Raw genomic sequence first — 576,716 nt, 5'->3', positions numbered from 1 at the left:
ATACAGGACCATTCTTGAAGAAAACCTGTTGGGAGTCTGCAAAAGACCTGAGACTGTAACGGAGATTTGTCTTCCAACAAGACAATGATCCCAAACATGAAGCAAAATCTACAATGGAAAGGTTTACAAATAAACGTATCCAGGTGTTAGAATGGCCAAGTCAAAGTCGAGACCTGAAAACAATCGAGAATCTATGGAAATAGCTGAAAACTACTGTTCACAAACGATCTCCATCAAAGCTCACTGAGCGCGAGCTGTTTGCCAAGGAAGAATGGGCAAGAATTTCAGTCTCTCGATGTACCAAAACTGATCGAGACATACCCCAAGCGACTTGCAGCTGTAATCGCAGCAAAAGGTGGCGCAACAATGTATTAAGTTAAAGGGACCGAATAATATTGCACGCCCCACTTTTCAGTTTCTGAATCTTAACAAAAAATTAAAATAACCAATAACTTTCGTTCAGCTTCACAATTGTGTTCCACTTGTTGTTGATTCTTCACCAAAAATTTACATTTGGTATCTTTATGTTTTGAAGCATGATATGTGGGAAAAGGTTGAAAAGTTCCAGGGGGCCGAATACTTTCGCAAGGCACTGTATGTGGTTCGGCTATTGTAATACAGTATTTGTTCCTTTTATGTGGTACTATTCGGTCACTACGTGGTTTAGTCATAGTGTGATGGTATTTGTCCTTTGAATGTTGTATTATTAGTAATTTTAAAAAATGTTTGACACATACTTACAGAAAAATAAATAAAACGTACCTAAAAAGATTATTAGGTATTTTAAGAAATGTTTAATAGTTTAGAGTAGGGTCCGACCAAAACAGTTTACCTTGCTGTTTGTGGTGGCAGCTTAAAAAATCTTTTGGCCAAAACAAAAGCTGCTGGCTATGAATGTGATATGGTGTTAGATGGTAACTGTTATAAGGTATGTCTCCACGGGGCATACTGGCAGCACTTTGGATGCAGCGGAAACCTGCTCTGCCCAAAGCGCTGCCCCCCTTTGTATGCGACTTGATACCGCATGTGTTCATTGAACATATGCAGAATCACGGCATCGTATCCATAGACAGGGTTATTTATCTTGCGGAGATGGAGCGTCTCCACAAGATAAATAGACATGCTGCGGTCAGGAAAGACGCACTGCATGTCCAGATACACAGGGCCGCCGGATGCAGCCCTGCACGCATAGTGGAAACCGGATTTCATAAAATCCCCTCCAATATGCTGTAACATTTGGATGCTGCAGCTGTACGCAGCGTCCAATCCACAGCAAATAGTGAATGTTTCCGGACCGTGGAAACATACCCTAAAAGTGTGAATGGTGAGGACATGATGCAGAAGTGGAGTTTTTCCAAGACTAGACAGTGGGACTGTGTATAATGTCACTGGTGATCACTGTATTACCTGTATACTTACACTACTGTATATACAGAGCTCTTTGGTATAATGGCCCTTATGGTAATATTAGTATTGTGTTTTTTTAAATTAATGATCAGTATTGTAGTATCTGGTCACTATGTGGTCTGGTCATGGTGTGGTGGTATTTATCCCTTGTATGTAATATTTGGTCATTATATTGTGGTAATATGTGGTCCAGCCATGGTATGACAGAATTTGTTCCTTGTATGTGGTATTAGTCATTTTTAAAAATGTACCTAAAGAGCATTGAATATTTTAAGAAATGTTTAATAGAGTAGGGCCCGATCAAAAAGAGTCTTCCTTGTGGTGGGGGCTTAAAAAATCGATGGCTGTATGTGATCTGGTGTTCGATGGGAACTACTAATGTGTGATTGGTGAGGACGTGATGCAGAAGTGGAGTTTTTCCAAGACTGGGCAGGGGACTGTGGAAGGTTCAAGGGGTGGAGGAGGGCCTGAGGTGGAGCCTGGGCGGAGTCTCAAGGGGGCCAAAAAACTTTGCCAATATGGGGCTCCAAAATTCCTGGTGACAGCCCTGCCTGTGTGAATGCTACCTAATGTCTTATATTAAGAAATCCTTCATTGTGTAGGTTTATATAATAGTATTTATGCACTCATAGAAATATAGATCTATCAATAAAAGTATCCTCTAAAGAAAGCAGCACTATACAAAACTGACATTAGAAACGAGAGCAAGCTTCAGAGTATCGACCCAGTATCCTCCATATATACATGGCCCTTGTGATAAGCATGCCTAGCCAGAGCTTAATCACACGTTTGTAATGGTGATTCCTTGTGTACTCACACTTGTGGATGTCCAGGATCTACCTCCAGTGCAGATGGTATATACTGTATATAATATACTATATACAGCTCTGGCAAAAATTAAGAGACCACTTCCAAATGTTCAGTTTGTCTGATTTTTCTCGTTATAGGTATATTTTTGAGTAAAATGTAAATTGTTCTTTTATTCTATAAACTACTGACAACTAGTGTTGAGCGATACCATCCGATATCCAGAAATATCGGATCGGATTGGATCGGCCCGATACACAAAAAGTATCGGGTATCGCCAATTCCGATACCGGAAGTCCCAGTCAAGTCAATGGGACAGAAATATCGGATTTAAAAAAAACCCTTTCTTTCCTTGTACATCAAGTTCGGGAGGGGGGAAGAGTGTGGGTGGTGCGTGGGCGGACACTGTGCGTGTCTGTGTGTGCGGGCGGGCTCTGTGCGGGCCTCTCGGGGGTCTGTACGGGCCTAACGGTGGTCTGTGCCAGCTGCCGGGGGTCTGTACGGTCCTGCCGGGGGTCTGTGCCGGCTGCCGGGGGGTCTGTGCCAGCTGCCGACGGTCTGCACAGGCCTGCCGGGGGTCTGTGTGTGTGTGCAGGCATCGTCCGATGGGACTACAAGTCCCATCAGGCGATGCCTGCTATAATGACAGTGATTGACACGTTAGCCAATGATGGGACAGTAGTAGTCCCATCATCCGGCTAATGTGTTGAATGTAAAAAAAAACAAAAAAAAAACATACATACTACATACATGCAACATACATACTACGTACTACATACATACTTCAGATACACTACATTCATACAACATACTACATACTACATACATACTACATATATACTACATTCATACAGCATACATACATACTACATATATACTACATATATACTACATTCACACAGCATACATACATACTACATACATACTTCATATATACTACATTCATACAGCATACATACATACTACATACATACTACATGCTACATACATACTTCATATATACTACATTCATATAACATACGTGCATACTACATATATACTACATTCATACAGCATACATACATACTACATACATACTACATTCATACAACATACATACATACATACTACATATATACTACATTCATACAACATACATACATACATACTACATTCATACTACATACATACTACATACATACTACATTCATACAGCATACATACATACTACATTCATACAACATACATACATACTACATTCATACAGCATACATACATACTACATATATACTACATTCATACAACATACATACATACATACATACTACATTCATACAACATACATACTACATATATACTACATTAATACAGCATACATACTGTGAGAATCATGTGGGAATAGTGGATGAGGGCAGGTATATCTCGCCCAGATTCCTTTCCTATGTGGCCTAGTCTGGTCAGTATCGCACCTGCTTATTAATGGATAATGGGAGGTGGATATAAAAGGATGCAAGGTGGTTGTGTGAGTGTCTCAGCCTGGGAACACAGAGAGCCTGTCTGTGTGAGAGACACACGTGAGTGGAAGCAGTGCCCACTGCAACTGTGGTTTGGCTGGACGGGAGAAGCCCGCCAGTTGGTAGTTAGGTTGTCCATTGTTTAGTTAGTGCCGGACAGGCAAGGATTTGTTTTATGTTTTATTTCCTTTTGCATTGCTTTCACCGTTAATAAACCCGACCCAGGGTCAGTTATACACGAATCCCAGCTCTGCGCCTGAGTTTCATGCTGAACGCACGTGACCTTTGACCCCAGCAAAGGCGATCCCGGAGTGTTTTATCACATTGTGGTGGAGAATGCGGGCATCACGTTACAAGCATGAGCATGGAGGACGTGGTGAAAGCGCTGGTACAGTCCACCGCTGTCCAGCAAGAAGCTAATCGGGTGATGATGGCCCAGCTGAAGCAGTTGGTGGACATGACAGTTACCGATCGTTCGCTTCTCCAGCAGGTGGCGCAGCGCTTGGCAAGCTTACCTGAGCTTAACCTGGAAGCCGAGTCGAGAGTGATTCACATGAGTCGGTACTGGCAGAAAATGACGACCGAAGATGATGTCGAGGCATACCTGACCACGTTTGAACGGACGGCGGTGCGAGAAAAATGGCCGAAGGCACGATGGGCCGGCCTGATTGCCCCGTTTCTTTCCGGTGAGGCCCAAAAGGCTTATTATGACTTAGAGCCTGAAGCCGCGCAGGACTTTGACAAATTGAAAGCCGAGATCTTGGCCCGGCTGGGAGTGACGACCGCTGTCCGTGCACAGAGAGTGCATCAATGGACTTATCAGCCGGATAAACCGCCGCGGTCCCAGATGTTCGACCTGATCCACGTGACGAAGAAGTGGCTACAACCCGAGGTGTTGACAGCGCCAGAGATAATCCAGAGAGTCGTCATGGACAAGTACCTGAGAGCTCTACCGCCAGCCCTGAGGAAGTGGGTAAGCCATGGAAATCCTACAACGGCAGATCAACTGGAGGATCTGGTTGAACGTTACTCCGTGGCGGAAGGACTCCGAGACGACGCTACCCCACCTCGTTCTTCATCTCCACGTGGAACCGGTAAGACTGTTCCAGGGAGTAGGGGAGATGGAAAAATCCCTAAGACAGTGGGGGAGGAAAACGGGACTGCCCGCACTGCGAGGCCGAGAGTAACGAACTATGGTCTAAGCAAGGGGCCCGTTAAGTGTTTCCGCTGCCAAGAGATGGGACATATTGCTGCGAACTGTCCGCTCACTACTGAACCCATGCAGTGCGACGTCACAGACTCTAAAAACCGCATGTCTATGGTTGCACGGGTAGTGAGTGTGAATGCTGGTCAAAAGGCGGTGGAAAAACACTTGTGTGATTTAACTGTTGATGGAAAAAATGTGGTGGCATTGTTAGACTCGGGAAGTGTGGTGACTCTGGTGAAGGCCAGTCTGGTGTCAGCCCCGACTGGACCATCAGACAAATTTTCTGTAACGTGTGTGCATGGAGACACCTGTTCGTACCTCACCACGGTCATATGCATTACTACTTCCTATGGGTCTGTGCAACATAAAGTGGGACTCGTCCCGGCATTATTGCATGATGTTATCCTGGGCCGGGATTTTCCCCACTTCTGGCAATTGTGGGAGAATCAGTTGATACCCCAGGATAATAGTGTACATGATTCTTCTCCCAGGGCGCGTGTGGGTCCCGAACCCCTGGAAGAGGTCTCCCCGGAAGACTCTGGGGAAGAGTCTGCGGGAAATGACCTGCAGTTCCCGTTTTCAGTCATGGCGGGTGATACGGAGGAGACCGGGGAAGAGGAGGAGGCCGACAGCCGTCCACCTCCCCGTTTGCCGGATTTAGAAGTTCAGAAAGATGACTTCCAAAGCGAGCAAATAAAGGATCCTACCCTTTCTCAGGCTAGGACAAATGTAAAAGTGATAAATGGGGTACCCGTAGAACCTGGCTCTAGGCTGGCATATCCTTACATGGTTCTGGAGAATGATTTACTCTATCAGATAGAGAAAAAGGGGGAAGATACGGTGCAACTATTAGTCGTGCCAAAACCCTACCGGCGGCAGGTGCTGGACCTGGCCCACGGACATGTGATGGGAGGTCACCTGGGAGTCCAGAAAACCACCGAAAGGATATTACACTGTTTTGTTTGGCCAGGCATGCATCACGATATTCGAGTATATTGTGAGTCTTGTCCTGACTGCCAAGCCTATGCACCTAAGCCCTGTTTCTGTAGCCCTTTGATACCCCTACCTATTATTGAAGTCCCGTTTGAGAGGATTGGGATGGATTTAGTTGGGCCCCTTCCACGGTCTGCACGTGGACACCAACATATCCTGGTCATCTTGGATTATGCCACTCGTTACCCGGAGGCCATCCCTTTGCGTAACACGGCCACCAAGACGATTGCCAAGGAACTGGTGCATGTGTTTAGTCGGGTCGGTATACCAAAACAGATACTCACCGACCAGGGGACCCCCTTTTTGTCCAGGATAATGAAGGAGCTCTGCCGATTGTTACAAATCGAACCGATACGCACATCCGTGTATCACCCTCAAACAGACGGGTTGGTTGAACGATTCAATAAAACTCTGAAGCAGATGCTGAGAAAGGTGATAGACAAGGATGGGAAGAACTGGGACTATTTACTTCCGTATTTGCTTTTTGCCATCAGGGAAGTACCCCAGTCTTCCACGGGATTCTCGCCTTTCGAGTTGTTGTACACCCGACGTCCTCGCGGACTGTTAGACGTTGCAAAAGAAACCTGGGAGGGTCAGGTCACTCCATTTAAAACAGTGATAGATCACGTCACACAAATGCAGGACCGTATTGCGGCTGTTATGCCTATCGTCAAAGAACACATGATACAGGCTCAAGGAGCCCAAAAATGAATCTATGATAGGGGCGCCAAGATTCGTACGTTTGCACCCGGAGATAGGGTGTTGATCCTGGTCCCCACGGTGGACAGTAAGTTCCTGGCAAAGTGGCAGGGCCCCTTTGAGATCAAGGAAAGAGTTGGTGAAGTAAACTACAAAGTATACCAGGCAGGTAAACGGAAACCTGAACAGATTTATCATGTAAATCTGATAAAGCCCTGGAAGGATCGGTCTGCCTTGTCAGCGGAGCTGGCCCGTCCTGTCTGCTCGCATACTGTACCGGAGGTACGGGTTGCAGAGACTCTCTCGGCGCGGCAAAAGACTGAGGTCAGGCAGTTTCTACTTCACAACCAAAAGTTTTTCTCAGAAAAACCCGGGCAGACTATGCTAATGAAACATGACATCGTAACGGAACCTGGTGTCACAGTTCACGTAAAGCCCTACCGAATCCTGGAAGCGCGCCGTGAAGCCGTTTCCCGAGAAGTGAAGGCAATGTTAGAGTTAGGAGTCATTGAGGAATCGCACAGTGCGTGGTCCAGCCCGATTGTGATAATTCCTAAACCAGACGGCACCATCCGGTTCTGCAATGACTTCAGGAAACTGAATGCGGTCTCAAAATTTGATGCCTATCCTATGCCCCGGGTCGACGAGTTAATAGATCGGTTAGGAAAAGCCCGGTATATTACGACCCTAGATCTAACAAAGGGGTATTGGCAGATCCCTCTGGCTGAGGCTGCCAGAGAAAAGACGGCATTTGCTACGCCGGAAGGTTTATTTCAGTATGTGTATATGCCGTTTGGACTGCACGGGGCACCGGCGACCTTCCAGAGGCTGATGGATCGAGTCTTGAGGCCACATAGGCGGTACGCTTCGGCCTATTTGGATGACATTGTCATTTACAGCTTGGACTGGGAGACTCATCTCCAGAAAGTACAAGCTGTGATTGACGACCTGTGGGAGGCAGGTCTAACCGCGAACCCCAAGAAATGTCACATCGGGCTAGAAGAAGCCCGGTATTTGGGGTATGTAATTGGGAGGGGTGTTGTTAAACCCCAGGTTGATAAGATTCAGGCGGTTCAGGACTGGCCACAACCTGTCAACAAGAAGCAGGTGCAAGCCTTCCTGGGGATCGCCGGCTATTATCGCCGGTTCATACCCAATTTTGCAGCCATCGCTACCCCCATGACGGATCTTACAAAAGGGAAAGACTCCGTCATGATTAAATGGAGTTTAGCGGCTGAAGAAGCCTTCCATAGCCTAAAACGGGCACTTTGCTCTCAGCCCGTACTGGTGACTCCGGACTTCCGCAGTGAGTTTGTGGTACAAACGGATGCCTCTGATACCGGTATTGGGGCCGTACTCTCACAAGTGAGGGACGGAGTGGAACACCCAGTCCTCTATCTCAGCAGGAAGCTGAATAAACACAAGCAAAGGTATGCAGTCTTAGAAAAAGAGTGCCTCGCCATTAAGTGGGCTCTAGAGGCCCTCAAATATTTCCTGGTGGGCCGAAAGTTCAGGCTGATCACTGACCATGCCCCTCTCAAGTGGATGCACTTGAACAAGGAACGGAATAGCCGGGTGACCCGGTGGTTCCTTGCCCTGCAGGCCTACACTTTTACGGTGGAGCACCGCCCAGGGGTACAGATGGGGAATGCCGATGCCCTGTCCCGAGTGCACTGTTTGGCGGGTGTCATTGCTCGACCAGAGTGGTCTGAGCAGAGGGGGGGGATATGTGAGAATCATGTGGGAATAGTGGATGAGGGCAGGTATATCTCGCCCAGATTCCTTTCCTATGTGGCCTAGTCTGGTCAGTATCGCACCTGCTTACTAATGGATAATGGGAGGTGGATATAAAAGGATGCAAGGTGGTTGTGTGAGTGTCTCAGCCTGGGAACACAGAGAGCCTGTCTGTGTGAGAGACACACGTGAGTGGAAGCAGTGCCTACTGCAACTGTGGTTTGGCTGGACGGGAGAAGCCCGCCAGTTGGTAGTTAGGTTGTCCATTGTTTAGTTAGTGCCAGACAGGCAAGGATTTGTTTTATGTTTTATTTCCTTTTGCATTGCTTTCACCGTTAATAAACCCGACCCAGGGTCAGTTATACACGAATCCCAGCTCTGCGCCTGAGTTTCATGCTGAACGCACGTGACCTTTGACCCCAGCAAAGGCGATCCCGGAGTGTTTTATCACAATACATACTACATACATACATACAACATACATAAAACATGCTACAGATATACTACATACATACTACATACAAAACATTCATACATTCATACATCACATACATATAGACATACAGTACATATAACATAGAGTACATACTCACCATTACTTGTCACTTTGATCCCCAAAGCCTGTGTCATCTGTGAAAGAAATATGAAAAAAACAAACTACCAAATACTCCCTGTTCCGCAGAAATCCACGAGTGTCCCACACCGATCTCACGTGGAGAACAGCAGCATCAGCTGATGCGACCGTTCTCTAGGGGCTCCAGGAATCCAATGACGGGAGGTAGGTATCCTTCCGCACTGTATTCCTTGGCCACTGTAAAAAAAATAGTCCCTAGTCTCACTTTATGGCAAAAGCTATGTGGGAACTTTCTCACACAGCAATGCCAAAAGTGAGACTAGGGACTATTTTTTTTACAGTGGCGTATGCTGTATGAATGTAGTATATATGTAGCATGTATGCATGTTGTATGAATGTAGTATATATGAAGTATGTATGTAGCATGTAGTATGTATGTTGTATGTATGTTGTATGTAGTATGTATGTTTTTTTTTTTTTTACATTCAACACATTAGCCGGATGATGGGACTACTACTGTCCCATCATTGGCTAATGTGTCAATCACTGTCATTGTAGCAGGCATCGCCCGATGGGACTTGTAGTACAATCGGATGATGCCTGCACACACACACGGACCCCCGGCAGGCCCGTACAGAAAGCTGGCAGCCGGCACAGACCCCCGGCAGCCGGCACAGACCCCCGGCAGGCCCGTACAGACCCCCGGCAGCCGGCACAGACCCCCGGCAGCTGGCACAGACCCCAGGCAGGCCCGTACAGACCGCTGGCAGCCGGCACAGACCCCCCGGCAGCCGGCACAGACCCCCGGCAGGCCCGTACAGACCGCCGGCAGCCGGCACAGACCCCCGGCAGGCCCGTACAGACCGCAGGCAGCCCGCACAGACTCCCGGCAGGCCCGCACAGACCCCCGGCAGGCCCGCACAGACCGCGCATCATGATGCGCACAGACCACGCATCATGATGACATCATTTCAGCAGCCAATCACAGCCACAACAGTGGCTCATTGCATTATGGGAACTTCCGATTCCGGTATCCGAAACTGAAAAAATATCAGTACTCGGTACCGGAATTCCGATACAGCGAATATTGGCCGATACCCGATATTTGCAGTATCGGAATGCTCAACACTACTGACAACATGTCTCCGAATTTCCAAGCAATAAATTTTTTATTTTTTTTCTGAAAAGGAGAAATGGTCAAAATTAAAAAAAAAAAAACCTGTGCTTTCAGACCTCAAATAATGCAAATAAAACAAGTTCATAATCATTTAGAAACAACAATACTAATGTTTTAACTCAGGAAGAGTTCAGAAATTAATATTTTGTGGAATAACCATGATTTTTAAAAACAGATTTCATGGGTCTTGGCATGCTTGCCATCAATCTTTCACACGGCTTCTGGTGCAAAAATTTAAGCAGTTCTTCTTTGTTTGATGGCTTGTGACTATCCATCTTCCTCTTGATTACATTCCAGAGGTTTTCAATGGGGTTCAGGTCTGGAGATTGGGCTGGCCATGACAGGGAATTGATGTGGTGGTCTCTTGCAAAATGTACCCGATTTCATTAAGCAGGCATGCACAGGAATGCAGGGCCCAAACTAGCCCCCTGCACATCCCCTACACATGTATACACACAAGTGTCAATACCCTTATGTTACAGAAAGAAAAACCCACAATAGTCTCTGAATTTGAAACTGATAAAGTTAATTTTCAATTTAAATTTACTAAATAACTAATGAAAATCAGACATTGCTTCAGAATTATGGTTCAACAGAAAAGAACGCTGTACTTAGTTATTTTTTTATGTGACATCCCTTCCAATAGGAGCCAGGATTAATGGATCTCAGGGGTTTTCGGTGACTGCCTAGGTTAGACTTTAGTTTCTTAACTAAGGGCATCCATGGATGAGTATATGCTAATTTTTACCACAAAGATTTAATGGTTCCAATAATAGTATGTTTGTTGCTAAATACTGCAGAATCTCAATAAGATTTAACTACTATAACTGAGAGAGGCATGTATGAGCATGCCTGCATCTAAAAATCACCTGGCGGTTCCTTTTTTTTTTTTCTAAAAGTGGTATTTCATTTCCACATTGTTGACAAATGTTTACCTTGTTGCTTAGCAGCTCTGCACATGAGAATGTAATAAGTCTTAACTATGAAGATTAGCCTCATTCACTGTGCACAAGTGCTCATTACAATGGCACAAACAATCAGACCTCCAAGTGTTTGGGGCATTCAATTCAGTACTTGGACAGTCTTTCAACCAAGACAATAGCTTAATGTAACATAATCAAACAATAAGTAAAACTAATATCCTAGGTCACATGGTGAAAGTTAAAAATAATGTGCATGAAAACAGTGCTATCAAATTTGGCTTAAGATAGCAATAAATGTGCATTAATATACGGTTGTGGCCAAAAGTTTTCAGACTTGCAGAAATTTGGGTTTTCACAAAGTTCGCTAACTCTAGATTGTCTTGAAGAATGACCAGATGAATTGCCAATGTAAAATCAACAATTTATCAGATCACAAAGAACTTCAAAGAGAGATTCAGTTGCTATGAAGAAGGCTTCATGGCACCAAAGAAAGTCCAGTAAGTGCCAGGACCTTCTCCTAAAAAGGATTCAGCTAAAGGATAGGTTCAACTTTACTGCAGAGCTTTGCTCAGGAATGGCAGCAGGCAGGTGTCAGTGCATCTACATGCACAGTGAGAGAAAGGCTTTTGGAGGATGGCCTGGTGTTAAGAATGGAGCAAGGAACCCAGTTCTCTGCAAGGAAAACATCAAGGACAAACTGGCTATTTTGCAGGGAGCACTAAAATTGGATTGGACTGGGGTAAAGTTATGTTCTCTGATGAAACCCCTTCAGACTGATTGGACATCTAAAAGAATAAATGTCCTGCGAAGAAAAGCAATAGCATCAGCCGAGTGCTATGCCAACAGTAAAGCATCCTGAGACCATTCATGTTTGGGGTTGCTTTTCATCCAAAGGTGTGGGTTACTTCACAATTTTGCCTAAGAACATGAATAAAGAATGGTATCTAAACATCCTGGGAGAGCCACTTCTCCCAATAATACAGGAGAAATTGGTGATGAACAAAGCTTTTTCCAGCATGAAGGTGCACCATGTCGTAAGGCAAAAGTGATATCCAAGTGACTTGGTGAACAAAATATTGACATTTTGTGTCCATGACAAGGGTACTCCCCAGATTGCAATCTCAACCTGTGGTCAATCTTCAAAAAACAGGGGGCAAACAAAAACACGAAAATTGTGATTGACTCCAAGCACTGATTAGGTAAGAATGAGTAGCTACCAATTCAGATTTGATCTGATATCTAACATGCCAGGGCGAATTGACAAAGTCTTAAAAAATAATGGTCAACACTGTAAATATTGATATAATAAAAAAAGTACTATACGTGGGACACTCAACACTTTGCATAAAATGTATTTCCTTTATGGCGGTTTCACATAGAAAACAGGAATTGTTGAGGCAAGTTTTCTCAGCAATTACTGTTTTCTATGTGAAACCTCCATAAAGGAAATACATTTTATGCAAAGGAGTTAGTGCCCCATGTACTTTTTTTATCATATTTAAGTGCACTTTTTCTATTGTGAGCACCGCTGGAGCAAAGAATAATGCTATGTTACTACTGAGAAGTGCCAGAGCCTTTTTTTCTATCATATTGGAAATATTAAATCTTTGCATAAACTTGATGTATTTTTCAATTAAATGCTTATAATTTGAAATTCTTGTAATTTTACTTTAGTGACCAAAGAAACATCCGACTAAAATATCTAAAAACACTGAAGGAGAAAACTTTGTGAATATTATAGGCTTACACTGGGTTCTATACAAAATGTCTATCGTTACAGCTTTATTCACGTCATAGTACTTGTTCATACATGTGAAGAGCAACTGGGCTTAATAAGCTAATGGTAACTGGAGGAATTTGGGTGTTATTGTCTTCATTTCATGACATTCCCCGTTCTATTTCTCTTCTCGATTTATACTTGGAGACTGGGAAGAAATTAACTCCAAAAGTATGGTACAGACGCTTTGAAAGTCAATTAAGAAGTTCATGTCAAACAGCTTTCCATTGTAGGTGTTACTCTTTTTCTGCTCGATCAGATTATTTCTGATCCCTTCTATGCTGCAATACACAGTAAAGATGTGCCCTGATACAATTTGCCAGGCAGTTACGAGCAATATCTTTTGCTTCACTTGAAGGTCCAAAATGTAAAGTGTAATACCAAACATTTCTGTTGAAAGATCCTTGTAAGGATGATAAAGTGTGATCTCTGATATCCTTAAATTGCTGTATGCCTCTATGTATGCATAAATTAGAATGGAACTGTGCATACTTTAGCAGATTGTTTCAAGTCTTCTTTTTCCATCCTTTACTTTGGTGCAGATTTGGCAATTACAAGAGGGATGCTGTCTTGCAACTGGAACACAAACTGGTCTGACTATAATGTTCTCAAGTTTGTTAGGCAAAACCAAATGGAGTGGCTTGGATGACTTGTAAAAATTAAAGAATTTATGTTTTCTAGTACTGGAAATGGCACTGGCATTTTATCAAGAGTAACCAACCAACATAAAGACCTGGATGATCGCTCAGGCAAGACTTTTTCTGAGAAACCTTCATGCATGTCTCTTTTGTGTCCCCAGGAATCAGAAAGTAACAATGCATATCTTAGTGGACTGCTTCAAGTCTTTCATATTTTTACTATGTCTTTAGAGATGACTTAGCTAGGATAAGTGGGAAAGCACCTTCTTTTACAACTTTTATCCCCACCAAAGCTAGTCACTTTGATAGTGTGGTAGTAAGGACAAAAAATAAGAAAATACATGATACAAATGCTTAAACTGGGTTCTTAGTGGAATAAAAACATCACAGAACAAAAAGGCAGCAGAATTTCCTAACAGCAGGGCACAATACTAATGCACTGTAGGATGTCCCCCATGTTAAAGGCAGAGGTAGCTTAGGGGCAAAATACTGATGAAACAATCCCTTACACAACTACCATTCATGGGAAGGGTTTGCTGCCTAGTATTATAAATGCAATGGTAATGAGTTCTTCCAGGATCTCTGGGGAGTGTGATGTTTGGAAAAAAACTCTGCCTCAGGTGTTCATTAGCGTACCAGCTCCGTCCCATCTGCGTCACAGTGTCCTGTGATGTGCAGTGATGGCCCTGGAATCCCGAGCCTGCTCTCTGCAGTGTCCATCCTTCTATGGGCATTGACTTCATCTTTCTTCTGTTCAGGCGCCGAGTCACTGCTTCTTCTGCTCCAGTAACCTCAGGTGTGCATGGTGATAAGATGCTCTCCCGACTTCCCACTTACAGTGACTCGCAGGTGCCTGCGCAGAAGCAAGAAGAAGCCAATGCCGATGGAAGGGTGGAAAAGTCAAGTGTAATTGCAGGTGGCATTCTGGAGCCACCAATACACGTCATTGGGCACTGTGATGCTGATGGGAGGGGGCTGGTATGCTAACGAAGACTGGAGGCAGAATTTTCTTCCAGACTCTGCATGCCACAGAGTATGGAATAACTCATTACCATAAATGAATAAAAGAGGATTTCTCCACAACAAGACTACAGATATGGGCATACAGGTATGACTATGTTATCCATACCTGTATACCCATATGAATAGGTTACATACATCCAAAGGGGTGACAGATTCCCTTTATGACAGTATAAAATTAAACATGGCACAAGCAAATTTGATCCATTTATAGAGCCCCCATTTTTCCAGGTGTCTACTATTTGAGATGTGGCTTAATTTGTCAGAATGGCTTGAAAAAATTAATTTAAAAATAGTCAGTCTACCTATTTCTGGTCAGATCATATAAAGATGTCTTCTACCACAACCACAGAATGGTCCCCAGTACATTAAATAACAAAAGCCGTGCACTTCTTGTACATTCTTTCACATTGTGTTCTGGCTCTGTCTCTTACTTCTCTAAGAGAATGTTACAGGTTAGTTTGAAGTACAGCACTTCTAAGGTCTTTTGCCTGAAGTGCTTCTGCTTGGTTCCACAGCTTGTTAACCATTTGTTTTATCTGAAATATAAATAAAGCATTACTTAAAGGTCATCTGTTAGCAGGTTCAACTCACTTAATCCATCTACATGAGAAAGCAGGAGTTGGATAAAATTATACCTTCATATGTGTAATCTGATGTCTTATTCCAGAGAAATTCCCTTTTATATATGTAAGTGAGCTGTTGAGATCCATTGGCTGGACACTGATCTCCAAGAGAATTTCCATCCAGTGCTTATTTTAAAAGAAAGAGAGTGTTACCAGTGAGATGTTAATGGCTGCTCTTTGTTCTCCTGATTTCACTGCAGAGCTGTGTATAGTTATAACTGACAGAGTATTAAACCCATCTGCTTTTGTCTTTCTGTTTCAGTTCCATATCAGGCATACAGCATTGCAAAACAGCATAGCTATCAGAGCTACTGCTTCAAGTGTGTTTGTAAGAGACAAAAGTCCAGTTTCACTGTACTGTCAGTTACATGTCTCACACTGGTATCTCCCCCAGTCATTTAAAATAAGCTCTGGAGGAAGCTTCTCATACAGATGAAGGGCATGTCACACTAAGAGATATCACTAGCAATATCGCTATAACTAGTGACGTTATAGCGATATTGCTAGCGATATCTCTGTGTCTGATACTTACCTACGACGGCTCCCCCCGCTGGTTATTGCTGATCGCGCGAGAACGTCCAGGACCGCTTCTCGTCGTCAGCTTCCTGCGGCGCTTCCTGCTGTGAGGACGAGCGACGCGTGGAGCCGGGCGGGAGGACGCAGGATCGCCTAGTGTGACAGGTAAGTAGCGACCCCCGTCCCCAGCGATGTCGCTAGTGAGATCTGCCTGTGTGGCAGCTCACTAGCGACCACTTAGCGATGCACCAGCGATCCTGACCGCGTCATATCGCTGGTCGGGATCGCTGGTACATCGCTAAGTGTGACAGTACCTTAAGTGTCTGGCCCATAGATCTTAACAGCTCATTTACATATTAAAAAAAATGTGGATTGCTCTGGAATAAGATATCAGATTACAAATATCAAGATATTATATTATTCAGCTTCATATGACCTGCATGCCCATATAGATGGCTTGGGAGGATTGATCGTACTGACAGGTTCCCTTTAAGAACCACTATGTAGCAAACTGGGCATATATTTAGTGATGAGCGAACATGTTCGCCACTACTTGTTACTCACCCGAGTATCACTGTACTCAGTGTACTCGGCGAGTACCGAGAATTTCCGGGATTACTCTGTGGGAACTCGGGTCTCCCACCCAGCTTTTTTGTCGGACTTTACAGAACCAATCACAATGCAGGGATTGTCTGCCAGGCAATGAAATGCCGCAGCCATCTTTGTTGTGGTCGTGCAGTGATTGGCTGGCCGCACAGCATCATCAGGGGTATAAGAGACTGGACACCGCCCTGCTCGCCGCATTCAGCTACGGATTGAGATAGGGTCAGAATTGGGGATTTATTAGTGAGTGTGGGGTCTACCATCCTAAACAAATCAAATCCTTCTAAGGACTAATTCCGGAGTATATAGGTTCCACCGTTAGGCAGGCAGGGTAGTGTGCGTCGCTCTATACATATCAGTGCAAGGCCTGCAGGCACTGTATGTGTGTATTTACATATCATTGCATATATCAAGAGGGTCCTGTGTTCTGGTGCTGCTGCTGCTACCTGTGGAATATATTGTCCGTATATACCTAGCCTCACGTGTAATTGGCTTTGAAAATTTTTTGGGCCAGGGCTAATAGAGGCTAATTTTTAATTTAATTTAATTTATTTTAATTTTAATTTTTAATAGAGGCTAATAGGCTAATTTTTATTGCAAGCCAATCCAGAGCCCTTTTTTTCCCTCCATTTGATTTTTGACACTGCACAATACAGCCAGATCCTTTTCCTAGCACAGCGTGAAAATCCAGCAATTTTAAAGGGGTCCCAAACATCCCTTTTGAGTGTGCAGAGAAATATTTATTTTTTATGTGGTACGGTTGAGTATTTTTTTTTTGTTTGCGTGTCTTGCACAATTTCTTGACACTATTTTGCTGAACCCCCCAAAAAATACAGACAAGCCACATATTTACAGTGTGGTATATCTGTGACACACCTCAACCATCTGTCGGCTAATCATCTTGGTCTTTTTAGCCCTAAATTCATTTTTTTTTTGCTGTCTGGCACTGTACATATATACAGCACTATTTAGCGAAAACATTTAAAGAAACAGGCCACACCTTTTTTGGTGTGGTATCTTTGTGCCAGCTCATATCTGTATGTGCTCAAAGTTTGACTAGTTTATGGCTGTTTTCTTTTTTGGTCCGGGGTGTAACTGAATTTATATACAGCAATATTTAGCCACAAAAAATAAAATAAAAAGCAAAAAAAAGTGGTAGTGGTGTCTGTGTGCCAGCTCATATCTGTGTGTACTCAAATTCTAGCCAGTTTAGGCCGATTTTCTTTTTTGGTCCTGGGTGTCACTGGACTTATGTACAGCACTATTTAGCACAAAATTTTTTATAAAAAATATAGGCCAGAAATTTTTGGTTGTGGTATCTCCCTAACAGGCCTCATTTATCCTTGCCAAAAATGTGGCCATTTTTGGCCTATACATTGTATTTTATTTGCAGTCTGTTATAGTACTTATTAAATCTGATAAGGCAAAACACATTTTAACCTAAAGTACAGATAAGTAAAAGTGTGGTTTTCCAGCACAGGTATCACATACAAGTTGCCTCCCAAATCACCCTTTTGTATTGAATGTGTCTAATATTCTAGTCCATTTACAATGGGCAAGGCGCGTGGCAAGGGACCGGGAAGTGGATGTGATGGTGATGGTGCAGGCTGAGGCCGAGGACATGGGCAAGCTGAAATTGGGCCACCAAAAATACCCACATCTTCTCACTGGACCTTAGTGTCCAAAGTCCTAGGGGACCGCAGCAAGACAGCACTATTGAAGCCAGAGCAGTGTGAAAAGGTTATTGGTTGGATGGCGGATAATACTTCCAGTTACTTATCCACCACCACAAGCAACCTGTCTTCAACACGGTCAAGTCACAGTTGCCGTGAATCAGGACCGCATATTCCTTACCCTGATCCTCCTTACTCCCACTATGCTGAGTGCCCTGAGACAACTGATCCCACACTCGGACACTCCGAAGAGCTGTTCAGTTTTCCATTTGGAGATTCATGCATCTCGCCGAGTCCACTTGAAGCGGGGCAAGATGATATTCCATGTAGCGATGCACAACTCTTTGAGCAGCCACGGTCACAAGAGGTGGACGATGAGGAGACACAATTGTCGGAAAGTTAGGAGGAGGCCTAGGGTGGGGAAGTGGAAGATGAGGTGATGGATGATGCAGTAACAGACCCAACCTGGCAGGAGGACATGCAGAGCAAGGACAGCAGCACACACAGGGAATTAGGCGTCGCACCACTTCAGGCAGGAAGAAGCATTGTGGTGGCTGGAGACAGAAGGCGTGTAACCGTTCCCCGCAACACCAACCTGACGGAAGTTGCCAGTCCAATTGTTAGGTCTTCCCGAGTCTGGTTATTTTTTAAAGACTCTGCTGATAACCCCAAACAGGTCATTTGTAACACCTGTCATGCCAGCATCAGCAGGGGTAGCAAAACTACCAGCCTTCTAGAATACCTCACATGATAATGTGAAAATGGAAGGGAGATATTTTTGTGTTCCAGGTTGAGCTACAGAAAGACTACTTACACTCCCAATCACCTAAAATAGGAAGACGTACAGTAATAAGGGATATCATCTGTGAACCACATGGTGGTGTTCAAAACTTACAAATTTACAGGTATATTTACAGGTATATTCACCCGACCGGGTCAATATCAGACGGAACTATGTATGTTCAAGGAAGACTACAGGACAGCTGGTGGAGAGATCCCCCCTTCTCCTATTTCTTTTTTTTTTTCTTTTTTTCCCATCTTAATTCTTTTCACAGGTTCTGTTGGACCGAATGGAAAATTTGGGGTGCTGATTTAATTGGTCTGCAAGCGAATTTGTGTCTTCCAGGTTTATGGACATTGTGAGGTTTTCACAACAAAAAGACATACGCGTATATAAAGTTGGGATAATGATGACCAGATGTGATGTATATATACTAGGTAGAAGACAAGATCTTCATTGAATGTTGATGGGAGTACTTTGTGTTAAATTAAGATATCTTCCAGGGGAAAAGTATCATACAAATGCTAGGTTCACATTGGGAGATATTGCTTGGGAGGATGAAGGGGGTGGGAGTAAAGTATCTTTGTACCTCTCTGACATCAAAAAGGAGAGATGGAGAAGGACTTTAAGATAATATGGTTGTGAGTATTAAGATGTTAGGAAATTGATATGATAAATTAAGGGAAATAGATGTTGATCTAAGTTTTCGGAGTTTCAAGGTTACATGAGGGTCAGGGCTCAGATAGAGAATGGATATAAAATAGGTACAACATGAAAAATATGGGATAATAGGCGGGTGGGAAATTGTTTCTCTTTTGGTTTGGATAATGGCGGAAAATAGAGGAGTCAACAAAGAGGTTGATATATGGAGAGAGGGTGAGATGAGAAGGGGGTGAAAGGGAGGTAGGGAAGTTAAAGTTCATGAGCCCACTGCTATTGTGCTAATTAATTTATTACTGACTGAGATGACATTGACCGGTAGTCCATACCTAAGAGAGAGAAGCTTCACACGTCCTCGCAGAAGAAACCATTTTGCAATTAAAAATGGTAAGATTAATAACATGGAATATAAAAGGGTTGAGCTCACCACATAAAAGGATGATGATACTTCGTCACCTGAAAAGATTGAAAGCAGATATAGCCTTGCTTCAAGAGACACACTTGGGTAAAGAAGATTTTTTTAGAATGAAGAAATTATGGGTGGGAGAAGTTTATGGTTCTAGCTCGGTAGACAGAAAAGCAGGAGTCCTAATACTTATACATAAAACATTGGCACATAAAGTTTCATCCGTAGAAATGGACCAGGCGGGTAGGTTAATCCATTTGAAATTAGAGATAAATAATTAAAGTATTACCTTGTACAGTATATACCTTGCACAACATAAATCAAAAGAAATTTTTTATGTTCTTACAGAACAAAATACTGGCTGATAGTGGCAACAACATAATCACAGGAGGAGATTGTAATGAGGTGCTTAAGGAGGAAGAGGACAGAAAAGGGAGCTTAATAAGATTAAATCCAGGAGAAGGGAAGAGATATAGTGGGGAAAAAAGGTTATTTGGAAGATATGATATCGAATTGGCAGCTGAAAGATGCGTGTAAAACGTCACACCCTATGGATCGGTTATTTTCACATTACTCTCATGCACACAAGACATGTTCTTTGTGTCAGATAAGATACTACACAAAATGTGTGATGTCAATATTGAGGACATGATGATATCTAATCATAGTCCTATATCTCTAGACTTAGCTGACGCACATCAGAAAGGGATGGACTATCTATGGCGATTTCCAGGAAACATGACAAAAGAGCAAGATTTTGTGAAATGGATGGGGGAATGGTGGACAGAGTTTGCAATGTATAATGAGGAGCACAAACCTAACCCTAGATTATATTAGGAAACAGCGAAGGTGGTGATAAGGGGAAACATCATAGCTTACCGCAGAGAATAAAAAAACGAATAAAAGAGCAGTACTTAGCAGCAAGCAGTGACGTTAGGAGCACCTATACAAAATCTAAGAACTCACTACTGGATGAGGATAAAGATAATTGGATGCGGGCCAAAAAAAATTTTGAAGAATGGGCGGAAAAAAGAGAGAAATTATATAGAAATCACTGGGAGGTAGAATTAAATAGGTATGGTGACAAAGCAGGGAGAATACTGGCTAATTTGGCTAGGGGAAGATATGTGGGTACATCTATAATGGCAATTAGAGATAAAAAAGGACAGCGACTGACTAATCCCAAAGATATAAACAGAGTGCTGGGCAATTTCTATGCTAGGTTATACAAGGATGAGGATCATCAAGATGTAGCGGGGGAGACATGGCTGGGTAGAGTTGATATCCCTAAACTGACGGAGGAGGAATTACAGGATTTAAATGGTTGCATCACGGAGGAAGAAATTAGTATGGCAATAAAAGGACTGGGGGCCAATAAGGCTCCAGGGCCCGATGGATTTAATGGTTCATTTTATAAGGCGCTGAGTGAGAAAATAGTTCCCACGCTTAAAGATTTATATAATAACATTTTGCAAGGGGAAGCTATGTCAGAAGGGATGAATATGGCCTACATAAAGCTTCTCCCGAAGGGAGGGAAGGATTTGGAAGACCCTTCGGGATATAGACCTATATTATTAATAAATCAAGATGTTAAACTTCTCAAAAATAATGGCAGACAGGCTGGCTAGGATACTGCCTAGATTAATATCAAAGCAACAAACAGGTTTTGTGAAGGGAAGATCAGCCGTTACTAATATAAGGAAAGCCATGTTATTGCTAGACAAGATTAGAGGGAAGCATCTGGATAAGGTAGAGGATCCAGCTATGGTCACACTTGACGCAGAAAAAACATTCGATAATGTGAGGTGGCCATGGTTGGGTAAAGTGTTGGATAAAATAAATCTGGTAGGTCCGTTTAGACAATTTTTGGTGGTACTATATCAGAATCCAAAAGCAAGGGTATACACGCCGGGGTTTCTCTCAGATGCCTTCAAGATGAAAAAGGGAACGAGGCAGGGGTGCCCGCTGTCCCCCTTACTGTCTAATTTGGCGATAGAACCTATGTTGAGATATTTAAGTGATTGCAGTTCCTACAAAGGGATAAAGGTGGGGAATGACACAGTCAAAAATGCCTTATTTGCAGATGACATAATTCTGTTCATGAACAACCCAGAGGAAGATCTCCCTATGTTGCTGCTTGAAATTGAAAAGTTTGGAAAATTCTCGGGCTTTTGTTTAAATGTGAGAGTCTGTTTGTTAGGCGTCAGGTTTCTGCATCTGCTCTGCAGGAATCCAGGGCCTCACATTCTGCGGTCTCCTGCTGTCTATCTACCGCAGAGGAGATTGCTTTGCAGCAGATCGCTCCAGAGACTAAGTCCCTCTGTTCTACTACTGGGCATGCTCATGAGACGATCTCCCATTGGAGATCGGGAGTCATGTGCCCAGGTCCTGCTCCAGATCTCATTGGTCCATCTCGGAGATCTGGACGCTTCTGGAAGGTCCCGGCTATAAAAAGTGCGCATGACCGTTCGGCCATGCGCTAGTATAGTCTCTAGTTGCTACTGTGTGAATGATGATGGATGTATGAACCTGCGAATGACTCATTTAGATCCCCTTCCTCTGATATTACGAATGTGTACAGGGACTTAGATTAGAGTCAGCTCCAGCGTGTGGCAAGCCTCAAGCCACTACAGCATCATCCACAGTGCTAGCGTCCGACATTGCGCCTGCTTCCTTGCTTTGTCGACTAGCAGCAGTGTTCTACGCTGCGCTGCAGTTGCAGCCCTCTTTGGCGTCTGCAGTAGCGACAACGCACACACGGTAGGTCTAGACGGACGCAGCTCCTCTGTCATGGGTCCTGCTCCTGTGACCAGATACCGTGTGTGCATTTACCTGAGATCTGTGACACTAACAGGCTCAGCCTTTTGTGTTTACCTCTGCTGACATCTCTGTGAGCAAACAGAGATTGCTTACCGCACTTGGGTGACGTTCAACCGGTGTGCGATATACCTCCATATTGTGCGTCTGCCATTATCTAGCAGCGGTGTAACACCTACTGCACGGTGGGCCCCGAGCGGCGAACGCACTTTATTATTTTTATTTAGTGTGTTCCGCCGTTCCTAACATTATACTAGCGCCAGGGTCTGGCTAGTAATGGCAGATCAGCAGCAACTCCTACAGTACATTCGGCAGCTAGAGGGCCGGTTGGCTACTTTTGAGAGTTTTATCTCAGCTGCGAAGTCTACTGAGGCTGCTGTACAGGCAATCGCGAGGCGGTTTCACGTATGTCCTCGTCCTCCCCTGCGCCGACAGTTTTCCGCCTCCCGTTGCCCGATAAATTTTCTGGCAATTGTGCCTCCTGTAGGGGTTTCGTGAGCCAGTGCTCTATCAAGCTGGAGTTACTGGCTGCGCGATTCCCTACGGAACAGGCTAGGTGGGGTTTATTGTTTCCCTACTGTCGGGCAGGGCGTTGGAGTGGGTCACGCCACTATTGGAGAGTGGTGACCCAGAGGTTGGACCGCTGCTCAGTTCTTAACATCTATCAAGCAGGTCTTCCTGGGACCACGGGTCACACACGATACCTCTCTTCAGCTACTTGCATTAACTCAGGGATCTCTCTCGGTAAGCCAGTATGCCATTCGTTTTCGGACACTGGCTACCGAGCTGGAGTGGTCAGATAAAGCCCTCATCCCTGTGTTTTGGAGAGGATTAGCGGAGCATGTTAAGGATGCTCGGTCTACCAGAGAGGTTCCGGTAAGTCTGGAGGAGCGGATTGCCATTGCCATCCGCATTGATCTCCGTTTTTCGGAGCGTGGGCTGGAGCGTGCTCAAACCAGACGGAAGGTTACTTCGGCTCCCAACCTTTTTGAACCTCCGGAATTACCCGAGCCAGAGTGTTCACTCCCAGAGCCCATGGAGGTGTCTCACGCCAGCCTCGAGGCGTGTCCGGCACTAAGTTCCACTCGCGGTTACCACTGTCAGCACTCTGTTCCCCAGGATAACAGGGCCCCGCAGTGGCCAAACTCTGTGCCGCCGGGCAAGACCTTTGTCCCCCCTCGCCTTCGGCCGAAGGTTCTTGCATGGGCACACGTGTCCAGGGCGGGTGGTCACTGTGGCTACATGCAGACCACAAAACTCCTGGCAGGGTCTTATTGGTGGCCACACAGGGCTCGGGACACTAAAAAATATATTCGGGCATGTGCCTCTTGTGCTCGGAATAGCTTCCTTAAACAGAGAGTGATGATGCCTGCCGACACACTGCGGTGTTCCACTACTACTTCTGCTCCTGGCAATTTTTCCGCTCCCGTTGTCTCCCACGTGTCCCTTCTTAAACCTTGTGATCTTGCCGCCTCTGATACCTTCCACGTGTCACGGTTTTCCGTGTTACCTGCTGGGACATCAGACTTGCCTTCGGACGAGTCTGAGGCTTATGCCTCTGATGGGCACAAGGTGGTGGATTGGAAGGCTCAGAGGGGAGGGGGCCCTAGGAGGGGGGGTAATGTTAGCCGTCAGGTTTCTGCATCTGCTCTGCAGGAATCCAGGGCCACACATTCTGCGGTCTATCTACCGCAGAGGAGATTGCTTTGCAGCAGATTGCTCCAGAGACTAAGTCCCTCTGTTCTACTACTGGGTATGCTTACGAGACGATCTCCCATTGGAGATCAGGAGTCTTGTGCCCAGGTCCTGCTCCAGATCTCATTGGTCCATCTCGGAGATCTGAAAGCTTCCGGAAGGTCCCGGCTATAAAAAGTGCGCATGACCGTTCGGTCATGCGCTAGTATAGTCTCTAGCTGCTACTGTGTGAATGATGATGGATGTATGAACCTGCGAATGACTCACTAAGATCCCCTTCCTCTGATATTACGAATGTGTACAGAGACTTAGATTAGAGTCAGCGCCAGCGCGTGGCAAGCCTCAAGCCACTACAGCATCATCCACAGTGCTAGCGTCTGACATTGCGCCTGCTTCCTTGCTTTGTCGACTAGCGGCAGTGTTCTAAGCCACGCTGCAGTTGCAGCCCTCTTTGGCGCCCGCAGTAGCGACGACGCACACACGGTAGGTCTAGACGGACACAGCTCCTCTGTCTTGGGTCCTGCTCCTGTGACCAGATACCGTGTGTGCATTTACCTGAGACCTGTGACACTAACAGGCTCAGCCTTTTGTGTTTACCTCTGCTGACATCTCTGTGAGCAAACAGAGATTGCTTACCGCACTTGGGTGACGTTCAACCGGTGTGCGATATACCGCCATATTGTGCATCTGCCATTATCTAGCAGCGGTGTAACACCTACTGCACGGTGGACCCCAAGCGGCAAAAGCACTTTATTATATATTTTTATTTAGTGCGTTCCGCCGTTCCTAACACTGTTCATGAGGAGTGAGGTAAAACGTGGTCAGGAGAGTAATATAATGGGTATCCCGAAAGCGACAACATCTATAAAGTACTTGGTAAAATATTTGGGGGGAACGCCGAAACAGATTTATGATCTCAATTATAAGCCTATCATAGACAAAATAGAGAAGGAGTTGGAGAGGTGGGGAAATCTACCCCTCTCGCTGCTGGGTCGCTGCCACCTAATCAAGATGACAAGCTTTGCGGGATTACTGTACCCAATGCAAACTATCCCAATATTAATTTGTCACGCAGATGTTCTCAGATTAAACAGGGCCTTTTCTAAATTCATCTGGAGGGGTAAAAGAGCGAGATTGGCTATAAGAACTCTAATGCACACAAAGGAGGGAGGGGGAGTGGGATTGCCAAATATTAGGGGATATAATTTATCGTGTTCAATGAGGAATGTAATAGACTGGATTAAAAAAATGGGGCGATAATACTGACTACAAATTGGAAACGGAATTTTGTGGTTTGTGGGACCTGACGGCGCTGCTATATACGCCGCTGTCACATATACTGCCAAACATTAAATATTCGGTAATATGTAAATATGTAAAGATACCATTGCCACATGGAAAGCAGTAAGAAAAAAACTAAAAATGTCATGGAGAGTGTCGAAACACCTGAATGCTTGGGCATTTCCTGCCTTTAGATTAGGAAGAGAAAATAGATTATACACAGAGTGGTTGGGGAAAGGTATACAGACGTTAGGGGACTTACTACATCTACAAGAAGGTCGCTGGTTGACGGGATTGGAAGTGATAGACAAATTTGAGCTGCCGAGATTTCATTTGATGTTATATAGTTAATTAAAGCATTATGTATTAGACGTCCTTCAGCATGTGAGGAAGGAAATTGATTCAGAAATATGGGAGGACTTGGTTACCAAAGACATTGGAGAAATATCACCTCAATATATGGGATACTGAGGGACATATTACGCCCTTCAGGGAAGGGCAAAATATTTCACAAATGGGAAAAACATATACATGATGAAGAACTTGAGCATAAGATTCTGCGGGGCTGGGAATTGGTAAGAAAGCATATCATTAATGAACAATGAAGAGACAGTCAGTTCAGAATAATGCATAAAACAATATGTGGCTTCAATATACCTCCGATTCTGCAGAATCCTGATAGGCAGACAAGTTGCCCAAAATGTACAGTGCCCAAAACAGACACAGAACATGGATTGTGGTCATGTCCCAGGACACAAGAACTCTGGTTAAAAGTCCAAGATATGTATCTGAAGATATGTGGGATATGGGTAGAAGTAGATGCATTGTGTTGGCTATTTCACTTTACGACGGGTAAAACAAGAGGGGGACGGCTACATGACTTGTTTCACACCATTGCAATGGCGACAAAGCATCTAATTCTGCAACACTGGCTAGCTAAAACACTCCCAGGGATAAAAGAGATCAAGGAAGGTTTAACATCAGTCTTATTTTTGGAGAAAAGAGAAACAGAAAGAAATAAAGATAAAATGACGAAATTTTTTTTAAAAAAATGGAGAATGTTTATAGAAACGTCACTGACCACCAGAGAAATTCAAGACTTTTAATGAGTGCCTTTGTGGATTCGGATTGGTATCAGTGGTAATCTGGGTAAACTGAAATGTGTTATATGAGTTATATGGAGGATAAGGTGGAGCTGGAGATAAGGTGTCTGATTTCAGTCAATGTAATATATGAAAATGTGGACGTAAGGGGGTTGGGTAATTTTATATTTGTTAAGTTTATTGTTGCTTCTATACAGGCTTAGGTGATAAGCATGTTTAAATATGTTCTTTGTAACAATTTAATGCAATGTTTATAACTTGTAATATGCAACTTCATTACAAAATCAATAAAAATGATGTTTCAAAAAAAAAAAAAAAAAACTACCAGCCTTACCACCACCAGCATGATCAGGCACATGTCAGCAAAGCACCCAACTTTGTGGGCCCAACTCCAGAAACAGTGTCTGCGGGTGACACCACTGCTTCTTCCACTGTTGCACGTGCAAGCCAATCCCCTGTCCACGGCGCATGCGAAGATGCCTCCTGCCCTGCACCTGCCTTTGGCCACAGTCAATTACCTGCATCATCAAGCACGTCCAAGTCATTGTCCCAGCGCAGCATTCAGTTGTCCATATCCCAGTCATTGGAACGCAAGCAGAAATACGCAGTCAACGTCTCACAGGCCTCAGTACTAAATTCACACATTTCTCGTCTGCTTGCACTCAAAATATTGCCTTTCAGGCTCGATGAGACGGAAGCTTTCCGCAACCTGATGGTGGCGATCATCCCAAGGTATTTGGTCCTCAGCCGCCACTATTTCCTGGCATTACACAGTCACGTGTCCCACAACATTACCCCTGCCCTAACAAAACTGTTACTGGGAAAGTCCACCTAACTTCGTACACGTGGACTAGTGCTTGTGGCCAGGGACGTTACATCTCGCTGACGGTACACTGAGTTAACATAGTGGAAGCTGGGACTCAGTCAGACCTTGGGATGGAACACGTCCTCCCGACGTCAAGGATTGTGAGCCCTACATCAATCAGGGTTGCCCCCACTGTGTACAGCTTCATACCCCAGTCATTGGAACATAAGCATAAATACGCAGCCAACTCCCCACAGTCCACAGTACTCAATTCTCATATTTCTCATCTGCTTGTGGTCGAAATGTTGCCTTTTAGACTCGTGGAGATGGAAGCTTTCCGCAACCTGATGGCGGCAGCCGTCCCAAGGTACTTGGTCCCCACCCGCCACTATTTCTCCCGCTGTGCCGTCTCGGCATTACACAAGCACGTGTCCCACAATATTACCCCTGCCCTCAACAATGCAGTTACTGGGAAAGTATACCTAACCACGGACAAGTGGACAAGTGCTTGTGGCCAGGGATGTTACATCTCGCTGACGGCACACTGGGTTAACATAGTGGAAGTCGGAACCCAGTCAGACCTTGGGATGGAACACGCCCTCCCGATGCCAAGGATTGCAGGCCCTACGTCAATCAGGGTTGCCCCAACTGTGTACAGCTCCTGCACCTCCTCCTCCTCTTCAGTCCCCATGCCCGAAAGGAGCACATTAGTCACAAGCTGGAAGCACTGCAGCACTGCCAAAGCAAAGCGGCAACAGGCTGTGCTGAAGCTTATTTGCTTAGGTGACAAACCGCACAATGCTGAAGAGTTGTTGACAGTTCTGAAAGAGCAGGCAGGTGTGTGGCTGACACCACTGAATCTCTAGCCAGTCATGGTTGTGTGTGACAATGTCAGGAACCTGGTGGCGGCTCTGAGGCGAGGTGAACTGACACACATACCATGCCTGGCCCATGTGTTGAACCTCGTTGTTCAACGTTTTCTAAAAAGCTATCGGGAGCTTCCGGATCTGCTGGTTAAAGTACGCCGCCTGTGTGCACATTTTAGAAAGTCAGCTACAGCTTCAGCTGACCTTGCCGTACTTCAGCAGTGATTGCAGATTCCGACTCATCGACTGGTGTATGATGTCCCCTCACGTTGGAACTGTACACTCCATATGTTGGAAAGGATTTGTGAGCAGAAGTAGGCAGTTGTTGAATACATCAACAAGGCCATCATGTTTCAGGTTTGACACCACACATAAGACCTCAGGAGTTGACATGGATGTCAGACATATGTAGCATCCTCCAAAGCTTTGAGGAGTCCACCAAGATGGTGAGCGGCGATGACGCCATAATTAGTGTCACTATCCCACTCATCTGCATTCTGAAAAGCTCTTTGCTCACAATGAAAGAGGATGCATTGCAACGGAGCACGAGGACATGGATCAAGGAACCATATAGGGTGATTACACACAGCCCAGCCTCATGTCATCCCAACGTGGATTGGTTGACAATGAGGAATTGGAGGAGGAAGAACAGGAGCTACTTTCATGTGCTATAGACGGGACTACAACCACAACTGTCATACCATCTGTTCAGCGTGGATGGCCTGAAGACAGAGAAGAAGAGGAAGAGGAGGATGACAACTTGGTCAGTCGTCCTGTTGGTGAGGACACGGAAGGCTTGCCTGTTACCAGGCTGGCATGCATGGCTGACTTTATGTTGCGCTGCCTTTCCCGTGACCCTCGTATTGTCAAAATATTTGATAACAGTCATTACTGGTTAGTGACACTTTTAGACCCATGCTACAAGGATTACTTTGTATCTCTTGTTCCAGAGGCAGACAGGTGTACCAAAATGGTGCAGTACCATAGGGCCATCGTTGCACAGTTATTAAAATAATTCCCTTCTCAAAACGCAGGCGGCAGAAATAACATTTCATTGACCAACCAAGCAGGACAGGTGACACAGACACAAGTCCACTCCAGCAGAGGCAGGGGAGCACTGGCAAAGTTGTGGGACAGTTTTCTAAGACTCTCCCATCGTCCATGCACTGAGGCGTGGGGTAATCTCACAAGGAATGCAATCTTTTCTAAGATGCTGAGGGAGCACCTTGCTGACCGTACCAACGTCCTCCGTGATTCCTCTGTGCCTTTTAATTAGTGCGTATCCAAGCTGGACACGTGGCATGAGCTGGCTCTCTCCGCCTTGGAGGTCCTGGCCTGCTCTGCCACTAGCGTTTTGCCCGAACGGATTTTTAGTGCTTCTGGTGGCATTATTTCAGATAAGCGCATTCGCCTTTCTACGGAAAATACAGATAGGCTGACTCTTATAAAAATGAACAAAGGATAGATTGGGCCTGACTTCATGACACCACCAAATGATGACAGTGAAGCATATACTCCAATGTAGTGTTTTTTTGTGAGGTGTATTCACATGCACCTCTTCACAACCAAACATGGATATACGCTTCGTGTTTTTTGCTATTTGGTGTCCTCCTCCTCCTTCTCATCCTCACCATCCACCACCACTTGAACATCAGGGTGAGCATATTCAATCATGCTTCGGCCACTCTATGTTTTTGCAAGGGTGTTATGATGGCCGTCACCAAAATTTTAAAAATATTTACACCCCCAATGGGAAATGTCTGCCATCCCATACACTAAGTGTATGGGTGTGGCGCCCCTGAGGGTTCAGTCGCCACAGAGGTACTTCACCTCCTCCTGAGGTGTGGTACCCCACCATTCAGGTAGGGTGGAGACACCTGACCACACTCCAACACCTGCATCCCACACAACACAGTAGTGTAGCAAAGCACCCTTTGGTGACTCCCTGCTTGGAACACAAAGCGTGCTGGGAGGCGGGTGGAGTTTAGTTGGCATCAAAAGAGCAGGAAGAGTTTAGGATTTAGTCAGTCTGACAGAGTCAGTGGAGGAGTGAAGATCCCCTGAGTGGGATGGATGAAGGAAGTGCTGCAGCCGACCTCAGTGACCTGGGTCCGCTGGCACAAGAAAGGAACATTGATGGAAAGCCTGACTCTCTCCATAAGAAGGAAGGATTAGTACGGAACGTGAGGAGAGGAGGACTAAGGATTAGGGTTAGAGCAGAACCCTTCCCAAGTTCACAGCGCAAGGCCGGGGTCCGGTCCCCGAGGTTGTATGGATACTAATGGTCCTGCGACAGACACCGGAGGAATAGAAGTTGTCACCACTTTATTCCCACACAAGACTTGGGGGCACAACAGAAACGTGAGTGAGCCGTGACTAGGTAGTAAGGAGTCCCCGAAGCAGGCTACAGCTGTCTGCTGTACAAGTAGAGTTCATAGGAACATCTGACAGGATGAACTCCATTGTAACTCAGTACTGTGAGTACTTCACTATAGGCGCAAGAAGGGAGACGTTCAGAAAAGGCACATATTTTGGCGGAGTGTTGGAAGGGAGCACTTCATCTTGCCTGGAGGTTGGCTGAGCCCCTGACCCGGAGGACACGGCACGGATGTGGGCACCTGTATGCACAACAGACTGTGAGTAAAGCTTTGGAACTACATGCCTTGGTGTCCTCCGCTTATTCCTGAGCCAACCCATTCAGCACTTTTACATCTTTGTGCCTAACACTGCACCATCCACGTCTCCCCTCACCGTCACTTCACCTACTCTGCCCTGGGACTACAGCCCTACCTGTGGAGGGCCACACCATCATTGCTGCACTACACCATCTGTCCCAGAGGATCTGTCTGCAGCGTCGGCTTAACATCTTCATTGCCGAACACCACAGGTGGCATCACGAATCATTCACTCATAGACTTTATTCCAACACTTAACCCCCTTTACACGATGCTGTGATATTCCCCTTGGAGAGACTGGCCCGGTACCGAGTACCCCACAGCCCTGGGAGGGTGACCCATGGGCATTCCATGTTTAGGAGACCTGCTCCTAGAAATTGGGCCTATTTTTTAATCAGGCCTTGCTCCAAGTCTCATCATCCACTGCCAATAGATGAAAAGGGTTTACGTGTTCCGTGCAGCTACAACCAGTGTCGAATTTGTAACAAGGGTGGGTGGTTAGGCTGTTCGCCAAATACTTGTTCTACCAAAGGTTGAGGTGTACCCCACAGGGGAAATGTTTGCCAGCCCATACACTAAGCTTCCAAGTGTAGGAGACCCGCTCCTTTAAATTGGGCATAGTTTGAAATCAGGCCTTCCTCCTCGTCTGATCATCTGCCGCCACTAGATCACCAGGGTTAATGGGTTCCATGCTGTTACAGTCGGCGTAGAATTTCTAACAAGGGTGGGTGGTTTTGCTGGGCGTCAAATACTTGTTCTGCCAAAGGTTAAGGCGTACCCCACAGGGGAAATGTTTGCCAGCCCATACACCAAGTGTATGGGCATTCCAAGTGCAGGAGACCCGCTCCTTTAAATTGAGCATAGTTTGAAATCAGGCCTTCCTTCTCGTCTCATCATCCGCCACCACTAGATCACCAGCGTTAACGTGTTCCATGCTGCTACAGCCAGGATCGAATTCCGAACAAGGGTGGGTGGTTTTGCTGGGCGTCAAATACTTGTTCTGCCAAAGGTTGAGGTGTATCCCACAGGGGAAAATGTTTCTCAGCCAACACACTTAGTGTATGGGCATTCCGAGTCTAGGAGACATGCTCCTTTTTAATGGGACATTTTTTGTAAATAGACCCTCCTACATGTTTTTTCCCAGGGGCGGATTGGGGTTATTGGGGTGCAGATGACTTGGCAGCAGGGCAGGTCTTGCTGTCAATGCATAAGAAAACAGAATGGGAGTACAAAATGAATAATGTGAAGTGGATTTTCCTGTGCCTATCCAGTATGTGGGTGCAAAGGCTTATTGGGGTGCATATGACTTGGCAGCAGGGTAGGCCTTGCTGTCAATGCATAAGAAAACAGAATGGGAGTTCAAAATGAATAATGTGAAGTGGATTTTCCTGTGCCCATCCAGTAAGTGGGTTCAAAGGCTTATTGGGGTGCATATGACTTGGCAGCAGGGCAGGCCTTGCAGTCAATGCATAAGAAAACAGAATGGGAGTACAAAATGAATAATGTGAAGTGGATTTTCCTGTGCCCTTCCAACATGTGAGTTCAAAGGCTTATTGGGGTGCAGATGACTTGGCAGCAGGGCAGGCCTTGCAGTCAATGCATAAGAAAACAGAATGGGAGTACAAAATGAATAATGTGAAGTGGATTTTCCTGTGCTCATCCAGTATGTGGGTTCAAAGGCATATTGGGGTGCAAATGACTTGGCAGCAGGGCAGGTCTTGCTGTCAATGCATAAGAAAACAGAATGGGAGTACAAAATGAATAATGTGAAGTGGATTTTCCTGGGCCCATCCAGTATATGAGTTCAAAGGCTTATTGGGGTGCAGATGACTTGGTAGCCGTGCAGGCCTTGCAGTCAATGCATAAGAAAACAGAATGGGAGTACAAAATGAATAATGTGAAGTGGATTTTCCTGTGCCCATCCAGTACCTCGGTTCAATGGCTTATTGAGGTGCATATGACTTTGCAGCAGGGCAGGTCTTGCTGTCAATGCATAAGAAAAGAGAATGGGAGTACAAAATAAATAATGTGAAGTGGATTTTCCTGTGCCCATCCAGTATGTGGGTTCAAAGGCTTATTGGGGTGCATGTAACTTTGGGGCAAGCCAGGCCTTGCATTCAATGCAACATTTTTTCTGGAAGCCCTCCTGTACCTCTCATGAAAGGGGTATTGTGGTGCATCGTGATTCTTGGCAGCCCATCCACTCACTGCATAGACAATAACAGTTTAGGAGACCCACTGTGGCCCTTTAAGAAGATTAATGCCGCCCGATGCCCCGGTAAAAATAGGCTCTGTGACTTTAAGAGTCCCTCCTTCATAAATTAAACAAGATGTGCCTGCTTATGTGTCACACACCACATGGCCAGCTAGGGTTGTTAAATGTTGCAATCATATTTCCAAGTAAATGCATTTGTATTGGTTGAAAGCAATGTTAAAGTTGAAAAACGCTTCAAAAACGCTGCGTCTGAACATAGCCCAAGTTGGGGAGGAACATTTTAGTCTGGAGTTAATTATTTTGCCTTATATCAAGTCATTAACCTGGAAAGGATGTACCTTTAGATATTTCCCAGCAAAATCCGTTTTGGTTTCGTTTTGGTATGTTTTTTGGTGCACCGGTAAAAATGGCATGAAACTGTGAACTAGAAGTCAGGAATGCTTCCAGGGGCGATCCCCATGATGTCCCCGTGTCATTTGAGCAGTGCTTCCATCATTTTCAGACGTTTTTAGACCTTAAAAGGACCCCCAAGGGGGAACGCGGCAAAAATGTTCGGGTCTCCCATAGACTTATATTGGGCTCGCTCTGTCCGAGTACCCGAGTATTCCAATTTGCTCGACCCGAGCAACGAGCATCCGAGCATTTTTGTGCTCGCTCATCACTACATATATTGAATACCCATTATATTCTCAATTGTTATATTTTTTAACGTGTTAAGAGAGGTCAAATATGTCTGTGTCAGATCATATTTCTTTGGAAAAAAAGATACAAAACTGTAAAAAAAAATTGCAGCTTTTAAAAAGCATTGTAGTTCTTAGCTATTTTTTTTTAGCTTAGGTCATTCCTATTTCCTTCTTTACCTTTGCATCATGTTTTCATATTTATTATTAAAGGTTTAAGTTTTAAAAGTTTTAAAAGATGGAACAAAATAGGATTAGTAAGGCTTAACACTGAGTGCAAGACTAATGCTTCAGTACATTGAGAACTGCAGTATTAATATTTTAAAACAATAGTTACCAGTATTTACTAAGGAGAACATGCTTTAAATGAATGTCCACCTTTTAACACCATTTTTTGTTCATTATATTCTCAATACATCTTTACAGTGGTCACTGATGCGCTATTTCAAATTCCCAACTTAACAAATTGTTAAATCATGAAGTTTGGAGAAACTGCTATAAATGGGGGCATCACTCCACTGTCTCTCTTTCCCCCTCTTTTCTAGCGAAACACTGCCAAGGTCCAGAAAAGAAACACCACCAGACAGTATGCTAGACGATGCCAATAGAGAACTTGCATCAGTACCTACCTACACTATAACTCACACTAATAAACTGATCTATGCTACTGCATCAGCAATCATGGAAATGATTGGCTATAAAACCAGTAAGACCAACAGAGGTATGTGCCCCCCTTGGAAAAGAAGGCTGGAGACAAAAATCAAGGTGACACGAAGGGAAGTCAGCCAACTAACAAAAATACAGAAAGGTGTAAAGATCAAGAATAAGACCAAGCTGGACAAGTACAAAGACCTGACTAGAGTTGAGCGATACCAGCCGATACTTGAAAATATCGGATCGGAATGGATCGGCCGATCTTAAAAAAAAAGTATCGGTATCGCCGATTCCGATACCGGAAGTCCCATTCAAGTCTATGGGACTTCCGGTATCGGAATAAGAAAAACCCTATTTTTGCCTTGTACAGCCTCTCTGGGGTCTGTACGGGCCTTTCGGGGGGCTGTGCCGGCCTGCCAGGGGGTCTGTGCAGGCTCCGGTGGTCTGTGCCGGCCTGCCGGGGGGCTGTGCCGGCCTGCCGGTGGTCTGTGCAGGCTCCGGTGGTCTGTGCCGGCCTGCCGGGGGGCTGTGACGGCCTGCCTGTGGTCTGTGCAGGCTCCGGTGGTCTGTGCCGGCCTGCCGGGGGGCTGTGCCGGCCTGCCGGGGGGCTGTGCAGGCTTCGGGGGTCTGTGCAGGCATCGTCCGATGGGACTACAAGTCCCATCGGGCGATGCCTGCTACCATGACAGTGATTGACACATTAGCCAATGATGGGACAGTAGTAGTCCCATCATCCGGCTAATGTGTTGAATGTAAAAAAAAAAAAAAATTACATGCTACATACATGCTACATACATACAACATGCATACTACATATATACTACATGTAACATACATACTACATATATACTACATGCAACATGCATACTACATACATGCTACATACTACATGCATGCTACATACATGCTACATACTACATACATGCTACATACATACTACATATATACTACATGCATGCAACATACATACTACATATATACTACATGCATGCAACATACATACTACATATATACTACATGCATGCAACATACATACAACATATAAACTACATGCATGCAACATGCATACTACATATATACTACATGCATGCAACATGCATACTACATATATACTACATGTAACATACATACTACATACAGTATATACTACATGCAACATACATACTACATACATGCTACATACTACATGCATGCTACATACATGCTACATACTACATACATGCTACATACATACTACATATATACTACATGCATGCAACATACATACTACATATACATATATAGTACATGCATGCAACATACATACTACATATATACTACATGTAACATACATACTACATATATACTACATGTAACATACATACTACATGCATGCTACATACTACATGCATGCTACATACTACATGCATGCTACATACTACATACATGCTACATACATACTACATACATAATACATATATACTACATGCATGCAACATACATACAACATATATACTACATGCATGCAACATGCATACTACATATATACTATATATACTACATGTAACATACATACTGCATATATACTACATGCTACATACATGCAACATACACACTACATGCTACATACATGCAACATACATACTACATACATGCTACATACATACACACTACATGCTACATACATGCAACATACATACTACATACATGCAACATACATACTACATACATACTACATACCACATGCATGCAACATGCATACTACATATATACTGCATATATACTACATGCATGCAACATACATATATACTACATACAATACATACATATAGACATACAGTACATAGAGTACATACTCACCGTCACTTGTCACTTTGATCCCCGAAGCCATTGTCACCTGAGGGATAAATATCAAAATAAAAAAACACCAATATACTTACCCCGATCCGCAGAAGTCCACGAGGGTCCCACGTCCATCTTGCGTGGAGAACAGCAGCATCAGCTGATGCTACCGTTCTCTACCAGCTCCACAAATACAATGACGGAAGGTAGGTATCCTTCCGCACTGTATTCCTCCACCACTTTAAAAAAAAAAAGTCCCTAGTCTCACTTTATGCCATTGCTGCGTGGGAAATTCCCACGCAGCAATGGCATAAAGTGAGACTAGGGACTTTTTTTTTTTTTTTTAAAGTGGTGGAGGAATACAGTGCGGAAGGATACCTACCTTGCGTCATTGTATTCCTGGAGCTGGTTTAGAACAGTAGCATCAGCTGATGCTGCTGTTCTCCACGCAAGATGGACGTGGGACCCTCGTGGACTTCTGCGGATCGGGGTAAGTATATTGGTGTTTTTTTATTTTGATATTTATCCCTCAGGTGACAATGGCTTCGGGGATCAAAGTGACAAGTGACGGTAAGTATGTACTCTATGTTATATGTACTGTATGTCTATATGTATGTATTGTATGTAGTATATATGTATGTTGCATGCATGTAGTATATATGCAGTATATATGTAGTATGCATGTTGCATGCATGTGGTATGTATGTAGTATGTATGTAGCATGTATGTAGTATGTATGTTGCATGTATGTAGCATGTAGTGTGTATGTATGTAGCATGTATGTAGTATGTATGTAGCATGTATGTAGTATGTATGTAGCATGTATGTAGCATGTAGTATATATGTAGTATGTATGTTACATGTAGTATATATAGTATATATGTAGTATGCATGTTGCATGCATGTAGTATATATGTATTATGTATGTAGTATGTATGTAGCATGTATGTAGTATGTAGCATGTATGTAGCATGTAGCATGCATGTAGTATGTAGCATGTATGTAGTATGCATGTTGCATGTAGTATATATGTAGTATGTATGTTACATGTAGTATATGTAGTATGCATGTTGCATGCATGTAGTATATATGTAGTATGTATGTTGCATGCATGTAGTATATATGTAGTATGTATGTTGCATGCATGTAGTATATATGTAGTATGTATGTAGCATGTATGTAGTATGTAGCATGTATGTAGCATGCATGTAGTATGTAGCATGTATGTAGTATGCATGTTGCATGTAGTATATATGTAGTATGTATGTTACATGTAGTATATATGTAGTATGCATGTTGCATGCATGTAGTATATATGTAGTATGTATGTTGCATGCATGTAGTATATATGTAGTATGTATGTTGCATGCATGTAGTATATATGTAGTATGTATGTTGCATGCATGTAGTATATATGTAGTATGTATGTAGCATGTATGTAGTATGTAGCATGTATGTAGCATGCATGTAGTATGTAGCATGTATGTAGTATGCATGTTGCATGTAGTATATATGTAGTATGCATGTTGTATGTATGTAGCATGTAATTTTTTTTTTTTTTTACATTCAACACATTAGCCGGATGATGGGACTACTACTGTCCCATCATTGGCTAATGTGTCAATCACTGTCATGGTAGCAGGCATCGCCCGATGGGACTTGTAGTCCCATCGGACGATGCCTGCACAGACCCCCGGAGCCTGCACAGACCACCGGCAGGCCGGCACAGCCCCCCGGCAGGACGGCACAGACCACCGGAGCCTGCACAGACCACCGGCAGGCCGGCACAGCCCCCCGGCAGGCCGGCACAGACCACCGGAGCCTGCACAGACCACCGGCAGGCCGGTACAGACCCCCGGACAGTCGGCACTGCCCCCCCGAAGGCCCGAACTGACGGCGCATCATGATGCGCACAGACAGCGCATCATGATGACGTCATTTCGGCAGCCAATCAGAGCCACTTTTGTGGCTCATTGCATTTTGGACTTCCGATTCCGGTATCCGATACGAAAAAAGTATCGGTACTCGGTATCGGAATTCCGATACGGCAAATATCGGCCGATACCCGATACTTGCGGTATCGGAAAGCTCAACACTAGACCTGACCCTAAATGAAGCCCTAGAGATTGCTAAACAAAGGCTCACAGCACTCGCCACAAGACTAGGGAGATACACTAGAGAAGCTGAGACCAAGAAGATAAATGCCCTGTTCTCCAAAGAAACATCCAAAGTGTACTCCCAACTACAGAACATCATCACAAAGGCAGCAACTCCACCAATAGCAGAGACTGAACAATACTGGAGGGACATATGGGAGAAGGAAAAAACACACAACACCATTGCAATGTGGCTGCAAGATCTGAGAATGAAACACAGCAACCACCTAGAGCAATAACCAGTCACCATTACAGAAGCTGACATCCAACATTGGGTCAAGAACATGAAGAGCTGGACAGCACCTGGCCCAGACATGATCCACACCTACTGGCTAAAGAAATTAACAGCGGTACATGAACGCATGGCAAAGCAGATGAACCAACTGCTAGAAGAAGGCCACCACCCAGCTTGGCTAACCCAAGGTAGAACAGTGCTGATCTTGAAGGATCCTCATAAATGAACAGTTCCATCCAACTACCGCCCAATAACCTGCCTTACAACAACATGGAATCTCCTGTCAGGCATCATAGCCACCAAGCTACAGAAGCATATGAACCAGTACATGAATCCAGCTCAGAAAGGCATCGGGACTGACACCAGATGCTCTAAGCACCAGCTCCTAGTAGATAGAGCAGTCGCTCAAGACTCAAGATCTAGACAGACCAATCTGTATTGAATACAGGAAAGCCTATGACTCAATGCCACACACATGGATCTGTGATTGCTTGGCTCTGCATAGGCTTGAACCCCCTCAGTCATAATTACAGAGTCTGGCAATGGATACAAGTTCAAGGGTGGAAGCACCATCAGCCACCTCTTTTACATGGATGATATCAAGCTGTATGCGAAAAACGAACGAGACATCGATTCACTGATCCACCTGACATGGATCTACAGTGAAGACATCGGACTGGAGAAGTGCAGCCAGTTGGTAATAAAGAGAGGCAAGGTAGTCAAGACCGATGGAGTGGAATTACCACCAGGGCATATAGCAGATGTACAGACATGCTACAAGTACCTCGGCATCCCACAAGGATACGGTAACCATGATGAGGAGACAAGGAAAGCAGCAACATCCAAATACCATCAAAGGGTAAGACAGGTCCTGAAGAGCCAGCTCAATGGGAAGAATAAAATCCGCGCCATCAATACATACAGTATGCCCTGCCAGTTGTCAGATATCCTGCTGGCATAGTGTGCTGGCCAAAAGAAGAGATGGAAGCTGCAGATGTGAAGACACGAAAGCTCCTCACACTGCATGGAGGTCTCCACCCTAAGTCTAGCACCCAAAGATTTGTATACCAACAGAAAGGAGGGTGGTCGAGGCTTAATAAGCATACAAGTCACCATCATGGATGAAACAAGGAGTATCCAGGAATTCATCAGAAGAATGGCGTCAGAAGATGAGATGCTGTGAGAAAGCCTAAGGGTCCTGTTACATTTAACGATGCCCCACCATCCAGGTAAGTTGGAGGCTCCTGACCACGCTCCAACACCTGCATCCCACACAACACAGTAGTTCAGCAAAGCCACATTGCAGCTCCCTGCTTGGAGTGTAGCAGAGCACCTTTGGTGGCTCCCTGCTTGGAACACGAAACGTGCTGGGAGGCGGGTGGAGTTAGAATACATAAAAGAGCGGGAAGGTTTAGGATTTGAGGCCAGTCAGTCAGAGAGTCACTCAGAGAGGAGTGAGGAAAGAAGATCCCTGAGAGAGGGATGGAGGAAGGAGGTGCTGAAGCAGACCTCAGTGACCTGGGTCTGCTGGCACGGGAAAGGAAAGAAGGAGAAAGACATTGAACTGAAACCTGATCTTCCATAAGAAGGAGAGACTAGTACGGTACGAAGGAGTAAAAGGAAACAGAGGACGTGGGTTAGGAGAGAACCCTGCCTAGAAGTTCTAAGCGCAAGGCCGGGGCCCTGTCCCCGAGGTTGTATGGACACTAATGGTTCTACAGCAGACACTGGTGGAGTAGTGGGCTGTAAATGCACTACTCCCATCTAAGACTTGGGGGCACAACAGCAACGTTGATAGTGAGCCAGGACTCAGGAGTAAGGAGTCCCCGAAGCAGGCTACAGCTGTCTGCTGTACAAGAAGAGTTCTTGGGAACATCTGTCAGGAGGCACTCCAGTGTAACTTAGTACTAGGAGTACTTCACACTTAAAGGCGCTATAAGAGGAGACGTTCAGAAAGGCACATGTTGGCGGAGTGTTGGAAGGGAGCATTCCATCTGGCCTGAGGTTGATTGAGTCCCTGACCCAGAGGACACAGCACGGAGGCAGGCACCTGTATGTGTACTACAGACTGTGAGTAAAGCTTTGGAACTACATGCCCGGGTGTCCTCCAATAATTCTTGCGCCAACGCACCCAGCATTGCTACATCTGGGTACCAGCTTCTACACCGCTTGTGCCTCTCCTCTACCCCGACATCCACACTGCCCTGGGGCTACAGCTCCACATGTGGGGAGCTTCACCATCTTGGCTGCAACACACCACCAGCACCAGAGGATCTGCATGCAGTGTTGGCTCAACATCTCACTTGCCGAACACCACAGGTGGCGTCACAAACTATTCCATTAACTACATTCCACCATTCAATCTCCCCTGTTTACATTGGGCGCCCAGGGCCATGGACCGGGTCACCGCTGCTGTGACACATCCCGCCGACGCCGGCCCGGTACCGAGTACCCCACGGTCCTGGGAGGGCGACCCATATACCCCTCCTCACATATAAAGCGTCATGGAATAAATGGCGCTATAATAATAAATAATAATAGAAGTAGGAATCTACCACACAAGACAAGACCCAAGGTGCAGGCTATGCAAAGGAACCTCAGAAACAGTCCAACACATAGTGGCAGGATGCAAAATGCAAGCAGGAACAGCGTATACTGAACGCCACAACCAAGTAACAGGAACATCTGTGCAGCATATGGGTTAAGCCCCCCTAAGTCCAGGTGGGAGACCCCAGAAAAAGTGGTGGAAAATGATAGGGCTAAAATCCTGTGGGACTTCAAGATCCAGACAGATAAGCAGGTGTTGGCCAACCAACCAGACATTGTCATAATAGACAAGGATCAGAAGACAGCAATGATAAAAGATGTGGCAGTGATAAGTGACATCAACATCATAAAGAAGGAATATGAGAAGCTGAAGAAATACCAGGGCCTCAAAGGAGAACTGGAGAAGATGTGGAAGATGAAGGCAACAGTGATTCCAGTGGTGATAGGAGCACTTAGAGCAGTGACCCCTAAGCTGGAAGAATGGCTACAACAGATCCCAGGAGCAACATCTGAGCTCTCTGTCCAGAAAAGTGCAATACTGGGAACAACTAAGATCTTGTGCAGGACCCTCAAACTCCCGGGCACTGGTAGAGGACCCGAGAATGAGAAAGGACAACATTGACCACCCCCCATTGAGAGGTGAGAAGGAAGGGTTTTTTTTTTTTTTATATAGCTCTGGCAAAAAATACGAGACTATCACGTCAAAACCCTCACACTATATAAGAAGACTATGTGGGGCTCACACTGTATATATGGAATCTATGTGAGGCTCACACTGTATATATGGAGGCTATGTGGGGCTCACACTATATATATATATATATATATATATATAGATATATATATGTGTATGTGTGTGCGTGTGCGTGAGCGTGTGTGTGTGTATATATATATATATATATATATCTCTGGCAAAAATTAAGAGACCACCACATCAAAAACCTGACAGGGCCAGCCCAATCTTCAGACCTGAACCCCATTGAAAACCTCTGGAATGTAATCAAGGGGATAATGGATAGTCATAAGCCATCAAACAGAGAAGAACTGCTTTAATTTTTGCGCCAGGAGCAGTGAGCAGTGTGAAAGACTGGTGGAAAGTATGCCAAGCTGCATGAAAGCTGTGATTAAAAGTCATGGTTATTAATTACACAAGATATTGATTTCTGAACTCTTCCTGAGTAGTTAAAACATTAGTATTTGTTGTTTCTAAATGATTATGATCCTGAGTAGTTAAAACATTAGTATTTGTTGTTTCTAAATGATTATGAACTTGTTTTCTTAGCATTATTTGCATTTCTTTGAGGTCTGAAAGCATTGGTTATTTAATTTAATTTTGACCATTTCTCTTTTTTAAAAAAAAAAAAAATACAAAATTTATTGCTTCTAAATTCGGAGACATGTGGATCGCCCTCCCAGGGCTGTGGGGTACTCGGTACCGGGCCGGTGTCAGGGGAATGTGTCACAGCAGCGGTGACCCGGTCCGTGGCCCTGGGCACCCAAGTAATGGGGGGATGTAGTTAATGGAAGGGAATAGTTTGTGACGCCACCTGTGGTGTTTGGCAAGAAAGATGTTAAGCCAACGCTGCGTGCAGATCCTCTGGGGCTGATGGTGTGTTGCAGCATAGATGGTGTAGCTCCCCACAGGTGAAGCTGTAACCCCAGGGCAGTGTAATGGCAACAGATGAGAATAGGCGTAGGTGGTGTGAGGAATGCTGGTACCCATATGTAGCGGTGCTGACGGTGTTAGCGCACAAATGAATGGAAGACACCCAGGCTTGCAGTTCCAAAGCTTTACTTACAGTCCGTGGTACACACTGGTGCCTGCCTCCGTGCCATGTCCTCCTGGGCAGAGACTCAATCAACCTCCCGGGCAAGTCAGGATTCTCCTCTCCACCACTCCGCCAACATGTACCTCTCCTGAACGACTGCTCTATTGCGCCTTAAGGTGTGAAGAGCTCCAGTACCGTGGTACTCTGGAGTTCCTCCTGTCAGATGTTCCTAACAACTCTACTTGTATGGCAGACAGCTGTAGCCTCTCTCGGGGACTCCCTTCTCCGAGTCCTGGCTCTCTATTCAGTTGCTGTTGTGTCCCAAGTCTTAGATGGGAGTAGTGCATTTACAGCTAACTACTCCACCGGTGTCTGCTCCAGAACCATAAGTGTCCATACAACCTCGGGGACCGGGCCCCGGCCTTGCGCTGAGAACCTATAGGCAGGGTTCCTCTTCCGACCTACAACTCCTCTCTGTTCTCTCTACTCCTCTTTCCTATGGAAGCTTAGGTTGCAGTTCTACATCTTTCTCCTTCTGTTCCTTTCCCGTGCCAGCTGGCTCAGAACATTGAGGCAGCTGCAGCACTCCTTCTTTTCTCTCGGACCCGTCCTCAGACTCTCCTGACTGACTGTCCTTCTCCCGCCTGACCTCCCGTCAGACTGACCTGTAATTCCAAACCTTTTATATGAATCTCAACTCCACCCACCTCCCAGCACATCCAGTGTTACATGCAGGGAACCACCAAGGCACTCCTAATGTCTAGGAGGAGAGAGACACCTCAATGTGGTTGTGCTGAACTACCCTGTTGTGTGGGATGTGAGTGTTGGAGTGTGGAAAGGAGTTCCCAACTTACCTAGTTGGTGGGGCACTACACCTTAGGAGAAGGTGCAGTACCACTGTGGCGACTGAGCCTCAGGGCGCCACACATGTTGTCAGTAGAGTTGAGCGAAACTGGTCGAAAAATTTCAAAAGTCGCCGACTTTTAGCAAAGTCGGGTTTCATGAAACGAAACCCGACCCTAGGATGAGGTCGGCCACGAGGTCGGCGACTTACGCGCCAAAGTTGCGTTTCAAAAGTTTGTTTTGCGCTCTTTTTCAGCCAATCAGGATCCACGGACACTGTGGGCAACGTGATGACATAGGCACGGGTCACCACCATCTTTCAGAAGGGCATGCAAGTGATTGGCTTGCTTTGGGGGGCGTCACAGGGGGTATAAAAGGGCGTGCACGCCGACCGCCATGTTACTCATGCTGATCTCAGAATAGAGAGAGCTGCTGCTGCTGCTGATTTTGTAGGGAGAGCGTTAGGCAGGGAAGAAGACACCAAAAACTGCTTCTGCTGCTAGCGATTTTGCCTGTACAACACACCAGTCACTGTGTGTGCAGTGCAAGGGGAGGCTATATAGTGGTGTATCAGTGGTGTTGGTTGTTGGGCTGCCTTCTAAGGCTTCCTGACATTCCTGCATTGCTGTTTACCCACTGCTCCGCAAACTGCTTTTTTAAAAGCAATCCCAATTTTTTTTTTTTGTCCTGCTGAGAAGAAAAAAAAACTGCTTCTGCTGCTAGCGATTTTGCCTGTACAACACACCAGTCACTGTGTGTGCAGTGCAAGGGGAGGCTATATAGTGGTGTATCAGTGGTGTTGGTTGTTGGGCTGCATTCTAAGGCTTCCTGACATTCCTGCATTGCTGTTTACCCACTGCTCCGCAAACTGCTTTTTTAAAAGCAATCCCAATTTTTTTTTTTTGTCCTGCTGAGAAGAAAAAAAAACTGCTTCTGCTGCTAGCGATTTTGCCTGTAAAACACACCAGTCACTGTGTGTGCAGTGCAAGGGGAGGCTATATAGTGGTGTATCAGTGGTGTTGGTTGTTGGGCTGCCTTCTAAGGCTTCCTGACATTCCTGCATTGCTGTTTACCCACTGCTCCGCAAACTGCTTTTTTAAAAGCAATCCCAATTTTTTTTTTTGTCCTGCTGAGGTACTGAGCGTGCATTTTTTCACACCATACAGCGGTGTATGCTCCTCACACAGTACCGTGTAACGGCTGTTATCACAGCCACAGTGATGCTATCAGTGTGTCACTCTGTGAGAATAAAACGAGGACATGTTCCGTTCTTACAGACCTGCACTCTAGGGAGATTCCTATTCTGCCCAATTCTACATACACCTTGTAGTTTGTGATACACTAGCCAATTTCTGCCTGTGACATAGCGCTGTGATATTCAGTGGGCCTCACACAATCCATAAGTGTCCAGTGTCCACAAGTGTGTGCAGAAATTCAAAATCTCCCTTATCCTCTAGTCACTTTGGTCACAGCTGTGCCAACGAGCCTTTGACAGAGCGCTCAGATATTCAGTGGCCCTCACACAATCCAAAAGTGTCCAGTGTCCACAAGTGTGTGCAGAAATTCAAAAGCTCCCTTTTCCTCTAGTCACTTTGGTCACAGCTGTGCCATCGAGCCTGTCACATAGCGCTCAGATATTCATTGGGCCTCACACAATCCAAAAGTGTCCAGTGTCCACAAGTGTCTGCTGAAATTCAAAATCTCACTTATCCTCTAGTCACTTTGGTCACAGCTGTGCCATCGAGCCTGTGACATAGCGCTCAGATATTCATTGGGCCTCACACAATCCAAAAGTGTCCAGTGTCCACAAGTGTCTGCTGAAATTCAAAATCTCACTTATCCTCTAGTCACTTTGGTCACAGCTGTGCCATCGAGCCTGTCACATAGCGCTCAGATATTCATTGGGCCTCACACAATCCAAAAGTGTCCAGTGTCCACAAGTGTCTGCTGAAATTCAAAATCTCCCTTATCCTCTAGTAACTTTTGTCACAGCTGTGCCATCGAGCCTGTGACATAGCGCTCAGATATCAATGGGCCTCACACAATCCAAAAGTGTCCAGTGTCCACAAGTGTCTGCTGAAATTCAAAATCTCCCTTATCCTCTAGTCACTTTGGTCACAGCTGTGCCATCGAGCCTGTCACATAGCGCTCAGATATCAGTGGGCCTTACACAATCCAAAAGTGTCCAGTGTCCACAAGTGTCTGCAGAAATTCAAAATCTCCCTTATCCTCTAGTCACTTTTGTCACAGCTGTGCCATCGAGCCTGTCACATAGCGCTCAGATATTCATTGGGCCTCACACAAACCAAAAGTGTCCAGTGTCCACAAGTGTCTGCTGAAATTCAAAATCTCCCTTATCCTCTAGTCACTTTGGTCACAGCTGTGCCATCGAGCCTGTCACATAGCGCTCAGATATCAGTGGGCCTCACACAATCCAAAAGTGTCCAGTGTCCACAAGTGTCTGCTGAAATTCAAAATCTCACTTATCCTCTAGTCACTTTGGTCACAGCTGTGCCATCGAGCCTGTCACATAGCGCTCAGATATTCATTGGGCCTCACACAATCCAAAAGTGTCCAGTGTCCACAAGTGTCTGCTGAAATTCAAAATCTCACTTATCCTCTAGTCACTTTTGTCACAGCTGTGCCATCGAGCCTGTGACATAGCGCTCAGATATCAGTGGGCCTCACACAATCCAAAAGTGTCCAGTGTCCACAAGTGTCTGCTGAAATTCAAAATCTCACTTATCCTCTAGTCACTTTGGTCACAGCTGTGCCATCGAGCCTGTCACATAGCGCTCAGATATTCATTGGGCCTCACACAATCCAAAAGTGTCCAGTATCCACAAGTGTCTGCAGAAATTCAAAATCTCACTTATCCTCTCGTCACTTTTGTCACAGCTGTGCCATCGAGCCTGTCACATAGCGCTCAGATATTCATTGGGCCTCACACAATCCAAAAGTGTCCAGTGTCCACTAGTGTGAGCAGAAATTCAAAATCTCCCCTGTCCTATAGACACCTTGTACCTTGTTTTACATTACTATATAGTTTGTTGGATTTTGTCTACATTTTTACCAAAAATGAGGAAGGCTGGTGGAAGAGGCCGTGGAATTGGGCGGGGGTTGGCAGCTGGTAATGATGGTGTTGGTGGTGGATCTGATGGTAGTGGCAAGAGCAAAATAGGACCGAATGCAGGAGGTGTTGAGCCTGCGTCATCGTCTGGCTCCATAAGGCTTCAAAGGCTTAGTTTTCTAGGAGTTGGCAAACCGCTTTTAAAGCCAGAGCATCAGGAAAAAGTTTTGTCTTACATTGCTGACTCAGCCTCCAGCTCTATCGCCTCCTCTTCTTCAGTTGTAAAAAGTAAAAGCACTGAGTCGTCATTGGAGGCTCATGTTCATGAACCACACCTTTCCTTGTGTCCTTCACCCCAACCAAGATTGAAGGATGACGCAGGCCATACTACTGATTACTCCATGGAGCTGTTTTCACATACCATGCCTGGATTATCAAGTCAAATGGTGAATTACCCAGGCCAAGATGAATCTGACATGGAGTGCACTGATGCACAGCCGCTGATGGATGATTCTGCTGGTACATTCACTCTGAGCACTACATTGTCCTCGCAGTGTACAGAGCCAGATTCGGACCCTGATGAGACTCAGGTGCCCCTTCCCGCACACTATACCACCATTCACGGTGACACAGAGGAAGGTGCACATGACATTGAAGAGGAGGTGATGGATGACCCAGGTGTTGACCCAGATTGGCATCCATTGGGGGAAGAGGGTGCCGCTGCCAATAGCTCAGAAGAGGAGGAGGAGCATCCGCCGCAGGCATCGACATCGCAACAGCTGTTATCTGGCAGGCACGGAGCAGTCCAAAAACGGGTTACAAAAAGCCGAAAAGTTGCTGGACTGCTTGGCCAGACGGTCAAAATAGCACAGCGTGCAAGGACGCAAAATGTCTTCCATAGTAGAAAGAGTGCAGTGTGGCACTTTTTTGAACAAAATCCTAATGATCAGGCCAAGGTTACCTGTAAGAAGTGCGCAAAGACCTTTAGCCGAGGGAAAAATCTGAAAAATTTGAATACCAGTTGCATGCTTAGACATTTAACCACCATGCACTTGCAAGCGTGGACACAACACCAAACCTCATGTGCAACTGATCACAACAAAGGTAGTCAGCAACGCTACATTGTTTCCCCCACTGTAAGCCCACCGGTTAGCACAGCAGCAAATGTTGAGGTGTCGTTGCAAGGCCACAGCAGTCAGGGAATCCCACTGTTATATCAACGAAAGACTGATTCTAGGCCATCAGAAAGAACACCAACTCCATCACCATCATCAACCCTCTCTCAGTCCGCCCTGTCCACCGCTACTTCCACCATATGCAGCTCTCAAGTCCAGCTCACCCTCCCAGACACTATGAGTAGGTCAAGAAAGTACTCAGTCTCTCATCCGCGTACACTGGGTTTGAACGCCCACATTGCCAAACTAATCTCGTTTGAGATGATGCCCTTTCGGTTGGTGGAAAGCGCAGCTTTCCGCGAACTCATGGCCTATGCAGTACCACGCTATGACCTACCCAGTCGCCACTTCTTCTCTCACAAAGCCATCCCAGCCCTCCACCATCATGTGAAAGACCGCATTGTCCATGCACTCAAGCAGTCAGTGAGCGGAAAGGTGCACCTCACAACTGATGCATGGTCCAGTCGGCATGGCCAGGGCCGTTACGTGTCCATCACTGCGCACTGGGTTAATGTGGTGGATGCAGGGTCCACAGGGGACAGCGGTGGTGGGACAGTGCTGCCTAGCCCACAGTATAGGAAACAGTTGGCTGTAGGCGTTCGACCCTCCTCCTCCTCCTCCTCCAGAAGCGAAAGCTCGTCCACAGAGCGCAGTCGTACGAGCACTCCATCTGCAGCTGCCACTGTTGCACACGAGGTGTCCCCCTATCGAGCAGCTAGTGGAAAGCGTCAGCAGGCAGTGTTGCAGATGATGTGTTTGGGCGACAGACACACCGCCGAGGTGCTGGCCGAGTACTTTCAGCGACAAACTGAGTCATGGCTGGGCAGTGTACATCTTGAGGCAGGCAAGGTAGTTAGTGATAACGGGCATAATTTTGTGGCAGCCATAGCCCTTTCAAAACTCAGCCACATACCTTGCTTGGCTCACACCTTGAACCTGGTGGTGCAGTGCTTCCTCAAAAATTATCCGGAGTTAACAGCCCTGCTCCAGAAGGTGCGAAGACTGTGCGCGCACATCCGCCGGTCGCCTGTACACTCCGTTCGTATGCAGAAGCTGCAGCGATTGCTCCACCTTCCCAACCACCGCCTCATTATCGACATTGCAACAAGGTGGAACTCCACCCTGCACATGGTGGAGCGGCTGTGCGAGCAGAGGCAGGCCATAATGCATTTGTGGGAGGATACACGGCCAGGCACTTTGAGAGCAGACATGGAGTTGACCGGTGTGCAGTGGTCGAAGCTGAAAGACCTCTGTAAAGTCCTTCAGTGTTTTGAGGAATGCACACGGCTGGTAAGTGCAGACGACGCCATCCTAAGCATGAGCATCCCACTTATGCGTCTGCTCATGCAAACTTTGACACACCTTAAGGAGCAGGCTTCTGCAGCCACTGTTGATGAGGAGGAAGAGGAGGAGGGAATCCTTGATGACATTCAGCCATTGTCTGCTCAGGGACCTCTCCTGGACGAGGTGGAGGAAGAAGAGGAGGAGGAGGAGGATGATGGGGATGATTACTTAGGGGAGGAGGATGCATCTCGTGGGGCAAGTGAAAATGTTGGCGTGGCAAGGTCTGGTACTGGGTTTGTGCGTGACTGGAGGGATGTGGATTTGCCAGAAAGTGCTCCTCCAACCAGCACTCGCAGTGCATCATTGACACCGGGAACATTGGCCCACATGTCAGATTATGCCTTGCAGATCCTAAAAAGGGTCCCCCGCATTGCCAAAATGATGAACGATGACGACTACTGGTTGGCCAGCATCCTGGATCCACGCTATAAAGGCAAATTACAAAACATCATGCCACAGGAGAACCTTGACCTAATATTGGCTAATAAACAAGCAACTCTGGTAAATCGGTTGCTTGAGGCATTGTCATGGTATGCCTAGGTTACTTTAGGCAGAAACCCCGGGACCCCTGCGATGTCCCTCAGACTAGGGGAACCCTGTCTGTCCCTCTACCCAGGGTTTACACTGAAGGTGTGCCTGCCTGAGCCTCCACCCTGTCCCTGTCTCCTGTCCAGCCCTAAGCTGAACCCACCACCCTCCACCCAGTGAGGGGACCAGACACCAGACCCCACAAATACGTATGGACAGGGGTAAAAGAAACACCACACAGTTAATACACAAGGGAATACAATAATGTGCAAGGGCAACCAAATATATATATATAACAGATTGGAGAAAGAACCACTGAGGGATATACTGCACCAGATATCAGACGCTCCAAAACCACCACTGCTGACCGGTATTGCTAGCACTAGGCTAAAGCTATAGTCGGCGACGCCCATAGTCAGGACGAACTATTTAAAGACCAAGGGCGTGGCGCAGCCCTCAGCCAGCATGACAACCTGGTTAACCCTATCCCGACTGGAACAGAATACCCAACAGGGTATTACCGCTGTCTGCCGGACACCCTGGTGTGAACAGTGTCCGATATGACAGTACCCCGCCTTCTACGAGGGACCTCCGGAACCTCACCATGTCGAGGACCTGGCTTGTCCGGATGGCGACGATGGAACATAGTAACCAGTCGATCAGCATGAATGTCAGAGGCCGGCACCCATGTCCTCTCCTCAGGACCATAACCACGCCAGTGGACCAGGTACTGTAGAGTGCGACGCACAACCCTAGAGTCCACCACTTTGGACACCTCAAATTCCAACGCGCCATCCACCAAGACGGGAGGTGGTGGCCCGGGGGAACCATCCACCAAACCCACGACCTTTTTTAGCAATGCTTTGTGAAATACATTATGAATCTTATACACAGCCGGCAACTCCAAACGAAATGCCACGGGGTTGATCACTGCGGAGATTCTAAATGGGCCAATGAACCTGGGACCCAACTTAAGTGACGGTATCTTGAGCTTAATGTTCCTAGTAGATAACCACACCCAATCACCCACACACAGGTCCGGACCTGGCACACGTCTGCAGTCAGCCACCCGTTTGTACCTGGAACCCACCTTCAACAAGCGCTGCTTGACTTTCCTCCAAACAGACGACAATTGAGCTCCCAACTGGTCCTCCTCAGGGACGCCAACTGAGCACCCCTGACGCAAGGTGCAAAATTGAGGATGTTGACCATACACACAAAAAAAAGGAGATTCCCCAGACGATTCCTGGCAATGGTTGTTTATTGCGAATTCTGCCAGAGGAAGAAACGCTGACCACTCTTCCTGATTGTCGGAAATAAAGCAGCGCAAGTATTGCTCCAGGTTTTGGTTCATCCGCTCAGTCTGTCCATTCGACTGAGGGTGGAAAGCTGATGAATGAGATAATTTGATTCCAAGGCGAGAACAAAAAGCTCTCCAAAACTCTGCCACAAACTGCGTACCTCGATCAGACACAATGTCAGACGGAACACCATGAAGTCTGACCACCTCGCAAATAAATATCTGAGCAAGAGTCTTAGCATTGGGCAAAGACGGTAAAGCAACGAAATGTGACATTTTGGAGAACCTATCAACAATTACCAAAATGACCGAGTTCCCTGCTGAGGCGGGCAAGTCAGTAATAAAATCCATGGAAATCTCAGTCCATGGCTTACTGGGCACCCCGAGAGGCTGCAAGCTACCAGCGGGACGGGAACGAGGAGTCTTGGCCCGTGCGCACGTGGTACAGGCAGCCACATATGAGGCCACATCCTGCCGGATTTTAGGCCACCAAAAACGACGCGATACCAGTTCCAGAGTGCTCTTAACCCCTGGATGACCTGCCAGTACCGTGTCGTGATGTTCGCCCAACACTCTAGAGCGTAGATGTAGCGGCACAAAAGATTTATTAGCAGGCAACCCCGGCGGTACCACCTCCTGAGCCTCCGCAATCTCTGCCTCAATCTCTGTCGTGATGGCAGATACCACCACACCCTTTTGGAGAATAGGCACCGGCTCTTCACATAACTCTCCACCAGGAAAACACCTGGATAAAGCGTCTGCCTTAACATTCTTCGACCCAGGTCGATAGGTAACAATGAAGTTGAACCGGGTGAAGAATAATGCCCAGCGAGCCTGTCTGGAGGACAGGCGCTTAGCAGATTCTAAATAAAGCAAATTCTTATGGTCGGTTATCACAGTAATCTGATGAACAGCCCCCTCCAAGAAGTGTCGCCACTCCTCAAATGCCAATTTGATGGCCAATAGTTCCCTGTTGCCAATATCATAATTACGCTCCGCAGGCGACAGCTTCTTGGAGAAGAAGGCACACGGATGCAACTTGGCCCAAGAAGGGCCCTGAGACAGTACAGCCCCCACTCCAACCTCCGACGCATCCACCTCCACGACAAACGGTAAGGAGACATCGGGCTGCACCAGAATGGGCGCTGAGGCAAAACTATTCTTGAGGAATTCAAACGCCTGTACCGCAGGCTCAGACCAGTCAGAAAAGTCGGTACCCTTCTTAGTCATGTCAGTCAGTGGTTTGGCAATCATAGAGAAGTTCTTAATAAATTTCCTATAGTAATTGGAGAAGCCAAGAAATCGCTGAAGCGCCTTAAGATTATCAGGCCGATCCCAATGTAGTACCGCCTGCACCTTTGCGGTGTCCATCTTAAAACCTGAGGCGGAGATTATATAACCCAAGAACGGTAGCTCCTGTACGAAAAACACACATTTTTCAAGCTTGACATAGAGCCTGTTCTCTCTGAGCAACTGCAGAACCTGTCTAACATGCTCTATATGTGTATCATGGTCGCGAGAGAAAATGAGGATGTCGTCAAGATAAATTATAACGAACCTCCCCAACAACTGAGAGAAGACATCATTAATGAAGTGTTGAAAGACCGCCGGTGCCATAGTCAACCCAAACGGCATTACCAAACTCTCAAAGTGACCCTCAGGGGTATTGAACGCTGTCTTCCACTCATCCCCCTGACGGACTCTTATAAGATTGTACGCCCCCCTGAGGTCCAGTTTGGAGAACCACCTGGCACCAACCACTTGGTTGAATAAATCGGGTATAAGTGGCATAGGGTAAGGATCACGGACCGTAATCTGGTTGAGTTCTCTGAAATCCAGACACGGGCGTAAACCGCCATCCTTCTTTTTAACAAAGAAGAAGCCAGCAGCCAGAGGAGAAGAGGAAGGTCTAATATGACCCTTGCTCAGGCTATCCGCAATGTATTCCTTGAGAGCTAGCCTCTCGGGACCTGAGATATTAAACATTCTAGCTTTAGGTAACTTGGCCCCTGGTTTCAACCTAATAGCACAGTCATAGGGGCGATGCGGTGGTAGTTCCGAACAACCCTTCTCAGAAAATACATCCGCATAATCCAGCAACGGCTCCGGGATACTGGGGGTCAAAGCGGAAATACATGTAGCCAGGCACCTCTCCTGACACTCCCTGCTCCACTGAATTATGTCCTGGGTCTTCCAATCAATAACAGGGTTATGCATTGACAACCATGGAAAGCCCAGAACCATCTGAGCCGGTAAGTTACTAAGCACCTTACAAGTTACCCGCTCTGAGTGTAATACTCCGATGTGGAGTTGTATATCCAACACACACTCTGTGATCTCCCCTTGAGACAACGGGGAAGCATTGATGGTAACCACCCGGATGGGGTTCGGCAATTTCTCCACCGGAAATCCCGCTGTATGCGCGAATCTCTCATCAATGAGATTGGCAGCTGAGCCACTATCAATAAATACTGTAATAGAGAGCATTTGCCCCCCAAGTACCACCCTAGCAGGGAGCATACACTGGGAAACCATGACGGAGGATACACAAAGGCTCAGACTAGACTCCTCCAAACCCTCTGAGCCTATCAGTTTTCCGCCGGTGCGCCCTTCTTAGGTACCAGGGGGCAAGCGTTAATAAAATGTCCTCCTTTGCCACAAAAAAAACAGAGCCCCTGCCTTCTGTGCCAAGGACGTTTAGGCTTGTTACTCGGTGACTGTGCTATACCAGCGATCTGCATGGGTTCCACGGATTCACCCGAGGCAACCTCACCGACCACTCCCCCACCTCCCGGAGGCAACGAAACCAGCGCCCCCTGATGGAGACGTCGGTCTATGCGTACTACAAGTGCCATCGCAGCCTCCAGAGAGGCGGGAGTCTCGTACATTAGGAGAGTCTGTTTAACCCTTCCAGAAACCCCATGCAAAAATTGACTTCTAAGCGCAGGGTCATTCCACTGCGTGTCCACTGCCCAGCGCCGGAATTCCGTGCAGTAATCCTCAGCTGGTCGATCACCCTGTAGCAGTGAGCGTATCTTAGACTCTGCTAAGTTTAATCTATCCGGATCGTCATAGATCAAACCCAGAGCGGAGAAAAAAAAATCTACAGATTCAAATGCCGGTGAGTCTGAAGGAAGTGAAAAGGCCCAGGCCTGTGGGTCACCACTCAGCAAAGAAATCACCAAGCCCACGCATTGAGCCTCATTACCTGAGGAATGTGGACGCATACGGAAATACAATTTGCATGATTCACGAAACACCGTGAACTTACCACGATCACCAGCAAATCGTTCAGGAAGGGGAAACTTGGGCTCAGCTGCCCTGGCTGCAGCCTCAGCAGGTACTGCAGGAGCTGACAGGCCTTGTTGCTGGACCGCCCCCCTGAGTTCAGTGACCTGTATGGATAGAGCCTCCAGCTGCTTGGTTAGGGAAAGTATAGGATCCATAGTAAGTAACCCCTATATTCCCTATCTATACCGTTTTTTTTTTTTTTTTTTCTCTCACTTTATTATTTGGGCCGACTATAATGTCATGGTATGCCTAGGTTACTTTAGGCAGAAACCCCGGGACCCCTGCGATGTCCCTCAGACTAGGGGAACCCTGTCTGTCCCTCTACCCAGGGTTTACACTGAAGGTGTGCCTGCCTGAGCCTCCACCCTGTCCCTGTCTCCTGTCCAGCCCTAAGCTGAACCCACCACCCTCCACCCAGTGAGGGGACCAGACACCAGACCCCACAAATACGTATGGACAGGGGTAAAAGAAACACCACACAGTTAATACACAAGGGAATACAATAATGTGCAAGGGCAACCAAATATATATATATAACAGATTGGAGAAAGAACCACTGAGGGATATACTGCACCAGATATCAGACGCTCCAAAACCACCACTGCTGACCGGTATTGCTAGCACTAGGCTAAAGCTATAGTCGGCGACGCCCATAGTCAGGACGAACTATTTAAAGACCAAGGGCGTGGCGCAGCCCTCAGCCAGCATGACAACCTGGTTAACCCTATCCCAACTGGAACAGAATACCCAACAGGGTATTACCGCTGTCTGCCGGACACCCTGGTGTGAACAGTGTCCGACATGACAGGCATTCCCAGCACACAGCAGCAGTGATGGTTCTCACACGAGCCGTACGGGCCGGGGGCAGCTTGGCAGAGATGTTCGTGGTGCACACAGCAGAAGTGGCGTTGGAGACAGGGGTTTCATGACAATGTTGTGGACTGATTTTTCAAGAACCGCTCACACAACTGGTAATACTGCATCGATGGAAAGTGACAGGAGACAGCAGTTGTCAACTATGGTTACAAACTACTTTTCCTCCCATATCGATGTTCTCCCACACAGGTCATTCCCCTTTGACTATTGGGCCGCTAAACTGGACACCTGGCCTGAATTGGCACAATATGCCTTACAGGAGCTCGCTTGCCCAGCTGCAAGTGTGCTATCGGAAAGAGTCTTCAGTGCAGCTGGATCAATCCTGACAGAAAAAAGGACCCGTCTGTCAACCCAAAATGTGGATGATCTAACCTTCATTAAAATGAACCACGCATGGGTTTCCAAGGATTTTGTCCCACCTTCCCCTGATGACACATAGGGTGACAGAAAAATGGCTTGCTTTGGTCCACCTCTTCCTGGGACTTGACCTATTTCACCTTTTGCATCAGCTGAATGTCCAACATCAACATATGCCACTTTCTAAAACTCCCTAACTGTGCTGCCTCCCCACCCATGGCCGGGGTCACCAACTAGCGCACGACACCGTGCGAGTGCCGTTGCCCTGGACAGGTGGGTAGGCCGACTCTTGGGCGCGGGCACTGGCACAGGGTCCTTCATAGTGCAATCAAGTGTCTCTGATGGTGGTGGTGAACACCCGCCGTCAGACACACCGCCGTACTATGAGGGCCCCAGTGCCAGTACCGACGCCCACGAGTGGGCCCCCCTTGCTTGGGCAGGGCCCCAGCATTTGCAATCTTTACCTCTCCCTGCTCCTCCGCTGTGTAGTCTGGGCCGTCAAATCCATACTGTGCCTGACACCGTCTGAGCCTGCTTCCTGATGTATAGACATATATTTTGAATGTGTACGCTATCCATACATGTTATCCGGGGATACGGTACCCTTTCTAACCTTTGTGCAATCACGTGCAATCCATACTGGGCCTAACACCGTCTGAGCCTGCCTCCTGATGAATAGACATATATTTTGAATGTGTACGCTATCCATACATGTTATCCGGGGATACGGTACCCTTTCTAACCTTTGTGCAATCACGTGCAATCCATACTGGGCCTAACACCGTCTGAGCCTGCCTCCTGATGTATAGACATATATTTTGAATGTGTACGCTATCCATACATGTTATCTGGGGATACGGTACCCTTTCTAACCTTTGTGCAATCACGTGCAATCCATACTGGGTCTAACACCGTCTGAGCCTGCCTCCTGATGTATAGACATATATTTTGAATGTGTACGCTATCCATACATGTTATCCGGGGAAACGGTACCCTTTCTAACCTTTGTGCAATCACGTGCAATCCATACTGGGCCTAACACCGTCTGAGCCTGCCTCCTGATGTATAGACATATATTTTGAATGTGTACGCTATCCATACATGTTATCTGGGGATACGGTACCCTTTCTAACCTTTGTGCAATCACGTGCAATCCATACTGGGTCTAACACCGTCTGAGCCTGCCTCCTGATGTATAGACATATATTTTGAATGTGTACGCTATCCATACATGTTATCCGGGGAAACGGTACCCTTTCTAACCTTTGTGCAATCACGTGCAATCCATACTGGGCCTAACACCGTCTGAGCCTGCCTCCTGATGTATAGACATATATTTTGAATGTGTACGCTATCCATACATGTTATCCGGGGATACGGTACCCTTTCTAACCTTTGTGCAATCACGTGCAATCCATACTCTGCCTAACACCGTCTGAGCCTGCCTCCTGATGTATAGACATATATTTTGAATGTGTACGCTATCCATACATGTTATCTGGGGATACGGTACCCTTTCTCACCTTTGTGCAATCACGTGTAATCCATACTGGGCGTGAGAATGGCTGGCGAGCTGTTAAGCAAGCTACAGCACCTGTGGTTTGCACACGTAAGTTTTTCATTTTTTCTGGAATGACGGTTAGGCCTAATTCCGGAACTGCGGTTGACCTGCACTTACTGGGAAATCATTGTTCAAGGGTAATAATTGTAATCAGTGATCCCCATCACTAACGTTGTTCAGCGGGTTATCTGCACCTGTAAGCGACAAACGCTGGCCTTTTCAGTGTAGCGCACATGCAGCCACGGACATGTAAGGGCATGACACACCAGTTATTGGCCAATCTCATGTGCCAGAGCCTCACGTGTCCCTCTAGTAAGCCGGACTCGGACCGCGGGGCATGACGGAGTCTCGTTCGTTAACGGAATTAAGCTTGCAATGTGTGCATCTGTTCTGTAGCTGGCATGGTTGAGGTTTCCCAGGTGGAGTCGAATTTAACCGTAGGCTCCACTCCTGGTGGTGCCCTTCTGGACATTCCTTTAAGGTTCAGCTTTGCAACCATACTGCCCACGTAAAACAAACACTTTGCCTTCATGAACGCTGTTTGGAGGGTCATGACTCGTGGGAATAACGCCGCCCAATCAGTTATCCTGCTAGAGAGGTCGTTCGTTGCTCCCAAGCATGACATCACACTCCCTAGGAAGAAGGTAATGCCACTGTGGCGACCGTACTCCTGGTGGCGACACAAGTGCACTGATGCCCAGCCACTGCTCGATGAATCTGCTGGTAGATTGACCCAGACCACTACATTCCCCTCGCACGCTACACGACCTGAATCTGACCCTGATGAAACTCAGGTTACCCTTCCCATATACAGTTCCATCTTACACGGTGACAAAGAGGAAGCTGCAGATGAAAGTGCAGGTTCAGCCCACCCGCCATCAGACACACCACCTTACTATCAGGGGCCCTGTGCCAGTGCCGTCGCCAACGAGTGGGCCCCCCCTGCTTGCTCAGGATCACAGCACTTGCAAAGTTGAAATACTGTGCAGTGAGATGGAAGATGGGGACGACGAGGAGTCCAGACAAGTACAGGGATTCCCTAGCGAGGAGACTTATTTGATTGTTTTCAATGTTGGGACAGCAATTTTTGGGGAGCACTATACTCTGGAGAATGATAGATGGGGCCCACCATACACTGGAACATTCCAAAGGTGGACATCAGACACTGGAGCAGCATTTACAGGGCCCATTATACACTAGAGCATTAGAAATGGGGCCCATTATGTTTGGAGCATTATTTGGGCCCATAAGACAGTGGAGCTTCATCCATGGGGACCAACATATACTGTAGCATTATGTGGAGCTCATCATATACTGTTTCAAACATTATATGGGACCAATGATTCTGTATGGAGAAATAGATGGGCCTCGTCATGAGATGTAAAAAGTGAAGTATTTTTCATTGTACTATACCGCTATTTCTCTGCCGTATCGGAGCATGATGAGTTGTGGTATGTGTTAAAGGGGCGCTCTTTCGCCCAGGGCACATGAAAACCTGCAGCCAGCCCTCCCCCCCACAACTTTAGCCAAATAACCCCCATTTTTCAGTGCGTAACTTGTATTATGAAGTTAATTAAGGTTGACAAGCTTAAGTAAGAAGAATTGATGCTTTTGGCATTCAAATGGGCACTGTAGGTGTGTTTCCTGTCCTCCTCTCACTGCCGACTTTTATTCCCCATTGACTTACATTGGGTTTCGTGTTTCGGGACGACCCCGACTTTTCCCTATAATCGGACGATCTTGCTCGACCCGACTTTTGGAAAAGTCGGGTTTCACGAAACGAAACTCGACCCTAAAAAACCAAAAGTCACTCAACTCTAGTTGTCAGTAGTTTATAGAATAAAAGAACAATTTTCATTATACTTTAAAATATGCCTATAAAGAGAAAAATCAGGCAAAGTGAAAATGTTGCAGTGGTCTCTTACTTTTTGCCAGAGCTGTATATATATGGAGGGTATGTAAAGCTCACACTATATATGGAGGCTCTGTCTGGCTCATACTGTATACATTGTGACTATGTGGGGCACATGCTATATATCAGAGACTACAGTACATGGGGCATATATTATATATAAGAGGCTATGTGGGGCTCACACTATATATAGTGAGGCTATGTGGGGCTCACACTGTATATAGTGAGGCTATGTGGGGCTGTATATAGTAAGGCTACTGTATAAAAGGAGGCTATGAAGGGGCTACTGTATAAAGGAGGCTATGAGGGGGCTCATGTTGTATATTAGATGCTATGTGGGGGCTCATACTGTATATTGACTGATATGTGGGTGCTTATAATGTACATAGGAGACTATGTGAGGGCCCATACTGAATGTAGGAGGCTATTTGGGGTCTCATACTATATGTAGGATGTTCATTCAAACTCACCTATGGCAAGTAACATGTGTGGGCTATATGAAAATCACACCTGAAACCAGATAAAAATGGGAGAAGTTGACTCAATCTTTGCATTGTAGGTCCGTGTACCTCTATGCATGCATAACAGTAAGAGGAGAAGAGAACTGTCTAATGACTTGAGAACAAAAATTGTTAAAAAATATCAACAATCTCAAGGATACAAGTTGATCTGCAGAGAACTTGATGTTCCTTTATCCACAGTGCACAACATAATCAAGAAGTTTACAACTCATGGCACTGTAGCTAATCTCCCTAGACATGGATGGCAAAGAAAAACTGATGAAAGGTTGCAGCGCAGAATAGTGCAGGATAAATGGATAAACAGCCCTAATCGAGATCTGAAGAAATTCAAGCTGTCCTGCAGGCTCAGGATGCATCAGTGTTAGCGTGAACTGCACGTCGATATTTGAATGAAATGGCACATTATGGCAGGAGACCCAGGAGGACCCCACTGCTGACACAGACATAAAAAAGCTAAACTGCAGTTTGCCAAAATATATGTAAGAAAGCCAAAATCCATTTGGGAAAGTTTCTCGTGGACAGATGAGACCAAGATAGAGCTTTTTGGTAAATAATATCATTCTACTGTTTACCGAAAACAGAATGAGGCCTACAAAAAACAGAACACAGTATCTACAGTCAAATATGGTGGAAATTCAAAGATGTTTTGGGGTTGTTTTGCCGCCTCTGGAACTTGGTGCCTTGACTGTGTGCAAGGCATCATGAAATCTGAATTTTACCAAAGGGCTTTGGGTCATAATGTAGTGCCCATTGTCAGAAAGCTGGGTTTGTGTCCTAGGTCATGGGTCTTCCAGCAGGACAATGACCCTAAACATACTTCAAGAAGCACCCAGATATGGATAGAAACTACGTGATGAAGAGTTCAGAAGTGACCAGCAATGAGTCCAGATCTAAATCCCATTGAACACCTCTGGAGAGATGTTAAAATTGATATTGGGAGAAATCACCCTTCAATTATGAGAGACATGGAGCAGTTTACAAAAGAAGAGTGGTCCAAAATTGCAGTTGAGAGGTGTAAGAAGCTTTTTGATGGTTAGAGGAAGTGACTGATTGCAGTTATTTATTCCAAAGGATGTGCAACCAAATATTATGTTGAGTGTGCCAATTTGGTCCAACCCATTTTTGGGGTTTTGTTTGAAATTATTTTGATTTTGCCTTTTTTGTCTCAATTTTTTGTATTGTTCCAATATGCACAAGGGAAATAAACATATGTATAACAAAACATGTGTAATTGCATTAATTTTCTGGGAGAAATACTTCATTTTCTGGAACAATTTTGAGAATGCAAACACTTTAGGCCATGACTGTAGGAGGCTATGCGGGGGCTCATACTGTATATAGAGAGGCTATGTGGAGGCTCATACTATACGTAGGGGCTGAGTGTAGGCTCTTGCTGTATATAGGGGGCTGTGTGTGGGCTCTTACTGTATATAGGAGGGCTGTGTGTGGGCTCATATGGATATAGGGGAATGTCAGCATAATTAATTCTGCTCAATATCAATTGATACAATTAATATTAATATAAATAAACATAATTATTATGTTAGTTTTAATATGGAGCAGAATTAATTTCAGCCTATTGGTTCGGCCCTTCCAACAGTCACGGTGTCTCATGTGGCCCCAAGGAAAAATCAGTTGCCCTCCACTGGCACAGAGGGAGCCTGCAAACATGGTGGCTCAGTGGTTAGCACTGCAGCTTTACATCACTGAGTTCCTGGGTTTAAATCCCACCAAGGACAACATCTGCAAGGAGTTTGTATGTTCTAGAAAGTAGAAAGTTCCAGCTCACCCGTGATTGCATGGCACTGTCTTCAGGAGTACGGACCCGCTGTGTATCAGCTTCTGTCATTTACTGCACTGAAGATTTTATCCTCTATGTAAAATTTCGAGTGAATAAAATTTGATCTTCACGGAATCAGTTCAGCTGGACATTTCTCTTTTCTCTAGTTTGTATGTTCTCCCCACGTTTTCGTGGATTTCTTCCGCTTTCCTCCCACACTCAAAAGACATAGTGATAAGGAAATTAGATTGTGAGCCCTAATGGGGACATTGCCGATAATGTCTGTAAAGTGCTGTGGAATTAGTGGTGCTATATAAGTAAGTAAAATAAATAATAGGGAAAGGAGACAAAAATTGGCACAATAGCAGGTCAGAAAATCATGTTTTCTTTCTACCTCCCAAAAAAGTCAGTAACAGAAGAAAAAAGATGCTTTACATTAAATTGTTTGTGTAAAATTGGTACAGTAATGTCCTTTTAGGACCCCAGGATCACTCTTAGGGCTCATACTCACATGCGAGAAACTCGGACAAGTCTCGCACATCAATACCCGGCACTGCCGCCGGGACTCGGGAGCGGAGCGTGCGGCTCCATGTATTTCTCTGCAGCTGAGTGCTCCGATCCGAGTGCCGGCGGCAGTGCCGGGTATTGACGTGCAAGACTTGTCCAAGTTTCTCGCACGTGAGTATGAGCCCTTAGAAACATTTTCATTTCCAGTCTGTGAGGTAAAATAGATCACCACAAATCTTATTACAGTCCAGAGCTGTTTTCACAGTGGAAGAGGATGTAGTAAGGATCTATGAAAAGCATTGGGCATCTTTAACATGGAATGCAATTTCAAATGTAAAGTGATTGGATTGCTTTGCTCAATAATTTGTAATGAACTGATGAACTTAGGAGCCAGTTTCTTGCAAGGATTCTTTAAATATATTTTGTGTGAAAAACCAAAACATGTCAACAACTTTAGCTGCAGCTCCTGCCAAATTGGATTGTACCTCTAATCTAATATCAAGTCTTTGAGTTGCAAAAGTATGTAAACCTTTAGGATTAACAGATAAATTGAAGATCGAACTAAACTCCGGTTGTCTAAATCAGTGGAATGACAATCAGGGTGCCTTGCTTTATTTTAGCAACAGGGATCAATCAAAGTCTGATCTTCACAACACTTGTTTGTGGAAGTGTTTCAAAGAACTAATAAAGGATGTTTCTGAGAACCTCAGCAGAAGAGTCCTTGTTGCTCCTAAGCCTGAAAAAAGTTACTGTCTCTAAATATTTTGTCTCCATCAATCTACAGCAGATTATGTATAAATGTAAAAAAATCAAGATTATTATTACCCTCCCTAGAAGTGGTCAACCAACAAAGATCGCTGCAAGAGTGAGACATATAATAGTCCAGGAGGTCACAAAGGAACTCAAGGTAGCCTGTAAGCAACTAAAAGCCTCACTCATATTAGCAATTGTTAATGTTTAGAGAGGAGGACACTGAACAACAATGGTGTGCATGCCAGGATTTTAAGGAGAATGTCACTGCTCTCCAAAAAGTTAATTGTTGCTCATGTGCAGTTTGCTAAATATTACAAGGATAAGTCAGAAGGCTATTTGTGGACAGATGAGACCAAATAGAGCTTTTTCATTTTCATGAGAAGTTTTATGTTTTAAGAAAGAAAAACAATGAATTACAGCATAAAACATAATACCACCCGTGAAACAAAGTGGTGGTAACAGCATGGTTTTTGCCTGTTTTGCTGTATCTTGGTTAGGACAGCTTGACATCATTGATGAAACAATGAATTCTTAAATATACCAAAAAATTCTAAAGGAAAATATCATGATGTCTGTCCATGAGTTGATTCTCAAGAGCAAGTGGGTTTTGTAGCAAGACAACGACCTAAAGCACAAAAGAATGGTTAAAGAAGAATAAAGTTACAGTTTTCGAATGGCCATGAAGGACCAGTGAACAGTTCATGGGAGAACACGCACCAACATAGCAGAATTCAATTTGTTGTATAGGGAATAAGAGTTAAAATTCCCCCTACGGTGGCTTGCGAAAGTGTTCATCACCTTTGCCTTTTTACCCCTTTTGTTACATTGCAACCTGTGTTTAAATATTTTTGTAATCCAATTTGTGTGTGATGCATCAGCACTAAATAGTCTACGTTGGCGAAGTGAAGTGCGAAAAATCTAAGCATAAATTAAACTTACGATATCAAATAACTAAAAATTTGCATATGTGTTTACCCATTTTGTTTGAAGCCACTAAACTGCAAGCAATTACCTTCATATGTCACATGATAAGTGAAAGCAAGTCTAGCTGTGTGCAATTTAAGTGTCATATAGTCTGTTAGTACATACATACTTTTTCTGAAAGGCCACAGAGGTCGCAACACCATTAAGCAAGAGGCACCACTAACTAAATAACACGATGAAGACCAAGGAGATCTAACAAATCAGGAATAAAGTTGTTGAGAAGAACAAATCAGGGTTGGGTTATAAAAAAATATCCCAATCTCTGATGATCCCAGGAAGACCGTGAAATCCTTTATCATCAAATTGAAAGAACATGATACCACAACAAACCGGCCAAAAGAGGGTCATCCACCAAAGCTCTCAGCCTGAGCATGGAGGGCATTAATCTGAGAGGCAGCACTGGGACAAAAGGTAACTCTGTAGGAGTTGCAGAGTTCCAAAGCAGAGACTGTAGTATCTGTCCATACAGCCACAATAAGCCGTACACTCCATCGAGGTGGCCTGTATGGAAGAGTGGGCAGGGAAAATGCTTTTACTTACACACAAAATTGTAAGGTTCGTTTTGAGTTTTTGAGATTGACAAAAATATATAGGTGACCCCAAAAATGTATGGAGAAAGATGCTGTGGTCAGATGAGACCAAAATTGAACTTTTTGGCCATCAAGGTAAACTCCTTGCCTGGTGCAGAACCAACACAGCTCAACACCCCAAGAACACAATGATTGTCCGGCAGCAGGGAAAGGGAAAAAGGTCCAAGTCGAGGGGAAGATGGATGTGCAAAATACAGGGATAATCTTGAGCAAAACCTATTTCACTCTAACATGGATTTGAGACTGGGATGAAGGTTCACCTTCCAACAAGACAATGGCCCAAAGCATACTGCTATTGCAGCACTCGAGTGGCTTAAGGGGAATCATGTAAATGTTTTGGAGTGGCCTAGTGAAAGGCCAGACTTAATCCAGTGGAGAATCTGTGGTCAGACATGAAGATTGCTGTTCCCCAGAGGAAACCATCTAACTTGAAGGAGCTAGAGCAGTATTGCTGTGAGGAATCTGTGTGGCAAGATGTGGAAGGTTCATAGATACTCATTCAAAGTGACATGCAGCTGTAATAGCTGCAAAAAGGAGACTCTATAAAGTACTGAGTTTAGGGGGGTGAGTAGTTATGCACACTAAAGTTTTCAGTTATTTTGTTCTATTTGTTGCTTCCTTCTCAATAAAAAGAAAACCAAATGTTCACAGTTGTAGGCATGTTCTTTACATGAACTGATGTAAACCCTCAAAAAAAAGGTGAAATTCCAGGTTGTGAGGTAGCAAAACATGAAAAATGCCAAGTGGAGCGAAAACTTTTGCAAGCCACTGTATATGTTATTGGTCTTTAGTAGTGATGAGCGAGTATGCTCGTTACTTGAGAGTTCCAAGCATGCTCGGGTGTTCTCCAAGTAGTTTAGGCATGCTTGGAGATTTAGTTTGTGTCGCTGCAGCTGCATGATTTGTGGCTGCCAGGCAGCCTGTTTGTTAGGCAATCTCTACATGTATTCAGGCTATCTAGCAGCCGCAAATCATGCAGCTATGGTGACACAAACTCCGAGAATTCTCGAGTAACGAGCATACTCGCTCATCACTAGTCTATAGTAATTATATATTTCTGAATTACCATTAATAAATACAGTTGTATAAGAAAGTGTTTGCCCCTTTCTGATCTCCTATTCTTTTGCATGTTTGTCACACTTAAATGTTTCAGATCATCAAACTAATTTAAATATTAGACAAAGATAACACAAGTAAATGTAAGCAGGTTGCGGGATGCAGTGACGGACAGGAGGCAGAGCAAGGGTTAACAATTTTAATTAACAGTGGGATACTCCAAGCAGGGAGGTAAACCATTAAATGAGGGAATAAACAGTTTAATTTGCAAAGGATATGCAGAGTTAAGGAACAATGAATCAGGTAATGGCAGTTCTTATGAATCACTTAACGCGTCAGAAGTTCCTCAGAGTTTGAATTCTGCTGGGAGGTCAATAGCTCCAGCAACGGCTGGTGCGGTGCTTATCCAAGAAGGTCCTGTAGACAATGAGGATCCAGACGGTCTCTGGAACCTTAGTCCTAGTCCATAAGTTGATGCGGCCGAAACAATTAAGGCAGCAGCACTGTCCGGGTCCAATGTATACTGGCAAGTATAAACTAGGGCGCAAGTGTCCGAGCACAAGTGTCTGTCCCGTACCCAGTTTCTCTTATGTGGCATATGCGCTGTACTCATGGATACGGAGTGTACGGTGCCTTGCTTTCTGGTAGTCACCTGGCACACTGCACCTCTCTCACCCAAGTCCTCGCTGGTGATGGCAGTTGTAACCGAACGCAGGCCTGCGCAGCACCAGTGCTCTAGGGATGGAGCACTCCTCTCAGCCTGCTCCACACTGCCTGCCCACGCCAAAACTGCCTGCCGTCGTGTGCTCTTCCTCTTAGCCTTGCCTCCTGCCTCTAGGTCACCGGGTCTGTATGCTGCAGTCTGTCGCAGCGCCGGTGGTTCAGGTACGGAGCACACTGCCTGCCTTGCTACTCGCGTGCTGATGGCGGGGGCCTCTCTTCAGCTTTGTGCGCTTTTTCCCTCAGCTTCTAGCTGGGTTCCCTGACAAAACACGCCCCCTCTTCCTGAGTCATGGGGCCTGTCCGGTCCCCTATTACTTCCTCCGGGAAACAGGGGATGCAGCTTCGACAGTTCCGGACCTGGCGCAGCACAGGTACTCACAGCCCAGTCTTTCTCCTTACACTAACACAAATTGCAGTTTTTAAATAAAGGTCTTTATTATTAAAAGAAAAAGAAATCCAAACCTACAGAGGGCCCTGTGTGAAAAAGTGATTTATCACATCTTTGGAAAGCTGAGTTCATATTCCCTAGCCACATGCAGGCCTGATTACGGCCACACCTGTTCTCAATCAAGAATTCACTTAAATAGGACCTGCTTGACAAAGTGGAGTAGACCAAAAGATTCGCCAAAAATTCATCCACAAATGAGAAGCAAAGTAATTGAGATCTATCAGTCTGGAAAAGGTTGTAAAGTCATTTCTGAAGCTTTGGGACTCCAGTGAACCACAGTGAGAGCCATTATCCACAAATGGCAAAAACATGGAACAATGATGAACTTTCCCAGGAGTGGCCAGCCAACCAAAATTACCCCAAGAGCGCAGTGACGACCCAACCAAGAACTGCAGGCCTCACTTGCCTCAGTTAAGATAAGTGTTCATGAATCTACCTTAAGAAAGAGACTGGGCAAAAATTATCTGCATGGCAGAGTTCCAAGACAGAAACCACTGCTGAGCAATAAGAACAAAAGGCTTGTCTCAGTTTTGCCAGGAAACATCTTGATGATCCACAAGACTTTTGAGAGAATACTCTGTGGACTAACGAAACAAAAGTTGAACTTTTTGGAAGATGTATGTCCCATTACATCTGGTGTAGAAGTAACACAGCATTTCAGAAAAGGAACATCATACCAACAATATTACCACTAGAGATGAGCGACTTTGCCTTTTTTAGGGTCGAGTCGGGTTTCATGAAACCCGACTTTCTCAAAAGTCGGGTTGAACGAAATCGGCCGACTATAGGGAAAAGTCGGAGGCCAACTGAAACCCGAAACCCAATGCAAGTCAATGGGGAAGCAAAGTTGGCAGGGAGTGTAAGACAGTAAACACACCTACAGTGCCCATTTCAATGCCAAAAACATCAATTCTTATTACTGAAGCTTGTCAACCTTAATTTACGTTATAATAATAGTTACGCACTGAAAACTGGGGGTTATTTGGATAAAGTTGTGGGGGGTAGGGCTGGCTCCAGGTTTTCATGTGCCCTGGGCCAAAGAGCGCCCCTTTAACACATACCACAACTCATGATGCTCCGATACAGCACAGAAATATAGGTATAGTACAATGACAAATACTTCACTGCTTACATGACATGACTGATCTATTTTAAATTCTACAATAGCTCAAAAAAGGATAGTATATTACTCCATACAGTATTATGGCCACCACATTGTGCACCATACAGAATAATGAGCCCCATATATTTCTCCATGCAGAATAATTGGTCACATATAATGTTCCATACAGTATATGATGAGCTCCACATAATGCTACAGTATATGCTGGTCCCCATGGACGATGCTCCAGTGTGTTATGGGCCCAAATAATGCTCCATATAATGGGCCCCATTTCTAATGCTCCAGTGTATAATGTGCCCCATAGATGCTGCTCCAGTGTCTGATCTGCCCCATTTATAATGCTCCAGTATATGATGGGCCTCATGGATGATGCTCCAGTGTATGATGGGCCCTAATAATGCTCCATATATAATGGGCCCCATTTCTAATGCTCCAGTGTCAGATGTCACCCATTTGGAATGCTCCAGTATATGATAGGCCCCTTAGATGCTGCTCCAGTGTCTGATCTGCCCCATTTAGAATGCTCCAGTATATGATGGGCCTCATGGATGATGCTCCAGTGTATGATGGGCCCTAATAATTCTCCATATATAATGGGCCCCATTTCTAATGCTCCAGTGTCAGATGTCACCCATTTGGAATGCTCCAGTATATGATGGGCCCCATAGATGCTGCTCCAGTGTCTGATCTGCCCCATTTGGAATGCTCCAGTATATGATGGGCCTCATGGATGATGCTCCAGTGTCAGATGTCCCCCATTTGGAAAGCTCCAGTATATGATGGGCCCCATTTTTAATTAACCCAGGCATGGTATGTGAAAAGAGCTCCATGGAGTAATCTGAAGTGTGTGCTGCCGCATTCTTCAGTTTTGGTGTGGGTGAAGGACACAAGGAATGTGGTTGCTCCTGACCAGAAGCCTGCACTTACGATTCAGTGCTTGCATTTTTTTAAACTTAAGAAGAGGAGGCGATAGAGATGGAGGCTGTTTCAGCAATGTAAGCCAAAAACACTTCCTGATGCTCCGGCTTTAAAAGCAGTCTACCTACTCGCATAAAACGGAGCCTTACTGGCCTTCCAGAGCTACACCATGATGCAGGCTCAACACCTCCTGCCTTAGCTGCTATTGTGTTTTTGGCACTACCAGCAGATGCACCACCACCATCAGTACCAGGTCGCTTCCCACGCCCACGTCTACGTCCTCTTCCACCATACTTCCTCATGTTTTAGAAAATTAACCCAAAATACCAGCAGATATATGGTACTGTATCAGAAGCGTACAGCTCTATACAGTCTAGGGATAACAGTAAATCTCCGTATATATTTCATGAGTCATACACAGACGCTCACAGGCTCAGTATGGATTACCCAATAAAATAAAAAGGTGAAAAAGGGTACAGCATCACCAGATACAAGGTATATATAGTATAGTGTAAACATTCTGAATCTCCGTATACATTTCAGGAGGCAGACACAAACGCTCTCAGGCACAGTATGGAGTACACAAGAATATGAAAAGCTGTAAATGGGTAATGTTGAAAAAAGGTACTGGATAACAAGATAGCAAGTATATATATTATAGGGTACAATTGAAATCTCCGTAAACATAGTCTCGTAGTCAGTCTCAGACGCTTACTCAGTATGGATTTGACCGTAATACTAAATGTCGATCAAAGGTACTGTATAACAAGATACAAGCTGTATCGAGTATAGGGTAAAAATTGGTATCTCCGATTCACCGTATATATAGAAGGCGTAAACCACACACGCTCACTCACTATGGATGATACCGTAATACAAAATTTGGAACAAAGGTACTGTATCAGCACATACCAGGTGTATCCAGTCTAGGGGTAATTGTACATTTTCGTCTATTCTTCCGGAGTCAGACACAGACACTCACAGGCTCAGTATGTATTACACTAGAATTTAACAAGTAGAAAAAGGGAAAGGTAGTCGAAGCGTACAACAGTGTACAGTGTTGTGGTACTTTTAAATCTTCAAATATATTTCAATCTCAGTAAGCCAGTCCAGACTCTCTGCTACTGGAAACTACATGGATACAGGAACAGACGGAAATTCGAGTGTTATCAGAAATATGGGAATTACTAGAGTTGAGCAAAACGGGTCGGTCAAATTCATAAGTCGCTGACTTTCGCTGAAGTTGGGTTTCATGAAACGAAACCCGACCATAGCGTGAGGTCGGCCATGAGGTCAGCGACCAGAGCGCCAAAGTCACGATTCAAATGATGCTTCCAGCGCCAGCCAATGATGGAGGACGCACACTATGGGCAACGCGATGACATGGGCAGCGGTCACCACCATCTTTGAGAAGGGCATGCAAGTGATTGGATTGCTTTGTGTGGTGTCACAGGGGCTATAAAAGGGTGTGCACGCCGACTGCCATCTTACTTCTGCCAATCTTAGCATTAGGGAGAGGTTGCTGCTGTTGATTCTGAATAAGGGAGTGTTAGGCGGGGAAGAAGAACAAAAAAACTGCTTCTGCTGGTAGCGATTTTCAATGTACAACACAACATTTTGTGTGCAGTGACAGGGGAGGCTATATTTTTGTGCATCAGCTCTGTGGGTTATTAGGCTGCCTTATAAGGCTCCCTGATAGCTGCATTGCTGTTTGCACACTGCTGTGCAAACTGCTTTTTTAAAAGCAAAAATACTTTTCTTCTTCTTTTCTGCACAGTTACCAAGCGTTCATTTTTCCACACTTTTGTGTGCAGCAGTCCTGCTTATTGGGCTGCCTGCTGCCATACTTGGACTGAGAGCATCATTGTCAGCCTCCTAAAATCTCTAGGGAGATTCACATTCTCCCCAATGCTATATACACCTTGTACTTTGTCATACACCAGCCAATTTCAGCCTGTTAAATTGAGGTGTAATCTATAGTGGGCCTGAGATAATAGTTCAGCCTCCTAAAATCTCTAGAGAGATTCAAATTCTCCCCAATACTATATACACCATGTACTTTGTCATACACCAGCAAATTTCAGCCTGTTAAATTGAGGTGTAATCTATAGTGGGCCTGAGATAATTGTTCAACCTCCTAAAATCTCTAGGGAGATTCAAATTCTCCCCAATACTATATACACCTTGTACCTTATTTTACAGTACCATAAAGCTGGTGGTATTTTGGGTACATTTTCCCAAAAATGAGGAAGTATGGAGGAAGAGGCTGTGAACGTGGGCGGGGGTTGCCAGCTGGTACTGATGGTGGTGGTGGTGGTGCATCTGCTGGTAGTGGCAAAAGCACAATAGCACCTAAGGCAGGAGGTGTTAAGCCTGCGTCATCGTCTGGCTCCACAACACCTCGAAGACTCCTTTTTCTGGGAGTAGGTTAACCGCTTTTAAAGCCGGAGCATCAGGAACAAGTTTTGGCTTACATTGCTGACACAGCCTCCAGCTCTATCGCCTCCTCTTCTGAAGTTTCAAAAAATAAAAGCACTGAGTCATCCTTGGAGGCTCCTGGTCAGGAACAACACCTTTCCTTGTGTCCTTCACCCCTACCAAAATTGAAGGATGTGGCAGGCCACACTACAGATTACTCCATGGAGCTCTTTTCACATACAATGCCTGGGTTATCAAGTCAAATTATGAATTCCCAAGTCCAAGATGAATCTGACATGGAGTGTGGGTCGCCAGCCAGGGCAGTGGGGCTAATTGGTACCGGGCCGGCGTCTAAGAGGGATGTGTCACAGTGGTGGTGACCTGGTCCGTGGCCCTGGACGTCCATGCAAAGGGGTGAATAACGTTTATAGGTGAATGATACGTGACGCCACCTGTGGTTTCTGATCAGATTGACCAGCGCTGCAGTGTCGCTTCTCTGGGACAGATGTTATGGTGCAGCTAAGATGTAGAAGCCCTGCACAGGTAGGGCCGTAGTCGCAGGCAGATGAAAGAGTTGGTAGATGGTGTGCAGTTCAGGATGTAGCAGAGCCGTGCGCCAAGTGGAGGAGAAAGATGACAGACACAGTCATGCAGTTCCTTTACCTGTACTTGGTATGTGCCGTCCAGGACCCAGAGCCTGCTCAGAAACCAGTACCAGGCTCTCACGCAGGAAAACGATGAAGAAATGCATCAGGGTAAGACTTTGCCAACAAACAGCAACCTTGTACACCTTCAGAGTCCTCCTGGATGGAGAAAGAAAAATGTTGTGAAGAAGAAACGGAGAGTGGTGGTCATGGGGGATTCCCTGTTGAGAGGAACAGAGGTCGCTATCTGCAGACCGGATATAACTTCAAGAGAAATGTGCTGTCTTCCAGGTGCAAAAATTAATGATGTGTCTGACAGGATATCAGGACTCTTCAGACCTACAGATGACTACCCATTCCTGCTACTACATGTGGGGACAAATGACACCGCAAGAAATGACCTGGAAACCATCTGCAGAGACTTTGAAGACTTAGGCAAGAAAGTGAAAGAACTGGGAGCGCAGGTGGTCTTCTCTTCCATCCTCCCAGTGGATGGCCATGGAACAAGGAGGTGGAATAAGATTCTGCAGGTGAACAACTGGCTACGTCGATGGTGCCGTCAGCAACGATTTGGATTTCTGGATCACGGAGTGAACTACTTATACGATGGACTACTTGCTAGAGATGGGGTGCACCTTACGAAGACTGGAAAGCAGGTATTTGGAAGTCGCCTTGCTACACTTGTAAGGAGAGCTTTAAACTAGAACAACATGGGAAGGGAAGCAAAAGACCAGAAAAAGCCATACACCTGACAAATGCTATTGAGAACTCTGCTATTAGAAGTGGAAAGGAAGAACAAAGACGAAAGAATCTAATTAATAAAAATATTGGAGAAAGAGAAACCAATCACAAACTAAAATGTTTCTGTACTAATGCACAAAGCATGGGCAACAAACAAGGAGAATTGGAACTACTAACACAGGAAAAGAAATATGATGTCATTGGAATCACTGAAACTTGGTGGGACAATACACATGATTGGAATACAAGACTAGAAGGATACAACTTATTTGCAAGAAACAGACTTGATAAACGAGGAGGAGGTGTCGCATTGTATGTTAGAAACGCGTATATCTGCAGAGAGATTGAAGCTTCAGAGACTGGGAGTTCTGTGGAAACTGTTTGGGTAAGAATACAAGGATAGAACAATGGAAAGGACACCATTGTAGGCATTTACTACAGGCCGCCTGTGCAAGCTGAAGATATGGATGAACTCTTTATGCATCAAATGGCCAAGTTCTCCAAAAAATATGACATAGTTGTCATGGGAGATTTCAACTATCCAGACATTTGTTGGGAATCTCTCTCAGGCAAAACTAACAGGTCAAGGAAATTCTTATCCTCTCTTGCTGACAACTTTATCTTCCAAAAGGTAAGGGAGAAAACAAGGGGAACTGCTACCTTGGATCTAATCCTTATAAACAGGGAGGAAATGGTTGAGGAGGTAAAAGTGGCTGGGACCCTAGGAGGTAGCGACCATGCTATTTTAGAATTTTGGATAACTAGAGGCGGAAGACCTGTGAAGACTCAGATGTCAAGGTTAGATTTCAGAAAGGCAGATTTTAAGGGATTCAGAAAGAGAATTGGAGGGATCCAATGGCTGGATATCCTTAAAGACAAAAATGTCCAGGAAGGATGGGAAATCTTGAAAAATGAAATTCTCAAAGCACAGTTGTTAACAATTCCGAAAAGAGGGAAGAATAGGAAGCATTTAAGGAAACCAGGATGGATGAACACAGAACTTAAGCACATGCTAAAAAGGAAGAAAAAAATGTTTATAAAATGGAAAGAGGGAGGCATATCTAAAGAAGAATATAATGCTGTCTGCAGAACCTGCAGGGCACAAATCAGATTATCTAAAGCTGAAAATAAATTGAGGCTTGCAAGAGATGTCAAAAGCAATAATAAAGGATTTTGGGGATATGTCAAAAGTAAAAGAAAAGTCAAAGATGCTATAGGATTTTTACAGGATGAAAATGATGAAATGGTAAGACAGGATGTTGAGAAGGCTGAACTTTTAAATTCCTATTTTGCATCTGTTTTCTCTCAGAAAGGAAATGTAACATCAACTGTTATTCACTGTCCTATTAAGGGAATAGAAGAATCCAGGATATCTATAAACAGAAAGATAGTGAGGAAACACTTAGCTAACCTAAATGAATTCAAGTCTCCAGGTCCAGATGAATTACACCCCAGAGTACTGAAGGAGATAGCAGAAGAAATTTTTGAACCCCTCTCCATAATCTTTGAAAATTCTTGGAGAACAGGAGAAGTGCCAGAAGACTGGAGAAGAGCAAATGTTGTTCCTATCTTCAAAAAGGGGAAGAAGGTGGACCCAGGCAACTATAGGCCGGTGAGTCTGACTTCTATACCAGGAAAGATCTTTGAACAAATTATTAAACAACATGTATGTCAATACCTGGATAAGAATGAAGTGATTAAACAGAGTCAGCATGGGTTTGTAACTAATAAGTCATGTCAGACTAATTTAATTTCCTTCTATGATGGTATTACTGATTGGGTGGATCAAGGAAATGCTGTAAATATAGTATATCTTGACTTCAGCAAAGCATTTGACAAAGTCTCTCATACAATCCTTATTGAAAAAATGACTAAGTATGGAATGGACAAGGCAACTGTTAAGTGGATTCATAACTGGCTTAGTGATCGGACCCAAAGAGTGGTCGTAAATGGCTGCACATCCAGTTAGAAGAATGTCTCAAGTGGGGTACCACAGGGCTCTGTCCTGGGCCCTGTATTGTTCAACATCTTTATCAACGATTTAGATGAAGGAATTAAGGGTAAACTGATTAAATTTGCTGATGACACAAAGCTAGGAGGGATAGCTAATACTAGAGAAGAGAGAGAGAGGATTCAAAAAGATTTAAATAAACTGGAGAAGTGGGCAGCAACTAACAGAATGGTTTTTAACAGGGAGAAATGCAAAGTACTACATCTGGGCAATAAAAATGAAAAAAGCATATATAGAATGGGAGGAATAGGGCTAAGTGACAGCACATGTGAAAATGACTTGGGTATACTAATAGATCACAGACTGAATATGAGTCAACAGTGTGATGCAGCAGCAAAAAAGGCAAATGCAATTCTAGGATGTATTAACAGAAGCATACAGTCTAGATCACGTGAAGTCATTATTTCCCTCTACTCCTCTTTGGTCAGACCTCATCTGGAATATTGTGTCCAGTTTTGGGCACCACATTTTAAAAAAGACATCAACAAACTGGAGCAAGTTCAGAAAAGAGCGACCAGAATGGTGACCGGTCTGCAAACCCTGTCTTATGAGGAAAGGTTGCAGGATTTGGGAATGTTTAGTTTGCAAAAGAGAAGACTGAGAGGAGACTTAATAGCTGTCTACAAATATCTAAAGAGCTGTCACATTGTAGAAGGATCAACTTTATTCTCATTTGCACAAGGAAAGACTAGAAGCAATGGGATGAAACTGAATGGGAGGAGACACAGATTAGATATTAGAAAAAACTTTTTGACAGTTAGAGTGATCAATGAGTGGAACAGGCTGCCACGAGAAGTGGTGAGTTCTCCTTCAATGGAAGTCTTCAAACAGAGGCTGGACAGACATCTGACTGGGATGATTTAGCGAATCCTGCTTTGAGCAGGGTGTTGGACCAGATGGCCCAGGAGGTCCCTTCCAACTCTTCGATTCTATGATTCTATGATTCAGAGTACAGATGGAGAAGGAGATGGTCAGCCTGGAAGCAAATTAGGAATTCTCTCTGCAGATAGGTAGTGTGGCCTCCGTTCTAGCGCTTATCTGACGTACTCGCAGTACTGAGTTCACTGAAGTTCCCCCTGTTGACTCTCTTTTGGAACTTTCTCGAATGGCAGGCAGCCGTAGCCTTTTCCTTCTGGCTCACACACATCGCTGCTGGGGCCTCTGAGCCTTAGTTGGGAACAGAGCATTTAAAGCTGCTACTTCCTCCAGTTTCTGCTGTAGGACCGTCAGTGTACCTACAAACTCGGAGACCGGAATCCAGACCATGCGCTCCAGCTAGGAGTGAGCCTTAACTCTGCTCATCCTCGAGCTCCCCTTCTCATGTCCACACACTTCCCCTTCCCTTCACAGACTGCCCTAACTTCCCTCCTCCCGACCACAGAGAGCAGCTCCTCAGCAGTCAGGTTCAGAGCTCTCCCTGCTTGCCTGGAGTGGGAACAGTGTTGTTTGTTGGTTTAACTGCTAGAGAGATCCTTCATTGCTCCCAAGCATGACATCACACTCCCTAGGAGGAAGGTAATGCCACTGTGGCGACCGTACTTCTGGGGGGCGCCACAAGTGCACTGATGCCCAGCCACTGCTAGATGATTCTGCTGGTGCATTGACCCAGACCACTACATTCCCTTCGCACTCTACACAGCCAGAATCTGACCCTGATGAAACTCAGGTTCCCCTTCCTGCATACTATACCACCTTACACAGTGACAAAGAGGAAGTTGCAGATGAAAGTGCAGGTTCCTTGAGCAGGTGGGGGGGCATACTCATGGGCGACGGCACTGGCACAGAGCCCCTCATAGTACGCAAAAGTGTCTCTGCTGGTGGGGGGCCCACCCGCCGTCAGACACACCGCCGTACTATGAGGGGCCCTGTGCCAGTGCCGTCGCCAACGAGTGGGCCCCCCCTGCTTGCTCACGATCACAGCACTTGCAAAGTTGAAATACTTACCTCTCCCTGCTCCACCGCCGTGATGTCTTCCGCGTTTCCTGACAGTGACATTCTGGTCAGAGAGCGTGATGACATCACGTCTGTACGCCAACTGCCTAAACAGTCCAAGTGCAGAGAGATGGAAGATGGGGACGACGAGGAGTCCAGAGTACAGGGATTCCCTAGCGAGGAGACTTATTTAATTGTTTTAAAGGTTGGGAGCAATTTTTGGGGAGCACTATACTCTGGAGAATGATATATGGGGCCCAGCATACACTGGAGCATTCCAAAGGTGGACATCAGACACTGGAGCAGCATTTAGGGTATGTGCACACGGAGTTGGATGTGCGGATTTTGTAGTAAAATCCGCAGATAAATCTGCAGGACTAAAGTCCTGCGGTTTATCTGCGGATTTGCCTGCGGTTTTACACCTCATAATGGATGAGGTGTGAAACCGCAGCAGTTCTGCACAAAAGAATTGACATGCTGCAGATTGTAAACCGCAGCCAAACCGCGCGGAAAAATCCGCAGCATGTGCACTGCGTTTTATTTTACATAGGAAATAAAGGTACTGTACAACGCAGCAAAATCTCCTGTGGACCCGCAGAGCCAAAACCACTGCCGATCCGCAGCAGAATTCGCAGCGTGTGCACATACCCTAACAGGGCCCATTATACACTGGAGCATTAGAAATGGGGCCCATTATATATGGAGCATTATTTGGGCCCATAAGACACTGGAGCATCATCCATGGGGCCCATCATATACTGGAGCATTGTAAATGGGGCAGATTATATATGGAGCATTATTTGGACCAATCGTACACTAGAGCATCATCTGTGAGGCCCATCATATGCTGGAGCTTTCCAAATGGGGGACATCAGACACTGGAGCAGCATTTACAGGGCCCATTATACACTGGAGCATTAGAAATGGGGCCTATTATATATGGAGCATTATTTGGGCCCATAAGACACTGGAGCATCATCCATGGGGCCCATCATATACTGGAGCATTGTAAATGGGGCAGATTATATATGGAGCATTATTTGGACCAATCGTACACTAGAGCATCATCCGTGAGGCCCATGATATGCTGGAGCTTTCCAAATGGGGGACACCAGACACTGCAGCAGTATTTACAGGGCCCATTATACACTGGAGCATTAGAAATGGGGACCATTATATATGGAGCATTATTTGGGCCCATAAGACAGTGGAGCTTCATCCATGGGGACCAACATATACTGCAGCATTATGTGGAGCTCATCATATACTGTATCGAACATTATATGGGACCAATGATTCTGTATGGAGAAATATATGGGCCTCATTACTCTGTATGGCGCACTATGCGGTGACCATAATACTGTATGGAGTAATATACTGTCCGTGGAGCTATTGGAGAATTTAAAATGGATATCAGTCATGTAATGTAAGAAGTGAAGTATTTTTCATTGTACTATACCGCTATTTCTCTGCCGTATCAGAAGATCATGAATTGTGGCATGTGTTAAAGGAGCCCAGTGACACTCTTTGGCCCTGGGCCCACGAAAATCTGGAGCCAGCCCTACCCCCCCCACAACTTTAGCCAAATAACCCCCAGTTTTCAATGCCTAACTATTATTATAAAGCAAATTAAGGTTGACATGCTTAAGTAATAAGAATTGATGTTTTTTGGCATTAAAATGGGCACTGTAGGTGTGTTTCCTCTGCTCCACTCACTGCCGACTTTTCTTCCCCATTGACTTGCATTGGGTTTCGTGTTTCAGTCGGCCTTCGACTTTTCACGATAATCGGCAGATAGCGTTCGACCCGACTTTTGCGAAAGTCGGGTTTCATGAAACCCAACTCGACCCGAAAAAAGGCAAAGTCGCTCATCTCTAGGAATTACTCATCGCGGGAAAACCTCCCGGTAGATGTTGCAGAGGCGATGCAGACCCTCAATTACTGTGTCTGAGGAGACAGCGAAAAGGGTTCTTTGTGAAGAAAGGATTGCTTTATCTCAGCAGCGTGGATCACATCACCGTTACTGGTCTCCATCAAACTGTGATCACAGGGAGAGATGTACACATGGTCTTCACTGCCTATCATGATGTGTCTGGTCATTTTGGAGTGCCAAAGACAGAAGCCACAGGCTGTAGGCAATTCTATTGGATTGGCATGAGAGGAGACATTGAAAAATGGTGGCAGGAAAGTCACACGTCTGTGACTATCACAACTGTGAAAGGTGATCATAAAGCACCACTGCATCCGCTTGTAAGTTGACGTCCATTACAAATGGTAGCCATTGATCATCTGAAGGTAGAGGCCAGCAGGACAGGGCATAGCTACATCTTAACCATCGTCGATCAATACACCAAATTTCTAGTGGCCATTCCTGTGAAGAATTTAACTGCCCAGATTACACAGCAGTGGAGCAGGGAGAGGTAAGTATTGCAACTTGCAAGTGCTGTGGCCATGACCATGCAGGGGGAGGACACTCGTGGTCAACGGTACTGGCACAGGGCCCCTCATAGTACGCTGGTGTGTCTGACGGTGAGTGCCCCCCCACCATCAGAGACACTGTATTGTACTATGAGGGGCCCTGTGCCAGTGCCGTCGGCCATCTGTGGGCCCATCCACCTGTTCAGAGCAATGGCACTTGCCCGGGTGCGCCAGGTGTTGACCCCAGCCATATCAGCCCACTTAGGGAGGCTTAAAAAATGGCATATGTTGATGTGTTGGCTGGACTTTCAGCAGCTGCAAAGGGCGGAATTGGGCAAGTCCGAGGAAGAGGAGGACAAAAGCGGGGCAGTTTTCTGGGAACCTATGTGTCATCAGGGGAAGGTGGGACAAAATCCTTTGCAACCCATGCATGGTTCATTTTAATGAAGGTTAGATCATCAACATTTTGGGTAGACAGATGGGTCCTTTTTTCTGTCAGGATTGGTCCAGCAGCACTGAAGACTCTTTCAGATAACATACTAGCAGCAGGGCAAGTGAGCTCCTGTAAAGCCCCCATTACACACTGCAATATCGCTAGCAATATCACTGTAAAGTCACCGATTTTGTGACGTTGCAGCGATATTGCTAGCGATATCGCTGCATGTGATACTTACCTCTGACCGGCTCCCCCGCTAGTTATCGCTGATTGAGCGAGAAGCTCCTGGATCATTTCTCGTCGTCAGCTTCCTGCGGCGCTTCCTGCTGTGACGACGAGCGACGCATGGAGCCGGGCGGGAGGACGCAGGATCGCCGCGTCTGACAGGTAAGTAGCGATCCCCGTCCCCAGCGACATATCGCTAGTCGGGATCGCTGGTGCATCGCTAGGTGTAACGGTATTCAGGCCAGGCATCCAGTTTAAAGGCCCAATAGTCAAAGGGGAATGACTTGTGAGGGAGAACATCGATATGGGAGGAAAAGTAGTTTGCAACCATAGTTGACAACTACTGTCTCCTGTCACTTTTAATCGATGCAGTATTAGCAGTCGTGTGAGCGGGACTTGAGAAATCATTCCACAACATGGTCATTAAACTCCTGTCTCCAACGCCATTTCGGCTGTGTGCACCACGAACACCTCTTCCATTGTGCCCACTAACAGCACAGCTGCTGTGTGCTGGGAAAGCCTCAAACAACCTGTTTACCAGAGTTGCTTGTTTGTTAGCCAATATTATCTCTAGGTTCTCCTGTGGCATGATGTTGTGCAATTTGCCTTTGTAGCGTGGATCGAGGATGCTGGCCAGCCAGTAGTCGTCATCTCTCATCATTTTGGAAATGCGGTGGTCCCTTTTTAGGATCCGCAAGGCATAATCGCACATATGGACCAATGTTCCAGTTGTCAATGATGCAGTGCCAGTGGTGGGTGGAGGAGCACTTTCTGGCAAATCCACATCCCTACAGTCATGCACAAACACTGTACCTGACCTTGGAACGCCAACATTTTCTCTTGCCCCCTGAGAAGCATCCTCCTGCCCAAAATAATCATCCCCCTCATCCTCCACCTCTTCTTCCTCCACCTCGTCCAAGACAGTTCCCTGACCAGACAATGGCTCACTGTCATCAAGGCTTCCCTCCTCCTCCTCTGCAGACGCCTGATCCTTAATGTGCGTCAAACTTTGCATGAGCAGATGCATAAGTGGGATGCTCATGCTTATGATGGCATCGTCTGTGCTTACCAGCCGTGTGCATTCCTCAAAACACTGAAGGACTTTACAGAGGTCTTTCAGCTTTGACCACTGCACACCTGACAATTCCATGTCTTCCCTCAAACTGCCTGCCCGTGTATCCTCCCACAAATGCATTACAGCCTGCCTCTGTTCGCACAGCCTCTCAACCATGTGCAGGGTGGAGTTCCACCTTGTTGCAATGTCTATGATTAGGCGGTGCTTGGGGAGGTGGAGCAATCGCTGCAGCTTCTGCATACGACTGGAGTGTACGCCCGAGCGACGGATGTGCGTGCACAGTCTTCGCACCTTATGGAGCAGGGAAGGTAACTCCGGATAATTACTAAGGAAGCACTGCACCACCAGGTTCAAAGTGTGAGCCAGGAAAGTTATGTGTGTGAGTTTTGCATGGGCTATGGCTGCCACAAAATTACGGCCGTTATCACTGACTACCTTGCCTGCCTCAAGATGTAGACTGCCCAGCCATGACTCTGTCGCTGCATGTAGTCGGTCAGTACCTCAGCGGTGTGTCTGTTGTCGCCCAAAGACATCATCTTTAACACAGCCTGCTGACGCTTACCACTAGCTGTTCGATAGTGGGACACCTCGTGTGCAACACTGCCAGCTGCGGATGGAGTGCTCATGTTGCTGCGCTCTGTGGACGAGCTTTCGCTGATGGAGAAGGAGGAAGAGCGAAAGCCTACAGCCAACTGTTTCCTATACCGTGGGCTAGGCAGCACTGTTCCACCACCGCTGTCCCCAGTGAAGCCTGCATCCACCACATTAACCCAGTGCGCAGTGATGGACACGTAATGGCCCTGGCCATGCCTACTGGTCCATGCATCTGTTGTGAGGTGCACCTTACCACTCATTTACTGTTTTAGTGCATGGACAATACGGTCTTTCACATACTGGTGGAGGTCAGGGATGGCTTTTCGAGAAAAGAAGTGCCGACTGGGTAGATCATAGCGTGGGACAGCGTAGGCCATGAGGTCACGGAAAGCTTCGCTTTCAACCAAACGGTAGGGCATCATCTCTAATGAGATTAGTATGGCAATGTAGGTGTTCAAACAAAGTGTAGGCGGATGAGACGATGAGTACTTTCGTGTCCTACTCAGAGTGTCTGGTAGGGTGAGCTGGACTGGAGAGCTGCATATAGGGGAAGTAGCGGTGGACCGGACAGAGTGAGAGGGGGTTGCTGTTGGTATTGGTGGTGATGGCCTAGATTCAGTGTTGTGTTGCAAAACCATTGTGATTTCCTGAGTGCTTTGGCCTTGCGACGACACCTCCACATTTAGTGCTGGTGGTGTGCTTAACGGTGGCGGTGGTCTTACAGTGGGGGAAGCGATGGAGCGTTGCTGGCTACCTTGAGTCGGAGCAGGTGCACACGTGCTCCCTGAGGTTTTGTAGTCCGTCCACGCTTGCAAGTGCATGTTGGTTAAATGTCTAAGCATGCAACTGGTATTCAAATTTCTGAGTTGTTTACCTCGGCTAAAGGTCCTTCCGCACTTCTTACAGGTAACCTTTGCCTCATAAGTAGGATTTTAGACAAAGAAGTGCCGCACTGCACTCTTCCTACTATGGTATACATTTTCTGGCCTTGCATGCTGTGCTAAGTTGACCGTCTGGCCAAGCTGTCCTGCAACTATTTTAGTTTTAAGTCCACATTTTTGGACAGCTTCGGGCCTGCCATATAACCACTGCTGCTATGTCAATGCCTGCTGCGGATCCTTCTCCTTATCTGAACTATTGCCAGCGCCACCCTCCTCCCCCAATGGATGCCAATCCGGGTCAAGAATTGGGTCATCCATCACCTCCTCTTCAATGTCATGTGCACCTTCCTCTGTGTCACCGTGTAAGGTGGTATAGTATGCAGGAAGGGGCACCTGAGTTTCATCAGGGTCAGATTCTGGCTCAATAGACTGCGAGGGCAATGTAGTGCTCTGGGTCGATGTACCAGCAGAATCATCTTGCAGTGGTTGTGCATCAGTGCACTCCATGTCAGATTCATCTTGGACTGGGGAATTCTGGATTTGACTGGATAACCCAGGCATGGTAAGTGAAAAGAGCTCCATAGAGTAATCTGAAGTGTGGGCTGCTGCATCCTTAACTTTTGGTGGGGGTGAAGGACACAAGGAAAGGTGCTTTTCCTGACCAGAACCCTGCACTGACGACTCCGTGCTTGCAGGTTTCGAACATTCAGAAGGGGAGGCAATAGAGCTGGTGGCTGTTTCGGCAATGTACGCCAAAACCTACTCCAAGAAAAGGCAACCTTACAGGCCTTCTTGGGCCAGACGATGTTGCAGGCTTAACACTTCCTGCCTTAGCTGCTATTGTGCTTTTGCCAGAACCAGCCGATGCACCACCACCATCAGTACCAGCTGCGCCCCCCTGCCCACGTCCGCGGACTCTTCCACCATACTTTCTCATCTTTGGGAAAATGTACCAAAAATACTAGCAGAAAGATGGTACTGCATGAGGAGCGTCCAGCTGTGTAAGGTGTATGAAAAAAATTAAATCTACATATATTTTGTTAGTCTCAGACGCTCTCACAGTATGTATTGGACCGTAATCCAACAAGCAGATATACGGAACTGTATCAGAAGTGTACAGCTGTATACGTTTTTTGTGTAAATAACAATCTCCGTATATGTATTTACGGAGTGTCACACACACACGCTGACTCTGTATAGATGTTACTGTAATGAGAATGGCAGATATACAATACTGTTTGAGAATTAGACAGCTCTATACGGTGTCTGTATGGAAAATTGTCAATCTCCGTCTATTTCTATAGGGACTGACACACGCTGTCTCTGTCTAGTTTTCACCATAATCAAACAGCAGATATACGAAACTGTTTGAAAAGCGGACAGCACTCTAAGGTGTAGGTCTGGAAAAACTGAAAAACTCAGGGCTTTTTTCCAGAGTAACACACAGATAGCATCTATTTGTCCGTGATACCAGTAGGTACATGGTAGTATGTGAGGATCGTTCACCGCTATATGGTGTCTGTATGGAAAATTGTCAATCTCCGTCTATTTGTATAGGGACTGACACACGCTGTCTCTGTCTAGTTTTCACCGTCGTCAAACAGCAGATATACGAAACTGTTTGAAAAGCGGACAGCACTCTAAGGTGTAGGTCTGGAAAAACGGAATAACTCCTCAGCTTTTTTCACATATAGCTTCTATTTGTCAGTGATACCAGCCGGTACACGGTAGGGTCACGTGGACCCGTCTTGTGTGACATGACCCGCAGGTTGGTAACTAAAACAGCAAAACTGGCACGTGTAACTGTCCTGTGTGACACGACCTGCAGGCCGGTAACTAAAACAACAAGACACGGGGAAGGGGAAACAGTTACAACGGTGGGCCCTGCAATAGGAAACGGGGACGTGGAGACCTCCTGCACTCCCCTGAGTCAGTGTCCCTCACACTCCTAACGTTCCCTATACAGGTTCCTCACCTGTCACCGAGCCGGAACCTGTCACCCTAGCACACCCTACACCTATCCCTTGCTAGGGAGTTGGGTTGTGCAGGCACTGGCCCCACCGCTGTACTAATACACACCAGGGAAAAATGCAAACAGGGATAACACTACTTAGCTTTGCTCTGTTGCTATTGCTCCCAGCAACAGAGTTCACCACCAGAATGCAGCTTTCCTCCAGAATAGCTGCTACTTCTCCAAGCTTTGTCAGAGCTGCAAGGAACACCTCTCTGTAATTCCTTCCTTCACCAGACTTTACACCAGAGCTCCCCTGATATGCTCCCTGTAGTTCCTTCCTTCACCAGTCTTGTTTGGAAATAAGCAATATCACCAACAGTGATTGCAACCACCTGACACTCTTTTATAGGTAAGAGCCAGCAATCACACCTGCTTCATAATCACGTGCACTAAACTAAAGTAACCAGAGTGCAATGACCCTAATGGCCACCGGGGCAAAACTAAAACTGAAACCATACAGTGCAATGACCCTAATGGCCACCGGGGGCAAAAACTAACTTTAAGCACACAGCTTAAGGAAAAGAAAGGTTACTAGTGCTTTTATCTGTCATGATCCAGCATGGATCATGACAGTACCCTCCCTTAATGAGTGGCCTCTGGACCCTCAAGACCACTCCTCATCAGGGAACCACGTACAGCGGGGACGCCCAGGTCCAGAGTTCACCCCAGCAACTACTTGCACTTCAGGTTGATGACAAACGACCACCGCTGGTATTGGCAATGTATGTTCTGGAGGCACCACACATCTCCGAAGCACCGACCTGGGAATGAGTTTTGTATGTGCATGTTTGAGGGTGACTCGAGCTGGTAAGACTCCGCAACACACTTCCACTGGATGTTTTTTGGTGGCCCCCATACATGCTCGTTCACACACAGGTCTGGACCTGAACGTTTATTGCCACACATTCGTTTGTCACAATTCGGTGAACTCTTTCTGGGATTGACAACAGAGGCATCCCCCTGTGTCACCACACTCACACCCCCGCAATTCCCCACGGGGTACACCACCCTCCAACCCCTTCCACCACGAGGTCTGCGCCTCCCAGGGTTGGCTAATGGCGAGGGTTGAGACTTTCCCCTACTCTCCTGCAGAACATCTGCTGGTCTCACTGGAGAAAAAGAGGTCGGTTGAAGAGAGATGGCAGAGACAGTAGTTCCTAGGCAGCAGCCCTCACACGACTGCCCCAGCTGACTACTTCCCTCGCCCGCCAATCAATCAAATCCGGTACTCCGCCAGCCAACACCTCTGCTAACATAGTACCTTGGGAGGGCCAAATGGAGGAAATATACACTCCCTGGTCGCCTCCCTCCAAGCGACCAGGGGAATGTGGCTTCTGAGATGACACAGATAATTTGGCACGCATTGGGCAAGCCTTAAGGACATGATCAGTCTGCCCACAGTAAAAACATGCCTCCACCACTCCCTGAACTGTAGGCAGGCCTGAACACAAACTAGCTCCTCCTACTTGCATAGGTTCATCTGGTGACTTGGCACGTACTGGGCAGGCTCTCATGAAATGTCCCGGCTTCCCTCAGGAAAAGCATACCCCCCTCCACGGCGAACAGCAGACAACCCCTTTTTTGCACCAACAACACTGGGCTGCTTGGGTTCCTCCATCCGCACTTGTAGGTCCTCCTCCCTAGCGAGGACTACAGGGGGCACATTTTGTTTATGTCTCTCCCTAAGGCGTCTATCCACTTGGATGGCAAGGGACATGGTGGCCTCCAGCGACCTGGGGGCGGCGTACTGCACCAGAGTATCCTGCAACTTTGGAGACAGACCCTGCATAAATTGACTCCTAAGTGCAGGGTCATTCCACTGAGTGTCAGTGGCCCACCTCCTAAACTCTGAGCAGTAATCCTCAGCAACCCGGGCTCCCTGTTTACACCTACGGAGTCGGGATTCCGCCAGGGAGACGCCACCAGGATCCCCATACACTAGCGCCAAAGCCGCAAAAAGCTCGTCCACAGACTCTAACGATGGTGAATCGTCCAGTAGGGAGAAGGCCCAGGATTGGGGATCACCCTTAAGTAGGGACATAATGATTCCCACCCGTTGCTCTTCACTCCCTGATGAACGAGGGCACAGCCTGAAGTATAGTTTACAGGCTTGCTGAAATACCAAGAATTGATTTCTCCCTCCAGAAAACCTGTCAGGGAGGGATATCTTGGGTTCTGGCTGAGCCTGTCTCTGAACCAAGCCCCCAAAGCCCACGAACAGCTGCAGTTGCTGCACCAACTCACCGCGCAGTCCCCTAATCTCATCCGTAAAGATTTGCAGCATTTGGGCAAACGTCTGCATTGGGTCCATGGCTCAGCAGAACAAAAATTTATGGTTGGTGATAATGTCACGTGGACCCATCTTGTGTGACACGACCCACAGGTCGGTAACTAAAACAACAAAACTGGCACGTGTAACTGTCCTGTGTGACACGACCCGCAGGCCAGTAAAACTAAAACAACAAGACACGGGGGAAGGGGAAACAGTTACAAAGGTGGGCCCTGCGATAGGGAACGGGGATGTGGAAACCTTCTGCACTCCCCTGAGTCAGTGTCCCTCACACTCCTAACGTTCCCTATACAGGCTCCTCACCTGTCGCCGAGCCGGAACCTGTCACCCTAGCACACCCTACACCTTTCCCTTGGTAGGGAGCTGGGTGGTGCAGGCACTGGCCCCACCGCTGTACTAATACACACCAGGGAAAAATACAAACAGGGATAACACCACTTAGCTTTGCTCTGTTGCTATTGCTCCCAGCAACAGAGTCCTCCACCAGAATGCAGCTTTCCTCCAGAATAGCTGCTACTTCTCCAAGCTTTGTCAGAGCTGCAAGGAACACTTCTCTGTAATTCCTTCCTTCACCAGACTTTACACCAGAGCTCCCCTGAGCTGCTCCCTGTAGTTCCTTCCTTCACCAGTCTTGGTTGGAAATGAGCAATATTACCAACAGTGATTGCAACCACCTGATACTCTTTTATAGGTAAGAGCCAGCAATCACACCTGCTTCATAATCACGTGCACTAAACTAAAGTAACCTGAGTGCAATGACCCTAACGGCCACCGGGGCAAAACTAAAACTGAAACCACACAGTGCAATGACACTAATGGCCACCGGGGGCAAAAACTAACTTTAAGCACACAGCTTAAGGAAAAAAAAGGTTAGTGCTTTTATCTGTCATGATCCAGCATGGATCATGACAGGCAGAGTGTGAGGATCGTACACTGCTATACGGTGTCTGTATGGAAAATTGTCAATCTCCGTCTATTTCTATAAGGACTGACACACGCTGTCTCTGTCTAGTTTTCACCGTAGTCAATCAGCAGATCTATGAAACTGTTTGAAAAGCAGACAGCACTCTAAGGTGTAGGTCTGGAAAAACGGACAAACTCCTCGGCTTTTTTTCCAGAGTAACACACAGATAGCTTCTATTTGTCCGTGATACCAACTGGTACACGGTAGTGTGTGAGGAGCGTACACCGCTATACGGTCTGTGAAAAAATTATTGCTCAGTAACTCACCAGGACAAAATAATAAAATTTGGAGTGCTTTGAAAAAAGCAGTTTGAACACCAGTGTGCACACAGCAATGCTGCTAGCAGGTAGCCTTACAATGCAACCAAATCACCACCAGCGCTGCTGCACAAAAGCAAAAACCCTCCCCTTTCACTGCACACTAACTGTACAGTGAAAAGCGTTATCAGCAGAAGCAGTTTTTTTTTCTTCTTCCCTTCCTAACGCTCTCCCTATGCAGAATCAGCAGCAGCACCTCTCCCTATGCTAAGATCGGCAGAAGTAAGATGGCGGTCGGCGGTCACAGCCTTTTATACCCACTGTGACGCCACACAAAGCCAGCCAATCACTTCAATGCCCTTCTCTAAGATGGTGATGGCCGCTGCCTATGACATCGTGTTGCCCACAGTGTGCGTCCTCCATCATTGGCAGAAAAAAGGTGCTAGAAGCATCATTTGAAACGTGACTTTGGCGCTCGGGTCGCCCACCTCATGGCCGACCTCACGCTATGGTCGGGTTTCGTTTCATGAAACCCGACTTTGGCAAAAGTCGGCGATTTTTGAACTTGACCGACCCGTTTTGCTCAACTCTAATTACCACCATATTATGGTGGTGGTAGTGTGATTGTCTGGGGCTGTTTTGCTGCTTCAAGACCTGGAAGACTTGCTGTGGTAAAAAGAACCATGAATTCTGCTGTACCAATAAATCCTGAAGGAGAATGTTCAGCCATCTGTTTGCGTCCTCAGATTGTTTTAACTGGACTGTAGCAGACATGTATGAAGAAGAAGAAGGTTTATTTTCCAGCTGAATTCTTGAAGATATACACACATTCAGCAGGTAAAAAAGACTTTTCAGAAATAGGACTGTATTCACATGAGTTCTAAGATGGCTGATAGATGGTGAATGAGGAAGAAGGGAGGGGTTACTGGCATCACAGCTACATCAGGGATAGGGAGAGAAGAAGGAAAAACTTCTGCTTTCACACATCTGGTGTCAGGGGTGCGGCGGCGTGTGGCGAAAAGCCGGGCCGCCGGATCCGGCCTGCAGCGGTGACACCAGATGTACATGCGGCGCCTGATGCGGCTTGGAGGACATATAAAGGAGCCTCAGCACCGGGGGATGAGAGAGCAGACAAAGAGAGAGCAGGGGACGAGAGAGCAGCCAGAGAGACAGCGGTGGACGAGAGAGCAGCCAGAGAGACAGCGGGGACGAGAGAGCCAGCCAAAGAAAGGTATGGAGCGTATGGAGAGAGAGAGAGAGAGAGAGAGGGAGAGAGAGAAGGGGAGGGGGAGAGAGAGAGAGATGCGCGCCGGGCACTTGTGGGGTTAAAACTCACAGTGCCCGGGCATGCGCTGTTGAAAAAGCCGGTCCGGCGCTGCAAAAAAAAGTTGCAGCCAACGTTTTTTGCAGACGCCGGACGGCGCATGTTTGCCGTACCCGGCAAAACCCGGAGGCGCCGCATGTCCATCCGGCACGATGCGGCGATCATTATATTCTATGTGAAAAAACCGGATCCAATTCCGGATCCGGTTTTCACAATTTTCGCCGGATCGTGCCGGATTTAAAAAAATGGATGGGTGAAAGCAGCCAAAGAAGGCAAATCTTATTGCGTAGCAACAAAACAGCAATATACAGTGTGTCCATAAAGTCATGGTGCACTTTTGACAAGTCACAGGAAAGCAACAAAAGATGATAGAAATGTGAAATCTGCACCAAATAAAAGGAAATCCCTCCCAGTTTTCAGTTTTTCAGAATCCGTGACCAAACTGCTACGTGAATATAGGCGCGTTTATAACGAAACGCCACCACATAGGAATAACATTATTCGGTGGGATAAGCAGTTGAAGGAAACTGGCAGTTTGGTGGAGAAACCCTGTTCTGGTAGGCCATCAGCCAGTGACGAGTCTGTAGAGGCTATACAAGATAGCTACTTAAGGAGCCCTAAAAAATCTGTGCGTGCGTGTGCTCGACAATTATACCTAAGCAAGACTACAGTTCATAAGGTGTTAAAGAAACGTATCTGTTTTATGGGGTACAAATTGTGGTTGTTGCACGCTATCAAACCATCAGATAGACCCATACAATGCGCATTTGCTACAGATATGCTTCATGAGATCGTCAATGATGCAAGATTTTTGCAGAAGATTGTGTTTAGTGATGAGGCAACCTTCCATATCTGTCGACATGTTCATCGCCATAATGTCTGAATATGGGCTGCTGAACATCCTCATGCCTACGTTGAGTACGAATGTAACACCCCTAAAGTGAATGTGTGGTGTGGCCTGATGTATGATAGGCCCTTTTTTTTTTCGCAGAGCAGACTGTTATGGCAAACACATATCTTGACATGTTGGAATTGTATGCAATGCCACAATTTCCAGAAGGTGTCAACTTTCAACAGGACGGCTCTCTTCCACACTACGCCTCCATTGTTTGTGAGTTTCTGGATAGAACATTCCCCCGGCGGTGGATAGGCAGGCGTTCTGTCAAGCCATGGCCACCACAATCCCAAGATCTGATGCTCTTAGACTTTTACTTTTGGGGTTATGTGAAGCAACATGTGTACATTGAACGTATCAGCGACATTAATCACTTAAAACAGAGAATCACAGACGTTATTCACTCTGTTACACCAGACGTCCTTACCAGTGTGTGGCAAGAACTTCACTATTGTTTAGATGTGTGTAGGGCAACAAATGGAACCCACAACAAACTGCACTGAGTGGGTATGAAACTGTGAGAGTTTTTCTTTTATTTGGAGCAGATTTCATATTTCTATCGTCTTTTGTTGCTTTCCAGTGACAGGTCAAAAGTGCACCATGACTTTACGGACACACTGTATATCAACACAAAGATAATGAAATACTGTGTTAGCTGCTGGGATTTTTCCGCTGCACAGGATAGATCCCAGGCCTTGTCTGGTGCTGTGGTCTCCTATTCAGGCTCAGCCGCTGGGATGACTGATCAGCACAGGCTCTAGCCCCAGCACCTTGCCTAGGCTTGTTCTGCATGTGTAGTTACTGCTGGCTCTCCAGCTAAGCCTATGGTGACTAGTGGTTTACACATGCAGCATTTGTCTCTGGAGCCTAAGTCCAGATTTCATCCTACTGAGCATGTCCAGAATGTGGCACCTTCTCATTGGTGCTCTGACATCACCTGCTCTAGTTATGTGGCAGCTTCTGATTGGTCCACAGGCAAGGTCCTGTCTGTCTGGACTTGGGCTATATGTACAAAAGGTCCTCTGCAACACACGCCTGTGCAATAGTATCATGTGTGTTTGGTGTGTTGGTGACTGCTTTACCACCCTGTGTGCACGTGTGCCGCTAATAGCTGTCATGATCCAGGTTGGATGATGACAGATAAATGCACAGGTAACCTTTTTTTTCCTTCAAGCCTTTGGCTTTAAGGTAGTTTTGCCCCCGGTGGCCACTAGGGTCATTGCACTGTGGTGATTTCAGTTCTAGTTTTGCCCCCAGTGGCCGTAGGGTCATTGCACTCTGCTTACTTTGGTAGTGCACCTGATTATCACTAACAGGTGTGATTGCTCTGGTTTAATTATATAGGTGTGTCTTGTTCTCTCACTCACTGTTGGTGATAGTTTTCATTTCAACCATCCTTGGTGGAGGAAGGATCTAGTGAGAGTTCCTGCAGCTCAGTCAGAGTCCTGGTGTGGAAAGGAGCCAGAGAGGAGTTCCTTGCAGCTCTGACAAGGCTTGGTGAAGGAGCAGCTATTCAAGAGGAAAGCTGCATTCTGGTGTTGGACTCTGTTGCTGGGAGCAATAGCAACAGAGCAAAGCTAAGTGGTGTTACCCCTGTTTTGTATCTTTCCTTTTGTGTGTTTCAGTGCAGTGGTGGGATTAGTTTCTGCACCTTCCATTTCATTAGAAAGAGCTAGGTGCAGGGCGAGCTAGGGTTCTTAGGTGCCCGGTGCGGAACCGGCCTAGGGATCATTAGGAGTGTAGAGACACTGACTCAGGGGAGTGCAGGAGGTCTCCACGTCCCCGTTCCCTATCGCAGGGCCCTCCATTGTATCAGTTTCCCTGGTGTTTCCCTTTATTATTTAAATTCGCCCTGCTGGAGGTGGTGTATCCGGCTGCACGTTACATTATTTAAATTCGCCCTACTGGAGGTGGTGTATCCAGGGTCACGTGTGTGATAGAAATTCGCCCTGCTGGAGGCGGTGTGTCCAGTCACACGTTGACCATCACAATAGCACTGTGAGTGTTTGCCTAGACAGGCAGTGTAGGGTGGGAACTCCGACTTGAACTTAGCATCTGCATCGGGCATCCTCAGGCTCATGTGCTGAAGCACAACCATGTGTCAGAGCAGGCTCAACCACCAGCTTAGTCTTCCCTGGGGGGTTAAGTTATAGGGACCCCAGTTAGTATTTTTCTATACTCCTGTGCAGTCTAACAGGGTATAATCCTTTTATGTTGCTACATAGTACCGCTCTGTGGTGTAAAAGAGCTTGGTACTTTGCGCTCTGTGCACACTGAGTGACATTTAACTCAGTGTGCTTAAAGTGTTTTCTCGCAGCCTTGCTCCGCCATTATGCTAGCGGCAGTTTCTCCATCACTGCACGGTGGACCCCAGGTTACGTACGCACCTTATTATTATTTCTTAAAAATATGTTAAACATGATAAAAACTTGATTATTTAACTAATACTTTATTTCCTCTTGTTTTATTTAAATAAAAAAATACCAGTGGGTTTCTACATTACAATAATTAGAAGAAACAAATAGAAGCTGATCTAGTTTTATGCTCTGCTATCCTATAAGTTTGGGTCAGCTGAACAATAAGAATTTATATTGTAGTAATGCTGGTCAGCTGAACAAAAACACTTGTGTGAACCAAGCTTTCCTCTTTTTATGCTTCTGGAACATTTGTTCTGCTCATATCTGAGGAGACTTTTGAGAGAATACTCTGTGTACTGGCAAGACAAAAGTTGAACTTTTTGGAAGGTGTACGTCCCATTAGCTCTGGTGTAAAAGTAACGTTTCAGAAAAGGAACATCATTCCAACAGTTAAATATGATGGTGGTAGTGTGATGGTCTGGGGCTATTTTCCTACTTCTGGTTCTGGAAGACTTGGTGTGGTAAATGGAACCATGAATTTTTCTGTCTAAAAAATCCTGAAGGAGAATGTCTGGCCATCTGTTTGTGACCTCAAGCTAAATCGCACTTGGGTTACGCAGCAGGACAATTATCCAAAACACATCAACAAGTCCATCTCTGAATGGTGTAAGAAAAACAAAATTAAAATTTTGTAGTGGTTTAGTGAAAGTCCTGACCTTAATCTGATTGAGATGTTGTGGCATGATCTTAACAAGGCTGCTGATAGTCGGCAGCTCTCCAGTGGTACTGAATTACAATTCTGCAAAGATGAGTGGGCCAAAATTCCTCCACAGCATTGTAAAAGACATTACCAGTTATCACAAATGCTTGATTGTTGTTGTTGCTGTTAAGGGTGCCCCAGCCAGTTATTAGGTTTAAGGGACAATCACTTTTTCACACAGGGCCATGTAAGTTTGGATTTCTTTTTCCCTTAATAATAAAGACCTTCATTTAAAAACTGCATTTTGTTATCTGAAACATTTAAAGCAAAACTGTCAGCAGAATTTTGCAAAGTAATCTACAGACATTGTCAGGTTGGCACTGTTATACTGATTACAATGATACCTTGGGGTGAAGAAATCCATCTTGTGGTTCTTGTGTAATCAATGTTAGAAGTTTGAAGCTAATGATATGCTGATGCTTCAGGGCAAGACTGTAGTTAGAGTCTTATCTTCCTGCTCTTATTCACAGAAACAAAGAAAAGACCTGCCCACTAACTTTCACAAAGCATAAACATGTTCCTCATCACAGAGACAGACTGTTTGTACTTCGGGGTGGGCCTGTGGGCAGGTCTCTCCTTGGTTTTTCTGGCTTGGAGCAGGATAGAGCAGGAAGATAAGACTCTGCCTACAGTCCCACCCTGAAGCATAAGCATATCATTAGCTACAAAGTTCTAACACTGATTACACAAGAACCACAAGATGTATTTCTTTACCCCAGATATAATTTTAATCAGTTTAACAGCGCCAACCTGACAGCGTCTGTAGATTACTTAGTAAAATCCTGCTGACAGGTTCACTTTAAGAGCTCATACTCACTTGCGAGAGACTCGTATGATTCTTATGCGAGTCTCTCGCATGAAAACCTGACACTGCCGCCGACACTGGGACAAGAGCGTGTGGCTGCATGTATTTCTATGCAGCCACACGCTCCGGTCCGAATGCCGGCGGCAGTGCTGGACTTTCATGCGTGCGAATCGTGCGAGTCTCTCGCAAGTGAGTATGAGCCCTAAGTGTGACAAACATGCAAAAGAATAGGAAATCAGGAAGGGGAAAACACTTTTTAACGCAACTGTATATATATAATATGAATAGTGCAAATCATATTGGATTACATTTGTGAACCCACATCATCTGTAGATAAATCTTTATAATTACTTTGGACAATTTAATTAAGATAATCTATGGTTTAATAAGGTCTATCCAGTTTAGCTTCAGTACTGAGTGAAAAAACCTAATAATCTGCACATATGTGAAAATACATTGCTAAATAAAAACAAAGATAAATATTTAATGTAAAAATTGATAGCATTAATAATTTAAGGGATAGAGAGAGCTGTTTCAAAAATTTCACTGAATCCAGCTTGCTAGAAATGAAGCATCTGTACTTTCAAATCAATGCTGCCTAAGCATCTTCATTCCAGTAAATGTAAAGCAAGTTGTGCATTTCACTTAACATTGTCATCAATGCAGAACAACTGTTAACTCTGTCAGGGAATCTGTTCAAAGTTTTGAACAAAGATAGGTGTCAATAAGTCCTGTTGTTTCTGATTGTTGACATGGTACCATGAGGGTGGCCTGTGATATCCAGATAAAAGCCGGGTCTCACAGGCACAGTCAGCGAGTCACTGACAAGTCTCATAAACTGCAGTACATGAGTAACTGCAGTGTATAAAATTAGAGATCAAAGTAACAAATATACATGTCTCACAGTAGAACTGACTGTAAAAGTAAAAAATTAAAGTTACAGAAAACGTAATAAAGTAAAAGAAACCCACAAAAAAAGCGCACAAAAATCACAAAAGCTGTTTTGCCACTAAAAATGCAGCCTTTGTGATAAAACAAAAATAAACAAAAGTACACATAATTGGTATTGCCACCTCCAGAGCGACAAGATCTATAAAACTGGCACATTATGTATTCTGTGCGGTGAACACCTTAAAAAAAAGTAAAAAAACCACACTAAAAATATCACTTTTTTCATCACACTGACACACAAAAAATGAATAAAAAGTGATAAAAAGGTATAGGTAGAAAAAAATTGTATAAATGAAAATGTCAAACTGTCCTACACAAAACAAACCCTAATATCGCTCATTTGGCAAAAAAACAAAGTTAAAACTTTCAGAATATGGTAATGCAAAAACAAATTCATTTTTGGAAAATATTGTTTTTAGCCTGTACACGCAGCAAAGCATAAAAAATTATATAAATGAAGTATCGCTGTAATCGTACCTAACTGATGAACAAATCGTTGTCATCACTTTTTCCGCAAGATGAACCACACAAAAAATAAAAAGTAAAAACAACAACTGAATCGCTGTTTTCTGTTCTTTCTGGGTCTGAGAAATTTTTAAAAAGTAATCAAAAAATGTTATGTGCCCCAAAATGGTACCAAATAAATCTTTAACCAGTCGCGCAAAAAATAAGCCCTCATACATCCTTGTTTGTCAAAAAGTAAAAAACTTACAGCTCCCAGAATATGATGATAAAATAACTATTTTTTTTCATAAAAAAGGCATTTTCACTGTGTGACAGCAGCAAAACAAAAAATTGTAGAAGTGGAAAAATTGGAGCTAATGCAACAATTTAGAGTAAAAAAAAATTGCATTCGACTTTGCATTAATTCCTATGTAGCACCTGAAGGGTTAAAATATGACAGCAGTTTTGAAGTATTTGAGGGCTGTGGTTTTTAAAATGGCATCACTTTTGGGGAGTTTTCAATATATAGGCCCGCAAAGTCCATTTAAATCTGAATATGTCCCTAAAGAGATTGGGTTTGTAAATTTCTTGAAATAATTTGAAATTTTTAATAAACTTTTAACCATTCTAACATTCTAATATAATAAAATGATGTTTGAAAAATGATAGCAATGTAAAGTATAAATAAGGGAAATGTTATTTATTAATTATTTTTCTTATTTATCTCAGAATCACTGGGATATATAGAAGCGTTCCAGAGTTATTACCTTATAAAGCAACACTGGTCAAATTTAAAAATATTGGCCTGGTCATTAAATTTAATGGGGTTGTCGACAACTAGGGCAACACCTTTTTAATCTAAATGTTTGGCCAGGCTGCAGCTGTTCTCTGACTTTGTCATGATACCAGTGCTGGGTGACCGGCACTGCTGGGGTTAATGGTCTGTCCTCAGTCCAGACTCTCACCTGCACACCTGGGACCTATTATGGTGGCCTCTCATTGGTTCTGGGGAGGCTTCTTATAGCCTCAGGAAGCTCCCATCCCCCGTCAGTTATACTTTCGCCCTTGGCATTGTGTGGTGACCCCTGAGTGTGTTAGTGCTGTGTTCTGGTTGCTTGATTCTCTGTGTATGACTCGGTCTGTTCTCTGGATATTGCTTTGGATTCTGCCTGGTACCTTCTACGTCTGTTTGGTTATGATCTCTGCTTGGCCCTGACTATCCGTTCTGTCTCATCCCTGGTACTTTACTGAGATCTTGTGTATGACCTTTGGCTTTGTCTGACCTCCCGTCTGTTTATCCCTCCTGTACCTTGCTTGCCTGTATTGTGCATGACCCCCGCTTTGCCCGACTTTGAGTTTTCTACCTTCTTTGAAAGCAGGACGCTAAGCCCCGCCCTCTTGCAGTCACATGACCGTTCACATGACCGTAGGTCCTGTGCCTACTTTGTAAACTTCTACATTCAGGTCCCGTGTATCTTTATTTTCCGGCTGTTCTTGTCCCTAGGAGTCCCTACGGTGCGGGTGAGTCCCTGCCTAGCGGAGGCTGTACACCGGCACTGTCAGGACCCTGACATTATAACTGACCATTAAGTTTTTTGGGGGAGTTTTTTATGCAGAGAGTTATGGATCCCATACAGTCTCTGGCTGACCAGATGAAAAGTCTGAGTCAGATGTTTCAGGGTTTATCTCTGGAGCAGCAAGCTCTGGCTCGCTCTCAGCAGCAGGTTTCTGAAACAGTGTGGGGAGCTCTAGCTGCTGGGTCTATGGGGGCTGGGGCGAGTGATGTTGTTTTGGTGTCCCCAGAACCACCTGTTAAACTGTCTGACTTTTTTTCTGGAAACAAAAAGGAGTTCAGGGTCTTCATGGAGGGGTGCAAACTTTTTTTAGTTTGAGACCACGTTCCCCTGGGGACGAAAGTCAGAAGGTTGGGGTCATTATGTCTCTGTTAAGAGGGTCCCCACAAGCTTGGGCTTTCTCCCTTCCTCCCACTGCCCCTGAGAGAGTGTCTGTGAATGCATTCTTTGAGGCCCTCGGGCACATTTATGATGAGCCTGACCGAGTGCGATTGGCAGAGGACATGGTGATGAGCGTCTGTCAGGGGAAACACTCAGCTGAGTGGTTTTGTACTGAATTCCGCCGCTGGGCTGCAGAGATCTCTTGGAATGACGCCGCACTCCGAGGACTCTTTCGCAGAGGCTTGTCCGAGCAGCTGCAGGATTCCTTGGCGTTACATCCCCCACCTAACTCTCTCGAGGATGCCATGACCCAGGCCGTCCGAATGGACCGCAGGCTGCGGGCCAGAGGGGTGATGCAGGTGGAAACTCCATTGTTCCCCAGTGGAAAAGAGACTGCCCCTGAGCTCAAGGATGTAGGCGCCCTCTCCCTGAAGGATACTGAGAGGAAACGCCGGAAGGACAAGCAGTTATGCTTTTACTGCGGTAAAACGGGACATTGGAAAAGGGAGTGTCCTGATTGCCCATCTTCAACCCGGTCGGCGGGAAACGACTAGGTCTGGGTAGTCAACGGGGAGACTACTCAGACCCTCAGGTACCCTTTTCCTCGTTTTCTAAAGTCTTACTGCATGTGGAACTGTTTGTGGACGGTAGTTCTTTTTCCTCTACAGCCTTCATGGACTGCGGATCATCGATTAACCTCATTGACTCCCAATTGGTCACACACTGTAAGATAGGGACAGTTAGGCTAAGATAGGGACAGTTAGGCTCAAGGTTCCAATCAAGGTGATGGCCATTGACTCCTCTCCCTTCACTAAGGAGGGAATTCACTTTATGTCTGACTTGTTTTCACTCAGAGTGGGTGCTACTCAGGTGGAAAACCTAAGTTGTTTTGTTCTGGACAATCTACCTGCAGGGTTGGTGCTGGGCATGCCCTGGTTACAACGTCATAACCCAGTTATTAACTGGAAAACGGGGGAGATTGTTCAATGGGGGTTTAATGATTTTAAGTCATGTGATAAATCCGCACTGCTGGTTGAACCTGTTAAATCTGTGTCTGTATCATCTGTCGAGCTGGAAGGTATTCCGGAATGCCTGAAGGACTTCGAAGATGTATTCTCCGAAAGCGAGGCCGAGACGTTACCGCCACATAGACCCTTTGACTGCGCTATTGAGCTGGTCCCGGGGGCTAAATTACCTAAAGCCTGTCTGTTTAATTTGTCCGGTCCTGAGCGCTTGGCTATGAAGGAGTACATTGCTGAAAGTCTGCGCAAAGGACACATACGTCCTTCAGTCTGACCTGTGGCGGCAGGTTTCGTTTTTGTAAAGAAAAAAGATGGCGGGTTATGTCCCTGTCTCGATTTTCGGGAGCTTAATCAGATTACGGTACGGAATACGTACCCCCTTCTGGTGATTCCCAATTTGGGTAACCAATAGAGTTGAGCGATACCGTCCGATACTTCAAAGTATCGGATCGGAATGGATCGGCCGATCTTTAAAAAAAGTATCGGTATCGCCGATTCCGATACCGGAAGTCCCATTCAAGTCTATGGGACTTCCGGTATCGGAATAAGAAAAACCCTGTTTTTGCCTTGTACAGCCTCTCTGGGGTCTGTACGGGCCTTTCGGGGGGCTGTGCCGGCCTGCCAGGGGGTCTGTGCAGGCTCCGGTGGTCTGTGCCGGCCTGCCGGTGGTCTGTGCAGGCTCCGGTGGGCTGTGCCGGCCTGCCGGGGGGCTGTGCCGGCCTGCCGGTGGTCTGTGCAGGCTCCGGGGGGCTGTGCCGGCCTGCCGGGGGGCTGTGCCGGCCTGCCGGTGGTCTGTGCAGGCTTCGGGGGTCTGTGCAGGCATCGTCCGATGGGACTACAAGTCCCATCGGGCGATGCCTGCTACCATGACAGTGATTGACACATTAGCCAATGATGGGACAGTAGTAGTCCCATCATCCGGCTAATGTGTTAAATGTTAAAAAAAAAAAAAAAGAAAAAAAATACTACATACATACTACATGCATGCTACATACATACTACATGCTACATACATACTACATGCTACATACATACTACATGCTACATACATACTACATATATACTACATGCATGCTACATACATACAACATGCTACATACATACTACATGCTACATACATACTACATACATGCTACATACATGCTACATACATACTGCATGCTACATACATACTACATACATACTACATACATACTACATGCATGCTACATGCATGCTACATACATACTGCATGCTACATACATACTACATACATACTACATACATACTACATACATACTACATGCATGCTACATGCATGCTACATACATGCTACATGCATGCTACATACATACTACATGCTACATACATACCACATACATACTACATACATACTACATACATACTACATGCATGCTACATACATACTACATACATGCTACATACATACTACATACATACTACATGCATGCTACATACATACTACATGCATGCTACATACATGCTACATACATACTACATGCTACATACATACCACATACATACTACATACATACTACATGCTACATACATACTACATATATACTACATGCATGCTACATACATACCACATACATACTACATACATGCTACATGCTACATACATACTACATATATACTACATGCATGCTACATACATACTACATACATACTACATGCTACATACATACCACATATATACTACATACATACAATACATTCATACAATACATACATAGACATACAGTACATATAACATAGAGTAACATACTTACCAATACTTGTCACATTGTTCCCCGAAGCCATTGTCCTTTCCGGAATAAATATTAACATAACAAACCACAAAAATACTCACCCACGATCCGAAGCAGTCCACGAGTGTGTCCCACGACGATCTTGGGTAGAGAACTGCAGCATCAGATGATGCTGCCGTTCTCTACGGGCTGCAGGAATCCAATGACGGAAGGTAGGTATCCTTCCGCACTGTATTCCTCCGCCACTTAAAAAAAAAAAAGTCCCTAGTCTCACTTTATGCCATTGCTGCGTGGGAAATTCCCACACAGCAATGGCATAAAGTGAGACTAGGGACTTTTTTTTTTTTAAGTGGCGGAGGAATACAGTGCGGAAGGATACCTACCTTCCGTCATTGGATTCCTGCAGCCCGTAGAGAACGGCAGCATCATCTGATGCTGCCGTTCTCTACCCAAGATCGTCGTGGGACACACTCGTGGACTGCTTTGGATCGTGGGTGAGTATTTTTGTGGTTTGTTATGTTAATATTTATTCCGGAAAAGACAATGGCTTCGGGGAACAATGTGACAAGTATTGGTAAGTATGTTACTCTATGTTATATGTACTGTATGTCTATGTATGTATTGTATGAATGTATTGTATGTATGTAGTATATATGTGGTATGTATGTAGCATGTAGTATGTATGTAGTATGTATGTAGCATGCATGTAGCATGCAGTATGTATGTAGCATGCATGTAGTATATATGTAGTATGTATGTAGCATGCATGTAGTATATATGTAGTATGTATGTAGCATGTAGCATGTATGTAGTATGTATGTAGTATGTATGTGGTATGTATGTAGCATGTACTATGTATGTAGCATGCATGTAGCATGCATGTAGTATGTATGTAGCATGCATGTAGTATGTATGTAGCATGCATGTAGTATGTATGTAGTATGTATGTAGTATGTATGTAGCATGCATGTAGTATGTATGTAGTATGTATGTAGTATGTATGTAGCATGTAGCATGTATGTAGTATGTATGTGGTATGTATGTAGCATGTAGTATGTATGTAGCATGCATGTAGTATATATGTAGTATGTATGTAGCATGTAGTATGTATGTAGTATGTATGTAGTATGTATGTGGTATGTATGTAGCATGTAGTATGTATGTAGCATGCATGTAGCATGCATGTAGTATGTATGTAGCATGCATGTAGTATATATGTAGTATGTATGTAGCATGTAGTATGTATGTAGTATGCATGTGGTATGTATGTAGCATGTATTATGTATGTAGCATGCATGTAGCATGCATGTAGTATGTATGTAGCATGTATGTAGTATGTATGTAGCATGTAGCATGTATGTAGTATGTATGTGGTATGTATGTAGCATGTAGTATGTATGTAGCATGCATGTAGTATATATGTAGTATGTATGTAGCATGTAGTATGTATGTAGTATGTATGTAGTATGTATGTGGTATGTATGTAGCATGTAGTATGTATGTAGCATGCATGTAGCATGCATGTAGTATGTATGTAGCATGCATGTAGTATATATGTAGTATGTATGTAGCATGTAGTATGTATGTAGTATGCATGTGGTATGTATGTAGCATGTATTATGTATGTAGCATGCATGTAGCATGCATGTAGTATGTATGTAGCATGCATGTAGTATGTATGTATGTAGTATGTATGTAGCATGCATGTAGTATGTATGTAGTATGTATGTAGTATGTATGTATTATGTATGTAGCATGCAGTATGTATGTAGCATGTATGTAGTATGTATGTAGTATATATGTAGTATGTATGTAGCATGTAGTATGTATGTAGCATGCATGTATTATATATGTAGTATGTATGTAGCATGTAGTATGTATGTAGCATGCATGTAGTATATATGTAGTATGTATGTAGCATGTAGTATGTATGTAGCATGCATGTAGTATATATGTAGTATGTATGTAGCATGTAGTATGTATGTAGTATGTATGTAGTATTTTTTTTTAACATTTAACACATTAGCCGGATGATGGGACTACTACTGTCCCATCATTGGCTAATGTGTCAATCACTGTCATGGTAGCAGGCATCGCCAGATGGGACTTGTAGTCCCATCGGACGATGCTTGCACAGACCCCCGGACATCAGCACAGCCCCCCGGCAGGCCGGCACAGCCCCCCGGCAGGCCGGTACAGACCCCCACAGGGTGCACAGACCACCGGCAGGCCGGCACAGCACCCCGGCAGGCCGGTACAGACCCCCACAGGGTGCACAGACCACCGGCAGGCCGGCACAGCCCCCCGGCAGGCCGGTACCGACCCCGGGCAGTCCACACAGCCCCCCGGCAGGCCGGCAGAGACCCCCGGAAGGCCCGAAATGACGGCGCATCATGATGCGCACACACCGCGCATCATGATGACGTCAGGCCGTCAATCAACTTTGAACTTCCGATTCCGATGCCGAATTCCGAGATTGAAAAAATATCGGAAGTCGGTATCGGAATTCCGATACAGCAAGTATCGGCCGATACCCGATACTTGCGGTATCGGAATGCTCAACACTAGTAACCAACTATCAGGGGCAAAGTGGTTTTCTAAACTGGATCTTGGGGGGGGGGCATATAATTTGATAAGGGTCCGGGAGGGGGATGAATGGAAAACCGCGTTCCTCACGACCAAGGGACTGTTTGAAAATTTAGTCATGCCATTTGGTCTTACCAACGCCCCCACCATATTTCAGAATTTCATCAATGTGGTATTCTCAGATCTCATAGGTCGTTTTGTCGTTATCTACTTAGATGATATTTTGATATACTCCTCCGACAAGCATTCTCATTTGGAACATGTACGAACTGTTCTCTAAAGACTGAGAGAAAATTATCTGTATGCCAAATTGGAGAAATGTGTATTCTGTGTGCAAGAATTGTCATTTTTGGGATTAATTGTATCCAGTGAGGGTTTTCGCATGGACCCAAAGAAGGTGCAGGCCATTGCGGATTGGGTGTAACCCCGAGATCTTAAGGGTCTTCAGTGCTTCTTGGGGTTCACCAATTATTACCGCATATTTATCCGGGGGTTTTCGCAAGTGGTCAAACCTCTCACGGATCTAAGATGCAAATGTGCGGTTGTGAGAAATTGGTCCTCGCTCGCAAAAGAGGCCTTTGCGACGCTGAAAAAATGTTTTATGTCTGCTCCTGTCTTGGTACAGCCAGATCCTTCCAAACCATTTGTGGTAGAGGTGGATGCCTTCGAGGTGGGGGTGGGGGCAGTGTTATCTCAAGGGTCTGCCACTCTTACCAACCTCAGGCCATGTGCTTTCTTTTCCAGGAAGTTCTCTGCTGCTGAAAGAAATTATGATGTAGGCAATAGAGAGCTTCTTGCGGTCAAGTTGGCGTTTGAGGAATGGAGGCACTTTTTGGAGGGGGCCAGTCACCCAGTTACTGTGATCACTGATCACAAAAATTTGTCATACATTGAGTCTGCTAAAAGATTAACGCCCAGACAGGCCCGTTGGTCACTTTTTTTTCTTGTTTCCAGTTTACTATTACTTTCCATCCAGGGTCAAAGAATGTCAAGGCTGACGCCTTATCTCGTAGTTTTCACCCTGTGTCTGCCCCTGAGCCACCATCCTCCATCCTGCACCCTGGGGTGGTATTAGCAGGGATCTCGTCTGAATTGGAACAGGAAATTGAGGGGGCCCAGTCTCTGGCTCCTGCGGCCAAGCCAGGGGGCAAGTTGTTTGTCCCAGAGCAGCTTCGCTTTAAACTCTTGCAAGAGTTCCACGAATCCAAGTTGTGTGCTCACCCTGGTTTATCAGCCACGCGACTGGCGGTGGCTAGGATCTTCTGGTGGCCTACTCTTGGTTCTGATATAAAGAAATTCATTTCTGGTTGTGGGGTCTGCGCTCGTTCTAAAAGCTCCCATAGCCGGCTGGCGGGGGAGCTGATGCCCTTGGAAGTTCCCGAAAGACCGTGGACCCATCTGTCCATGGATTTTATTACCAATCTTCCCTCTTCCAGGGGTAATACGGTGGTTTGGGTAGTGGTGGACAGATTTTCAAAGCAGGCTCATTTTGTACCCCTGTCCGCATTACCTTCTGCTGAGACCTTATCCAGATTGTTTGTGCAGCATGTGGTCCGCTTGCATGGGGTACCCCTGAATGTGGTGTCTGATCGTGGTGTGCAGTTTGTGGCTAAGTTTTGGCATGCTTTCTGCAAAAAATTAGGGATATCTCTGTCCTTTTCGTCTGCATACCATCCTGAGAGTAATGGTCAGACGGAACGCACTAATCAGTCTCTGGAACAGATCCTCAGATGTCTGAGTTCTGCTAGACAGAATGACTGGTGTGATATACTGCCGTTGGCTGAATTTGCCTTCAATAGTCGAGTGAGTCAATCCACTGGTCTGTCCCCTTTCTTGATCAACTATGGGTTCAGTCCTCATTTTGGTGAGTTTTCTCGTCTGGATTCGGGGTGCCCCGGGGCTGAGGATTCTGTTCAGCGGTTAAAAAATACGTGGGCAGAAGTCCAGCGGCATATATCTAGGTCTCAAGGCAGGTATAAGTTTTTTGCGGACAGGAAACGAACACCTGGTCCCATGTTTCAGGTTGGAGAGAAAGTTTGGCTCTCCACGCGAAACATTAAGTTAAAGATTCCGTCAGCCAAGTTGGGCCCCAAATTTATTGGCCCGTGCAAGATTGTGGAAAAAATCAACCCAGTAGCGTACAGGCTGTGCCTTCCACCCTCTTTCAAGATCCCTAACATCTTCCATAGATCTCTACTGAAACCGTTTGAAGCAGTCCGGGGAGAATCCGAGTCCGCTGCTCCTCCGGTTTCGGTTGAGGGACATGTGGAATATGAGATTGGTCACATCGTAGATTCTAGGTTGGTACAGCGGTCAGTACAGTACCTAGTTCAATGGAAGTTGTATGGGCCGGGGGACAGGTCCTGGGTGCCGGCCCGGTTGATGCATGCGGATCGTCTGGTTCGGGCTTTCCATGCTAGATACCTGGGCAAGCCTGGGGGTCCAGAGGCCCCCCGTTGTGAGGGGGGTACTGTCATGATACCAGTGCTGGGTGACCGGCACTGCTGGGGTTAATGTTCTGACCTCAGTGCAGACTCTCACCTGCACACCTGGGACCTATTATGGTGGCCTCTCATTGGTTCTGGGGAGGCTTCTTATAGCCTCAGGAAGCTCCCATCCCCCCGTCAGTTATACTTTCGCTCTTGGCATTGTGTGGTGACCACTGAGTGTGTTAGTGCTGTGTTCTGGTTGCTTGATTCTCTGTGTATGACTCGGTCTGTTCTCTGGATATTGCTTTGGATTCTGCCTGGTACCTTCTACATCTGTTTGGTTTTGATCTCTGCTTGGCCCTGACTATCCGTTCTGTCTCATCCCTGGTACTTTACTGAGATCTTGTGTATGACCTTTGGCTTTGTCTGACCTCCCGTCTGTTTATCCCTCCTGTACCTCACTTGCCTGTATTGTGCATGACCCCCGCTTTGCCCGACTTTGAGTTTTCTACCTTCTTTGAAAACAGGACGCTAAGCCCCGCCCCCTTGCAGTCACATGACCGTAGGTCCTGTGCCTACTTTCTAAACTTCTACATTCAGGTCCCGTGCATCTTTATTTTCCGGCTGTTCTTGTCCCAAGGAGTCCCTACGGTGCGGGTGAGTCCCTGCCTAGCGGAGGCTGTACGCCGGCGCTGTCAGGACCCTGACAGACTTTCTCTTCTTGTTCAATTTGTACATTGACGCCAGCACTAATTGAGCACCAGGCACCATGTGTCATGCAACCACATGATAACCCCAGGATTGTGAGTGCCGACACCGCTGGAATGGCATGGCAGGTGAGTATAGGCTTTATTTTATCGGGGCCAAACATTTAGATTAAGAATGGGTTTTCCCAGTAGTGGAAAATTGGCTTGTGCATTACGGGGTTAAATGGAATTTGTCATCAGAAGTTGACCTATTGTCAGGATTTTGTGTTGCGTGCATTTTTTTTTACATGCTGTCAACATTTTTTTTCACATGACAACCTTTTTAAAAAAAGCAAACAAACAAAAAAATTAATTTGTGATCTTAAAATTTTTACCTGGGGTCACTTGGGATACTATAGATTCATACTTCCTGTCCTTTCAGCAGCTTCCTTATCATCCCAGGCAGAATTACAATAACTATTAATATCTCTATACATAGATGATAACAAAGGATCCACTAATTGCAATAGGCGATATCACAGCTGACCCGTCTACCTCTCTCTTCATAATGACCTTTACACTCACTCATTAGATGCTTCATTGCAAAAGATAGGGTCAGAGCTTGTTCACTGTGGCTCATGTACATGTAGATTTCCAGAAACAGAGTCTAAAAGCCACAATGGACAGTATGAAAATTGCAAGATTTCTACATTTTATTTTTAAGAAAGATTGTGATACGGAAAGAAAAAAAATAATTCTCAAAAAAACGTAAAAAAATACATTTCACTTAAAACGTGATTTAAAGAATAAGTCATTTTCTAATGATAAATTCCCTTTAGCTTCTACAATACAGTGATACAAAATCCTGCATGCTCCCACAAAACTCATCCGCATTATGCTTGTGTGAGCTGTAATTTGTCTGTGGATCCAAACTACCGTAATCTGGTGGGCCACTTATCAAACTAATTCTGGTGGGCCACTTACCAAACAAATTCTGGTGGCCCACTTACCAAACAAATTCTGGTGGCCCACTTGCCAAACTAATTCTGGAGGACCACTTACCAAATTAATTCTGGTGGCCCACTTACCAAACTAATTCCGGTGGCCCACTTGCCAAACTAATTCTGGTGGCCCACTTACCAAACTAATTCTGGAGGACCGCTTACCAAATTAATTCTGGTGGCCCACTTACCAAACAAATTCTGATGGCCCACTTAAACAGGCAAACTTCTGACTCTTTCCTGAGTAACAACAGCAATTATGGGATTCTACCTCTAGCCTAAAATTTATTTCTTTAGTCTGCAGGGAATTATATTTGAACTCACCTATTGCTTATCTCCATTAATTCAATGCCTTTAGTTCATCTATTCAAGATGACTTCTTAACTAGATATTGCTTACACTTGTTATTCAGGATATGATGTCTCTCTCTGACCACCTGGTTCTGACCAGTTTCCAAACATTTACCCATTTGTACCTCATAGATGACATGTCACACTTAAAATCAGTGAATATTCTTGATATTTGACCATTTAAGTCCAAACTTCTATGACGGTACTCCTGGTCAAGAATTGGTGTTCCCCTAAGACTTCACATCTCATTTTCCTTGGCCCTTTAATCAGGTGCGTAACTAAGGACAGGTAGTTGTTATATTATTTTCATAAAATCAGTCTCTTCACTAGATGATAACAGATGATTTTCATTTTAGTGGGTACCCCAGCTATTGACCTTTTCTACAGACTTCCCGAAAGGTTATTCTAATGAGACATCTACTAATGCTTTACTCTTCGTTTCCAAATGACTAAATACCCATTGAGAACATATTCATGACATAATTCCACTGTAATTATATAGTCATGTGTTCTTATTTATATACCTTAAAGCAAGTCTGTCATTTCTATCAGCGTATTTTTCCACCAAACAATCAGGAAAGTTACCCAGCCATGACAGTACAATAGTTTCTGTAGGACGGGAGGTGAGTCCTTTCACATCGTGCTTCCCACACAGTCTGCTATAGTAAAACCAAGTAAAGCTCAAGGGATAAAGAATGTCCTTTTGCTAAAAATGATTTCCATATTCAGATATGTTTAAAAAATTTCCTTGTAGCCAAATAAGTTGAACATAAAGGATGAAGTTAAAGTAACATGAAATGCTAACAAAACTTAAAAATTAGCACCTCAGATTTGTGTCCTATGCTGGGCTCCCACAACAAAGTTAGGAATAATGCTACTTGTTGATGGTAAACCGATATGTGGTAATAAAATTATGGTTACTTTATTCTTAAGCAGGAATTAATGGATGAAGTGTAATTCCAAAAGTCACCATATTGTATTACCTTCATGAAAAGTAAGAATATTATTGAGCAGTAGTAGAGCTGAGTTCCGTTCTTAGCTGTTCATTTGAGATGAGTGAGCACTAAAATGCTCGGGTGCTCGTTGCTCGAACCGAGCAATCCCTAATCCTCGATTAAGGCTGGAGTCACACTAAACGATAAAAAATCTGTCCGATTTTTACGTTCCGAAATCGCACCAAGGTTTCTCGACCAGTGATCCGTCTGTGATCCGATTTTTCATTGTTGATCCGACTTTATTCGCATGTAAGCATCCGTTTGACATCCATCTGGCGATTTTTTTCGGAGCCTTACAAAATGGACAAATAACGGTTTTTAGGCCTGAAACTAATTTAAAAAATCATCCTGCCCTATATTTATGGGCTCTACAACAGGTGTGAGCCTGCTACCTTTGCCATACAGTCAGTGCTTGGATTTTGTTATCTCTGCTTTATGCTAAACATGACAGACAGGCTGACTTTTAACACCACTGAGCGTGTTCTTTTCTATTGGGTTATATCCCGACGTTTTGGGGAGCAATACCCTGTGATTGTGGATCCGAGGAGGCGTAGACGAATGTGGGTCCATCCGCTTTTGGTATGCAGGATATCTAAAGGCCATTTCCATCGCCTCTATACATCTTTGTGTAGCCATCCGGAGAAGTTCTTTCAATATTGTCGGATGAGCCTTGCTACATTTGATCTTTTGCTCGAGATTGTGCGCCCTAGTATCACGTTTCAGGACACGAGGATGCGCAAGGATATTTCTGCAGAGGAGCGTCTACTCCTCACCTTACGGTATGTCTTAAAGCAATATGTTGATGATGTGTGAAGCAGCATATTTCCTTACCAGACCTTGAACCTTATTTATTATAGCCATTTTTGATCACATTTTTTCTAGCACATTTCCAAATAAACATTATATGCTTGTGTATTACTGAACCAAGCCATGGCATGTAATTTAATGTTGATCATGCCTACTTTAGAATTCATAGCAATGTGATTTAAGCTTTATCTGTTGTTTGTTGGGCTGTGTACTCATGTTTTTTTTTATTTTTTAGCTTCCTTTCAACTGGCTTTCATATGCTGGTCTGCATTTAGAATTTTTAATTGGGAAATCAACAATCTCTGGCATTGTCCGGTCTACATGCTCCGAAATCTGGTCCAGACTCCATCATGTTGTAATGCCGGAGCCCAAAATGGCAGACTGGGTGCGTATCGCCCGTGGATTTGAGGCCACGTGCCAGTTTCCACAATGTATTGGAGCCCTGGATGGGAAGCACATCCGTGTGCGTAAGCCGCCGAACTCAGGGTCCCAATTCTATAATTATAAACAATATTTTTCTGTAGTATTGTTGGCTCTGGTCGACACTCACTACAGGTTTATAATTGTAGATATTGGGGCCTATGGAAGAACTGGAGACTCCAGAGTCTTCAATTCTTCCATTATGGGTCGGCGGCTGCATAATAATGAGCTTGATCTACCACCACCACGTCAGCTTCCAGACTCAAATCTGGAACCGGTGCCTTATGTTCTTGTAGCAGATGAGGCGTTTCAATTGACCAGACATGTCATGAGGCCATATCCACGACGAACCCTTGACCGCCGGCGTCGAATATTTAACTTGCGCCTATCACGTGCACGGCGACTGGTGGTGTGCGCCTTTGGTATTCTTTCGGCAAAATGGAGGGTCCTACAGTCCGCCATTCAGCTGAGTGAAGCAAATGTCAATGAAATTATTAAAGCCTGTGTGATCCTACATAACTTCACAAGAATTCATGACTGCCCCTCACATGATGATGCTGAAGTTGAGTCTGCAAATGTGTCTAGGCCTAGGACACATGTAATCCCACCCCGTCGTCCAATTTCCGGACTCAAAGTACGTGATGTGTTCACTACTTATTTTCTAACACCTCAGGGTGCTACTCCCTGGCAAGATAATGCCTTATCTATGTAGTGGTTTGGTTGTGTTGTGTTCTTATAAAGATTTTTTGCTTGGCCTTTTGTGTTTTTTCAGACTAATTTTTAGTAGATCTATCTAACATATTACAGAACATGTACGAACAGGAACAGGCACACATTGTGAATGCTAACAAGTTTATTACTTGCTTTTGTTTTTTGGGAATGCCGAAAGCAAATAACCATATTAATGCCATATGGCATAATGTTAGAAGCACATTAGTAGTTAACATTCAGACACAAAAAAGAAACATCATGTATAAAACAGACAACCTCAAAAAAAGGCCAAAAGGAAAACCTACAAGTCATGGTAGGTTGGGGGTGGTGAGGGTGGGGGTCCTGTTTGGACATTTGCACTTGGTTGCTGGGCCACATCTCTGTCCCCCTCTGCGCTGCCAGTTGGCTGTGCCATCTGTTGCATCCTGGCAGGATCTATTTGGGGGTTTGGGTAGGGGTACTTTTGAAATTGGTGGGGGTAGTCATGGTAGGGCTGCCCTAATTGCCAATATCCCCCAATATGGCCATGTCTAACATACCCATGTTGGGGCCACCGTCCAACATTGGGTACGTTAAAGTGGCCATATTGGGCATGTGCGCCCTGGCCCATATATTGGACCTGTGGAGCCACATTGGGGATGTGTGCAGTTTGAGGCGGAGGTGTTGGCACCTGTGGCGGAGGAGGAGGAACAGGTTCCAAGGATGGTTGACTTGTCACATCAAGTCCAACCAGCCTATCAATTTGATTTTCATCTGACAGCTGCCACCTTTCCAGAAACTGAAACACAGTGCGGGGATTATTGGGTGGTGTGCTGGCATCCAAAACGATTTGGAGAGCCCCTCTGGTATGCAGCCTGTACCCATGGGGAATTGCCCTCAAGTACTGTGCCAGACTGCGCCCGTAAGCCTCCTCCCCATCATCATGAGCAGCTGTGGACAAGTAGTCCAAGACACCTCAGTCAACCTGCATCCTTGTTCCCAAAGGTGCTTATTCTCTCCTGCACCTGCCTCATCGTGGTAGGGCAGAAGGCTGTGGAGAGGGATCCAGAGGCATGGTGGGGCTGCTACTGTTTCCCTGGTCATCATGCTGTGCTGCCTGGCTACCAGATTCTGGTGGTGGTGACCTTGGTGGTGGTGGTGTGTCTCTGGGAAGTCCTGCAGATGGGCCTGACCCTTCAGCAACATCCGACTCTGGATCAATCACCACCTCAGTGTTGGAACCCAACTCCCTCTCTGTGAGGTTTGACTCGGTGCTACAATTAAAAAAAAAAAATTTAGAGTTTGCATAGCGAAAATACAAAGTACTACATTAAACTCTGCACTTACGGTCTCAGATCCATCACGGGAGCAAGGAAATGTAGGCGGTCGAAGTAGAGGTATTTCCTCTTTATGGTTTTGGCCGCTCCACTACGAGCCCTCAGCTGTCTCTCCCTCCTATATGTGTCCCTACAGCTGCGCCAATGCCTTGTCACATCAGTCACTACAATGTGAAACAAAACACAGGATTTCCTAAAACCACACATATGGCTATGTTATCAACGGTTTACATATGCTTAGGCACACATTTTGAAACTCATATGAATGATATTTCTGATGGCTCGACACCAATACTACCAAAATAAGTATCAGGTTGAGGCCTACTACAAAGAACCGTCTAAACAACCGAATTTCAAAGAAAATGTAGAAAAACCTGTGGTAATTATGCGAACATCTATTATATTTTGAGTCAAAAAACAAAAGATATATACTGGCTAAGATACGGACAAAAAAAACAAGGAGAGCACTGCATTTGGTGGCAGAACAATTAGCTAAGTATTTAAATTTTTAGGACCAAAAATCGTCATGGGGCCACCAGTCAGGGAGGTGTAATTTAGATGTTGAAAATATGCACACATTAAATGGTGTAGGAATTTGGTACAGATATGTGAGCAATAACGCCACATCTTGTAACTTACATTGAGAATATTACATTAGGGTTTTTGATTATGTGTACACATTATTTAACTTACTAATTTGCTCCTGCTCCTCCCGAGGTCTTGCTGCATAGCCACTGAACATCTGGGCACAGATTCTTCTCCACGCTGCCTCCTTGCGTGTCAGGTCAGCATAGTGGGGATCTCTCTGGTCCCATAGTTCTGGCCTCTCCTGGACCAGAACTATCAGCATTTCCACATTGACTGGCGTGGACATGATGGAGGACTCCGTGGAGGTGTTCTTCCTGGGTTTTTTTATGCTGCAAGTGAAATTTGCATCCCAAAGCTTCCTGCCAATGCCTGATGCTATTTCCTGTTGACCAGGAGAAGTGTTGCGATTTAATCGCAAGTCACACGTGTGATCCGTTTTGAATCCGATTTTTAATCGCACCCATAGACTTGCTGCGATTGTCTCGGTCCGAGGAACAGATCCGATAAAAAATCGGATGATGGGAGCTAAACCATAGAATAATATTGGGACGAAAGCAATGCGATTTTTTATCGCATTGCATTCGTCTGATTTATTCGCTAGTGTGACTCCGGCCTAACAAGTATAATGGGAGTCATTGGGAAAGCAGAGGTTTTTTACAGCAGACACTAGGGGGCAGTGAAAATGTTCAAATGGATGGGAAAAGTGTCTGTCATGAAAGATTTGCAGAAAGTATAAAAGCAAGACAGGAATTTTGATGATGGTCATCCATAGGTCCCTGAAAGGCAACAACTGGCAGGCCTCATTAAAATATGGGATGTTACAAACAGTTTATGTGCTGCTGTCATCTGGTGGTGTGGAAAAGTGTGGGCTAATCCAGGCTTTGTTCATTTTTATGTAAGTGCGCCTGTCTGCATTCTCTGTTGACAAGTGATAGCGCCCATCTGTTAGGACCTCCACAGTGGCACTAAAAACTCGCTCAGATAAGATGCTAGCAGCAGGGCAGCACAGCACCACAAAGGCATAGAGGGACAGCTCATGCCAGCTTTGAGACCCAATAGTTGAAAGTTGCAGAGGAATTAGGGAGTACGCTGGTTTGGTCGACCAGGTATTACCTGACCATCTTTAAAAATGTTTCCCACCTTGTCAAAAATACCCAGGCATCAGCCCCTGGGCACTGGGATGGTGTCAAGAAATTGTCCTCTTGCCTTTGACAGTGTACCCTTGCCTCTGCTGTGTGTCTCCCTGGCCTCTACTCCTTGGTTTGGCAAGGAAGCTTGCCCCCTGCCACTAGCATTGTCTGATGAGAATTTTTTCAACATTTTCTCCACAATGGCATTTTGGTAGAGCACCATTGTAGAAGACATCTTCACCTAAGGAAGAAGAGATGCTCTCCTTGTAGTGTGGGTCTAGCAGGGTGAGCATCCAGTACTTTTTTTGGCCAAGATGAATGTAACACGAGGGTCATGGGAAAGGCAGTGGTACATAAAGTCGGCCATATCTGCCACGCTCCATACAGCCAACACTACCCTGTCTCAACCATGATGACGACTCCTCATCTCCTCCTCCTCACTCTCTGCTTCATCCCTCTCTTTCTCCTTATTCCCATCCTCAGCCCATCCACATAGGAGAGACAGGTCAAAAGGTTGTGCGGCTACAAGCCTCTGTTGCGCTAGCAACCAGCTCCTGTTCCTCCTCTTCCTCCTACTCAGTGTCCACCTCATCATTGATACCTAATCCCCGCAGTGAAGATGATATGAGGCTGGGCTGGCCATACCCGATGGCAGTGGTGTCACCCGATGGCACCAGTCTTGGACCCAGACGTTCGGCCCACCTAGTCAAGTGCTTAGATGACACTTGTCTGATCATGCTGGTGGTTGTTAGGTTCATGAGTGGTTATGTCCCTTGTAATCTTGGCATGGCACAGGTTGCCAGTTGCCATTTTGTTAGTCTCAGAACTCTCTTTAAAAAAGTCCAAAAATGGGGAACAACTAACTCTTTGACAGAGAAATGCATGATGGTTGGCACTCTGCTGAACAGCTTCCTGCCTTTTCCCTCTGGTTACCCCACTGCCTCTTCCTGTCTGTTTTGGTATGTTGATCTTTCACTTTCAGTGCTGTGGACCTCGCTCTGCATGCCAGCTTCCCAGGTTGGGACGGTGACTTAGTTATCCACCACCGCACCATGGTCCTCCTGACTTGGTGACTTAACAACAAGACTTAGCAGCAATTGTGTCTCATCATCTTCCTCCTTCTCCCAAATTTGCCATTCCCCACCCCATTCCCCATTTCTGCTGGCCATGGCTGCGCTAATGTTTGTGCATCACTAAACAGCATGTCCTCCTGTACCTCTTAGAGCATGCAGGTTAGGAGGCCACAATCAAGAAATGATGTTTTAAAGAACTCCTCTGAGCTGGTGTGTGATCACTAGTATCCTGGGACTCAACCTGTGGGAGGGAAGAAGGATCAGGATGAGGATTAAGTGATCCAGACTTTAGGCTGGTAAGAATGAACCATTTGGAAGATTGGGTGGTGCTGCCAATCCTGCTGGAAGCATTATCTGCTATCCAACAGACCACCTGTTCACACTGCTCTGGCTTCAGAAGTGGTGTACCATGCCTCCAGGGCTGCACCTATAATGAGGCGATTTGCACCAGCTGCTCAAGCGGCAGGCAGCAGGGGGCGGCATTATGCGCTCCTCTACCCGCAGCACGTACAATTTAGCCTCTGCACGCTGATGCTGCGGTCGTGCAAGAGGCTGTAATTGAAGCGGTCACAGGAGGGAAGGTGTCAGATCCCCCTGATCATGTGACCCATGACTCCTCCCCTCCTGTGACCTCATCACAGGTCCTGTGCGCATCATTCCTTGGTTTATGCAGGACTGCTGTTTGTCATCATTAGTGAGGTACTTGTGTGTGTGAGCTGTGATACATGCATGAGCTGTGTGTTTGATACGTGTGAGCTGTGTGTGATACATGTGAGCTGTGTGTGTGATACGTGTGAGCTGTGTTTGTGTGTGATATGTGTGAGCTGTGTGCGTGATACGTGTGAGCTGGGTGTGTGATACGTGTGAGCTGTGTGTGTGTGATACGTGTGAGCTGTATGTGATACGTGTAAGCTGGGTGTGTGATACGTGTGAACTGTGTGTGTGTGATACGTGTGAGGTGTGTGTGATACGTGTGAGCTGTGTGATACGTGTGAGCTGTGTGTGTGTGATACGTGTAAGCTGGGTGTGTGATACGTGTGAGCTGTGTGTGTGTGATACGTGTGAGCTGCGTGTGTGTGAGTGATACGTGTGAGCTGTGTGTGTGATACGTGTGAGCTGTGTGTGTGTGATACGAGTGAGCTGTGTGTGTGATACGTGTGAGCTGGGTGTGTGATACTTGTGAGCTGTGTGTGTGATACGTGTGAGCTGGGTGTGTGATACTTGTGAGCTGTGTGTGATACGTGTGAGCTGTGTGTGATACGTGTGAGCTGTGTGTGTGATACGTGTGAGCTGGGTGTGTGAGACGTGTGAGCTGTGTGTGTGTGTGATACGTGTGAGCTGTGTGTGTGTGATACGTGTGAGCTGTGTGTGTGTGATACGTGTGAGCTGGGTGTGTGTGATACGTGTGCCAAATAGTCAGGAACATCATGCGACTGGGGAGAGGTGGAGAAAACAGGAGTGTCACTAAGAGCACACTGACAACCCCAACTCACCACAGACACAGATTTCCAATCCAAAACTGGATTATGGATTTGCAACCAGGGAAACCCAAGAAAATTGCAGATTTTTGGTGTTGCATAATTTGCATGATACCATTGTTCTGAGGTTTCCCTGGTTGCAAATCCATAATCCAGTTTTGGATTGGAAATCTGTGTCTGTGGTGAGTTGGGGTTGTCAGTGTGCTCTTAGTGACACTCCTGTTTTCTCCACTTCTCCCCAGTCGCATGATGTTCCTGACTATTTTGCTGATTTTTATGATGTATTTAGTGAGAATAAGTCTGCGTCTTTGCCTCCTCATAGGAGTTATGACTGTGCAATTGAGCTGAACCCTGGGTGTAAAGTTCCCAAGGGTCGACTTTTCAATTTATCTGTACCCGAGCATGAGGCTATGCGATCTTATATTAAGGAGTCGTTGGAGAAGGGTCATATTAGACCATCCTCTTCACCCTTGGGTGCTGGGGTTTTTTTTCGTGGCCAAGAAAGATGGTTCATTAAGGCCTTGTATTGACTATCGTTCCCTCAACAAAATTACTGTTAAATATCAGTATCCGTTACCCCTGATTTCTGATCTATTCTCCAGGGTTAAAGGTGCTTGCTGGTTTACCAAGCTTGACCTCAGGGGGCGTATAATCTTATTCGCATGGGGATGAATGGAAGATGGCGTTTAATACTCCGGAGGGACATTTTGAGTACCTGGTGATGCCTATCTCGTTCACCTTTGATGTCCGATGAACTCACTCTACTGGTGAAAGGAGGTGGTGAAACTGGTTTGGATGGGAGAAACCTGTCACCTGAACAGGTGGATTGCGATTGGACATCCGGAATCTAAGTGGATATAAGGCAGCCGACGCCCTGTAGGGTTGCCGGTGATTTCTCTGCTCTGAGCTCTGGCCTCCAGTTCAGTTTCTGTCTTCTAAAGCTAAGTTTTGCTCTGTTATTGTTCCATGAGATTTTGTCTGATTTGCTTAGTTTTGTGTTCTGCCAGCCCCGGCTGGGGCTCTGCTGAATTTCCATTTTTGTCCCTGATTGGTTAAATCTCTGTTGCTCTGTCTTCAGAATATATCGGATTGCTGATATAGGGATTTTGAAGTCTAGTGACTTCAGGGCCGTTTTTCCTATCAGACGTGTTGGGACATTTTTGGTAGGGTTTTTGCGGATTGCAGCCAGAATCTTTTCTGTCCTTTCCTATCTAGTTAGTTGGGCCCCATCGTTTGCGCTGCCTGTCTTTCCGTCTGTGGTTGTGTTTTCATCTGTTTTCACCGACAATACATGTTGGGGGCTGTCTATTGCTTTGGGGTCTGCTCTGGGGCAGTTTAGATTTCCCCTTTCTTTCTTAAGGCTTATTTAGTTCTCCGGCTGGGAAGAGGCATCTAGGACCACTGTAGGAATGCTCCACGGCTACTGTTAGTTGTTGTGAATAGGATCAGGGGTCTGCATTCTGCTAGCTACCAACCTCTTCGGTTTTCTGGACTTAGCTTGCATTTTTGTTTTTTTCCCTCCTCCGGTGTCTCATTCATAACAGCTGGGTGTGTGATACGTGTGAGCTGGGTGTGTGATACGTGTGAGCTGGGTGTGTGATACTTGTGAGATGTGTGTGTGATACTTGTGAGCTGTGTGTGTGATACGTGTGAGCTGTGTGTGATACTTGTGAGCTGTGTGTGTGATACGTGTGAGCTGTGTGTGTGTGATACGTGTGAGCTGGGTGTGTGATACGTGTGAGCTGGGTGTGTGTGTGCGATACATGTGAGCTGTGTGTGTGCGATACTTGTGAGCTGTGTGTGTGTGATATGTGTGAGCTGTGTGTGTGCGATACATGTGAGCTGTGTGTGTGTGATATGTGTGAGCTGGGTGTGTGATACGTGTGAGCTGGGGTGTGATATGTGTGAGCTGTGTGTGTGTGATACGTGTGAGCTGTGTGTGTGTGATACGTGTGAGCTGTGTGTGTGTGATACGTGTGAGCTGTGTGTGATACGTGTGAGCTGGGTGTGTGATACGTGTGAGCTGGGTGTGATACGTGTGAGCTGTGTGTGTGTGATACATGTGAGCTGTGTCTGTGTGATACGTGTGAGCTGTGTGTGTGATACGTGTGAGCTGTGTGTGTGATATGTGTGAGCTGTGTGTGTGTGCGATACATGTGAGCTGTGTGTGTGTGCGATACGTGTGAGGTGTGAGCTGTGTGTGTGATACGTGTGAGCTGTGTGTGCGATACATGTGAGCTGTGTGTGTGTGCGATACGTGTGAGCTGTGTGTGTGATACATGTGAGCTGTGTGTGTGTGATACGTGTGAGCTGTGTGTGTGATACATGTGAGCTGTGTGTGTGTGTGATACGTGGGAGCTGTGTGTGTGTGTGATACGTGTGAGCTGTGTGTGTGTGATACGTGTGAGCTGGGTGTGTGATACGTGTGAGCTGTGATACGTGTGAGCTGGGTGTGTGATACATGCGAGCTGTGTGTGTGATACGTGGGAGCTGTGTGTGTGTGCGATACGTGTGAGGTGTGAGCTGTGTGTGTGTGCGATACGTGTGAGGTGTAAGCTGTGTGTGATACATGTGAGCTGTGTGTGATACGTGTGAGCTGTGTGTGTGTGATACATGTGAGCTGTGTGTGTATGAAACGTGTGAGCTGTGTATGATACATGTGAGCTGTGTGTGATACGTGTGAGCTGTGTGTGAGCTGTGTGTGTGTGTGTGATACGTGTGAGCTGTGTGTGTGTGATACGTGTGAGCTGTGTGTGTGTGCGATACGTGTGAGCTGTGTGTGATACATGTGAGCTGGGTGTGTGTGTGCGATACATGTGAGCTGTGTGTGTGCGATACATGTGAGCTGTGTGTGTGTGCGATACGTGTGAGCTGTGTGTGTGTGTGTGTGTGTGCAATACGTGTGAGCTGTGTGTGTGTGATACGTGTGAGCTGGGTGTGTGATACGTGTGAGCTGGGTGTGTGACACGTGTGAGCTGTGTGTGTGTGATACGTGTGAGCTGTGTGTGTGTGATACGCGTGAGCTGTGTGTGTGTGATACGTGTGAGCTGGGTGTGTGATACGTGTGAGCTGGGTGTGATACATGTGAGCTGTGTGTGTGTGATACATGTGAGCTGTGTGTGATACGTGTGAGCTGTGTGTGTGATACGTGTGAGCTGTGCGTGTGTGTGTGCGATACGTGTGAGCTGTGTGTGTGTGATACATGTGAGCTGTGTGTGTGATACGTGTGAGCTGTGTATGTGATACATGTGAGCTGTGTGTGTGTGTGATACGTGTGAGCTGTGTGTGTGTGATACGTGTGAGCTGTGTGTGTGATACGTGTGAGCTGGGTGTGTGATACGTGCGAGCTGTGTGTGTGATACGTTTGAGCTGTGTGTGTGCGATAAGTGTGAGGTGTGAGCTGTGTGTGTGATACGTGTGAGCTGTGCGTGTGTGTGTGCGATACGTGTGAGCTGTGTGTGTGTGTGATACATGTGAGCTGTGTGTGTGATACGTGTGAGCTGTGTGTGTGTGTGTGATACGTGTGAGCTGTGTATGTGATACATGTGAGCTGTGTGTGTGTGTGATACGTGTGAGCTGTGTGTGTGTGATACGTGTGAGCTGTGTGTGTGATACGTGTGAGCTGGGTGTGTGATACGTGCGAGCTGTGTGTGTGATACGTTTGAGCTGTGTGTGTGCGATAAGTGTGAGGTGTGAGCTGTGTGTGTTATACGTGTGAGCTGTATGTGATACTTGTGAGCTGTGTGTGTGTGTGATACGTGTGAGCTGTGTGTGATACGTGTGAGCTGTGTGTGTGTGTGAGCGATACGTGTGAGCGTTTTGAGCTATGTGTGATTCATGTGAGCTGTGTGTGTGTGTGATACATGTAAGCTGTGTGTGTGATACGTGTGAGCTGTGTGTGAGCTACTTGTGTGAGCTGTGTGATACGTGTGCGTGTGAGCTAAAGCAAAAGTTGGCACAACCTGCCAGTGTTCTACGATTTGGGTGAGGACATTCATTGTATGTGGGCTGGTGAATTTTTTTTTGTCAGGGCTGCTTTTTGGTCTCAGCCCGGCCCTTTGTAAGGAGCAGAGCCACGTGTGTACGAGGTGTACGGAGCAGAGCCGTGTGTGTGCGAGGTGTAAGGAGCAGAGCCATGTGTGTGTACGAGGTGTACGGAGCGGAGCCGTACGTGTGTACGAGGTGTATGGAGCGGAGCCGTGCATGTGTACGAGGTGTACTGAGCGGAGCCGTGCGTGTGTACGAGGTGCATGGAGCGGAACCGCACATGTATGAGGTGCACGGAGCGGAGCCGCACGTGTACGAGGTGTACGGAGCAGAGTCGCACATGTGTGAGGTGTACGGAGCGGAACTGCGAGTGTACAAGGTGTATGGAGCAAAGCCGCATGTGTACAAGGTTTACAGAGTGGAGCCATTTGTGTACAAGGTTTACAGAGCGTGGCCACGTGTGTACAAGGTGTACGGAGCAGAGCCGCATGTGTACGAGGTTTATGAAGTGGAGCCATGTGTGTACTGAGTGGAGCCGTGTGTGTGCGAGGTGTACAGAGTGGAACTGTGTGTGTGCGAGGCATAAAAAGCGGAACTGTGTGTTTATGATGTGTGCAGAGCCATACGTGTACAAGGTGTATGGTGGGGAGCATTCAAACCTCCCAGCGGGACAGTCCCGATTTTGAGAGAGATTCTGTCCCACTGCCCCGCCTGGGAGCTTACTTTTCCCTCTTACACAGGAGTACACGGCGGACCCCCGCGGAGTACTTTAAAATTCGCATGTGACGTTCTACAGGAAGTGATGTGCTAGAAGCTGAACGGAAATTAGGTAATTTCGGGAGGAGATTGTGACGGAACCATGGAGGCACTTCAGGGAATGTTTCAGATCCATCACCGTGTCCTCCTCCAACAGCGCGGCCAGCAGGATCGCCTTGGACTCGGGGTTGCCAGCCATGTAAGTGTATCATGATATGTCCTGCATCGGGAGGCTCAGGTGGGCACTACAGTGGGAGCCGGGCTGCTATAGTATCTTTATAGAATCTTTCTCTCTCTGTTTCTTTATCTCTCTAATCTTTCTTTTTTTTTCTTTCTTGGTTCTTTCTTTCTCTTTCTTTCTTTCTCTCTCTCTCGTCTTTCTTTCTTTCCCCTCTTTCTTTCTCTCTTTGTTCTTTCTTTCCTTCTGTTTTTTTCTCTCTGTTCTTTCTTTTCCTCAGTACCAGTCAGTGTGCCCACAGTACCAGTAGAATAAGAGGGGTAGGAAACTAGGTGGCACTGGTCACATTGAACCTCTCAAAATTTTTGAAAGCATTTCTTCAGTTTTATAGATCACATAAATGTACTCCACACTACAGAATAGTGTATGGCTGAGAAATGTAGCCCAACTATTTTTGGGTGTGTTATATAACACAAAAAAGGACCTCAAAGCACATAATACTTGACGGATCAAAATACATAACATTTTTTCAGCCCCCACAAAAAAAAGCTGAAGCTACATATTTGCCAATAGACTGCACATGCCTATTACCTGTCTACAGACTGGATTTTGTCACTCTCCCTGCTCCTGCAACTCTCCCTCCATAGCCTGAATGTAGATTTTATGTGATACAAACAACAAAGCAAACGATTAGCCCTTAGAAAGTCTATTAATATGATGGCTCAGCTTAAGCACCAGTATCAAGACTACAGGCCACGGATTTGTTATACTGTGCACTCAGGCCTAGACCAGCACTCTCTCCTTCTAATACGAAGTGACACAGAGCCATGCAATGGCATCAGTGCGCCAAGGCGGGCAGCACCTGTTCTTTTATAACCCCACAACCATGATGGCAACGGCATTACAGTGACTCATAGGCAGTCCCCGCATGCTTATTGGCTGCATAACAGGCGCCAAAGAAATGGGGAAGAGATTTGAGTTTGAACTCAAGCACCACCCATTGCTCGCCGAGTAACGAGCACATCCAAGCACCGTGATACTCGAGTGATAATCGAGTAGCACTGAGCACGTTCACTCATCCCTACTATTCATGCCTTTGTAGTAGCATCAATGCTTCATATGATGTATGAGTATATACTGTGGCAGCTAAGCAGGGACTGTTAGAATATGTGGCTCCACACCAGGATTGTCATTCAATCTTTCACCTGTGACATATGGCTACTGAATAAAGATTTTGGGGATGATTCATCAAAGCTTTTTCAACAGATTTCTGCACAGCCCCCCTCATATTGCTGCTGTGACCCTGTTGTAGACCACCATTGCTTCTTTGCTTTGACCAAGCTAGATAGGCAGTATATACCTCCTGCTCATTTTTAATTCAGAGCTACCGTAATGTTTGATCATTAGTCTCTAGCTGTTAGTGTTAATATTTACAGATATATTAATGTAACTTTTAGCAGTCCTGTGATTTTTATAAATTTTTGTCCATAAATCCATTTAACACGTGTCCATAGAATTACTGGAATGGGACTGTAAAATTCCAATACTAGAGGAAATTAAATTAAACAGTGGTAACATATGTGCACTGCTAGAGTTGAGCGACTTTTGGTTTTTTAGGGTCGCGTTTCGTTTCGTGAAACCCGACTTTTCCAAAAGTCGGGTCGAGCAAGATCGTCCGATTATAGGGAAAAGTCGGGGTCGTCCCGAAACACGAAACCCAATGTAAGTCAATGGGGAATAAAAGTCGGCAGTGAGAGGAGGACAGGAAACACACCAACAGTGCCTATTTGAATGCCAAAAGCATCAATTCTTCTTACTTAAGCTTGTCAACCTTAATTAACTTCATAATACAAGTTACGCACTGAAAAATGGGGGTTATTTGGCTACAGACTGTGGGGAGGGAGGGCTGGCTCCAGGTTTTCATGTGCCCTGGGCGAAAGAGCGCCCCTTTAACACATACCACAACTCATCATGCTCCGATACGGCAGAGAAATAGCGGTATAGTACAATGAAAAATACCTCACTTTTTACATCTCATGACGAGGCCCATCTATTTCTCCATACAGAATCATTGGTCCCATATAATGTTTGAAACAGTATATGATGAGCTCCACATAATGCTACAGTATATGTTGGTCCCCATGGATGAAGCTCTACTGTCTTATGGGCCCAAATAATGCTCCAAACATAATGGGCCCCATTTCTAATGCTCTAGTGTATAATGGGCCCTGTAAATGCTGCTCCAGTGTCTGATGTCCACCTTTGGACTGTTCCAGTGTGTGGTGGGCCCCATCTATCATTCTCAGACGGTGTTAGGCCCAGTATGGATTGCACGTGATTGCACAAAGGTTAGAAAGGGTACCGTATCCCCAGATAACATGTATGGATAGCGTACACATTCAAAATATATGTCTCAGGAGGCAGGCTCAGACGGTGTTAGGCCCAGTATGGATTGCACGTGATTGCACAAAGGTTAGAAAGGGTACCGTATCCCTGGATAACATGTATGGATAGCGTACACATTCAAAATATATGTCTCAAGAGCAGTGGCGTAGCAACTGTTTGTGGCGCCCGGGGCGGTCGAAAAATTTGCCGCCCCTTTGGTCGTTGATAATTCGGAAGCATCCGAAGAGCCCACACTACACTCAAAGATCTAAATTTTAGTCTGCTACTAACTCTGCTATTATTTCTAAATTTCTAGACTTTCAACTTCTTGCAGTTCTCTATATGTACGTATTAGCTTGATGATGCTGGATGAAGACCTAATGGCTTTTTTTAATACTAATTTTTAATAATGTGACAGAAAAAAAAACAGAAAGTACAAAGTATTTTGGCGGACAGGGGGCGGACACTGACAGCTTGGGGTCCCTGTGCAAGAAATGTGTCCGGGCCCCCCTCCTTTTATGGCGTCAAAGCTACGTGTGTGTATATATACATATATATATAGATTATTGATGTTATATAGCCACACACACACACATACAGGTATATATTACATAGTCTCCTTTATTATGTATATCCCAATCCCCCACACCCCTCATTGTCCTCCTCCCCTCGCATCCCATTATTGTCCTCTCCCCCACCTCCATCATTTTCTTCTCCACCACTATCTTTGCTTTCTCCCCCACCACTCCCATCATTGCCCATTCCACCACCTCCATCATTTCCTCCTCCTCCACCACCCCCATTTATTGCCCTTTCCACCACCACCATCATTGCATTCTCACCCACAACCCCATCATTGCCCTCTCGACCATCACCCCATCATTGTCTTCTCCCCATCACTGCCTTCTCCATCACCCCATCACTGCCTTCTCCCCATCACTCCCATCATTGCCTGCTCCATCACCCCATCACTCCCATCATTGTCTGCTCCATCACCCCATCATTGCCTGCTCCATCACCCCCATCATTGCCTGCTCCATCACGCCATCACTCCCATCATTGCCTTCTCCATCACCCCATCACTTCCTTCTCCATCACCCCATCACTGCCTTCTCCATCACCCCATCACTGCCTGCTCCATCACCCCCATCATTGCCTGCTCCATCACCCCATCACTCCCATCATTGCCTTCTCCATCACCCCATCACTGCCTTCTCCATCACCCCATCACTGCCTTCTCCATCACCCCATCACTGCCTGCTCCATCACCCCATCATTGCCTGCTCCATCACCCCCATCACTCCCATCATTGTCTGCTCCATCACCCCATCACTGCCTGCTCCATCACTCCCATAATTGTCTGCTCCATCACCCCATCATTGCCTGCTCCATCACCCCCATCACTCCCCTCATTGCCTGCTCCATCACCCCATCACTGCCTGCTCCATCACCCCATCATTGTCTGCCCCATCACCCCATCACTGCCTGCTCCATCACCCCATCATTGTCTGCTACATCACCCCATCACTGCCTGCTCCATCACCCCATCATTGTCTGCTCCATCACCCCATCACTGCCTGCTCCATCACCCCCATCACTGCCTGCTCCATCACCCCATCACTGCCTGCTCCATCACCCCCATCACTGCCTGCTCCATCACCCCATCACTGCCTGCTCCATCACCCCATCACTGCCTGCTCCATCACCCCCATCATTGTCTGCTCCTTCACCCCATCACTGCCTTCTAGACCATCACTCCCATCACTGCCTGCTCCATCACCCCCATGACTCCCATCATTGTCTGCTCCATCACCCCATCATTGCCTGCTCCATCACTCCCATCATTGTCTGCTCCATCACTGCCTGCTCCATCACCCCATCATTGTCTGCTCCATCACCCCATCACTGCCTGCTCCATCACCCCATCACTGCCTGCTCCATCACCCCCATCACTGCCTGCTCCATCACCCCCATCACTGCCTGCTCCATCACCCCATCACTGCCTGCTCCATCACCCCCATCATTGTCTGCTCCTTCACCCCATCACTGCCTTCTAGACCATCACTCCCATCACTGCCTGCTCCATCATACACACAGACATACACACAGACATACACACACAGAGACATACATACATACACACATACATACACACAAGACACCACCTCTCTCCTCTCACCTGTCCGCAGCATCGCCAGCGCTTCCTCCCTCACACAGCAGCGGCCGCTGAATGATGACGTCATTCAGCGGCGCTCCTCTGTGTGAAACAGGAAGCGCGGCCTCCGGGCAGGAAGCAGGACGGACCCTTGCCGCTCCGTTCCTGCTATTCACTCTTGCAGGCAGCGGAGCTGCCGTGATCGCATCGCTCCCTGCCCGCCGCTGCACTGCACTGCAGGGTGGAATTGCTGCTGCCGCGCCGCCCCCACACACATGCCGCCTGGGGCGGACCGCCCCCCCCGCCCCCCCCACGCTACGCCAGTGCTCAGGAGGCAGGCTCAGACGGTGTTAGGCCCAGTATGGATTGCACGTGATTGCACAAAGGTTAGAAAGGGTACCGTATCCCCAGATAACATGTATGGATAGCGTACACATTCAAAATATATGTCTCAGGAGGCAGGCTCAGACGGTGTTAGGCCCAGTATGGATTGCACGTGATTGCACAAAGGTTAGAAAGGGTACCGTATCCCCAGATAACATGTATGGATAGCATACACATTCAAAATATATGTCTATACATCAGGAGAGAGGCTCAGACGGTGTTAGGCCCAGTATGGATTGCACGTGATTGCACAAAGGTTAGAAAGGGTACCGTATCCCCGGATAACATGTATGGATAGCGTACACATTCAAAATATATGTCTCAGGAGGCAGGCTCAGACGGTGTTAGGCCCAGTATGGATTGCACGTGATTGCACAAAGGTTAGAAAGGGTACCGTATCCCCGGATAACATGTATGGATAGCGTACACATTCAAAATATATGTCTCAGGAGGCAGGCTCAGACGGTGTTAGGCCCAGTATGGATTGCACGTGATTGCACAAAGGTTAGAAAGGGTACCGTATCCCCGGATAACATGTATGGATAGCGTACACATTCAAAATATATGTCTATACATCAGGAGGCAGGCTCAGACGGTGTCAGGCACAGTATGGATTTGACGGCCCAGATTACACAGCGGAGGAGCAGGGAGAGGTAAAGATTGCAAATGCTGGGGCCCTGCCCAAGCAAGGGGGGCCCACTCGTGGGCGTCGGTACTGGCACTGGGCCCCTCATAGTACAGCGGTGTGTCTGACGGCGGGTGTGCACCACCACCGTCAGAGACACTTGATTGCACTATGAGGGACCCTGTGCCAGTGCCCGCGCCCAAGAGTCGGCCTACCCACCTGTCCAGGGCAACGGCACTCGCACGGTGTCGTGCGCTAGGTGGTGACCCCGGCCATGGGGGGGAGGCAGCACAGTTAGGGAGTTTTAGAAAGTGGCATATGTTGATGTTGGACATTCAGCTGATGCAAAAGGCGAAATAGGTGAAGTACCAGGAAGAGGTGGACCAAAGCAAGCCATTTTTCTGTCACCCTATGTGTCATCAGGGGAAGGTGGGACAAAATCCTTGGAAACCCATGCGTGGTTCATTTTAATGAAGGTTAGATCATCCACATTTTGGGTTGACAGACGGGTCCTTTTTTCTGTCAGGATTGATCCAGCTGCACTGAAGACTCTTTCCGATAGCACACTTGCAGCTGGGCAAGCGAGCTCCTGTAAGGCATATTGGGCCAATTCAGGCCAGGTGTCCAGTTTAGCGGCCCAATAGTCAAAGGGGAATGACCTGTGTGGGAGAACATCGATATGGGAGGAAAAGTAGTTTGTAACCATAGTTGACAACTGCTGTCTCCTGTCACTTTCCATCGATGCAGTATTACCAGTTGTGTGAGCGGTATTTGAAAAATCAGTCCACAACATTGTCATGAAACCCCTGTCTCCAACGCCACTTCTGCTGTGTGCACCACGAACACCTCTGCCAAGCTGCCCCCGGCCCGTACGGCTCGTGTGAGAACCATCACCGCTGCTGTGTGCTGGGAATGCCTCAAGCAACCGATTTACCAGAGTTGCTTGCTTATTAGCCAATATTAGGTCAAGGTTCTCCTGTGGCATGATGTTTTGTAATTTGCCTTTATAGCGTGGATCCAGGATGCTGGCCAACCAGTAGTCGTCATCGTTCATCATTTTGGCAATGCGGGGGTCCCTTTTTAGGATCCGCAAGATATAATCTGACATGTGGGCCAATTTTCCCGGTGTCAATGATGCACTGCGAGTGCTGGGTGGAGGAGCACTTTCTGGCAAATCCACATCCCTCCAGTCACGCACAAACCCTGTACTAGACCTTGCCACGCCAACATTTTCACTTGCCCCAAGAGATGCATCCTCCTCCCCTAAGTAATCATCCCCATCATCATCCTCCTCCTCCTCTTCTTCCTCCACCTCGTCCAGGAGAGGTCCCTGAGCAGACAATGGCTGAATGTCATCAAGGATTCCCTCCTCCTCTTCCTCCTCATCAACATTGGCTGCAGACGCCTGCTCCTTAAGGTGCGTCAAAGTTTGCATGAGCAGACGCATAAGTGGGATGCTCATGCTTAGGATGGCGTCGTCTGCGCTTACCAGCCGTGTGCATTCCTCAAAACACTGAAGGACTTTACAAAGGTCTTTCAGCTTCGACCACTGCACACCTGTCAACTCCATGTCTGCTCTCAAAGTGCCTGGCCGTGTATCCTCCCACAAATGCATTATGGCCTGCCTCTGCTCGCACAGCCGCTCCACCATGTGCAGGGTGGAGTTCCACCTTGTTGCAATGTCGATAATGAGGCGGTGGTTGGGAAGGTGGAGCAATCGCTGCAGCTTCTGCATACGAACGGAGTGTACAGGCGACCGGCGGATGTGCGCGCACAGTCTTCGCACCTTCTGGAGCAGGGCTGTTAACTCCGGATAATGTTTGAGGAAGCACTGCACCACCAGGTTCAAGGTGTGAGCCAAGCAAGGTATGTGGCTGAGTTTTGAAAGGGCTATGGCTGCCACAAAATTACGCCCGTTATCACTAACTACCTTGCCTGCCTCAAGATGTACACTGCCCAGCCATGACTCAGTTTGTCGCTGAAAGTACTCGGCCAGCACCTCGGCGGTGTGTCTGTCGCCCAAACACATCATCTGCAACACAGCCTGCTGACGCTTTCCACTAGCTGCTCGATAGGGGGACACATCGTGTGCAACAGTGGCAGCTGCAGATGGAGTGCTCGTACGACTGCGCTCTGTGGACGAGCTTTCGCTTCTGGAGGAGGAGGAGGAGGTGGAGGGTCGAACGCCTACAGCCAACTGTTTCCTATACCGTGGGCTAGGCAGCACTGTCCCACCACCGCTGTCCCCTGTGGACCCTGCATCCACCACATTAACCCAGTGCGCAGTGATGGACACGTAACGGCCCTGGCCATGCCGACTGGACCATGCATCAGTTGTGAGGTGCACCTTTCCGCTCACTGACTGCTTGAGTGCATGGACAATGCGGTCTTTCACATGATGGTGGAGGGCTGGGATGGCTTTGCGAGAGAAGAAGTGGTGATTGGGTAGGTCATAGCGTGGTACTGCATAGGCCATGAGTTCGCGGAAAGCTGTGCTTTCCACCAACCGAAAGGGCATCATCTCAAACGAGATTAGTTTGGCAATGTGGGCGTTCAAACCCAGTGTACGCGGATGAGAGACTGAGTACTTTCTTGACCTACTCATAGTGTCTGGGAGGGTGAGCTGGACTTGAGAGCTGCATATGGTGGAAGTAGCGGTGGACAGGGCGGACTGAGAGAGGGTTGATGATGGTGATGGAGTTGGTGTTCTTTCTGATGGCCTAGAATCAGTCTTTCGTTGATATAACAGTGGGATTCCCTGACTGCTGTGGTCTTGCAACGACACCTCAACATTTGCTGCTGTGCTAACCGGTGGGCTTACAGTGGGGGAAACAATGTAGCATTGCTGACTACCTTCGTTGTGATCAGTTGCACATGTGGCACTTGAGGTTTGGTGTTGTGTCCACGCTTGCAAGTGCATGCTGGTTAAATGTCTAAGCATGCAACTGGTATTCAAATTTTTCAGATTTTTCCCTCGGCTAAAGGTCTTTGCGCACTTCTTTCAGATAACCTTGGCCTGATCATGAGGATTTTGTTCAAAAAAGTGCCACACTGCACTCTTCCTACTTTGGCAGACATTTTGCGGCCTAGCACGCTGTGATCTTTTGACCCTCTGGACAAGCTGTCCAGCAGCTCTTTTGATGTTTGGAACCTGTCTTTGGAGTGCTCCGGGCCTGCCAGATAACAGCTGTTGCGATGTCGATGTCTGCTGTGGATGCTCCTCATCTGAGCTATTGGAAGCAGCACCCTCTTCCCCCAATGGATGCCAATCTGGGTCAACAACTGGGTCATCCATCACCTCCTCTTCTATGTCATGTGCACCTTCCTCTGTGTCACCGTGTATGGTGGTATAGTGTGCGGGAAGGGGCACCTGAGACTCATCAGGGTCAGAATCTGGCTCTGTACACTGCGAAGACAATGTAGTGCTCTGAGTGAATGTACCAGCAGAATCATCCATCAGCGGCTGTGCATCAGTGCACTCCATGTCAGATTCATCTTGGCCTGGGTAATTCACCATTTGACTTGATAATCCAAGCATGGTATGTGAAAACAGCTCCATGGAGTAATCAGTAGTATGGCCTGCGTCATCCTTTAATCTTGGTTGGGGTGAAGGACACAAGGAAAGGTGTGGTTCATGAACATGAGCCTCCAATGACGACTCAGTGCTTTTACTTTTTACAACTGAAGAAGAGGAGGCGATAGAGCTGGAGGCTGAGTCAGCAATGTAAGACAAAACTTTATCCTGATGCTCTGGCTTTAAAAGCGGTTTGCCAACTCCTAGAAAACTAAGCGTTCGAGGCCTTATGTAGCCAGACGATGACGCAGGGTCAGCACCTCCTGCATTCGGTCCTATTTTGCTCTTGCCACTACCATCAGATCCACCACCAACACCATCATTACCAGCTGCCAACCCCCGCCCAATTCCACGGCCTCTTCCACCAGCCTTCCTCATTTTTGGTAGAAATGTAGACAAAATCCAACAAACTATATAGTAATGTAAAACAAGGTACAAGGTGTCTATAGGACAGGGGAGATTTTGAATTTCTGCAGACACTTGTGGACACTGGACACTTTTGGATTGTGTGAGGCCCACTGATATCTGAGCGCTATGTGACAGACTCGATGGCACAGCTGTGACCAAAGTGACTAGAGGATAAGGGAGATTTTGAATCTCTGCACACACTTTTGGACACTGGATGGACACTTTTGGATTGTGTGAGGCCCACTGATATCTGAGCGCTATGTGACAGGCTCGATGGCACAGCTGTGACCAAAGTGACTAGAGGATAAGGGAGATTTTGAATCTCTGCACACACTTTTGGACACTGGACACTTTTGGATTGTGTGAGGCCCACTGATATCTGAGCGCTATGTGACAGGCTCGATGGCACAGCTGTGACCAAAGTGACTAGAGGATAAGGGAGATTTTGAATCTCTGCACACACTTTTGGACACTGGACACTTTTGGGTTGTGTGAGGCCCACTGATATCTGAGCGCTATGTGACAGGCTCGATGGCACAGCTGTGACCAAAGTGACTAGAGGATAAGGGAGATTTTGAATCTCTGCACACACTTTTGGACACTGGACACTTTTGGGTTGTGTGAGGCCCACTGATATCTGAGCGCTATGTGACAGGCTCGATGGCACAGCTGTGACCAAAGTGACTAGAGGATAAGGGAGATTTTGAATCTCTGCACACACTTTTGGACACTGGACACTTTTGGGTTGTGTGAGGCCCACTGATATCTGAGCGCTATGTGACAGGCTCGATGGCACAGCTGTGACCAAAGTGACTAGAGGATAAGGGAGATTTTGAATCTCTGCACACACTTTTGGACACTGGACACTTTTGGGTTGTGTGAGGCCCACTGATATCTGAGCGCTATGTGACAGGCTCGATGGCACAGCTGTGACCAAAGTGACTAGAGGATAAGGGAGATTTTGAATCTCTGCACACACTTTTGGACACTGGATGGACACTTTTGGATTGTGTGAGGCCCACTGATATCTGAGCGCTATGTGACAGGCTCGATGGCACAGCTGTGACCAAAGTGACTAGAGGATAAGGGAGTTTTTGAATCTCTGCACACACTTTTGGACACTGGATGGACACTTTTGGATTGTGTGAGGCCCACTGATATCTGAGCGCTATGTGACAGGCTCGATGGCACAGCTGTGACCAAAGTGACTAGAGGATAAGGGAGATTTTGAATCTCTGCACACACTTTTGGACACTGGACACTTTTGGATTGTGTGAGGCCCACTGATATCTGAGCGCTATGTGACAGGCTCGATGGCACAGCTGTGACCAAAGTGACTAGAGGATAAGGGAGATTTTGAATCTCTGCACACACTTTTGGACACTGGACACTTTTGGATTGTGTGAGGCCCAATGAATATCTGAGCGCTATGTGACAGGCTCGATGGCACAGCTGTGACAAAAGTGACTAGAGGATAAGGGAGATTGGATTGCTTTTAAAAAAGCAGTTTGCGGAGCAGTGGGTAAACAGCAATGCAGGAATGTCAGGAAGCCTTAGAAGGCAGCCCAACAACCAACACCACTGATACACCACTATATAGCCTCCCCTTGCGCTGCACACACAGTGACTGGTGTGTTGTGCAGGCCAAATTGCTAGCAGCAGAAGCAGTTTTTTTGTCTTCTCAGCAGGACAAAAAAAAAAATTGGGATTGCTTTTAAAAAAGCAGTTAGCGGAGCAGTGGGTAAACAGCAATGCAGGAATGTCAGGAAGCCTTAGAAGGCAGCCCAACAACCAACACCACTGATACACCACTATATAGCCTCCCCTTGCACTGCACACACAGTGACTGGTGTGTTGTGCAGGCCAAATCGCTAGCAGCAGAAGCAGTTTTTTTGTCTTCTTCCCTGCCTAACGCTCTCCCTACAGAATCAGCAGCAACCTCTCCCTATACAAAGATCGGCAGAAGTAGGATGGCGGTCGGCGTGCACGCCCTTTTATACCCCCTGTGACGCCCACCAAAGCAAGCCAATCACTTGCATGCCCTTCTGAAAGATGGTGGTGACCCGTGCCTATGTCATCACGTTGCCCACAGTGTCCGTGAATCCTGATTGGCTGAAAAAGAGAGCAAAACAAACTTTTGAAACGCGACTTTGGCGCGTAAGTCGCCGACCTCGTGGCCGACCTCATCCTAGGGTCGGGTTTCGTTTCATGAAACTCGACTTTGCCAAAAGTCGGCGACTTTTTAATTTTTTCGACTCGTTTCGCTCAACTCTATGCACTACTGCTCCATGCCATGTGTGAGATGGCCCAGTACAGCTCGACCAAAGTGAGAAGCAACAGGAGGGCTTGAGACTCCACTATACCAATTGCTAGGGGTCCCAGTAGTCATATATTTATCACCACTCGTTGGAATACATGATTAATATTTTTCATGGGTCAATATACTTATTGGTTTCATTCAATGCATAAGAGCATACAGTTATAACAATGTTGAATAATTTAGTCATTTACGGTACATTGTCTTTAAAAATCAGATCTTATATTTCTTGTTACTTTACTTTTCCTATGCTAAATTATAAAATTAAAACGCGCATTTCACCTTTTGCATTACATTGCAAAGGGGAAAATCTGCAGTCACATCCGCAATATGAATTGACATGAGTCTGATCCCAAAAAGTGCAGCGACGGTCAAGTTATGCTCCAGATTTTTCAGTAGCTGGTGAAGGAAATTTTGTCAAATCTCATTCACAAGGCTGGTACAGAAATATTCAAAGTATTTTGTGTACGCAAATCCACAGTGAATGCACTCAAAAAATGTGTCAACCATGGAGCCCATGGCTACATGGACAAATAAAAAAAACAATATTTGCATTATAGAATTTTTTTTTCTTTGCTGTATGTGATCACCACTAACCTGATGCCCCAAGTCTTGGACGGGCTGTGTATGATCTTGTTGAGATAGATGTCTTCTTCACCTCTTCGGGTAAAATTCTCTGTTTTCTGCTGTCCAAAGTCTGTGTGCATTTTATTTGGCTCCAGACAAAGAGTTGATTCTGTCCTTCTACTACAAAGCACGTTTCATCAACGTTCCTTCTCAAAAAGTTGATGCCGGGCAATTGCAAAGTTGTTTCAGACATTTTTTGCTAAGGCAATGGTAGTGGTACATGGTTGACTGGGATACAAGAGAGATCTACGTAGAATACAAAGTCATAATTAGGAAGGCCCATCAGTCCGCATGCATTTGTATGTGAGTTGTTATGGTAACTTGGTAGCATTGTTTAGCATCATTCAAACACCTAAATTGTTGCTAGACTGCAGTCATATGCTCAGTTTAATTTTGTACATCTACCCAAGGATTGAAGTGTCACACATAATTACTGTTAAACTTTATAATGAAATTACCTCCCACTTATTGTAGGGTTTGAAGTGTGTTAATCCTCATTTTCTATATCTTATAGAGATGGAGCAAAACATGCTGCTCTTAAAGCGTATACTGTAAACCTTTATTTCAAGCATGTGCAAAGTATTTGACAGAGTATTTAAGGTCATGCCTGTGTATTAGAAATTTGTGAGATGGTTCAAATTAACCACACATGTATAACGTATAATAACTGCAGCCCCATCTTGAATAGAACCAAAACAAAAGGGGGTATCCCACAAACATGAGAACAAGGAATTATATCGGACCTCAGCGAATTCAAATTAATAATAACTTTATTAATACAAGTGGCAAATAAAATTAGCATACTAAATAAATATATAAATTATGACTGCCCAGAATAATATAAAATAGAGTAAAGCAATCATATACTATGATCCCAGTATGAGAGTCCAAAAAAATTTGAATAAAAATAATTGAAAAATAATTCTAAGATGAATAATTCTAATAAATACACATAAAATATAACGAAGGAAGTAATTCCGAAACGCGCGTCAGGGAGTGTGCTGTGCCGGTGTTTTGATGTGCCTCCAAGTATATATTATAGCCTTGATCCCTTTCTTGCTTTCCTGCACTCTTTTTTGCACATAGCACTTGGTCACTTTATATTATTATACATTACACTATGTTAATCTGAAGTGTGCTTTTCATATTGATGTAATTCTATTTTACACCCTCTGTATTTTCTTGAGCACGTTTTATACTTTCCCATGAGACGTCAGCAGTAAGTCCTAGGAGCGTGTGCCAGTCACAGGACCCTGAGGTGCGCTCTCCATTGCTGTTATACACACATCAGCAGTCGCAGCGCACATGGGAGACAGACTACTGCAGCACTCCCCACTTTGGCTGCACAGAATAATGGACTAGGAGCTCAGTGCGCAAAACCGGTGACCACCCATTGCTGCCAGAAGCTGTACCATGATTCTTTGGCTCCATCTGAGGACACCACGCTGGCCGTTGCCGCTACTCCACCTCCCATCAGACTGTTTGTGGATGAGGATCAGAGAAGACTACGATAAGTGCCGTTTAACTATCAGACTGTTGTGTTAACTATTTACTTCCATTGATTACTGTTTATTAACTCCCTGCAAGGAGATCAGTTTCATCATCCTTTTGTTAAAAATTAAATAATATTTTTATACAGCATTGTTCTGCAATCCCTGCGTTACTGCATTCCCGCACCTGCTTACATCTGTTTCGTACAGTTCTGCTGTGTTCACATGACAAGCGTTTATTGATTCTGGAGTAGCAGAGAATTTTATCGACTTTTCTCTGACCGAGAGGCTGAAAATTCCTTCAGTTTCTTTGCCATCACCCCTGAAGCTAACCTTCATGAATGTCTCAACAATTCCTGGTGTTTGTATCCAATCTGCACCTTGAGGGCTTTTCTTTTTTGGTTTTGCCACTTTCTGATGCACTTTGACTGATTGTCTGACCAGATAGCTCAGTGGGAATCATCTTGTTTTCAGAACTGCTTCAAATATCTGCCTTAACGACTTTCTCAGAAACCCTGTTCTACATCCCCTGCTTCTAATATTCCTGCCTTCTATCAGGACTCCATAGATGTCTTCTCCAAGCATGGGGCCAAAAAGAAGCGCAGTAAAGACTTAACTAATACACCAACAACTTAGTGAGAAACACTCACTTATCATATAGCATATAAGAATGTTCATGAAAGATATTATTAACCTACTCAGAATATGAACAGACCAAAAAGAGTCCAATTAGAAGACTTAAAAATATTTTTATTTCATTACACAATAAAAGAGGAACCCAACAAATGGACATAATATAATACCATAATTAATCATAGTAAGGAGATAATAACATGATTAACACATGGGCCATAAGTAGCTGTGATCATAAAAAATCCATGAACAATATAAAGTGCATATAATAGATAGACTAAAAGTCTGTATACCCAAATGCAGTGCATAGGATATATAAAAAAATCATAAATACCCTTAACAAATGGCTCAATGTGTCTCTAGCTCCCTCCAATATTTTATATTATGTCCACTTGTTTGGTTCTTCTTTTATTGTGTAATGAAATAAAAATATTTTTAAGTCTTCTAATTGGACTCCTTTTGGTCTGTTCATATTCTGAGTAGGTTAATAAAGACTTAACTAAACCTCAATGTATCTTTGCTTCTACCTCCTCATTTTCCAGTTTTGCATCTGCAGGTAGTCCTCTGGCCCTCAACAGGTCCTCTTCTACAGTCAAAACAGTTCCTCCTTCTGATGCAGTCACGGAGTATGAAATTAATCATGTTCAGGACTGTGAAATGACTCGTGGTCTTGATGAAAGATCATGGGTGCCTAAAAAAGAAACAGATGCTCCTGTCCTGCTCAAGAGATATCATGCTAAGCATCCTCTTTCTGCTGTCACTGACTCTTCTGAGAGGGGCCCAGAGAGTGGGGGTACTGTTACACACCTGACCAGGGTATCCCGGGGCACTGCACACTTCTCCAGGATCCTCTGTTGTGCTCAAAGTCAGATTTTGCAGGTTGCCTGGTGTGGATCAATTACATAATCTCTCTAGACCCATTTAAGGCCCATTGACACACACACCTGTGTTCCTTCCTTTGGCTTGCTCCATTATCTGTTCTCCTGTGTTCCAACTCGCATCCATTCCTAGTGAGTTTCACACAATCTGTTGTTTGCTCCTGAGATTCCAGTTCGACCTAGCTCCTACTATTCCACTCGTCTTATGGAAGCTGCACCAATGCCTAGGGTCCATGTGCTCATCCGGATCAAAGGCTTAGCTGATTCACCTCACCTGGTGAGATCTTAGAGATAGAATTCTTTGAATCTAGTTAACTCAAATAATAACGTCAAAGCTTTTAAAATGGCTGCTATAACCTAGCTACTTCCAAAACTGTAATCAAATAACAAAAAGCTTGGGCACTCAAATGAAAATTTATTGTCCAATGTAGAACAACGTGGCAAATACCACCATACAAAAAGGCAAAAATCAATAGAAAGACAGATTATCTTCCGCAACGTTTCGGCACAAGCATGCCTTTTTCAAGCAGAATCTGCTGTAGAAAAGGATTACAGGTAATGGGATCTAGTCTCTGTTCATGCCTGCATGGTGTGGGAGCAATGATAATGATTGCAGATTCTGCTTGAAAAAGGCATGCTTGTGCTGAAACGTTGCGGAAGATAATCTGTCTTTCTATTGATTTTTGCCTTTTCGTATGGTGGTGGTCTTTGCCTCGTTGTTCTACATTGGACAATAAATTTTCATTTGAGTGCCCAAGCTTTTTGTTATTTAATAAAAAAGAGGTGATCCAGCTGAGTGCTCTGGTGATTTATTGAGTGCTGTTCAGACAATAGAACGTTGTTTACGCGTTTCTGGCTAGACGCCCTTAATCATATGGTTATGATTAAGGGCGTCTAGCCAGAAACGCGTAAACAACGTTCTATTGTCTGAACAGCACTCAATAAATCACCAGAGCACTCAGCTGGATCACTTCTTTTTTATTATTGCTGTGCGGCCAGGGCAGGGCCGGATCCGAGTCTGAGGTGCGGTGAGGTCAGATGGTGGTGAGCTGGACTTTCAAACAAATTTTTGTTATTTGATTGCTACTTACATACCTTGGAGCACCACCTCTGGAGTTCAGTGAGCACCCCTTATATTCTTCAAGGTTACTTCCTAAACTGTGCTATAAAAGGAAGACAAAATTAAGAGCATTATTTACTGACACTGGAGAGAAACAAAACACTCAGTGATAAAAAAGAAAGATTTTCCGTAGTTTATTTTCCAGTAAATATATATCTTAAAGAAGACCTATATCAGGCTGCAATTTTTCCTTATACAATGTGTGCAGAATTATTAGACAAATGAGTATTTTGATCACATTATCCTTTTCACATTTATCCTTGTCCTACTGCAAGCTGTATAGACTTGAAAGCCAACTGCCAGTTATGTAAATCAGGTGATTTGCATCTTTGTAATGAGGAGAGGTGTGGTCTAATTACATCAACACCCTATATAAGGTGTACTTAATTTTTAGGCAACTTCCTTTCCTTTGGCAAAATGGGTCTGAAGAAAGATTTGACAGACTCTGAATAGTCAAAAATTGTGAGATATCTTGCAGAGGGATGCAGCAGTCTTGAAATTGCCAAACTTTTGAAGCGTGATCACCGAACAATCAAGCACTTCATGGCAAATAGCCAACAGGGTCGCAAGAAGCGTGTTGATAAAAAAAGGTGCAAAATAACTGCCCATGAATTGAGGAAAATCAAGCGTCAAGCTGCCAAGATGCCATTTGCCACCAGTTTTGCCATATTTCAGAGCTGCCACGTTACTGGAGTATCAAAAAGCACAAGGTGTGCCATACTCAGGGACATGGCCAAGGTAAAGAAGGCTGAAAAATGACCACCTTTGAACAAGAAACATAGATAAAATGTCAAGACTGGGCCAAGAAATATCTTAAGACTGATTTTTCTAAGGCTTTATGGACTGATGAAATGAGAGTGACTCTTGATGGGCCAGATGGATGGGCCCGAGGCTGGATCAGTAAAGGGCAGAGAGCTCCACTCCGACTCAGACGCCAGCAAGGTGGAGGTGGGGTACTGTTATGGGCTGGTATCATCAAAGATGAACTTGTGGGACCATTTTGGGTTTTGGATGGAGTGAAGCTCAACTTCAAGACCTACTGCCAGTTTCTGGAAGACACCTTCTTCAAGCAGTGGTACAGGAAGAAGTCGGTATCGTTCAAGAAAAACATGATTTTCATGCAGGACAATGCTCTATCACATGCATCCAAATACTCCACAGCGTGGCTGGCCAGTAAGGGTCTAAAAGAAGAAAAAATAATGACATGGCCCCCTTGAACACCTGATCTGACCCCCATAGAGAACCTGTGGTCCCTCATAAAATGTGAGATCTACAAGGAGGAAAAATAGTACACCTCTCGGAACATTGGGAGGCTGTGGTGGCTGCTTCACACAATGTTGATCGTAAACAGATCAAGCAACTGACAGAATCTATGGATGGAAGGCTTTTGAGTGTCAACGTAAAGAAAAGTGGCTATATTGGTCACTGATTTTTTTTTTTTTTTTGAATGTCAGAAATGTTTATTTCTACATTTTGTGTTGTTATTTTGGTTTACCTGGAGAAAATAAACAAGTGAGATGGGTATATATTTGGTTTTTATTAAGTTGCCTAATAATTCTGCACAGTAATAGTTACCTGAAAAAACAGATATCCTCCAAAGATAGCCAAATCTAAAAAAAACCCACTCCAACTTCCAAAAATAATAAGCTTTGTTATTTATGAGTCTTTTGGGTTGATTGAGAACATAGTTGTTGTTCAATAATAAAAAGAATCCTCTCAAATACAACTTGCCTAATAATTCTGCACTCAGTGTAGATACCTGCCAGAAAATGGAGTTATATCCTACCCTATGTTTAGGATGGGTTTTGTGATCAGTAATGTGACTGCGGCCATTTTAAAAACCCTAATAATTGCCCCATAAGCAAGACAAGCGTAAATAGCTTATTAAAGGTATTTAGAAATTTATCTACAATAATGTATTGTTCTAGTTTCTTTATTAGTTTTCTTTGTTTCCCAGAGAACATCTTTAACAGAGATATCTCAGATTTTTCCCCTGCCAATAAAATAATATTAAGTTATTGACTGCAGCTTTGTCAGAAACCAATGCTGTAAGTAAAAGTGTTTCACAATTTTAGAGGCCAGTTTATAGTTATTGTAGTTATGGAACTAACAGCGAAGCTTTTTAAAGCCTTGCTTTTATTGATCTAGTTTCTTCAGATATGTGCAGAAGAAATGTTCCAGAAGCATAAAAAGAGGAGAGCTGGGTTCACACAAGTGTTTTTGTTCAGCTGACCATCACTACTACAATATACCGCAATTTCTTATTGTTCAGCTGATCCAAACTTATAGGATAGCAGAGCATAAAACTAGATCAGCTTCAATTTGCTTCTTCTAGCTATTTTAATGTAGAAACCCACTAGTATTTTTTGATTTAAAGAAAACAAGAGGAAATAAAGTAATATTTAAATAATCAAGTTTTTACATTTAACATATTTTAAAGGGGTATCATGTCCCATGATATGAAAATCATACAGACAGTATTGCATAATCTTTGTGTTGTTATATATTCTTATTTTGTTGCTACGCAATAAGATGTTCCTTTTCTGAAATGGTGTGCTCCTTCTACACCAGATGTTATGGGACATACACCTTACAAAAAGTTCAACTTTTGTCTCGTCAGTCCACAGAGTATTCTCCCAAAAATCTTGGGGATCATCAAGATGTTTTCTGCTACAACTGAGAAGAGCCTTTATGTTCTTATTGCTCAGCAGTGGTTTTCATCTTGGAACTCTGCCAAGTAGACCATTTTTGCCCAGGCTCTTTCTTATGGTGGAGTCATGAACAATGACCTTAACTGAGGTAAGTGAGGCCTGAGGTAAGTGAGGCCTGCAGTTCTGTGAATCTTGTTGTGGGGTCTTTTGTGACCTCTTGGATGAGTCATTGCTGCTCTCTTTGGGTAGTTTTAGTTGGCCAGCCACTCCTGGGAAGGTTCACCACTTTTCAATGTTTTCACTATTTGTGGATAATGGCTCTCACTGTGGTCCACTGGAGTCCCAAACCTTTAGAAATGGCTTTATGACTTTTTGCAGACTGATAGATCTCAATTACTTTGCTTGTCATTTGTTCCAGAATTTCTTCGTATTGCGGCATAATGTCTTCACTTTGTGAGGACGGTCCTATTTAAGTGATCTCTTTATTGAGAATAGGTGTGGTAGTAGTTAGGCCTGCGTGTGGCTAGGGAATTTGAATTCAGCTTCCCAAAGATGTTATAAACCCCAGATAATTTATGTTTATAGGGGAAGGGCAATCACTTTTTCCACACAGGGCCCCGTAGGTTTGGATTTCTTTTTCCCTTAATAATAAAGACCTTGATTTAAAAACTGCATTTTGTATTTACTTGTGTTATATTTGTCTAATATTTAAATTTGTTTGGTGATCTGAAGCATTTAAGTGTGACAAACATGCCAAAGAATAGGAAATAAGGAAGGGGGCAAACACTTTTTCACATAACTGTATATATATTTATTGCAGTAGATCGCCTCACTCAGCTGCACACAGAGGTAAACAGAGGAACCATGTCTATTTATAGTCAGCTCGTTTTTTCCAGTCCTCATAAACTACATCACCAGAATATGTAATTACAGCATTTGTATGTCATAAGGTAAAACACAGCTCCAAATGACTGTTTACCTTCAAAACACTACCCTGGGGAGGAGATGTGCTGAACAACCTCACACCTGCTCTTCTGCTGTTCACTTAAGAACCTAGCCCTTAAATTGGCAGATTAACCCCTTTCAGCGCCTAGTGTGCTGGAGCAATTTCCCTAGGTTCATATCACTGAAGCTAACAACCTCAGTGATACATATCTCTCACCCAGTACTTTACCAGTGACTTTGTCACAATATATACTGTATATATATTTATTGAAGGGTCAGGTTTCAAATAAAAGGTATAGTTACATGGAGTTACATGGAGAAAGAACAACTGACATTTTGCAGAGTGCGTTAGAGCAGGGTTCCCCATCTCCAGTCCTCAAGGCCCACCAACAGGTCATGTTTTCAGGATTTCCTTAGTATTGCTCAGGTGATAATTGCATCACCTGTACAATACAAAGGGAATCCTGAAAACATGACCTGTTGGTGGGCCTTGAGGACTGGAGTTGGGGAACCCTGCGTTAGAGAATGACACTTACAAGTACATATGAATAGATAGTATATAGTGTTGTCGCCAGTGAATAATTGTAAATTTGCAAGATCTCTACCTAAAGGTGGACCCTGGTAAAATTGGAAAGTGTATTGGTGGGATCATTTTGAATTTGAAGAATAACTGACTTCATGCTTAACCCCTTTACCCCACAAGCCTGTATTCACCTTCATGACCAGGCCAAATTTTACAATTCTGACCATTGTCATTTTATGTGGTAATAACCCTGTAACGCTTCAACGAATTCCACTGATTCTGAGATTGTTTTCTTTATGACATATTGTACTTCTTGATAGTACATGAACTGCTTCATGAAGTAGTAGATTTTTTGATATGACTTGCTTTTATTTGTGGAAAAAATGGAAATTTGGAGAAAATTGTGAAAATTTTTCAGTTTTCAAACTTTTAATTTTTATGCTTTTAAATAAGGGAGATGTGTCACACAAATTAGTTAATGAATAACATTTCCCAAATGTCTACTTTACATCAGCACAATTGTTTAAACTTTTTTTTGTTAAGAAGTTAGAAGGGTTAAAAGTTGACCAGCAATTTCTCCTTTTTCCAACAAAATTTACAAATCCATTTTTACTAGGGAACACTTAACATTTGAAGTTACTTTGAGAGGCCTATATGACAGAAAATACCCAAAAGAGACACTATTCTAAAAATTGGACCCCAAAAGGTGTTCAGAACCACATTCAATAAGTTTATTAACCCTTCAGATGCTTCACAGGAAATAATGGAATGTGGAAGGAAGAAATGAACATCTAACTTTTATCACAAAAATTTTAATTTAGACCCATTTTTTTATTTTTGCAAGGGTAACAGGAGAAATTGTTCCATACAATTTGTTGTGCAATTACTTCTGAGTATGCTGATACAGATACCTCATATGTGGGAGGAAACTACTATTTTGGTGCACAGAAGGGAAGGAGCGCCATTTGACTTTTTGAATATAAAATTTGCTGGAATAATTAGCAGCTGCCATGCCGTATTTGGAGACCCTGATGTGCCTAAATAGTGGAAACTGCCCACAAGCGACACCATTTTGGAAACTAGACCCTCAGGGAACTTATCTAGATGTGTGGTGAGCACCGCAGGAAACCCCGAGTTGCTATACAAAAGTTTATAACATTGAGCTGTGAAAATAAAAAAATCACATTTTCCCACAAAAATGATTTTTAGCCCCAAATTGTGCACTTTTACAGGGGTAAAAGAAGAAATTGCACCATACAATTTGTTGCACAATTTCTCCTGAGTATGCTGATACCCCATTCATGGTCGAAAACTACTTTTGGAGGTACAGCGCAAAAGTCAGAAGGGAAAAAGCGCCATATTGGAATTCAGATTTTGCTGAACTGATTTGAGGGTGCCATGTCACATTGGAAGAGCCCCTGAGGTGCCAGAACAGCAGCACACCCCATAAGTGACCCCATTTTACAGCTAAATATCATGACTCCCGGATATTACTGCTGCAGGGAGAGCTGTACACAGCAGCAAGGGAGCTGATCAAAGTGCCGGGTAACTAACCAGCTAACAGCCAGGACCTGAACCATGTGACAGAGTAGGAGGTGGTCAGGGGCGGAGCCAAATTCCGGGGTGCAGATGAAACGATGAACACAGGACAGTAGTCAAACAAGCTAAGATCAGAACCAGGAGATCACGAGGTACCAATGGGGTGAGACAGGGGATTGTCAGAAGGGAAGCCAGGGGTCAAAAAGCCAGAACGAGCAGTGCGGTACAATAGGGACAAACTGTAATGGAGTAACAAAAGCCAAGCCAGGAGGTCAGAACCGAAGAAGACAATAGTACCAAAACGTGAGACAGAGAACTGAGTGAGCGGACAGACAAGGTCATACATGGGAGGCAATCAAGCAATGCAGTATACACGCACACCAGGGGGTCAGACACACAGAACAACAGTATAGCTGACAGGGAATCCTAGTCTGGAGTGAGATCCACAGGGAGGTCAGTGAAATTAACCCTGAGAGAACAGGACATTAACATGTCCTAACAATGACATTACACTTTGTTACGGGCTTGCGGAAAACACCAAATAATATAAGATGGTATAGAGGTGCGTTCGCAGCCCGGGGTCCACCGTGCAGAGATGTTAACTGCTGCTTGGTAATGGCGGAGTACTAACTAGACACTGGCAGGTTAACCGCTGACCCGGTGTGTACAGGAGCAAACTCAGTTACAACATTGAGCCGTTGGAACAAGTGCGAGAGCCTGTTTATCCTCACCGGACTTGGCAGGAGAGCGCTAGAGCTAAGACACAGGACTCTGCCCCAAGGACACAGGGTTAGAGCCCCTCTACTCCCACTAGTGCTCAGCACCGCAACAGCAATGCATGGACAGACACCTATAGAATGCTGTGCCCTGTTAGCAGTCAAAGGGTGCAGCTGCACGTTGCTTACCGCACTATGTGTGTACAGCGCAGCTCTGGCGGACGCCACTAACCAGCCTAAGCTCAGGACTCTAGCTTTTATAGCAGCATCCTTCTGGGGCCTTCCTAGTGGTCCAATGGGAGCAGCAATAGGACCTGAGCATGTGACCTCAGACCTCCAATGAGAGGACTTCCTACGGGCATGCTCAGTGGGCCGAAAGAAGGACTTAGTCCCAAGAGCTGCTCGCTGCTGGCTATTGCAGGTTACTATAGCTGAACCTTGATTGGCAGCAGTACCCAAGCCAACACCAACAGTAGTAGACTGAGCAAGACACCGGGAATGACATCTTTGCTGAGCAGGCTCCTCTGCAGTCGGAGAGGAATGGGAGACCGCAGAAGGCAAGGGTCGGGATTCCTCCGGTGCAGAGGCAGGAACCCGACACCTAACATTACCCCCCTCCCCCTGTGCCTCGCTATGCTCAAAGGCTGCAATGAGCAAGAGAGCATGAATATTCTACACAGGTTCCCAGGTCCTATCCTCTGGGCCATGACCCTTCCAGTCCACTAGATAATATTTTTTGCCCTGTACCACCTTACACCCCACGATGGCGTTCACCTTGTACTCATCCGAGGAAACCGGGACATGTGAACGGTCTTAAGGAGGGGCACGTGAAAGGTGTGTCAGTGATACCCAGGTGTGGAGGAAGAGCCAGACAGTAGACCACAGGGTTAACCTGTTCGAGGACCTTGAAAGGACCAATATAGCGTGGAGTGAACTTAGTGGACTCGACCTGCAGCCTGATATGATGGGCGGAGAGCCACACTAAGTCACCAGGGGCGAAGGTCGGAGCAGGGCGCCGGTGTGCATCCGCGGAGACCCTCATGCTCTCCTTAGAGGCCCGGATGGCATCCTGGGTGTGATCCCAAATATCACGTGCCTCCACCGCCCAGTCTGCCACCCTAGAGTCGGTGGAGGACACGGTCAAGGGCACAGTGATGCGCGGATGCTGGCCATAATTAAGGAGGAATGGAGTCTGACCGGTGGAATCTGCCACAGCGTTATTCACGGCAAACTACGCCCACTGAAGCAAGGATGCCCAGTCATCCTGCCTGGCCGAGACAAAATATCGTAGGTATGTGACCAGGGTCTGGTTGGCCCTCTCTACCAACCCGTTTGTCTTGGGATGATAGGCCGATGAGAGATTCAGCTCAATGCTGAGCAAGTGACAGAGTTCTCTCCAAAACTGAGACGTGAACTGAGGACCCCGGTCACTGAAGATCTTGTCCGGCATGCCGTGTAGGTGGAAGACATGTTTGATGAACAGCGCTACCAGGCCTCGTGCAGAAGGTAGCCGAGAGAGAGGCACCAGGTGCACCATTTTGGAGAAATTGTTGGTGACGACCCATATAACCGTGCTGCCACTGGACTTGGATAGGCCCACCACGAAGTCCATACCGACTATCTCCCAGGGCCTGTCTGACCAGAAGACCATTGCCGAGGAGACCTATTCTTGGCACAGGAGACGCACGCCCGAATATAGTCTCTGACATCACGGGCCATATGTGGCACCAGTATGTCCTCGCCAGGAGCTCAGATGTCCACTTTGTCCCAAAGTGTCCACCCACCCTGGACGTGTGAGCCCAAGAGAGATCCTCCAGTCGTAGATGTTCAGGAACAAAAGTCTTTCCCAGAGGTACTGACTCGAGGGCGACAGGAGCCACGGTCCTCAGGCTCTCAGAAGGGACAATTAGCCGAGGCTGCTCATCCACCTCCTCCGCTGACACTACTGAGAGAGAGTATGGGCCTGGAAGTTCTTCTCATCGGAAAGGAAATGAAGGGTGAAGTGGAACTAGGAAAAGAAAAGGGACCATCTGGCCTGGCGAGAATTCAGCCGCTGGGCTGTCTTTAGGTATACCAAGTTCTTATGGTCGGTGAACAGGGGAACCGAGCCCCTTCCAGGAGGTGTCTCCACTCCAAGAAGGCCAATTTCATGGCTAGCAACTCCCTGTCTCCGATGTAATAGTTCCTCTCCATCAGTGAAAAGGTCTTGGAATAGAGGAAGCAAGGGTGCTTCCGACCCTGAGCGTCCTTCTGGAAGAGGACCGCTCCAGCACCGACGGAAGAGGCATCCACCTCCAAGATGAATGGCTTACCTACATCGGGGCGATGTAGAATGGGAGCGCTAGCAAAATGGGAATTGATGTAGGAAAAGGCCTTGGAGACCTGTTCCGACTATAACTTGGGGTTTGCTCCCTTCTTGGTGAGGGCAACCAAGGGAGCTACCAAGGTGGAGAAGTGGGGAATGAACTGGCGGTAGTAGTTCACGAACCCCAGAAAGCGCTGCGCCACTTTGAGGGAGTGGGGTTCCTGCCAGTCCATTACCACCTGCAGTTTGGCAGGATCCATAGCAAAACCCTGGGCCGAGATAATATAGCCCAGGAAAGGCAAGGACTCATGCTCAAACAGGCACTTCTACAACTTGGTGTAGAGGGAGTTAGCTCGCAAGCGGGCAAAGATTTTGCCAACCTCTCTCTGGTGGGAGTCTATATCTGGAGAGTAGATGAGGATGTCATCCAGATAGACAACCACCGAAGTGGAGAACATATCCAGAAAGATATCATTGACAAAGTCAGATATTCATAATGGCCATCTCTGGTGTTAAATGCCGTCTTCCATTCGTCCCCCTCACGGATGCTTATCAAGTTATAGGCCCCCTGCAGATCTAATTTGGTGAAAACTTTCACTCCCCGTAATCTATCGAACAGTTCTGATATCAGGGGCACATGATATTTGTTCTTAACGGTGATAGCGTTAGGACCCCTGTAATCGATGCAGGGATGCAGTTCTCCATTCTTCTTCTGGACGAAGAAGAATCCCGCCCCCGCTGGTGACACTGACTTCCTAATGAATCCTCTTGCCAGATTCTCCCTGATGTGTTGAGACATGGCCTCTGTCTCCGAGAGAGATAAGGGGTAGACTTGACCCCGGGGAGGCTCAGCACCCAGCAAGAGGTCAATAGGACAGTCATAGGGGCGATGCGGTGGAAGGGTTTCTGCCACCTTTTTGGAGAACACATCTGCATACGGTCATTGGGGAGCGAGGAAAGATCTGCGGGGACCTCGGTGGAGGCAACCTGGATGCACTCCCTCAGACTTTTACCCTCACATGATTTACTCCAACCAAGAATTTTCCCTGAGGACCACTCTATATGGGGAGAATGATACCACAACCAGGGGACCCCTAGAAGGAACTGGTCGATACCCTCGGGCATGACGAGGAGGGATATCGTCTCCTGATGAGATGGAGACACCGAGAGTATCAACGGGGCTGTCTGGTGGGTAATCTGTGAGGGCAGAGTTGCGCCGTTCACCACTCTGACGGTGACTGGTTTAGATATCATAAGCAGGGGTATTGCGCGCCATTGAGTGAAGGCAGACGACATAAAATTGCCCTCCGCTCCGGAATCCATGCAAACCTCCACCACCAGAGTGGAAGAACCAAACTCAAGTGTCCCCTTAAAGGACAGCTTGGAGGAAAATGCAGCTGATTCTAGTGAGCCGCCTCCTAAGGCCCTAGACGCGAGCGTTTTTCCGGCCGCTGTGGGCACCAGTTGGCAAGGTGACCAGACTGCTGGCAAACATGACAGATCACAGGAGGAGCTCGAGTGGACCGGGATCCCACACGGGAAGCCCCCTGACACTCGGACTCCCGATTGGGAGATTCCAGAGGATTAGCAAAACTGAGTGCCATCCTAAACCTCTGCCTACTCTAGGACCGCTCCAACCTTCGCCTGGCAAAGCGAAGGTCTATATGGGTGGAGACAGTGATAAGCTCCTCCAGTGTGGCGGGAATCTCCCTAGTGTCCAGGGTGTCCTTCACATGGTCAGTCAGACCTCTCCAGAATGCCGGAATGAGGACCTTATCGGACCACTCCAAATCAGAGGCCAGCATCCAGAACTGGATGGCGTAGTGACTGACCATGGATGAGCCCTGTGACAGTGCCAGCAGCCGCAGCACGGTGTCATGGGTGACTCGCGGTCCCAGGAAGACCTGCTTCAGAGTGTCCAAGAACTGCGAGGCACTCTGCACCACATGATCATGACGCACCTACAGCAGTGTGGCCCACTCCAAAGCCCTGCCCGACAAGAGGGAAATAGTAAACCCCACCTTAGTCCGCTCAGAGGGGAGTCGTGCAGCCAGCAGCTCCAGCTGTATAGTGCACTGGCTCACGAATCCCCTACAAGAAGTACTATCGCCCGAGAACTTCTCAGGCAGCAGGAAGCGGGACAAAGTGGGGGCAGGGATGGCAGTGGACACACGGGAGGCAGCCTCCGTGGCTGCCTGAACAGCGACCGTGGTAAGATCCACAGCTGAGGTTGAGCGCTCTAGAGCCGCCAAATTGCCCTCCAGCTGCTGGATGCACCTGTGAAGTCGCTACTCGTCTGCCATTACTAGCCAGACCCTGGCGCTAGTATAAAGTAATGTTACGGGCTTGCAGAATGCAACAAATAATATAAGATGGTATAGAGGTGTGTTCGCAGCCCGGGGTCCACCGTGCAGAGATGTTAACTGCTGCTTGGTAATGGTGGAGTACTAACTAGCCACCGGCGGGTTAACTGCTGACCCGGTGTGTACAGGAGCGAACTCAGTTACCTCACTGAGCCGCTGAAACAAATGCGAGAGCCTGTTTATCCTCACAGGACTTAGCAGGAGAGCACCAGAGCTAAGACACAGGACTCTGCCCCAAGGACATAGGGTTAGAGCCCCTCTAGTCCCACTGGCACTAGCATGTGTGAGGAACTGGGAGCACTACGGCGCTAGGCAGTGCCAAAACTCGGCGCTGACTCAAGACTCTAAGCCCTACCAACATACGTATCAAAGGGAAGGGGTTTCATAATGAGTCATTCAGTGGTTCACAAGCATCCATCATTACACACATCACTACCAATTACTGTCTATACTAGCGCATGGCTGTATGGCCTTGCGACTCTTTTATAGCAGCGTCCTTGCGGGGCCTTCCTAGTGGTCCAATGGGAGCAGCAATAGGACCTGAGCATGTGACCTCGGGCCTCCAATGAGAGGACTTCCCACAGGCATGCTCAGTGGGCCGAAAGAAGGACTTAGTCCCAAGAGTTGTTTGCTGCTGGCTATTGCAGGTTACTGAACCCTGATTGGCAGCAGTAGCCAAGCCAACAGTAGTAGACTGAGCAAGATGCCGGGAACTACGTCTTTGCTGAGCAGGCTCCTCTGTGGTTGGAGAGGAATGGGAGACCGAAGAAGGCTCTCTCCCCGCTGAGTGTCCCCTGCTGGTCTCCACCGCTCATTTTATTGTCGCTCTGCCCCCTTTCTTTGACCCACCCCCATGTTTCCTGGTCGATGGTCGGTCCTGGCCTGTATTTGCTCCCCCTGGGAACGTACCCCTCGGGAACCCGGGTGACAGCCCTCCTAGTTCCCGCCCGGACACACGGTGGGCCCTTTTTCCGGGGCCCTCTCCCCTACACTGCTCATTGGTCACCACGGAGCGAGATGTTGAACGTTCTGGGCTAGTGAGTACTGCGTGCGTGCTGCCAGAGAGAGATCGGGTGCAGGACAGCCATCTGCATCCCAATTCACCAGGGTATATCTGCTGGGCCACGCTCCTCTGGCCACATCAGTAAATGGAGTAGGGGCCCAGTGGAAGGTACTGGACATCGACCACTCCAGTACCTTGCGCTGAGCCCCTAGTCCATGAACTTGTAGGGCCAAAGTAAACCGGGCTGCAGCACTCTCAGAGTTAACCGTGGGCTGGCGTGGCGCAGATGACAGGGAAGGCCACAAACAAATGTCCGATACCTGGCCTTCTCTCCTCCGCATGGGTGCAGTACTCACAGTCTCTAGGTGCTCGGCACCTCTCTCTCTTATACTCCTGCTGGTGGCAATGGGAGCCGATAATTGGGTCGCCCTAACAGGGCTGTGGGGTACTCGGTACTGGGCCCGATGAGCTTCAATGGGAGAAGTCACGGCAGCTGGGACCCGGCCCGTGGCCCTGGGCACCCATTGTAAAAGGGGAATGTTCAGTGTGCTTATGATGAGTGATTCGTGACGCCACCTGTGGTGTTCGACAAGAGAGATGTAAGCCAACGCTGCAGACAGATCCTCTGGGACAGATGGTGTGGTGCAGCAGTAATGTTAAAGCCCTCCACAGGCAGGGCTGTAGTCCCAGGGCAGTGTAGGTGAAGTGACACTTAGATGGTGTAGTGTCAGGCGCAAGGGATGTAGCCATGCTGGGCAGGTTGGCGCAGGAATAAGTGGAGGACACCAGGGCATGTAGTTCCAAAGCTTTACTCACAGTCTGTTGCAGGTACAGGTGCCCGCATCTGTGCCGTATCCTCCGGGTCAGGAGCCCAGCCAACTTCCAGGCAAGATGAAGTACTCCTTTCCAACACTCCGCCTACATATGTGCCTTTTCTGAACATCTCCTCTTATAGCGCCTTTAAATGAAGTACTCCTAGTACTGAGTTACACTGGAGTTTCTCCTGTCAGATGTTCCTATAAACTCTACTTGTACGGCAGACAGCTGTAGCCTGCTTCGGGGACTCCTTGCTTCTAAGTCCCGGCTCACTAATATGTTGCTGTTGTGCCCCCAAGTCTGGTGTGGGAATAAAGTGGTCACTACTTCTATTCCTCTGGTGTCTACTGCAGGACCATTAGTATCCGTACAACCTCAGGGACCGGACCCCGGTCTTGCGCTTAGAACTTGAAAAGGGTTCTCCTCTAACCCTGGTCCTTGTTCTCTTATTCTCCTTACGTTCTGTGCTAATCCTTCTTCCCAATAGAGAATCAAGCTTCCTTTCTCTGTCTCTTTCCTGTGCCAGCAGACCCAGATCACTGTGGCCTGCTGAAGCACTTCCTTCTTCCATCCCTCTCCCCGGGATCTTCTCTTTCTCACTCTTTGTCCTTCTACATCCTCACTCACTGACTGAGTGACTGACTGAACGACTCACTCAACTCTTCCCGCTCTTTTATGTGAACTAAACTCCACCTGTTGATAGTTCATTTACCCCTTCACCATTGAGGTCTGATGAACTCCCTCTTCTTTTGAAGGAAGGTAGTGAGGCTGATTACCAAGCACCTGGGCAGGATGATGACTACTGGGTGACGGGAATTACTGACTGGATATAAGGCAGCCGACGCCCTTCTGCCTTGCTGGTGATCTCTCTGAGGGATTCTAGGAGACCAGTCTGATTCCTGCTCCTCAAAAGCTAAGTTTTCTGCTCTACTTTTTGCATTTGTGTTTTGGTTTTGTTTTGCATTGTTTTCCTTGATTTCTGCCATTCCCTGCTGGGGTGAGCTGAATTCCTTTTTGCTCTGTCTTCAGAAAATACCTGAGTTCTGATATAGTCTTTTTGAAGCCTAGTGTCTTCAGGGCTTTTTTCCCTATCAGCTGTTGGCTCTTGTTTTGATAGGGTTTTGGCGGATTACAGACAGCAGCTTTTCTATCCTGTCCTATCTAGTTAGATTGGGCCCCATCATTTGCTCAGCCTATCTTTCTATCTGTGTGAGTGTTTTTTCATCTTGCTTCACCGTCATTATATGTTGGGGGCTGCCTATTGCTTTGGGGTCTGCTCTGGGGCAGTTTAGATTTCCCTTCTGTCTTTAGGCTATTTAGTTCTCCGGCTGTGATCGAGGGGTCTAGGGCACCGTAGGAACCCCCCACGGCTACTGCTAGTTGTTGTTGATAGGTTCAGGGGTCTGCAATCCGATAGCTGCCAACTTCTCTGGTCTTCTGGACTTAGCTAGTATTTCTGTTTTTGCCTCCTACGGTGACTCATTCATAACAGAATAACCAGCCATACCGCAGATCCTAGGGTACTCAATAGCAGGAAAGAATTGTAAAAAAAAAAAAAAAGTGTGTATATTTTTTCCTCTATATCTCTGAGGCCATAGGGGGAATTTTTTTTCTCTCAATGGAGATAAAGCAATTGTCTGATCATGTGGAGCAGCTCGCTGCGGAAGTGCAGGGAATTTCCGCCTACCTTGCTCATTCACATGCTGCTGGACCAAAGATCCCTACTCCTGATGTGTTTTTTGGGGATCGGTCTAAATTTTTGAATTTCAAAAATAATTGTAAATTATTTTTTGCCTTGAAGCCTAACTCATCAGGGAGCTCCGCGCAGCAGGTTAAAATTGTCATCTCTTTGCTGCGTGGCGATCCCCAGGATTGGGCGTTTTCTTTGGAACCAGATGATCCTATTCTGACTAATGTGAATGTATTTTTTCAAGCCTTGGGGTTGTTGTATGACGAACCTAATGCTATTGATCAGGCTGAAAAGACCCTGTTGGCATTGAGCCAGGGTCGAGATTCTGCAGAATTGTACTGTCAAAAATTCCAAAAGTGGGCGGTCCTTACTACCTGGAATGATAATGCCTTGGCAGCTCTCTTTCGGAAGGGTTTGTCAGAAGCCGTAAAAGATACTATGGTGGGATTTCCTGTTCCCTCTGGTCTTGACGATTCTATGTCATTAGCCATTCAGGTTGATCGGCGTTTACATGACCGCAGGACTGCACGAGAGGTGTTGCCACCTGTTGAACAAATGTCTGAACCTATGCAATGTGATAGAGTTTTGTCCAGGGAGCAACGTCAGGAGTGCAGAAGGCGTAATAAGCTGTGTTTTTTTTGTGGAGATGCCTCGCATATTTTTCTGTCTGTCCTAAACAGGAGAAACGTTTTGCACCCACGTTTTCTGTGGGTGGTGTTCAACCTAAGTTTCTTCTGGCAATTACTCTGATCTGCTCTCTGTCCACATTTTCCGCCAAGGCTTTTGTGGATTCGGGAGCAGCCCTGAACCTAATGGACTTGGATTTTGCTAAACATTGTGGATTTCCTATGACACCTCTGCGGACACCTATCCCTTTGAGTGGGATTGATGCTACTTCTTTGGCGAAAAATAAACCTCAGTTTTGAACCCAGGTGGTAATGCGGGTCGCCCCAGACCATCAAGAAAATTGCAGATTTTTGGTGTTGCATAATTTGCATGATACCATTGTTCTGGGGTTTCCCTGGTTGCAAATTCATAATCCAGTTTTGGATTGGAAATCTGTGTCTGTGGTGAGTTGGGGTTGTCGGTGTGCCCTTAGTGAGGCTCTGGTTTTTTCCACCTCTCCTCATTCGCATGATGTTCCTGACTATTTGACGGATTTTTATGATGTATTTAGTGAGAATGAGTCTGCGTCTTTGCCTCCTCATAGGAGTTATGACTGTGCAATTGAACTGAACCCGGGGTGTAAATTTCCCAAGGGTCGGCTCTTCAATTTATCTGTACCCGAGCACGAGGCTATGCGATACTATATTAAGGAGGCGTTGGAGAAGGGTCATAATAGACCATCCTCTTCACCCTTAGGTGCTGGGTTTTTTTTCGTGGCCAAAAAGGATGGTTCATTAAGGCCTTGTATTGATTATCGTGCCCTCACAAAATTACTATTAAATATCAGTATCCGTTACCCCTGATTTCAGATCTATTCTCCAGAGTTAAAGGTGCTTGCTGGTTTACCAAGCTTGACCTCAGGGGGCGTATAATCTTATCCGCATTAAGCATGGGGATGAATGGAAGACGGCGTTTAATACTCCGGAGGGACATTTTGAGTACCTGGTGATGCCTTTTGGGCTCACTAATGCCCCTTCTGTCTTCCAGTGCATCATGAATGATATTTTCCAAGACTTTGTGGATAAATTTTTGATTATCTATCTGGATGATATTTTGATCTTCTCCAAGGATTGGGATTCTCATGTGGAACATGTTCGGACTGTGTTCCGGATCTTGAGGGAGAATTCCCTGTATGTCAAAGGATCGAAATGCCTTTTTGGGGTACAGAGGATTTCTTTTTTGGGATTTATTTTGTCTCCGTCAACTATTGAAATGGACCTGGCCATTTATGATTGGGTTCAGCCCACTTCTTTGAAGGCCCTCCAGAAGTTTTTGGGTTTTGCTCATTTTTATAGCAAAATTTTCTAGTATTGCCAAGCCATTGACTGATCTGACTAAGAAGGGTGCTGATGTGTTGAATTGGTCTCCGGAGGCTGTTTCTTCCTTTCAGGAGCTGAAGCGAAGATTCACTTCTGCCCCGGTTTTGCGGCAACCTGATGTCTCACTCCCGTTCCAGATAGAAGTGGACGCTTCTGAGATTGGTGCAGGAGCTGTTTTGTCCCAAAAGGATCCTGTAACATCTAAAATGAATCCCTGTGCTTTCTTTTCCCGAAAGTTCTCTCCATCTGAATGTAACTATGATGTGGGGAATTGGGAACTGTTAGCCATGAAATGGGCTTTTGAGGAGTGGAGACATTGGTTGGAGGGAGCTAAACATCAAGTCGTGGTCCTCACTGACCACAAGAATTTGATTTACCTGGAGTCGGCCAAACGCTTGAACCCTAGACAGGCTAGGTGGGCCTTGTTTTTTACACGTTTTGATTTTGTGGTCTCTTTTCTTCCTGGCACTAAGAATGTCAAGGCTGACGCTCTCTCTAGGAGCTTCTTTGCTGATTCTCCTGTGGTGACCAAGCCTGCTACCATCTTAGGTGAAGGGGTAGTTCTTTCTGCCATCTCGCCCGATTTGAGACATGCTCTGGAAGAGTTCCAGGAGGACAAACCTGAGCGTTGTCCCAGTGGAAAGTTGTATGTTCCTGACCAGTGGAAGAAGAGAGTGATGTCTGAAGTTCATTGCTCTGCATTGGCTGGTCATCCAGGTATTTTTGGTACTAGAGATCTGGTGAGTCGGTCTTTTTGGTGGACCGCCTTGTCTCGTGATGTCAGGAATTTTGTGCAGTCCTGTGAGACTTGCTCCCGGTCTAAACCTTGTTCTCGCTCTAGTGGGTTGTTGATGCCTTTGCCGGCTCCCAGGAGGCCATGGACCCATATTTCAATGGATTTCATCTCTGATATGCCTGTCTCTCAGAGAATGACTGTTATTTGGGTGATTTGTGATAGGTTCTCTAAGATGGTTCATCTTGTACCACTCCCTAAGTTGCCATCTTCCTCTGAGTTGGCACCCCTGTTTTTGCAACAGGTGGTTCGCTTGCACGGGATTCCTGAGAACATTGTATCTGACAGAGTAGTTCAGTTTGTGTCTAAATTTTGGAGGACTTTCTGTTCCAAGCTGGGAATTCAGTTGTCCTTCTCCTCTGCTTTTCACCCTCAGACCAATGGGCAGATGGAGAGAACAAACCAGACCTTGGAGTCGTATTTGAGATGTTTTATTTCCGCTGATCAGGATGATTGGGTTTCATTTTTGCCCTTGGCCGAATTTGCTCTAAATAATAGAGCTAGTTCTGCCACTTTGATGTCAACTTTTTTTTGTAACTTTGGGTTTCATCCTCGATTTTCTTCAGGGCAGGTGGAGCCTTCTGCCTGCCCAGGTGTTGACACTGTGGTGGAGAGAATGCACCAGATCTGTGACCAAGTGGTGGATAAGTTATCTCTCTCCCAGGAAAAGGCCCAGCGGTTTTCCAACCGACATATGGTTTGGTTATCATCAAAAAATATCGCTATGTAGGTGGCTTCTACTAAGTTTAAGCCTAGATTTATTGGACCTTACAAGATTTTGGAGATTATTAATCCGGTCTCTTTTCGTTTGGCTCTTCCTGTTACATTTAAAATCCTTAACGTGTTTCATAAGTCCTTGTTGAAGAGGTTTGTTGAACCAGTAGTTCCTGGGGTGGCACCTCCGGACCCTGTATTGGTTGAAGGTAACATGGAATATGAGGTAGAGAAGATACTGGATTCCCGTCTGGCTAGACGGAGACTCCAGTATTTGGTTAAGTGGAAGGGTTATGGTCAGGAGGATAATTCCTGGGTCTCTGCCTCTGATATTCATGCCAAAAGATTGGTGCGTGCCTTTCATCAGGCTCACCCTGATCGCCCTGGTGGCGTGGATGAGGGTTGGTGACCCCTCCTCAAGGGGGAGGTACTGTTGTGAGTTCATTTTCCCCTTCACCATTGAGGTCTGATGAACTCCCTCTTCTGGTGAAGGAAGGTAGTGAGGCTGATTACCAAGCACCTGGGCAGGATGATGATGACTGGGTGACGGGAATTACTGACTGGATATAAGGCAGCCGACGCCCTTCTGCCTTGCTGGCGATCTCTCTGAGGGATTCTAGGAGACCAGTCTGATTCCTGCTCCTCAAAAGCTAAGTTTTCTGCTCTACTTTTTGCATTTGTGTTTTGGTTTTGTTTTGCATTGTTTTCCTTGATTTCTGCCATTCCCTGCTGGGGTGAGCTGAATTCCTTTTTGCTCTGTCTTCAGAAAATACCTGAGTTCTGATATAGTCTTTTTGAAGCCTAGTGTCTTTAGGGCTTTTTTCCCTATCAGCTGTTGGCTCTTGTTTTGATAGGGTTTTGGCGGATTACAGACAGCAGCTTTTCTATCCTGTCCTATCTAGTTAGATTGGGCCCCATCATTTGCTCAGCCTATCTTTCTATCTGTGTGAGTGTTTTTTCATCTTGCTTCACCGTCATTATATGTTGGGGGCTGCCTATTGCTTTGGGGTCTGCTCTGGGGCAGTTTAGATTTCCCTTTCTGTCTTTAGGCTATTTAGTTCTCCGGCTGTGATCGAGGGGTCTAGAGCACCGTAGGAACCCCCCACGGCTACTGCTAGTTGTTGATGATAGGTTCAGGGGTCTGCAATCCGATAGCTGCCAACTTCTCTGGTTTTCTGGACTTAGCTAGTATTTCTGTTTTTGCCTCCTACAGTGACTCATTCATAACATCCACCCACCTCCCAGCACGTTTCGTGTTCCAAGCAGGGAGCCACCAAGGGGTGCTATGCTACACTCCAAGCAGGGAGCCGCCGAAGGTGCTTTGCTACACTACTTTGTGGTGTGGGGTGCAGGTGTTGGAGCATGGTCAGGTGTCTCCACCTTACCTGGATGGTGGGGTACCACACCTCAGAAGGAGCTGCAGTACCTCTGTGGCGACTGAACCCTCAGGGGCGCCACATACCCCCTGTTAAAGCAGCACATCTGCGGGCTGCAAGAAAACAAAAGTTAGTTGACAAATACAGGAACATACAAACTTTTTGTAATGCAAAACCAACAGTTCTTATCTATTCTTCTCAATATGAGAGGCACTGTCACTTGAACGTTGCAAACAATTTCAACTATCTTTAAAGTTATGCTACCTAATTTATAGTTCTATTTCAAGCATTATCACTTCTCCTTACATATTTTCTACTTTCTCTTATTAACCCTAAGTGACAACCGTGGATGCCTGGTTCGTCACCTGCATTTTCCCAATCTTCATCTTTATTCAGATTTCTTTATTAAAACGTTCCTATTAGTCATGGCTTTTAACTAGATTCTATATAAAAGCTATTCTCTTTTAATGCTGTCATAAGGCACATAATAAAATACTTCTCATCAAAACTTCAATAATTCTTGTAAGTGCTGGACACCGCTCCCAGCCGGGATCTCTTGCAGTGTCCTTTTGGTAGGAGCCATGCTCCACGATGAGGTAGTTCTTATTCATAAAAGGCCTATGTAAAACCAAGAAAGGGCACCTAAGGAGGTGCAAACTATATACATTTAAGTTCTGGATCACTCAATGTTCATGATCTCCACAGTTCCAATATGAAAAACGCTGCCAATAAAACTGGGCAACAACTGGAAAAACAAAAGCATGATGAACAAACTAAACATAGAAAAACAGGCACAAAGGTGCAAATACCCTCCTGGGTAACAGAGTTAGTTATGGCTAGCTGTTCCCTCCTGGGGTTCTGGAAGCTGGTTTTCTTGGCTGCTTCCAGGGGAGATGCTCTGGGTGTCTTCATCCTGTTGCTGGCGGTCTACAAATTGCAGGTACTCCTTTTCTCCTGGAGTGAGGTTATCATCCACTGGTTCAGGTGGAATGGCAGCGATGGTCATTGCTACCGGTACTGAGTGCACATCAGCTGTTGCAGGTGGTATTTCTGCTGCCAACAAGTCAGCAAGGGCTGTAGCCGATACCGATAGATGCTGCTCTGCGATCCCAAGTGGTACCACAGTTGGGGGTGCTACGGCCGGTTGTTGCGGGCTGGATGCCATTGGAATGCCACCACTCATGGTTTGAGTAATCACCGGACCATTTCTGTCCACAGGCACGGCTCCTAGTACCAGGATCATGGCAGGGACAGCGACCATACCCAGTGCTTCCCTGTGATGTGCTGACTCCTGCTTAGGTACCGGGGGACGAATGATGGCAGCCGCAACCCCGGGAGTGGACTGATGATCGTCCGGCAGTTGCATCCGTGTTGGCACAGGACGGGAGCATGCCGATAGAAGCCTGCGCGGCCGCGCTAGAGCCGGGCTGGGACTCAGCTCCTGTCCCACAGCCTCCAGAACCCTCATATACCTTCTCCTAGCAGGCCGCATCCAGTGACAGCACCGGCCCCCGGAGGTGGTGGCGGGCGCTGTAAAGGGTGTCACAGCGGCCGTATGCTCTGTGGGTGTTGCTTGGGGGAGGATGGCTTCTCCCCACCGTTTTCTTCTGGCCTCTGCGCTCCTTCCATCATGGCGCTCCCTCCTTCTTCTTCCTGTCTAGACTTTTTTCCCACCACCGGCTCCCGCCCCTCCTTCTGAGGGCGGCGTATTTTTCCTACTCCTCCATACCAGGCCAGTATACGAACCCCTCGGGGGGTGGGCAATGTTGCTGTCGCATAGAAGTTCAGACAGGGGAGGCCCAGGACAGTTCTCGGTCTTTTCTTAGGACCACCCATATTATCACGCCCTTCTTAACCGCGCTGGCAGCCATTTTTAGCATTCATTTTACAGTCTATCAAATTGGGTCTTTTACACATTTCCACAAACTTTTAAGTCCAATAAATCGAAGGCACACAGATCCCGGTGGCACCGGGCTTCGTCATCCTGTTCGTGATGCCAAGTTGGGTCGCCCTCCCAGGGCTGTGGGGTACTTGGTACCGGGCCCGATGAGCTTCAATGGGAGATGTCACGGCAGCTGGGACCCGGCCCATGGCCCTGGGTACCCATTGTAAAAGGGGAATGTTCAGTGTGCTTATGATGAGTGATTCGTGATGCCACCTATGGTGTTCGGCCAGGGAAGATGTAAGCCGACGCTGCAGACAGATCTTCTGGGACAGATGGTGTGGTGCAGCAGTGATGTTATAGCCCTCCACAGGCAGGGCTGTAGTCCCAGGGCAGTGTAGGTGAAGTGACACTTAGATAGTGTATTGTCAGGCGCAAGGGATGTAGTTGTGCTGGGCAGGTTGGCGCAGGAATAAATGGAGGACACCAGGGCATGTAGTTCCAAAGCTTTACTCACAGTCTGTTGCAGGTACAGGTGCCCGCATCTGTGCCGTATCCTCCGGGTCAGGAGCCCAGCCAACTTCCAGGCAAGATGAAGTACTCCTTTCCAACACTCCGCTAACATATATGCCTTTTCTGAATGTCTCCTCTTATAGCGCCTTTGAATGAAGTACTCCTAGTACTGAGTTACACTGGAGTTCCTCCTGTCAGATGTTCCTATGAACTCTACTTGTATGGCAGACAGCTGTAGCCTGCTTCGGGGATTCCTTGCTACTAAGTCCCGGCTCACTAATATGTTGCAGTTGTGCCCCCAAGTCTTGTGTGGGAATAAAGTGGTCACTACTTCTATTCCTCCGGTGTCTGCTGCAGGACCATTAGTATCCATACAACCTCAGGGACCGGACCCCGGCCTTGCACATAGAACTTGAAAAGGGTTCTCCTCTAACCCTGGTCCTTGTTCTCTTATTCTCCTTACGTTCTGTGCTAATCCTTCTTCCCAATGGAGAATCAAGCTTCCTTTCTCTGTCTCTTTCCTGTGCCAGCAGACCCAGATCACTGTGGCCTGCTGCAGCACTTCCTTCTTCCATCCCTCTCCCCGGGATCTTCTCTTTCTCACTCTCGGTCCTTCTACATCCTCACTCACTGACTGAGTGACTGACTGAACGACTCACTCAACTCTTCCCGCTCTTTTATGTGAACTAAACTACACCCACCTCCCAGCACGTTTTGTGTTCCAAGCAGGGAGCCACCAAGGGGTGCTATGCTACACTCCAAGCAGAGAGCCGCCGAAGGTGCTTTGCTACACTACTTTGTGGTGTGGGGTGCAGGTGTTGGAGTGTGGTCAGGTGTCTCCACCTTACCTGGATGGTGGGGTACCACACCTCAGGAGGAGGTGCAGTACCTCTGTGGCGACTGAACCCTCAGGGGCGCCACACAATCGCAGCTTGTCGCAGCACCGGTGCTCAGGAGACAGAGCACGCTGCTCACCCTGTTGTGCGCTGCCTGTTCACATCAAAGACCCCGCCGCTGCGTGCATTTTTGTTTTTATATTGCTCCTCCTACCCGGGTCAAGAGGTTGGTCCTGTCCTGTCCCTCATTCCTTCCCCCAGACACCATGGAAGGCAGCTGCAACAATTCCGGACCCGGCTTAGCACAGGTACCCGCAGCCCGTTCTTCTTCCTTTCATTGCATTCAACCTTGCCTAGCTCCATATCATCTGCTCTACTGGTCCAGAGTTTCCTGCTTGTGCTAAATCCTCGCTTTCCACATGCCTGCCTGCTTGGTACACCAGCAACGGCGGTCATTGTGCCCACCTGAATATGAGGCTTAGTGGATCCATTTCACTAGGTGAGCCTAATACTCAGTCAGAAGTCTGGGACTTGTGCATTGCCTCAGAACTTCGGCACAAGTGACACCATGCTATGGTTTTTTTCTTTCAAATTTTGCTCTCCCAAGAATTTTGTACTGCCCATGTTCACTGTGGTCAAGCTTTTAGGGGGTTTAGCCAACTTGACTCTACAGAAACTGTATTACCGAGCCACTCATTCCACCGTGATAGCTAAATATCATTGTAGGGATGCAGATATCTACATGAATACTGCTACAGAGGCAATACCTATACATATCTACATACTTACATTACAACAACTATTTATAGAATCAAATTGTGTTAATCTACTTTTCTCATTTATTTCCATGAATGCTAAATCCTCCCCACACGATCAGCACCAGCATAGAGCACCTCAGTCGTGTGAAATAAACACCACCCATTTCTGTTCCCTCCACCCTGGACCGTGTGCACCAGCTCGAGAGACAGAGAACTAACAACGTCTCAGCATCAGGATCTTCGATGAAATAAGGAATTTGTTCTATTAACAACGACTTTTGTAGTTAAGGAATTATTCCTTCTAGGGAAGGACATTTTTCAACGCCAAGGGAATTGTCATTCTGGAATTTGGATTGTGAATTTCATTTGGGAGAGTAAAACTGTACGAAGGGAGCAAGGAAGCGAAATGTGATCCAGTGCAGAAGGCTTCTAGCCTGGCAGCGTAACCTGGCTGGCACAAGACAGTTTTATATGGAAGGAAGAATAACCGTATAGTGGACTGGGGAGCACTTATGATAACGAAGTCCCTGACCGGAGGGAACTTGTCCCGGAAAAGTGTCACTAGGTCAGGCAGAATGTGGCAGCCATGCAGAGCTCGCACAAGAGAAAGCTAAGAGCTAAATGCAGCCCGCTGCATGAGTTCGGCGGAGTGGCTTTGAAGCTCAGACACTACAAGTCCATCGATACAAAGAATTCATTAGGTGATACCGGGGATGTTAATTCCAACTCCTGCCATCCAGAAACAGCTGTATCTATGCCAGCCAGCCCAGCGAGGACCTATAGCAGAGGCAGGGGGTCTCCCCTCACTGGATATGGTAAATGTCATTTTATTCCACTGTTTATGATGGAAAGATGGTCTCGTTACCTATTCTGTAAATTTCTGCAGCAGGAGGTTTTTAGGTCATATTAAACGGATTGTTATCAGCAGGGGAAATCTACTAAGGATCTTAAAGTTACACTTGGCCGTGGTTTGTATTGAGCACTTATAAACCTTAGGCTGTGTTCACACATTCAGTATTTGGTCAGCATTTTACCTTAGTATTTGTAATCCAAAACGAGAAGTGGAACAATCAGAGGAAAAGTATAATAGAAACCCGTCACCACTTCTGGATTTATCACCCACTCCTAGTTTTGGCTTACACATACCAAGGTAGAATACTGACCAAATACTGAATGTGTGAACGTGGCCTCAGCCTCCTGTACGGGTCCTCCTGGAATACAGCTATGTATTGACAATACGCGGATCTTGAAAGTTTTAACCATCTTGTAGACGTGACTGCTGCAATCTGAATTAGAAGCCCATTTTCTGATACGTGCTGATTAAGTAATAACTTTGGAATGAACGGCCATTTCAACGTTTTGAGCTGCTAAGTGGATTAAAAGCAGACAAAACGCATAGTTGATCTATTTTCCATTAATTGAATTTGATATATAGCCATTTGGGAAGGAGGCTGAATGTAGTGTTCTTCCATTAGGATACTGACAGGCAAAGTAACAACGTGCTTCTCTTTAGAGAGTCATCATCAGTGTGTTTATTGCTATAATCTCCATTTTTATTGGCTTAAGTAATTCTTTGCTATGTATAGAGATAATATTTTCAATTTTATATGTTTTTACATTTCCTTTTGGATGCTAGATCCATATATGTATATTATATCCTGAACAGTCCGCGTACTTATTAGTTAACATATTCTTATGGTGCTCTCTTATATTGGCTTAGAACTGAAGAGTTTGTGTAATTATCTGTGTGTTTTGTTGTTAATCGGAGCATTTATCGGAACTGTTATATAACGTCTAGTAAAGCTTAGATCCAATATATGGTAAAAGCTAAAGCTGTAACTTATCCATGACTTCTGAAGATCATCGTTCACTCTGGACAAGTCATCCTTAGGATTTCCCTATAGCATATAGTAAATGTTACGGTTCCATAAGGGGGTCAATCCATGTAATTTTACATAAAAAAAACAGTAATGGGTATCTACTAAACTGGCGCCACTTTATATGATGTCGTCTTGCTTTCTGTATTTGCTGGCATGAACAAGTCTGTATGCTCTGATAGTGCTTGGTCTTCTATGAGTATGACTGTTCTTTTAGGTTTACTCAGTCAAATATTTCCAATTACACTATATATATATATATATATATATATATTATAGTGTCTGTTTTTGCTAGATATTTTGCAGATTCTGATACTACCTACAGCGTCTATCATTTATCTTAAAAAACAGCTTAGTGTGCTTATAAAAAAAGCCGCCATTGGTTGCCTGATAGCTTAAGGGAAAATTTAATTTATCCATGTGGTATTTTCAGCATTTCAAAGCTTAAAGTGAACCTGGCACATTTTACATGCAATCTGATCTGTGAAAAGGATGTTAAAGAACAAAAGAAGCTGAGTGGATACATATATAGTTTTGTGGCAAAAAAATCAGTATAATTAGTAATCATTCTTGCTTATTCAGGACTTTGGAGTCCAGTGGGAGGAGTTACCTACTGAATAACTACCTTCCCTGTATGAGCAGACATATGGAGGAAGTTATTGTTCTTTAGGGCTGATCACCGCACTTCTAATACTAAATAATTTTGCACAAAACTATGAATGAATCTTCTTTACTCTGTCTGCCCTATAACATTGCACTTACTACCTCATTTTACCTGTTACTTGGTCCCCTTAAGGGGGTTTTACACTATTTCAAAACTTTATCTCAAAATTGAAAAATAACATATTTAGCAAGGCACATACCTTACCAATTCTAGTCCTGTCCCTCGTCCCTGATCTCATGCGTCTTTTACTCCTGCTGATGTCCATCAGTCCACACTAAGGTGAAGTCCATCACTGACCAGACTGATAATATTCTGGCAACAGTGATGTCATCACTGTGGCTAAGGATTGGTTGCCATTGTCACTTGACATGGTGTCACAATGAATATCCTGATGAGGAGTAAGTAGATGGACATACTTCTCACATTCCCCCCTTGAAGACATGTGTATTAACATATCTTATTCTTATTCTTGTATTAGGCATCTTATTCTTGATGTGTAATGTGTATTATGACTTGTGTTATTAGTGATAGGTTGTATATTGCCCAGAAGTAGGTATAGTTAGGTTGATGTTTGAGGCTAGCCCATAGTTAGAAGGGGCTCAGGTGAAGGGAACGAGACACTTTCCTCAGAGGAAGTTATATAGGGCCCAGCATGAACCAGAAGTACACCTATGGTCTGACTCGTCAGCAGAGCCGCATGACGTGGGTGTCCCTTATGTGAGTGGAGACAGAGACAGGGGCTAGCAAGATCTGGAGTAAATAAAGAAGTGATTGAAGGTCAGAGTGATCAACTGAAGATGGGTCCTGGGACAGGGTGCCTAGCAGTATGGCCTTGAGTTTATAACTCAGATAGGTAACAGGCCAGGACAGAACAGAGAACATGAAAAGATGAGAATTCCCTGGGCAGGAGTTTCAGCAAGTTGAGAAGCTGTACTGGCTATTTCGGCAAAGTAGTTTCCCTTAAGGGATTTTCCCACCAATAAAGTACATTTTAATTAATAGATCTTGGTATAAAAAAGACCACACTTAGATGTCTTAAAAAAAATGTTACTGTGCTGAGACAATGTTAGAAATGTGCTAATGGCTGTGTCTGACCATGCAGGAACATGGTTTTCACATACCATAGCTCCAGGGCAGGGGAGGAAGCAATAAAGTATACAGACATTACAGCAGAGGATTGCAACTGATTCTTTCTGGGAGGTAAATCATTTCACTGTCTGTTTTTAAGCAATGGTTTACCTCACAGAAAGAATCAGCTGTCATCCCATGCTGTCCTGTCTGTATACGCTTTTGCTTCCTCCTCAGCCCAGGAGCTATACGCTTTTGCTTCCTCCTCAGCCCAGGAGCTGTGGTATGTGTAAAGCACATTCCAATATGGTGAGACACAGCCATTACACATTACACAGCAGGGGCACATGTATAGGATTATCTCAGCACAGGAACATTTTTTATACACATTAAAATTGTAGAACATATGCTTATTCTAAGATCAACTTCAAAAACTGGCTTTTATGAGCCTTACCTTCTCAATTCTCTTACAAACATTGATCATTGTGTAATTAGAGTGAATCAGGTATTAATGCAAATTAGTAGAAAAAACTGATTGAGGTGGAGACGATGGGGTTATTTGATTTCCTACTGCGGACCACTGATCATACATGAATGCTCTCTTTTTTATTGGAAGTAATTTAACTAATTACATTCACAGTTATATGACCAAGCATTAAAACCAATGATAAAATGCATTATCTCATGACAATGACACCTGCCAAAAGTTGTATATAATATGCAGCAAGTTTTTGAAGTTGATGTGTTGGAAGTAGGAAAAATGGGCAGGCGTGAGTATCTGGTTGACTTTGACAGGGACCAAAATGTTATGACTGGACACCACCTCCAAAATGGTCTTGGTTAGCACCTACCAAAAGTGGTCCAAGGAAGTGACAAAGTCATAGACACTGAAGTTCAGTGAAGACTCACTAATGTGTATCTAATCCATGAAGATCACAACTCCTAACTTACAGACCTCCTCACATGGGCAAGACCTAAGAGCTTGACGTGGATGAGGCTGTCATGAATCGCAGGGGAGATATATTTGGGTATCCCACCGCTGCCACCAATATGTTACAATTTGCAAGGGGGATTTACTTGGGTATCCCACCGCTGCCACCAATATGTCATGAACCGGGGTGTTTGATTGCCCCCAGTTCATCATGGATCCTACAGTGCTGTGCAAATTAATTGGGACAAAGCATTTTTTTAAGTAAAATCGTTTGTTGGCTACCAGTCAGTGATTCAAACCCGTTTTAACTGCTTTGAACAGGCACTCACACCTGTTCAAAGCAGTTAAAAGTGGTTTGAATCACTGACTGGTAACCAACTTACAATTTAACTTAAAAAAATGCTTTGTCCCAATTAACTTGCTCAGCACTGTATTTTATGACCCCACTCTAGTTCCTGTTTTGGAACTAGCGGCTTTCTGGCGCCCCCCTTATCCTCAGATCAGTTAGGGAACTGAACCTAGGGTAATCAGTCGCCAGAAGGGCCACCAGGACGTGTACTGGCTATTAGGCACGCTGCAGCAAGGGAAATATAACTACTCCCAGCCGCAGCCAGGCAATATGCTTATAAAACCAGTTCCATCACTGCCAGCTTTGCCCAACAAGCACAGGACATGGCGCAGCCACCAGCTCCTATTCCTATGATTAGTAATGGGTCAGGAGTCTACCCAATCAGTAGCGAATTTATCCCCAGAGGACGTTAACATATGTTATAGAGCAAGGAGAAACAAAGCTAGTAATTTTATAGATTTTACGCCAAATGGTAGGCAGTGTTTACAAAAGGTATAAAAAATATTACAAAATGAGACAATTGAAATATGTACAAATGATTACAAAACAACAGGGATTAAAAGGAGAAAAACACTTACAGTTGCTTAAGTCATTTCATAGCAGACCATGCGGTGCGGGGGAGGGGCGATACATCACAGTGCATCACAGAGCCTCTCTGTATCAGGGTTCCAAGGCAAACACACCTGCAAAATGAGCTCCCACTATCTTATACCCCTGGTCGTGACATCACTGAGAGCTGAGTTATGGAAGCACTCCTCTTTTCTCAGAGGGGCTAACACATACTGAAAACTCATATCTCGGGGAGGCAACCTCATAGGGCGACTACCAAAGTATCACTTTCCACAGTATGACGTTGGCGTTAATTTGAGCCAAAACATGAAGTACCTGTATGAACCGGTTAAGTAGGAATCCATTTCTTGGATTCTGCTGAAGCTGGAGACTAGAAAACTAAAGGGTGGGTAGCTCTATCGAATTACATCCCAAGTATGTGAATTTCATACTTATAACACCAACTGGGGTCAAGATATGCCCTAATATTTAGATCCTAAATCAACTCTATCTTAGACAAAAGAGCACGTTTCCCCAACTGCCTTCAGCCAACTTAGGGCCATAAACTAGTATCACGTTACACAGAATGTGGAGCTAGAAGGAGCTGAGAGGGAAGGGGGTCAAAAAGCCCACAGCGTGTGTCTTGCACAGACCTAATGGATGTAGCAGAGCTCAGTGTGTGTGACAATAGAAAGTTCTAGATGGGTACTTTGAATCTGAGCATTTTCGTAGTATCATTACAGAGGCTTTGTAGCTGCAGCCAGAAGCAAAGAGAAGCCGAGGACCACGAGTGCACTCATAGTGCACCTGGGGGCCGAATTTGTATAGGATTAAGACATGAGTTCAGATGCAACAGAGCCCTGGATAAAAGCTGAATAAATATTGTTAGAAATCGCTTTCTCTGCCCAATTCTGCAGTTCTTCAGGTTTCCTAGGTGTATTCTTACTGTCTAGTACCCTTTAAGTAATTTGCTGCTAATGTCTTAGTGCCAGATGCCATAGGACTACTTCAAAGGCCTTATGTACCCTATGCCTCTATGGGCCAGAAATGTTTTTTTCAGCTGAAGGGGCATCTACACAATATTTAGGGAGGTTGCTTTAAAGTAATGGCTGATCAAGGTATATTAGGAAACTTCTCAAAATGTAATATAGAGTCTATAACGTTTAGGCTTCAGGCATATATTTTTAATTATGTACCTATTATTGGGTATCGACTATTGGCCTGTGGACAGAATAGTTCAGAGCTCAGACAATTTTATGTGAGTCAGACAGACAACAGAGAAATTCCACAATCGATTAAATGCACTTGATATCTATCTTTGTTACCAAGACACATTTCAGCTGCTGTTGGTGTAGTGCCAGTGACAATTGTGCCCTTGATGCTTAATATCCTTGCTGACAAGCACTTATTAAAGAACGGCACGGGCCTTTACTTAATTCTTTGTATTTTACTTGTCAGATACTTATATTATATGCTTTCCTGGACGGAAGAAAGTAATGTCCCTAATTGTCCCGAAAGCTCGATCTTAGTGGATACAGTTACAGATAAGCAAGTAATTGGATCATTTGGGGCATCTCTAAACGCCAATTCTTTATAGAAAGCTACTGGAGAGTTAGCTAGAGATATTCGGCAGTTTAAATATTTCATCGTCAGGTATATGTACTGCTGGTACATTTTTTTTAGAAGTGGCGATAATGTATACTGCACATAGTATAGTGCGTGTGATATTAATATTGCATGGGTATAGTCGCAGTGAAACTCAGCTCCAAAAAAACATCACTGTGTGTTCTGCGACAATTTCATGTGTCCTATGTTTCATGTGTATCAAAAGGCAGCAAAAGGTATCTGAACTGAAATGCAGTTATCAGTATTTGGGGAGAGCTAGTATATTACTAGTTAGTATGTCATTGTAGTATATTATTAGTTAGTACCGTATATTATTGTAGTATATTATTAGTTAGTAAGCACACTACCCAAACCCTTTTCCCTTATCAAGGGATTGGCCACACTTTAGATATCAATAGAACATACTGATCACTGTAGACAATATGCTACATCCTGATCAAAAAAGTGTGATAAACATACTCATTAGATAAAAAATTCCAATCTTTATTCCAACATATAATGTACATATAAAATAAAGTGCCTCATTCCATAGAAAGATCAAAATTTAGCGTATACAAAAGTTTCAGGGACATAAAAGAGACATAAATTCACAAATGCATATCAGAATATTACACAAATATTTACTGCAAATAAATGCAAATAAATGAAAATACATATCAAAATAGTGCATAAATATTTACTATAATATCTACAAGCATATAAGATCAGAATGCCACTAAGATCTCACATAATTAAAAGTATGCCGTTTAATCTATTATACACAATTAAATTGCCCCTTGCAGCTTATTTCTCCATAGAAAATATTTATTTTATCATTATAATAACCACATGGCCTGAATAATGATATTATAGTAAATATTTCGATAGTTCGTGACGCCACCCGTGGTGTTTGGCAAGTAAGATGTTGAGTCAACGCTGCATGCAGATCCACTGGGACTGATGGTGTGGTGCAGCACAGATGGTATAGCTCCCTACAGGTAGAGCTGTAGTCCCAGGGCAGTGTAGGTGCAATGGACGAGGAGAGGCGCAGAATGGTATAGAAGTTGTTACCCAGATGTGGCGGTGCTGGAATAACTGGAGGACACCAGGGTGTGCGGTTCCAAAGATTTACTCACTGTTTGCAGTTCACACAACTGCCTGCCTCCGCACTGTGTTCTTCGGGTCAGGGCCCCAGCCAACCTCCAGGCAGGATAGGATTCTCCCCTCCACACTCCGCCAATATGTACCTTTCTGAACGACTCCTCCAATGCGCCTTTAGGTGCGAAGCACTCCAGTACTTAGCTACCCTGGAATGCCTCTCTCTAGGTGTTCCTAGTCTCTACTTGTATGACAGACAGCTGTAGCCTGCTTCGGGGACTCCTCTCTGCGTCCCGGCTCACTATTCAGTTGCTGTTGTGTCCCAAGTCTATGATGGGAGCAAGGCGTTAGTGGCTCACTACTCCTCTGGTGTCTGTTGACATAAATATCCAATCAACCTCGGGGACCGGGCCTCGGCCTTTGCGCTTTGGACTGGAAGGGTTCTCTCTCTTTCTCAACCTGCTTCCCACCGTCCTTCTATTCTCCTTCGTTCCGATCTGTTCTATCTCTCTTATGGAATCTGTAGTCTCCAGTCTACGTCTCTTTCTTTCTGTTCCTTTCCCGTGCCAGCTGGCTCAGGTCACTGAGGCAGCTGCAGCACTCCTTCCTCCATCCCTCTTCCAGTGATCCTCACTCCAGTCTGTGTGACCTCCTTCTCAGGGACTCACCCCAGACTGACTGACCTTAGACTGCTCTGAAATCCTACAACTTCCCTCTCTTTTATAGCTAACTCCACCCGCCTCCCCAGCACCTCTCGTGTTACGAAGCCAGGGACCACAAAAGACACCCTATGACCTTTCCAGCATAAAGCATGGATGGGTCCCAGCTGAACTATCCTGTGTGTGGGGTGCAGGTATTGGAATGCAGAAGGGAGTTCCCACCCTACCTGGATGGTGGGGTACCACACCTTAGGAGAAGGTGCAGTACCTCTGTGGCGACTGAAGCCTAAGGGGCACCACATATCCCCCGTTAAACACAGCACGTCCGCGGGCTGCAAGACAACAAAAGTACAATGAAGGAACACACAAAAATTTTAACTGCTGTTTAACAATACTTATCTAATCTTCCTAATGTAGAAGGCACATTTCTTAAACGTTACAAACAGGCTAACTTCCTATCTTAGTATCAAAAATTTTCTTTAAGTGCAATTATTCTTTCTCTCTAGTACACATTTATTTTTCTACTTTCACTGTCTCCTCTAGACGCAAGACACTGACCGCAAATACCTGGTCTGTCACCTGTCTACTTTCAATTTCTTTATTCTTTATTCAATTCTCACATTCTATCTCAAAACTTTTCTAATTTTCTGTATCAAACATGCTATAAAAGACATTTACTTTTCATAAAACACAACATTATCAAATACGTCATCATAAAACATTCAAAGATTCTTGCAAAGTGCCGAACACTGCTCCCAGCTGGGATTTCTTGCAGTGTCCCTTGAGGTAGACATCATTCTTCGAAAAGTGTCCATTCAAAAACATCATCTTCGCAAAGTGTCTTTGTGTAACCATTATCTTCACAAAGGGGTCCTATATGTAAAACCAAGAAAGGGCACCCAAAGAGGTGCAAACTATGTACAATAAAAGTTTTGGACCAATCAGCGTCTATGATCTCTACAGTTCCATTTCAAAAACAACGCTGCCAATCAAAAACTGGGCAACATGATGAACAAAAAAACAACAAAGGCACAACTGGTGCAAACAAAACCCTCCTGGGTAACGGGATTTGGAAAATTATTTTTCTTCTACTGGTGATCCCTCCTGGGGTTCTGGAAGCTGAACTGGAACTGTTCTCAGAGGTGGTATCTTCGTCCCGCTGACTACTTGCTAGCCGCATATACTCAGTCTCCCATAGAGAGGGAGAGGGACTGGTGGGGCCCAGGGAAAGGGCCATGGAGATTTCTACTGTCTGCGGGGATATGGGTCCCTCCAGTTCCATAGGAAGTTCAGGAGATGGTGCCGCAACCTGAGGCTGCCAGCCAGGAACAACTTGATCATCCCCCCCATAGGTACTGTAGCCGGGCATTGTCGGCGAAGGTCAGTGGGCCCGTTCCTATCTGTGGGTTCCGCTCCCAAAACCAGGGTCAGACGGGGGGTAGCGATCATACCTGGCGTTTCCAGCCATGGTTCTGACTCCGGTTCCTGGTGGTAGATGGCAGCAGCCGCAACTCCTGGTGTGGCTGGTGGAATAGGCCGCAGTTGGATCCGTGCCGGGACCAGGTCGGTCTCAGCTGGGGTTGTCGGCGGAGGCCGGTGCCACCGCGCCCGGTTCAAGCGGAGACACGGTCCCGGTCCTCCATTCTGTTCCAGAGCCCTCATGTATGTCCTCTGGACGGGGCTCACCCAATGACAGTATGTGTTGTGAGCCGGTGGCGGACGCAGCTGAGGATGAATCAGTGGTCGCATCCTCCACGGGGGGCGGCCTAGAGGTGAGTGGCCTCTCCTCCCCCTGTTCTTCTGTCTTCTCAGCTTGTTTCATCATGTTTCTTCTTGCTCCGCCCTTCTGCTCGCCACTGGCTTCCTCTGCCCCTCCTTCCGGGGGCGGTGTCTTCTTCCAGCGCCTCAATACCAAGTCAGTATACGAACCCCTCGGTGGGTGGGCCATGCATCTGTCACATAGTAATTCAGGCAGGGAAGGCCCAAGACTCTTCGCGGTCTTTTCTGAGGACCTCCCATCTCTTCACGCCCTTCTTCTCCGCGCCAGCGGCCATTTCTAATGTCCACTTTACAGTCTATTAAATTTGGTCTTTTGCACATTTTCAAAAGTTGTAAATCCAAGGCACACAGAACCCGATGGCATCGGGTCTTGTCATCCTGTTCATGACGCCAAAATTGGGTCACCCCTCACACCCAGGGCAGCGGTGTACTCGGTACCGGGCCGGTGTCAAGGGGGAATGGGTGTCAAAGCAGCGGTGACCCGGTCCGTGGCCCTGGGCGCCCAATATCAATGGCGGTGATGTTAATGGTGTAATAGTTTATTTGGATAGTTCGTGATGCCACCCGTGGTGTTTGGCAAGTAAGATGTTGGGCCAACGCTGCGTGCAGATCCACTGGGACTGATGGTGTGGTGCAGCACAGATGGTGTAGCTCCCCACAGGTGGAGCTGTAGTCCCAGGGCAGTGTAGGTGCAATGGACGAGGAGAGGCGCAGAATGGTATAGATGTTGTTACCCAGATGTGGCGGTGCTGGAATAACAGGAGGACACCAGAGTATGCGGTTCCAAAGCTTTACTCACTGTTTGCAGTTCACACAACTGCCTGCCTCCGCACTGTGATCTTCGGGTCAGGGCCCCAGACAACCTCCAGGCTGGATAGGATTCTCCCCTCCACACTCCGCCAATATGTACCTTACTGAATGACTCCTCCAATGCGCCTTTAGGTGCAAAGCACTCCAGTACTTAGTTACCCTGGAAGGCCTCTCTCTATGTGTTCCTAGTCTCTACTTGTATGACAGACAGCTGTAGCCTGCTTCGGGGACTCCTCTCTGCGTCCCGGCTCACTATTCAGTTGCTGTTGTGTCCCAAGCCTATGATGGGAGGAAGGCGTTAGTGGCTCACTACTCCTCCGGTGTCTGTTGCCGGACATAAAGATCCAATCAACCTCGGGGACCGGGCCCCGGCCTCTGCGCTCTGGACTGGAAGGGTTCTCTCTCTTTCTCAACCTGCTTCCCACCGTCTTTCTATTCTCCTTCGTACCGATCTGTTCTATCTCTCTTATGGAATCTGTAGTCTCCAGTCTACGTCTTTCTTTCTGTTCCTTTCCCGTGCCAGCTGGCTCAGGTCACTGAGGAAGCTGCAGCACTCCTTCCTTCATCCCTCTTCCAGGGATCCTCACTCTTGTCTGAGTGACCTCCTTCTCTGAGACTCACCCCAGACTGACTGACCTCAGACTGCTCTGAAATCCTACACCTTCCCTCTCTTTTATAGCTAACTCCACCCGCCTCCCCAGCACCTCTCGTGTTACGAAGCCAGGGACCACAAAAGACACCCTATGACCTTTCCAGCATAAAGCATGGATGGGTCCCTGCTGAACTATCCTGTGTGTGGGGTGCAGGTGTTGGAATGCGGAAGGGAGTTCCCACCCTACCTGGATGGTTTGGTACCACACCTTAGGAGAAGGTGCAGTACCTCTGTGGCGACTGAAGCCTCTGGGGCACCACATAATTAGTTAGTACCATATATTATTGTAGTATATTATTAGTTAGTATATTATTGCAGTTTATTATTACTTAGTATATTGTAGTATATTATTAGTTAGTATATTATTGCAGTTTACAGTGAGTATGTAGACATTTTTGCAAATTTGTTAAAAAAGAAAAACTGAAATGTCACATGGTAATAAGTATTCAGACCATTTGCTCAGCATTGAGTAGAAGCACCCTTTTGAGCTAGTACAGCCATGAGTCTTCTTGGGAATAATTCAACAAGTTTTTCACACCTGGATTTGGGGATCCTCTCTCTGCCATTTTTCCTTGCAGATCCTCTCCAGTTTCGTCAGGTTGGATGGTGAACGTTGGTGGACAGCCATTTTCCAGTCTCTCCAGAGATGCTCAATTGGGTTTAGGTCAGGGCTCTGGCTGGGCCAGTCAAGAATGGCCATAGAGTTGTTCTGAAGCCACTTCTTTATTATTTTAGCTGTGTCTTTGGGTCATTGTCTTGTTGGAATGTGAGCCTTCGACCAAGTCTGAGGTCCAGAACGCTTTGGAAGAGGTTTTCATCCAGGATATCTCTGTACTTGGCCGCATTCATGTTTCCTTCAATTGCAAGCAGTCGTCCTGACCCTGCAGCTGAAAATCACCCCCACAGCATGATGCTGCCACTACCATGTTTCACTGTTGGGATTGTATTGGGCAGGTGATGAGCAGTTCCTGGTTTTCTCCACACATCCCATTTAGAATTATCACCAAAAAGTTCTATTTTGGTCTCATCAGACCAGAGAATCTTATTTACTTATGCAAGCTTTCACATGCCTGGCACTGAGGAGAAGCTTCCGCTGGGGCACTCTGCCATGAAGGCTCGACCGGTGGAGGACTTTAGTCATAGAATCATAGAATGTCAGAGTTGGAAGGGACCTACTGGGTCATCTGGTCCAACCCCCTGCTCAAAGCAGGATTCACTAAATCATCCCAGACAGATGTCTGTCCAGCCTCTGTTTGAAGACTTCCATGGAAGGAGAACTCACTACCTCTCATGGCAGCCTGTTCCACTCATTGATCACTCTAACTGTCAAAAAGTTTTTTTCTAATATCTAATCTGTGTCTTCTCCCATTCAGTTTCATCCCATTGCTTCTAGTCTTTCCTTGTGCAAATGAGAATAAAGATGATCCTTCTACAATGTGACAGCCCTTGAGATATTGTAGACAGCTATTAAGTCTCCTTTTTTGCAAGCTAAACATTCCCAAATCCTGTAACCATTCCTCATAGGACATGGTTTGCAGACTGGTCACCATTCTGGTCGCTCTTCTCTGAACTTGCTCCAGTTTGTTGATGTCTTTTTTAAAATGTGATGCCCAAAACTGGACACAGTATTCAAGATGAGGTCTGACCAAAGAGGAGTAGAGGGCAATAATGACTTCACATGATCTAGACTGTATGAATCTGTTAATACATCCGAGAATTGCACTTGCCTTTTTTGCTGCTGCATCATACTGTTGACTCATGTTCAGTTTATGATCTATTAGTATACTCAAGTCTTTTTCACATGTGATGTTGCTTAGCCCTATTCCTCCCATGCGGTATATGCTTTTTTCATTTTTATTGCCCAGGTGTAGTACTTTGCATTTTTCCCTGTTAAAAACCATTCTGTTAGTTGCTGCCCTCTGCTCCAGTTTATTTATATCTTTTTGAATCCTCTTTCTCTTCTATAGTATTAGCTATGCCTCCTAGCTTTGTGTTATCAGCAAATTTAACAAGTTTACACTCAAGTCCTTCATCTAAATCATTGATAAAGATGTTAAAAAAAATACAAGGCCCGGACAGAACCATGTGGTACCCCACTTGAGACATTCTTCCAACTGGATGTGCAGCCATTTACGACCACTCTTTGGGTCCGATCACTAAGCCAGTTATGAATCCACCTAACAGTTGCCTTGTCCATTCCATACTTAGTCATTTTTTCAAAAAGGATGGTGTGAGATACTTTGCTAAATGCTTTGTTGAAGTCAAGATATACTATATCTACAGCATTTCCCTGACCCACCCAGTCAGTGATTCTGTCATAGAAGGAAATTAAGTTAGTTTGACATGACTTATTATTTACAAACCTATGCTGACTCTGTTTAATCACTTCATTCTTATCCAGGTACTTACATACATGTTGTTTAATAATTTGTTCAAAGATCTTTCCTGGTATAGAAGTCATACTCACCAGCCTATAGTTCCCTAGGCCCACCTTCTTCCCCTTTATGAAGATAGGAACAACATTTGCTCTTCTCCAGTCTTCTGGGACTTCTCCTGTTCTCCAAGAATTTTCAAAGATTCTGGAGAGTGGCTCAAAAATGTATTCTGCTATCTCCTTCAGCACTCTGGGGTGTAATTCATCTGGACCTGGAGACTTGAATTAATTTATTTTAGCTAAATATTTCCTCACTATCTTTCTGTTTATAGATATCCTGGATTCTTCTATTCCTTTAATAGGACAGTGAAGATCAGTTGATGTTACATTTACTTTCTGAGAGAAAACAGATGCAAAATAGGAATTTAAAAGTTCAGCCTTCTCAACATCCTTTCTTACCATGTCATCATTTTCATCCTGTAATAATCCTGTAGCATCTTTGACTTTTCTTTTACTTTTGACATATCCCCAAAAACCATTTTTATTGCTTTTGATGTCTCTTGAAGCCTTAATTTATTGTCAGCTTTAGATACTCTGATTTGTGCCCTGCAGGTTCTGCAGACAGCTTTAAATTCTTCTTTAGCTATGCCTCCCTTTTTCCATTTGATAAACATTTCTTTCTTTCTTTTTAGCATTGGTAATAAAAACTTGCAGGAAAAAGAAAAGCGCAGATGGGTCTTATCACATAATTTACAAGTGTCGTATTAGCAAAGAGCTGCTCACCTGATCGTGGTGTAATGAAAGCATGTATATGCCAGCTGCCACAGATCCACAGGTCGACACGTGACCATAACAGGAATGTTATAAAGGACGATTTGTGGATTGTGTCCTCCCTGCCAACTAGAGTTGAGCGACTTTTGGTTTTTTAGGGTCGCGTTTCGTTTCGTGAAACCCGACATTTCCAAAAGTCGGGTCGAGCAAGATCGTCCAATTATAGGGAAAAGTCGGGGTCGTCCCGAAACACGAAACCCAATGTAAGTCAATGGGGAATAAAAGTCGGCAGTGAGAGGAGGACAGGAAACACACCTACAGTGCCCATTTGAATGTCAAAAGCATCAATTCTTCTTACTTAAGCTTGTCAACCTTAATTAACTTCATAATACAAGTTACGCACTGAAAAATGGGGGTTATTTGGCTAAAGTTGTGGGGGGGGGTAGGGCTGGCTGCAGGTTTTCATGTGCCCTGGGCGAAAGAGCGCCCCTTTAACACATACCACAACTCATCATGCTCCGATACGGCAGAGAAATAGCGGTATAGTACAATGAAAAATACTTCACTTTTTACATCTCATGACGAGGCCCATCTATTTCTCCATACAGAATCATTGGTCCCATATAATGTTTGAAACAGTATATGATGAGCTCCACATAATGCTACAGTATATGTTGGTCCCCATGGATGAAGCTCTACTGTCTTATGGGCCCAAATAATGCTCCAAACATAATGGGCCCCATTTCTAATGCTCTAGTGTATAATGGGCCCTGTAAATGCTGCTCCAGTGTCTGATGTCCACCTTTGGAATGTTCCAGTGTATGGTGGGCACCATCTATCATTCTCCAGAGTATAGTGCTCCCCAAAAATTGCTGTCCCAACATTGAAAACAATCAAATAAGTCTCCTCGCTAGGGAATCCCTGTACTTGTCTGGACTCCTCGTCGTCCCCATCTTCCATCTCACTGCACAGTATTTCAACTTTGCAAGTGCTGTGATCCTGAGCAAGCAGGGGGGGGCCCACTCGTTGGCGACGGCACTGGCACAGGGCCCCTGATAGTACGGTGGTGTGTCTGATGGCGGGTGGGCCGAACCTGCACTTTCATCTGCAGCTTCCTCTTTGTCACCGTGTAAGATGGAACTGTATATGGGAAGGGTAACCTGAGTTTCATCAGGGTCAGATTCAGGTCGTGTAGCGTGCGAGGGGAATGTAGTGGTCTGGGTCAATGTACCAGCAGATTCATCGAGCAGTGGCTGGGCATCAGTGCACTTGTGTCGCCCCCAGGAGTACGGTCGCCACAGTGGCATTACCTTCTTCCTAGGGAGTGTGATGTCATGCTTGGGAGCAACGAACGATCTCTATAGCAGGTTAACTGATTGGGCGGTGTTATTCCCATGAGTCATGACCCTCCAAACAGCGTTCATGAAGGCAAAGTGTTTGTTTTACGTGGGCAGTATGGTTGCAAAGCTGAACCTTAAAGGAATGTCCAGAAGGGCACCACCAGGAGTGGAGCCTACGGTTAAATTCGACTCCACCTGGGAAACCTCAACCATGCCAGCTACAGAACAGATGCACACATTGCAAGCTTAATTCCATTAACGAACGAGACTCCGTCATGCCCCGCGGTCCGAGTCCGGCTTACTAGAGGGACACGTGAGGCTCTGGCACATGAGATTGGCCAATAACTGGTGTGTCATGCCATTACATGTCCGTGGCTGCATGTGCGCTACACTGAAAAGGCCAGCGTTTGTCGCTTACAGGTGCAGATAACCCGCTGAACAACGTTAGTGATGGGGATCACTGATGACAATTATTACCCGCGAACAATGATTTCCCAGTAAGTGCAGGTCAACCGCAGTTCCGGAATTAGGCCTAACCGTCATTCCTGAAAAAATGAAAAACTTACGTGTGCAAACCAAAGGTGCTGTAGCTTGCTTAACAGCTCGCCAGCCGTTCTCACGCCCAGTATGGATTGCACGTGATTGCACAAAGGTTAGAAAGGGTACCGTATCCCCGGATAACATGTATGGATAGCGTACATATTCAAAATATATGTCTGTACATCAGGAGGCAGGCTCAGACGGTGTTAGGCCCAGTATGGATTGCACGTGATTGCACAAAGGTTAGAAAGGGTACCGTATCCCCGGATAACATGTATGGATAGCGTACACATTCAAAATATATGTCTATACATCAGGAGGCAGGCTCAGACGGTGTTAGGCCCAGTATGGATTGCACGTGATTGCACAAAGGTTAGAAAGGGTACCGTATCCCCGGATAACATGTATGGATAGCGTACACATTCAAAATATATGTCTATACATCAGGAGGCAGGCTCAGACGGTGTTAGGCCCAGTATGGATTGCATGTGATTGCACAAAGGTTAGAAAGGGTACCGTATCCCCGGATAACATGTATGGATAGCGTACACATTCAAAATATGTCTATACATCAGGAGGCAGGCTCAGACGTTGTTAGGCCCAGTATGGATTGCACGTGATTGCACAAAGGTTAGAAAGGGTACCGTATCCCCGGATAACATGTATGGATAGTGTACACATTCAAAATATATGTCTATACATCAGGAGGCAGGCTCAGACGGTGTTAGGCCCAGTATGGATTGCACGTGATTGCACAAAGGTTAGAAAGGGTACCGTATCCCCGGATAACATGTATGGATAGCGTACGCATTCAAAATATATGTCTGTACATCAGGAGGCAGGCTCAGACGGTGTTAGGCCCAGTATGGATTGCACGTGATTGCACAAAGGTTAGAAAGGGTACCGTATCCCCGGATAACATGTATGGATAGCGTACACATTCAAAATATATGTCTGTACATCAGGAGGCAGGCTCAGACGGTGTCAGGCACAGTATGGATTGCACGTGATTGCACAAAGGTTAGAAAGGGTACCGTCTCCCCGGATAACATGTATGGATAGCGTACACATTCAAAATATATGTCTGTACATCAGGAGGCAGGCTCAGACGGTGTCAGGCACAGTATGGATTGCACGTGATTGCACAAAGGTTAGAAAGGGTACCGTATCCCCGGATAACATGTATGGATAGCGTACACATTCAAAATACATGTCTGTACATCAGGAGGCAGGCTCAGACGGTGTCAGGCACAGTATGGATTGCATGTGATTGCACAAAGGTTAGAAAGGGTACCCTATCCCCGGATAACATGTATGGATAGCGTACACATTCAAAATATATGTCTGTACATCAGGAGGCAGGCTCAGACGGTGTCAGGCACAGTATGGATTTGACGGCCCAGATTACACAGCGGAGGAGCAGGGAGAGGTAAAGATTGCAAATGCTGGGGCCCTGCCCAAGCAAGGGGGGCCCACTCGTGGGCGTCGGTACTGGCACTGGGCCCCTCATAGTACGGCGGTGTGTCTGATGGCGGGTGTGCACCACCACCATCAGAGACACTTGATTGCACTATGAGGGACCCTGTGCCAGTGCCCGCACCCAAGAGTCGGCCTACCCACCTGTCCAGGGCAACGGCACTCGCACGGTGTCGTGCGCTAGGTGGTGACCCCGGCCATGGGGGGGGAGGCAGCACAGTTAGGGAGTTTTAGAAAGTGGCATATGTTGATGTTGGACATTCAGCTGATGCAAAAGGCGAAATAGGTGAAGTCCCAGGAAGAGGTGGACCAACGCAAGCCATTTTTCTGTCACCCTATGTGTCATCAGGGAAAGGTGGGACAAAATCCTTGGAAACCCATGCATGGTTCATTTTAATGAAGGTTAGATCATCCACATTTTGGGTTGACAGACGGGTCCTTTTTTCTGTCAGGATTGATCCAGCTGCACTGAAGACTTTTTCCGATAGCACACTTGCAGCTGGGCAAGCGAGCTCCTGTAAGGCATATTGGGCCAATTCAGGCCAGGTGTCCAGTTTAGCGGCCCAATAGTCAAAGGGGAATGACCTGTGTGGGAGAACATCGATATGGGAGGAAAAGTAGTTTGTAACCATAGTTGACAACTGCTGTCTCCTGTCACTTTCCATCGATGCAGTATTACCAGTTGTGTGAGCGGTATTTGAAAAATCAGTCCACAACATTGTCATGAAACCCCTGTTTCCAACGCCACTTCTGCTGCGTCCACCACGAACACCTCTGCCAAGCTGCCCCCGGCCCGTACGGCTCGTGTGAGAACCATCACCGCTGCTGTGTGCTGGGAATGCCTCAAGCAACCGATTTACCAGAGTTGCTTGTTTATTAGCCAATATTAGGTCAAGGTTCTCCTGTGGCATGATGTTTTGTAATTTGCCTTTATAGCGTGGATCCAGGATGCTGGACAACCAGTAGTCGTCATCGTTCATCATTTTGGCAATGCGTGGGTCCCTTTTTAGGATCTGCAAGGCATAATCTGACATGTGGGCCAATGTTCCCGGTGTCAATGATGCACTGCGAGTGCTGGGTCGAGGAGCACTTTCTGGCAAATCCACATCCCTCCAGTCACGCACAAACCCTGTACCAGACCTTGCCACGCCAACATTTTCACTTGCCCCACGAGATGCATCCTCCTCCCCTAAGTAATCATCCCCATCATCCTCCTCCTCCTCCTCTTCTTCCTCCACCTCGTCCAGGAGAGGTCCCTGAGCAGACAATGGCTGAATGTTATCAAGGATTCCCTCCTCCTCTTCCTCCTCATCAACATTGGCTGCAGACGCCTGCTCCTTAAGGTGCGTCAAAGTTTGCATGAGCAGACGCATAAGTGAGATGCTCATGCTTAGGATGGCGTCGTCTGCGCTTACCAGCCGTGTGCATTCCTCAAAACACTGAAGGACTTTACAGAGGTCTTTCAGCTTCGACCACTACACACCTGTCAACTCCATGTCTGCTCTCAAAGTGCCTGGCCGTGTATCCTCCCACAAATGCATTATGGCCTGCCTCTGCTCGCACAGCCGCTCCACCATGTGCAGGGTGGAGTTCCACCTTGTTGCAATGTCGATAATGAGGCGGTGGTTGGGAAGGTGGAGCAATCGCTGCAGCTTCTGCATACGAACGGAGCGTACAGGCGACCGGCGGATGTGCGCGCACAGTCTTCGCACCTTCTGGAGCAGGGCTGTTAACTCCGGATAATTTTTGAGGAAGCACTGCACCACCAGGTTCAAGGTGTGAGCCAGGCAAGGTATATGGCTGATATTTGAAAGGGCTATGGCTGCCACAAAATTACGGCTGTTATCACTAACTACCTTGCCTGCCTCAAGATGTACACTGCCCAGCCATGACTCAGTTTGTCGCTTCAAGTACTCGGCCAGCACCTCGACGGTGTGTCTGTTGCCCAAACACATCATCTGCAACACAGCCTGCTGACGCTTTCCACTAGCTGCTCGATAGGGGGACACATCGTGTGCAACAGTGGCAGCTGCAGATGGAGTGCTCGTACGACTGCGCTCTGTGGACGAGCTTCGCTTCTGGAGGAGGAGGAGGTGGAGGGTCGAACGCCTACAGCCAACTGTTTCCTATACTGTGGGCTAGGCAGCACTGTCCCACCACCGCTGTCCCCTGTGGACTCTGCATCCACCACATTAACCCAGTGCGCAGTGATGGACACGTAACGGCCCTGGCCATGCCGACTGGACCATGCATCAGTTGTGAGGTGCACCTTTCTGCTCACTGACTGCTTGAGTGCATGGACAATGCGGTCTTTCACATGATGGTGGAGGGCTGGGATGGGTTTGCGAGAGAAGAAGTTGGCGACTGGGTAGGTCATAGCGTGGTACTGCATAGGCCATGAGTTTGCGGAAAACTGTGCTTTCCACCAACCGAAAGGGCATCATCTCAAACGAGATTAGTTTGGCAATGTGGGCGTTCAAACCCAGTGTACGCGGATGAGAGACTGAGTACTTTCTTGACCTACTCATAGTGTCTGGGAGGGTGAGCTGGACTTGAGAGCTGCATATGGTGGAAGTAGCGGACTGAGAGAGGGTTGATGATGGTGATGGAGTTGGTGTTCTTTCTGATGGCCTAGAATCAGTCTTTCGTTGATATAACAGTGGGATTCCCTGACTGCTGTGGCCTTGCAACGACACCTCAACATTTGCTGCTGTGCTAACCGGTGGGCTTACAGTGGGGGAAACAATGTAGCGTTGCTGACTACCTTCGTTGTGATCAGTTGCACATGTGGCACTTGAGGTTTGGTGTTGTGTCCACGCTTGCAAGTGCATGCTGGTTAAATGTCTAAGCATGCAACTGGTATTCAAATTTTTCAGATTTTTCCCTCGGCTAAAGGTCTTTGCGCACTTCTTACAGATAACCTTGGCCTGATCATGAGGATTTTGTTCAAAAAAGTGCCACACTGCACTCTTCCTACTTTGGCAGACATTTTGCGGCCTAGCACGCTGTGATCTTTTGACCCTCTGGACAAGCTGTCCAGCAACTCTTTTGATGTTTGGAACCTGTCTTTGGAGTGCTCCGGGCCTGCCAGATAACAGCTGTTGCAATGTCGATGTCTGCTGTGGATGCTCCTCATCTGAGCTACTGGAAGCAGCACCCTCTTCCCCCAATGGATGCCAATCTGGGTCAACAACTGGGTCATCCATCACCTCCTCTTCTATGTCATGTGCACCTTCCTCCGTGTCACCGTGTATGGTGGTATAGTGTGCGGGAAGGGGCACCTGAGTCTCATCAGGGTCAGAATCTGGCTCTGTACACTGCGAGGACAATGTAGTGCTCTGAGTGAATGTACCAGCAGAATCATCCATCAGCGGCTGTGCATCAGTGCACTCCATGTCAGATTCATCTTGGCCTGGGTAATTCACCATTTGACTTGATAATCCAAGCATGGTATGTGAAAACAGCTTCATGGAGTAATCAGTAGTATGGCATGCGTCATCCTTCAATCTTGGTTGGGGTGAAGGACACAAGGAAAGGTGTGGTTCATGAACATGAGCCTCCAATGACGACTCAGTGCTTTACTTTTTACAACTGAAGAAGAGGAGGCGATAGAGCTGGAGGCTGAGTCAGCAATGTAAGACAAAACTTTTTCCTGATGCTCTGGCTTTAAAAGCGGTTTGCCAACTCCTAGAAAACTAAGCGTTCGAGGCCTTATGTAGCCAGACGATGACGCAGGCTCAACACCTCCTGCATTCGGTCCTATTTTGCTCTTGCCACTACCATCAGATCCACCACCAACACCATCATTACCAGCTGCCAACCCCCGCCCAATTCCACGGCCTCTTCCACCAGCCTTCCTCATTTTTGGTAGAAATGTAGACAAAATCCAACAAACTATATAGTAATGTAAAACAAGGTACAAGGTGTCTATAGGACAGGGGAGATTTTGAATTTCTGCAGACACTTGTGGACACTGGACACTTTTGGATTGTGTGAGGCCCACTGATATCTGAGCGCTATGTCACAGGCTCGATGGCACAGCTGTGACAAAAGTGATGAGAGGATAAGGGAGATTTTGAATTTCTGCAGACACTTGTGGACACTGGACACTTTTGGATTGTGTGAGGGCCACTGATATCTGAGCGTTATGTCACAGGCTCGATGGCACAGCTGTGACAAAAGTGACGAGAGGATAACGGAGATTTTGAATTTCTGCACACACTTGTGGACACTGGACACTTTTGGATTGTGTGAGGCCCACTGATATCTGAGCGCTATGTCACAGGCTCGATGGCACAGCTGTGACAAAAGTGACGAGAGGATAAGGGAGATTTTGAATTTCTGCACACACTTGTGGACACTGGACACTTTTGGATTGTGTGAGGCCCACTGATATCTGAGCGCTATGTCACAGGCTCGATGGCACAGCTGTGACAAAAGTGACGAGAGGATAAGGGAGATTTTGAATTTCTGCACACACTTGTGGACACTGGACACTTTTGGATTGTGTGAGGCCCACTGATATCTGAGCGCTATGTCACAGGCTCGATGGCACAGCTGTGACAAAAGTGACGAGAGGATAAGGGAGATTTTGAATTTCTGCACACACTTGTGGACACTGGACACTTTTGGATTGTGTGAGGCCCAATGAATATCTGAGCGCTATGTGACAGGCTCGATGGCACAGCTGTGACCAAAGTGACTAGAGGATAAGGGAGATTTTGAATTTCTGCAGACACTTGTGGACACTGGACACTTTTGGATTGTGTGAGGCCCAATGAATATCTGAGCGCTATGTGACAGGCTCGATGGCACAGCTGTGACCAAAGTGACTAGAGGATAAGGGAGATTTTGAATTTCTGCAGACACTTGTGGACACTGGACACTTTTGGATTGTGTGAGGCCCACTGATATCTGAGCGCTATGTCACAGGCTCGATGTCACAGCTGTGACAAAAGTGACGAGAGGATAAGGGAGATTTTGAATTTCTGCACACACTTGTGGACACTGGACACTTTTGGATTGTGTGAGGCCCATTGATATCTGAGTGCTATGTCACAGGCTTGATGGCACAGCTGTGACAAAAGTGACGAGAGGATAAGGGAGATTTTGAATTTCTGCACACACTTGTGGACACTGGACACTTTTGGATTGTGTGAGGCCCACTGATATCTGAGCGCTATGTCACAGGCTCGATGGCACAGCTGTGACAAAAGTGACGAGAGGATAAGGGAGATTTTGAATTTCTGCAGACACTTGTGGACACTGGACACTTTTGGATTGTGTGAGGCCCACTGATATCTGAGCGCTATGTCACAGGCTCGATGGCACAGCTGTGACAAAAGTGACGAGAGGATAAGGGAGATTTTGAATTTCTGCACACACTTGTGGACACTGGACACTTTTGGATTGTGTGAGGCCCAATGAATATCTGAGCGCTATGTGACAGGCTCGATGGCACAGCTGTGACCAAAGTGACTAGAGGATAAGGGAGATTTTGAATTTCTGCAGACACTTGTGGACACTGGACACTTTTGGATTGTGTGAGGCCAAATGAATATCTGAGCGCTATGTGACAGGCTCGATGGCACAGCTGTGACCAAAGTGACTAGAGGATAAGGGAGATTTTGAATTTCTGCAGACACTTGTGGACACTGGACACTTTTGGATTGTGTGAGGCCCACTGATATCTGAGCGCTATGTCACAGGCTCGATGGCACAGCTGTGACAAAAGTGACGAGAGGATAAGGGAGATTTTGAATTTCTGCACACACTTGTGGACACTGGACACTTTTGGATTGTGTGAGGCCCACTGATATCTGAGCGCTATGTCACAGGCTCGATGTCACAGCTGTGACAAAAGTGACGAGAGGATAAGGGAGATTTTGAATTTCTGCACACACTTGTGGACACTGGACACTTTTGGATTGTGTGAGGCCCACTGATATCTGAGCGCTATGTCACAGGCTCGATGGCACAGCTGTGACAAAAGTGACGAGAGGATAAGGGAGATTTTGAATTTCTGCAGACACTTGTGGACACTGGACACTTTTGGATTGTGTGAGGCCCAATGAATATCTGAGCGCTATGTGACAGGCTCGATGGCACAGCTGTGACCAAAGTGACTAGAGGATAAGGGAGATTTTGAATTTCTGCAGACACTTGTGGACACTGGACACTTTTGGATTGTGTGAGGCCCAATGAATATCTGAGCGCTATGTGACAGGCTCGATGGCACAGCTGTGACCAAAGTGACTAGAGGATAAGGGAGATTTTGAATTTCTGCAGACGCTTGTGGACACTGGACACTTTTGGATTGTGTGAGGCCCACTGATATCTGAGCGCTATGTGACAGGCTCGATGGCACAGCTGTGACAAAAGTGACGAGAGGATAAGGGAGATTTTGAATTTCTGCAGACACTTGTGGACACTGGACACTTTTGGATTGTGTGAGGGCCACTGATATCTGAGCGCTATGTCACAGGCTCGATGGCACAGCTGTGACAAAAGTGACGAGAGGATAAGGGAGATTTTGAATTTCTGCAGACACTTGTGGACATTGGACACTTTTGGATTGTGTGAGGCCCACTGATATCTGAGCGCTATGTGAGAGGCTCGATGTCACAGCTGTGACAAAAGTGACGAGAGGATAAGGGAGATTTTGAATTTCTGCAGACACTTGTGGACATTGGACACTTTTGGATTGTGTGAGGCCCACTGATATCTGAGCGCTATGTCACAGGCTCGATGGCACAGCTGTGACAAAAGTGACGAGAGGATAAGGGAGATTTTGAATTTCTGCACACAGTTGTGGACACTGGACACTTTTGGATTGGGTGAGGCCCACTGATATCTGAGCGCTATGTCACAGGCTCGATGGCACAGCTGTGACAAAAGTGACGAGAGGTTAAGGGAGATTTTGAATTTCTGCAGACACTTGTGGACACTGGACACTTTTGGATTGTGTGAGGCCCACTGATATCTGAGCGCTATGTCACAGGCTCGATGGCAAAGCTGTGACAAAAGTGACGAGAGGATAAGGGAGATTTTGAATTTCTGCACACACTTGTGGACACTGGACACTTTTGGATTGTGTGAGGCCCAATGAATATCTGAGCGCTATGTGACAGGCTTGATGGCACAGCTGTGACCAAAGTGACTAGAGGATAAGGGAGATTTTGAATTTCTGCAGACACTTGTGGACACTGGACACTTTTGGATTGTGTGAGGCCCAATGAATATCTGAGCGCTATGTGACAGGCTCGATGGCACAGCTGTGACCAAAGTGACTAAAGGATAAGGGAGATTTTGAATTTCTGCAGACACTTGTGGACACTGGACACTTTTGGATTGTGTGAGGCCCACTGATATCTGAGCGCTATGTCACAGGCTCGATGGCACAGCTGTGACAAAAGTGACGATAGGATAAGGGAGATTTTGAATTTCTGCACACACTTGTGGACACTGGACACTTTTGGATTGTGTGAGGCCCACTGATATCTGAGCGCTATGTCACAGGCTTGATGGCACAGCTGTGACAAAAGTGACGAGAGGATAAGGGAGATTTTGAATTTCTGCACACACTTGTGGACACTGGACACTTTTGGATTGTTTGAGGCCCAATGAATATCTGAGCGCTATGTGACAGGCTCGATGGCACAGCTGTGACCAAAGTGACTAGAGGATAAGGGAGATTTTGAATTTCTGCAGACACTTGTGGACACTGGACACTTTTGGATTGTGTGAGGCCCAATGAATATCTGAGCGCTATGTGACAGGCTCGATGGCACAGCTGTGACCAAAGTGACTAGAGGATAAGGGAGATTTTGAATTTCTGCAGACACTTGTGGACACTGGACACTTTTGGATTGTGTGAGGCCCATTGATATCTGAGCGCTATGTGACAGGCTCGATGGCACAGCTGTGACAAAAGTGACGAGAGGATAAGGGAGATTTTGAATTTCTGCAGACACTTGTGGACACTGGACACTTTTGGATTGTGTGAGGCCCACTGATATCTGAGCGCTATGTCACAGGCTCGATGGCACAGCTGTGACAAAAGTGACGAGAGGATAAGGGAGATTTTGAATTTCTGCAGACACTTGTGGACACTGGACACTTTTGGATTGTGTGAGGGCCACTGATATCTGAGCGCTATGTCACAGGCTCGATGGCACAGCTGTGAAAAAGTGACGAGAGGATATCGGAGATTTTGAATTTCTGCAGACACTTGTGGACACTGGACACTTTTGGATTGTGTGAGGCCCACTGATATCTGAGCTCCTATGTGACAGGCTCGATGGCACAGCTGTGACAAAAGTGACTAGAGGATAAGGGAGATTTTGAATTTCTGCAGACACTTGTGGACACTGGACACTTTTGGATTGTGTGAGGCCCACTGATATCTGAGCGCTATGTCACAGGCTCGATGGCACAGCTGTGACAAAAGTGACGAGAGGATAAGGGAGATTTTGAATTTCTGCAGACACTTGTGGACACTGGACACTTTTGGATTGTGTGAGGCCCACTGATATCTGAGCGCTATGTGACAGGCTCGATGGCACAGCTGTGACAAAAGTGACGAGAGGATAAGGGAGATTTTGAATTTCTGCAGACACTTGTGGACACTGGACACTTTTGGATTGTGTGAGGGCCACTGATATCTGAGCGCTATGTCACAGGCTCGATGGCACAGCTGTGACAAAAGTGACGAGAGGATAAGGGAGATTTTGAATTTCTGCAGACACTTGTGGACACTGGACACTTTTGGATTGTGTGAGGGCCACTGATATCTGAGCGCTATGTCACAGGCTCGATGGCACAGCTGTGACAAAAGTGACGAGAGGATAAGGGAGATTTTGAATTTCTGCAGACACTTGTGGACACTGGACACTTTTGGATTGTGTGAGGCCCACTGATATCTGAGCGCTATGTCACAGGCTCGATGGCACAGCTGTGACAAAAGTGACTAGAGGATAAGGGAGATTAGATTGCTTTTAAAAAAGCAGTTTGCAGAGCAGTGGGTAAACAGCAATGCCAGCCTGTCAGGAAGCCTTATAAGGCAGCCTAACAACCAACACCACTGATACACCACTATATAGCCTCCCCTTGCACTGCACACACAGTGACTGGTGTGTTGTGCAGGCCAAATCGCTAGCAGCAGAAGCAGTTTTTTTTTCTTCTCAGCAGGACAAAAAAAAAAAATTGGGATTGCTTTTAAAAAAGCAGTTTGCGGAGCCGTGGGTAAACAGCAATGCAGGAATGTCAGGAAGCCTTAGAAGGCAGCCCAACAACCAACACCACTGATACACCACTATATAGCCTCTCCTTGCACTGCACACACAGTGACTGGTGTGTTGTACAGGCCAAATCGCTAGCAGCAGAAGCAGTTTTTTTCTCTTCTCAGCAGGACAAAAAAAAAAAATTGGGATTGCTTTTAAAAAACCAGTTTGCGGAGCAGTGGGTAAACAGCAATGCAGGAATGTCAGGAAGCCTTAGAAGGCAGCCCAACAACCAACACCACTGATACACCACTATATAGCCTCCCCTTGCACTGCACACACAGTGACTGGTGTGTTGTGCAGGCCAAATCGCTAGCAGCAGAAGCAGTTTTTTTGTCTTCTTCCCTGCCTAACGCTCTCCCTACAGAATCAGCAGCAACCTCTCCCTATACTGAGATTGGCAGAAGTAAGATGGCGGTCGGCGTGCACGCCCTTTTATACCCCCTGTGACACCCACCAAAGCAAGCCAATCACTTGCATGCCCTTCTGAAAGATGGTGGTGACCCCTGCCTATGTCATCATGTTGCCCACAGTGTCCGTGGACAGTGTTGGATTGTGTGAGGCCCACTGATATCTGAGCGCTATGTGAGAGGCTCGATGTCACAGCTGTGACAAAAGTGACGAGAGGATAAGGGAGATTTTGAATTTCTGCAGACACTTGTGGACATTGGACACTTTTGGATTGTGTGAGGCCCACTGATATCTGAGCGCTATGTCACAGGCTCGATGGCACAGCTGTGACAAAAGTGACGAGAGGATAAGGGAGATTTTGAATTTCTGCACACACTTGTGGACACTGGACACTTTTGGATTGTGTGAGGCCCAATGAAAATCTGAGCGCTATGTGACAGGCTCGATGGCACAGCTGTGACCAAAGTGACTAGAGGATAAGGGAGATTTTGAATTTCTGCAGACACTTGTGGACACTGGACACTTTTGGATTGTGTGAGGCCCAATGAATATCTGAGCGCTATGTGACAGGCTCGATGGCACAGCTGTGACCAAAGTGACTAAAGGATAAGGGAGATTTTGAATTTCTGCAGACACTTGTGGACACTGGACACTTTTGGATTGTGTGAGGCCCACTGATATCTGAGCGCTATGTCACAGGCTCGATGGCACAGCTGTGACAAAAGTGACGAGAGGATAAGGGAGATTTTGAATTTCTGCACACACTTGTGGACACTGGACACTTTTGGATTGTGTGAGGCCCACTGATATCTGAGCGCTATGTCACAGGCTTGATGGCACAGCTGTGACAAAAGTGACGAGAGGATAAGGGAGATTTTGAATTTCTGCACACACTTGTGGACACTGGACACTTTTGGATTGTGTGAGGCCCAATGAATATCTGAGCGCTATGTGACAGGCTCGATGGCACAGCTGTGACCAAAGTGACTAGAGGATAAGGGAGATTTTGAATTTCTGCAGACACTTGTGGACACTGGACACTTTTGGATTGTGTGAGGCCCAATGAATATCTGAGCGCTATGTGACAGGCTCGATGGCACAGCTGTGACCAAAGTGACTAGAGGATAAGGGAGATTTTGAATTTCTGCAGACACTTGTGGACACTGGACACTTTTGGATTGTGTGAGGCCCATTGATATCTGAGCGCTATGTGACAGGCTCGATGGCACAGCTGTGACAAAAGTGACGAGAGGATAAGGGAGATTTTGAATTTCTGCAGACACTTGTGGACACTGGACACTTTTGGATTGTGTGAGGGCCACTGATATCTGAGCGCTATGTCACAGGCTCGATGGCACAGCTGTGAAAAAGTGACGAGAGGATAAGGGAGATTTTGAATTTCTGCAGACACTTGTGGACACTGGACACTTTTGGATTGTGTGAGGCCCACTGATATCTGAGCTCCTATGTGACAGGCTCGATGGCACAGCTGTGACAAAAGTGACTAGAGGATAAGGGAGATTTTGAATTTCTGCAGACACTTGTGGACACTGGACACTTTTGGATTGTGTGAGGCCCACTGATATCTGAGCGCTATGTCACAGGCTCGATGGCACAGCTGTGAAAAAAGTGACGAGAGGATAAGGGAGATTTTGAATTTCTGCAGACACTTGTGGACACTGGACACTTTTGGATTGTGTGAGGGCCACTGATATCTGAGCGCTATGTCACAGGCTCGATGGCACAGCTGTGAAAAAGTGACGAGAGGATAAGGGAGATTTTGAATTTCTGCAGACACTTGTGGACACTGGACACTTTTGGATTGTGTGAGGCCCACTGATATCTGAGCTCCTATGTGACAGGCTCGATGGCACAGCTGTGACAAAAGTGACTAGAGGATAAGGGAGATTTTGAATTTCTGCAGACACTTGTGGACACTGGACACTTTTGGATTGTGTGAGGCCCACTGATATCTGAGCGCTATGTCACAGGCTCGATGGCACAGCTGTGACAAAAGTGACGAGAGGATAAGGGAGATTTTGAATTTCTGCAGACACTTGTAGACACTGGACACTTTTGGATTGTGTGAGGCCCACTGATATCTGAGCGCTATGTGACAGGCTCGATGGCACAGCTGTGACAAAAGTGACGAGAGGATAAGGGAGATTTTGAATTTCTGCAGACACTTGTGGACACTGGACACTTTTGGATTGTGTGAGGGCCACTGATATCTGAGCGCTATGTCACAGGCTCGATGGCACAGCTGTGACAAAAGTGACGAGAGGATAAGGGAGATTTTGAATTTCTGCAGACACTTGTGGACACTGGACACTTTTGGATTGTGTGAGGGCCACTGATATCTGAGCGCTATGTCACAGGCTCGATGGCACAGCTGTGACAAAAGTGACGAGAGGATAAGGGAGATTTTGAATTTCTGCAGACACTTGTGGACACTGGACACTTTTGGATTGTGTGAGGCCCACTGATATCTGAGCGCTATGTCACAGGCTCGATGGCACAGCTGTGACAAAAGTGACTAGAGGATAAGGGAGATTAGATTGCTTTTAAAAAAGCAGTTTGCAGAGCAGTGGGTAAACAGCAATGCCAGCCTGTCAGGAAGCCTTATAAGGCAGCCTAACAACCAACACCACTGATACACCACTATATAGCCTCCCCTTGCACTGCACACACAGTGACTGGTGTGTTGTGCAGGCCAAATCGCTAGCAGCAGAAGCAGTTTTTTTTTCTTCTCAGCAGGACAAAAAAAAAAAATTGGGATTGCTTTTAAAAAAGCAGTTTGCGGAGCAGTGGGTAAACAGCAATGCAGGAATGTCAGGAAGCCTTAGAAGGCAGCCCAACAACCAACACCACTGATACACCACTATATAGCCTCTCCTTGCACTGCACACACAGTGACTGGTGTGTTGTACAGGCCAAATCGCTAGCAGCAGAAGCAGTTTTTTTCTCTTCTCAGCAGGACAAAAAAAAAAATTGGGATTGCTTTTAAAAAACCAGTTTGCGGAGCAGTGGGTAAACAGCAATGCAGGAATGTCAGGAAGCCTTAGAAGGCAGCCCAACAACCAACACCACTGATACACCACTATATAGCCTCCCCTTGCACTGCACACACAGTGACTGGTGTGTTGTGCAGGCCAAATCGCTAGCAGCAGAAGCAGTTTTTTCGTCTTCTTCCCTGCCTAACGCTCTCCCTACAGAATCAGCAGCAACCTCTCCCTATACTGAGATTGGCAGAAGTAAGATGGCGGTCGGCGTGCACGCCCTTTTATACCCCCTGTGACGCCCACCAAAGCAAGCCAATCACTTGCATGCCCTTCTGAAAGATGGTGGTGACCCCTGCCTATGTCATCATGTTGCCCACAGTGTCCGTGGACAGTGTTGGACTTGCCCACCAGAGAACTGGGCAATCCTCTGGTGGGCCCTGGCTTCTCCTTCAGGAGAATTCATAGTGAAAACCTTGCAGATACTATTGGGCTCTTCAGTGGGGGAGAAAGGTGGGCCCTCAGAATCAAATCCTCTGGTGGGCCCAATGTTCTTCAGTCTGACACTGTCCGTGGATCCTGATTGGCTGAAAAAGAGCGCAAAACAAACTTTTGAAACGCGACTTTGGCGCGTAAGTCGCCGACCTCGTGGCCGACCTCATCCTAGGGTCGGGTTTCGTTTCATGAAACCCGACTTTGCCAAAAGTCGGCGACTTTTGAAATTTTTCGACCCGTTTCGCTCAACTCTACTGCCAACCAATTCAAAGCCAGACGTAGTGAAGAAATTAATGGTGGTTTATTTAACACGTTTCAGAGTCTATATGACTCCTTCTTCAGGAAATACCACATCAACATATGCAGATGGTTTCCAGGTCCTTTCATGCAGTGTCATTTGTCACCACATGTATTAGCAGGAATGGGTGGTTGTCTGTAGGTCTGAAGAGTCCTGATATGCTGTCAGACACATCTTTAATTTTTCACCTAAAAGACAGCACATTTCTCTTTAGGTTATATCCGGTCTGCAAATAGCGGCCTAGGTTCCTCTCAACAGGGAATCCTCCATGACCACAACTCTCCGTTTCTTCTTCACAACATTTTTCTTTCTCCATCCAGGAGGACTCTGAGGGCGTACAAAGTTGTTCTTTGTGGGTAAAGTCTTATATTGATGTATTTCTTCATCGTTCTCCTGCGTGAGAGCCTAGTACTGGTTCCTGAGCAGTTGTAACAATTAAATGGGTACTGCGGAATCTGATTGTGTGGGATAATATGAAACGGAGACCAAAGTTGATGCAAATAAGTATATTTAACAAGTTTGACAAAACTAACAGAGCACTTCCTGCAATTGTAACGAAAACACAGCACAATATAGAATGATCAAGTAAAGCAAAACTAACAGAGCACTTCCTGCAATTGTGACAAAAACACAACACAATATGGAATGATGCAAGTAGAGCAAAACTAACAGAGCACTTCCTGCAATAGTAACGAATGCACATCTTAATATATAAATACTCAAGCAAAGAAGAGCACACGACCCGGACTTAAATAATCAGGACAGACAGGAAGTTTCATGACAGGGTGCGATACAAGACTCCATCTTGGATCAGGGCAAAACAGGCACAAAAGAAAGTCCGGAAGCCTTACAGCAGTATGGGTGCTGACAGCCTCTCGATCCTCCTGCATCTCTGTGTCACATGCTTCCGTTTCTTCAGGAGCACTTCAAATTTCTTCTCTTTCTGTAACATGAATGGATGGAATTTTTTTAAAAAAATAATTATTTTACTTTTGATGGAAGCCTGTATCACCAGCGGCTTGGGACTGCGATGGGGTCCCAGGTCACACCCACATATGCAAATATCTTTATTGGAGTGTTTGAGGAATTTTATGTTTTTAAATCTAAATTTTATAATAATATCATTACCTACAAGAGATTCATAGACGATCTATTTTTTGTGTGGGATAACTCCAAGAATGATATTGATGAATTTATCATGGATATGAATAGCAACTCCTGGGGTTTGTCCTTTTCCTCATCATATAATTCCTCTACTATTAATTTTTTAGATATCACTATATTTATTCAGAGTAATAATATTTTAACGAAAACTTTTTTTAAACACGTTGATAAAAATAGCTATATTCCTTTCAGCAGCGGTCATTTCAGTAAATGGCTTAAAAATATACCTGCCAACCAATATAAAAGAATCAGAAAAAATTGTACCGACATAAGGGACTTTGAAAATCAGGCAGAAATATTGAAAAATAGGTTTATTGCTAAGAAATACCCTGAAGGATTGGTTAAAGATGCCTATAACACTAGTAAGAGTCTCTCCCAGAATCTACTAATTTATGGAACCAAGAGAACTACAACCGATAGTGAGAGATTCACTGGCAATTTTATTACGCAATTTTGTGCTGAGAACATCAAAATCAGAGAAATCCTGACACGTAATTGGCATGTTCTTTTAAATGATCCCATTTTATGTAAAATTCTCCCGAGGAATCCTGGTATCACCTTCCGTAGAGCACCTACTATTAAAAATCTAATTGCTCCCAGTCGCCTTAGAATAAAACCATCTTCTGCTCCCTTGAATTCAATAATAGGGATATATAAATGTGGCAAAAGAAATTGCTTATGTTGCGGTATCATTTCCCATAAAGAAAAAATCTTTGAATCTACTGTCACTAAAGAATGCTTCCCTATTAGAAGTTTTCTAAATTGTACTACAGGATTTGTGATATATGTAATAGAATGCGATTGCAAAAAGCAATATGTGGGAAGAACAACTCAGCCCTTACATCGAAGGGTTAATTCCCATAGACATAACATTAAAATAGGTTTTATGCAACACGGTCTTTCCAGGCATTTTGCTCTTAAACATGGGAAAAACTTTAATGGGTTAAAAATAAGCCCCATCGAACATATACCCAGTGATCACCCTGACAGATTGGGACAATTGAACCGCAAGGAGATCTTTTGGATTTATAGACTAAATACGCTGAAGCCTAATGGTTTAAACGAAATCACAGAAGTTTTTCTATAATCTCCCTTTTTTAAAATAATTGTTTCTTTTAATAATTTTTTGGAGTACATTCACATAGAATTCACTGCATATTTGTCTTGTCTTCCATTAGAGCGTTCTCACTCATTTATTAATCTAATTTTAATTATTTCCTTCTTTCCTTTAAAGATTTTTTGCTGGTTCAGGTGTGCTTTTCCTTTGTGACGCGAACTTGTTTTCATGAGGTTTCTCCCCAGTTTTATTTCTGTAGATCCACTTCTTTTGTCTTGCACCAACCAATCATTCGGACATTTTCACCGGAGCTATATTCCCAAGCCTATACAGAAAAAACCGTTTCCAAACAATCATCAGTCCAACTCAATTTTATTACATATATTTATAATATATATATATATTTTTTTACATATTTTAATACATTTATATTTTTAATAAAAGAATTTTTAATGACATTTTATTATATATATTTTTTCTTGTAATAATTTTTAACTTTTTCTTGCATCTGAGTTTTTCCTCCTTTCCCGAACGAAATCCGCTCTATTCAAGCGGTATAGGCTCCGGACTATGACATATATATACAATTTTTTAATGGGTTCGTTTCAACTTTCATATCATTTTCTTCTTTTTTTCAGTATATGTTATAAAATTCCTTTTTGCTTCATATATTCTTATACATTATCTGTAAAATACAAATTAAGAGAGTATAATTGTTAAGTAATAAGAACATTTGTAAATGCCTTTTGCGCACTATTAACCCTTGAACTTTGACATCTGTGCCCTCATCCCATGTGAGTTTTTGGCGCCCAAATTCAAATATTGGATGTATTTAATGAGAGAAGGCTGTATCTATTCACTATATGTCATCCCCTGAAGAAGAAGTGGTTTTTCACTTTGAAACGCGTTGGGAATAAAGATTTAAAAAGTTCCTTATGTGGTGAATTTTATCCTGGTCTCAGCAGCGCACAGTAAGCCTAAATATTTTATCCAAAAGGTGTAACATGAAGAGATAATTCTGCTCTATCTAAGAACTCTTCACCTTCCTTAATGGCCAGCTATTTCAAACTGTGGTTTGGCCATCAAATCAGAGATAAAAAGTGCGCTCAAAGTTCTCCCATTTCAGGCCTCCCTTTAAATTTTGTTGCAGTGTGTTAGTGGAGTTATTGACACCAGTTTGCTGGTAAAAATAGTTGCCTGCAGGCCAGCTATTTCAAACTGTGGTTTGTCCGTCACACGGATCAGAGATAAAAAGTGCTCTCAAAATTCTGCCATTTCTGGCCTCCACTTAAATTTTGTTGCAGTGTGTTAAAGAAGTGATTGACACCAGTTTGCTGGTAAAAATAGTTACCTATAGGCCAACTATTTAAAACTGTGGTTTGTCCGTAATACGGATCACATATAACTGCGCTCCAAATTCAGCCATTTGTAGTGAACGTGGAAAATATTGTCCTCCAACTAAAATGGGAAAGGTGCGCAGCAAGGGATGGGGAACTGGACGTGATGGTGCATGCCGAGGCCGAGCCTGTGGGCAAGCTGAAACTGTGCCACAACAAACACCCACATGTTCTCGCCCAACCGTCCTATCCCAATTACTAGGGGACCACAGCACACCACTATTGAACCCAGAGCAGTGTCAAAAAGTTGTTGGTTGGATAGTCGATGATGCCTCCAGTCACTTTGCCACCACCACCCTGTCTTCCACATGGTTAAGTCTCAGTAGCCGTGAGTCTGGACCGCATATTCCTCACCCTGATCCTCCTCCCTCCCACCATGCCAAGAGCCCAGAGACAACTGATCCCACACTTAGACACTCCGAAGAGCTGTTAACTTTTCCATTTATAGATTTGGGCCTCTCGCCTGGTCCACTTGAAGCGGGGCTAGAGGAGATCGCATGTAGCAATGCCCAAATATTTGAACAGCCACGGTCACATGAAGGTGACGGTGGGAAAGTGTCACAAGAGGTGGACGATGATGAGACACAATTGCCAGAAATTCAGGAGGAGGACCAGGGTGCGGAAGTGGAAGATGAGGTGGTGAATAATATAGTAACTGACCCAACCTGGCAGGAGGACATGCAAAGAGAGGACAGAAGCACACAGGGGGAGGGAGACGTAGCACCCTAACAGGCAGGAAGAAGCAGTGTGGTGGCCGCAGACAGAAGGTGACAACCGTTCCCCGTAACACCAACATGACGGAAGTTGGCAGTCCAACTGTTAGGTCTTCCCGAGTCTGGTTGTTTTTTAAAGACTGTGCCGATAACCCCAAAAAGGACATTTGCACCACTTGCCAAGCCAGCATCAGCAGGGTTAGCAAAACTACCAGCCTGACCACCACCAGCATGGTCAGGCACATGGCAGCAAAGCACCCAACTTTGAGGGCTGAACCCTAGGGTCCAGGAAGAGTGTCTATGGGTGACACCACTGCTTTTTATGCTGGTGGGCATGCAAGCCAATCCCCTGTCCATGATTGTCAGGGATCTCACAGGGGAAGGGGGCATCACCTTCGCTCACCTCGAGGGAGGGAATAGAAGGACTGGCTCTCTGGTGCCAACACTTGCTCCAGGTCATTCAGGGAACTGCACCGAGAGCAAATAGTTGCCGGAAAGGCTTCCCTTATAGGTACGAGTTACTGAGGCGCTCCCAGTGAGGGGGATATATATCACCAGTCCAGGCTGGGGATATATATACTGTATAAACCTCCTGGCCGTCACTGCCAGAGTTCCTCACTAAAACAATACGGTATTCTGCCACCAGTTCCTTGTTCGACATAAGCCCTGTCCGACAACAGGCTTGGATCGGATCAGAAAGCAACCCTGGTAGCGTACAATTGACCAACATTGCGTGCGGACGTGGGGATTCATGAATCGAGATAAAAAAGCAGCCCAAGATTAATTTTATATTTAATCGCCGAAAAGGCGCACTAGAAATATACAGGTATATATTTACAAGAACAATATACAGGTATACTACAAGGATAGAGTATAGATAGGTTGCAATTACCATGCTATGTGACTTGTGACCACTGGGAGGCACTGATGGATCACAGGTCCAAATTTTAGTTACAGGCTTTCCTGGCTGCAACAGCTAATGTATCCTCTGGCCATCAGAAAACTCAGCTCAAAATGAGCAGCTGTCTCATCTTCTAGGCTGTCCCTTCCCACAATCTGCTGCCTCCCCTGGGCTTGGGCTGCCTCCCTCCTCCCATGTCTGAGAATAAGATTTTCTGTCCAGAACCGTGGCTGGCCCATAACTTTGCGCCCGAAGCTCTGAATGGGTTGGTTGTACCACCACTGGATTCCGCTGGATTTTATCTGCGCATAGAGACCAAATATGCCTACTGTATGTAATTCCTATTAGCTGTGCTTTGTAACTCCAAAATCCAGAGTGCTACAGGTGGCTAAATAATATGGGCATGTGGGGAAAGGAACACCAATTCAGATTACATGCTCAGCTAGTCTCAGAGATATTGCATTCTGTTATTATAGGTCATTTTCCAGATTCAGTACCTCAGAGCTTGCTGTGACTTATTGTACCATGGGGTTTCCATGTGCTTAAGTCAGACAAAAGCGAGCTGGCTGCAGCTGCAGAAGATTTTACTCCATTGTTTTAAGAGCTTCAAAGGGTTTGTGTCTAGCTTTTTCATTAAAGATAAACACTGCATGGGTTTTTATGATCTTTGGGAATGCCAAGGAGGGGGCACATTTCAGGAGGGGAGAGACTTGAACTTCGTCCCTCACAATGATGCAAGCAAAGATACCTCCTGCCCTGTACATATCATGGCACACACTCAAGTGGCAACATCAGCAAACACGTCCATGTCCTTGTCCCAGCGCAGTGTTCAGCTGCCTTTTAGGCCCAAGTAGACGGAGGCTTTCCACAACCTGATGGTGGTGGCCATCCCTCAGTACTCGGTCCCCAGCCGCCACTATTTCTCCCGGTGTGCCGTCCCCTCATTACACAAGCATGTGTCCCACACCATTAGCTGTACCCTCAACAATGCAGTTACTAGGAAAGTCCACCTAACCACGGACACGTGGACAAGTGCTTGTGGGCAGTGACAGTATATCTTGCTGATGGCACAGTGGGTTAACATAGTGGAAGCCGGGAACCAGTCAGACATTGGGATGGAACAAATTCTCCTGGCGCTGAGGATTGCGTGCCCTAGGTCAATCAGGGTTGCCCCCACAGTCTATAGTTCCTGCACCTCATCCTCCTCTTCAACCTCCATCTCTGAAATGAGCACATCAGTCACAAGCTGGATGCACTGCATCACTGCCTCAGCCAAGCGGCAATAGTCTGTGCTGAAGCTAATATGCTTAGGTGACAAAACGCACAATGTTGAAGAGTTGTGGACAGCTCTGAAAGAGCAGGCAGATCTGTGGCTGACGCCGCTGAACATACAGTCAAGCATGGTCGTGCGTGACAATGGCCGGAACCTGGTGGCGGCTCTGAGGTGAGGCGAGGCGAGCTCTCACACGTACTATGCCTGGTCCATGTGCTTAACCTTGTGGCTCAGGGGTTTCTCAAAACCTACCCAGAGCTGCTGGATCTGCTTGTTAAAATATGCCACATGTGTGCCCATTTTAGAAAGTCAGCTACAGATTCCGCCGCCCTTGCCGTGCTTCAGCTTATGGCTCACCAACTGGTGTGTGATGTCCCAACACATTGGAACTTTACACTGCAGATGTTGGAAAGGATTTGTGAGCAGAAGAGGGCAGTTGTTTACTACTATCATCAACAAGGCCATCGGTATTCAGTTCAGACTCCACACATAACACCTCAGGATTGGACATGGATGTCAGACATATGTACCATCTTCCAAAACTTTGAGGACTCCACCAAGATGGTGAGCTGCGATGATGCCATAACTAGCATCACCATCCCTCTTCTCTGTGTTCTGAAATGCTCTCTGCTCATAAAGAGGATGCATTGCAGGCGGAGCACGATGAGATGGAGCAAGGAACCATAGAGGGTGATTACACACAGCCCAGCCTCATCTCATCCCAATGTGGATTGGGTGACAATGAGGAAGAGGAGGAGGAAGAACAGGAGCTAGTTTCATGCGCTATAGACGGTACTACCTGCACATCTGACATACTGTGTGTTCAGCATGTATGGCCTGAGGACATGAAGGAGGTGGGGGAGGAGAATAAGGAGAGCATGGTCAGTCGTCCTCTTGGTGAGGACACGGAAATCTTGCCTGTTAGCAGTCTGGTATGCATGGCTCAGTTTATGTTACGCTGCCTTTCCCGTGACCCTCACGTTCTTAAAATTTTTGGTAACAGTCATTACTGGTTGGTGTCACTTCTAGACCCACGCTACAATTTTCCATCACTTATTCCCGAGGCGGACAGGTCTAATAAAATGGGGCAATACCAGAAGTCCCTTGTTGAAGAATTTTTTCAAAAATTCCCATCTGAAAATGCTGGCAGCAGAAGTCACAGTTCATTGTACAACCAAGGACAGGCAAGAGAGATATAACTCCAATCCAGCAGAGGTAGGGGAACAATGGCAAAGTTTTGGGAGAGTTTTCTCAGACTCTCCCATCACACAGGCTTTGAGGCATGGGGTACTCACAAGGAGTGCAACGTGATTCCGTGATTCCTTTGTGCCTTATAATTATTGGGTATCCAAGCTGGACAAGTGGCATGAACTGGCTCACTTCACCTTGGAGGTCCTGGCCTGCCATGCCGCTAGCTTTTTGTCATCAGAGCGGGTTTTTATGGCCACTGGTGGAATTATAACTGATAAGCGCATCCGCCTGTCAACTAAAAATGCTGACAGGCTGACTCTTATAAAAATGAACAAGGGCTGGATTGAGCCAGACTTCTCAACACCACCAAATGATAGCAGCGTAACATAAACTCAAATCCAGTGTCTTTTTTTGGGAGGTCTATTCCCATGCACCTCTTCACACCCACACATGGGTATACGCTTCCTGATTTTGGCTATTTGCTGTTGTCATCCTCCTTCTCCTCATCCTCAATGTCCACCACAATATCACCAGGGTGGCCATGGTCTGTGATGCAACACCCACATAATTTTTTTAAAGGATATCTATGATGCCCATAAAAAAAATGATTATACAGTATGTTCATGTATACCCCTCATGGCTAAATGTTTGTCAGCCCACACACTTAGTGCATGGGCATTACAAGTTTAGGAGACTCACTCCTTTCTAATGGGAATATTTTTTATGAGGCCCTCCTCCACTTCTCTTCCAAGGGGCATTGGAGTGCCTCCAAATAAATTTTTTGCAGCCCTTGCATTCACTGAATAGGCAAACACTATGGGAGACCCACTTCCTAATAATGGGAACATTTTTTCATGAGGCCCTCTGCTATGTCTCTTCAAAGGGGCATTGGAGTGCCTTCAAATTTTTGGCAGCCCTTGCATTCACTACATAGGCAAACAGTATGGGAGACCCACTTCATAATAATGGGAACATTGTTGTCAGGAGGCCCTCCTGTATGTTTCTTCAAAGGGGTATTGGAGTGCGTCCAAATTTTGGGCAGCCCTGCCACTCACTGCATACGCAATGACAGTATAGGAGACCCACTATTTAATAATGGGAACAACAAAGCATAGCCGGCTGATAGCTCTATAAGAATAGGGAGGGCCGACTGCTGGCCCTTTAAGAATAGTAAAGGTCACCTGATGGCCCTATAAAAATAGGCTTTGTGACTTTCAGAGTCCCTCCTTCATAAATGAAACAGGATGTGTCTGATGATGTGTCACACACCACATGGCCAGATAAAGTTGTAAATTGCTAAAATGACATTTCCAAGTGAATGCATTTGTCTTGGTTGAAAGCAATGCTAATTTTCAAAAATGCATTAAAAACACTACGTGGGAACATAGCCCAAGGTGTTGAGGATCATTTTTGTTTTGGTTATTTATTTTGCCTTATATATAAGTCATTACCCTGGAAAGGATGTTCCTTAACATATTTCCCAGGAAAATACATTTTGGCTTCGTTTTTTATGTTTTAATGTGAGTCTGTAAAAATGCCGTAAGACTCTGACAACATTGCTCACAGCTGTGACCTGACAGTCAAAAATGCTTCCAGGGGTCTTCCCCATGCTATTACCATGTCATTGAGCACTGTTTCCATCGATTTCCGCAATTTCCAGTCCCTCTGCAGACAGCCAGAAAAACGCTCGAATTTCCCATAGACTTTCATTGGGCTCGTTGCTCGAGTCGAGTACCCGAGCATTCTAATTAGCTCGACCATCACTATTAGTTAGTATATTATTAGTTAGTATATTATTGCAGTTTATTATTAGCTAGTATATTAGTGTAGTATATTATTAGTTAGCATATTATTGTAGCATATTATTAGTACTGTATATTATTGTAGTATATTATTAGTGTGACGCTAGTCACTTCTCCCAGCCAAACCATGAGTGAGTCAGAGTGGTCAATTAGTCCAAGGTCAGAAGCCAGGAGGGTACATCATAAACAGAAGGAAGAGACAAAAGCGAAGTCAGGTAACGTTCTGAGGTCAGAGGACGGGAGTATAACGGATCAGAGCTGAAGGGGTTAAACAGACGGATGATCAGAATGAAGTCCTAGGTCAGGCAACAGATCAAGCAAACAGAATTCTTTGCACAGGAAAGCACAAGGCGCAAAGCACAAACCTCACAGGCTGAATGTACATCTGGCAGTGTTTTGGGAGACAGTTAAGACGCATGGCCATTAACTGGAATAAGGAACACATGAAGACAGCCGACGCCTCACAATCTCAGATTGGACAGTCGAGCTGTCAATGAACACATATACAGCTCAGCACGCCCCTGTACCAGATTAGATGGCCAAGCTGTCAGTAATTGCATCCCAGACACCCTGAGGGGTGGAACCGTTACAATTAGTTAATATATTATTGCAGTATATTATTAGTTAGTGTATTACTGTAGTACAGTGGATACTGAAAGTATTCAGACCAATTTAAATTTTTCACTCTTTGTTTCATTGCAGCCATTTGGTAAATTCAAAAAGATCATTTTTTTCTCGTTAATGTACATTCTGCACCCCATCTTGATTGAAAAAAACAGAAATGTAGAAATTTCTTCAAATTTATTAAAAAGGAAATACTGAAATATCACATGGTCATAAGTAGTGATGAGCGAGTATACTCGTTGCTCGGTTTTTCCCGAGCATACTTGGGTGGTCTCCGAGTATTTTGGCGTGCTCAGAGATTTAGTTTCTGTCGATGGAGCTGCATGATTTGTGGCTGCTGGACAGGCTGAATACATGTGAGGAATGCCTGTTTGTTAGGAAATTCCCACATGTATTCAGGCTGTCCAGCATCCGTAAATCATGCAGCTGAGGCGATGAAAACTAAATCTCCGAGCACGCCAAAATACTCGGAGATCACCAAAGCATGCTTTGTGAAACCCGACCAACGAGTATACGCGCTCATCACTAGTCATAAGTATTCAGACCCTTTGCTCAGACACAAATATTTAAGTCACATGCTGTCCATTTCCTTGTGATCTTACTTGAGATGGTTCTACTCCTTCATTGGAGTCCAGCTTTGTTTAATTAAATTGATAGGACTTGATTTGTAAAGGAACACACTTGTCTATATAAGACCTCACAACTCACAGTGCATGTCAGACCAAATGAGAATCATGAGGTCAAAGGAGCTCAGAGACAGAATTGTGGCAAGGCACACATCTGGCCATGGTTACAAAAGAATTTCTGCAGTACTCAAGGTTCCTAAGAGCACAGTGGCCTCCATAACCCTTAAAAGGAAGACGTTTGTGACCACCAGAATTCTTCCTAGACCTGGCCGTGCAGCCAAACTGAGCAATCGTGGGAGAAGAGCCTTGGTGAGACAGGTAAAGAAGAACCCCAATATCACTGTGGCTGAGTTCCACAGATGCAGTAGGGAGATGCGAGAAAGTTCCACAAAGTCAACTATCACTGCAGGCCTCCATCAGTCAGGCTTTTATGGCAGAGTGCCCAACGCAAGGCTCTCCTCAGTGTAAGACATATGAAAACACACAGAGTTTGCTAAAAAACACATGAAGGACTCCCAGACTATGAGAAATAAGATTCTCTGGTCTGATGAGACGAAAATAGAACTTTTTGGTGATAATTTTAAACTATGTCTGGAGAAAACCAGGCACTGCTCATCACCTGCCCAATACAATCCCAACAGTGAAACATGGTGGTGGCAGCATCATGCTATGGGGGTGTTTTTCAGCTGCAGGAACAGGATGACTGGTTGCAATTGAAGGAAACATGAATGTGGCCAAGTATAGAGATATCCTGGATGAAAACCTCTTCCAGAGTGCTCTCGACCTCAGACTTGGCCGAAGGCCCACCTTCCAACAAGACAATGACCCAAAGACACAGTTAAAATAATAAAGGAGTGGCTTCAGAACAACTCTGTGACCATTCTAGACTGGCCCAGCCAGAGCCCTGACCTAAACCCCATTGAGCATCTCTGGAGAGAGTTGAAAATGGCTGTCCACCAACGTTCACCATCCAACCTGATGAAACTGGAGAGGATCTGCAAGGAAAAATGGCAGAGGATCCTCAAATCCAGGTGTGAAAAACTTGTTGAATCATTCCCAAGAAGACTCATGGCTGTACTAGCTCAAAAGGGTGCTTCTACTCAATTCTGAGCAAAGGGTCTGAATACTTATGACCATGTGATATTTCAGTTTTTCTTTAAAAAATTTTGAAAAATTTCTACATTTCTGTTTTATGTTTTTTTTTCAGTCAAGATGGGGTGCAGAGTGTACATTAATGAGATTAAAAAATGAACTTTTTTGAATTTATCAAATGGCTGCAATGTAACAAAGAGTGAAAAATTTAAAGGTGTCTGAATACTTTCCATACCCACTGTATATTTTTCGGTAGTATAGTATTGCAGTATATTATTAGTTAGTATATTATTGTAGTATGTTATTAATTAGTTTATTATTGTAGTATATTATTAGTATATTATTGTAGTTTATTATTGCCTGAACATAGTAACTAACTGTGGTTAGTTATAACAAATTATAATGATTATATTGTCACTGTTTAACATAGCAATGCTCCCACATTAGTACACGGAACAAAACCGGCACAATTCTTTTGAAGCAAAATGGGTTTTTTTTTAAACATAATATTAACCCCTTAACGACTGCCGATACAACTTCTAACGGCGACAGTTAAGGGGCCTTATTCCTCCTGCACCTCATGCTCCTTCTTTTAAGGGTGTGTGCACACGTTGCAGATTCTGCTGCGGAACCGCAGTAGATTTGGCCCTGCGGATCTACAGCAGTTTCTGCTGCGTTGTACAGTAGCACTCTAGTCAATGAAAAATAAAAAACGCAGTGCACACGCTGCAGATTTTTCCGCGCGGATTAGCTGCGGTTTTAAATCCGCAGCATGTCACTTCTTTGTGCGGAATCCGCAGCGGTTTGACACCTGCTCCATTACCAGGTGTCAAAACGCAGGGGAAAACCGCAGGCTAATCCGCACTAAATCCGCAAACCGCAGGCTAATCCGCAAGTAAAATGCTGGTCATTTGACCTGCGGTTTTACCTGCGGATTTAGCTAAATCTGCGCGGAAAAATCCACAGCACAATGTGCACACACCCTAACACAGCTTCCTCCTGCACATCACGCTCTTGCTTTATACACAGCAATTTTCTGCAGCACAACTTTTCTCCCTTATAGTCACCTCCTCCGGCATCACCTCACACTCCTCTTCCATAGACAATTGGAAACACATGTGTAATAACGTGCAGGAGGAATATAAGTCACCACGGAGCAGGCAGACCAACAGTAAAAGAGGAGGTTTATTTACAGAAAATGCTGTAACAGGTGATATCAGAGACTGAAGAAATAACAGAAGTGCAAAACAACAGACAGTTATTCTCTTATGGGGATGAAACTTATCAGTTCCTGGAGATCTTGCTTGTAGAGATCACTCTTCTCCCACGTAGGTACCCAGGCACCAGGGGTGCTTGATGTTGTCTGAATCTGGGGTCCTAGGTATAGTCCAACTGGCGTGAGCGCTCAAGGGGTATGCGGATGGCAGTATCCCCCTGCATGCAAGGTTCTTCCCTCTGCTGCGGCAGCGGCGTTCCCTCACCAGGGTCATGGCTCTGTCTGGGACAGTCTCTCTTGGCAGGTCAGTGTCATGTTACAGTATGTTCCTCGGTCACAGGGAAGCGTCTCAGGATATAGCAGGGTCTCACTGCAGGGGAGCGTCTTAAAGGGAATCTGTCACCCCTTTTTTGAGATATCATATAATGATATCATTCAATTGTGTGTCACATAAGGATTCTCTTAGTACTTTTGCCTCCCCTTGACCCCGCACCTTTCATGCATAAATACCTTTTTTATATCGGTTCAGATGTATGTAAACTGCCCCCATGTCTGCATTCTGCCCCATGTCTGCATTCTGCCCCCATATCTGCATTCTGCCCCCATCATGTCGTGCAATCTGCCCCATGTCTGCATTCTGCCCCCATGACTTGCAGTCTGCCCCATGTCTACATTCTGCCCCATTATGTCTTGCAATCTGCCCCCACGTCTGCATTCTGCCCCGGTGTCTTGCATTCTGCCCCCCATATCTCCGTCTGTCCCAGGTCCCCTGGATTGCCGCTTTCAATAAAAATAAAAAATAAAAAAACAAGTCCTCTTACCTGGCCATGCTCCAGCGGCAAAGCTCCCTCCACGCAGCTGAAGCGCGCACTCGCCGGTGACTTACAATGACGTCAGATGCCGGTGACATGCACACTGCGGCTGATGTCAGCTACCAGCCTTTGATTGGCTGGTGACTGTTAACTATTGACGTGTGGGCTGGCAGGCCCACATGTCAATAGGGTTCAACTGCCGCACCACAGCGTGCCGCACCACAGCGTGCCGCACCACTAAGGGTCTAGTTTAGCCTGCTGGTAGGGGCTCAGTGAGCAGATGAGACGGGGCCCGATGTGGGCCCCCTCTGCCCACTGGGCCCCATACGCCAGTCAGGGCGGCCCTGCCTGATGTATCATGTTTTTCTAAGGTCATGTGTTGAAGGAAGGTCTTATGATAAACATACATGTCCTCTGGTTCACATCTGCAGATGCAAGGAGACAGAGAATGTGACACTCAGCATTGGATTGGAGTACCTTGGGCCCACCAGAGAAAAATCATTCTTGGGGCCCACCATCATACCTCCCAACTTTTGAAGAAGGGAAAGAGGGACAAAAGTTGCAGCATGCTGTGGCAAATTTTAGGCCATGCCCCCAACCACACCCATTTCACAACTAGTCACACCCATGTCCACGCCCCTACATTACCCATTTAGCACTGTTGATCACACTGACTGGTACTGAGGGCACAGTGGCTGGCATTATGGGCACAGTAGCTGGCATTGTGGGCACAGTGGCTGGTACTGTGGGCACACTGACTGGTACTGAGGAAAAGAAAAAACAGAGAGAGAGAAAAGAAAACAGAGAGAAAGAAAGAACAGAGAATGAAAGAAATAACAGAGACAGAAAGAAAGCAGGGAAAGAAAGAACAGAGAAAGAGAAAGAAAGAGGGGAAGAAAGAAAGAACAGAGAGAGAAAGAAACAGAGAGAGAGAAAGAAAGAACAGAGAGCAAACAAGAAAGAGGAAAGAAAGAACAGAGAAAGAAAGAAAGAAAGAAAGAGAAAGAGAGAACAGAGAGGGAGAGAAAAAGAACAGAGAGAGAAAGAAAGAACAAAGAGAGAAAGAAAGAGGGGAAAGAAAGCACAGAGAGATAGAAAGAAAGAACAGAGAAAGAGAAAGGAAGATTAGAAAGAGAAAGAGAGAACAGAGAGAAAGGAAGAACAGAGAGAGAGAAAGAAAGAGGGGAAAGAAAGAACAGAGAGAAAAAGAAAGAGGGGAAAGAAAGACCAGAGAGAAAAAGAAAGAGGGGGAAGAAAGGGAGAAGAAAGAAAGAAAGAAAGAAAAGAAAGAACAGAGCGAGAGAAAGAAAGAACAGAGAGAGGAAAATAAATATCAGGGAGAGAAAGAAAGAACAGAGAGAGAAAGAAAGAAAGAACAGAGAGAGAGAAAAAAAAACAGAGAGAAAGAAAGAACAGAGAAAGAAAGAAACAGAGAGAGAAAAAAAGATTAGAGAGGGAAAGAGAAAGCAGAACGAGGAAGAAAGAAAGAACAAAGAGAGAGAAAGAAATTGTCACTCCACCTCCGCATACTCACCCGGCCTCCGCTCCCACACCGCAGCCCCCCGCCGCCCGACAGCCACGGCGGTCCCTTCGGAAAGGCTCACGGCCGATGGGGTCTCTGCATGCAATGCGCATGCGCCATAGGCCGTGGCCGCGTCTCCCTCCTGTCACTTGTGCTCTGGCAATGTCCTGACCCGGAAGCACCTACGGACCAATGGCAGACCTGACAGGGTCATATCAGGCCGCTCCCCCCTGAGGGAGGCGCCTGATCGTTGTGTTTGCTAGCACACTGGGCCCTGTTTCCTTGTGTGCTCTCTGCCGTCTCGCAGTCCTGCCTTCCGTGGTCCCTGCAGTAGCCCCGCAGTCCGGTGCTCCGTGGGTCCAGCTAGCTACACTCCAGTCCTGCCTTCGGTGTTCCTGCTCCACCCTGCTATCCTCACTCCAGTCCTTCAGTCTTACTCCAGTCCTGCCTCCGGCGTTCCTGCTTCATCCTGCTATCCACACTCTAGTCCTTCAGTCCTACTCCAGTCTTGCCTCCGGTGTTCCTGCTCCACCCTGCTATCAACACTCCAGTCCTTCAGTCCTACTCCAGTCTTGCTTCCGGTGTTCCTGCTCCACCCTTCTATCCACACTTCAGTCCTTCAGTCATATTCCAGTCCTGCCTCTGATGTTCCTGCTCCATTCAGCTATCCGCACGCCAGTCCTTCAGTCCTACTCCAGTCCTGCCTCCGGTGTTCCTGCTCCATCCTGCTATCCACACTCCAGTCCTACAGTCCTACTCCAATCCTGTCTCCTGTGTTCCTGCTCCGTCCTTTTGTCTATGCTCCAGTCCTGCAGTCCTACTCCGGTCTAGTCTCCAGTGATCCCGCTCTGTTGTCTACGCTTCAGTCCCGCACTCCTACTCCAGTCCGTCATGAGCCGCCCCTCTCGGTACCGGCTATCGTGGTACCCGAACCCCTGGGCCTGCTCCTAACGATCCCTGTATAGGGGTCGGCTCCACCTGGCAGCTTGGTTCCATGGTCCAGAGGTTCCACTCCTGGAGATTTGTCTCCTGACTAGCCGTGGTAACAGAAATAAAGAGCAGAGAGAGAAAGAAAGAACAGAGAGAAAGAAAGAGAGGAAAGAAAGAACAGAGAGAGAAAGAAAGAGGGGAACGAAAGAGCAGAGAGGGAAATAAAGAAAGAAAGAGAAAGAAAGAACAGAGGGAGAGAGAAAGAAAGAACAGAGAGAAAGAAAGAAAGAGCGGCCAACTCCACCGCAGCAGCAGACGCAGGAGTGTGCCTTTGGTGCCGGTGCCGTATCTTGCAATGGCGCCGCGCAGCTGCACACGGGGTTTTCTTCTGGACCCTACCCGCTCCAGGGTGGAGTTGCTCCACCCGTTCAGCATCAGACTCCATCCTTTTTCGGGGATCTGTTGCAAGGGGCAAGGCTTCCTCCTCTTTCATCGCACCCACCATGGGCAGACACTGCTCACCAAAGGATGCATCTCAGGCCCGGTCCACTGTCTCTGACACATGGAATTTTGCACTATTTTCAAGTCAGGATGCCCACAAGGGGTGGGGTTGAAGTTGCCCTCAATCTCCACACCATTTTCTGCATTTTCTGCCGTCTTTGTCACATTCAGGGTATCTATCACATTCAGGACATGTCACATTCAGGGCACTTCCTTGTCACATTAATAGCATTTTCACATTGCAAGGTTTCCAGATCCTGCCGAACTATGCCAAGTACAACGGAGACCAGGGTTAACGGTGGCAGCTCTGTCGCAATCTCTCCCTCCGTGACATAAACACACTGTCCTTCTGTAGTGCACTTACTTGTAAGACTGGTTCCTCCCTGGACTACTGGGCTTTCTTTTCCATCAGCACTACACAATGACAGAGTCCAAATCCAGTTTCAACAAAACAACTTTACTCAGTTCGTCCAGTATAGTCACAGAAACAGCACTAGGTTCTTCACTTAATATCACCATTCTGTTCCCTGTACTGTCCCTCACTTTTCCAGGAATATCGCAGGGTCGTTCCGTCGTCTTCATTACCGCAGCTTTTCGACTGGTAAGACTAACCCGCTTCAGGAGTCCCCCGCCCGCTTCCCTCTCCAGAGTTGAATTATGGCTCTTCCATTCCTTGCTAGGTCGTAGACCCTGGACATTTAGGGTTGTTCCCACGAAGTTAGCTGCTACCATCTTGATGCTGCCCTGTATTCCTCCACTGCCATGTGACTGTCAGCCCCAGGCCCTGGACGGCTGGGCTCCCAAGTTAAAGATTACGGGACACAACTGTCCTGTCCTGGCTCCCAGCCCTTACTGATTAACCCCAGGAAGCTCCCCAACTACTCCCAGTTGGCCCCTCCTAACTCACTAAATCCTATTAGTATAACCTCCTCTTATCTTACTCTATCGTGCCCTCCCTAGTGGGCTAAAACTAAACTCTACACTTTCCCTATATCTGTTTAACACAAGAACATATATATATATATTTATATATTTATATACTGTATTTATACAATACATGACACAACATGGCAATATTATAAGACATATAAAATATACCAGCTTCTCAGGGGCGTAATCAAGGAATGTGGGGCATGATCTAGCCTCTGTACCCCCTTACATTTACATGTACGTTTATTTGAGTAATATGCCCATATAATTCTCTTTTTTCTTTTTTTTATTCAAATTGGGCTAGGGTGTGGTTTTTGGTCTGGGGAAGGGAGTAGTCCTCTGTAAAAAGGCCGCCTCCCTTTTAGGGGATCTATACCCTGCAGTGCACCAGTGGGTAGGGCTCGTGCAGATGAAGAGCATAGCTTGCAGGTAGATGCTACTGCGAATGTACCGCCGCCATTTTGTTGGAGCAAAAAAAATTGTGCTTCAGCAAAATGGCATTGGTGCATGTGCAGTAGTATTTATCAGCAAGAAATAGATGCTACTGCGCAGGTGCCACCGTCGATATTTTGCTGGAGTTATTTTTTTTTTAAAGACCACAATATAAACTGCGTAAGTGAAGCACATTATTTAAAATAGGAGGCAGGTCACTGAAGGTTCAGCGACCTGTCATTTAAGCCCAAAGGATTAAGATGAGGCCAGAGCACAAGAACGCCCTGCCCACAGGCTGCCCCGAAATACGAGAATCTCATTAACTGAAAATTGTAAACAAAGATTAAAGAACAACCAGAAAACTGATTTTTTTAAACTCAGGTAACATTTTAATCAGTGTAACAGTGCCAACCTGACAATGCCTGTAGTTTAGTTAGCAAAATCCTGATGACAGGTTCAATCTAAAAGATTCAGCTAGTCAGTTTTTAATCACATGATGTGCTAATGGAAAACAGAAGGATTAGCTGGGTAGAAAGGAAAATGAGCAATTGTAAGCACATAGTGCTATATAATATGATGATTGCAATATATACTGCTCAAAAAAAATAAAGGGAACACTAAACAATACATTGTATTGTTTAGTGTTCCCTTTTTTTTTTTGAGCAGTATATGAAGACGATAAAAAATGTGATGGGAGGAGGGCTTCTTTAATTTGAATGAATCCATTCTGCGACAAGTGAAGATCCGGTTACAGCATTGGAGTACAGAACCATTTATTCCAATTTGTATATTCATTGCTGTTTTAAAGTTTCTGAGGTCACATCAGTATAATAAATAGAAACCATGAAATTGGACTAAGGCTCCGATTTATCAGGACCAGTGATTTTCATGCCTGTCTTGAAGAAGGGACGTCAGACGCTCCTGATTCATTAAATAAGTGCATGCAAGTTGGAACGTCGGTCAAGTGGCATACATCCATTTGTCAAGTGGCATGCATCTCACCACAAATCTTACTTCATGCAGTGATTGGAGTAAGATATCTGGCATAAAGAATGCTGCAGCTCATCATAAATTAGGCAAGCTGTGGTGCCACACACTCATGCACCCCTGACCACCTTAGCTTCACTGCCTTTGACAGAGCTGGAAGAAATTGGTGTGAAAACACCAAAAGTTGCAAAGTTTTTGTGCAAATTCCAAGTTGTGCAAAAACATTTCAACTTTTCAAAGCAATTACACCAGAATTCTGTTGAAATTGTTTTGATGAATCTAACGCCGTAAAGTGTAATATTACAGCATGTGATAACAAAGATGTACAGGTGCATCTCAAAACTAGAATATCATCAAAAAGTTAATTTATTTCAGTTGTTCAATACAAAAAGTGAAACTCATATTATATAGAGTCATTACAAACAGAGTGCGCTGACTTTGGTCTTGATAAAACACAGTGGACCTACACCAGCAAATGACATGGCTCCCGAAACCATCATTGATTGTGGATACTTCACACTAGACCTTGGAAATCAAGGTACCAAAGTCAGGAGGAAGAGTGGAGAGACAGACAATCCACAATCAGTGATGATTTTGGGAGAAATGTCATCTGCTGGTGAAGGTCCACTGTGTTTTATCAAGACCAAAGTCAGCGCAGCCGTCTACCAGGAAATTTTAGAGCACTTCATGCTTCCCTCTGCTGACAAACTTTTTGGAGATGAAAATTTCATTCTCCAGCAGGACTTGGAACCTGTCCACACTGCCAAAAGTGCCAATTCCTGGTTTAAAAACAAAAGTATCGCTGTGCTTGATTGGCCAGAAAACTCGCCTGACCTTAACCCCATAGAGACTCTATAGGGTATTGTCAATAGGAAGATGAGAGACACCAGTCCCAACAATGCAGACCAGCTGAAGGCTGCTATCAAAGCAACCTGGGCTTACAAAACACCTCAGCAGTGACACAGGCTGATCACCTCCATGCCATGCTGCATTGATGCAGTAATTGATGCCAAAGGAGCCCCGACCAAGTATTGAGTGTATTTACTGAATATACATTTCAGTAGGCCAACATTTCAGATTTTGAAATCATTTTTTCAAGCTGGTGTCATAAATTATTCTAATTTAAATAAATTAACTTTTTGATGATATTCTAATTTTGTGAGATGTACCTGCAATTGGATTAAAAGGAACCTATCAGCTGATTCATGCTGCCCGAACTACAGACAACAGTCTTGCTCAACAAACTTCCATGTTCTACTCTGAAATGCCACAGTTGGAAGCTCATGAATAGGGATAAACCGGTTAGTCTAGTTGAATGAAGCCAATGGAGATGTGTCAGGAAAACCGCACTGCACTTGCTCACTGAGCCAGGGCGCGTGTCCTGAGTACAAAGACTGTGCACAAAGATACCTGCGGAGCGAGCAGCAGTGGTGACAATGCATGCTCCAGGACCTGAATCACGTGACTGCTGGGGGCGTGGCCTAAGCTCCACAGAGCTAGGAGCTGCAGGGAAACTCCTAGAAGGGTAACTACAGGACAATGTTACCAAGGAGCATAGACAGAGACAGACACCAGATCAAGCCGGGTCAAAGCACGAGATAGCAGGACAGTACCAAAGGGATTAGACAGAAAGAATAGTCAGGACGTATCAATAGATCAGAAAACCAGAACAGGTATTAGACGGTACAATAGGGGTAAACTGTAACGGAGTAACGATAGCCAAGCCAGGAGGTCAGAACCAGAAAAGACAATGGTACCAAAAACGAGAGACGGAGTACAGAGTGAAGGAACAAGCCGGGTCATACACGGGAAGCAAACAAACAATGCAGAGTACACACACACCAGGGGTCAGACACACCAGAATAGCAGTATAACTGACAGAGAATGCCAGTATGGAGTGAGCATAAATACCCCTCCCAGATCCAAAGAGAGGCCGGCAATGTTAACCCTGTCAGAACAGGACATTAACCATGTCCTAACCATGACAAGATGTTCTTCTTGGACTTGTTACATTGTTTCAATCCGAGCTTTTAGCAAAATTTTTCTCTAAAATGCTGCAGTGTTTTGGAGAAAAACATAAATCTTTGTATCTGATTCATGCTGCTCGTAGCTGGGTTACCTTTAAATGATGTCAAATGTACTGGAAATATTACAAAATATATGACCATAAAGAATGTGTGTAGTGTAAAGGAACCCTATTAATATCTACTAAGATCCTCAGTTTATTTCATATAAAGCATTTCTGTTATTCCAGCAGAAAAGAAGCACTGACCTGCCAGTTGTGAGTCATTCTGGCTAGACATGTACTGCAGGTGAAATTTATGGCTGCGCACACTTGTTATGGTATATTGTTGAGCAAATGACCCTCTAGAGATGGCAAAATTGCAAAATCGTTTTACTAGCTTTATCTTTCAGTTTCTCATGATATTTTTCATATTTTACAGAGACAGATCCTAATAGTGGCAGCTACAATAATCTGTCCAGTGGGACGAGCTACTACAGCTGTGTCAGTCAGATCACTATAGGTAAGGAGCAATATCATAAAAAGCAAAACCAGAAAAGATCAGTATGTTCTCACAAATACATTTTAAAACAACATGTAAAGAGACTAATAAATAAGTTTTTACAATAATAAGTGTATTTATGTATTATGGTGGAAAATTTGTCTAACATAAAAGGCAAGAATTAACATAGTGATGAGCCATTAAAGAGGACCTTTCACCAGTTTACCATGTTAAACTGGCCCCATCATGAAATAGTGGCTGCAGAACTGAGTAACTTATTTTTTAACTTCTCATTAACATTGTGAACATACTAGTTTGCAAAGTTTAAGTTATAATTGACTATAAATTCAACTGGGCATTTCCAGAGATTTCTAAATTGGGTGTTACCAGACATTTGTCTTTGGGGCATATACTTTTACCCGTGCATGATGTTGATCAATTGTAAGCAAGGAAAAAAAGAACACAGAAGCTCAGAAAAACATGCCTGTTTCCTGTGAGATGTAATTATTGACAGTTCTGCTATCAACCCTGATCTTTGCAACTACAGTATACTATAGAGCAGAGCTGAGTGTGATTACAAACACTTCCAGCATTAATCTCACAGCAGTCAGTGTGGAGCTAACAGTGCTATGAGAGTAGAGCTGCAGCTTAAGAGGTGTTTGTAATAAGACTCAACTAATCTCAACTTTCCCTCCTCCCACAATGACTGCAGTCAGATGAAAGCTGAAATCGTTTCTAATCACACTCAGCTCTGCTGCGTTTCCACCCCTTCTCCACAGTACCATGAAATGAAAGCTGCTTAAGGTGTTTGTATTAATACTCAGCTCTGTTTTATATTGCACATTGGCCTTATAAATAATAACCAAAACTTTACAAGCTAACATTTCCACAATGGAGAAGAGAAATGAAAATTTAAAACAGACGTTTTATTGATCTGTGTGGCTACCATTCCATGATGTGTCCAGCTTAATATGCTCAAACAGGTGAAAGGCGATCTTTAGATCCCATATTTTCTATATATTCCATCCACCCATCTAGGTATTTCTGAGAGCATGACAAATAAAGAATATGATATGCAATTTTCTCCACTGTATACTGCTTAGCCTTTAGCTAGGGAATTGGGCTTTTCTTCTTTTCCCACTGCAGTTGCTACATGCTGGGATTTACTTTGGAAACAACTTGGTAATCTTGTAAGTATAATTTGCTGCTGTTATCCTGCTTTGACCTCTACATTTTAAATGAAAAGTAAAGAATTAGAAAAAAAAACCCATCCCATTACCATGACTACTGCATCCCATATTCACTAATACCATCGATGAAGAGCCACCTGAAACCTGGAAGAGTCTCTAAACAATTTCCCAATCTCTGACATGTTCTAAAGATGTCAGGAATTAATACTGATGGGGGCCCTGGGAGCTGACAGCCCCAAAGATCGCTAGAACAAATGGATAGTGCTTCCCTTCTGCATAAAGTAACTGTTTGCATGCGTTATTGGAATCTCTCAAGATCGTATGCAATATTTGTAACTAGCCCCCATTTTTCATTTGCCATTTATAATGGTGTATACTTATAGCAGATGGCTTTATTTTCCAGCTCCTGGTAACATTGCTATGTGTGCACACCCTACTATTTTTGGGCAAAGCATGTCGAGCACAATAAACCTAATACAGCTAAGCGTCCCATAAAAAACAACAACATTGTGGTGAGGAGAAGGTTTGGCATTGACTACATCATGTCCTTTACAATTTCAGATTGGATCAAAATTTCATAAAAATGAAATCTTCAGGTTTAATGTAACAGTAGTTTTTTTGTCTGTTATACATGTACAGTGTGGAATACACTTGACAGCTCAAAAAAACACAACTGTAGAGATAAAATGTCTTTTTATTGCTTAGACAGGAGCTCCTGAGTTATTTAAACACAGCATCCTCACGGTGCATTTACACTGACCAATGGAAGCCATTAAACAACCGTTGATTGTGTACGTGTAAGTTGTTTGTGTTAGGAACAGCGGAATGCACTAAATAAAAATATAAATAAAGTGCGTTCGCCGCTTGGGGTCCACCGTGCAGTAGGTGAAATAACCGCTGCTAAGTGGTGGCAGGAGCAATATGGCAGAATTGCACACAGGGTTAAGCTCCACCCAGGTGCGCAGAGCAATCTCAGTTAAACTCATGGAGATGCCAAAAGTACAAACACAAATAACTGAGCCTGTTGTAGTCACAGTACTCAGTAAAAAACGCACACATGGTATACGGTCACACGAGTAGGCCAAGACCACGGCACTACGTCCGTCTAGACCTACCGTGTGCGCGGCGCTGCAACTGCGAACACAAAGGAGGCTGCTACTGCCAAACGACACAGGCAAGTCGCAAGCGCAATGTCAGACGCTAGCAGCTGTGCAAGTTGAAGCAGAGGAGCGCTGGCGCTGAAACTAACTCAGCCCCTATTCACATGCGTAATATCAAAGGGAAGGGGTTTCAAATGAGTCAGTCACCAGAATCATGCATCTGTCCTCATACACACAGCAGCAAGTATGACTATACTAGCGCATGGCGGAACAGCCATGCACACCTTTTATAGCAGCCGGGACCTTCTGCACGCTTCCAGATCTCTTAGATGGACCAATGAGAACTGGAGCCGGACCTGAGCACTTGACTCCCGATCTCCAATGGGAGATCGTCCCATGAGCATGCCCAGTAAGAGGACAGAAGGACTTAGCCTCAGGAGAGATTTGCTGCAAGGCAATCTCCTCTGCAATCTCCTTTGTAGTGGAAAAATAGGAGGAGAGTGCAGAATGTGAGGATGTGAGGATCTGGATCCCTGCTGAGTAAACGCAGGAATCCGACTCCTAACAGTTTGGTGGTCTTTTCATAGGATTTCCATATCTACAGTCCGACATAAAATTTTTCTGTGGATGTAGAATATCAAGTTTAAAGAAGTTGTCCACTACTTGGACAACGTCTTCTCATACCCCTCACTTGGCCCCGATAAATAAAACCTATACTCGCCTCCCATGCCGACGCCATTCTCAGCAATCGCTCTCCCCAGGGCTCTCATGCGGTGTTGTGACACGGGACGCCGGCATCCATCAGCACTAGTGTCACTGTCCCAGCCTTCGGACAAATCGAACATGAAGAGGAAGTCTGGTGTCAGCTGCAGCCCAGACTTTCACTTCATGATCGATTTGTTCGAAGGTGGAGACAGTGACACTGATTGGGCACAACACTGCACAAGAGCCTCGGGGAGAGCGACTGCCGACACCGCGGGAATGGCGCCAGCACGGGAGGTGAATGTAAACTTTTTTAAGGAGGCCAAAATTTTGATTAAGAAGGGGTTGTCCTAGTAGTGGGCAACCCCTTTAATGCTATTTCACCTGACGTTCAGGTATCTTACTTGTCCTTGGGTGATTGGTAGCTTGTTTAGACCGGCCGATAACTAAATAATAAGCATTCCTATGAGCGCATGTTCTTATCCGCCACTAGAAATGCTCACGTAAAGAGCAATTAAACTTTTTTTTACTATTTAATTATTAAATTGTATTTGTAAAGTTCTGAATATTTGAAATATGCTCCAGTATCTTATCCTGCATTGTTTGCTCCCAAACGTCATGCTTAGAGTGCTGTTTCAGCTGCCTTGTACATCCAATTTAGAGTAGCTGTTTTGAACTGCAGGTCTAGCAAATATCGGTACACCAATGTGAGCTACTTTTCTCTTTTCCTCCATGGTCAGACACTATTTACAAACTCTCTCCCAGTCTTGGCATGGAGGAAAGAATCAGAAAAGATCACACAGATATTTGCTAGACCTATGGTTCAAAACAGCTACTTTAAAGAGCATGAACAAGGCAGCTGAAACACTCCCTTTAGCATGGTGTTTGGGAGAAAAAGATGCATGTTAATAAGGTAGTTTAGTATATTACAAAGATTCATTAATTTACAAACACTGATCAATAACTAAAATAAAAAAGTTTACATAGTGAATAGCTTGTTTGCAGATTTGTGAACTTTATAAACTTGAAAAAATTGCCCTGTAGTGTAGAGATAAAAGAAAATGGTAACATAAAAATGTCCTACTAAATATTTCTATGAAATTGTTTCCCAAGAGTTCATACAGTAGAACGTGAAATATGTGACATAAATGAATATATCAATGACATGTAGTTTTTTTCATAAGATTTCCTATATTCTAGGTTTTGAAGTTAATGGACCGGTTGCGATAGGAATATCACATTGGAAACCTCCATGTGTTCACAATGATGCATACCATCCATATGAACAATCCCAGCAGAACTGTGAAGTCCCAGCAGCTCCAGTGTCTTGCTCCTTCCTTGCACAGATGGATGTATCGGCATCTCTATCCTGTCCAACATCTCTGTCCATTATTCCTGCAGTCTCTCACAGCAGCAGTCAAGAAACCCTAAATCAGGACTCAGAGGCCGATCAGGGTAAGGCATTCTATTTCAACCTAGAGCGGCAATGTGGCATGAAAGCGGGGCCTCTAGAGATGATGAGGTGAAGGGGTTCCTCACATTTAGGTGTTCCCAGAAGCAGATAATATATACAGTGGCTTGTGGAAGTATTCAACCCCCACCCCTACACCAACCTTGCCTTGGCAGTTTCGTGTCTTGCTACCTCACAACCTGGAATTGCACAGGTTTTTTTGAGAATTTGTATCGGTTCATGTAAAGACCATGCCTACAACTATGAACATTTGGTTTTCTTTTTATTGTGAAACAAAAAACAAATAGGACAAAATAACTGTAAACGTCAGTGTGCATAACTTTTCACCCCCCCCCAAGTAAGTACTTTTTGCAGCAATTACAGCTGCAAGTCGCTTTGGATAAGCCTCTATGAGCTTTCCACAGGTAAAAAGCCAAAGGGGGTGAATAATTTCACAAGTCACTGTATCCACCTGGGTACTACAATACAAAAATTAATTAGCATTTGAATTCATATGCAAATGAGTTGTTAAGTGCTCTTGACCTGATAGAGCACTTAAGGATTCACTGTAGTTGTTTCACACCCTCATCAGGACCAGTCTCATTAATTTGATTGATAGCTCACTTTCTGTATGACATCAGGAGCTCCTTAAAGGAGTTGGCCATCTTCTTGTTAGTACACCGTTCTTCTCCAGCTACTCCGCACTTCTGTCCATAAAATAATCGCTCATATAGGAGTATGCAGCCTGTCCATAAGTCTCCTCCAAATGTAATACACCTCACATAGAAAGCTGGAGGGGGCTCATGGGCTGATCTGGTCATATGAGCCTCCATCAGCGGCCATTTTATGGACAGAAGCGCTAGTATGTTTGTGAAGAAAGCTGCTCTAACAAGAAAAAGTGGTCAACCCCTTTAAATACTCTTACAGGTCCAGAGAACGTAATGCCTCACTTCCATTTGAAATAAAATGCTAATTATTCTTCAATGCAGCAATAGATAGAAGATATAACGTTGTTCCTAGATTTACATTTAGGAGACCTGTATGCCCATATATAAGGATGTGGGGAGGGGTGATCTCACTGACAAATTCCTCTTAAGTGCTTGCTGTGTACTATCACTTCTGGAACATGTCCATTATTTGCAGACTTGATGGATATTTGCCAAGGATTTATGCTTAGCATAATAGTGAAAAGGGGATTATGTCACCAGGTTTTTGCTAGTTCATATGAGAGCAGTATAATGTAGGGACAGAGACCCTGATTCTAGTTTTGTGTGACTTACTAGGCTTCTTCCTGTAGTTTTAATAAAATCACTTTTTTAGCTACTGCAGTTCTACTAGCAGTTCTCTGAATGCTGAGCTCTTTATAACCCAACCCACACCACTGATTGGCAGCTTTCTGTGTACACTCTGCATAGGCAGAAAGCAGCCAGTCAGTGGCGGGGTTATACAGAGTCCATGAATATGACTGACAGCATAACAGTAGATTTACTAGTCCTCCAGTGATAATATCCTGCTGATAAAACACTCTGTCCTTTGCAGCCAATATCATGCAGTTGCTATATACAGTATTCTACCACGATATATGAAAGTTGTATGGTTGCTTTATGCGTTTAGATGTTTGATCTTTGTGAGATTTCATGCCACCATAATTGAGGTTACTGCGATAAAGGGAAAACAGTGACTGGTAACTCAATCCCTGGCTCCACAGGTCACACGTGCATTGTTTCTAGCCCAGTATCAGATGTTCTTTTCCTTCCGCTGTTGTCTGTCTCCCTGCTCAGCAATTAACAGCCTATTTAAAAGCTATACATAAACTAAAGCGGACATTTCGGTAAGTAGACATGACTTGTGACCCAGTTGACCTTCTCATTTTTCTTTTTCACAGGATACAGTTTGTTAACCATTTTAGAGTGAGGTGTGCTTGTTTCTAGATAACAATGTATTTCATTAAATGGTTAATCCCATTTTTTATTAATGGGTATTGTTTGATAATGTTTGTAAATATAGGCATTTTTTTTAACTTTTCCATATGTTAAAATTACCACCCTGCACCTCCTTCACCATTCCCTCCAGATTGCCACCTTTCTTTATTAATACACAATCATGCCCAAAAGTTTTGGCACCCTTGACATTTTTCTAAAACATGAAGTATTTCTCCTAGAAAATTATTGCAATGACATGTTTTGTTACACACGTTTATTTCCTTTGTGTGTATTGAAACAACACAAAAAAACAGAGACAAAAGGGCAAATTGGACTTTGGTTGGCAACCTCAGCTTAACCCCTTCTCAACATGCAATATATACGGCGCCATGGGAAGCTACGTTCCCGCAAACGGCCATATATACGGTGCTGTGATCACGCTGGCTCAAGCTGAGCGCCACCGCAATCAAGTGCGGGTGTTAGCTCTGTGTGAGAGCTGCATGCTGAGGGGGCACTGCGGACAAGGGGATAATGCTGGGGGGCTGTGTGGAGAATGGAGTGGTGCTGTATCCTGGGGGGCTGTGTGGAGAATGGGGTAATGAGGGATGCTGCGTGCGGGGGGGGCTGTGCGGAGAATGTGGTAATGTTCCCTATATGGGGCTGTGTCCTGGGGGCTGTACAGGGAAGATGATGGTGTATGCTGGGGTCTGTGTGGGAAAGAGGGTGATGTTTCTTGTATTGGGCAATGTGTCGGGAGGCTGCATGGGAAGGGGAGGATGATGATGAATTCTTGGGGACTGTGGAAGGAAGGGTTTGTCGGTGCATGATGGGATGCTGATAAAGGTTGCATGCTCGGCGGCTGTGTCGAAAAGGGAGTGATGTCACTCTCATTGTGCTGCATGCTGGTGGTTTGCTTGGTGGAGGGAGGTAATGTCACTGGGGGGCTGTGTGGAGAATGGAGTGGTGCTGTTGTCTGTCTCTAAAGGAGCATCTCACCCACTACTGTTCCCAACACATACAGTCTAGACTGTACCTAGACTGTAGGAAGCACCATCAGTTTATGGTATGTCATAGTGGTTTTCCACATGCGTTCATTATGTCTCATACCTTTTTTCTAGGGCAGTTATATGGTATCACTTAACAATCTAGACTATATGTGTTGGGAACAGTAGTGGGTGAGATGCTCCTTTATTGCTGGATATATCTGAGGATAGTCGGTTCATGGGTGTGGAGCAAGTGGTTTTTGGTGGCCTCTCCTAATTTGTGTAATTAACAGCACCAGGTAACTAAATCACACTTGCAGCCAGTTGACATGGAGTAAAGTTGACTCAACCTCTGTCCTGTGTCCTTGTGTGTACCACATTGAGCATGGAAAAAAGAAAGAAGACCAAAGAACTGTCTGAGGACTTGAGAAACCAAATTGTGAGGAAGCATGAGCAATCTCAAGGCTACAAGTCCATCTCCAAAGATCTGAATGTTCCTGTGTCTACCGTGCGCAGTTTCATCAAGAAGTTTAAAGCCCATGGCACTGTGGCTAACCTCCCTTGATGTGGATGTAAAAGAAAAATTGACAAGAGATTTCAACGCAAGATTGTGCGGATGTTGGATAAAGAACCTCGACTAACATCCAAACAAGTTCAAGCTGCCCTGCAGTCCAAGGGTACAACAGTGTCAACCCGTACTATCCGTCGGCATCTGAATGAAAAGGGACTGTATGGTAGGAGACCCAGGAAGACCCCACTTCTTACCCCGAGACATAAAAAAGCAAGGCTGGAGTTTGCCAAAACTTACCTGAAAAAGCCTAAAACATTTTGGAAGAATGTTCTCTGGTCAGATGAGACAAAAGTAGAGCTTTTTGGGCAAAGGCATCAACATAGAGTTTACAGGAGAAAAAAAGAGGCATTCAAAGAAAAAAACACGGTCCCTACAGTCAAACATGGCGGAGGTTCCCTGATGTTTTGGGGTTGCTTTGCTGCCTCTGGCACTGGACTGCTTGACCGTGTGCATGGCATTATGAAGTCTGAAGACTACCAACAAATTTTGCAGCATAATGTAGGGCCCAGTGTGAGAAAGCTGGGTCTCCCTCAGAGGTCATGGGTCTTGCAGCTGGACAATGACCCAAAACACACTTCAAAAATCACTAGAAAATGGTTTGAGAGAAAGCACTGGAGACTTCTAAGGTGGTCAGCAATGAGTCCAGACCTGAATCCCATAGAACACCTGTGGAGAGATCTAAAAATGGCAGTTTGGAGAAGGCATCCTTCAAATATCAGGGACCTGGAGCAGTTTGCCAAAGAAGAATGGTCTAAAATTCCAGCAGAGCATTGTAAGAAACTCATTGATGGTTACCGGAAGCGGTTGGTCGCAGTTATTTTGGCTAAAGGTTGTGCAACCAAGTATTAGGCTGAGGGTGCAAATACTTTTGTCTGGCCCATTTTTGGAGTTTTGTGTGAAATGATCAATGTTTTGCTTTTTGCTTCATTCTCTTTTGTGTTTTTTCATTTAAGAGAAATTAAATGAAGATAATAATACCAAAGAATTTGTGATTGCAATCATTTTCAGGAAGAAACTGAGTATTATCTAACAAAATTGCAGGGGTATCAATACTTTTGGCCACAACTGTATGTTTGTATCAAGAATTTGTTGAAATTTCATTGAATCCATTGGCTGCAACACAACCCCTAAGCAAGGATAACAAAGCCCACAGCAGAGCCATGGGTGCAGTGATCCATGACCCAGCTTTGTAGGGCAAGCATGGGTTAAATTAGTAAGTAAGAGTAGAAGACGTTCAGGCTGTGTGGGGTGAAAAGTTTAAGGAGATTGGTAAAAGGGGGGGTGTTGACAATAGAGCAAGCCTATATACTATCTGAGAGGCTGTGAGAGCTGTCAATCAGTACGAGGCAGCAAGAGTAAAGGCCTCACTCTTTAATTTGCGGGTTTAAGTAAGATTGAATAATTGAAAATGGTAGATGAGGGTGTCGTTGGGTCATTTTGGCGAGTGGTGGTTAGGGTTTTTTGGAGTTGGTGGCACAATTATGGTAGGGGGGTTGTACATCAGGTGGACGGTAACCTCCCGTTTATGTTTGGAATTTGGTTAATTACCTGGCGCATTTTGTGATTCTCCAGATTGGGGTCCCTGGGTGTCATGGAAAAAGCAACAAAAGTGCCCCAAAGTCTGTGGTTGCGGCTGCGGGTAATGCTGGATGGTTCATTATTGGCTTCCACCAGGTTTTGGAGCTCCAAAAACCTCCTTACTGACAAGTTATTTTTTTGTTGTAATGTTTGTTTAATAAAAGGCCGATTTGGCCAATTAATCCAAATAAAGGCGGTATTTGTGTTTATTGGCTCAAGTTCAGTGGGGTGGTGATGTGAAATGGTTGGATGATAGTAATGGGACAGTTGGAGAGAAGCCTCTACAATACTGCAGCTATGATTGATCGACCCCTATGCTTAATAGTTGGGGATATGCTCTTTTCCTGAAATTCTGTGCCTTTTTTCTCCACACATACCTTTGATCATTGTGGCTAAAGAGTTCTATTTTAACCTTATCGGTCCACAAGACTTGTTTCTAAAATGAAATGCGTTAGGCTTGTTTAGATGTTCTTTTGCATACTTCAGACGTTGAATGTTATGGTGAGGACGCAGGAGAGGTTTTTTTCTAATGACTCTTCCATGAAGGCCATATTTGTGCAGGTGTCTCTGAACAATAGAACTGTGTACCAAAGCTCCAGAGTCTGCTAAATCTTTCTGGAAGTCTTTTGCACTCAAGTAGGGGTTCTGATTTCGCTCTCTAGCAATCCAACGAGCAAGTCTCGCTGAATTTTTGCTTGGTTTGAGACCTTATCTTGACTTCCTCTATTCCTGTTAATTGCCATTTCTTAATTACATTTCAAACTGAGGAAAAGGCAACTTGAAAATGCTTTGTGATCTTCTTATAGCCTTTTCCTACTTTGTGGGCATCCAACATTTTCATTTTCAGAGTGCTATGCAGCTGCTTGGAAAAAACCATAGCTGCTGTTTTTAGGCACAAGGTTAGAGGATGCTGGATTTTTATAAAGCTGGGAAATTTGCTTCGCCTGGCCTTTCCTAACAATGGTAGTGAACAAGCCATAACACTAACAGGCTATTAAGGTCTGAAACCTTGGTCAAAGTTATCTGAGCACACAAATCCCCAAGGCTACCTTAGCTTTTGCATCTGTACATTTTCCTTTTGCAATTTTTAAAATGTAAAATATGACAATATTTTTTTCCCTAAAATTCAAAGTAAATGTGTCGTCTTTAACTTTAGGCCTTTTAGAATCCATTTAATCTTCAACTTGCTTAATAATGACCAGGGGTGTCCAAACTTTTACATGCCACTGTACTTACTCACCAATGTCTTCACTTTCTATCAGTGCCGTGTCCATCAGCCTCCAGTAGTTTGTGACTTGTTGGATCAATCTATTATTTGTCGGGTGATCCAGAGGTCACTCTTCAATGCATGTTTATGAGAAACTCGTTTTGGCCTCATTCTGACTCTCATGGACTTGCATTTAGCTCTTATGACTGTTACCTCTGACTTCCGGCCAGTCAGAAGTTGCTGTTCATAACATGGTGCCACGGGACCGGAGCGGCTCCGATAAAAGGTGGGTGAAGACAGCGGGTAAGTATAAGGCCATGTGTACACATTAAGTATTTGGTGAGTTTTTTACCTCAATATTTGTGAGCCAAAACCAGGAGTGGGTGATAAATACAGAAGTGGTGACGGGTTTCTATTATACTTTTCCTCCAATTGTTCCACTCCTGGTTTTGGCTTACACATACTGATGTAAAATACTGAACATGAACATGGCTTTAAACTATGGTCAGGAACCTTACGTTAGTAGCACCACTCCAGCACTGAAAAATAAAGTGGAGCTTTACATGCAAAAAAAAGCCAAAACATGATACCTGCTTATTCAATCAATTTATTAGGTCCCAGTGGTCCTGCCGGGGCCTTCCGGGTCCTGCAGGGAGGTGGCTTCTCAGTGCCTGCTTAGAGCAGACACTGAGAAGCCGCCTGCAGCGCTTGTCAGATCACTGATCTGACACAGTGCACTGCAAAGTATCAGATCAGCTATCTGACACTATACAGTTATGTTCCCCCCCCGGGACAATATAATAAAATAAAATAAAAAAATCATGTGTAAAATAATTTTTTTAAAAATCCTAAATAAATTAAAAACAAAAAAAAATTCCCTAATAAATTTTTTTTTGTAAATAAAAAAACAATAAAAATACACATATTTAGTATCGCCGCGTCCGCAAAGTCCCGCCCTATAAAGTGAACCCCTTAAAAAAAGGCAAAAAACAATGCTTTATCAACATACCGCCGAACAAAAAGTGCAATAACACTCGATCAAAAAGACGGATATAAATAAACATGGTACCGCTGAAAACGTCATCTTGTCCCGCAAAAAACGAGCCGCCATACAGCATCATCAGCAAAAAAATAATGGGCTCTCCAAACATGACATGACACCCGCAGACCATTCCATCAAAGTATCAAGAACTCACTGGCGGCAGCGCAGGAGGCTGACCTGGACGTCTGGTACCGAGGGTAAGACCATAGCACTGGGGAGCAGCGAACACAAGCGGTACTAGTGGTGCTGAGGCAGCTAGCTGCTCGCAGGAGAAGACAGACCGGACCTGTGGTCACGTGACAGAGAGTGAGAAGAGGTGGGCGGAGCCTAGCGCCGCTGTAAGGGGAGACAGCGCAGGGTTTCTGCGGCTCCGGGGGGGCACCTGCAGGAAGGAGTTGAGGTCCCTGGGATGTTAAAGGGGAAGCAGAGATAACGTAGTCACACAAACCAAGGTCCAAACACAGAGAGGGTGGCGCAGTACACAGGGGCAGTCAGAAGGATAGTCAGAATGTAGCAAGAGATCAGTTAACCAAGACGGGCAATAAACGGTACAAACACAGCAGGCAAGAATTACAACGGGTACGGAACCAGATCAAAACCAAACAAGCAGACAATAGCACAGGCACAAAGCACAGCAGGGTCAGACACACTCAGCCAAGGGTCAGAGTATAAACGAAAAATAATGGTCTCACAGTGAGGCTATAAAAAGCCTCCCAGGACCCAGAAAGAGGCCATCTGAGTTAACCCTGCAACCACCTAATCCAAGAACCCAGTAAACCATGACACAAATCTGCATTCCAAAACGTCACTACTTCCCTTCTGAGCCCAAACGTGTGCACATACAGTAGTTTTATCCCACATATGGGGTATCAGCGTACTCAGGATAAATTGGACAACAACTTTTGGGGTCCAATTTCTCCTGTTACCATTGTAAAAATAAAAAAATTGGGGACTAAAAAATCATGTTTGTGGAAAAAATATGATTTTTTTATTTTCATGCCCGGGCGTTATAAACTTCTGTGAAGCACATGGGGGTTCAATGTGCTCACCAAACATCTATTTAAATTACTTGGGGGTCTAGTTTTCAAAATGGGGTCACTTGTGGGGGGTTTTCCACTGTTTAGGCACATAAGGGGCTCTCCAAACGTGACATGGCGTCCAGCCAATTCTGCGCTGAAAAAGTCAAACAGCGCTCATTCCCTTCCGAGCTCTGCCATGCGCCCAAACAGTGGTTTACCCCCACATATGGGGTATCAGCATACTCAGGACAAACTGCACAATACATTTTGTGGTCCTGTTTCCCTTGGGAAAATAAAAATTGAGGGTGAAAGGATCATTTTTTTGGAAAAAATATGATTTTTTAATTGTACAGCTGTACGTTATAAACTTCTGTGTAGCCCTTGGGGGTTCAAAGTTCTCACCACACATCTAGATAAGTTCCTTGGTGGGTCTAGTTTCCAAAATGGGGTCACTTGTGGGAGGTTTCCACTGTTTAGGCATATCAGGGGCTCTCCAAATGCGACATGACATCCGATCTCAATTCCAGCCAATTTTGCATTGAAAAAATCAAACTGCGCTCCTTCCCTTCCGAGCTCTGCCATGCGCCGAAACAGTGGTTACCCCTCACATATCAGGTGTCAGCATAATCAGGACAAATCGCACAATAACTTTTGCGGTCCAATTTCTCCTGTACCCTTGGTGAAATAAAAAAAATTTGACCTGAAGTAATTTTATTGTGAAAAAAGTAAAATGTTCATTTTTTTAAACATTCAAACAATTCCTGTGAAGCACATGTAGGGTTAATAATCTTCTTGAATGTGGTTTTGAGCACCTTGAGGGGTGCAGCAGGTTTTAGAATGGTGTCACTTTTTGGTATTTTCTATCATATAGACCCCTCAAAGTGACTTCAAATATGATGTGGTCCCTAAAAAAATGGTGCTGTAAAAATGAGAAATTGCTGGTCAACTTTTAACCCTTATAAAAAAAAAATTTTGGTTCCAAAATTGTGCTGATGTAAAGTAAACATGTGTGAAATGTTACTTATTAAGTATTTTGTGTGTCATATTTCTGTGATTTAAGGGCATGAAATTCAAAGTTGGAAATTGTGAAATTTTCAACATTCTTGCCAAATTTCCATTTTTTTCACAAATAAACGCAAGTTATATCAAAGAAATTTTACCACTAACATGAAGTACAATATATCACGAGAAAAAAAATGTCAGAATCACCAGGATATCTGGAAGCGTTCGAGAGTTATTACCTCATAAAGAGACAATGGTCAGAATTGAAAAAATTGGCCCGGTCATTAACGTACAAAGCACCCTTGGGGGTTAAAGGGTTAAAGGAGATATCTGAGACTTTGTAAAAAAAAGTGTCTATGCTCTAACAGGCAGGAGGTAGTTGCTACCTACCTGCCTGCTTTGCCTGACGCTGTTCTTCGCAGGCACCGAGCGGTCACTGACTGCTCCTGCTGGTGATTCAGCGGCCTCTGCTGATGTCATATTGACAGAGCAGTGGCTTCTTTTCCATCCTGCTCTGTTAACAGGTCTTGACTAGAGATGAGCGACTTTGCCTTTTTTTCGGGTCGAGTCGGGTTTCGTGAAACCCGACTTTCGCAAAAGTCGGGTCGAACGAAATCGGCCGATTATCGTGAAAAGTCGAAGGCCGACTGAAACACGAAACCCAATGCAAGTCAATGGGGAAGCAAAGTCGGCAGGGAGTGGAGGACAGGAAACACACCTACAGTGCCATTTGGAATGCCAAAAACATCAATTCTGATTACTGAAGCTTTTCAACCTTAATGTACTTCATAATACTAGTTACGCACTGAAAAATGGGGGTTATTTGGCTAAATTTGTTGGGGGGGGTAGGGCTGGCTCCAGGTTTTCATGTGCCCTGGGCCAAAGAGCGCCCCACAACACATACCACAACTCATGATGCTCCGATACCGCAGAGAAATAGCGGCATAGTACAATGAAAAATACATCACTTTTTACATCTCATGACTGATATCCATTTTTAATAGCTCCAAAAACGGACAGTATATTACTCCATACAGTATTATGGCCACCGCATAGTGCGCTATACAGAGTAATGAGGCCCATATATTTCTCCATACAGAATCATTGGTCCCATATAATGTTTGAAACAGTATATGATGAGCTCCACATAATGCTACAGTATATGTTGGTCCCCATGGATGAAGCTCCACTGTTTTATGGGCCCAAATAATGCTCCATATATAATGGGCATTTCTAATGCTCTAGTGTATAATGTGCCCTGTAAATGCTGCTCCAGTGTCTGATGTCCACCTTTGGAATGCTCCAGTGTATGGTGGGCCCCATATATCATTCTCCAGAGTATAGTGCTCCCCAAAAATTGCTGTCCCAACATTGAAAACAATTAAATAAGTCTCCTCGCTATGGAATCCCCTGTACTAGTCTGGACTCCTCCTCGTCCCCATCGTCCATCTCACTGCACTTGGTAGTTTAGGCAGAGGGCGTGTATGTAAAATTGTCAAGCTCCGTGTTTTTGTATACGGACTGTCTCTCTCTAGTTTTGAATGTAATCAAACAGCAAATATACTAAACTGTTTGAAAAACGGACAAAACTATAAGGTGTAGGTCTGTAAGAACGGACAAACTCCTCGACTTTTCCTTACAGAGTCACACACGTAGATAGCTTCAATTTGGCCGTGATAACAGCCATTACACGGTACTGAGAGAGGAGCGTGCACGTACACCGCTGTACGGTGTATTGTTATGATTGAGTCACCGTAGGAGGCAAAAACAGAAATGCTAGCTAAGTCCAGAAAACCAGAGAGGTTGGCAGCTATCGGATTGCAGACCCCTGATCCTATCCACAACAACTAACAGTAGCCGTGGGGGGTTTCTACGATGCCCTAGACCCCTCGATCACAGCCGGAGAATTAAATAGGCCTAAAGAAAGAAAGGGGAAATCTAAACTGCCCCAGAGCAGACCCCAAAGCAATAGGCAGCCCCCAACATATAATGACGGTGAAGCAAGATGAAAACACTAACACAGACAGAAAGATAGACTGAGCAAAGATGGGGCCCAAGCTAACTAGATAGGAAAGGACAAGAAGGCTGCTGTCTGCAATCCGTGAAAAACCCTATGAAAATAAGATCCAACAAACTGACAGTGAAAAAGGCCCTGAAGACGCTAGGCTTCAAAAAAGCTATGTCAGTACTCAGGAATATTCTGAAGACAGAGCAACAGGCAAAAGGTGATTCAGCTCACCCCAGCAGGGAATGGCAGAATCCAGAAAAGCAAAGAAAACAAAAACAAAACACAAATGCTAACAGGCAAAGCAGAAAACTTAGCTTTAGAGGAGCAGGAATCAGACTGGTGTCCTAGAAGTCCACAGAGAAATCACCCACAGGGCAGAAGGGCATCGGCAGCCTTATATCCAGTCCGTGACTCCACTCAGCCAGTCATCCTCATTAGGCTCAGGTGCCTGATAATCAGGCTCATTACCTTCCTTTACCAGAATAGGGAGTTCACCAGACCTCAGTGACGAAGGGGAAAATGAACTCACAACAGTGTATGTAAAATTGTCAAGCTCCATGTTTTTGAATACGGACTGGCACACGCTGTCTCTCTCTAGTTCTGAATGTAATCAAACAGCAAATATACTAAACTGTTTGAAAAACGGACAAATCTATAAGGTGTAGGTCTGTAAGAATGGACAAACTCCTCGACTTTTCCTTACAGAGTCACACACGTAGATAGCTTCAATTTGGCCGTGATAACAGTCGTTACACGGTACTGTGTGAGGAGCGTACACCGCTGTACGGTGTGTGAAAAAATGAACGCTCACTACCTCACCAGGACAAAACCAAAACAATACAATTTGGATTGCTTTTAAAAAAGCAGTTTGAACACCAGTGTGCACACAGCAATGCAGCTAGCCTTAAAAGGCAGGCTAATCACCACCAGCGCTGCTGCACAAAAGCAAAAATCTTCACCTTTCACTGAACAGTAACTACAGTGAAAAGCGCTAGCAGCAGAAGCAGTTTTTTTTTCTTTTTGCCTTCCTAATGCTCTCCTTACAGAATCAGCAGCTGCAGCAGCTCTCCCTATTCTGAGATCAGCATGAGTAACATGGCGGTCGGCGTCCCTGCCCTTTTATACCCCCTGTGACGCCACACAAAGCAAGCCAATCACTTGCATGCCCTTCTCCAAGATGGTGGTGAACGCTGCCTATGTCATCACGTTGCCCACAGTGTCCATTCTTCCTGATTGGCTGAAAAAGGGCCCTAAAGCATCTTTTGAAATGCGACTTTGGCGCTAAAGTCGCCGACCACGTGGCCGACCTCACGCTAAGGTCGGGTTTCGTTTCAAGAAACCCGACTTTGACGAAAGTTGGCGACTTCTGAATTTTTTCGACCCGTTTCACTCAATTCTAGACTTGACTACCGAAGTCATTCTGATTGACACCTGGTTCCCCCAATTAGGCAGTTAGATCTGAAAGTCAATCAGAAGGACGTAAGCAGAAACACTCCATCGACAGGGTGGAAAAGAAGCCACTGCTTTGTTGACATGTCATCAGCAGAGACAGCTAAATCTTCTGCCAGGATTAGTCTGTGACTGCCCTGTGCCACAAAGAACTGCGCCGGGCACAACAGGCAGGTATGTAGCAACTGTTAATGCTTAGGCACGTCTTTTTTTTTTTTTTTTTACAAAGCCGCGAATATCCCCTTTAAATTAGTCTTCAGCCACTGGGGCTAGCCGTTTGCATTTGCTAATGGCTCTCCGACACCATCTCCTACACTGTGGCTGCCTCTAGCTGTGATCTGGGTATGCCCACTGGACTGTCCAGGTCACAACTGTCTGAGTAGATTGATGCTGTTTTATTAAAGCCTGCAGCTATGCTGTAAGCTTGACTTTCCTCTTGTCTCCAGGAGGAGGAAGAGGTGAGTATCGGCTGCGGTGAGCGGTATTCACAGCCTGACAGTAGTAGTACACTACCAGGATACTGATAGAAGAGGGTACTCTTCTGGGAAGAGTGAAAAGTTGCCCCGAGTCTGGGGATCTTTGGTTATAGCTGGATTGAGCTGCTTGGAGGAAATCGTCAAACCACATGTCGTCAGGTGATTCCACAGAAATTTATTTTTTTCAACATGGTGGAGATTACACAAATTGTATGGTGAGCTGCAATGTGTGATATATGTTTACAGACTTGCCAGAGGAAAAGACAAACTTTACGTGTCAGAAATGAAAGCTTGTGACTCTGTTAGAGGAAAAGGTACAAAGTCTTCAGGAAAGAATAGTGCATCGCCCGCCATGGCAGTGAGGATACTCTGTACCAGGCCGCTTCTTAAAAGGGAAGTGTCACAGCAGCAGTGACCCGGTTGGTGGTCCTGGGTGTCCAATAAAAGGGATAGTGAAAAAGGGATAATAAAGTTTGTAATAAAGTGTTTGTGACGCCACCTGTGGTTTTCAGCAATTAAAATGTTAGCTGACGCTGCAGCTTCAGTCCACTGGGACAGATGGTGATGCAGTAGAGATGGTTCAGCTCTCCACAGGCAGAGCTATTCCCCAGGGCAGTTATGGTGTAAAATGATAAAGGTGATGTTGGTGGTGAGTGTGGTGCAGGGCAGGTGACACATGAATGATTCAGAAGACACAGCAGGGTGCAGTTTCCTTTGCCTTTTACTGAGCAGTGCAGGTACAGTCCGGGGCTCAGGTTACAGATGGTTCTGCAGCCGGTCAGCCTGGGAGCAATTTGGGAATTTCCTTAGTCAGGTGGGTTGCGACCCCTTTCTAGCGCTATTCTCTGAGGTACTTGCTGCTGTAAATTCTATTCATGTCCCTCTTTCTGTCTGATGCTTAGGTAAAACTCCACTCGCATGACAGGAAGCTGGATCCTGCTTCATGGGTCGCTCCTGTTTTGCGTCTCCAGCTCACACGTGCTGCTGTGTCATCGAGTATCAGTAGGGGACAGAGGATCTGTGGTCTTCTGCCCTCCGGATTCTGCTGTCTGGGCTTTACTACCCACACAGCCTCGGGCTTCGGTACCTGGTCACTGGTGCTCAAGCCTGGGGTGAGCTCAGATGGAGCTCCTATCCCCAGCTACTCTTTACACGTCCTCGCTTACCCTTGATCAGGCTCTTACTCTCTCCACTAACATCCTCCTCCTGACCAGAGAATCAGTTCCCCTGGAGTTGGGTTTAGAGCTCCCCCTGCTGGCCTGGAGCAGGAACTGTGTTGTATGCTGGAACTACCGGGTAAGGGGATTCCTTCTTTGCTTCCATGCATGACATCACTCCCCCTTGGAGGGAGGCAAGGCCATTGTGGCAACCGAACTCCTGGGGTGCCACCATAGCTACACTGAAGCTCATCAAAGTAGATGAGAATTTTCTTGACAGAGCAGAGAAGTCTCTTCAGAATGTTGCAAGTGAAGAACTTTTTAGTGTTTCTGCAGTAGCTAATGACAGAGTAGAAATAACTAATCAGAATGTTCAAAGAGAAGCACCTTTCAATGTACATGCAGAACAAGAGAAATGGAAGCATGTGACCCAAAGAAGCCGAAGAAAGAGGAGGCAGTCTATACCCATACCGCTGGAGAACTGCTACCAGGCTCTCACGCAGGACAAGTATAAAAATGGCCATCAAAAAAGTGCTTTGCCCCCAAAGAACACCCCAGTAAGAAAGCAGAAGCCTCTTGAAGGGAGAAAAAGAAGCTTTGTGATGAAGAAGAAAAGAAGAGTGGTGGTCGTCGGGAATTCCTTACTGAGAGGAACAGAAACCGCTATATGCCGACTGGACAATACCTCACGAGAAATGTGCTGTCTTCCAGGTGCCCAAATCAAAGATGTGTCTGATATGCTATCAAGACTCTTCTGTGTTACAGACAGTCGACTACACACGTCCACTAATACAGGGGTGGCCATTTATATGGATACACCTAAATAAAATGGGAATGGTTGGTGATATCAAGTTCCTGTTTGTGGCACATTAGTATATGGGAGGGTGAAACTTTTCAAGATGGGTGGTGACCATGGTGGCCATTTTAAAGTCGGCCATCTTGGATCCAACTTTATTTTTTTCAATGGGAAGAGGGTCATATGACACATCAAACTTATTGAGAATTTCACAAGAAAAACAATGGTGTGCTTGGTTTTAATGTAACTTTATTCTTTCATGAGTTATTTACAAGTTTATGACCACTTATAAAATGTGTTCAAAGTGCTGCCCATTGTTTTGGATTGTCAGTGCAACCCTCTTCTCCCACTCTTGACACACTGATAGCAACACCTACCTTTATGGCTAAACATTCTTTTTCGACAATGACGTAGTTTTTCTCACAGGAAAAGTGCTTAATTAGAGAATGCTGTCGATAAGCCTTGAATGGCTGTGGCTGCATCTTATAGTGACAAAAACAGGTGACAGGTTCCCTTTAATGTAGTCAATGGGCCAGTACCATACGCAACTTATTGTTTGGTTTTCCTACATTTCTGGTGTGATTTGTATGTTATTTTCCTGATTCTAGTGACCCTGACAATGTTTATTTTCTACTTTCTTCTTGTTCTGAACCTGGTTTGTCAGATACCACTCTTAACTGACCTTCATGCATCTGACGACTGGCATTCCCTCTAACTTGCTATTTCTGTCACCTTCAGTTTTGTTTGCTATTTTGTGCCCAATTTTGTCACTTTTGGCCATGTCCCAGCTTTTTTTGACCATCCTTTCTTTAGGCTCACTTCTCCAGCTAAAAGTTCCTTTGTGGATACAACCAAGAGGACTCCGTTGTAAGTTTGGATCCCTATATACGGGTTAAAGGGTGAAGGCGTTTTTTTGCAGAGTTCAGATCCCTATATACGGATTAAAGGATGAAGCTGTTTTTTGCAGTTCTTTAAAGTAATTGATTTTCTTTTAATTTGTGGGATGAAATAAACCAAGATGAAGAAGTATATATAACTAAATGACATTGTTGGCATGTTACCATTGCCATATGTATTCTGTTGCGTTAATTGCAGGAAATTGTACAATTGTTACTGTGTCTGAGGCTTTTTATTATAGTCAGCAGATGGGGATGTGCTTTTCTTCTGTCAGCAGATGATGATATTGTTTGCACTTGTCATTAATTCCTGTCCTGAGCTAGTGATGCCACTTTATTGCTGGTTCTAGTTACCCTGAGTCATCATTGACAGTGTGAATGCTGCTCATTCCAGCTTTATGGAAAGACTCCCCCAAACATTTAATGTAAGAAATTGAAAATTCATTATTCAACGCTTCCATGAAATATGCATCAGTCCTCCTTTTTTTATTTAAAGTTATACTGTTATCAGGAATTGGACACCACAAGCACCAGTGATTTGTTATACAGGACTATCCTAAATTCACAGTTCTTTTACTTTCTGACAGGTGTGGCATATAGAGAAAGAGCTTTGAAGGTTATATTACCAGACCTGTATACAGCCACTTAGCTTGCAATTTAGGATCCACAAGCTAACTGTGACATAACAAGTGGCATCTGGTTCAAGTGAAATGAAGCAGGGTATAATGACTTAATCTGTGTGCTGTGCATGTGCTTGATTACAATGGAGCTTGTTTGGCCCCTTTGTGTAATAATGTCCCCCATCCTGGACCCCTTCCTAGTATAATGTCCCCCATCCTGGACCCCTTCCTAGTATAATGTCCCCCATCCTGGACCCCTTTCTAGTATAATGTCCCCCATCCTAGGCCCCTTCCTGCAGTAATGTTACCCATGCTGGGCACCGTTCCATCATCCTGGTCTCTTTCCTGGTATAATGTCCTCCATATGGGGCCCCTTTTTGGTATAATCTTTGGCCTCTTCCTGGTATTATCCCCCTCCATCTTGGGCTGCTTCCCAGTATAATGTTACCCACCATAGACCCATTACTGGCATATTGTACCCCATTCTGTGCACTTCATATAATAATGTTCCTCTGCTATTTTCCAAGATCTTTTTTTAAAAATAAAAATTCTTCTCACCTTCACCCGCTCCTACAAGGGGCAGTGTCCTTTTCCATAGCTGGGGCAGAGGCTGGAATTTGACATCAGAGTGTCATACATGGTCGGCACATAATGTCACTATCATGTGATATGTGATGGGCATGTGAACTTCAACTGCCAGCCTTTGATTGGCTGACAACTAGTATTGCAGTGCAAGGAGCCGGCGGGTCTCTGCACTACAATACATTTCAGCTGAATGTGCATCCTTGGACGCACATCCAGGTGAAATAGGTGCTAGCATCAGTGGGTCCCCCTCCTGCATGGGCACTCTGCGACTGCGATTGTTATACCTCTGAGAAAGGATACACTCCTTTGACTGTATTCAGGTTTGGAAATACAGGGTGGACCCTCCATAAGGCTTTCGAGCATAAGCTTGTCATGTTACATAACAACCTGGACAGATTTGCTCAAAAATGGTGCAGTTGGATACCTTTGTTTCCTTAAATATATGCTCAGCTAGGTTGTGTCCTTTCATCTTTTTTGCCTATCGGTTATTGTTTCTAATTTTGCCTTTGTAGTCATATATCCTCTGTTATACCTATATTGCTTACTATGTTATTTTCCTGTTGTTTGGGATGCAAGGTCCACTTGGTCCCTTCTTCCCTTATTGTATTTTCTCCTTCCCTATCCCTTTCCTTCTCCCTCCCCCTCCCCTTATTATTCTGTAAATCCCTAATAAAATTATTGGAAAAGGAAATACAGGGTGGGCCATTTAATGGATACACCTAAATAAAATGGGAATGGTTGGTGATATCAACTTCCTGTTTGTGGCACATTAGTATATGGGAGGGGGGAAACAATCCAGCACAATGGGCAGCACTTTGAACACATTTTATAAGTGGTCATAAACTTGTAAATAACTCAAGAAAGAGTAAAGTTACATTAAAACCAAGCACACCATTGTTTTTCTTATGAAATTCTCAATAAGTTTGATTGGTCACATGACCCTCTTCCCATTGGAAAAAATAAAGTTGGATCTAAGATAGCTGACTTCAAAATGGCCACCATGGTCACCACCCATCTTGAAACATTCCCCCCCTCCCATATCCTAATGTGCCACAAACGGGAAATTATCACCAACCATTCCCATTTTATTTAGGTATATCCATATAAACGGCCCACCCTGTACCTCTATCAATGTTCTTTTTCTCCATGATCTTTCTTGCCAGAAAGGCAAAAATAATTATTGGGAACCTGTGACTGTCCTAAATAACAGATTAGTAGTGTTTTCAGGAGCTAATTTCAATAATAGATTTGCTTAAACCTCTTGGAGACGCTGCTACTTTTTATTTTTACGTTTTCATTGTTTCATCCTTGATATATTATATTTCTGACAGAACGTAGGATAAAAACAAAATGAGACCCTGTAGTAAATGAATAAATAATAATCAAGTTTGGACTGGACCACAGGAGAAGAGGAGAATCCTCCGGTGGGCCACTGTGCAGGAGTGGGCCACCACCCTCTTATATAATCAGTGCTTGGAATCACTATGTACAGACCAAAGGCAGCATCTTATTCATGCAATAATCTACCCCGTTCATGGTAATATAAATTTGTCACACTTGCATGTAGCTGAAAAGTGGGGTTACTGGTGGGCACTTGCCACTGCAATAAGACAATGATAGTAATAGTACATGTAAATAACATACGGTACTTAATTAACAATGACCAAAAAAGCGTAAAAGACATCCTTTGATGAATGAATAATAAAATACCACATTTAGACCCAAATGATGCGTTTTGGAAATTACATCTCATTCATAGCTCAAATAAGGAGATGCCATTTCTGAAACACGTCAGGTGTTTACAAGGGTTTTTTTTTTTTTGTATTATTCTTTCGTGAAATAAATCAGATTGTTTTTATAAGGAACACAGAATGCCAGTCTCTCTTTCTCTGTACTGTTGAATGACATTGTTTTTTTTTATATTTAATTATCCCTTTGGAGCTCCAAACAGAAAACAAAAGACACAGCCACTATTATTTGACCTGTATACTAACGATTTATTTTTATTTATTGCTAGTAACTAGAGTTGAGCGATACCGTCCGATACTTCAAAGTATCGGATCGGAATGGATCGGCCGATCTTTAAAAAAAGTATCGGTATCGCCGATTCCGATACCGGAAGTCCCATTCAAGTCTATGGGACTTCCGGTATCGGAATAAGAAAAACCCTGTTTTTGCCTTGTACAGCCTCTCTGGGGTCTGTACGGGCCTTTCGGGGGGCTGTGCCGGCCTGCCAGGGGGTCTGTGCAGGCTCCGGTGGTCTGTGCCGGCCTGCCGGGGGGCTGTGCCGGCCTGCCGGTGGTCTGTGCAGGCTCCGGTGGGCTGTGCCGGCCTGCCGGGGGGCTGTGCCGGCCTGCCGGTGGTCTGTGCACCCTGTGGGGGTCTGTACCGGCCTGCCGGGGGGCTGTGCCGGCCTGCCGGGGGGCTGTGCTGATGTCCGGGGGTCTGTGCAAGCATCGTCCGATGGGACTACAAGTCCCATCGGGCGATGCCTGCTACCATGACAGTGATTGACACATTAGCCAATGATGGGACAGTAGTAGTCCCATCATCCGGCTAATGTGTTAAATGTTAAAAAAAAAAAAAAAAAAATACTACATACATACTACATGCATGCTACATACATACTACATGCTACATACATACTACATGCTACATACATACTACATATATACTACATGCATGCTACATACATACTACATGCTACATACATACTACATGCTACATACATACTACATATATACTACATACATACTACATACATGCTACATACATGCTACATACATACTGCATGCTACATACATACTACATACATACTGCATGCTACATACATACTACATACATACTACATACATACTACATGCATGCTACATGCATGCTACATACATACTGCATGCTACATACATACTACATACATACTACATACATACTACATGCATGCTATATGCATGCTACATACATGCTACATGCATGCTACAAACATACTACATGCTACATACATACCACATACATACTACATACATACTACATACATACTACATGCATACTACATACATACTACATACATACTACATACATACTACATACATACTACATGCATGCTACATACATACTACATGCATGCTACATGCATGCTACATACATACTACATGCTACATACATACCACATACATACTACATACATACTACATGCTACATACATACTACATATATACTACATGCATGCTACATACATACTGCATGCTACATGCATGCTACATACATACTACATACATACTACATGCTACATACATACCACATATATACTACATACATACAATACATTCATACAATACATACATAGACATACAGTACATATAACATAGAGTAACATACTTACCAATACTTGTCACATTGTTCCCCGAAGCCATTGTCTTTTCCGGAATAAATATTAACATAACAAACCACAAAAATACTCACCCACGATCCGAAGCAGTCCACGAGTGTGTCCCATGACGATCTTGGGTAGAGAACTGCAGCATCAGATGATGCTGCCGTTCTCTACGGGCTGCAGGAATCCAATGACGGAAGGTAGGTATCCTTCCGCACTGTATTCCTCCGCCACTTAAAAAAAAAAAAGTCCCTAGTCTCACTTTATGCCATGTATGTATGTAGTATGTATGTGGTATGTATGTAGCATGTAGTATGTATGTATCATGCATGTAGTATATATGTAGTATGTATGTAGCATGTAGTATGTATGTAGTATGTATGTAGTATTTTTTTTTTTTTTTTTAACATTTAACACATTAGCCGGATGATGGGACTACTACTGTCCCATCATTGGCTAATGTGTCAATCACTGTCATGGTAGCAGGCATCGCCAGATGGGACTTGTAGTCCCATCGGACGATGCTTGCACAGACCCCCGGACATCAGCACAGCCCCCCGGCAGGCCGGCACAGCCCCCCGGCAGGCCGGTACAGACCCCCACAGGGTGCACAGACCACCGGCAGGCCGGCACAGCCCCCCGGCAGGCCGGTACCGACCCCGGGCAGTCCACACAGCCCCCCGGCAGGCCGGCAGAGACCCCCGGAAGGCCCGAAATGACGGCGCATCATGATGCGCACACACCGCGCATCATGATGACGTCAGGCCGTCAATCAACTTTGAACTTCCGATTCCGATGCCGAATTCCGATATTGAAAAAATATCGGAAGTCGGTATCGGAATTCCGATACAGCAAGTATCGGCCGATACCCGATACTTGCGGTATCGGAATGCTCAACACTACTAGTAACCACTAGCAGGTATTCTCTTCCTGTTCTTTCTGTGAGAATCCACTAGAGGGAAGTATTCCCTAAGTAAAAGGCCAATCCTATCCACTACAATGTGTCATACAATTATTTAGTGATATAGCCTTGTGTTAGTATTAAGAATCAGGATTATAATTCCTATTTAATTCAATATCAGTTATTCTGTAAATATATGTAACAGTATATAATCACATCATTTTATATTCTTATTTGTTTATTAATATGGATTATAGTAGATTTATCAGAATCTATTGCATTTTTTAAATGTTCTCCACATTTACAAGTTTCAAACCTCTGGATTTTAAAGAACTTACATCAATGATAAAGAGACACAAACTATCCACAAGAGTACCAAAATAGCTGTTTTTTCTCTTCAAATAATTGTCTTGTGGAAACATTCTATACACTGTATACTGTGTTTAATGGTTTATAGAGAAGAGTTGGGAAACAATTTTCTGAGGATTTATGGCAATGGAACTATCTACAAATGGCATGGGGCTGTTTACTTTACCCCTAATCATTAAATTAATGAGGAGCGCTTGTATTTTGTAGTTTAAGTTGAATTAGTACACAATGATGTGAGTGCGACAGAGGTAGCCTATAGATCTGCAATGGGGATTCAAATGAGAGTGGGCTTGGTTCAAGTTGGCTGCTTTCTTCAAAAAACCTAGGCAGGGAGGGATTCTATTTCTATAGGCCCTACAATTTCAGCAAACAAATGTGTGGAGGTGGAGATGATATGGTCTAGTTAATGCAAATCGAATTTGTGTCAAAACTGTCATGCTTGTCCCAAGTAAATTGAACAGTTTTTGATGTGCACGAATGGCCCAAAAAAATTCTTGCCACCATTTTACGCATTACAAAAGATTGTATCAGGCACAAAAAGTCTATGACACGCCCCAGAGGCCGTGGGATACTCGGTACCGGGCCGGTCATCTTAAAGGGATGTGTCACAGTGGCAGTGACCCGGTCCATGGCCCCAGGCGGTCATGTAAAAGGGGAGTATCGATTAGGGATAAAGTTTATGTAGTGATTCGTGATGCCAGTTGGAGTGTTCGACTGTAGTATAGTCGGCACTGCAGAAGATCCCTGGGGGAGTAGATGGTGATGGCAGTGCAGATGTTTAACCCTCTCCAACCAGGGCTGGCCCACAGAGATTGTGATGGAAGTAAAAGGCACGGAGTAATAAGGAAGGAGACAAGGAAAGTCACTTTAGCATTTACTGTAGTTCAGGAGCAGTTCAGAGGAGACATTACAACTCTCACCAGGTTACAGTCTGCTCTGGAGAATGGGAGTTATCCTTCTCTCTGCTGTCACTCCCTGTAAGCTTCTTGCTATTCTAATCCCTTCAGGGTTTGAAACTTTCCAGTATAGCAACTAATTACTGTGTTTTCCTCCGCTGGCAACTTGCAGCTTGGATCCTGTGTGAAGCTCGAGTTCCTTCTTGCACAATCCTTCACTGATCCTAGTTTGATACAGTCTTCCCTGGAAAAACACTTTGCTGTTGGTTGCATAAACTCACACAGTCTCTCAGCTTACCACCCTGCTCTGAAAGCATGGATGGCCTAGGGGCTGATTCCCTGATGCTTCTTAGCTTTACTCCTGAAGGAAGCACATGGCATGGCTTCCAAGAGTGTTCTCCATCTTTCCTCCACCTTCTTCTTCACCACTGAAAACAACAACTCTCGACTCCTCCCCCTCCCAGTTAGGGTATGTCTGCAAAGCTCTAAGCTTCAGACAAGGGAGTGAGGTAAATTGTGTGTGTGTTGTGGTCTCTAGTAGAGAAAGCATAACTCCCATTGCTCACAAAGCACATACAAAACAGTACATATTTAACCCTTTTGTGGCGGTAAAGACGTAGGGCGCCACATTTACGTAACCTCAAGTGTTACTGCGTGGGCCTCCACATAATGCCTTGCAATGATCACATCACATCACAGCCAATCATGGCCTATATAAAAGCATAGGCATGGAATGCAGCAGCCATTTTAGAGTGATTTAACTTAGTGAGAATATATCAGAGCTCAGCAATAGAGGTATTGACCAGAATGGAGAGAATTACATTTGGCAGGCTGCACTGAGGGGAATGAGGAGCATTGGAGCTTCAAATAAGGTTTTTAGTGCCTCACACCTGTGATTTTCATTTGGTTTTTTTTTTACCTTGAAAAAGGGATCAGTCCAGGGCCAAAATACATTGCCACTAATACAAACCTTATCTGAAGCTCCAAAGCCTCTTATTTCCCTCAGTGCAGCCTGACAAATGTGATACTCTCCATTCTAGTAAATATACATCTAGAAGATTTCTTCTCCAGCCATGGAGCAGCAGCAAGGTTCAACAGATGTTGTATCTTCATACAACACCATCATGTGATCGCACCCACCCCCATAGTGGTCTTCTTCTTAGACTATGCTGCATTATTTTGTGCGCTTTTGTTCTTCAGCAATGGAAATAGGAAGAGAAAGCCCTCAAGAATTTGAAAAATGCTTGAAGGGAATCTGTCACCCCATTTTTGGGGCCACCGCCATCAGGGGCTTATCTACAGCATTCTGTAATGCTGTAGATAAGCCCCTGATGTAACCTGAAGGATAAGAAAAACGAGTTAGATTATACTCACTGGGTGTCGCGGTCCGGCGCCTCCCATCTTCTAGAGATGACGTCCTCCTTCTTACTTCTGCTGCTGCTCCTGCACAGGCATACTATACCTGCCCTATTGAGGGCAGAGTAAAGTACTGCAGTGTGCACAGGCGTACTATACCTGCCCTATTGAGGGCAGAGTAAAGTACTGCAGTGTGCACAGGCGTACTATATCTGCCCTATTCATGGCAGAGTAAAGTACTGCAGTGTGCACAGGCATACTATACCTGCCCTATTGAGGGAAGAGTAAAGTACTGCAGTGTGCAGGTGTCGGGAAAGGTCAGAGAGGTCCGGTGCCTGCGCACTGCAATACTTTACTCTGCCCTCAACAGGGCAGATAAAGTAAGCCTGCGCAGGAGCCATGGCTGAAGTAAGGAGGAGGCTATCATCACTACAAGATGCGAGGCGCCGGACCAGATCGCAAAATCCATCGGACCGGATCCCCGGGTGAGTATAATGTAACTCATTTTTCTTATCTTTCAGGTTACATTGGGGGCTTATCTACAGCATTACAGAATGTCTTGTAATATATGAGATTCACTTTTTGTATTGATTAACCGAAATCAATTAACTTTTTGATGATATTCTAATTTTGTGAGAAGCACCTGTACATGGCGTCCGCTTTTATACATGAATAAATAAAAAATGTACAAAGCCAAGTAAATACCCATATGGCATTTTGTCTAAGAGTTAAATGGGCGAATCTGATTGGAAAAATGAAGCAGACTAGTCCATGGTCATTGCATAAAAACATTTATACTTTTCCTTACATCTCAGAGGAGTTAGGAAGATAACCTCTTTTCTGCTGTGAATGCATGTTTCTAGTCCTAGTTCCACCTTTCCCAATTTCCCCAAGTTCATTTGGAGTCTTAACAGAAAGTCTGTTTAGTGTTGGATCCCACCTACAGTAAAATAGTCTTGATTAGGTTGGCTTACACAGTTTGATCAGAATGTTATCATTCACCTTACATATCTGTGTAGCAATTCTAACAATTTTCATATATTCATTGTATGCAAATTCAGAGTGTTGTAGCATTGTGCTTGCATTTGTATTGCAGCGACGATGTGCATATTCATCTTAGTTTGTAGGAAACGCTGACAGGTTTATTTTATACTCTGTTCAGTCTAGTCTATTGCCCAGCATTTAGCTATTCTATATTGTGTTTCATTGTGTGCAGGAGGGCTTATTCTGGGGGAGTAGAGCAGATCTTAACCCCATCCGGTGAGGCAGTGGGGGACGTAGACAAAAGAGGGCCCTTGTACAAGAACAATATATAGGCTCTTTGCAGTACAAAAGCTCATTATAATGCAAAATTCCACCTTCTTTGAAGATGGAAGTGGGCCCCTTTACATTCTGGATTGCTGTGTGGCTGCACAGATTTTATCAATGGCACGTTTGCCCCTGTGCTGAGGCCAGTTTCCGGTTTTTACGTGTTTTTATTTTTTACTCCCTTTCTTCCAAGAGCAATAACTTTTTTATTTTTTTTCATCAACATAGCCTTTTAGTGGCCTGTGGTTTTTTTTGCAGAATAAGCTGCAATTTTGAATTTCACAATTCCTTATAAGATGTGGTGAAGCTCTGCAATTCAGCCATTATTTTTGGGGTTTGGGTTTTACGGAGTAAATTGTGTGGTAATAGAGTCCTGGAAACATCATTCATCTTGTCAGCATGATTATGGTGCCACAAAACATGTATTTTCTGTTTTATTATTACTTAATGACCTTCACATAGTAACATAGTAACATAGTTAGCAAGGCCGGAAAAAGACATTTGTCCATCTAGTTCAGCCTATATTCCGTCAGAATAAATCCCCAGATCTGCGTCCTTCTAAAGAACCTAATAACTGTAAGATACAATATTGTTACGCCCCAGGAAGACATCCAGGCCTCTCTTGAACCCTTCGACTGAGTTCGCCATCACCATTTCCTCAGGCAGGGAATTCCAGATTCTCACTGCCCTAACAGTAAAGAATCCTCTTCTATGTTGGTGGAAAAATCTTCTCTCCTACAGACGCACAGAATGCCCCCTTGTGACCACCACCTTCCTTGGTATAAACAGATCCTCGGAGAGATATTTGTATGGTCCCATAATATACTTATACATGGTTATTAGTTCGCCCCTCAGTCATCTTTTTTCTAGACTAAATAATCCTAATTTTGCTAATCTCTCTGGGTATTTAAACAAAACCATATAGAACAATAACGTATAGACCCCAGAGAAGTCAAACACTTTGTACTTCCGACTCAAAGGGGATCTTGAATGGACACTCCTGAATAGCATATTAAACATCAGAAACAAAGGGAGTATACATCCAATATTATCAACAAATATACAGATTTATTTACCACATAATTGGTACAAAATAGTACTGACATAACATAACATATAGGAAGGATCAGGTAATTATTGCTACTACTGTCCTGACAAAATCAATATATAAAGTGCTAAGTGCTTTTATAGTGATGGGCCAGATGCTAGGGACTCATTAGTTAGAGGGCATCACAGACAGGTGCGCATCCTAAGAAAGGACCCCATTACCCAGCGCAATAGTGCTTACCCATCTAATAGTTATCTAACTATTATTATTTATTATTATAGCACCATTTATTCCATGGCGCTTTACATGTGACAAGGGTATACATAATAAATTCAAGTACAGTAATCCTACACAATACAAGTCACAACTGTTACAGGAGTAAAGAGGACCCTGTCCGCGAAGGCTCACAATCTACAAGGGATGGGTGAGGATACAGTAGGCGAGGGTAGAGCTGGTCGTGCAGTGGTTTGGTGGATCGGTGGTTACTGAAGGTTGTAGGCTTGTCGGAAGAGGTAGGTCTTCCGGTTCTTTTTGAAGGTTTCCATGGTAGGCGAGAGTCTGATATGTTGTGGTATAGAGTTCCAGAGTAGGGGGGATGCGCGGGAGAAATCTTGCATGCGATTATGGGAAGAGGAGATAAGAGGGGAGTAGAGAAGGAGATCTTGTGAGGATCAGAGGTTGTGTGCAGGTAAGTACCGGGAGACTAGGTCACAGATGTATGGAGGATTCAGGTTGTGGATGGCTTTGTATGTCATGGTTAGGGTTTTGAACTGGAGTCTTTGGGTAATGGGGAGCCAGTGCAGGGATTGAGAGGGGAGAGGCCAGGGAATAGCGGGGGGACAGGTGGATTAGCCAGGCAGCAGAGTTTAGAATAGATTGGAGGGGTGCAAGAGTGTTAGAGGGGAGGCCACAGAGCAGGAGGTTGCCGTAGTGAAGGCGGGAGATGATGAGGGCATGAACTAGGGTTTTTGCAGATTCTTGGTGGAAGAATGTACGGATCCGTGAAATGTTTTTGAGTTGAAGTCGGCAGGAAGTGGAAAGGGCTTGGATATGTGGTTTTAAAGAGAGATCAGTGTCAATGTTAACAATCACATCTATTGTTTCTTTTTCTGATTCCTGCTTGTTCCTCTGGCAGCTCTTTGTCAAAGTAAGGCTATAGCTGCCTTTGTAGAATCTTCAGTAGTATTTTGCTCACATGTCGTATGAGTGCAATAGTCTGATAGTTTCCACAATCAGTAGTGGGTCGCCCTCCCAGGGCCGTGGGGTACTCGGCACCGGGCCGGCGTCGGCGGGATGTGTCACAGAAGCGGTGACCCGGTTCAAGGCCCTGGGCGCCCAATGTAAAAAAGGGGAGATTGGAAATGATGGAATAGTTCGTGACGCCACCTGTGGTGTTCGGCAAGTGAGATGTTAAGCCGACGCTGCATGCAGATCCTCTGGGACTGGTGGTGTGGTGCAGCCAAGATGGTGTAGCTCCCCACAGGTGGAGTGGTACAGCCAAGATGGTGTAGCTCCCCACAGGTGGAGCTGTAGTCTCAGGGCAGTGTAGATGTAGGGGTAGAGGAGAGGCACAAGTGGTGTTGAAGCTGGTACCCAGATGCAGCGGTGCTGGGTGCGTTGGCGCAAGAAGGAATGAAGGACACCAGGGCTTGTAGTTCCAAAGCTTTACTCACAGTCTGTAGTACACACAGGTGCCTGCCTCTGTGCTGTGTCCTCCGGGTCAGGGACTCAATCAACCACCAGGCCAGATGGAATGCTCCCTTCCAACGCTCCACCAACATGCACCTTTCTGAATGTCTCCTCTTATAGCGCCTTTAAGTGTGAAGTACTCCTAGTACTGAGTTACACTGGAGTGCCTCCTAACAGATGTTCCCAAGAACTCTACTTGTATGGCAGACAGCTGTAGCCTGCTTCGGAGACTCCTTACTCCTGAGTCCCGGCTCACTATCCAAGTTGTTGTTGTGCCCCCCAAGTCTTAGATGGGAGTAGTGCATTTACAGCCCACTACTCCACCGGTGTCTGCTGCAGAACCATTAGTGTCCATACAACCTTGGGGACCGGGCCCCGACCTTGCGCTTAGAACTTCTAGGCAGGGTTCTTCCTCTAACCCACGTCCTCTGTTCCCTTTTACTCCTACGTTCCGTACTAGTCTTTCCTTCTTATGGAAGATCAGGTTTCGGTTCATTGTCTTTCTACTTCTTTCCTTTCCCGTGCCAGCAGACCCAGGTCACTGAGATCTGCTGCAGCACCTCCTTCCTCCATCCCTCTCCCAGGGATCTTCTTTCCTCACTCCTCTCTGAGTGACTCTCTGACTGACTAACCTCTAATCCTATACCCTCCCACTCTTTTATGTATTATAACTCCACCCGCCTCCCAGCACGTTTCGTGTTCCAAGCAGGGAGCCACCAAAGGTATTCTGCTACACTCCAAGCAGGGAGCCGCAATGTGGCTTTGCTGAACTACCGTGTTGTGTGGTATGCAGGTGTTGGTGCGTGGTCAGGAGCCTCCAACTTACCTGGATGGTGGGGCACTACACCTCAGGAGGAGGTGCAGTACCTCTGTGGCGACTGAGCCTCAGGGGCGCCACATACCCCCCCGTTAAACACAGCACGTCCATGGGCTGCAAGGCAAACAAAGTTGACAATACAGGAACATACAAAATTTTGTAATGCTGAATAAACATTTCTTATACTAAACTTCTCAATATGAGAGGCATTCATCATTGAACGTTGCAAACAATTCTTAGTTAACTATCTAAAGTCTTAATTCAAAAGTGCAGGTTTCATCATTAACCTATTTCTTTATCATCTTTCCTTTTTCACATTTTCTATCCTTCTGTCATTAGCTTAAAGTGATAACCGCTGAAACCTGGTTCATCACCTACATTTTCCAAATCTTCATTCTTTATTCAAATCTCTCATCTCTTTATTAAAACATTCCTACATCTTATATGAAAGCTATCATAAAACACATTATCAAATACTTCACATTAAAACTTTCAATACTTCTTGTAAGTGCTGGACACCGCTCCCCGCCGGGATCTCTTGCAGTGTCCTTTGATTGGAGTCATGCTCCAAAGGAGGTAGACATTATCTTCGCAAAGTGTCTATGTAAAACCAAGAGAGGGCATCTAAAGAGGTGCAAACTATGTACAATAACAGTTCTGGACCATTCAGTGTTCATGATCTCTGCAGTTCAAGTGTGAAAGCTGCAATTACATTTGGGCAACAACTGGAAAAACAAAACTAAACCATGATGATCAAAAAATAGGAAACAAAAGGCACAACGGTGCAAATAACGAGAGTTATTTTAAAGAAGCATCTTGACTTGTTGTCTCCTCCTGGGGTTTCTGGACTGGAACTGCTTCCATGGGAGAAAAATGCATTGGCAGTCCGCAGGTACTCCTCCATCGGAGTCAAACTTATGGTTTTCTGTAGGCTTGGCTGCGGGACTGGTGTTGATCCAGCTTGGCACGTGGGGGTAGGCACAAACACTGTTGGAGTGGTCACTGGGGATGGAGGGGCAGTAGGCGGCTTCTGCCTGCAGGACTTGATGAGATCCTCCGGGACCCGTCTGATGTTCATTGCATACCAGCCTCTCAATCCTTCATGTCTGGTAAACGTCACGTGGTCTCCGGGGTGTAGGTTTCTGGCAGAGTGCCCTTTTCTCAAGTGGGGTTCCACGTCCCGCCGATTAAAGAACAGATCGGAGATTCAGGTAGGGTCATGGATGAAGCCGAACCCCCTCTCATGGTTTACATTTAGGACGTGTCCCCGACCTGCTGAGTCCCAGGGACCATAGCGACCGGCAAGGACCTGCTCCTTCCGGTCCAAATCAGGGCCCAGTACAGCTAACCTTCGCTGCTCCCTCTCTCGCTGCTCGGCTGCCAGCTGTCGTATGGTCGCTTGGCAGCTAGCCCAATTTTCCTCTTCCTCCCATTCTTCCCGAGACCGATCCCGGCTCGTCGCGTACCGTGGCACCACCATTAGGGGTTCCGGTGTCTTCCCCGGGGGACTGGTATCCCGGTCCCAGACCAGGTCTAACACAACCTGGCCATCCGCTGCGACCGTGGTACACCCCAGGGCCTTCCCAGGTGCAGGGGCATCAGGCGTACCTGGAGCCTGCTGGCAGTGTGGTCTCTGCTCCGGTGCAGGCATGGTGGCAGCGGGTGCTGTTCGGTGGGATACCGGGAATGGCGGTGAAGCTAATGGCGGCTCCGGGTCCTCAGGGGTCTCTGTAGGGACCTGCGCGGCCGCATCAGGTTCGGATGGGAGCTCTTCTTCCTCCGCTTTGGCTCCCAGGGCCGTGTACATCTCTTCCAGTGGTGGCGGCAGAGAGGGAACACTATACGCTGCCGGTGGTATGGCAGCGATCGCAGGCTCCACAAGGTCTGCCTGGAAAAGATCCGGTGCAGCAGCGGCGGGTACCGGTGTCGCAGCTACCGCAGGTGTAGGCCCCTCCTGGGCGCGCTGCAGATTCAAAGTCCATAGCGCTTCTTGCCTCAGTTGCAGGCGGCGCGTCAGCAGGGCTATTTCGTCCTCCTGCTGCTTTCGGTTCATCTCGGACACTGGGTTGGAGCCTTCAGCCATGGCGTCGGGGAGGTCCAGCATAACCTCCTTGCGCTACGCAGGCCTCCTCCCTTCTCCTTCCAAGATGGCGTTCTGGCGTTCTTCTTCCTGTCTGAGCGATTTTCCCGCCACTGGCTTCCGCTCCTCCTTCTTGGGGCGGCGTCTTCTTCCAGCTCCTGCATACCAAGCCAGTATACGAACCCCTCGGGGGGTGGGCCATGTTGCTATCGCATAGTAATTCAGGCAGGGGAGGCCCAGGACAGTTCGCGTTTTTTTCTTAGGACCTCCCAGGTTGTCACGCCCTTCTTCACCGCGCCAGCGGCCATTTTTAACATTTATTTCACAGTCTGCCAAATTGGGTCTTCTGCACATTTTCAAAAACTTTAAGTTTTAGGCACACAGAACCCGATGGCATCGGGTCTCGTCATCCTGTTTGTGACGCTAAGTTTGGGTCGCCCTCCCAGGGCCGTGGGGTACTCGGCACCGGGCCGGCGTCGGCGGGATGTGTCACAGCGGCGGAGACCCAGTCCGAGGCCCTGGGCACCCAATATAAAAAAGGGGAGATTGGAAATGATGGAATAGTTTGTGACGCCACCTGTGGTGTTCGGCAAGTGAGATGTTAAGCCGACGCTGCATGCAGATCCTCTGGGACTGGTGGTGTGGTGCAGCCAAGATGGTGTAGCTCCCCACAGGTGGAGCTGTAGTCCCAGGGCAGTGTAGATGTAGGGGTAGAGGAGAGGAACAAGCGGTGTAAAAGCTGGTACCCAGATGTAGCGGTGCTGGGTGCGTTGGCGCAAGAATGAATGGAGGACACCAGGGCTTGTAGTTCCAAAGCTTTACTCACAGTCTGTAGTACACACAGGTGCCTGCCTCCGTGCTGTGTCCTCCGGGTCAGGGACTCAATCAACCTCCAGGCCAGATGGAATGCTCCCTTCCAATGCTCCGCAAACATGTGCCTTTCTGAATGTCTCCTCTTAAGCGCCTTTAAGTGTGAAGTACTCCTAGTACTGAGTTACACTGGAGTGCCTCCTGACAGATGTTCCCAAGAACTCTACTTGTACAGCAGACAGCTGTAGCCTGCTTCGGGGACTCCTTACTCCTGAGTCCCGGCTCACTATCCAAGTTGCTGTTGTGCCCCCAAGTCTTAGATGGGAGTAGTGCATTTACAGCCCACTACTTCACCGGTGTCTGCTGCAGAACCATTAGTGTCCATACAACCTCGGGGACCGGGCCCCGGCCTTGTGCTTAGAACTTCTAGGCAGGGTTCTTCCTCTAACCCACGTCCTTTTTTCCCTTTTACTCCTACGTTCCATACTAGTCTTTCCTTCTTATGGAAGATCAGGTTTCGGTTCAATGTCTTTCTCTTTCTTTCCTTTCCCGTGCCAGCAGACCCAGGTCACTGAGATCTGCTGCAGCACCTCCTTCCTCCATCCCTCTCCCAGGGATCTTATCTCTTCACTCGTCACTGAGTGACTCTCTGACTGACTGACCTCTAATCCGAAACCCTCCCGCTCTTTTATGTATTCTAACTCCACCCGCCTCCCAGCACGTTTCGTGTTCCAAGCAGGGAGCCACCAAAGGTGCTCTGCTACACTCCAAGCAGGGAGACGCAATGTGGCTTTGCTGAACTACCGTGTTGTGTGGGATGCAGGTGTTGGAGCATGGTCAGGAGCCTCCAACTTACCTGGATGGTGGGGCACCACACCTCAGGAGGAGGTGCAGTACCTCTATGGTGACTGAGCCTCAGGGGTGCCACAGTAGGATCTCCCTTAATTGGAATAGGAATAAACACAAATCCTTGGGCCATTTACCAGTTGTCCATATCTGCTGACACAGGCATGTGATAACATCAATTGCTGCTAAAGAAAACATTATAAGCTCTATTGGAATATTGTCACATCCAGGCACTTTGTTGTTTGACAAGAGCTTCATCACAACAACAACAACTTCGTATTTTAGGATGTTCAGTTGTCTATCACTTCCCGTCTGTTTCTTTCAGTGTTTTTGCATCTTGTCGATTTCCTCTCGAACTTGATCATAGAATAGTTCCACGTCCTCCTCCGCGGCATCTGTTGTTGATAAGTAGACTTGTGTAATTGTGACATTGATTGGCGCACCTTGTAGGTGTATCGAGACGATTTTAACACCGACTGCATTGTACTTCAGAACAGTGCTGGCCAATCTTCAGTTGAGAATGAAAGCAACACCATTTCTTCCTCAGTATTATGTGCAATGGAAAAAAGATCCAGCAAGACTTCCACCAAAAACCAGCAAATTCGCAGCCACAAATGTGCTTGGCGCAAGCTGCCCCAGCTAGGTGAGCATTAAAAAGCCATTATATTCTTCACCTAGCTCCCGGTAAATAGGAGGGGGAGTTTGGCAGAGCCCTTCCCAGGCCTTCTGTTGCAGCTGGTGTCTGGTCATGCGGCTGGAGCCTAGTCGAGAACAGATAGGTGCCTCTGCGAGAAACCCTGGGAGTGTAGCGTGAAGATAAAAGGAAGTAAACCCTAGGACCAACCCTGAAAGAGAGCAACCAAAACTGCAAACACCACTCACCACCACCACTCAAATGAACTGCAATAAACAGCCAAGACCTGAGCTGGGAACAGGGTTAAATAGCCCACTTGATGCTGAAGGAAATGGGCAGGTCTTGAATAATCTCCAATCACTCACAGAAAGCCACTCCCTGTTAACTTGCATAACAGAATAGACATAATCCCACCACTGCCTAGTACCATACACAGCAGTGTCCTGCCTTGCCTGTCAACCAGGGAACACAGTGTCCATTGTTCCCCGGGCAATGAAATCGGTGAGAGATACGGCATCCCGCATCCCCACACACCTACTACTCCCTGTGCGCATTGTAGCTCTGCCTCCAGATTGAACAGACCCCTTCCTGATATCTGTGGAAGACTGATAGTGTACTCTCTCAGAGCCAGCATGACAATGGCGGCGCTTGCGACCGGAGTATTGTAGCACCAGACCAGATTCATTCCCAGGTGGGAGCACAGAACCACAATTCCTAACATTCAGTTATCGTTGCCAAAATAGTAAACCCAATGTTTGTTTGACTGAAAACAGACAGATTGAGACGATCTTAATTCACTAATTCCGAGTAAGTTTTATTCTGCTCTTTCATTTTGGCTTTCACAATGTCGAGTTTCCCTTGGTTCATTGTTCGTACATTCCAAGTTCCAAACTTTATGATATCTTCAGCTTTTGATCTTCCCTTTTGACCAATAAAGCAATATCAGCACCAAAACATTCTTGGATCTTTGATCCTGGCACATCATGAGCATTGATTATACTCAAGTTGACCATCGACTCTTCCCGAGTAGCTTGTTGAGTGCCTTCTGAACTAGGAGTGCATCTTCCAGTACTATATTGAATTCCATTAGTTGTGCTCTCCATCAGATTTTCTTGGCATAATATAAAAGTAGGTTGCCAGACCTTTCTTCCGTGCAGTAATGTGGCACCCATGAAGAAGTCACATTGAATCAGCATTGTGTGCTGTCAATACAAACCGCCTCATCGTGCAATGTACTGCTGTTGACATTGGCTCTGGACAGTATGCTTAGTTGAGCACATCAGTTGAAACCTGTCTGCCTTGGGTGTCACTAAAAAAAAAAAAAATGCACTACAAAAACACAATACAGACATCATATACACAATACATACAAGTACACCATACAAATAAATATGCAATACAAAGCTTAAATACACAATACATACAATAAATACAAAATACACTCAATACAGAGAACAACACACAATACAGACAACAAAAACAGAATACACACAATACACAATAATACATCTAATACAAACAAATACATAATAAAGACAGAAAATAACGACAACAAATACATAATAAAGATAACAAACACACAATACACACAGCAAATACATAATAACCCATCAAATACAAAATACATATAGCAAATATGCAATAACACATCAAATACACAATACAGACCACAAATACACATAACAAATACACGATACATACAACAATTACACAATAACACATCAAATACACATTACAGACAAAAAAACACTATACAGTGCTAAAATAATACATATAGTGCTCAAAAATACCAACAATGCAGAACTAAACAAGCTATGCAAAGCTAAAATAATATCAAAATATAGGACACAAATAATAGCAACATATAGTGCCCAGATAATATGTACCAAAAAAATCCAAGCCAACTAATGCCAACATAAATTGCCCAAGTAATATGGATATACCGTGCCCAAATAGTGCCAAAAATTAATACCAATATACCGTGGCCAAGAATACCAAATACCAACATACAGAGCCAAAATAATACCAAATATCAATATACAGTGCTCAAATAATGCCAACCAAATAAAAGTGATGTACAGTGTTCATATAATGCAAATCAATTACTGATATAAAGTGATCAAATATCAACCAAACACCAACATACGAGCAGTGTCCAAATAATGGCAAAATCTACCAATGTACAGTGCCTAAAAAACAACCAAAAAATACAAATTTACAGTGCCGAAATATTAAACACCAATTAATACTAGAGTGTCCATATAATACCAACAAAACAAATACCAACAAAACAAATACCAACATGGAATGCCCAAATAATACCAATATGTGGTAAAACCAAATATACAAATTTTTAGTGACCAAGTATTACAAACTAAATAATGCCAACTCTCAGTGCCCAAATAATACCAGCAAAATAACACCAACCATATAATACCAACATACTGAATATCTCTGTAGCCAGAGAAATTTCTTATTTAAGTGGTGAAAAAAAAATCAGAAATTTGTTTCAGGGGTTGTATCACTATTTTCTGAGACCGATAACCTTTTAATTTTAATTTCAATGGAGTTTTTTGAAGACTTGTTTCTTGCATGTTGAACTGACTTTTTCATTGATCCTATTTGGGGAACTTTTTATCACTTCTTATTGCATTTTTGGTCAAGTTGTAGTGACAGTTAAAATTCAATTATGTCATTTTTCTTTTTATGGCTTTTACCTTACAAATTCATTAATTTTATATTTTGATTGGACTTTAATTGGCATGACAATACCTTATTTTTTTCTTTTATTTCTTTATTTTAATGGAGGATGAGTGAGATGATTCTTTTATATACGGTAAATATTTTTAAAAATATTCATTTTTTTAGTCCTCTTAGTTAACTTTGAACCTGCGATCACTTGTTCTGTATACTGCAATACATATAGTATTGCAGTATATAGCTAGCATAACATCAGTTCACTGCTTTTAGAAACAGATGCTGACTTTGTAATGCAGTTGGCATCTGCTAGGTATGGTAGAGACCCAAGTAATAGAAACGAAGATAATGTCACTCACCTCACCATGGAAAAATCTTCTTTATTATCTCATAGCAAGCAATAAAAATTAGGTGGGGAGTGTACAGGTAAAGAGAAGGTTTGTTAATTGCTTGTAAAAGTATCAATAGGCATGAAATGGCCATAGCCTGCTGTTGCTTGCCTATACTATCTCCACCTGATTTTTATTCCTTGCTATGAGTTATTAAAGAAAATTGTTCCGTGACGAGGTGAGTGACATTATCTTCATTTATAGTACTTGGGACCTTTGGTGACTTTTTGTATAATAACAGAGCACCACTGATTATTACAAATGCTAGCTATGCACATTGATTACATCTGTGTATATCAGAGTGCATTCATGGGAGGAAGGCAGCGGTTTTCTTTTTTAACTCTTCAGGTATGGTGCAGGCTCAGCTCCTGATCCCGATTCATACATGAGGAGCCGACATTGTAGCAGTACATACAATGTCAGGAAGAGATAAATTTGGTTGATTAATGCTGGTCAAACAAGTAAAGTTATTTTTAAAGAGAACCTGTCAGTACTCTAGACATACCTAATTCAACCCCTTTTTTGTCCTAAATGACCAAGCCAATTTTTACAATTCTGACCACTGTTACTTGATGAGGTTATAACTCTGGAATTCCTCAACGGATCCCACTGATTCTGAGCATGTTTTTTCAAGACATATTATACTTCATTATAATGGTAAAATTTCTTTGACATGACTTGTGTTTATTTATGAAAAAAATGGTAATTTTGCAAAAATTTGGAAAATTTGTCAATTTTCAAACTTTTAATTTTGTGCCCTTAAATCAGAGAGTTATGTTAGATAAAATAGTTCATAAATAACATTTCCCACATGTCAGCTTTATATCAGCACAATTTTGGAAACATATTTTTTCTGTTAGGAAGTTGTAAGGGTCAAAAGTTGACTTGCGATTTCCAACAAAATTTACAAAACCATTTTTTTAGGGACCACATCATATTTGAAGTGACTTTTGGGGTTCAATATGACAGTAAGTACCAAAAAATGACACCATTCTAAAAACTGCACCCCTCAAGGTGTTGAAAACCACATTCAAAAAGTTTATTAACCCTTCAGGTGCTTCACATGAACTGAAGCAATATGGAAGCAAAAAATTAACATTTAACTTTTTTTCACAAAAGATTTACTTTAGACCCAAGCGTTTTTATTTTACAAGAGTAACAAAAGAAAATGGACTCCAATATTTGTTGTGCAATTTCTCCTGAGTACACTGATACCCCATATGAGGGGGAAATCCACTTTTTGGGCGCATGGCAGGGATCAGAAGATAGGGAGCACCGTTTGACTTTTTGAACGCAAAATTGGCTGGAATCGATGACTGGCATCATGTTGCGTTTGAAGACCCCTGATGTGCCTAAACAATGGAAACCCCCCCACAAGTGAACCCATTTTGGAAACCACACACCTCAAGGATTTTATTCAGGGGCACAATGAGCATCTTTGAATCCACAGGTACATCACAGAAATTGATAATATTAGGTTGTCACATTGAATATGTCATAATTAATGTTGAGCGCATGTGTTCTCTACTTCAGTTTGCATTGGGCACTTGGGTATGCACTGAGTATGCACCCCCAGAAAAAACATGCGGAGCTCCGCGATATTCCATGCATGCCCGAGCACCCGATGCAAACTCAAGTAGCGGGCACTTGCACTCAACACTGGCCGCCATCTTTTTTTTTACTTTTGAAAAAAAAAACTATTTTAAATCCAACCATAACACATCCCCTAACACAACCTTAAGCCCGACACTAACCCCAATCTTAACACAACCCTAACCCATATCAGAGGAGAGAGAAATAAATTGTAAATTGGACTTTTTCTTATTGTGATCGCCGTTACAGGGGACCATAAAACCGGCCCTGATCATGTTCTCCATTGTCTCAGCTACCCCTGCTAGCCGAGACCCCAAAATTTTTCCGACGCTGGGGGGCGCTATACCCTTATTTGTTAGCACCGTTAAAAAGCGGTGCTGAGGAATAAGTACCCTTAAATGCAGCCATTAAAAGGCGTATCAGCTGTTGTTAAGTGGTTAACAAACCTTTGTTTTCCTCATGAAATAAGCTTTGGAGTATTTTAAAACTGTGTTGTGCTGAAAATCAATTATGCCTTCAAGAATAATTTGTATAATAAAAGTGGACAACTGTGTGTTGTTATTTTCCCTATAAATAAGATGTGTTTCTACATTGCCTGGCATTGATGTCATTTAAGTTTCCAAAGTAAACAATTGACAGGAAAATGCCAAATTCAAAGAGATTTTATTGGCACAACCAAATACATATTAGTCTTGCTAAAGCAATTGTGCAGTATGTGATAGTGGCTGTGGGGGTAATGGGTAGGGTCATATACAGTGGGTACAGAAAGTATTCAGACCCCTTTAAATTTTTCACTCTTCGTTTCATTGCAGCCATTTAGTAAAAAAGTTCATTTTTTTCTCATTAATGTACACTCTGCACCCCATCTTGACTGAAAAAAACAGAAATGTAGGAATTTTTGTAAATTTATTAAAAAACAAAAACTGAAATATTGAAGTATTGAGTAGAAGCACACTTTTGAGCTAGTATAACCACGTCTTCTTGGGAATGATGCAACAAATTTTTCACACCTGGATTTGGGGATCCTCTGCCATTTTTCCTTGCAGATCCTCTTCAGTTCCGTCAGGTTGGATGGTGAACATTGGTGGAAAGCCATTTTCAGGTCTCTCCAGAGATGCTCAATTGTGTTTAGGTCAGAGCTTTGGCTGGGCCAGTCAAGAATGGTCACAGAGTTGTTCTGAAACCACGTATTTGTTATTTTAGCTGTGTGCTTAGGGTCATTGTCTTGTTGGAAGGTGAACCTTTGACCAAGTCTGAGGTCCAGAGCGCTCTGGAAGAGGTTTTCATCCAGGATATCTCTGTACTTGGCCGCATTCATGTTTCCTTCAGTTGCAACCAGTTGTCCTGTCCCTTCAGCTGAAAAACACCCCCTAGCATGATGCTGCCACCACCATGTTTCACTGTTAAGATTGTATTGGGCAGGTGATGAGCAGTGCCTGATTTTCTCCAGACATACCACTTAGAATTATCACCAAAATGTTATATCTTCATCTCTTCAGACCAGAGAATCTTATTTCTCATAGTCTGGGAGTCCTTCATGTGTCTCTTTGCAAACTCTATGCAGGCTTTCATATGTATGGCACTGAGGAGAGGCTTTTGTCGGGCCATTCTGCAATAAAGGCCCAACTAGTGGAGGGCTGCAGTGATAGTTGACTTTGTAGAACTTTCTCCCATCTCCCTACTGCATCTGTGGAGTAGTGATCTTGGGGTTCTTCTTTACCTCGCTCACCAAGGCTCTTCTCCCATGATTGCTCAGTTTGGCTGAATGGCTAGGTCAAGGAAGACTTGTGGTGGTCCCAAACTTCATCCATTTAAGGATTATGGAGGCCATTGTGCTCTTAGGAACCTTGAATACTGCAGAAAATCTTGTGTAACCTTGGCCAGATGTGTGCCTTGCCACAATTCTATCTCTGAGCTCCTTGGCCAGTTCCTTTGACCTCGTGATTCTCATTTGGTCTAACATTCTCTGTGAGCTGTGAGGTCTTATATAGACAGGTGTGTGCCTTTACAAATCAAGTCCTATTAATTTAAATAAACAAATCTGGACTCCATTGAAGGAGTATAACCACCTACAGGATCACAAGGAAATGGACAGAATGTGACTTAAATATGAGTGTCAGAGCAAAGGATCTGAATACTTATGACCATGTGATATTATAGTTTTTCATTTTCAATAAATTTGCAAAAATGTCTACATTTCTATTATTTTTTCAGTTAATATGGGGTGCAGAGCGTACATTGATGAGAAAAAAATGAACTTTTTTGAATTTACCAAATGGCTGCAATGAAACAAAGAGTAAAAAATTTAAAGGGGTCTGAATACTTTCTGTACCCACTGTACTATTACAGACACTAAAGAGTGGCAATTGTATGGTAAATCCCAATTGTATGGTGTCTAATGATAGTCGGTAAACCCTACTAATCTCATTCTAGTCTATATAGAAATCCTGACAAGGGAGCTATTGAAAACGTCAAACAAGAGGTTAAATGGGTTATTTAAATGTGTTTTATTATTATATATTCTCATAAGCTAAACCAAATTTAAATAATACAAGATTTTCTTTTTACGATACTCTATGCAATAGTCTCAGTTTAGGAAGAGAGGCATTCTTCTTTTATTTTAAATAATATATGAGCTATGAAATGCCATTAAGAATAAGGCAATGTAGACAGATTCAGTGCATGCTTGCTTAAATACAGGGAACATAATAAGGATTATAAAGCCTCATTCCATTGTACTCCTTCCATTTCCTGGTGAAATATCAATGCAGTATCTGAAAATAGTCGAATGCGTCAGTAATGGAAGGTTATGGAAAGAAAGTTGCAAATGTCTTTTACGGCATTATTATAAGTATATATATATTTTAGCTAATGGTCATGTTATATTAAAAATAGCTTTAAGCGGTCTATTGTTGAGTGATAGTAAGTCCTGAGATCAGTTTTTTTGTAACATGATATTGCATAATTCCTACTTAATAATTTTATTCAGTGCTCAAGTAAGATCGCAACACAGTTCTGAATTACTGTCTTACAGAACTTAGATATTATACCGAAAAAATAGTTACACAGTACTCAAGTATTACCGCCATAAAGAGCATAAATAAAACTGCAAAACAGTTACCAATGATGAGTAAGGGCGCGTAACATGCCAGAAACACTCTGTTCACTGTTTTAATGGATTTCAAATAAAGCATTTTTACTTTTAATTACCACATGGAGGTCTGTTCTATTAAAGTGCTCAAATAACACCATCATGCAGCAATAAAATATTATCTACATAAAAAGACTAAAAAGATGACATACTAATCCTTCAAGAAAAAAAGACCAAAATGCCCATAATCAGTCCCTAAAATGTATATCTTTATTATATATATTTTTAAATGCTATGTAAAAATGTAGTCACACAGAATGATGGTGACACCACAGGTAGAAGAGATCACAAAACATACACTGGATAAGTAAAACAAGTAATGAGATTCAGATATGGACAAAACTGTTGATACCCTTCTGTTAAAGTAGGAAAAAAACACAATGATTACTGAAATAAGATAACTTAAAAATGACAAAATTGATTTTCACTTTAAATTAACAGACTAATGAAAATCAGACATTGCTTCTGAATTGTAGTTCAATGAAAAAAAATGAAAATGTCCCGGGCAAAAGTGATGATAACCACTTAATACCTTGTTGCTCAACTTTTTGAGGCAATCACTGCAGACAAACGATTTCTGCTACTCTCAATAAAACTTCTGCCCCTGTCCACAAGTATTTTGCCCCACTCCTCATGACTAATCATCAAGCTGCTTGGAGATGGTCTTATAGCCTTTACCTTTAACATGTTTTTCTATAATTTTCTTTTTAATCTCCTGACATCCTGAGACAACCTCTCCTTAGGTTTCTGCACAGTGAGGACACCTCTGCACTACACTTTCCGGATTCTCTGACCAAACTAAGGACATATTGCTTCTGTCCCCTTCTCCTGACTCTCTGGATACTGCCATGTCTTGGGCTATACTTCATGATAAGCGTTTGCGCAAATGCAGACAAGAACGCAATCCTGACTCTTTACCTTCTCCTAATACTTGTGCACCTGTTACCCTCACTGAGGAACCCATACAGGTTGGGGTGACTCACTCCCGTCATGTTCTATGGATCAAGCAACACAAGCCGGTTTTTAGCAACCACTGTGGAGAGTCTGACGTCAAAAGTCTTTCTGCCCAAGACAACTGCCACCAGAAAACTGACATTTGGTGGGCCCAAGGATGCCCATCTAGGTGCACAGGTATTTCCTGAGGATTATGCAAAATTATTGTTATCTGTTTGTTCATCTTGCCTAGAAAAATCTGTGAGGCTTCAGGTCTTTATTGATTGCGGTTCTGCAGCAATTTTTTGTTGATTCCATGGTGGCAAAAGATCTTGTTTTACCCTTGCTAAAGATATGTGTTCCTACGAAAATCACTATTGATGATACACCTCTCACCCAGGGTGTGGTGAAGTACGTCACTAAGGAGGTGTCCCTGCTTGTTGGTACATTATATTTTCTGTAACTTTTTTGTCCTTGAGAACTTGTCCATGGCTGTGGTCTTGGGCATGCCTTGGTTACGTAAACATAACCCGGTCATTGACTGGCACCAGGGTGATATAGAGCCCTGAGTGTCAGAAGAAATGTATGTCCTTTTTCTGTGAATCTGTCTAGAGCCTTACCCAATGGTTTACCTAATGTATTCAAAAAAATTGCTGATGTATTTTCTGTGTCTGAATCTGAAAAACTACCCTAACACAGAGATTATAATTGTCCCATAAACCTGGTACCTAACTCACATCTTCCCAAAGGTAAAAAATATAATCTTTCTAGTTCAGAATGTCAGGTCACGAAAGATATATAGCAAGCAGTCTGCGAAAAGGGTTTATCAGACCGTCCACATCAGCAGTAGTCGCCAGATTCTTTTAGGTTGATAAAACTGATCTTGGTCTCAGACCTTGTATTGACTATTACAAACTTAACTCAATTACTGGAAAGACTCAGTATCCTCTGCCTCTCATCGCTGATCTCTACAACCAGCTGCTTGGAGCCCGTTGATCACAGGGGTGCATATAACCTGATCCATATCAGAGAAGCAGATGAGTGGAAGACGGCATTTAACACACAAGTAATGCGCCAGCTGTTTTCAAAACGTTGTTAATGACCTATTCAGAGATACCAGTGGTCTATATGTGGTTGTCTATTTGGATGACATCTTGTTTTATTCACCTGATATTAACTCACATATCCAACATGTACGTAGTGTACTCCAAAGGCTCAGACAATTTTTTATTTACTAAATTTGAAAAATGTGTTTTTTGTTGTTGTTGAAGAAGTAAATTTCCTCGGGTATATTTTGTCTTCTAAAGGCTTCCGCATGGACCCCTCTAAGGTACAACCCATTAAGGAGTGGGTGCAACTCAAGTCTTTGAAAACCTTGCAGTGTTTTCTTGGGTTTGCAAATTATTATGGTAAATTTATTAAAAAATGTTCCAATATTGCCAAATCACTCATTCACTTGACTAAGAAGGGGGCAGATGTGTTTAATTGGAGGTCTGAGGTAATCTGTGCCTTCTCTGTGTTAAAGAAATATTTTTTGTCTGGCCCTATATTGGTTCAGCCCAATCTTAAGAGTCCTTTTATTGTGGAGGTCGATGAATCGGAGGCTGAAATTGGAGCGGTATTATCACAAAGTACCTCATTTCTCACTCAACTTCATCAGTACGCCTTCTTTTTTATGCAAATTTTCTTCTGCTTAGAGGATTTATAACATCGGTAATCGTGAATTGTTGGTAATCAAGTGGGCCTTCGAGGAATAGCGCCATTTTCTCAAAGGTTCCAAACATAAAGTAACTGGACCACAAAAATCTGACTTACTTGGAATCAGCTAAGAGACTCAACCCTAGGCAAGCTAGATGGGCTTTATTCTTTTCTAGATTTGATTTTGTTGTGATGTTCAGACCTGGTATTAAGAACATAAAAGCTTTCCCAAAGTTTCTGTCCTTCTCAGTCTGAGGACTCTGAACCAGTTCCTATTCTAGCTGAGAGTATAGTTGTGTTGTCTGTAGATCCCAAAAGTAAGTACCTGACACTCCTGCTACCCAAAAACTATTTTTCTCCCCAGTTTCATATACGTATTGCTCAGGAGTCTCATGACTTTGTGCTTGCAGGTCACCCTGCTATAAAAAATACCATCTGACTGGTAACCAGGAATTATTGGTGGCCAACCATAGATAAAGACTGTAGGGAATATATGCTTGCTTGTGAAGCTTGTGCCTGTTCCAAGACTCCCCAAACCCACCCGCTGGTTTTCTCCAGCCCTTCCCCACCCCTATGAGTCCTTGGACCCACTTCTCCATGGACCTCCCACTCTCAGAGAAGGCTGTTATCTGTGTAGTTCAGTAAAAAGTGTCATTTTGCCCCTTTGTATAGGTTGCCTAACTCTGAAACCCTTAGTAAGTTGTTCATTAATCACATTGTCCGATTAAATGTTGTTCCAGAAAATATAGTTTCTGTCGGGGGGACTCAGTTAATTTCCAAATTTTGGAGGGCATTCTGTAAAAAGATCATAATTGAGTTGTCTTTTTTTTGCCTACCACCCAGAGACCAATGGTCAGATAGACTGTAATAATGTCACGGGGGGCTTAGTTCAACTAAGGCTGTAACTCCCGGGGCCCATGTGATGTCCCTATAACTAGGGGAAACCCTGTCTGACCCTCAACCCAGGGTTTTTGCTGATGGTGCAAATGCCTGAGCCTCCACCCTTTCCTTATCTCCTGCTCAGCCCTGCACTTAACCCTCCACCCTCCACCCAGTGAGGAGTCACAACACCAAAGCCCCCACACAAATATGACAGACAGGGAGAACTTAAACTGCACTGCGCCGCACACACACAGGAATATACAGTAATGTGAACAGGGCACAACTAAACACAAATATGGGAAGGAGAAAGGAAAACAATGGATCATACGCCACCAGACACGAATCTCACTCTCTCTGCAACACCTCCACTCCAGACCGGAACCACTTGGTATGAAACACAAGCTATAATCGGCGACGCCCATAGACCAGCATGACTATTTAAAGACCGTGGGCGTGACTAACCATCCAACCTGGTCTCCAGCAGGATTAACCCCCGAGAGCCTGAAGATCAAGCCGGCGCCACTGAGGCTATAGTGGCTGGAGGTGGAACTATCTCTGCCTGCCGGACGCAGTGGTGTGAACAGCGTCCGACATGACATTACCCCGTCTTCTACGAGGGACCTCCGGACCCTCAAGACTCATAGGACCCGGCTTGTCCGGATGACGACGGTGAAAATAACTGACCAGCCGATCCGCATGTATGTCTGAGGCTGGAACCCAAGACCTCTCCTCCGGACCATACCCCCGCCAGTGCACCAAATACTGAAGAGTACGGCGTACTACTCGAGAGTCCACTACCTTGGCGACCTCAAACTCTAAATCGCCATCCACCATGACTGGAGGTGGCATCGGCGTCGTGTCCACCAAGCCTACCACCTTTTTCAATAAAGCCCTGTGAAACACGTTGTGTATCTTGTACACCGCGGGAAGTTCCAACCGATAAGCCACTGGGTTAATGATGGCAGAAATCCTAAAAGGCCCAATAAACCTTGGACCCAGTTTTAAAGATGGAATTTTGAGTTTTATGTTCTTCGTAGCTAACCACACCCATTCACCCACACACAGGTCCGGACCTGGCACGTGTCTACTGTCAGCCACCCGTTTGTACCTGGCACTCATGCTCAACAAACGCTGTTTCACCCGCCTCCAGACTGATGACAATTGGGCTCCTAGCTGATCCTCCTCCGGGACACCCCCCGAGTCACCCTGACGTAAGGTACAAAACTGAGGATGTTGACCGTACACACAAAAGAATGGAGACTCTCCCGATGACTCTTGGCGGTGATTATTTAACGCGAATTCGGCCAGAGGAAGGAAAGTAGACCACTCCTCCTGGTTGTCGGACACAAAGCATCGTAAATACTGTTCTAGATTTTGGTTCATGCGCTCAGTTTGTCCATTAGACTGTGGATGAAACGCCGATGAATGTGACAACTTGATCCCCAAACGTGAGCAAAAGGCTTTCCAAAACCTCGGCACAAATTGCGTACCCCTATCAGATACTATGTCCGACGGTACTCCGTGGAGTCTGACCACCGCCTTCACAAATACCTGAGCCAATGTCTTAGCATTGGGCAATGAAGACAACGCCACAAAATGCGCCATCTTTGAAAAACGGTCAACCACCACCAGGATGACCGTGTTCCCCGCCGAGGTTGGCAAGTCAGTGATGAAATCCATGGAGATTTCTGTCCATGGCCTATTGGGTACCCCCAGAGGCTGTAGCGTGCCAGCAGGATGGGTACGGGGTGACTTAGCACTAGCGCACGTGATGCAAGCTGCCACGTATGAGACCATGTCCTGCCGGATTTTGGGCCACCAGAAACGACGCGATACCAGCTCTAAGGTGCCCCTCACCCCTGGATGACCAGCCAGTACCGAGTCGTGGTGTTCCTTCAACAGCTTAAGCCGAAGATGCAGGGGTACAAATGATTTGTTGGCGGGAAGTCCTGGTGGTACCTCCTCTTGGGCCTCGGCAATCTCCGCCTCTACCTCCGTCATGATAGCAGAGACCACTACCCCTTTCTGGAGGATGGGTACCGGCTCTTCCCGAGGTTCTCCCCCCGGAAAACACCTAGACAAAGCATCCGCCTTGGTGTTTTTAGCCCCGGGACGGTAAGTCACAAGAAAATTGAAACGAGTAAAAAACAATGCCCAGCGGGCCTGCCTAGGAGACAGACGCTTGGCCGACTCCAGATAGAGCAAATTCTTATGGTCGGTGATGACTGTGACCTGGTGAGCCGCCCCCTCCAAGAAGTGTCGCCATTCCTCAAAAGCCAATTTGATGGCCAACAACTCCCTGTTGCCGATATCATAATTCCGTTCGGCCGGCGACAGCTTCTTGGAGAAGTAGGCGCATGGATGCATCTCGCTCAAGGACGAGCCTTGAGACAGTACTGCCCCCACTCCCACCTCCGACGCATCAACCTCCACCACAAAAGGTTTAGACACGTCTGGTTGCACCAGAATGGGGGCTGAAGCAAAACTATTCTTCAGACGCTTGTCATGCCGTGCTCACCTGGGGGCGGGACCTCGGTCCCGACGTCATCTCTTCCGGAGCCGCGGTCACTCTGGGGGTCCCGTCGGGTGCGCACGCGCAGCTCTCATCCCCAGGTCTCCTCCTACATGTCACGTTTGCGCTTGCGCGCTCCTGTCAGTGCTATATAGGGCTCGGTCCTCTCTATGGTAATGGAGGACCTGACCCGGAACCTGTAGTGGTCATGTGCTTTCTGGCTAGGTCCTGACCCGGAACCAGTAGTAGTCATGTGCTATATCAGACGACCTCCCCCTAGGGGAGGTGCCTGATTATTGTTGTGCTTCCTGGCTTGGTCTGCCGTGTCCCTGCCTGGCTGTGCGCTGTATTCAGGTCCTCTGCTTTGTACTTGGTTGTGCCTCCTGGCACACGCTCTGACCCTGTGCTCTGTCTCATACTCGGGTTGTGCCTCCTGGCACACGGTCTTACCCTGTACTCTGTCTTATACTCAGTTGTGCCTCCTGGCACACACTCTGATTCCGTGCTCTGTCTTATACTCAGTTGTGCCTCCTGGCACATGCTCTGATCCTGTACTCAGTCTCTTACTCTGTTGTGCCTCCTGGCACATGCACCAATCCTGCGCTCTGTCTTATGCTCAGTTGTGCCCTCTGGCACACACTCTGCTCCTGTACTCTGTTTCACCTCCTGGCACACCTGCTGCCTGACTCAGTGCTCTGACGTGCGCCTTACACGTTCCTGCAGACACTCTCACCCACTCGTGTCTCCTGTGAGCCGGCCGCCTGGTGCCAGCAGTCGTGGTGCCTCACCCCCTGGGGCTTGCCCCTGACACTCCCTGTATAGGGGGTGGTCTTCACTAGGTCAGCTCGCCCTGGGAGGGTTGGTGTCACGACCCAGAGGGTCCACTCCAGGAGTCGTCACAACGCTCAAATGCACGTATAGCCACCTCAGGCCAGTTCGCTAGATCGGCACCCTTTTTTGTCATGTCCGTGAGCGGTTTGGCGATAGTCGAAAAGTGTTTTATAAATTTCCTATAATAATTGGCAAACCCAAGGAACCGCTGGAGTGCTTTCAGACTCTCCGGCCTCTCCCATTGCAGCACCGCTTGCACCTTAGCGGTGTCCATTTTAAACCCGGCTGCGGACACAATATATCCTAAAAAGGGCAACTCCTGGACAAAAAATAAACATTTTTCCAGCTTAGCATAGAGCTGGTTCTCCCGGAGCAACTGTAACACCTGCCTGACATGCTCCAAATGAGTGTCCCGATCGCTAGAATAAATGAGGATATCATCCAGGTATACAATCACAAATCTCCCCAGGATATGAGCAAATACATCATTAATAAAATGTTGGAAAACGGCAGGCGCGGTGGTCAACCCAAACGGCATAACCAGACTCTCAAAATGACCCTCAGGAGTGTTAAACGCCGTCTTCCACTCATCCCCCTGACGGACCCTTATGAGGTTATACGCCCCCCTGAGGTCCAGCTTGGAAAACCATTTCGCCCCCGCTACCTGGTTAAACAAATCCGGGATTAACGGCATTGGGTAGGGATCACGGATAGTAATCTGGTTTAACTCTCGGAAATCCAGACACGGGCGTAACCCCCCATCTTTCTTCTTAATGAAGAAAAACCCCGCGGCTACAGGCGAGGACGAAGGCCGGATGTGTCCTTTGCTCAGACTCTCCGCGATGTAGTCTTTCAGAGCTTGTCTCTCAGGACCAGAAATATTAAACATCCTGGCCTTAGGTAATTTGGCCCCGGGTTTTAACCTAATCGCACAGTCATAGGCTCTATGTGGAGGCAGTTCTGAGCAACCCTTCTCAGAGAAAACATCCGCGAAATCCTGCAAAGCCTCCGGCAGGCTGGGCGTCACGGCGGACACACACGTGGCCAAGCATTTGTCTTGGCAGAAACCACTCCATTGTACTATGGCCTGAGTTGTCCAATCAATTACCGGGTTGTGCCTGGACAACCATGGAAAACCCAGGACCATTTGTGCTGGGAGATTACGGAGGACCCTACATGTAACCGACTCAGAATGTAGGACCCCAATGTGGAGTTTCACCTCTTCCACAAACTCCGTAATCTCCCCTTGAGGGAGGGGAACAGCATTAATGGTCACCACCTGTATGGGGTGAGGAAGTTTTTCAATCTTAAACCCGGCGGTGTGTGCAAACTTCTCATCTATGAGATTGGTGGCGGAACCGCTATCCACAAATACTGATATTGGTAGCTCTCTGCCCGCGATAATAACCTTGGCAGGGAGCATACATTGAGATACCATCATGGAGGATATGCATACGCTCAGTTGGGTCTCCTCCATACCCACTGAGCTTAACATTTTTCCGCCGATGTGACCCTCTTAGGTAGTACCGGGCAAACGTTAACATAATGACCACTTTTACCACAGTAGAAACATGCTCCGGGCTTCCGGAATCCCGGAGCGCGACGCTTAACCTGTGCCACGCCAGCAATCTGCATAGGTTCAGGGAACTCATCAACTTCAACCACACTTGCACCTCTGCTTTCCCCCAGAGGTAGCGTCTCCTGTGCCCCCTGACGAAAACGGCGATCAATACGTATCACCAAACTCATGGCAGACTCCAACGATGCCGGAGTCTCATACATCAGGAGGGCTTGTTTAACCCTCCCTGATACCCCATGAATAAACTGGCTCCGCAGGGCTGGGTCATTCCACTGTGTGTCTACGGCCCAGCGGCGAAATTCCGAACAATAGTCCTCTGCCAAGCGCTCCCCCTGGCGGAGGGCGCGGATTTTAGATTCTGCTAGAGCCAGTCGGTCAGGATCATCGTAAATGAGCCCAAGGGCAGAAAAAACATTATCAACAGAATGAAATGTAGCAGAGTCAGCTGGTAAAGAAAATGCCCATGCTTGGGGGTCACCACTCAGTAATGACAACACTAGCCCTACCTGCTGGGCCTCATTACCTGAGGAGATTGGCCGCATGCGGAAGTATAACTTACAGGTCCCCCGAAATACGACAAATTTGCTGCGATCCCCTGAAAATCGTTCTGGCAGCGGAAACTTCGGCTCTGCACCGATACCTGCAGATGCCGTTTGCACCTTCGCTACTACCAGGGCCTGCTGCTGAACTGCCCCTTTCAACTCGGAGACCTGTATGGACAGCGCCGCCAACTGGCGGGTTATGGGCTCTAATGGATCCATGGACTCCTGAAAAAATGTGGGCCGATTATAATGTCACGGGGGGCTTAGTTCAACTAAGGCTGTAACTCCCGGGGCCCATGTGATGTCCCTATAACTAGGGGAAACCCTGTCTGACCCTCAACCCAGGGTTTTTGCTGATGGTGCAAATGCCTGAGCCTCCACCCTTTCCTTATCTTCTGCTCAGCCCTGCACTTAACCCTCCTCCCTCCACCCAGTGAGGAGTCACAACACCAAAGCCCCCACACAAATATGACAGACAGGGAGAACTTAAACTGCACTGCGCCGCACACACACAGGAATATACAGTAATGTGAACAGGACACAACTAAACACAAATATGGGAAGGAGAAAGGAAAACAACGGATCATATGCCACCAGACACGAATCTCTCTCTCTCTGCAACACCTCCACTCCAGACCGGAACCACTTGGTATGAAACACAAGCTATAATCGGCGACGCCCATAGGCCAGCATGACTATTTAAAGACCGTGGGCATGACTAACCATCCAACCTGGTCTCCAGCAGGATTAACCCCCGAGAGCCTGAAGATCAAGCCGGCGCCACTGAGGCTATAGTGGCTGGAGGTGGAACTACCTCTGCCTGCCGGACGCAGTGGTGTGAACAGCGACCGACATGACAAATAATCGACACTCGATCAATATCTTCGGTGTTATGTGTCTTTTCTTTGGTCTGAATGGATGGAACATCTGACTTTAGCTGAATTTGCTATTACTAATCAATATCAAGAATTTATTAAAACTACTCCATTTTTCAGTAATCTTGGATTGCATCCTCATTTTGGTCCCTTTTGACCAATGTGATGAATACTCCAGAGGCTGAAAAATCTGTGGATAAATTAAAGGTTATCTCGTCTGAAGTCAGAAAGAACTTGAAGAGGGCTCAGGGTGGTCAGACCTCAGCTGCTAATAAGAAATGTTCTGAATGCCCAAGCTTTGGAGTTGGGGACAAGGTATGAATGTCCACAAAAAATATGAAACTTACAGTAAGATTCCTTCCTTTAAGATTTATTGGTACTTATGAGATAATCAAAGTCATTAACCCTGCAGCTTTCCACTTGAAAGTTCCTGTATCTTTTAAGATACCCAATGTATTTAATAAGTCCCTCCTTAAGCCATATTGTTCCCTGGTTCACCAAGTCAAAAATCCTCCTCCTCCTGTTTTAGTTGAAAGAAATTTTGAGTATGAGAGGCAGAGAATCCTGGATTCTTGTATGGTAAGAGGGTCTGTACAATGTCTGGTTCATTGAAGGGTTTATGGCACATAAGAGAGATTGGGTCCTGGCAAGTAATATAAACGCCAAAACACTGATCAGAAGGTCTCATCTTCGGTTTCCAAACAAACCTTATTCTAAGGGTCCAGTGACCCCCTCATAAGGGGGGGTACTGTCAGTCTCCAGCAGAACCTGCTCCTGTGACTACTGCTTTTGTCACCAGGCGCCACTGTATTCACTGTGCGGGCGGCGCTGGTGACAGAAATGTCAGAACCAGAAGTTCTGGACGGCAGTCCCTGACCAGCCACTAAAGTTAGAATGACTGAGACATGTAGTGTCTGGCAGTATAGGTGTGTGTGTTGCCCAGCTGAAGTTATCAGCTCCTTGCTCCAGCCAACTGGAGAGCACCACACCTTACTAAAGCTTCCACCTTGCTGCTGGAAGCTGCTAGATATAGCTTTGTGTTTCCCTAGCTAGGTGTGTTTCTTCTGCTCCTGTTTTGTTTAGTGTATTCCTGTTTTGGCCCCTTTCTTGTTTCTGACTATTTTAATGGATCCTGATTTTGTCCTTCACGTGACTTCTCAGCTCTGACCCTGCTTGGCGACCATTCCTACCCCTCGATGGCAGCCATTTTATGGTAACGTTCCACTGGGCCCTATTGTAAAACCAGATCCCTGTACATGGATTAAAGGGTATTGGGATTTTTCTGGAGTCTGCCAGAGTGGTTTGTGCTAAGTCTGTCCGAGGCAGCCTTTTGAGCCTGAGACCTCAGGCAGACATTACACAATAGTTTCAGAGATGTTACGGGCTTGAGGTCAATCATCAATTGTGCCATGAGAAGGCTGTGATAACACAATACTGTAAATTCATCAATTAAAAATAACATACTGCAGGAGCCCTACTAGACAAATATATTCTGCGCCATTTCTATAATATATGAGTGAGTTTGTCAACACATGGAAGCTTCCTTAAAGTATTCACTCCTGAAGAATTATGCTGAGATATCCCGAGCTCTTGGTAGGCAGCACAGCTCTTGCATTATGCATACTGACGTGGTCTCCTAACATTCCCTTTATCATTCTTATACATTATGCATATTATAAAAGGATTTATTTTGTACAATGAATGTATGATTGTTGCTAAGTTGAAGTTCTATATAAAATATGGCAAAAACAATTTAATATCTAGTGTTTTTTTAAACTAAATATTAAATACGGTAAGTCACAACAGAATTGTAGTGCTAATGCCTCTTGACTAGTGTTGAGCATTCCGATACCGCAAGTATCGGGTATCGGCCGATATTAGCGGTATCGGAATTCCGATACTTAGTTCCGATACTTTTGTCAATTCGGATTCCGGAATCGGAATCGGAATCGGATGTTCCCATCATGCTATGAGCCTGCTTGCTTTGATTAAGCCAATGGGAATCCTCCGAAGTGTGGGCACATCCTGTTAGGCATGTAGGCATGTTAACTATTGGCATGGCTGTGATTGGCTGCCGAAATGATGTCATGATGCACTATAAAAGCCACCGCAGCCGCCATTTCTGGTCACTCTGCTGTGAATTCAGTTAGGGACAGGCTGCTGTAGAAGACTGTGAGGGACAGTTAGAAATAGCGATTCCACCAAACATCTAGTGCTTTACCCAGGCTACATAAACCACCACTGTAGCCTTCTTTGCCCTAGCAGCAGTGTTCACAGCTGTCTGCAAGGGCTGTGTGAGTGCAGCTCACGCTGTGGAGTGGGTCCTGCAGCCACGTCAGGCTGTAGGCCACCCAGTGTGATCACTGCTGCCTCATACATCTTTTATTTTTTGAGCTGCATTTTTTACATAATTTCAATCTAGTGTGCTTCCATCCGTATCCATATACGTTGGTTGCAAACACTAGTAGTAGACAGCGGAGCCTTTCTGCAGCCTTTCAGTGCTAGTGTCCACTTTGCTGCACTGTTCACGGCTGTCTGAGAGGTCTCTGACTGTGTGTGAGTGCAGCTCACGCTGAGTAGTGTGTCCTGCAGCTACGTCTGGCTGTAGGACGCTCAGCGTGCGTCAGTGCCTCACACATATTTTTATTTGAGTGCAGCTCATTTTTTCTTCTATTAGTGTGCATCCATCCGTCTCCATCTACGGTGGTTGCAAACACTATATAGGAGTACACAGCGGAGCTTTTCTGCAGCCTGTCCGTGCCAGTGCCCACTTAGCTGCACTGTTGACGGCTGTCTGAGAGGCCTCTGACTGTGTGTGAGTGCAGCTCACGCTGAGTAGAGTGTCCTGCAGCTACGTCTGGTTGTAGGACGCTCAACGTGCGTCACTGCCTCACACATATTTGTCTTTGAGTGCAGCTCATTTTTTCTTCTCCTATTAGTGTGCATCCATCCGTATCCATCAACATTGGTTGGTTGCAAACACTATATAGGAGTAGATAGAGGAGCCTTTTTTTCTGGCTTGTGCCCTGCCGGCGCAGCCAGATTAGTATTACCCAATTTTTTTGGAGCCTCATCTTTTGCATTGTAGGTTACCTGCCTGCATTGTAATAGCTCCAAAAAGTTGGTGATACTATCAGTTTCAATTCTTTGTTCACATACTTTGAGTTTGTTTCCAACAAAGAAACCACAAAAAAAGTTCACCAAACACTACATTTGGAACTTGTGTAGGCCACATCAGCTCCTATTAAAGTCTAGTCCACACACACACACACTTCATAAAATTAGTGTTTCTTGTACCTGTAACCAGCTGTTCAGGAATAAGCACACTAAGGCCCCCCTTTGTACTTTTTTGCCTATCTTAAGCAGTCTTGCAAGATGAAGAAGGCAGGGAGTAAGGCGCGTGGGCGTGGGCGTGGGCGTGGAGTTTCAGCAGGGAGAGGACGTGGGGATTCTGCAGGGAGAGGACGTGGGGATTCTACAGGTAGAGGACGTGGGGATTCTGGGCCTGCTGCGGGCACCAGTGGATCAGCATCCCCCAGTTTTAGCAGGCAACAGTCCTTTATGCGCAGCTTTGTAGGACCTCAACGTACCCCACTGCTGCGGGAGGAACAAATTGAAGCCGTTGTCGGATGGATGGCAGCTAACGCATCGACTTCAATTACTTCCGCATCCTCTCAGGGTCAGAGCACCGAAGAGCAACCATTTGTCTCTTCACCACCTGCCAAAGTGCCCAGGCAGTCAGAGAGACATGGACAGGAGCCATCACAGTCTCTACTTCTGTTCTCGGAATCTGTTGGCTTGGAAAGAGGGGGCCAGCCAAGCAGCATTCCTGAATGTGAAGAAGAGGGAGTATGCAGTGATGCGCAACTTCTTTGTCCCTCTGAATCTGAAGAGGCGAGTGGGCCAGTGCCTATGGTCAGCACACCTCAGTACGCATCAGATGATGACGAGACTCAGTTGCCACTTTCTGGTGCGTACGGTGCTGGCAAGACAACCCCGGAGAAGCAGCTGTTTGAAGAGGGGAGGGAAGATGATGAGGTCCTTGACCCATCATGGCGTGAGCAACAGGAAGGTGGTGGGAGCAGCTCGGAGGAAGAGATTCCCCTACCGGCCAAAACAGGAGGCAGAGGGAGGGGGAAGACTTGGTTGCCTGTACCCTCCACTTCGGCACCCGTTAGGAGCATTCCTCCTTCCAAAGGCAAACCGGGCGCTCACAAGAGTTGAAGTGCGTGGTCCTTTTTTGACACAGTTGCAGATGACATTTGCTTTGTCAAATGCAAGCTGTGTCATCAGAGAGTCAAAAGAGGGAGAAATGTCAGCAACCTCAATACCACAAATATGTGGAAACATGTGCGCACCAAGCACGAGTTGGAGTTGCAGAGACACCCTGAAGACGTAGGCCAACGTACAGCACCACCTACCACCTCTTCAGTTCGTGTTGGGCCCTCTTCCTCCAGCTCACACACTGCTGGTTCGGCTTCCTCACAGGATCGCCAAGGAAGAACCTCTGCCACTGTTGTCCGGAGACCCTGTCAGATTACACCCATAGCAGCACGTTCCCATCCATCACAGCCATCGGTAGCACAGGCATGGGATAAAAGGCGCCCTTACTCGGCAAACCATCCCCGAGCACAGTCTCTGAATGCTGGCATTGCCAAACTTCTGGCAGTTGAAATGCTGTCATTCAGGCTGGTGGACACTGACACCTTCCGGGACTTAATGGCATTGGCAGTCCCCCAATACAACGTGCCCAGCCGCTTTTATTTCAGCAGGCGAGCCGTCCCTGCCCTGCAGAAACATGTTGAGGGCAAAATAAAACATGCGCTACTAAACGCCGTTAGTAGCAAGGTCCACCTGACCACCGATGCGTGGACCAGTAACCATGGACAGGGACGATACCTTTCCCTCACTGCCCGCTGGGTCAATGTTGTGGAGCCGGGTACGGATCTGGAGAGTGGCGCTGTACGTGTTCTTCCAACGCCACGGATTTCAGGACTCCAGTCTGTACACATAGACTCCTCCTCCTACTCAAGTTCCTCAGAAACAGCAGAGCAGGAGCCTGTTACGACCGATATGAGCACAGCCGTGGCCAAACGTCAACAGGCTGTACTCAAATTAATTTCTTTGGGGAATCGAAGCCACACAGCGCAGGAGCTCTGGAATGCTATCAAGCTGGAGAGCGATGTGTGGTTTGGGCCAGCGAATCTCCAGCCGGGCTTGGTAGTGTGTGACAATGGCCGAAATCTGGTGGCAGCTCTTGGCCTAGGCAACCTCACACACATCCCATGTCTGGCACATGTTCTTAACTTGGTCGTGCAGAGCTTTCTGAGGGACTATCCGGATCTTGCTGCACTGTTGCACAAGGTCCGCATAGAGTGCGCTCACTTGCGACGTTCCAGCACGGCAAGATCGCGCCTCGCTGCTCTGCAGCGACGATTTGGCCTTCCGGAACATCGCATCATATGTGACCTACCCACCCGGTGGAATTCAACGTTACATATGTTGGAGCGGTTGTGTGAGCAGCAGGCAGCAGTCATGGAGTACCAGCTGCATCAGGCGCAAACAAGTCGCACTGTGCGCCGTTCACACTTCAGCACCATTGAGTGGGCCTCTATGAAGGACATCTGCCTCGTTTTGCGTGCCTTCGATGAATCCACGCGGATGGCGAGTGCAGATGATGCACTAGTCAGCATGACTGTCCCCCTTATCTGCCTGCTTCAACAAACACTGCAAGCACTAAGGGATGAGGTTTCAGAAGAGGTGGAGGATGAGGAGTCCCAAATGCCATCTGCTTCTGGACAGTCTGCGCTACGTGTTTCCTCACAAAGGCCTAGGCAGGGGACACTTTGTGAGGAGGATGAGGAGGAGTCGATGGAGGAGGAAGACATCTCTCCAGAGGAGGGAGGTACACAAACCTCTACTCAGTATGTACAGCGAGGGTGGGGTGATGCAGAGCAGGCCGAGGTCACGCCTCAAACAGGGGACAGCGGTTCTTTGGCAGTTGGGAGTCTGCAGCACATGGTTGATTTCATGCTGCAGTGCCTGAGAAACGACCGCCGCATCGCCCACATTCTCGTCTCGGCTGATTATTGGGTGTACACCCTCCTAGATCCTCGCTACCGGGACAGCGTACAAAGGCTCATACCAACGTTGAACCGGGAGCGTAAAATGCGGGAGTACGAAGAGTCACTGGTGCAGTCCATAATGTTTTCCATTCCACCCGACAGCATTGTTGCTAGTGCTTTACAAAGCAGCTCTGTGCGTCGAGGCAGTGGAGGAAACTCTGCACAAAGAGGGAGCAGAGGCAGCGCCGCAGCACAAGGCAAGACCACTATGGCCCAAATGTGGCAAAGTTTTGTGTGTCCACCACAATTGTCTACACCATCAGCGACGCCTCGAGTCAGCAGGAGGCAACGCTTCCGTCAGATGGTGTCAGACTACATGTCTTGCCCTGTCGCTGTACTCCCAGATGGCTCTTCCCCCTTCAAGTTTTGGGTCTCTAAGCTGGATACATGGCCAGAGCTTAGCCAGTATGCATTGGAGGTGCTGGCTTGCCCTGCTGCCAGTGTATTATCGGAACGTGTCTTTAGTGCCGCAGGTGGTGTACTAACAGACCGTCGCACGCGACTATCTTCCGATAATGTTGACCGGCTGACTTTTCTGAAAATGAACAAGGCCTGGATCTCCAAAGACTTTGCCATTCCTCTTACAGACTAAATTAGTGGTTGGCAACTGTATCCAGGTCTGCTGGTGTGTTCATTTTTCTACCACCTGAACTATAATCCCTTTGCTTCAACACAGCCAGTTGTCGCTCAGATGTGTCGTCTGCACAGAGAAACACACTAGCTCCTGTGTTAGTGGGGTTCAGTAATGCCAGCTGATCCCCTGCTGTGTGGACGGCAAAGTCACCAGCTCCATCAACATTCAAACCACTACTGATTTTTAACCGTGCCCAACTTAGGTCTCTGGCTCCACTGTCTCTACTATTTCCCCTGACCTCCAACCCCGCCATCTACATCTCTGAAGTGGCGTCAGCACAATCTACACTTGTTCCTGTGTTCCTGTGGCTCAGTCCCATCAGTTTATCCCCTGATGTGTGTCCGGCAAGGTCTCCTGCTCTGTCCACATTCCCATAACCAGTAGTGGGAATGAGGACAGAGCTGGCGAACTTGCCGGACAAACATCAGGGGATCAACTGACGGGACTGAGCACCAGTAACACAGGAACAAGTGTAGATTGTGCTGACGCCACTTCAGAGATGTAGCTGGCGGGGTTGGAGGCCAGGGTAAATAGTAGAGACAGTGGAGCCAGAGGCCTAAGTGGAGCATGGTTAGAATCAGTAGTAGTCCACAACCTCCATAAAAACCGCTGCCCATTGGCCTCTGCATGCGGCATGCGTAATCCTGGGCTCCAACAGCGTCAGTTGGTGTTCAGAAGTGTCGTCTCCACAGAGCCAAACACATTCGTTAGAGTGTTAGTGGGGTTCAGCACTGCCAGCTGTTCCCCTGCTGTGGAGATGGCAAGTCTCCTGCTGCCTTCACCTGCCAAAATCCAGTAGGCCCCAGCCTGCTCCTCGCCAAATCCTGGGCTCCAACAGCGTCAGTTGGTGTTCAGAAGTGTCGTCTCCACAGAGCCAAACACATTCGTTAGAGTGTTAGTGGGGTTCAGCACTGCCAGCTGTTCCCCTGCTGTGGAGATGGCAAGTCTCCTGCTGCCTTCACCTGCCAAAATCCAGTAGGCCCAGCCTGCTCCTCGCCAAATCCTGGGCTCCAACAGCGTCAGTTGGTGTTCAGAAGTGTCGTCTCCACAGAGCCAAACACATTCGTTAGAGTGTTAGTGGGGTTCAGCACTGCCAGCTGTTCCCCTGCTGTGGAGATGGCAAGTCTCCTGCTGCCTTCACCTGCCAAAATCCAGTAGGCCCCAGCCTGCTCCTCGCCAAATCCTGGGCTCCCACAGCGTCAGTTGGTGTTCAGAAGTGTCGTCTCCACAGAGCCAAACACATTCGTTAGAGTGTTAGTGGGGTTCAGCACTGCCAGCTGTTCCCCTGCTGTGGAGATGGCAAGTCTCCTGCTGCCTTCACCTGCCAAAATCCAGTAGGCCCCAGCCTGCTCCTCGCCTAATCCTGGGCTCCAACAGCGTCAGTTGGTGTTCAGAAGTGTCGTCTCCACAGAGCCAAACACATTCGTTAGAGTGTTAGTGGGGTTCAGCACTGCCAGCTGTTCCCCTGCTGTGGAGATGGCAAGTCTCCTGCTGCCTTCACCTGCCAAAATCCAGTAGGCCCCAGCCTGCTCCTCGCCTAATCCTGGGCTCCAACAGCGTCAGTTGGTGTTCAGAAGTGTCGTCTCCACAGAGCCAAACACATTCGTTAGAGTGTTAGTGGGGTTCAGCACTGCCAGCTGTTCCCCTGCTGTGGAGATGGCAAGTCTCCTGCTGCCTTCACCTGCCAAAATCCAGTAGGCCCCAGCCTGCTCCTCGCCTAATCCTGGGCTCCAACAGCGTCAGTTGGTGTTCAGAAGTGTTGTCTCCACAGAGCCAAACACATTCGTTAGAGTGTTAGTGGGGTTCAGCACTGCCAGCTGTTCCCCTGCTGTGGAGATGGCAAGTCTCCTGCTGCCTTCACCTGCCAAAATCCAGTAGGCCCCAGCCTGCTCCTCGCCAAATCCTGGGCTCCAACAGCGTCAGTTGGTGTTCAGAAGTGTCGTCTCCACAGAGCCAAACACATTCGTTAGAGTGTTAGTGGGGTTCAGCACTGCCAGCTGTTCCCCTGCTGTGGAGATGGCAAGTCTCCTGCTGCCTTCACCTGCCAAAATCCAGTAGGCCCCAGCCTGCTCCTCGCCTAATCCTGGGCTCCAACAGCGTCAGTTGGTGTTCAGAAGTGTCGTCTCCACAGAGCCAAACACATTCGTTCAAGTGTTAGTGGGGTTCATCATTGCCAGCTGATCCCCTGCTGTGGAGATGGCAGTCTCTCCTGCTGTCTCCGCATTCCAAAGACAGTAGGCCTCTGCCTACACCCTCCTATTTCCTGGGCTTCAACTCAGCCAGTTGTAGCTCGGAAGTGCCGTCCACACGGAAAGAGATACTTGCTCCCGTGTCTCAGTGGGGTTCAGTAACGTCAGCTGATCCCCTGCTGTGTGGATGGCAGTCTCTCCTGCTGTAACCTCATTCAAAATACAGTAGGCCTCTGCCTGCACCCTCCTATTTCCTGGGCTTCAACACAGCCAGTTGTAGTTCGGAAGTGCCGTCCACACGGAAAGAGATACTTGCTCCCGTGTCTCAGTGGGGTTCAGTAATGTCAGCTGATCCCCTGCTGTGTGGATGGCAGTCTCTCCTGCTGTCACCTCATTCAAAATACAGTAGGCCTCTGCCTACACCCTCCTATTTCCTGGGCTTCAACACAGCCAGTTGTAGTTCGGAAGTGCCGTCCACACGGAAAGAGACACTTGCTCCCGTGTCTCAGTGGGGTTCAGTAACGTCAGCTGATCCCCTGCTGTGTAGATGGCAAAGTCTCCTGCTGCCTACACAGTCGTACCACTACTGATTTTTAACCGTGCTCCAATTAGGCCTGTGGCTCCACTGTCTCTCGTATTTCCCCTGTCCTCCAACCCTGCCAGTTACAGCTCCGAAGTGGCGTCTGCACAATCCACACTTGTTCCTGTGTTACAGGTGTTCAGTCCGGTCAGTTAATCCCCTGATGTGTGTCCGGCAATGTCGCCTGCTCTGTCCACATTCCCATAATGGGAATGTGGACAGAGCAGGCGACATTGCCGGACACACATCAGGGGATTAACTGACCGGACTGAACACCTGTAACACAGGAACAAGTGTGGATTGTGCAGACACCACTTCGGAGCTGTAACTGGCGGGGTTGGAGGACAGGGGAAATACGAAAATCAGTGAAGCCACAGGCCTAAGTGGAGCTTGGTTCAAATTAGTAGTCTACAACCGATCTTAAAATTTCTTCAATGCAGCCTCAGCCTGCTCCGTGCTTGTCCCTGGGCTTCAACACAGCCAGTTGTAGTTCGGAAGTGCCGTCCACACGGAAAGAGATACTTGCTCCCGTGTCTCAGTGGGGTTCAGTAACGTCAGCTGATCCCCTGCTGTGTGGATGGCAGTCTCTCCTGCTGTCACCTCATTCAAAATACAGTAGGCCTCTGCCTACACCCTCCTATTTCCTGGGCTTCAACACAGCCAGTTGTAGTTCGGAAGTGCCGTCCACACGGAAAGAGATACTTGCTCCCGTGTCTCAGTGGGGTTCAGTAACGTCAGCTGATCCCCTGCTGTGTGGATGGCAGTCTCTCCTGCTGTCACCTCATTCAAAATACAGTAGGCCTCTGCATACACCCTCCTATTTCCTGGGCTTCAACACAGCCAGTTGTAGTTCGGAAGTGCCGTCCACACGGAAAGAGATACTTGCTCCCGTGTCTCAGTGGGGTTCAGTAACGTCAGCTGATCCCCTGCTGTGTGGATGGCAGTCTCTCCTGCTGTCACCTCATTCAAAATACAGTAGGCCTCTGCCTACACCCTCCTATTTCCTGGGCTTCAACACAGCCAGTTGTAGTTCGGAAGTGCCGTCCACACGGAAAGAGATACTTGCTCCCGTGTCTCAGTGGGGTTCAGTAATGTCAGCTGATCCCCTGCTGTGTGGATGGCAGTCTCTCCTGCTGTCACCTCATTCAAAATACAGTAGGCCTCTGCCTACACCCTCCTATTTCCTGGGCTTCAACACAGCCAGTTGTAGTTCGGAAGTGCCGTCCACACGGAAAGAGATACTTGCTCCCGTGTCTCAGTGGGGTTCAGTAATGTCAGCTGATCCCCTGCTGTGTGGATGGCAGTCTCTCCTGCTGTCACCTCATTCAAAATACAGTAGGCCTCTGCCTACACCCTCCTATTTCCTGGGCTTCAACACAGCCAGTTGTAGTTCGGAAGTGCCGTCCACACGGAAAGAGATACTTGCTCCCGTGTCTCAGTGGGGTTCAGTAACGTCAGCTGATCCCCTGCTGTGTGGATGGCAGTCTCTCCTGCTGTAACCTCATTCAAAATACAGTAGGCCTCTGCCTACACCCTCCTATTTCCTGGGCTTCAACACAGCCAGTTGTAGTTCGGAAGTGCCGTCCACACGGAAAGAGACACTTGCTCCCGTGTCTCAGTGGGGTTCAGTAACGTCAGCTGATCCCCTGCTGTGTGGATGGCAGTCTCTCCTGCTGTCACCTCATTCAAAATACAGTAGGCCTCTGCCTACACCCTCCTATTTCCTGGGCTTCATCCCATCCAGTTGTAGTTCGGAAGTGCCGTCCACACGGAAAGAGATACTTGCTCCCGTGTCTCAGTGGGGTTCAGTAATGTCAGCTGATCCCCTGCTGTGTGGATGGCAGTCTCTCCTGCTGTCACCTCATTCAAAATACAGTAGGCCTCTGCCTACACCCTCCTATTTCCTGGGCTTCAACACAGCCAGTTGTAGTTCGGAAGTGCCGTCCACACGGAAAGAGATACTTGCTCCCGTGTCTCAGTGGGGTTCAGTAATGTCAGCTGATCCCCTGCTGTGTGGATGGCAGTCTCTCCTGCTGTCACCTCATTCAAAATACAGTAGGCCTCTGCCTACACCCTCCTATTTCCTGGGCTTCAACACAGCCAGTTGTAGTTCGGAAGTGCCGTCCACACGGAAAGAGACACTTGCTCCCGTGTCTCAGTGGGGTTCAGTAACGTCAGCTGATCCCCTGCTGTGTAGATGGCAAAGTCTCCTGCTGCCTACACAGTCGTACCACTACTGATTTTTAACCGTGCTCCAATTAGGCCTGTGGCTCCACTGTCTCTCGTATTTCCCCTGTCCTCCAACCCTGCCAGTTACAGCTCCGAAGTGGCGTCTGCACAATCCACACTTGTTCCTGTGTTACAGGTGTTCAGTCCGGTCAGTTAATCCCCTGATGTGTGTCCGGCAATGTCGCCTGCTCTGTCCACATTCCCATTATGGGAATGTGGACAGAGCAGGCGACATTGCCGGACACACATCAGGGGATTAACTGACCGGACTGAACACCTGTAACACAGGAACAAGTGTGGATTGTGCAGACGCCACTTCGGAGCTGTAACTGGCGGGGTTGGAGGACAGGGGAAATACGAAAATCAGTGAAGCCACAGGCCTAAGTGGAGCTTGGTTCAAATTAGTAGTCTACAACCGATCTTAAAATTTCTTCAATGCAGCCTCAGCCTGCTCCGTGCTTGTCCCTGGGCTTCAACACAGCCAGTTGTTGCTCGGAAGTGCCGTCTTCACAGAGTAAAACACTAGCTCCTGTGTTTGTGGGGTTCAGTAACGTCAGCTGTTCCCCTGCTGTTTTGATGGCAATCTGTCCTGCTGCCTCCCAATTGACAGCACATCAGGCCTCAGCCTGCTAAGTGCTTGTCCTGGGCTCCAACATCGCCAGTTGCTGCTCATAACTGACTTTGGCACGGGTACTCCCTCCTGCCCAGCTTGGTTCCAGCCCTGCCTGCTGTTTCCGGGAAGTGTCAATGTCAGTTTGCCACCCCAAGTTGCCATGTCGTGTTGCGGTTGGGTTAGCCGAGGCTAGGGTGCCAGCAGTTTAGGTGCTTCCTATGTGGACTGCGGGTTCTGGTAAGAAAGACTTGTTCCATAGTGCCAGTAGGACAAGCACCCCCTGTAGGACTGTGTGATTCGGTAACTGCGGCCAGCTTGCGGCATGCCAACTTTGCTTTTCAGGGGTAACTTCTGATACCCCTCCGGGTTCCAGCACCGTCAGCTGGTTCTCGTCAGAGCCTTTGGCCTAGGTGCCTCCATCTTGGTATCCGAGTTCCGGCAACGTCTGCTGGTCCTTGGTAGTGCTTTGTAGCACAGGTACCTCCTGCTTAGTAACCGGGTTCCAGCAACGTCAGCTGGTCCTCGGTTGTGCCATTGGCTCTTATTCCTTCTGCTGCCCCTCCGGGTGCCAGCACTGTCAGCTGGTCCTCGCTATTTCCATTTGCTCTTGCAGCTTATGCTACCCCTCCGGGTTCCAGCACCGTCAGCTGGTTCTCGTCAGAGCCTTTGGCCTAGGTGCCTTCATCTCGGTATCCGAGTTCCGGCAACGTCTGCTGGTCCTTGGTAGTGCTTTGTAGCACAGGTACCTCCTGCTTAGTAACCGGGTTCCAGCACCGTCAGCTGGTCCTCGGTTGTGCCATTGGCTCTTATTTCTTCTGCTGCCCCTCCGGGTGCCAGCACTGTCAGCTGGTCCTCGCTATTTCCATTTGCTCTTGCAGCTTATGCTACCCCTCCGGGTTCCAGCACCGTCAGCTGGTTCTCGTCAGAGCCTTTGGCCTAGGTGCCTCCATCTCGGTATCCGAGTTCCGGCAACGTCTGCTGGTCCTTGGTAGTGCTTTGTAGCACAGGTACCTCCTGCTTAGTAACCGGGTTCCAGCACCGTCAGCTGGTCCTCGGTAGTGCCATTGGCTCTTGTTCCTTCTGCTGCCCCTCCGGGTGCCAGTACCGTCAGCTGGTTCAAGAGGACAAAGAACAGGAAGACAACCACCAAGATGCAGAACAACAAGAGAGAGAAGACAAAGAAGCATAAAAAAAACAAAGCAGAAGAACATTAAGCATAAGACTAATACTCTGAGCAAATGATATTATCTTATTTATAAGCAGAAGAAGACTAAGCAGTGTATGGGGGTGAGTCCGTTCCTCCTCGTGGTGCCCCTGGAAAAGGCCTGCTACTGCAGGCCAAACTGAACGCGGACAAATCCTGTTGTAAATCTTTTGTGACAGGCAGAACGGAAGGTGTAAACTTCTAACTTTTCTAGATAACAACTACAGGAATGCCTGACACAAACAAGAATATGATGAAGAAGAATAGGAAGAAGATGAAGTTGAATATGTAGAATAATAATTGTTGAATAAGAAGAATATGAAGAATGTAAGAAAAGGAAGAAGAAGAAGAAGAAGAAGAATGTAAAAAAAGGAAGTAGAAGAATTTAAAAAAGGAAGAAGAAGAAGAATGTAAAAAAAGGAATAAGAAGAAGAATGTAAAAAAAGGAAGAAGAAGAAGAAGAAGAATGTAAAAAAAGGAAGTAGAAGAATGTAAAAAAAGGAAGAAGAAGAAGAATGTAAAAAAAGGAATAAGAAGAAGAAGAAGAAGGTAAAAAAAGGAAGAAGAATAAGAAAGAAGAAGAAAGAAGAAAGAAGAAGAAGACATACATGTCTGGCAAAATATAAATGAGGCTAACATAGTCAATATCTTTGTAACTCCTAACATCTTTAAAAAAAAAGTTTAATTCCTGCTATTCCATTTGATTGGGCTAAACCTCTATGGCTTTAATGTCTCCTCCACCTCCCACAATACATTCTACATTATTCTTAGTTGTTTTTCTTCATGTAGAATTAACCTACAAGGAAAGAAAGGGTTTTTTTTAATTCCGATATTTTGGCCCCATTGACTTGCATTGGTTGCCGGTATCGGAATCGGCGATACCGATACTTTTTTTAAGATCGGCCGATCCATTCCAATCCGATATTTTCAAGTATCGGCTGGTATCGCTCAACTCTACTCTTGACCCCAAAAGAGCACCTATTTTTGCACAAACTTTCATCAGGAGTTGAACCCATGCTGCATTATTTCTCCTCATGTTCCCACCTCTCCATACTACTTTAATTCCCTCCGACCCCTTCCTTACAATGAGTTCTGTCATCTTGTCTTTCTTGGTGACATTGCACAGAGCATCTGTCAGGTTGCACTTAAAGGAGTTTTTCCAGAAACATCATTTTAATTAATAGATTGTGAATTAAAAATAAGTTCCCAATTGGATGTGTTAAAAAAATGTTCCTGTTCTGAGATAATCTTATAAATGTGCCCCTCCTGTGTACTGTGTAATGGCTGTGTGGAAGGTAACAAAACTACAAGTATGCGATTTGCACACATATGGTCACGTGCCGACTAGACATGCATGGCCTTACTCAATGAAAGTGAATTGAGCAAGACCGGACACGTTTAGTCGGAATGTGGGCAGAAGTATACAAATTGCATACTTGTGCTCACATGACCATCCACTTTTGCCATCGACAAGGGAGAATCCTAAAAATGTGTAGTACATGCTCTGTAAGAATATAAAAGTGTGCAGTCACATAGAGTAACTGCAGACTTTCATCTCAAACCAGGACAAGCTCTTTAATTATATACTGAAGCACTATAGCAGAATCCAGAATTGGTGAACGGCGCTGGAAGAAAACGCATTCTCAAGGCAACTTCACTGCACTCAAACAAGCAACACTTGCATTCAAATCAGCTCTCACCTCTGAAACTTCCTTATCCCACAACCCTAAACAGTTGTTCAATACTTTTAACTCCCTCCTCCCCCACCACTGCCCCCTCCAACTTCCCTAATCTCTGCTGAGGACTTTGCCACACACTTCAAAAACAAGATAGACCAAACACGGCAAGTCTTTATTGTTCAACCACCACAACCCCTTTGTATAGCAAACCAATGCCCAAACCCCATAACCTCCTTATCCAACATCACAGAAGTGGCGCTTGCTCATCTTCTCTCCAAATCACACCTCACCACTTGTGCACTCGACCCCATCCCATCCCACATCCTCCCCAACCTCACCACCACTCTTATCCCTCCCATCCCTAACCCACCTCTTCAACCTATCACTAACTTCTGGTACCTTCCCTTCTGCTTTCAAACATGCCACAATCACGCCTATCCTTAAAAAGCCAACCCTCGACCCAACCGCTAAGTCCAGCTATCGCCCAAAATTACTAACAACCTACTTACTGCCAAAGCTAACGGACAATACTCTATACTCCTCCATCTAGATCTGACCTCTGCTTTCGACACAGTTGACCACTGCCTCCTACTACAGATCCTCTCCTCCTTTGGCATCAAAGACCTCGCCCTATCCTGGATCTCCTCATACCTCTCCAACCTCACATTCAGCATCTCCCACTCCAACACTACCTCCTCATCCCACCCTCTCTCTGTTGGCGTCCCACAAGGCTCTGTTCTAGGACCCCTTATCTTCTCAACACTTGGCCTGGGGCAGCTCATAAAGTCCCACAGATTCCAGTACCACCTTTGTGCCTGATGATACTCAGATCTACCTCTTTGGCCCAGACATCACCTCTCTGCTCTCCAGAATCCCGGAGTGTCTATCAGCCATATCCTCCTTCTTCTCCTCCCGCTTCCTCAAATCTGAACTGATCATCTTTCCCTGTTATGAATGGGTCACTGAGGAGGATGGCAGGAACAGGCTAAGCCACCAGAAAAGCAGAGAGGTTGGTAACTAAGCAGATTGCAGACCCCTGATCCTATCAACACAACTAGCAGTAGCCGTCGAGCGTTCCTACGATGCCCTAGACACTTTATCACAACCGGAGAACTAACTAAGCCTGAAGTCAGAAAGGTGAAATCTAATCTGCCCCGGAGCAGATCCCCAAAGGAATAGACAGCCCCCAAACATATATTGTCGGTGAGACAAGATTAGACACAAACACAGGCAGAAAACAGACTGAGCAAACGGTGGGGCCCCAGCTGTCTAAACAGGACAGAAAAGATACTGCCTGCAATCACGCACAAAACCCTAGAAAAATCCAGCACTTCTGATATACAAAAATCCTGAGGCCACACGACCTCTCCCCCGCTAGATCAGCACTCTGGTATTAACTGGAAGGAATGCAAAAGATAATAACATAACAGGGGACTGAACAAACTAACACAAGCTGTAACATATAGAGCAGGGCCCAGCGTAGCCCCCAGCAGGGAGTACGCTGAACCCTAGCAGCAAAGCAGAAAGCAAAAAAAAGCCACAACCAAATTAGATGCAAAGGATTAGCAAAAGAATCACTTAACTGAACCATGCAGATCAGGCGGACAAAAGAACTCCAAATGCACAAGGAGGAAAAATTACCAGCAACCTTCAAGAGCAGCAAGCTCAATTATATGCTCCCAGCCAGTAATCCCAGGTTCCCAATTATCGTCGTCAGGTGGGGAACTTCCATCAACCTGGCCAGCTCCACTACTCTCAGTAACCACCAGAGGGAGCAGAGGGAGCTTCGGCTCAGAGATCCGAGCAAGGGAATTCACAACATTTTCCCATCTCACAGATCTTCCTTACCTGACCTATCTAGAACAATTGACGACATCACGTTTTCCCCCGTATCGGAGGTCCGCTGCCTCGGAACAACCCTTCACTCTGCCCTGTCCTTTAAACCGCACACCCAAGCTCTCTCCACCTCCTGTCACCTCCAGCTCAAAAATGTTTCCAGAATCAGTCCCTTCCTCAACCCTCACTCTACTAAAATGCTTGTGCATACCCTCATCATCTCCTGCCTCGACTACTGCCAAATCCTTTTCTGTGGCCTCCCTGCCAACATCCTCGCACCTCTCCAGTCCATCCTTAACTCTGCTGCCCGACTAATTCATCTCTCTCCTCGCTACTCCTCTGCTTCTCCCCTCTGCAAATCTCTTCACTGGCTCCCACTCCCTCAGAATATCCAATTCAAATTACTAATACTGACCTACAAAGCCATCTATAACCTGTCTCCTCCATTTATCTCTGAACTAATCTCCCGATATCTTCCCTCACGTAATCTCCGGTCCTCCCAAGACCTCCTTCTCTCCTCCACACTTATTCGCTCCTCACCCAACCGCCTCCAAGACTTTTCCTGAATAGCCCCCATCCTTTAATAATAATAATAATAATCTTTATTTATATAGCGCCAACATATTCCGCAGCGCTTTACAGTTTAACAGTTTCAAAACACAAGTCATAAGTAACAACGTTAACAATACAATAATTGAAGCAAAATAAGACGAAATGAGACGACCCTGCTCGTGAGAGCTTACAATCTACAATGAGGTGAGGGAGATACAAAGTACAGGTGTGTATTTACAATTGTGTATTCACAATGAAGGTCCAGCCATCTTGAGGGAGTGAAGGATGGATGGAGATAGTGAATGGGCTACACAAGCACACTTACACAGAGAATTACTTTGATCAGTGAACGTGATAGGCCACTCTGAACAAGTGTGTTTTGAGGGAGCGCCTAAAACTATGCAAATTGTGGATAGTCCTGATTTCTTGGGGTAGAGCATTCCAGAGGATAGGAGAAACACGGGAGAAGTCTTGGAGTCGGGAGTGGGAGGTACGGATTAGTGCAGAGGTTAGTCGAAAGTCGTTTGCAGAGCGCAGCGATCGGCTAGGCCGATAGACAGAAATGAGGGAAGAAATGTAAGGGGGTGCCGCACTGTGGAGAGCTTTGTGGGTGAGAACAAATACTTTGAATTGGATCCTATAATGAATGGGCAGCCAATGTAAGGACTGGCGAAGAGCTGACGCGTCCGAGTACCGATTAGCCAGATGGACGATCCTGGCCGCTGCATTAAGTATGGACTGGAGGGGGGATAGTCGAGTGATGGGGAGGCCAATTAATAGAGCATTGCAGTAATCCAGGCGGGAGTGGATCAATGCAACAGTGAGGGTTTTTGTTGTTTCCATAGTGAGAAAAGGGTGGATTCTAGAGATGTTCTTTAGGTGTAAGTGGCAAGAGCGGGCAAGAGATTGTATATGGGATGTGAAGGAGAGATTGGTGTCAAACAAAACACCCAGACAGCGTGCCTGCTGCCGCGGTGTTATTGTGGTACCATCCACGGAGAGGGAAATGTCAGATTTAGGGAGGTTAGTAGACGGCGGGAGCAGAAGAAGTTCAGTTTTAGAGAGGTTGAGTTTCAGATAGAGAGTGGACATGATATTGGAGACTGCGGACAGACAGTCACTGGCGTTCTGTAGTAAAGCGGGGGTGAGGTCGGGGGAAGATGTGTATAGTTGTGTGTCATCAGCATAAAGATGGTACTGAAAGCCAAATCTGCTGATGGTCTGTCCAATTGGGGCCGTGTAGAGAGAGAAAAGAAGGGGACCAAGGACTGAGCCCTGAGGTACCCCAACAGCAAGAGGAAGAGGAGATGACGTGGAGCCAGAGAACAAACCACTGAAGGAGCGGTCAGAGAGATAGGAAGAGAACCAGGAGAGAGCAGTGTCCTTAATGTCTAGTGACTGGAGCCTAGACAGTAGGAGATGGTGGTCAACAGTATCGAAAGCTGCAGATAGGTCAAGAAGAATGAGCAGAGAGTGGTCACCGTTACGTTTTGCTGTCAGAAGGTCATTGGTCACTTTGATGAGTGCAGTTTCAGTCGAATGTAAGGGGCGGAAGCCAGACTGTGAAGGGTCTAGAAGGGAGTGAGTGGAGAGGTAACGGGTAAGGCGGGAGTAAACTAGGCGCTCCAAAAGTTTAGAGATGAAGGGGAGATTGGAGACTGGTCTGTAGTTGTTTGTGCAGGATGGGTCGTGAGCAGGTTTCTTTAGTAATGGAGTAACAATGGCGTGTTTGAAGGAGGATGGGAAAATGCCCGAGGAGAGGGAGAGATTAAAGATTGTAGTTAGGTGGGTTGTGACGACTGGAGAGAGAGACTGGAGGAGATGTGAGGGCATGGGGTCGGTAGTGCATGTAGTCGGACGAGAATAAGAGAGGAGTCTGGAGACTTCTTCTTCTGTGATGGGATCAAATGTGGAAGGTGAGCTAGGGGAGATGCAGGAAGGGATGGGAGTCACAGCACTTGGTGGTTGGGAGCAGATTTCTTGACGGATATTATCTATTTTTTCTGTAAAGTGGAAGGCCAGGTCATCAGCACAAATGTCTGTGATAGGGGCTTGTGCTTTTGGCCTGAGGAGGGAGTGAAAAGTGTCAAAAAGTTTCTTGGGGTTGATGGCTAGTGAGGAGATCAGGGTGGTGAAATAGGTCTGTTTGACGAGGTGAAGGGCAACGTTACAGGTTCTTAACATAAATTTGAAGTGGATGAAGTCTTCTGGTGTGTGGATTTTTCTCCATAGGCGTTCAGCACTCCTGAAGCATCGCTGGAGAAGTTGAGTTTGCGATGTGAGCCAGGGCTGTTTTACTCTGTGTTTGGAGGTTCTGAGGGTGAGGGGAGCTACTTGGTCAAGGGTGCTTCTAAGAGTGTCATTGTAGTGATGAACAGCCAGATTAGGACAGGAAAGAGAGGAGATTGGGGACAGTGATGAGTGTAGGGAATCTGAAAGTGTCTGAGGGTTAATGGCTTGTAGATTTCTGAATGTGTGATAGGTAGGAGTGTGCTGGGGTGGGTGAGGATTTGTGAGCGTGAAGGAGAGAATGTTGTGGTCAGAGGGTGGAAGCAGTGAGTTATTTAGGTGGGAGATTGAACAGAGCCAGCAGAAGACCAGATCAAGGGTGTTACCGTCCTTATGTGTCTCAGAGATTGAAAGCTGTGAGAGGCCTAGAGAGGTGGTTAGTGATAGAAGCTGGGATGCAGATGTGGACAATCCTTTGGAATGTCTTGCCCCAACATGTCCAACTGTCAACCACACTCGGATCCTTCAGCTGGATCCTGAAAACCCACTTCTTCAGGAAAGCCTACAGCCTGCAATGATCCCCGCTGCCTCCTCACCACTACAGGAGCTACCGCCTCACCATCACTGAAGCTGCTGCAACCCCCCAATCTACTGTCTCTTTCCCCACCATCCTGTAGAATGTAAGCCCGCCAGGGCAGAGTCCTCTCTTCCCTCTATATCAGTCTGTGATTGTTAGTTTGTTTACTGAAAGTGATACCAGTAATTTGTATGTAACCCCTTCTCATGTATAGCACCATGGAACCAATGGTGCTTTATAAATAAATAATAATAATAATACCAATCCTAAGAGCATGTAATATACTCACTGTCAGGATTCAGCGCTGCAGGTTCCAGGAGTCATCACATGGACACTTCACTCACATGCGATTTTCATACTTACAGTCACGTGACAACGAGCTTCTCTTCCTGCTTCTCTCAGTTTTTCACTGAACCTTGAGAGAAGTAGGAAGAGAAGCTCGTTGGCATGTGACTGTAAATGTGCAAATTGAATATGAATGATTGCTCACATGGCAACTACTCAACCCGCTTGGGGGAGGGACTGAATTCTTGTCCCAGGTGCCAGAAAACCTAAATACACCTCTGACAGTAGTACATAACAGAGTAGTCAGTGTGTCTGCAAAGGCACACTGATGAAGCAGTCAGAGATATGGCAAAGTAGAGAAGTCTGGTAGGTGTAGCAAAGTCTAGCAACATAGCAAAGTTGAATATGTCATGTGACTCACAGGATTGATGTAACATAGCCCAGCAGTGTACCAGAGTCGAGAATGCCAAGTCACTTACAGGAGCAATATAGAACAGCTTGGAGGTACTTCTACCCAGCAACATAACAGAGTTGAGCATGTCCAGTGACACATTGTTGCAAAATAGCAGAGTCCAGTGATTTAGTGATTTAGCAGAGCTGATATGTAAGGAGGTATACTGTAGCTACTGTATGTAGCAGAGCCCAGCAATGTAGCACAGTTGAAAATTCCAGGAGGCCCATGCTGGCAATGTAGCAAAGCCAAGTGAAGACGTAGAGATGGGTATGTCAGGGGACAGAGTGAGGCAGAAGTATGGAGTAGTGGCATGGACACCAACTACCTACAAGTTAATTGGGTGTGACGTCAGAGATGTGCACCTGGTTAACATAGTGTCCTAATGTGCACAGGAGCCAAGTGGGCTGACTGGAAACTATAGGGAAAAATGTGACTAGTTTGGCTTATCCCAGACCCATTCCAGGTGACTGACACCTCTCTCCCATGTGAGTACATAGAAAGAGAAAGAGACCTGTCAATCAAACAGAAAAAAATATCAATTCTGATTGAACATGGCGACGGAAAGCGCGGACTGCGCAGGCACCGATTCATGTCTGCATTGGGCGTATTGTGGTGCCGGACTGGGCGCCTGCGCAGTCCTCCCTTTCCACCGCCATGTTCTTGAAGGCACACTGCAGTGTCTTCAAGAACATGGCGGCGGAAAGTAAGGACTGCGCAGGCACCCAGTCCGGCACCACAACACGCGCAGAACAGGACAGCGCTGGACATGGGGAAGAAAGGTGAGTATAATTTTTTTTTTTTTTTTTATCTGTGCAGTTTAATAGGGGTGAGGGGGACCATGCATACTAGGATTGGGGGGTGAGGGGATCATGCAAACCAGGATTGGGGGGTGAGGGGACCATGCATACCAGGATTGAGTGAAGGGACCATGCATACCAGGATGGGGGGGTGAGAGGACCATGAATACCAGGATAGAAGGGTGAGGGGACCATGCATATTAGGATAGGTGAGTGAGGGGACCATGCATACAGGATTGGGGGGTGAGGGGACCATGCATGCCAGGATTGGGGGGTGAGGGGACCATGCATACCAGGATTGGGGGGTGAGGGGACCATGCATACCAAGATAGGGGGTGAGAGGACCATGCATACCAGGATAAGGATGAGGGGGCCACACATACCATAATAGGGATGAGAGGGCCGTGCATACCAGGATTGGGGGGTGAGGGGACCATGCATACCAGGATTGAGTGAAGGGACCATGCATACCAGGATTGGGGGGTGAGAGGACCATGCATACCAGGATAGGGGGGTGAGGGAACCATGCATATTAGGATAGGGGAGTGAGGGGACCATGCATACCAGGATTGGGGGTGAGGGGACCATGCATACCAGGATTGGGGGGTGAGGGGACCATGCATACCAGGATTGGGGGGTGAGGGGACCATGTATACCAGGATTGGGGGGTGAGGAGACCATGCATACCAGGATAGGGGGTGAGAGGACCATGCATACCAGGATAAGGATGAGGGGGCCACGCATACCATAATAGGGATGAGAGGGCCGTGCATACCAGGATTGGGGGGTGAGGGGACCATACATACCAGGATAGGGATGAGGGGTGCAGCACATACCAGGATGGGAGACCATATACAAATAAAAAAGCCCGCCAACCGGGCGTAGAACGGGTTCATGGCTAGTAAGTATATAAGCCATTGAGCAGAATGAGACCAACGGAACTCAAAACCTGCAACTTTGGATTCCCCGTAACATTTTTTTCTGGTGGTGTTTGTCTTTTATGCTGTACTCAAAATCACAGTAGATTATGGTATTGTGTCCGGCTTAAAAGACATGCTGCTGTAAAAATGTGAAGTTGCAGACTTTGGATCCTGTTTTTCTCATTCTACTCAATAGTTCAGTTGGGAATTTGTCTGAAACCAAATTTTCTTGGTTTCAAATGGAAACCCCTGGCGAAGACAGCAAGGGGGCCAGAAATGTAATGTGAAAGTAGCTTAGAGCTCTATGTGACTGCAGACTTGTGAATCCTCATATCGCGCGCTTTGCATGCTGTGAGGACTCTTCAGTGCTGGCGCCGGGAGCAGGCAGCCATGTGACTGTAAACATGCGATTTGCATACTTTCAGTTACATTCCGACTAGACTGTATCCGACCTCCCTCAATACTTTGGCATGGAGCAAGGCTGCATACATCTAGTCGGTATGTAACCGCATGTATGCAAATCACATACTTACAGTCACTCTCCCAATGCCGACAACAGAGAATCCTCCCAGCGGGCAGGACCGGATAACCCCTTTAAGCTGCTGCCAGACAAACTTGACAAAACTAACAATAGCGGTGTTGAGACAGAATCAAGTTTCAATACCATGTATATACATAAAAGCCAAATGTGGGATGATCCCCTTTTCCCAAGTAAAAGTATCAGAAGGTGGCCACTAATAATGATTGCTTTATCATGGCATCACAAATACGGAAACAAAATCAATGTTTCGACCCCTAGTCTGGCTCTTTATCAAGCTAACTTGACACAGTACCTGATCTTTCACCTTACACCTGCTATCGAAGGAGAGTTGAGAGGTGTCGATACCAATTTTGGCGATATTCTGACCAGTCCTTATCTCACATAGTTTCAATGAGAATTAAAATATTTCCAGCTAACTTATATACTTCATGGTCTTCACATGTATGATAATAATAAGCTGAGCTAGAGGCTAGTGGGTTAGCCAGCTCCTGTAGATTCTGTCCTGGAAGTAGTCAGGCAAGTTCTCAGTAATATGTACCTGTTAATAGAGGTATATAGTATTTGAGCCTCTCTTGTTCTGTCATTTGTGACCTCTGCTGTCCACACCACACCAGTTGTTGTCTTCTGCTGCTATATAGGCTGAAGCACTGCAGTCTCTGCAGCCTACAGTCCTGTCTGCAAGGACTAAGGACCTCTTTGACCCATGCACTCATCCAACTCTCAGATGCTTGAGCTAGGTGTTGGGAGAGCTCCAGCCAGAGACTTGTGATGACAATGCAGGAGCTGATGACATTGATGTGGTGCCAGGAAGACTGTGTGCACAGGGAAGAAGCCTGTGTTCCCATTACAGGCAGTGCAAGGTAAAGCAGCTTTGATGCTCTGCAGTCACTGGGTTTTTTTTTCTGGTCCAGCGTCATGCTGACACTGCTCACTTCTTCTTGATTGGATGTTTCTAGGGACTGACTAAGAATACTGATGGTATCTTACAGAGTAGCTTAGCCACATGGATGAGGATTCCTCAATATCATTGTTCTAATGATCCATTGTTATAGCACATTCTCCTCTATGCTGTAGCTGGTGGTCCTGGGATCAGCAAAGTAAACTATTGCAGGTGGGCACTTGGGGTGAAGAATTGCAGCCTGTGTGTGCCAAGTCACCCTGGATGCTCCTGACATGACTGCAGATGCTATTTGTCCAGGGGAACTAGAGGAGAGATGTCCTATGTGCCTGTGTGTGGATTCTCAGCTCCTATGGTGAGTGCTGCTTTGCTGCAGTCCATTCTCTCTCTCCTCCTTGTTTCTTTGACCTTCATTCATTAGCTCTGGAGGGAGATGTATTGTGAATTTGTGATGTAGGTTTGGGGGCTCAGTCATTAAAACCTTTTTGTCAGATGTATAGAGAATCCCTGAGATGGTGCTCAGATTTAGCATTAATAAAGATCATGAAGTGCTATAGGGCTGATTTATTCTCATTGCTTTGTGTGTATCAACGTGTATGTGTGGGAGCTTTGTATCAATAGAGATGTGTTTCTAATAATGTTCCACTGAGTTTGTATTTAGTAAAGGAACACTGTGCAATAACATTAAATATTAACTCATTTTTCAGTGTTACTGAGTATCAAGTTCTTCAGTGATGTCATGTAACAGAGCTGCAGCAAATCTGAGAATGATCTTGTAGTAAATCACATTCATGGATTGGATTGTCATTGACATGGATTCCGCCACCCGCTCTCCTTTATACACAGGGGTTTGTTGGGTTTTTTCATGACCGGTTACACACATGGAATTGTTTTCGTGTGACGCAGACCCCGCAGATTACATCATTGCAGTTTACTGGAGAGCCAGACTAGTACTGATGTTCTTTTTCACCACCACACGACCAACATCCTATGTGAATTCCTGTGGAAAAAATCTAGGTAGAATAAACCTTCACATATTTTTTTTTTCCTCTTTGCGTAATTACTTTGAAGCTAAATATTTCCGGCAATTATGAATATCACTAGGCTAAACACAAGCCTGGATTGGAAATTTGCTTAGGTATGCATGATCGCTAGAGAGATTTATCATTAAGGATTCCTGTAAAATTCAACCACGACCCCCTATAGGAATTGTAAGTCATTTTTGGAAAACAGAGAAAAAGATTTTTTTTTAAATCCCTCTCAATTTTATTTAGATAATCTTGATAATTATATCACTTTTCACTGCATTGTTTAGGTAATTTTACAATTATAGCTCTCCATAAACTGCATTATAGATAGAACAGAAATAATGGGTGATATCATAATTACTCAGTAATAAGTAAAGGTTCAAGTCTAGGGGACATTTGGAAATAGCTTTACCTACAGACTTTAATGGTCTTCACTGGTAACGGTATCCCCATAGCTGGAGATTCCCCCAGTCAGACTTTTATGTCATGGCCAGAGTATATCATGGGGAAACCTCTTTGACTATAAATGTTGCATTGCTTCTGGTCAAAACCATCTCCAATCGAATGTATTGCCCAGATGGCTACATATGGACATCAAAAACAAACTGAGTTCCTTTGTGAGATCATTCTGATCTGGTTTTCCAAATCTCAAGCTGTCCAGAAATGAACATTTCTGTGACCTTTTATCAAGATTTGCTTGAATGATTTTTTAGCAAATGGACATATGGCAGCGATCTAGTAGTACTTCAATCACATTTCACGCAATAATGGTTTCCACTAGGGTGCATTACTGAACAATCAGAGTGTGAAGAGTGCTGTAAAGAGCTTACCAGCGTACAAGTACATGTACCAATCTTATACAATGGGCAATGATTCTCCATGCATTTTATTTTGTACAGAACCCCATATTTGAGACCTCAAGATCATCGTTTGATCTCTTAATGAGCATGAGGCACAAAAGCTACCTTAAAGACTCCAGTCCCACATAGAATGGAAACTGTGTGGCTCATTTCTCTGGCCACTGCAAATTTGAATTGTGACCTCTGCCAGCCTGTGTACCCACTGTTCACATAACATGTCACTAGTAAAGGAACAGTACTTGCATCTGCACAATTACATGTGTCATACATGACCTGCAATTAAAATTTTAAACATCACAAAACATATCAAGACCATATGGTTCCAACTATCAAGGTGTGAGTTTTTCCTGTGCGGTTGTTGGATATAGGTTCCTTCCTGACAGAGTTGTTTTTAGGTTAAAGGATCAAATTAAATTCAGTTAGGTTTCAGACAACCTCTTTAATGATCACTATAGTGGTACTTTTACGACTTTACATGTTGGTAGTATGAGGTTATGTGTGGCAGTATTGCTGGTCTCCTTTATTGCCGTATGGATGGTAACTTTGGTCTTGGTGCAGTTGTGTTAGGTAATCATCAGCATGGTGACGTTCTGTCATTATGTGGTGCCATTATGTTATCATAACATAGTGGTATTGTTTACCCAGTGGCAAATAAAAGTTTGGGCACCCCTGGTCAAAATTACTGTTACTGTGAACAGTTACACAAGTTGAAGATTAAATAATCTCTAAAAGGGCTAAAGTTAAAGATATCACATTCCCTTTGTATTTTAGGCAAATATAATATATATACTGTATATATATAGAGAGAGAGAGTAATTTTTCACATTTTAAAAATTACAAAAAAAAGGGGTCGATGCAAAAGTTTGGGCACCCTTTGAGATTTGTGTGCTCATACAACTTTGACCAAGTTTTCACCCAGCTTTATAAAAACCCAGCCTCCTCTAACCTTATGTCAAACAGCAACTGCCATGGGTAATTCTAAGTAGCTGCCTAGCACTCTGAAAATGAAAATGGTGGAGGCCCACATGGCAGGAAAAGGCTATAAGAAGATAGCAAAGAGTTTCAAGTTGCCATTTCCACAGTTTGAAAGGTAATTTAGAAATGACAGATAACAGAACCAGTGGAGGTCAAGATAAGGTCAAAATTTCAGTGAGAGCTGCTCGTAGGATTGCTAGAGAGGAAAATATGAACCACGGCTTGACTGTAAAAGACTTTCAGAAAGATTTTGCACACTCAGGAGTTGAGGTACATTGTTCTACTGTTCAGAGACACCTACATACATTAAATATGGCCTTCACAGAAAAGTCATCAGAAGAAAACTTCCCGTGCATCCTCACTATAAAACTCAGCCTCAGAAGTATGCAAAAGAACATCTAAACAAGTCTAGTGCGTTGTGGAAACAAGTCCTGTGGACCGATGAGGTTAAAATAGAACTCTTTGGCCGCAATGATCAAATGTATGTGTGGAGAAAAAAGGGCACAGAATTTCGGGAAAAGAATATCTCACCAACCATTAAGCATGGGGGTGGATCAATAATGCTTATGGGTTGTGTTGCAGCCAATGTCAAGGAGAACATTTCACGGGTAGAGGGAAGAATGGATTCAATGAAATTTCAACAAATTCTTGATACAAACATAACACCATTTGTAAAAAAGCTGAAGTTTAAAAGAGGATGGCTTCTACAAATTTATACAGGAAAGATGTATATCTTTGTACCGTGTTAGCCAGTAGATAGAAAAATATTCAGGATTGAGAGTCCTCAGTAGTTGATACCTTTTAATGGCTAACTGAAAAGATGGTAATACATTGCAAGCTTTCGACTGGGGGTCTGTATGTGGGGGAGACAGGGCAAAAGCTTAGAACAAGGATGAATGCTCATCGTCACACAATAAGAGAAAAAAGAATGGATCTACCTGTGGCAAAACATTTCTGTATCCCTGATCACAGCAGCATGGATATGAAATTACTGGTATTGAAAGGTAACTTCACATCTCAGAGAGAGAGACGAGTTTGGGAGTACAAATTTATGACGAACTTTGACACTCTCAGTGCTGGAATGAATGTGTCGCATGGATTTATGTCTTTTTACATCAATTAAGGAATTTCCTTTTAAAACCTTGCGGGGCAACACAGAACTAGACCCCAATCAGAGGACCATAAAACATCCAGACTCCTTATCTATGAACTGGTCCAATGTTTATATTTATGTTTCTCCCTCTCCCATATTGATAGTTCTGCTTCACGTCACTTGTCTTATCTATTGCATTTTTTCTAGGCTGTATTGTGCATAAATATGTGACTTCAGATTTTGTATTAGTCTAGCCTGATGAAGAGACCTGAGTAGTCTCGAAAGCTTGCAATGTATTACCATCTTTTCAGTTAGCCATTAAAAGGTATCAACTACTGAGGACTCTCAATCCTGAATATTTTACAAATTTATAATGATCCTAAACACACGTAAAAATCCACAATACACTACCTCAAAAGATGCAAGGTGAAGGTTTTACAATAGTCCTCAGAGTCCCCTAATCTGAACATCATTGAAAATCTGTGGCCAGACAACAAAATAGCAGTTGATGCAAGATGACCCAGGAATCTCACAGAACTGGAAGAATTTTCCAAGGAAAAATGAATGAAAATCCCTCAAACAATAATTGAAAGACTATTGGCAGGCTACAAAAAACGTTTACAAGCTGTGAAAGGGGGTGCTACTAGGTACTAACCATGCAGGGTCCCCAAACTTTTGCATCTGCCCATTTTCCTTTTTTGTTATTTTTAAAATGAAAAAAATGAATGAATATATATATATATATATATATATATATATTGCCTAAAATACAAAGGAAATGTGTAAATGTGTCATGTTTAAAGGGAATCTGTCACCTACTTTTGGCGGGCAATTTAAATGAGGTCGGTCCTGTCCGATGGGTGGTGATTCCGATATTTGCTGCCTCCCCATCCTTTGCCGCCGTCCGCAGTTTTTTCATGAATAGGTGTGGGTGTATGCCATTTTTCACGCGTGCGCTAAGCATTCTTGGGCTTGCGCACGCGCAGTATGCTTTACCCAACCGCGGGCAAAGCTGAAAAGCCTGACAGCGCATGCGCCTGTTAACTAAGCCCCAGAAGTATTTTGCTGTGTTCCGGGGCCTAGTTAACTGGCGCATGCGCAGTCAGGCTTTTCGGTTTTGCCCGTAGTTGGGCAAAGCAAAGAATGCTTAGCGCACGCGCAAAAAATGGCATACACCTATTGATGAAAAAACTGCGGACGGCGGCCAAGGATGGGGAGGCGGCAAAGATCAGAAACACCGCCCATCGGACCGGACCGACCTCATTTAAATTGCCCGCCAAAAGTAGGTGACAGATTCCCTTTAACTTTAGGCCTTTTAGAGATCATTTCAGCTTCAACTTGCTTAATGATTCACAATACCAGTAATTTTGACTAGGGGTGCCCAAATTTTTAGCACTCAATTCGTTATTCTGTATGTGGCTTTTTTAAGTCTATTTTATATGTGCTCCATATGTTTTCCACTTTGTGGGCAGAGTTTAGCGATTCCAGATGTTTTCTGGTAATTGATTATCAATTGTGACTTTTTAAAAAGTCGCAAAATTTGGTACGATTCACTCCAGTTTCCCCACCCCAAGTGTATTTTTGAGTAAGTCAATATTTTGGCACCATTTTTGCACTATTTTGCACAACATGTCACTTTTGGTGGCAAAAAGATGCAAAACAGTCCAAGATAGAAAAAAAAGACCTTTTTTGACTTTACATCAAATTCATGAATTGCGTGCCCCATTTCGAAGTATATGTTGGCAAGAATAGTAATCAACACATAAGACTAATTTTTCAGTCACTGACTAAATTAGCTTTTCATCAGGAATGGACAAAATATGGCGTAATCTAACTAAGACTAATCATTTTTACTTCCTGTTAAACCTTTAGTTATTAAGTAAGAATAGAAAAATATTCAGGATTGAGAGTCCTCAGTAGTTGATACCTTTTAATGGCTAACTGAAAAGATGGTAACACATTGCAAGCTTTCGAGACTACTCAGGTCTCTTCATCAGGCTAGACTAATACAAAATCTGAAGAGTCACATATTTATGCACAATACAGCCTAGAAAAAATGCAATAGATAAGACAAGTGACGTGAAGCAGAACTATCAATATGGGAGAGGGAGAAACATAAATATAAACATTGGACCAGTGCATAGATAAGGAGTCCGGATGTTTTATGGTCCTCTGATTGGGGTCTAGTTCTGTGTTGTGATGCCCCCACACGGTTTTAAAAGGAAATTCCTTAATTGATGTAAAAAGACATAAATCCATGCGACACATTCATTCCAGCACTGAGAGTGTCAAAGTTCGTCATAAATTTGTACTCCAAACTCGTCTCTCTCTCTGAGAATTGAAGTTACCACCCCCCTTAGCCGCATGGTCTGCCTAAGGAACAATATGGAACTGTGAGTGTAATCTCTTTGTTTTCTCCACTTTTATTTTATACCTGTACTGTACATATTTTATGTCTCAATTTTATAGCAACTTTTATCTGTAATCACTGTCCTCTTTCGGAAAATAAATGAAATAATTATTTAGATCTGTCTCCATGCTCTAAGAATCGAACTATACGCCTTTGATAGATAATCGCTACTAATTCAAGGGGTTTGCCACAGACCCTCTTAATTTAACGCTGTGAATTAAGTAACCGTGACTGGTGGCAGCGCGTTGTGTATGGCTATTGTGGCTTGCTGGCAGTTTAGAAGGGTCTTATATTGCTGAATAAGGGGCTGCAGCCACAGCATTGATAATTCCCTTACTGCAGAAGCCTAATTGCCGGTTCACAACAGGCAGCCCGTCCGGCAACTAATTATCCTAGGTGCAGTTCCCTGACTGACCTGAGGGTAAGGGGGGCGCCGGAGAGCTGCGAGTTCCAAAGTGGAACTGAGAAAGTGGGATATACATAAATCCCCGCAGTACTTGGAAGATTGATAGCAGTGGTGGGGCATCCAAATTAAACTCCCCCTGCGGCAAATTGTAGAGTGAGAGTAGCTTGCTGGATATTTTTGGTCACATGGTGCCAGTGGTGGGATAACTAAGATAAGCCCCAACGGTGCCTGTGATAGCCGTGTGCCGGCATTGTGTCTCATCCCTCCGTCCGCTGATACACCCGTGTCAGTGGTGGGACTGTGACATAGTGGTGACACAGGGTCCGCTGTCCGTCGCATTTTGGTGGCAGCGGGACCCCCGTTAGTGTCGCCCGTAAGTAGACGAACAGCGGTGGGCTGTTCGTCACATATCGTCACAGGAACCTTTCCTTGCAACCAGAAAAAATGTAAAACCTGTCCATTTATAATGACCACAGACAAGATAAAGATCCCCAACTCACATCAGGACTACAAGATCGCAGGTACTTTCAGCTGCATTACATCTAATGTGGTGTACTTAATTATTTGTACTAAATGTCCAACTGGGGGTATGTATGTGGGGGAGACAGGGCAAAGGCTTAGAACAAGGATGAATGCTCATCGTCACACAATAAGAGAAAAAAGAATGGATCTACCTGTGGCAAAACATTTCTGTATCCCTGATCACAGCAGCGTGGATATGAAATTACTGGTATTGAAAGGTAACTTCAATTCTCAGAGAGAGAGACGAGTTTGGGAGTACAAATTTATGACGAACTTTGACACTCTCAGTGCTGGAATGAATGTGTCGCATGGATTTATGTCTTTTTACATCAATTAAGGAATTTCCTTTTAAAACCGTGTGGGGGCATCACAACACAGAACTAGACCCCAATCAGAGGACCATAAAACATCCGGACTCCTTATCTATGAACTGGTCCAATGTTTATATTTATGTTTCTCCCTCTCCCATATTGATAGTTCTGCTTCACGTCACTTGTCTTATCTATTGCATTTTTTCTAGGCTGTATTGTGCATAAATATGTGACTCTTCAGATTTTGTATTAGTCTAGCCTGATGAAGAGACCTGAGTAGTCTCGAAAGCTTGCAATGTGTTACCATCTTTTCAGTTAGCCATTAAAAGGTATCAACTACTGAGGACTCTCAATCCTGAATATTTTTCTATCTACTGGCTAACACGGTACAAAGATATACATCTTCCCTGTAAGTAAGAATAGACATTATAAAAATTGTACTCGTCATTTCTAACATTTCTGTCAGGCTTTTTTTTTAGTAGGAAACTTGTATAAGTATCAAATGTATTCTCAATAATCTTTTAAGTGGCATAATTATAATTTGTATGAGATTTTTACATTTCTTCATACAGCATGTCATTATAGAGAAATCTTTCTTCCTACATGTTTTTTCCTTAGTAACTTTGCCAAAGCTGTCATTTTGTCGTTTTCCATCATTATGATAGCTGTTACCAGTTAAGTTTTAGCTGTTCACAACTCATCCAATAATGTTCACCAGTTTATTCTTTAAAAACTAGAGATGATGTAAAAAAAAAGAAAACATACATTAAATGGAACGTTAACTGACTTACCCATAGTCATTACTCATGAGGGAGTCTGTCAGCTTGTTGGACTATATTATTATTATTATTATTATTATTTATTTATATAGCGCCATTAATTCCATGGTGCTGTACATGAGAAGGGGGTTACATACAAAGTTATAGATATCTCTAACGGTAAACAAGTTTCCACAACAAATTTACAATGACAGACTGGTACAGAGGGGAGAGGACCCTGTCCTTGTGGACTTACATTCTACGGGATAGCGGGGAAAAGACAGAAGATCGGGGATGCAGCAGCTCTGGTGGTGATGAGGCGGCATCTCAGGTGGTGGTGAGGCGGCAGAATGGTTATTGCAGTCTGTAAGCGTTCCTGAAAAGATGGGTTTTCAGGTTCCGTTTGAAGGATCCGAGGGTGGTGGATAATCGGATGTGTTGAGGCATGGCATTCCAGAGGATAGGGGATATTTGGGAGAAATCTTGGAGGCGGTTGTGTGAGGAACGAATAAGTGTGGAGGAGAGTAGGAGGTCTTGGGAGGATCGAAGAGTATGTGTGATGGTCAACGTGTGACTGGACACACCGCCTCCAGCAGGGCGAATTTCTATAGCACACGTGTCCATGGATACACCGCCTCCAGTAAGGCAAATTTAAATAATAAAGGGAAACACCAGGGAAACTCATACAATGGAGGGCCCTGCGATAGGGAACAGGGACGTGGAGACCTCCTGCACTTCCCTGAGTCAGTGTCTCTACACTCCTAACGATCCCTAGGCCGGTTCCGCACCGGGCGCTGATCAGGAACCTAAAAACCCTAGCTCGCCCTGCACCTAGCCCTTTCTAGTGAAATGGACGGTGCAGAAACTAATCCCACCACTGCACTGAAACACACAAAAGGAAAGTTACAAAACAGGGGTAACACCACTTAGCTTTGCTCTGTTGCTCTTGCTCCCAGCAACAGAGTCCTCCACCAGAATGCAGCTTTCCTCCAGAATAGCTGCTACACCAGAGCTCTGCCTGAGCTGCAAGGAAATCCTCTCAGTAGTTCCTTCCTCCACAGACTTGGTTGGAAATGACCACTATCACCAAACCCTGCTCATAGACCATGTGACTCTATATAGGAAAAGGGAATGGTCAAATGATCAGGGGCCAAAAGCTGCTATAATCCCAGTGACCACCGGGGGCAAAAGCAAAGCAAAGAAAACATCAAGTGCAATGACCCTAATGGCCACCGGGGGCAAAACTAGAACTGAGGCTGGTTTCACACTTGCGTTTTTTTTCGTGGTATTTTAGCGCTAAAAAACGCATGCGTTTTTTTTTCCTATACTTCGCATGGGATGCGCTTATGTGCACATACACATGCGTTTGTATGCGTTTTTCCGCGCATGTGTTTTTTTGCGGTATGCGCTCGGGCGCACAAAATGCATCCTGTTGCATTTTTTGGGCGTCCGACTTGCCTCAAAAAAACGCATGCGCACGCAATGCGTTTTTTTTACAGCAAGACACCCATTATAAGTCTATGGGTGCGCATATGTGCGCATTGGCATGCTTATGTATACGTTTTTTAGCGCATGCGTTTTTTTTTTACCATTAGTTGGACAATGGAATTTAGGGGTTTGGGTTAGAGTTAGGGTTAGTTAAGGGGGTTTAGGGCTAGGGTTAGGGTTAGCTAGGGTTTAGGGTTAGGGTTAGGGTTAGTATGGTTTGGTTAAGGGTTAGGGTTAGGGTCAGGGTTAGGGTTAGGGTTAGTATGGTTTGGTTAAGGGTTAGGGTTAGGGTCAGGGTTAGGGTCAGGGTTAGGGTTAGGGTCAGGGTTAGGGTTAGGGTTAGGGTTAGTAAAGTCATGGTTTGGGTTAGTGTGAGGGGCCACCTAATGTTGGAAAAAAACGCAAACGCGGTAAAAACGCACTAAAAACGCATACAAACGCATAAAAACGCTGCGTTTTTTTCATGCATGCTCATAAAAATGCTTGAAAAAAACGCAGCATTTGTATGCGTTTGTATGCATTTTTTCAATGCGTTTTTTTGCGGGAAAAACGCGCTGCAAAAAAAAGCAAGTGTGAAATTAGCCTGAAGCCACCAACTTAAGGAAAAAAAAAGGTGAGGGAAGATATTGGGAGATTACTTCAGAGATATAGGGAGGGGAAAGGTTGTGCATGGCTTTGTAGGTCAGTGTTAGTAGTTTGAACTGGATTCGTTGGGGAATTGGGAGCCAATGGAGGGATTTGCAGAGGGGGAAAGACAGGAGAGTAGCGAGGAGAGAGGTGGATTAGTCGGGCAGCAGAATTGAGGACAGAATGCAGTGGTGCAAGAGAGTTAGCAGGGAGGCCACAGAGGAGGGTGTTGCAGTAGTCAAGGCAGGAGATGATGAGGGCATGTACAAGAGTTTTAGTAGATTGAGGACTGAGGAAGGGACGGATTCTAGAAATATTTTTGAGTTGGAGGCGACAGGAGGTGGCAAGAGATTGGACGTGCGGTTTGAAGGACAGGGCAGAGTCGAGAGTTACTCCAAGGCAGGGGATTTCAGGTGCGGGAGAGAGCATGATGCCATTTAGCATAATAGATAGATCGGGTAGGGAAGATATGTGAGATGGAGGAAAGATAATGAGTTCAGTTTTGTCTAAGTTGAGTTTTAGGAAGCGAGAGGTGAAAAAGGAGGATATGGCTGATAGACACTCCGGGATTCTGGACAGCAGAGAGGTGACATCTGGGCCAGAGAGGTAGATCTGAGTGTCATCTGCATACAGGTGGTACTAGAAGCCATGGGACTTTGAGTTGTCCTAGGCCAAGAGTATAGATGGAAAAAAGTAGGGGCCCCAGGACAGAGCCTTGGGGGACTCCAACAGAGAGGGGGCGGGATGAGGAGGTAGTGTGGGAGTGGGAGACGCTGAATGTGCGGTCAGGAAATCCAGGACAGGGCAAGGTCTTTGATGCCAAGGGAAGAAAGAATCTGTAGCAGTAGGCAGTGGTCAACTGTGTCAAAGGCAGAGGGCAAATCAAGAAGGAGGAGGTTGGAGAATTGTCTGTTAGCTTTGGCTGTGAGTAAGTCCTTAGTAATCTTGGTCATGGCAGTTTCAGTGGAGTGGTGGGGGCGGAAGCCAGATTGTAGGATGTCAAGCAGAGGTGGGAGGAAAGTTGAGCATGGACATGCTGTTCAAGGAGTTTGGAAGCAAACGGGAGCAGTGATATGGGGCGATAGCTGGGCATAGCAGTTGAGTCAATGTTTGATTTTTTGAGGATGGGTGTTATGGTGGCATGTTTGAAGGCAGAGGGGAAGGTGCCAGAAGTTAGGGATAGGTTGAAGAGATGGGTTAGGGCTGGAATGATCATGTTAGTGAGGTTGGGGAGCAAGTGGGACTATATAGTAAGGGCTCTGATTTAACTAATGGGGAAGACACAGCTGTAATTACTGGGCACAGGTAATGATGTGAGTACTAGTGTAGGGGGAGCCAGGGCCGTAGTCATGCTGACAATGGTTGCTCAATCACGTCCTGGTCTCCCGCTACATGCACACAGTGTCCCCTTTGCAGCATACCTTTCTTTCCGCTTTCGGATCCATCAGGGTGCTCTCTGATTGGCTGAGGATTTCTTCCTGACGGTTTCATACAAAGAGAGACAGAGTCTAGTTCAAACTTAAAATAAACAATTTTACTCGGTTCCATTCTCAGTACATCCAGTTCAGTCACAGAGGCAACATAGGGTTCATCACAGAGTGCATCCTTTTCTCTCCCTGTGCTTTCCCTCACTTTTTCCGGAATGTCTCAGGTTCATACTGACTCGTCCAGTACCGCAGCGTTCCTTCTGTTCAGCCTCACCACCTTCAGGAGTTTCCCTCTCCATTTCTCCCCAGACATAAGGGCATCGACTCACGTAGTTGGCTGCCACATATCGTAGCTGCCCTGAATTCCTTTGCTACTGTGACCTTCAGCCCGCAGGCCCTGGACGACAGGGTTACTGGCGTAAACGTTACGTTGCCAACTGCCCTGTCTGGGCTTTCAGGCCCTACTGACTCAAATCAGGAAATCCTCCTTGCTTACTCCAGATGGCCCCTCATAAGTAAACTAGTTCCCATTACTCTATCTTATCCTGTTGTATTCTAATAAGCACACACATTATCAATACATTATACATATAACATGAACCAGCACTTGTCAGGGACGTCAAACACATGAGAAAGGAGAGTGGAGCACAGACCAGTCCTCGTGCACCTCCTTACACTAGATATAGGGGGAAGTACTGATAAGTCTTCTAAGACAATGCAAGTGAAAGGTTAACTGTGACATTTTTGCTTTGAGCCTGTGACTTTTAGCTTAAGGGTGTACTCTTATTAATACTATAAAAAAGGGGTGACTTCTATAGTTTAAATGGTCATGTAGGTCATATGGAGCTGAATAAAATTTTATCTGCGATCTGCTGACTTATTTCAGAGTAATCTACATTTTTCCTAATATGTAAATGAGCTGTTCAGAACTATGGGCTGGACACTGATCTGCCTGAGAATCTGCCTCCAGAAATTATTTTAACTGAAAAGGGGCCTTTCATCTTTCTTTGAATTAAAACTAATAAAATTGTATTTGTCATACTACTCACTAGTGCATACTGCTGTTATTCGTGTAGCCTTCAGTCTTATTTTTTTGTGACATGTGTCTTGCTATGCAAGCATATAGATCCTACAAAATTTATGTTGATTGTGCCTGTCGATTTGCTTTATTTAGCCAGCAGCAGAAAGGAACACAGCAACTGCAAAGTGAGAACACACCTAATCAGGCTGCAGTTCTAACTTCTCTTTGGGCCTTTCCCCCCCTCTATGATGCAGCTGTGTTTCGATTGGCCTGTGTTATAAAGAAAAAGGAAATGCTCACAGAACTATGCTGTAAGCCTAGTTAGTAGAAAGGAATATTTGTATCTTTATTAACTAGGGGAGTAACTTTGGAATGGAGGAGCACAAGTTGGAGGAAATGCTCAGTAGTGATCAGCAAACCTGTGGATGTTCAAGTTCGATGGGTTCAGGTTGTCTTTTTAAAAAGTCCAGTTCGGGACTCAGACTTGACCCGAACTTAACCCCGGACTCCGAACCCCATTCATGTCAATGGAGACCCAAACTTCAGTGCTGTAAAATAGCTGTAAAATGGTCGTAGTAAGGGCTAGGGGACTAAAAAAGAAAGCTATATTGGGGTAAGAGCAGGACAGTTACCCTGAAAACTATTGTGGATAAGGAAATGACTTAAAATAACAGAGAATAAAAAAAAAGAAAAAAATATAATAGTGACCCAGGAGACAGAGGTCCAAGAGGAGTAGGAGATTGAGGAGGATGTGGACTTGGCAGTGTACGTGGAAAAGGTGGAGATAGCCAACACTATTTTGTTTTTATTGATTTTTTGGTGGGTACTCTGAAAACAGACAGTGTAATAATCTGCTGGCTACTGTCTCTCCTTATACAGGCCGTCTAATACGTTTCAATTTTTGGGTTGAAAACAATGAGGAGAACATCAAATAGTAGATGTGGCCGTGTTGCTGATGGTGTTAATGTAGCTGCTGCAGGGAGAGAGAGGGTGTGGTCACTCTGTGTCTGCTACGCGCACAAATGAAAACACCTTCCTCTGGTGAAAGCTGGTGACAGGACATTCTGTGTAATTTCGTAAGCCCGAGTACCATTGGATGAATAATGAGGCCATAACAAGTAGAGGTGGTTTAAGATTGTTTGGCTGAGAGTGAGTTTCTTCCCTTTGCTTTGTCTTCCACCTGGTCCCCTGCTGAAATGCAAATATTGCACCTGTGGCACATGGGCATCTGTCTTCAACCTCACCCTCTTGCAAATCAGGCAAGCAGTCTGAACCCCAAGTCATGCAGCATTCACTTCTGCTTTTTGATTACTCTGCTAGCTGTGGTTCCATGGTCCATCCACCTGGCCCTGTCCTACAATTGGAAGAGATTGAGTACACTGATGCCCTATCACTTGTTCTGTTGGAGGATGAGTATGTGGGAGGGATAATGCAAATGTTCAGTGGACCACCGCAGCACATCTCTGATTATGCAGATGACGAATCACAGGTGCCAACTGCTGCAGATATATGCGGTGTATACACCAGCAAGGAGGACAGGGGTGAAGACTGGGTAGAACATTATGCAAGGGATTATTATTATTTATTTTTAAAGCATCATTGATTCCATAGTGCTTTACATGAAGAGGGTGTCATAGGTTTACCGCAACAGAGAAGAGCCAGAAGACCGCAGCGTCTGATTTCTCAAACTCCTGCACTGATCAGAAGCATTTCTACTTCATATTGAATGCTGCAGGTTTCTGTTGGCAGTGCAGGGATTCATCTGTTCAGCTTGGGTTCTCTTTGGCTTCCCAGCTTGGATGATCTAAGCTGTGCAGTATTTGCCTTTCCACTCTCCTATATATACTCGCCTCTGGCAATCTGGATAGCCAGTGTTAAGTCTTGTACTGCCTGCTGAGGAGTTGCTTTTTGATAGCGGCGTTAGGAGTGTTTATCTTTGACTATTGCTAGGTGTTTCAGCTGTGTGAAAATCTTCATCCTCTCCTATTTAGTTTCCTTTCCTTTTCTCCCTGGTCTTCCTTTCTGTTGCCTGTGAGTGCATATTTGTATGATTGGTATTTTCAGGTATCCCTGTTCTTCCTTCCTTGTTTGTCTGGTTTGTGTGTAATAAAGTGCAGGGATGAGTATGTCACCACGGAACAGACGGACCAACAGTTAAAGGGGAGGTTTATTTACAGGGAATAATACCGGCAAAATAACGGTGAATTATTGATATAATGAGAACAAACACTGGAAACAGTCAAAAAAGGAATAAAAAGGATTTGACAATCTTATCAGGGGTTTTCTTATGAAGGCACTTATCAGTCTGAAGAGGTCTTGATTGTAGGGTCACTCTTCTCCCACACTGGCGCTGAATCACCAGCAGCGCTTGTAGTCTGTAGTCCTTCTGTACTATGTGTCTTTACATTCCTCCACTGGGGTCTCAAGGGTTAATGCTGGAGGCAGAGGGTGTACTGGGCAAACGGGGTCCCCTCTGCTCCGAGTCCTTTATTTAAGCATAATATCCTCTCCCAGGGGAAAAAACACTCCGTCCCCTGTTAGATCTCTCAGCATGGATCACTGCCTCTTCTAGAAAGGCAGGCGTGATGTTAGGAGAAGAAGCATATAATTGGGTGTCATCAGCATTGAGATGGTACTGGAAACCAAATCTACTGATTGTTTGACCAATAGGGGCAGTGTACGAAGAGAAGAGGAGGGGGCCTAGGACTGATCCTTGAGGAACCCCAACAGTAAGGGGAAGATGAGAGGAGGAGGAGCCAGCAAAAGATACAGTAAAGGAGAGGTCAGAGAGATAGGAGGAGAACCAGGAGAGAACGGTGTCCTTGAGGCCAATGGAACGGAGCATAGTGAGGAGAAGCTGATGATCCACAGTGTCGAATGCTGCAGAGAGATCCAAGAGAATTAGCATGGAGTAATGACCCTTTGATTTAGCTGTTAGTAGATCATTAGAGACTTTAGTGAGGGCAGTTTCAGTAGAGTGTAAAGAGCGGAAACCGGATTGGAGAGGGTCGAGAAGAGAGTTTTCTGAGAGATAGCGGATAAGACGGGAGTGGACCAGGCGTTCCAGGAGTTTAGAGATGAAGGGAAGATTAGAGACAGGTCTATAGTTAGCGGCACAGTTTTGGTCGAGGGATGTTTTTTTAAGTAGTGGATGTATGACGGCATGCTTAAATGAGGAGGGAAAGATACCAGAAGAGAGAGAGAGGTTAAATATTTTAGTTAGGTGAGGGGTGACAGCAGGGGAAAGGGGCTGGATTAGATGTGACGGAAATGGGTCACTGGTGCAAGTGGTTGGGCGAGAAGATGCAAGGAGCCTGCTTACTTCTTCTTCTGTGACTGGTTCAAAATCAGAGAGTGAGCTAGATGCAGTGAGGGAGGGAGGACAGTGCATGGTATGAGGTGATTGGGAGATAATTTCCTGTCGGATCTGGTCAATTTTTTCTTTGAAGTAATTGGCCAGATGGTCAGCTCGAAGCTCCGTGGTTGGGGCCTGCACTCTTGGGTTGAGTAGAAAATGAAAAGTGTCAAAGAGATGTTTAGGGTTATTGGACAGTGAGGTGATGAGGGTGTTGAAATAGGTTTGTTTTGAGAGGTGAAGGGCAGTGTTGTATGTTCAAAGCATAAACTTATAATGGATGAAATCTTCGGGTAGGTTGGATTTTCTCCACAGACGTTCGGCGCACCTGGAGCACCGCTGCAGAAAACGTGTTTGCAGGGTGTGCCAGGGTTGTCACCGTCTGTGTTGTGGTGTTCTATGTATAGGAGGTGCAAATTCATCCAGGGCACTTTGAAGTGTTTCATTGTAATGCTTCAATGCAGAATCTGGACATGAGAGGGAGGAGATAGGGGCCAATGAAGACTGCAAGTTCTTCATAAGTATCTGGGTGTTAATGGCCTGTATGTTTCTGTAAATATGGACAGTGGGGGTGACCTGAGAAGCCTGGCAGTTCTTGATAGAGAATGAAGGAAGGTTGTGGTCAGAGAGCGGGAGAGGGGAGTTTGCAAAATCATTCACTTCAACTTGGCTCCCAGTGAAATGCTAGTCCTGGGGCCTTCCCTGACTGCTTGGTCTGCCCCTTCCACGCCATCGTGTGACATCCTGCCGACTACGGCAAGTGTAATAAAGTGCAAGGATGAGTATGTCACCATGGAACAGATGGACCAACAGTTAAAGGGGAGGTTTATTTACAGGGAATAATACGGGCAATATAACGGTGAAGTATTGATATGAGAACAAACATTGGAAACAGTCAAAAAAAGGAATAAACAGGATTTGACAATCTTATCAGGGTTTTTTTTTATGAAGGCACTTATCAGTCTGAAGAGGTCTTGATTGTAGGGTCACTCTTCTCCCATGTTGGCGCTGAATCACCAGCAGCGCTAGTAGTCTGTAGTCCTTCTGTACTCTGTGTCTTTACCTTCCTCCACTGGAGTCTCAAGGGTTAATGCTGGAGGCAGAGGGGGTACTGGGCAAACGGGGTCCCCTCTGCTCTGAGTCCTTTATCTAAGCACAACAGCCTCTCCAAGGGGAAACAACACTCCGTCCCCTGTTAGATCTCTCAGCACGGATCACTGCCTCTGCACGTGCTGCTATCTCCACACTAGCTCCTGTCTTTGTACTAGCTGCTGCCTTTGCACTGGACACAGATTTCACACGAGGGTCAGGACACACCTCATCTGTCACTGCAGACTCCAGCTTTACGTAGTCACAGGCTATGGTCTCTGCTCTGTCCTCAGTCTCTATACAGGCCTCCGCTTCTCTGCGGGTCTCAGTCTGTCCACAGGCGTCAGGGCGCACCTTTGCTGTCTCCGCGGTACATAGTCTCACGTACTCATGGTCTGCCGTCTCTGTGCGTGGTGCCCTGGTCTTTACTCTGTGACCGGGAGCTCTGTCTCTCTCCCAGTCTGCGTCAGCGTCCTCCCCTGTCTGCTGCCCAGGCTGCTCTGAGGAAAGCACGCGCTGTTTTTCCGCTCTCTGCTCTGCTGGCTTCCTGTGCTCAGCCCCTGCTCTGTCCCCTGGGGAACCTGCTGCACTGTTCAATGGTTCCGGGCATGGAGCAGAGAAGGCAGCCCTCCCCCAGCTCTTCCTGCACTTCACCCCCTTACATGTGTATATACATACACTATTCCTCCCCTCTGTCCCCGGGTAATCTGACAACAGAATCATGACAGAAGGGTTATATACAAAACACAGATAGAAATTACAATGAACAAACTATTAGTGACAGACAGGTATAGAGAGGAGAAGAACCTACCCTTGTGGCATTACATTCTACAGGATAATGGGGAAGGAAACAGTAAGTTCGGGGTTGCAGCATCTCTGGTGTTGCTGAGGTGGCAGCGGGGTCATTGCAGTCTGTAAGCTGTTCTGAAGACATGGGTTTTCAATTCCGCTTGAAAGCTCTGAATGTGGGGATGATTGGATGTGTTGGGCCACAGAATTCTACAGGAATAGGATACAAATTGCCGCGGTCCGGTCCGATTGGTGTGGCATGCATGTGAAGGCTTCCAGGGCATAGATCGCGCTGGAAAATACCAGCGCATGCACAGTAGCGATTATATGCTTCGCCCATAGTTGGGCAAAGCATATTGCGCAGGCACCGGTGGCCTTTACAATGTGCAAGCATGGAAACCAACGTTATCTGTACTATTCACAGATGAAGATTACGTGCAGCAAGCCGAGGAGGGGGGAGAAAGAAGGCGACTAAGCCACGCCCATCGGAGCGGAACGCGGCGATTTGCATACATCCCCAACAAGATAAAAAAGGTATTTATGCCTTAAAGGTGCGGGGTCGGGGGAGTCAAAAGCCCTAATAGAATCCTTATGGGACGCGCAATTGGGTGATATCTTTACATGATATCACGAAATATGGGTGACAGATACCCTTTAAAGGACTGGACTAAAGACGAGCCATTCCAATCCATTGAATACTCAGTATTGGACTTCATTTTCTCTGTTTATCCAATAAGATTCTTGTTCTTTCAGACTTTTCACCCGATCACCACCTCTTCTTGCTTGGGATAGATGCTCTATGACCTGATACTTCAGTTGGAATATAGTGTGTCCCATGGAACTGAAGTGGGCTGGAATAGGCAGGAGAGTGAGTCCACATCGTATCGTTGATTTATGTTGTGAAATGCAGCCTCAGATATTCTGGGTGGTTTCCCCAACATATCTGAGACCACACAGGCATTTCATAAGGTACACAGAGAAGGATGGTTCACAGGTAAAGTAACGCCTAATTGGGTAACGCTTTCCTGATCAGGGATGAGTGAAGGAATTGCCTTTTTACTAATATTGGAACATGGTTAGCAACCAAGGAAGGAAAAGGTGCCCCTGCGAGGTGTTGCTAGGGTATGTTGTGTAAGTCCTACAATGTTGGTGCCCATATCAGCTCTAACCAAGTGGTTCCTAATATTTTGTGGATGTTTATTGCAGAGGAGAGATTTATGGACAAATTATGATATGTCTGGATATGATTTCTGTAACAGAGACTAGTGTCTCAAAATACATTAATTGATCATTCCACTGAAAGGATGGTAAGTATTATCGAAGACCATTCTTTGAGAAATATTACCTGAAGTGTTCCATGATTTACTTGTTTAAGGATACGTTCCGGGTGGCCTGTATTTAGAAATTTCTGATTCATTTCATTGTGCTTAATATTGCGTACTGATTCATTAGAGACAGTGTGATCAACTCTACAGTGCTGAGATTTTGGAAGGGACTTTTTAACATGTTTGGGATGACAGCTGGAGTAACTGTTTTTATCAGTTCGTTTCACATAAAAGTTAGTTGCAATAAGGTCATCTGCAGTAATAGAGATAAGAGTGTCAAAAAAGTGTATACGTCTTGATGAATGGTAAAAGTCAAACGCGGAACAAAGGTACTGAAAAAAAAGAAGATCCTCATTAGTGCCTAACGAGATGAGAAAAATAAAGTATGTTACAATGAGTAAAGTAAATAATGAAATACCAAACAAAGAATAAAGAAATAACTCTTAACAAATATACAGCCTAACTTAAAATTAAACAGAAGAGAGCTGTAAAATATATAAAAGAAACCACAATGTGAAAATCCTTAGTTCAAAGCTTACAGACTGGCTCCAAACATTAATACAATGTCAAAACACCTAAATGACTCTATCACCATCAGGAAACACCCACTGGGGAACAGAATATAAAGCTGCACCCAAAAGATGATAGGCACACAAATGAATACACCTGTGTTAAGCTAAACAAACTAGAAGCAGAAAACAGAACCCAAACACCCAGAGAAAAGCTGTGGCTCTGCAGAAAGAGAAGCCAACCACAAAACATAAGCTCAAGGGATCAAATCCATGAGCAAGACAGTTTCAACAACATGACGGATGAGTATGCGTCCACACATCTCCACATAATTATAGATGGGTTTGGCTTATTTAACTTCTAGTTCTCCAAATTGGACCAATTGTCAGAGCTTGTCCTTTTCACCTTGTAAGTGCAGTTCTCCCCTGCAGAAAGTATACTGTCGGAGCATTTGTTTAGCACGGCAGGAGGTATGATCACAGGCAGGCGCATGCGCCTGTCCACAGCCAATGTGGGTAAGCTCACATTCATTAAAATGAAACAGGCATGGATCCCACAGGACTTGTCTGTACCTTTGGCTGAATATGGAGGCAAACCAACTGCACCCAGCCATTGTTAGACTGCACCACAATTTGTTTTATTTTCCATTCACAATGATTTGGGGCCTACCCAAAAAGAGGGTGTTTTTCAGAGTACATCCACACAGGCTGTTTTGTAGAGAACCCCCAGAGAGGATTTTTTCAAAGTACTATCACAGAGACACGCACAGAGCACACACTCAGGTTTTTCTGGCACAGTATTCCCACAGTCACGCTTGCAGAATAGAAAAATTAGTTTTTATGCACAGTACTCCCACAGACAAGAGTGCTGAGTATAACTATTTTTTAGGCTCACAACTTGTACAGACACAGCAGCGACTAATTTTTTTTATGTACACTACTACAGACACAATTACAGAGAACACAGAGAGGCATTTTGGCAGAGTACTCCCAGAGGCTTTTTGGCACAGTACACAGGCATTTTGGCACAGTACTCCCAGAGGCTTTTTGGCACAGTACACACAAAAGCTTTTTGGCACAGTACACACAAAAGCTTTTTGGCACAGTACACACAGATTCATTTTAGCACTGTACTCCCAGAGGCAGGGTTGCAGAGTACACACAGATGATTAAGCCCTTTACCCCAAGGGTGGTTTGCATGTTCATGACCAGGCCAATTTTTTCAATTCTGACTACTGTCCCTTTATGAGATAATAACTCTGGAACGCTTCCATGGATCCAGGTGATTCTGACATTATTTTCTCATGACATATTGTACTTCATGATATTGGGAAAATTTCTTTGATATTACTTGCTTTTATTTGTGAAAAAAGCAGAAATTTGGCTAAAATGTTGCAATTTTCCAACTTTGATTTTTCATGCCCTTAAATCACAGAGATATGTCACATAACATACTTAATAAGTAACATTTCCCACATGGCAAAATATATTCCACCAACAAACATACATGGTAGAACAAACATGGAATATTCACCAGCAATAATTAGTCTGTACTTCATGTATACGGGTCTATAATACTGGACACATCAAACATATAGCAGCACACAAAAGGAGATGTACTAGTTCAAAATATTGCAAAAAATTACATAATGTTTATTGATTAAAAACATCAGATGAACTGCATTATTGAGATAACATGGGATAATAGATTAATGCCTTAATATGCAAATACTGCTATGGACACAAAGGCACGCAACACCACATATGGATGTCCTAAATGAGGGCATCAATATCAACATAATATTAGCCACTTTATATAATATGTAAAAATTGGCATTCAAATATTAGCTTGCATTGATTGACTTTTCAATGCAAAACTTTGCCATTTGACTTTTCAAAGCAAAATTGGCTGGAATTGAGATCGGACGCCATGTCAAGTTTGGAGAGCCCCTGATGTGCTTAAACAGTAGAAACCCCCACAAGTGACACCATTTTGGAAACTAGACCCCACAAAGAACTTATCTAGATGTGTGGAGGCTTGTTTGACGTTTTCAGCGTTTCCATGTCTATTATATTTATTTATATCCGTCTTTTTGATCGCGTGTTATTCCACTTTTTGTTCGGCAGTATGATAATAAAGCATTGTTTTTTTGCCTTGTTTTTTTATGGTGTTCACCAAAGGGGTTAAATAGTGGGACAGTTTTATAGGTCGGGTTGTTACGGACGTGGTGATACCAAATATGTGTACTTTTATTGTTTAGATTTTTTTCATTCAAATATTTATTTAGTGATAGAATATACAGTGTATTGATTTTTTTATTATTATTTTTTTTAAATGTTTTTACAGTTATTTTAATTTTTTTTTACTTCATTCTATGTTTTACACTTGGTCCCACTGTGGGACAATCATTTTTTGCAGGCTGATTGCTTCTATAGCATGCAGATGAAGCAACATCTGCATGCTATAGAAGCGGTCAGTGCTGTACTTACTGCACTTCTTGATCATGACCGGGAAGTTTCTCAGCTCTGGTAACCCGGATGTCGTCATGACAGAGATCGCGTTTGATTGCAGTATTCCGGGGGTTAAAGTGCCAGGAGAGATCTGTGACCGCTCCTATCACTTGGTGCCGGGTGTCAGCTGTGAGAATCAGTTGACACCCGGCCGCACACCACCCATGTGCGTGGCCGATCGCTGAGATGTACTATTCCGTCCATGGTCAAATTGACCCAGGGCACATGGATGGAATAGTACATTTGATGTCAGAAAGGGGTTAAAGGCACAGTTATTTTTTTCGGCATAGCCACAACACATACAGATTACAGTGGTAGAGCAGGTTTTTTTTTTTAGACAGACTACTCACAAAAAGGCGACTGCAGAGTAGAAAAATTCTTTAGCCACAGTACTCGTATAGACACAGCAGTAGAATAAAATAATTTTTTCAGTCCACAAGTGGGAAAGAGATGGCTGCATAGTAGAATTGTTTTATTCTGACACACGAGGTGTCCAGTACTTTCTTGTCTTGGGGCTGAAGATCTGATTGACACGTTTTTTCCTTCTTGTAATAGACCTTGTCATTCCCAACATACAAACTTATAAAGTTTTTATTTAAATCTTCCTTTCAGCCACATTGGCAGCAGCAAATTATTTTCTCAAAACATGTGTACTTTTTCCATCTCTATGAAGCTGACCAATTATAAAACAGGTAGCGTCACAGAGGTGGAGCATACTGAATACACCCCCAGAGATGATCAGGCCAGGAGATCTCAGCATGAGTAATCATCACTGGCAATGCTTTATGTTTCATACAGCATGGAAAAAGGAGAACAGAAGGAGGTGCTGCAGATCAACATGGAGCTAGTTATGGGCTTCCTTGGTCTTTTTGGTGAGCAGTATCATTTTGCTCTGCTTACCAAAGAAAGCCAGCTCCATTGGATCCCAAACAGATCCCTATTAAATATATGTTCACTGAAGATGAGCACATATTTAACATAAGATCCCAGCAGCTGAAACCCCATCCTCCCTTGTTTGAAACCCCATCCTCCTACTGCTTTCTCTGGTCTTGATCCGGTGCCTCCTTTTTGCCACCAAATCTGGCCTCCCTCCCTTCTTCATGCAGATGACACATCCTATGTCATCCACACAGTGTCATCCATCGCGCTTCTGAGCAGATGTACTTCTACCTGCCGTACCAAGAGTAATCTTTTATAATCTTTTATTTTTATATAGCGCTAACATATTCCGCAGCGCTTCACAGTTTGCACACATTTTCATCACTGTCCCCAATGGGGCTCACAATCTAAATTCCCTATCAGTATGTCTTTGGAGTGTGGGAGGAAACCGGAGTACCCGGAGGAAACGCACGCAAACACGGGGAGAACATACAAACTCCTTGCAGATGTTGTCCTTGGTCAGATTCAGCGCTAACCACTGAGCCACCGTGCTGCCCACCAAGAGTAAAGCATTGGAGTGCGCATGCACCGTCACTCTTTGCTCTTTCCCTGTGCATGTGCAATACAGTACTTTGCTCTGCCCTCGGCTGGACCGAGAGAAGTATGCTTGCACAACAAGCCGATAATGGACACTGTGTAGATGATGTAGGACGCTGCATCCACATAAAGTAGGAAGGAGGATGGCGATTGCAAGAAGACAGGAGGTAAAAGATGAAGATCAGAGATGCCCATCAGACCAGACAGCGCCGTGAGTATAAAAAAAGCTATTCTTTGTGTTACGCAGAGCGCATTGGGGATATATACAGCATATGAGGGCATACAGGTGCTGGCCTTTATATAGGAAAGTCCTGGTGATAGGTTCCCTTTAACTGCTTCCAGACCACACATAGACTTTAAACGTTTAGGCAGTATACACTTCACAAAAGAAGCACTGTGCCTGTGTAACAACGTTACTGTGGAATGTTTTTTGTCTGCGTCAAAAAGACGGCTGGTGACGGATCCGTCGCTATCCGTCGTCTGGTATAATGGACGCCTATGGGCGGCGGATCCGTCCCAGGACGGAATACGTTGACAGATTCCGTTTTTCAAAACTGAGCATGCCTGGAAGAATTTCCCTTCCATCAATTGAACCCCAAAATCCGTTCTGGCACAGAAAAGTCTCTCTCTCCCCAGAATCATGTTTCTTTACATTCCGAAATCTGCACTTTCGACGGAGCCGTCAAAAAATGGATGAAAAAAACAGATGCAACTGATTAAGCGGATCCACTAGACGGATCAGTCGGAAAAACGGATCGTTTGCATCCGATTTTCACTAATTTCGACAGATCCGTCATTACGTCAAAACAGCGAATTTTGACTGATGCCAAAAAACCAAAGTGTGAAACAGACTTTACTCCAGCTTCCAGGTTCCAGGAAACTCCACAAAGTCACACTTCTTTTGGCCTCTTTCTCAAATCAGTTTTCTGCCATCAGTCGCAATCCGTCAAATTTGTAAAAAAAAAACGGATCCGGCGACTGATACTTGTATTATTGACAGATTGCCTCACGTTTCATCCGTCGTTTGACGGATCCAACGGAAATTCTATGTCTGTTGGCTGGAGACAAGGCACAAGGCAAAGTTTTTGTCTCCGTCGAAAAGTCGGACAGCAACGGATCCGTCACCATCCGTCATCTGCTAGAATGCACCGAATCCGTTGTTTTGACAGATTCGTCGAAGCAGGAGCTGTATGAATTTAAAGGAATAGGATTCTAGAGAGAGATAATTTTTTGATGTGATGGAATGGAAAATGCAGCTTTGGGAGTTAAATTAAAGGAATAACTTCAAAAACGGAATCTGTCGCCGGAATCCGTGTTTTGACAGACAGCGATGAATCCTGCACCCATAGGCTTCCATTATAGCCAACGACGGAGGGTGCTGGATCCGTCGCTGTCCGACTTTTTGACGTTCACATAAAACGTTCCTTTCCAAAGGATCTGTCGGACGACAGATGAAACGTGTGGCCATCTGTCACAATCAGTCGCTAATACAAGTCTATGAGAAAAAAAATGGATCCAGCGCTAGATCCATTTTTTTAAAAAATGGTGGATTGTGACTGATGGCAAAAAACTGATGTGTCAAAGAGGCCTAAGACATCCATCAGCAGCACAGTTCACACATGACAATGTTTCCTGTACTTTCCCTTCCTCTGCCATACGGCCAGTACCTTTGGGCAGTGCATATCCCATCTGTACGTTCAGCGTCACCAGCTGTCTCTCAGCCCCTTGTCCAGTTCCAATAGGGAAAGGTGTTGGGAGCACCATCTCAGCTGCTCCTGCCCAGGTCGTAGACCCCGAATCCTTCCTGGAAATGATTCTTTTAAGCTGGTGCCCATTTACACTATTCTTCTGCTGGGGGGCCCTTACTGGCATCCAAAGACGTATCCCTACAGCTTGTTACTGTCCACTGCATACGTCCTGCCCAGGGGCAGATTGTCCAGGCGTCTGATTCTAAACAGGAAGTGCCTTTCCTATATCTCCCTGCTCTGTGCTCCTCCCATCTACTTATCTCCTTGCTGCCTGTGCCAAAGCTAACAATATTATCTATCCTATTCTCTAATGTGCCACCGTCTATTCTAACCCTGCTATTAAGGGCCTTTTACACATAGTGAGATCGCTTGCGATATCGCTAAAGCATCACGATTTTGTGACGCAACAGCGATATCGGTAGTGATATCGTGACACTTACCTCCGGCCGCCCCCCCCGCTGGATATCGCTGATTGCGCTGGAACGTCCCAGTTCAATTCTTTCTCATTGGCGTCCCACTGGCGCCGCGTAGCGACGCATGGACACAGGAGGAAGACGTCATCATCGCTGCCATCTGACTGGGAGGAGTGACCGCCGAGCATCACTGGATCGCTGCTGCGTCGCTGGTGAGATCTGCCTGTTTGGCAGCTCAGTAGCGACCATTTATCGATGCACCAGCTATCCTGATCGTTGTCGGGATCGCTGGTGCATTGCTAAATGTAACGGGACCCTTAAGCCCCCGTTACACATAGCGATATTGCTAGCAATATCTCTGTAACGTCACAGATTTTGTGACGTAGCAGCGATATTGCTAGCGATATCGCTATGTCTGATACTTACCTCTAACCGGCTCCCCTGCTGCTCATCGCTGGTCGCGCGAGAACGTCGCGCTAGAAGCAATGGGATGAAACTGAATGGGAGGAGACACAGATTAGATATTAGAAAAAACTTTTTGACAGTTAGAGTGATCAATGAGTGGAACAAGCTGCCACGAGAAGTGGTGAGTTCTCCTTCAATGGATGTCTTCAAACAGAGGCTGGACAGACATCTGACCGGGATGATTTAGCGAATCCTGCTTTGAGCAGGGGGTTGGACCAGATGGCCCAGGAGGTCCCTTCCAACTCTACGATTCTATGATTCTATGATTCTATGATTCTATGATTTCTCGTCGGGCGCTTCCTGCTGGGCTTCCTGTGGCGCCGACGAGCGACACGTGGACACGGACGGGAGGATGTCAGGATCGCCGCGTCTGACAGGTAAGTAACGACCCCCGACCCCTGCTATGTTGCTGGTGAGATCCGCCTGTGTGGCAGCTCACTAGCGACCACTTAGCGATGCACCAGCGATCCATATCGTTGTCAGGATCGCTGGTGCATCGCTAAGTGTAACGGTACCCTTACTCTATGCTAACTTCTATCCCTAATCCTAAACATATACACAGTACATGGCAGATACAAGACATCACAGTACATAAACATTACCCTGCACATTAATAACAACGAGATGCTGCAGGTAATCGTGTGAACAGTGTCTAGGGGAGAGGATGCACGTGAGGTTCCCCGCCACCTCCTTACACCTGCAGTAATAGGAATGGCACTTATTCCTTCATGACTCGGGCTAATACAACAGCCCCAGTTACAAGGGAAATAAGTTAAAAATATAATCTTTAAATCTTTAAATGCCCACCACAAGATCTTTTATGACCTTATCAGGGACACTTTGTGTAAAAATGCTGCAAAATAAATAAAAGAAAACAGGCAAAAATAAATACATTAAAAAATACCCACCCCATAAAAAAAACGGGTCTGATAAATAAAAAATATTTGTTACAGAATGAGGAGCTACTTTTTAAATGCATTTTAGTAATTTAATAATCTTTGTGGTAATAAATAAAAAAATACACAGGTAAAAAAATCACTTCTTTCCGTAATTTTTCAACCAATATCACTCATATCTTTAAAACAATCCCAAAAAACAGAGAATATGACAATGATATGGAAATGAAGCGCAATGTATCATGAATAAAAGACGCAAAAAATACTTGATAGAGTACTTGAATGAGAACATTTTTTTTCATCTCTTCTTCATATTCAAAAAAGCCCTGAAAATGCGCCTGATTAGGTAAATGGCTCTGTCAAGAACTGGTTAATCAATGTTTTACAAATTGTAATACATATATCTTGTAAAATATATTGTCTAAGCGCTGTCCTGAGTACATGCCACATTGCCAGTCATACCACCTGCGTGTCATATAAGGAGGCCCATCATGTGATGTCTGCCGTTTACATCAAATGTTTCTATTTTTCTTACATACACTTTATATAACATTATACCAACGCTATACTATACTTATTATGATAGCCAGTACTTTACCATTATTATCAAACAGAAGTATGTAACATAGTGGAGTGTATTCTGTCTTTGTCAGTTCTACATGGCTGGCTGAAGGACACAATTTATTCTGAGAGCCAATTCTCTGTAATATAGATGAGCCATAAAGTGGTGCAGAGGCATTTAACTCATGTCGTCAGGAAAAAGCCTTTGAACATCAGAACAGCGATAAGAATGCTCGATCTAAAGCTCAAAATTATATATGTATTCTATTATAGAATTAATCTGAAATGTTTAACATTGCACTCAGTTTAGTTTTACATACCCAGCTGATAGTAGCCATCACCTTACTGTTAATTCATGATTTACTTACTACGTGCCACACGCATTAATTCGCTGCCAACTCTACTGTTTGCAAATGTAAGCAGCTTGCTGCTTTTTCTGTGTAGTGATCAATAGCACTGAGTATACATTGGAGGGTGAGGTGATCAGTGAGACAGGAGGTGCAGCATCAGTATTTTTGTAATGTCCTACGTGTTTCCCTTTCAATCCATTTACTCATTCTGTGACTGCAGTGCATCGTAGCTGATATGGAAAGAGCCACAAAATGTCAAAGATTTCATAGAAATCCATATTTGTATTATCATGTATCAGCCGGCATGGTGGTCTTGGTGCAGGTCGAAATGAGGTGATACAAATATAGATTTCCATAGAATCTTTTGTACGTCATAAATGATGGAGATCCTTTTTATATTAAGTGCTACTCATTGGTCCAGAAGGGGGGGGAGTCTGGTAATATGTGCTGCTAATCACCCAAACCTTTGTTTCCTGCTGCTGTCTAATATCTTTATTTTATATTACAATGTCTCTATTATACATAGATTTAAGAACTGTGAATTCATGGGGATCCATAATAAACATAGGTAAAACTTTTATAAGCATATTTCGTTGTCAGGATACATGGTAAACACGAAAATATCCTTTTTCTACTGGTAGATAGGAACACTGGTAAAACTAATCTGCAGATGTTCATCTTGAGCAGAGTGTCTAACCCCTTTCCGACATCAGGCTTAGTAGTACGGCGATGTCAGACTTCCTCCCTTTGATGCGGGCTCCGGCGGTGAGCCTACATCTTTCCAGGGACATGTCAGCTGTTTCGAAAACAAAAAATAAACCCTCACCTGACCCAAGATCATGAAAAATAGAGACACTACGGGTATCGGAAAATGGCGCAATTTTTTTTTAGCAAAGTTTGGAATTTTTTTTTCATCACTTAGATAAAAAAGAGCCTAGACATGTTTGATGTCTATGAACTCGTAATGATCTGGAAAATCATCTTGGCAGGTCTATTTTAGCATTCAGTGAGCATGATGAAAAAAAACCCAATACAAGTGTGGAATTGCACTTTTTTTTGCAATTTCACCGCATTTTGAAATTTTTTTTCCCATATTCCAGTACACGATATGTTAAAACCAATGGTGTTGTTCAAAAGTACAACCTGTCCCACATGGCCATATTGACCCAAAATAAAAAAAGTTATGGCCCTGGGAAGAAGGGGAGCGAAAAATGAAAACGCAAAAACGAAAAAAGGTCCGGTCATGAAGGGGTTAACATGCTTGGCAAACTTTTGGTGGGTACTTCTACTCACCCATTTTAGGTTGGCCCAGAGTCACACAGTTTTATGCTTGTCCATTTTTTTATCTGTTGCTGCTTATCAACTTTAGTACAGTAGTATGTAAAAGTTTGGACATCCCTGGTGAAAAATACTGTTATTGTGAACAGTTAAGCAAGTTGAAGATGAAAATATCTCTAAATGGGCAAAAGCTAAAGATGATACATTTCCTTTGCAAAAAATGTAGATGATTTTTACATTTTAAAAATTACTAAAAGGAAAATGGGCTGTTGCAAAGTTTGGGCACCCTGCATGGTTAGTACCTAGTAGCACCCCATTTTGCAAGTAACACAGCTTGCAAACACTTTTTTTAACCAGCCAAGAGGCTTTTTTTGTCTTGTTTGAGGGATTTTCATCCATTTTTCCTTGGAAAATTCTTCCGGTTCTGTGAGATTCCTGGGTCGTCTTGCATGAACTGCTGTTTTGAGGTCTAGCCACAGATTTTCAATGATGTTCAGATCAGGGGACTATGAGGGCCATTGTAAAACCTTCAGCTTGCGCCTTTTGAGGTAGTCTATTGTGGATTTTGACGTGTGCTTAGGATCATTATCCATTTGTAGAAGCCATCCTCTTTTCATCTTCAGCTCTTTTACAGACGGGGCTATGTTTGCATCAAGAATTTGTTGAAATTTCATTGAATCAATTCTTCCCTCTACCTGTGAAATTTTCACCATGCCATTGGCTGCAACACAACCCCAAAGCATGATTGATACAGCCCCATGATGCTCTTTTCCTGAATTCTGTGCCCTCTTTTACTCCACATATACCTTTGATCATCGTAGCCAAAGTGTTCTATCTTATCCTCATTCATTCACAGGACTTTTTTCCAAAATGCATCAGGCTTGTTTAGATGTTCTTCTGCCATTGTGTTCATTGTATCTTTTGGTGGGGACGCAGGAGGGGTTTTCTTCTGATGACTCTTCTGTATTTGTGCAGGTATCTCTAAACAGTAGAACAATGTACCACAAGTCCAGAGTCTGCTAAATCTTTATTAAAGTCTTTTGCAGTCAAACGGGAGTAACACACAGCTTTCACTGAAATTTTGCCTGGTCTTCCAGATTTTATCTTGACCTCCCCTGTTCCTATTAACTGTAATTTCTTAATTACATTTCCAACTGAAGAAAGGGCAACTTGAAAATGCTTTGCTATCTTCTTCTAGCCTTCTCCTGCTTTGTGGGCCTCCAATATTTTAATTTTCACAGTGCTAGGTAGCTGCTTAGAAGAACACATGGCTGCTGTATTTATATAGCTTGGAAACATGCATCACCTGGCCTTTCCGAATGATGATAGTGAGCAAGTCACAAGTCTAAAAGGAGAAAACCTGAACTTTATTGACCCAGGTCTTTTTTTAACCTATATAACTATGTGACAGGCTAATTAAGGTCTGAAACCTGGATCAAAGCTATCTGAACACATTAATCTCCAAGGGTGCTGAAGCTTTTGCATCTACAAATTTTTCTTTGTGTGATTTTTAAAATGTAAAAAATGACAATATATATTTTTGCGTAAAATACAAAAAAAGTGTCGCCTTTAACTTTAGACCTTATAGAGATCATTTAATCTTCAACTTTCTTGACTGCTCACAATAAGTCATTTTGACCAGTAATGCCCAAACTTTTATATGAAACTTGCGGGTTCACTCTCATATAAATGCTAGAATTGGGTCAAAATGATGATCCACCTTGTGTCAAAATCCAGGTATGTTACTGCTCACATATAGCTCAAGCTAGCATTAAGGCTGTGTGCACATGTTACATTTTTTTGCATTTTTGCGGCGTTTTTCTGCTGTGGAATCACCGCGAAAAAACCGCATCTCATGCAATCCTATGCTGTGCTAATGCTGCAGAATTTTCCGCTGTGGAATCGCATAGCAAAAAGATCCACAGCATGCCCATTCTTTTTGCGGAATCACGGCGATTCCGCACCCATAGGAATGCATTGATCCGCTTACTTTCCGCATGTGGCTATGCCCACCATGCACAAAATAAGCGGATCATGTGCGGATGGTACCCAGGGTCTGGAGGAGAGGAGACTCTCCTCCAGGCCCTGGGTACCATAATCCTGTAATAAATAGAATAAAAATAAAAAATAGTGATATACTCACCCTCCGGCGGCCCCCGGAGTCCTTCCCGCCTCTCACCATGCTCCTCAGCACCTTTCAGTCCCAGTAATCCTTTGCGCGAATGACCGCTGATGACGTTGCGCTCTCGCGAGCGTGACGTCAACTCAGGTCCTTCGCGCAAAGCATTACTGGGCCCAGAAGATGCCGGGAGCGCCGCAGAGCAGATCCGGGGCCTCGGAAGGTGAGAATAACAATATTTTTTATTTTTTTTTAATTATTTTAACATCCTACCTATCACATTCCAAACGATGCTAATCGCTTGGAATGCGCAAGCATTCCGCAAGCAAAAAACGCTTGTTTTCCGCGGGAAAAATGCATGCGAATTCGCATGCGTTTTACCCGCAGCGGAAGTGCGGAAATGTTGCCGAAATTTCGGCAGCATTTCTGCAGCGTGGGTACATAGCCTAAAAAGCAGATTCATTTCAGGGAATCTGTAGAGAAAGAGACACTGATTCCAGCAAGACTTACTAACCTGCTTGCTGTAATCTTTATAAAATCATTGTTTTATCAGCAGGAGATTATCACTAGAGGACTAGTAAACCTGCTGCCACATAGTCCGTTAGTAGCTTTCTTGCTATGCACAGTGTACACAGAAAGCTGCCAATCAGTGGTGTGTTTGGGGTTACACAGAACTCAGCATTCAGAGAACTGCTAGATCTGCAGCAGATAAAATAAAACACTGATTTTATCAACCGCAGCAAACAGTAAGTGATACATGGAATCAAAGTCTCTACCCCTACATCATGCTGCTTTCAGATGGGCTAGTAAAAATGTGGTGACAGATTCCCTTTAAACAAGTGTTGGAAAGTCTTACTTTATCAGATTGAAGAAACGCAAATGTGGTTAGATTCTATAAGGTCAGTCTTGAGAATTTTGAAAGAAATCTCAGTCATCTTTACACCTGACCTGGACAGTAGTTGTTGACAATGCATTCCCTTGAAACAATTATACTTTTAATTACTCATGACGCTGTTATAAAAATGTCATCCTAATTAAAATCTTACTAAATTCATATTTTTAGTGGCTACTTATAAAGCCTGTAGAGGAACTACAGATATGTTATATTTTATGCCTAGTGCAGGACCTGACTGGGTGGTGCAAAAAACATGGATTTTCTGATAGAAAAAGTCAGCTCACCATTCCTTGTGAATATGTGTTCAGCATTGTATAGACCAGAGAGAGCCAATCTAGAAATCCAAATAAGGAGAAAAATAAGTAGTTCAGCAAAATACCATAACTTTGTAGATTAAAACTTAACTTTAATTCCAATGTTTAAAAACCATGACAAAGGCTGGACGCCGAAATGCATAGATAAGCTCTTATTGCTTTCTTGAATTGGCTGTTTATGCATACTGAGATGGAAACTTTTAAATGCTGAATTTTAAAGTGATGTTTTAAGTTCTTTTGATGGTTTCTCTGATGTTTCTTGGAATTCCTTTGTCATGCATTTCCCCTAATGCCCCTAACACAATATATTCATTCTTCCTGGAAGGTTTCCTGAATTTCCATCATCCTTACGTCATTTATGCTGAAGATTGATCGTAGCAGATAGGGTCTTAACACATATTCAAGGCTTAACTCTTTCTGCGTTTTTACAGTGTGATGTAGTCTGCAATGTATTTTATATCATGTAGTCAAACATGTCAACAAATGTTATAAAACTGCAATTCCAACATTTTTTGTGACGCTCAGTAATATGTAAGCAAAACAGGAATGCAATGATTTGCAAATCACTTATAGCCATATGAAACTCACAATAAAACATATTGGAAGTTGAAAGTTAGACATTTTTCCATTTGATTTTAACGTCTTCACCCCGACGCCAGTTTTCACCTTCCTGACCAGGCCAATTTTTACAATTCTGACCACTGTTACTGTTGTGTCCCATGAAAAGGAACAACTTGTTATGTATTCTCTATGTTATGCATTGCATTCTGCTGTTGCTAGGTAGAAGCCCTGCTCCTTGAAGTTTGTCCCTTCTGCTCTCCTGTAGTTGATGGTGTTAGCCTTTGCTCCTACCTTCTTTCTTATTATCAGTTTGCTGTTGCCATTTTTGGATGTACATGTTGTACTTCTCTGTTTGGATTACTCTTTCCACCTGCTGTATTGTACAAGTCAGTGTGGCTGAGTTGGAACTATTTGAGGATCCATTGCATGTGAGTACAACGATCATACAGTTATCTAAGGGATTGATCGCTAAGGATTTAGAGACTCATACTGTCTTGAAGAGTCAGAATAGTCCCTTTATGAGGTCATAACTCTGGAATGCTTTAATTCATCCCACTGATTTTCAGAATGTTTTCTCGTGACATATTGGACTTCATGACAGTCATAAAATTTCTTTGATATGACTTGCATTTATTTGTGAAAAAAATGGAAATTTGGCAAAAATTTTGGAAATGTCACAATTTTCAAACTTTTAATTCTTATGCTGTTAAATCAAAGAGTCATATCACACAAAATAGTTAATAAATAACATTTCCCACATGTCTACCTGACATAAGCACAATTTTTGAAACATAATTTTTTTTTAGTTAGGAAGTTATAAGGATTAAAAGTTGACCAGCGATTTCTCATTGTTTTTTACTTTTTGAATGGAAAATTTTCTGGAAAAATTTGCTACGCCATGTCGCGTTTTGGGAGCCCCTAATGTGCCTGAACAGAGGAAACCCTCCATAAGTGACACAATTTTGGAAACTAGACCCCTTTGGGAACTTATCTAAAGGTGTATTGAGCACCTTGAGCCCCCAGGTGCTTCACAGAAATGTATAACGTTAAGCTGTGAAAATAAAATATCACATTTTTCCCGCAAAAATCTTTTTTAGCTCCAAATTTTGTATTTTCACAAGGGTAACAGGACTAAATGGACCCAGAAACTTGTTGTGTAATTTCTTCTGAGTTCACCAATACCCCATATATTGTCGAAAACTGCCGTATATACTCATGTATAGCCAAGTTTTTTCAGCACTTCTTTTGTGCTGAAAATGCCCCCATCGGCTTATACATGAGTCAATTTGTCCCAGAAAGCCAGCGGGGGAGGGGGAGCGGCAGAACAGCGGGTCACAGGGGTAGCTGTGGCTAAAGCCTGTTCCGCTGCTAAAAAGAAATTTATATTGATTTCTCTTATGGCATGCACAGTGACGGCTGCAGCCAATTTCCAGAAGACAATCCTACTCACCCTCCTGCACCCTCGCAGCATCTTGTTGGTTCCGGCTCCAGCAGCTTTTCCTGTGCCGAGAAATTACGTGTCTCTGCTCATTAAGGTAATGAATATGCACGCGTTTCCATTACCATAGGCGTGGCAGGAATATTCATTACCTTAATGAGCTGAGCCACGTGATCGCTCGGTACAGGAAGAGTTGCTGGAAGCTGGAACCAACGAGATGCTGCTAGGGCGCCGGAATCAACGAGATGCACGGCGTGTAGGCGGGTGAGTAGGATGTTTTTTTTTAAATAGGAAGCATGCATACTAGAACAGGAGGGGGGAGCCATGCAAACCAGGACAGCGACTGGGGGAGCCACACATACCAGGACAGCAACGGGGGAGACACGCATACCAGGACAATGACGGGGGAGACACGCATACCAGGACAGGGACGGGGAGCCACGCATACCAGGACAGTGACGGGGGAGCTACACATACCAGGTCAGTGATGGGGGAGCCACGCATACCAGGACAAGGATGAGGGGACAATGCATACCCGGCTTATACTCGAGTCAATAAGTTGAGACAGGTTTTTGTGGCAAATTTAGGTGCCTCAGCTTATACTCAGGTCCGCTTATACTCGAGTATAGATGGTGCTTTTGAGGCACAGTGCAAAGCTCAGAATGGAAGAAACGCCATATTATAGTGCAGATTTTGCTGCACTTGTTTGAGGGTGCCATGTCACAATGGCAGAGCCCCTGAGGTGCCTACATAGCAGAACCTCCCCCATAAGAGACCCCATTTTACAAATTAAATCTTTCAATGAATTAAACTAGGGGTGCATTGATTATATTGACTCCACAGGTTTGTCAGAGACTTTTATACCATTGAGCAGTGAAGATAAAATAATTTATATTTTTACCACCAAGATTGTGTGTTAGCCACAAGTTTTACATTTTCATACTGGGAAATGAGTAAAAATGTCACCATAATTTGTCACATAATTTCTACTGAACGTGGAAATACCCCATATGTGGCTGTACAATACTACTTAGCCATACGGAGAGACTTGGGAGGCATGGAGCGCTATTTGCCTCCTGGAACGCAGATTTTCCTAGAATGGTTTATGGATTCTATATAAAGAGCCCTTAAGTGCTAGAAAAGCAGAATCCCCCTTAAGTGAGACCATTTTGGAAATTATAACCCTTTGGGAATTTGACTCCATGGGTGTTTTCCAGAAGCAAGCCGCAGTGGATGTTGCTGAGTGAAAATTGCAAATTGCCGTTGTAGTGACCAGTACATTATGCCCAGCTCATGCTTCTGGAGACACAAACCTGTAAATTATGTGGGCTCTCATCACTACAGAAATGCCATGCCATGTGGGTGCTAAATGTGGTCTAGGCACACTGGGGTTCAAAAAGAAAAAGGGGAATTTGGATTTGGGAGCGGAGACTATGCTGAATTCCTTTTGGGGGGCGAGGAGCCATTTCGCTTTTCCAGAGCCTTTGTGCTACCAGAAACATGGAAGCCCCTATATTTCTGCTAACAGATTATGAACCTGAGTGAGAGCTGTTTTTTTTATGGATTAAGTTGAAGCTTTTATTGGGAACATTTTACATAACATTTATGATCAGATTTATCTGGCGCTCTACGCTGAGCACTTACATTGGGTTTTCCATTTAAATCTCCGACTGACATAACAGATGAAACCCCCTATGGATCCATTCACTATAATGAGGCAGCAGAGTTACTCTGGACTCCATCTTGCCTCTGTTTAGTGGTGTCCTTCTTTTCAGAAGTGCACAAAACTGTGGCCGATGGCACTTTTATGCAATCCTAAAAAGATTGACACTGCTGGATCACAGGTCCTATGGTGTCCACAGTGCCTCCATCTGCCTTATTGTAGGGAATATTCCGCCAGGGGTTCTGCCTGAATTATGTCTTTCAGAGATTTACACAGAAACTCCGGTGTAAGTGCTCAACGCAGAGTGCAGGATAAATGTGCACCAAGCCTTACTGCGATCTTTTGGAGGCAGAATGTAAAAAAATCAACAGCATGTGAAGAATTGGTTTTATTTATTTTTTACGGCGTTCCTCGTGTACTATAAGTGATTAGGTGACTTTATTCTTCTTTTTTATTTTTCTGCTGATTTAGCTGTATGATGGCTTGTTTTTTTCGGGACAAGATGATATTTTCAACGGTACCATTGTGGTGTTTGCAGGTACGCAGGATGCAGCGTCGAGTCATGAGACAACTACGGTGCTTTTAAAGATTCGTTTATGGGACTTGAGGGGACTTCCCTCAGTCACGGCCTGATCACCGAAACGGGTAACACAGGTTTCCCACGCAGGGGCTCTAAACAAGCAAACACGGTAATGTAGAACACGAATACTCCCGGCAACGGCCAGTCACAATAGGGCCGTGATGTGGCCGACTATGGGTCCTTAAGTCTAGAGTCTACTTAGCTGTCCCGACGTCCCTCGCCGTTCTGGCTGCTGGCCTTTTGACGGAAGAGTTGCTGGGCCCAGTTGTTGAGGCGCTGTTGGAGTCTTCGCGCTCGCTGGCGCGCTGAGGCCTTTGGAACCCCACGGGCCCCGGCGGAGTCCTGGGACGAGTAGGCCACAGCCCCCGGAGCCTGGCAGGTGGCAGGGGTGTACGGTGGCAAGTGACAGGCCACCTGCGCAGCTAACGGCTGCGACGGGAAGTCCGCGGTCAGGAGTGGACCGGCCCCTGATGTAGCCCGGAACGAGACAGTGGTGGCCGCCGACGGCGCAGTGCTGGTCGCGGCCACTGGTGTGCGCAGGGTGGCTGCAGGTGACTGGGCACGGCCTGCGGATCTGAGCTCATGTGAAGCGGCCGCCACAGCTGCGGGCAGAGGGGAGATAACAGCGGCCGCGGGCTGTGGAGAGGCAGCAAGTTTGGGACGATTTGCTGGATACCGTCCCCCCGGAGTCCTCAGTCGGAGTCCTCCCTGGCGCTGGTCACTCTGGTTGGCAGTCGCTCCCACGCTCTCCTTTTCTCTCTGTCCCGGTCAGCTGACTCATCGTCTGGGGAATTCCCCCCCCCTTTATATTGGTCCCTCCCCTAGCTCTTCTGTCTGTCACAAGGGTGCGTCGCTGAATATTGTCCCCCGGGGACAGTTTCCCCTGGAACCTGGATGACGGCCCCCTTGGTTCCGGCCCGGGCATGTGACAGGGGGGCTGCTCCTCCCACACCATTTTTATTTACATGAAATGTATAGGATAGGGGAAAATGGACGGTCTGCTCACCTGTCTCAGCAGAAATCCGGAGTCTGTCCACGCAATGAGCCGCCCTGATCAGAGGCGTTGTCCAAGGCAAAAAGGTAAGAAAAAAAGTGATCTCCAGCGTGAAAACTTCTTGAGATAAAATCACAATTTTTATTTGTAAAACATTAAAACTGGTAATTGTTAAGGTACATGGTAGCTATGGGTTGCCTGGTGGTCCAACCGACGTGTTTCGACCATTCAGGTCTTATTCATGGAAGTTTTCACGCTGGAGATCACTTTTCTTTTCTTACATTTTTACTTACATTCGCCTTTTTGATCACGTTTTATTGCACATTTTGTTCGGCGGTATGATGACAAAGCATTGTTTTTTGCTTTATTTTTATTTATTTTTTATGATGTTCGCTGAAGGAGTTAATTAGTTGGACAGTTTTATACTGATACCAAATATGTGTACTTTTATTGTTTTTTTTTTAATTTACCTGAATAAATGTATTTATTGGAGCAATATTTGTTTCTTTTTTTTGTGGATTTGTAAAAAAATATTTTTACACTTTAACATTTTTTTCAGAACTTGTTTACATTTTCCCAGGATGGGACACTACTTTATATCATCAGATCACTGATCTGCAGTCATCAGATCACTGATGTTCTGCAATGTTTCTGCACTGCAGGGCATCAGACCAGCATCTAACAGGCAGGGAAGGAGGCGTCTCAGGTTCTCCACTCTGCAGGCACTGTAAAGCCACCTTCCCCGAAAGACTATGCAGCCATCTTGCGGCCGGGGGTCTCCATGGAGACCATAAGGACAACGCAATTGCATTGCGTTGTCCTGATGGAAGCATGCAGGGAAGACATTCCCTGCGCATTGCTCCTTGATGTTGCTGTCACTACTGACAGCGGCATATTAGGGGTTAAATGCCCGTGATCGGTACTAGCACTGATCATGGGCATTGCTGCGGGGTGTCAGCTCTTACTCAGAGCTGCCACCCGCACCCAATCGCCGGGGCGCTCAACGTGAGCTGCACGATCGTGCCGCCGTAAACTTATATATACTGCTGTTTGCGGGAACGCAGCTCCCACAGAGCAGTTCATGTACGGCACATGTCGGGAAGGGGTGAAAGAATTAACTTGTTTAGAAATTGATGGCAGCAGGACATCTAAAAAAGGTTGGAACAGAAATACCAAAAGGCTGTAAAAGTAAGTGGTGGGTCAATTTTCAGCTAAGTCACGTGACTGTGTAAAATGGCATGTTAGAGAGGCAGAGTCTCTTAGTTGCAAAGATGGTCAGTCTTTCATCCACTGGTGAACACAGACAGAATATGGCCCCTGTGCAAGAACAATACATTGGCCCTTTGCAGTCCAATAGCCTCTCATGATGCAAAACAATTCCACCTGCTTTGAAGTTGGAAATTGGTCCCCTTACCGACCGCACAGGTTTCATCAATGATATGTTCACCCCCTGGTTTCACCTATCTATCTGGTTTATCCTATGTAAAATTGTCTTATGTAAAATTACATTAACTGTAAATATCCCTCCATCTGCAGTACATAATATCAATAGATTCTGAGACTAGTAAAGTCCTTGTACACAAGGGACAAGGCGGACTGTCAATATTGGATGCTCGTGATCTACAGGTTCTCAGGTGGCACTTCATTAAATATTGGCATGAGTCTATGCAAATCGCTGTATAGGCTCAGGAATACATCCAGAAATCATTGTAAACACAGTTTGTCATACAATTTACACATGCAAGATAAAGCTTTATCATGCAAAATAGATGCCACATAGCAACACAATCCAGAAACGGTGCCGTCTTATTTAGGACACAGCTAATAAAAATGGAAAATTGTTCAGTGTTCAGATTAATCCAAATGTGAAATTCTTTATGGAATTCACAAATGTTGCATCCTTTGGACTCATGAGAGGAGAGACCATCCGTGTTGGTATCCTACGCACAGTTCAAAAGCTTTCGTTTCTTTCATTGGTATGGGATTGCATCAGAGCCTATGGCATGGTCAGCTTACACATCTTCAAAGGCACTTCATCTCAGAAGAAGAGTTCAGATGATGAGCCAGATGCCTGCAGTCCAGACTGTTCACCAACAGAAAATATTTGCCGTATTATCGAACAAAATATCCGGCAAAGAAGCCTCAGGATTGCTGAAGAGCTTCAATCCTACACTGGACAACAATGGGGCAACATTCCTCTCCCCAGACCCCAGTAATTGGTCTTCTCAGCTCCCAGACATTGTAAAAATAAGAGCGGATGCTACATAATGGTACACATTGTCCTGTCTCAGTTGTGTTTCATGTGTGTAACGTCCGTCTGTTGCGAATCTGAGTTGCAAGTAAGACAGCACCCCGAGAAACCCCGAGACCCTTTACCCCCATACAGGGATCTGGAATTACAGCAGAGCCCAAGGGATAGCTGCCTATGAGAGCAGCATACCGGAGCAAGATGGTCACCAGGAAGGGACTAATAAATGGGACCGAAAGCGTAGTCAGGAGTCATAGTCAAAACCGGGTGAGCAGCAGAGGTACAAAATCGGCAGACTGTAGAATGGTCAAAAATCCAGGCTAAGGTCAGAGTCAAAATAGTAATTAAACACTAGATCACTGGGGAAACCAAGACTATATCTGGCGGCCTGCAGGACAGGCTCCAAAGTATTTGAAGGAGATGGCTACCTCTCACAGGCTCACAGCCTGATGACCTAATCTGGACCGCCCCCAGAACCACGCCAGATGGCGATGCACGACTGGCACCAACCACTTCACCTCTGACAGAAGAGGGAAGCCTGGTCCAACCCCCTGCTCAAAGCAGGATTCACTAAATCATTCCAGACAGATGTCTGTCCAGCTTCTGTTTGAAGACTTCTATTGAAGGAGAGCTCACCACCTCTCGTGGCAGCCTGTTCCACTCAAAAAGTTTTTTCTAATATCTAATCTGTGTCTCCTCTCATTCAGTTTCATCCCATAGCCCTCCTATAACCGGCACCACCAGTCGAAGGAGTCCGGCACCTCCCAGTGCCCAAGGCAGGAGCACCAGCCACCGAGTCCAATGGCGACGTGACACCAGTTGAAGTAGTCCTGCACCTCCCGTGGCTGAGGCAGGAGCACCAGCCACCGAGTCCAACGGCGACGTGATAATGTGTTGCTGCCGTCAATTTAATTTTCTTTTAATGAAATGACGAAATGTCTGACTTTCAGCTTCTGATCCTTGATCTGTATTCTGTTGTGAATAAGTTGGATCGCCCACCAGGGCAGTGGGGATACTCGGTACCGAGCCGGTTCTTAAAAGGATGTGTCACAGCGGCAGTGATCCAGTCCGTGGTCCTGGGCGTCCAATAAAAGGGAAATTTTTACAAGGGATGATAAAGTTTATAATAAAGTGTTCGTGACAGCACGTGTGGTTTCTGGTTAAAGGTGACCAGCGCTGCAGGGCAGATCCTCTGGGACTGATGGTAATGCAGCAGAGTTTTGTCCTAGGGCAGTTGTGATAGAAAAGATGTGTTTAATGCTGATAGATGTAGCAGAGTTGGATAGGTGATGCAGGTATAATTAGAGGACACAGCAGAATGCAGTTTCCTTTACCTTTTACTTAGCTGTGCAGGTACAGTCCAGGGCTCAGGTTACAGATGGTTCTGGAGTCGGTCAGCCTGAAAGCAATTTGGGAATCTCCTTATTCATGTGGGTTGTGAGGCCTCCTTTCTAGCGCTATTCTCAGGAACTTGCTGCTGTAAATTCTATTCAAGTTCCTTTCTCTGTCTGATGCTTAGGTAGAACTCCACTCACATGACAGGCAGCTGTAGCCTGCTTCAGAGATTGCTCCTATCTGGCGTCACCAGCTCACACGTGCTGCTGTGTCATCGAGTATCAATTGGGACAGAGGATCTGCGGTCTTCTCTCCTCCGGATTCTGCTGTTGGTGCTTTAGTACCCACACAGCCTCGGACTCTGGGGTCCGGTGTCTGGCACTCAATCCTGGGGGTGAGCTCAGCTATAGCTCCTGTCCCCAGCTTCTCTCCACACATCCTGTCTCTACCCTCATTCAGGCACTAAGCCCCACTAACTTCCTCCTCCTGACCAGAGAGAGCAGCTCCCCTGAAGTCGGGTTTAGAGCTCCACCTGCTGGCCTGGAGCAGGAACTGTGTTGTACGCTGGAACAACCTAATAAGGGAATTACTTCTTTGCTTGCAGGCATGACATCACTACCCCTGGAGGGAGGCAAGGCCATTGTGGCAACTGAACTCCTGGGGTGCCACAAAAATATGGCTATAAGAGATTTACTAGTCATTGTATTCTTGTTTTCTTTCCATGTTATACAAAATCCCAACTTTTGTGAATTGCGTAAAATAACATTTTACGATAATATTAAGGAGGTCACATAAAGTCCGATAAAAACGGATGCATTCTCTTACTTTTCAGTATGCTTATCATATTCAATATGCAATAATTGTCATTTCCTTATTGTTTACTACTTTCCCCAAATTCTTGTTCAGGTGATAACAGGAGAACTTACAATGATTTCTTACTAATTAAATATATTCTATATGTTCAAGTATTATCAGCTATAAGAGTTATTGTTGATATTGGGAGCAATGGTATACTCAATTTTGTAATGAACTTGAGATATTTTAGAAAAGTACCAAAATAATTCATCTCTAAGCTACACTTAGGGGCAGAAATTAATGACTTCCCAAATTGCACAGAAAGACTAGCAGTTTTTTTTCATTATGTCTGAATGAGAATGTGAAAAAAACAAGTTCATATAGTAATTTCCCAAGGGATCAGAGTTTTCTTCTTTTCCAGTACTGGAGTTTCAAGGAGCCTTTAAGGATATTTGTTATTTATGGTAGAATATAGGAACAGCCATAACATTAAAATTTTAGATAGATTTTTCTGGTTACAATGACATGAGCCAATGAGTATGATGTATTAGTCAGCAAGTGAATAGTCAGTTCTTGAAGTTCAAGTGTTAAAAGCAGGAAGATGTAAAAAGGAGAAGAAAGTGACCTTAGAAGCTTTAACACCGTAAATGAAATACGTGTACTTGTGAGGAGACTGCAGGCACGTAGGATGCAGTAACGGACTGTACACCAATGGTGAAAGGGGTTTATTATACAGTAGAAACTCGACGCTGGGAGAAAACGGTGGGATAATATTCCCTAATACAGCAAAAGGCTAATAGGGATAACTTAAGGAACAGGGACATGTAAAGCCGACACTAAAATAAAATATAGCTTATCACTCAGGCGCCAGTCGCGGTTGAACTTCTGTCTGTGACTGGTGCTGCCTAGATTGCGTCGCGGGGGGGGTCTGTCACAATCCTGAGGTAAATGATGTAGTATCTTTTGATGTTGGCGGTGTCCTCCCGTGGTCCTCATGATGGCGGCGAATCCTTGGGATCCTGATGCAGGTCTTGGGTCCAGCAGATGAGGTGATGAAGAGGGATACGTCCTTATCCTCAGCGGTGAGTGTCCCAACACTACGGAGATTTTCAGCACTACCCAAACACAGTTTACAATGGGCAGCCCGGTTCGCTGTGCCGAATCGACACACACCTAAGTCCCGTTCACAGACCTTGTCTCTCATGGTCAGTACTGTCAGCGGGGGCGGCTGTGGCAGCGTTGTCGGCTGTGGCAGCGGTCTCAGTGAGGTCAGTGATGTCAGCTGGGACAGCAGTGTCTGAGCGGTACTCAGCCGACGGTCACCTGTCAAAACGCTCTGACGTCCCCCCGGGCCCTGCTCTGCTCTGCCCAGACGCCTATCAGCTGATTTTACCTCACAGGTTTCCCATGCACCCGAAGTTCCCACCCAAACTGTCTGGTTACTCGCGAGCTGCAGCTCTGTCCACTTAGCCATGCCCCCTTTTCTCAAACACAGAGTACAGTCTGGAGTCTCAAGCTTTCTACCCCGCAATTTAGGTGACAGCCCCGACAGTTCTGGACCCTTCACGGAGGAGACATGCCTAGTTAGTTCTTTCCCCTTACATTCTGATCGTTGTGAGATTGTGGAAAGGTAGAAGGACATATTATTCAGTAGCTTTGCTGCCTATTGCTATTTAAAGAGGTTGTCACAGATTTGTAAATGGGTAAAATTACAAAGTGCCTGTAAACGCAAACAATTTTGCAATTTCCCTCATATTAAATATCCTCTTCCGTCTCAAGAAAAGAGGGATTCTTAATTTAACAGTTTACTGCTTGTTAGCTGGGTTACTGACCACTTCTATATTCTAGCAGCAGTGAGCAACATCTAGACAAGGAGAGCACACTTTTAAGCTGTTCACTGTACAGCTTTCAAGATCTGCTCTAAAACTGCTAGATAGCTGTAAAAATGGAGTCTTTCTGATAAACAAGTACAGATAAACCCTTTATTGCCTTCATATACCATAGAGCAGGAATGTTAAACTCAGATACACAAAGGGTCAAAATTGGAAACTTGTACATAGTCATGGGCCAGTCTTGATATTTATTAAAAAAAATGTGTACAATTGAGGACATTTTTCTTATTTTCAAATATAACGATGAAACTTTTCATATAGAAACAAACTTAAAGGAGTTGTCCCAAGAACAAAGTACATTTTATTTAACAGATCTTAGGCTGGGTTCACATCACGTCAAGGCATTCCGTTAGCGTTACACTGGTGCGTTAACGCTACCATTCAGCCCCATTGTTGGGCGCATCGCGACGCATGCCGTAAAGCGGCATGCGTTCGCGATGTGCCATCATTCAGTGACAGAGCCTCAGACATAGGCTGCAGCGTCTGAGGCTCCGTCACTGCTAGCGCAGATGGAGCATCTGAGCTAGCGGTATAGCATATCGCATATCATGTTATGCTGTAGCGTTAACGCAGCCCGTCAACGCTATCCCATTTAGAGAGCGTACCATTTATGACAACCCTTTATTTCCTGTCATTTAGCAAATTCCTTACCAATCTCTATATACAGTGGGTGCGGAAAGTATTCAGACCCCTTTAAATTTTTCACTCTTTGTTTCAGTGCAGCTATTTGGTGAATTCAAAAAAGTTCATTTTTTCTCATTAGTGTACACTCTGCACCCCATCTTGACTGAAAAACACAGAAATGTAGAATTTGTTGCAAATTTATTAAAAAAGAAAAAACAAAATATCACATGGTCATAAGTATTCAGACCCTTTGCTCAGACTCTAATATTTAAGTCACATGCTGTCCATTTCCTTGTGATCCTCCTTGAGATGGTTCTACTCCTTCATTGGAGTCCATCTGTGTTTAATTAAACTGATAGGACTTGATTTGTAAAGGAACACACCAGTCTATATAAAACCTCACAGCTCACAGTGCATGTCAGACCAAATGAGAATCATGAGGTCAAAGGAACTGGCCAAGGAGCTCAGAGACAGCCTTGTGGCAAGGCACAGATGTGGCCAAGGTTACAAAACAATTTCTGTAGTACTCAAGGTTCCTTACCATCAGCTGAGGGCTTCCCACTTTCATTATTGCTTTCATCTGCATCAAGATGCCGATACAGTTGAATGTACGTTGTCTGCCTGGGGAACATCCGGTGATGCGGACCAAATACACTCACCCTGCAGGACAAATTTGGCCTGCAAGCCAGAGTTTGAAATGTGTGCCATAAATGTATAATTTTAAAATGTTGGTGCCTGGTATAACAGATTGCCCATATATGTATAGACAAAAAAATTAAATATGTAAAATATCTCAATTACTCACCAGACATATGAAAAGATTTTTTTATTTTTCAGAAAAAGTGCCTTTCTTCTCCATAGTATTAATCTGAAGTAATTAACTTCAGTAAGGATAATTACCTAAATGAGGCTAAGCTGCAAAGGCCATAGAAATGAGTGGACATTATGCACCTTTTTTCTAATTACATTCTAAATACATACAAAGTAAGACATTAACTGTAACATAAAACAGAAGTGCCAACCGACAAAACCTGAATGGACTGTGGATATGTAAACCATGACAAAACAGCGCTTGCTCCGTATCATATTTCAAATCCATCGGCTTGGCTGGGATTCAGAAGGTGAGCTGCGAAGAGAGAGGGGATATTGGGATCCATTACCTCTCATGGTGTAAGTACTGTCTTGTCATGGTTTGCATAGCCACAGTCCGTTCTTGGTTTGGCAACTGGCGCTCCTATTTTACAAGGAAGTTTTTTTACCTTGCTATCCACATCAAGTTTTTTTGTATTTGTCCAGCATCCATTCAGAAGGATTTTTTCATGATAAACTGGACACTCGATGTAACAGTGGCTGCAGGGCAAAATAAAACTTTTCTTTTTTTTTAATTATGCCTTTGTTGTGGAGATATTATCAATCAAAGTATTTGGCACCTAATGAGTGGGTTATCAGATAGTTTTCACTGTGGGCGGGTACTTCTTTTCCCTGTATGATGCTCACCAATCATAAACAGGCAGCAATTCTGCGGGGAGAGAAAAACACGCCCTACAATAGCTCAGAACAGGTTTCTCAGTGTGTGAAAGGTTTGATGTCAACAACTCTGGTATCTTGGTCTATCCTTCTGCATTATTAGAAAGTGCTGTAAGTACAGCAGAGATGACTAATTTAAGATTTAAGTACCTGGACTTACACAAATTTGTTACGTAATGTGGTTAGTCATGTGAAAAATCTGTGTCTAGGAATTATTTTATGTATTGCTGTTTGTAATGTTGTAATGTTTAGAATGCTGTTTTTAACGCTGCTGTAATACCATAATTTCCTTCGGGATCAATAAAATGTGTATCATATCGTATCGTAATACCATTCAGAAAAGGCCTAGCAGTTCATGTGGGGAAGGAGCAGCATGTTTGAGTTTATTGTCATATTACAAACCCTTTTATTAGTTTTTCACCACCCATAGCGTTGAGCCTTTGCTGTACTGCCCTACACTGCCTGGTCGGAGCTGAGAGCTCAAACGTTCAGTAATCACACTTATGTTTCTTGTGCTCACAGCAACTTGTAATCTCTCTGCAGTGAGATCAGGTTGTCACTATAAAATTATGACCAAAAGTGATAGTATCCTTGAAATTGTTCCAGAAAATGAAGTATTTCTCCCAGAAAATTATTGCACTTACACAAGTTTTGTTATACACATGTTTATTTCCTTTGTGTGTATTGAAACAGCACAAAAAAAGAAAATAAAAGAAAAGGCCAATTGGACATAATTTCACACACAACCCCAAAAATGCACCAAACAAAATAGTAAGCACCCTCAACTTAATATTTGGTTGCACACCCAATGAAATAAATATCTGCAATCATTTGCTTCCTATAACCATCAACACCTCTCAACTGGAAGTTTTAACCATTTTTCTCTTGCAAACTGCTCCAGGTCCCTCATATCTAGCAAAAGCAATTTTAAGATCTCTCTACAGGTATTCAATATGATTTAGATCCAGGCTCATTGGTAGCCACTTCAGAACTCCCCAGCGTTTGTTTCTGTCCATTACTGGGTGCTTCTGGAAGTATGTTTGGGGCTATTCTCCTTGAATGTCTTTGGATATTGATTGGGGCTGCTTATCCACCATCTGGACTATCCTGCATTGCAACCTTTCTTCAATTTTTTCTCTGCTGTTCAAGTCCAGGGAGATTAGCTACAATGCAATGGGTTGTAAACTTCTTGATTATGTTGCGCACCGTGGACAAAGGAACATCAAGATCGTCGTAGGTGGAATTTATTGATATAGATTATTGATATTGTTCAACAATTTTGGTTTTCAATTGCTTAGGCTGGTTTCACGGTATTTTAGCGCTAAATAGCGCATGCGTTTTTTTTCCCTATACTTTGCATGGGATGCGCTTATGTGCGCATACACATGCGTTTGTACGCGTTTTTCCGCGCATGCGTTTTTTGCAGTATGCGCTCGGGCGCGCAAAATGCATCCTGTTGCATTTTTTGGGCGTCCGACTTGCCTCAAAAAAACGCATGCGCACGCAATGCGTTTTTTTACAGCAAGACACCCATTATAAGTCTATGGGTGCGCATATGTGCGCATTGGCATGCTTATGTATGCGTTTTTTTGCGCATGCGTTTTTTTTTTTACCATTAGTTGGACAATGGAATTTAGGGGTTTGGGTTAGAGTTAGGGTTAGTTAAGGGGGTTTAGGGCTAGGGTTAGGGTTAGCTAGGGTTTAGGGTTAGGGTTAGTATGGTTTGGTTAAGGGTTAGGGTTAGGGTCAGGGTCAGGGTTAGGGTTAGTATGGTTTGGTTAAGGGTTAGGATTAGGGTCAGGGTTAGGATGGTTTGGTTAAGGGTTAGGGTTAGGGTCAGGGTTAGGGTTAGGGTTAGTATGGTTTGGTTAAGGGTTAGGGTTAGGATCAGGGTTAGGGTCAGGGTCAGGGTTAGGGTCAGGGTCAGGGTCAGGGTTAGGGTTAGGGTCAGGGTTAGGGTTAGGGTTAGGGTTAGTAAAGTCATGGTTTGGGTTAGTGTAAGGGGCCACCTAATGTTGGAAAAAACCGCAAACGCGGTAAAAACGCACTAAAAACGCATACAAACGCATAAAAACACTGCGTTTTTTTCATGCATGCTCATAAAAATGCTTGAAAAAAACGCAGCATTTGTATGCGTTTGTATGCGTTTTTTCAATGCGCTTTTTTGCGGGAAAAACGCGCTGCAAAAAAAAGCAAGTGTGAAATTAGCCTTAGACAGTTCTCTTTTCTGCTCTCTGTTCTTCATGCTTAGTGTGGCACACACAGACACACAGTGCAAAAATTGAGAAAACTTTTCCGGTGTGAATTTCATATTTCAAATTGTCTCTTCAGAGAGGAAGAGGACTAGAACTCATCTATTGGAAGTAGCAATCCTAAAAGTCAATATAAACCCACTAACGAGCTGTGCCACATGACTTAGGAGAAAAACCAAAACAAAAACCTAAATTGTTTCGAGGTACTGCCCCTCATCAGTACAAAGTGTGAGATCTGGTTTGGCAGGGTGAGAGGTGTCTGACCGAGATCCAAAGGGTAACGTTTCTCCTTGCGGAGACTGACATGTCAAGCCTGAGATAGCAAGATGAGGAGATTTTTAAGCCTTGTAATGCTCCTCTGGGAAATATGCAAATTGTCTCTTCAGAGAGGAAGAGAACTAGTCATGGGTTGTTTGCAAGCGAGCCTAGACAAAGAGCTAGCTGACTGCTGTGTACGATGGGAGCCGACATTCCAGTGAGGGCCACTAAATTCTCCTAATGGATCTTAATAGGCATAAAATTCCGGTGTTTGGTGGATTTATCTCTGCCCACCAGAACAAAACTCTGCCCACTCAATTTAATTGGTTAACAGCAAGTAGGAATAGTTTAATCCATGTCTGGGATGGGTTTTGGATGCATTTAAGTTATCTTAAATATGTGTTCAACTGACATGCCAATATGAGGAGACTTTTAAGCATTGCAATGCTTGTCTCTTCAAAGTGGAAGAGTACTAGAACTCTAGTGCCACCTATTGCAAGTAGCAATCCTAAAAGTCAATATCAACCCTCTACTGAGCCTTACCACATGACTTAGGATAAACAAAATAAACATATTGCACACGCCTCTTACCACAAGTGAATTTCAATGAGCATCACGCTCTTGAAACAAAATTGTTTACCCACAGTTTTGGAAAGGTACCAGTAATTTTGTCTTGCTCATTTTTTGGGCTTTAGTGTGAAATTATGTCTAATTTGCCCCTTTTCTCTGTTTTTTATTTTTTGTGTTGTTCCACCATACATAAAGGAAACAAAGATGTGTACAACCAAACATGTCTAATCGCAATAATTTTCTGGCAGAAGTACTTCATTTTCTGGAACAATTTCGACCGTTCTAAAACCTTTGGCCTTGACTTTATCTCAAACAGGAGTAACCTGCTGTGATTTCACTACAGAGCAATTACAAGTTGCCCTGAGCACAGTAGACATAAATGTGATTACTGACACTCCAGAAGGGAGAAGGGCAGTACAGCAAAGGTGACAGTACTATATGAGAGGAGAGCTCATAGAAGAGTTTGTAACATGACACAGCCAAACTTAGTTGTGCCGCCTCTCACCCACACTGACTGGTGGGACCTTATCTGAAATGTGCTAGTCATCTGTGCTCTACTCACAGCACTGTCCAATCATGCGGGAGGTTAGACCAGGAGAGTAGGCCGTCTGACATTATACATCTTTGATCTTAAAAGAAGTATTGTACTAAGGCTTTTCTAAATCTATGTAGAGCTCTGTTCACATTTGCATTGGAGACTACACTGAAAGCTGCTGTAGAGCTATATTTTCTGAATCGTAGATATCACAACATAACCCAATAGGGATGAGTCATGATTATAATTGTAGTACAAATGTTATTTTATTGCAAATAGTCTCTAAAGAAAATAATAAAGGGATTCTTGTAGGGATGTTTTTAGTTAATCTCTTAATCCTCTCTTTTCTCTTGGCCTTGGCCAATACAGGAAGCTCTACAATACAGCACTTTCTTTTCAATCTTAAAGTGGATTTGATCTAAAAACTCAAACTCCAATCTACTAACCTGCTAAGAGAATAACTAAATCAGTCTCTTTCTTAAAGGTACTGTCACACTAAGCGATATCGCTAGCAATATCGCTATAACTTGTGACGTTATAGCGATATTGCTAGCGATATCGCTGTGTCTGATACTTACCTCCGACCCGTTCCCCTGCTGGTTATCGCTGATCGCACGAGAACGTCCTGGACCGCTTCTCGTCGTCAGCTTCCTGCGGCGCTTCCTTTGGAGAGACGAGCGACAAGCGTGGACGCGGGCGGGAGGACGCAGGATCGCCTAGTGTGACAGGTAAGTAGCGACCCCCATCCCCAGCGATGTCGCTGGTGAGATCTGCCTGTGTGGCAGCTCACTAGCGACCACTTAGCGATGCACCAGGGATCCTGACCGCGTCATATCGCTGGTCGGGATCGCTGGTACATCGCTAAGTGTGACAGTACCTTTAAAATGAAAGAAATCAATATATTTACTGGCTCGGTAAATATATGGATGGTCAAGGCTAACTGGAAATCTTACATCAGCACAACAAAACAGTTTACAAAGCTCAGTAAATCTCTATTTGAACCTTGTTTTTGACTCAGCTTATTGTGCTGCTGTGCACGCATTAATTGTAAAGATGTCTTGGGAACAATTTTGCTGAAAAATGCAAAGTACACCAAGAAATTGCTACTAAAAAAAGCCATGGTATGATTTTAGCAAGTTACAAAAATCATGTATTAGGTGAATTGGTTACCTTGCAATGCTATTATTCTGGTGCTGCCTCCACTGGTGTAACACATTGGAGAATGTAATACAGGTATCCTGACATCATTGATCTTCTTTGGATTCCCTGATGAAACTGAAATTAACAAAAGAACAAAATGCATTAAAGGAGTGGCCCAAAAACCAAAGGTGATTTCCATATTAAACATCTATTTAATTTAATAATCTAATTGCTATTTTAATATATCACAATTAAAAACTCCCGACTGTTCCCTTTCTACTCTAAATTCCTGTCTGTGTTTTTTTTTTTTTTTTTGCCATATCTCAGTTTTCCACTTTTGCCACACGTCAGTTTGTGAATTTTCAATCGTAAGTGCTGTTGCAGAAAAGTGAAAGTGTCTATGGGTAATAGCAGATCAGCCACAATGCTGTAGGCTACACAAACTTCCCAAGGTGTGTCGTCCAGTACTAAAGTATAAACTATCATTCACTATGGAGATTAAAACTGGAATCAGCACAAGAGCTGTGGGTCAGGAGCTTTAAAAAATGGGTTTCAATGTCAAAAAGCTATGCACGCCTAAAATCACCATTACGATAGCGAAATGTAAAGCACACCACTACTTGAATCTGGACTCTTGAAAAAGTGACAATATGAGGCAGTCTAATGGATAAATGAGGATTTGATAGAATGATGGAAAATACCATCTCGTGGAATACAGTACATAGTACCCCTGAAAAATTTTGTGAAGCACAAATATTGTTATGTTACTTTTATCAAGGGTTTTGGGTAAAACCCCTAATTTCAGCTATGGATAATGTTAATGCTAATGCAGATAAAGGGTTTTTAAACAAATGACACTTCTACTCTGGTGGTAACAGTTTGGAGAAGAACCTTTTCTGTTTCAGCATGACTGTTCATCAATGTACAAAGTAAGGTCCATAAAGACATGATAGGGTGAGTTTTGAGTGGAGGAACTCAAGTAACTGCACAGAGCCTCAACTCCATTTAAAAACTTTGGAATTAATTGAAAAACCAACTAGGAGCCATATCTTGTCATCCACCATTGGTGCCTGACCCATAAATGTTCCTTTGCCTGAATTGTCACACTTAAAAATCTTGTGGAAAGACCTCCCAGATGTGTGTAGTCTGTTATACACTGCCATCAAAAAGTATTCATACCCTGTGAACTTTTCCACATTTTTTTCAATGTAAATATATTTATGTGATATACCAACACAAAGAAGCATGTATTTATGAAGTGTAAAGGAAATGATACAGGGTTTTCTAAATATTTAAAAAATATAAATCTGAAAATTGTGATGTGCAAATTTATTCTGCCCCCTGAGTCAATGCTTTGTAGCAGGGGTGGGATTCAAATTTTTAACAACAGGTTCTGTGTTTGTGTGTAGGAAAACCACACCCATTTTAAGCCACACCCATTTTAAGCCACACCCATTTACACACACCTTTTCCTCAAACATATACAAGTAGGAGCGTGGTCAAACAGTTGAAAAAAAATACATTTGAATGAGATCAGAACAGTGCACCTTCTGGCCAGCGGCTCTCCTAACCCGAGTGTGACAGCTGCATATATTTCTATGCAGCTGTCTCACTTGACTGACCGGCTGGCCAGGCTGTGCACTACATTCTGATTCATACGACAGTCTGTCTGTGTCCTAACGGTAATTAAAAGTCCCATTAGGCAGCACAGGTCCCCAATAGGCAGCATAGGTCCCCAATAGGCAGGCACAGGTCCCCAATAGGCAGGCACAGGTCCACAGTAGGTAGCATTGTTCCCTATAGGCAGCACAGGTCCCCAATAGGCAGCACAGGTCCCCAATAGACAGCACAGGTCCACAATAGGCAGCATTGGCCCCCAATAGGCAGCACAAATCCCCTATAGGCAGCATTGTTCCCTATAGGCAGCACAGGTTCCCAATAGGGAGCATTGGTCCCCAATAGGCAGCACAGGTCCCCAATAGGCAGCATAGGTCCCCAATAAGCAGGCACAGGTCCCCAATAGGCAGGCACAGGTCTCCAATAGGCAGCATTGTTCCCTATAGGCAGCACAGGTCCCCAATAGGCAGGCACAGCTCCCCAATATGCAGGCACAGGTCCCCAATAGGCAGCACAGGTCCCCATAGGCAGCACATACTGACCTGGCATTGCAGTATCATACACAGTGACAGGCTGCGACGCGTCTGAAGTAGTCCCGTGGTTGAGGCCTCCTGGATGGCCAGGCCCTGCACCGCCCATCCTGCTCCTCCCACCACCCATCCTGCTCCTCCGGGTGTGAACACACACACTGGCAGCAAACCACATCCGCACTGCCGGGTGATAGAAATTCTGGCACACAGCACAGGCAGGCCACAGACGAGTCCAGCGCAGGCTCAGCCAACACTGACTGGGCAGCGGCAGTGACTCCTCCAGCGAGCTCCAGTTACCCGCCAATAGCCGCACTGCCGCAGGAATCAGTGTGCGGGGCCGCCGGGGTGTGCTGTGCTCAGTCCCAGTAGTCAGGCAGAGTACATATCAGAACGCGGTATCCGGCGGGCGGGGCTAGCAAGCAGAGCAAGAGTCCTCCTCTGCTCTGGCTCTTGCCTGCAACATCAAAGTACCGGATTGTGGCTCTGGATCTCCCCTGCTGCTTTTTTAACAACCTGTTCCACTGAACCGGGGAGAATCGGTTGAATCCCACCCCTGCTTTGTAGGACCATCTTTCACTGCAAGTACTGCTGCAAGTCTTTTGGGATTGGTCTCTACCAGCGTTGCACAGCTAGAGGCTAAAATTTTGCCCATTCTTCTTTGCAGACTAGCTGTAACACAGTGAGATTGGTTGGATGAGTCTGTGATTAAACATTTTCAAACCTTACCACTGGTTCTCAATGGGATATAGGTCTGAACTGTGACTGGGACATTCACAAACATGAATATGCTGTGATATAAACCTTTAAAGTGTGACTGTCAGTATGTTTAGGGTCATTGTCCTGCTGGAAGGTGAATCTACGCCCCAGTCTCAAGTCTTTTGCAGCCAAAGACAGGTTTTTCTCAAGTATTGCCCTATATTTAGTTCCTTCCATCTTCCCATCAACTCACACCAGCTTCCCTTTAACTGCTGAAGGAAAGCATGTGTAGGGAAGGTGACCTGATGGACGGACTTGTCTGTAGGGAGAAGGGACAGTTTGTGCACTGTAGATGGATGGTTGTAATGACAGAAGGGAAACAGCTGAGGAATATGGGAAAGGAGTGCAGTACATTAGTTTGACCACAAGATGGCAGGGGGGTGCGTGAGTACAGGACTTGACAGCAGCTTATGGCTTTAGAAACCGCTTAGTCATGGGGGGCGGGGAGACAGGAACCCAGGAGGGGATTTCCCGAGCAGGGAGATAAATAGGACAGGACGGGGTTCCAGAGAGTTCCAGTCCCGGGAGGAGCTCAGGAGGAGAAGAGACAGTGAAGGAGAAAGGACAGCAGTGGAGAGCTCGACCAGGGGACTGAAGAGAAAAGACAGTCAGGGGTTGGCCCCGACACAAAGAACCGCAGAACAGACGAGGCCCCAGGGGAACCAAATTGATGACGACCTCGGACTGGTGAAGCGCTGGCGGTAGATAGGCCTAGGGCAGCCCCAGTAAAAGAGCCGCGAGGAACGTCACTACGACAAAAGGAAGGTGCAGGTACCCGGGCCTGAATACAGAGAGCTGTAAAGGTGCTGCGGTGTATGGCTACGATCGTCAGGAGGACGGCCAATAAACTCGGACCTGTTGTACCCGAAAATCTGCCTCCATCTCGTTCCTTTGACGTCTGTGCGCTGTAAGCAGTGGACCACCCCCCAATCCGGGCCATTACTACACATGAACATAATATTATGCTGCCGCCCAGCACCATGTTTGATGGTGGGGATGATATAAATGCACTTCACAATTTAAAAATTTATATTTTTCAAATATTTAGAAAAACATGCATCATTTCCTTTTATATTTTACAAATATTTGCTACTTTGTGTTGGTATATCATATAAAATCCCAATAAAAAGCACTTAAATGGGTTGTCCACTACTAGGACAACTCCTTCTTGATCTAAATGTTTGGCTCTGATAAAATAAAAAACCTATACTCACCTCCCGTGCTGGTGCCGTTCCAGTGGTGTCAGCACTCACAGTCCCGGGGCTCTTGTGCGGTTGTTATGACACTTGAGCCCGACACCCAATCAGCACTGACAACACTGCCCCCGCCTTCGAACAAATTGAACATGAAGAGGAAATCAGGGGTACATCTGCAGCCCTGACTTCCTATTTATTTCCTAGCAACATGTAAGATTGGCGATTGGATTGACAAGGTTCAACCTCTGGGATTCGTACTGATCAGCAGGACAGGGTACTTTTATTCCATTTAGAATGGAACAGCAGTGTACATGCGCAACTGTTCTGTTTATCCCCTATGTGCTTGTTTTTTTTTCAGCTACCTCATTGAGTATGAATGGAGCAGCAATAAGGTGTGCGCACTACTGCTCCATTCTAATGCGGAAAATGTACCTCGTTGGTGAAAAAAATTGTCAATTCTACTAATCAGTGCAGGTTACAGTGGTCAGAGAGGAACTGACCAATACATTATCATTAATGAGAGCGAGTGTGCTCGTTACTTGAGTTTTCCGAGCATGCTCGGGTGTTCTCCGAGTATTTTGGGCATGCTCGTAGATTATTATTTGCGGCTGCTAGACAGCCTGAATACATGTGGGAATTCCCTAACAAACAGGCAATCCCCACATGTATTCAAGCTGGCTAGCAGCTGCAAATCATGCAGCTACAGGGACACAAACATAATCTACGAGCACGCCCAAGACACTCGGAGAACACCCGAGCATGCTCGGCAAACAAGTAATGAGCACACTCGCTTATCACTAGTTATCATCTATCCTTTGCATAGTAAATAAACTGTTTTCTTTGGACAAACCCATTCATTTTGAAAAGGATGCTCAGCAGGCTCTATAGGTATAATAGACAAGTGTTCACATTATTTTAGCTATATGATATTTTGGTATACATTTTCGTAAAGGGTGGCTTTTTTTAGTATAAAACTTCAACTATTGCATGTTTCCTAATGTCTTTCATTTCACATAATTTTCTAACTATAGTAAAAAAATATATATATATGTAAAGCCAGGTTGACATCAATGTCAGAAGCTCAATCAACAATTATTGAAACTTCTATCAACAATAATGGGAGAAATGACAATTGAGTACTGTTGCAGCAGCACTACTATTGCATGATGGAAACCATTATGTCATGTCATAGATCCTATTGACTTAGAACGATGCCCATTGTGCACAATTGGCATCCATTGTGTAACTAAGTCTAACTCTATGTACATATGTGAACATAGCTGAACTCCTAAATAATGAGAATCAGCTGGTTAAAATATATAAGAAAACATGAATCCAACAAACATGGATCTAATAAAATGTAATAAGTAAATTGCCATGCACAGAAGTCCTGTATAATATATATATTTTTCTTTTCAGGAATAAGTATATCCATTCATGGGTCTAAAAATCAACTGCAGATTCATCAAAGGAAAAGTGTGGCAAATAATTCTGTGCCGAACGATCACATAGTGGTTAGACATTCCTCGCTGCCTCCCGTCAGAAGGGCAATAAGGATGGAGGCTTCATCTTCTGGCAAGTGCGCTATCTCAAATGGAAACACAGAGATTCATTATCCAGGTAGACATGCTTTTCTTTCTAAACCTTGAAAATGTGATGACTGCTGATTGGTAAATTTGGTGTAAAAGCCATTGGATAAACATGGCACAGGACCTGTTTCTTACAGAATTGTGCCAAGGACCTGAATACATTATTTCCTTGTGGAGAAGGTGGTTCCTCATGAGTTTAGGAAAAGGTTATTTACAACTCATATACTCAATCTTTGAGATGTCAATGAAGTGTCAAAAACAGTGGCAGAATTTTTTAAAAAAGTCTACATTTTTATTTAACATACTGAATAATATGAGTAGGAGGAAACGTCTCAAGGATATTAGAAAAATGACATTGGAGTAGATGAGGTGTGGCAGGGTTGGAGTACATTGTTTTCCCCCATCGGGCTCGTGGGGGGTTTAAGCCACCCTTCTCTGGATCAATTAGGTTGAAATAAAGTTCAGCTTGCGGTATAGTGCATAAACTGAATCCCTATGGAAAGTGTATTTGACACGATTATAAAGTAAAGGGAAACAACATGGCAATTTTCATGATTTACTTGAATATTTTTATGATATGAGGCCTTGTAGATGATGTTGTACTTGTGTAACCAATAGCTGTAAACCAGATCAATTAAACTATAAACCTGTAAAGGCAATGTATAAGATTAATGAGATTGTGATCTTACTGAATTGATGATAAAGATAAAAACCTGGAAATAAACTCTACAAATACAGTTCATTAGTGAAAGAGCAGTATTGATTTACTAGACCCACTCGTAGGGTATGAGAAGGTATCTACTAAACTGATTGAAAGACCTGCAGTCTGGTCAGAGGTTGGATGGATCACAGTGTCCTTTACATTATGTGTATTTACTGTATAAAACAATAGTTGTGAATTTTTTTCTAGGTGTTAAAGACATAAATATATTCTTTGATGACTTGGAAGCTGCAAACAGTCCCTCCAAAGACGATGACTCTTTGCTACATGCTGGTAATTTGACAAGTATGTCAGACGAAGTCAGCAGATTAGATGCTGAAGGAGAGGTAAGATGTTTGGGCATTTAAATACTGACAACAAGAAACAGAGACAACGATAGATATGAACGAATACAGTGAAATATCTAGACATTGTATATAGTATTCAGTGGATATAAAATGTATACTTTCCACTGTAAAATATCAGATTTTTATCATGTAAAAAAATCATACCGAGAAGAATCATTTCAGAACTTTTTCCACCTTTAATGCCTCCCATAATCTGCACAAATCATTTAAGAAACAAACTGATATCATTTTGAAGGGGAAATAAAAATAACAAAACTAAAATAATGTGGTTGGGGATGGTGTGTTCAGAATTTGCAAATCATATTTAAATTCATGTTAAATAGTAGTCAGTACGCAGTGACCATCATTGAAAGTGATTCTGATTAACCCCATATAAAGTTTAGCTTTTCTAGGAGGATGTTCTTGATATTTTGTTATCCCAGCCATGGTCCATAAACAGCTTCCAACACAACCAAAGGATCTCATTGCTGAAAGTTATGTCATCAGAGAGGTACAAAAAAGGCATTAGAAAAACCATGGAACATGGAGAAGATAGTAATCAAAAAGTAGCTTAAATGTGACACAAAGTGACATTACCTAGGGATGGACATGCATCAAAAATTGATGAAAAGACAACAAGGAAATTAATCTGAGACGCTGCCAAGAGTCATACAGCAACATTAAAGGAGGTGCAGGAATTTCTGGCAAATACTAGTTGAATACTGCATGTGACAACAGTCACCTATATTCTTCATATGTCTGTCCTGTGGGGTAGAGTGGCAAGATAGATGCTTTTTCTTACAAAGAAAAACATCCCAGCCCTGCTATGTTTTGCCAAAAGCTACATCAGGTATGTCAAAAGCATGTGGGAAAAAGTGCTAGTCTCATGAGACCAAGGTTGATTTTTTTTTAACATAATTCCAAAAGGCATGTTTGGCTCAAATCCAACACTCCACATCACTACAAGAATATCATATCCCCTACAGTGAAGCATGGTGGAGCCAGCATTGTGCTCTGGAGCAGTTTTGGCAGTAGGAACTGGGGCTTTAGTCAAGTTGCAGGGGATACTTCATATATCAGTCAATTTTGCATCAAAACCTTCATGCCTTTACTAAAAAGATCAAGAATGAATAGGAATTTCACCTTTTCACCTTTCAGTATGACAACAACCCTAAGCATACATTCAAATTGCCTAAAGAATAGCATAGTTAGAAGATCAGGATACACCAGCCAGAACCCATATCTGAATCCACTTGCAAATCTGTGGGTTGACGTGGAGGATGTACACAGGAGATGCCTTTGCAGTCTGACAGATTTGGAGTGCTACAGTAAGGAAGATACAGGAAAAATATATATCTTGTACCGTTTTAGCCAGTAGATGGAAAAATATTAAAATTTGAGAGTCCTCCTTGGTTGATACCTTTTAATGGCTAACTGAAAAGATGGTAATAAATTGCAAGCTTTCGATAATACTCAGGTCTCTTCATCAGGCATAGACTAATACAAAATCTGAAGAGTCACATATTTATGTACAAGAGGACACAGGAATAATGCAATAGATAAGACAAGTGATGTGAAGCAGAACAATCAATGTGGGACGGGGAGAAAACAGTTGTGGCCTTAAATATTGGAACAGTTAATAAATAAGGAGTGTTGTGATTGAAGTCTGGTCCATGCCCCCAAATGGTGTGAGGAGCACATTGCAGAGTTGATATAGGAATACATACATTTATTCCTGCACTGACAAAGCTTGGCAAAAGTTTATAATCCAAAATTTTTCTGTCTCTGAGATTTGAAGTTACCTTTTAATACCAGTAATTTCATGGTGCTGTGATCAGGGATACAAAAATGTTTGGCCACAGGTAGACCTATTTTTTTTTCTTTAATTGTCTGGCAATGAGAATTCATCCTTGTTCTAATTTTTGCCCTGTCTCCCCTACATACAGACCCCCAGCTGGACATTTGGTACATATAAGTAACAACATTTCATTAGGGTCTCGAAAGTTCGCAATTTATTACCATCTTTTCAGTTAACTATTGAAAGGTATCAACCACTGAGGACTCTCAAATGTTAATATTTCACTGTAAGGTAGAGGAAGCAAAGATTGCCATTTCTAGATGTGCTATGCTGATAGACTCCTACCCAAAAAGACTGCTATCATAAATTCAAAGGGTGCATGACCAAAGTATTAGTGTAAGGTTGTGCATATTTATGCCACCACATCATTTTAGTTCTTTATTTTTCTTTTTCCACCAGAAAAGATTTGTTTGTTTTTCAATTGAATTGTACAGATTATGAGTGGCATTAAAGATGGAAAAAGTTCTGAAATGATTCTTCTTGGCACAATGTTAACATGACAAAAGCCTGGCATTTTAACAGAAGTGTGTAGACTTTTTATATCCACTGTATGTACTACAGTCTACTTCAAGCATATCATAGAGGTGAGTCCCTGGTTGGGGACGTTTGCCTATTGGTCAAAGTGGAGTGCAACTACAAAATGTATTTCTTACTTTAGAGGACCTGGCGTTTCCCATGCGAGGGTGAGTTCACATGGCCACAAGTTTGCAAATTGCTACATGCAGTCTTGTGTCTGCACACTCACATGGGAAATACAGAGGAATCGCACACTGTCATGATTTGATAGTATGCAGTCACTCTCTGCTATTAGAACGGCGGCGGAATTTTCTTACCAACCCGAAAAATCTATTTAATATCAAGCTGATTGGACAATATCAAAGTAAGATGGTCTAATTGACAATGAGAGTAGAGCACCCAGTTGACAATTTATTCAAGCATTTTTAAGAGCAATAAGGGGAGATGCTTAGGAATTGTAATTTTATGCGTAATGCAAACATTTACTAAATATTACAAGTTAGGAGTGGCGATAGGTCCTATTAAAGGGAAGCTAACATCAGCAGATGACCTATTAATATTATGTATTTGTGTTAAATGCTTTTTTATTGCTTTTGTGTGACAAGAGTCATGGTAGTAAATATATATACTACTTACTGTAAGTAAAGGGAGGTCAAACAATTCGAGGTCAGGTCCAAGAAATGGCGCAGTACGACAAAGGGAAGTCAGATACAAAGTCAATACACGAGCCGAGGTCAGGAAAGCTAGAGAGACAAGACAGTTTACAGAGAGCAGGCACAAGCAAAGTTAGGTCACAAGCAAAGGGTCTGAGTCCGGGAAGAGAATCAAGTCAAGCTGGGTCAGGCACAGAGTGGAGAGGGATCAATGTTCCACAGGCAACGGCAAGTGTACGATTGACACTGGGGGGAGGAACTAGCATGCTTAAGTAGAAACCTGATTCCGGAAAATGAACACAGGTGATTGCAGCACAGACCCAGCACAGACTGACAGCCCTGACACAAAGTAACAAAAAGACAGAAACAGAGTGGAAATTGTGACATTTTGACATTTTTTTTTTCATAGCACAATCTGTATTATCTGTATTAAAACATTGAAATATTGCAATTTTAACATTGGCCACTGGGGCTTTTTTAGACTCTACCCTCCTGTTGTTTCAGGAAACAACACATGTGCATAGCCGCATAGTCACAGTAGCCTGATTCCGACCCTATCTTTTGTATTAAAGCATCTAATGAGTATGTTCAAAAGTAATTGTGAAGCGCAGTTCAGCTGTGGCATCAACTGTAAATGGTGGATCCTGAGTTGTCATCTGGTATAGAGGTGTTAACTGTCATTGTAATTCAGCCCCTGATGAAAATACAGGAAATATGAGTCTAACACAGCTGTAAGACACTGAGAAAAATTCAAGAAGATTACTATTTTTTTTTGGTTTAAAGATTGGGTTGTGAAAAAAATTTTTTGAAAAACTACGTCACACAAAAACCCTATTTAAACTATAAGTCATTTTCCAATCAAAGCTTTCCTCTAAATAGTACCTGATGTGCAATTAGTCAGCGATCATTCGCTCAAACAGCACATTGCTGAACGATGAGACCTTGCATAGCTCATGCTGTTCTTGTCATGTCTATATCTTAATACTCTGTATGAGCCTTCTAATGTTTTCTCGGCAGCTTACAAGTTGCCCTAAGGCTGTACTAACTATACATTGTCACGAATGAGAAACCTTGGAACAGGGAATCCTCAGATTGGTTCCATTTTATCTCCTCATGTTTTACCATGCGTCAAGTGAACCTTCCGCAAGGTGATCCTTCCTTTATCATCCATTTGGCTTCTAATCCACATAGAGAAACTGAGAAGGACGATGATCTTTTTGCTGCCTTTTTCCGACTCTGCTCATTATTTTCACATTACTTTGAGCTGCTGCGTATTTTCTCGTAAGAGTACAGAATGCAGGCATTTTTTCTGCCAGCTTAAACTTATTGTCGAGCAGTATAAAGGGTATTAAATAATGGAAAGACAGAAATAATTTTAGAAAGGTGAACTTCAAAGCACTTTGAGAATCCAATATAGATAATGTATGGCTCCATGTAGGGTCTATGAAAGAATCTCGTTTTTTTTGTAATACATTTACGTATACCGTATGTCTACGGCTGTTTCAGATATTTATTTCTGGGACAGATAATGAGGTGGAATTTTCCCTTGCAAATCCATGCATATGCATGTTTGCCAAATTATAAAAAACTATGTGCGCACAGTTTCTGTGTAATTTAGATCATGGCCGTGAGTCAATAAGATTTATGTATTTTAATCACTATTTAAATGTCCACTTTTTATTATTCTATCTTTGTTTTTCACGAGTAGAACAAGTACACATTATAATCTACAGTGCTGTTCACATGTTCATGTTTATTTCGGACCTTGTGCCGCAAAACAGAATTGTGGAGACATGTTCGTAAAAATTAATCATGGAGACATGTTCGTTTTTTATCTAAAGCGGGAGTCACACAACAGCGATCTCGCTAGCGATATCGCTGCTGAGTCACAACTTTTGTGATGTAACAGCAATCTCACCAGCGAGATCGCTGTTGTGTGACAGCGATCAGCGACTGGCCCCCCTGCTGATCGCTGTAAAAAACCTCTGGACATTGTTTTGGTCGCTGGTCTCCCGCTGGCCAGTACGCATCGCTGCGTGTGACTGGCAGGAGACCAGCGATCAGCTGTAAAAAATAGAATTAAAATAAAAAATATTGTTATTCTCACCTTCCGACGTCCCGCGCAGCATTCCTCTCTCCACGCTCCGGTCCCAGTGATCCTTTGCACGAATGACCGCGAGACTTCGCGTTCCCGCGAGACCGTGATGTCTCGTGGTCATTCTCGCAAAGGATCACTGGGACCGGAGCGTGGAGAGAGGCAGGATGGCTGCGCGGGACGTCGGAAGGCAAGAATAACAATATTTTTTATTTTAATTCTATTTTTTACAGGGATGGCAAGCGATGCCGGGCGCTCAGCATCGCTGTGCTAATCGCTGGTGAAGCTGTCTGTGTGACAGCTCACCAGCGATCACATAGCGACTTACCAGCGATCCTGACATTTTGATATCGGTGTCGGTATCGCTGGTAAGTCGCTATGTGTGACTCCAGCTTAAGTCTTGGATCAAAATCATGCATACCAATCTCTGGGTCTATGAAAGTTACGCAGATGCCACCCATGTGCTATTAATAAGTAAGAGAAGTTTTGAAAATTTTTGTCATAGGAGAAAATCACTGATGGTAGAAATGGACACACTAACAAAAAAACTAATGAAAATCTGATCCAGCACACTGTTGAAATATTTTCAGGAAAACTAAATATAGTTTTGACAAGGTAATGGTCACTCCCCAGGTAAAGTCTAGTATAAGGCATGCTCCTGTAAGCCACGTGTTTGTCCAGCCTAGAGCAGAATGGTTGCTTGTTAGTAATCACTGTTCCCATAGAGTACTTTCACACTACATTTTGTCCCATGTACAGTGATCCCGTTGGGACTTATGTCAGAACCCCTGCAAAATGGGATTCGAGTGTATGTGCCAACGGGACCATTGACAATAATGGTGCCGACAGAGTCAACATGTGCCCTTTCATGCACCATTTTCAGGCATATATGTCTACTGGAGGTAGACACTCAGACGCAGTCTAAAAGGTCTGAGCAGGGCTTCCATCAGGGCATTACTGCCCTTACTACTGTATGGGGCCCAGTGATTTGAACCAAAAAGGGGGGCCCGCACACACTGGCAGCCCGATCTGCCCTCGGGCTCCCCCTCTCTTTGCTTCTCCTCATCGGGCCCCTGTACATTTTGTTCAAGGCTTCCAAATGCCCGATGCATAACAACACTGTGGTGTTTTAAAGATACACCACAGTTTTAATGCATCCGACGAACGGAAATGGGCACTGTACCTTTAAACTGCGGCGGCCGGCCCAAGTGCATCATGGTCCTGACATCACACGCTGCTCTACTTCCTCATTCGGGAGCAGAGCAGCGTGCAGTCTGCCACATGGGTGGGGGCAGACGGCGGCGGACAGACCAGACTGGACCGAACCAAACGAACAGGCAGAGATGACGGGCGGGCGAGCAGGGTGAGTCTCTCTGGCAGCGGTGAGAAGAGGCTCACCATGGCTGGCTGCGTCTGGACTGGTAGCGTGTGGCTGATGAGGGAAGGTGAATATTGACTGGGTGCCCACATCCAACAGGGCCCCCAGTCACCACTAGCATCCCCCTGTTTTTGCCCAAGGGCCATCATACTGTTATTGCCTGGGGGACATTATACTGTTTTTGCCCAGTGGCCCTGCATCCAACAGGGACCAGGGGGAGGCTAGTGGGGACTGGGGGCTGCGTCCAACAGGGTCCAGGGGGCAGCTAGTGGGGACTGGGAGCCGTGTGACCGTCTAATGGGGCACAGAGGGAGGCTAGTGGGTACTGGGGGCCACATCCATCAGGGCCCACTAGGCTCCCTCTGGGCACTGTTGGACGATGGGCCCCAGTCCCCACTAGCCTCCCCCTGGGCATTGTTGGACAAGGGCCACCAATCCCAACTAGCCTCCTCCTGGGCCCCCAGTCTCCACTAGCCTCCCCCTGGAGCGTGGTGGAGATGGAGCTAGGGTGGAGGCGGAACTTGGGGTGGAGCCTGTGTGGAGTCTCAAGGGTGCCCCGAAAATTTTGCCAGTATGGGGCCTCGAAATACCTAGTGGCAGCCCTGGGTCTGAGAGTTAGTAGGCGTACATGACAGAAAAAAGATGAACGACAAAGCACACGTTGACTTTGTCAGCACCATTACAGTCAATGGCCCCATCAGCGCATATGATTGAATCCCATTTTGCAGGGGAGTTAGGACGTAAGCCCCAATGTGACCACTAAGCATGGGGAAGAACGCAATGTGAAAGGCGTCTTTCAGTGCCGAGTCCTGGATTCCAACCAATGATAACATCCGAATCTGTTTTTTATGCTCTCCCCATCTTTGGGTAATATGTTGGAATTAAATAAGCAAGCAAAATATATAAGCAAGAAAAAGAAGTAGAGCACCGGGAAATGTGGTGCAGAGAACAAAGAATCATAGAATGTTAGAGTTGGAAGGGAAGGGACCTCCAGGGTCATTGTGTCCAACTGCCAGCTCAATGCAGGATTCACTAAACCATCTCAGATATTGTGAGAACTAGCAGAACTAGTCAAATGGCACATTGTACCCCAGAGATATGGAACCTGTAGGTTGGATGCATCATGCCCAGATCACTCAGGTCTCTAAAGATCAGAGACAAAGAGATTGAAGTGATTGATTAGTTATTTTAAGAAATAGCAATACTACATGTGTCAAGCAAATAGCAAGAGGTACCTGGCCTACTGACTTTATGATTAGCAAAACTGTATCGTTCTTGTTAAGTACAAGACTTTTGGATATGGGACGGATCCCCACTCCATCTTAAAACAGCCATAACTACAGTAAACCTAAGCACTAGAATAAATACACAAAACACACTATTTTTGGTTGTCAAACTGGCCACAGCTTTATTTAAATACAAGATTAAAACAATCACAGTAGGAGTCAGGTGAAGTGCTAGTATATTGGGATTCATAAGTACTGTGATATCCCCTCCTGTCTGTCATACAGAACCAGGCCAGACAGCCATAAAGGGGCGGCACGCACTGGCTTCCCATTCAAGCAGAGCCAGTAAACTTTCAGGGCACCAATGACCCTATTATCCTCACTCCTGTGCTTAACCACTGTGCCCGCCCCTGATTGACGTTACCATTACAACGTCCTTGAGGCTGGCCACCAAAGCCGAGCCTGTTCACCACCATGAGGTTTTTTACTTCCTCTATTAGTTAAAATACGTCCACCTTAACTTGTCCTCAACTTCCACCTGACTCCTAAACCGCAAAGCTGTGATGGGTTTATCCAAGTCACATTTTTTTTTTACACTTTTTTATAAATCACTTTTGTAAACTTATAAACTAAAAGTCCCTGCAAAAGCATTAAGAGAAGTTTACTTGGCAAACCTCTGACTCACAAAGAGTCATCCTACCACGCTCAGGAGAGGAAAAAACCCCTGTGGAGGAAACCTCTAGGGAACTATGGCTGAAGGACTTCCCTTCCCTTGGGCTTAGAAGGTTAATGACAATATTAACTCTTTATAATCATGATAAAATTTGACCTGGTAAAAGTTATACAATAGCAAATTCAAAACAAAAAATACAATAAAGCATTCGTCATTATTGAAGTAATAATTAAAATGTTTTAGGACTGTGATGATAACAGGGCGGGAGTGGCACACCACTTAAAATCTACACCGTTATAAACACAAAACTGCAGGAGTTAAAAGATCCGCCCTTCCCAAAGTCATGCCCTCCTCCACCTATTCCTCTGGTGGTTTCTGAGACTATGTTGTCCAAAGATCTTTAGTAACTCATATAAAACCCCCTAGTCTACACCTAAAACACTAGCTTGATTGACAGCTCATCATTGTTCTTCCTGCTGCTGAGATCTCACATTGCTCGGAACAAACTGCGGCTGTCAGTTGGTCTGGGTGGCCAGACATGGAATATACTTGGATTTATGAGCTATATTGTCGTATGGTCTTGGCTCATAAAATACTCAACTTAATATCACTACTATACAGCCATTCTGACATGGATTTTCTAAATAAATCTGCCAGTCTCCTGGGTTCTAAGAAGTCTATTTAATAATGTGTACAGTATGTATGGTGATAGATCCACTTTAACCAGGAGTTGTGTTTTAGCCTGCCTTGAATTGCTCATTTAGACCACTCTGATGTTCATCTGTGACTTGTCAAACATATGGAGGCCTCAAGTAGGAGGCTCAACCTAAACAGCTGTCAATGTTAATCTGTTTATTATTATTAATTTTATTATTTGATACTTGTGACTGGTGTTCTGCTGCTTTATAATAGGACCTGAGTAAGCAGAACCGGCTCTGAGCAATGCCTCCATTCACACACATGAGTATTACCATCCTAGAGAAACAAACCCATTTGTTTTTCTCAGCAGTCATATCCTAGTTGCATCAGTCTTTTTTCTCCTAAGTTTTTTTTACTGAAGCAGGTAGACTGGTTGATTTTTTTAATCCATTTACTATTAACAATATATCAGTTAAAAAGGGATGAAACGCAAATGGAACGCTGAAGTACAAAGTCATTCATCCGTTTTACACAGATCCCCATAGACTTTCATTGCCTGATCCACAAAACAGATGATAATAGGACCTGCTCTGAGTCTCAGCAAACATGGTTTTCCAGAGATTTATATTACTCACTTTTATAGCCCTTTTAATTCCACAACATTTTACAGACATTATTAGTGATACACTTTATAAACACTTTATAAGGCATTTTTGACCTAAGGATATGCTTCAGATTTAATTTACCATCCAGTCTTCATTAATCACGTCACTGCATATATATATATTAACCTTAAAGGAGTTGTCCACTACTCAGGTAACCTCTTCTCAGTCACTATGTTTCCCTCTAGTAAATTAGCAACACCTATACCCACTTCTGATGTTGGTGCTGGCTCTCCTGGGGCTCCCGTAACATTACGTCACACCATCCCTGAGGCCAATCAGCTGCAGCTGCTCTCTCTGCTCCTCCAGATGTCAATTTGTTAATTACATCCAAAGGAGGAGTCTGTAAAGCAGCCGTTGATTGGCTGCAGGGATCACGTGACATAACAACGTTATACAATCCCCCAGAGAGCAAGTGCCGATACTGCTGAAACAGTGCTGGAACCGGGGGTGAGAATAGGTGCTATTATTTTACTTGGGGGCAAACATCGTGATTGAGAATGGTTGTCCGAGTAGTGGACAATCCCTTTAAATTTGCAATAGGCTAGATAAATAAATCAGTGTCTTCTGATCAATCATTGTGACTCTTTTTCAGATTCCCAGCATACCAGGAAAGAACAGAACAAATGGTCTATTTTTCAATGATGGGAAGTGTCGTATTGACTACATGCTGGTCTACAGAAAATCAAGCCCTCACTCAGAGAAAAGAGAGATTTACGAGAGGAATATTAGGGCGGAAGGATTACAGATGGAGAAAGAGGTACCTTTGGTTGATTGTTTAGATTTTTATTCTTCTGCAATGACAACACAATTACAATTGACTTCTATTATATCCATTACAGTAGATGGCAAGGGCATAATGTATCTATATTGGGGGCAAAGATTGTGGTCACACACAGTCTCTGCTCTATGCTAGGAGACCAATCTGTAAAATGAGGACCAGTTGCAGATTTTGTATTGGAGCCCAGAAGTTTCAAACTATGTCTCTGCCAAATAGTCTGTTTTATCATAAGAAAATATCATTGTTACATTGTAATAAAAAATGGGAAATGCATTTATCATGGGATCTGCAGTGCTATTGTCATAAAAAAAAACCAACAACTGACATTATTGACTTTTAAAGGGAATTTATCATAAGGTTTTTGCTATGGAACTGAAAGTTGAATGATGTAGGGGCAGAGAGCCTGATTCCAGTGGTGTATCACTTACTGGACTGTTGGTGCTTTGCTGTAAAAGTAGCAGAGGCGAGCTGAATTCTGAGCTGTGTATAACCCTGTCCACACCGCTGATTGGCAACTTCCTGTGTACACTATACAGCTGCCACTCAATGGTGGGAGTAGTGTTACAGAGATTAGCCTGACTGTCCTGCACATGAGATCTAGTCTTGCAGTGATAATCTACAGTACTGCTGATAAAACATGGATTGTATTGAAACTACAGCAAGCTGCTGAGCAATTGACACATTGCTGAAATCAGGCTCTCTGCCCCTACATTATGCTGCTCTCAGATTACATAGCAAAAGTCTGCTGACAGATTCACTTTAATACGCAGTGCCAGAATATGTCTTCAGCATCAATATTACATTTGCCTCTACTGTACAGTCATGTTTATTTAGGCTCTCTTTTGTGATGAGCTGTGTATCAGATTTATCAGTGGAGAATGTGTATCATGTGCATTCTACATTATGATTTTGGCATGGATGTATTATATAAGAAGTTTTTAATAGGAGCTGAGCTTTGACTAGTTATAAGATAAAGCTTAAATGATAGTTTCATGTCTTCACCTATACTGAAAATGTCATCTCTAGAATAGATGGGTTTATAGTGGAATAATATAAAAACATTTTATCATTTAGTATGCAATGTATGGACAAAAGAATTTGGAGGTAGCTTTTAAAGGGAATCTGTCACCAAGTTTTTGCTACTCTATCTGAGAGCAGCATAATGTAGAGGCAGAGACAGTGATTCCAGCAATGTATCACTGAGTGTTGCAATTTTCATAAAAAAGTTTTATCTAAGATCTACCAGTTTTTTGAAAGTTGAGCTTTGTATAACCCCGCACACACTGCTAATTGGCAGCTTTCTGGGTATACTGTGCATAGGCAGAAAGCTGTCATTCAGAGGTGTAGAGGGTGGGGTTATATAGAGTTCAAGAATATCAAGGACTACATGGCAGTAGTTTTACTAGACTTAGGCCAGCGTCACACTACCATAGGATACGGCCGAGTGCTATGCGAGAAAACATCGCATAGCACTCGGCCCAGTGTTAATCTACGGGGCAGCTCACATCACCGTTTATTTTCTCAGCCGTATTTGGCATGAATGTAAAATCACTGCATGCTGCAATTGTCGCCGAGATTCGCCAATGCAAGCCTATGGGTACAAGAAAAGAAAACGCACAGCATTCGGACCATGCGAGTGCTGTCTGATTTTTATGCACTGGTGTCCTTTGAAAAGCTGGCAATTCATGTGACGCATGCAGTAAAATCACAGAATGACAGGTTAGAATAGACTAGACAGAATAAGTATATACACATACAGTAGAATACATAGATATATAGATGTCAGTGACACACACACATATATATATATACGTACATATATTACATAAATGGATAGATAGAAGAAAAGCCAGTAATTCAGAAGCCGCGTAGTGTAAAATCACTGCAGGAGCCGATAGGATAGAGATGGATTACATACAGTAAATACACAGAGAGTAAGTAGATATACAGATGTCTGTGACAAATACAATTAGTACAGTGTGTGTGCAGCTTATTGTACATGTGTTTAATTAAAAGATTATTTTTCCGGAAAAAATGGCATGGGCTCCCACGTAATTTTTGTAACCAGCAGAGGGAAAGCCGATGGCTGGGGGCCGATGTTTATAGCCTGGAAAGGGCGTAATACCCATGGAGGTTCCCAGGCTATTAATATCAGCTCACAACTGTATACTTCGCATTTAATGGCTATTAAAATGGGGGACCCTAAAAAAAATGACATAGGATCCCTTTATAATTAATAACCAGCAAAGGCTATGCAGACAGCTGCTGGATGATATTAATAGCCTAGAAACGGGCCATGGACACTGCCTCCCGCCTCTAGGCTAAAATCATCAGCTCTCAGCCGCCCCAGAAAGGTCACATCTCTAAGATGCACCAATTCTGGCACTTAGCCTCGCTCTTCCCACTTGCCCTGTAGCGGTGGTAAGTGGGGTGATAGTTGGGTGTGTTGATGTCACCTTTATATTGTCAGGTGACATCAAGCCCCGAGGTTAGTAATGGAGAGGTGTCAATAAAATGCCCCATTACTAACCCCATAGTTACATTGTATGAAAACAGACACCCAGAAAAAAGTTCTTTAATTGAAAGAATGACACAGACACCTTTAATAATCTAAATTAAACCATACTTACGACCTCGCCTATTCCCCCAATGCCCTCATCATCTGCAAAAGAGTTAAAAAAACAAACAACAATATTCCTCACCTTTCCGCAGAGATGATAATCCATTTGTCCCACGACGGGTCTAGCTCTGCTACATCTAAATGGCAGGCTGCATGGTTGCATGATGCGTCCATACAGCCTGTCAACCGTGTGCTCAGTTTCTCTCTGTGAACTTCTATTCTCTGTCTGAGGGCACCACAGGCGTGAAAAAGAACTCCTGCTCGCGGTGCCGTCAGACAGGTCCTGCGAGTTCACAGCTAATGAACTCACTTCACCTTTCTGACATCAGTGCGAGCACAGTGAGAAAATTGACACTCGCATGACACTTGCATTACACTCGTAAGACTCTCGGCATTTAGACTCGGACCGATTTTTCATATGTTTAGTGTGGCTCCGGCCTTAGAGTGATGATCTCCTTCTGATAACACAGTGATTTTCGCAAACAACATCAATCAGTCAAGTAAGGGACACATCACTGGAATCAAGGTCTCTGACTCTACTGTATGCTGCTGTTCAGTGAAGAACCCTAGTCACAGATTCCCTTTAATCATTAATTCAGTTTATTTATTCAGTTCCATTGTCACAGGTATATAAAATACAGCACCTATCCATGCATTCTGCATTTCCAGACATATGAAGAGCTCATTGAATAGGTGGCACCTTTGCTACAAGTCAGTTTATTGAACGCTCTGTAAGAAGGTCGAACTTGTGCAAGCCTAGATAGGTCCAACAGGGTCTTCTCCACCGTTTTCTTGATTGTATGGAGCCATCAGGTTGCTGGTTTTCCTCTTCAGCTAGTTCCTTCTATTCCTCTGACCATGATGTCCTTCTCCAGTGATTGCTCTCTTCATATGACGGTCTCCTCATATTAGTCTACATAGATCAAGAGAGTAGGTAAGCAAATAAGAGGGACAGGATAAAAGATGGACTAAATAAATATTGATAAGAAGGCTAGAAATCGGTTTAGATAAGGACTATCCACCTTAGTGATCATTAAGTCAAGAATCTATTCTGTTTTTGAATTTATTTTATCTTTTGTTTGATAACTAACACAGTATAAGGAATTTTTTTGGTTCTTTTTCATAGTGTATAGATTGCAAGCCATGCCATCTAGTCTAATATCACTGTCTGACCTCACAAATGCTCTTCTGGATGAATGGATAAGAATTTTTACTGACACACTCTAAAGGCCCCGTCACAGTAAACGATGCACCAGTGATCCCGACAACGATACAACCTTGTCAGGATCGCTGGTGCATCACTACATGATCGCTGGTGAGCTGCCAAACAGGCAGCTTCACCAGCAATCAGGACCAGCGAGGACACTGGTAACCAAGGTAAATGTCGGGTAACTAAGCACGTGCGTCATTTTGTTACCCGCTGTGTAACTTAGATACCTGCGTGCTCGCACAAGGACGCTGGTATCTAAGGTAAATATTGGGTAACTAAGCGCGCGCCACTTAGCCACCCGATATTTAGCCTTAGATACCAGCTTCCAGCATCTGCGGGTAACTAAGTGACGCACGCTCTTAGTTACCCGATATCTACCTTAGATACCAGCTCCCAGCATCTGCTTACAGCGCTGGGAGCTCACTGATCGTTGGTCTCCCGCTGCCACACACAGCGATGCATGCTGGCCACCGGGAGACCAACAATCAAAAAATGGCCCAGGACGTTCCTGCATGATCAGCGATACCGGGCGGGTGGGCCGGTCGCTGATGTGTGTCACATACAGCGAGATCGCTGTTGCGTCACAAAATCAGCGATCTCGCTGTGTGTGACGGGGCCTTAAAACCTTGTAGTAGAAAGGCTTCTCAGAAAAGTGGAAGGTTTTTTAATTGCAAGAAGGACTAACTCCATATTAATGGGGTTGTCTGGCACTGGAGAGTGAGCGACGGCACGTCTCGTTAGCCTGTGACCCCATGTATACAAATCGAATACTTACGGTTATGTGCCCAGCACCAACAGCTTAGAGTCCTGACAGCGAGCACACTGCGCGCTATCAGGATTCACAAGTCTGGAGTCACATACAGTGGATTTAGAATATGAAGGGTCATCTCCAATACTTTTGTCCATATAGTGCAGCAGAGGGTTATAGTATAGCTATATAGCTGTATTAAGCATCAGCTGGGATGAACAATGAACATTACGCTGTGGTCCGGGGACCCTGCACATTCATAGTTCCTGCTGTTGTCTCATTGCAGTCATCTATCACCAACAGTGACACCATGTTTGTAAAACTGCACGCGCCCTGGGAGGTTCTAGGAAGATATGCAGAGCTTATGAATGTTAGGATGCCTTTCAGGTAGGTTCACACAGTATATGATGGGATGTTTTTGACTCTATGACCTTCTTCGTTGTTGGAAATTGTCAGACATGAAAGACTTAGACAGCTCGGCTGTTTACAAAGGAGGCAGAAATTCACCAATTCAGCAAGTTTCCCTTTGAGTAAATACATCTAACTTGTGCATACAAGCTGATTTCCTGGATACAGTCCCACAACGGCATTCTCGGCCTGCTTTGGGAAATTGCAGGTTTAGCAGAAAAAGCTCACGATGAAAAAGTACATTTGCTACATCATTGTCCAGTCTGCTATTTCTCATGTCCTGCTTTATTGACTATTGTTAATATTCAGAATAAACTCCTCCTTATGCTCACCATATGGTCAAATTTTTATGCATATGTTATATACTGTATTCATAAGTCATACACCTCTTTGCAGCATTTTCACATTACACCCACAATCTGAAATGTATTTTATTGGGATTTTTTGTGATATACCAACATAAAGTAGTAAGTATTTGTACAGGAAATTATACATGGCTTTATAAATATTTAAAACAAATTAATCTGAAAATTTTGATGTGCATTTGTATTCAGCCCCCCTGTAGTCTGATACCCTTAAATTTTATCCTGAGTGACCAATTGCCTCCAGAGGTCACAGTTATTAAATTGAGTCCACCTGTGTGTAATTTATTCTCAGTATATCTACAGCTGTTCTGTGAAGGTCTCAGACGATTGTTTGAGAACATTAGGGATCAAACAGCATAATGGAAACCAAGGAACTCACCAGACAGGTCAGGGATAAAGATGTGGAGAAAAGTAAAGCAGGGTTAGGTTATACAAAAAAATAGCCCAAGCTCTGAACATCTCAAGGAACACTGTTCAATCCATCATACAAAAATGGAAGGAGTATGGCACAATTGCAAACCTACCAAGACATGGCCGTCCACCTAAATAGACATCCCTACCAATGATACCATTTATTAGAGAAGCAACTAAGAGGCCCATGGTCACTCTGGGGAGCTGCAGAGATCCACAGCTCAGGTGGGAGAATGTGTACGCCAGACAACTATTAGTTGTATACTCCACAAATCTGGCAAGAAGAAAGCCATTTTTTAAAGCAAGCTATAAGAAGTCCTGTTTGCAGTTTGCAAAAAGCCATGTAGGGAACACAGCTAGCATGTGGAAGACGGTGCTGTGGTCAGATGAAACCAATGTTGAACTTTTTGGACAAAATGCTATACATTGCAAAAAACTAACCCTGCACATCACAGTGAAAAAAAACATTACCACTATGAAACATAGTGGTGGCAGCATCCAGCGTCGGACTGGAGTACCTTGAGAAAAATCATTCTTGGGGCCCACCTTGCAATTATATAGAAATAATACCAATTCTGTTGCAAAATGAGGTAATACCAAAGTGTTTATTAGCCTACCACGGTAACCTTCAAAACGAACCTGAAGACCCACCTCTTCCAACAAGCCTACAACCTGCTGTGATCCTCAGTCTACTGAACTGCCGCACGACCAGCTCTACCCTCTCCTAGTGTATCCTCACCCATCCACTGTAGACTGTGAGCCCTCTCGGGCAGGGTCCTCTCTCCTTCTGTACTTGTATGTGCCTTGTATTTCTCATGTTTATTGTACTTGTCTATGTATGCCCCCTTTTCACATGTAAAGCGCCATGGAATAAATGGCGCTATAATAGTGAATAATAATAATAATTAGCCAATATATAACCAATTTAACTGAATGTGTAAATAACAAACTAAAGAAACACTCCAGGCAAAAAATAAACACTTATGTCTGGTTCAGGGCTTGTTGGAAAGTTGCATAACACAACAATAAATACTTTCAAGGTACATTTCCTTAAAGTACAAGTCCCACAAATGGAACTTGCATGTATTTTGAGCACGGGACCCCGTCACACAGTGATGTAAGTGGTGAGGTAGACAAAATTCTGGCCATCTCTCAACTAACAGTGAAACAGATGCCTGTTCCATTTGTGAGAACCACATCTATTATTGTGGCACATCTTAGAAATATTGGAGTACCCATTAAAGTGCAATAATAAAAAATGAGTATTATTTACTAGATAAAAATAAATTTGATATAAACTGACTTTACTGAACAAAATGTATAATTCCCAAAGAAATAGGAATTTCACCTGTCCCAATTATAAAAATTGGAAATCAAATTTGCCTACAAGCCATCTCCGCATATTAGCATCTACTCAGTAATGCAAATACACAATATTAGCTCAAAGTATGTTGAGAATATGCTGGGACACCCAGCAGCTTCATTGAAGCAGCACATGAAACTTGCCCCACCAACAACACTGTAAGGCCCCTTCACATGTCCATATAAAATACGTACTTGTTACAGCGATATCGGTGTCACCATTGTTTTCAATCAGTGTGCCGTCCATGTGCCGTCAGTGTTTTTCCGGTATGGATACTGGAAATGAAATTACAAAGCTTCTCACATACGTTCAATGTTAAACACGGACGGCACACGTACGGCCCACGGACGGCTCATGGACATACAGTGTGTACAAGGATATATATAAGGTAAACACACACAGACACATTCAGTTTATACATACACAGTATGCTCACATACATATACACACATGCAGTATACAAATATAATATACACAGACACACATCCTATATACTGTATGTACATGCATATAAATAAATGTACGCACATGCACCACTAATATACACAATCATACTATATGCTGTATATATGCACACACATACTATATACACATATACAGACACACACACTGTATACTGCACATGTGTGGTAAAGGCAGGTACGCGGGATGCAGTGACGAGGGTGAGACAGATCAAACTTTAAGGTGTCACTTTTATATATATAGATGCCAGTAGGGGCTATCTTGAGCAACCAAACAAGGTAACAACAGTTGTGCTCACAGGGACTAATCACAGAAATACACTGATAATATGAACACGACTAACCCGGCGAAGGCCGGTCACTATAGGGACGCGATATGGCCGACTACGGGTCCTTAATTACAAAGTGTCACTTAGCCCTCCTAACGTCCGACGGCGTGCTGTTCAGTGGTGCTTCGGTGTCGCAGCCGCTGGGCCCAGCCGACGAGGATCTGGCGAAGTCTTCGGGCGTTCCTACGCCCAGGCGAGGCAGAGGCACAACAGGCCCCTGTAGAGTTCGTTGGCGGGATACCCCCAAGTGGAGGCAATGTGATACAGCCGAGAATGGAGGCCGCAGCCCCCGGACAGGGATGGCCAACGGTGATGCTGAGTGGCGGCAGGTAGGTCCCTGGCGCAGCCCGAGGCTGTGCTAGTGGAACCGCGGATGGCATCGGGTAGGCTCCAGCAGCGGGCAGGGGTGCGGCGGTGGTGACCGTGGAGGGCGGCGGGCAGGCCACAGTTGCAGGCTGGAGTGAAGTGGCCGCGGGCGGCAGCGGACAGGCCGCAGGCTGGAGTGGGCGGCAGCAGGCAGGCCGCAGCCGTGGGCTGGAGTGAAATGGCAACGGCAACTGGCGGTAATTGTTCCTCTGCTGGATGGCTCAGTGTGGTCTCCTGTCTGCCCACAGTGAGTCTCTCTTCCATCCCTCTTGTCGCTGTCCTCCTCTCTGGTTGCTGTAAGAGGCTCTGGCTCTCAGGTGCCCTCTCGGTCTCCTGCTTCTTCTCCCCTGGTCTACTGACTCACTTCCGCTCATGTCTCCCGCCCCTTTTATATAAGCTCCTCCCCAACCGTTCTGGAAGCCTCTGTGGTCCGCCCTCTAATTCTGTCCCCCGGAAACAGTCCCCCTAGGAACTTTGGTGACAGTCCCCTCGGTTCCGGCCCAGACACGCGGCGGGGGACCCTCCTCCTACACATGTACACACAGATACACACACATATATATATATATATATATATATATACGTTACTTTTTCCGTTGTCTCCGCCCGACGGACACAAAATTTTCAACGGATCCAGTGAACGATGCAATCCATCGCTAATACAAGTCTGAGAAAAAAACGGATCCAGCGGCATCAGTCGCTGGATCTGTTTTTTCTAAAAACGGCGGATTGTGACTGATGGAAAAAAACTGATGTGTGAAAAAGGCCTTAAGGTGCAAATACACAGCTGTTTACAGTACACATAACAATATTTCCAGGAGACAGATATTTCCAAATGCACCAAATTCATTATTAATTTTCACCATTTCCAATATCTAAAATCACTAATGCAAAACACGCCATTATTAATAAATGTTGACCAGCGGTGTTATATACAACATTGCAGATTCTGATTATAGTAGTTTATTAATAATAAAAATTCCATTTTCCATACTTGAAGTTCGCTATAAATAACCTAAATGCAATAAGAAATTATCTAGATAATAGGCGTATGACACAAATAATGCTGTTAAACTGGAATTAATCTATTTTGTACTATTTAGAAGAACATCAAGCCAATAAATACTTGCTAAGGTGAACCTAGGGTTAAGGAGAAGGACTGTTCTAGAGGTTTCTGCACTAGGGGTGTCAATTGTTTAATTGTTGCAGTTGTCCTCACTTTAAAGCCAGATAATGAACTAGCATGCAGACAATCAGCGGCAGGCTCCGCGTCTCAGCCACATACACATAGTCATGCTTTAGTGGAATTAATCTTTTAATGGCTCACTAGAGGTTATTGGGGACAAGTACACATAAATTATGTATACATAATTTATAATTCATGCCGTAGTTTATTGCAAAGCTACAGTACAGGAGCAGTTTCACCCGATTTACATGAATGGTACAATGCAATTAATCAAAGCATTGCAGCCTTGCATAGATCTTATTTGTTACATGGGGCATAATATTATGGGATGGATGCAAAAGGTGAATTGACACTGTGAGAATGGGAAAATACTGAGAAATTACCTGATCTAAAGACTTTTATTGATCTATGATGATAAGAGATAGCTTTTGGAAGTTTACAGTATAGGAATAAACACACAGATGTAGACTCTGGCTCAGTCAGTGTCATAGTATGGTTACAAAACATGCTTGAAATTAGTTGAAAAAAACAGAATCCATACATTACCCATGTAGAGGTTGATCATGGATCTACATACACAGAGTTTTCAGTTTCCTTTGGCTTCTATGGAGGAAAATTTGTATCTATACAGAATCTATTAGGATAGTTCATGTGTATCAAGAGGCTTCTGTGCCGGGCCACCGTCACCACCCGGCGCACCAGGGCTATTGCCAGAGCCCTGGGCGAACAGGGTAGCCCCAATCGGGGTTGGGGACACCGGCATGCTATGTGGGCCTGTGAGCTGGAGGAACCCCTGAAATACACATTTCTCCATGTTCTCCACAGATTTAGTGTCTTCTGCGTCACAGTCTTCTGACTCTGTAACATCTCAGGGCAGAGGGCGCAGTGAGTTCACTACAGCGCGCCCTCTGCCAAGCAGTCCATACAGTCCAAAGATGCTGAGGAGACTGGACCTGCGGAGGGGTGTGTTTTTGATTTTTTCTATGTATGGAGCATTATATGGGGCCCACTATACTGTAAGGAGCAATATATGTGCCCATTATATTGTATGAAGCATTATATTGGCCCATTATACTGTGTGGAGCACTGTATGGGGCACATTATACTGCATGGAGCATTAAATGGGGGCCATTATATACTGTTTGGAGCAATATATGGGGATATTATACTGCATGGGGCATTATATGTGGCCCATTATACTGTATGGAACACTGTATGGGGCACATTATACTGTATGGAGCATTATATGGGGGCCATTATATACTGTATGCTGTAATATATGGGGATATTATACTGCATGGGACATTATATGTGGCCCAGTATATTGTACGGAGCAATATATGGGGGCCATTATATTGTATGGAGCATTTATTAGGACCATTTTATTGTATGGAGCAATATATGGGGCCATTATATACTGTATTTAGCATTATATGGGGCCCAGTATAGTGTATAGAGCAATATATGGGGCCATTATATACTGCAAGGAGCACTATATGGGGCTCATTATGCTGTATGGAGCAATTTATGGTGCCCATAAAACTCTATGGAGGACTGTGTGGTGCTGATAATTCTGTATGGAGGACTATGTGGTGCCGATAATTCTGTATGGAGGACTATACTGTCCGATCTAAAATGATAAGTCAGCAGTCACTCTGTGTGCTGTGTGCTGTGAGGATTTGCCGGTTTCTGATCTATTGTAGAATTTACAATAGATATTATTCATGTAATGTAAGAAGTAAGAGAAATCTTTGGCATTGTACTATACCTATACTTCTAATCTGTGAATCATTCCAATGATAACAGCCTTGGCTTGCTAATCGGTGTGCTATAATCTACATTTGCCTTTGCATACTTTTCCCAGTCATGGAACCTGCACCTCAGGCAAGGAATTCCAGATTCTCACTCCCCAAACAGTAAAGAATCCTCTTCTATGTTGGTGGAAAAACCTTCTCTCCTCCAGACGCAGAGAATGCCCCCTTGTGACTGTCACATTCCTTGGTATAAACAGATCCTCAGAGAGATATTTGTATTGTCCCCTTAGTTATATATGGTTATTATATCGCCCCTCAGTCGTCTTTTTTCTAGACTAAATAATCCTAATTTTGCTCGCCCTAGTTCCATTATATCCTTCCTGAGCACTGGAGCCCAAAACTGTACACAGTACTCCACGTGTGGTCTAACCAGGGATTTGTACAGAGGCAGTATAATGCTCTCATCATGTGTATCCAGACCTCTTTTAATGCACCCCATGATCCTGTTTGCTTTGTCAGCTGCTGCCTGGCACTGGCTGCTCCAGGTAAGTTTATCATTAACTAGGATCTCCAAGTCCTTCTCCATGTCAGATATAACCAGTGGTTTCCCGTTCAGTGTGTAATGGTGATATCCTTCCTTCTTCCCATGTGTATAACCTTACATTTATCATTGTTAAACTGCATCTGCCTCCTTTCGGCCCAAGTTTCCAACTGTAGCATAATACTATCTTCTCTTGTATTGACTGCTTTACATAGTTTTGTATCATCTGCAAATATCGATATTTTACTGTGCAAACCTTCTACCATAAATATGTTGAAGAGAATAGGTCCCAACACCGACCCCTGCGGTGCCCCACTGGTCACAGAGACCCAGTTACAGAATATACCATTTATAACCACCCTCTGCTTTCTAATCACCAAGCCAGTTACTTATAATAATAATAATAATAATTTTTATTTATATAGCGCCAACATATTCCGCAGCACTTTACAATTAAGCGGGGACATGTACAGACAATAAATTCAATACAAGTTAAGACAATTCAAACAATGACATTAGGAGTGAGGTCCCTGCTCTCAAGCTTACAATCTACAAGGAAATGGGGGACACAGTAGGTGAGAAATGCTTGTTAATTCAGGTCTGGCAATTATAATAGGGATTTTCATATAAAGCTGCATGATCCGGTCATCAGCCCGTGTGTTTAAGCGCAATAGACAAGTATCAAGTGCAGTTATCATGTGCATGAAGGGTGTGGAGACAGATGAATAGTAGGGTGCAGAACTTACCCATTTACACACGTTTTCCCCCAGACCCAGCATTCTCATTTTGTGTACCAACCTCTTGGTGTGGTACGGCATCAAACGCTTTGGAAAAATCAAGAAATACCACATCCAATGACTCATCTTGGTCCAGCCTATAGCTTACCTCTTCATAAAAATTGATTAGATTGGTTTGACAGGAGCGATTCCTCATAAACCCATGCTGATAAGGAGTTAAAAAGTTATTCTCATTGAGATAATCCAGAATAACATCCCTCAGAAACCCTTCAAATATTTTACCAACAATAGATGTTAGACTTACTGGCCTATAATTTTCAGGTTCACTTTTAGAGCCCTTTTTGAATATTGGTACCACATTTGCTATGCGCCAGTCCTGTGGAACAGACCCCGTTGCTATAGAGTCCCTAAATATAAGAAATAATGGTTTGTCTATTACATTACTTAGTTCTCTTAGTACTCATGGGTGTATGCCATCCGGACCTGGAGATTTATCTATTTTAATCTTATTTAGCCGGTTTTGCACCTCTTCTTGGGTTAGATTGGTGACCCTTAATATAAGAGTAATCTATATTCTCGGTATGGCCATCTCTTGAAATATCCTACGATTTTGTTTGGAACTGATTGTGAAAATCTATTTCACCAACCACAAGTCCTCCAAAGCCTTTTCCATGTTTGCTTTGGCCAGTGTTTTGCTATGACCAGTGGATGGTTCTAAAATCTGTTCTCTGCTTCCATCTTGACGCCCCATAATAATGACTGACACTTATATATTGAACTCTGCTCTATTGCAAGTGTAAATACAATACTAATCGATTACTATAGTTCTTTTGGAGTATGAGGAGTTTTTATTCTATTTTTGTGAATGTCGTTAAAATATTTTTTTTGTATCTACATATTCGGGAACCGAAGTGTAGGTGCCCTTAAAGGGAGCGGCAATGATTGACGCAGCAGTCTCCTTTGACTGTTGTGTATGTTAATCTCTCTAGTCTCTTCGTCCACCTCTTACAGGCTTCTGTCTTCAATCTCCTTTGCTTTCTTGGTAGTTGATACTGTAACTGACGATGGGTTTTCTTCTCGACTGGCTTCATTTTTGCTGTTCTTCCAGGAGAAAAATCTATTACCTGCACCGACGATACAAGTTCATGAGCAGGTTAGAGAAATAACCATTCATTCTCTCCTATGTTTCTTGTATATGAATTTGCATGTCTAAACCATTAGTATACTGTACATCCATAGCCATACTCCATGGTTAAAGGAGTTCTTCAGTACTAATGGGCACTGGGAGGGGAAAAAGAATTAAAAAAATGATATTCACTACTAGGACCAATCACTCAGCGCTGCAGCCCCCTCAGGACTGCTGGGATCAACATCCAGGGGATAGATGGGGCTGTCACGTGAATGTTTCGGCCAATCTGCAGCTACTCATATACTGAGTCATTCACATTTTCCCCAAAAGCAAAAGCAGCCCATGAGATGAATATCATGTTTTTTCACTTTTTTTCCCTCCTCCCTGGGCCCAATAATAGATGTGCTTTAAAATGCGTAAGCACCAGTTATAATAGCTAATTGGTCCATTATGGAAACCATGCTTTTTGGGTTGTTTTTTTTTTATTTTTGGACACACAGTAAAACTACAATTGACTTATAAAACTAAAAATGAACAACTTAAAGCTTCATTTCTAACATCTCCTGTAATTACCCACAGATGCATGTCGTTGCACATTTGTTATATGGTAACCAAGTCAACTATCCTCAGATATATATTATATACATTGCCGAAAGGCTGGGATTTGCTGAGAGTACCAGCCACGTGAAGGGTGTTCCCTATAAATGCCTCACTATGCAGTGATTGTTCTCACATTCCAGTAGTGGAGGATGGCTATTGTCAATTAACCTGGATTTGTGGGAAATATTAGCCCCATTAAGTGTGTTCCCTGTATCTGGACTTTACACAATACCCGACTGTTTTAGGACATACCATATAATTGCTTTTATTTGTATTTGTGAGTAATTGGATTATACTTTGAGATTAATGTTAAAAGTGAAGTTTTAAAGGGAATATGTCAGCAGGCTTTTGCTATGTAATATGTAGACAGCAGGAGGTAGGGGCTTAACACCTGAATTCAGTGATGTGTCACTTATTAACCTGTGTGCTGTTGTTTACTTAAAATGAAGGTTTTATCACCAGAACATTATCACTGCCAGGAGTGTTATTCACATGAACCCTGTATATCCCAAAACAAAAATGGACCAAAGAGCAAATTAGAGAAAAATGATATTCAAATTTTATCTTATCTCATATCTTATCAATATGGGTAATTAACCTTGTATATATTAATAGTTTGCACAGTTCTCTGCTTGGTTTAGTGTAGAAGCTATAGCAACGTCTCACTTTTGCTATTTATATTACCTTGCGGGTGGATTAATATAGTCCCAATTCATGTGGGTAGTCTATGGTTTCTCCCTGCCTTTTTGTAACAATTAGTGTGAGCATTGCTTTTTACATATATTATTAAGCATACAGTGCTGCCCTGTTCTACCGTTGTGACTGCTGGTTCTTTCTACTGTCTTTGAGGATCACATTGTTTTATCCATTTTTTTAATGAAATATTATATGTGTAAAATTGTTTTATGTGGTACATTTACCCAAAATAAATTACTTACAGTATATATTTTGAGATACACTATGACTCATGTTCTCCTTGTTTACAAATCTATGACTAAGTATACCAGCCTGCTTGGATGCTGTATCTAAGTGTCTTTAATTCCCTTGTTCTTATGGTTCATAATACAAAATTGTTATTTTAATATAATTTTTCTCTAATTTGCTCTTTGGTCCATTTTTGTTTTGGGGTATTCATGAATGCTTTTTTGATTAAGCCTTGTTTGGGATTTTGTTTTTCACATGAACCCTGGTCCGACTCTGCCCCCTCTTCTCATAAGCAGCTCACTGTCAATAGACAATGTACACAGAAAGCTGTGACACAGAGGCGTGGGTGGGGTTAGATTTCTCAGCTCTGCTACATCCTAATTCGGCACGTCCAAACGGAAATTAGAAATGAATCGGTCGTTATTAGAAATCCATTAAAACACAAGCCAGTTTTGGTGAAACATAAAATCTGATGTGTTCCGGGCAGCTGCCCTTAGTCATAGAAAGCTAGAAACTGATTGCGTCACAACGGCTAAGTAATACATCATTGGATTCAGGGTCTACATTATGCTTCTCTCAGATGAATTGGCAAAAATATGGTGACAGATTCTCTTAAAGGAGGTAAAGACTTGTTTTGTAAGTCAATATTCAGTAACCAGAGTATTAGCATCTATATTCCAATCAGTGGTGGGGGACCTGAAGCCTGCACCACCACAATATCAGAAGGGTTTTTAGAACTGGCTTCTTTAAATATGATTACTACAATAGAGTGTATGGTCAAAGACTCAAATAGCATTTTAGATCACATTCTGTGACTCTGGTGGTGTCTACGTCTAAAGCCTGCTACGTCTTGCTGCCCACCTCAGCTAAGCATATAGGGCTGAAAATGATGTCCAACAGAGCACACAATAACTTGCATCATTACAGTCAATGGCCCTATCAGCATATATGTTCATATCCCCTTTTGCGGGGCTTTGGATATAATCCCCTGATGGAGCGACTGAGCATATGGCCAAACTCTATGTGAACATAGCCTTACTGATATGCTTAGTTGAACTTGGAATATTTTTCTCACAATATAAGAATCTATAAATCTAATTTATGAATGTAAGTATCGTAAAAAATAACTAATATTTTTTTCCTGATAATAATACAATTTTTCGGACACTTTCATTGACTTTATTTGAAGGATGGAGAAGCAGCTAAGCAGGTTTCGTGGATGGTTACCCAAAAAGCCTATGAGACTAGACAAGGAGACTATCCCAGACTTGGAGGAGAATGACTGTTACACCGCTCCCTTCAGCCAGCAAAGGATTCACCAGTAAGTAAGGTCAACACATGGATTGAATTTTAGAGAACACAAGAATTCTGATACTTTTTCCAATATGAGGAATTTCTTGCACTGTTGTCTGAGGTTAAACCAGTTTTCTGCCAAATGCACCTTTACTACATGTCAGCTGTGAATTGAAATCCTAAGGGAAACACTCGCTGATGTTTCACTGGTTTATAGATACTTTGCATAACGTAGTGGAGAATCAGTGCATAATCCGATCCTGCTGTTAGCAATAGAATAGATGGAGCATCGCACAGTAGTCAGGGTCACTTCACAAATTGGCCTATGCCATGCTCCGTGTGCTCACTGAAAGCTAAGGCCTGTTTCACACAGCAGTTTTTTTGGTCAGTCAAAATCCGGTAAAATGGCGGATAACGGATCCGTTCCTGTACTGACCACGTTTCGCACCGGACCGATATTTTAACGGATCCGTCAAAGGAAGAATTTTAAAGGAACCGCTGCCTGGGGAAGGAGAGAGGGAGAGAGAGAGAGAAAATTTTTCAGCCGCCTGAACAGAGTTTAGGGTTAAATTTGCAGCTGAGTGAAGTCTTTCGGGCATGCGCAGTGACAAATGCGGATCCGCCCGAAAAAACGTTGCATGGTCCGTTCGGGCATGTCGGCGGACGTCAAAATTTTGGTGGATCCGCAAAAACCGGATCCAACGGATGGCCGTCCGTCAAGATCCGCCGGTAATGCAACTCAATGGGAAAAAAACGGATCCGCCAAGAAAAATGGCGGATCCGTTTCTTTTTGCAAAACGGCAGATTTTGACTGATGGACACAAACGGATGTGTGAAACAGCCCTAATACATTCAATGCTTATACTTTTTTATTCTGCGCTACCATCTGTATACGCTCACGGGATGTACTTGTTATTCTGATGGCTTTAGAGTTGAAATCTCCAATTTATAGGCTGGCACTTACTATATAGAGCTCCTGTGTAAGAAATGTGTGTGTTATGGCCCATTGATTTTAATGCCAACACAACTACATACTGGATGCATGCCACATACTCCTCACACTCTGAATACATGCCGCATACTCCTCACACTCTGAATACACGCCGCATACTCCTCACACACTGGATACATGCCGCATACTCCTCACACACTGGATACATGCCGCATACTCCTCACACACTGGATACATGCCACATACTCCTCACACTCTGAATACATGCCGCATACTCCTCACACACTGGATACATGCAGCATACTCCTCACACTGGATACATGCCGCATACTCCTCACACACTGGAAACATGCCTGAAACACAAGAAAACACAAAATGACAAATTTGCAAAAAATACTCTGCAGTAAAAAACATGACAGTAATCAGCAAGTGCTGTATAACGAATACAGGGTATTTAGTCGATACGTTTTTTGCAAAAAATGTATACCAAGCCGCTTCACCACGTCACGGTAACCCTTCACGAAGCAGTCCCTATCTGATGTATTTAAAACCTGAACATGTGAACAGTGTCTAAATGAACAGGATACAGACAGGCGCCTCCTAGCATATGGGCTTGTGGTGTAAGACAGCTCATTTATGTGCATGTCACACAGGAGAGGGGTGGGGTCTCCCAAACCATGCTGAGCAAGGAAAAAATGGATTAAAAACATATGTGACATGCACAAGTGTGAACAAGTCGGTCAGACAATGCTCACACCACCCAATGGCTGAAACACAAGAAAACACAAAATGACAAATTTGCAAAAAATACTCTGCAGTAAAAAACATGACAGTAATCAGCAAGTGCTGTTAACGAATACAGGGTATTTAGTCGATACGTTTTTTGCAAAAAATGTATACCAAGCCGCTTCACCACATCACGGTAACCCTTCACGAAGCAGTCCCTATCTAATGGGGTTACCGTGACGTGGTAAAGCGGCTTGGTATACATTTTTTGCAAAAAACGTATCGACTAAATACCCTGTATTCATTATACAGCACTTGCTGATTACTGTCATGTTTTTACTGCAGAGTATTTTTTGCAAATTTGCCATTTTGTGTTTTCTTGTGTTTCAGCCATTGGGTGATGTGAGCATTGTCTTACCGACTTGTTCACACTTGTGCATGTCACATATGTTTTTAAACTGGATACATGCCGCATACTCCTCACACACTGGATACATGCCACATACTCCTCACACTCTGAATACATGCCGCATACTCCTCACACACTGGATACATGCCGCATACTCCTCACACTGGAAACATGCCGCATACTCCTCACACTGGATACATGCCGCATACTCCTCACACACTGGATACATGCCGCATACGCCTCACACTGGATACATGCCGCATACTCCTCACACCAGATACATGCTGCAGACTCCTCACACTGGACACATGCCGCAGACTCCTCACACCAGATACATGCAGCAGACTCCTCACACTGGACACATGCCGCAGACTCCTCACACCAGATACATGCCGCAGACTCCTCACACTGGATGCATGCCGCAGACTCCTCACACTGGATACATGCCGCATACTCCTCACACTGGATACATGCCGCATACTCCTCACACTGGATACATGCCGCATACTCCCCACACTGCATACATGCCACATACTCCTCACACACTGGATACATGCCGCATACTCCTCACACACTAGATACATGCCGCATACTCCTCACACACTGGATACATGCCGCATACTCCTCACACACTGGCTACATGCCGCATACGCCTCACACTGGATACATGCCACATACTCCTCACACTGGATACATGCCACAGACTCCTGACACTGGATACATGCCACATACTCCTCACATACTGGATAGATGCCGCATACTCCTCACACCGGATACATGCCGCATACTCCTCACACTGGATAAATGCCACAGACTCCTCACACTGGATGCATGCCACATACTCCTCACACACTGGATACATGCCGCATACTCAAACACAGGATACATGCTGCAGACTCCTCACACTGGATACATGCAGCAGACTCTTCACACTGGATACATGCCACATACTCCTCACACGCTGGATACATGCCGCATATTCCTCACACTGAATATATGCCGCATACTCCTCACACTGGATACGTGCTGCAGACTCCTCACACTGGATACATGCCACATACTCCTCACACTGGATACATGCCGCATACTCAAACACTGGATACATGCCACACACTCCTCACACTGGATACATGCCACAGACTCCTCATACACTGGATACATGCTGCAGACTCCTCACACACTGGATACATGCTGCAGACTCCTCACACACTGGATACAGGCCGCCTTTTCCTCACACACTGGATACAGGCCGTATACTCACACACTGCACCTCATCCAGAGGTGTGGTATCCCACTCTCAGTTAGGGAGGGAGCACTACCCAGGACTCTAACACTCGCACCCAACACACACCTGTTCAGTCAGGGCATCTGGGTGTACCCTTGGGGATGATGGCCTCATCCCAGGTTATGGACTCCAGGACCAACTTTAGAGAAGAAAATAAAAGACAGAAAAGTAACTGTTTGTAAATAGTTATAACACCTGGTTAGGTGTGCTTAGTTATAATACCTGGTTAGGTATGTTTTACCTTTGTTTAAAGGAACTGTGAGGTCATGAACAATGTATGATCTGTACTTTTGTTGTAAAAAGTTAGCACTTGTTAATGTGCTCCTTTAGGTTTTTACGTAAAAACTTAAAGTGTGTATAGCACTCTATTTATTGCACTGCTGGACCAAAGAACTAAAGCCGTTTGGCATGGCCGAAGAAGTGGTCCAACCTGGAGACCAACTATGCCGTTCAGCCACGTCCAAGGCCTACATTAGGGATTTCAGACGGGTCCCCCCATATTGTACTCAGGAAAAAGGAAGATTACCCTGGTTCAGGATTTTGCTGGACCCTGTTGAAACTTGTAGAACTTGATGTTGATTTGCACTTAAAAGAAAAAAAAAGTTTTAATTGCACTTTAAAGTGGATGTTTACCTGGAGTAAATGGCAAAAAGTTTTATTTAAAGTAATGTCAGTGTTGGATGTTTTATATACTGTTTATTATGCAACGTTAAAGAAAAAGTGCCTCCCATAAAGGAAAGATGAGTGTAGTTGGTTTACCTGTTGGAATGCGTTCCTGAAAAATTTGCATGCTTCTCTTAAGACCTGTTTTACCTTGCTCCAGTCCGCGGATGAGCTGTGTTTAACGGGGGAATGTGGCACGCTCAGGGTCCAGTCGCCACAGAGGTACTGCACCTCATCCAGAGGTGTGGTATCCCACTCTCAGGTAAGGAGGGAGCACTACCCAGGACTCAAACACTCGCACCCAACTCACACCAGTTCAGTCAGGGTATCTGGATGTACCCTTGGGGAGGATGGCCTCATCCCAGGCTGGCTAGGAAAGGGTGTTGGGGAGTGGGTGGGGAAGGTAGGAAAAAGGGGAGGAGCTTAGAAGGCGGGAGTTGTCATTGAAACGGGTTCCAACTGAAGCTGGTGACAGAACGTGAGGAGAAAGAGAAGGAGAAGGACTGTAGTAGGAAGAGTTGGAGAGAGAGTTGTGAAGGGAGCCTGAAGGAAGCTTCCGGGAGGACAGAAGGGGTCCCGTGGGGCCCGTATCCAGAAGTGGAGGGACCAGGTCGCAGTGGGAGAACTGGCCCCTAAGACTAGTAGAGGACTACAAGACTCAGCTAGCAAGCTGGAGGCTGGGGTAGCTGTATGTACCTCAGCCACAACCACATTCATTTGCCAAAAAGGCAGCCATATAGGAGCAAGGGGAGTCAGAGGACGTCGTCCGACAAGGTCCGCGGCTGCCGGCATGTTTGTGAAGGTGCTGGGCAAAAGTGCGAAAACCAGCGCAGTGAGATGGCCAGGAGGGAAACACACAGAAGGGAGTCCTGGAAAGGTGTATCCCAATCTATCTGGGAGTTTGCTAGACCACTCACCTGGAGGACAACGCACTAAGCGGGCATCTGTGCACAAGTAAACTGTGAGTAAAGTATTGGAAACTGCACCCTGCTGTGTCATTTGAGTAATTCACGTCTCACCTGCCCTGCACCGCACTCACCACAACAGCCAGTATCATCACTTTTAGCATCCTAACTGCCCTGGCACACAGCTCCACCCGTGGAGAGCTTAGCTATCTTTGCTGTCCTAACACCATCCCAGAGCATCTGCATTGCAGTGTCGACTACCCTTGCCAAATACCACGGGTGGCGTCACAAACTATTTCCCGTACAAACTAACTCATCATCATTTATTAATTTCACTGGACGCCCAGAGCCACGGACCGGGTCACTGCTGCCGTGACATCCCCCTTTAAGAACCGTCCCACCCGGTACCGAGTACCCCACGGTCCTGTGGGGCACTCCACTCACACACTGGATACATGCCGCATACTCACACACTGGATACATGCCGCATACTCACACACTGGTTACATGCCGCATACTCACACACTGAATACATGCCGCATACTCACACACTGGTTACATGCCGCATACTCACACACTGAATACATGCCGCATACTCACACACTGGATACAATGCTGCATACATGAAGCTGTAGTCTGCCCAGCCACAGGCAGCTGGCAGAGACAGGAAGAAGTATGATATATTTATTGTTTGGGAATAGACCACAGTGGGAGGGGCTAATGCCAGGGAATGCAGATTACTTCCTGGATAGAGTCAGTGAGAAGCTGGAGAGAAAGGAGTGTACAGTGCTACGAAAGGGTGATCCACAGTTAGAAGGAGGTGGGAATACACAGAAATACAGAATGTCCTTCCACCTTAAACGAGTCCTTGGATAGGATGATGTGTCATGGGAAAACAAGAGCTTAATAAGCACTGAAGGTACTGACCTAAAGGGGACTGAGACTGTGGGACTAGTGAAGGTACCAAGTGGTTAAGGCATTCCGGAGGGCTGCGGATGGCTGCCAACTTCCTCCTTTCTTCCTCCTTGAAGCTCCGCCTACTTCTTTATGCGTCCTGCATTTCCCTGCGTACCTATCTTTAACATTGGGTACGCAGGGACATGCGTTGCATGTGGACGCATACAGAAGTAGGCGGAGCATAGGCGGAGCTTCAGGGAGGAAGAAAGTAGGAAGTAGGCAGCCATCGCAGCTCTCCACACTGCAAATATGAAACCAGCCTTATCCATGTTGTCCATAGTGATAGAACGTGGAGCCGCTGATCAGGTGTAGAGAAAGTCACTGAACATTCACAGTCAGCTATACAAATTCACATGACCGCATCAACGTGTTTCAGGTGTCTGTAGAAACCTGATCGCGCTGATGCAAGTCATGTGAATTTGTATCGCTGACTGTGTAAGTCCTCCAAATTGCTTATGTGAATATAGAATCACAGTTTGTGGTGCTGTAGTCTCTTCTTTTACATTTTGCACGCCTTGACAAGGCGCTTCCAGAGTCCGAACACCCTCAAGATGCAATCACAGTGAGTTGGATTTTATTTTATGTTATTTAAGTTTTGTCCCCAGCATTAACGGAAATGCACCCACCCCTCCTGGGAATGCCACCACCCACCCCGGAATGCCCATTTTTGGACAAGGTTTATATAAATCACACCTTTTTTGACCAAGGAGTTCTGGGAAATCCATGACTAGTATCTAACGCTAAGTAGCTAAATTATCAGCTAGAATATGTACTTGCCCATTAATGAACCAAATCCTTGGTATGAATAATATTTTTTAATGCCTCTGGCTGGTTAAGAGAACCTTAACCACTAGAAACTAGCTAACGGTAAAGTTATCAGTGGATGTAACCATGGATACCTAAGGTCCTGCAATTCCTGCACATGAGGAAAGAGACATAGCGAATCAGAAAAACTATGCTACATTTCTAATTACAGGTTATTGCTAATATTATTATTATTATTACACCTACTACATATTGGGATAAGATCTTGGAGATGGGAATACCCATTTAAAGTATAATATAAATTATAACCCAAGCTTTACAAGCTAATATCTGCGAAATGGAGAGGTGAAATTAAAAAATAAAAATTACATTTAACTCAGCCCTGCAGCCGTTATTGCATGATTTGGCCAGTTTAACATGCTCAAACTGGTGAAAGGTCCTCTTTAAACTTCATATAGATGGAATCACATTAAAAGAGAGCCTGAAGCTGATATATGCTGCCCAATCTATGAGTAGCATGGATCAGACACTGGCTGTAAAGTTCTAGACATGTTTGTTTGACTGAAACGCAGCAGCGGTTCGGAGAAAAACATGCTTTCAAGGTGGGTGGTTTCTCTGTGCCCCCTCCCTTTAAGTGACCTGCCTGTCCAACCAGTCTTCCATGTGGCTCGTTCCTCTGCTGCTTTTAAAAAAGGTTTTACTAGGAAACACCACAGTGATTCAGAATTAGACATATATGGCTGAAATCATACAGCCAGTGTCTGATGCTGTAATGCATGTGTCAGATGTCAGGTTCCCTTTAAGATAATATAAACTAATAAAAGAAAAAAGACATTTTGTAATATGCAGAACATGTCATGTCAGTAATGTCTATGAGCTTTTCTGCTCTGCTCACATTTCAAATGCTGGAGAGCTAAAGCTTATTGTGAGTAGTGAAAATAGCCGCTTATTAAAAATTTTCTGCCATAATTCATTTATATTAGGCAATATAATGAGCTGTAATGGTTGTTTAGTGGATTGAAAATAATGAGTGATTTAGGAAAAGACAGAAATGATGAAAAATGACATGTCTTGCTTCAAAAGTGCTTCTTAGGTCTTGTTCTCATCTAATATATAAAGCTTAAGTGTATGTATGTATGTATGTATGTATGTGTGTATGTCCGGGATTGGCATCCGCACCGTCGCAGCTACAGCCACAAAATTTGGCACAGTCACACGTCTGGACCCCGAGAGCGACCTAAGCTATGTTGTGAGGCGAAATTTTAACCCTGCGCGTTCCAATTCACCAAACAATTTTGCCCCTATCTACATAATGGGGAAAAAGTGTGTGTATCAAGCCCCGCCCCTCATTATGATGTCATAATGGTTGCTATGGCGACGCTGATGTCATCATAGGTTGCAAGCCCCGCCGCGCATTATGATGTCATAACTAGCGCCCTGCCCCTCATTATGATGTCATAATGGCTGCCATGGCAACACTGATGTCATCATAGGTTGCAAGCCCCGCCGCTCATTATGATGTCATAATGGTCGACTATGGGATGGAGGATGTGTGATGGGTATATGGGCACTGGACTATGGGATGGAGGATATGTATGACGGGTATATGGGCACGGGACTACGGGATGGAGGATGTGTGATGGGTATATGGGCACTGGACTATGGGATGGAGGATATGTATGATGGGTATATGGGCATGGGACTATGAGATGAAGGATGTGTGATGGGTATATGGGCACTCGACTGTGGTATGGAGGATATGTATGATGGGTATATGGGCACGGGACTATGGGATGGAGGATAATTATAATTTGCTATAACTAACCACAGTTAGTTACTATGCCCGGGCAGCGCCGGGCTAGCAGAGGGATACAGTGAGCGTCATGTTGCCTCCATCCTTAAAATTTATAAGATGGCAGTCCATTACAACAAGGTCAATCAGCAGACATTGGGGCAACAAAGCTACAGACCGGCAGAGGGCGAAAACAACTCTCCACTGACCAGGATGACCATCATCTTATTCGAATGTCACTCAGCAACTGCAGGATGACATCAAGTCACCTACAAAAGGAATGGCATATTGCAGCTGGGGTAAAGTGCACAGCAAGAACAGTTCGTAACAGGCTCCTAGAGGCAGGGCTCAAGTCATGTAAAGCTATAAAAAAAGCCTTTCATCAATGAGAAACAAAGGAAAGCCATGCTGAAGTTTGCCAAAGACCATAAGGATTGGACCATAGAGGACTGGAGTAAGATAATCTTCTCTGATGAGTCTAATTTTCAGCTTTGCCCAACACTTGATCGTCTAATGGTTAGACGGAGACCTGGAGAGTCGCACAAGTCACAGTGTCTTGCACCCACTGTGAAATTTGCTGGAGGATCGGTGATGATCTGGGGATGATTCTGCAAGGCTGGAATTGGGTATATGGGCACTCGACTATGGGATGGCGAATATGTATGATGGGTATATGGGCATGGGACTATGGTATGGAGGATGTGTGATGGGTATATGGGCATGGGACTATGGGATGGAGGATGTGTGATGGGTATATGGGCACTCGTCTATGGGATGGAGGATGTGTGATGGGTATATGGGCACTGGACTATGGGATGCAGGATATATATGACGGGTATATGGGCACGACACTATGGGATGGAGGATGTGTGATGGGTATATGGGCACTGGACTATGGGATGGAGGATATGTATGACGGGTATATGGGCACGGGACTATGGGATGGAGGATATGTTTGATGGGTATATGGGCACAGGACTATGGGATGGAGGATATGTATGATGGGTATATGGGCATGGGACTATGAGATGAAGGATGTGTGATGGGTATATGGGCACTCAACTATGGGATGGTGAATATGTATGATGGGTATATTGGCATGGGACTATGGGATGGAGGATGTGTGATGGGTATATGGGCACTCGACTATAGGATGGTGAATATGTATGATGGGTATATGGGCACGAGCCTATGGGATCGTGGATATGTATGATGGGTATATGGGCATGGGACTATGGGATGGAGGATAATTATAATTTGCTATAACTAACCACAGTTAGTTACTATGCCCGGGCAGTGCCGGGCTAGCAGAGGGTAACAGTGAGTGTCATGTTGCCTCCATCCTTAAAATTTCTAAGACAGCAGTCCATTACAACAAGGTCAATCAGCAGACATTGGGGCAGCAAAGCTACAGACCGGCAGAGGGCGAAAACAACTCTCCACTGACCAGGATGACCAACATCTTATTCGAATGTCACTCAGCAACCGCAGGATGACATCAAGTGACCTACAAAAGGAATGGCATATTGCAGCTGGGGTAAAGTGCACAGCAAGAACAGTTCGTAACAGGCTCCTAGAGGCAGGGCTCAAGTCATGTAAAGCTATGAAAAAAGGCTTTCATCAATGAGAAACAAAGGAAAGCCAGGCTGAAGTTTGCCAAAGACCATAAGGATTGGACCATAGAGGACTGGAGTAAGATAATCTTCTCTGATGAGTCTAGTTTTTAGCTTTGCCCAACACCTGGTCGTCTAATGGTTAGACGGAGACCTGGAGAGTCGCACAAGTCACAGTGTCTTGCACCCACTGTGAAATTTGCTGGAGGATCGGTGATGATCTGGGGATGATTCAGCAAGGCTGGAATTGGGTATATGGGCACTCGACTATGGGATGGCGAATATGTATGATGGGTATATGGGCATGGGACTATGGGATGGAGGATGTGTGATGGGTATATGGGAATGGGACTATGGGATGGAGGATGTGTGATGGGTATATGGGCACTCGACTATGGGATGGAGGATGTGTGATGGGTATATGGGCACTCGACTATAGGATGGAGGATATGTATGATGGGTATATGGGCACGGGCCTATGGGATCGTGGATATGTATGATGGGTATATGGGCACTGGACTATGGGATGGAGGATAATTATAACTTGCTATAACTAACCACAGTTAGTTACTATGCCCGGGCAGCACCGGGCTCTTCAGCTAGTCTAATATATAAAGCTCAAGTGTGTGTATGTATGTATGTATGTGTGTATGTCCGGGATTGGCATCCGCACCGTCGCAGCTACAGCCATAAAATTTGGCACAGTCACATGTCTGAACCCCAAGAGTGTCCTAGGCTATGTTGTGAGGCAAAATTTTAACCCTGCGCGTTCCAATTCACCAAACAATTTTGCCCCTATCTACATAATGGTGAAAAAGTGTGTGTATCAAGCCCCGCCCCTCATTATGATGTCATAATGGTTGCCATGGTGACGCTGATGTCATCATAGGTTGCAAGCCCCGATGCTCATTATGATGTCATAATGGTTGACCATGGGATGGAGGATGTGTGATGGGTATATGGGCACTGGACTATGGGATGGAGGATATGTATGATGGGTATATGGGCACGGGACTATGGGATGGAGGATGTGTGATGGGTATATAGGCACTGGACTATGGAATGGAGGATACGTATGACAGGTACTGTATATGGGCACGGGACTATGGGATGGTGGATATGTATGATGCGTATATGGGCATGGGACTATGGGATGGAGGATGTGTGATGGGTATATGGGAATGGGACTATGGGATGGAGGATGTGTGATGGGTATATGGGCACTCGACTATGGGATGGAGGATGTGTGATGGGTATATAGGCACTGGACTATGGAATGGAGGATACGTATGACAGGTACTGTATATGGGCACGGGACTATGGGATGGCGAATATGTATGATGGGTATATGGGCATGGGACTATGGGATGGAGGATGTGTGATGGGTATATGGGAATGGGACTATGGGATGGAGGATGTGTGATGGGTATATGGGCACTCGACTATGGGATGGAGGATGTGTGATGGGTATATGGGCACTCGACTATAGGATGGAGGATATGTATGATGGGTATATGGGCACGGGCCTATGGGATCGTGGATATGTATGATGGGTATATGGGCACTGGACTATGGGATGGAGGATAATTATAACTTGCTATAACTAACCACAGTTAGTTACTATGCCCGGGCAGCACCGGGCTCTTCAGCTAGTCTAATATATAAAGCTCAAGTGTGTGTATGTATGTATGTGTGTATGTCCGGGATTGGCATCCGCACCGTCGCAGCTACAGCCATAAAATTTGGCACAGTCACATGTCTGAACCCCAAGAGTGTCCTAGGCTATGTTGTGAGGCAAAATTTTAACCCTGCGCGTTCCAATTCACCAAACAATTTTGCCCCTATCTACATAATGGTGAAAAAGTGTGTGTATCAAGCCCCGCCCCTCATTATGATGTCATAATGGTTGCCATGGTGACGCTGATGTCATCATAGGTTGCAAGCCCCGATGCTCATTATGATGTCATAATGGTTGACCATGGGATGGAGGATGTGTGATGGGTATATGGGCACTGGACTATGGGATGGAGGATATGTATGATGGGTATATGGGCACGGGACTATGGGATGGAGGATGTGTGATGGGTATATAGGCACTGGACTATGGAATGGAGGATACGTATGACAGGTACTGTATATGGGCACGGGACTATGGGATGGTGGATATGTATGATGCGTATATGGGCATGGGACTAGGAGATGAAGGATGTGTGATGGGTATATGGGCACTCGACTATGGGATGGCGAATATGTATGATGGGTATATGGGCATGGGACTATGGGATGGAGGATGTGTGATGGGTATATGGGCATGGGACTATGGGATGGAGGATGTGTGATGGGTATATGGGCACTCGACTATGGGATGGAGGATATCTATGATGGGTATATGGGCACGGGCCTATGGGATGGTGGATATGTATGATGGGTATATGGGCACAGGACTATGGGATGGAGGATAATTATAATTTGCTATAACTAACCACAGTTAGTTACTATGCCCGGGCAGCGCCGGGCTCTTAAGCTAGTTATAAAATAAAATGAAAAAAATAGCATGGGGTCCCCCTATTTTTAATAAACAGCCAAGACAAAACACAGTTGAGAGCTCGTCTTAATGGTCTGGGAAGGGCCCAATAACCATGGAGCTTTCCCACCTATTTATATATCTGCTCGCAGCTGTCTGCTTAGCCTTTACTGGTTATTAAAAAGGGACCCAATAAAAAAGGACGTGGGGTCCCCCCTATTTTTAATAAACAGCAAAGGATAAGCAGATAGCTGCAAGCTGATATTAATAGACTGAGAAGATCCATGGATATTGGCCCCTTCCCAGCCCTCAGCTGCCCCCGAAATGGCGCATCCATTAGATGGGTAATTCTGGCACTTAGACGTGCATCTTCCCAATTGCCCTGGTGTGTGGGCAATCGGGATAATGGTTTTGAGGTTGATGTCAGTTGTGTAATTGATTTACATCAATCCTAGGGGTTAGTAATGGAGAGGTGTTAGTGTGTATTTCTTTCTTTTGACTAAAGGGTTAGTAATGGCAGTATCATCTGTTTCATGCAGAGACAGTGTAGGTGCATCTCACTCAGGATAGCCACCCACTTCACTGTGACTTCCCTAGTCGACAGTATAACCAACTACTGAATCTCTGGTGCCAGTTCACACTATATGCCTACACCGCCTTTTTAAATGCCTCATGTACGGCCTCACTGGCAAAAGCTTCTCGCATGTCTTTGGGTACCTCTACCACGCGCTGGAAGAGCGAAGTCTCATCTTTTTGGATATAGTATTTGATCTCTTCCTGAGAGTCAGAGCGGTTTTCCAAGATGTCGACCTCCCTTGTGAGGCAATCTGCGTGGCACTTCCCCTGCTCGATTTCTTCCTCCCTGGAGGCCACTTTGGTCAGTCTCTCCAGCTCACTCCCCTTCATTGCGATCAGATCAGGAGGGCGCGACAGTTCATTCTGTAGAGCGAAGAGCTAATTTTTCCAGCCTTCCATGTATTTCTGGAGCTGGGCCTTAGCCTCCTGCTCGATCATGAGCTCTCGAGAACTTTATCCCGCTCCCCTGCTGATGCTTCTCATGGGCATCTCTGATGTATGCGTTCTTCTCCAAGTCTGCGGACAGTTCCTGGAGGGCTTGTTCACTTTGTGTCCTCTCTCTCCGCATTGAACTTATTTTTTAGTCCAATGCCACGATTTCCTCAGACTTCTTTTCTTCCAGACCCTTTAGTTCGGCTTGCAAATCTGCCACTTTTTCCTTCTCACGAACAAACTCTTTGGCGAGGTCCTGGAACTCCTGTGTTTTATTGCAGTAGATCATTTCCAGCTGGGACACATGTTCTGCGACATCCTGCCAAGCAGAATGCAGATTCTCATTGGTGGAGCAGATGGTATGAAGCAGCTTCTGCTCCTGTGCTTCCTTCTCTCCAAGCTGAGCCTTTGCTGCCGAGAGTTCGGACTCCAGGTGACGCACCTGATCCAGCTGCGGGAGTTGGCGGCTTCCATACTCAACACCTTTAACGTCTTGTTCGCCAGCTGTTTACAGACCTCGTCGTACTCTTTCCTCTTGCACTTGAGTCTGATGTTGAGGCTATTGCGATTCAATTCCTGCATGAATTCATTAAGTTGTTCAACTGAACCCTGCCAAATAAATAAAATATCATCAATGAAATGATAGCACCCCAGAATCTGGGGAGCGGCCCGTGCACCCCCCTGAAACACACCCCTCTCCCAGTGTCCCAGAAAGAGGTTAGCGTTAGAAGGCACACAAGCCGCTCCCATGGCAGTGCCATGACCCTGAAGGTAATACCGATCCCTAAAAGTAAAAAAATTATGTGTAAGGATGAATCGCAGGAGCCTCAACACCAGACTCCTGATCTCCACATCAATATTGCTGGATTCCAGAAAAAATGTGGCAGCCTCAAGTCCATCATCATGGCGGATGGAGGTATACAATGCCTCGCCGTGACTAGAAGCATGTCAGGCTCAAGGATCAGACCACCCAAACGTCTCAGGACATCAGTAGTGTCTCTGACATAGGAGGGCAGTGTCACGACCTGTGATCTGAGATAATGATCAATAAACTTACAAATAGGATCACACAGCTAGAGACAATAGGAAGCCCTGGAGGATTAATTGAGTCTTTGTGGACCTTAGGGAGTAGATAGAATGTTGGAACAATGGGATTCTTGACAAACAATCCATCAGAAAGTTTTTTATTGATGGTTCCCATGTCAAGTGATTCTTCCAAAATTTCCAATAATTCAACCTGAAAATGAGACAAAGGGTTATGATAAAACAGCACATATGTATCTTTATTGCGCAGTTGTTTAAAAGCCTCTTTCTCATATTTCTCTGTTGGCCAAATGACCACGTTCCCCCCTTTATCAACAGGTTTGATAACCAAATCCTGCATTTCCTTCCGTTCTTTTAATGCTTTCCTCTGAGACCAAGTTAGATTGTCCCTTTTACCTTTATTAGAAATAGTTTTTAAATCAGCAGAGACCAATTTCGTAAAAATATCCACTTGGGGACAGAGGGAAAAGCGGGGAAACGTAATCGATTTTGCAGAAATGGGAGGAAGAGAAATACCTGTGGATAAATCAACAGATTCATTCTCCAATTCCTCCAAGGCAGAAATTGCTTCTTGTTCAGCAGCATGTAAACTCTCTGTTGTTGACCGAGAGTGAAGTTTTTTCAACACAAGCATTCATGAGAATAAATGCAAGTCTTTCAATGCTGTAAAATAATCGGAATTATTACATGGTGAAAACGAAAGACCGAGACCCAAGACTTCAGCTGGAGTCACACATAGCGACTTACCAGCGATCCCAACAACGATGTCAACGTGTCAGGATCGCTGGTAAGTCGCTATGTGATCGCTGGTGAGCTGTCACACAGACCGCTTCACCAGCGATCAGCATGCCGACGCCGAGGTGAGGAGCGAGCCCAGGAGCAGCGGACAAGTGTGCCTGCTGTTCCAGTCCTCCACCAGCAGAGGGCACGCCTGCATCCCCGGCCTCTCCTGGCAGCGTCCTGCTGCCTCCTGGTCCCCAGCGTGCGGCGGCGGCAAACTTAAGGTACACACTCCGTGGGCTCCTGGTCCCCAGTGTGAGGCGGCGGCACCTGTAACTCGCTGGTAACTAACATACACATCGGGTATCCAAGGGACGCGCGTCCCTTGAGCAATAGTCAGAGTATGTTGAGATAATTTAATTACCTCAAGAGTGTTATTCTAAAGTCGCCTAATCACTTATACCGCACAAGGAACGGCATAAAAAATACATAACACCAATTCTTCACCTCCTGTGGATTTGTTTATTCTACCAAAGATTGCAGTAAGGCTTGGCGCACATATATCATGTGCTCTGCGCTGAGCGCTCGCATCGGGGTTTCCATGTAAATCTCTGAAATACGTGATTCAGACAGAACCACCAGTTGAAGATTCCTTATAATGAGGCAGATGAAGGCACTGTGAATGCCATAGGACCTGTGATCCGGCTGTGTTCATCTTTTTCGACGTGCATAAAAATGCAGTACACCATTGTTTTGTGCACCTCTGAAAGGAAGGATGAAGTCCAGAGTAACTCTGCTGCCTCATTATAGTGAATGGATCCCTCAGGGGTTTCATCTGTCATGTAGCTCAGAGATTTAGATGGAAACCCCAAAGTATGTGCTCAGCGTAGAGCAAATGTGATCACAAACGTTATGAAAAATGTTCCCAATAAAACCTTCAAATCAATCCACAAAAACGTCCCCAGGTCTGTCGTCTGTTATCAGAAATATAGGGAGCTTCCATGTTACTCGTAACACAAAGGCTCTGGAAAAGCCAAAAGAAATTTAGCAAATTCTGCGCTCCCAAATCCAAATGCCCCCCTCGCTTCTGAGTCCCAGTGTGCATAAATCACCTTTAGAATTCACATTTGGCAGGGGTATAATTTCCAAAATGGGTTCACTGTGGAAGGGGGATTCTGCTCTCTAGCACTTAGGGTGGCATTGCATATGGAGTCCGCAAACTATTCTTGGAAAATCTGCGCCCCAGGAGGCAAATAGCACTCCATCCCTACCTAGACTATCCGTATGGCAAAGCAGTACTGTATAGTCACATATGGTGTATTTCTATATTCAGCAGAAATTGTGGGACACATTTAGGTGCCAATTTTACCCACTTCTTGTGTGAAAATGTTAAATCTGGGGTTAAAACAATTTTTTTGTGGTAAAAATGTAATTATTATTTCTTCACTGCCCAATGGTATAAAATTCTGTGACACACTCTTGGTATCAATACGATCATTACACCCCTAGATTAATTCATTTAGAGGTGTAGTTTGTAAAATGGGGTCACTTGGGGTGTTCTACTGTTCTAGCACCTCAGGGGCTCTCCCAGTGGGTCATGGCACCCTCAAACCATAATAGTAAAATCTGCACTATAATATTGCGCTCTTTCCCTTTTGAGTTTTTCACTGTCCCTCAAAAGCAGTTTTCACCCACATATGAGGTGTTGGCACACGCAGGAGAAATTGCACAACAAATTCTGGGGTCCATTTTCTTCAGTTACTGTAACAACCCTGCTGGAATCACTGCATGGCCTCCCATCCTCCGCACACCAACTTACTTTCTGCTTCAAGCCATGCTGTGAATTCTGTCTGTTGCCAGCTCTGTGCCTCTGCTCTCCATGTTTCCTGTCTGTGTGTATAGGGGGGCGGCGCCTGAACTCTCTGGTTCTTATGCAGTCAGGGTTCACCTGTGTAATATGTCCCTGACCAATCACCTAGAGCCCTTGACTATTTAGTGTCGCCACACCCACTGACCTTGGCCTGTGCAATGTCTAAACTCAGTTAGCTCCTTGCTGCTGAGTTAGCCAGGCCCTGTCCTATGTCTTGCCTTCTCTGAAGGCTCTTATTGCATATTCCTGTGTCTTGGTACCTTGCCTAGTACTTCTCTGTCCGCCTGCCAGGAGACTGAATATCCTGGTCCTTGAGTCTTGGTTCCAGTACCTTGTCTGTACTCTGTCCTACCTTAGTCTCCCTTTCTCCTTGTCCGTGGCTTCCTTCCTTGCTGTATCTTTCCTTGTGTCCTCTCTGTCTGTGAATCTGCACCCTTGCAGCTCTGTCTGTGAATCTGCACCCTTGCAGCTCTGTCTGTGAATCTGCACCCTTGCAGCTCTGTCTGTGAATCTGCACCCTTGCAGCTCTGTCTGTGAATCTGCACCCTTGCAGCTCTGCCTGCACGGCTCCTTAGCCGCTCTGCCTGCACGGCTCCTTAGCCGCTCTGCCTGCACGGCTCCTTAGCCGCTCTGCCTGCTCGGCTCCCTAGCCGCTCTGCCTGCTCGGCTCCCTAGCCGCTCTGCCTGCTCGGCTCCCTAGCCGCTCTGCCTGCACGGCTCCCTAGCCGCTCTGCCTGCACGGCTCCCTAGCCGCTCTTCCTGCCCGGCCCCCTTGCAGCCCAGCCTGTTCCGCACCCCTGCGGCTCTGCCTACTCCACACTCCAGCCTATATCCGTACCTGCACCTCCTGTGTGAACAGGTCCATATCCTGTTCCAACATACACCACTCCTTCCTGCCTACACCTGCTGTGTGAACAGGTCCTTACCTGTCCCTTCTCATACCATGCCAGTCTGTCCTGTGTCTCCAAGCCGTGCCCACCTGTCCTGTGTCTCCAAGCCGTGCCTGCCTGTCCTGTGTCTCCAAGCTGTGCCCACCTGTCCTGTGTCTCCAAGCCGTGCCCGCCTGTCCTGTGTCTCCCAGCCATGCCCTCCTGTCCAGGGTCTTCAAGCCATGTCCGCCTGCCCTGTGTCTTCAAGCCGTGCCTGCCTGCCAGTGTACCAAGCCGTGCCTGCTTGCCCTGTGTCTCAGCCTGCTTGTCACTCACACCTGTCCAGGTGTCCTGTTCCTGAGTGGGATCAGCAGCCACAGCCAGACACCACCCTGGAGTGGCACCCGGCAGCTACCTGCCACACAAGCCTGACCTCACCATCAGAGGCTCCAGCGAAGACCGAGGTAGCTGCCGTAGTTACGCCCCTTTCAGAGTAGTCTGGTTTGTGGCACAGTGGGGCCACAACTCCCCGGCTCGCGCCACACAGCCAAGGCACGAGCGTGACAGTTACCCTTGAGAAAATAAAAAAAATTGGGGCTAAATAAAATTTTACGGGAAAAATGTGCTTTTTTTACGTTTCTTTGCTCTGTTATAAACTTCTGTAAAGCACATGGTGGTTCAAGATGCTCACCACACATCTAGATAAGTTCTTTGAGGGGTCTTGTTTCCAAAATGGTATCACTTGTGGGGGGTTTCCACTGTTTAGGCACATCAGGGGCCCTCCAAAAGTGACATGGCATCAGCTCTCGATTCCAGCCAATTTTGTGTTCAAAAAGTCAAACCTTTCTTCTTCCCTTCTGGGTCCTGCCGTGCGCCCAAACAGTGGTCTTCCTCCTCACATGGGGTATTGGCAAACTCAAGAGAAATTGCACAACAATTTTTGGGGTCGATTTTCACCTCCTACCTTTGTTAAAATAAAAAAAGTTGCTGAAAGATGATTTTTGAGGAAAAAAATTGATTTTTTTTTTCACAGCTCTACCTTATACCCTTCTGTGAAGCACTTGGGGATTCAAAGTGCTCACCACACATCTAAAAAGTTCATTGAGGGGTCTAGTTTCCAAAATGGGGTCACTTATGTCAGGTTTCCACTGTTTAGGTACATCAGGGACTCTTCAAATGCGACATGGCGTCCACTCTCAATTCCAGCTAATTATACATTCAAAACGTCAAATGGTGCTCCTTCCCTTCCGAGCCCTGCCGTGTGCCTAAAGAGTGGTCTTCCCCCACACATGGGGTATCTGTGTACTCAGGAGAAATTGCACAACAAATATTGTGGTTCATTTTCTCCTGATACCCTTGACAAAATTTTAAAAAATTGTATCCGAAGTAAATTTTTTGTGAAAAAAAGTTAAATGTTCATTTTTTCTTCCACATTGCTCCAATTTTGTTGGAAAAATGAGAAATCGCTGGTCAAGTTTTAACCCTTATAAATTCCTAACAAAAAAAATTGTGCTGATGTAAAGTAGACATGTGGGAAATGTTATTTATTGAGTATTTTATGTGACATAACGCTCTCATTTAGGGGTATCAAAATTATAAGTTTGAAAATTTTTGCCAAATTTACATTTTTTTTTACAAATAAACACAAGAAATTTTGAAGAAATTTTACCACTATCATAAAGTACAATATGTCACGAAAAAACAGTCTCAGAGTCAGCGGGATTCGTTGAAGGGTTCCAGAGTTATAACCACATAAAGTGACAGTGGTAAATTTCAAAATTAAGGCCTGGTCATTAACCTACAAAGTGACTTGGTCCTTAAGGGGTTAAAAAGAGAAAACACTGTAGCTTGACAATAAATGGCTTCACACAACCACTAACCATGAGTGGAGAAAATGTTTTGGTGCTATCATTTATATTCTCTGAAAAAAGGCCAAGAAAGCAAAAATTATGCCAGTGTATGTAAACATTTGAGCACATCTGTGTGTAGGATCATAATTAAATATAAATTATATAGAATATCTAAATAATCTAATGCAGTCATACAGTTACAATTATTCACACCACTCCCAATGCAAGTTATGTTTAATAGCAAAATGTACAATCTTTTTGTTGTTTGCAATAAACCAATGAAACAAAAACAACTGAAATATGTTAACACAGCAAATATACCAAGTGATTTGTCCTAATTCAACACAATATGCCATGCTTAGTGACTGCTGCAGTCTCAGAGTTATTAAACCCATTTTCATTGCAAGAGTCTTTAGTGCTTAGTAGAGACACATTCTGGTTGTTATGACCTGCTGCAAACATGATGCCTAGCCAAACATAAACTTCTAGCATCATTCTTGAAGAAACTTAGCCCATTCCTCATGGACAATGACCTCCAGTTCACTAATATTCTTAGGTTTGCGTGCTTCAGCCACCTTCTTCAAATATGATTAAAGATTTTCTACCGATTTCAAGTCAGACGAGTGTGACGGCCACCCCAAAGTCTCCCAAAACTTCTTCTGAAATGAAGCCTGGTGGACTTTGAGGTATGTTTCATGTCATAGTTCTGTAAGAAGGTCCAATGGCACCAAAACATCATAGAAGGCATGATGTTTTCTCTTAGGATCTCCTGATACTTGATTGATTCTATCTTGTTCTTTAAATTCTGTAGGTTCCCAGTGTCAGAGAAAGCAAATCAGCATCAGAGCAGCATCGCATCGCCACCATGCATCACTGTAAGCAGGGTGCTCTTTTCAGTGAATGCTTCATTCTTCCTCCAACCACCAATCCATTGGTCTGAAAAGTAACAGTTTTGTTTCATTGCTTGATTGAACAGAATCTTAAAACTTCTGCAGCTAGTTTATATGGGTTTGAGATATGGTTTTGAGCCTTTCGCAGCCAATCTTTTCATGAGTTTTGGGTCAGTACAGCTGTGTGTTTTCAAGTTCAGGCAAGGAGGCCTTCAGAATGCAGTATGTAATTTACCGTGCAAGCTGAAACCTCAGTGTCTGCTGCCACCAAAGCTACTGTAAGTACTAAAGATGTTTGTTGTGAAGGTGATGAATAATTCTTAGACTGCAGTAATGATTAAAAATAGCATTGTGTATTGAGTATGGAGAAACCGCTTGTTTTATTAAATGTGTTGAGGTACAGTATTTCAATTGTTCTTTTTTTGATTTATTGCAAACAATAGAAAGTTTGTAAAGTTTGTCAATAAACCTAGCTGTGGGTTCCATAATTTTGATTGCAACGGTACATTAATTCATTGCAACGTATTATTAATGCTTAATCCAAATGATTTCAGGGATGCATGGTTGTTTAGTTCTGTTGCCAAAATACCTTTTATTTAATATGTACACTTTTCATTTTACAGTACATTTACAATATTTTAGTTTATTTCAGGTCTCAACAATACATCTGCCAACTTTTGTAAATAGAAACGATAAAGAAAGGGGCACAATAGTGCAGTTACCCAATAAACAATTAGTAGACTATAAGGTAGAATTCTCACCTTTGCATGTTGTGAGTATGCACAAAACATATATTGAATTTGTCAGGAGAGCTGCAGAGGGCACCGGACCCACGACGGATCTTCAAAAAATTCTGGACAGGATATTCAAGGTGACAATAATTCCGCGCTCCTCCAAAATCAGGCAAGGGAACCATTGGGTTCAGAAGAGTTGCATACTTTATTCAGGGCTATATAACTACACGTTTCATGGACATCCTGTCCAATTCCTCAGGTGCATAGCCAATACTAACCACATTGTATCACTCACAAATATATAAGATGGGCTAGACTTAGAAAAAAATGGGCGTCAAACACACCTGGCGCCCTGAACATGGTAGTTATACAATCATGAATTTGTTGCATATCTGTACATCAATAAATTAAAAATACAATTTATAGACATAAAAATTATATATAACATTAAAAATAGATAAGACCTTTCTAAAAATAAAATTAGAATTAAAAAGTCTGCTGGGATAAAAAACCATATTACAAGGTATTCTCTTGTCTTCATTGCAGACCCGGATTTGAACCTACAATCCTTGAATACATTGTGGAAAAAAAAAAGGAACCACAAGGCACAGACCTCTAGGATATTCTATTAATTGATCTTTGAAGCTAAAAAAGATAAAAACCTAAAAGAATTATTATTAAAACACTACAAAAACACTTCTGATTTCATTTAACTCTTGTGGTTTCAAAGTATTGAGTTTACGAAAAATAAGTAAACTTTTCTACAAATAAAATTAAATAAAATTAAAGGGAAGGGAAAAAATTAAAAAATGTTTATATAAAGTTTGCTGGAATTAAAAAAAAACTCTTTTGCATGGTATTCTCTTGTCTTCTTTGCAGACCAGGATTAGAACCTACCATCCTTGGATACATTGAGGACATAAAGGAACCTCGGGTCCCAAACCTCTGGGATATTCTATTTATTGACCCTTAAAGCTAAAAAGGATAAATATTTAAAAAATTAAAACACTACAGGAACACTTCTGATATTTCATTCAACCCTTGTGGTTTCAAAGTATTAAGTTTAGAAATCCAAAAAACCTCCTTTCTATTAAGACATTGGATTCTATTGGAGCTCTCAGATGGAATATGTTCAATGGGTGAGATCCTTGTACAGCCAAAATCTTGTTTATGGTGCATACAAATGTAGTGACAATCCATGTTTTAAAAAAACCAGTGACCACATTGTGTCTATGAGAGTTCAATCTCTTGTGGAGTGGCTGGGTGATCCTACCCACATTCTGTTTGGGACAGGAGCACTTTATAACGTATATAATATATTCGGTATCACAAGACATTGGAGTGGTTATTTTAAATTTTTCACCTGTAACCACAGAGCTGAAGTTATCGACAGTATGTGTAATGGATTTACAGCACAAACAACCCCTTTTGCCACATTTAGTTATACTATTTATAGGGCTGTTCATGAGGCTACCCCCAAGTTTTTCAGGGTCCGATAATCTGCTGGGTGCTAATATGTACTTTAGTGATGGAGCTTTTCTAAAAACAAGGGAAGGGTGTTTAGGTAATATTAGATATTAAGCCAATTTTTTCTTAATATCTCCTGAATTTCTTTGTCTTGATGGTTAAAAGCTGTAATGAAATTAAGGCTATGTTCAAAAGTATTGTCGCTACTTTTCTTATTGGAACCAGATAGGAGGGAACTCTGGTCATTGTTCTCTTTTACATTTCTGAAGGAAGTATGGACCAGTTTTTTTGGATATTTTTATTTTAAAAATCTCTGTTTAAGAATATCCAATTGTTCAATAGAATCAGATTCATTGGTGCAGGTTTTCCTAATTCTTTGAAATTAGCTGTGAGGGATATTGTTCAACCATTTCTTGTAATGCCCACTGATGTAGGGAATATATCTGTTGGCATCAACTGCTTTGAAATATGTTTTGGTACAGATCTGTTCATTTTTAGTGAACATGGTGATGTCTAAAAAATTGATATACTCCTCATTAATTTCTGAGTTGAAAGTGATACCCCAGTTATTGTGGTGAAAAAAATTGGATAAAAACTGTGGGTCAATCACATCCCTATCGAGTATAAAGAACAGGTCATCAATGAATCTTTTGAAAAAAATAATACCATTGTTAAAAGCCCCTCCATAAAGAAAAACTTGTTCAAATACCTCCATAAAAAGGTTTGCAAAAGTAGGTACGACTTTTGAGCCCATTGCTGTGCCCCGGGTCTGATGGTAGGTTTTTTAAAAAAATATTAGAATAATTATTCTTCAATATAAAAGATAAACTTTCTAGAATAAAAGATTTATGTGCAGGAGACAGACGATTATCAGTGGAGAGATAAAATTTAACGCATAATAATCCAATTTCTAATTCAATATTAGAATATAAAACAGCTACATCCATACTCACAAAAATATACAATTTTTTACATTTCAAATCTCTAATTAAACTTATTAAATGACTGGAGTCCCGTGAAAAATGTATTCTCTTTATCATTGAGAATATTTTCTGTAAAACCTTGTGTAATGAGTTTTTTATAAGTGGGTATTATTAGTGGTAGAGGATCATGGAAAATCTCCTTATAATACTTTGCATCATTTAATATTCGCTGAGCTTCCCTGATATAGTCACAATAATTTTGTATAACAATGCCCCCCCCTTATCAGCTGCTCTGACGACAATATCATTATTTTTCCTCAGATTGTTTAGTGCAGTACTTTCTCATTTTGTGAGGTTTTTACTTATTTGGAGTATGGGAGCCTCAATTACTTTCTTTAAAGGGAATCTGTCACCTATTTTTTGGCATATAAGATGCAGCCACCGCCATCAGGGGCTTATCTACAGAATTCTGTAATGCTGTAGATAAGCCCCGATGTAACCTGAAAGAGAAGAAAAATTAGTTATATTATACTCACCCAGGGACAGTCCGGGTCCGGTTCGGGTCCAGAGGGTGTCGCGGTCCGGCGCCTCCAATCTTGTAGCGATGACATCCTCTTTGCTTCCCGTCGCAGCTCTGGCACAGGCGCACTGCTCTACCCTGTTGAGGGCAGAGCAGATTACTGCAGTGCGCAGGCGCCGGAAGAGGTCCAGTGCCTGCGCACTGCAGTACTCTGCTTTGCCCTCAACAGGGCAGAGAAGTGTGCCTGCGCCGGAGCCACAACGGAAAGCATTGAAGAGGACGTCATCGCTACATGATGGGATGCGCCAGACCACAACACCCTCTGGACCCAAACCAGACCGCCCCTGGGTGAGTATAATATAACTCTTTTTCTTCTCTTTCAGGTTACATCGGGGGCTTATCTACAGCATTACAGCATTTTTTCTTTTCCATTGATTGTTCAGGAATCTGTCTAAAGTTTCTTGTCCTGGGGTTACGGCCCGGGGTAAAAAATTAGTCATGCTGATTGTGTTACCCTCTCCAGTGTTATCAATTAAAATTTTGGGAATGGCCAATAATGGAGTAGTGGTATTTTACCAACCGAAAAGACCTGATCATCCAGTGATGATGGGGTAAAAGTCATGGGAGTGCAGTGCTGGGATAAATGTAATAAATCACTTAAATCAGTGGGTATTTGAGTTTGAAAAGAATCATCAGTGACTAGGTTATTGGTAGCAGTGAGGGATTTTCTTTTTTCTTCTTGAATTAAATTTTTCTGTTCCTGGATTTCCTCTATGTTTTTTCTAGCTTTTATTAAAGTTTGATAGGTTGCCAGTGAATTTAATACAGTGGAGGGTTCTGTGGATAGGAGTGCAGATGATGCAGAGTTATTGCTGAGTGGTGAGGACACAGTGCTAGAAGTGAGTTTGGAGTTAATCATAGTGCTAGGAGTGAGTTGGGAGTGAAACATAGTCCTGAGAACATTGGTGGAATGAATGGATTCAAGGGAAGAATCAAGATTCACCTGGGATAGTGAAGTAATTGCCGGGTCCTGAGAGGATTGAGTTGAATGGATAAAGACTGTTTTCACTGTGGTACTACCAGGACCGGACTGGCCATCTGGCAATTCTGGCAAATGCCAGAAGGGCCTGTCTGGTCATGGGCTGCCTCATCTGCTACGTTGCTAACAGAATCGGTGTTCTCAAGACACCCATATTGTTAAGAGTTGTGACGGAGCACCAATTCAATGACTCCATCACTTATCCCAACAGGCCACGGGTATCATTAGAATATTGGTCATGTAGTAAATCTTGCTTTCCCCATCCAGGTTTAATATTAGTAGTACTATATCCCATCTGATTCTTGGGGATGGGAACAACATGGGCCTGTTTGATTTCAAATGCCAGGGCCGAATTTCAGGGCCAGTCGATACCTGGGTACTACTGTTCCCAGCAGTAGAATGAATTCTATCCTGTTACACACATTACTTTTGTAAAAGTGTGTATTGAATAAGGGCAAGGGAGGGAGGACTCTACTGCACTGTACGGACTACACTTCAAAGTACTTGACAAATTGAGGATGACTTAGAGTAGATTCGGTAACATTTCAGCTTTCATGAAAATTATATTTAATGTTTTGTGCTAATACTTAAAATCCCACATTTTAAAGGTTCCAGTCAAAAGACTTCAGGTAGTTTGAGCTTTGCACAGTTTTACACCATGGAGCTATCCAAGGTACTTGCCATGATTATTGACACGTTTTCATTTTAAATTGAAAATCCTTACGTCCTTAATCTTTATCCTTAAGGTAACTGAAGCAAAAAGTAAACTACAAAGCTGCAGTAAACAATAGATTTTAAGAAAGCATCTCTCATACAGTGTTATGTTATTTAAAATAGAATAAAAATGAATGGTTGCAGCGAATAGTTTATATTTTTTCTTCAGGTTTCCTACAAATTTGTCTTGTAAATTATCAGCAAAAAAATGTAAATTGAGAAATGTTATATGTCATAGGTTATAACTGAAATTACTTTTTTTTTTGCAATTTTTTGTAGTTTTATAATAAACAACAAAGACACCTTTTTCAACAATGCCACAAGAAGTCGGATTGTGCATCATATTTTGCAAAGAATTAAATATGAAGAGGGGAAAAATAAAATAGGTAAGCAATACTTAGCACCTTTTTTAAGTGCTTATAATATCAGGTTTTATGATGAGCTCTCTTTATAATGTTACTGTGACGGGCCAGCCAGTTTTAGGCAAAGTGTGGCCTTGGGAAAAATTAAAATGCCAAATGATAACATATTGCATGATCACACAAAAACATTTAAACTCTGATTCATCAATACCAGCATTATTCATGCCGGTTATGATGATGAAGGGATATGTTTGAATAAGAGGTGCCTGATACATTAAGAAGCGCATACTTCTTCCTGCATCACAGGAGTCCTAAAAGTGGTGTATGCCTCCATTCTCCTCATCACAAATCTTACTCCTGTCAAGGAATGGAGTAAGATTTGTGGTGTAAGGTACAGCAAAGGTTGTCATGAATTAGATGAATGGTTGTCACCATGCTCCATCCTGCCCCAGCTCCACCTATTTTGAATTAAACTGACATGAATATGTCAAAAGTCGCAAAATTTTTATGCAACTTCAACTTATGCAAAAGTCTTACAGCTTTTGAATGGTTTACAGCAGATTTCTGGTGAAAAAAAACTTTGATGAATCGGGGCCTTAGTGTGCATTTGCACAAGTCGATTTCAGACAAACATCAATTCTCTATATTCAAGTCATTAGGCACCTGTTTATTGGATTACACAAGTAGATAAAGAATAATGCAGACAAGAAGTTCACTTATGTGTATATTCTTTCCCTATACAATATCATCTAATCGGCAGCCCAACACCTTTTACATGGGGCGATGTGCTGCCAAGAACAAAGATTGTTGTCCCAGCAATAAACCATCCTATCATCTGATGCGTATGCTTTTGCTTATTCCTTTGGTAATTGTCTATATGTTTACACCTACTGTTCAGGGCTGGCGGAACGCACCCAATAATAAAAATGGTAATAGGATTTGAGGTGTTTTCGCAGCTCGGGGTCCACTGTGCAGAGGTGATAACCTGCAGCTAAGCAATGAGGAGAGATATAAAGTATGAGAAAGCCGGACACCGGCGGGTAACCCCTGACCCGGTGCTTGCAGAGGCGGACTCTGTTACTCCACAGAGTCCACACCAGCCGGCGTGTAAGCGAGACCTGTTAGCATCACAGGTCACTGCTATATGTAGCACCGCTCAGAGCGAATGCAATGTCTGCCCTGGTGATAACCACCAACCAGCCTAACAACTGTGCTGGTAAGCGCATGCAACAGAGTGTGTCACTGCTCAGGCAGACACAGTGGTAGCAGCGGTACGTAAGGCCTTTACTGGCCGACGCCCCAAGGCGCTAGAGAACGGTGAGGGACTAGACTGCGGCGTTAAGCAGTGCTAGAACTATGGTGCTACTCTGATTCCTGAACCATAACTCATAAGTATCAGAGGAGGGGGAATCTTAATGAGTCAGTCACCAGTCTCATACATCCGTCATCTCACACATACTAAGCGTTATAGCATCAGAGTCTATCATAGCGCATGGCGGGGCGGCGGCCATGCAAACCTTTTATAGCCGCGTCCTTCCGGGACCCCCCTGATGGTCCAATCCGAGCTGGAGAAGGACCTGAACATGTGACCTCCGATCTCCAATGAGAGATCGTCCCACGGGCATGCTCAATGGACCAAAAGGAGGACTTAGTTCCTGGAATCGTTCGCTGCTGGCCAGCATGCGTTGCTATAGCTGGACCAGAGGTGGCATCAGCAACCAAACCTACAATGCTGGTGTGAGCAGAGCGCTGGGATCGACGATTCTGCTGAGCAGGTTCCGCTGCGGCCGAAGAGGAATGAGAGACTGCTGAAGGCAAAACTCAGGATTCCTGCTGTGCAGCGACAGGAACCCAGCACCTATGAACACTTGGGTGCTCAGCTGGTAGTTTTAAATGTGCAGTGGCATGTAAAAGTTTGGGCACCCCTGGTCAAAATTACTGGTATTGTGAACAGTTAAGCAAGATGAAGATTAAATGATCTCTAAAAATATATTTTCATTTTTACATCTTAAAAAATTACACAAAGGAAAATGGGCCAATGGAAAAGTTTGAGCACCCTGCATGGTATCTAGTAGCACCACCTTTTGCAAGTGTCACAGCTTGTAAATGCTTTTTGCAGCCAGATAAAAGTCTTTCAATTCTTGTTTGAGGGATTTTCATCCATTCTTCTGTTATGATGAGTCACCGAAGGAGGAAAAAACAAAATACCAGCTAAGTCCAGAAAAACCAGGGAGGTTGGCAGCTATCGGATTGCAGACCCCTGAACCTATCCACAACAACTAGCAGTAGCCGTGGGGGGTTCCTACGGTGCCCTAGACCCCTCGATCACAGCCGGAGAACTATATAGCCTAAAGACAGAAAGGGGAAAAACTAAACTGCCCCAGAGCAGACCCCAAAGCCATAGGCAGCCCCCAACATATAATGACGGTGAAGTAAGATGAAAACACTAACACAGATAGAAAGATAGGTTGAGCAAATGATGGGGCCCAAGCTAACTACATAGGACAGGATAGGAAAGCTGCTGTCTGCCATCCGCAAAAACCCTATCAAAATGAGCCAACCGACTGATAGGAAAAACAGGCCCTGAAGTCGCTAGGCTTCAAAAGACTATATCAGCACTCAGGTATATTCTGAAGACAGAGCAAAATATCAACAGATCAGAGACAAAAATGGAGTTCAGCTCACGCCAGGCCGGGGATGGCAGAACTCCCAAAAAACAAGGCAAAACAAAAACAAAACTGAAGAGTACAAAGAAGAGCAGAAAACTTAGCTTTGAGATGCAGGAATCAGACTGGTCTCCAAGAATCCAGCAGGAAAATCACCAGCCAGGAAGAAGGGCGTCGGCAGCCTTATATCCAGTCCTCAATTCCAGCCACCCAGTCATCATCTAGCTGCCCATGTGTTTGGTAATCAGCCTCACTACCTTCCTTCACCAGAGGAGGGAGTTCATCAGACCTCAATGGTGAAGGGAAAAATGAACTCACAACATTCTTCCTTGGAAAATTCTGCCACTTCTGTGAGATTCCTGGGTCGTCTTGCTATTTTGCGGTCTAGCCACTGATTTTCAATGACGTTCAGATCAGAGGACTGTGAGGGACATTGTAAAAAACCTTCAGCTTGCGCCTTTTGAGGTAGTCTGTTGCGGATTTTGACGTGGGTTTAGGATCATTATCCATTTGTAAAAGCCATCCGCTTTTCAACTTCAGCTTTTTTACAGATGTGCTATGTTTGCCTCAAGAATTTGTTGAAACTTCATTGAATCTATTCTTCTCTCTACCCATGAAATGTTCCCCATGCCATTGGCTGCAACACAACCCCAAAGCATGATTGATCCACCCCCATGCTTAATGATTGGCGGCATGTTCTTTTCCTGAAATTCTGTGCTTTTAGTTTGTCCACACATACCTTTGATCTTTGTGGCTAAAGAATTCTAATTTAACCTCATCGGTTCAGAGGACATGTTTCCAAAATGCATCATTCTTGTTTAGATGTTCTTTTGCATACTTCTGATCCTGAATTTTGTGGTGAGGGCAAAAGAGAGGTTTTGTTCTGATGACTCTTCCATGAAGGCCATATTTGTGCAGGTGTCTTTCTCAGTAAAACAATGTACCACAACTCCAGAGTCTGCTAAATCTCTCTCAAGGTCTTTTGCAGTCAAGCAGGGGTATGGATTTGCCACTGTAGCAATCCTACAAACAGCTCTCATTAACATTTTGCCTGGTCTTCAGACCTCATCTTGAGCTCCACTGTTCCTGGTAACTGACATTTCTCAATTACATTTCAAACTGAGGAAAGTGCAACTTGAAAATGCTTTGCTCTCTTCTTATAGCCTTCGCCTGCTTTGTTGGTCTCCAACATTTTCATTTTGCTGTTTTTTGGCACAAGGTTAGAAGAGGCTGGGTTTTTACAAAGCTGGGAAATTTGCATCACCTGGCCTTTCCTAACGATGATAGTGAACAAGTCATAACCCTAACCGGCTATTTAAGATCTGAAACCTTGGTCAAAGTTGTCTGAGCACACAAATTTCCAAACGTGCATAAACTTTTGTATTTTCCTTTTTGTAATTTTTAAAATGGAAAAAAATGACTATATATATATATATATATATTTTTTTTTTTTTTTGGGCCTTAAATACCAAGGAAATGTCTGATCTTTAGCTTTAGGCCTTTTTTAGATCATTTCATCTTCAACTTGCTTATCTGTTCTCAATAACAGTAATTTGGACAAGGGGTTCCCAAACTTTTACATGTCACTGTAGATGCTACACAAACACTATATGTTACACACACTCCATGTGTTACACATAAATTGCATGTTGCATATACACGCTCTTTGCACCGATGCAATTAGAAGACAATCAAGCACTCTTTGTCCCTGAGCTGTGTTTCCTAAAATCAACATTAGAGGAAACCTTTTTACTTTCAGATGCAGGAACCATGTGAACCTAAAAGTAACTTTTAGCCAAACAATTTGCTGGCACATAAGGCTTTCTGCGCCTTTGAAACAGGAAAGCAATATTTTAAGCATGTATTTTAAGTACTGTATATACTCATGTATAAGCCAACCCGTGTATAAGCTGACCCCCCTAATTTTGCCACAAAAAAACTGGGAAAACTTATTGACTCATGTATAAGCCGAGGGTGGAATCCATAGACTATGCCCCCATATGCTGCTCCATAGAATATGCCCCCATATGCTGCTCCATAGAATATGCCCCCATATGCTTCTCCATAGTTTATGCCCCCATATGCTGCTCAATAGAATATGCCCCCATACGTTGCTCCATAGAATATGCCCCCATATGCTGCTCCATAGATTATGCCCCCATTTGCTTCTCCATAGTTTATGCCCCATATGCTGCTCCATAGACTATGCCCCCATATGCTGCCCCATAGAATATGCCCCCATATGCTTCTCCATAGTTTATGCCCCCATATGCTGCCCCATAGACTATGCCCCCATATGCTGCTCCATAGAATATGCCCCCATATGCTTTTCCATAGTTTATGCCCCATATGCTGTTCCATAGAATATGCCCCCATATTCTGCTCCATAGAATATGTCCCCATATGCTGCTCCATAGAATATGCCCCCATATGCTGCTCCATAGATTATTCCCCCATATGCTGCCCCATAGAATATGCCCATATATGCTTCTCAATAGTTTATACCCCCCATATGCTGCCCCATAAACTATGCCCCCATATGCTGCTCCATAGAATATGCCCCCATATGCTGCAAAAAAAAAGGCCATACTCACGTCTCCTGGGTCCATCGCCGCTGTCTGCCGCTTCTTGTGTCAGTGACTGTTCAGCCAGCAGAGGGGCAGCACGCACTAACCACGTCACCGCGCCCCCTGCTGCCTAAACGTCACTGACACAGGATGCAGCAGAGACAGCAGTGAGCAACGATGGACCGGGGACAGGTGAATATCGCTATACTCACCCATCCTGCCGCGGCCTCTGCAGCCTCGCTTGTCCACTGTCTCCCTTCCTGTCTCCAGTGGTCACGTGGTACCACTCATTACACTCATGAATATGCGCATATTCATGAGTGTAATGAGCGGTACCACGTGACCGCTGAAGACAGGAAGGGAGACAGTGGTCAAGCGAGGCTGCAGAGACCGCAGCAGGACGGGTAAGTATGATCTCTGACTCCCCCGCTCCCCTGCCGACCCCCAGGTATATGACCCATGTATAAGCTGAGAGGGGGACTTTCAGCCCCAAAAAATGGGCTGAAAATCTCAGCTTATACACGAGTATATACGGTATGTTATTGGTTACACTGAATTTAAAAAATTGTATTAGATTTCATGCTGAAATTTTGGTTCCTGAATTAATTTTATGCTCCATTGATATACAGTGGGTGCGGAAAATATTCAGAACCCTTTAAATTTTTCACTCTTTGTTTCACTGCAGCCATTTAGTAAATTCAAAAAAGTCCATTTTTTTTCTCATTAATGTACACTCTGAACCCCATCTTGACTGAAAAAAACAGAAATGTAGAACTTTTAGCAAATTTATTAAAAAAGAAAAACTGAAATATCACATGGTCATAAGTATTCAGACCCCTTGCTCAGTATTGAGTGGAAGCACCCTTTTGAGCTAGTACAGCCATGAGTCTTCTTGAGAATGATGCAGCAAATTTTTCACAGCTGGATTTGGGGATCCTCTGCCATTCTTCCTTGCAGATCCTCTCCAGTTCCGTCAGGTTGGATGGTGAACATTGGTGGACAGCCATTTTCAGGTTTCTCCAGAGATGCTCAATTCAGTTTAGGTCAATGCTCTGGCTGGGCCAGTCAAAAATGGTCTCAGAGTTGTTCTGGAGCCACTCCTTTGTTATTTTAGCTGTGTGCTTAGGGTTATTGTCTTGTTGGAAGGTGAACCTTCGGCCAAGTCTGAGGTCCACAGCACTCTGGAAGAGGTTTTCATTCAGGATATCTCTGTACTTGGCCGCATTCATGTTTCCTTCAATTGCAACCAGTTGTCCTGTCCCTGCAGCTGAATAACACCCCTATAGTATGATGCTGCCACCACCATGTTTCACTATTGGGATTGTATTGAGCAGGTGATGAGAAGTGCCTGGTTTTCTCCACACATACCACTTAGAATTTTTTGGTGATAATTCTATCTTCATCTCATCAGACCAGAGAATCTTATTTCTCATAGTCTGGGAGTCATTCATGTGTTTTTTACCAAACTCTATGTGGGCTTTCATTTGTGTTGCACTGAGGAGAGGCTTCTGTCGGGCCACTATGCCATAAAGGCCCGGTTGGTGGAGTGCTGCAGTGATAGTGACTTTGTGGAACTTTCTCCAATCTCCCTACTGCATCTGTGGGGCTCAGCCACAGTGATCTTGGGGTTCTTCTTTACCTCTCTCACCAAGGTTCTTCTCCCACGATTGCTTAGTTTGGCTGGATGGCCAGGTCTAGGAAGACTTCTGGTGGTCCCAAACATCTTCCATTTAAAGATTATGGAGGCCACTGTGCTCTTAGGAACCTTGAGTACTGCAGAAATTGTCTTGTAACCTTGGGCAGATCTATGCCTTGCCACAATTCTGTCTCTGAGCTTCTTGGCCAGTTCCTTTGACCTCATGATTCTCATTTGGTCTGACTTGCACTATGAGCTGTGAGGTCTTATATAGACAGTTGTGTGCCTTTACAAATCAAGTCCTATTAGTTTAATTAAACACAGCTGGACTCCAATGAAGGAATAGAACCATCTCAAGGAGGATCACTAGGAAATGGAAAGCATGTGAATTAAATATGAGTGTCTGAATACACATGACCATTTAATATTTTAGTTTTTGTTTTGTTAATAAATTTGCAGAAATTTCTTCATTTCTGTTTTTTTTTAGTCAAGATGGGGTGCAGAGTGCACAATAATGAGAAAAAAATGAACTTTTTTGAATTCACCAAATGGCTGCCATAAACCAAAGAGTGAAAAATTTAAAGGGGTCTGAATACTTTCCATACCCACTGTATGTTTGCAGCCTGTTCCTAGTTTTCCTGTATGTTTTCCTCCCAGTCATACACCCTGGATAAAAGGATATAAGGTCTATGTGTCTAGGATGCTGCTGACTTACAGTTGTGGCCAAAAGTATTGACACCCCTGCAATTCTGTCAGATAATACTCAGTTTCTTCCTGAAAATGATTGCAAACACAAATTCTTTGGTATTATTATCTTCATTTAATTTGCCTTAAATGAAAAAACACACAAGAGAATGAAACAAAAAGCAAAACATTGATCATGTCACACAAAACTCCAAAAATGGGCCAGACAAAAGTATTGGCACCCTCAGCCTAATACTTGGTTGCACAACCTTTAGCCAAAATAACTGCGACCAACCGCTTCCGGTAACCACCAATGAGTTTCTTACAATGCTCTGCTGGAATTTTAGACCATTCTTCTTTGGCAAACTGCTCCAGGTCCCTGATATTAGAAGGGTGCCTTCTCCAAACTGCCATTTTTAGATCTCTCCACAGGTGTTCTATGGGATTCAGGTCTGGACTCATTGCTGGCCACCTTAGAAGTATCCAGTGCTTTCTCTCAAGCCATTTTCTAGTGCTTTTTGAAGTGTGTTTTGGGTCATTGTCCTGCTGCAAGACCCATGACCTCTGAGGGAGACCCAGCTTTCTCACACTGGGCCCTACATTATGCTGCAAAATTTGTTGGTAGTCTTCAGACTTCATAATGCCATGCACACAGTCAAGCAGTCCAGTGCCAGAGGCAGCAAAGCAACCCCAAAACATCAGGGAACCTCCGCCATGTTTGACTGTAGGGATCGTGTTTTTTTCTTTGAATGTCTCTTTTTTTCTCCTGTAAACTCTATGTTGATGCCTTTGCCCAAAAAGCTCTACTTTTGTCTCATCTGACCAGAGAACATTCTTCCAAAACGTTTTAGACTTTTTCAGGTAAGTTTTGGCAAACTCCAGCCTGGCTTTTTTATGTCTCGGGGTAAGAAGTGGGGTCTTCCTGGGTCTCCTACCATACAGTCCCTTTTCATTCTGATGCTGACGGATAGTACAGGTTGACACTGTTGGACACCTCGGACTGCAGGGCAGCTTGAAGTTGTTTGGATGTTAGTCAAGGTTCTTTATCCAACATCCGCACAATCTTGTGTTGAAATCTCTTGTCAATTTTTCTTTTCCATCCACATCTAGGGAGGTTAGCCACTGTGCCATGGGCTTTAAACTTCTTGATGACACTGCGCACGGTAGACACAGGAACATTCAGGTCTTTGGAGATGGACTTGTAGCCTTAAGATTGCTCATGCTTCCTCACAATTTGATTTGGTATATCAAGTCCTCAGACAGTTCTTTGGTCTTCTTTCTTTTCTCCATGCTCAATGTGGTACACACAAGGACACAGGACAGAGGTTGAGTCAACTTTAATCCATGTCAACTGGCTGCAAGTGTGATTTAGTTATTGCCAACACCTGTTAGGTGCCACAGGTAAGTTACAGGTGCTGTTAATTACACAAATTAGAGAAGCATCACATGATTTTTCGAACAGTGCCAATACTTTTGTCCACCCTCTTTTTTATGTTTGGTGTGGAATTATATCCAATTTGGCTTTAGGACAATTCTTTTTGTGTTTTTTCATTTAAGACAAATTAAATGAAGAAAATAATACCAAAGAATTTGTGCTTGCAATGATTTTCAAGAAGAAACTGAGTATTATCTGACAAAATTGCAGGGGTGTCAATACTTTTGGCCACAACTGTAACTAGCTCTTATGAACTAGCACCTTATCTCTTTATGGACTTCTCTAGCTCTTAAGGTACTGTCACACTTAGCGATGTACCAGCGATCCCGACCAGCGATATGACGCGGTCAGGATCGCTGGTACATCGCTAAGTGGTCACTAGTGATCTGCCACACAGGCAGATCTCACTAGCGACATCTCTGGGGACGGGGGTCGCTACTTACCTGTCACACCAGGTTATCCTGCGTCCTCCCGCCCGGCTCCACACGTCGCTCGTCGTCACAGCAGGAAGCGCCGCAGGAAGCTGACGACGAGAATCGGTCCAGGACGTTCTCACGCGATCACCAGCGGGGGAGCGGGTCGTAGGTAAGTATCAGACACAGCGATATCACTAGCAATATCGCTATAATGTCACAAGTTATAGCGATATTGCTAGCGATATCGCTTAGTGTGACAGTACCTTTATGAACTAACACCTTATCTTTTTATGGACTTCTCTAGCTCTTATGAACTAGCTCCTTATCTCTTTATGGACTTCTCTAGCTCTTATGAACTAGCTCCTTATCTCTTTATGGACTTCTCTAGCTCTTATGAACTAGCACCTTATCTCTTTATGGACTTCTCTAGTTCTTATGAACTAGCACCATATCTCTTTATAGTCTTTGTATAGCCCATTGGACTCATTTCCCTAACCAGATCTTACCTTTTATGCAATTGATACAGATCTGATTGCTAGTTGGTTGTGTATAAAAATAATCAAGAGTCAAATCCTTAACCAATTATTATCTCTTTTCTCAAATCCAATGCTCCCGTGAATGTAAAATACAATAATTGATTGGAAAACTGGATGAAGCAAAATTTCACCTATGTTAACCCCTTTCTAAGGCCACATTCACACGTTCAGTATTTGGTCAGGATTTTACATCACTATTCATAAGTAAAAACCAGGAGTGGGTGATAAATACAGAAGTGGTGATGTGTTTCTATTATCCTTTTCCACTCCTGGTTTTGGCTTACAAATACCAATGTAAAATACTCACCAAATACTGAACGTGTGAACGTGGCCAAATGCATACTAGCTTTCAGTGAACCCAATAGGATGCTAATGATCGTCTACTATTGAGATCCTTTAATTCCAACTATATTTGACTTTCTCTCCAAGCCAAACTCTAAAGGCAAAAGATGACTTCAATATTCAATAGCATCTCATGAATAAAATGTATTATGTGCGCATTTTTGGTTACCATAGTATAATCCACAATAAGCATCCAAGCTAGATTCCCCTAGTCGTTTTATTCTGTATGATTAAAAAAAGCTTTAATTTCCCCTGGTTCAAGTTTGTATTGTTCATTTATACGATTTTATGTTTGACAAATTGTAGACTTCCATAGTTGTACATTTTTTTTATGCAGCTCTATTTTATGATATTAGTTTATGGCTCGTGAAAGAAATGTATAAATATGCATGACATAAATAATACAGGTGAGAAAATCTAATTTATAAAGTGTAACTGTTGGGGAACTGAATCTTTCCTGCAAAGAAATTACAGTTAAAATGGTAATTACTAGGATTTTAGAAAGCAGAATTTGAGTGCATTAATATGCAGAGTCGAAAATTGCATTACTATCTCCCTGGTCCCGAGAGAGAAATACTGCTTGACAGTAAAGTAGACGTCAGCTTTCCTGAATAATTATTATCACGTACCTGAGGAAAGACTTTAGAATTTGACTTGCATTTTCTTTTTCCTGTATGGCTAAACAGATATCTACCTCTTGATTACCATGTAAACATAGTTCTGCTTTTTACACACAATTAAATGAATGTTTTTTATTATGTGTAGATATATTTACATTTCCAAAAAGAAAGGTAAATGATAAATATGCAATCATTTATAACATTAAAACATTCAAAATGGGTGAAATAAATAACATTGATTGTCTTGTTATGCCATCTATCAATTGGTGGGATATACTGGCAGCAAATGAATAGTCAGTTCTTAAAGTTAATGTTTTTGATGCAAGAAAAAGTGTAATAATTTGAGCGACAATGGACAAAGTGTAATGGGTCATCTAAAACAACTGGTCTTGTGTTCCTGGTATGCAGTCATTATTACTTACCGAAATTGGTCCCCGAATAACTGCACAAATTGCTGCAAAATTTACAACAAGATATCTTATCTTCCTGTTTATGGGGCAGTATAGTCACAATCCTGTCAGAATATCCATGTCCATCGCTGAAGGCACCTACAGTGGACCGTGAACATCAGAACTAGATCATTGACCAATAGAAAAAAGTGTCAAAGTCTGATAAATTGTATTTTCTTTTACATCTTGTAGCTGGCTGGATGTTAATACTTTGAATATAGTTATCTGTTATTTGTGGATAGTTGATAAATTGCTTTATCCTGACAACCCCTTTAAAGAGAACTTTATACCAGTTTGTGCATGCTAAACTGGCAACAGGATAGAATAGTGGCTACAGAGTTGAGTAAAATGTAGTTATTTTCTAACCTCTCCATTGCAAATATATTGGCTTGTAAAGTTTAAGTTATAATTTAGGTTATAGTTCAATTAGTGTTACCAGAGATTTGTCCTGGGGGTGTTTACTTCTTCCTCTGCAAGAGAATGGCCAATCATAAGCAGGCAGCATTATTCAGGAGAGAAAAAAAACACCTTCTCCTCTCTTCACTGATCTCTGCAGCTACTGTGCAGAGAAACAGCAGAACTGAGTTATATATCATGACAGACACTTCTAGTTTTGCTCTCTTTGTAAGCTCTCACCCTCTTCCATACTTACAGCACTGTGAGATGAGGTCTGAAAGTGTTTGTAGTGATATATATCTCATCTTTACTGTATATCTACACAGTAGCTGTGTAATAAGAATCAGTGTAATCCCTGAAGAGCCCTTGCAGGATGTGCTAGTAATGAGGAGAGACTTCCATCTGCTTGCCAGGTGAAATCAAGCAGAATCAAATTTTGCTGGAAGATTTGCAGGGGGAGCGATTTTGTGTGCTGGACCTGATCAGGTGACCCACAGGATGGACTTCCTTGATATAAAAGCCCTGCACGCCAAACCACAGGCAAATTTTAGCACCAGGGAAGAGAGCGGAGCAGATGTAAGCTGAGAAGATCCGCAAGGAGACTTCGACAGGAGAGGCATGCCTATGATTGCAGAAGAACAACGTTAGTGAGCAGGGCCATCACCTCCAGCTATAACCTACTGTACCAGGGTCGCCTGGGAGTAGGACAACAGGTTCGGAGGGGGCCCGTTAGTGTGTGGAAGGCCCAACAACACTTTAATAAACTACGTCAAAGAGAGACATGCGGCCTAGCAGGAAAACCTGGTGACCCCCGCTATGGCCAGAGCTGCAGAGAGAACTTACGTGGTGACTTCCATGAATGGGTGCACCACCTTTATGATAAGAACATTGTTATATAGTGAAAGACTTTCTTTTCTATTCCAAACTTATTGTTATGCGTTTTAATGTTGATTTGCATAGTTATTAATAGAGTTGAACGACTTTGGTCGGATCGGGTTTCATGAAACAAAACTTGTTTCAGATGAAACTGGTCCGACTAGGGCAAAAAAAGTCGAAGTTTCATCCGAAACCCGACCCCAATGCAAGTCAATGGGGAATAAAAGTCAGCATTGAGCGGATGACATTCATCCACTCAATGCTGACTTTTATTCCCTATTGACTTGCATTGGGGTTGGGTTTCGGATGAAACTCCGACTTTTTTTGCCCTAGTGGGACCAGTTTCATCTGAAACAAATTTTGTTTCATGAAACCCGATCCGACCAAAGTCGCTCAACTCTAGTTATTAACATTAATTGTTTAAAGTTACTATAAATCACTGTAAAGTTACTACATTATATAAATAGAACTATATCGATCCCTGACTGTTTCCACCTCCTGTTCTCTGTGCATTTTATCCAGAGACCTGAATTACAGCTGCATAAATCAGTAAGGCGAGAAGGGCATATTTTGTTCTCCTGCATGATGCTGCTTGCCTATACTTGGCCAGTCTCACGCAGAAGAAGAAGAACACACCCCCAGAAATAAATCTCTGGTAATGCCCAGTTGAACTATAACATAATTTAATCTTTACAAACTAATATATCCGCAACAGAGAGGAAAAATTCAAAAACACATTTTAATCAGCTCTGCTGCCACTATTTCATGATGTGGCCAGTTAAAAATGCTCAAACTGGTGAAAGGTTCTCAATAAGAAGCGGCTACAACTAAAAGACAATCACTTTTTGCTTGGTCTTTCGCTTCTTCTACCTAAGGGAGAGAGGTGACTTTTCCAGTTATATGATCCCATTTCAGCAAATGTTTAATTTGTCCTTTTGCACCGCACAAGTGATTATAATGGCCTTCTTCTTTCATGCATCTTGATTTTATAATGATAATTAAGGTGTTGAGATTGGTAAAAAATTGTTGATGCAGCATGATTTGTGGTCAGGACATTCAAAAAGTGTTTCTGTTTGACTAAACAGTTCTTGGCAACCAGGATTTAGGCTAAGAAATTATGAGTAGTGATGAGCGAGCATACTCAGCAATGCTCAGTGCTCGCCCCAGCATCGCTGTACTTGCGGTACTTGGCGAGCACCAAGCATTTCTGGGATTATTCGGTGGGAGCTTGAGTCGCCGCCCTGCATGTTTGGCACTCTTTAGAGTGCCAATCAACATGCAGGGATTGTCTGCCATGCACTGTAATGCCGCAGCCATCTTGATTATGGTGTTACAGTGATTGGCTGGCCGCGCAGCGTCATCAGGTCTATAGCAGACCTGGCGCCCCCCTGCTCATCCCAGTCAGCTCCAAAATCACCAGTGTAGGGAGAGTTGCTACAGTGATAGGGACAAAATAGGTGGGGTATCAATTACTTTGGGCATACAATTGTTGAATCCACAAATCCAGCTAAACCAACAGTCCTTCTAAGGACTAATTACGGCGGGGTATTTAGATATAAGTGATAGGTAGGCAGACAGTGTATGTGGATCTATAGGTATCAGGTATGTGGCATACTTTATTGCATACAGCAAGAGGGTCCATTTCATTACTGTCTGCTGCTGCTGCCTATTACAGATTTTGACCGTATATACATAGCCCCAGGTATCAATGGCCAGGAATAAGTTTTTGGCATCTTAATCCTGATTATTTTATTCAAAAGCAATCCAGAGCACACATTTTTTTCTGCATTTGGTTGTTTACACTGCAGAATACAGCCAGATCCTTTTCATAGTACAGTATGAAAATTCAGCTATTTTAAATGGGTTTGCCTGTCCCAGCGATCACATCAGAGTGCACAGAAAATTCTTCCATTTTTGTGGTACTGTAAAATCTTTTTGGAGTGTCTCATACTATATCTTGTATGCTAGCTTTCTGACTGAGCACTCCGCCCTTCACCATGTTGTGATTTTAATTACATCCAATCACAATTGGTTCTGACCTTCCTATAAATACAGGTTTTACCAAGTTATTAGCCAGAGGTAAGTGTTCACATTAGGCAGTTAGGTCAGGGACCCATTCAATGAGATCACCTTGACGTTGGTGAATGGGCTCACATTTTTTGGCCAAATTTTTTGGTAAGCATCTCGTGCTTTTCCTAAATTTCAAAAGCCATTGCGCTATTCACACTTCATGTATTTCGCATTGACATGCCTTAATGCAATTGAGTGCAATCATTTCCTCATTTTGATGCATTTTGGTATGCACTTGTTCAGACTAGTTCTTGATGTGTCGTCAGTTTTCTGTAATTTGTATATTAGCCTAGTTATTGACACCAGTTTGCTGAAAAAAAAACTTGTTACCTACAGGCCAGATATTTTAAACTGTGGTTTTCCCGCACTTGAATCACATATAAGTTAGCTCCAAATTCAGCTATTTGTAGTGAACGTGGAAAATATTGTAATCCATTTAAAATGGGCAAGGTACGTGGCAAGGGACGGGGAAGTGGATGTGATGGTGATGATGCATGCAGAGGTGGAGGCCGTGGGCAAGCTGAAATTGGGCCACAACAAACACCCACATCTTCTCACTCAACCTTTCTGTCCCAATTACTAGGGGACCGCAGCAGCACACCACTATTGGACCCAGAGCAGTGTCAAAAGGTTGTTGGTTGGATAGCAGATAATGCTTTCAGACACTTTGTCACCACCATCCTGTCTTGCACACGGTCAAGTCTGAGTAGCCGTGAGTTTGGACCGCATATTCCTCACCCTGATCCTTCTTCCTCCCTCCATGCCGAGCTTCGAGCCTCTTGCCCGGTCCACTTGAAGCAGGGCAAGATGAGATCGCATGTAGCGATGCATAAATATTTGAGCAGCCATGGTCACATGAAGGCGATGGTGGGAACGTGTCACAAGAGGTGGACGTATATGAGACACAATTTCCAGGAAGTCAGGAGGAGGACCAGGGTACGGAAGTGGAATACGAGGTGGTGGATGATATAGTAACTGACCCAACCTGGCAAGAAGACATGCAAAGCGAGGACAGCAGCCCACAGACGGAGGGAGGCGTAACATCCCAACAGAAAGGAAGAAGCAGTGTGGTGGCCACAGACAGAAGGCGGGCAACCATTCCTCATAACACCAACACGACGTACATTGGCAATACAACTGTTAGGTCTTCCCGAGTCTGGTTGCTTTTAAAAGACTCTGCCGACAACCCCAATCAGGCTATTTGCACCACCTGCTGTGCCCGCATCAGCAGGGGTAGCAAAACTACCAGCTTCAACACCACCAGCATGATCAGGCACATGGCAGCAAAGCAGCCAACTTTGTGGGCTGAACCCCAGGGTCCACGAACACTGTCTGCGGGTGACACCACTGCTTTTTCTGCTGATGTGCGTGGAAGCGAATCCCCTATCCATGGTGCATGCAAAGATGCCTCCTGTCCTGCATCTGTCGTTGCACACACTCAACTACCACCATCATCAAGCACGTTCACGTTCTTGTCCCAGTGCAGCGTTTAGTTGAACATACCCCAGTCCTTGGAGCGCAAGCATAAATATGCAACCAACGCCCCACAGGCCACAATACTAAATTCACACATTTCTCATCTGCTTGCACTCGAAATGTTGCCTTTTAGGCTCATGGAGATGGAAGCTTTCCGCAACCTGATGACAGCGGCTGTCCCAAGATACTCGGTCCCCATCCACCACTATTTCTCCTGGTGTGCTGTCCCGGCATTACACAAGCACGTGTCCCACAACAATACCCGTGCCCTCAACACTGCTTTTACTGGAAAAGTCCACCTAACCACGGACACGTGGACAAGTGCTTGTGGACAGGGATGGTACATCTCGCTGATGTCACACTTGGTTAACATAGTGGAAGCCGGTACCCAGTCGTACCTTGGGATGGAACAAGTCCTCCCGATGCCAAGGATTGTGGGCCCTACATCATTCAGGGTTGCCCCCACATTCTACAGCTCCTGCACCTCCTCCTCCTCTTCAGCCTCCATCTCCGAAATGACCACATCAGTCACAAGCTGGAAGAACTGCAGCACTGCCTCAGCCAAGCGGCAACATGCTGTACTAAAGTTTATATGCTTATGTGACAAACCGCCCATTGCTGAAGAGTTGTGGACAGCTCTGAAAGAGCAGGAAGATCTGTGGCTGACACCGCTGAACCTACAGCCAGGCATGGTTGTGTGTGACAATGGCCGGAACCTGGTGGCGACTCTGTAGCAAGGCTTGCTCACACACGTACCATGCCTTGCCCATGTGCTTAACCTCATTGTTCAAGTTTCTCAAAAGCTACCCAGAGCTGCCGGATCTGCTTGTGAAAGTACACCACCGATGTGCCCAGTTTAGAAAGTCAGGTACAGCTTCCGCTGCCCTTGCCATGCTTCAGCAGCATTTGCAGCTTTCTTCTCACCGACTGGTGTGTGATGTCCCCACGCGTTGGAACTCTACACTGCATATGTTGGAAAGGATTTGTGAGCAGAAGAGGGCAGTTGTTGACTGCCAGCATCAACAAGGCCGTCGGTATTCAGTTCAGACTCCACACATAAGACCTCAGGAGTGGACATGGATGTCAGACATATGTACCATCCTTCAAAACTTTGAGGAGTCTACCAAGATGGTGACCGGTGATGACGCCATAATTAGTGTCACCATCCTGCTTCTCTGTATGCTGAAAAGCTGTCTGCTCACAATGAAAGAGGATGCATTGCAGGCAGAGCACAATGAGTTGAGCAAGGAATCATACAGGGTGATTACACACAGCCCAGCCTCATGTCATCCCAACGTGGATTGGTTGACACTGAGATGGAGTAGGAAGAACAGGAGCTACTTTCATGCGCTATAGTTGGTACTACAACCACAACTGTCATACCGTCTGTTCAGCGTGGATGGCATGAGGACAGGGAGGAGGAGGAGAGCATGGTCAGTCAGTCTCTTGGTGAGGACACCGTAGTCTTGTCTGTTAGCAGTCTGGCACACATGGCTGACTTTATGTTGCGTTACCTTTCCTGTGACCCTCGTACTCTTCAAAGTTTGGGTGAGTCATTACCGGTTGGTGACACTTCTAGACCCACGCTACAAGGAGAACTTTCAATCTCTTCTTCCAGAGGCAGACAAGTGTGCTAAAATGGTGCAGTACCAGAAGGCCATTATTGTGGAATTAGTAAAATAATTCCCATCTGAAAACGCTGGCGCCAGAGGTCACAGTTTGTTGGCCAACCAAGGAGTACAGGCAAGATAGACACAACTCCAATCCAGCAGAGGCAGGGGAACACTGGCAAAGTTCTGGGAGAGTTTTCTCTGATCCTCCCATCGCACTGGCCCTGAGGTGCAGGGTACTCTCACAAGGAGTGCAAAGTTTTGAAAGATGCTGAGGGAGTACCTTGCTGACCGTACCAGCATCCTCCGTGATTCCTCTGTGCCTGTTGATTATTGGGTATCCAAGCTGGACACATGGCATGAACTGGCTATCTATGCCTTGGAGGTCCTGGCCTGCTCTGCCGCTAGTGTTTTGTCAGAGCTGGTTTTTAGTGCTGCTGGGGGAATTATAACTGATAAGCGCATCCACCTGTCAACTGAAAATGCTGACAGGCTGACTCTTATAAAAATGAACAAGGGCTGGATTGGGCCAGACTTCTCTACACCACCGAATGATAGCAGCGAAGCATAACCTCAAATCCAGTGTCATATTTTGGGAGTCATATATGCACCTCTTTACACCCACACATGGGTATACGCTTCCTGATTTTGCCTATTTGCTGTTATCCTCCTCCTTCTCCTCATCCTCCTCAGCTGCCACCACTAGATCACCATGGTGACCATGATCCTTGATGCAACAGCTAAGTAATTTTTTTCAAGGGTGCTTATGATGCCTGTTCCAAAAATGTTTACACAGTATGTTGAGGTGTACCCCCCGGGGGAAATGTTTGGCAGCTCATACACTTAGTGTATGTGCATTACAAGAATAGGTGACCCGCTCCTTTAAACTGGGAACACATTTTTTGGAGGCCATCATCCATGTCTCTTCTGACACCACCACTAGATCACCAGGGTAAACGTGTTCCGTGATGCAACAGCAAAGTAATTTTTTTCAAGGGTGTTTATGATGTTCGTTCCAAAAATGTTTACACAATATTTTGAGGTGTAATACCCCAGTGGGAAATGTTTGGCAGCCCATACTAAGTGTATGGGCATTACAAATACAGGAGACTGGCTCCTTTAAACTGGGAAAACATTTTTAGGAGGCCATCCTCCACGTCTCTTCCAACACCACCAGTAGATCACCAGAGTAAACGTGTTCCGTGATGCAACAGTCAACTAATTTTTTTCAAGGGTGTTTATGATGCCCGTTCCAAAAATGTTTACACAGAATGTTGAGGTGTACCCCCCAGGGGGAAATCTTTGGCAGCCCATAATAATAATAATTTTATTTCTATAGCGCCAACATATTCCACAGCACTTTACATTTCAGAGGGGGCTTGTACAGACAATAGACATTACAGCATTACAATAAACACATAAGATCAAAACAGATACCAAGAGGAATGAGGGCCCTGCTCGCAAGCTTTCAATTATGAGGAAAAGGGGAGACACGAATGGTAGATTGTAGCAATTGCTTTCATTGTTCGGATCAGCCAAAGTGTAAGAATCGGGTGTTCATGTAATGCTGCATGAACCGGTTATCAGCCTAAGTATGTAACAATACAGACACAGAGGGCTATTAAATGCATAAAGCATATGAGAACATGATACGAGGAACCAGGTTATGGTAAAAATTTTGAATGGGCAACACAGGGATAGTTAGGTTAATGTGTTGAGGCGGTATGCAAGTCTCAACAAGTGCGTTTTTATGGGGCATGTGTATGGGCATTTCAAATATAGGAGACCCACTCCTTTAAACTGGGAAAACATTTTTAGGAGGCCATCCTCCACGTCTCGTCTGACACCACCACTAGATCACCAGGGTGAACGTATTCCGTGATGCAATAGCCACATTATTGTTTTCAAAGGGGTGTTTTTAGTGTCAGCAGAGTTCACCTATCATTTCTTGTGACCAACCCCCCAATGAGGAGTCCAAATAAGTATCAATTTTAAAAAATAATAGGGTTGTACAAGAAGAGCAAATAGATAGTTGTGGTATGGCACTGCGCCCTGCCTACACTCGAGAATTTTTTTTTATTACCAGCATTAAATACAAATTTGTAAATGCAGATGAAGTTGATAGAAAACCACAATCTGTGTCCTCCCAGCATTCTTCTGTACACATCTCAGTATTTAGATCACTATTAGCGTGATCTACTTTCCTTCAGCATTTCTCTATATTCAGATCACAGATATCACAACATGCTTCAGCCACAGGGCAATAAGTATTGCCTACAATTGTAGAGTTCTGAATGACATTTTCACAGTGTGAAACATTAATTAGGCATAACATTTTTTTTTGTCTAGAACACAGTCAGTGGTCACTTAGTAATTCCCCCCCATTTACTGGAATATGCAAGTCTTCATATCCATTTGGAGGAATCCAGATATTAAAACTACAAAACAACAAAGATTATCTTTTAAGCAGAACCAGATTATTGAAGAAATTTAAGCAAGCTATTCAACATTTAGCCTCCCTTGACATAATAGTAGAACCATAATCGTGCTGGATCAGAATACTAGAGCAAGGGTAAAACAGAAATTCTTGAGGCAATAACGCAACTGCCCCATAACAAAGGTGAACTGTACTACAATGCTGGGAACAGGATTGATTGTCCAATGTCTGATGCCAGACTCCTTCAAACATCAACTATCTGCTGGTGATCAGCGCTAAACAAAACACAAGAAGCAAGATGACTGGTTTTTTTAAGGAGTCTCTGGGCCCATATGTGACTTGGGAATCTCTCTTCTTCTTACAGTCTCCAATTTGTGTTGGTCTCATCAGAGCATAATCTTAAATGCACTTGGTTGGATGACTGCTGATGGCCCTGAGGATTTAAAGAGTGCTTTTAATATACTATCAGGATCAACTTCAGCTGAAGGATTTGAATCAACACTGGAGGAAGAGGAGGTTGTGTTTCTTCTAGATTCACCTTCTTTATTTGATGGGGTGTCACTTAATCTTTGAAGAATGGGCTGGTCTGATGTTATTACACTACCATTCAAATGAAGATTGCATTTCATTGATTGTCCATCTAGGTATCTGTTGTATTTTTTGTAGGTACCAACTGCATCTTCCTTTCTTATAAACAAAACCTCTGCAACGCCGTAACTCAACAAGCAGGCCAGCTTCAAGGCACCATATACACATGAAAGCTACACGATATCTTCCTCTGTGACTCTTGGATGCAAATTATTAATGGTCGTTTTTTTGCCTTCTAAAGGGCTAAAGGCAGACCCTTTTGGAGTCGGCCCTACTGAAGAACTGTCCTTTGTGACGAGTGTCCATGACACATTGGTCCCAGTCTTTGGGTGCAATAAAAGGTGGCGAAGTCTTGTGCTGAGTAGACATGGGAGCTCTGTATGCATCATTCTGTGCCACTTTAGTGAGAGGTAAAGTTTGCCCAAGAGAAAATGATTTTCTAGACATTCCAAGCCTTTTTTGCACAGTATTGGCAGCTGTGATTTTAATCTTCTTGGTGGGGATGTGGTAAAGTTCCAAGTCGTCAACAATACCATCATCGTCCATATCTTGTAAAGAGGAAATCTTTAGTTTCCCTGGTTCGTGATTAACAAAGTTTATTCGCATTCCTTTAACATTGTTCATTACACCTAATAGTTTTCGTCTGTGAAATTTTGATGGTCTTGGTAATACTTATGGGTGAAGATGAAGAACCTTGTGGCACGGGTGAGTTGATAGTTACAGCAGGTGCGCTCCTCTTTAAGCTTAGTTTTTTACAAGCATCCATCAGTTTGGTTGGTTGTCCTCCAACACTGAGCTGCTGCTTTCTAGAATTCAGCATCTCACGAGCATCTTGCCCTTCACTATGGAAACGTGTGTCTTTGGCAACCAATTTTTCATAGGCATCTTCTAAGCATAGCTTGAGATGCGCATCTATTACAGCTATCTTCTGATGGGCCCCAAACGCATTCTGGTAATTGGTGGTGGGTGAACGATTAATAATTGTAGGCTGGATCCTGTATCTCCTACCTCCCATAGCCCCCCTATTATTAATTCTGTACGTTCCCTTTCCCACCGTCACCATGCCCCTTTTCCTGATCACTTCATCCAACAACACGTATGCCATATTTCTGCTACAAACCTGCACCTTCCCAGCAGCAACTTTGTAGGAAACCACGTTATTGTTTTCAAGAGTGTTTATGATGCCCGTAAAAAAAAAATGTTGACACAGTATGTTGATGTGTACCCCTCAGGGGTATGGACATTACAAGTGTAGGAGACCTGCTCCTTTAAACTGGGAAAATATTTTTAGGAGGCCATCCTCCACATTTCTTCCTTGAGGGATTGGAGTGTGTGCAAATTTGGGGCAGGCCTTGTATTCACTTCATGGGCAAACTTTATGTGACTTAAAAAAATCGTAATAATGGGAACTTTAGTTTCATGTGGCCATCCACTACGTGGGTTCAAATGTTTATTGGGGTGCCTGTAACTTTGGTGCAGGGCAGGCCTTGCGTTCAATGCTTAAGCAAACAGTATGGGAGTACCAAAAGAATAATGTGAACTTGGTTTTCCTGTGGCCATCCAGTATGTGTGTTCAAAGGCTTATTGGGGTGCTGTCACGCTGCAGCTATGCAGGTACCTGCAACCTCCACTATACAGCAATAGAATGGAAGGATGGTAACTAGTGTTGAGCATTCCGATACTGCAAATATCGGGTATCGGCCGATATTCACTGTATCGGAATTCCGAGACCGAGTACCGATATTTTTACAATATCGAATACCGGAATCATAAGTTCCCATAATACAATGAGCCAGTATTGTGGCTGTGAATGGCTGCTGAAATGATGTCATCATGATAAGCGGTCTGTGCGCATCATGAGGCGCGGTCTGTGCGGGCCTGCCGGGGGTCTGTGCGGGCTGCTGGGGGTCTGTACGGGCCTGCCGGGTGTCTGTGCGTGCCTGCCGGGGGTTTGTGCGTGCCTGCCGGGGGTCTGTGCGGGCCTGCCGGGGGTCTGTGCGGGCCTGCCGGGGGTCTGTGCGGGCCTGCCGGGGGTCTGTGCGGGCCTGCCGGGTGTCTGTGCTGGCTGCCGGGGGTCTGTATGGGCATACCGGGGGTCTGTGCGGGCTGCCGGGGGTCTGTGCGGGCCTGCCGGGGGGTCTGTACGGGCCTGCCGGGGGTCTGTGCGGGCCTGCCGGGGGTTGCGTATGTGTGCAGGCATCTTCCGATGGGACTACAAGTCCCATTGGGCTATGCCTGCTACAATGACAGTGATTGACACATTAGCCAATGATGGGACAGTAGTAGTCCCTTTATCCGGCTAATGTGTTGAATGTAAAAAAAACATACATACTACATACATATTACATATATACAGCATTCTTACAACATACATACATGCTACATACTACATACATACTTCATATATGCTACATTCATACAACATACATACTACATACACACTACATATATACTACATTCATACAACATACATATATACTACATACATACTACATATATACTACATTCATGCAACATACATACATACTACATAATACATACATACTACATATATACTACATTCATACAACATACATACATACTACATACTACATATATACTACATTCATACAACATACATACATACATACTACATACATACTACATATATACTACATTCATACATCATACATACATACTACATACATGCTACATATATACTACATTCATACAACATACATACATACTACATACATACTACATATATACTACATTCATACAACATCATACAGTACATACTACATACTACATACATACTACATATATACTACATTCATACAACATACATACATACATACTACATATATACTACATTCATACAACATACGTACTACATACATACTACATACAATACATTCATACATTCATACAATACCTACATATAGACATACAGTACATATAACATAGAGTACATACTCACCATCACTTGTCACTTTGATCCCCGAAGCCAGTGTCATCTCACTGTAAAAATTTTTAAAATAACAAACAACCGATATACTCCCTGATCCGCAGAAATCCACGAGTGTCCCACGACGATCTCCTGCAGTGCATCACTGAGAGATTACTATAGTTTACTGGTCTCACTTTATGGCAAAAGCTGCGTGGGAACTTTCTCACACAGCAATGCCAAAAGTGAGACTAAGGACTATTTTTTTACAGTGGCGGAGGAATACAGTGCTGAAGGATACCTACCTCCCGTCATTGTATTCCTGGGGCCCCTAGAGAGCGGTCGCATCAGCTGATGCTGCTGTTCTCCATGGGAGATCATCGTGGGACACTCGTGGATTTCTGCGGATCAGGGAGTATATCGGCTGTTTGTTATTTTAATATTTTTTACAGATGACACTGGCTTCGGGGATCAAAGTGACAAGTGATGGTGAGTATGTACTCTATGTTATATTTACTGTATGTCTATATGTATGTATTGTATGAATGTATGAATGTATTGTATGTAGTATGTATGTAGTATGTATGTTGTATGTCTGTAGCATGTTTTATGTATGTTGTATGTATGTAGTATGTACTATGTATGTATGTATGTTGTATGAATGTAGTATATATGTAGTATGTAGTATGTATGTATGTTGTATGAATGTAGTAAATATGTGATATGTATGTATGTATGTTGTATGAATGTAGTATATATGTAGTATGTATGTAGTATGTATGTAGTATATATGAAGTATGTATGTAGTATGTTGTATGAATGTAGTATATACTGTATGTAGTATGAATGTAGTATATATGAAGTATGTATGTAGTATGTAGTATGTATGTTGTATGAATGTAGTATATATGTAGTATGTATGTAGTATGTAGTATGTATGTATGTTGTATGAATATAGTATGTATGTCGTATGTATGTTGTATGAATGTAGTATATATGTAGTATGTATGTAGTATGTATGTATGTTGTATGAATGTAGTATATATGAAGTATGTATGTAGTATGCAGTATGTATGTATGTTGTATGAATGTAGTATATATGTAGTATGTATGTACTGTATATTGTATGAATGTAGTATATATGAAGTATGCATGTAGTATGTATGTATGTTGTATGAATGTAGTATATATGTAGTATGTATGTAGTATGTATGTATGTTGTATGAATGTAGTATGTATGGGTTTTTTTTACATTCATCACATTAGCCGGATGATGGGACTACTACTGTCCCATCATTGGCTAATGTGTCAATCACTGTCATTGTAGCAAGCATAGCCCGATGGGACTTGTAGTCCCATCGAACGATGCCTGCACACACACACAACCCCTGGCAGGCCAGCACAGACCCCCGGCAGCCCGCACAGACCCCCGGCAGGCCCGAACAGACCCCAGGCAGGCCCGCACAGACCCCCGGCAGCCCGCACAGACCCCCGGCAGGCCCGCACAGACCCCCGGCAGGCCCACTCAGACCCCCGGCAGGCCCGCACAGACCCCGCCCGCACACACAGACATGCACAGTTTCCGCCCACGCACCGCCCACACTCTTCCCCCCTCCCGAACTGGATGTGCAAGTAAAGAAAGGGTTTTTTTAAATTCCGATATTTCTGTCCCATTAACTTGCATGGGTTTCCGGTATCGGAATCGGCGATACCCGATACTTTTTGGGTATGGGTCCGATCCAATCCGATCCGATATTTCCCAATATCGGAAAGTATCGCTCAACACTAATGGTAACAAGTCAGCAGGAGCAGACCTGCAGTGTTGCAGCGAAGCTACCACCAGGTGGCAGTAGAATCGTCAAACAAGCCAAGTCAAAACCTAGACCGTCACGCAGTACAAGTACAAAGGGAAAAAACAAGCACAGAGTCAGTGGAGAGCCAAAGGGTCAAAACCAGACAAAAGGCAGATGTACCAGGGACCAGAGGCTACGTCAAGTCAGAGTCAAAGCCGAGTCAAACACCAGGAAATCCAAAAGCAATCAGGAAACACTAAGATGGGATGAGAACAGAGGGAGGAGCAGACATGGGCAAGGTCAGAAAGAGCAGCAGGACAAATCAGGGTACTACCATAGTCAGATACTCACGCCGTAGGCAGAAAATATAACTGACTTGTCCTGCAGGACGCAGCAGGAAGGAATAGCAGACCTGAACCCAAATCGAGGTCAGGCAAAGTTAACCCTTGACATGATCAGTCCGGGAAAGGGGCAGACAGGCCTCAAAACCCGAACTGGATCATGACAGGTGTGTGTAACTTTGGTGCAGGGCAGCCCTTGCATTCAATGCATAAGCAAACAGTATGGGAGTACCATTAATAATATGAACTTGGTTTTCCTGTGGCCATCCAGTACGTGTGTTCAAAGGCTTATTGGGGTACGTGTAACTTTGAGGCAAGGCAGGCCTTGCATTCAATGCATAAGCAAACAGTTTGGGAGTACCAAATGAATATTGGGAACTTTGGCTGGATGTGGTCATCCATGACATCTGTTCAATAGGCTGTTGGGGTGCGTCCAAATTTTGGGCAGCCATGCCACTCACTGCATACGAAATAACAGTATAAGAGATCCACTGTTTAATAATGGGAGCAACAAATCATTAGCCGGCTGATGGCTCTCTAAGAAAAGTGAGGGCCGACTGCTGGCCCTATAAAAATAGACTTTGTGACTTTCAGAGTCCCTCCTTCATAAATAAAACAGGATGTGTCTGATGATGTGTCACATACTACATGGCCAAATAAGGTTGTAAAATGTAAAAATGACATTTCCCAGTGAATGCATTTGTCTTGGTTGAAAGCATTGCTAAAGTTGAAAAATGCATCAAAAACGCTACGTGTGAACATAGCTCAAGTGGTGGAGGAACATTTTTGTTTTGGGTTATTTATTTTGCCTTACATACAAATCATTACTCTGGAAAGGATGCTCCTTAACATATTTCCCAGGAAAATCCATTTTGGTTTCGTTTTTGTATGTTTTATTGTGCGCCTGTAAAAGTGCATAAGACTGACAACATTGTTCACAGCTGTGACCTGGGAGTCAGAAATGCTTCCAGATGTATTCCCCTTGATGTTCCTATGTCATTTGAGCACTGTTGCCATCGATTTCAGACATTTTTAGACCCTAAAAGGACCCCCCGGGGGGGGGGGGTCGCAGCAAAAAGACTTACATTGGGCTCTTTGCTCAGGTCGAGTACCCAAGTATTCCAATTTACCCGACCTGAGCAACGAGGACCCGAGCGTTTTAGTGCTCGCTCATCACTAATTATGAGACATTTCATTAAGTCATTTAAAATGTATTGTGCTGAAATTAACTTTCAAATCACATAGCAAAAACTAAACTGTGGAAGCTAAACTCGTAAATGCATTTCATCATACCAACCAATGGCATCATTTACCAACTGGCTCATGTCCAATACAGTAATATGGCTTATAATAGTCTCTGAGTTGTGGAGGGCTGTAAAATGTCACACAATGTGTAAAAGTCTACGGGGCCATACTCTACAGTATAGATACATACTCTTCATATCGCTCCGATTTTATACTGAAGAATGCAACTTCCTTGTCATTTTACAAAAAAATAACAAACTTTAGTTGTTCATTGACAATATTACATTTTCTGCTAAAAGGACTTTTTCCTCTTTTCACAGGACTGAACCGCTTACTTTCTAACTGCACATATGAAGCTGCATTTCCTTTACACGAGGTATAATTTTAGTGTAACATATCCACAAATTCCTATGTATTGTACAAGTAGCGCTTTCCTTACCATATAAAATGAGGATACAGTATCAGAATTGACTAGCTTTCATTGTCTTATCCATTGTGCACAGCATACAATATAAAATTGTGGCAACTTGTGTCTTTGTCTCATTTGTATTAAAGGGAGGTTACAGAAGCAAAAATTCAATAAAGACCCACGGAGCAGAAAATCACAGACATCTTCTTTTTGAATGCTGGGCTTCCTGGGGGGTATGGTACAAATACCAGCCTCTGGATCTCGTACGGTAAATCTAAGTGGCTGTGGCAGCTGGTGTTTATAACTGGTTTCCTTTACTGTTCACTTTAATCGTGATTTTGCCTGTCACGTGACAAGCTATTCTGTCACTCTGGTTTTAAGTTGCTATGTGTAGGGTGCAAAGTGCTTAGTGACTACCTTCCAGAATGAAGAAATATTGAGACAAATAAAAACAATCAAAGAGTAAAGTTGTAAAATTTAGCTGGAGTTTATAGCGGAAACCCTTAGTGAAGTAATATATTTGTATCAACTATCTACTTCACATTAACATCTGAAAAATCAATAACAGACACAAATATTAGCAGGTTATGTGTCATTGATTGATATGTTCTATAGAAGAACTATAGGGTTCTATCTGCTAGCCTGATTGAAAAGTGACTGTCAAGGCTTGACTCCATGTGACCTCTGGCTGTGGGTCGGTTTCTCTCTCTGTTGGACCACTGCCTGTGTTGTCCCTGTCCAACTGCTGATACTGCTCTAGTCTTTGCTTTGCTGTGTTGCTTCTATGCAGATGTTCTCACTTCCTTAGTTTGTCCTTTTTTATGTTGTGAGGTACTATTTATACTCTCCTGGCACATTTAGCCATTTCTGGCTATATACCAAGTTAGATGGAAGTTTGGAGTCACAGCTCCCCAGTGAAGGTTTATCTTGCTTAGGTTTCCTCTATTGCTTCTCCTGCAGTTTGTTTGCGTGTTCCCCTTCTTAGCTTTTTTCCAATTTTTCTACATTCAGGGTCTGAGGGTTTTCACGTATACCAATGGTCTTTCTTGGTTCCTTTTTCTCCTGTCTTTCATGCATGACTGTGTGAACACATCTTTAACCCTGTGTCTCACCCTGAGTCTGTGTGTTCTGTTTTTGCTGTGTGGCACCTCAGGAGTCCAGGTGCCACAGTGGCATTGCCTCCCTCACAGGGGGAGATGACATGCTTGGAAGCAAGGAGGGTTTCCCTAGCCAGATAACACCAGCATACAACACCTTTCCTGACTCCAGACCAGAAGGGGGAGCTCAAAACCAGGTTTCAGGAAAGCTTCCCTGTAAGTTCTGGCCTGGAGGCGGGGTTAGTCAGTCAGTAGCAGATAGTCTGTGAGAGTCTGTACAAGGGACATGAGCTGTGAGGAGCTTGTCCCAAGAGGAGAGTGAAGAGGGAGAAAAGTGGAAGTTTATGAAATCCTGGGGATTGGAGCTGAGACCAAGCTTACCCCAGGGAAGAGCGCTTGACACCGGACGCCGGAGTCCGTGGCTGCACGCGTACAACAGTCCCAGCAGCCAAATCCGGAGGGCAGGAGACTGCAGGCCTCCTGACCTCATCACACACCTGAAGGCACAGCAGCATACCAGAGCCAGAGCCACCACGAAGGAGTGACACCTGTAAAAGGCTCAAGCTGTCTGCCATACAGGTAAGGACTAAAGAACAGTAAAGACCAGAGGACTGAACATAGCTTCAGGCAGCAAGGACCTCAGAGAACAGCGCAGTAAGGAGGCCTCCAACACCATCTGGTTAGGTGGATCCCAGATTGCTTCCAGGCTGCCTGGATCTCCATTACCTTCTTTAATTAGTGCCCTTGACTGCACCACAAACCGTGAGTAAAAGTGTGAAGACTGCACCCTGCTGTGTCCTCAGAGTTATTTACTGCACCATCCCCTCTGTAGTACAACCATCATTCTGCACTACAACCATCACCACTATCTTTAACATCATAAGTTCCCGGGGACTTAGCTCTACCTGTGGAGAGCTGTATCAACTCTGCTGCATCACCATCAGCCCCAGCGGTCTCTTTAAGCAGCCTCAGCTATCCCTTGCTGAATACCACAGGTGGCGTCACAAACTATATCTTATAAAATTTATTCCCTTTTATCATAATTTTCATTGGACGCCCAGGGCCACAGACCGGGTCACTGCTGCCGTGACATATCCCTTTAAGAACTGGCCCGATACCGAGTATCCCCACTGCCCTGTTGGGCACTCCAGTTGCTTTGGGTTACACTCTCTGTATAGTTAAGGGCGCAGTTAAGGACACTCAGAGTCAGCTGACATTGCGGAATTTTAGTGTGCCGACCTCACAGTCCGGTCAGGTTAGGGTTTTGCTTATTTTGTATATTAACCTGTGATGTGCAGGTTTAAGATCTTCCCAGGTTTGTTAATTGTTAGATCTCAGTCATAACAGTGTCTCTTGTCTTTGCTGCTGCTGAATCTCAGCCCTGCTAGACTGATAGACAGTTCATCAGTCTACTTCCTCACTACTTCTGCTGAGATCTCACACTGCAGCTGTCAGTTAAGGGCCTGTTACACACAGCGATCTCGCTGGCGAGATCGCTGATTTTGTGACACATCAGCGATCTCTCCAGCGAGATCGCTGTGTGTGACATCCAGCAGCGATCGGCCCCCCCGCGGGGTATCGCTGATCGTGCTGGATCATCCTGGGCCATTTTTTCATCGCTGGTCTCCTGCTGGCCAGCGCACATCGCTGCGTGTGGCAGCGGGAGCCAGCGATGAGCGACGCTGCATGCTTGTTACCAATGTAAACATCGGGTTTCTAAGGGCTGCGGGGCCCTTAGAAACCCGATGTTTACCCTAGATACCAGCGTGCACTGCAGGCAGGGCGGGAGGTGGAGGCAGAGCGGCGCATAGACCGGAGTAGCTCTGCTATCTGCTACTCCAGTCTGTCAGACCGGAGTAGCAGATAGCAGAGCTACGCCGGTCTGTCTGTGTGCCGCTCTGCCTCCACCTTCCGCCCTGCCTGTAGTGCACGCTGGTATCTAGGGTAAACATCGGGATTCTAAGGGCCCCGCAGCCCTTAGAAACCCGATGTTTACATTGGTAACCAGCGTGTTCGCTGGTCCTGATCACTGGAGGGGCTGTCTATGTGACAGCTCACCAGCGATCAGCTAACAATGTCCCAGCGATCCCATCCACGTCGGATCGTTGGTGGGATCGCTGTGACATCGTTATGTGTAACGGTACCCTTAGGCTGGGTAGGCAGAGATTGAATACTCTTGAGTTTATGAGCTCGCTCTCTCTATTTTACTGGATTCATAAAATAAACATTTTACTATCAGGTGGGAAAACTTTAAAAAAATATAATACAGCTCTTTTGACAAGGATTTTCAAAGTAGATATATCAGCCTCATCAGGTCTGAGAGATTAATTTAAATGTACTGTATGTCTTTTTCACTGGGATATCTGGGGACCGACCCTATTTTGTAATTAAAGTTAATGATTTGATCATCTATGTAGTAAGTGTATTTGTATTGCCATCTTTTAGCTTAGTACAGCTGTATTTCAATGACAATTAAAGCCTTCTGTTCATTAACTGCTGTTGCAAACAAAGCTTATTTAGTCTGAACAATGAAAACCTGAAAGACCTGACAGTCTGGCTGCCAGTGTTGCTGTGGTGGGATTGTAGGAAGCCACATAGCATACCAGGATTCCAGAACCTAGAAGTTCGCACCTGATTTTTACTAGAAAGTAAGGCCCTTCAGAGGCAGTTTTTTATTTTTCTAACAGGATTATTTAGAAAAGTCCTCAGTATATGGCTGTGTATACTGAATTCTTTCTTAAAACTTTTAAAAGTCACAAAACGTTAATGCAACTAGGAGTTGCTCAAAAATTTTGAAATGCTTGGCATTTTCACACCAGGCTTGCCCAGCCTTGTCAAAATGGTTGGTGGGGGCGTGGCGCAATGTGTGATCCTCACTCATCAAATTCATGGCAAACACTCAGTGGAGTCTCACCTTCCACCCCACACCCTCCTCCCATACGGTGGGAAAATGCCTGTATTGATGAATCGAGGCCAAAGAGTACTACTGGTGCTAAGTGCTAGATCTTGTATGCTGAGTTGTGATGATGAGTGAAAGTGCTCAAATAAGGTGTTATCCGAGCATGCCTGTGTGCTAACCGAGTGTCTCGAAAAATATGTTTGAGTCCCCGCAGCTGCTTGTCTCATTGATGTTCAACAGCCACAACACCTGTAGGGATTTCCTGTTAGGCAATTCTTGCATGTGCTACGATCGTCGAACAGCCGCTAGACATACAGGCGCGGGGACTCTAACATTATTCGAGCACGCCAAAGTCACTCGGTTAACACCCAAGCAAGCTCGGATGACCCCTTATCCGATTATGTTATCTCATGACTAATGCTGAGGTATAATTTATGTTGCATAATAGTAACCAGGCCAGGGAACAGACCGACAGTACTGGAGTATATACTTCCATATACTTTTATTATAGTGTTATTTTTAAGTTACCAGGAGACAGATTTACAGTGGGTTTTTGTGTTTTTCTTTTAGATTGTATTTCTTTTAGGAAATTGTAAATTTTATTTTATTATAACAATTTGTACATTTTTTCCTATGTTGGTTTTCTTACAGGAGATATTTTGGAGAGAAGATTGGTCTATATTTTGCATGGCTGGGTTGGTATACTGGAATGTTATTCCCAGCGGCAATCATCGGACTATTTGTATTCTTATATGGAATGTTTACATTGGATAGCTGTCAAGTCAGGTAACCCTTCTGAGATAATATATCTAAGATACACTTTGAAATATTTTACATCTAGCGCATAAATTCATTTTACCTTGAGTCTACTGAGGTGATATCTTTATGTAGGTAATGTGACTGTTATTTTGGCACTATACAATTGTGGCCAAAAGTATTGACACCCCTGCAATTCTGTCAGATAATACTCAGTTTCTTCCTGAAAATGATTGCAAACACAAATTCTTTGGTATTATTATCTTCATTTAATTTGTCTTAAATGAAAAAACACAAAAAGAATTGTCCTAAAGCCAAATTGGACATAATTCCACACCAAACATAAAAAAGAGGGTGGACAAAAGTATTGGCACTGTTCGAAAAATCATGTGATGCTTCTCTAATTTGTGTAATTAACAGCACCTGTAACTTACCTGTGGCACCTAACAGGTGTTGGCAATAACTAAATCACACTTGCAGCCAGTTGACATGGATTAAAGTTGACTCAACCTCTGTCCTGTGTCCTTGTGTGTACCACATTGAGCATGGAGAAAAGAAAGAAGACCAAAGAACTGTCTGAGGACTTGAGAAACCAAATTGTGAGTAAGCATGAGCAATCTCGAGGCTAAAAAGTCCATCTCCAAAGACCAGAATGTTCCTGTGTCTACCGTGCGCAGTGTCATCAAGAAGTTTAAAGCCCATGGCACTGTGGCTAACCTCCCTAGATGTGGACAGAAAAGAAATATTGACAAGAGATTTCAACTCAAGATTGTGCGGATGTTGGATAAAGAACCTCGACTAACATCCAAACAAGTTCAAGCTGCCCTGCAGTCCAAGGGTACAACAGTGTCAACCCGTACTATCCGTCGGCGTCTGAATGAAAAGGGACTGTATGGTAGGAGACCCAGGAAGACCCCACTTCTTACCCGGAGACATAAAAAAGCCAGGCTGGAGTTTGCCAAAACTTACCTGAAAAAGCCTAAAACGTTTTGGAAGAATGTTCTCTGGTCAGATGAGACAAAAGTTGAGCTTTTTGGGCAAAGGCATCAACATAGAGTTTACAGGAGAAAAAAAGAGGCATTCAAAGAAAAGAACACGGTCCCTACAGTCAAACATTGCGGCGGTTCCCTGATGTTTTGGGGTTGCTTTGCTTCCTCTGGCACTGGACTGCTTGACCGTGTGCATGGCATTATGAAGTCTGAAGACTACCAACAAATTTTGCAACATAATGTAGGGCCCAGTGTGAGAAAGCTGGGTCTCCCTCTGAGTATTATCGGACAGAATTGCAGGGGTGTCAATACTTTTGGCCACAACTGTATGTGTGGACTGGTCTTAGCTGAACCTTTCATATGGACTCACAAATGTATTCCATCGCTTAATTGTAATTACTGAGTTTTCAGAATGGTAGCAGTTTAATAACTTATGTCGTCATCTGGGGACAATTTTTGCCACTAACATGTAATTGAACGTAAAGGTGTTAAGTAGGCTTTTGCATGGTCTTTCAATTCTTACAATAGGACATTAATATTGGATTGCCTGTGGCACAACTCTCAACACCACAGCAATCAGATGTTTGAAGGGGCTGCGGAATTTCTGTGAATGGCATAAAGCCACAATACCTAATACAGCCATTACGAAAAGCACCGCTTGTGCAAGTACGAAGCTTTGTAAAATGCAATGTAAACAATTAAAAGGATGCAGTGATCACACAAGCGCTGCAGTCCTTTAAAACAGCTGATCAGCAAGAGTCAGACACTCACTGATCTACTACCAGCTGATTGCAGGGGTGGTGAGAGTCAGATAACAATGTAATATTTAAAAAATCCCAGATAATCCAATTCAAGGGGACACAGACAGACAATATACTAGTGGCCGCAAAGCAGAACAAAAAGTTGTTGTTTTTTTCCTTTGTGTTGTGGAGATACTAGCAATCAAAATATTTGACAGCTAATGCCTTAATTGTTGCTAAGCACATGTTGGTATTATCAGAGCGTTTTCATTGGGGGCATGTATTTTTACCACCTATATGATGTTGTCCAATGATAAGCACACAAGAACACTTCCCAGAATCACATAGAGCAGATTTCTCAGTGTGTGTGATGTTATGACAGACAGTCCTGGTCTCCTGAAACGAATATATTCAGCTCACCTTTTTTACTTGTCACGTTGGAGGCAGTTCTTTGATGAAGGTGCTAAGAAATGTCACAAGCTGACATAAGTACAAAGATCCAAATATTCCAGCACATCTTCTTACTTAAAAATAGAAACTTTATTGAGAAATCTTCATTAAAAAAGCAGGATACAGGTTAAAAAACCATGGTGAAGACAGTCCTGATCTCCTGGTCAAACCTTTTGTATGACTAGAAAGTGCTAGTAGTAGAGTTCAGATTACTAACACCTTTCAAATAAAGTTAAGTTAGTCATTGTGGAAGGAAGCAGAGGCATATCTAGGAGGGAACATGCAAGGCATCTGTCCTAGGCGCAACTGGCAGGAGGAGGCGCTGGTCAAAGGTGTCTCCCCGGCGGCTGCATTTTGCCACTTCCCCCTGAGGTTCCCAGAAGGTGCAGCGCAGCGGCCACCAGTGTTTAATTGTACTTGCATCTTTCAGATTAGAGTACGATTGAAGTTTTGACCACCGGGTCACTCTCCATCAGAGGAGGTAAGTACTCTACTGGAGCTGAAGACAGTGAAGATTTGTTGCAATGGGTGGTAGGGGCAGAAGTAATAGGATTTGAGGCCACAGTATGGGGTGTGGGGGAGAATAAATAGTATTTGAGAACACAGTATGGGGAGTGGGGGCAGAAGAAGTAGGATTTGAGGACACAGTATGGGGGGTGAGGTTACAAGAAATTGGATTTGAGGCCACAGTATGGGGGTGAGGTGAAAAGAAATAGGATTTGTGGACACAGTTTGGGGGGGTGGGAGAAGAAATAAGTTTTGAGGCCCAGTATGGGGTGTGAGGGAGAAGAAAAAGGATTTGAGGCCACAGTATGGAGGGTGGGGCAGAAGGAATAGGATTTGAAGCCACAGTATGGGGAGTGGGGTGAGAAGAAATAGGATTTGAGAACACAGTTTTGGGGGGCAGAAGAAAACAGATATGAGGACACAGTTTGGGGATGAGGAAGATATGGTGTGGACACGATATGGGGAGAGAGAAGCTGGAGAAATTTGAGGACACAGTATGAGGAGTAAGAGGATAGATAGGGGCATGTATGAGAAAACAGTTAAAGGAGGACATAGATGCAGACACATTATGGTGAGTGGGGGATGGGTGCAGACATGGTATGGTGAGTAGGTGGATGGGTGCGAACACAGTATGAGGTGCAAAAAGAAGAATGTATAGGGAGGGTAATGGGAATGCATGCAGACACAGTATGGTGAGTGAGGGGATGGGTGCAGACACAGTATAAGGAGCAATAGGAAGAATGTATGGGGAGTGAGGTTGATGGGATGGGTGCAGACACAGTATGGGGAGTCAGGGCATGTATCATAAGAGGGACAGTGTGTGGCTCATATAGCGAGGGGCAATTATTTATTCAAGGGCTTAGTGTAGGGCAGATATTTTTATTAAGGAGCATTATAATGACACTACTATTTTTAATGGCATCATGTGGGGATGTGCTGTAGAAGACCGGAGAAGTCTGCAGAGATGAACTGTGGCTGTGAAAAGTCATCATGGAGTCTGGAAAAGATGGAGAGAAAAGAGAATGACTCCAATCCAGTTTGTGATGAGTCTGCAATCATTCTATGTTACTGCAGACTTCTAAATTCTCACAATGCGCACTGCACACTTAGATTTCTCTGGTTCAAGCGATTTGCATACATATAGTCACAAGCAAACTAGACATAAGTTGGCTCACTCAATGAAAGTGAATTGAGCGAGGCTGGACACGGGTTGGAGTAGTGGTATTGCAAATACTAGGGGCAGCACCAGCAGGTAGCATAGTCAGGAATGGCCAGGGGTCGGTACATGGAGCAGCAATGTAGTTAAAGGATCAGCAGGTTGCGTAGTCAAGAATAGCCAGGGGACGGTACACGAAAGTAGCAATATAGTTAAAGGATCAGCAGGTTGCATAGTCAGGAATAGCCAGGGGTCAGTACATGGAGAAGAAATATAGTGAAAAGATCAGCATATTGCGTAGCCAGAAATAGCCAGGGGTCAGTACACGGTAGCAGCAGTATAATCTTGGAATCAAGCAGCAGGTGAAAGGAAAGCTTGACTAAAGGCTGGGAGCTCAATACTCTCGCAAGGAAGGGAGTGTAATGCCAGGTTTAAGTAGGGTATTCAATCAGGGTGGAGCCAGTCAGTAACAACACAGGTACTAGTATCTGGGTTAGCAAGGAGCTGTCAAGCGAGCTGAATAGCTCAGAGGGAAGAGCTGGTGCACAAGAGCTGCTGGGTTCTAGTTCTGACACTTGTGCTCACATGACCATCCAGTCTTGTCACCGGCAAGGGAGAATCCTAGAAGTGCGCAGTGCATGTGCTGTGAGAATTCAGAAACCTGCAGTCACCTAGAGTCACTGCAGACTTTCATCTCAAACCTGGACAAGCCCTTTGAGTATAAAATGAAGAAAGTAGTATACCAATCCTCACAGCTAGAGTTGAGCGATACCATCCGATACTTCAAAGTATCGTATCGGATGGTATCGGCCGATCTTTAAAAAAAGTATCGGTATCGCCGATTCCGATACCGGAAGTCCCATTCAAGTCTATGGGACTTCCGGTATCGGAATAAGAAAAACCCTTTCCTGCCCTTGTACAGCCTCTCTGGGGTCTGTACGGGCCTTTCGGGGGGCTGTGCCGGCCTGCCAGGGGGTCTGTGCAGGCTCCGGTGGTCTGTGCCGGCCTGCCGGTGGTCTGTGCAGGCTCCGGGGGGCTGTGCCGGCCTGCCGGGGGGCTGTGCCGGCCTGCCGGTGGTCTGTGCAGGCTCCGGGGGGCTGTGCCGGCCTGCCGGTGGTCTGTGCAGGCTCCGGGGGGCTGTGCCGGCCTGCCGGTGGTCTGTGCCGGCCTGCCGGTGGTCTGTGCAGGCTCCGGGGGGCTGTGCCGGCCTGCCGGGGGGCTGTGCCGGCCTGCCGGGGGGCTGTGCCGGCCTGCCGGTGGTCTGTGCAGGCTCCGGGGGTCTGTGCAGGCATCGTCCGATGGGACTACAAGTCCCATCTGGCGATGCCTGCTACCATGACAGTGATTGACACATTAGCCAATGATGGGACAGTAGTAGTCCCATCATCCGGCTAATGTGTTAAATGTAAAAAAAAAAAAAAAAAAAAAATTACATGCTACATTCATACTACATACTACATACATGCTACATTCATACTACATACTACATACATGCTACATTCATACTACATGCAACATACATACTACATATATACTACATGCATGCTACATACATACTACATGATACATACTACATATATACTACATGCATGCTACATACATACTACATATATACTACATGCATGCTACATACATACTACATACATGCTACATATATACTACATACATACTACATATATACTACATGCATGCTACATATATACTACATGCATGCTACATACATACTACATATATACTACATGCATGCTACATACATACTACATGCTACATGCATGCTACATATATACTACATACATGCTACATATATACTACATACATACTACATATATACTACATGCATGCTACATACATACTACATGCTACATGCATGCTACATACATACTACATACATGCTACATATATACTACATACATACCACATACATACTACATGCATGCTACATATATACTACATACATGCTACATATATACTACATACATACTACATATATACTACATGCATGCTACATACATACTACATGCTACATGCATGCTACATACATACTACATACATGCTACATATATACTACATACATACCACATACATACTACATGCATGCTACATATATACTACATGCATGCTACATACATACTACATATATACTACATGCATGCTACATACATACTACATGCTACATGCATGCTACATACATACTACATGCTACATACATACCACATATATACTACATACATACAATACATTCATACAATACATACATAGACATACAGTACATATAACATAGAGTAACATACCTACCAATACTTGTCACATTGTTCCCCGAAGCCATTGTCGTCTACGGAATAAATATTAACATAACAAACCACAAAAATACTCACCCACGATCCGAAGCAGTCCACGAGTGTGTCCCACGACGATCTTGGGTAGAGAACTGCAGCATCAGCTGATGCTGCCGTTCTCTACGGGCTGCAGGAATCCAATGACGGAAGGTAGGTATCCTTCCGCACTGTATTCCTCCGCCACTTAAAAAAAAAAAAAAGTCCCTAGTCTCACTTTATGCCATTGCTGTGTGGGAATTTCCCACACAGCAATGGCATAAAGTGAGACTAGGGACTTTTTTTTTTTTAAGTGGCGGAGGAATACAGTGCGGAAGGATACCTACCTTCCGTCATTGGATTCCTGCAGCCCGTAGAGAACGGCAGCATCATCTGATGCTGCAGTTCTCTACCCAAGATCGTCGTGGGACACACTCGTGGACTGCTTCGGATCGTGGGTGAGTATTTTTGTGGTTTGTTATGTTAATATTTATTCCGGAAAGACAATGGCTTCGGGGAACAATGTGACAAGTATTGGTAAGTATGTTACTCTATGTTATATGTACTGTATGTCTATGTATGTATTGTATGAATGTATTGTATGTATGTAGTATATATGTGGTATGTATGTAGCATGTAGTATGTATGTAGTATGTATGTAGCATGCATGTAGCATGTAGTATGTATGTAGCATGCATGTAGTATATATGTAGTATGTATGTAGCATGCATGTAGTATATATGTAGCATGTATGTAGTATGTATGTGGTATGTATGTAGCATGTAGTATATATGTAGCATGCATGTAGTATATATGTAGTATGTATGTAGTATGTATGTAGCATGTATGTAGTATATATGTAGTATGTATGTAGTATATATGTAGCATGTATGTAGTATATATGTAGTATGTATGTAGTATATATGTAGCATGCATGTAGTATATATGTAGTATGTATGTAGTATATATGTAGCATGCATGTAGTATATATGTAGTATGTATGTAGTATATATGTAGCATGTATGTAGTATGTATGTAGCATGCATGTAGCATGTAGTATGTATGTAGCATGCATGTAGTATATATGTAGTATGTATGTAGCATGCATGTAGTATATATGTAGCATGCATGTAGTATGTATGTGGTATGTATGTAGCATGTAGTATATATGTAGCATGCATGTAGTATGTATGTAGTATGTATGTAGTATGTATGTAGCATGCAGTATGTATGTAGTATGTATGTAGTATATATGTAGTATGTATGTAGCATGCATGTAGTATGTATGTAGTATGTATGTAGTATGTATGTAGTATATATGTAGTATGTATGTAGCATGTAGTATGTATGTAGTATTTTTTTTTTTTTTTTTTTTTTTTAACATTTAACACATTAGCCGGATGATGGGACTACTACTGTCCCATCATTGGCTAATGTGTCAATCACTGTCATGGTAGCAGGCATCGCCCGATGGGACTTGTAGTCCCATCGGACGATGCTTGCACAGACCCCCGGACATCAGCACAGCCCCCCGGCAGGCCGGCACAGCCCCCCGGCAGGCCGGTACAGACCCCCACAGGGTGCACAGCCCCCCGGCAGGCCGGCACAGCCCCCCGGCAGGCCGGCAGAGACCCCGGGCAGTCCACACAGCCCCCCGGCAGGCCGGCACAGCCCCCCGGCAGGCCGGCAGAGACCCCCGGAAGGCCCGAAATGACGGCGCATCATGATGCGCACACACCGCGCATCATGATGACGTCAGGCCGTCAATCAACTGAACTTCCGATTCCGATGCCGAATTCCGATATTGAAAAAATATCGGAAGTCGGTATCGGAATTCCGATACAGCAAGTATCGGCCGATACCCGATACTTGCGGTATCGGAATGCTCAACACTACTCACAGCATGTAATATACTTACTGACAGGATTCAGCTCTGCTGGCTGGTTCCATCAGTCATCACATGACCACTTCACTCATATGAAATTTTCATACTTACAGTCACATGACAACTAACTTTTTTTCCTGTTTCTCTTAGTTTCAGCTTTTCACTGAACACAGAGAATTAGGGGGAGAAGTATGTTGGCACGTGACTGTAAGTGCGCACATCGCATATGTGCTTGGGATGGGGGGGGTGCCAATCTGAATTCTTGCCCCAGGCACTGAAAAACCTAGATACACCTCCGGAAGGAAGGGTCACAGAGCTGAGTTTAGTTGTGTAATATCACAAATGTTTCTATCAGCTATTTTCCTCTCATAACACTGTCACTTTTGCTGTGCTGCCTCGCTCCCACACTGACTGAGATGAGAGCCCAAAATTGTCAGTAATTACAAGTATGTCTGTTGTGGCCAGGGCAACTTGTAATCCCTCTGAAGTGAAATCAAGCTGTCATTACATCTCACACAGGATTAGTCTGTGATGAGCTATTGCGGGGGATGTTCTTTTTCCCCTGTGTGTTGCCTCCTGTTTATGATTAGTCAACTTCATACAGGGAAAGAAGTACAAACTCCCAATGGAAACTCTCCGATTACACACACTTGGACCTAACGAAAATTTATTTATTAAGTGCAAAATGCTTTTATTGCTAATATTTCTGAAACAGAGAGGCAAAATAGAAAATAAGAAAAAAAACAAAAAGCTTTTATTCTGCTTTGTAGCCTCTTTTACATTGTGTGACCAGTTCAACATGAATCATTTGGTAAAATGTTCTCTTAAGTACAGTGCATGTTTAAAATTGGCAAAACAATTATTTTATCTTAAGATTTATAAGCAGTAATTCCTTAATATGTTCAGTTTTTCAACTGAGCAGTCACATTTTGCATTCTTTTCTACCTCTTAGAAGTAGAAGAGTGTTCTGCAGAATCACAGATGTTCTTCCTTTTTACATGACTTCACGTTGAATGAAGAGAAGTAGAACAATCATACGTCAATTAGCTCATTTGCCGTTATACTACAGGGATCACTTTGACAATGCTATGCAGTGTGACCTCAACTACTTACATGCAGAGGATTTTAAGGTCATAATTGCTTTAGTCCAACGGGAGAAATAAGTCTCGGCCAATCTGTGTCTCATTCTTCTGTTTTATAGCAAAGAAATCTGCCAAGCCGCAAATGTAACCATGTGTCCACTGTGTGATAAATACTGCCCGTATATGAGGTTATCAGACAGCTGTGTCTATGCCAAGGTAATCCCATACCCTCTGTGAGAATAGCAAAGCCGTTTGTCTGAAATCTAATCTGATCTCTAATCTTGTGAAGTAGACATTAATCAATAATGTCATAGCAACAAGAAGCGAAAATAAATCTAGAATATTATAAACAACTGTAATTTCTACCAAATTAGGAAAATAGACAGGAAAAACAGAAATTCTCCTGCAAAATATTATGAACAGCATATAGCTTTTCTCTGTAAATCATTCCGTCTGTCACTAACGGGGTCCATTGGAGAAGCAGTGCTGGAGCAATGGAGAATTTAGGCACTAAGTAATCTTTATTGTTTTTATTTTACATTTTCAGTTCTTAGCCCAATTTTTAAAACACCCAGAAAACCCCTTTGAGTGTTTGTCTTCTGAAATTTTTTTGCACTGATGTACCTGGCTTAGGATTAAAAAGGTAAATCAGGCCTTTACCATCATTTTTCTATAATCTGGAGCTGGACTCATAAACACTCAGTTTAATAATGCTAAAGGCCAGGAGCATACATAGAAATCATGGGGCTCTGTAGAAGAAGCTCTAATTGCCCCCCAAGCAAAAAAATAATAATATTGGGGGGGTCTCAGAAGAGCATATGTCACAAGTTTGCAGCATTTATATAAAGTAATTTTCCTCCTACTGAATTCTTAGCTTGACCTTTCATTGCACACATAAAGTATGATCCCAGGAGAAAATTGACCCACAAACACAGTGTGATATCCCCACAGTGAATTCCTCCACAGTACCCTCCACATGCACACTAGGATGACCCTACTGTACCCCACCTCAACTCCCCTGGCAAAATGTAAGGAAAGACCCTAACACAGTGTGATCCCCCAACTGTGACCCCCACACAGCTCTCCATGCAGTATAATGGACCTACATACAGTATACTGACCCCACAACTCACCACACTGTGTGGTTGTCCCCGATAGCCCTCCACACAGTTTGATGGATCCCACTCAACCCCTCACACTGTATAATTGCTTCCATACAGTACAATGCCCCCCACGTAGTCCTTCATAAAGTATAAAGCCTACCACATAGCCCTCCAAATATTATAATGGCTCCCACATAGATCTCCACATATTATAACAGCCCCTTTGTAGGTCTCCTTGTAGTATAATGGGCCACATAGTCCTCTATATGCTGCACCCTATTGTCCCCCAGTTAGTATAATGCACTCCCCATAGTCCCCCATATAGTATAATGCACCGTTTAGTCCTCCATATAGTATACGCTTCCCATAGTCCTTCATATAGTATACTGCACCCTATAGTCCTCCATATAGTATACTGCACCCCATAACCCTCCATATAGTATACCACCCCATAGCCCTCCATATCATATAATGCGCCCCATAATCCTGCATATAGTATATTACACCCCATAATTTTACATATGGTATAATTCACCTCCATTTTCTTCCTCTATATGCTGTACCCTATAGTCCTCCATTTAGTATAATGCACGCCACATAGTTCTCAAATAGTATAATGCACTCCCCATAGTCATTCATATAGTATAATGCACTGCATAGTTTTACATACAGTATAATTCACTTCCCATAGTCCTCCATACAGTATAATTCACTCCCCATAGTGTTCCATATAGTATACTGCACTTCATAGTTCTCCATATAGTATACTACACACCATAACCCTCCATATAGTATACTACACCCCATAACCCTCAATACATTATGCACCCCATAGCCATCCTTATAGTATATTGCATCCCATAATCTTCCATATAGTATACTACACCCCATAGTCCTACTTATAGTATAATGCACCCCCATATTCTTCCATATAGTATAATACCCTCCCCATAGTCCTCCATATATATTATGATGCACTCCCCATAGTACTCTATACAGTATAAAGCACTCCTCACAGTCATGCTGTGATATAATGTACTCCCCATAGTCCTCTACACAGTATTATGGCCACCACAGTATACTATATGATAAAAAGAATTGCAATACTCAACTTCCCTCCTTATTACCCCCCCCCAGCTCTAGTCTTTACAAAGAGTATTCTGAAGCACCCTCACATCTCTGTGCAGCGGGGGCATGTAGTGACGTCATCATGCCCGCTGCACTGAACTGAGACTTCAGATGCCGAGGATGAATGATGGAGGATTGAGTGTCAGCTGACACTGGGCCACCCGAACTCATGAGCTGTGATCCCCTGCTGTCATGTCAGTATACTCTTTTGCTCTCCCCCCATGCCCAGAAGATGTGGTATGATCAGACCATGTTCCTGTACGGTCAGACACAGCCATTACACAGTACACAGCATGGGCACATTTATAAGATTATCTCAGCACAGGAACATTTTATTTAAACACATCCAATTGTGGAATTTATTATTATTCCAAGATCTATTGATTAAATGTTGATTAAAATTAACTTTGTTCGCGGGAAAATCCCCTTAAGCTTCAGTGTTTCAATCTGCACACATTGCCCTCCTGGTATGTAAGATTGACTCTTACCCCCACTGCCTTTTCCACCCTTTTATAGACGTAGTGATTGTACATGTCTGTATTCACTACAAGAGAAGGCATCGCCACTTATTCTAGAAGCTTTGAGTACATCTTTTAATTAGTGTCATATACAGCAAGTTTAGTAAGGCTAAGTTCCCATGTGGAAATTCCATTTGTCTGTTTGGTTTTTAGAAACGTACAAATGGAATTCATGCCCAAAATAAACCCACTTGTAAACTGATGCAAACAGAAACAGAAGGGTCCATTGATCACTATGTGGTTCATCTAGCTTTGGTTTGGTTTCTGTTTGCTGTCGGTTTTTCATTCCTTCTAAAAAACTAATACCAAACAGACCCACTAATCAAGGGTGCTCCCCTCCAACCTCTTTGCATTTGGTATTGACAGAAGTACGTATGAGTGTACTTACAAAATTCAATGAATGCAAGGAATAATGGGTAGTAAATAACAACCACCAAGAATTTTTGGACCTGAAATGGAGTTATGGGCAGTTGTAAAATACACAAAACCACAAAGGAAACCCCGAAGAGCAGAATACCGACCAAAAAGTCCAAATTCACGTATTGAAAAATCAAATAAATTTTATTGGATTACGTATAATCAAGTAAAATAGCAGAAAAAAAACAAAACAATGTAAAAATTAATTAAAGTTACTAAAATTCTAAAGAACAAGGACGCACATCCAGAATGATAAAAGCTGGATATTTAAGGTGCCAATGTGTCAGATGGTAAATAAATGCATATATGGTACAAATAATATAAAGAGGAGTGGTACACAATTCAATATCTCAATAATATTATTACAAAAAAATTAATACAAAACCCAAAGTGTATAAAGAAAGATAATAACAGCTGAGTAAAAGAAAATAAATAATAAAAAAAATATAAAAATGAGTGTCAACAAAGACCAAAATGTGCAAATGGTGAATGCAAAACCAAGTAGTTAACGTACTAATGCAGCGTGACGCCAATAGGTGTCACCATAACTCCGTAGTGATTACAGATACGTGAATCCTCTAGAGAAATTCATATCCTTTTATAGGTATAAGATACAATGGACAATTTGTGCGTAAGTGTACTGAGAAGGACCATGTGCAAAATGTAGGAGTTAATCCAAAGTGGAGTGTAACTTACACTGGTTATGCTGGTCTCAGTCTCCTGCATTGCGTCCTCCCCATTTTGGGCATGAATTTCTTTTGTCTGTTCCCGAAACATAAAAGACAAACAGAAATCTCAAACGGACATTTGAGCATAAAGCAATAATTAGCTTTATCATGGAGGTTTTGTTCATTAACAATTCCGCCAAACTCTTAATATTAAATTGAACTTGTCAGGTTTCCTGACAGTCCCCAAGTTCTACTTTAATCACATAAGGTGTTTTATGTCATTACTAACACTGCAGTGTATGAAGAGCAAGAGTTTATTCTGCTACATCACATATGCTGTGGAGGAAAAACTAGTCCCAAGGAAGACCATCTTCTCCCCTCAGTACTAGTCCTGCATTATGGTCATATCATAACAGGGAATGTCAATCACAGCTAGTGATTGGGGCAAAAGACACCTCACTGGGCTAGTCCTGCCTCATTAGCTCATAAAGAAAAGTTCATTACTCGAACACTGCTGTATTAGTAGTTACATAGACCACCTTATCAGTCAGTCAATTAATGCTGCCCAAGCCTTGGGTAACATGAACCAAACCAAAGCCTGACTGCATGATTGTAGTCAGGTATGTTTTTCTCTGAAACGCTCCATTGTTTCAGGGAATACATAGTTTGAAAAGCCGGCCGGGGATCATAAGCAGAAATGACACTAACTAGTCCAGTGCCGACCCCAAGTCAGCTTCTTACAGCACGGCTCCAGGAGATTGACAGATCTCTCCCTATGTACACACATTATACCTGTCAGTCCTCTAGAGTAGTGCTAGCTCTTCAAACCATGTTTTCTCTGAAACACTGGACTGTTTCAGAGAGACATATTCCTGCCTGCAATAAAGCAGTCAGACTCTGATCAATTCTGCCCGTGGTTTCAGCAGAATGAACTCAATGACAGGTTATGTTTAAATAAATCTGCTATAATAGCAATTGGGGACAGTCAGGGAACCTGGCAGGTTCCCCTTAAATTGGAGTGTCGGAACCATAAAAATACAACACAAATAGAATTATAGGTTTATGATCATGTGTAGACAAATATTGCTATCATACATATTACTGTTCTATTTCAGGTTACCCATCTCTTTGACAATGGAGCAACTGTATTCTTTGCAGTTTTCATGGCAGTTTGGGGTAAGTACATTAGGAGAACACCAACTGAACTTTAGGTTATGTGCGCACATTGAGTATGTGATTGCAGAAATTTCTCTTGGCAGGAAAAACACTGTGACAAAAGCGTGCGTTTTTGTATACGATTTTTGCATGCGTTTTTGTACAGCAATGAATACTTTTTTGAGCTAAATAAAGATACTTAAAAAAGTTTTTGTGATGTGATTTCTTGGTTTAACACCACCTTTTTCATGCTGATCTAGTAGCAAGCATCAGGGTAATGGGATTAGGGCTTGGTGTCAGCAGCTGTTATTGACACCTATCCCTAGGCTTAATAATGAAAAGATGTCAGCCCAACACACTCATTACTAAGCCGATAAGTAAACACAAACACACACATTGTCACCAGCCTATGTAGGAGCATTAACACAACAAACATAGGTAGGCAGTAAACAAACAGCAGCTGCTAAGTTTAAAGGACCCTTTACATTTAGCGATGCACCATGGATCCTGACAGCGATACGACCCTGTCAGGATCGCTGGTGCATCGCTAAATGGTCGCTTTACTGGCAAGTTTATAGGGGGACCCCAGAAAAAAATTGACCTAGAGTCCCCTATAAAACCAGCAAAGACTAGGCAGACAGCTGCGGGCTGATATTAATAACTTAGGGAGGGAGCATGGATATTGGCCCCTCCCAGACTAAAAACATCAGCTCTCAGCTACCCCAGAAATGGTGCATTTATAAGATGCCCTAAATCTGGCACTTAGTCTCCCTCTTCCCACTTGTTCTATAGCGGTGGCAAGTGGGGTTCATATTTTTGGGATTGATTTCACCTTTGTATTGTCAGATGACATCAAGACCACAGGTTAGTAATGGAGAAGCTTCTATAAGACACCTATCCATTAGGAACCCCATAGTGATATTGTATAAAAAACACAGACACCCAGAATAAACTCCTTTATTTGAAATAATGACACAGACTCCTTTAATGAATCTTACTTAAACCATACTTACCAAACACCTAATCCACTGACGCCAACATCTCCTGCACCAAAAATGTAATAATAAACCACAATATTCCCCACTTGTCTGCAGAGAAGATAATCCATAATGTCCCACAATGATCCTGATGACTTTGAGAACAGTCACTGATGTGACTGCTCTCAAAGACAGCAGGCATTACACTGATAGGAGGGAATCCCTCCCACAGTGTATCAGTGAGCTGCTGTGAGAGAGTTCACCAGAGTTCATTAGTTGATCAACTCTGGTGCTCTCCCTTATCGCACTACAGCTGCGTGAGAAAGTTCTCACTCTCTCATGGTAGCTCAGTGATACACTGCGGGAGCAATTACCTCCTGTCAGTGTATCACCAGCGGATGGGTAAAGCGGTCACATCTCCCAATGTGACTGTTCTACATGTGAGATCACCGTGGGACACTCTGGATTGCATGGACTATGGCGGACAGGTGAGTATATGTTGGTTTATTATTTTACATTTTTTCTAGAAGACGAGGGCATCAGGGATTTGACGTTAGGTGAGTATAATGGGTTTTTTATTCTTATTTGAACATGTATGTATCTATTCTACTTTTTTTTTTTAGCTGTGAGCACAGGTGCCAGCAAATGAGCCTACATCTCCCATCAGCGGCACCTGCTGTCACTGTTATCAGTGACAGCAGACGTAGCCCGATGGTGAGTAGTAGTCTCATCAGCCCACCCCTTCTCACCTGTGATAAGCTTTTTACCGCAGGTCACAGTCAGATCTGTGGTGTCATCTGACATCTGTCATCTGTCATCTGACATCTGACATCTGTGGTGACATCTGACACCCCCTGCAAGGGGTCACAATCACAGCTGCATGGTCAGACTGACATCTGACAGCATGAGTGCGCAGCACTCTGACCGACGGTCTTACCAGTGATAGCGTTACCGCTGATAAGAACCACTGCGCTAGTGTTTCCCACGTTGTCCCACAGATGACAGCAGGGGAAACACCAAAGGAAGTCATTAAAAATGTAAACAAAAACTCAGCAAATTTGCAGTAAATTCACAAACATTTTTAAACCTGCGTTTTTGCTGCGAATTTCACTGATTCAGTGAAACGCACAAAGAATTGACATGCTGCAGAAAAATCGCACTGCGTATGCTCAAAGGAAATTTACTGATCATGTGCACAGCACTTCAGAATTGTCATTGAATTAGCTTGCACAAGGTTTCCATAGCGTTTATGGCCCATTTCCGCTTTTAAAAAACGCTGCAAAATACATCAAAAATGCACCTTGTGCACACAGCCTTACAGTCCAAGGGAATTCATTATATTACAAAAAAAAACTTTGAAAATGTAATTGTAAAGTTCAATTTACAAATTGTTCTACTATTTTTAGCTACTGTTTTTCTGGAGTTTTGGAAACGAAGACGAGCTGTGATTGCTTATGACTGGGATTTAATAGACTGGGAAGAAGAGGAGGTAAGAATTAAACAGGGCACGCACCTATTTAGTAAGTTTCAATACACCTTGTAATCTGTAATATAGTATAGGATCTGGTGCTACATCAGTAATATGTAACACATACAGTTCTGAGCAAAAGTTTAAGGCAGGTGTGGAAAAAATACTGCAAAGTAAGAATGTTTTCACGAATAGAGATCTTTAATAGTTTATATTAATCAATTAGCAAAATGTAAAGTGAACTAACAAAAGAAAAATGTATATCAAATTAATATTTGGTGTCACAGTGAGCATTCTCTGCCTGCAAAACAGCATCCATTCTTCTAGATGTACTAGCACACAGTTTTACAACTTCTGTGTATATACAGTATATATAGTCTTCCATCAATTCTTCAGCCTTCATGTAATCTGAGACAGACTCCGTGATGTTGAGATCAGTGCTCTGGTGGGGCTCATGTCATCACTTACCAGACTCCTTGTTCTACTTTGCACACTGAAGATAGTCGCTCAGATATACAGTCAGATTCTTATCCAAATTTATTCTTCTGTAGGACAAAAACGAAAAAACTTACAACTAATGTCATAAAGAATTATTTCCAGTGTGAAGGAAAACAAGGAGCTTTGGAACTGATGATATGGTCCCCACAGTGGCCTGATCTCAACATCATCAAGGCTATGTGGGATAAAATGATGAGAAAGAAGGATTTGTGCAAACCTACATCCACAGATCTGTAGTAAGTTCCCCAAGATGTTTGGAACAATCTCCTTTCTGAGTTCTTTCAAAAACTGTGTGCAAGTGTACATAGAAGAATTGAAGCTTTGATGTTGTTGTGAAGGCAAATATTAAATTAGATACACCCAAAATTTTACCCCTGATGATGCCACATCTGTAGTGGCAATATGCATGGGGTCTCTCTCCTCTGTCTGTTTGGTTACCATCACCCAGCTTATCTCAACTTGCCTATGATTATGTAGATACTTAATTAACATCCTTGACAGCCTTTATTTTCATTTTAAGCACCCCTTCCTTAGGGAGACAACCCTTTTATCCACACCTACATATTAGACTGACTGTTCTCTCAATATATCAAAATGAGGAAATGGTTGCACTCAATTGCATTAAGACATGTCAATGTGAAATACATGAAGTGTGAATAGAGTAATAGCTTTTGAAATTTAGGAAAAACACATGAGATACTTAGCACAAAATTTGGCCCAAAAATGTGAGCCCATTCACCAACGTCAAGGTGATCTCATCGAATGGGTTCCTGACCTAACTGCCTATTGTGCACACTTACATCTGGTTAATAACTTGGTCAAGCCTGTATTTATAGGAAGGTTGGAACCAATTGTGATTGGATGTAATTAAAACCACAGCATGGTGAAGGGCGGAGTGCTCAGTCAGAAAGCTAACAATACAAACAACAGAAAACTGACAGCACATCAAGAGCTAGTCTGAGGTCAGGGACCCATTCGATGAGATCACCTTGATGTTGGTGAATGGGCTCACATTTTTTGGCCAAATTTTTTCAGACTAGTTCTTGATGTGCCGTCAGTTTTCTGTTGTTTGTTCTCTCAATATAACATCATTTTAGCTAAAATTTGAAAAATAGCAATTTGAAATAAACTATATATGTATATAAATATATACATCCTTTCGTTACACAGGAAGAAATCCGTCCTCAATTTGAAGCCAAATACTCAAAAAAAGAACGTATGAACCCAATTTCAGGAAAGCCAGAGCCTTACCAAGCCTTTACAGATAAATGCAGCAGACTTATAGTGTCTGCTTCTGGAATATTTTTTATGGTTTGTTATTTTTCTAATATTATGGAAATACTGCCACAAGTTCTGTATTCTTTATCCATAATAGCAATGTCCTGCAGGTTTCTAGGTTGTATTCCCATGAATCTGTTCTCAGGAAATTTTTAAAATCTATAACGTGTGCGTGAAATGTCTTGGGTCCAAGGACAAATTATAAACCAGCAATAGCTAATATTTGTGCATTGGTATCGGAACAATGTAAAAGAGTTTTAATGGTTAATGTTAGTGCAGCTGCATTCATACGAGTCTTTGAAAATTCATCAGTTATTTACCCTGAAAAAGCATGATATTTTTATCCAGAAGAAAGAACAATTTTCCACCTGTTCCTTGTATCTGGAGATGAAGCTCTTCCAATTGGTGCTTCTTCTGTGCTCCTACATTGCAAAGTTATGCCCTCCAGGAAAAAGGTACAAATTTTTCCTAAAATCAACTGGGCATACACCACAAAATTTCTTTGTTGGCACAGCTGTGATATACGTCCAGTTGGCTGAAAGGGAAATTTGCACCATTATTCTAGGGAAGGGAGGGTATAATTTGAGAAAAAATGGCACAGAAGAAAAAGAAAGTACCAATTGGAGGAGGCACTCACTTTCAGTTAAAAAGTACAGTGAAATTAACTCTTTAAAACCTGATTGCATAGATTTTTTTTAATGCACCTATAGAATCCAATGGCTAAGTCTCCTCCGAATAAACACATGATTCTAGCACATTAAAATCAACCACAGATCCAATAATAACTTGTGTTATATAAAATACTATCAGTCCAATTACTGCCACTCAGAACTCTACAACCAGAGAAAAAGTGAGCAGAAAAAAAACACAAGAACCAAAAATAATAATTATTAATTATAAATTGCCATTTTATTAATAATACCATAACAATCATATAAAAATTTATCAACAATTGCCTACCATATTATAAAAGGAACGACTATGGCAAGGACATCATTAAACACAGTTAAAATTAAGGATCATAATATCCATAAATGACAAAAGTCCCACTAATAATAGAATAAATTGCTATGCAATTCAAATAAATGTAAATGAGGATAAGGCACCTCAGACAATATCACCTCCTCATACAAGACCCCATTCTACATATCATTAAAGTGCTACATAATACACCTTAATGCAAATGAACATCTCAATTGTGTCACCTCTACTCAGCTGAGATTGCATATAAACAGTAATCCTGAAAAGCGCTATTAATAAAAGGAAAGCAACAAAGAAAAGCATAAATGGTCTAACATGTGTGATGTCCGAGCAGTGTTCCTCCACCCCGATGCGCATTTTGTTCACACTTCTTCAGGGGGCGTGTCGGGGCAGAGGGATACCGGACGTATTATAATCCCCTGTAGTCAATCACACCACCAAATCAATTAAAGAATTTTGCTAGGGTTGCTAGAGAGCATAATGCAGCGCACCATGTTCTTCTGCCACAGTTCTGGAAGTGACCCGTCATATCCGGTGTATGGAACGCAAGGCACTCAGGCGTCATGGTAACAGACGCTATGCGTGTCAGTGGATCCATTTTCTTGCCGGAGAAGATAGGTCAGACCACAGCAAGGAGAACACAGTGCTCACAACCCCCGACAACTCGAGCAAACTTCAGCATTATACATAGAATCATAGAATCGTAGAGTTGGAAGAGACCTCCTGGGCCATCTGGTCCAACCCCCTGCTCAAAGCAGGATTCGCTAAATCATCCCAGTCAGATGTCTGTCCAGCCTCTGTTTGAAGACATCCATTGAAGGAGAACTCACCACTTCTCGTGGCAGCTTGTTCCACTCATTGATCACTCTAACTGTCAAAAAGTTTTTTCTAATATCTAATCTGTGTCTCCTCCCATTCAGTTTCATCCCATTGCTTCTAGTCTTTCCTTGTGTAAATGAGAATAAAGTTGATCCTTCTACAATGTGACAGCCCTTTAGATATTTGTAGACAGCTATTAAGTCTCCTCTCAGTCTTCTCTTGTGCAAACTAAACAATCCCAAATCCTGCAACCTTTCCTCATAAGACAGGGTTTGCAGACCGGTCACCATTCTGGTTGCTCTTTTCTGAACTTGCTCCAGTTTGTTGATGTCTTTTTTAAAATGTGGTGCCCAAAACTGGACACAATATTCCAGATGAGGTCTGACCAAAGAGGAGTAGAGGGAAATAATGACTTCACGTGATCTAGACTGTATGCTTCTGTTAATACATCCTAGAATTGCATTTGCTTTTTTTGCTGCTGCATCACACTGTTGACTCATATTCAGTCTGTGATCTATTAGTATACCCAAGTCTTTTTCACATGTGCTCTTGCTTAGGCCTATTCCTCCCATTCTGTATATGCTTTTTTCATTTTTATTGCCCAGATGTAGTACTTTGCATTTTTCCCTGTTAAAAACCATTCTGTTAGTTGCTGCCCACTTCTCCAGTTTATTTATATCTTTTTGAATCCTCTCTCTCTCTCTTCTCTAGTATTAGCTATCCCTCCTAGCTTTGTGTCATCAGCAAATTTAACGAGTTTACCCTCAATTCCTTCATCTAAATCATTCATAAAGATGTTGAACAATACAGGGCCCAGGACAGAGCCCTGTGGTACCCCACTTGAGACATTCTTCCAACTGGTTGTGCAGCCATTTACGACCACTCTTTGGGTCCGATCACTAAGCCAGTTATGAATCCACCTAACAGTTGCCTTGTCCATTCCATACTTAGTCATTTTTTCAATAAGGATTGTATGAGATACTTTGTCAAATGCTTTGCTGAAGTCAAGATATACTATATCTACAGCATTTCCTTGATCCACCCAATCAGTGATTCCGTCATAGAAGGAAATTAAGTTAGTCTGACATGACTTACTAGTTACAAACCCATGCTGACTCTGTTTAATCACTTCATTCTTATCCAGGTACTGACATACATGTTGTTTAATAATTTGTTCAAAGATCTTTCCTGGTATAGAAGTCAGACTCACCGGCCTATAGTTGCCTGGGTCCACCTTCTTCCCCTTTTTGAAGATAGGAACAACATTTGCTCTTCTCCAGTCTTCTGGGACTTCTCCTGTTCTCCAAGAATTTTCAAAGATTATGGAGAGGGGTTCAAAAATTTCTTCTGCTATCTCCTTCAGTACTCTGGGGTGTAATTCTGGACCTGGAGACTTGAATTCATTTAGGTTAGCTAAGTGTTTCCTCACTAACTTTCTGTTTATAGATATCCTGGATTCTTCTATTCCCTTAATAGGACAGTGAAGAACAGTTGATGTCACATTTCCTTTCTGAGAGAAAACAGATGCAAAATAGGAATTTAAAAGTTCGGCCTTCTCAACATCCTGTCTTACCATTTCATCATTTTCATCCTGTAAAAATCCTATAGCATCTTTGACTTTTCTTTTACTTTTGACATATCCCCAAAATCCTTTATTATTGCTTTTGACATCTCTTGCAAGCTTCAATTCATTGTCAGCTTTAGATAATCTGATTTGTGCCCTGCAGGTTCTGCAGACAGCATTATATTCTTCTTTAGATATGCTTCCCTCTTTCCATTTTATAAACATTTTTTTCTTCCTTTTTAGCATGTGCTTAAGTTCTGTGTTCATCCATCCTGGCTTCCTTAAGTGCTTCCTATTCTTCCCTCTTTTCGGAATTGTTAACAATTGTGCTTTGAGAATTTCATTTTTCAAGATTTTCCATCCTTCCCGGACATTTTTGTCTTTAAAGATATCCAGCCATTGGATCCCTCCAATTCTCTTTCTGAATCCCTTAAAATCTGCCTTTCTGAAATCTAACCTTGATGTCTGAGTCTTCACAGGTCTTCCTCCTCTAGTTATCCAAAATTCTAAAATAGCATGGTCGCTACCTCCTAGGGTCCCAGCCACTTTTACCTCCTCAACCATTTCCTCCCTGTTTATAAGGATTAGATCCAAGGTAGCAGTTCCCCTTGTTTTCTCCCCTACCTTTTGGAAGATAAAGTTTTCAGCAAGAGAGGATAAGAATTTCCTTGACCTGTTAGTTTTGCCTGAGAGAGATTCCCAACAAATGTCTGGATAGTTGAAATCTCCCATGACAACTATGTCATATTTTTGGGTGAACTTGGCCATTTGATGCATAAAGAGTTCATCCATATCTTCAGGTTGCACAGGCGGCCTGTAGTAAATGCCTACAATGGTGTCCTTTCCATTGTTCTGTTCTTGTATTCTTACCCAAACAGTTTCCACAGAACTCCCAGTCTCTGAAGCTTCAATCTCTGTGCAGATATACGCGTTTCTAACATACAATGCGACACCTCCTCCTCGTTTATCAAGTCTGTTTCTTGCAAATAAGTTGTATCCTTCTAGTCTTGTATTCCAATCATGTGTATTGTCCCACCAAGTTTCAGTGATTCCAATGACATCATATTTCTTCTCCTGCGTTAGTAGTTCCAATTCTCCTTGTTTGTTGCCCATGCTTTGTGCATTAGTATAGAAACATTTTAGTTTGTGATTGGTTTCTCTTTCTCCAATATTTTAATTAATTAGATTCTTTTGTCTGTGTTCTTCCTTTCCACTTCTAATAGCAGAGTTCTCAATATCATTTGTCAGGTGTATGGCTTTTTCTGGTCTTTTGCTTCCCTTCCCATGTTGTTCTAGTTTAAAGCTCTCCTTACAAGTGTAGCAAGACGACTTCCAAATACATGTTTTCCAGTCTTCGTAAGGTGCACCCCATCTCTAGCAAGTAGTCCATCGTAAAGGTAACTCACTCCGTGATCCAGAAATCCAAATCGGTGCTGACGGTACCATCGACGTAGCCAGTTGTTCACCTGCAGAATCTTATTCCACCTCCTTGTTCCATGGCCATCCACTGGGAGGATGGAAGAGAAGACCACCTGCGCTCCCAGTTCTTTCACTTTCTTGCCTAAGTCTTCAAAGTCTCTGCAGATGGATTCCAGGTCGTTTCTTGCGGTGTCATTTGTCCCCACATGTAGTAGCAGGAATGGGTAGTCATCTGTAGGTCTGAAGAGTCCTGATATCCTGTCAGCCACATCTTTAATTTTTGCATCTGGAAGACAGCACATTTCTCTTGAAGTTATATCCGGTCTGCAGATAGCGGCCTCTGTTCCTCTCAACAGGGAATCCCCCATGACCACCACTCTCCGTTTCTTCTTCACAACATTTTTCTTTCTCCATCCAGGAGGACTCTGAAGGCGTACAAGGTTGCTGTTTGTGGGCAAAGTCTTATCCTGATGTATTTCTTCATTGGTTTCCTGCGTGAGAGCCTGGTACTGGTTCCTGAGGAGTATGGGTGCTAACTGCCTCCTGATCCTCCTGCTTCTCTGGGTCACATGTCTCCATTCCTCTGTTTCTTCAGGTGCACTTCGAATTTCTTCTCTTTCTGTAACATGAAGAGATAATTCTGCTCTGTCTAAGAACTCTTCGCCTTCCTTAATGATCTTCAACGTAGCTAACCTCTCTTCGAGACTTTGCAACTTTTCCTCTAACAGGGACACAAGCTTGCATTTGTGGCATGTGAAGTTTGGCTTTTCCACTGGTAAATCTGTGAACATGTAGCAAGAAATGCAGCTCACCAAATGGCTCCTGGCCTCTTCCATATTGAGATTTCTTAAAAAAGATGAAAGATGAGTCAAAATTCGGCGCGCGGCTTTCCAATTTGCTCTTTTCTGCTGCAACAGCCAAAACCCAGTGATCGTTGAGCTCGCGGAGACTCTTCACTTATCCCAGAAGGCACTGGGAATATGCAAATGATCTCCTCAAGACTGTTAAATGTTAAACATAGCATTGATAATAATTAATAATCTATCTCCAGCCATCTAATGTGTAAAATTAATCAAGGTAATATTAAACAATGATAATAAAGTGCAAATATGTGCAGACATCAAAAAATCCATACCTCAATAGGCTACTAAATAAAGTGCTAAATGTGCATAATTATGTCAACCTCAATAATAAGGTGCATATATATCATAATTCTATATAAAATTATGCATAACTATAAAGTTTTTTTCTGGTCACTTTTTCTCTGATTCTAGCACATGCTGCATTTTTTTTCAACACAGTCCATCGATTCACATAGGCTCCTGTGCAGTTTATGTGCTGCGTGATTTTCAGATTGATGAATCACAGATAAAAAAAAGCATGGTCTGAACGTAGAAAAACTGCGGGGGAATAAGTGGTGGTATCAAGCAATGAAATTGTGTATTAGGCTGCAGATAGACGACCATAGATTCTCTCATACAAGATAATCAAGTTGATTATGCTAATGTCACTCTGAATAAACTTTATCAGAGTTTCATCCGAGTATCACCTTAGTTTGATCTGATTCTCTTGAAGATCTCAAAAGTATGGAGAACTTAATTTATCCATCTTCTCCATTGTTTGAGTCCGCGGATGTTGGACTGCACTCGGATGACCGCAAGTCTCTGAATTGCAGTGTTTTTACCAGCACTTGAGAGGAATATAAATCAGCAGGTAGGCCAAGAATAAATCCTGCTTGTTATGGACTGAGGTTCTTCTACTTGTAGCATAGTTTTACACCATTTGTTAAGAACCCTGAGTTCAGTTTACATTATAATTAAAAGTTTTCTATTTTTGTCCATTTAAACCAAAACCCTAATTGACTGCAGTACAAAATACAACCTTTCTTATTGCGATAGATCGACTCACTCGGCTTCTTAAAGAGGTAGTCACAGGAACACATTCTGTTTAAGTTTTCAACTGGTTTATTAAAAATGCACTGCATAAACCAGTCCAAAATTTGGTAAACAAACACAGCCCTTCTGGCAAAACCAGAAAAACAAAAACAGCCTGTGTGGATGTGGGGATCTGCCTGGCCAGGGGAACAAAACAAAGTTCAGTTCTCTTTAACATGAGTACAGCTCTCATCTACAGAAATAACGAACACTGAATGAGTCCAAAGGCTCCATATTTATCTTCTGGACCATACCATGGGGGTGGAGATATGGTGAACAGCCGCCCACCTACTCTTCAGCTGTTCAAAAAAGCCCAGCCCTTAAGGTACTGTCACACTTAGCGATGCACCAGCGATCCCGACCAGCGATATGACGTGGTCAGGATCGCTGGTGCATCGCTAAGTGGTCGCTAGTGAGCTGCCACACAGGCAGATCTCACCAGCGACATCGCAAGGGTCGGGGGTCGTTACTTACCTGTCAGACGAGGCGATCCTGAGGTCCTCCCGCCCGTGCTCACGAGTCGCTCGTCTCCACAGCAGGAAGCCCAGCAGGAAGCTGACGACGAGAAACAGTCCAGGATGTTCTCACGCGATCAGCGATAACCAGCGGGGGAGCGGTCGGAGGTGGGTATCCGACATAGCGATATCACTAGCAATATCGCTATAACGTCACAAAAACCAGTGACGTTATAGCGATATTGCTAGCGATATCACTTAGTGTGACAGGCCCTTTAATGTGATTCATTAACCACTCTAAGTACATAGTGTGGTAGATCATTTTTTCAGGTTAATATCACTGAACCTAACATCCTTAGTGACACATATCTCCTTTCCAGTATTTTGCCAGCGACCTCACATTATATACTGTACATTTGTATACTTGCATAATTCTTTGATGGATGATCCAAACTTTGTATATGGACGCTAATTCCCCTGTCAAATTTTTTTTTTATGTAGTCAAGATTACCAGTGCTGTGTAGGTTCTATTGTAGATCACAGAAAGGGACAGGAAGTCTAGAGATCATTGGGGGTCCCTTCGGTCACATACTGAGTGATTATGAATTTAATACTTAATTATAATACCTGTAATACCTAAATATGTATCAGGGAATCTGTCACCCTTTTTTTGCCCTATTAGCTGCCGGCATAGACATCGGGGGCTTATCTACAGAATTCTGTAATGCTGTAGATAAGCCCCCGATGTAACCTGAAAGATAAGAAAAAAGAGTTATATTATACTCACCGAGGTGTCCGGTCCGGTGGGTGTTGCGGTCCGGTCCGACGCCTCCCTTCTTCATGCGCTGATGTCCTTTTCTCTCATCCTGAAATGGCTCCGGCGCAGGCGCATTGCTCTGCCCTGTTGAGAGCAGAGCAGAATTCTGCAGTGCGCAGGCGCCAGACCTCTCCCGACGCCTGCGCACTGCAGGACTCTGCTCTGCCCTCAACAGGGCAGAGCAGTGCGCTTGCGCCGGAGCCATTACAGGACGGGAGAAGAGGACGTCATCGCATGAAGAAGGGAGGCGCCGGACGGGACGGTGACACCCATCGGACCGGACCGCCCACCTCCGTGAGTATAATATAACGTGTTTTTCTTCTCTTTCAGGTTACATCGGAGGCTTATCTACAGCATTACAGAATGCTGTAGATAAGCCTCCGATGTCTATGCCGGCAGCTGAAAGGCCAAAAAATGGGTGGCAGATTCCCTTTAAGACCTGAGCAGTCTTCTTCACCTCTAAGCGATGTCGTAGTTTAGCACTTTGGCAGATATACCACTATGATAGAATTGATAGAATTCTGCATCACATGCACAAGGCTTTTGATGGCTCTTTGTGCCATACAGGACTACTGGGAAATGTTTCTCCATCTAGTGAGAATTACTCTATCCATATAATTGTGCCAGTATTGAAAGCATCATTCAATTTTTATACCAGCTTATTTTCTTTTCTCTTTTTAGATATGTGTGGTAATTGCTGCTGTTTTCGGCATTGTAATATATCGTGTTGTGACTGTCAGTACATTTGCTGCCTTTAAATGGGCCTTAATCAGGAATAATTCTCAGGTTGCTACCACAGGGACTGCAGTGTGCATCAACTTCTGTATCATAATGCTTCTGAATGTGGTAAGATGAGATCTTCATATACTCCATATTTGCCTTTTTCCTTTTTAAAGAGTGTTATATGATTGTGTCACAGAACAATTTGATAAAACTACAACAAGGGGGAACAATTAATTTTCCAGAGGGGTCACATAAGAGACCGTGACTGTTGAGGAAGGCTGAAGCAATAGACTGAAATTAATTCTGTTCAATATTAATATTAAAATGCAATTAATAATAATTTAAAATAATAATAGTATCACTTAATATTGAGCAGAATTAAGTATGCTGACACCCCCTAAACATCGTGTGAGCCTGCACCCAGCTCCCCTATATACCATAAGAGCCCACACACAGTTCCTTATATACCGTAAGAGCCCACACACAGCCCCCTATATATCCTTTAAGATCCCATACATAGCACCCTATATACAGCATGAGCACCCACATAGCCTCTCTATATAAAGTATGAGCCCCACATAGACCCCTGTGTACAGTATGAGCACCCATATAGCCTTTCTATATAGAGTATGAGTCCCCAGATAGCCCCCTATATACAGTATCAGTCCCCACATAGCCTCCTATATGCAGTATGAGCCCCACATAGCATTCAATATGCAGTTTGAGCCTGTGAAGCAGCTTGCAGAAGTGACCTGATCATTTTTCTGGCGGCCTACACTTGAAAGTTGTCACTATTTTATATATACACTGCTGTCAATTTCCTGACTAACTTTTCTAGGGAGGTTCCTGCAAGTAGCAGAGTTTTCCCTGAACTTTATCGTATGCCTTTCTGGATGTCTTTTGCGAACTTTGTTTTTACATCTTATGTAAATAGTGGCGACATCCAAGTGGAAGTTGCCAGAAGAATCGACAGGTTATGTTATGATTGGGTCACCGAGGAGGAAAGCAAGACCAAACTAAGCGACAGAAAACCAGAGAGGTTGGTAGCTAAGCAGATTTCAGACCCCTGATCCTATCCACACAACTAGCAGTAGCCATGGAGCGTACCTACGATGATCCTAGACGCCTCGACACAGCCGGAGAACTAAATAAGCCTAAAGCAAGAAAGGGAAAATCTAAACTGCCCCAGAGCAGACCCCAAAGGAATAGATAACCCCCAAACATATATTGTCGGTGAGACAAGATGAAAACACAAACGCAGGTAGGAAAATAGACTGAGCAAACGATGGGGCCCACACTAACTAGACAGGACAGGAAAGGAAAGACTGTCTGCAATCACGCAAAAAACCCTGCAAAAAATGCCCAACACGTCTGATAGAAAAATACTGAAGTCACTAGACTTCACCCACTATATCAGCACTCTGGTATATTCTGAAAGCAGAGCAAAAAGAGGGCAATCTAATAAGGAACAAAAACAAACTGGCACAAAAGAATGCTGGCTGACCACACAAAACTGAAATAGACAAAACCAAATCAAATGTGAACAATAGCAAAAGAACACTTAGCTTGAGCATGCAGGGACTGAGCTGGAAACTAAGACCTCAGGAGGCAGGAAAAAATCACCAGCAGGGATAGAGGGAGTCGGCTGTCTTAAATCCAGTCAGAAACTCCAGATCTCCAGTCATCCTCCTCATTATCAGGTGGCAGGCCTCTGTTAATTAGAACAGCTCCATTACCTCCAGTAACCACCAGAGGGAGCCCGGGAAGAGAACTTGCGACCCCTCTATCAATATAACCAGCAACACTACCTTCACTAGTAACCATAGGTAGGCCATAAAGCGAATTCACAACAGTACCCCCCCTTGAGGAGGGGTCACCAAACCCTCATCCACGCCACCAGGCCGATTAGGATGGGCCCGGTGAAAAGCACGAACCAATCTATCGGCATGAATGTCAGAAGCAGAGACCCAAGAATTATCCTCCTGGTCATAACCCTTCCATTTGACCAAGTACTGGAGTCTCCGTCTAGCCAAACGAGAATCCAATATTTTCTTTACCTCATATTCCACATTGCCTTTAACCAATACAGGGTCAGGAGGTGCCGCCATAGGAACTACTGGCTCCACAAACCTCTTCAACAGAGATTTATGAAACTCGTTAAGGATCTTAAATGTAACTGAAAGAGCCAATCGAAAAGAAACAGGATTAAGAATATCCAAAATCTTATAAGGTCCAATGAATCTTGGCTTGAACTTTGGAGACGCAACCTTCATAGGAATATTCTTTGATGACAACCAAACAATATCACCCACTTTAAACCGGGGACCAATGGTCCTATGCCGGTTGGAAAACCGTTGGGCTTTTTCCTGAGAGAGGAACAACTTATCCACCACTTCGTCCCAAATCTGCTGCATTCTCTCTACCACAGTGTCCACACTTGGGCAGGTCGAAGATTCCACTTGCCCTGAAGAAAATCGAGGATGAAACCCAAAGTTAAAGTAAAAGGGCGACATCAAAGTGGCAGAACGAGCTCTATTGTTTAGCGCGAATTCGGCCAAGAGCAAAAATGAGACCCAGTCATCCTGATCAGCAGATATAAAACATTTCAAATAGGACTCCAAAGTCTGGTTTGTTCTCTTAGTCTGCCCATTGGTCTGAGGATGAAATGCAGAGGAGAAAGATAACTGAATTCCCAGTTTGGAACAAAAAGTTCTCCAAAATCTGGAAAGAAAGTGGACTCCTCTGTCCGACACAATGTTCTCAGGAATCCCATGCAACCGAACCACCTGTTGTAAAAACAAGGGCACCAACTCTGAAGAAGTTGGCAACTTTCGGAGTGGTACAAGATGGATCATCTTAGAAAATCTATCACAAATCACTCAGATAACAGTCATTCTCTGAGTGACAGGAAGATCAGAAATAAAATCCATTGAGATATGGGTCCATGGCCTCTTGGGCACCGGCAGGGGCATCAACAACCCACTAGAATGAGACCAGGGTTTAGACCGAGAACAAGTCCCACAGGACTGCACAAAATTCCTGACATCACGAGATAAGGCAGGCCACCAAAAAGACCCACTCACCAAATCTCTGGTACCAAAAATACCTGGATGACCAGCCAATGCAGAGCAATGAATTTCAGATTTACTCTCCTCCTCCACTGATCAGGAACATACAATTTTCCCATAGGGCAACGTTCAGGTTTGTCCACCTGAAATTCCTCCAGGGGACGTCTCAAATCGGGTGAGATGGCGGAAAGAACTACCCCCTCATTTAGAATGGTAGTAGGCTCGGTCACAATAAGAGAATCCGCAAAGAAACTCCTAGAAAAGGCGTCCGCCTTAACATTCTTAGTGCCCGGAAGAAAAGAGACCACAAAATTAAAACGCATGAAAAACAAGGCCCACCTAGCCTGTCTAGGATTCAAGCGTTTGGCTTATTCAAGATAAATCAAATTCTTGTGGTCAGTGAGGACCACAACTTGATGTCTAGCTCCCTCCAACCAATGTCTCCACTCTTCAAATGCCCATTTCATGGCCAACAATTCCCGATTCCCCACGTCATAGTTACGTTCAGATGGGGAGAATTTTCGAAAAAAGAAGGCACAGGGATTCATTTTAGAATTCAATGGATCTTTTTGGGACAAAACGGCTCCTGCACCAATCTCAGAGGCATCTACCTCCACCTCAAATGGAAGTGAGACATCAGGTTGCTGTAGAACCGGAGCAGAAGTGAATCTCCGCTTAAACTCCTGAAATGCCGAGACTGCCTCTGGAGACCAATTCACCACATCAGTGCCCTTTTTGGTCAGATCAATCAGTGGTTTGACAATACCAGAAAAATTACCTATAAACTTCTGGAGAGCCTTCAAAGAAGTGGGCTGAACCCAATCATTGTTATGAATGAGTCACCGTAGGAGGCAAAAGCAGAAATACAAGCTAAGTCCAGAAAACCAGAGAAGTTGGCAACTATCAGATTGCAGACCCCTGAACCTATCAACACAACTAGCAGTAGCCGTGGGGGGTACCTACGATGCCCTAGACCCCTCGATCACAGCCGGAGAATTACATAGGCCTAAAGAAAGAAAGGGGAAATCTAAACTGCCCCAGAGCAGACCCCAAAGCAATAGGCAGCCCCCAACATATAATGACGGTGAAGCAAGATGAAAATACTAACACAGACAGAAAGATAGACTTGAGCAAAGACGGGGCCCAAAACTACCTAGATAGGAAAGGACAGGAAGGCTGCTGTCTGCAATCTGCCAAAACCCTATCAAAGACATAAGCCAACAAGCTGATATGAAAAAGGCCCTGAAGCAGCTAGGCTTCAAAAACTAAATCAGCACTCAGGTATTTTCAGAAGACAGAGCTAAATGAATTCAGCACACCCCAGCAGGGAATGGCAGAAATCCAGAAAAACAAAGCAAAACAAAGTCAAAGCACCAAAGCAAAAGGCCGAGCAGCAAACTTAGCTTTAGAGGAGCAGGAATTCAGACTGGTCTCCAAGGATCCCTCAGGGAAATCACCCGCAGGGCAGAAGGTCTTCGGCAGCCTTATATCCAGTCAGTAACTCCACTCAGCCAGTCATCATCATCAGCCTCAGGTGTTTGATAATCAGGCTCACTACCTTTCTTTACCAGAAGAGGGAGTTCCTCGGGCCTCAGTAATGAAGGGGAAAATGAACTCACAACAGTACCTCCCCCTTGAGGAGGGGTCACCGAACCCTCAACTACGCCACCAGGGCGATCAGGGTGAGCCCGATGAAAGGCACGCACCAATCTTTTGGCATGAATATCAGAGGCAGAGACCCAGGAATTATCCTCCTGACCATAACCCTTTCACTTAACCAAATACTGGAGTCTCCGTCTAGCCAGACGGGAATCCAGTACTTTCTCTACCTCATATTCCATGTTACCTTCAACCAATACAGGGTCTGGAGGTGCCACCCCCAGAACAACAGGTTCAACAAACCTCTTCAACAAAGATTTATGGAACACATTATGGATTTTAAATGTGACAGGAAGAGCCAAACGAAAAGAGACCGGATTAATAATCTCCACAATCTTGTAAGGTCCAATAAATCTAGGCTTAAACTTAGAAGAAGGCACCTTCATAGCAATATTTTTTGATGATAACCACACCATATCACCAACCTTAAACTGGGGACCAATGGTCCTATGTCGGTTGGAAAACCGCTGGGCCTTTTCCTGGGAGAGAGATAACTTATCCACCACTTGGTCCCAGATCTGGTGCATTCTCTCCACCACAGTGTCAACACCTGGGCAGGCAGAGGGCTCCACCTGCCCTGAAGAAAATCGAGGATGAAACCCAAAGTTACAAAAAAAAGGTGACATCAAAGTGGCAGAACTAGCTCTATTATTTAAAGCAAATTTGGCCAAGGGCAAAAATGAAACCCAATCATCCTGATCAGCAGAAATAAAACATCTCAAATATGACTCCAAGGTCTGGTTTGTTCTCTCTGTCTGCCCATTGGTCTGAGGGTGAAAAGCAGAGGAGAGGGACAACTGAATTCCCAGCCTGGAACAGAAAGTTCTTCAAAATCTAGACACAAACTGGACTCCTCTGTCAGATACAATGTTCTCAGGAATCCCGTGCAAACGAACCACCTGTTGTAAAAACAGGGGCACCAACTCAGAGGAAGACGGCAACTTAGGGAGTGGTACAAGATGAACCATCTTAGAGAACCTATCACAAATCACCCAAATAACAGTCATTCTCTGAGAGACAGGCATATCAAAGATGAAATCCATTGAAATATGGGTCCATGGCCTCTTGGGGACAGGCAAAGGCATCAACAACCCACTAGAGCGAGAACACGATTTAGACCAGGAGCACGTCCCACAGGACTGCACAAAATTCCTGACATCACGAGACAAGGAGGGCCACCAAAAAAAACCGACTCACCAGATCTCTAGTACCAAAAATACCAGGATGACCAGCCAAAGCAGAGCAATGAACTTCAGACATCACTCTCTTCTTCCACTGGTCAGGAACATACAACTTTCCACTGGGACAACGCTCAGGTTTGTCCTCCTGGAACTCTTCCAGAGCACGTTTCAAATCGGGCGAGATGGCAGAAAGAACTACCCCTTCACCTAAGATGGTAGCAGGCTTGGTCACCACAGGAGAATCAGCAAAGAAGCTCCTAGAGAGGGCGTCTGCCTTGACATTCTTTGTTCCAGGAAGAAAAGAAACCACAAAATCAAAACGTGTAAAAAACAAGGCCCACCTAGCCTGTCTAGGGTTCAAGCGCTTAGCCGACTCTAGGTAAATCAAATTCTTGTGGTCAGTGAGGACCACGACTTGATGTTTAGCTCCCTCCAACCAATGTCTCCACTCCTCAAATGCCCATTTCATGGCCAACAGTTCCCTATTCCCCACATCATAGTTACGTTCAGATGGAGAGAACTTTCGGGAAAAGAAAGCACAGGGATTCATTTTAGATGTTACAGGATCCTTTTGGGACAAAACAGCTCCTGCACCAATCTCAGAAGCATTCACCTCTACCTGGAATGGAAGTGAGACATCAGGTTGCCGCAAAACCGGGGCGGAGGTGAATCTTCGCTTCAGCTCCTGAAAGGAAGAAACAGCCTCTGGAGACCAATTTAACACATCAGCACCCTTCTTAGTCAAATCAGTCAATGGCTTGGCAATACTAGAAAATTTTGCTATAAATTTCCGATAAAAATTAGCAAAACCCAAAAACTTCTGGAGGGCCTTCAAAGAAGTGGGCTGAACCCAATCGTGAATGGCCTGTACCTTGGCCGGGTCCATTTCAATAGATGACGGGGACAAAATAAATCCCAAAAAAGAAATCCTCTGTACTCCAAAAAGGCATTTAGATCCTTTGACATACAGGGAATTCTCCCTCAAGATCCGGAACACAGTCCGAATATGTTCCACATGAGAATCCCAATCCTTGGAGAAGATCAAAATATCATCCAGATAGATAATCAAAAATGTATCGACAAAATCACGGAAAATATCGTTCATGAAGCACTGGAAGACAGAAGGGGCATTAGTGAGCCCAAAAGGCATCACCAGGTACTCAAAATGTCCCTCCGGAGTATTAAACGCCGTCTTCCATTCATCCCCATGCTTAATGCGAATAAGATTATACGCCCCCCTGAGGTCAAGCTTGGTAAGCCAGCAAGCACCTTTAACTCTGGAGAATAGATCAGAAATCAGGGGTAACGGATACTGATATTTAACAGTAATTTTGTTGAGGGCACGATAATCAATACAAGGTCTTAATGATCCATCCTTTTTGGCTACAAAAAAAAAACCGGCACCTAAGGGTGACGAGGATGGTCTAATATGACCCTTCTCCAACGCCTCCTTAATATAGGATCGCATAGCCTCGTGCTCGGGTACAGATAAATTGAAGAGCCGACCCTTGGGAAATTTACACCCCGGGCTCAGTTCAATTGCACAGTCATAACTCCTATGAGGAGGCAGCGACTCACTCATTCTCACTAAATACATCATAAAAGTCCGCCAAATAATCAGGAACATCATGCGACTGAGGAGAGGTGGAAAACACCGGAGCCTCACTAAAGGCACACCGACAACCCCAACTCACCACAGACACAGATTTCCAATCCAAAACTGGATTATGAATCTGTAACCAGGGAAACCCCAGAACAATAGTATCATGCAGATTATGCAACACCAAAAATCTGCAATTTTCTTGATGGTCTGGGGCGACCCACATTACCACCTGGGTCCAAAACTGGGGTTTATTTTTAGCCAAAGGAGTAGCATCAATCAATCAAAGGAATAGGCGTCTGCAGAGGTGTCATCGGAAATCCACAACATTTAGCAAAATCCAAGTCCATTAGGTTTAGGGCTGCTCCCGAATCCACAAAAGCCTTGGCGGAAAATGTGAACAGGGAGCAGATCAGAGTAATAGCCAGAAGAAACTTAGGTTGAACATCCCCAACAGAAAACGTGTGTGCAAAGCGTTTCTCTCGTTTAGGACAGACAGAAATAATATGCGAGGCATCTCCACAGAAAAAACACAACTTATTACGCCTTCTGAACTCCTGACGCTGCTCTCTGGAAAAAACTCTCACATTGCATAGGTTCAGACATTTGTTCAACAGGTGGCAACACCTCTCGTGCAACTTTGCGTTCGCGCAAACGCCGATCAACCTGAATGGCTAATGACATAGAATCGTCAAGACCAGAGGGAACAGGAAATCCCACCATAGTATCTTTTACGGCTTCTGACAACCCCTTCCGAAAGAGAGCAGCCAAGGCATTATCATTCCAGGTAGTAAGTACTGCCCACTTTCGGAATTTTTGACAGTACAATTCTGCAGAATCACGACCCTGGCTCAATGCCAGCAGGGTCTTTTCAGCCTGATCAATGGCATTAGGTTCGTCATACAACAACCCCAAAGCTTGAAAGAATGCGTTCACATTAGAATAGGATCATCTGGTTTCAAAGAAAATGCCCAATCCTGGGGATCGCCACGCAGCAAAGAGATGACAATTTTAACCTGCTGCGCGGAGCTCCCTGACAAGTTAGGCTTCAAGGCAAAAAATAATTTACAATTATTTTTGAAATTCAAAAATTTAGACCCATCCCCAAAAAATACATCAGGTGTAGGAATCTTTGGTTCAGCAGCATGTGAATGAGCAAGGTAGGCGGAAATTCCCCACACTTCCGCAGCGAGCTGCTCCACACGATCAGACAATTGCTTTATCTCCATTGAGAGAAAAAAATTCCCCCTACGGCCTCAGAGATATAGAGGAAAAAATATACACTTTTTTTTTTACAATTCTTTCCTGCTATTGAGTACCCTAGGATCTGCGGTATGGCGGGTGATTCTGTTATGAATGAGTCACCGTAGGAGGCAAAAGCAGAAATACAAGCTAAGTCCAGAAAACCAGAGAAGTTGGCAACTATCAGATTGCAGACCCCTGAACCTATCAACACAACTAGCAGTAGCTGTGGGGGGTACCTACGATGCCCTAGACCCCTCGATCACAGCCGGAGAATTACATAGGCCTAAAGAAAGAAAGGGGAAATCTAAACTTCCCCAGAGCAGACCCCAAAGCAATAGGCAGCCCCCAACATATAATGACGGTGAAGCAAGATGAAAATACTAACACTGACAGAAAGATAGACTTGAGCAAAGACGGGGCCCAAAACTACCTAGATAGGAAAGGACAGGAAGGCTGCTGTCTGCAATCTGCCAAAACCCTATCAAAGACATAAGCCAACAAGCTGATATGAAAAAGGCCCTGAAGCAGCTAGGCTTCAAAAACTAAATCAGCACTCAGGTATTTTCAGAAGACAGAGCTAAATGAATTCAGCACACCCCAGCAGGGAATGGCAGAAATCCAGAAAAACAAAGCAAAACAAAGTCAAAGCACCAAAGCAAAAGGCCGAGCAGCAAACTTAGCTTTAGAGGAGCAGGAATTCAGACTGGTCTCCAAGGATCCCACAGGGAAATCACCCGCAGGGCAGAAGGGCGTCGGCAGCCTTATATCCAGTCAGTAACTCCACTCAGCCAGTCATCATCATCAGCCTCAGGTGTTTGATAATCAGGCTCACTACCTTTCTTTACCAGAAGAGTGAGTTCCTCGGGCCTCAGTAATGAAGGGGAAAATGAACTCACAACAAATCATAAATCGCCTGTACGTTGGCCGGGTCCATTTCAATAGCCGACGGAGACAAAATAAATCCCAAAAATGAAATCCTCTGTACACCAAAGAGGCATTTCGATCCCTTAACATACAGAGAATTTTCCCTCAAAATCCGGATCACAGTCTGGACATGTTCCACATGAGAATCCCAATCACTGGAAAAGATCAAAATATCATCCAGATAAATGATCAAAAACTTATCCACAAAGTCCCGTAAAATATCGTTCATAAAAGATTGGAAGACAGAAGGGGCATTAGTGAGCCCAAAAGGCATCACCAGGTACTCAAAATGTCCCTCCGGAGTATTAAACGCCGTCTTCCATTCATCCCTGTGCTTGATGTGAATAAGATTATACGCCCCCCCTGAGGTCAAGCTTGGTAAACCAGCAGGCACTTTTAACTCTGGAAAATAAATCAGAAATCAGGGGTAACAGGTACTGATATTTAACAGTGATTTTGTTAAGGGAACGATAGTCAATACAAGGCCTTAATGAACCATCTTTCTTGGCTACAAAAAAACCCAGCACCTAAGGTTGAAGAGGATGGTCTAATATGACCCTTCTCCAACGACTCCTTGATATAAGATTGCATAGCATCATGTTCGGGTACCGATAAGTTGAAAAGCCGACCCTTGGGAAATTTACACCTGGGCATTAACTTAATTGCACAGTCATAACTACTATGAGGAGGCAAAGATGCAGACTTACTCTCACTAAATACATCAGAAAAATCAGCCAAATAATCAGGAATATCATGAGACTGGGGAGAGGTGGAGAAAACAGGAGTGTCACTAAGAACACACTGACAACCCCAACTCACCACAGACACAGATTTCCAATCCAAAACAGGATTATGAGTTTGCAACCAGGGAAAACCCAAAACAATAGTATCATGCAAATTGTGCAGCACCAAAAATGTACAATTTTCTTGGTGGTCCGGGGCGACCCACATTACCACCTAGGTCCAAAACTGGGGTTTATTCTCTGCCAAAGGAGTAGCATCAATACCCCTCAAAGGGATAGGAGCCCACAGGGGTATCATAGGAAAACCACAATGCTTAGCAAAGTCTAAATCCATCAGATTCAAAGCTGCTCCTGAATCTACAAAAGCCTTAGTGAAAAATGTAGACAAGGAGCAGATCAGAGTAATTGCCAAAAGGAACTTAGGTTGTACACTGCCCACAGCAAATGTGTGCGCAAAACGTTTTTCTCGTTTAGGGCAGACAGAAATAGTATGAGAGGCATCTCTACAGAAAAAACACAGCTTATTACGCCTTCTAAACTCCTGAAGTTGCGCCCTAGACAAAACCCTATCACATTTCATGGGTTCAAAAGGCGGCAACGCCTCTCGTGTAGTTTTACGTTCACGTAAAGGCCGATCAACTTGAATGGCTAATGACATAGAATCATCAAGACCAGAGGGAACAGGAAATCCGACCATAACATCTTTTACGGTTTCTGCCAAACCTTTCTGAAAGAGCGCTGCTAAGGCACCGTCATTCCATGCAGTAAGGACCGCCCACTTTTGGAATTTTCGACAGTATAACTGCAGAATCCTGACCCTGGTTCAATGCCAATAGGGTTTTCTCAGCTTGATCAATAGCATTAGGTTCATCATACAACAACCCCAAGGCTTGAAAAAATGCATCCACATTAGTCAGAATAGGATCTCCAGGTGTCAGAGAAAAAGCCCAATCCTGGGGATCGCCACGCAGCAAGGAGATGACAATTTTAACCTGCTGCACAGAGCTCCCTGATGAGTTAGGCTTCAAGGCAAGAAATAGTTTACAATTATTCTTAAAATTCAAAAATTTAGACCGATCCCCAGAAAACACATCAAGAGTAGGGATTTTTTGGTTCAACAGCTGATGATTGAGCGAGATAGGCGGAAACTCCCCGCACTTCAGCAGCAAGCTGCTCAACACGATCAGACAATTACTTAATCTCCATTAAAGAAAAAATCCTTCTACGGCCCCAGAGAAAAAGAGGAAACAATATATAAAAAAAAACTGACACTTTCTTTTATTTACAATTCTCTCCTGCTTTTGAGTACCCTAGAATCTGCAGTTTAGGCTGGTGATTCTGTTATGATTGGGTTACCGAGGAGGAAAGCAAGACCAAGCTAAGCCACAGAAAACCAGAGAGGTTGGTAACTAAGTGGATTGTAGACCCTTGATCCTATCCACACAACTAGCAATAGCTGTGGAGCGTACCTACGATGATCCTAGACGCCTCGACACAGCCGGAGAACTAAATAAGCCTAAATTAAGAAAGGGAAAATCTAAACTGCCCCAGAGCAGACCCCAAAGGAATAGATAGCCCCCAACATATATTGTCGGTGAGACAAGATGAAAACACAAACGCAGGTAGGAAAATAGACTGAGCAAATGATGGGGCCCACACTAACTGGACAGGAAAGGAAAGACTCTGTCTGCATTCACGCAAAAAACCCTGCAAAAAATGCCCAGCATTTCTGATAGAAAAATACTGAAGTCACTAGACTTCGCCAACTATATCAGCACTGTGGTATATTCTGAAAGCAGAGCAAAAAGAGGCCAATCTAATAAGGGACAAAAACAAACTGGCACAAACAGTAACATAAGGTTGGAAATTCAGCACAGCCCCAGCCGGGGCTGGCTGACCACACAAAACTGAAATAGACAAAACCAAATCAGATGTGAACAATAGCAAAAGAACACTTAGCTTGAGCATGCAGGGACTGAGCTGGAAACTAAGACCTCACGAGGCAGGAAAAAATCACCAGCAGGAATAGAGGGAGTCGGCTGTCTTAAATCCAGTCAGAAACTCCAGATCTCCAGTCATCCTCCTCATTATCAGGTGGCAGGCCTCTGTTAATTAGATCAACTCCATTACCTCCAGTAACCACCAGAGGGAGCCTGGGAAGAGAACTCGTGACCGCTCTATCAATATAACCAGCTCCACTACCTTCACTAGTAACCAGAGGTAGGCCATAAAGCGAATTCACAACAAGGTTACTTCTTTTAGGTGCTTCATAGCTTTTGACATTTGAGGCAATTAAAAGAGGAGGCGTAAGTCAGAACACATGCACAGCACTGAAATTTTGATGTCCATGATTTTTTTTGCTTTTTTCAGTGCTTTTTTAGAAGGTTTCTAGACAAAATCTACCTGAAAAAGACATTTTTCCAGGTTTTTGAAGTCATCTTTCTTTTTCCGTCTTATGGTATTTGTTGACTTTTTTACATAGTAACATAGTAACATAGTTATTAAGGTTGAAGGGAGCCTTTAAGTCCATCTAGTTCAACCCATATGCTGTCCTAACCTGCCCTAACATGTGCCTAATTTTTCAAAATGACATACTGTATTGGGTTTATAAATTTTGCTCAAGATAGAAAATGCTTTTTTTTCTGGTGTAACGCCTTCTCCCTCTCGCAATTTTCTGTTTTTCATTTTTTGGTCTCTTTCTTCCAAGAGCCATAACTTTTTTATTTTTTTGTCAATACGGCCGTATGAGGGCTTGTTTTTGTGGGACAAGTTGTACTTTCGAATGACACTATTTGTTCTACCACAAAGTGTACTGGAAAACTGGAAAAAAATTTCAAGTGCGTCAAAATTGCAAAAAATGTGCATTTTCACAATTGTTTCTTGAGTTTTGTGAAATTGCAAATGCTGCTGCATTGATGCACATGACAGAGGATAATCCTCTGTGATATGCATCAGTTGAGAGCATTTGCAGTTTCACAACTCTGATCTCTCAGCAGCAGGCATCAACTAAGGTTCAATTAATCTCAGTCCCTATATACAGCTTTTTCCTCTCAGTATATCTCTCCTTTCAGTCCGCTGTATACAGCCCTATCTTGCAATATATCTCTCCTTTCAGCCACTCCATATACAGCCTCTTCCTACCATATATCTATCTTTGAAGCCACGTTATACAGAACACCATCCTACAGTGTACCCTTAAGCACCCTCTATACAGCTCCATCCTGCAAATACAAAAAGGAAACAGCTCAGCTTACCCCACAGAGTGGTAGAATCATCTCGTCATAACTTATAAATTATGAGTTATTATTAAGATGCCAAGGACTTGTGTTTGAAACACGTAACAGTCCTACAGAAGTGTTCTTCAACTTTCTATACTGTTGAATGTTATTTGTTTCTAATAAATTGTGGTTTGGAACTTACTCTTGAATACGTTCTGGACAGCTTTCCTTCTGTCTACTATATTGAGACCTATCCTGCAGTATATCACTCTTTTTAGTTAAGACTAGAGACGAGCGAATATCTTCGGCTCCCTCCTTATTTGGCAAGCTATAGCACTTAACGAACAAGCTGCCGTGGGAACCCGGATACCTGGATTGCTCCTGCTGATCAGCTGTTCAGCGGTGCAGCTGCATGTGTCATGGCTGTGTGACAGTCACAATGCATACATGGAGAGCTGATTATCGGGAGCGCTCCAGGTATCCAGGGTCCCGCGGCAGCTTCTTCAGTAAGCGCTATAGCTTGCCGAATAAGGAGGGAGCCGAAGATATTCGCTCATCTCTAGTTAAGACCACATTATGATTTTGGGAATAACCCTTTAATACCTAGTTGCATGCCAGCAGAAGATTGGTGACAAGTGACATTAAACCTTATCTGTTCTGTTTTACAGTTGTATGAAAAAGTTGCACTTTTTCTCACTAACCTCGGTAAGAATAAATAAATATTTGTGATGTATATTCATGCTTATAGCTGTGTATTCACTTGGAGACCCGAGAATATAATGAACAAGAAGCAATGTGAATTGTTAAATATTATTACCTAGCTGTGAGGCGACAATAGCCAATCTTGCAAAAGTGAGTCTCTGTGATATGTGCTTATGGGGTATAGAGCCTTTGTACAGTTAATAAAGAACTTAAATCAATATTTAAAGTGGTTATCTGTTTTTTTTTTTTACATTTATAATCTATGCTTAAGGTATTCCATCAATATTCATCTGTGGGAGTCTGATTTTTGGAATCCTTGTAGATCAGGTGTTTATAGGGGCTCAACTTTGTTTTCAGCACTGCTTCTTGTTCATGTTTTACACTTCTCAGTAAAGCAGAGCTGCATACTTTTACTTATATTTGGGGTTGGTATTGCAGTTCAGTCTCATTCTTTTTAAGGTAGCCTATCAGCATAAAATGACTATTAAAACCAAGCACAGATTCTCTATTCCCTCTTTGATGACACTTCGTTTGAGAATCCCAGTGCATGCTGGGATACTCAAACGAAACCTCATCAGGAGCAGAGGCTGCAGTCACTGCCACAGTCCCTGCTTCCTCTCTGAAAGAAAGTGTCATCAGTGACAGTCATACCAGGGGCTGGATGCGCTCTATTGCAGACTCAGATCAGTAGTAACAGCAACAAAGCAGTATCAGAACACTCGGCGTGCAGAGATCAGCACTGCCACCACTAGTGACGACCCTGGTCTCTGCACTTTGGGTATTCTGACAACATGCTCTGGTACCAGCTCTTTACTGGTGATCTGAGCTGACCAGAGAGTGCAGCTGTCATTATGTGTATCACACAATGCACATCGCACAGGGACTAGCCCAACCCCTGAAACGAGCATTACTGATGACTAGAGTTGAGCGAAACGGGTCGAAAAAATTCAAAAGTCGCCGACTTTTGGCAAAGTCGGGTTTCATGAAACGAAACCCGACCGTAGGATGAGGTCGGCCACGAGGTCGGCGACTTACGCGCCAAAGTCGCGTTTCAAAAGTTTGTTTTGCGCTCTTTTTCAGCCAATCAGGATCCACGGACACTGTGGGCAACGTGATGACCTAGGCACGGGTCACCACCATCTTTCAGAAGGGCATGCAAGTGATTGGCTTGCTTTGGTGGGCGTCACAGGGGGTATAAAAGGGCGTGCACGCCGACCGCCATCTTACTTCTGCCGATCTTAGTATAGGGAGAGGTTGCTGCTGATTCTGTAGGGAGAGTGTTAGGCAGGGAAGAAGACAAAAAAACTGCTTCTGCTGCTAGCGATTTGGCCTGCACAACACACAAGTCACTGTGTGTGCAGTGCAAGGGGAGGCTATATTGTGTAAAGGCTTCCTGACACGCTGGCATTGCTGTTTACCCACTGCTCCGCAAACTGTTTTTTAAAAGCAATCCAATCTCCCTTATCCTCTAGTCACTTTTGTCACAGCTGTGCCATCGAGCCTGTCACATAGCGCTCAGATATCAGTGGGCCTCACACAATCCACAAGTGTCCAGTGTCCAAAAGTGTGCGCAGAGATTCAAAATCTCCATTATCCTCTCGTCACTTTGGTCACAGGCAGCTGTGCCATCGAGCGTGTCACATAGCGCTCAGATATCAGTGGGCCTCACACAATCCACAAGTGTCCAGTGTCCAAAAGTGTGTGCAGAGATTCAAAATCTCCATTATCCTCTCGTCACTTTGGTCACAGGCAGCTGTGCCATCGAGCGTGTCACATAGCGCTCAGATATCAGTGGGCCTCACACAATCCACAAGTGTCCAGTGTCCAAAAGTGTGCGCAGAGATTCAAAATCTCCATTATCCTCTCGTCACTTTGGTCACAGGCAGCTGTGCCATCGAGCGTGTCACATAGCGCTCAGATATCAGTGGGCCTCACACAATCCACAAGTGTCCAGTGTCCAAAAGTGTGCGCAGAGATTCAAAATCTCCATTATCCTCTCGTCACTTTGGTCACAGGCAGCTGTGCCATCGAGCGTGTCACATAGCGCTCAGATATCAGTGGGCCTCACACAATCCACAAGTGTCCAGTGTCCAAAAGTGTGCGCAGAGATTCAAAATCTCCATTATCCTCTCGTCACTTTTGTCACAGGCAGCTGTGCCATCGAGCCTGTCACATAGCGCTCAGATATCAGTGGGCCTCACACAATCCACAAGTGTCCAGTGTCCAAAAGTGTGCGCAGAGATTCAAAATCTCCATTATCCTCTCGTCACTTCGGTCACAGGCAGCTGTGCCATCGAGCGTGTCACATAGCGCTCAGATATCAGTGGGCCTCACACAATCCACAAGTGTCCAGTGTCCAAAAGTGTGCGCAGAGATTCAAAATCTCCATTATCCTCTCGTCACTTTGGTCACAGGCAGCTGTGCCATCGAGCGTGTCACATAGCGCTCAGATATCAGTGGGCCTCACACAATCCACAAGTGTCCAGTGTCCAAAAGTGTGCGCAGAGATTCAAAATCTCCATTATCCTCTCGTCACTTTGGTCACAGGCAGCTGTGCCATCGAGCGTGTCACATAGCGCTCAGATATCAGTGGGCCTCACACAATCCACAAGTGTCCAGTGTCCAAAAGTGTGCGCAGAGATTCAAAATCTCCATTATCCTCTCGTCACTTTGGTCACAGGCAGCTGTGCCATCGAGCGTGTCACATAGCGCTCAGATATCAGTGGGCCTCACACAATCCACAAGTGTCCAGTGTCCAAAAGTGTGCGCAGAGATTCAAAATCTCCATTATCCTCTCGTCACTTTGGTCACAGGCAGCTGTGCCATCGAGCGTGTCACATAGCGCTCAGATATCAGTGGGCCTCACACAATCCACAAGTGTCCAGTGTCCAAAAGTGTGCGCAGAGATTCAAAATCTCCATTATCCTCTCGTCACTTTGGTCACAGGCAGCTGTGCCATCGAGCGTGTCACATAGCGCTCAGATATCAGTGGGCCTCACACAATCCACAAGTGTCCAGTGTCCAAAAGTGTGCGCAGAGATTCAAAATCTCCATTATCCTCTCGTCACTTTGGTCACAGGCAGCTGTGCCATCGAGCGTGTCACATAGCGCTCAGATATCAGTGGGCCTCACACAATCCACAAGTGTCCAGTGTCCAAAAGTGTGCGCAGAGATTCAAAATCTCCATTATCCTCTCGTCACTTTGGTCACAGGCAGCTGTGCCATCGAGCGTGTCACATAGCGCTCAGATATCAGTGGGCCTCACACAATCCACAAGTGTCCAGTGTCCAAAAGTGTGCGCAGAGATTCAAAATCTCCATTATCCTCTCGTCACTTTGGTCACAGGCAGCTGTGCCATCGAGCGTGTCACATAGCGCTCAGATATCAGTGGGCCTCACACAATCCACAAGTGTCCAGTGTCCAAAAGTGTGCGCAGAGATTCAAAATCTCCATTATCCTCTCGTCACTTTGGTCACAGGCAGCTGTACCATCGAGCCTGTCACATAGCGCTCAGATATCAGTGGGCCTCACACAATCCACAAGTGTCCAGTGTCCAAAAGTGTGCGCAGAGATTCAAAATCTCCATTATCCTCTCGTCACTTTGGTCACAGGCAGCTGTGCCATCGAGCCTGTCACATAGCGCTCAGATATCAGTGGGCCTCACACAATCCAAAAGTGTCCACTGTCCACAAGTGTGTGCAGAAATTCTAAATCTCCCCTGTCCTATAGACACCTTGTACCTTGTTTTACATTACTATATAGTTTGTTGGATTTTGTCTACATTTCTACCAAAAATGAGGAAGGCTGGTGGAAGAGGCCGTGGAATTGGGCGGGGGTTGGCAGCTGGTAATGATGGTGTTGGTGGTGGATCTGATGGTAGTGGCAAGAGCAAAATAGGACCGAATGCAGGAGGTGCTGACCCTGCGTCATCGTCTGGCTACATAAGGCCTCGAACGCTTAGTTTTCTAGGAGTTGGCAAACCGCTTTTAAAGGCAGAGCATCAGGAAAAAGTTTTGTCTTACATTGCTGACTCAGCCTCCAGCTCTATCGCCTCCTCTTCTTCAGTTGTAAAAAGTAAAAGCACTGAGTCGTCATTGGAGGCTCATGTTCATGAACCACACCTTTCCTTGTGTCCTTCACCCCAACCAAGATTGAAGGATGACGCAGGCCATACTACTGATTACTCCATGGAGCTGTTTTCACATACCATGCCTGGATTATCAAGTGAAATGGTGAATTACCCAGGCCAAGATGAATCTGACATGGAGTGCACTGATGCACAGCCGCTGATGGATGATTCTGCTGGTACATTCACTCAGAGCACTACATTGTCCTCGCAGTGTACAGAGCCAGATTTTGACCCTGATGAGACTCAGGTGCCCCTTCCCGCACACTATACCACCATACACGGTGACACAGAGAAAGGTGCACATGACATAGAAGAGGAGGTGATGGATGACCCAGTTGTTGACCCAGATTGGCATCCATTGGGGGAAGAGGGTGCTGCTTCCAATAGCTCAGATGAGGAGCATCCACAGCAGACATCGACATCGCAACAGCTGTTATCTGGCAGGCCCGGAGCACTCCAAAGACAGGTTCCAAACATCAAAAGAGTTGCTGGACAGCTTGTCCAGAGGGTCAAAAGATCACAGCGTGCTAGGCCGCAAAATGTCTGCCAAAGTAGGAAGAGTGCAGTGTGGCACTTTTTTGAACAAAATCCTCATGATCAGGCCAAGGTTATCTGTAAGAAGTGCGCAAAGACCTTTAGCCGAGGGAAAAATCTGAAAAATTTGAATACCAGTTGCATGCTTAGACATTTAACCAGCATGCACTTGCAAGCGTGGACACAACTCCAAACCTCAAGTGCCACATGTGCAACTGATCACAACGAAGGTAGTCAGCAACGCTACATTGTTTCCCCCACTGTAAGCCCACCGGTTAGCACAGCAGCAAATGTTGAGGTGTCGTTGCAAGACCACAGCAGTCAGGGAATCCCACTGTTATATCAACGAAAGACTGATTCTAGGCCATCAGAAAGAACACCAACTCCATCACCATCATCAACCCTCTCTCAGTCCGCCCTGTCCACCGCTACTTCCACCATATGCAGCTCTCAAGTCCAGCTCACCCTCCCAGACACTATGAGTAGGTCAAGAAAGTACTCAGTCTCTCATCCGCGTACACTGGGTTTGAACGCCCACATTGCCAAACTAATCTCGTTTGAGATGATGCCCTTTCGGTTTGTGGAAAGCACAGCTTTCCGCGAACTCATGGCCTATGCAGTACCATGCTATGACCTACCCAGTCGCCACTTCTTCTCTCGCAAAGCCATCCCAGCCCTCCACCATCATGTGAAAGACCGCATTGTCCATGCACTCAAGCAGTCAGTGAGCGGAAAGGTGCACCTCACAACTGATGCATGGTCCAGTCGGCATGGCCAGGGCCGTTACGTGTCCATCACTGCGCACTGGGTTAATGTGGTGGATGCAGGGTCCACAGGGGACAGCGGTGGTGGGACAGTGCTGCCTAGACCACGGTATAGGAAACAGTTGGCTGTAGGCTTTCGACCCTCCTCCTCCTCCTCCTCCTCCTCCTCCTCCAGAAGCGAAAGCTCATCCACAGAGCGCAGTCGTACGAGCACTCCATCTGCAGCTGCCACTGTTGCACACGATGTGGCCCCCTATCGAGCAGCTAGTGGAAAGCGTCAGCAGGCTGTGTTGCAGAAGATGTGTTTGGGCGACAGACACACCGCCGAGGTGCTGGCCGAGTACTTGAAGCGACAAACTGAGTCATGGCTGGGCAGTGTACATCTTGAGGCAGGCAAGGTAGTTAGTGATAACGGCCGTAATTTTGTGGCAGCCATAGCCCTTTCAAAACTCAGCCACATACCTTGCTTGGCTCACACCTTGAACCTGGTGGTGCAGTGCTTCCTCAAAAATTATCCGGAGTTAACAGCCCTGCTCCAGAAGGTGCGAAGACTGTGCGCGCACATCCGCCGGTCGCCTGTACACTCCGTTCGTATGCAGAAGCTGCAGCGATTGCTCCACCTTCCCAACCACCGCCTCATTATCGACATTGCAACAAGGTGGAATTCCACCCTGCACATGGTGGAGCGGCTGTGCGAGCAGAGGCAGGCCATAATGCATTTGTGGGAGGATACACGGCAAGGCACTTTGAGAGCAGACATGGAGTTGACAGGCGTGCAGTGGTCGAAGCTGAAAGACCTTTGTAAAGTCCTTCAGTGTTTTGAGGAATGCACACGGCTGGTAAGCGCAGACGACGCCATCCTAAGCATGAGCTTCCCACTTATGCGTCTGCTCATGCAAACTTTGACGCACCTTAAGGAGCAGGCGTCTGCAGCCAATGTTGATGAGGAGGAGGGAATCCTTGATGACATTCAGCCATTGTCTGCTCAGGGACCTCTCCTGGACGAGGTGGAGGAAGAAGAGGAGGAGGAGGAGGATGATGGGGATGATTACTTAGGGGAGGAGGATGCATCTCGTGGGGCAAGTGAAAATGTTGGCGTGGCAAGGTCTGGTACAGGGTTTGTGCGTGACTGGAGGGATGTGGATTTGCCAGAAAGTGCTCCTCCACCCAGCACTCACAGTGCATCATTGACACCGGGAACATTGGCCCACATGTCAGATTATGCCTTGCGGATCCTAAAAAGGGACCCCCGCATTGCCAAAATGATGAACGATGACGACTACTGGTTGGCCAGCATCCTGGATCCACGCTATAAAGGCAAATTACAAAACATCATGCCACAGGAGAACCTTGACCTAATATTGGCTAATAAACAAGCAACTCTGGTAAATCGGTTGCTTGAGGCATTCCCAGCACACAGCAGCGGTGATGGTTCTCACACGAGCCGTACGGGCCGGGGGCAGCTTGGCAGAGGTGTTCGTGGTGCACACAGCAGAAGTGGCGTTGGAGACAGGGGTTTCATGACAATGTTGTGGACTGATTTTTCAAATACCGCTCACACAACTGGTAATACTGCATCGATGGAAAGTGACAGGAGACAGCAGTTGTCAACTATGGTTACAAACTACTTTTCCTCCCATATCGATGTTCTCCCACACAGGTCATTCCCCTTTGACTATTGGGCCGCTAAACTGGACACCTGGCCTGAATTGGCCCAATATGCCTTACAGGAGCTCGCTTGCCCAGCTGCAAGTGTGCTATCGGAAAGAGTCTTCAGTGCAGCTGGATCAATCCTGACAGAAAAAAGGACCCGTCTGTCAACCCAAAATGTGGATGATCTAACCTTCATTAAAATGAACCACGCATGGGTTTCCAAGGATTTTGTCCCACCTTCCCCTGATGACACATAGGGTGACAGAAAAATGGCTTGCTTTGGTCCACCTCTTCCTGGTACTTCACCTATTTCGCCTTTTGCATCAGCTGAATGTCCAACATCAACATATGCCACTTTCTAAAACTCCCTAACTGTGCTGCCTCCCCCCCATGGCCGGGGTCACCACCTACCGCACGACACCGTGCGAGTGCCGTTGCCCTGGACAGGTGGGTAGGCCGACTCTTGGGCGCGGGCACTGGCACAGGGTCCCTCATAGTGCAATCAAGTGTCTCTGACGGTGGTGGTGCACACCCGCCGTCAGACACACCGCTGTACTATGAGGGGCCCAGTGCCAGTACCGACGCCCACGAGTGGGCCCCCCTTGCTTGGGCAGGGCCCCAGCATTTGCAATCTTTACCTCTCCCTGCTCCTCCGCTGTGTAATCTGGGCCGTCAAATCCATACTGTGCCTGACACCGTCTGAGCCTGCCTCCTGAGACATATATTTTGAATGTGTACGCTATCCATACATGTTATCCGGGGATACGGTACCCTTTCTAACCTTTGTGCAATCACGTGCAATCCATACTGGGCCTAACACCGTCTGAGCCTGCCTCCTGAGACATATATTTTGAATGTGTACGCTATCCATACATGTTATCCGGGGATACGGTACCCTTTCTAACCTTTGTGCAATCACGTGCAATCCATACTGTGCCTGACACCGTCTGAGCCTGCCTCCTGAGACATATATTTTGAATGTGTACGCTATCCATACATGTTATCCAGGGATACGGTACCCTTTCTAACCTTTGTGCAATCACGTGCAATCCATACTGGGCCTGACACCGTCTGAGCCTGCCTCCTGAGACATATATTTTGAATGTGTACGCTATCCATACATGTTATCCAGGGATACGGTACCCTTTCTAACCTTTGTGCAATCACATGCAATCCATACTGGGCGTGAGAACGGCTGGCGAGCTGTTAAGCAAGCTACAGCACCTGTCCAGACAAGTACAGGGATTCCCTAGCGAGGAGACTTATTTGATTGTTTTCAATGTTGGGACAGCAATTTTTGGGGAGCACTATACTCTGGAGAATGATAGATGGGGCCCACCATACACTGGAACATTCCAAAGGTGGACATCAGACACTGGAGCAGCATTTACAGGGCCCATTATACACTAGAGCATTAGAAATGGGGCCCATTATGTTTGGAGCATTATTTGGGCCCATAAGACAGTGGAGCTTCATCCATGGGGACCAACATATACTGTAGCATTATGTGGAGCTCATCATATACTGTTTCAAACATTATATGGGACCAATGATTCTGTATGGAGAAATAGATGGGCCTCGTCATGAGATGTAAAAAGTGAGGTATTTTTCATTGTACTATACCGCTATTTATCTGCCGTATCGGAGCATGATGAGTTGTGGTATGTGTTAAAGGGGCGCTCTTTCGCCCAGGGCACATGAAAACCTGCAGCCAGCCCTCCCCCCCACAACTTTAGCCAAATAACCCCCATTTTTCAGTGCGTAACTTGTATTATGAAGTTAATTAAGGTTGACAAGCTTAAGTAAGAAGAATTGATGCTTTTGGCATTCAAATGGGCACTGTAGGTGTGTTTCCTGTCCTCCTCTCACTGCCGACTTTTATTCCCCATTGACTTACATTGGGTTTCGTGTTTCAGGACGACCCCGACTTTTCCCTATAATCGGACGATCTTGCTCGACCCGACTTTTGGAAAAGTCGGGTTTCACGAAACGAAACGCGACCCTAAAAAACCAAAAGTCGCTCAACTCTACTGATGACCCTTCGATTCAGGTAGGGGACGGTGACTGCAGCCTCTAACCCCTGATGGCACTTCTTTTTGACTATCCCAGCATGCACTGCAATTCTCAAATGAAGCCTGTAACGGGAGTGGTGGAACCACTGTGTCGTGGTCCGAGGAGAGCCGAGAGGGGTGTGACTAGGTGAGCACATGACTTTTCACTAGAGTCCCTGATGATGAGGTTAGGCTTGGCTGTCGATGAACACTAGCTCCATGACAGACTACGGATGCACAGCAGTTGACCCCCCACTGGCAGCTGGAACAGCCCGGAGGGAAAGAACTACTGATGCAGGCAGGCACAGGCAGGTGCGGACTGGTATGGCTGATATACAGACTGGCATGGCAAGTTCTGGTGAGTCTGGCTGATGTACAGACTATTACTGATGGTGCAGGTGGGATCTGGATGTAACACAGATGGGCACGGCAGGTGCAGGCGGATCTGGCTGTAGCAGGTGCAGGCAGGTACGGCTGTAATACAGATTGGTACGGCAAGTGCAGATAGATCCGGCTGATATACAGACTGGCTCAGAAAGTGCTGGCGAGTCCGGCTGATGTACAGACTGGTATGGTAGATGCAGGAGGGTTCGTCTATATATGGGTTGGCACGGCAGGTGCAGACAGGTCCAGATGATTTACAGACTGGGATGGCAGGTGCAGGCGGATACGACTGTAATACAGACTGACAAGGCAAGTACTACCAAGGTGGTTGGAACAAACAGATACTAGTGAGATTAGTGAAAAGGGACCAGATAACTAACAAGTGTGTTTAGGAACAGACTAACAACACTGCACAGGCACCTCCATGCAGGTGGAGGTGCCATAAATAATAAGTGTCTCCCAGCCATTGGCTGGGGACACTTTAGGATAGTGCACGTAGCTCCTTTAAGAAGTTGGGAGTGTGTGCGCATGCCCTAAGCACAGTGCCCTGGGATCTTCATCCCCGGGCAGCAGCAATGTGGAAGGAGGAGGAGGTGCGATACGGGGCCCGCGACGATGAGTGAGTGGGCGTCTCTGTCAGAGAAGAGTAGCAGCATGCCAGCATGCAGGGATGCTGGCAATACAAAGCATCATGAAAGAACGAATAGGTAAAAAACAGAGTAGCAGTTAGAGTGTAACTGGTGAAGGATGGGAAATTTTTAATGCAAGTATATTAGAAATTACGGTAGTTTAGATTACGGCACTAAATAGATAGGGATTTAGAATGAAAATTACTTTGCCTTCAGACCACCCCTTTAAATGAGTGGCCACACCAAGGGTCCACTGTGCGCCTGAACGTGGTTTGAACAGTCATTATGTGCTGACAGAGTCCCCGTAAATAGGATGATGTTGTAATACCAGAAACAGTCAAAATTTAAAGTACAGAGCTGTGCCTGCTAAGCAATAATGAGGACACGTTGCTCACCCCTGAACTCTAGTATAATAAGCCTATCATTAGACTAGGCTATCACTAACACAGCTAAAAAAAACTCCTGAAATCGTTCATACATTAATTACAGATATTTATCTAATATCCGAAACCTCCAATAATATAGTAGTAGGTAATGTTTGTCCTATACTTTACGGATCAGCAGATTATGGCACATTATCTACAGTTGTGCATGTTTCTACCCACAGAACAGCCACGCACTGAATCAGAGTGGGAGAACAGCTTCACTTTGAAAATGTTTCTTTTTCAGTTTGTCAATCTGAACAGTTCGACCTTTTACATAGCATTCTTTCTTGGGAGGTAAGCGCATTTTGCTATTTATTTGATCTTGAGGAAGTAGGGAATATTTTAAACTTCGGAGATCACCCAATATTAAATGTACCATAATACACATGATCCTATTAGATTTCTGCAATTATTCCCAGAATCATTCTACTTGGTTCATAAATATTTCATTGGGTATTCCAATATGAATCTGTATGGAGAACATGTGCCATATGGTCAGTGTTGGGCAGGACTGCCTAATGAATTAACAAATATGGAAATAGTTTCCATCATCCGTCTGAATGGAAGTATACTATGCCCATAATACAGTGACGAGAGCATTGTTCTGTCCATGAGCCAGCATTGAGAGATGTATAATAGGAATGCTAATGGAAAAGCAGCAGAATACAACCTGGATCAGAATGGAATATAGCATAGGATGTAATACATGGCAAATGAATCAAGATGTCATGTTAACAGCTTTCTTTTTAAATTTGCCTCTCTAGCAAAAACTCCACACTCTTTAATTCCATTTCCACCTTGTGGAGGAGAATTTTTTTTTTTTCGACTTTTTTCTAGTAATCTGTGTTTATCTTGTTTTCTTCTGCCTGGGATGTGGCTCTCCATATAAGTTCAGATAAGAAAATCTATTTCTAACATGCTCATTTTATTTATTAAAGGGCCCTTTTATTAATGAAATTGACATTTGTTGTTTAGATGTGACTTAGTTATGGAAGACATCCATGTGAGGCTAGTTTCACACTTGCTTTTTTTTGCAGCGCGTTTTTCCCGCAAAAAAACGCATTGAAAAAACGCATACAAACGCATACAGATGCTGCGTTTTTTTCAAGCATTTTTATGAGCATGCATGAAAAAAACGCAGCGTTTTTATGCGTTTGTATGCGTTTTTAGTGCGTTTTTACCGCGTTTGTGTTTTTTTCCAACATTAGGTGGCCCCTCACACTAACCCAAACCATGACTTTACTAACCCTAACCCTAACCCTGACCCTAACCCTAACCCTTAACCAAACCATACCCTGATCCTAACCCTAACCCTGACCCTGACCCTAACCCTTAACCAAACCATACCCTGATCCTAACCCTAACCCTGACCCTGACCCTAACCCTAACCCTAACCCTAACCCTAAACCCCCTTAACTAACCCTAACTCTAACCCAAACCCCTAAATTCCATTGTCTAAACTAATGGTAAAAAAAAAAAACCCATGTGCAAAAAAACGCATACATAAGCATGCCAATGCGCACATATGCTCACCATAGACTTATAATGGGTGTCTTGCTGTAAAAAAACGCATTGCACGCTCATGCGTTTTTTTGAGGCAAGTCGGACGCCCAAAAAATGCAACAGGATGCATTTTGTGCGCCCGAGCGCATACCGCAAAAAAACGCATGCGCGGAAAAACGCATACAAACGCATGTGTATGCGCACATAAGTGCATCCCATGCAAAATATAGGAAAAAAAAAACGCATGCGTTTTTTAGCGCTAAAATCCCGCAAAAAAAACGCAAGTGTGAAACCAGCCTAAGCCATTAAAGGCTGCGAAACCATTCAGTGCTAAGCAAATCCTGCATATTTGCCAGGTTTAACTCAAGAGATCAACCATTCATCAAAAAAAAGAGATGAACACATTTTATAGATGTATTATTATAGATGTATCTCTAAACTAATGATCCAGTATGTTTCAGATAATCACATATACTTTTTAATCATTGAAGGTTTACTGGAAGACCGGGTGCTTACTTAAGGCTTATAAACAGATGGCGGCTGGAAGAGGTTAGTGTATATAATATATTTTAGTATTTCACAAAATATTGTATATCTTTATGTTAAACTTTGCAATAGTTTGCAAATATTATGTTTTGAAAGCCAATATAGTACTACATATAAAGGATCAAAGTGAAGTTTGGAGCTACTTTAAGATTAAATAAAGAATACATAAATAGCATTCTCTAATGATACACTATCTCAGGATAGCATAGGACAAAGACTGTGTTTCGAGATATACTGTATATATCACATTGCTGTTTAGCAAGGAAAAATGTTATACTCTGAAGTTACAAGGGACCTGATGACTTCTTAAATAATCAGACTGATTGCTCATCAAGCTCTGTCCATTATAAACAGAACTGTAGATTTACAGCTATACAGTCTTCTCTTTCTCTGCCCCCGACTGTTCAGTATGATCAGTGTTATGAATGAGTCACCGTAGGAGGCAAAAACAAAAATACTAGCTAAGTCCAGAAAACCAGAGAAGTTGGCAGCTATCGGATTGCAGACCCCTGAACCTATCAACAACAACTAGCAGTAGCCGTGGGGGGTTCCTACGGTTCCCTAGACCCCTCGATCACAGCCGGAGAACAAAATAGCCTAAAGACAGAAAGGGAAATCTAAACTGCCCCAGAGCAGACCCCAAAGCAATAGGCAGCCCCCAACATATAATGACGGTGGAGCAAGATGAAAAAACACTAACACAGATAGAAAGATAGGCTGAGCAAATGATGGGGCCCAAGCTAACTAAATAGGACAGGATAGAAAAGCAGCTGTCTGCAATCCGCAAAAACCCTATCAAAACAAGAGCCAACAGACTGATCGGGAAAAAAACCCTGAAGACGCTAGGCTTCAAAAAGACTAAATCAGTACTCAGGTATTTTCTGAAGACAGAGCAAAAAGGAATTCAGCTCACCCCAGCAGGGAATGGCAGAAATCCAGAAAAACAAGGCAAAACAAAACCAAAACACAAATGCAAAAAGCAGAGCAGAAAACTTAGCTTTTGAGGAGCAGGAATCAGACTGGTCTCCTAGAATCCCTCAGAGAAATCACCAGCAAGGCAGAAGGGCGTCGTCTGCCTTATATCCAGTCAGCAATTCCCGTCACCCAGTCATCATCATCCTGCTCAGCTGCTTGGTAATCAGCCTCACTACCTTCCTTCACCAGAAGAGGGAGTTCATCAGATCTCAATGGTGAAGGGGAAAATGAACTCACAACAGATCAGTACGGAAAGGGAAAGTTTAATGTTATAAGTTCATTACATTCTGGTTCCAGTAAGGGAGACAGAACAAATAAGAAATCACTCGAGGCTGGTGCATTGGACACAAGGTTATAATTCAACCTCTGTGGATCACAAGGAGCAGGGGCATTAAAGAGGTTTTCCCCTGCAGAAAGTTAATTTTATTCAATATTTTAATTAGTAGATCTTGAAATAATAATAATTTCCAGATTTAGATGTGTTTAAAAAATGTACCTGTGCTGAGATAATCTTATAAATGTGCCCCTGCTGTGTACTGTGTAATGGCTGTGTCTGACCGTACAGGAACATGGTCTGATCATACCACAGCTCCTGGGCAGGAGAGGAAGCAAAAAAGTATACAGATATTACAGCAGGAGATCGCATCTAGGGTAATTCTTTTTCTGAGGTAAAACATTGTTTAAGAACAGGCAGTGAAATGTTTTGCCTCACAAAAAGAATCAACAATGATCCCATGCTCTAATGTCTGTATACTCTCTTGCTTCCTCCCCTGCCCAGGAGCTGTGGTAAGACCAGATCATGTTTCTGCACGGTCCGACACAGCCATTACACAGTACACACCAGGGGCACATTTATTAGATTATCTCCACACAGGAACATTTATTTTTACCAAATCAAATTGTGGATCTTATTTTTGTTCCAAGATCCATTAATTAAAATGTACTTTGTTTGTGGTAAAACCCCTTTAACTCAATTTTTCCCAGATTATCAGTCAATTGCTCATTTATCTCTTTAATTCATTAGATATGAATTCCTCGACTATCTCAGTACAGGGCCGACACAAGGTATTTTGTTGCCCCAGGCAGATGAGGCCAATGGCGTCCACCCCCCAGCAAAACAATGGATGAGAGAGTAAAGTAACAGAACCTCTAATGCATTCCCCCACCCTCCGTATGCATTGGGTAGCAAGCTCTGATGACCACTTTGGAGGAATTGTTATCTTTTGTACCAAAAAATACCTGCAAAAGTAGAAAAAAGTGGTGTTCATTAGGAGTTTGACTTAACAGGGGTGTGCAATTTCACAATTAGATATAGGAATTACTCATTTACCCAATAAATAGCGATTGTCATCCCTAGCATCCTATATTTTAAATATTAAAGCCAAAGATAGTTATGCAAGCTTATGTAGCTTAACTATAATAAGTGTTGTTTGGCTTCAGTTAAGGTGTCCAGCATTTGATAGATAACGTAATGGAAACCAAACAGACCCCATGATATTTAAAGGGATATGTCTGATGGTCTTAGCATGCAACATGGAATAAATACAGTTTCTGCCCTTATGATCTTTAACCGTGACATGGCCACCCTTATGAGCTATAACCGCCACACTGTCCATCCTTATAAGCTATAGCTACCACAAAATCTGCCATTATCAGCTATAATCACAGTACTGTTCGACCTTAGCAGCTATAGCCGCCACACTATCCACCCTTATGAACCATGGCCTAAACCATGACTGTCCCCTCTCTACTGTTTCCCTTCACACTTTAGATAACGCCACACTTCCCCTCACCTAACCAATCTCCATACTGTGCCCCCATTTCACGCTGCCCATTGTTCATATCCATAATGTGCCCCATTTTCACACTATGTCCTTATACTGCCCATCACGATGCCTTTTCCAAACTGTAACCCTTCCTCACATTGCCATCCATTACACAGTATAATGGTCACCACAGCCTCTTTACATAGCGTAATGTCCTCCATACAGAGTATGATGTCCACCACAGCCCCCCATATAGAATGATGTTCACCTCTGTCCCTATATACTGTCCACCACAGCCCCCTATATACATTGTCCAATGCAGTCTTTATATACAGTAGGATGGCCCTTATCCTCCCATACCCCATGGTTACTATGGTCACCACAGCCCCCCATACAGTATAGTGTTCCCTATAGCTCCCTATACATAGTGTAATGGTTTCCACAGTCCCCCAAACTGTATGGTGGCACCCACTGCCCCCTATAAAGTATAGTGGCCCTCATAACTCTCTTTACAGAATTATGGCACCCATAGCCCCCCTTACTGTATAATGTCTCTCACAACCCCCCATACAGTATGATGTCCCCTGCAGCCTGCATACAGTAAGGTTACCATAGTCCCCCAAACAATAGATGGCCCCACAGTCCCTCATGCATAGTATGATGTATCTTACAGACCCCATACAGCATGATGTCCCCCACAGTCCCCATAGAGTATGATGTCCTCCATAGCTTCCCATACATTGTGATGTCCCCCACAACTCCCAAATCAGTATGATGACCTCACCACCCTCATAAAGTATAATGCCCATCATCCAATTCCAAGGTCAAACAAGAAAATTAAAAAAATGCTTCTACTCACTCTGTCTAGGCTCCTCGTCCACCACAGCCGTGATGTTATAGCACTGGCCAAAATCGCCTGTGTGGCTCCGGCCTCGAACAGGCCACAAGCAGTCTGCAGCCTGCCAGTGTACCCGGCAGAGCAGGGAGCTGATAAACTCTTCCCCTGTCCTGGCACTCAAATCATCAATTGTACTTGCATCTTAAAGGCACAAATACAATTGAATGTCAGAAGGGAACAACTGGGGCATCAGCAGAGAAAGCAGTGAGTGGTATTAATGACTCACTGACACTGCTCACTTATGTGCCTGTGCCCGAGCCATCACTTCCGAATGACAGAGGCCAGAGGAATAGTTAGCTATTTTTTTTCTACCAGTAGCGTCCCTCCCCCCCCACCATGAGGGTAATAGTGCATTAGCTGGGTACACACCCTTGCCTACCCATCATCCCAGCCCTGCCACAGACTAAAAGAGGACTGTATATTAAAAGCGCTGTTCAGTCGAAGAAGAAAAAGTCTGATGATTACTGAATCATGACAGTATGCTATGCGTACACTGTCACTATTCCCCTGTATCCCCCCATGTGAGTGGCCAGTCTCATGGCTGCATGCATTCGATTTGAATACCTGGGGTCGCAAGCTGACTAGTCTTAGTTGACTTGTCTCTATTCTCTTCTATTGAGAAATGCAGGATGAGACAAGTTTTCATGTGACCATGCATTCGTACAGGGAATACAGTGTTTTTGTGACTGGGTTCGCATCGTAGATTGCCACGATGACATGAAAAAAAAAGAAAAAGTGACTTGCCCATATGATGGGAACACCACATGTGCGAATTTAATGAGCAAAATTTATTTAACCAGACTGACACAGACATGGAATAACACTTATTCCATAAAAACAATTAAAAACATGTACAAAAGGAAACAACTGGTGATATCATGAAATAATGATGTAATGACCCTCCCACATCAAAGATCCCACAAACGTATAGAGGTAAAATACATAGGATATCCAAAAAGACAATCTGTGATACACATAAATAATCAGGATCCAAAAGAATCTGTGATACACATAGGTAATCAGGATACCTGCATTCTAAAGCAATGGCTATTCACAGCACCATGAAGTTAGGTATTAGGCCCATATAAGAAAACAGAGCAAACGCCTACACACCCCTGAAATAGTTAATCGGATACACACGAACTGCATGTTACCAAAAGGTGAAGACATAAAGCCGAATAAGCCAGAGCTCCATAAGCATGCAAATACATGCAAAAATGTTTAAATGCCTGGTGCCTCCGTGGGATGAGATGGTGGGGGGAGCAAACCTCACGCATATCACCACTAGCAAAGTGGCTTTCTCAAGGGAGAATAAAGTGCTAGACCCCTGTGTGTGTCAGTCATATATATATCAAGAACACATGTGTGGTATAATTAAAGAACCTTACTGGAGTGAAGCGACAGGGCGTTCACGCGGCCGCGGCCATCTTGTCGGCGTCAGAAAGCATAACAATAAAGTTAGGCAAGTGTTTGAACGGCGCATGCTGTATTGTCACGATACAGCAGTCTGCAATTACATAAAGTAACCCGTCCACTACTCTAGACCACTAATGAACTGTGCAGGAACACCTATGTTACCCTAAACAATAAGTAAAATGTCAATTAACCTGTACCCTACCTGAGGCCCCCAGTGAACTGTGCTTTTATTGCCCTACTACAATAGACCACCAGAGAAGCAAACAATAATCCCTTCTGTAGCTTAGGGTACCGTCACACTTGGCGACGCACCAGCGATCCTGACAACGATATGGCCTAGTAGCGATCGCTGGTGCGTTGCTACGAGGTCGCTGGTGAGATGTCAAACAGTCAGATCTCACCAGCGACGCAGCAACAATATGGAACGATACGACGGTTGTTGGGACCCTGTCTCTCAGACCTGTAGTTTTGAAGTCGTTCGTCGTTGTCCCTGTCAAACACAGCGATGCATGCTGGCCAGCGGGACACCAGCGATCAAAAGATGGCCCAGGGCATCGCAGCAGGGGCCCGATCCCCGCTATGTGTCACACATAGCGAGATAGCAGGTGAGATTGCAGTTGCGTTACAAATCGATGACGCAACAGCGATCTCGCTAGCGATCTCGCTATGTGAGACGGGGGCTTTAGGCCTGTGCAGAAGTAGGTATTCTCTTTACTACCTGAAATTAACATTAACGTATTTACCCCTCTATTGTTGGCTGTCATCAGATAAGGTAGCTTAAGAGATCTGACAGAGTCACACCTTTTAGAAGAATACAGGCTGAGATTGACAGGAATATTCCTTATGTAGAGAACAATTACAATGAAAAAGTTTGTATATTGGAATTCCTATTTAATAGAATTGAAAAAAATGATTCATATGATGTGGTCTAGCAGCCATGTTGGTACGCCTGTGAACTTCTTACTACCTGCCAGCATCCTGGATGCCTCTCTTGATTGGTAGGTCCTGCGACAGGTAGGTAGTAGGAAGTTCGCAGTTAACTGGTTACGTGGCCACAGAATACCAATGTGACCACTGGACCAGCATCCAGCATTGATTGGCTGAACTGTACCATATAATAAGTTCCATAATACATTTATTAAACTGGCTTCAAGTCAGAACTTCAGTTTATAAAAAATAAGATTGCTTTTATCTTTTAAAGTGATTTCATTTATTTCTAATTTACAGTGTCACCCCAGTGGATGCCTTATTGACTTATGCATGCAGATGGGCATAATAATGGTATTGAAGCAAACATGGAATAACTTCATGGAGCTTGGTTACCCGTAAGCCACTGCCAACATATATTAACATTGTATACAAACAAGACTATATGCCTCTATATGTTAGAATTATTGAAAGAACCAGAATAAAAATTTCAGCTATTAGGATCTTTATAAATCAGGGATTTTTAAATTGTGCATCATGACATCTAAAATAAGAGTAAAGATCATTCAGAACATAGATGATTTTTGTACTAACATATTTTTGTAGTTGTAATATAAGAATGTTGCATTATCGAACCCATGGAGTCAACAGTGAAATTGTTAAAAATTATTTTTAAAAAATGCTTTTTTTCTCTCTTGCTTGATTGTTATTTAGGCTAATCCAGAATTGGTGGACACGTAGAAGACTAAGGCAAGAACATGGTGCACAAGGGACTGCTAGTTTTCCTCAGTGGGAGAAAGATTATAATTTGCAGCCCATCAATGCATATGGATTATTTGAAGAATACCTTGAAATGAGTAAGCTCAATTTTTGTCAATGGAAGTTGGAATAAAAAAAAATTCACATGTTTAAAAATGCAGTTATATAGGTCTGAAGAATGATCTGTTCTAATGTATTTTACTTGCATTTTTTAATGCATTGATTTGATGGGTGAAGATGCTGCAAAAACACTGAAAGATTGACATGCTTATTGTTATTATTTAACATCCTTCTGCTGCATCTCGAGCCATGGTGACTTCATGGATAAATGCTCTGTAGGAAGATTGATCTTGTGCAAGCCTAGATAGGACCACCACGGTTTTCTCTGCCTTTATCTTGATAGTATCTAGCAATCAGGTTGCTGGTCTTCCTGTTTGTCTTGTTCCTTCTACTCTTCCAATCATGATGTCCTTTTTCATTGATTGCTCTCTTCCTATGATGTGTACAAAGTAGAAACGTCCTAGCTTGATGATCCTTGCATCAAGTGACATATCTGTCTTGATTTGTTCCAAATGTAACATGTTTGTTCTTCTCACCATCCATTGTAGTGATAACATTCTTCTCCAGCAACACATTTCAAAGGTGTCGATTCTTCTCCTGTCTTGCTTCGTTATCATTCAGGTTTCCCATCCGTATGTTACGAAAGAAAAGACTAAACTATATATGAGCCGAATCTTCGTCGCCAGTGAAATGTTCCTCTATTTGAAAAGCTTGTCTAGTGACTTCATTGTTGGTTTGCCGATAGCTATTCTCCTATTTGACTTCCGGTATTGTTGCTGCATCTTCACTTATCATCTATCCGAATAGGTTGAAGTCCTTTAAAACTTCCAGTTCATCAACGTCCATCTCAAATGTGTCCCTGTTGTACTTGGCAGTAGTCCATATCTTTGTCTTCCGTATGCTGAGTAGCAGTCCCACGTTCGAATCTTTCCATCTTGACACCCCGTAATAAATCTTTCATTCCATCTACGTTTTTTGCTATCAATGTTGTATCGTCTGGGTATTTAAGATGGTTGATGTTTTGTCCAGCAATTTTGATTTCTTCTTCTATTTCGCCAAGTTCCTGAAAATAACTTCTGCTTATAAAAAGAGAAATGGTAATAGGGTGAACGCTTTGCTCTATTTTGACCCATGCCTCATTGCCATGTTCCATTTGGACTGTTGCTTCTTGGTCAATGTAAAGATACTTAATGAGGCTGATCAGATAATTTGGCACACCCATATCCTTCATGGTATTCCAAAGTTTCTGGTGCTTAACATAGTTAAAGGCTTTGCTGTTGTCGATGAAGCTAAAATAGATTTCATTGTTGTATTCTTTGGCGTTTTCCTTTATCCAGCTAATGTTGTTTGAAAGAAGCTTTATCGCAGCATCAAGTTCGTCTTCTGCCTCTCGTTGTTTTTCTGGATTCTTGAGTAATAATAATCTTTGCATATGTCCATAATTCCTCAGGCTTTCTTTAATTGATGTCCAGTGAATCGGTTGTGCAGACCATTCCAAAAAACTTCAGGTATATTGGAAAAACTTAATTTGGAAACTGCCTGTTATCCAGTCCGTTTGAGCAGCTTGACTCTAATCTTTGCAGAAGTTCAGGATCAGTTCCATAGTTAGCTCCTGCCCTTATTTTCACAGTAATGATCGATGAGTTCCATTTTTGGTGAACCCATATGTAGTCTATCTGATTTTTATAGGCTCCATTGATGATGTCCATGTGTAAAGTCTCTGTTTATGACTTTGGAAGAAGGTGTTCATGATGGATATCATATAGAAGTCAATGAATCTTCCTCCAGCCTCGTTTTGTTCACCAACTCCGAAGTTTCAATCGACGGTTACATGTTTGCCGTGGCCCACTTTTGTATTCAAGTCTCCCATGATAATGAGTAAGTCTTGTTTTGGTGTCTTGACAATTTCCTCTTGAACTTGATCGTAGAATGGTTCATTGTCCTCCTTCTCGGCATCTGTTGTTGGTGAGTAGACTTGTATAACTGTGACATGGGTTTCCCCTCCTTGTAGGCATATCAAGATGACTCTATCTCTGTACTTTGACTGTGAATAAAAGCAAATCCGTTTCTTCTTTGTATATTATTGCCAGAATAGTAGACCCAATGTTCATTTGACTGGAAAGGTCTGGATTGAGTCCATTTTAATTCGCTAATTCTAAGTAAGTTGAGTCCTAGTCTATCCATTTCGGCTTTGACAATGTTGAGTATGCCTTGATTCATGATTCGTACATTCCAAGTTCTGAACTTTATAATATCTCTGCAGTTTTTTATCTTCCCTTTCAAGTAAGTGATATCAGCATCAAAACAGCTTTGCAGCTTTGATACTGACATGTCATGAGCATTGATCATGCTCAGGTTAAGCATCAGCTCTTCCTCGTAGCTTGTTGAGTGCCTTCCAACCTAGGGGTGCATCTTCAAGCACTATATCGAATTTCTTTAGTTGTACTCTCCATCAAGTTTTCTTGGCAGAATACAGAAGTAGATTGTCAGGCCTTTCTTCCACGCAGTAATTTGGCATCCGTGAAGGAGCCATACTCAATCAGCATTGGACGTTGTCAATACAAACCATCTCATTGAGCAATGTCCTGCAGCTGACGCTGGCTGTGGGCAGTATGCTTAGTCTGGCACCTCAGTTGCAATCTGTCCACCTGGGGTGTTTCTCAAAAAACAAAACAACACCAAATACACAACAAATACACAATAGAAACATTACATTCACAATACATAGAACAAATGCACAATACAAAAATCAAATACAGACAACAATTACACAATACCAACAACAATTACACAATACAGGCAACAAACACAATATAGACAACAAAAACGCCCGACAAATGTTTGTCCATTCATTGTAGCATGTTTTTGTTCAGTCATCAGATACGTAGAATGTGTGTGATGTAAAACACTGAAAAGGTCTAATTGTTAGAGATCATAATGTTAAGCTTAAATAATACTTATACAAGTGATGTATTGGGGGTAAGCTTTAGGTGGTCATACATAAAAAGTGTTTTTGGAACAATCAGTCAGCTAAAAACTATCTTCCAAAAAGCTCCAAAAGACTCTAGAACTTCAGATACTGAAGATCCTAATATTGACCTGCTTGGAACTCTTGTGCCACCAGCAATTATCATCAACCTATAGGTCTCATTAAGATGTTCATTATTGTCATATGTTTTCTGTCCATATGTAAGAAGATGAGCCGAGACAGAGTTAGCGGTTTCTGATGCCCTTTAAGGCAGGAAACTAACGGGACTGTCACCACTGTTGTCCGGGGAGGTTTCTTCTGGGAGGGAAGGACCTTCACGCTGGACAGCAGGGGGCGTGGGGAATATAAGGAGGACTGAGCGCGGGAACGGGTCAGACTTAGCGGGACAGAGACAAGAGAAGGTTGACTCGCTCTCCGCTGCTCCGGCTGACCACTACACGCCACTCATCCCTCAGCGTACTGACTATAAGATTGACTTTGACGCTATTAAGTTATTATGTGGTCCCTAAAAAAAAATGGTGTTGTAAAAATGAGCAATCGCTGGTCAAATTTTAACCCTAACAAAAAAAATTTTTGTTCCAATATAGTGCTGATGTAAAGTAAACATGTGGGAAATGTTACTTATTTAGTATTTTGTGTGACATATCTCTGTGATTTAAGGGCATGAAAGTTTAAATTTGGAAAATTTCAAAATTTTCAAAATTTTCGCCAAGTTTCCGTTTTTTTCCAAATAAACGCAAGTCATATCAAAGAAATTTTGCCACTAACGTGAAGTAAAATATGTCACAAGAAAACAGTGTCAGAATCACCTGGATCCATGGAAGCGTTCCAGAGTTATTACCTCATAAAGGGTCAGTGGTCAGAATTGTAAAAATTGGCCCGGTCATGCAAACCACCCTTGGGGGTAAAGGGGTTAAAAGACTTGTCTTTTTCATACAAGTCTTTCTGCTTTTGGAAACTGGAATTCTATTCTCCTCAATAGAGTCATTGGTCAAACATCTTTGGTGCGAAAGAATAGGCCATCAATGTTTGAGTCGCAGAGAATCTCTTTAATAAGTAATACGATTTCCAAGTGACCACAAAATGGTATGTTCACGCTTAACAGAAATACTGAGGATTTTACTTGTGAAATTACAGGCATAAAATCAGCAACATTTTACAGTAGCAGCAAGTCTCTTGGACTATAACATATTTTTTGCAATATACGACGCACTTTTTTTTCCCCAGGATTCCATTGGCAACTTTATTGGGGCCCCGTGCTGGGAGGAAGGGGTGTCCCAGCACTGCAAGGCTGCGGGCCCATGGATGTCAGAAAATGTCCATGTTGAGTGGAGTCCCCACACTTTCCCATTGATTTCCCATTGATTGAGATCTTGGGAGGCGACATCTCAATCTGCGCATGTGCCCCACCCTTGCCACCACCAGCTTCCTGCAGAGGTGAATCTGCCTCCTGTGACCCCGCTCCACTGCAGTCGCCATAAAATGGTATAATAATATTCACCACCATTTTGTTAAAACAAATGTTTTCTCCTGTTTTCTTCCTCAAAATTCAGGGTGTATCTTATGGTTTGGTGAGTCTTATAGTCCACAAAATATGGTAATTGTTTTTTCTTTATTATTATTGGAGGTAGTCATATGACACGATGCTACTTCTAGCACAAAAAAATGCTATCGATAGTAGATACATCATGCATTGGAGAATGCCACAATATCTTGTGGATGCTTCTGGAAGCTGAGTAAAACCTACTGAGTAAAGTCCAGTGCACACTATTACGAGCCCAGAGAATCACACATTCATACTTTATGAGTCTGAAATACGGCCATGTGCATGAGGCCTATTAAGGTTTTTAGAAGGAATTTGTTAATATATGTTCCTGGTAGCAGATGGTAAATTTATATTAGTGTTCTTAATGTGCTTTTTACACAGTTCTTCAGTTTGGCTTCACAACTATCTTTGTGGCTGCTTTTCCTCTCGCACCACTTCTTGCCCTACTTAATAACATTATTGAAATTCGTCTTGATGCCTACAAATTCATCAGTCAGTGGAGGAGACCGTTAGCTTCACGAGCCAAGGACATAGGTGAGTGAGATTGACTGTTTCATCAATGTGCAATCTAGTATGATTATAGAAAACAGTAATTTGAAGTTGTATTGTTCAATACTTACACAGAGGAGCTGCTGTGTCAGGTGTTTGGTTGTCTTAAATGGAAATTTCTCAGTTGTGTTTTGCATTAACTTATTGAGATATGTTGCTTTTAGATGGAAGAATGTGGCAGTTCATGTAATGGTATTGCAATTTATGGCCACCTGTGCCTTGTTTCAGCACTATAATTACCACAATTTCTTTACTATATACAGCGATAATCCTTTTATAGTAATTTTTACAGTTTTATATTTGGAACTGGGTAGATATACAGCCAGGTAGACAGCTCTTTGGTCTTCACCATAGTGGAGTTTGGAGTGTGACTGTTTGAAGTTGTGGACAGGTGTCTTTCATACTGATAACAAGTTCAAACAGCTGCCATTACAACAGGTAATGAGTGGAGGACAGAGGAGCCTCTTAAAGAAGAAGTTCCAGGTCTGTGAGAGCCAGAAATCTTGCATGTTTTTATGTGACCAAATTCTTATTTTCCACCATAATTTGCAAAATAAATCTTGCTAAATCAGACAAGGTGATTTTCTGGATTTGTTTTCTCATTTTGACTCTCATAGTTGTCGTCTACCTATGATGTCAATTACAGGCCTCTCATGTTTTTAAGTAGGAGAACTTGCACAATTGCTGGCTGACTAAATCCTTTTACCCCCACTGTATGGTGGTTGGTGTGTTTATAGTTAGCATAGGTGTTTAACAGTATACTAGTGGCTAGCTAGGGAAAAGACACAGTCCTTCTGGTGAATGGGGCATTAAGTGTGGCATGGAGACAGGTTAACTGGAACAAATACTGTATGTACTACAACGTCCTCACATGCAAAGGTCACAGACATGTGAACAGTAGCAGTAATGGTCAATGGTGCTGGCGCTACACAGAAACTCCCTTCCTGACTACTGGGATGGATTTGGAATGCATAGATTTGCTTTCTGCCAAAGTCGGAGTCTGCTTGATGCTTCATCTCAGCCCACTGCAGTCTACTATAGGTGGTGAGCCTTCATCACCCACCAATGCTCTCCTAACTACCAAAACCTTGCTTTTTCTTCAAGGTCCCTGTACAAACTTGTTGCATCCTTGCACATTCCATCCACTCTGATGTCTCAGCTACAGCAAAACAGTGTCACATCTTATATCCCGACTTTACTGACCCAATCTTGTTGGCCAAACATAATGTCTAGGCTAAACTCTTTACATCTGCTCCACCTGTCCAAGTGGCCAAACCAAAGAGGTTTCAACATTACTTAAATGTTATATGAATAATAATTATAATAAACAGCACTCAAAAAGGAGAAATAAATGTCCCTACCCACTCCTGACAGGTGCCATAATAATATTGAGTGTAAAGTCTAGTATGTCTCTATTGAGAACCATTACATATCATATGTTATGATCATTTCTTATTCTTGTAGGTATCTGGTATGGGATTCTAGAAGGCATCGGGATTCTATCTGTTATCACCAATGCATTTGTCATAGCTATTACCTCAGACTTTATTCCTCGACTGGTATACGCCTACAAGTATGGACCTTGTGCTGGTCAAGGAGAAGCAGGACAAAAGTATAGTCAAATTTCCTCATATTTGCCATGCCTATATCTGAATGTATTCTTTGAATATTGTGTGATATCATCCCTACAATACAGCACCCAGTTTAGGCTGTCAACCATATTGTCTTACTATTTCTGGAAGCAATGAGGAGCTATGCAGCCTACATTCTCCAGTACACTGTATTACCCACCATACAAAGCAGATACACTGAGATACAGTGTTCTAAGCAGCAGGATGGACAGCATATTATGCTGAGTTATGGAGCCATAATAATATATAAGTCATTAAAACATATTTAATATAGTTTAGTTCTATTCTGCCCCATGATATACAATTAAATAATGTAGAAAAACACTCAACCTGGCTCAGATGTCCGACATTCACGGTCCAAGAGAAGACTGTGATGTCCAGACTGGCCACGGGTCTTCTCATCTTAACTAAATAGCTTCATAGGCCATGTAGTGTGCTGCCCCAGTAACAAATGCAACTTTAGGCACTTGTGGTCATATTAGACACCAGAAAATTCCTTTAAATAGCAATTAAAGACATTTATAAGTCCAATAACTCAATTATCGTAAGCAAGCACAAACATGTTATACCCCACTCCATATGGAAGTAAAACAAGGTTCAAAACGAGTATTCTTGGAAAAATCCATAATTTTTATTCATTACAAATACATAAAAATTTGGAGCACACTATACCAAACAGGCTGTATGTATGGAGGATTTAATCACAGGCAATAATTATTCCATGCTAAACTTTATACATACCAACAGCAGTAGCATAAATAAATATAACCAATTATATTCCAGCAATCTATAACCTATATTTTCTCAGCCAAAAATAGCATTCATTATATCTGTAGATTGCCCTGATATATTTATAAAGTGCAATAAGTGCTTCATGCTGTAGTAAAATAATTAGTGACCGCAGCACCCAGTTTCCTTAATATAGTAATAAAGTGCTAGTGACATAAATCAAATTTGACATAAGTGAAGAAATGAATCACACCTTATTAATTCAAGTATATAACAAGCTGCTAGCCCTGGGAGTTCAATATAAATCACACCTAGTGCCCAAATTTGTAACAGATAGCTGCCCGTGATTACCAGATATAAAGTTAAGCATGAGTGAAAAAAAATTTCACCCTAAAACTTCAACATATGCCAAATAGCCATTAGTAAGCTTACTGGTATGGAAAAGCGCTGTGCCCCCGAGCCTGGCGCCCCTACGCACGTTTCGATATAACTCCGTCAGGAGGCGCCTTACAAATTTGGGCATTAGGTGTGATTTTGTTTTCCTTCCATATGGAATGGGGTATAACATGGTTGTGCTTGCTTACTTGTGATCATATGATGATAAATCCAGCTTTAGTTGTATCTGGAGTGAAAACGTTTAATATAGTATTCATGGTGTAGACAACCAACTTACATTTGGGACCGAGACTATGATTTTTTCTTCTTCTGCTTAGATGTATGGTTGGCTATGTAAATGCCAGCCTTTCTGTCTTCCAAGTCAGTGATTTTGAAAATCGATCAGATTCTGAATTTCAAGCAAGAAGATTTAATGGATCTCCTGTAAAATATTGCCGGTAGGACCAATGAATTTATTGAAAAACATTCTAGTGTGAATTTTGATATTTTTATTTCTAAGCCCTTAGTCGGTGCACATTTTATGCTTTTTTACCGCCTCCTGTATAGTAAGTATTGTTCTGAATTCTCAAGGTATCGAGACTACAGAGATCCTCCTCATGCTCCTGAGCCCTATGCTTACACTCTACAGTTCTGGCATGTTCTTGCTGCACGCTTAGCGTTTATCATTGTATTTGAGGTAAGACCTTATAACCTGTGGTACTTAATATTTTATATTCACCACTATCATCATTGTTGGGATTTTCATACTTTTTTGCCACTATTTATGTATTTTACCATTTTGTCTAGCATTTTAAAGGGGTTGTCCACTACTTTAAATTAACCCCCAATGTATCCCCCCGGGCCCCTAATGAATTTTGTAAATACCTCATGTTGCTTATACTGCCTGTGAGCGGCGCCATCGCTGGTCGCTCACAGGCAGCACGTGACTCCTGGCTGAAGCCGGCTCTTGCTTCCGCTGACGTCCCGACAAATGCTGGCAGCAGTCGGGGGTCCCTCTTCCTCCTTCTGCTCTGGCTGCCAGGCTGTGGGCGGGGTTATCCCACCGCGTCACACCCAGCATCCACCGCGAGCCCATTCATTGAGAAAGCGTGCCCACAACCCAGCAGCCACCACGAGGACCCATCACTGAGTCACGCCTCACTTGTTGTGACGTCAGTGCTGGGTCACGTGCTGCCTGTGATAGCGCCGATCACAGGCAGTTTTGGCAACATAACGTATTTACAAAATTCATTAGGAGCCCTGGGGGGATACATTGGAGGGTTAAATTAAAGTAGTGGACAACCCCTTTAAGTAAACTAAAAAGTAACCATGGTATATCTCCCATTTCTACCATTAGTGCAAGCATGATTTGTAAAGTAATCTCATCCTTCACACATACAACTAAAAATAAGTACACATTTGTAATAATATGCATTGACAGCACAAAATATGTTACATGAGAAACTGTAAGCATCATTTATCAACACTGGAAGACCATCATGGTTGCCCATAGCAACTAATCAGAGCTCGGCTCTCATTTCTTAAACCATTCTGGAAAAATGAGAAAAAAACTCTGGTTGCTATGGGCAATAAAAATATGGTTTCTTAATAGACAGTTTTGATAAAGGATAACCATAAAAGAGCAGCAGCGCGGTCCAAAAGCCATAAGTTGGTGTTCCCAATTAGTTACTGTATTTATTTATATCCAGGTTCAATCTCACTTTTTTAACTTGAACTTCTACAGCTACTTTACCTCATTAAAATGGAATGGATAAGTGGTCATGCTTCCATGCATCTCTCAATAAAGTCTACAAGCATTAAAGAAAAAATAAGCTTGCATGGTTCTATTACGTAATTACCGTAGATTGCAATAAGAGAGCCATGTGCAAGTATTCGCATCTCTCTATTGGTTTTGATGGGGAAAAGTGACTACTGGTGATTTGTTTGAATTGCCGATGGACCCCTTTTCTCCTGGTAGGTAAGAGTCCTAGTCGTGGTATTGTGGTACTGCACTGGCATCTATAAGACATTTATGCCTTGTTTTATGGATGTGCCATAATGGATGGGAAGCATAATTGCATTCTAGAATCTGTTTCACCATGATGTTCTGAATTCTCTTGTACCTCTTCTGATGCTTCCTTCCAAACAGTTATTGATGATTCCATATTATGTGACATATACTATATGACTGTTCCTAATTCACACAAGTAATAATAGGGCTCATAATACAGATACAGTGGGGCATATTTCTGAAAACTGTTTAATTCTTAGACAATGGAAACTTAAAACGTGCCCATGCCACAGTCTTAAAATGCTGCAAATTTATCAAAGTGGATCATGCCATTTGATAAATCTGTCTAATTTTAATAGGGTGTGGTTTAAGTTTCCACCACCTATTTGTTGGCTTACTTTGTGCCAGAAATGTACACCACAATTTTGGTGCATTGTTTGGTGCATGGCATTACATGTTAAGCTATACCCATTTCAAATAAGCCAGTCTTCCTTTCAGCAAGGTCAGTTACACAGATTTATTAAACAGCATGACTAATTTTCATAAATTTATTTTAACACTATTCAGTTTAAGTTTGCATTGTCTGAGAATTTAAGAGGTTTGACAAATATGCCCCAGTGTGTTTATTATTAGAGTTGGTGTGAATCAGTTTACAGGATCCTGTCTATCGGCCATGTCAGTAACTTATGAGTTCTTCATGAGAGTCCTGGGATTAGACCGCCTGGTGCGATGTCATCATTGCGACATGATGCACATGTGACGTCGCACTAGGCTGTCTGATCAAAAGCAGTGCCTTAAATACCTGCAAGTAGGAGGCAGTTCTCAGGGCTTCAGTTCAATGGTCACAGATTACTGATGTGGCTGGTAGACCAGATCTTGTAAATCGATTCTCACCAACTCTAATTATCCTATGATCCACACTAAATAAATCACTTGAAATATATTCTGTTTTGCAGCATCTTGTTTTTTGCATAAAGAATCTAATTTCCTACCTGATACCAGACCTTCCTAAAGACCTCCGGGACCGAATGCGGAGAGAAAAATATCTTATACAAGAAATGATGTACGAAGCTGAGCTTGAAAGAGTGCAGAAAGAGAAGAAGGAAAGGAAGAAAAATGGAAAATGTCAGCATAATGAGTGGCCCTGACTTTCATTAAAGTAAGAACATAATTGGCAATGGTCGATTCTTGTTAATAGCTATACCACACAGTGTCACAACTGCGATCGCAGACGCGGCCCAGCAGGGGCCTCCACGCCGACGGCAAGGGGACGGGTGTCCCCCGGGGATGCAATATGGACCCTCTATACCACAGAGGGAGGACCCGGGCCTACCCGAACTAGGGAACGGCAGCAACCGGGATTCTGTGGCAGCTGAGTATGTGGACAAGGACACGTAGGACTTGATGACACCGCACAACTTCAGGTATAAAGAAAGTAACGTTTACTTAAAGTAAAGTCACAGTACATAGACAAAACAGGGCTAAGCCAGGCTCCCGATTCCACACCTCCCAGAAGGGTACCACCCAGTGGACCCCATAGCACCAATGGATCACCGAGGCACACATAAGCGGGACATCGGGAGACAGGCAGGACATAAGGGTACATGAGGACACTATGACACAGGCCGGACATCGGGCTGGATATCAGGACATCAGGCCGGACATCAGTGTACACGAGGTCATCAAGACGCGGGCAGGACATCAGGGTACACGAGATCAACAGGACATCAGGGTACACAAGGACATCAGGACAATCAGGGTCACCCACAGGACATCAGAGTCACCGGCAAACATCAGACAGGAGTCGTTTGGTTCCGGACATCCAACACGACCTACAGGCACCATTCAGTCATCAAGCTCGAGGCTCCAGGCAGCAGTTATCAGGTTCCAGACTGCGATCGTCAGGCTCCGGGCATAGGACCTAGGAAGGAACTCAAGCGTGATGGTACTAACACCGCAGGATTGCTGGGCCTGCATGGAGCTAGCACCGCATGGTAGTCAGAGCACAGTATAGTAGATGCTCAGCAGGAACACCGGTTACAAGAGTCTCAGAGTCACTGGATGCGGGGCTCCAAACACAGAGGAATTCCAGGAACATAACACAGCAGACAGTTCAGACATGGTCAGGTACGGGACAGGTACAGGATCAAGGATTCAAGCCTGGATACACCGCCTCCAGAGCAGGGCGAATTTATGCAGGGTCAGGTAGAGGACAGGTACAAGATCAATGATTCAGGCCCGGATATACCACCTCTGGGGCAGGGCGAGGAACAGGACAAAGCAAGAATCAAGGCAGGGACTTTGGTACCAAAACAGAGACAGACGAGGTCCAGGGACACAGACAAAAGACACACATGGCAAGGTTCAGGAGCTTTGTGAGTTGTGAGTAGCTCTGGCCCCACCCATAGGGCAGGGTAAGTTTATAAAGGAGCTGCCCCTCAGCAATTGGCTGGGGACAGCATTTCAAGTACACACACTAACCCTGATAAAAGCATGGGAGGTGTGGCCGCGCACGCCCTAAGCACACACAGAAACCATTGCAGCACAGTCAGTGCAGGAACTGCAGCCTAGACACACGTGGAAAGTCATGCACCAGCTGCAATTGACCTCGCAACCTGCGGACAGCTTCCACAGCGGCAACCAGGGACCGCACATGCGGATGGTCAAGCAGCAGAGAAAAGACCTAACAACACATGTGCAGCTACGCAGCAGAGCAGGGAACTGAGCAGGCTCCATACAGGTAACAGCCATCAATATCCCAGCTCAGTTAGGGGGAAAGGAGCAAAGGGTTAAAGAAAACACATGCATTGTCATGCCGATAAGCAGATACAGACAGAGCGGTGTAACATTATCTCCTCCTAAAGCCCCATCTTCTGAAGTCTCAGAAAAAAAGACAGAAACTTTTCTTGGGATAGGCGGTAAGTCCCAGTTCACAAGCAGCAGAGTTCATTGCTCCAGAAATCCAAACCGCTTACCAAGCGCAGGGTTGAGCAATCTAGTCCACTACCAGCTGGGATCCGAGCCATCTCATCCGCTGGCCAAGCGGGGCTTGGAAAAAGTCCTACTGTCCATACATGCTCAGCTGAGTCCAAGGCCAGAGCTTCTGTCATGACTACGGCCGCAGTCGTGACACACAGTCTATTGTGATTTGCCAAATATTAAAGTAGATTTCTTGGGTTCTGATTTTAGCCGATGTTAATATAATAAACTACCGTATATACTCATGTATAAGCTGACCTGTGTATAAGCCAACCCCACTAATTTTGCCATGAAAACCTGGGAAAACTTATTGACTCGCGTATAAGCCTAGGGTGGAAAATACAGCAGGTACTGGTAAATTTCAAAACTAATAAACGGATGCCAATAAAAGTAAAGTTAATTGAGACATCAGTAGGTTAAATGTTTTTGAATATCCATATTGAATCAGGAGCCCCATATAATGCTCCATACAGTTCATGGTGGCCCCATAAGATGCTCCATACAAAATACACCCCATATAATGATATAATGCTCCATAAAGGTTAATAATGGCCCCATAAGATGCTCCATAGAATATGCCCCCATAAGATGCTCCATTGAATATGCCCCCATAAGATGCTCCATGGAATATGCTCCCATAAGATGCTTCACAGATTAGGCCCCCATAAGATGCAACACAGAATATGCTCCCATAAGATGCTCCACAGAATATGCCCCCATAAGATGCTCCACAGAAAATGCCCCCATAAGATGCTCCACAGAATATGCCCACATAAGATGCTCCACAGAATATGACCCCATAAGATGCTCCACAGAATATGCCCCCATACGATGCTCCACTGTATAGGCCCACATAAGATGCTCCACAGAATATGCCCCTATAAGATACTCCACAGAATATGCCCCTATAAGATACTTCACAGAATATCCCCCCATAAGATGCTCCACAGAATATGCCTCCATAAGATGCTCCACAGAATAGGCCCCCATAAGATGCTCCACAGAATATGCCCCATAAGATACCCTATAGAATATGCCCCCATAAGATGCCCTATAGAATATGCCCCCATAAAATGCTCCACAGAATATGCCCCCATGAAATGCTCCACAGAATAGGCCCCCATAAGATGCTCCACAGAATATGCCCCCACAAGATGCTCCACAGAATAGGCCCCCACAAGATGGTCCACAGAATATGCCCCCATAAAATGATCCACAGAATAGGCCCCCACAAGATGGTCCACAGAATATGCCCCCATAAGATGATCCACAGAATAGACCCCCATAAGATGCTCCACTGAATATGCCTCCATAAGATGCTCCACAGAATAGGCCCCCATAAGATGCTCCACAGAATATGCCCCATAAGATACCCTATAGAATATGCCCCCATAAGATGCCCTATAGAATATGCCCCCATAAAATGCTTCACAGAATATGCCCCCATAAAATGCTCCACAGAATAGGCCCCCATAAGATGCTCCACAGAATATGCCCACATAAGGTGCTCCACAGAATATGCCCCCATAAGGTGCTCCACAGAATATGCCCCCATAAGATGCCCCACAGAATAGGCCCCCATAAGATGCTCCACAGAATAGGCCCCCATAAGATGCTCCACTGAATATGCCTCCATAAGATGCTCCACAGAATAGGCCCCCATAAGATGCTCCATAGAATACCCCCTTAAGATACCCCATAAGATGCTCCATAGAATAATCCCCATATGCTGCTGCAAATAAAAAAAAAATGACATACTCACCTCTCCGTCGCTGCTGGTTCAGGACCCGGCACCTGAGATATTCACCTGTCCACGTTCCCACGCTTCTCGCCGCTGTCTGCCACATCATCTCTCAGTGACGTTCAGGCAGCAGAGGGCGCGGCGCACACTAACAATGTCACTGCGCCCTCTGACCTAAACATCACAGACAGAGGACGCGACAGACAGCGGTGAGCAGCGTGGGAACGGGGACAGGTGAATATCGCTATTCTTACCCCCTTCTGGCGCGGTCTCTTCAGCCCCGTTCTCTCATGGTCTCTTGTGCCTGCTTTCAGCTGTCACGTGATACCGCTAATTAAAGACATGAATATGCGCATTTTCATGTCTTTAATGAGCGGTACCACGTGACCGCTGAAGGCAGGCACCAGAGACCATGGGACAAGCAAGGGGGCTGCAGAGACCGCACCAGGAGGGGGTAAGTATGATCTCTGACACCCCCGCTCCCCCTCCGCCGCCGACCCCAGGTATATGAGTCACGTATAAGCCAAGAGGGGGACTTTCAGCCCAAAAAAAGGGGCTGAAAATCGCGGCTTATACGTCAGTATATACGGTAGATTAGAAAAACAATTTTCAACTACTCTCACAATTTAATAAATCTGTTTAAGGGTTCGTTCATACTGCCATATAACACAGCCAAGTGCTAACTGATGTTCTAACGGATAGCACTCAGCACAGTGTTATTCTATGGGGCAGTTCAGATCTGTGATTATTTTGTCATGCCGATGTGGCATGAGAAAACAATCGCAGTATACTGTGAGTGCCTCCGGATCACTCTCACCCATACAAGTCTATGGATGCGTGTAAAACATCGGACTGTCCTTGAATGAAATCCGAGTCCAGTCCGATGTACGTTCACACAGACAATGAAGAAGATGGAAACAAACATATTTTCTCTCTTCGGCACTGTATGATTCATGTAGCAGTGCAATCTAGGACATATCCAGTCATATGTGGAACAAGGTGCTGCTCAGTGTGGCTTTTGGTGCTTAGGTGACGGTGCGTTACACAACTATAGAAAAAAACATTTTGAAATCAAGAAAGATGTAGTGGCACTTAACCTCTTTAAACGTGCACGTTTATTTAGTAGCGTATGATGAACTGCATCGAGTAGACTGCCCTCCTGTCGCGTGAAGACACGATTTCTCAACTCTTTGTAAACTGTTGATATATATGGGTCCTTGTTTCTTATATTAACTTCTACAACTGATATATGAAAAGAACAGTTCAGTTACTTACTGAATAAACTACCAGGATCTAATGACATAGTGTCAAGGGGGAGTAATGAGTAACAGCATTGTTAGTTAAGTACTTTGGTCCCCTCCTGTTATACAGTAAGTCATCAAATTTAGTATGTGGAATTTACAAACAGAATTACTGAAGTGCTGCACAGTTAAAAATCATCTGACAGCATCTTTACAAGCTCGAATTAACCATTTACCATTGCCATCAGGAGGATCAGGGCTGAATTTACAAAGTTGGATCCTACCTTCCAGCAACCTCAACATTTTGGTGAATCACAATATTGATCAATTTTATATAATTTATTATTTGCCAGTTAAAGATAATGCCCTTTCATTTTTCTTTCCTGACAGGAAAAAATAATTTTAATGATATTCACTGGAAGTCATATAAATATAGATCTACTGGATCCAATTTATCAAGACTGGTGCCAGTTCTAATGGAGCAGAAGAGGTGCGGAATTCATTAAGAGGTGCAAGGTCTCTGAATGAATTTGGCGTTTCTTCTGAGTGGAACTGGAGTAACATTTCCAGAGAAAAATTGCCAGTACAAGTAGTATAGTACCATTTGGTTCTGAGTCATTCTCTCACTCATTTATGACAAAATACCCTAATCTCCTTCCAGTACTTCTAGGTTTAGAAGGATTCTTGCTTTATACAGTGGGGGGAAAAAAGTATTTAGTCAGCCACCAATTGTGCAAGTTCTCCCGCTTAAAAAGGTGAGAGAGGCCTGTAACTGACATCATAGGTAGACCACAACTATGAGAGTCAAAATGAGAAAACAAATCCAGAAAATCACCTTGTCTGATTTGGCAAGATTTGTTTTCTAATTTTGACTCTCATAGTTGTGGTTTACCTATCATGTCAATTACAGGCCTCTTATCTTTTTAAGTGGGAGAACTTGCACAATTGGTGGCTGACTAAATACTTTTTTTCCCCCACTGTATGTGCTGTGAAGGTAAGGTTCTGGCTATGTACACACTGCATTCAGCAGTGCTTTGATGGTTTCTGCTCTAGGCTTTTTTTTAATTCCTGAAAAGTGAAAATTAGTACCTGATAAATTCAATGAGACAAACAGGGCTTAGATGGCCTCTATTTGTGATCCTTTACAGTTTGTAAGGGCCCCATTACATGCTTCAATGTCCCAGTGATCCCACCAACGATCCGACGTGGATGGGATCGCTGGGACATAGTTAGCTGATCGCTGGTGAGCTGTCACATAGACAGGCTCACCAGCGGTCAGGACCAGCAAGCAAGCTGGTATCCAAGGAAAACAGGAGGTATCTAAGAGCCGCGCGGCTCTTATATACCCGCTGTTTACCTTGGAAACCAGCCTGCACGCTGGTTTCCAAAGTAAACAGCAGGTATCTAAGAGCCGTGCGGCTCTTAGAAACCTGCTGTTTACCCTGGAAACCAGCGTACATGCTGGTTTCCAAGGTAAACAGTGGTATCTAAGAGCCACACGGCTCTTAAATACCCACTGTTTACCTTGGAAACCAGCTCCCAGCGTCGCTGATCGTTGGTCTCTCGCTGTCACACGCAGCGATGCTCACTGGCCAGCGGGAGACCAACGATCAAAAACGGCCCAGGAAGTTCGAGCGCGATCAGCGATACCCGGCGGGGGGTGAGGTCGCTGATGTGTGTCATACACAGCGATATCGCTGGTGTGACGGGGCCTTAACTTTCAAACTCATATAAGATCATACTTGACTATGATCATTTTTCAGGGATTCAAATGAAAGTCCCGATTCACATAGGCAAGGCAAGATTCTGAAACATCTAGTGCTACTTTTGCTGACAAAATTACAGAATTCAGACATACCCAATTAAAGTCTATTGATTCTGTTATAAGTTGAAGCCATGGGGCCTGTTTCTTAAAATCAGTGGCAGAACACACTATGTATGGAATCCTAAGATTCTTGACCCCAAAGAAAAAAGTCTAAGGGGGTTAGATCAGGATATCTGAAATTGCTACATGATGATGAGTTGCCCTCTTTATGCATTGAAGATGGCATGTTCCCTGAGTTTTTCCAGCAAGATGGTGCACCACCACATTATGGGTGTCAGGTCCGAGCATTCCTCCATGAACAGTTTCCTGGAAAGTGGACTGGTCGTCATGGGCCAGTTGAATGGCCACCAAGGTCTCCTGATCTGACCCCCTTAGACTTTTATCTTTGGGGTCATCTGAAGGCAATTGTCTATGCTGTGAAGATACGAGATGTGAGGCATGTGAAACAACAGATACTGGAAGCCTGTGCTAGCATTTCTTCTGCGGTGTTACTATCAGTGTGTCAAGAGTGGGAGAAGAGGGTTGCATTTACAATTCAACACATTTTATAAGTGGTCATAAACTTGTAAATAACTAATGAAAGGATAAAGTTATGTTAAAACCAAGCACACCCTTGTTTTCCTTGTGAAATTCTCAATAAGTTTGATGTGTCACATGACCCTCTTCCCATTGGAAAAATTAAAGTTGGATCCAAAATAGCCGACTTCAAAATGGCCACCATGGTCACCACCCATCTTGAAAAGTTTCCCCCCTCCCATATACTAATGTGCCACAAACAGGAACTTGATATCACCAACTATTCCCATTTTATTTAGGTGTATCCATATAAATGGCCCACCATGTATTACAAAAATATATGAATAAAAGGAATATAATCAGCATATTCGTTCAGTGAAAATAATCAATAGCGTCTTTATCTTTGCATTCACAACAATACAAAAAAGCCATAAATCACTTGTCAAGTCATATACTGTGTATATATATATATATATATATATATATATATATATATACACACACAGTGGAGGAAATAAGTTTTTGATCCTTTGCTGATTTTGTAAGTTTACCCACTGACAAAGACATGAACAGTCTATAATTTTAAGGGTAGGTTAATTTTAACATTAAGAGATAGAATATCAAAAATAAAGTCCAGAAAATCACATTGTATAAATTTATTTGCATTTTGCAGTGAGAAATAAGTATTTGATCCCTCTGGCAAACAAGACTTAATATTTGGTGGCAAAACCCTAGTTGGCAAGCACAGCAGTCACATTTTGTGTAGTTAATGATGAGGTTTGCGCACATGACAAAAGGAATTTTGGTCCCCTCCTCTTTGCAGATCATCTCCAAAACATTAAGATTTTGAGGCTATCACTTGGCAACTCGGAGCTTCATCTCCCTCCATAAGTTTTCTATGGCATTAAGGTCTTGGCCACTCCATGACCTTAATATGCTTCTTTTTAAGCCACTCCTTTGTTGCCTTGGCTGTATGTTTTGGTTCGTTGTCTTGCTGGAAGACCCAGCCATGACCCATTTTTAATGTCCTGGCGGAGGGAAGGAGGTTGTCACTCTGGATGGAGCCATGTACCGTAAAATCCTTTCTACCATTGATGCTGTGAAATAGTCCTGTGCCAATAGCAGATAAACACTAACAAAGCATAATGTTTCCAACTCCATGCTTGACAGTGGGACTGTGTTCTTTTAGTCATAGGCAGCATTTCCCTTCAACCACACATGCTGAGTTGAGTTAATGCCAAAGAACTCAATTTGTGTCTCATCTGACCAAAGTACCTTCTCCCAATCATTCACAGAATCATCCAGGTGTTCATTGGCAAACATCAGGCGGGCCTACACATGGGCCTTCTTGAGCATGGGGACCTTGTGGGTACTGCAGGATTTTAAGCCTTTACGGCGTAATGTGTTACCTATGGATTTCTTGGTGACTGTGGTCCCAGCTGCCTTGACAATGTGGTATTTGCAGGTACGCAGGATGCAGTGACGAGTCGCGAGACAATTTGATGCTTTCTAAAATAATGTTTATAAGACTAGAGGAAACTTTCCTCAGTCATGGCCTGAACACCAACAGGGGGAACACGGGTTGCCCTCGCAGGGGCTCTAAACAAGCAAACACAAATAGGTAGAACACGACTACTTCCGGCAATAGCCGGTCACTATAGGGCCGCGGTATGGCCGACTATGAGTCCTTAATTGTAAAGTCAACTTAGCTGTCCAGACGTCCCTCGCCATTTGGGTTAGTGGTCTTTCGGCGTAGTAGTTGCTGAGCCCAGTTGCTGAGGCGTTGACGGAGTCTTCGTCATGCCCTCCGGTGCGCTGGTGACACTGGAGCCCCACAGGCCCCGGCGGAGTCCTTGGACGGGTGGGCCACAGGCTCCGGCCTGGGGCAAGCGGTAGCGATGGGTGATGGCGAATGACAGGCCACCTGCGCAGCTAGCGGCTGCGACGGGGAGTCCGCGGTCTGCAGGGTCCCGGCCCCTGCTGCGGACCGGAGCGGGACAGTAGTGGCCGCCGACGGCACGGTACTTGCTGCGGCCACGGGCAAGAGTGGGGTGGCTGCGGGTGGTGGGGAACAGGCCACAGCCGCAGGCTGAGGGGAGGCGGCAGCGGCCGTGGGTGACCTTGGGTAGGCTACAGCTGCGGGCTGAGAAGAGGCGGCAGCGGCCGCGGGTTGAACTGAGGCCGCAGTGGCCGCGGGCTGGAGCGGGGCAGCAAGTTTCGGACAGTCGCCTTGGCACCGTCCCTCTGGAGTCCTCGGTGAGCGTCCTCTCTGGCACTGGTGGGTCGCTCTAGCTTCCAGTCGCTCCCACGCTCTCCTGCAGTCTCTGTCCCGATCTGCTGACTCATCGTCCCGGGAATTCCCCGACTCTTTTATACTGGTCCCTCCCCCAGCCCATCTGTCTGTCAAAACGGTCAGTACCCGAATTCTGTCCCCCGGGGACAATTTCCCCCAGAACCCAGATGACGGCTCCTTTGATTACGGCCCGGACACTCGACGGGGGCCGTTCCTCCCACAACATCATTAACAAGTTCCCCCCATGTAGTTTTAGGCTGATCTCTCAGCTTCTTCATGATCAAAGATACCCCACGAGGTGAGATTTTGCATGGTGCCCCAGATTGAGGTTGATTGACAGTCATTTTATATTTCTTCCATTTTCTTACTATTGCACCAACAGTTGTCTCCTTCTCATCCAGCATCTTACTTATGGATTTGTAGCCCATTCCAGCTTTATGCAGGTCTATTATCTTGTCCCTGACAGCTCTCTGGTCTTCCCATGTTGTAGATTTTAGAGTCTGACTGACTAATTGAGTCAGTGGACAGGTGTCTTTTATAAAGGTGACTATGTAAGACAGCTGTCTTTAATGCAGGTAATGAGTTGATTAAGAGCATCTAACTGGTCTGTATGAGCCAGAATCTTAATGATTGGTAGGGGATCAAATACTTATTTCTCACTGCAAAGTGCAGATAAATTTACGTAATTTATACAATGGGACTTTCTGGATTTTATTTTTTTAACCAATAATTTTTTATTAAATTTTCAGAAAATTTTTGAACACACAAAGGGTCAAACAAAACCCATAAACACATACAATAACAAAATACAATAGGTACCTGTACACATTCTACACATACTCATTAAAACATGATTTCTTCACCACCCCACATTGACATCACGGGAACTCCCGGGTTAAAGCATGATGACATAATCCCAATAATGTAAGTTTCATAGGGCCAAATAAGGTTTTACATCTTCAGTGGAAAGGGGCTGACCTCTGGCTATCCAACCATGGATCCCTTATACCCTGAATTCTCTTTTTGGCTGAGATGGAATGAGCCAACGCCAGTTCATATTGGCAATGTATATTAACTTTCTCAATCACCTCTTTTATGGATGGCAAACTCGTCCCTTTCCACCTAGCCGCCAGAGCTAACCTGGCTGCAATCAAAATATGCAAAAAAGAGCCTCTAAGCACCTGCGGTACTTATGCCAGTATGTAAGGCTATGTGCACACGCTGCAGATTCACCTGCGGGTTTTTCCGTGCGGATCCACAGGTAAAACCGCAGTTAAAGTGACCTGCGGTTTTCCTGCAGTTTTGCCCTGTGGTTTCACACCTCTACTATGTTAAAGGTGTGAAACCGCTGCAGAATCCGCACAAACAATTGACATGCTGTGGTTTGTAAACCGCAGCAAAACCGCGCGGAAAAACCGCAGCGTGAGCACAGCGGATTTGAATTGCCATAGGCTAACATGGTACTGTACCATGTCTGCGGAACTGCTGCATTTCTGCAGGGCCAAAAATGCTGCAGAAAAGCAGCAGAATCCGCAACGTGTGCACATAGCCTAAGACTCCCATATCGGACTCCAAAACCAACTGTACCCCATGGACCTCTCATATTAGATCACCAATATCTACCAAAAATTGAGCTATAACTGGACATCACCACCACATATGACCCAGTGTCCCCCTTTGCCCACAACCTCTCCAACACAGCTGAGATTGGTTAGGACTAGTGATGAGCGAGTATACTCATTGCTCGGGTTTTCCTGAGCATGCTTGGGTGATCTCCGATTATTTGGATGTACTCAGAGATTTAGTTTGTGTCCACGCAGCTGCATGATTTACGGCTGCTAGACAGCCTGAATACATGTGGGGATTCCCTAACAAACAGCCATTCCTCACATGTATTCAGGCTGTCCAGCAGCCGTAAATCATGCAGCTGCGTCGACACAAGCTAAATCTCCAAGCACATCCAAATACTTGGAGATCACCCGTGCATGCTCGGAAAATTCGAGCAACGAGTATATTCGCTCATCACTAGTTAGGACCAAAATGAGCTAACTCCGCCGGACATTGGTACCACCTTAAGTGCACTTTTTTTAACTGTTCCTGGTGATTTAGACACGATGATACTCTTAGCTCCTCTCTTAAACCTTCCCTCCACGTCTCCAGGTCTAGGGATATGCCTAGCTCCCCCCTCCCACTGAATCATATATGGTAGTTTACTATCAACAGCTGGTGTATTCAAAGCACTATATAGGATGGAAATTCCCCTAGATCCCGACTCCGGTCTTAGAATATACCCATTAGCCCTGTGGTCCAAGGGAGTCTTAAAACCAACAACTCTGGTGATGTGTGGATCAGATGCCTAATTTGCAAATACTGATAAAATAGGCGTCGTATACCTCGATGTTTTGAGGACAGTTAGTCAAAGGGGAGGAGGTTCAGAGCACCATCCATCAAGTTCTGAAGAGTTTCAACCCCTGCATTGATCCAATTATGCAGACCAATGTAAGGGATATGCTGCTCAAGAGCTTTCAAAGACACATCGGTGAGGGGGATTTTTAATAACTTCGAGGCTATTTGTCCCCAATAGTCTATAGTAACCGCCATCATCAGAAGGGTGAGGTAAACAAAGTTTTCTTAATCGTCTCACTTTCTAGTGTAAGACGGGTTGAGCCCCTACAAGCATAAAATGCTTCAATCTGTAACCACCTATGAGCATTATCCATTAACCACCAGTCAAGCAAGTTAGGGACTCCTATTCCTCCTGCATCATGCAAGTAAGGGTGGTTTCACATTAGCGCTTTTTAAGCGCACGCACGGCCGGGGGTAGCTCCGCCCCCGAGCCGGCTCTCTGCCCGGCGTGCCCGCCCCTTGCTTGTATCTCCGCCTCCTAGCGCACAGCGGCGCCTGCGATCGGCGCACCCTATCTTTAGCATAGGGTGCGCAGATCGTGCGCAGGCCGTGCGCTAGTTGCGCTTTGACCTGCGCTGCGCACTTTTGACGGTGCGCCGTGCGCGCCAAAATCCGAAAAGTTTGATTTTGGCGTGCACGGCGCACCGTCAAAAGTGCGCAGCGCAGGTCAAAGCGCAACTAGGGCACGGCCTGCGCATGATCTGCGCACCCTATGCTAAAGATAGGGTGCGCCGATCGCAGGCGCCGCTGTGCGCTAGGAGGCGGCGATACAAGCAAGGGGCGGGCACGCCGGGCAGAGAGCTGGCTCGGGGGCGGAGCTACCCCCGGCCGTGCGTGCGCTTAAAAAGCGCTAATGTGAAACCACCCTAATACATCAACTTTCTAGCCACCCTCTGTCTTTTATGAGCCCAAATAAAATGGTTAGCCATTTTTTGAAGAGACAAGAGAAATCTATTAGGAACTCTGACTGGAATACACCTAAAATAATATAAAATCTTAGGGAGCACCATCATTTTAAAAATATTGATCCTGGCTATCCTTGACGCTGGAGTAGATTGAAATTCGTCTAATTCTAACTTGGTCTCTCTGAGGAGGTTGGAGAAATTTCTTCTATAAGCTGTTCAGAGTGTGTAAGAACTATACCTAAATATGGGATCCCTTCATCTACGCATTTAAAAGGGTATTTACATTCCAATAATCTTCGAGTCGTGGACAGAACCAAAACAGGAAAAACTAATGATTTAGTGGCATTAAGTTTATAGTACGATACTTCAGCGAATTCCTCCAACGTGGTTACAATGGCAGGAAAGGATGATTCTTTATCGGTGCATGAGATAATTACATAATCCGCTTACAGTCCAATTTTGTGAATTGTTGGCACAACTTTAATGCCCACTATATTCGGAGAAGCTCTTTCAGCCAATGGCTCCATGCACAAAGCGAAGATGGGAGACAGGGGGCAGCCCTGACGTGTTCCGTTAGTTATTGCAAATGAGTTTGACAAAAATCCCAATGACAATACCCTAGCAGTGGGGTTCGAATACATGGCTCAGATCGCTGACAATATGGCGCCCACCAAACCAAACTTCAACAATACACACCTAAGATATCCCCAGTGCACCATGTCAAAGGTTTTCTCAGCATCCAAAGACAGGAATGCACTGGGGAGTCCACAGAGCTCCGCCACTTTGATTAAGTTAATCATTCTTAATGTCCCATCTTTTGTTTCTCGACCCGCCACAAAACCAACCTGATCCAGGGAAACTAATGTGGGGATAATGTGATGTAATCATAAAGCTAATATTTTAGAGAAAATTTTTACATTGCAATTTAGGAGTGCAATATGTCTAAAGTTGCTAGGACATGTTGGAGATTTCCGTGGCTTTGGATGAGCAGAGATCATAACTTCTAAGTTAGTTTTAGATATAGACTCCTTATCCCACCATAATGTATACAAACGTAGAAGAAAGGGGGTTAGAATGTTCTGGAACTGACCATAGTACTCATTTGGTAACCCATCCGGACCCGGAGCCTTATGACCTTTGGTGGACCTAATGGTTTTCCAAATTTCCTCTTTAGTAAGGGGCACATTAAGGAAATTCAATTGTTCCTGGGAAACCTTAGGTAAGTTAATGCTTTGCCAGTACTGGTCAATCTCCACAGGAGAGGGCTAGGGCATATCAGGATTTTCCCCCAAGTTATAAAGTTGAGTATAATATCTAGCAAACTCATTCGCAATCTCCATTGGGTTTCTGATATGTTTCCCCTGGGGGTCCACCAAATGATCAGTCCTGGATCTTACCTCTCTTTTCTTGACCCTACGGGCTAAAACAGCACTGGCTCTGTCCCCAGTTGCATAGAATTTTGTTTTAAGCTTCTTAAGGTTATGTTCATACACCGACAGGAGATTCTCTCTCAGTTGAAATCTAATATTGTAAATCTCTTCTGACAGTGCCTGATATGGGGATGATTTATTTAGAGAATCTAATTGCTTGAGGTGGGAAATGAGGCTGTCTATATTTTTCTCTGTTGCGCTTCAAATAGGATGCTTGCTGTAAAAAAAATCCCCCTTATAACTGACATGCGCTGACCAGAGGGATTCATCAGTCACTTCCGCATTATCATTTTCATGTAAATAATGTGTCAATTCCGCCACACTCTCTTTACTACCTGTTTATCCAGAAAGAGAGATGTGTTCAGCAAATCACCGCGTTATACTGAGATATAAAGGAATCCGGTTACCAGATACTCACTTAGTGGTGTGAGAAGGATCTCTTTCTCAGAGATGTTTCTCGATGTCAGAGATTTTTCACGCTGTTTGGGAATCCGTTTATATAAAAAAGCTGCTGGATAAATAATATAGGATTAGGTTTGAATTAACCTGTGAATATAATTGCAAGCAACTGGGCTGGACTTTTAGTTCTCACTTGAGTTTGCCTGGTCCAATTGATGGTCCTGCTGTAAATATATCCGGTGCCGAAGCGGCCTGACTTGATGTGCATGCAATTAAATGTTCTGATTGTGAAAAGAAATATAGCAATTGCAAACAGTAAAAATGTGAAATAAAATAAAAAAATAAATAAATTAAAAAAAAATAAAAAAAAACCTGAAATAAATGAGGCTGCATGGGTAGCAGATGAGAGCTAAACTTACTGTGGAGTAAATTGAAAATGCAGGGTCAAAGTGGTTGGTCCAAATAGAAAGCGGCTATAGCACAGGCACTGTGTAATAGATCTATGTGAGTAACATGCTGTGCCCGCTATTAGAACGAGGTGCTGGACCTAGTGTACTTACTAATGGTGGCTAGTAGAGTTGAGCGACTTTTGTTTTTTTAGGGTCGCGTTTCGTTTCGTGAAACCCGACTTTTCCAAAAGTCGGGTCGAGCAAGATCGTCCGATTATAGGGAAAAGTCGGGGTCGTCCCGAAACACGAAACCCAATGTAAGTCAATGGGGAATAAAAGTCGGCAGTGAGAGGAGGACAGGAAACACACCTACAGTGCCCATTTGAATGCCAAAAGCATCAATTCTTCTTTCTTAAGCTTGTCAACCTTAATTAACTTCATAATACAAGTTACGCACTGAAAAATGGGGGTTATTTGGCTACAAACTGTGGGGGGGGAGGGCTGGCTCCAGGTTTTCATGTGCCCTGGGCGAAAGAGCGCCCCTTTAACACATACCACAACTCATCATGCTCCGATACGGCAGAGAAATAGCGGTATAGTACAATGAAAAATACCTCACTTTTTACATCTCATGACGAGGCCCATCTATTTCTCCATACAGAATCATTGGTCCCATATAATGTTTGAAACAGTATATGATGAGCTCCACATAATGCTACAGTATATGTTGGTCCCCATGGATGAAGCTCCACTGTCTTATGGGCCCAAATAATGCTCCAAACATAATGGGCCCCATTTCTAATGCTCTAGTGTATAATGGGCCCTGTAAATGCTGCTCCAGTGTCTGATGTCCACCTTTGGAATGTTCCAGTGTATGGTGGGCCCCATCTATCATTCTCCAGAGTATAGTGCTCCCCAAAAATTTCTGTCCCAACATTGAAAACAATCAAATAAGTCTCCTCGCTAGGGAATCCCTGTACTTGTCTGGACAGGTGCTGTAGCTTGCTTAACAGCTCGCCAGCCGTTCTCACGCCCAGTATGGATTACACGTGATTGCACAAAGGTGAGAAAGGGTACCGTATCCCCGGATAACATGTATGGATAGCGTACACATTCAAAATATATGTCTCAGGAGGCAGGCTCAGACGGTGTTAGGCCCAGTATGGATTGCACGTGATTGCACAAAGGTTAGAAAGGGTACCGTATCCCCGGATAACATGTATGGATAGCGTACACATTCAAAATATATGTCTATACAGCATGAGGCAGGCTCAGACGGTGTTAGGCCCAGTATGAATTGCACGTGATTGCACAAAGGTTAGAAAGGGTACCATATCCCCGGATAACATGTATGGATAGCGTACACATTCAAAATATATGTCTATACAGCATGAGGCAGGCTCAGATGGTGTTAGGCCCAGTATGGATTGCAAGTGATTGCACAAAGGTTAGAAAGGGTACCGTATCCCTGGATAACATGTATGGATAGCGTACACATTCAAAATATATGTCTCAGGAGGCAGGCTCAGACGGTGTTAGGCCCAGTATGGATTGCACGTGATTGCACAAAGGTTAGAAAGGGTACCGTATCCCCGGATAACATGTATGGATAGCGTACACATTCAAAATATATGTCTATACAGCATGAGGCAGGCTCAGACGGTGTTAGGCCCAGTATGGATTGCACGTGATTGCACAAAGGTTAGAAAGGGTACCGTATCCCTGGATAACATGTATGGATAGCGTACACATTCAAAATATATGTCTATACAGCATGAGGCAGGCTCAGACGGTGTATGGATTGCACGTGATTGCACAAAGGTTAGAAAGGGTACCGTATCCCTAGATAACATGTATGGATAGCGTACACATTCAAAATATATGTCTATACAGCATGAGGCAGGCTCAGACGGTGTATGGATTGCACGTGATTGCACAAAGGTTAGAAAGCGTACCGTATCCCTGGATAACATGTATGGATAGCGTACACATTCAAAATATATGTCTCAGGAGGCAGGCTCAGACGGTGTCAGGCACAGTATGGATTTGACGGCCCAGATTACACAGCGGAGGAGCAGGGAGAGGTAAAGATTGCAAATGCTGGGGCCCTGCCCAAGCAAGGGGGGCCCACTCGTGGGCGTCGGTACTGGCACTGGGCCCCTCATAGTACAGCGGTGTGTCTGACAGCGGAGTTGCACCACCACTGTCAGAGACACTTGATTGCACTATGAGGGACCCTGTGCCAGTGCCCACGCCCAAGAGTCGGCCTACCCACCTGTCCAGGGCAACGGCACTCGCACGGTGTCGTGCGGTAGGTGGTGACCCCGGCCATGGGGGGGGAGGCAGCACAGTTAGGGAGTTTTAGAAAGTGGCATATGTTGATGTTGGACATTCAGCTGATGCAAAAGGCGAAATAGGTGAAGTACCAGGAAGAGGTGGACCAAAGCAAGCCATTTTTCTGTCACCCTATGTGTCATCAGGGGAAGGTGGGACAAAATCCTTGGAAACCCATGCGTGGTTCATTTTAATGAAGGTTAGATCATCCACATTTTGGGTTGACAGACGGGTCCTTTTTTCTGTCAGGATTGATCCAGCTGCACTGAAGACTCTTTCCGATAGCACACTTGCAGCTGGGCAAGCGAGCTCCTGTAAGGCATATTGGGCCAATTCAGGCCAGGTGTCCAGTTTAGCGGCCCAATAGTCAAAGGGGAATGACCTGTGTGGGAGAACATCGATATGGGAGGAAAAGTAGTTTGTTACCATAGTTGACAACTGCTGTCTCCTGTCACTTTCCATCGATGCAGTATTACCAGTTGTGTGAGCGGTATTTGAAAAATCAGTCCACAACATTGTCATGAAACCCCTGTCTCCAACGCCACTTCTGCTGTGTGCACCACGAACACCTCTGCCAAGCTGCCCCCGGCCCGTACGGCTCGTGTGAGAACCATCACCGCTGCTGTGTGCTGGGAATGCCTCAAGCAACCGATTTACCAGAGTTGCTTGTTTATTAGCCAATATTAGGTCAAGGTTCTCCTGTGGCATGATGTTTTGTAATTTGCCTTTATAGCGTGGATCCAGGATGCTGGCCAACCAGTAGTCGTCATCGTTCATCATTTTGGCAATGCGGGGGTCCCTTTTTAGGATCTGCAAGGCATAATCTGACATGTGGGCCAATGTTCCCGGTGTCAATGATGCACTGCGAGTGCTGGGTCGAGGAGCACTTTCTGGCAAATCCACATCCCTCCAGTCACGCACAAACCCTGTACCAGACCTTGCCACGCCAACATTTTCACTTGCCCCACGAGATGCATCCTCCTCCCCTAAGTAATCATCCTCATCATCCTCCTCCTCCTCCTCTTCCTCCACCTCGTCCAGGAGAGGTCCCTGAGCAGACAATGGCTGAATGTCATCAAGGATTCCCTCCTCCTCTTCCTCCTCATCAACATTGGCTGCAGACGCCTGCTCCTTAAGGTGCGTCAAAGTTTGCATGAGCAGATGCATAAGTGGGATGCTCATGCTTAGGATGGCGTCGTCTGCGCTTACCAGCCGTGTGCATTCCTCAAAACACTGAAGGACTTTACAAAGGTCTTTCAGCTTCGACCACTGCACACCTGTCAACTCCATGTCTGCTCTCAAAGTGCCTGGCCGTGTATCCTCCCACAAATGCATTATGGCCTGCCTCTGCTCGCACAGCCGCTCTACCATGTGCAGGGTGGAGTTCCACCTTGTTGCAATGTCGATAATGAGGCGGTGGTTGGGAAGGTGGAGCAATCGCTGCAGCTTCTGCATACGAACGGAGTGTACAGGCGACCGGCGGATGTGCGCGCACAGTCTTCGCACCTTCTGGAGCAGGGCTGTTAACTCCGGATAATTTTTGAGGAAGCACTGCACCACCAGGTTCAAGGTGTGAGCCAAGCAAGGTATGTGGCTGAGTTTTGAAAGGTCTATGGCTGCCACAAAATTACGGCCGTTATCACTAACTACCTTGCCTGCCTCAAGATGTACACTGCCCAGCCATGACTCAGTTTGTCGCTTCAAGTACTCGGCCAGCACCTCGGCGGTATGTCTGTCGCCCAAACACATCATCTGCAACACAGCCTGCTGACGCTTTCCACTAGCTGCTCGATAGGGGGACACATCGTGTGCAACAGTGGCAGCTGCAGATGGAGTGCTCGTACGATTGCGCTCTGTGGACGTGCTTTCGCTTCTGGAGGAGGTGGAGGAGGAGGAGGGTCGAACGCCTACAGCCAACTGTTTCCTATACCGTGGGCTAGGCAGCACTGTCCCACCACCGCTGTCCCCTGTGGACCCTGCATCCACCATATTAACCCAGTGCGCAGTGATGGACACGTAACGGCCCTGGCCATGCCGACTGGACCATGCATCAGTTGTGAGGTGCACCTTTCCGCTCACTGACTGCTTGAGTGCATGGACAATGCGGTCTTTCACATGATGGTGGAGGGCTGGGATGGCTTTGCGAGAGAAGAAGTGGCGACTGGGTAGGTCATAGCGTGGTACTGCATAGGCCATGAGTTCGCGGAAAGCTGTGCTTTCCACCAACCGAAAGGGCATCATCTCAAACGAGATTAGTTTGGCAATGTGGGCGTTCAAACCCAGTGTACGCGGATGAGAGACTGAGTACTTTCTTGACCGAATCATAGTGTCTGGGAGGGTGAGCTGGACTTGAGAACTGCATATGGTGGAAGTAGCGGTGGACAGGGCGGACTGAGAGAGGGTTGATGATGGTGATGGAGTTGGTGTTCTTTCTGATGGCCTAGAATCAGTCTTTCGTTGATATAACAGTGGGATTCCCTGACTGCTGTGGCCTTGCAACGACACCTCAACATTTGCTGCTGTGCTAACCGGTGGGCTTACAGTGGGGGAAACAATGTAGCATTGCTGACTACCTTCGTTGTGATCAGTTGCACATGTGGCACTTGAGGTTTGGAGTTGTGTCCACGCTTGCAAGTGCATGCTGGTTAAATGTCTAAGCATGCAACTGGTATTCAAATTTTTCAGATTTTTCCCTCGGCTAAAGGTCTTTGCGCACTTCTTTCAGATAACCTTGGCCTGATCATGAGGATTTTGTTCAAAAAAGTGCCACACTGCACTCTTCCTACTTTGGCAGACATTTTGCGGCCTAGCACGCTGTGATCTTTTGACCCTCTGGACAAGCTGTCCAGCAACTCTTTTGATGTTTGGAACCTGTCTTTGGAGTGCTCCGGGCCTGCCAGATAACAGCTGTTGCGATGTCGATGTCTGCTGTGGATGCTCCTCATCTGAGCTATTGGAAGCAGCACCCTCTTCCCCCAATGGATGCCAATCTGGGTCAACAACTGGGTCATCCATCATCTCCTCTTCTATGTCATGTGCACCTTCCTCTGTGTCACCGTGTATGGTGGTATAGTGTGCGGGAAGGGGCACCTGAGTCTCATCAGGGTCAGAATCTGGCTCTGTACACTGCGAGGACAATGTAGTGCTCTAAATGAATGTACCAGCAGAATCATCCATCAGCGGCTGTGCATCAGTGCACTCCATGTCAGATTCATCTTGGCCTGGGTAATTCACCATTTCACTTAATAATCCAGGCATGGTATGTGAAAACAGCTCCATGGAGTAATCAGTAGTATGGCCTGCGTCATCCTTCAATCTTGGTTGGGGTGAAGGACACAAGGAAAGGTGTGGTTCATGAACATGAGCCTCCAATGACGACTCAGTGCTTTTACTTTTTACAACTGAAGAAGAGGAGGCGATAGAGCTGGAGGCTGAGTCAGCAATGTAAGACAAAACTTTTTCCTGATGCTCTGGCTTTAAAAGCGGTTTGCCAACTCCTAGAAAACTAAGCGTTCGAGGCCTTATGTAGCCAGACGATGACGCAGGCTCAACACCTCCTGCATTCGGTCCTATTTTGCTCTTGCCACTACCATCAGATCCACCACCAACACCATCATTACCAGCTGCCAACCCCCGCCCAATTCCACGGCCTCTTCCACCAGCCTTCCTCATTTTTGGTAGAAATGTAGACAAAATCCAACAAACTATATAGTATGTAAAACAAGGTGTCTATAGGACAGGGGAGATTTTGAATTTCTGCACACACTTTTGGACACTGGACACTTTTGGATTGTGTGAGGCCCACTAATATCTGAGCGCTATGTGACAGGCTCGATGGCACAGCTGTGACCTAAGTGACTAGAGAATAAGTGAGATTTTGAATCTCTGCACACACTTTTGGACACTGGACACTTTTGGATTGTGTGAGGCCCAATGAATATCTGAGCGCTATGTGACAAGCTCGATGGCACAGCTGTGACCTAAGTGACTAGAGGATAAGTGAGAGTTTGAATCTCTGCACACACTTTTGGACACTGGACACTTTTGGATTGTGTGAGGCCCAATGAATATCTGAGCGCTATGTGACAAGCTCGATGGCACAGCTGTGACCTAAGTGACTAGAGGATAAGTGAGAGTTTGAATCTCTGCACACACTTTTGGACACTGGACACTTTTGGATTGTGTGAGGCCCAATGAATATCTGAGCGCTATGTGACAAACTCGATGGCACAGCAGTGACCTAAGTGACTAGAGAATAAGTGAGATTTTGAATCTCTGCACACACTTTTGGACACTGGACACTTTTGGATTGTGTGAGGCCCAATGAATATCTGAGCGCTATGTGACAAGCTCGATGGCACAGCTGTGACCTAAGTGACTAGAGGATAAGTGAGAGTTTGAATCTCTGCACACACTTTTGGACACTGGACACTTTTGGATTGTGTGAGGCCCAATGAATATCTGAGCGCTATGTGACAAGCTCGATGGCACAGCTGTGACCTAAGTGACTAGAGGATAAGTGAGAGTTTGAATCTCTGCACACACTTTTGGACACTGGACACTTTTGGATTGTGTGAGGCCCAATGAATATCTGAGCGCTATGTGACAAGCTCGATGGCACAGCTGTGACCTAAGTGACTAGAGGATAAGTGAGAGTTTGAATCTCTGCACACACTTTTGGACACTGGACACTTTTGGATTGTGTGAGGCCCAATGAATATCTGAGCGCTATGTGACAAGCTCGATGGCACAGCTGTGACCTAAGTGACTAGAGAATAAGTGAGATTTTGAATCTCTGCACACACTTTTGGACACTGGACACTTTTGGATTGTGTGAGGCCCAATGAATATCTGAGCGCTATGTGACAAGCTCGATGGCACAGCTGTGAACTAAGTGACTAGAGAATAAGTGAGATTTTGAATCTCTGCACACACTTTTGGACACTGGACACTTTTGGATTGTGTGAGGCCCAATGAATATCTGAGCGCTATGTGACAAGCTCGATGGCACAGCTGTGACCTAAGTGACTAGAGGATAAGGGAGATTGGATTGCTTTTAAAAAAGCAGTTTGTGGAGCAGTGGGTAAACAGCAATGCCAGCCTGTCAGGAAGCCTTAAAAGGCAGCCCAACAACCAACACCACTGATACACCACTATATAGCCTCCCCTTGCACTGCACACAGTGACTGGTGTATTGTGCAGGCCAAATTGCTATCAGCAGCAGAAGCAGTTTTTTTTTCTTCTCAGCAGGACAAAAAAAAAAATTGGGATTGCTTTTAAAAAAGCAGTTTGAGGCCCAATGAATATCTGAGCGCTATGTGACAGGCTCGATGGCACAGCTGTGACCAAAGTGACTAGAGGATAAGGGAGATTGGATTGCTTTTAAAAAAGCAGTTTGCGGAGCAGTGGGTAAACAGCAATGCCAGCCTGTCAGGAAGCCTTAGAAGGCAGCCCAACAACCAACACCACTGATACACCACTATATAGCCTCCCCTTGCACTGCACACACAGTGACTGGTGTGTTGTGCAGGCCAAATCGCTAGCAGCAGAAGCAGTTTTTTGGTCTTCTTCCCTGCCTAACGCTCTCCCTACAGAATCAGCAGCAACCTCTCCCTATACTGAGATCGGCAGAAGTAAGATGGCGGTCGGCATGCACGCCCTTTTATACCCCCTGTGACGCCCACCAAAGCAAGCCAATCACTTGCATGCCCTTCTGAAAGATGGTGGTGACCCGTGCCTATGTCATCACGTTGCCCACAGTGTCCGTGGATCCTGATCGGCTGAAAAAGAGCGCAAAACAAACTTTTGAAACGCGACTTTGGCGCGTAAGTCGCCGACCTCGTGGCCGACCTCATCCTAGGGTCGGGTTTCATTTCATGAAACCCGACTTTGCCAAAAGTCGGCGACTTTTGAATTTTTTCGACCCGTTTCGCTCAACTCTAGTGGCTAGTGCTTGGTGAGGCAGGCTGGGTGCTGGTGCTCAGCAAAGGAGCTGTTGCTGCTAGGTCTGTAAGTGGAGGACGCCGGAAGCAATGCTGAGGGAGGCGGCTTGATGTGGGGCGGAGCTTGTGTGACATCACACTAGAGCTAGGACGGGTGCATGAGAGAGGCACAATAACTACGTGTTTCAAGGGAAAACTTCCCTCTTCATCAGGGTTGTGCCAGATAGCGTGCATACCGTCCATTTATAGCAACGTTTGATCAATTCAGCGATCACCTGACCCAGATAACCATTTAGACTCCTTAATTGGTTGTGTTTTGATATTGAATGTGTTAGGAATGGCGGAACGCACTAAATAAAAAAAACTAATAAAGTGCGTTCGCCGCTCAGGGTCCACCGTACAGTAGGTGATATAACCGCTGCTAAGTGGTGGCAGGAGCAATATGGCGGAGGTGCGCACGGGGTTAAGCTTCACCCAGGTGCGCAGAGCAATCTCTGTTGCGTCACAGAGATGCCAAGCACAATACAATAGGGCTGAGACTGTTAAAGTCACAGTGCTCAGAATAGTTGCACACATGGTATCAGGTCACAGGAGCAGAGCCAAGGACAGCGGGACTGCGTCCCTCTAGACCTACCGTGTGTGCGACGTCGCAACTGCGGACGCCAAGGAGTGCTGCTACTGCAGCACGGTGTGGGACACTGCCGCTACACGACAATGCTAGTACGCAAGCGCAGTGTCGGACGCTAGCAACTGTGGACGATGAAGCAGAGGCGCGCTGGCGCTGGTACTAAACTCAATCCCTAACCACAAACGTAATATCAGAGGGTAGGGGTTTCAAATGAGTCTTTCACCAGAATCATGCATCCGTCCTCATTCACACAGCAGCAAGTATGACTATACTAGCACATGGCGGAACAGCCATGCGCGCGTTTTATAGCAGCCGGGAACTTCCGGAAGCCTCCAGATCTCCGAGCTGAACCAATGAGATCTGAAGCAGGACCTGAGCACATGACTCCCGATCTCCAATGGGAGATCATCTCATGAGCATGCTCAGAAGATGGACAGAAGGACTTAAGCCCCCGTTACACATAACCGATTTTGTGACGTAGTAGCGATATTGCTAGCGATATCGTTATGTCTGATACTTACCTCCCACCGGCTCCCCCGCTGCTCATCGCTGGTCGCGCGAGAACGTCCTGGATCATTTCTCGTCGGGCGCTTCCTGCTGGGCTTCCTGTGGTGCCGACGAGCGACGCGTGGACTCGGGCGGGAAGACGTCAGGATCGCCGCGTCTGACAGGTAAGTAGCGACCCCCGACCCCTGCTATGTCACTGGTGAGATCTGCCTGTGTGGTAGCTCACTAGCGACCACTTAGCGATGCACCAGCGATCCATATCGTTGTCGGGATCGCTGGTACATCGCTAAGTGTAACGGTACCCTTAGCCTCTGGAGAGATTTGCTGCAAGGCAATCTCCTCTGCAATCTCCTCTGCAGTAGATAAACAGCAGGAGACTGCAGAATGTGATGGTCTGGATTCCTGCAGAGCCAATGCAGGAATCTGACGCCTAACAGAATGTATGCCTCAATCCCAGCTGAATAAATGTAGGACCCTGGAGTTTGCCATTAATGTGAAGGCATAATTAAAAACAAAAACACAGATTAACCCTACTTTATCCAGGAGATTTTTGTACATATAAAATATAACTTGTATTTGGATAATTATACGCACACAAAAAAGGGTAACTGATGTCATGAAACAGCAGACCCAAAGAAGAGAACCAAGAAAAAATCCGTAATAATAAAATATATATTTTATTAATGGAAAGTTAAAAAATGTATAAAATTTGGCACAAAATACATACACAAGCAGTGTAAACAGAAGGGGGCACCAAAAACTCACTCCATATTGTAATTACAATGTGAAAGTAAATCACAAAAATTTAAATATAAGGCATACCAATTTAAATCACACATAATATAAGGTCACATGTTAAGCCATGTCCATGTTCACAAAAGGTGATAAAAATAGGCTGATGGGATTGTGATACATAGGGTGATGCTAAGATTTCTCATGAAGAGATTAACTAGCCCGAGTACACATATAAAAAAATCAGACACCCATATCTAGAGTTGAGCAACTTTAGTCGGATCGGGTTTCATGAAACAAAATTCGTTTCAGATGAAACTGGTCCGACTAGGGCAAAAAAAAAGTCGGAGTTTCGTCCGAAACCCGACCCCAATGCAAGTCAATGGAGAATAAAAGTCAGCATTGAGCGGATGACATTCATCCACTCAATGCCAACTTTTATTCCCCATTGGCTTGCATTGGGGTCGGGTTTCGGACGAAACTCCGACTTTTTTTTGCCCTAGTCGGACCAGTTTAATCTGAAACGAATTTTGTTTCATGAACCCCGATCCGACTAAAGTTGCTCAACTCTATCGTTAACCGTTAATAAGACCATCATAAATTATACCTGAAAAGGTAGACAAGAGACCAGAGAAGTGAGCTGTGTGCCCCCTCGCCCCGACACGCGTTTCGCCCACAGCTTCTTCGCCCCCAGAAGAAGCTGCAAAGAAATCTTATTACCACTCTATGTATCACAATCCAATCAGCCTATTTTTATCACCTTTTGTGAACATGGACCTGGCATAACATGTGACCTTATATTATGTGTGATTTATATTGGTATGCCTTATATTTAAATTTTTGTGATTTACTTTCACATTGTAATTACTGTACAATATGGAGTGGGTTTTTTGTGCTCCCTTCTGGTTACACTGCTTGTGTATGTATTTTGTGCCAAATTTTATACAATTTTTAACTTATCATTAATAAAATTTATATTTTATTATTACAGATGTTATCTTGGTTCTCTTCTTTGGGTCTGCTGTTTCATGACATCAGTTACCCTTTTTTTGTGTGCTTATGTCTTTTGAAGTACCAATTGTTCAATATTATTTTGGAACTAATTTTGTGTTTATTTTGGATAATTATAGAAGAATACCAAAAAAAAAAAAATGTCTTTGTGCATAAAATACCTAATTGGGCTCCTTAATATATTGTGATTAATATTAATGGTATGCTAGAATGCAGGACCTTGGAATTCCCTATTACTATGAGGCCATGATTAAGAACGAAAAACACAAATAGATCCCTCTTTATCCAGAAGATTTTATGTGTATATAAAACATACCGTAACTTTTATTTAAATTATTTTAAAAAGATGACAATAAAAACATGTCTTTGTGTATAAGAACATGGTAAAATATATGTGAGATTAAAATTGCATACTGAAGTGTGCCGTATGCATACTTATGTACCAGAAAAAAATAAATAAAATTTTTTCCCTTGGTCCCTAAATAAACCACTTGGTTCGAGATCACAATTTAATTACCGAGTTTTAAAACTGCTATGTAAAATGGCTCTGAAAGAATGACTAAACAATTAATAAAATGAACTAGAAATTATGAATTAACATGATGATTATAAGATAAAATTAAAATTAATGAGCCCTGTGTGGGCATGGCGGATCATGAATAATAGTGCCGATAATAGTGGTATACATGAAAAAAGGGGGGGGGGGGGAAGGGTAAGACAAGAATGGGTAAGACTAGAATGCATATAGTTCGATTTCATGGTTTAGGCCCCTTGGGGCTAGGCTATCCAAAGTATAAATCCACCTGGATTCTACCCGTGACATTGCTTTAAGGTAGTCGCCCCTTCTGGGATTTGGCCAAACCACTTGTATACCTAGAAAAGAGACCCCTTTACAAGACCGATTATGAACATCCAGAAAATGGCAGGATAGTGGATGTCCCTTGTAGCCTTTCTTGATGTTATCTAGATGCTCTTTAATTCTAACGTGTAAGGGTCTCTTGGTTCTCCCTACGTAAATTTTGCTGCAAGGACACTTAAGAATATAAATAACGCCCGATGTTTGGCAAGTAATACTATCCCTGATATAGAATGTATTATTATTAATTATATCCGTAAAGTGCTTGTGCAATTGTCTAGATGTTGCCGTCCTAACGCAACAAGAACACCTCATGCATGATAGGAAGCCCAATGAGTTTGAATCAGTATGGGTTGGTTGAGTAACGTGGTTGGTAGAATTGTGCATTTTCGTGGTTGGCGCTAATATAAGGCCTAGATTTTGGGCCTTAGTGTACACAAACCTTGGTCTTTTTGGAAGCAATTCACCTACACATTTGTCACCTTGTAGGAGTGGCCAATGTTTGCATACAATTTTGTTGAATGATTTATAACCTGAATGAAATTGAGTAATGATATGTAATTGTTGGCCCAAAATTTAGGCCTTGCCAAACATCTTTTTAAGTGAGAGAACTTGCACAATTGGTGGCTGACTAAATACTTTTTCCCCCACTGTATATATATATATATATATATATATATATATACTAGATGGTGGCCCGATTCTAACGCATCGGGTATTCTAGAATATGGCCAATGGGAGACTGACATTCAAAAGATGGTCCAGGACGATCCACCACGATAGGTGATCTCACAGCGGGGGCCTGGTCACACTGAGGCTAAGTACCCACGTTGCAGAAATGCTGTGGAAATTTCCACAGCATTTCCGTAACTCCCGCCGTGGGAAAAACGCGTGCGAATTCGCATGCGTTTTCCCGCAGAAAATATGCGTTTTTCATGCGATTTTCGCATGTGGAATTCAAGCGCATTCCAAGCGATTTGAAGCATCGCTTGGAATGTGATTGACAGGTTGGTCACACTTGTCAAGCATAGTGTTTGACAATTGCGATCAAATTTTTACTATAGATGCTGTCTATGCAGCATCAATAGTAAAAGAGCCAACAATCAGTGAGAATCACTCACTATATACACAGATAGCATATATGAATATTCATAAGACAATAGAAACCTTCTCAATTAGATATGAATAAACCAAAATAAAGTCCAAATTAATAAAGACTTAAAAAGTTTTTATTTAATTACACAATAAAAGGAAAACCAAACAATTGGACATAATACAATACCATAAAATGTCATAGTATAAGGAGATAGTTACATAGTAAACACATGGGCCATGAATAAATATAGTGATCATAAAAAATCCATCAGCAATCTAAAGTGCATATAGTAAGCAGACACAGGGTCTGAAAGCTCAAATAAAGTGCATAGGAAATGTAGTAAGATCATAGATACTCGTGATCAGTGGCTCAATGTGTCTCCAGCTCCCTCCAACGTACGTTTTGCCTACCGTGGCTTTCTCAAGGAGTCAAACTCCTTGCAGCACGGTCAGAGCCCTGGTGTGGAAGGAGTCAGAGGGGATTTCCTTGTAGCTCTGACAGAGCTTGGTGGCAGCGTTTCAGGAGGAGAGCTGCATTCTGGTGGTGGACTCTGTTGCCAGGAGCAAGTGCATCAGAGTAAAGCTAAGTGGTGTTTCCCTGTTTGTGCCTTTCCTTTATGTATGTTTCAGTGCAGCGGTGGGATTAGTCTCTGCACTGGCCATTTCACTAGAAAGGGGTAGGTGCAGGGTGAACTAGGGTTTAAGGTATCCTGAACGGCGCCAGGTGCGGAACCGGCCTTGGGATCGGTAGGAGTGTAGTGACACTGACTCAGGGGAGTGCAGGAGGTCTCCACATCACCGTTCCCTATCGCAGGGCCCACCATTGTAATTGTTTCCCTGGTGTTTCCCCTTATTATTTAAATTTGCCCGGCTGGAGGCGGTGTATCCGGTTTTACGTGTATTTCTGAAATTCGCCTGCTGGAGGCGGTGTATCCGGCTGCATGTCTTATTATTTAAATTCGCCTTACTGGAGGCAGTGTATCCAGGGTTGCATGTGTCATATAAATTCGCCCTGCTGGAGGCGGTGTGTCCAGTCTCATGTAACCATTACAAGTATTTGCTGATAACATGCTGCATTCATCTTTCCCTCAACTTTGACCAATTTTCCTGTACCTTTGTAGCTCACACATCCCCAAAACATCAGTTATCCACCTCCGTGCTTTACAGTAGGAAAGGTGATCCCTTCATCATAGGCCTTGTTGACCTCTCTCCAACTATAACGTTTATGCTTGTAGCCAAAAAGTTCGATTTGGTCTTATTATTATTATTCCAAATTACATTGTTCCAGAAGTTTTGAGGCTTGTCTCTGCACTGTTTTGCATATAGTAGGCGAGTTACTTTGTGGCATTTGCGCAGTAATGGCTTTCTTCTGGCGATTCGACCATGCAGCCCATTTTCATCAAGTGCCTCCTTATTGTGCATCTTGAAACAGCCACACTGCTAGTTTTCAGAGAGTACATTATTTCAGGTGTTTTTTTCCTGAGAAGGAGTTCTGTGAGACTCTGAAACGCGTCGAATAAAGACCACTGTATTAATAATCCGAGTTTTTAGTGATTCGCAGCGCGGATAGTCTGACCACATTTTTCCTATTCTGACTTTTCAATACCAGTAATTTCATGTCCATGGTGCTGTGATCAGGCATACAAAAACGTTTTGCCACAGGTAGATCCATTCTTTTTTCTCTTATTTTGTGGCGATGAGAATTCATCCTTGTTCTAAGCTTTTGCCCTGTCTCCGCCACATACAGACCCCCAGTTGGACATTTAGTACAAATAATTATGGTGCGGTCGCTGCACGTCCTCCCTTCATCTCTCTGTTGTCCCAGCGAGGCAGCTTCTTCCTGTGTTCAGCGGCCACGTGGTACCGCTCATTAAAATAATGAATATGCCCATAGGCGTGGAGCGCATATTCATTAATTTAATGAGCTGTACCATGTGACCGCTGAACACAGGAAGAAGCTGCCTCGCTGGGACATCAGAGAGATGCAGGGTGGACTTTCAGCGACCGCGCCAGGAGTGGGTGAGTATGACGGGGGGAGGACAGGGGGAGCTGTGCCGAGCCATGACGAGCCATGCATACACGGGGGGAGGAAGGGTAGGATGCCGAGCCATGCATGCAGCAGGGGGAGGACAGAGGAGTCATGCATAAAGCAGGGGGAGGATGGAGGAGCCATGCATAAAGCAGGGGGAGAACGGAGGAGCCATGCATAAAGCAGGGGGAGAACGGAGGAGCCATGCATACAGCAGGGGCAGGATGGACTAGCCATGCATACAGCAGGGGAAGGACGGAGGAGCCATGCATACAACAAGGGGGAGGACGGAGGAGCAACGCATACAGAATGGGGGAGGACGGAGGAGCCATGCATACAGCAGGGGCAGGATGGAGGAGCCATACATACAGCAGGGGCAGGACAGAGGATCTATGCATACAGCAGGGGCAGGGCAGTGGAGCCATGCATACAGCAGGGGCAGGGCGGAGGAGCCATGCATACAGCAGGGGCAGGGCGGAGGTATTATGCATACAGCAGGGGGATGACAGAGGAGCTATGCATACAGCAGGGGGATGACAGAGGAACTATGCATACAGCAGGGGGAGGATGGAGGAGCCATGCATACAGCAGGGGGAGGATGGAGGAGCCATGCATACAGCAGGAGGAGGATGGAGGAGCCATGCATACAGCAGTGGCAGAACGGAGGGGCAATGCATACAGCAAGGGGAGGACGGAAGAGCCATGCATACAGCAGGGGATGATGGCGAGGACGCCGAGCCATGCATACAGCAGGAGGACGGAGGAGCCATGCAATACAGCAGGGGGAGGACGGAGGAGTCATGCATACAACAGGGGGAAGACAGAGTAGCAATGCATACAACAGGGGGAGCCACACATACCAGGACAGGGATGAGGGGACAATGCATACCCGGCTTATACTCGAGTCAATAAGCTTACCCAGTTTTCCATGGCAAAATTAGGTGCCTAAGCTTATACTCGGGTCAGCTTATTCTCGAGTATATACGGTATATATAATATATATATACAGTATATATATATAATGTTGTGAGGGGCTGATGGGCTTAGCTGCTCCTCGAGGCAGACTCAGGCACACAGGTGGTTAAAGTCTCTCGGTGGTTTATTGCCTCATAAACCAAAAACAAAATGGTAACATAAAAACAGACTGTCCAGCTCAAATGAAAATAAACAGTTCATATACCATCCTGCCCAGGTCCTCTGGGACAACACCTATGGCAGCTCTCACAGGAGCTAGCAATCTGGAGGCTTGCTTTCCTCCACATACATGGACAGAGAAAAAAACTGGCTGGACACAACTCCCCTTCAGCCACACCCTGGAGGTGGAGATATGGTGGGTATGTGTCCTGCCCATCTCTGACCTACCACCATGAAAGCCATGCCCATATAGCAACTGGATTAATCTCAGCACATATCATACTGGAGAAAACACTTATGGCTTTCAAATCACACAGGAAAGCAATCTTTGTGGCACATATCTCCCCTCATGTACGACAACAGTGAGTCTGTCACCTTCGGACACCAAACAGGGAATTTGGAAGAGTGCATCTGCATTCACATGTAGCTTCCTGTGCCTATGTTCTACGTGGAACGTGAAATCCTGGAGGTCTAAGAACCATCTCGTCACCTGGGCATTCTTACCCTGTTTCTCCCTTAACCATCTCAGAGGGGCATGATCGGACATGAATTTGAACCTCTGGCCTAGTAGATAATACCTCAACGTATCCACTGCCCATTTTATGGAGGGGTAGAATCCTGTTGCAATTAAAAATGCCTGAGGCTAAGGGGTGGAGTGCTCAGTCAGAAGGTTAATACAAATATCAAAAAACTGACCTCCATAGCGATATAGACTTTAGTCTAAGAGTGGATTCACATTAGGTTCCCAGAGAGATGTAGACTGTCTAAGAGAGGATTGGCATTAGGTCCCTGGCAACGAGAATCACCTCATCGTGGCTGCCAGGTACACATGAATTGGACAATTTATGCACTAAACGTTCTCAATTTTTCATATTTCTAGTGCAATAATGCAGTTCAGTTTTCATATTTCATGTTTGCATGCTATAGCGCTACAGAGTGCTGCTTTATTTGTTTGAGGGAAAAAGTATTGAACATGAAGAAAGAGGTGCAAAAAGACATGGAAAGTCATGACACCAGCTGGAATCATCAGTAATTAGAAAGCAATGCTGCCACATAGTGCAAAATAATATCAGCTGGTTCAACTGATGGCCTATAAAAAGGTGTCTCATTATCATGATGTTACACAAGAAACAGCTCATGATGGGTAAAACCTGTGAGCTCTCTCAAGATATTCGGAACCTTATTTAATAAAATCATGCCAAGAAAAATCATTTCAGAACTTTAGTGTCACCTTTTGTGTCACTACAATGTTATCAGGTGGAAAAAGAAAAATAAAGAATTAAAATAATGTGGTTTCATAAGTACGTACACCCTTAAACTAATATTTTGTTGAAGTACCCTTTGAATGTACGACAGCATTCAGTCTTTTTAGATAGTAGTCTATCAGCATGGCACATCTAGAATTGGCAATCTTTACACTCTCTTCTTTGCAGTAATGCTCCAAATTATGAGACATTTCTTGTGTAGAGCTCTCTTCTGGTCAACATTGAGATGTTTAATTGAATTAATCTCTGGACTCTGGGTGGGCCATTTCCAATCCTTGATCTTTTTAGTGGAAGTATGCTTAGGGTCATTGTCATGCTAAAAGGTGAAATTCCTCTTCATATTCAGCTTTTTAGCAGATGGCCTGAACGGTTTGATACAAAATTGACTGATATTTGGAACTAATTCCCCAGTTCCAGCTGCTGAAAAGCAGCCACAAAGCATAATGCTTCCTCCACCATGCTTCACTCTGGGTATGGTATTCTTTTGGTGATGCATAGTGTTAGCTTTGTACCAAACATGTTTTGGAATTGTGGAAAAGAAGTTTTAGCTTGGTCTCATCAGAATGTGACACTGTTTCCTACATACTTTTGGTAGACATGATGTAGATTTTGGCAAAGCACAGTCGGGCTTGGATATTTTTCTTTGTAGAAAAGGATTCTGTCTTCAAACTCTACCCCACAGGACAGACAGAAGAATATTGGAGATTATTGTCACATGTGTACACAGCAAGCTAGTACTTGCCAGAGATTCCTGTAGCTAATTTAATGTTGCTGTAGGCCTCTTGGCAGCCTTTCAGATTAAATTTTCTTTGTTTTTTGAAGGACATCCAGTTCTAAGTAATGTCACTGTTCTGCCAAATTTAAGTCACTTCTTGATGGCCGAATTCAGTGTTCCAAGGTCTATAGAATCACCTCATGGATATCTTTTAACAAGATTAAATAGCTAGACATATACAGTGGGTACAGAAAGTATTCAGACCCCTTTAAATTTTTCACTCTTTGTTTCATTGCAGCTATTTGGTAAATTCAAAGAAGTTCATTTCTTTTCTCATTAATGTACACTCTGCACCCCATCTTGACTGAAAATAAACAAAAATGTAGAAATTTTTGCAAATTTATTAAAAAAGAAAAACTGAGATATCACATTTTCATAAATATTCAGACCCTTTGCTCAAACACTCATATTTAAGTCGCATGCTGTCCATTTACTTGTGATCCTCCTTGAGATGGTTCTACTCCTTCATTGGAGTCCAGCTGTGTTTAATTAAACTGATAGGACTTGATTTGTAAAGGCACACACCAGTCTATATAAGACCTCACAGCTCACAGTGCATGTCAGACCAAATGAGAATCATGAGGTTAAAGGAACTGGCCAAGGAGCTCAGAGACAGCATTGTGGCAAGGCACAGATCTGGCCAAAGTTACAAAAGAATTTCTGCAGTACTCAATGTTTCTAAGAGCACAGTGACCTCCATAATCCATAAATGGAAGAAGTTTGGGGCCACCAGAAGTCTTCCTAGACATGGCCATCCAGCCAAACTGAGCAATCGTGGGAGAAGAGCCTTGGTGAGAGAGGTAAAGAAGAACCCCAAGATCACTGTGGCTGAGCTCCATAGATGCAGCAGGGAGATGGGAGAAAGTTCCACAAAGTCAACTATCACTGCAGCCCTCCATCAGTTAGGCAGTTAGGCCTTTATGGCAGAGAGGCCTGATAGAAGCCTCTCCTCAGTGCCAGACATATGAAAACCCGCATAGAGTTTGCTAAAAAAAAAAAAAACACAAGAAGGACTCCGAGACTATGAGAAATAAGATTCTCTGGTGTGATGAGACGAAAATAGAACTTTTTGGTAATAATTCTAAATGGTATGTGTGGAGAAAACCAGGTACTGCTCATCACCTGCCCAATACAATCCCAACAGTGAAACATGGTGGTGGCAGCATCATGATATGGGGGTGTTTTTCAGCTGCAGGGACAGGACAACTGGTTGCAAATGAAGGAAACATGAATGTGGTCAAGTACAGTGATATCCTGGATGAAAACCTCTTCCAGAGTGCTCTGGACCTCAGACTTGGCTGAAGGTTCACCTTCCAACAAGACAATGACCCTAAACACACAGCTAAAATAACAAAGGAGTGGCTTCAGAACAACACTGTGACCATTTTTGACTGGCCCAGCAAGAGCCCTGTCCTAAACCCAAATGAGCATCTCTGAAGAGACCTGAAAATGGCTGCCCACCAACGTTCACCATCCAACTTTACGGAACTGGAGAGGATCTGCAAGGAAGAATGGCAGAGGATCCCCAAATCCAGGTGTGAAAAAACTAGTTGCAACATTCCCAAGAAGACTCGTGTCTGTACTATAGCTCAAAAGGGTGTTTCTACTCAATACTGAGCAAAGAGTCTGAATACTTATGACCATGTGATATTTCAGTTTTTCTTTTTTTTTAATAAACTTGCACAAATTTCTACATTTCTGCTTTTTTCAGTCAAGATGGGGTGCAGAGTGTGCATTAATGAGAAAAAAAATGAACTTTTTTGAATTTACCAAATGGCCGCAATGAAAAAAAGAGTGAAAAATTTAAAGGGGTCTAAATTCTTTCCGTACCCACTGTATGTCAATGATGACATTAGTGATGTAGTTGCAGCCACCTCCTACTTAGATCTCCATACAAATCAGTACTGCTTAAACAATGGGGCATCAAGAGAGGCATTGCTTGACATTTTTGTTTCATTTTCATTTAGATCATTTGGATTCTATGCTTTTACTAACATGAACCCCTGTACTTTTACTTACAGAGAAAAATTATAACTATGTTACATCCTATTGCATGGAAACAAGATAGAAGGCTACAGCTCAGCACAAGTACCAAGCAACTGATCTGCTGTGAGACCAATGTGAAATTGCATCTGCTAATTGCACAGCAAGCATGTGGTCACTGGAAGACATCTCGTGCTTTACAAAGTCTGGGCATAGAAATGGATACAGTCAGACTTTCTTCCACCTTTTTCTATGTTCATTTGCTTTTTTGCTTCATTTTTGTTTAACAGATGTGAATATAAATTTCATAGTTTAACGTGTAGGATATCTTTCATTGGATCACCAAATTTGGAACTGCAAACCTGTTTACAGCGCAACAATTTTTTCGTACTTCAGATCCTTCTGAGGAAAGTTTCTATATTATTGTACATCTTATAAAAATGTAAATAAGTGTATATAGCGTTCAAAGATCTTCATTATTTGTATATAGCCAAAACTACAGAGAATGTTCAATTTTCAAACTTTAAATGAAGGTTTTTGGGGGGCAAATCTACATTTTTGCTTGCATAATGTGATGCAATAAACTAGAATATGCACCTAAATGGCTTATTATTTTCAGCATTTTATGTCTCAAGTTTTACTTACGGTACTTAGTTTGCTTATCCATTTCTCATGTACAAAATTCTAACCTGTGAAAAACTGAAACACCAATAGTTCACCATGCATGTATGTAATGTATTTGTATTTGCATTTATAATCTTATTTTTTACTTAAAGGAGTATTTTTTAGTTGTCTCTCAAGTAGCTAACAACTTTCCAGTCCCTTTACTTCATGGTTTCTGGCAGAGCGGGCTCTCTTCCTTGAGTGATAGTTCTGGTGATTGGCAGAGCTGTAGTTTTAGTAGAACTATACAGCTCAGCATATGTTCTTCTGTAACACATTCAGTTATGAGTGGTTTGTTCTTTTTCCTGTATGCATTGTTCCTCATATTAAATGTATTGTGTTTCCTTTGGTGCTGAAGAGGTTAACGACCCTTCAATAATGGTTAGAATAATCATGCATCTCCATCTCACAGTTGCTCCTGTCCTGCTCATTTCCTCTCTTTATAAAATAATCTGTCCAGACCTTCTTTTCCTCGCCAGTTAAAATTTACTTCCTGGTTTGCTGGAGTTGCTGTGCTAAAGTTGGAGATTGTTGTTGCTGCTGGAGATTGTTGCATGCTGTTTTTGGTTGTATGCTTTAGTCATTCTCATTTGGTTAGTACATCCCTATCCCTCTATATACTCCTCTCTACCTTTGGTGAGTGTTTTGTATGTTAGTTTTTGTATGTTAGTTAATTAGTTTTTGTTAACCCCTGTTTGCCTTACGTGTTTCTACATTATATAGAATGTTATAGCATTTCTGTCCTAGGCCTCCTGGGGGAAGGGGAGTGGACAGCTTATGGTATAACCTGAGAACAGTAAGGCTACTACTCACCTTTAGAGACACTATTGGGAGCAAGGATAATTAGGCCCCCAGCTCCAGGGATGGTGCAGGGCCCCTTTCCCTAATCTCATACAGTCACAGCATCCCATTTTCACTGGCCCCACATTTTTGGATCTTGACATGGATCCTGTTGCTAAACTTGTGAGACAGCTGCAGGGTTTGCTTTTTGAGCTACCAGACCAACAGGCTAAAGTTTCCTTACAACAGACAGTTGAACTGAAACCTAAGATGGAGCAGGATATATTTGTTGCATTCTGGGAAGCCTTTAATATCTATTTCAGGCTTCTTCCGTGGTCATCTGGGAGTGTGGTACAGAGGGTGGGGATTGTTGTCTCTCTCCTTCAAGCGGACCCTCTATCCTAGGCCTTCTCACTTCCATCCGACTTAGTGTCACTCCATTCAATGGATAGACTTTTTCCTGGCTCTTGGCCTCATTTATGATGACCCGGATGGGGTGTTCCTTGCGAAATCTAAACTATGTAAGATCCAGCAAGGAGACTGACCGGTAGAGGAATTTTGTTCAGAATCATGTAGGTGGGCCACTGACACTCAGTTGAATGACCCTGCCCTTAGGAGTAAGTTTTGTCAAAGCCTGTCTAAATGGCTAAAAGATACATTGGCGCAGTATGAAACTGCAGCGTCGTTGGAGGCCACCATGGCTTTGCCTTACCTATATACAGATGCCTCCAGGATAGACCTATAGTGAACCCACCCCCTGTGGTACTTCCTAGAACTGAACTTCTCACGTGTGCCTGAAGAACCTCACTAGGGGGGCTTCCCCTTGTTATGAGTCTCTTGGGGCTCACCGCAAAATGGGGGTGTGCTTTTACTGTGGCTAAAAGGGTAATTTTACTGGGGTTTGTCCGTCTCTACCTAAACACCAGAAGCCACAGGAAAACTTCTGACCCCAGTTTGTGTGGAGGATTACAACCTGGGCCTAGATATTTTCTCCACAGGTGTGTTTCAGTTTATCCTACCTGCAGAAGTGGTTATAGGTACAGAAACTGAGACAATATCTGTCCCTTGAGAGGGAGGGGGAGGAAGGTGAGAACCTAACTGCTGAATAAAAATCATTGGGCTGCAGAGAGTTGTCTGGGATGTTAAGAATTAACCCCTCTCTTGGAATGTAGCTCCTACGCACACTCAGACAGTGTCTGGGTAGGCATTGGTGGTCAAGTTTCATGGAAAACAGAAGTACACTAGAAAAGGAAAAAGTTCTCCTTGCAGGAGAATCACAGCAGATAGAAAAAGCAAGTTATTTGCAAACTTGCTTACTTTCATTCTAACTGATTAAAGCAATTTAATAACTAGAGAATACCACTTTAAAGGGGTTGTCTCATAAGTGACCTTTATGGGGAAGGACATTTCCTTGGCTATACTGTATTCAGAACTCCCATAGCAATGAGTAGAGAAAGCTGGTTCCTGTGTGGCCACGTCTCAGAATGGGAGGAAAAAACTTGTTTTGGAGATAGTTGGTGTCCTTGAAAGGGAACCAGCATGTCTTAGGGTACTGTTACACTAAGCAATGCACCAGCGATCCCGACAACGATATGACCTGGTAAGGATCGCTGGTGCGTCGCTAAATAGTCCCTAGTATGCTGTCAAACAGTCAAATTTGCCCAACGACGCAGCAACGATCTCGGCGTGATTTCTGGTGCGTCGCTTAGTATCACACAGCAGTGATTCTGATGACTCCCGCCTGCGTCCATGATTTCTGAGTCGCTAACGAGGTCGCTCATCGGTTTCAAACACAGCAATGCATCCTGGCCAGCGGGACACCAGCGATCAAAAAATGGCCCAGGACATTCGTGCACGATCAGCGACATCGCAGTGGGGGCCTGGTCGCTGCTAAGTGTCACACGTAACGAGATCGCTGTTGCGTCACAAAATTGGTGACGCATCAGCGATCTCACTAGTGATCTCACTTAGTGTGAAGTACTCCTTAGACATTTGGCAGTTCCATTCAAAGTGTAGCACAGCTTCTATTCTTTGCATAGAAACTAGTATGCAGTAACCACAAATGGCCAGCAGCTACACTCCCTATGCATAGATAACCTCTTTAAAAATATTGAGCCCATTGTAGACAATTCCTGTCACACGTAGATAGAATTGTTTTCTTGAGTTACTTCCTGTCCCCAAAGAGGGTGCTCTAATTCATCTATCCCACACATGCACTCTTAGGGCTCTTTCACACGTCCAGATATTTCCGGTACCGGAAAAATCGGTACCGGAGATATCCGTGTTCGTGTTCCACACGTGTGCCACCCGTGTGCCGCATGAGTAGCACACGGACAGCCTGTGGTGCTGAACGCTTAGTAGAAAACACCGTGTGCACTACTGTAGTGGTGCCAAGTTAGGTTCCCAAACCATATATGATAAAATGAAAACCTGGCACTCAACTTAATGCTTGGTGAGGCAGTTTATTGTAGTACCAGAAAATGTTTCGGTCACTATAGACCTTCATCAGTTACTACAGTGTGAAAAAAATAAATAAATAAACAAAAAATAAAGTATGTACAAAAATCACATAGAATGCAATTCGGTCGTGGATATTTACCATATTATACAAGAAATACTACAACAGAGACCAAAAAATATATCTTGGGTGCTCAGATTGAAGGAGAAAAGGATAAGACATACCGTGCTAGTATGTTTGAAAGTAGCTTGAAGGAGGGCGCTTTTTATGTTATTCACAGATAACGCCTAAAATAAGTGATTGGCGCTGTTAAAGTGTATACATTAAGTCAATTAGGTGGTGTTACAGAATGGTACATACCAGTAATCAAATGGTCAGAATGCTGCTGTAACGCAGGATAATCTGTAAGGTAAACGTCATGTAGGATGACATAAGACAGCGGTAAAGTATGCTGTATATCAAAGTTGTGAGTGTCGCTATAAATGGCGAGGTAGTTACCTTAATAGTTGAAAATATCAGTGCAGCCTGGTCCTCTTGGACGTGGATAAACACCACTTGTCAGTGAAGACAGAGGTGAGCTGAGCTTAAGTAGAGGAAGGGCGGGTCTATGGCCTTGACGGACACGAGGGTAGGGCCAATGGGAGAGAGCTGGGTGGTGACATCAGCTGAACTAAGATGGCTGCGCGCTCAGAAGCAAAATAGGATGCATTGTAGTGGGCAGTGGGAAGAAACTGACAAAGCTCCAGAATAGGCGCATAGAATAGATGTGCCTTTTCTGGGCATCTGCAGGCTGCTGGTTTTAGGCTGGGGGGCCCATATTCATGGCCCCTTACCAGCCTTAGAATAACAGCCCGGACCTGTTAGTTTTGCCGGGTTGGTTCAAAATATAAGAGGGACCCCACGTTGGTTTTTTTTCATTCATTGTTCCCTGCTCGCGCTGTTTCCGGCAGAGCAGGGAGAATGACAGCCGCGTTCAGCACCACAGGCAAGGGAACAGCGCTTATGGTAGTGCTTCTTACTCTGCGGCTGTCCGTGCTCATGGAGGACAGTGTACACTGTTCTCCATGTGCACGTGTGCTGCAAGTGTTGCGGCCCGTGTGTCTGGGTGAAAACGGACATGTCAGTGTGTTTTGCACACAGACACACAGTCCGTGAAAACACACTGACATGTGCATAGACCCATTCATTTGAATCGGTCTACGTGTGTCAGTGTCTCCGGTATGTGAGAAAATTGTCACCTCACCTACTGGAGACACTGACGTGTGAAAGAGGCCTAAAGATAATTCTCAGTCAATGCAATGAAGCCATTAGTGCAAAGTGTTAGCAATCCTAAAAGTCAATTTGGCTTCTTATCCTAAGTCATGTGACAAGGCTCCTTAAAAGGGTCGACATTGACTTTTAGGATTGCTACTTCCAATAGGTGGCATTAGAGTTTTAGTCTTCTTCCCCTCTGAAGCGACAATTTGCATGAAGCCATTAGTACATTTTTGAGGGCCGCTTGGAGGGTTCTTTGATTTTTTTTGGAATGTATTATAAAAGCAACACAAGCAGGCAGGGGGATAAGGCACCATAATGTATCCCCTAGGATGCCAACCTCTACTGGTAGGAAGGTATTCTGAGGCAAAATATCTGTCTGTCATAGAAATGTTTCTGAATACCGAGATACAGAGAAGTAAAAGATTATAGTCAGCTTGCTAGTCTGCTTGTTCCCCAAGCCAGCTAATGCCCAGCACGGATAATGGTGAGTCGCCACTGAGCTTATTAGAGCACAAGAAAAAAAATTCCAGCTCAGGGCGAAGCGGCTAAAATAGGACAATTTTAATGGACAACTACAAAAAGAATGAAAAATTAATGTAAAAAATTCTTAATACAGCAAATACCTATACACACCAGAGGAGAATATCTACGCATTTCAACTTGATAAAGTCTTATTCATGATCTTAATAAAGTCTTTTTCATGATCTAACCCAAGATGCAATCCTCCTCTCTTTATACCCCACAAGTGGTGCTGATTGGATCAACAATAAAAAATGCAAATATCAAATGTTACAATGTTGAAAAGCACTCAATATTCATGTAATAAAAACATACAATTAAGCTCACAGCAAAACACTTGTTGCAAATGACAGATTTAGTACAATTTTTTAGAAAATAGAGACATGTATACAAATAGTTAATAGTGCTTAATAGAGTTGAGCGAAACGGGTCGAAAAAATTCAAAAGTCCCCGACTTTTGGCAAAGTCGGGTTTCATGAAACTGCTTCTGCTGCTAGCGATTTGGCCTGCACAACACACCAGTCACTGTGTGTGCAGTGCAAGGGGAGGCTATATAGTGGTGTATCAGTGGTGTTGGTTGTTAGGCTGCCTTCTAAGGCTTCCTGACAGGCTGGCATTGCTGTTTACCCACTGCTCCGCAAACTTCTTTTTTAAAAGCAATCCAATCTCACTTATCCTCTAGTCACTTAGGTCACAGCTGTGCCATCGAGCTTGTCACATAGCGCTCAGATATTCATTGGGCCTCACACAATCCAAAAGTGTCCAGTGTCCAAAAGTGTGTGCAGAGATTCAAACTCTCACTTATCCTCTAGTCACTTAGGTCACAGCTGTGCCATCGAGCTTGTCACATAGCGCTCAGATATTCATTGGGCCTCACACAATCCAAAAGTGTCCAGTGTCCAAAAGTGTGTGCAGAGATTCAAACTCTCACTTATCCTCTAGTCACTTAGGTCACAGCTGTGCCATCGAGCCTGTCACATAGCGCTCAGATATTCATTGGGCCTCACACAATCCAAAAGTGTCCAGTGTCCAAAAGTGTGTGCAGAGATTCAAACTCTCACTTATCCTCTAGTCACTTAGGTCACAGCTGTGCCATCGAGCTTGTCACATAGCGCTCAGATATTCATTGGGCCTCACACAATCCAAAAGTGTCCAGTGTCCAAAAATGTGTGCAGAGATTCAAAATCTCACTTATTCTCTAGTCACTTAGGTCACAGCTGTGCCATCGAGCTTGTCACATAGCGCTCAGATATTCATTGGGCCTCACACAATCCAAAAGTGTCCAGTGTCCAAAAGTGTGTGCAGAGATTCAAACTCTCACTTATCCTCTAGTCACTTAGGTCACAGCTGTGCCATCGAGCTTGTCACATAGCGCTCAGATATTCATTGGGCCTCACACAATCCAAAAGTGTCCAGTGTCCAAAAGTGTGTGCAGAGATTCAAACTCTCACTTATCCTCTAGTCACTTAGGTCACAGCTGTGCCATCGAGCCTGTCACATAGCGCTCAGATATTCATTGGGCCTCACACAATCCAAAAGTGTCCAGTGTCCAAAAGTGTGTGCAGAGATTCAAACTCTCACTTATCCTCTAGTCACTTAGGTGTCACGGGGGCTTAGTTCAACTAAGGCTGAAAGACCCGGGGCCCCTGTGGTGTCCCTTTACTAGGGGAAACCCTGTCTGACCCTCAACCCAGGGTTTTTGCTGAAGGTGCAAATGCCTGAGCCTCCGACCTTTCCTTATCTCCTGCTCAGCCCTGCACTTAACCCTCCACCCTCCACCCAGTGAGAAGTCACCACCAAAGCTCCCACACAAATAATGACAGACAGGGAGAACTTAAACTGCACTGCGCCGCACACACACAGGAATAAACAGTAATGTGAACAGGGCACAACTAAACACAAATATGGGAAGGAGAAAGGATAACGACGGATCATACGACACCAGATATGAATCTCTCTCTCTTGAACACCTCCACTCCAGACCGGAACCACTTGGTATGAAACACAAGCTATAATCGGCGACGCCCATAGGCCAGCATGACTATTTAAAGACCGTGGGCGTGACTAACCATCCAACCTGGTCTCCAGCAGGATTAACCCCCGAGAGCCTGAAGATCAGGCCGGCGCCACTGAGGCTATAGTGGCTGGAGGTGGAACTACCTCTGCCTGCCGGATGCTGTGGTGTGAACAGCGTCCGACATGACAGTACCCCGTCTTCTACGAGGGACCCCAGGGCCCTCAAGACTCATAGGACCCGGCTTGTCCGGATGACGACGGTGAAAAGAACTGACCAGCCGATCCGCATGTATGTCTGAGGCTGGAACCCAAGACCTCTCCTCTGGACCATACCCCCGCCAGTGCACCAAATACTGAAGAGTACGGCGTACTACTCGAGAGTCCACTACCTTGGCGACCTCGAACTCTAACTCGCCATCCACCATGACTGGAGGTGGCATCGGCGTTGTGTCCACAGAGCCTACCACCTTTTTCAATAAAGCCCTGTGAAACACATTGTGTATCTTGTACACTGCGGGAAGTTCCAACCGATAAGCCACTGGGTTAATGATGGCAGAAATCCTAAAAGGCCCAATAAACCTTGGACCCAGTTTTAAAGAAGGGATTTTGAGTTTTATGTTCTTCGTAGCTAACCACACCCATTCACCCACACACAGGTCCGGACCTGGCACGCGTCTACTGTCAGCCACCCGTTTGTACCTGGCACTCATGCTCAACAAACGCTGTTTCACCCGCCTCCAGACTGATGACAATTGGGCTCCTAGCTGATCCTCCTCCGGGACACCCCCGGAGTCACCCTGACGTAAGGTACAAAACTGAGGATGTTGACCGTACACACAAAAGAATGGAGACTCTCCTGATGACTCTTGGCGGTGATTATTTAATGCGAATTCGGCCAGAGGAAGGAAAGTAGACCACTCCTCCTGGTTGTCGGACACAAAGCATCGTAAATACTGTTCAAGATTTTGGTTCATGCGCTCAGTTTGTCCATTAGATTGTGGATGAAACGCCGATGAATGTGACAACTTGATCCCCAACCTTGAGCAAAAAGCTTTCCAAAACCTCGCCACAAATTGCGTCATCTTTGAAAAACGGTCAACCACCACCAGGATGACCGTGTTCCCTGCCGAGGCTGGCAAGTCAGTGATAAAATCCATGGAGATTTCTGTCCATGGCCTATTGGGTACCCCCAGAGGCTGTAGCGTGCCAGCAGGACGGGTTCGGGGTGACTTAGCCCTAGCGCACGTGATGCAAGCTGCCACGTACGAGACCACGTCCTGCCGGATTTTGGGCCACCAGAAACGACGCGATACCAGCTCTAAGGTGCCCTTCACCCCTGGGTGACCAGCCAGTACCGAATTGTGGTGTTCCTTCAACACCTTAGGCCGAAGATGCAGGGGTACAAATGATTTGTTGGCGGGAAGTCCTGGTGGTACCTCCTCTTGGGCCTCGGCAATCTCCGCCTCTACCTCAGTCGTGAGAGCCGAGACCACTACCCCTTTCTGGAGGATGGGTACCGGCTCTTCCCGAGGTTCTCCCCCCGGAAAACACCTAGACAAAGCATCCGCCTTGGTGTTTTTAGCCCCGGGACGGTACGTCACAAGAAAATTGAAACGAGTAAAAAACAATGCCCAGCGAGCCTGCCTAGGAGACAGACGCTTGGCCGACTCCAGGTAGAGCAGATTCTTATGGTCGGTGATAACTGTGACCTGGTGAGCCGCCCCCTCCAAGAAGTGTCGCCATTCCTCAAAAGCCAGTTTGATGGCCAACAACTCCCTGTTGCCGATATCATAATTCCGTTCGGCCGGCGACAACTTCTTGGAGAAGTAGGCGCATGGATGCATCTCGCTCAAGGACGAGCCTTGAGACAGTACTGCCCCCACTCCCACCTCCGACGCATCAACCTCTACCACAAAAGGTTTAGACACGTCTGGTTGCACCAGAATGGGGGCTGAAGCAAAACTATTCTTCAGACGCTCAAATGCACGTATAGCCACCTCAGGCCAGTTCGCCAGATCGGCACCCTTTTTTGTCATGTCCGTGAGCGGTTTGGCGACAGTCGAAAAGTGTTTTATAAATTTCCTATAATAATTCGCAAACCCCAGGAACCGCTGGAGTGCTTTCAGACTCTCCGGCCTCTCCCATTGCAACACCGCTTGCACCTTAGCGGTGTCCATTTTAAAACCAGCTGCGGACACAATATATCCCAAAAAGGGCAACTCCTGGACAAAAAATAAACATTTTTCCAGCTTAGCATAGAGCTGGTTCTCCCGGAGCAACTGTAACACCTGCCTAACATGCTGCAAATGAGTGTCCCGATTGCTAGAATAAATGAGGATATCATCCAGGTATACAATCACAAATCTCCCCAGGACATGAGCAAAGACATCATTAATAAAATGTTGGAAAACGGCAGGCGCGGTGGTCAACCCAAACGGCATAACCAGACTCTCAAAATGACCCTCAGGAGTGTTAAACGCCGTCTTCCACTCATCCCCCTGACGGACCCTTATGAGGTTATACGCCCCCCTGAGGTCCAGCTTGGAAAACCATTTTGCCCCCGCTACCTGGTTGAACAAATCCGGGATCAACGGCATTGGGTAGGGATCACGGATAGTAATCTGGTTTAACTCTCGGAAATCCAGACACGGGCGTAACCCCCCATCTTTCTTCTTAATGAAGAAAAACCCCGCGGCTACAGGCGAGGACGAAGGCCGGATGTGACCTTTGCTCAGACTCTCCGCGATGTAGTCTTTCAGAGCTTGTCTCTCAGGACCAGAAATATTAAACATCCTGGCCTTAGGTAATTTGGCCCCGGGTTTTAGCCTAATAGCACAGTCATAGGCTCTATGTGGAGGCAGTTCTGAGCAACCCTTCTCAGAGAAAACATCCGCGAAATCCTGCAAAGCCTCCTGCAGGCTGGGCGTCACGGCGGACACACATGTGGCCAAGCAATTGTCTTGGCAGAAACCACTCCATTGTACTATGTCCTGAGTTTTCCAATCAATTACCGGGTTGTGCCTGGACAGCCATGGAAAACCCAGGACCATTTGAGCTGGGAGATTACGGAGGACCCTACATGTAACCGACTCAGAATGTAGGACCCCAATGTGGAGTTTCACCTCTGCCACAAACTCAGTAATCTCCCCTTGAGGGAGGGGAACAGCATTAATGGTCACCACCTGTATGGGGTGAGGAAGTTTTTCAATCTTAAACCCGGCGGTGTGTGCAAACTCCTCATCTATGAGATTGGTGGCGGAACCGCTATCCACAAACACTGATATAGGTAGCTCTCTGCCGGCATCAATAACCTTGGCAGGGAGCATACATTGAGATACCATCATGGAGGATATGCATACGCTCAGTTGAGTCTCCTCCATACCCTCTGAGCTTAACAGTTTTCCGCCGGTGTGACCCTCTTAGGTAGTACCAGGCAAACGTTAACATAATGACCACCTTTACCACAGTAGAAACATGCTCCGGACTTCCGGACTCCCGGAGCGCGAGGCTGAACCTGTGCCACGCCAGCAATCTGCATAGGTTCAGGGGACTCATCTACTTCAACCACACCTGCACCTCTGTATTCCCCCAGAGGTAGCGTCTCCTGTGCCCCCTGACGAAAACGGCGATCAATACGTATCACCAAACTCATGGCAGACTCCAATGATGCCGGAGTCTCATACATCAGGAGGGCTTGTTTCACCCTCCCTGATACCCCATGAATAAACTGGCTCCGCAGTGCTGGGTCATTCCACTGTGTGTCTACAGCCCAGCGGCGAAATTCCGAACAATAGTCTTCTGCCAAGCGCTCCCCCTGGCGGAGGGCGCGGATTTTAGATTCCGCTAGAGCCAGTCGGTCAGGGTCATCGTAAATGAGCCCGAGGGCAGAAAAAACATTATCGACCGAATGAAATGTAGCAGAGTCAGGTGGTAAGGAAAATGCCCATGCTTGGGGGTCACCACTCAGTAATGACAACACCAGCCCTACTCGCTGGGCCTCATTACCTGAGGATATTGGCCGCATGCGGAAGTATAATTTGCAGGCCTCCCGAAATACGACAAATTTGCTGCGATCGCCTGAAAATCGTTCTGGCAGCGGAAACTTCGGCTCTGCACCGATACCTGCAGATGCCGTTTGCACCTTTGCTACTACCAGGCCCTGCTGCTGAACTGCCCCATTCAACTCGGAGACCTGTATGGACAACGCCGCCAACTGGCGGGTTATGGAATCTAATGGATCCATGGACTCCTGAAAAAATGTGGGCCGATTATAATGTCACGGGGGCTTAGTTCAACTAAGGCTGAAAGACCCGGGGCCCCTGTGGTGTCCCTTTACTAGGGGAAACCCTGTCTGACCCTCAACCCAGGGTTTTTGCTGAAGGTGCAAATGCCTGAGCCTCCGACCTTTCCTTATCTCCTGCTCAGCCCTGCACTTAACCCTCCACCCTCCACCCAGTGAGAAGTCACCACCAAAGCTCCCACACAAATAATGACAGACAGGGAGAACTTAAACTGCACTGCACCGCACACACACAGGAATAAACAGTAATGTGAACAGGGCACAACTAAACACAAATATGGGAAGGAGAAAGGATAACGACGGATCATACGACACCAGATATGAATCTCTCTCTCTTGAACACCTCCACTCCAGACCGGAACCACTTGGTATGAAACACAAGCTATAATCGGAGACGCCCATAGGCCAGCATGACTATTTAAAGACCGTGGGCGTGACTAACCATCCAACCTGGTCTCCAGCAGGATTAACCCCCGAGAGCCTGAAGATCAGGCCGGCGCCACTGAGGCTATAGTGGCTGGAGGTGGAACTACCTCTGCCTGCCGGATGCTGTGGTGTGAACAGCGTCCGACATGACATTAGGTCACAGCTGTGCCATCGAGCTTGTCACATAGCGCTCAGATATTCATTGGGCCTCACACAATCCAAAAGTGTCCAGTGTCCAAAAGTGTGTGCAGAAATTCAAACTCTCACTTATCCTCTAGTCACTTAGGTCACAGCTGTGCCATCGAGCTTGTCACATAGCGCTCAGATATCAGTGGGCCTCACACAATCCAAAAGTGTCCAGTGTCCAAAAGTGTGTAGAGATTCAAAATCTCACTTATTCTCTAGTCACTTAGGTCACAGCTGTGCCATCGAGCCTGTCACATAGCGCTCAGATATCAGTGGGCCTCACACAATCCAAAAGTGTCCAGTGTCCAAAAGTGTGTGCAGAGATTCAAAATCTCACTTATTCTCTAGTCACTTAGGTCACAGCTGTGCCATCGAGCTTGTCACATAGCGCTCAGATATTCATTGGGCCTCACACAATCCAAAAGTGTCCAGTGTCCAAAAGTGTGTGCAGAGATTCAAACTCTCACTTATCCTCTAGTCACTTAGGTCACAGCTGTGCCATCGAGCTTGTCACATAGCGCTCAGATATTCATTGGGCCTCACACAATCCAAAAGTGTCCAGTGTCCAAAAGTGTGTGCAGAGATTCAAACTCTCACTTATCCTCTAGTCACTTAGGTCACAGCTGTGCCATCAAGCTTGTCACATAGTGCTCAGATATTCATTGGGCCTCACACAATCCAAAAGTGTCCAATGTCCAAAAGTGTGTGCAGAGATTCAAACTCTCACTTATCCTCTAGTCACTTAGGTCACAGCTGTGCCATCGAGCTTGTCACATAGCGCTCAGATATTCATTGGGCCTCACACAATCCAAAAGTGTCCAGTGTCCAAAAGTGTGTGCAGAGATTCAAACTCTCACTTATCCTCTAGTCACTTAGGTCACAGCTGTGCCATCGAGCCTGTCACATAGCGCTCAGATATTCATTGGGCCTCACACAATCCAAAAGTGTCCAGTGTCCAAAAGTGTGTGCAGAGATTCAAACTCTCACTTATCCTCTAGTCACTTAGGTCACAGCTTTGCCATCGAGCTTGTCACATAGCGCTCAGATATTCATTGGGCCTCACACAATCCAAAAGTGTCCAGTGTCCAAAAGTGTGTGCAGAGATTCAAACTCTCACTTATCCTCTAGTCACTTAGGTCACAGCTGTGCCATCGAGCTTGTCACATAGCGCTCAGATATCAGTGGGCCTCACACAATCCAAAAGTGTCCAGTGTCCAAAAGTGTGTGCAGAGATTCAAAATCTCACTTATCCTCTAGTCACTTAGGTCACAGCTTTGCCATCGAGCTTGTCACATAGCGCTCAGATATTCATTGGGCCTCACACAATCCAAAAGTGTCCAGTGTCCAAAAGTGTGTGCAGAGATTCAAACTCTCACTTATCCTCTAGTCACTTAGGTCACAGCTGTGCCATCGAGCTTGTCACATAGCGCTCAGATATCAGTGGGCCTCACACAATCCAAAAGTGTCCAGTGTCCAAAAGTGTGTGCAGAGATTCAAACTCTCACTTATCCTCTAGTCACTTAGGTCACAGCTTTGCCATCGAGCTTGTCACATAGCGCTCAGATATTCATTGGGCCTCACACAATCCAAAAGTGTCCAGTGTCCAAAAGTGTGTGCAGAGATTCAAACTCTCACTTATCCTCTAGTCACTTAGGTCACAGCTGTGCCATCGAGCTTGTCACATAGCACTCAGATATTCATTGGGCCTCACACAATCCAAAAGTGTCCAGTGTCCAAAAGTGTGTGCAGAGATTCAAACTCTCACTTATCCTCTAGTCACTTAGGTCACAGCTGTGCCATCGAGCCTGTCACATAGCGCTCAGATATTCATTGGGCCTCACACAATCCAAAAGTGTCCAGTGTCCAAAAGTGTGTGCAGAGATTCAAAATCTCACTTATTCTCTAGTCACTTAGGTCACAGCTGTGCCATCGAGCCTGTCACATAGCGCTCAGATATCAGTGGGCCTCACACAATCCAAAAGTGTCCAGTGTCCAAAAGTGTGTGCAGAGATTCAAAATCTCACTTATTCTCTAGTCACTTAGGTCACAGCTGTGCCATCGAGCTTGTCACATAGCGCTCAGATATTCATTGGGCCTCACACAATCCAAAAGTGTCCAGTGTCCAAAAGTGTGTGCAGAGATTCAAACTCTCACTTATCCTCTAGTCACTTAGGTCACATAGCGCTCAGATATTCATTGGGCCTCACACAATCCAAAAGTGTCCAGTGTCCAAAAGTGTGTGCAGAGATTCAAAATCTCACTTATTCTCTAGTCACTTAGGTCACAGCTGTGCCATCGAGCCTGTCACATAGCGCTCAGATATCAGTGGGCCTCACACAATCCAAAAGTGTCCAGTGTCCAAAAGTGTGTGCAGAAATTCAAAATCTCCCCTGTCCTATAGACACCTTGTTTTACATACTATATAGTTTGTTGGATTTTGTCTACATTTCTACCAAAAATGAGGATGGCTGGTGGGAGAGGCTGTGGAATTGGGCGGGGGTTGGCAGCTGGTAATGATGGTGTTGGTGGTGGATCTGATGGTAGTGGCAAGAGCAAAATAGGACCGAATGCAGGAGGTGTTGAGCCTGCGTCATCGTCTGGCTACATAAGGCCCGAACGCTTAGTTTTCTAGGAGTTGGCAAACCGCTTTTAAAGCCAGAGCATCAGGAAAAAGTTTTGTCTTACATTGCTGACTCAGCCTCCAGCTCTATCGCCTCCTCATCTTCAGTTGTAAAAAGTAAAAGCACTGAGTCGTCATTGGAGGCTCATGTTCATGAACCACACCTTTCCTTGTGTCCTTCACCCCAACCAAGATTGAAGGATGACGCAGGCCATACTACTGATTACTCCATGGAGCTGTTTTCACATACCATGCCTGGATTATCAAGTGAAATGGTGAATTACCCAGGCCAAGATGAATCTGACATGGAGTGCACTGATGCACAGCCGCTGATGGATGATTCTGCTGGTACATTCACTCAGAGCACTACATTGTCCTCGCAGTGTACAGAGCCAGATTCTGACCCTGATGAGACTCAGGTGGCCCTTCCCGCACACTATACCACCATACACGGTGACACAAAGGAAGGTGCACATGACATAGAAGAGGAGGTGATGGATGACCCAGTTGTTGACCCAGATTGGCATCCATTGGGGGAAGAGGGTGCTGCTTCCAATAGCTCAGATGAGGAGCATCCACAGCAGACATCGACATCGCAACAGCTGTTATCTGGCAGGCCCGGAGCACTCCAAAGACAGGTTCCAAACATCAAAATAGTTGCTGGACAGCTTGTCCAGAGGGTCAAAAGATCACAGCGTGCTAGGCCGCAAAATGTCTGCCAAAGTAGGAAGAGTGCAGTGTGGCACTTTTTTGAACAAAATCCTCATGATCAGGCCAAGGTTATCTGTAAGAAGTGCGCAAAGACCTTTAGCCGAGGGAAAAATCTGAAAAATTTGAATACCAGTTGCATGCTTAGACATTTAACCAGCATGCACTTGCAAGCGTGGACACAACACCAAACCTCAAGTGCCACATGTGCAACTGATCACAACGAAGGTAGTCAGCAACGCTACATTGTTTCCCCCACTGTAAGCCCACCGGTTAGCACAGCAGCAAATGTTGAGGTGTCATTGCAAGGCCACAGCAGTCAGGGAATCCCACTGTTATATCAACGAAAGACTGATTCTAGGCCATCAGAAAGAACACCAACTCCATCACCATCATCAACCCTCTCTCAGTCCGCCCTGTCCACCACTACTTCCACCATATGCAGCTCTCAAGTCCAGCTCACCCTCCCAGACACTATGAGTAGGTCAAGAAAGTACTCAGTCTCTCATCCGCGTACACTGGGTTTGAACGCCCACATTGCCAAACTAATCTCGTTTGAGATGATGCCCTTTCGGTTGGTGGAAAGCACAGCTTTCCGCGAACTCATGGCCTATGCAGTACCACGCTATGACCTACCCATTCGCCACTTCTTCTCTCGCAAAGCCATCCCAGCCCTCCACCATCATGTGAAAGACCGCATTGTCCATGCACTCAAGCCGTCAGTGAGCGGAAAGGTGCACCTCACAACTGATGCATGGTCCAGTCGGCATGGCCAGGGCCGTTACGTGTCCATCACTGCGCACTGGGTTAATGTGGTGGATGCAGGGTCCACAGGGGACAGCGGTGGTGGGACAGTGCTGCCTAGCCCACGGTATAGGAAACAGTTGGCTGTAGGCGTTCCACCCTCCTCCTCCTCCTCCTCCTCCTCCAGAAGCGAAAGCTCGTCCACAGAGCGCAGTCGTACGAGCACTCCATCTGCAGCTGCCACTGTTGCACACGATGTGTCCCCCTATCGAGCAGCTAGTGGAAAGCGTCAGCAGGCTGTGTTGCAGATGATGTGTTTGGGCGACAGACATACCGCCGAGGTGCTGGCCGAGTACTTGAAGCGACAAACTGAGTCATGGCTGGGCAGTGTACATCTTGAGGCAGGCAAGGTAGTTAGTGATAACGGCCGTAATTTTGTGGCAGCCATAGTCCTTTCAAAACTCAGCCACATACCTCGCTTGGCTCACACCTTGAACCTGGTGGTGCAGTGCTTCCTCAAAAATTATCCGGAGTTAACAGCCCTGCTCCAGAAGGTGCGAAGACTGTGCGCGCACATCCGCCGGTCGCCTGTACACTCCGTTCATATGCAGAAGCTGCAGCGATTGCTCCACCTTCCCAACCACCGCCTCATTATCGACATTGCAACAAGGTGGAACTCCACCCTGCACATGGTGGAGCGGCTGTGCGAGCAGAGGCAGGCCATAATGCATTTGTGGGAGGATACACGGCCAGGCACTTTGAGAGCAGACATGGAGTTGACAGGTGTGCAGTGGTCGAAGCTGAAAGACCTCTGTAAAGTCCTTCAGTGTTTTGAGGAATGCACACGGCTGGTAAGCGCAGACGACGCCATCCTAAGCATGAGCACCCCACTTATGCGTCTGCTCATGCAAACTTTGACGCACCTTAAGGAGCAGGCGTCTGCAGCCAATGTTGGTGAGGAGGAAGAGGAGGAGGGAATCCTTGATGACATTCAGCCATTGTCTGCTCAGGGACCTCTCCTGGACGAGGTGGAGGAAGAAGAGGAGGAGGAGGATGATGATGGGGATGATTACTTAGGGGAGGAGGATGCATCTCATGGGGCAAGTGAAAATGTTGGCGTGGCAAGGTCTGGTACAGGGTTTGTGCGTGACTGGAGGGATGTGGATTTGCCAGAAAGTGCTCCTCCAACCAGCACTCGCAGTGCATCATTGACACCGGGAACATTGGCCCACATGTCAGATTATGCCTTGCGGATCCTAAAAAGGGACCCCCGCATTGCCAAAATGATGAACGATGACGACTACTGGTTGGCCAGCATCCTGGATAAAGGCAAATTACAAAACATCATGCCACAGGAGAACCTTGACCTAATATTGGCTAATAAACAAGCAACTCTGGTAAATCGGTTGCTTGAGGCATTCCCAGCACACAGCAGCGGTGATGGTTCTCACACGAGCCGTACGGGCCGGGGGCAGCTTGGCAGAGGTGTTCGTGGTGCACACAGCAGAAGTGGCGTTGGAGACAGGGGTTTCATGACAATGTTGTGGACTGATTTTTCAAATACCGCTCACACAACTGGTAATACTGCATCGATGGAAAGTGACAGGAGACAGCAGTTGTCAACCATGGTTACAAACTACTTTTCCTCCCATATCGATGTTCTCCCACACAGGTCATTCCCCTTTGACTATTGGGCCGCTAAACTGGACACCTGGCCTGAATTGGCACAATATGCCTTACAGGAGCTCGCTTGCCCAGCTGCCAGTGTGCTATCGGAAAGAGTCTTCAGTGCAGCTGGATCAATCCTGACAGAAAAAAGGACCCGTCTGTCAACCCAAAATGTGGATGATCTAACCTTCATTAAAATGAACCATGCATGGGTTTCCAAGGATTTTGTCCCACCTTCCCCTGATGACACATAGGGTGACAGAAAAATGGCTTGCTTTGGTCCACCTCTTCCTGGGACTTCACCTATTTCGCCTTTGCATCAGCTGAATGTCCAACATCAACATATGCCACTTTCTAAAACTCCCTAACTGTGCTGCCTCCCCCCCCATGGCCGGGGTCACCACCTAGCGCACGACACCGTGCGAGTGCCGTTGCCCTGGACAGGTGGGTAGGCCGACTCTTGGGCGCGGGCACTGGCACAGGGTCCCTCATAGTGCAATCAAGTGTCTCTGACGGTGGTGGTGCACACCCGCCGTCAGACACACCGCTGTACTATGAGGGGCCCAGTGCCAGTACCGACGCCCACGAGTGGGCCCCCCTTGCTTGGGCAGGGCCCCAGCATTTGCAATCTTTACTTCTCCCTGCTCCTCCGCTGTGTAATCTGGGCCGTCAAATCCATACTGTGCCTGACACCGTCTGAGCCTGCCTCCTGAGACATATATTTTGAATGTGTACGCTATCCATACATGTTATCCGGGGATACGGTACCCTTTCTAACCTTTGTGCAATCACGTGCAATCCATACTGTGCCTGACACCGTCTGAGCCTGCCTCCTGAGACATATATTTTGAATGTGTACGCTATCCATACATGTTATCCGGGGATACGGTACCCTTTCTAACCTTTGTGCAATCACGTGCAATCCATACTGGGCCTGACACCGTCTGAGCCTGCTTCCTGAGACATATATTTTGAATGTGTACGCTATCCATACATGTTATCCGGGGATACGGTACCCTTTCTAACCTTTGTGCAATCACGTGCAATCCATACTGGGCCTGACACCGTCTGAGCCTGCCTCCTGAGACATATATTTTGAATGTGTACGCTATCCATACATGTTATCCGGGGATACGGTACCCTTTCTAACCTTTGTGCAATCACGTGCAATCCATACTGGGCCTGACACCGTCTGAGCCTGCCTCCTGAGACATATATTTTGAATGTGTATGCTATCCATACATGTTATCCGGGGATACGGTACCCTTTCTAACCTTTGTGCAATCACGTGCAATCCATACTGGGCCTGACACCGTCTGAGCCTGCCTCCTGAGACATATATTTTGAATGTGTACGCTATCCATACATGTTATCTGGGGATACGGTACCCTTTCTAACCTTTGTGCAATCACGTGCAATCCATACTGGGCCTGACACCGTCTGAGCCTGCCTCCTGAGACATATATTTTGAATGTGTACGCTATCCATACATGTTATCCGGGGATACGGTACCCTTTCTAACCTTTGTGCAATCACGTGCAATCCATACTGGGCCTAACACCGTCTGAGCCTGCCTCCTGAGACATATATTTTGAATGTGTACGCTATCCATACATGTTATCTGGGGATACGGTACCCTTTCTAACCTTTGTGCAATCACGTGTAATCCATACTGGGCGTGAGAACGGCTGGCAAGCTACAGCACCTGTGGTTTGCACACGTAAGTTTTTCATTTTTTCAGGAATGACGGTTAGGCCTAATTCCGGAACTGCAGTTGACCTGCACTTACTGGGAAATCATTGTTCGCGGGTAATAATTGTAATCACTCAGTGATCCCCATCACTAACGTTGTTCAGCGGGTTATCTGCACCTGTAAGCGACAAACGCTGGCCTTTTCAGTGTAGCGCACATGCAGCCACGGACATGTAAGGGCATGACACACCAGTTATTGGCCAATCTCATGTTCCAGAGCCTCACGTGTCCCTCTAGTAAGCCGGACTCGGACCGCGGGGCATGACGGAGTCTCGTTCGTTAACGGAATTAAGCTTGCAATGTGTGCATCTGTTCTGTAGCTGGCATGGTTGAGGTTTCCCAGGTGGAGTCGAATTTAACCGTAGGCTCCACTCCTGGTGGTGCCCTTCTGGACATTCCTTTAAGGTTCAGCTTTGCAACCATACTGCCCACGTAAAACAAACACTTTGCCTTCATGAACGCTGTTTGGAGGGTCATGACTCGTGGGAATATCGCCGCCCAATCAGTTAACCTGCTAGAGAGATCCTTCGTTGCTCTCAAGCATGACATCACACTCCCTAGGAGGAAGGTAATGCCACTGTGGCGACCGTACTCCTGGGGGCGACACAAGTGCACTGATGCCCAGCGACTGCTCGATGAATCTGCTGGTACATTGACCCAGACCACTACATTCCCCTCTCACGCTACACGGCCTGAATCTGACCCTGATGAAACTCAGGTTACCCTTCCCATATACAGTTCCAACTTACACGGTGACAAAGAGGAAGCTGCAGATGAAAGTGCAGGTTCGGCCCACCCGCCATCAGACACACCACCGTACTATCAGGGGCCCTGTGCCAGTGCCGTCGCCAACGAGTGGGCCCCCCCTGCTTGCTCAGGATCACAGCACTTGCAAGGTTGAAATACTGTGCAGTGAGATGGAAGATGGGGACGACGAGGAGTCCAGACTAGTCCAGGGATTCCCTAGCGAGGAGACTTATTTGATTGTTTTCAATGTTGGGACAGCAATTTTTGGGGAGCACTATACTCTGGAGAATGATAGATGGGGTCCACCATACACTGGAACATTCCAAAGGTGGACATCAGACACTGGAGCAGCATTTACATGGCCCATTATACACTAGAGCATTAGAAATGGGGCCCATTATGTTTGGAGCATTATTTGGGCCCATAAGACAGTGGAGCTTCATCCATGGGGACCAACATATACTGTAGCATTATGTGGAGCTCATCATATACTGTTTCAAACATTATATGGGACCAATGATTCTGTATGGAGAAATAGATGGGCCTCGTCATGAGATGTAAAAAGTGAGGTATTTTTCATTGTACTATACCGCTATTTCTCTGCCGTATCGGAGCATGATGAGTTGTGGTATGTGTTAAAGGGGCGCTCTTTCGCCCAGGGCACATGAAAACCTGCAGCCAGCCCTCCCCCCCCACAACTTTAGCCAAATAACCCCCATTTTTCAGTGCGTAACTTGTATTATGAAGTTAATTAAGGTTGACAAGCTTAAGTAAGAAGAATTGATGCTTTTGGCATTCAAATGGGCACTGTAGGTGTGTTTCCTGTCCTCCTCTCACTGCCGACTTTTATTCCCCATTGACTTACATTGGGTTTCGTGTTTCGGGACGACCCCGACTTTTCCCTATAATCGGACGATCTTGCTCGACCCGACTTTTGGAAAAGTCGGGTTTCACGAAACGAAACGCGACCCTAAAAAACCAAAAGTCACTCAACTCTAGTGCTTAATGAGATCCAGCCTGGCATTCAAACCATGCGGTATTCTAGTTTCTAATACAAACCAAGTAGGTCTCTCGATTCAATAATTTCTGGTGCATGTTACCACCTCTGAATAAGACTTTATTAAGTTGAAACGCGTAGATCTTCTCCTCTGGTGTGTACTGTATAGGTATTTGCTGTATTAAGAATTTTTTACATGAATTTTTCATTCATTGGGAAGTTGTCCAATAAAATTTCATATTTTAGCCGCTTTGCTTGAGCTGCAATTTTTTTTTACTTGTTCTTGACTACCGAGATAGTCCGACAGTATTAATATTTGAATATCTGACTTGGGCTACCTAACTTGCCTATTAAGATATATGCTATTGGATGTTGCTTTTATGTTTACAATTAAAAGTTATATTTTATGGGTTTTTGTTTACTGTTGGTATATTCCCAATCTAAGCCCTCTTTATCGTGTTGTTATTTTCTGTTTCAGGGGGATAAGGTCATAATGCTGTGATTCTCTTGCCATGGCAGACTTCAAACTCACAGTCTTGTAGCCCCTGAACTGCATTGCAGCAATATTTATCCCTAGAGCATTAAGCCAGCAATCAACTCGAAGAAAGACTTTTCAGTTGCCATAATAAAAAGATATTGGCAAATGCGGCCAGACTGCATGACTTCCAACAGGACTGTGAGATCACTCATTAAAGATTCCATTATTGTCATAACCCCGAATAAGGCAAAAAAGGAGATGAAGGCAAAGTGTTTAAAAATTTTAGGGAGTCTTAAACTAACCTTGAGTTTGTGTAACTATAATGTGAATCTGAATACTCCTGGAATTCTGATATTTCTTAAAAAATTCAATTGTCATGGGTTCAGACAACTTGATCTGATTTGATATACAATTAGGTCCATATATATTTGGACAGAGACAACATTTTTCTAATTTTGGTTCTAGACATTACCACAATGAATTTTAAACAAAACAATTCAGATGCAGTTGAAGTTCAGACTTTCAGCTTTCATTTGAGGGTATCCACATTAAAATTGGATGAAGGGTTCAGTGGTTTCAGCTCCTTAACATGTGCCACCCTGTTTTTAAAGGGACCAAAAGTAATTGGACAATTGACTCCAAGGCTATTTCATGGACAGGTGTGGGCAATCCCTTCGTTATGTCATTCTCAATTAAGCAGATAAAAGGCTGGAGTTGATTTGAGGTTTGGTGCTTGCATTTGGAAGGTTTTGCTGTGAAGGAAACATTCGGTCAAAGGAGCTCTCCATGCAGGTGAAACAAGCCATCCTTAAGCTGCAACAACAGAAAAACCCATCAGAGAAATTGCTACAACATTAGGAGTGGCAAAATCTACAGTTTGGTACATCCTGAGAAAGAAAGAAAGTACTGGTGAACTCATCAATGCAAAAAGACCTGGGCACTCACGGAAGACAACAGTGGTGGATGATCGCAGAATAATCTCCATGGTGAAGAGAAACCCCTTCACAACAGCCAACCAAGTGAACAACACTCTCCAGGAGGTAGGTGTATCAATATCCAAAACTACCATAAAGAGAAGACTGCATGAAAGTAAATACAGAGTGTTCACTGCACGGTGCAAGCCACTCATAAGCATCAAGAATCAAAAGGCTAGACTGGACTTTGCTTAAAAACATCTAAAAAAGCCAGCACAGTTCTAGAAGAACATTCTTTGGACAGATGAAACCAAGATCAACCTCTACCAGAATGATGGAAAGATAAAAGTATGGCAAAGGCGTGGTACAGCTCATGATCCAAAGCATACCCCATCATCTGTAAAACACGGCGGAGGCAGTGTGATGGCTTGGGCATGCATGGCTGCCAGTGGCACTGGGTCACTAGTGTTTATTGATGATGTGACACAGGACAGAAGCAGCCAAATGAATTCTGAGGTATTCAGAGCCATACTGTGTGCTCAGATCCATCCAAATGCAGCCAAACTGATTGGTCATTGCTTCATACTACAGATGGACAATGACCCAAAACATAAAGCCAAAGCAACCCAGGAGTTTATTAAAGCAAAGAAGTGGAATATTCTTGAATGGCCAAGTCAGTCACCTGATCTCAACCCAATTGAGCATGCATTTCACTTGTTAAAGACTAAACTTCAGACAGAAAGGCTCACAAACAAACAAACAGCAACTGAAAACCACCACAGTGAAGGCCTGGCAGAGCATCAAAAAGGAGGAAACACAGCATCTGGTGATGTCCATGAGTTCAAGACTTCAGGCAGTCATTGCCAACAAAGGGTTTCCAATCAAGTACTAGAAATGAACATTTTATTTACAATTATTTAATCTGTCCAATTACTTTTAGTCCCTTTAAAAACAGGGTGGCACATGTTAAGGAGCGGAAATTCCTAAACCCTTCTGTCATGATCTGAATTTGATCTGACAGTTTTAAATTGCACAGGGTGAACTTTTTTTACTTTGGCAAGTGCCAAGTGACTTGACTGTCCCCGGTGGTGGTTAGTGGTATCGCACTTTAGGTTTAATGTGCACGTAATTATGAATCAGGTGTGGGGCTCTATAAGTGAGTCTCAGGGTGTGCAATCACTGCTGGTGATATTGATTGATTCATTCTGAGTTTGTGAAGCCTGGGTGAACATGGAGCTGAAGAGGAGTCCTGCGCAGTCAGCCAGAGGAGACGAGCGGCAGCTAATGGTGTCTGCAGGAATTGCTGGCATGGCGTGGAGGAGTCGCAGTTTGTGGTGTCGGCGGGAAGTGCGTGCATGGCTTTGTGGAGTGGCGACTATGGAGAGAGTTGCACTCGGCATGCTCGACTTGGTGGCCAAGAGCTGGACTCAAGCATGCTTAGATTCTTGGCAGAGGCTGACTCATCCTTGGGACTCTGTTATTGAACTGCTGCAACTGGAGATGGACTCTGCTCCAAGGCTGCACTATGGTGTAGGATCCAGGATGGTGATGGATCCGGGTGGAGGAGAAGACACATGCAGGTGGTGGGGCTCTGTTGCAGGAGCATAAGCACAGAGCCTAAAGCGAAGTGGTGTTTCCCCTGTATTGTCTTCTTTCCTCATGTGTGTGTTGTTACTGCAGTGGTGGGATTAGTCTCCGCACCGACCAATTCCCTAGTGAGGGTTTAGGGTCAGGGCGACCAAGGGTTTAAGGTTCGCGTGCGGCGACAGGTGCGGAGCCTGTATAGGGAACGTAAGGAGTGCAGGGACACTGGCTCAGGGGAGCTTAGGAGGTCTCCACGTCCCCATTCCCTATCGCAGGGCCCACCATTGTTAATGTTTCCCAGGTTCCCCCTTATTTAAATTTGCCACTGGAGGCGCTGTATCCAGGGTCACGTGTGTTATGGGTTCGCCTTGCGGTAACATCTGTGTCCAGACACACGTGACCATGACACCTTCATACAATTTTAATGTGGATACCCTCAAATGAAAGCTGAAAGTCTGAACTTCAACTGCATCGGAAATGTTTTGTTTAAAATTCATTGTGGTAATGTCTAGAACTAAAATTAGAAAAATGTTGTCTCTGTCCAAATATACAGCATATGGACCTAACTGTATAATGTGCTACAGGGCCGAGACAAGGGGTAGGGAAAATAGGCACATGCCTAGGTCGCGACCTCTTTCCTACCTGAGGGGGGCGCATTTTGAAAAAAATTGCTGAATGCCCGACATGCAGGCATTCAGCCACTTCTAACCTGTACCTCGTTGGAGAAGGTGCACGCAGGGGACATTGGATGGCACTATTCAGTGATGTCATTGCGCCATCCTGCACCCACTGCTGCACAGAGTAGATGATGGTTGGGGAACCTGGATTAGGTGAGTATAAGATTATTTATTTTAATACTTATAATACTGTGCAGATGAGCATAAAATGAGGGGCTTTGAAGAGGAGGGAATAAAATGAGAGACTGTGCAGATGGGGGAAATAAAATGAGGAGCTGTGCAGAGGGGGGATAAAATGAGGGTCTGTGGAGAGAGGAGAAATAAAATGAGGGACTGGGCAACTAAGGGAACAAAATGAGGGGCTGTGCAGATGGGGGTATAAAATGAGGGTCTGTGCAGAGGGATGGAGGAATAAAATGAGGGGCTGTGTAGATGGGGCAAAAAATTATGGGCTGTGCAGAGAGACAAAGTAAAATGAGTGGCTTTGCTGATGGGCGAATACAATGAGGGACTATGCGGATGGGGGATAAAATGAGGAGCTGTGTGGAAAACCTCTGTATCTAATAATTCCTCCACCTCCTCTAGGGCCTCCACCTGAGCCATCAACCTCTCTCTTAATCCGACATGCATTTCAGCAGTGCAGATAGAATCCCCCCACCTCCTTTCTGCGCAGCCATGGCTCACCGCAATCAGGCAGTTTTCAAATTAATATGCTTGGGGATCACAGGCACACAGCTCAAGAGTTGTGCACAGCTATCCAGACCGAGTTAGAGCGATGGCTGTCTCCACTAAACGTGGAGCCAGGGAAAGCCATATGCAATAACGTTGCAAACCTGGTGGCAGCCCTACACCATTGTAACCTCACACATGTGCCTTGCATGGCTCATGTCCTCAACTTTGTGGTACAGCATTTTCTCCACCACTATTCTGGCCTGGATGTACTGCTACAGAAAGCAGAGTCACTGTGTGCTCACTTTTGATGAACGCACCCCACGTCATTGACTTGCATCACTAAAGGGGTCTTTTGGCCTACTGGTTAACCGTTTGATTTGTGATGTTCTGACATGGTGGAATTCCAGTCTGCACATGTTGCAGTGACTGTGGCAGCAGTGATGAGCCCTGGTGCAGTATGTCCTTTTGCATAGCCTGGGCCAATGCAGTTCCTGCTGTAAATCACACTTGTGGAGTGGGCACAGATGAAGGATCACTGGACCTTTCTGCACAATTTTGAAATGACTACTAAGATGGTTAGCACTGATGATACCATCATCAGGATCACTATTCAGGTTATCTACATGCTGGAGCACACTTTGAATAGTCTGCATGAGGAAGTGGTGGTACCAGAGGTAGAAGTGGAAGCAGAGGAAGATATGGAATGAATAACAATATCTCAAATTTTCAGACTGTTGTCGCACTGCTGGGTGCCATGGGAGGGTGGCTTACAGCAATCGAGGAGAGCCCATGGTACCAGACAAACTGTTAGTGAAGGTGCAGGAGCCAAGGAACAAATGAAGGAGGATGGGGTGATGGATGCGCAACAGTCATGAGATGAAGAGGATAATGATCCCCTCTCTTTTGTCTGTGGTTGGCGGGAGGGGATGGAAGAAGCAACCTTGAGTGTTACCATGCCACCATCACACCATAGACTTGGACTTCATGGAAGCGCCCTGTCACATGAGCGACTTCTTGCTGCACTACCTACAACACAATGCCCATATACTTAGGATTAGAAATAGTGCTGACTACTGGGTTGCCATGGTATTAGATCCACTGTACAAGAGTAAATTTAGCCAGATGCTTCCCCCCTGGAAAGGGATGCGTGCATGCTGGAGTATCAAAACACACTTGTAGACAACCTTAAGAGTGGTTTTCCCCAAGACAGCAGTGAGGCACACAGTGTGTATCCCAGTTCTGGACGTCCAACCCCGGGAACACCAAGGCGTCAATGCAAAACCTTTAGCAGCAGCAGCACTGTAAATGGCATACACAATTTCTGTGAGTCTTTCACACATTTTGTAGACCAGACTGTACACTAGCAGAACAGAGTACAAGTCTGACACGTTGGGAGTGGATGGTGCAGGGGTATCTGGAGCTCAATGACATTGGGAGGGTGGACACTTTTTCATTTTGGTCTTCAAAAATGGAAGAGTGTCCTGAGTCTGCCTGTCACGCCATGGAGGTTTTGCCATGCCCGGCAGCCAGCATTCTCTTAGAACGTGTCTTCAGCGCTGCTGGTGGTGTCCTAATGGATAAGCGCATCCGGCTGTCCCCTGAAAGTGTAGACCGCCTAATTTTCATCAAAGTGAAGAATTTATGGATCTCCAATTACTTTTGCACCCCAGTCATAGGCTGGGAAGACTAGACAATGGTGTTGTTTTAGTGTCATGCATTAATCTTGGGTTATTGCAGTCTGTGCCATCATTGTGATGTATTCTGTGCCTGCTGTTGCTGCTGATGATACAAACAATTTTTTGAAATGTGGAGACTCCAAGTTGGGTCTCCATCTGGTGGGTTACCTGTGGTGGAAGGTGTGTCAGAGGATTATTATATGTGGATATTCTATGGGACTGTCACAGTCCAATTCTTGGATCTGTGTCAGATTCTGGATTCTCTCATTTAAACCCTTTTTTTTTCCCTTTCAGGCCTTTGGGGGCTTAGTATGGGTTTTTGCCCCCGGTGGCCACAGGTGTTATTGCATGTCTGTTGGTTTCCCTGCTGATGTGACCACTCCCTTTTCCTATATAAGGTCACATGGTGTATCAGCTGGTGTTGGTTATAGCAGGTCCTTTGTGGATTCCAACCACGGTGAAGTTAGCAGTTGGCTCTGAGGTGTTAGCCACTGCTGAAAGCTGATCTGGTGCTGAACTCTGCTGTCCGGTGTCTGCAGCAGAAATAGATGGTGAAGTTGCAGCTGGCTCTGAGGTGTCGAGCCACTGCTGAATCTGGTGCTGAACTCTGCTGCTTGGTGACTGCAGCAGAGAAAGATGGTGAAGGTAGCAGCTAGCTCTGAGGTGTCGAGCTACTGCTGAAAGTTAATCCGGTGATGAACTCTGCTGCCTGGTGACTGCAGCAGAGAAAGATAAGTGTTTTGTTGTTTTCCCCCGTTTGGTGTATTTTCCTTTGTGTGTATTAGTGCAGCGGTGGGACCAGAGTCCGCACTAGCCAGTTCCCTAGTAAGGGATAGGTGCAGGCCTAGTGAGGGATTCAGGTATCCTGGTCGGCGACAGGTGAAGAGCCTGTATAGGGAACGTTAGGAGTGTTCAGGGACACTGCCTCAGGGGAGTGCAGGAGGTCTCCACGTCCCCGTTCCCTATTGCAGGGCCCACCTTTGTAACTGTTTTCCCCGGTGTCCCCCTTTTTGTCTTGTTGTTTCAGTTACCGACCTGCGGGTCGTGTCACACAGGACAGATACACGTGACAGTCTTGTTGTTTCAGTTACCGACCTGCGGGTCGTGTCACACAGGACAGGTACACGTGACAGGGTCTCCATTTGGTGGGTTGCCTGTGTAAGTAGGGTTCCCAGACAGGCAGTCCTGACCTTACTTTCTGTCAACTACCTATGTTACTTTCCTTACATTTTTTCTACCAATATTATAGTATGAAACTGATATTTATACCATCTGAGTGTGACTGGAATAAAATAAAAAATTGTAGGTGTTGCACGAGGTATCAGGTCTCCCAGGTAAGAAGGCTTACACCACTTCCTTGACCAGCAGGTCCTCATTGAAACTTCAATTCGAAGGTGTAAATGCTGGGCCAGACCCTGGTACGTCATGTACAGTTGTGGCCAAAAGTATTGACACCCCTGCAATTTTGTCAGATAATACTCAGTTTCTTCCTGAAAATGATTGCAAACCCAAATTCTTTGGTATTATTATCTTCATTTAATTTGTCTTAAATGAAAAAACACAAAAGAGAATGAAGCAAAAAGCAAAACATTGATCATTTCACACAAAACTCCAAAAATGGGCCAGACAAAAGTATTGGCACCCTCAGCACAACCTTTAGCCAAAATAACTGTGACCAACCGCTTCCGGTAACCATCAATGAGTTTCTTACAATGCTCTGCTGGAATTTTAGACCATTCTTCTTTGGCAAACTGCTCCAGGTCCCTGATATTAGAAGGGTGCCTTCTCCAAACTGCCATTTTTAGATCTCTCCACAGGTGTTCTATGGGATTCAGGTCTGGACTCATTGCTGGCCACCTTAGAAGTCTCCAGTGCTTTCTCTCAAACCATTTTCTAGTGCTTTTTGAAGTGTGTTTTGGGTCATTGTCCTGCTGGAAGACCCATGACCTCTGAGGGAGACCCAGCTTTCTCACACTGGGCCCTACATTATGCTGCAAAATTTGTTGGTAGTCTTCAGACTTCATAATGCCATGCACACGGTCAAGCAGTCCAGTGCCAAAGGCAGCAAAGCAACCGCAAAACATCAGGGAACCTCCGCCATGTTTGACTGTAAGGACCGTGGTCTTTTCTTTGAATGCCTCTTTTTTTTCCTGTAAACTCTATGTTGATGCCTTTGCCCTAAAAGCTCTACTTTTGTCTCATCTGACCAGAGAACATTCTTACAAAACGTTTTAGGCTTTTTCAGGTAAGTTTTGGCAAACTCCAGCCTGACTTTTTTATGTCTCGGGGTAAGAAGTGGGGTCTTCCTGGGTCTTCTACCATACAGTCCCTTTTCATTCAGACGCTGACGGATAGTGCGGGTTGACACTGTTGTACCCTCGGACTGCAGGGCAGCTTGAACTTGTTTGGATGTTAGTCAAGGTTCTTTACCCAACATCCGCACAATCTTGCGTTGAAATCTCTTGTCAATTTTTCTTTTCCGTCCACATCTAGGGAGGTTATCCACAGTGCCATGGGCTTTAAACTTCTTGATGACACTGCGCACGGTAGACACAGGAACATTCAGGTCTTTGGAGATGGACTTGTAGCCTTGAGATTGCTCATGCTTCCTCACAATTTGGTTTCTCAAGTCCTCAGACAGTTCTTTGGTCTTCTTTCTTTTCTCCAAGACAGAGCTTGAGTCAACTTTAATCCATGTCAACTGGCTGCAAGTGTGATTTAGTTATTGCCAACACCTGTTAGGTGCCACAGGTAAGTTACAAGTGCTGTTAATTACACAAATTAGAGAAGCATCACATGATTTTTCGAACAGTGCCAATACTTTTGTCCACCCTCTTATGTTTGGTGTGGAATTATATCCAATTTGGCTTTAGGACAATTATTTTTGTGTTTTTTCATTTAAGACAAATTAAATGAAGATAATAATACCAAAGAATTTGTGTTTGCAATCATTTTCAGGAAGAAACTGAGTATTATCTGACAAAATTGCAGGGGTGTCAATACTTTTGGCCACAACTGTATGGCACATGGCTGACTGCTGCTATGCCATTTGCAAATTTCTACTGTTGGTCAATTGATGCCACTTGTAATGTCTGCCCTTAATTTTAGCTGTTTGAGAATCTTTTTGTATATGCCTGGTTTGGCCTCCCATTGAATCTAATGGGGTTCGGGTACATTCGTTGAACAGTTCAGCGAACATATTTGTTAAATGTTCGGTGAATCAAACTGAATCAAACCTTGAAAGGTTCGCTCATCTCTAGTCCAGACTGTGCTTTCTTCCAGACTAGAAGTCATTATAATGGGGGACTTCAACTACCCTGAAATACATTGGGGAACAGAAACCTGCAGTTCCAGCAAAGGTAATAGGTTTTTGACTACTATGAGAGACAATTACCTTTCACAACTGGTTCAGGACCCAACAAGTCGGGGGGCACTGCTAGACCTAATATTAACCAATAGGCCAGACCGAATATCAAATGTAAGGGTTGGGGGTCACTTGGGTAACAGTGATCACAAATTAATAAGTTTTCATGTATCCTTTAATAAGATGTGTAGTAGAGGGGTTACAAGGACACTAAACTTCAGGAAAGCAAATTTCCAACGGATGAGAGATGATCTTGGTGCAATTAACTGGGACGATATCCTGAGACATAAAAATACACAAAGAAAATGGGAGACGTTTATTAGCATCCTGAATAGGAGCTGTGCACAATATATACCGTATGGGAATAAACATGCGAGAAATAGGAAGAAACCACTATGGCTAAATAGAGCTGTAAGGGGCGCAATAAGGGACAAAAATAAAGCATTTAGCGAATTAAAGCAAGTAGGTAGTGATGAGGCATTAACTAAATACAGAAGATTAAATAAATTCTGTAAAAAGCAAATCAAGACAGCAAAGATTGAGACAG

At 44.6% G+C, this 576,716-nt stretch overlaps 1 protein-coding gene and 1 pseudogene across 3 annotated transcripts; one reads left to right on the top strand and one right to left on the bottom strand.

Moving 5' to 3' along the window:
• Nucleotides 1-160,718: 160,718 nt before the first annotated feature.
• ANO4 (anoctamin 4) lies at nt 160,719-545,584 on the top strand. Of its 3 annotated transcripts, XM_073545027.1 has the most exons (29): nt 160,719-161,167; nt 213,993-214,073; nt 218,245-218,499; nt 350,903-351,103; nt 351,983-352,119; nt 362,415-362,579; nt 367,465-367,565; nt 376,208-376,252; nt 378,942-379,073; nt 405,564-405,670; nt 433,076-433,131; nt 433,311-433,432; nt 437,812-437,946; nt 447,157-447,253; nt 451,987-452,047; nt 454,410-454,492; nt 456,140-456,280; nt 464,918-465,082; nt 479,266-479,302; nt 490,051-490,162; nt 491,863-491,920; nt 498,200-498,297; nt 498,614-498,756; nt 503,635-503,787; nt 505,267-505,414; nt 506,876-506,995; nt 507,129-507,234; nt 509,505-509,707; nt 545,002-545,584. In XM_073545027.1, the coding sequence occupies exons 1-28, from the start codon at nt 160,939-160,941 to the stop codon at nt 509,694-509,696; spliced, it is 3,480 nt and encodes a 1,159-aa protein (XP_073401128.1). In that variant the 5' UTR covers nt 160,719-160,938; the 3' UTR covers nt 509,697-509,707; nt 545,002-545,584. The 3 variants fall into 3 exon arrangements, with proteins under 3 accessions (XP_073401128.1, XP_073401127.1, XP_073401126.1); XM_073545026.1 differs by lacking the exon at nt 160,719-161,167 and having other exon boundaries at nt 214,000-214,073; XM_073545025.1 differs by lacking the exons at nt 160,719-161,167; nt 213,993-214,073; nt 218,245-218,499 and adding an exon at nt 294,202-294,308.
• LOC141048957 (polymerase delta-interacting protein 3 pseudogene) lies at nt 426,249-427,555 on the bottom strand (annotated as a pseudogene).
• Nucleotides 545,585-576,716: the final 31,132 nt, after the last annotated feature.

The sequence above is a fragment of the Dendrobates tinctorius genome, unplaced genomic scaffold (assembly GCF_039654945.1).
Source record: "Dendrobates tinctorius isolate UK_male_01 unplaced genomic scaffold, ASM3965494v1 ptg000139l, whole genome shotgun sequence".
Lineage (NCBI taxonomy): Eukaryota > Metazoa > Chordata > Amphibia > Anura > Dendrobatidae > Dendrobates > Dendrobates tinctorius.
Note: the sequence above shows the minus strand (reverse complement) of the source record. Positions and strands in the feature narration are given on the sequence as shown.

Coding starts and splice junctions, on each gene's coding strand:
- ANO4 (XM_073545027.1), top strand. CDS start 160,939: ATGCAGAGCTCGCACAAGAGAAAGCTAAGAGCTAAATGCAGCCCGCTG. Junction 498,298..498,613: donor TTCATGGAGCTTGGTTACCC/GTAAGCCACTGC, acceptor ATTGTTATTTAG/GCTAATCCAGAATTGGTGGA. Junction 503,788..505,266: donor TTCACGAGCCAAGGACATAG/GTGAGTGAGATT, acceptor TTATTCTTGTAG/GTATCTGGTATGGGATTCTA.